General features: G+C 42.5%; 1 protein-coding gene across 5 annotated transcripts; it reads right to left on the reverse strand.

Annotated features, from left to right (window-relative positions):
* Positions 1–53,592: 53,592 nt before the first annotated feature.
* suclg2 (succinate-CoA ligase GDP-forming subunit beta) lies at positions 53,593–459,573 on the reverse strand. 5 transcript variants are annotated; one of them, XR_013576840.1, is made up of 12 exons: positions 459,459–459,573; positions 311,845–311,992; positions 249,846–249,945; positions 240,858–240,948; positions 240,430–240,582; positions 239,967–240,056; positions 237,539–237,635; positions 194,293–194,454; positions 181,237–181,379; positions 93,943–94,063; positions 55,981–56,072; positions 53,593–54,557 (listed from the first exon to the last, which is right to left on the reverse strand). XR_013576840.1 is itself a non-coding variant. In XM_078543680.1 (12 exons), the coding sequence occupies exons 1-11, from the start codon at positions 459,534–459,536 to the stop codon at positions 89,819–89,821; spliced, it is 1,260 nt and encodes a 419-aa protein (XP_078399806.1). In that variant the 5' UTR covers positions 459,537–459,573; the 3' UTR covers positions 54,436–54,557; positions 89,814–89,818. The 5 variants fall into 5 exon arrangements, 4 of the variants coding, with proteins under 4 accessions (XP_078399805.1, XP_078399808.1, XP_078399806.1 ...); XM_078543680.1 differs by lacking the exon at positions 55,981–56,072 and adding an exon at positions 89,814–89,895 and having other exon boundaries at positions 54,436–54,557; XM_078543679.1 differs by lacking the exon at positions 55,981–56,072.
* Between the last annotated feature and the right edge of the window lie 117,143 nt (positions 459,574–576,716).

Raw genomic sequence — 576,716 nt, forward strand, 5'->3', positions numbered from 1 at the left:
TCCCGCCCACGATTGCAACCAGACGCGATTTTCACACTGGCTGGCCAATTAAGTGCTGGCCAACATGAAACACGCACTGGCATTGGCTCAGCACTGCTGGCGGGGGCAGGAATGTGGCAGGAATGTGGCGGGTGCTGGGTCCAATGGTGACCCGGAGGCGGCTTTTAAAAGGGCACAGGCAGCTCCCTGAAGGCTGCTTGGAGTTGGTGAGGAGCCTCAGGGAGCTGCCCGCGAGAGAATATAAGATTTTCGACTTGGCAGGAGCTATGGCCTCAGCATCTGCTGGGCACGCCAGGCAGGAGGGCAATGCCAGTGGGCACTCTGCCCGATTCTCTGACGGGTGCCTGTACACTCTCGTGGAGGCAAGGAGTGTGCGGCGTGAGATCCTCATGCCACAGGATGGTAAGAGGAAGCCACCTCACCAGATGAAGAAGGCCTGGATGGAGGTGACTGCCAAGGTGAGCCTAAGGAGTTATGCACCCTACATGGATCCACTGCTGGAAAAGGTTCAATGATCTTCTGCGCTCTGCAAGTGTGAGTACCGACTTGGCATGGAAGTGAGAATAGATATCTTGGAGGATGGCCGCTCTTTGTGGCATTCAGGGGTGTGAGATGGAGAGTGGCAAATGGCACATATCCCTGTGCCGGCCAAAGCTGGGAGATGTGCTCTTTTGCCTCAGGTGTGTCGAAGGGTGAGGTGTGCTAATCTGATGGAATCCTCAACCTGGGTCTCCTTGGGGTGGTGGGGGGCGATGGGTGGGGGTGAGGCTGGTATGGTGTGACAGGTAGAGGGTGCAGTCATGAATGCAGTTTTGTCCATACAGGAGAAGAGAAGCCATAATGTGTTGGAGCGCGCATGAATGGGTGTTGGCGTTCCCAACCTGCTGATACTTTCCAAGTTTGAGATGGACCCCTGGGCATGGAATGTGACCATGAAGCAAGGTCCCACAGGTCGTGGAGAGGCAGGAGTCTCGGAGGACAGTAAGAGTCCAGTGGACAGGTGAGAGACTGGGGAATTATGTAAGAAATGTAGGGTTCTGGCATCTCCAATGAGAAGTTCAAACCAAGAGTTTGCTCATCCAATCAGTGATGCTGTTGTCCACTGTGACAAGCAATCGTCGTGCATGCACAGTCACTTTGTTACAATCTAATCAACCGACATATTCTCTTCCTCCCTCAGAGCTGCCATCCTCACAATGTCTGAGACACCCCAAGGACCCTCCCTTGACACCCGATGAGGAGCCATGGACAGATGCACTCCCGTCGCTTCCTCCCTCCGTTCCAAGCACCAACACAGACACAGCCACGTCGATGGGCAATAGCACATCAGATCAGATGGTAGTGCACAGTGGTGAGGGCACTTCACACTCGACCGAGGAACTGGTGGAGGAAGAGTGTGCCGAGGACACCGGCAATTGGAGGATTGCTAGAGACCAGGACCATGCTGAGACCGAGGCAGATGAGGAGCTTCTGGAGTCGTCCATCAGGTGACAGATGCTGGATGTCCAGCAAGGTATACATGAAGACCCGGCAGAAATCCCTGAGGGTGTGCACGCCATGGTCTCTGTATTGGAGAAGTCCATGCAGAGTGTGAGTACTGCGTTGAACCGGAGCTCCGAGTGCACAGCCTCCTCCATTGAGAGAGTGGTGACTCTCCTGGACAGGCAGCTTCAGGGACAGGATCAGGGGTTTCTGGGGCTGCAATCAGACCTGCAAGCCCACATGCTGGCAGTGACCTCAGCTGGTCACTGCCAGTGTGAGATGGATGAGGCACCGAGTGACTTTGCTAGGTGCCCGTTCATCAATGGTGAGAAAGAAGGTTCAAACCAACCTCATGTTGGCAGACCAGCTGCATGTAGCCGCTGCGGGCTCCTCTCAGGGTGCTCAAGGTGAAGGCAGCAGCTCCACCATGCCTCTGCCAGTGCCCGTGGCATCTGATGAGGATGCGACGACTGAGGACTGTCCAGCCATGACACTGGACACTCACTCCTAGACAGTGCCTACACAGGCTCGGCCAGCCGGAGGGCATGCACCAAGGTCATCAGGACCGATAGGGCATCACAATCAGCAGGCTGCCTCTAATGCCACTGCCAGTGAAGGGGAGGGTGGGAGGGGGCACCAAGATGCAGTACTTGCAAGCGTAAGTTTAATTCACTACAAACATAAGAGGGCTTGTTACAGTTGATAAAACTTCAGTTGACACGTGTTCTATGTTCGAACTGTGTAAACATGACCACCATTTAAAGGTGTCATTGTGCGTCATGGCCTGAATGAGCTTCAGGTTTCTCATCCGTGTTGTATTTGGGAGTGGCTTGTGACAGACGGGAAGGGCTGCAAACTTCATTTCAGAGGTAGTTAGTTGACATAGGGGGGTCACAGGATGACCTCATCAGGAACATCCAGTAAGGAGGCGTCACCTCTGCTCTCACTTTCCAGCCATGTTTTGGATGCTGGGCTGAATGAATGGAGAATCAAGGCCTCCCTGGTCTCCCGGCCACCCACAAGGTTTCTCACTTCTGAAGCCACATCCTCACCATGGGCCTCCTCCAGCTCCTCATCAGACCCATCAGTTGGGTTGTCCTCTGTGGCCTAGGGACTGCCTCACTGTCTTCATCCTCCAATGGATCCCTCCTTGAAAGAGCCAGATTGTGTGCTGCACTCTGCACAAAGACAATAAACAAGCCATGCTCCACAGGATATTGTAGTGCTGCCCATGACCAGTCTAGGCAGAGGAACCTCATCTTAAGCAGCCCAATAGTCTTCTCAACCACCGCCCTTGTAGAGCATGAATTTGATTGTACCTCTCCTCCGCTTCTGTCATGGGTATCTGACTGACATCATGAGGCGCCTTTGTGCCCAAGAGCCAACTATCCAACGAAGCTGGAGCGATGAACAGCCTTGGGAGTGTCGCAGCATGTAGGCATCATTGGAGCTGCCTGGATAATGGTGTAGACCTGCAAAATCTGTGTCCTGTGGTCACAAACAATCTGGATGTTGATGGAGTGGAAGCCCTTTCTGTTGACGAAGGCATCCGGCTGGCCCACTGGCCTTTATGACCACGTGAGGTGAGGGAAGAGTGACTGTCCTTGACATCAAGACCGCATTTGACTGAGGAGCTGCAGCTAAATGGAGTCAATGGGAATCAGGGGAAAACTCTCCACTGGTTGGAGTCATTCCTAGCACAAAGGGAGATAGTTATGGTTGTTGGAAGTCAACCATCTCAGTTCCAGGACATCACTGCAGGAGTTCCTCAAGGTAGTGTCCTAGGCCCAAACCATCTTCAGCTGCTTCACCAATGACCTTCCTTCCATCAAAAGGTCAGAAGTGGGGATGTTCACTGATGATTGCACAATGTTCAGCACCATTTATGACTCCTCAGATACTGAAACAGTCCATGTCCAAATGCAGCAAGGCCTGGATAATATCTAGGCTTGGGCTGACAAGTGGCAAGTAATGTTCACACCACACAAGTGTCAGGCAATGACCATTCTCCTTAGAGAATCTAACCATCACCCCTTGACATTCGATGGCATTACCATCGCTGAATCCCCCACTGTCAACATCATAGGAGTTACCTTAGGATGCTGTGGACGAAGTAGATGTAGACGGAGTAGCTGCGGCTGAACACAATGAGTCCAGTAGTGAGTCCAAGGATGAGAACACACGGGGAAATGATGAGGGGGCACACGCTGACCCGGGCCTACTCCAGGGAGGCAGGGACATCTGGGATGCTCTAATCCAAGGAACCTTTAGCTAGCACAGCACATATGGATCTCCAACACAAGCCTGGCCTGTAGCCTCCATCCTGGAGACCTTAGTGCAAAATCTGTCTGGATAGGAGCATTGACGATGGGCCCAATCAATAAATGTAAATAACACACAAATCACTCCTCAAATCTCAGGAATCCATGTATCTGCCCAAGAAAAGAGGCACCCCCAGCCATTTTAGATGACATAAATTTAATGCTGTAGCTAAAGTCTCTTGACATAACAGAAATAAAATGGTGTCGCACTTCACATACAATCAGAAGGAACTCATAGGGGGACCAACAAAAAACCACCAGTGATGAACCCGGGGTGTGCCTAAGGTGCCTTCATTTTATGTTTGCGGGTGCTACATCTTTGTGGTGCCCTGTTGCTGGCACTGGCACCTGAGACAGCCTGCTCTCTCTGCTATCCTGTTGGCCTCAATAACCTTGGCAGACGTCCTCTGGCCCGTTGAGCCTGTGCTGGCCCCGCCTGGGAGGGAGCTGTCAGCTCCGCAGCTGGCATCTCCCCAGCTGTCGTAGCCTCATTGGGTGCCACGGTCACTGGCAGAGGGGTGGAGGAGCTGCCGGCCTCATCCGGAACGCCCTGAGAGGCGCCAGCAGAGACGATAGGCAGCTGCTCCGCTGATGTGAGGTCCGTTCAGCCCTCCCCGCTCACCGTAGATGGATGGGCACCGAGGTGGGATACCTGGTGCCCAAATCACCACCCACACTGGCACTGACCACATAAGGTCAATGCCCCTGTGAGGGATTGCAGGTCTGAGTGCAACCCCAGGAACCCCTGATCCTGTCCCTGGAGCTACCTCTCCATGAGAGTCGCCACTCTCTCCATGGAGGAAGCTTGGCACTGAGCCATGAGGTTCAATGCATTGGCTACGGTCCACGTAGACTCCTCTACAACTGACACCAAGCCAAGCACAACCTCATGTATCTCCACCAGACGGTCCCGCGCACCCAGCCATGTCTCATGAGCTGGCTGCATCACCAATCACTCCAGAGGCTCATCATCAGCGATGGACTGAGCATGTGCCTGGGCCCCTGCAGTCCACCGTCTGCTGGCGCCATCGGCACTCTCTGTCTCCACCAGCTCCTCCAGCGACTGTGAAGTGCCTTCACCGCTGTGACTCGGGACATTAGCCGAAGGCATGATGCCCACTGAGGTGCCTGTATATGCGCTGGTGCCTGCCTGGCAGAGATGGTGTGACACTTGTGATGGTGCAACTTCATGCCCCTCAGGTGTCAGAGGCATTAGCGGCGCAGGGCTGGGACCCTGTTGCTCCGGGTCTAGGCCGTGCGCCGCTAATGCTGAAAGGAAGAGTAAGGAAATTCGATCGGTTAGCCTGCGGGCAATGTCAATGTACATGCCTGTCCCCCGGATCATCATGTGCTCATCATTCCACACGCAATGGGCAAGCCATGTTGGTTAAGTCACTCACTCAACAATCAGCACTGCCATGGATGTTGGGAGACTACTGGTGATGTGAGTGCTGGCCATACATACCTGCCCGTTGAACCCCAGCCTCTCCGGCTCCAGTGGACCTGGGCACGTGCCACCTCTCCAGGTCGAGGGCCTCCTACTCAAAACAACTAAGCAGCAAAATCTGGCTTGGCCCACCGCCAGTCCTCAGCCACTCGGCGTTGTTATGGGAATTCTCCTCTTGGAAATGAAAAAATAGCATTGATAAGTGATACTTGTACTGTCAATCTCCTGGCAGCCGGCCCACCCCAAGCCCAGTTGCCCATTGCAGGGCTGCAGTGCACCCTTCCCTGCTGCTGGCCAGCACTCCCACAAATAGGCCAGGTGTGCCCTCCCACCCCACCCCCTGCCCCCTTGGCCACATGCTGCCTTAATCATAGTTGGGAACACACAGTTGTAGCTGCCATAGCAAGGAGGCACAATGATGTGGAGCGCAGAGGGCAGCAGATCCATCTGTGCCACTCGACCTTGAACATCCCCTCCCACTATGTTATCACCCTGATGTCATCACCCTGACTTCAACATGTCTTCGAGTTCGAGCAGATCACCTGGGTGCAGATCCTCCAGGTTGCCCCCACCACAGTCATGTGGGTGTCAGTCCATCACATGCTGCAGATGCAGAACCCAATTCATCACAACCCTCTCAGGCTAACCAACACATAGGGAATATCTGGTGGCCCGCCCAGCTAAGGACACACGCTGTCAATGACTCATTGCACTCAGGCCACTCAGACATGGGTCAGGCGCCAGGGGGGGAGAAGGTTACATGATGGGTGAAGTGAACGATGCCAACATGCTACTCACCCTTCCCGTGCGCAGCAGGTCGTTGAAGCGCTTGCGGCACTGGGTCCATGAGCGCCGCACCACGTCGTGGGAGCTCACGACTTTTGCTACCTCCTCCCACGCACGCTTGGTCAAGTCGGGGGGGCCTCCTCCTCCTGTCCTGGGGGACGAGCACCTTCCACCATGCTGCTGCCTCCTCGAGGAGGGCAGCAAGGCACTCGTCTGAAAACCTGGGCGCGCACTGACCACCCGCCCTACCCTCCTGCATGGAGACCCTACCCACCCTAGCCTCGATGTGCCTTGGCTCCGACCTCTGCCCATGTACAGCAGCCTTGGAGTGGCTGCAGCTTGGCCTCAATTCACATTCGTTTGACACACATTGAATTTTTGTGTTTCTTTTGTCCATGATGAAACAGAAAGATGAGCCAGCTGGAGTGCTATCATTCTTTAGTTGATGGTCCATCCTTAAACAAAGGGATGTGTGAATTCTCCTGATGCCTGTGAATTTCCATATTTAAGTAGGCATTTGTTGAGACTCTGGACTATGTGCAGCTCTCAAAACAAAAGGTCACATGATTTGCGGTAGCCATTTTAATAGACTGTTGCATTCAAAATTTCTTTATTAAATAAATATTAATAAATATTTAAAAGGTTCATAATAAACTGCAACATGACAACAGGTTTAGATTCAGAATAGATCTAGCAGCACAAGATTGGACATCCATGAGGCACAGTGTACCATCATCAGCAGCAGCTCTGATGAAGAGTCATATGGGCTCGAAACGTTAACTCTGTGTCTCTCTCCACGGATGCTGCCAGACCTACTGAGTATTTCCAGCATTTTCTGTTTTTATGTCAGATTTTCAGCATCCGCAGTATTTTGCTTTCATCAGCAGCAGAATTGTATTCAACCACAATCTGTAACTTCATGGCCTGTCGTATCACTCACTCAACCATGACCATCAAACCAGGATATCAACACTGGTATAATGATAAGTGCATGTGAGCATGCCAGGAGCAGCACCAGTCACACCTAAAAATGAGGTGTCAATCTTGTGAAGCTCAACAATGGAGGTAGCATGTAATAAACAGAGCTAGGTGACCAGCAGATCAGGTCAAAGCTATAGGGCAGAATTTTTTGCTGAGCAGGCGGGCGTGTGCCCAGCCCACTCCAGCGTAAAATAGCGCGTGATGATGTCGGGTGAGCGTCCCGACGTCATCGCGCACTCATGCGATATTTTGGTTGGTGGGCACGAGTGGGAGTCGGAGCCATGCCCCTCATCAAAAACGAGGCCAATAAAGGCCATTAAAAAGGCAATTAAACTGTAATATACAGCCTAACTTCGTGCTCGTCGCACGGGCAAAATGGGCAGGTGGGCAGCCGGCATATGGTTAAACCTCATCCAAGGGCGGGATAAAAAGGGTCAGCAGTATTGCCAGCGTGAATAGTGAGGAGTTTTGAAGATGGTTTGCAGGTACTTGGCAGCTTCATCTCTGTTCGGGGCTTCATCCTTAGCATTTCCAGGCTTCACTTCAGGACTTATTGGTGTTTCCAAGGCCCCCAAAGGATTCAGACCATGTGAACCATTCCAGGCATCAGACTTCCCTTACCTTGGTAATGGGGATTGTGGTCTTCACTGGAGGCACCTCCTCTGGGGAGGAAAAGAGGGGCAGAAGGAAGAGGAGGCCAGGTGTCCCAATGCAGCTTCCAGGGAGGGACCTGTGGGAGGAGAGGTGCAGGCACAAGGTGCGCAGGGCCAGCAGGTAGTCCAAGGCAGAAGGAGCCACAGAAGATGCCACTATCCTGCTGCCAGAGTTTACAGGCGACGATGCAGCTAGCTCAATACGTCTGAGGTGCAATGCCGAAGGAGGCTCCGCCTTTCAAGGACGGCCGTGACCTCCATTTTTCAGATGATTGGGCCTGAGATCAGCTCCGACTGTGTGGGTGGACACCCCATGCCAGTGGCTCTGAAGGTCACGGTGGCCCTAAACTTCTATGCCTCCGGCTCTTTCCAGGAGTCTCTCAATCAGCTGTCCACAGTTGCGTCAAGCTGGTGACAGAAGCTCTGTTCAGGCGGGTAATGACATTTATTCTTTACCATACCTACAAGGCCAGCCAGGCTGGGCAAGCCAGAGGCTTTGCAATGATTGCTGGGTTCCCCTGCATCCAGGGTGCCATCGACTGCACACATGTGGCCATCACGGCGCCAGCAGGTCAGCCAGGTGCCTTCGTCAACAGGAAGGGCTTCCTCTCCATGAACGTGCAGATAGTTTGTGACCACAGAATGCATATTCTGCAAGTCTGTGCAAGGTACCCTGGCAGCTCCCATGACGCCTACATCCTGAGACACTCCCAGGTGCCGAGGCCCTTCAGTGCTCCAGCCCAACTGAATGGATGGCTGCTGGGTGACAAGGGCTATTTATTGAAAAGTTGGCTCATGACGCCTCTCTGCCACCCAAGGACAGAGTAAGAGCAGCGGTACAATATGAGTTATGCCTCCACAAGGGCGGTGGTAGAGAAGGCCATAGGTTTTCTCAAGATGCGCTTCCGATGCCTGGACCATTCAGGGAGCGCAATCCAGTACCCCGCCCCGAGCGGGTGTTACTGATGGTGGCTGCATGATGCACTCTCCACAATCTGGCACTGGCAAGGGAGGGACCCACTGGAGGGAGAGGATCTTGACGCAGCTGCACAAGCCACAGAGGATGGATCCTGTAGTGAGTCAGAAGAGGAACACGGTGAGGAGAACGCTGAGGGTGTGGAGGCAGACCTCGGTAACCTGCAGGAATGCAGGAACACCAGGGACATCTTGATCCAATGCTCCTTCAGATAAGCTGCCAAAGATCTGCTTCCACCTCATGCCAGGGCCGCCTCCATCCTGGACGACTCCAGAGGCCCATCATCAGTCGCCAACTCAGCATCATCCTGGTCCCCAGCAGTCCTCCGACTGCCAGCGCCCTGGGCACTCCCTGCTTCTGCCTGCACCTCAAGCGAGTTTGAAGTGCCCTCACCAATGTGCACTGACATTCTAGTCACTGATCTAATGCCCACTAAGGTGCAGGAATCTGCACTGGTGCCTGGTTTAGAGAGCAGGCGCGACACAGGTGCAAATGAAACCCAATGGTCAGGGGTGGCCCTTAAGGGTCCAAAGAGCGACTGTGTGCTGGCGAATCTAAAAGGGGGAACAAGAACATGTTATTAGTTAAAGTCATCACACTGTCACTGTGCATGCCAGGCACCCTGGTGAGACAATGGAGATCTACATCATGGTGCCCTTATCTGTCAATGATCAATGGGGACTCCAGGTTTGAGACTCCCACCAATGAAGAGACTACACTAGAATGGTTCCACATCCGAAACTTTGTGCACTGCACTCTTACCTTCGTCTGGCACCCGCACCTCTCCATACCCGTTGCATGTGGAGTGTGCCGGCTCTCCAGTTCAAGGGTGTCCTACTTGAACCGGCTGAGCAGCAGCAGGCTGGGCAGACCTCCGCATGCATGTGACCTCTGATTGGTTATGGCTTGTCTTTTCCTGAAAGGATAGAGGAGCATTGATTAGTCCACTCTGTACCTGCAGCGCCATTGCAGCCTGGCCAACCCCAGCTGAGGAACTACTCACAGGGCACATCCGAGTCGTGGCCTTCGAGCCACAAGGCACTGAGTCCATGCAGCCAGGACTCACCCTCTTGGCCAGTTCCAGCGTTACTGACAGTTGGCACTCAGACTCTAACACCCCTGAGCTCCAGGGAGGGACGGCCAGACCTTAACACTCTGCACCCTGATCCATGCCAACACGGTACTCACCCTTCCTGTGCGTAGCAAGTCATTGAACATTTTCCATCACTCCACCCATGTGCACCGCACCACGTCATGCTGCTAACCAGCACTGCCACCTCCTCCTATGCCTTCTTTGTGAGATGCAGTGGTCTCCTCCTCCCATCTCTGGGGACAAGTGTGTCCCTCCTGGGAGCCAACTCCTCCAGGAGGACCCCAAGGCACTCATTCAAAAAGCTGGTGGGGGGGAGTGGGTGGGGGGCAAGAGCCCACCTGGCCTGCCCTCCTCTCTGGCATCTCCAGCCACAATTGACGCCATCACTTTGCTAACACAGCACAGACGTTCTTCCATGGCAGCCTCCCAGGGGCTGCTTGGGCCGGTTTTAAACCGGCCCCCAGGTCTAATGGTGACCCGGTGCCCGACAGGCCCCTGCCCCCCTCGGCCTTTCCTGACCAGTGAGGAGCCGCATTTCACACTAGGCGGGCCTTAATTGGCCTGCCAGTGTGAAACCGCGGCCGGGGGCCGATTGCAGGCGATAGCTTGTTTCCCAGCCACTCCCTGGCCCGCCCACCAAACTGAAACAGAAAGCTCTGCCCATTCAGTGCTGCCACATCCAGTTGTGAATGGGGGTGGACAATTTAAATAACTAATGGGAGGAGAAGGCTCCACAAGCATCCCATCCTCACTGATATGGAAGCCCAGCATATCAGGGCAAAATGCAAAGATGAAGCATTTGAAACCATCTTCAGCCAGAAGTACCATGTAGATGAACCATCCTAGCCTCCTCCAGAAATCGCCAGCATCACAGATGCCAGTCGTCAGCCAATTCAATTCACTCCACATGATATCAAGTGATGGCTGAAGGCATTGAATACTGCTAAGGATGTGGGCCCTGACAACTTTCCGGCAATAGTACTGAAGACTTGTGCTCCAGAACTAGCCATACCCCTTGCCAAGCTGTTCCAGTACAGCTACAACACTGCCATCTACCCAACAATGTGGAAAATTGCCCAGTTAATTGCTGTCCACAAAATGCAGGACAAATCCAATCCGACCAATTACTGCCCATTAGTCTATTCTCAATCACCAGCAAAGTGATGGAAAGCGCTGTTGTCATTGCTAGCAAGGTCCCTTACACAGCCTTAACATACCCACCAATGCTCAGTTTGGGTTCTGCCAGGTGTACTTGGTTCCAGAATGCATTACAGCCTTAGCCCAAACATAGACAAAAGTGCTGAATTCCAGAGAGGTGTCTGGCCTTAGCATCAAGGCAGCATTTGACCTAGTGTGGCATCAAGGTGCCCTAGAAAAAAAACGAACTAAATGAGAATCAGGGGAATACTTTCCACTGGTTGGAGCCTTATCTAACGCAAAGGGAGATGTTTCTGATTTTTGGGGATCAATCACCTCAGTCCCAGGGTATCACTGCAGGAGTTCCTCAGGGTAGTGTTCGAGGCCCAAACATCTTCAGTTGCTTCATCAATGATCTTCCATCTATCATAAGGTCAGAAGTGGGGATGTTCGCAGATGATCGCACAATGTTCAGCACCATTCGTGACTCCTCAGATAATGAAGCAGTCCGTGCCAATATGCAGCAAGACCTGGACAATATCTGGACTTGGGTTAATAAGTGGCAAGTAAAATTCATGCCAGGCAATGACCAACGCCAACAAAAGAAATTATAACTATTTCCTCTTGATGTTCAGTGGGATTAACATCACTGAATTCCTCAACATCATCAACATCCTGGGGGGTTACCATTGACCTGAAGCATAACTGGACTAGCCATATAAATACCATGACTACAAAAGCAGGCCAGGGACTGGGCATTCTGCAGCCAGTAACCACCTCCTGACTTCCCAAAGCCTGTCCATCATTTACAAGACACAAGTCAGGAGTGTGATAGAATATTGCCCACTTGCCTGATCCTACAACACTCAGGAAGCTCGACATTATCCAGGACAAAGCAGCCTGCTGTTTAGCAAGTAGTCCTGTGTTGGAGCTTCACCAGATGGACACTTCATTTTAGGTATGCCTGGTGCTGCTCCTGGCATGTCCTCCTGCACGCTTCATTGAAGCAGGGTTGATCCCCCAGCTTGGTGCTAATGGTAGAGTGGGGGATCTGCCAGGCCATGAGGTTACAGATTGTGGTTGTATACAATTCTGCTGCTGCTGATGGCCCACAGTGCCTCATAGTTGCCCAGTTTTGAGTTGCTAGATCTGTACAAAGTCTATCTCATTTAGCACGGTGATAGTGCCACACAACACAATGGGGGGTGTTTTCAATGTGAAGTGCAGTGGTCACTCCTACCAAGACTATCATGGATAGATGCATCTGCGACATGTAGGTTGGTCACTCACCTTGGGAAGAGTGGTTGGAGAGTTCAGGGGGTAAAACAGCGAGAGTTCAGGGGATAAAAGAGCGAGAGTTCAGGGGATAAAAGAGCGAGAGTTCAGGGGATAAAACAGCGAGAGTTCATGGGATAAAACAGCAAGAGTTTAGGGGATAAAACAGTGAGAGTTCAGGGGATAATACAGCGAGGGTTCAGGGGATAAAACAGCGAGAATTCAGGGGATAAAACAGCAAGAGTTCAGGGGATAAAACAGTGAGAGTGCATGGGATAATACAGCGAGAGTTCAGGGGATAAAACAGCGAGAGTTCAGGGGATAAAACAGCGAGAGTTCAGGGGATAATACAGCGAGAGTTCAGGGGATAAAATAGCGAGAGTTCAGGGGATAAAACAGTGAGAGTTCAGGGGATAAAACAGTGAGGATTCAGGAGATAAAACAGCGAGAGTTCAGGGGATAAAACAACGAGAATTCAGGGGATAAAACAGCAAGAATTCAGGGGATAAAACAGTGAGAGTTCAGTGGGTAAACAGTGGGAGTTTTGGAGATAAAACAGCTGAGTGGAGAGACAGTTGGGAATTGAAAACAGCGCGAACATAGAATTGTAAATATCTAAACAATCACACGGAAGGTAATAATTTATAGCCACAGGAGAGGGAGCTGATTTGTGAGTAAGGGCAAAGAATTTCTACTTTCTACTAATCTCCAGTTTATAGTTAATATTACAAGAGTGAGGTTAAAGTAAGTAAAAGTAACTAAAGTTTAAGCAAAAAAGTGATTTAAAAGTTTAAGGTTAAGGCATGGCAGGACAGCTCAGCCAAGCGGAATGCCCAACCTATGGCATGTGGGGAGTCGTGGACACTTCTCGTGACCCAGACGAGCCCATGTGCAGGAAGTGTCACCGGCTGCACAAGCTTGAACTCCGCGTTTCAGAGCTTGAGCAACGGCTGGAGTCACTGAGGTGCATCCGTGAGGCAGAGAACTACATGGTTAGCACATTCAGAGAGGTGGTCACATCACAAGTTAGGGGCAAGCAGGCAGATAGGGAATGGGTGACCACCAGACAGACCAAGAGAAACAGGCAGGTAGTGCAGAAGTCTCCAGAGGTCCTGTTCACTAACCGGTTTTCCATTCTGGATATCGGTGAGGGCGATGGATCCTTGGAGGAGTGCAGCAAGAGCCAAGCCCATGGCATCACAGGTGGCCCAGCTGTACAGGAGGGGAGAAAGAAGAGCAGAAGGCCAGTACTGATGGGGGATTCTTTAGTTAGGGGAGCAGAGAGGCATTTCTGCGGCTGTCAATGTGACTCCAGGATGGTTTGCTGTCTCCCTAGTGCTAGGGTCAAGGATGTCACAGAACGGCTTCAGGACATTCTTGTGGTGGAGGGCAAACAGCTAGAGGTCATGGTCCACATTGGTACTAACGACATAGGTAGGAAGGGGGATTTGGTCCTGCAATTGGAATTTAGGGAGCTAGGTGGAAAATTAACAAGCAGGATCTCTAAAGTAGTTATCTCCGGATTACTCCCAGTGCCACGTGCAAGTGACTACAGAAATAGGAAGATAAGGCAGATGAATGTGTGGCTGGAAAGATGGTGCAGAAGGAAGGGCTTTAGATTCCTGGGACACTGGGACTGGCTCTGAGGTAGATGGCACATGTACAAGCCAGGCAATTGCACATGAACAAAGCCAGGACTGAGTTCCTTACAGGGCGTTTTGATAGTGCTGCTGGGAGGGTTTAAACTAACTCAGCAGGGGTGTGGGAACCAGGAGACAAAGTAATATCAGGGTACACGGAATGCTAGGAGAGACAGATAGCACTAAAATAGACAATAGTAAGTTAATAGATGAAGTCAGAGTAAGGCAGCAAGTAATGAAGTCTTAATCAGGGTTATACTGCATGTATGTGAATGCATGGAGTATAGTTAATAAAATTGGGGAGTTACAGGCACAGATTGCCTTGCGGGATTATGATGTTGTGGCGGTAACGGAGACCTGACTTAAGGAAGGGCAGACCTGGGTGTTAGATATTCTTGGTTATAAAAGTGTTCAGAAAAGATAGGAAAGGGAAGAAAGGAAGGGAGGTCTAAACATTGTAGAGGAGTTATAATGGGAGACTTTAATTACCCATATATAGACTGGGATAGTGGTAGTATAAGGGGCAGTGAGGGAGAAGCATTCCTAGATTGTGTTCAGGAGAATTTCCTGCAGCAGTATGTGTCCAGTCCAACAAGAAAGGGGGCACAGCTCGACTTGGTTCTTGGGAATGAGGTGGGCCAAGTAGATCAAGTGACAGTGGCGGAACATTTAGGGGACAGTGATCATTGTATCTTAAGGTTTAGGATGACGGTGGAAAAGGATATTGGTCAACCCAGAGTAAGAATAATCAACTGGCACAGAGCGGACTTCAATGGGGTAAGAACTGAGTGGGGCCGTACAGACTGGAACCAAAGGTTGGCAGGAGAAACAATGGGCTACCTTCAAAGAGGAGATGGTTTGGGCACAGTCAAGGTATGTTCCCTCAAAAGGGAAGGGTAGGACAAACAAATCCAGAGCTCCCTGGAGATAGAAATTAAGCTAAAGAAGAAAAAGTATGCTTACGACAGGTGTCAGGTAGCAACTACAATTGAGAATCAAGCTGAATACAGAAGGTTCAGAAGGGGTGTGAAAAAGCAAAGACGAGAAGCAAAGAGGGATTACGAAAAAGGACTGGCAGCTAACATAAAAAGAAACCCCAAAGTATTCTATAAGCACGTTAACAGTAAGAGGGTGGTAAAAGGAGGAGTAAGGCCGATTAAGGACCATAAAGGGGATTTACACATTGGGACTAGAGGCATGGCTGAAGTGTTAAGTGAATACTTTGAATCTGTCTTTACCTACGAGGCAAATGCTGCCCAGGCCATGGTGACAGAACAGGAAACTCAGTCACTAGAAGGGTTTAAAATTGATAAGGAGGAGGATTTGGATAAGCAGTCAGTACTTAACAAAAACAGAATTACCTGGCAAAATTCAGCAGGTCTGGCAGCATCGGCGGAGAAGAAAAGAGTTGACGTTTCGAGTCCTCATGATCCTTCAACAGAACTGAGTAATATTAGGAGAGGGGTGAAATATAAGCTGGTTTAAGGTGGGGGGGGGTTGGGGGAGAGAAGTTGGGGGGGTGGTTGTAGGGACAAGCAAGCAGTGATAGGAGCAGATAATCAAAAGCTGTCACAGAGAAAGGAACAAAGAGGTGTTGAAGGTGGTGATATTATCTAAGAGAATTTGCTAATTAAGAATGGATGGCAGGACACTCAAGGTACAGCTCCAGCAGGGGTGGGGTGGAAAGACTGACCAGGCATTAAAGGTATAGATTTAAAAATAATGGAAATAGGTGGGAAAAGAAAAATCTATATAAATTATTGGAAAAAACAAAAGGGAGGGGGAAGAAACGGAAAGGGGGTGGAGATGGGTGGGGATGGAGGTGGAGTCAGTACTTAAAGTTGATAAGGCACTGGGGCTGGATGAAATGCACCCAAGAATATTGAAGGAAGTGAGAGTGAAAATTGCAGAGGCACTGGCAATAATCTTTCAATGTTCCCTGGAGTCAGGGAAGGTGCCAGAGGACTGGAGAATTGCAAACATTACGCCCTTGTTCAAAAAAGGTTGTAAAGATCTGCCCTGCAATTACAGACCAGTCAGTTTAACTTCAGTGGTGGGGAAACTTCTAGAAACAATTATTAGGGATAGAATTAATAGCCACATGGAAAAATGTGGATTGATTCGGAAGCGTCAGTATGGGTTTGTTAAAGGAGAGTCGTGTCTGACTAACTTGCTGGAGTTTTTGGAGAAGTAACAGAGATGGTTGATGAGGGAAAGGCTGTTTATGTGGTGTATATTTACTTCCAAAAGACGTTCGATGATGTGCCACACAACAGACTTGTGAGGAATGTTATAGATCATGGAATAAAAAGGACAGTAGCAATGTGGACACAAAATTGGCTGAGGGATAAGAAACAGAGAGTAATGGTTAATGGGTATTTTTCGGGCTGGAAGATGATTTGTGATGGAATTCCCCAGGGGTCGGTATTGGAACCCTTGCTTTTCCTGATATATATGAATGATCTAGATCTTGGTGTGCAGGGGACAGTTTCAAATTTTGTAGATGACACAAAACTTAGGAGAATTGTAAATTGTGATGAGGACAGTGTAGAACTTCAAAAGGACATTGACACATTGGTGGGGTGGGCAGAAAGGTGGCAGATGAAGTTCAATAAGGAGAAATGTGAGGTGATGCACTTTGGTACAAAGAACATGGAGAGACGGTATAAAATAAAGGATACTACTCTAAAGGGTGTGCAGGAGCAGAGAGATGTGGATGAATATGTACATAAGTCATTAAAGGTGGCAGGACAGGTAGAGAGAGCTTTTTCTAAAGCATACAGTATTCTAGGCTTCATTAATAGAGGCATAGAGTATAGGAGCAGGGAGGTTATGATGAAATCATGTAAGACACTGGTTAGACATCAGCTGGAGTACTGTGCACAGTTCCAGGCGTCACACCATAGGGAGGACATGAACACATTGGAGAGAGCGCAGAAGAGGTTTATGAGGATGGTCCCAAGGATGAAACACTACAATTACGAAGGTAGATTGGAGAAATTAGGACTGCTTTCCTTGGAGAGGAGAAGGCTGAGTGGAGACTTGGAGAAGTTTTCAAAATCATGAGGAATCTGGACAGAGTAGATAGGGACAACCTGTTCCCATTCGTAAATGGATCGAGAACCAGAGGGCACAGTTTTGAAGTGTTTTGCAAAAGAAACAAATGCGAGTTGAGAAAAAACTTTTTCACACAGCGAGTAGTCTGGGTTTGGAATGCACTGCCTGGAAGTGTGGTGGAAGCAGTTTTGATTGAGGCATTCAAGAGGGCATTGGATGATTATTTAAATAGAAACAATGTGCAGGGTTACGGGGAAAAGGTAGGAGATTGGCACTAAGTTAAAATGCTTAGAGAGCCGGTGTAGACACGATGGGCCAAATGGCCTCCTTCTACTCCGTATGGATATGGCCTGTAAGATATGATTGCATGAGTATGACTATGTCAGGCTATTGCTCGACTAGTCTGTGGAACAGCTCTCCCAGTTTTGGTACAAGCCCCCAGATGTTAGCAAGGAGAACTTAGCAGGGCTGGGTGAGCCGTTGTCATTTCCGATGCCGGGTGGTCCGTCGTGTTTCATTCCTTTTAGACTTTGTAGCAGTTTAGGCCACTTCAAAGGGCAGTGTCAACCACATTGAAACCACGACTCACATTGTGGTTCTGGAGTCACATGTAGACCAGACCAGATAAGGATGGCACATTTCCTTCCCTAAAGGGCATTAGTGAACCAGATGGATTTTTACGACAATCAACAATAGTTTCATGGTCACTATTACTGAGACTAGCTTTTAACTACAGATTTTTTATTTATTAATTGAATTTAAATTCCACCAGCTGCTATGGTGGGATTTGAACCCATGTTGCCAGAGCATTAACCTGAGCGTCTGGATTGCTATTGCAGTGACATTACCGCTACACTACCGCTTCCCTCTCACTGAGGAATATGCTTTGAATTGGCTTGAGGTCAGGCTGTACCGTACTTTCTCTCTCCCAAACAGGTCCTGGTTGAAATGCTCACAAACAAAGACACTCTTTCTCGATCCGTGCCTCGCCCAATTTGCATTAACACTGGGCAGGTTTTTCTGGTCGGCGAGCGGTGGCAGGGCCTGCTTGCTGACGCGGGGATAGAGCGGGCATGTGTCCCGACGCCATCCCGCGTCATTTAGATTGTCAGTTCAGCGGGCGCGCAGCCAAATCAGCTGCGCTCCCACCAAACTGTCAACGGCCTATTAAGGCCTTTAAAAAACCAATTAACATGATTGATGGACCTGCCCGTCCAACCTTAAGGTTGGCGGGCAGGCTGGGAGCTCAGCCCGGCTTCGGAAAAAACATGAAACCTCATCCATGGGCGGGATGAGGTTTCATGAGGGCCTTTAAATCTTTACGAAAGGTTTCAATAAAAGTTATGGACATGTCCCAACTCATGTGACAGTGCCACATGAGGGGACATGGCAGGGACATTTTTCAAACCTCTTTATTTCAAGTTTTACATTGGAGACGATCTCCCTGAGGCAGCACTTTGCCTCAGAGAGATCTGTGCACTCCTCCGCATGCATGTGCAAAAGAGCGCACTCCCGGCTGAGGGAATGTCCCCCCGCCCACACAGGCAGCGCTTAGCGCTTCCTGGCATATGTCACGCTGGGCGGGCCTTAATTGGCCCACCCACTTCAAATGGTTGGGCGGCCCCGACTGGGGACACAGATCAGAGGCCCACCCGCCAGCACCCGCTCCCGCTCATCCCCCGCCCCCAACGGGAGAAAATGTTGGCCACTCTGAATGCAAACACAGCTGGTTGTACTTGCTACATGAGGGTTGCTCCAAATCCTGTCTCAGTAGCATCACACTGCAGGTTGACTTCAGCATTGACATCATAGAACCTCAGCACTGGTGTTGTCGTCACTAGTTGCTTGATGCGAGTGAAAGCTGCTCCTTATTCTGTGCCCCAATTCCACTGAACATTCTTCGCAGTGAGCTTGCGTAGAGGCTCACACTCTGACAACAAATTGGACAAGAACTTGGCTAAGTAGTTCACAAATCATTGAACCACCTTCATATTTGTTGGTTGCTACAGCTGCTATAGCTCTCACCTTACCAGGATCAGTGTGAAGTCCTTTCGAAGTGCATGATCTATGTACTTGTCTTCAGTCATCATCAGCGGCAGTTTCTTCTTGTTCAGCTTCAGGTTCATCTGGCAAGCTCTCTCTAGCAGTCTCACTAAATTCGAATCATTGTCTGCGATGGCTTCTTTCATTGTGTCTCTACATCCACAGACTAGCAGATCATCCACAATCACTTCCACTCCTGGAAGATTATTGACTGCCTCGTGCTGTCGGTGTTGATGCTCTTCCAGAGCAGTAGAAATGCCAAGTGGCATGTGCAACCATCTGTATCTCCCAAATGGTGTTCAGAAGTCATCAGAAAACTGCTGCTTTCATCCAACTTCACTTGCCAGTATACATCCTTCATATTTAGGGTCGTAAAGACCGCCTTGGCAAGCTGTGACAGAATTTCTTCAATAGTTGGCATGGGGTAGTGAGATCTGTTCAAAGTTTTATTGAGGTCCTATGCATACTCTCAGCTTTCCAGGTTTTTGCAATGCTACCATGCTGCTAATCCAGTCTGTATGAGTCGTCACTCTCCTGATTTCTCCCATCTTTTCAAGCTCCTCTATCTTGTCTTTCAGGCTGGACTTGGGGGCAGCTGGAACTCTCCTTGGAAGATGCTGAATTGGTCTTACATTCTCATCTACTTCTAGGTGATATTCACCAGGGAGTCATCCAGGGCCTGTGAAAGAAACTCTGGAAAGTTACAGCATCATGACTATTGTGACTCGAGGGAGTCACTTGCTGATGATAATCATACCTATGAAACTCGAAGGTGAAAGCTTTTGTCAGATATGACCCCTGACCTAACCTGCATGAATAAAGAGCAGCATATTGTGGAACTGTGTAGCTACATATGTGTAAAGATGCCATGTGCCTGCTGGGAGTGATGCGAACCCTTGTAGTTGTGTAAGATATCTTTGTTGTGTCAACTATTTAAAATGAAATTTACCTTTTTATTTGAAGTATCACCTGTCTGTGAATCCATGTGTAATTTATATTGGTTCTGATTCGTGTTTAAGTAAAAGTTACAAAAAGTGAAACCTTGCTGGTAATTTTTTCCATTTGGGGGTGGTTTAATAAATTTGTTATTTTGGTTTACAGTTTCCCCATAGGGTCCCTAACATTGTATTGGGCCATCATTTAACAGAAACTATACAAAATGGTGCACAGAGAAGAAAAGGCATATTTCTCCCTCACAGGCTTAATCTTTAAGGTATTGCCATACCTGTTAGAAAGGTCGGCTCCATTATTTTCAAGTCATCTCGCAATATCGTATGCATGTAAGCAGGTTTTAAAACATCAGTCTTTTTTTTAAAAACGTCACTTTGAACACCTGTAAGAGTCATTGAAACATCAAGTAAGTTAGATAAACACCAATAAAGAATCACATATTTAAAAATCTTTTAGAAGTTACTTCAATCTTGCTGGGATCTTTACTTGAGACAAAGGAGTCAAATAAATACTGATAAAGTCATACACACTTGGAGAGCTTTTAAAAGTCATTCCAATCTTTTAAAAAAATATCAGATAAACAAAATCCATTTAAGAAGTCTGTTAAGCCATGCTATAGTTTTATATACAATTAATAAAATTCAACATTTAAAATGCCTGCACTTGCCTCTGAATGTTCCTCGCTGCTGTTGCTGGTGCCTTTCTGGAATCATGGAGCTACTGAACAGAACAGAGAAAAACTACCTGAGCAAGCTCTGTGCCTGATAATACCAGCTCTAAACAAACACACATAAAAGTCAGCGTTAGTTGTAGGTACCTGTTATGTTGCACCTGTCGGGTCACTATGCTCAGTGAACACGGTTGCACACCTACCTACCGGTGAGTGAGTTGGTAAACAAGATACTGCAGATGCAGAGACTAATGTAAGATGAAGCACATGCTGTTTATTAACACAAGTAACAGAGCACTAACGCATGTGCCCTTCTCAAACCAGACCCTATTCTAAACTATTGATTAACATTGTAGCCCGTGCTACACAGCAAATGGGTAATACAATCAGAGGGTCAATCTGCTCACATTCTTTTAAAGGTGTATTGCACCTCAGATTACCACAGTAGCTATCTGAAATTCATGAACTATAAATTCCTGCCACTTTACAAAGCAGGGCAGCAGGACTGTCAGCGGAGGTTCCTGCAGACACATGTGCATATACCGCAACTTCCAGTTTTCAGCACAAGCATGCACATGTCGGCAGTAGCGATGTCATTATGACCGTCATTATGGTGAACATCTCAGTGTTTGTACTATTGGGATTGCAAAATCCAGCCCACTGGTCTCTTGGTAGAAATAGGTATCAACCCCCCAAGAAGATTCTACATATTTGCAATGTGCAACAACAATAGCCTCCATTTATATAGTGCCATGAACTTGGTAAAATGTCTCAAGGTGCTTCACAGGAGTGACAACCAAACACAATTTGACATAGGAAATACTTAAGTATTGTGAATAACTTACAGTAATTTCTAATACATTTATACAGAGATTAAATTCATACAGAGCATGGAAAGATCCCAAATCCCTGTTACCTTTGATCCCCTTACCAATCAAGAACCTATCTATCTCGGTCTTAAATACAATAAATGACCTGGCCTCCACAGCCTTCTGTGGCAATGAATTCCATAGATTCACCACTCTCTGGCTAAAGAAGTTTCTCCTCATCTCTGTTCTAAAAGGTCTTCCCTTCACTCTGAGGCTGTGCCCTCGGGTCCTAGACTCTCCTACTAATGGGAACATCTTCCCCATGTCCACTCTATCCAGGCCTTTCAGTATTCTGTAAGTTTCAATCATATCCCCCCCTCATACTTCTAAACTCCATCGAGTATAGACCCAGAGTCCTCAAACGTTCCTCATATGTTAAGCCTTTCATTCCTGGGATCGTTCTCGTGAACCTCCTCTGGACCTTCTCCAGGGCCAGAGCATCCTTCCTGAGATACGGGGCCCAAAATTGCTCACAATTTTCTAAATGTGGTCTGACCAGAGCCTTATAAAGCCTCAGCAGCACATCCCTGCTTTTATATTCTAGTCCTCTCGAAATAAATGCCAACATTGCATTTGCCTTCCTAACTACCGACTCAACCTGCAAGTTAACCTTAAGAGAATCCTGGACTAGGACTCCCAAGTCCCTTTGCACTCCAGATTTCTGAATTCTCTCCCCATTTAGAAAATAGTCTATGCCTCTATTCTTCCTACCAAAGTGCATGACCTCACACTTCCTCACGTTGTATTCCATCTGCCACTTCTTTGCCCATTCTCCTAACCTGTCCAAATCCTTCTGCAGCCTCCCCGCCTCCTCAATACTACCTGTCCCTCCACCTATCTTTGTATCATCTGCAAACTTAGCCAGGATGCCTTCAGTTTCTTCATCTAGATCATTAATGTATAAAGAGAAAAGTTGTGGTCCAAACACTGACCCCTGCAGAACTCCACTAGTCACCAGCTGCCATCCTGAGAAGGACCCCCTTATCCCCACTCTCTGCCTCCCGCCAGACAGCCAATCTTCTATCCATGCTAGTACCTTGCCTCTAACACCATGGGCTCTTATCTTACTGAGCAGCATCCTGTGCAGCACCTTGTCAAAGGCCTTCTGGAAGTCCAAGTAGATAACATCCATTGGCGCTCCTTTGACTAACCTACTCGTTACCTCCTCAAAGAATTCTAACAGATTTGTCAGGCATGACCTCCCCTTGATGAAACCATGCTGACTTTGCCCTATTTTACCATGCACTTCCAAGTATTCTGAAATCTCATCCTTAATAATGGACTCTAAAATCTTACCAATGACCGAGGTCAGGCTAATCAGCTTGTAATTTCCCATCTTTTGCCTCACTCCCTTCTTAAACAGGGGGGTTACATTAGCGATTTTCCAGTCCTCTGGAACCCTCCCTGACTCGAGTGCTTCCTGAAAGATCACCACTAACGCCTCCACTATCTGTTCAGCTATTTCCTTCAGAACTCTGGGGTGTTATCCATCTGGTCCAGGTGATTTATCCACCTTCAGACCTTTCAGTTTTCCTAGCACCTTCTCCTTGGTAATGGCCACCATACTCACCTCTGCCCCCCGACTCTCTTGAACTTTGGGGATGTTACTTGTGTCTTCCACCGTGAAGACTGACGCAAAGTACCTATTCAGTTCCTCCGCCATTTTCTGCATGTGACCAAAGCAATTGGCACTGAAGTCTCCACAATGGAGTATGAAAATTTAAAGAACTATGTCTTCATATTGCCACAGCAAAGCACCATTCCAGGAGGGAGCATGTGGCACTGGCCCCTGCATCAGTGAATCATGACCTACAATGCCCCCATTGCAATCCACGTCTTACATGAATAGAGCTGTACAGTAACTTGAAGACTCACAACAAACAAGGAGATGTGAATCAATGGCAATGATGCAAAGCCAAGGAAGAAGTTATACAACTAATGCCTAAACTTTAGGATTCCTATAAAACATTGCTTAACACTGGTTTTACCAAACTGGATGTTAGTCCTTGTTTTCACCCAACTGGATCAAACTGAAATTGCCAACTATATAAGGCAGTCTAGTTGGCTTTTAGACACCATTGTCATGATATCATGGCTTTCTACTGAGATGTACATCTTTAGAGCTCACAAGCTCGACTGCAAAATTTATTTTGAAAAAATCAATCATACACAACATAGAGTTAACAAAGATAGCACATTTAAAGGATTAAACAGGAGGTGTAAAAGAACATAAGTTATGTGCATCTCCAAAAAAGAGGAATGTATATGATCCCAGAGATGCTACATGATCTGCCGACTGTTTCTAGCCTTCCTGGTTTTATTTCATATTTATTTGCAGTATTTTGATTTTTTTAAAAAATATATATTTTCACTGGTCTTCATAAATTTAAAAGCATTACTAGTGATTTCTGGCACCAACATCTCCATCAGATACAACTAAACACGTATAACAACCTGTAAGTTTCTAACTAACTCTAATTAGATCCATAGAATGATACATCACAGAAGCAGGCCATGTGGCCCATTATAATTGTGCCAGCTCTTTGCTAGAGGTTTCCAATTAGTTCCACTCCCGTGCTCTTTCCCCGTAGCTCTGTAAATTATTACAGCAACATTGTCCTTTACAACAAATAACATGTTTTTTGTGTGTTCATGTATAGTGCCTAGGGGTGTTTAGTGGAAAATTGGTCTACCGAGCACACCTCAGGCTTGTTCTGTACATTGAGGTCTTCATGCCATTTTCATCCAATAGCTTTCAAACTTTTTTGAAGCTATTTCAATTGATCCACCAAAGAACTGGTTATGTAAAATTCAAAGGTACTGTAACCAGAGTTAGGTGATAGTATTAATGGGAGACCCTGTCACAGACAGCAATGTTCTTTGTAAGCTGGTATGATAGTGTTTCAGACAGTTCTGTACTAGGAAAGCAACACTGCTTTCAAACATCACCCAATCTGCCAACCACATTGTGGTACCTTTTAAAATTAAACAGAGAATTAAGTACTGAAAACATTAACATTATAAAGCTATCTGAATGCTTTAATGCATTTCTACATGCAGCTAAACCAAAGGAGTTCCAATTCCAATAATGCAGTCTCGGATTAAATACACCCTGAAGAATGATCAAATTAACCCATGTTTCTTTCCAATATTCCCCTGCGAGTTACAGACTTCTATCTATTTGATCCTTCAGAAGCACTGGTCTCCAAGCTCCAGTTTCTGATAATTTTTCAAGCTATCCTTATTCTGACAACATTCTATTTCTGAATATACAGCTAAGAAGGCCATTTTGGTTATTTATAACAGATCTCAAAGCGAGCTCATCAGCTGCACAATTCAGCAAATTTTCCAATTAACAGTTCCCTTAGTCTTGCAATGACCTCCCTTCACATCTGCCTTCTTGATTTTCCTGCTCCCTCTTTAGCCTTCAAGTACTTAATTAATCTAAGATTACTAAAGTCAGTGGATGGAAGGATAATTTAAACACCTTAATTTTAGGAGTTCAAAGTATAATTAAGAAGGCCACAGTTGATCCACTATCTTTAGTTATTAACTGTTTAAACAATTTTATACTATTTCAGACAAACTGTATTTAACTTGCTTTTCATATTCACCAGATATTACAAAAGTAGAGTTGATTGAGACCACACATATAAGATTTCTATTAGAACCAATTATTCTTATTGTTAACCATTGACAATAAAGGCTTTCTGACATGGATTTATTAAAAGGTGAATAATGAAATGGGCATTTTTAATACCCTGTCTTACTTTAAATGTATGTATTAAAGTCATCAGTTATTAAGGCTGTCAACTAAAGTTAATGCATATTAATATAATGGTGCCAAGAATTTTCTGTAATTATATTTTTAATTTGACTTCATGTTAACTGTCTATGTAATAAACTGTAATACTAGCCTCCTGGGTAACCATTAGCCAGTCCAGAGAAACTGATTTCAAAGGGAACAATTTTAACAGATAATTTTAGTTTAAGGCTCATGCAGAGCTTTTCCTTCACAACATATGCAATGTTTCATAAAATAATAATTTTGTGGACTGGGGGGAGTATCAGAAGACTGGAGAAATTGGGGTTGCTTTCCGTAGAGCAAGGGAGGCTTGCACGTGACTTGATAGTGTTGGAAACTGTTTCATATTGCTGAAAAGTCAATAACCTGAGGGAACAGATTTAAGGCGATTGCAACAGAGCCCAAGGTGACAAATGGTTCGGACTTGGAATGCACTGCCTGATAGGGTAGTGGATACAGATTGAATAGTAGCTTTCAAATGGAATTGGAGAAATGTATGAAGTAGAAAATATTGTAGGATATAGGAAGAAGTGGGGGCTTGAAACTAATTTTGATTGCTTGTTGAAAGAGCTGGCACAGACTAGATGAGCCAAATGGCCTCCTTCTATGCTGTACTGTTCTATGATTTTAATGGTTTAATGGTTACCCAAGAGCTATGATTTTAGCTAACTGCTCCCCTCCAACAGGAATATTGTCCTGAGGCTGGAAAAGGGTAAGCATTCACTGATAACAGTTTTCAATTCAAATTCCTTTATCCCACCCCCCCCCCCCCCCCCCAAGACAGTTCTGAATACACAGCCATGAAAGCCATTTTGGCAATTTCTGTGTCAAAACTGGGTAGAATGTTTTGCATAGAACCTTCCTAGGAGTATTGCAAAATTATGAGCAAAATTAATCTTTTTTTTTTGCGTCCCTAAAGATACTTTACTTTGATTTTATTTTTGGCTTTCTTTTAAAGTTACATTTCATTTTGCTGAAAATGTATTTTTCTGAAGGTTTTTCAGGCAACAATAAATCACAATTACGTGTTGTCAGAGCCTCTGCTTGGATTTTGCTTCTTTCTTTCTTTGATTTCAAAAACTCAAATACTAATAAAGGTCAGCACCAAGCATTGATGTACTGAGGTGATTTCATGAGAAACTGGAATCTAGGTTTAATAAACACATTTTCAAAATTCCTAAAATGGCTGCAAGACTATGCCTCAGCTTGAATAAAGATTCTGGTTTGTGAATGTGGAAGTCCCGATGAAAATGACCTTTTTTATCCCTGTGTAATTATTTTTCTCATCAATTTTCTCCTCTTCTCTCTACTCCTGAATGCAGCAACTCATTGCTGGTACTGTTTATCTTCCAGTATTTTGCCAAAATGGACATTATTTTCGTTTGAGTTTCAATAGCTTTTTACATCAGGGGAAGTGCAGGCAAGTGAAATCCTCCCCTCACCCAACGTCAACATGTACACGCTCAGCAGAGTGCACTGGGTAGTGGTCAGCAATGGGAATCTATTGATTTTTCCCTCCCTAACCAAGCTTTACTGAGGTTAATCACAGCAACTCTGCCAGCCTGCAGCTGTGGGTCAAGTCAGAATTGAACCTAGGATTTTTCTTGTCTGCAAGGTTCATAGGACATATTAAATTCTGAAGAGCCTCACCAGCGGTACAAGGCTGTGCTGGCAATGGAGGTGGGACACAAAAGAGTACACACCCTCCCAACTACTGCCTGCCCCGCCAACAATATATCTAACTTCAATTGACGACTCTGACATGTCATCTTGCTGTATATTCTGAGCCTTAAAACAGGTTAGGGATTTTAAAAAAAATACAGAAGTAAGGAAACATACAGGTAAAGAATGGCCACCAGAGGTACTGTCTACTTGCTCAGGTAGACATTGAAGATTTTGTGCTAGTAATTGAAATGCCTACTGATTAATATTTTGTATTGCATGTGACTGTGTAATGATATTGAGTTTGCTTTGGATTTTATAATTCAGTGTTAGTTATTTTTTTTCATTCCTGTAATGTTCAAATCAGCAATAAAACAAAAAAAATCCAGTCTTATAGACTTTCAGCAAATGTTTCCTGCAGGCATCCAATCTATTTAAAACTTTGTGACGTCGTACATATTTTCTACTTGATATAAACACAGGTGACAATGCAGCCTAGAATGGATGGAAATAATTCACTTTTCCATATTTTTATCCAGAGTATTTTCCCTCGTCGTCTCAATCAAAACCAGTCTGGAGCACACTGACTGCTTACAGACAAGATTAGCCAGCCTGTAAAGAACATGGGCACAGAGATTTTTCAATTACTGCTGGATCATTGAGGCCATTTTGAGTGGTTAGCCTAGTCAACTCTTACATTTACTCAAATTACTGCAAATATGAAAAACAGCAAGAAAAAGGAATGAAGTGTTTTAGGAAGCACAGCAGCTAATTTGCACATGGTCCCACAAACAGCATTAACATAATTACTGGATAATAAATTTTAGTGATGCTTATTGAGGGATGAATGTTGACTAGGATATCAAGGGGAATTCGCTGCTCTTCTTCAAAAAGGACAGAGGGGTCTTCAGTTTAATATGTCAGTATTCAGTACTGCATGGCAGTGTCGGTCTACATTTTATACTCAAATTTCCGGAGTGGGACTTTAACCCACAATCTTCACAAATAGAGGTGAGGGTGCTATCACTGAGCCACAGCTGACAACTAATGGAACAGCCAGGTGTTGTTTTTTTCTGCCTACAATATGTGCAATACAAGAATGTTGAAATTAAAGGGATGCTTAAAATCTACACAGATCTGTCTGTTGATTGCCTGTGTATCATAAAAGCAAGGGTAGTGTCCTAGGCCCAACCAGCTTCAGTTGCTTCATCAATGCCCTTCCTTCCATCATAAGGTCAGAGGTGGGGATGTTCGCTGATGATTACACAATGTTCAGAACCATTCGTGACTCCTCAGATATTGAAGCAGTCCATGTCCAAATGCAGCAAGGCCTGGACAATATGCAGGCTTGGGCTGACAAGTGGCAAGTAATATTCACACCACACAAATGCCAAGCAATGACCATCTCCAACAAGAAAGAATCTAACCATTGCCCCTTGATGTTCAATGGCATTACCATCACTGAATCCCCCTCTATCAACATCCTGGGGGCTACCATTAACCAGAAACTGAACTGGACTAGCCATATAAATACTGTGGCTACAAGAGCAGGTCAGAGGCTAGGAATCCTGTGACAAGTAACTCACCTCTTGACTCCCCAAAGCCTGCCCACCATCTACAAGGCACAAGTCAGGAGTGTGATGGAATGCCCCCCACTTGCCTGGATGAGTGCAGCTCCCACAACACTCAAGAAGCTTAACAACATCCAGGACAAAGCAGCCCGCTTGATTGGCACCACACCACAAACATTCACTCCCTCCACCACCGACGCACAGTAGCAGCAGTATGTACCATCTACAAGATGCAGGAATTCACCAAGGCTCCTGAGGCAGCACCTTCCAAACCCACGACCACTACCATCTAGAAGGACAAGGGCAGTAGATAGATGGGACACCACCAACTGGAAATTCCCCTCCAAGACATTCACCATCCGGACTTAGAAATATATCACCATTCCTTCACTGCTGCTGGGTCAAAATCCTGGAATTCCCTTCCTAACAGCACTGTGGGTGTACCTACACCACATGGGCTGCAGCAGTTCAAGAAGGCAGTTCACCACCACCTTCTCAAGGGCAACTAGGGATGGGCAATAAATGCTGGCTCAGCCAGCGAAGCCCACATCCCATGAATGAATAAAAGAAATACTGCAGATGCTGAAGATCTGAAATAAAACTGAAAGTGCTGGAAAAACTCAGCAGTTTTGGCAGCAGGGGGAGAAACAGAGTTAACTTTTCGAGTCCAATATGACACTTCTTTGGAACCATGTGCATCATAACTACTGGGCTTATCAACCCATGCCGACATACTTAGAAAGCAACTAACTCCTCTAATCGTATTCAGCTTTGCTGGCAGATTAGGATCATTCAGAGGATATAATGTATTATAGGACAAGCTTCATTTTAACGAAACATATTTTCCTGTGTAATAATGGTATGTGACCTCTCTCTTAGAGGTTTGCTTTACTGTTTAATATTACAGTAACATGCACACTCACATCTTGCTTCGAATTGAAGTGTAATTCTGTAGTGTTTAATTTCCAAAGTGTTTACTGAAAGTAATTACAAAAATCTTTGCAAGTTTCATTTGCTTACTAATCACTTCAAAATGTATTCAGTCTCAGCATCACACAACACTGCAAACAACAGGTTAATTTAACCATTCAAGAGTTTCTCTTTCCACACCTTAAGAATTCATCCCATCTTTCACACCCCAGGAGTTTTTTCCTTTTCTTTTGTACAAAAGGTTTGCAGGAAAGGAAGAGTTCTGTTTCGAATCATAGGGGAGAACTTTCTCCCCGTCGGGGGGGGTTGGGCGGGAGCGGGCAAGGGCAGGCACGCAGCCAATCACCGCCCACGATCGACTGCGCGCCGCCATTTTATGTGGGGCATGTGACGGGTGACCCAGCATGACGTGCACCCAGAAGTGCTGAGCGCTCGCTGTGTGGGCAAGGGGAGTAGGTTGAGTCGGGGCCTGCGCTCATTTGTGCATTCGCGTGAAGGGGCGCAGAAATCTCCCCGGGGCACAGAGCTGCCTCAGGGAGATCAGTTCAATATGTAAAAATTTAAATAAAAGAAGAAAATTTTTTTTAAAGCATGTCCCCTCAATGACAGTGTCACATGAGCTGGGACATGTCTATGAGTTTTTTTGAAAAATTTCATTAAAGTTTAAAAACCCTCATGAAACCTCATCCCGCCCATGGATGAGGTTTCATGATAAATGCAAAGGCCGCCCGGGCTGTTCGCCTGCCCGTCAACCTTAAGGTTGGATGGGCAGCTATGTTAATTATTTCAATTGAAATTTAAATGGCCTTAATAGGCCTTTGCCAGATCGGCGGGTGCGCAGCCGGCTCCAGTGCGCGCCAGCCAATCTCAGGATCTGAATGATGCGCGGTGACATCAGGACACACGCCCGACGTCACCACCTGTCATTTTACGCGTCGGTGAGCGGGCCCCACCACCGCTTGCCGAACTGAAGCTTCTGCCATATTCGTATCAGTATATTTAAAAAAATTCTCAGGTGATATATGGTTAATATGCTAACAAAGTTGCTTTTCCAGTCCAGGACTGAGTACGTAGACAGTACACATATAGAGTAGGAGGAATGCTATTATTTTAATCTATAAGTAGGAAGTGCTTGAAATCATCTTTACCTAATATAGTTTTTACAGAGATCATGTAATTACTATATTTTAAATAAGTTGAATAAGCGATTAAAATGTTGGTTACTGTCTGAGTTGAAAAAAAATAGCTATATGAATAGTATCTGCCACTTTAAAGATATTTAATATTGCTGTACATAACAGCAGGTGAAGAGTTCAAATCCCAGTTAAAGTTCTATTTTAAGAAAGTTGTTTGTTCTCTGCTTTTTAGCTGCTATAAATATTGTGATACATACAAAAATAATGAGACACTAGAACATTTATATTGCTGTACTTAGAGGAGACCTGATAGAGATCTTTAAAATTATGAAATGTTCAGCATGTTACAACCGGGATGGGAGGACTGCACAGGCTGACTAGCCTCACTTCTCCACAGGTCGCACCATTAGGTTAAAAGTTTGATTTGCCCACCAAAATGGACAATTGTTTACCTTCGCTACTGTTACACAGAATAAAAGAGACTTTATCCAGGCTTCTTTCAATAAACAACATACTTATTAGTTTATTATAAAACCAGTCTTGTTAAATAGAAAGACAGAGCTTATTAACATACAATATGAAATATGCAAGTACACCAATGACTCTTTCAAGATACTCTAGGTCGCACACACACACACACACAAAAATAAATAAAAATAAAGGTTAAAAGTCAATGGCTCAAGAGAAAAGAAAAGATGATGGAGTCCTTGAAATGGCATCTAAGTTATGTGGTTGGTCTCTCAGTACTGATCTGCGAAACAATCAATGAATCTTGATGCATTGCTTTTCAGGTGGACTTGAGGAGCACTTGCAAGTACTCAATTCCAGCGCATAGAGCAACTTAGAAGCAGCTTATATTCACTCCTTCTGTAGGCTGGCTCTGGACTGCAAAAAGGGCTGCTGTCTTCTTTCACAAGCAGTTGGTCCTTCTTCTTCTCAAAGCAAAACCTAAAACCAACTTTGTAAACATAGTTCAAGGCATGGTTTATTTTTTCCAGAAACATAAACTACTATGTGACCCCTTTTGTACACAGTCAACCAGGGTCAAGAGGTATCCAGCTTCTTTACAACTGCTCAAATTACCTATTCTTGTAAATGGATGTCTCTTCCAAGAAAAGCAATCAGAGTTCTGGCATTAACTCTTTAAGGAACAGTGTTTTTTCAAACACAAATTCTTCCAGAATGTTCTTAGTATTTGAAGATGAACCATTTTCTGTGATTAAAGTGTTCATCACAAACAGGAAAGATGTGAAGAGAATATTTCCACTTGTGGGCAAATTCAAAATAAGGGACTATATATGTGAGATGGTTACTAATAAATCCAATAGGGAAATGAGAAGAGTGTGGAACTCGGTACCACAGGAAGTGTTTGAAGTAAATAGCTTTGATCATTTCAAAAGGAAGTTAGACAAGTGTATGAGTGAAAGGGAACTAGATACATATGCTGAAAGGCTGAGATGAGGGAGGTGGAATCATAAAATCATAATAGGAGCAGGAGTAGGCTATTCAGTCCATAAGCCTTCTCCACCACTCAATACAATCATGCTGATCTGATTTTGACCTTAAAATTCCACTTTCCTTCCTGCTCCCATAACTCTTAACTCCCTTTTTGATCAAAAGTCTGTCTGACTCAGCCTTGAATATATTCAATGACCCAATCTTTACTGCTCTCTGCAGAAGTGAACTCCAAAGACTAATGGCCCTCTGAGAAAATAAATTCCTCCTCATCTCCATCTTAAATGGGAGACCCCTTATTTTAAAGCTGTGCCTCCCAGTCCTAGATTCCCCGAGAGGATACATCCTCTCAGCATCTATCGTGTCAAGACCACCTCAGAATCTTATATGTTTCATTCTTCTGGACTCCAATGAGTATAAACCCAACCTGCTCAATCTTCCCTCATAAGACAACCCTTTCATCCCAGTGTCCCTCCATAAGTAAGGAGACCAAAACTGGGCACAATACTCCAGGTTTCACAGTGCCCTGTACAGTTGTAATAAGACTTGCTTATTTATATATGCCACCCCCCTTGCAATAAAGGCCAACATTCCATTTGCCTTCCTATTTACTTGCTTGAAGGCATGTGGCGTATAAAAACGAGCATAAAATAATTGGGCTGAATGCTCTCGTTCTGTGCTGTGTATTCCATATAATTCCATGTAAAATGCATTTTGATTTAGTATAAAACCAAGTGGCTATATGAAGCCCAATTGTGCCTAAGTAACAAATGAAATAGACATGCATACTCATAGCCATAGTTTCATATTACTTTAAATATAACCCAGATATCATTATGGCATTCAATCATTTCATTTGTGAATATCTGCATATTCAGCCAAATAGATTGTTCTGCACTAATTGTATTTAACTTTTGCAGTTTATACTGAGCATAATTTACTTCTAGGAAAGAAAGGAAGGTAGGTTTTTAAACATATACTATGGCACGCTATTCATTCACTAGCATTATAGGAATGACTTGCAGTGGTCAGTAACATTTAAGTCTTATCAACATTTATGCGAAGTTTATTTTTCAGCTACATTCCTAGTGGCAATGTTAGAACACTATCAAACTCCTGTGAGGTTATTCTGAGGGCAATTTAAATTCAAATTGATGAGTTTACAATTGGCTTAAATGGGAATGATTGTTGAGCGCGTTAGGAAGTAAAAAAACACCAATTCAGAGAGTTAATAATAGCATAACTCTAATTTATTTGTTTCCATATCTTAGATCAGGAGGTAAGCTACCTCTGTTTTGAAAGAAGTCATTTTGGAATTGCAGTAATAACACTGTGAGTTATTCACCAGCATCGGGAATCATGGCAAAAAATCTGTTTCCCAATGGCGGGATAAGCTGTCGGAATTTTGTACTCCCGACTGTCAAGGTGGGTTAAAGGCGGGTCAAACTTCCCAATGAACAATGTCGGGAATCCCATTTGCATGCATTAGCATCTCATGCATGCTCATTAAAAGGCTACCTTGCTGGATTTAAGTTCACCCTCCAAATTAAGTTCCTCAACAGCGAGAATTTAGAATTTTCAGTTTTAAGATCGCCTATAAGTGAAGTGCACATCGCGAGCTTCACCTCTTCCATCAATTGGAGGTCAATAGATGTTGCTTTTGCCTTCCTGGAGACATCACATTACTTCACTCAACTGCTGTTCACAAATGCTGTGCTAAGTCTGGACAAGTGAGGCAAGCAAAGACTGGAAGTGGAGGTAGGTTGGAAGGTTGGAGTGGGGAAAAGAGTGTCTTAGAGGGGGAGTCAGTGGTGCTGATGGTGGGGTCCTGGGGGGAGAACTCAGGATACTGGTGATAGCAGGGAACAGTCACAGGGGTGAGAGTCTGGTAGGTAAAGGTGGGTCACGGAGGGGGACAAGACAGGTGGCTCGCGAGGGGGTAGGGGGTGGGCATGATGATGGCAATAGATATCAGCTCTGGAGGTGCTATGATATGGCAGATGGTAATTACCAGGCTCAAAAGGGAACCTTGGTCAAGCTATCACAACGATTTTGCAATTTGTATTTATGAGAAGGCTTGTGCACTGAAGTCAGAAGTATTAAATCCACTACCAGCTTTGGAGATTTTAAAGATTAAGTTAAAACATTTATTTACAAAAAAAAAGAAAAAGTTAAACACACAAGCTTAAAGGCTATCGTTATACAGTTAAACTTAGTATGTTAACAGTTCCCACAAATTTTCTACTTAACTAGACTCTCAACTATACATCCTTTTCAGGCAACAGTTTGAATAGATTCTTAATCAATAAAAACGTCCAGTAATATTACCACAATCACCCACTGTTGCTATAAGGGAGGTGTTTCACAGCTTCTCTCTCCCTCGCACTCGACAATGGAACTCCAAGGTATTTAACAAGACCTTGCACTCTGAACCAAACCAGCACTTCTCTGGGGTGGCTAGAGGCTGTTTTTTCACAGGTCTATTTCACAGTCCACCTTTCATGATCTTACAGGGCCACTCCTCATACAGCTTTCCATCTTTCTTTAAATATATTTTCTCCCTTTTGATCAGTAAATCCCATTGTTCCACCCTTGCTTTGGAAGTTACTTTTCCCGGAATATAAAAATCTTTCATGTTGTCCTTATGGCCAGCACTTTTGGGAAAAATAAACTTAATAATTTTGCCTTATTTATCTTGTCAGTTGTAAAACATATTATCATGTCCCTTTGAAAATCAAACAACCTCTCAACTTATCTAAAAAATGCAAATTCCATTCACACTGTATCTGCTGAGACCTCATCTTAGCTCACCCATCTTAACCCCTTACACTTAACCCCTTTTTTTGATTCAAACCTTGCAGTCTGACTGCCTTTAGTTTAACTAAATCAGTCATACACACACAAGCCTGCTTCAGTATCCTACAGTAATATCAGGGGAAAAAATGATATTTCCTTTACAGAGGGGAGGAAAGGCATGTGGAGGTGGATCGTGATAGGGTCCAGGGTAATGGGGGGAGGTTCAAGGGTGACAGAGGGGGAGAGGAATGGTGATATGGGGTGGTTCTATGGTGATGGCGGGGCAGGGGGTCGGTGGGTGACTGGGGGAGGGTAGAAGGTGGTGGAGCGAGTTTGAACGGTAACGCGCACCATTTTTCCAAACTGACCTTGACCATGCAGTTAGTCAGTCACTGAGATCCTGCAAAGTGGGAGGAGGGTCTTTTCAGATGGGTGGAGTTCAATGTCAGCACAAGTGGCCGACTAAAGGGACATCCTAATACTTATGAGGTAACTGGATGTCAAAGGTGCTAACTCGTGTTCTCCTCTCTTTGGTGAAGCCCACACTGTAGCAGGTTTGTTTGCAACTCATGGGTTCTACAACATAGAGATCCCAGCAAGGTGTGGAGCTGCCTTCATTCTGTGCAATTTACCATCTGCTGCAGTCAGAGGCAGGGATGAAGGGAGGGAAGGAGGCGCATGGTTGGTGGAGGGCATCCAACTCGCGACTCCAAACCTCCATTCTCCCATGTGAATGGGCACGGATGACAAGGGGTCATGCAGTTAGTCTTTCTGTGCTGCCAAGGCAATAGTCTCTCTATAGAGTTTTGAAGGTAGTGGAGACAAGTGGAAAAGTATCCACATGGGACTTCATGCACAAGGCTCTCATCACCCTGGTCAAAGAGCAATGTCTCCATACGCATTTAAGTATGAATGGGATAAATACCCATCTCTGGGGTGGGGTGAGGATGTCATGTCTAGAGAGAGATCAGGTGAAGGGCTTAGCACATATGTGTGGGCCTTGAGATGGAGGGAAACCTGTAAAGGACATGCTCACTTAATGTATCACTTCAATTCATTCACACATCTACTGAGATGTTGATGATGCAGGCTGCAGGCACCCCTGCCTTGGTAATGGCTCTCATCCAGATGAAGAGAAGGAGGGCCCTTGGCAAAAGGCCATGAGGAGCAAAGGCCTGAGCAGCAAAAGGCAGCAGGATCTCTATAAGGTCAAGATGCTGATGAACATGGCCCACTGCAATAGTAAGTATTGGCCTGACCATGGGTTTATCGCCGGCAGTGCTATTATCTAGAGATGAGAGAAAGACAATGCCAGAGGCACCCTCGTATGTCCCGGCATGTGGTTGTTCACATTGGCAAGCATCTCCAGTATGAGCTGCGGCCACAAGGACACTGGAGCTCCTGGTCTGCAGTGAAGCCTTTAAATATGGTGCCAGACCTTCAACCCCATGAAGTAATGGCAAGGTGGGTGACTTCTTGCCCAGCCTGTCACGAGATTCACCGAGATCCTCGCTGATGCAAATTAATGAACTCAAAAGTGCAAGACAGCGTGTGATCACCTGCCCTGACGCCCAGCAAGAATTAGGCCAACTTTTCTGTATGCCACCGAGCTTAGTCTCCAGAATGGAAAATTCTACCTATATTCCTAAAAATCATCATTAGATGGGCATCAATCTGAAACAACCACTTCACCATTAATGTTTAAAATGTTCTTTTACTGAGGAAGGATGTGTAGCAGCATCATAAAAAATATCAAAAAGAACACTTTACAATTTCAATAAACACAATTAATGGCCAATGAAGTGCCCCTCCTTCCTATATTGAGGTTCACTCTATCCTAACAAATGAAATACATTAGAGTTAAGGTCAATATAGACTGCTGACCATTAACTGAAACTTTTACTTGATGACATTTCATTGGCTGATAAACATTTGTTATTTTCGCTGCAAATTGCAGGTAAAAGAAAGTCCTTTAATAAGTGCCTGAAATTATGACCAAAGCGGTTAAACTGCTCTCTCCTTAAAAATTTGGCTGGATTTTACATTCTTCAGTGGGGCAAGGGAGGCGGAACAGAAACTGAGTGGTCTACTCGCTCCTGCCCCCTCCAGTTCAGCTCATTGAATCGAGCATTGGATGGCCAATTAGTGGCTGTCCGGCGAGGAGGCCAATTAGAGGTCCAAAAGGGGCCTCTATGTCCAATTGGGACTGTAGACAGGGCGTCATGCAGCAGGGTAGTAATGCTGCGAACAGGGAGTCGGTTATGGCTACAAGTTTAAAGGCCCCCTGCTCTCTGAATGGCTCTTTATATTTTACTGAAGGTTCAAAAAAACTAAGAAAAAGAGTTAAAAGAACATGCAGATGCTGCCTCTTCCACCAGCAGAATCTGCTGCTACATTCAGCCATGGTCCCAGTGGCAGGCCTTTTCTTCTGCCAATTCTTCATAGCTGCTGTAAAACACTCCCAAACTTTTTCACATCAGATGTCCGAAAAATGTAGCGGGCAACTAAAACAATTGCAGGTGATTGGGTTGTTAACAAGCTCAAGAGCTTGTTAATTAGTCATTTCAAAATGGAGGGTGTGTTGCTGATTTCCGCACCCACTTGCCTTCTGTAATTTGGGAGACTGGCGTGATGACATCATATTGTTGATCCGACATCATCATGCCCTACTTTACATTCGTGCTGTGGGAGTGGGGAAGGCGGCCAGCCTGATTTGTGGCTGTAAAATCCAACCCATTATTACAAACCTGATATTATAAGCTGAAATTCAGTCATTTCAAGTGACTGTGTCCCCATTACGTGATTACAGATGATACAAAGAGCAGCATGATTAAACTTCTGAAATCTTGTGAAAGGTCTTAAAAGGATCTAGCCTCAAGTTGAATTCCAACTTTTAGAAAAATGAAGCTGATACATTTAGTAATGCACAAACCTCAAATTGTTTGTTAACATTGCCAAAGATTTGACTAGAATGGCCCTGACACTAATTAAGTTATGGATTAATTCTAATAAATGCTGTTTTCTAATTAGTTGCAATAAACATTGATTTCTAATTAGCTCTATTTGATTTCAGCTTAGAGCAATTAACAAAGATAAGGTTGTGATTCTTATAAAACACTGAAATAATCTCATGTGGCATGCTGTGCAGTGTGTTGAAGCACTAATGTGCCATGCTATGAAATGTGGGATACCTGATTGAATCCATTATGCAACTGAGTTCTGAGTCTCAGGCATGACACTGTGAGGAGCTGTTTCTCATCAAGGAGAAAACATAACTAAGAGGGAGAGTTTTCCCAAAAGGCTTCTCACATTTCTCTAGGTGGATGATATAAAGTAGCATTGGCAGTCCCCTGAAAACAAATGTCTTATTTCCTAACTGCTGTTACTCCAGATACACCAACCATGCAAATTTCTGAATTGCCTGGTGCCAGCTTGACGCAAGATCGATTCGATTAGTCCCATTTTCCTGATCTTTCCCCATAACTCTGCATCTTGAATCATTGGGCAGAATTTTCTGCCTGCCGGGCGGGCGGGTCCAACCCAATCTCTGGCGGGCGGGGAGCCGATCCCCGCCGGAGAAGTGGGCCCCGCCGCCATTTTACGTGGGTGGGCCAATTAAGGCCCGCCCAGCGTGACATCCGGCGGGAAGCACTATGCGCCTCCTGTGCGGGTGGGGGGGGGGTGTGGATTCCCCAAAAGCGAGAGTGCGCTCTTTCACGCATGCGCACGAAAGAGAGCACATCTCCCAGAGGCTAAGTGTTGCCTCAGGGAGATCGCTGACACTTTAAAAAATATTACAAATAGAAAGAAAAAATTCCCTAACATGACCCCTCATGTGACAATGTCACATGAGATGGGGCATGTTCATAATTTACGTAATAACTTTATTAAAATGTTTAGAACCCTGCATGAAACCTCATCCTGCCACTGGATAAAGTTTCATGTTTTCTCTATTTGCCGCTGGGGCTCCTGGCCTACCCGCCAACCTTAAGGTTGGATGGGCAGGTCCTTTAATTGTTTAAATGATCCTGTCAATGGCCTCAATTGGCCATTGACAGGTCGGCGGGCCCGCAGCAAAATCAGCTGTGGGCCCGTCTTCCTGAAAATTTAAATGGGGCGGGGTGACATTGGGGGTTCCGCCCGATGTCATCCCACGTCATTTTACGCGACGGCGAGTGGACCCCGCCCCCTGCTCGCCGACAGCAAAATTCTGCCCAATATCTTTCTACAATCACAGTCTGAACTCTACTGTTGCATTGGGAATATGGCTACTGCTCTGCTGATAAAGATTTAGGGAGAACATTTACGTTTCTTTATAATATATTGCTTTCCTTTTATGCTTGCTTAAGTACAATATAGAACATTTCAACTAGCAGGCAAGAAAACTTCAGGCAGGTCTTTGCTAGTATAACTCTGCAGTCAGAACAGCAGGAGAACAATTTCCCTGTGGAAAAGAATTTAGTTCAGGCTCACATGGCCCAAATGGTTAGGAAATCTTTGCTTGCGTGGCCTGCATTTCCAAAATGCAATCTTGGCATCTGAGATTCCCTGTTAGCTCCTTTACTTCAGGTTTGCATGTCCCTCAATGGCATAATTAATATTTGAAACTATTAAAGGCAGAAACCTATAACATGCCAACATAACACTCTGCATTGGTGCATCACGGTCTCATTACGATTTTTTGTCTTTTACATGATAACATTACAATAAAGTTTCGGTCAATGCGGTCAAGTTACAATGGTTAACAATAATAAAAACAGAATATGCTGGAAAAACTCAGCAAGTCTGGCGGCATCTGTGGTGGGAGAAACAGAGTTCGCGTTTTGAGTTTGTATGACTCTTCCTCTAGGCCAGCATACATTGCCCAACCCTAGTTGCCCTTGAGAAGGTGGTGGTGAGCTGCCTTCTTGAACCATTGCAGTCCCTGTGGTGTAGGGAGTTCCAGGATTTTGACCCAGTGAAATTTAAGGAACGGCGATATATTTCCAAGTCAGGATGGTGAGTGACTTGATGGACAACTTCCAGGTGGTGGTGTTCCCATGTATCTGCTGCCCTTGTCCTCTAGATGGTAGTGGTCATGGGTTTGGAAGGTGTTGTCCAAGGAGCCTTGGTAAGTTTCCATAGTGCTTCTTGTAGATGGTACACACTGCTGCCACAGTTTGTCGGTGGTGAATGCAGTGAATGTTGTGGAAGGGGTGCCAATCAAGCGGGCTGCTTTGCCCTGGATGGTGTCAAACTTCTTGAGTGTTATTCGGGCTGCATTCATCCACGCAAGTGGAGAGTATTCCATCAAACTCCTGACTTGTGCCTTGTAGATGGTGGGTGGGCTTTGGGGAGTTAGGAGGTGAGTTAAGGGAAGTGGCTGCAGAGATAGTGGAGGCATTGGTCAAAATATTCCAGAACTCACTGGATTCCGGGTGGGTCCTAGTGGACTGGAAAACTGTTAATGTGATGGCCCTGTTCAAGAAGGGAGCGAGACAAAAAGCAGAAACTGTAGGCCAGTCAGCCTAACATCTGTCAGGAAAATGCTAGAGTCCATTATTAAGGAAGAAATAGCAGGACATTTAGAAAAGCTTAAAGCAATCAAACAGAGTCAAGATGGTTTTGTGAAAAAGAAATCATGTTTGACAAATTTGCTAAAGTTCTTTGAGGATATAACAAGCAGAGTTGATAAAGGGATGTGGTGTAGATGTAGTGTATTCGGATTTCCAGAGGGCATTCAATAAGGTGCCACATAAAAGGTGATTGCACAAGAATGGAGCTCACGGTAATGGGGGTAATGTATTAGCATGAATTGAGGATTGATTAACACACAGAAGACAGAGAGGCGGGATTAATGGGTCTTTTTCAGGTTGGGAAGAGGTAACTAGTGGAGTGCCACAAGGATCAGTCCTTAGGCCTCAATTATTTACTAACTCTATATTAATGACTTGGAGAAGGGGTTAGAGTGTAATGTATCCAAATTTGCTGATGATACAAAAATAGGTGGGAGGGCACGTTGTGATGAGGACATGAGGAATCTGCAAGGGGATATAGACAGGTTGAATGAATGGGCAAAAACTTGGCAGATGGAGTTTAATGTACAAAAGTGTGAGGTCATGCACTTTGGTAGGAAAAATCAAAAGGCAGACTATTATTTAAATGGAGAGAGACTCCAAAAAAGTGCAGCACAAAGGGATCTGGGTGTTCTTGTGCGTGAATCACAAAATGTTAACATGCAGGTGCAGCAAGTAATTAAGAAGGCAAATGGAATTTTGGCCTGTATTGCTAGGGGGTTGGAGTTTAAAAATAGGGAAGTCTTCTTACAACTGTACAGGGTGTTGGTGATGCCACACCTGGAGTGCTGTGTACAGTTTTGGTCCCCGTATTTAAGAAAGGATACAGTGGCATTGGAGGCAGTTCAAGAGAGATTCACTAGGCTGATTCCTGGGATGAAGGGGTTGACTTATCAAGAACGGCTAAACAGATTATGCCTTTATTCATTAGAGTTTAGAAGAATGAGGGGTGATCTTATTGAAACGTACAAGATTCTGAAGAGGCTTGATGGGGTAGATGTTGAGAAGATGTTTTCGCTAGTGGGGAAATCTTGAATTAGGGGACATAGTTACAGAATAAGGGGACACTCATTTAAAACTGAGATGCAAAGGAAATTCTTCTCTCAGAGGGTAATGAATGTCTGGAATTCTCTAGCCAGAGAGTTGTGGAGGCTAGATCACTGAAAGCATTTAAAGAAAAGATAGATAGATTTTTGAAATAGTGGGCTATGAGGAGCTGGCACGAAAGAGGAGTTGAGGCCTGGGACAGATCAGCCATGATCTTATTGAATGGCGGGGCAGGCTTGAGGGGCTGAATGGCCTACTCCTGCTCCTATTTCTTATCTTATTGTGTACTCGCCACAGGATTCCTAGCCTCTGAACTGCTATTGTAGCCGCAGTATTTATGTGACTGGTCCAGTTCAGTTTCTGGTCAATGGTAACCCCCATGATGATGATAGTGGGGGATTCAGTGATGGTAATGCCATTGAATGTCAAGGGGCGATGGTTAGATTCTCTCTTGTTGGAGACGGTCATTGCCAGACACTTGTGTGGCCCTAATATTACTTGCCACTTGTCAGCCAAAGCCTGGATATTGTCCAGGTCTTGCTGTATTTGGACATGGACTGCTTCAGTGCCTGAGCTGCGAATGGTGCTGAACATTGTGCAATCATCAGCGAACATTCCCGCTTCTGACCTTATGATGGAAGGAAGGTCATTGCTGAAGCAGCTGAAGATGGTTGGGCCTAGGACACTCCCCTGAGGAACTCCTGCTGTGATGTCCTGGAGCTGAGATGATTGACCTTCAACAACCACAACCATCTTCCTTTGTGCTAGGTATGATTCCAACCAGTGGAAAGTTTCCTCCCTGATTCCCATTGACTCCAATTTTGCTAGGGTTCCTTGATGCCACACTCGGTCAAATGCTACCTTGATGTCAAGAGCAGTCACCCTCACCTCACCTCAGGAGTTCAGCTATTTTGTCCATGTTTGAACCAAGGCTGCAATGATGTCAGGAGTTGAGTGGCCCTGGCGGAACCCAAACTGGGCATCAGTGAGCAGGTTACAGCTAAGTAAGTGTCACTTGATAGCACTGTTGACGACCCCTTCCATTACATTACTGATGATCGAGAGTAGACTGATGAGGCAGTAATCGGCCGGGTTGGATTTGTCCTGCTTTTTGTGCACAGAACAAACCTGGGCAATTTTCCACATAGCCGGGTAGATGCCAGTGTTGTAGCTGTCCTGGAACAGCTTGGCTAGGGGCACGGCAAGTTCTGGAGCACAACTCTTCAGTACTATTGCTGGAATATTGTCAGACTCCATAGTCTTTGCACTATCCAGTGCCTTAAGCCGTTTCCTGATATCAAGTGAATTGAATTGGCTGAAGACTGACATCTGTGATGCTGGGGACCTCCAGAGGAGGCTGAGATGGATCACCAACTCGGCAGTTCTGGCTGAAGGTTGTTGCAAATGCTTCAGCCTTATCTTTTGCACTGCTGTGCTGGGCTCCTCCATCATTGAGATTGTAGAAATTTGTGGAGCCTCCTCCTCCAATGAGTTGGTTAATTGCCCACCATCATTCAAGATTGGATGTGGCAGGACTGCAGAGCTTAGATCTGATTCATTGGTTGTAGGGTAATTTAGCTCTATCACTTGCTGCTTATGTTGTTTGGCATGCAAATAGTCCTGTGTTATAGCTTCATCAGTTTGATACCTCATTTTTAGGTATGCCTGGTGCTGCTCCTGGCATGCCCTCCTGCACTCTTCATTGAACTAGGGTTGATCCCCTGACTTGATGGTGATGGTAGAGTGGGGCTTATGCCAGGCCATGAGGTTACAGATTGTGTTCGAGTACAATTCTGCAGCTGCTGCTGATGGTTCACAGCCCCTCATGGATGCCCAGTCTTGAGTTGCTAGATCTATTTGAAATCTATCCCATTTAGCATGGTGGTAGTGCCACACAACAGAATGGAGGGCATCCTCAATGTGAAGGCGGCATCAAGTGGTGGTTACTCTTACCGATACTGTCATGGACAGGTGCATCTGTGGCAGGCAGGGTAGTGGGGATGAGGTCAAGTGTTTTTCCATCTTTTTGGTTCCCTCACCACCTGCTGTTGTCCCAAGGCTATGCCCTTTAGAACTTGGTCAGTAGTGGTGCTACCGAGCCACTCTTGGTGATAGACATCGAAGTCGCCCACCCAGAGTATATTCTGTGCCCTTGCCACCCTCAGTGCTTCCTCCAAGTGGTGTTCAACATGGAGGAGCACTGATTCGTCAGCTGGGAGGATGGAATGTGGTAATCAGCAAGAGGTTTCCTTGCCCATATTTGACCCGATGCCATGAGGCTTCATGAGGTCCAGAGTCGATGTTGACGACTTCCAGGGCAACTCTCTTCTCACTGTATACCGCTGTGCTGCCACCGCAAGTGCCTGTGGGACAGGACATACCCAGAGATGGTGATGGTGGTGTCTGGGACATTATCTGTAAGGCATGATTCTGTGAGGATGACTATGTCAGGCAGTTGCTTGACTAGCTCTCCCAATTTTGGCACTAGCCCCCAGATGTTCGCAAGGATGATTTTGCAGGGTCGACAGGCTAAGATTGCCGTTGTTGTTTCCAGTGCTTAGGTTGAGGGCGGGTGGTCTATCCGGTTTCATTCCTTTTTTGAGGCTTGATATAACTGAATGGCTTGCTAGGCTATTTCAGAGGGCATTCAAGAGTCAACCACATTGCTGTGGGTCGGGAGTCTGGAGTCATATGTAGGCCAGGCAAGGATGGCAGGTTTCCTTCCCTAAAGGACATTCGTGAACCAGATGATTTTTCACAACAATCGACAATGGTTTCATGGTCATCATTAGACTTTTAATTCCATCATCTGCTGTGGCGGGATTCGAACCCAGGTACCCAGAAGCATTATTCTGGGTTTCTGGATTACTAGTCCAGTGACAATACCGCTATGCTATCGCTTCCCATTCAATACGATCATGGCTGATCTTGGGCTTCAACTCCATTTTCCTGTCTGATCCCCATATCTTGAATTCCCTGAGATACCAAATATTGATCCCAATCTTAAATGTATTCAACAATGAAGCATCAACAACCGTTTGGGGTACAGAATTCCAAAGATTCACAACTCTTTGAGTGAGGTAATTTCTTCTCATCTCAGTCCTAAATGATTAGAAATAGCAGTGCAACTCATCATCATGCAAGTGGAAATCAGACAGCCATTTCTGGCCACTGCACATGTGCAATTAAATGCAGAAATCCAAGAGTTACTATCTGAGATGTCCTGCTTCTCCAAAAGATTTCTGAAAATGGCATTTTGCAATCAGAATCACTGATCAAATACATTGACCAGCGCGATGTTGCTGCAGTTACCTCATAGATATGAACTAAACTTATCAAAATTAAAGTGTGTTCATTGTAGCTTAAGTATGCTTTTCACAGCACGGTTTTAATTAAATGCCAAAAAAAATCCTGAGCATTGAGAATTAACTTTTATAAGTGTGGGGTCTCATTCCTTCTGATTTTATTATTGGAGATTTAAAAAACATTTCAGTAAACACTGTTTTTGACTACTTCTTTTCTCCTTTATCTCTTTTTTAAAAAATCTTTTTTTTCCTTTCCTTCTCTTAATTTCAGTGCCTGCACCTAATTTGACATTAAATAAAATGTTTTAGCTGACATTTCCCAGGACATTTGGTACCTCAGGGAATTCAAGCATATGGGGAGCAGGCGGGAAAATGGAGTTGAAGCCCAAGGTCAGCCATGATCGTATTGAATGGGAGGTGATAGCGTAGTGGTATTGTCGCTGGACCAGAAACCCAGAGTAATGCTCTGTGCACCTGGGTTCAAAATCTACCACGGCAGGTGGCGGAATTAATAGTCTAATGATGACCATGAAAGCATTGTCGATTGTTGTGAAAAACCATGTTCTTTAGGGAAGGAAATCTGCCGTCCTTACCTGGTCTGGCCTACATGTGACTCCAGACCCACAGCAATGTGGTTGACTCTTAAATGCCCTCTGAAATGGCCTCGCATACTCTGCACTGTTCATTAATGCTTCTTCGGTCGGATTGGCTAGAGAGATACACAGTTTTTAATATATTCACACAGCTCTCAGATCCCTGTATAGGGAGCTTTAACTCTCTAATTTAAGGTAAGTTCCAGTGCCAAACAACATAGGAGGTCTCTGGTAAACGGAAGTGGAATGATTGGCTGCCACTGTTCCTTTGCCACTGAGATCAAAATCCAGCACGATAATAAATGTAAATCCAGGGTAAGAATTGCAAATGCTTTTTGGCATGTTCAGTTCTTTCATTGGTTTTCTGGAAGTTCTTACAGCTTTCTGACATAGTTAAACTGTTCTGCAAAATTACCATAACATAGTCGTAGGCCAGTATCACTTTCCGATTCCCAAACCATTCCCATAGGCCCACCTCAACTCTGGCTGCTCAGCAGAAGCCACACACGATTTTGGTGTGAATTGACTCACATTTCAAGGTCTTATGCCGAGGATTTGCCGAAGTCTTTCAAACTGAGAATGATGTTTGGTACAGTTTGGTATATATGGAAGGCAAGATATGATTGGGAGGCTGGGTATATAGCTTCGGCAAAAATAAAAGAACAACAGAGTCTACGGCCAGGATTTTCCAGCCCCGTCACGGGCGGGACCCACCATGGGCGAGGCAGCGCCCCAGACGGAAACCCATTGACTTGCAGCGGGACCGGAAGATTGTGATGGCAGGCAGGTGTGGAAAATCCTGCCATATGTGTGGGTTCCAGCCAATCCCTATAGTGCAACACAATACCAGCCTGAAAAGAGAATGTAACCCCATGCTTGACTTTTAGCGATGTGTGGATTAAACATAAACAGGTCTTAGGTTTAGGGAAAGAGAAATTCAAATGGAAACAAGAAGTAAAAGCAGGTTAGTTTTGTTTTTAAATTAGTTGACACGAGTTCAGGTGAGATTATTATCCAAGTACAGTAAATTACATATTTATAACCTTTCCATGTCTCTCTGCTGCAGTAAGGCTGGCGGTTAGTTATCTTAATCTTACATTAGTCCTACATTATCTAAAATGATGGATAAACATTAATAACATTAACAAGTGTAAAAGGTTGGCAGGATTTGTACAAACGCAATTTACAATAATGTTGAACTTCTTTCTGGCCATTTATATAATAGTTACACTTATTAAAATTCAGAAATATTTTATGATTTCAATAGAGAAGGTATTAGAAAATGATTGCCGACACACAATGATAGAAATGCACTTTAGGTGGTACGATTGTTACAATCCCCATAGAGATCGATAACTTTAAAAAAGAGAAATTCAAATTTCCAGTTCATACCTGAAAGGATGACACAAGATTTCACATTTTAAAACTTTTACTGCAACAAAAGACTAAAAGCACTATTGACTAAACACTATTTTTATAGGCGACTTATACTTTAAACCACAAAACAGAACATTCTCTTTTTTCTTTCAGCACAACCAAAAACACTTTAGAGATATACTTTACACTGTCCTTTAAGTAGACATTCTCCGAGAACCAGTGCTAGGTGATTCTTAGCTCCCAAGAGTTTACTTCTTTTCTTTTCTCAGCCTGGGCACTTTTAATCTCAGAACTGCCTTTTACATAGAAACTTTCCCCCTGGAAACTCTTCCTCTAATGAAAGATAGGCAAATTTTCGAGCCTTGTTTTAACTCCTCATGAATTTGGTCTTTACAATCCAAGCACGAGCTCCCATCCTCATGTTGTACCACCGCGTCTGTTGCCTTCAGTTGCGCTCCCTCTCCCGGATCCAGGCAGACTAACCTGTCCGTGAATTTCGGAGATACTTAGAACCCTTCCTCTCTCAAAGCGCATCTGCATAGCAACACACATCACATGGCCCTTATATCCAGGTAGAAATGCTGATTAGCTAATCTTGAGGCCCCAACTTTCCTTTATCTTGTAAGTTAATGGGCAGTTTAAAGCAAAACTGTTTACTACCTGACATTCTCAACATTTTTCTGGGGCCTTGGAGATTCACAGTGTATTCACTGACAGCATACAGGCTGCTATCTCCAAGTATAAACACTTTGCATCCCATTCCCAGTAAAACAATCTGGGCTCTTTTTAATCTATAACAATCATGCCATCCAGGCTTGCTATCAGGCAGACTTCAAAACAGGTCATTGACCCTCTTCATTTTGCCTTCAACTTAAAACACAGTTCCAAAACATAACAATTTTATAAACCTCATAATTGTAATAGCATGTAGTGTCTGTTACACAGCCCACCTGATATTCAAATCCAATGAGGACAATTGAATTTCTACACCATTAACTCTATTGGTGGAACCTTTGTCCAATAATTCCTTGCAATACTTAAGAAACAACAATCATGGGATGCCAAATATAACATAGCATTAGTAGAAAGATAAGTACCCTTGTTCTGCAATTTATGTTAAAATCACTTTTGATAAAGAAAATGCTATGCATAATGAATGAGTTGATAGGGGCTGGAGATGATGCTTTATTGCTTGAGAACATTAGTAAATACTTGAATCTGACTTTCCTAGTGTCTTTGCCATATCAGCCAGTTTTCAAAGGCACCATGAAATTGCAAGTTCCTCTTTTACTTTCTAACTTTTAATATATTGAATCAATGTCTTGTCTTTTAGTCATGGCTTGATTCAAAGTATTGTTCCAGGTCTACATTTTAGACACTGTTTTCCTATTTATTTCAATCATTTATTATTTTACCTCAGCCCAATTTTTCTAGTCTTTCAACTTGGTTCTCTGATCCTGGGAATCAACCTCATGGTCCAACCTTGAACCACCACCAGAGCTGGAATATCTCAGCAACCAGAACGGAGCACAACACTCAAAGTATGTTCTGACCAGACCATTATCAGTTTAAGCACAACTTGTTCCATCTTGCAAAATACTACTCAGCATTCTATTTGCCTTATTGATAACTTCTGTCATTATTGAGGGCGAGCGGAGCATCTCTAATGTTACCCATCTCTGACTTTGCCTCACCTATTGAAACTCTCATCTATGACTCATCACCTCCAGATTTGACTGTTCCTATGCTCATCTGGCCAGCCTCCCACTTTCTTACCTGCAGAAATTCAATTCAGCTCATTCAAAACCCTACTCCCTGTTTCTCACACCGAGTCCTGTGCATTTATCACTCCTGTGCTTGTAAGTGTACAGTGGCTCCGCGTCATCCAGAGCTTCAAATTTAAAACTGTCATCCTCATGTCCAAAACCCTTCATAGCCTTGCCTCTCCCTATTTCTGTAACATTTTCCAGCTCTACAACCCTCTGAAAACTCTGTATTTCTCTAACTCTGGCATTGTATATCCACCCACCCTTTGTTCACCATTGGTAGCTGTGTCTTCAATTCTCCAGGCCCCTGTGCTCAGGAATACTCTTCATTAACCTATTCACCTCTCTCTTCCTTAAAGACCCTCATTAAAATCCATCTCTTTGACCAAGCCTTTAGCGACCCCTTTTAATTCCTTCGGGTTGATGTCAATTTTATGTCCATTGATGCTTCTGTATAGTACCATGGATATAATCATGCTGCAATTCCCAAACTGCCTTCCAAGATTCAAATGTCTCTCCAAGTTTAGTATTGTCACTAAATTTGATCAAATTGTTTTGACCTTCTGAATCTAAGTTATTAATGTAAATAGAAATAACAAGGGCCAAGAGAAAGCATGAGAAAGGATTAGCAGGCAACATAAAAGGGGACCCAAAGGTCTGTTTTGAATACATAAATAGTAAAAGGGTAGTCAAAGGAAGGATTGGGTTGATGAGGGACCAAAAAGGAGATATTCCTAGGAAGACAAAGCGTATAGCTAAGGTGCTAAATGTATACCTGTCTCCGCAAGAGGATGCTGCCAATGCAGCAGTAAAAGCAGTGGGGATTTAATAATTAGGGGTTAGATAGCAATTTTTATAAACAGGATTGAGAGTCCCACATAGTATGTTGCTTACTTGGTGCCAGGGTGAGGGACATTTCAAACCAGCTTAAAAGGATATTGAAGAGGGAGGATTCAGTCATTATGGTCCATGTTGGGACCAACAACAAAGGAAAGAGTAGTCAAGAGGTCCTGTTTGCAGAATACCAAGAACGAGGAGCTAAATTAAAGAGCAGGACATTAAGGTTATAATCCCTGGATTATTATACGAGCCATGTGCAAATTGAGGTGAGGATAAATGGATTATGGAGGTGAACATTTGGCTTAAGGAGTGGTGTGGGAAAGAGGGGTTCTATTTCAAGGGCCAGTGGCACCATTAGTGAGGCGGGAAAGAATTATCAGTGGGATGGGCTCCACCCAAAATGGGCTGGGGTCAGGGTTGTAGTGGAAAGGATAAATAAGACAGTCAAAAGGATTTTAAGCAGGATGCAGCTGGAAATGATCGTATAAAATAGTAGTTTGAAAACATACAATGATAAGAGAGTAACAGTCAGAAGGTAAAGGGAAAGGTAAAAGTTTTAAAGGCACAAATCCAATTGGGAGGGTATGACATGATAGCCATTTCAGAAGCATGCAAGACGGTTAGGACTGTGAACTGCCAAGGAATGGGCAGGTTGTCTTATGAGGAAAGGCTGAAGGGGTTAGGCCTGTATCCACTGGAATTTAGAACAGTAAGAGGCAATGTAACTGAAACCTTTAAGACCCTGAGCGGTTTTAACAGGGAGGATGTGGAGAGGATGTTTTCTCTTGTGGGAGGATCTAGAACTAGATGTCACTGTTTGAAAATAAGGGATCGCTCATTTAAGACAGGGATGAGGAGAATTTTTTTTCTCTCAGAGGGTTGAGTGTCTTTGGAACTCTCGCCCTCAAAAGGCAGTGGAAGCAGAGTCCTTGAATATTCTTAGGGCAGAGCTAGGTAGCTTCTTTATTAACAATGGGGTAAAAGGTTATTGGGGGTAGGCAGGAATGTGGGGTTGAGGTTACATTCAGATCAGCCATGATCTTATTGAATGGCGGGGCGGGCTGGAGGGGCTGAGTGGCCTACTCCTGCTCCTAATTCATATGTTTGAATGAAATCAATATACCAGGTCATTAGGTCTTTGGTAAAGTTAGGGAAAATGGTGGAGGGGGAGGAATAGCCTTAGTGATTAAGGGTGAAAGCATTTCGATAATGAGAGGATATAACAAGAGGTAAACCAGTAGTGGAGACTTTATGGGTAGGATTAAGAAATATAAAAAGATTTAAGACAGTAGTGGGAATTTTGTATAGGCCTCCTGATGTTATGAAGTGATAAATTATGCAAATGTAGAGAACAGAACAGAAAACACCGAGCAAAGACAAATGGTTTTAATAGGAATTTTGATTTGCATATAGTTTCACTTTAACAGGCTAGTACATGTCAGAAAGGTAGTGAATTTCTTGAGTGCGTTTAGATAGTTTCCTGCATCAATGCATCCTAGAACCAACAAAGCAGCAGACCATAATTGATTTAGTGAAGAAGAGTCAAAAGGACTCGAAACGTTCACACTTTTTTTTCCCTCCACAGATGCTATTAGACCTGCTGAGATTTTCCAGCATTTTCTGTTTTTGTTTCAGATTTCCAGCATCCACAGTATTTGGCTTTTATAATTGATTTAGTAATGAGTAATGCGCTAGATTTAACTAACAGCCAAGATTTAGCAAATAGTAATCATAATACGATCAGTTCAATGTAGTATTGGAAAGGAAGAAATGCAAAACAGTTACTAAAATTCTAGATTTAAGTAAGCCTGACTTCAACGCATTGACACAGAGACTGCCACAGAAAATTGGGCAAATCAAATTGTTAGAATCAGGTTAGAAGAGGTGAACTGGCTCCCATCGATTCAACCTTCTCGGTTGGTCACAACAAAAGTTCAAGTTTATTTTACACGAGGATATGTCTTTTCCAAATCAGAATGTATTTAACTATTTAAGCTGTGAACAATAAGGAGCCAATCAAATGAGGCTTTCCTGAGTCAAAGGAAGAGCAAATTATTAACCACTAAAGCTAAGAAATATAACAATAAAAACATGACGTCAAGCTTTCGGCCCTCATGCAGTCATTAGGGCCCACACACACACACAGGGCAGAATTTTGATCTGGCTGGTGGGCTTGGCAGGGGCGGTCGAACTGCGATTTCAGGTTGGTGGGCCAATTAAGGCCCACCCAGTGTGAAACGCAAGCAGCAACGCTCAGCGCTGTCTGTGGCCAGTGGGGGGGATGAGAGGAGGGTGAGTGCGAACATCGCGCATGCGCATGAGTGAGTGCTTCATAATCTCCCTGAGGCACAGAGCTGCCTCAGGGAGGTGAAGAGTTGTTAAAAAAAGGAAATGAAGAAAATAAAAATGTAATAAAACATGTCCCCTCTGTGACACTGTCACATGAGCAGGAACGTTATTAAATCAATTTTAAAACTTTTATTTTATCTTTATTTGATTTTGGAAACCGCATCCCGACCGTGGATGAGGTTTCCAAAAAAATGCAAAGGCCGCTTGGCCTTTTCGCCTGCCCGCCAGCCGTTAGGTTGGATGGACAGCAAAAAATTTAAGTTAATTGATTATTAATGGCCTTAACAAGCCTTTTAATTGTCGGTGGGCACGCTGCCGGCTCTGGCATGCGCTTGCCAACCAAACTATTGCGACTAAGCGTTGACATTGGCCCGCTCGGCTGACATCAACGTGTGTCATTTCACACTCGAGCAGGCCTGCCAAGTGAAAATTTCTGTAGGTATCAGAAATAAGGAAAGTTAGAGTCCAATTAAAATAAGTTATACTGTTAACCGTCCTTTGAGGTGTCGATTTTAAACATCACGACTGATTTAGGTTAGCTGGTTTTTTGGATACAGTCAGATGTAGAAGGGGTTCCAATTATTACAATATCTTGGTTTTCTGGTAAGTTTCTGGTGGACTTGGCTTCTCGGCCAGAGCGACATGCTTATCCCAAAATACAGAAAGGGAAAAGGGCAGCCCTCAGCTTATTTTCTCTGCTGAAGACTTTCTGGACACTGCCTGTGTCATTTGCAATCTTTCTCTAGTGGCTGGCAGTCTTGCCTTGAAATGCTTCACCCGTTGTGTATTTCCAAGAGGTTCTGGGTATTTCTGTCTGTGCCAGCCATTGTTTTAATATCTAGTACTTTTCATTTTTAACGCCTCTTAGGCAGTTATGGCAGTTATGAGTTTCAATGGGTGTCTGGATTATAGCAAATGTCTCTCTCTTCATACTCTCCTTAGGATGATTTGTTCATCTTGGAATGTGGCCTTACATTTTAAGCAGGTTGTTCTGTCTCAATTCAAATTGCAAATTTTTCAGTCAGTTGAAAATAAAGGGGCTTCATAATAAAGCTTAACAGTACTGTTAATGTCTCTTGAGCAAAACAGCAGAAGGTCTTTGGGAGATGATCAAAAAAGATACAGAATCAGTTTGTATCCCTAAGAGGCGAGGGCTCTACTTGCCAAAAAGACAGCCATGGAAGACTTAAGAGGTAAGAGACAACACAGAGCTAAAAAAAACGCAGAAAAGAAACACAGATCTTGACAAATGGAGAAGATACAAAGAGCAACATAGGGTAACAAAGCGGAAAGTGAGAATTAGAAAAAAGGAAGCATGAAAGGAAACCTGCAAGGATATCAAAATCAACGCAAGAGGGTGGCGGTCTGGATCATTGTGGATCCCTTGAAAACCGATGATGGTGATATTATGAATAAAAATGTGTAGGGCTATTGGGAAAGAGCAGAACAGGATTCATTGAATAGGTCTGCCAGAAAGCCTGCACAAACACAATCGATCAAATGGCCACTTTGTGTGCATATCCATGCCAGACTCACTCTGCTCATCCCCTATTTGATCTAACTGTGTTAATAACTCTGGTCAATTTAAACTCATTGCAGAAATCCCTACCACTTCATGTTTAAATAGTAATCTTTTTGGCAGAATTATGTCAAGTTCTTTTAAGTTGTCAAAGTATACCGTGTCATACTGCTATCTGCAGTCCACTTCAAATGTCAGCATCTTTGATTGAGAGTGGGAGAAAAAGAAAAAAATTTCAAGGACAGAAAAAAATTCCTGGTTGTAAACATTTAAAGATGTTCAATTTTGATTGTGACAGGTGGCAAATGTGTAGAAGGATCCCGTTTTGCCAATGGATAGGCAGAAAGTTCAAGCTGTTTTTAACTATTGTACATTATTTGATAAAAACAAGAAGCTCAACATACTATGGAACTTTAAGGAAGGAGCACTGGAGCATTCACATGTCTTAAAGCGCTTCTCTTGGGAACTAAATCCGATTCTCATTTACTTTTCAAACACATCCATATAATTGAAAGCATTTTATTCATATTCGGAAGACATTTGATGCTACAGGAATTAGCCACAGGAACAGATTTGTATTCACTTGCTGTACTGAGATACTTGGCTTCACAATTGTTTAAAACACTGTAAACATGAAAAGGGCCATAAAAGGATGAAACAACAATATGGCTTTGACAGTCATGTTCTGGCATGATGTAAATCAGTTTTACAAAAAAGAAAATAACTGGTGACAAGAGAAAAAAAGCTGTTTAAAATCGGAGTTTAGTAAGATTATTTGTCCACTGGAATAATATCAACAATACAATTTCTTCATGTGCTAAGTTCTGTACATCTCCAGTCTGAGCTGGCTACAGATTGACTTTCTTGGCAATATTGAAGGTTAAGGCTTTTAAGACAGCACCAATTTGTCTAAGTATAAGGTCTGTTGCCGTATAAGCAGTGGTGCTGTTTTAATCAATTTGAGATTAAGGCAAAGGCGAAGCTCATCGAGCAATAACTAAAGATTACAAAGATGTTCAAAAAACATTTTGTGCCATCAGATTATTCAGATTTCACAGATCTAAAAAACTTATTTTTCACAAAAATTCCACATTAATCATTGACATTAAAATACAGGGACTGTCTGGAACAAGCACATAATTCAATATATTTGTAAAAAGTACACATTGTTTACCTTTTTCTATAAATCCATCCCTGTAGTACAGTTTGTATGAATGTATTGATAATTCTTCATGTTTTTCCAGTCATTGTGTGAAATATCCATGTAAAATTATCATTCTAAAATTAGTGGAAACCCATGATTGGGGAATACAGTATAAAGAATATTCATTGATTAAAAACTTCCTTCAATAGGCTATTTTGGGGCCATGCTGGCAACTGCCTTCTTAGCTGCATCTTCCAGGTTGCTGGCAGAAGTGATTGGCAGTCCACTCTCATTCAGGATGCGCTTGGCTTCATTAACATTGGTTCCTAGAAACAGAAGGGAAACAGACAGTGATGAATGATAGATTAAAATTAAACAACATGTTTTCATCCCTCTGGAACAATAGGTTTTTGCAGATTGAAGTAATGCCCTGATATGAAGTGCATTTTATGTAAGATTTAAAAAAAATATTGATTTGCTAATTTGCTAAATTAGTAAAAGAAACTGTTGTAAACTTTTTCTATCATGCTTCAGGAAATGAGATTGCATGCTGACTCACACTGCACTGTAGCAGATCATGTACCTGGAAGCAAAAATATGTTAAATATAAACTGGGATTGGGGAGCGTGCTGCCTGCAATACCCAGATTCTGGGACCAGAAATACCTGGCTCCAGACAAATTTCTAACTAACATTTCGCTTTTTCTAATACAAAAACAAAATACTGCAGATCCTGGAAATCTGAAATAACAACAAAAAACTCTGGAAATACTTAGCAGATCAGGCAGGATCTGTGAAGAGAGAAACAGTATTAACGGACGGAATATAATCCAGCCATGGGGATCTTGCCTGCTGGCTGGAGCCCTGTGTCCCCTCCTGTGGGGAAGGTCCGCTGTATCATGTGTCAGTCAGGCACATAAGTAGCCAACAGTGGGCCTCCCCCAGGATCAAGGACCCCAGGAGTGGAAATCCCACCTCATAAAAGTTGTTGGCTAATCTCATTGAATACCAATGGCAGCGGGATGAGGCATTAATTGTTCACTTAAGGGCTTCAATTTGGCATGGGGGCAGGAAGGCCGTCCACAAGCCTTCTCACCCCAGACTTAATCAGGGCAGAGGTGGGAAGATAGTGGGGTCCCCACTTGGCACATTCCTGCCCGATTAAATGTGCCTCCTGCCACTTCCAAACTCACCCTGGGGGAGGGCTTTAAATTGCGCCTAGTGTTTCAGATTGATAACCTTTCAACAGAACTGGAAAATGTCAATATGTAATAGGTTTTGAGCAAGTGAAGGGGGGGTGGGCAGGGCAGTGGGAGGTCAGGAAAAATAACAAATGTAGGATGTCCTTTTTAAAAAACACACTTCCTTAAAAAAAGTTCAATATGCCTGTAAGTAATTCGGGGCTATGATCTGCTATCATGACACAAGGGTGGCAGCAGGAGGCCCTCCCATCTGACCTAAGCAGCCTGGTTGGAAGTGGCAGCGCATGTCAGCGGCTGTGGGGTTCAGAGTAGAACCTAGGTGCAGTTAAGGAAGAGGTTCAGCGATCTGCAGCGTGCCGCAAGGGTAACTGGCACTTAGCTTTAACTGCAAGCTGGCACTCATAGGGCAGCAAGCACTGTAGATGGGTGAGTGCAGAGCAATGCTAGACAGGATTACAGGCCTCAGCATCAGATGGGAAATGTGAACCGAATGTGGGAGCCCTGCTGGGTGTACCAGCTGCAGGACAGGATGTGTGTGGAACACTTACTCAGGTGGACACAGGAGGACACGCATCATGGGCATGCTTGCTCATTTACTGGTTATGGGCCCTTTGGGATAAGACCTAATCCTTCTGTTTGTCTGCAGAAAAAAAGAACTCACAATCAGCATGAGTGACAGAAGACTGAAGGAAGTGTCCTTGATGTCAAACTCCTCACTCCAGCTGAGGAAGAGGCCGCAAGAGTGACAGGGGAGCGTTGTGGCTGAGAATGTGCCGTTGGAGAGGCTGGTGTCTCCACAGAATCCAGTGAGGATGCCGCCAGTCTTGTGCTGACCAATGCACATATGGGATTAGGTGGGCAAAGGGATCGTGCTGAACCATGAGCTAATTCTTTGCATCCTCCACTGCAGGTTCCAGAACCAAGGCCAAGAAAAAGAGGCAGAAAGAGCCTACCCCCTACTCCACCACCACCTCTGAGGATGATGATGCCGAATCCTCAGAGGATGCGCTGCCATAGCATTCGCCTGCAGCATCCACCAGCACAGAGACATTCACCTCGGTGTGTTCACATTCTAGATTAGGCTTGAGGTCACAATCTGGTGAGCACATCACAAACATGTGCCTGCAGTTGACAGAGGATGTGACATCCAAGATCCCTGGCACTTGGAGGGCTCCCCTCTGCCAGCAACCCCGTCGTCTCCAGCAGGTCAGGCTGAGGAGGGTGACCTGCAGCTGTGCCAGAGACCCTCAGCAGGCCAGAGTCATTTAGGCCTCAGACCACCAGAGGATGGCTGCCAAAGTCACCTCAGGCAATAGGGCATAGCAGTCAGCAAGCTGCCTCCACGTCAGCAGTGGATGTCAGTGGTGTTGCACCGAGGCATAGTAAAAAAAGAAAAGATTAGGAAATCATAAGGGCACAAAGATAGCACAGGTGTCTAATCACTGTACATATGAAACACACATGTAAATATGTTTAATTTCACTTTATACATGTGTCTTATATTTTCATTGTGCTGCCAGTTGCTGCAATGGTCACTTGTTTTTAAGGGCATTGCTTTGTTCCCAATCAAATTCAGATGATGTGGGCCTATGGATGAACCATTTATTGTGTCAGATTGTCAGTATTTGCATCTTGGAGTATCCTGACATGTGTCAGGATTGAACCTTGGTCATCATTTATAAAGTTGAGGCTACCTGGCAACCCATCAGGTAGTGTTCACCCAATTATTATCTCTCTGAGTCTGAGCAGCGTCTGCAGCTGAGTCATTGCAAGAGTTCTTCGCGAGGTATTGCCCCCATTTGGAGAATGTGTCCCTGAGAAATGAGTGTATCACTAGCAAATTAAGGGTGTATTAAGAGTGCACATGGCTTCCAATGTAGCATGTATATGGGTTTGCATGTGCCAAGGGCCTGCAGCATTTTTCCTTCTAGCTGCCAGAGGCCATGGGAATATGCAGTGTTATGCATGTAATGTTACGCTCCTGCTGGCAATGGCACCACAGTGTTGTCGGAACAGCACATTTTGTGTAAGTGGGAGAGGTTTCATTTCAGGATGGTCCATACACAGGATCACGATACCAACAGTTGTAACATGAAAATGTAAAAGTTAATGCAGCCACCAGGGCATAAGAGCAACGAAATGGAACAAAAACATCCATACCCACAAGGGAACCCACAGCCTCCCAGCCAACAGAGGAATAGAACCCAAAGTGTAGTAGCAATGATTCGGTGCCTCACTCCACCTGGAATCTGGTGCTGATGAGATTATCACAGGTCTGTCTGCCTGGCATTTGCAGCATCCACTCCCTCATCAGCAGCATCGCCTTTTCCTTTCTTGTCGTCTGAGGACACATCCAGCTCCTCCAACCCACTCCTTCTGCAAAATCATCCCCCAATTACTGAGCATGGTTGTGCAGCAGATCACAATGATCCTGGAAATTCTTTCTAGCGAGTACATAAGTACTCCACCTGAGCGGTCCAAGCCATAGAACCTCATTTTAAGCAGTCCTATTTGTCTGCTCTATTGTTACCCTTGTTGAGGCATGGATGGCATTGTACCTCTCCTTGGTGACACTTTGCGGGTTTCACACTGGTGTCATCAGCCAGGCCCTCTCTGGGCATCGCCTGTCTCCAACAAGCCAGCCCTACAGTTGATCAGGTAGAGCAAACACTTGTGGCACCCGCGAGTTGTTCAGGATGTAGGCATTGTGAGAGCTCCCTGGGTAGCGCACACACCTGAAGGGTTTATTTTCTGTGATCACATATCAGCTGCACATCCACAGAGTGAACTCCTTTCCATTAATGAATGCAGTGAGCTGATCTCAGGGAGCACTTAGTGTGTAGTGCGTAGTCAATTGTCCCTTGCACTTGTGAGGATCCTGCAATTGCAGCGAGTCCCACTGCTCTGGTTGCCTGGCTCTCAGGACCCATACTGAATTTAACAAAATTATTTGCTCTTCCGAAGAGGGCAGCTGTCAGCTGTCGGATGCATTTGTGCATGACAGACTGGGATATTCCACACATCTCACCCTTGGAGCCATGGAAAGAGCCACAGTGGTGAAGAAGTTCAATGCTGCTGTTACTTTTCACGCTATCGGCATTAGATTGCCTCCCTGTCCTCGTGCACCCAGGTCTCCATGGATCAGCTGGCATGTGAGTTACCACATGCCGTGACATCCTAAGCCATCTCTGGTATTGCCTCTCAGACATCAGCAGGTAGCTACACCACCTGTGGTATAAACAACTGTGTGCCAATGCTTGCTGTCGCACTGGCCCCTGGTTGCCAGCATCCTGCACTGCCTCTCCCTGTTGATGTTTTGGCAGCTGCTCTGCCTTGCCCTGGCCCCCTCTGGTAGTTCCTCCACAGCTGCATCATAGCTATCAGAAGTGCTGGACTGACTTGCCCCATCGTCATGTCTGCCTGAGGTTACCTCTGAACAAATTACAGGGATCGATCTGGTCAGCATGTTCTTTGAGGCCTGCCCTCTGGTCCTGAGCATTTCTGCCCAATGGGAAGCCATATAATTAGTATTGGGCAAACCCTGGCCTCCACCTATCTCATCTTGGTCAATCCCGTCCTGGACGATCAATGCTCAGTTCTCTTCTTGTTGATGCAACCATGTGCATGGAGACTGGAGCATTGACACTGGAATTGCAAGCCACATCTGTGCACCCTCATATCACTGCTGAACTTCCCTCCATCATCCTCGAACCACGGTTTGGCACCCATACCATGGCTGCAGATAAACTCCACCCATATCAGCCATGACCAGCTATCAGAGGCCATCGAGATTCCCAACTAGCACTATGTGCCATCCCCCTACCTTAATCCTCAACCTGCCATCAACTATTCTATGTGCTTCCTCTATCAACCTTGAGCTTCCCTTTGTTATTGCTGAGAATCAGGACCTCGGGAATACCTTTCCTAATGTGTTCCTTGCTTTTCCCACAATCACTCTGGACCTGCAGGCTTCCAATGTCGAGGTTCCCTGCATGGTCCAGTATCCTCCCTATACAGAGGAGAACACACTTTAGCATGGCCCTCATCCAATTGGCTCATGATTATTAAAAAGCAGTCTAGCCAGAATTAAGTTCCCCATCCCAATTAAGTGAGGAGCAATACGTGCCTTCAGATTTACAACTGCATATAGGTGGCGTACAACAGGCGCGGTATTCAACTTGCTGGAATTGGAGTGAGTAGCCACTGTCTTTTTCTTCTTCGGGGAGCGTTGTTCAATGATGCACTGATTGAGGTTGAGATCCCTATAGTCGGCCCACTGTGCTGACTCAACCCACCTAAAAAGACCCTCCTCTCACTTAAGGGGTTGTACTTTCACAATGGCTGTGTTTTCTAGTTGAGACAAAAAAAATGGTGCGCATCACATTCCAAACATGCTCCAGCACCTTCCACCCTCCCCCGTCACCCACTAACTTCCCCCCATCACCCGTGACCTACCCAATATAACCGTTCCTCTCCCCACTATTACCTTCACCCAATAACCATCACCCTCCATATGTCTTTTCTCCCGTCTGAGTCTACCCCCACTACCGTCCCCATGCCCACCCTGATCTTGACCACCTGTTTTGCCCATCTCAGTAGCCGCTACCCCTTCCCACCCCTTGAGACCATTCGATACTCGACCATTAACCTGGGCCTGCCACCCTACTGTATCTCACTCGCCCCTCTTACTGTCATTGTTCCCTCTGCGGCTAGTACCTTCAGTTCAATCCCTAGGACCCTACCCTAGACAACACTGACCCCGCCCTTTAGGACCGCTTCTCTCCCACCATCCCTCTCCAGAAACATTCCCCCATCATTCACAGGACTCCCCCACACAAAAGACAAGGCTTTTCCCTCCCTCCCATGTCCCTGCACCCTCGCACTCCTTCCCTCAACCAGCCCCCCTGCCCCGTGCCCCTTAGACTGCCGCCACCTGATCTCAGTCACTGCATCACTGAACAACGCTCCCCAAAGAAGGAAAAAAACAGTGGCTACTCACTCCAATTCCAGCAAGTTGATTACCTCGCATGCTGCACGCCACTTATATGCAGTTGTAAATCTGAAGCACGCATTGCTCCTTGCGAATAACTTAATTGGGAAGGGGCACTTCATTCTGGCTAGGTTGCTTTTTAATGAGCATGCATGACATGCAAATGCAAAAGTGCAAAAGGGCTTCCCGATGCTTGCTGTCAGGAAGCTGCACCCGCCTTCAAATTTCCCTGAACTAAATAGCTTAGTTTCATTCCACCGTTGATTTTTTTGCCTCCCGCTCAATTAAGTTCCTCTTCCTGCCTTGCTTTCCACTCCCGTGAGCAGCACAAGATTCCACGCTTCATTTTGTTGTGTAACAGCTCATGTTACATTTTGCACAGATTTGTAAACTAAAGCTCCCTAAGTTCATCAGATATCTGAACGTTTCTGTATTCGCTTGTAAGGCATTATTTCTGCTTCAATACATTGATATAAGTTTTCTGCAATTTAGTACTGTTTTCTTTTTTAGGAATTAGCATCCTGGGAACGTCTCAATATTTGTTAGGGCCCTAAGGACAGTGTTATATTAGAAAGCTGCTCTTCAAAAAGAAAGTTTTATAATTACTCGCACCAATCACAAGACATAAAACAGTGATGAATGTAGACTAAAAATTATATTGGAGGAATAAGGCAGAATGACACAATAGGTTACACTGTTATTTCACCTATGGGAACTTGAGCACAGAGCCAGATAAAATTTATGGAAGGAGGGTTTCTCCTTTCTGCTGGTTTTAAGGATTCTGTATAGAATGAGTCTAGGCATTCCCAACCTAGATCCTAGTGATAATAATCCCAGGAACAAAACTGGTACCAGCTGGCAATCGCACTCAGATGGTGCAAGATTTGTTTCCAAGTCTTCTCAGGACTAAGCGAACTATTACATTTGGAAGTGTAATGTTCTACCAATCAGCTCCTAAAGTACAATGGGATAGAAATTCATCATTGTCGTGCTCTGTTTTCCAGATTGAAAAAAATTTGCAGGGCTGTGTCTATGCCCCAAGGATGCCTAAAAATGCCTAATAGCCTGGAACAATTTTCAGGCAGCTGCCGAAAACAGATTCCACAGCCACGAGTACAGCAGCTGTCAGGATCTCAGATTTTCCTAAAATGGGTGTGCCCCAAGAACCGGCCGACATTAGGAAGGTAAGTTTTCTTTATTTTTTAAATTCATGCACAGTCAGGAGGAACAGACTCCTAATGGCTGTGATTGAGCCCCTTCCTGTCACTTACCTGAGAGCTGCTGCTGCTGGGGCTAGCAGCCCGAAATTCATCTGCTGAAATGGGTGAGCTATGTGTAGATGTGTGATAGGCATCAACAATTGACATAAGTTACAGAAATGAGGTCTGAGACACAATTTTATTCTTGCCTTGGGCTTCCTCATTAGGGAATGTGCTATCTGCATAACACAGTTTCTGGACCCCAAAATAGGCCCAGGCAAATTTCTATCCCAACATGTTCCTTCTCTCTCCTCACCTGCATAGACCATAATTTCCAATTTCTCAATCTTTAGGCTTCTTTGAGATGGTTCTTGCCAAAGACATGCCAATTTGTGTGTTTTTTCTATTTTTTCTACAACTACTATGATTTGGAAAATATATGTTCCAACTGTAGGTTAGTATGGAAGTATGAATTCAGAAAATGCCGAGAAACGAGGCACAAAAATGTTTAAATAATGTAAGACTCCGGTGCATGAGGGACAGTGGAAAGAAATGTCAAGCTGTTATAAAAGTTTAGGTCAGGAAGTATTTTGATCTTTGGCTGACTGGAAGCTTGGAGAAGCTGAACTGTGATAAGACAATAGCAAATATAAAAACTATATTAACTATGTTAGCTAAAGAGTCTGCTGCTTAATAAACAAAAATGCCATGCATGAGGGACATGTAAGATTACAATACAGTAATGGACAATAATGAAATAATGGTAAACTAATCAGATAAATAATAAAATGATAGCAAACTAATCAGGTCGGTTGAGGTGAGGCTCCCCCCTACTCAAGTGTGAACTAATCAGTCACCTAATACGGCACAAGGCTGGACTCAAAAAGGGTATAAGAAGAATCTTGTGACCCTTAAGACACAACAAAGAGAAAAGGAGATAGACTGTGGTCAACAAGAATGCAACAGCAACAAGAACAGAGCAGGAGACAGCAGCCCAATAAACCAGAGAACCAGAGAGTCCCGAGCTAGTGTTTGTAAGAACAGAGTGACTACTGCCTTGCTAAGTACTATTTTGTTGTACTACTTGTGCTTCTACTTAATAAACTTACTACTGCTTATACCAAAAGCCTCATACCCGGAGTGGTCAGTGACTAGTTGGAACTGAAGGTCCCAAAAGTTGACTTGAACTTACACAACCTCAGGTATAAATACCTAATTGTACTGCAAGTAACAACACCACTCATATCATAAAAGCAAAAAACTGCGGATGCTGGAAATCCAAAACAAAAATAAAAATACCTGGAAAAACTCAGCAGGTCTGGCAGCATCTGCGGAGAGGAACACAGTTAACGTTTCGAGTCCATATGACTCTTCAACAGAACTAAGTAAAAATAGAAAAGAGGTGAAATATAAGCTGGTTTCAGGCAGGGGGGTGGGTGAGACAAGTGGAGCTGGATAGAGGGCCAGTGATAGGTGGAGATAGCCAAAAGATGTCATAGACAAAAGGACAAAGAGGTGTTGAAGGTGGTGATATTATCTAAGGAATGTGCTAATTAAAGGTAGAAAGCAGGGCAAGCAAGGTACAGATAGCCCTAGTGGGGGTGGGGTGGCATGAAGGGAAGGGATCGAAATAGGCTAAAAGGTAGAGATAAAACAATGGATGGAAATACATTTAAAAATAATGGAAATAGGTGTGAAAAGAAAAATCTATATAAATTATTGGAAAAAAGGGGGGGGAATGGAAGGGGGTGGGGATGGAGGAGAGAGTTCATGATCTAAAATTGTTGAACTCAATATTCAGTCCGGAAAGCTGTAAAATGCCTAGTCGGAAGATGAGGTGCTGTTCCTCCAGTTTGCGTTGAGCTTCACTGGAACAATGCAGCAGGCCAAGGACGGACATGTGGGCATGAGAGCAGGGTGGAGTGTTGAAATGGCAAGCGACAGGGAGGTCTGGGTCATGCTTGCGGACAGACCGAAGGTGTTCTGCAAAGCGGTCACCCAGTCTGCGTTTGGTCTCTCCAATGTAGAGGAAACCGCATTGGGAGCAACGAATGCAGTAGACTAAATTGAGGGAAGTGCAAGTGAAATGCTGCTTCACTCGAAAGGAGTGTTTGGGCCCTTGGACGGTGAGCAGAGGGGAAGTAAAGGGGCAGGTGTTGCACCTTCTGCGGTTGCATGGGAAGGTGCTGTGGGAGGGGGTTGAGGTGTAGGGGGTGATGGAGGAGTGGACCAGGGTGTCCCGGAGGGAATGATCCCTGCGGAATGCCGCCGGGGGGGGTGAAGGGAAGATGTGTTTGTTGGTGGCATCATGCTGGAGTTGGCGGAAATGGCGGAGGATGATCCTTTGAATGCGGAGGCTGGTGGGGTGATAAGTGAGGGCAAGGGGGACCCTATCATGGTTCTGGGAGGGAGAGGAAAGTGTGAGGGCGGATGTGCGGGAGATGGGCTGGACACGGTTGAGGGCCCTGTCAACCACCGTGGGTGGAAAACCTCGGTTAAGGAAGAAGGAGGACATGTCAGAGGAACTGTTTTGGAAAGTGGCATCATCAGAACAGATGCGACAGAGGCAAAAGAACTGAGAGAATGGGATGGAGTCCTTACAGGAAGCGGGGTGCGAGGAGCTGTAGTCGAAGTAGCTGTGGGAGTCGGTGGGCTTGTAATGAATATTGGTGGACAGTCTATCACCAGAAATTGAGACAGAGAGGTCAAGGAAGGGAAGGGAAGTGTCAGAAATGGACCATGTGAAAATGATGGAGGGGTGGAAAATTGGCAGCAAAATTAATAAATTAATAAAACCACTCATAACATGATGAGCAAAAGAAAAAAAACAGCTCTGTAAATCATGAAAGACATTCATACAGAATTTCACTGTTGTCAAAGTCTCAAGTAGCTCACAAAAGACAAATATACACTTGGATAAGGTACGGTTAATCAATAGAGAAGTCAACTGTCAATCACAGCTCTCAGTCTGGCATTCTTCGAGTAAAGAAGCAGGCTTATTGAAACAACTCAGATTTAGTATTTTAGCTGACACTCTGACTACGTGGTTAACTGTACGGAATTGTCATGACTTTGGAATAATTGCTCGAAAGTAGGAGGTGTAACAAAGGCAAGTTTTTGGAGCTTCAAAGCTTCATTCATGGAGGACAGTGAAGCTTTGAAGAAATTGGCTGCTGGGGAAAGGAGATTATGGTTGAGGAAAGCCAAAGGATGAGGCAAAAGGAACTTGAAAGTCCAGTAAAATGAGCAAGACCTCATGGTTTAAAAAAAATTGTTGTAAGCATTGTTGGAAACGTTCTGAGGGATTTGTTTCTAATTTCAATGCAACGTATTTTGTTTCCACATACCTCACCTCACCAGCAGGAAAAACATTAACATTCACAACACTGATCCAAAGGCTCTTTTCACTTGAAGCGCTTTTGCTATTAACCTTTGATCTTACTTTAGATTTTTTAAAAAGCGAATTTCCACTTAATATTGCTGTTGGCTGGCAGAAAGATCAGCATTACTGGAGAGAAAAACCTTTACATCCAGAACTGTTACATAGGCCAGAATGTTACGTTCAGCATGTGGGCCCGCACCTGCCACACCCGAGCATAATATGACGCACGATGACATTAGGCTTTCAGGGCGTCACACGGGCTAAACAGGCAGGCGGGTAGGCAACAATTTCAAAAACCTCATCCACGGGAGGGATAAGAGGGGTGAATGGGCTTGCAAATGCAAGTTGTTTGTACTTTAGCTTATAAGTTGCTGCTGCTTGCTTGTGTGAACAGGACATCTTCATTTCGCTTCAGAGCTGCTTTGACAGAAATAAGAGGCTTCAGTTCAGGACTCCGGAGGAGTCACACCACTTGGGGCCTTCCAGGTATCAGACAGCCTTCCCTTACCCTGGGAATGGGGATTGTGGTCTCCGCTGGAGGCACCTCCTCTGAGTGGGAAGAGAGGGCCAGAAGAGGGAGGTGGCCAGATGTTCCTATTCAGCCTCCAGGGCAGTGACCTGTGGGAGGGCAGGCACAGGCACAAGGGGTGCAGAGCCAACAGGAAGTCCAAGGAAGAAGGGGCCGCAGAAGATGCCACTATCCAGCTGCCAGGGTTTACAGGCAGCAATGCAGCTATCTCAATATGTCTGAGGTGCAGTGCCGAAGAAGGCTCCATCTCTCAAGATAAGACAGTGACCTCCATTTGTCATATGATTGGGCCTGAGATTAGCTCCAACTGTGTGAGTGAACACTCCATGCCAGTGGCACTGAAGGTCACAGTGGCCCTCAACTTCTATGCCTCTGGCTCTTTCCAGGGGTTGGTGGATGATCTTTGTGGAGTCTCCCAATCCGCTGTCCACAGTTGTGTCAAGCTGGTGACAGATGCTCTGTTCAGGTGTGCACTGACTTTCATTCACCATCGCACAGACGAGGCCAGCCAGGCAGAGCGAGCCAGAGGCTTTGCAGCGATTGCTGGGTTCCCATGCATCCAGGGTGCTATAGACTGCACACACATGACCATTAAGGCGCCAGCAGGTGAGCCTGGTGCCTTTGTTAACAGGAAGGGCTTCCACTCTATGAACGTGCAGATAGTGTGTGAACACAGGATGCAGATTCTGCAAGTCTGTGCAAGGTACCCAGGCAGCTCCCACGACACCTACATCCTCAGACACTCCCAGGTGCCGAGACTCTTCAGTGCTCCAGCTCAGCTGGATGGATGGCTGCTGGGTGACAAGGGCTATCCCCTCAAAAGGCAGCTCATGACACCTCTCTGCCATCCAAGAACAGAGGCTGAGCAGTGGTACAATAGCAGCCATGTCTCCACAAGGGCTGTGGTAGAGAGAGCATTGATAGAAAGAGCCATAGGTTTTCTCAAGGTGCCCTTCCGATGCCTGGGCCGTTCAGGGCGCACACTGCAATACCCCCCAGATCGTGTGTCACTGATAGTGGCTGCATGCTGCACTCTCCACAATCAGGCATTGGAAAGGGGGGACACATTCCTCCCACTGCTGGCGCCCTGGGCACTCCCCGCCTCTGCCTGCACCTCAAGCGAGTGTGAAGCACCCTCACTGATGTGCACCGAGATACTATCTGCCAATGCCCACCAAGGTGCTGGTCTCTGCACTGGTGCCTGCTTGACTGAGAGGGTGTTACGCAGGCGCGTTGTGATGGGTGCTGTCCTCTGAGGTCAGTGGTGGGCTTTCAGGCTCCTCGCCCCAATGGGCTGCTGGTGAGCCTGAAAGGAAGAGCATGGACATTTGATTAGTTGAAGTCATTACACTGTTACTGTGCATGCCTGGCAGCCAGATCAGGGTGCCCTCGTCTTTCCATTATCAATGGGGATTCCATGTTCGAGGCTAACATCAATATTGAGACAACAGTGGAATGGTTGCAATTACAGACATTCTGACCTCAGTGCACTGCACTCTCTCCTCCCTGTGGCACCCCAACCTCACCGCGGCTGGTTGACCTAGGCGCATGGCGCCTCTCCAGCTCCAAGGCCTCCTGCTCATATCGAGTTAGGATGAGTAGCTGGGTTGGTCCACCACCAGTCCACAACCTCTTGGCATTGTTATGAGGTGCCTTCTCCTGAAAGGAGAGAGGAGCATTGATTAGTCCACCCTGTACCTGCATTGCCATTGCAGCCTGGCCAACCCCACCTGAGGAATACCTCACAGGGCTCAGCCGATTCGTGACCCTGGAGCCGCAAGACACTCAGTCCAGGCAGCCAGGGCTCACCCCTTTGCCCAGATGCTGCCTCACTGACATTTGCCACTCACACTCTAAGACCTCTGAGGTCCAAGGGGTGGAGCGGGCAGCTCCTAACTGCTGTAAGTGACCCAAGCCAACACGGTACTCACCCTTCCTGATCTCAGGAGATCATTGAACCGCTTACAGCACTGCACCCATGTATGCCTCACCATATCATGGGAGCTCACACTAGATGCCACCTCCTCCCAGGCATTTTTGGTGAGGTGGGGGGGGCATCCTCTTCCCGTCCCTGGGGACAAAGATCTCTCTCTGTGCTGCTACCTCCTCTAGGAGGGCAGCGAGACACTCATCAGGAAAACGTGGGGCCAACTGCCCTGCCGACCTGCCCTCCCGCCTGCTGTGTTCACCCGTTACGATCTCCATTGCGAGGTGCAAATGCTTCACTGACAGTGTTTGCTTGGTTGCCGCGGCCACTTTTGAATCGGCTGCCGGGTCACCATTGAACCTCGTGGACATTGAGCTCCCGCCCCTTCTCAGTGCTACGTCTTACACTGGGCGGGCCTTAATTAACCTGCCCACGTAAAATTGCGGTGCGGAGCCGATTGCAGGCGGCAGTCGGCTTCCCGACTGCCCCCTGCCCACTCCCGCCGAGCCCGTATGCTGACCGCAAAATTCTGGCCCATAATCTTCATTAATTGTGCATTTTTAGCTGTGTCCTTGTTGCTGTCATGGTTAGGTTCTGAGAGGTTTGGCACAGCTTTATGAATAACACTTACAAATCTTACAACATTTTAACTTTATTACTGATGAGATCTAATTCTTAAAGGAGATCACATTCTTCTTGCAGATGTATGGTTTTAAAGCTATTCTATAAATTAGTCCAGATATAAATTAGTTCAGATCAGGGAATGAAGCACATTCTGCTGCTCTAGGTTATTCATGTACTCAGGTCATTAACCAGCCAACTTCCATACCTCCTTACGGAACAAGTTGAATATTAATAACATTCCATGTAATATTTCTCATGGTATCAAAGCTGAAGTTGGTGATATCGGTATCTGGATTGTCTGAAAGTCATGCTGATATGGGACTGACAATAGACAGCAGATTACGTCACTGTCTGGAGTCATGCCAATGGAGTCAGAGAATTAGATTACTAAACCACCATGAATCTACATTTGCTATTAGAGCAGGATTTACATCATATTTTCCCAAGATTAAAGTCTCAAAGTAGTACAGTATGACTAACCAACATATAAAGAGAAGACAACAAAACGCTAAGAGGGTGATCTGCAAAAGAAAAGCTGCCTAGTGATATCAGACTAGATGAACCAAAAAACATGATGGAAAAATGCAAGATTCAAGGTTAGAGCCTGGGTAAAGATAATGCAAATGGTCAGGCCAAGAAAGAATGCAGAGAACCATATTTGTTGGGAATGAAGTGGTAGAAATTTATTAAACTAGCCTGTTATTAATTGGCTATTATATGGAAAAGAACTTTCATTTATTTGGAATAGCACCTCCCATGGCCTCAGGATGACCTAAAATGTTTTACAACCATTCAGCAACTTCTGAAATGTGGTGACACTGTTGTAATGTAGGGAACATCGCAGCCAAAGCACATTGTCACAAATCTCCACAAACAATAATCAAATAATGATCAGATAACCTGTTTTAGTGATGTTGCTTGAGGGATATATATTAGCCAGGATCTCAGCAAATCCCTGCCCTTTTTCAAATAGAGCCATGGGGACTATTACATTTGCTTGAGAGTGCTATAGTTTAATGTGTCATCTGAAAGTTGGCACCTCCGACAGTGCAGCCCTTAGTACAGCACTGAAGTGACAGTCTGGATTACGGCCAGGATTTTCCGGTCGTCAGGTGGGCTTGGCAGGTGCAAGCGGGAGCAGCCGCAGATTGGACTGTCGCCCGTGATTGGGCCATGACTGCCATTTCACCTTGGCTGGCCAATTAGCGGCCAGCCAGCATGAATCGCACGCTGCAGCGCTGCCTGTGTGGGGCAAGGGGTGGGGGAGGAGGGCAAGCATGGAAGTTTGCGCATTGTGTAGGTGTGCGCAGTAAAAGCTCCCCGAGGCACACAGCTGCCCCAGGGAGCTGAAGCTTTTTGAACATAAAAAATAAAGAATTTTAAAATGTTAGTAACGTCCCCTCATGTGACTCTGTCACATGAGCAGGGACATGTTACAAATTAGTTTGAAATTTTTAAAAAATCACTGATTGAAACCTCATCCCATCCGTTGTTGAGGTTTCACTAAAAATCCAAAGGCTGCTTGGGCTTTTCGCCTGCCCGCCAACCGTAAGATTGGACGGACAGCGAAAAATTTCATTTAATTAGAACTTTAATGACCTTAATAGGCCAGTTAATTGTTGGCGGGTGCCCCACTGACTCCTGCGCGCACCGGCCAACCGAAATATCGCACGAGTGTGCAATGACGTCACGACGCTTGCCTGACGTCAGCGCACGTCATTTTATGCTCATTCAGGTTAGGCACACACCCGCCCGACGAGTGCAATATTCTGCCCTATGTGTTCAAGTCCCTAGATTGGTGTTTGAACCCACGGGCTTCTGACTTAGAGGTGCACGTGCTACCACAGAGTGAAGGCTGACACTAAAATGGTATAACACCATAAAAGGGATAATGGCAAACAAGTAGAGAAATATAGAGGTCTTTTCTAAGCCTTTTTATGGTACTCAATGGATATGGGTAAAATGCCACAAATATTCTGCAAAACCTAACAATGTTAATCCAATCATGGTTAACAATAACCTGTTTATGATGGACAAGTAAATATTTTATGTAAATGAAATTGTTGATTCTGATTTGCAACCCCATATATGCCGTAGTGATGCTGACTGTTCTGCTTATCATGAACTGCAGACTCAGTTCCCCTGGGTCTTTACTTCTCTAGTTGATAGCTTCATGCCTCAATTAGGGCTGGACTAACAGAAGTGGAAAAAGAGACCGAAGATCAAAACTTTCCAAGACTTTTAAGGCACAATTTCAGAGAATACACTACTGAGCATTACATCAACAGACCTGCCTTGTGTGCATCAGTGACTAAGGAGCTTCAATGATCTCCACCCGTATCGGATTGTCAAATGCAATCTTTCTATGCACCACTACTACCAGCATCACAAGACCTTTTTAGCCACAGTCAGAAACTAAGGCAATACTTCTCCGTTCTTTTTAAAAAAGAGTAGCAGCGTGACCACTTTGAAAAGGTTTCTTGTGTCAGTATGCTGCATAACCATCGATCTAATGAACTCTGGGGCTGTGTGATGGCAAGGTGGAGATTTAGCTCCTCCTAATCTTGAGGAAGGAGGAAGGATAGTCAGGTTAATAAAGTAAAATCCTGAAGATTCTGGAGGGGAGCGAGAGAGAAAGAAACAGAAAGACAGAGAGAAAAGCACTGTTTCAGTTGCTGACTTTTATCACTGTTACTGATTATACACACTACAGAAGCACATTTGAAGTTATGCCTGGAAGAAGTTGAAGATCTTGTTATCCAGTGATAACATGGGCCCTCCTTCACACTGAGTAAACACAACAGACTAACTTTGATGTTTTCCATTCTAGAATGAACAGCACTCCATATGTGGATATCATAGCAGTAAGCACACGATTATCCATGAGCAAAACTAGCAGAATTTTAATATTTACATCCTCCCCAACAAGTGACACAATTAGACGGTGCTGCTGAGCTGATAATAGTTCAGGCCAGCTATATAAAGAGGACCAAAACATAACGATTAATATTGCATGCATACTTGACACATCACTCAAAAACATCTCATAGCAACACACATCACACATATAATGAATTATTCTGAAATGCAGCAATTTTTCTTATGCAGGTGATGCAAACTCACACGAACTGCAAAGAGCTGAATGGCTGGTTAATCTGTTTTTGATGGTGTGGACTGAGGTATGAGTGTTGACTAAAACACTAAGAACCTCTCCGTCATTCTTCAATTATTGCTGAGGATATTTAATATCCACATATCACTGACAATGAGGTATAGCCTCAGTTTGCATTCAACAGTAGAATGCTTTCTTGATACTTTAGAGTGTATTTGGGCTCAATAAGTCAGAGTGTATCTCATTATTTTACTTAGATCAGTTAAAGCATAAATAAAGTAACCTCTTTCTTTGTTAGACTCAATAAAATCTGTCCAATTGGTTTTCTTATGATCACAATGTGTAAATAGTTAAGTAAGTACTCATTGAATTGGCAAGTGTAATCCCTTTTTAAACAAAAAAACCTGTTGCAGTCAAGCAAGGAGAGGGAAAAGAAGAGAACCATTCGACCCTTCCTTACTCGATTGTAACCGAAATTTGGGGGCTTGACTTCCGGATCAAACCCACAGACATACGAGAGAAATTGGAAACAAGGGACCAAATTGATCCCTAGAAGCAATTTAAAACTCTAATTCAGTTTTCCTTGTGGTTTGCAGTAGTAGAGCACCAAAAGAATGTCCACATTAGAAGCCAGTACCATCCTAGAACAGAGTGAAGTAACTTGGGCCAGTTTAGAAGCCTTATCCATCGAAGCGTTAAGGATTTAAAGGCATTTAAAAACAGATATCCAACCAAAAGCTAGGAAATCTCAAATCCTAAAACTTATGGCCAACCATTTTGAAATTGAACTTGAAGAATCAGAGACAGGCATAGAATCTGAAACAGACAAGCTAGCCTTAGCCAAGTTACATCTTCAACAACAGACACTAGGGCTGGAATACCAGGAAAGCAAGAGAGAGACAAGAATGGAGGGAGGAGAGAGAATTCCAGTTAAGGCAGCTTGAACGGAGTAGGAAAAGACCCAATGTACCCGGCTAAGGCTCCGCTAGTGAAGGAACTGCCAATAACGCAGGTCCAAGTGCTGAGCTCTTAAAGTTCTCCCAGTTGATACTAAAATTTGGTGACGGAGATGTGGAAGCATTTTTCATCTCATATGAGAAGCTTGCAAAACAGCTGAAGTGGCCAGCATAGAGCTGGACCCTGCTATTGCAAAGCAAGTTAAAGGGAAGGCCCATGAGGTTTATTCCCTATTGGCCGACGAGAGTTCGTCAAATTATGATATGACCAAGAATATTATCCTAAGTGCATACAAGCTGGTAATGGAAAAGTGCCACCAAAAATTCTGAACTCTCCAAAGACAGCCCAAAAAAACTTACATAGGGTTTGAAAGGGTTAAGCAACTTGTTTTCAAATGGTGGGTACAGTCATGGGTTTGAGCCACAGTGTTAAAAAAGGCCAGGATAGAGCCTGCTGAATTCAAAGTGGCCAAGACAGGGTCAGGGGAAAGCAAAAAGGCTGAAACAGGAACAGCAGGGGTTGGAGGGAATGCACCTTAAGTACAGCTAGCAGAGGCCTTCTTCCCAGATTTAAACAGAGACCAGGGAAGGCCCCAAGCAAACAAACAGACAGTTAGGGAGACACCACACCCAGTCAAAGAGCCACAGGACAGTACAGCAGGAGCTGGACAGCCACCTGAGGGCAGTAGTGTCCCAGAGGACATGGGACAGATTAGGGAATGACCTTTTCCTGAGGCAAAAGAAAAAGGGAAGGTAACACACCCTAAAACGAACACCTCTTGCGGAAGCTACACGTGATATCCCAGTGAAATCCTTGTGGAATTACCCATTGGCGAATCAAACTGGCAAGTCCGAATTTCAAAACTCACCAAACCCGACAGCTTTCTTTCCGAACCCACAAGGTACAGGTGACAAATCCGGATACCTTACAGGTGCTTAAAAACAGGTTACATCCGACAATCACCGTAGAAATAAGATTTGTCATTATGCCCAAAATAGAACTTTTATACCCAAGGGCTGTGGAAGTGGCCATTGAAGGGTTAAAAGCTGTAAAAACAGTCATGCAGTCAAAGCCATTTGCATTGTAGAAGCAGTCCTGTTCAGCAACTTGTGGGTGTTGACCGAGATCGGTTTAAATATAATAAAACTAACATCCTTTGTTAAACTCAAGAAAACCTGTCAAATTGGTTCTTTTATGATCACAGCGTGTAAACAGTTAAGTATTCACTGAAATGGCGAGTATAACCTTGAGAAACAAAAAAACCCTATTCCGGTCGAACAAGGAGAGGGAAAAGAAGTGAGCCATTCAACCCCTTCCCACCTGGTCGTAACAATGTTACTAGCAACCCAGTTACACCTCGTTCAACAAGGTGTAACTGTTTCCAGGGTTTTCACCCTAGAGTCTAATAGTGCAAAAGGGCATGCTCTTGCCAGTTCAGTAATTCTGCTTTATTGCAGTGTGGGGGGACTTCAAGAGGGACCTTATAGGGAAGCTTAGAATCACTAACAGCAATATCTGGGTCCCTGCATTTATCTGCACATGTGGGGACTCCAGAAGATTTCAGAGGAGCAATGTCAGCAAAAGCTGATGGTTCCGCCATCTTTACTAACACAAAATCTAGGCCATTAATTCAAAATCAACCAACAGTGTTGGAGGTTATATTTCAATTGTTTCAGAAATGAGATGATCATATAAAAGATGGCAATAACAAAATGTCTGAAAAAAGATTGCTCTCATTGTCAATAGATTTTTTGACTTATTGTAATTGATTGAGATAATTTCCTTATCGCACTAATCAAAAGCCTATCAGTTAGTTACCCTTTTCCTCTACCTTTCCCATTTGTGCTAAAGCATGGTCATCAATGTTCCTTCTATGCTGAGTGCGTGTGTGTGGCTGTGTAGCACTGAGGAACATGCCATGCAGGGAACAAACAGGCTGCAAAGAAGAAACATTCCCTTTTAGATGTGCATATGCATGGCCATGCTTCAATCTTAAAGGGACTGCACAGTGCAACAAGCTGGCCACGCATAGCAAACAGGAGTTAGAGGGAACATTGGTTGTCACATGCCTATTGTTCAGGGGCAAGCCTGAAAAGTGAGTGCTGTCAGGCTTTTTGTTTAGGTGTTTCATTAGTGAGTTCTTCCCTCATCAGCTATCTAGATGAGCACATTTCTGGGCAGAATCCCTTTCATTTTGCTTTAAAATGACAGTTGAAGGAGTAACCCAGGCTAAAAGCAAAATCTCATAGATGTTGGAAGTCTGAAACAAAAAGGAAAAATGCTAGAAATACTCAGCAGCTCAAACAGCATTTGTGGAAAGAGAAATGGTTAACATATCAGGTCAGGTTCTGAAGAAGGGCCATCAACCTGAAAGCTTAACTCTCTTCCTCACTCCACAAATGTTGTTTGACTGACTGAGTATTTATAGCATTCTCTGTTTTTATTTATTACTAAAGGATTACTACGGTTTGACAATACAAAATTTATAATCTGCTAATGAGGACCATTTGGTGTAAGTGTAGGGCAAACATGATGAAAAATAGTGTCAAAGCATCCTGAGCACGTACAAGATCCTTTAAAAAGCACAAGAGTACTGCTTCAACATCTTATTATCACTTGATTACCTAAGGTAGAACTGGATAGTTATGAATATTAATTTTGTTGACAGGCGTTGACTGTACATCACCAGTTATTTAGTGCAGGATGAAAGGCTACATTAATCTGCTGCTACCTCAGGTTGGCTTAAGTCCGTGCTTAAATGAAGTACACTCAATAAATGAATGCATGAAGTGTTCTGAGGAACCATGGTTAGTTTTTTAGAATCCACATAAATCAAAAGAGCCAACACTGTCATTTTTCAAGAAATTTTGTTTCAGAGTACAATTTTGTAACATGTCAAAACAGAGTAAAATACACACAATCCAACAAAATTCTAATATTCTTTTTAATCATCCTATCTATATATAAGGCCCTGCTTAACTTATGTGTAAGAAATGCTAAATAAGCAAAGTTTACAGATTGGGCTAATATTCGTGTTGAGCAATACTCATTTACTTGCTCAGGGCTTTTTTATTTCAATCTCTTTAAATATTTAGCCAGGTCCTCTAAATGGGGAAAATAAAATCAACTTTAAAAAAAATCAATGATCATCAACCATGCTGCAGAAAGATCTTGAAGCCAGGTTGATAATGGAGTAAGTACTTTCAAGATGTTACCATTAACCTACTGGCACTTGGTGGCGGCAAAGAACTGTGAACGGAGTTTCATGCTCAGTATGAAATGCAAATAGAAAGCACCTTAGCTTTATTTCAAATTGTCACCTCTCAAAAGCTTGAATTTGTGGGTTTTGCCATTATCCAGTTGTCTCTATTGCACAGGTCAACATTGCTATGGTAATGGAGGTGTAGCATAATATTTGTAATATCATGATACAGTCAGCATTTAGTTTGGCTGACTTTCTGGAGCTGAACAGCAAAAATGCACATTACTTTCTAATCAAATCTTTCCCATCACTTTCCACAGCAGCCTGTCATAATTCTCTCAACTCAGACAGAGGGGAAAAAAATCAAGTTGAGGAGGGAAAAGAGCTGAAAACTTTGATTTTTCCATTTTGTGTATAAGCTGCCCATTTTGTTTGTTCAAATTCCAAACATCACTAATTGCAAGTTTTAACAATAAATTGAGTTTTGTTTTAAAAATTCTCTCTCAGAAAAATTATTTTAAACTTAAATGGGACAAGTCTTGAGTTCACCCTAGATCTTTTGATTTAATCATGTTCATTTGGCAGACATTAGTAAATGCTCAAATCATTGAACTGCGTTAGTTACAACAGCAATATTTACAGAATGCATCTGACTGGTTTGGCACCGATAATATGCAATTTCAAATTCTTAAAATTGAGCAAGTTTGCAGAGAAATAGCCTCGTACTAAATCACAGCATCAACTGCATAGCTGCAGTCAAACATTAGTAGGTTGATTCCAAGCTTTCATCAGTGCTATTCAAAATAGCAAACTGCATAATAAACTCACACACTAGGTGGTGTGAGAGGCCAATTCAGGGAAACTCTAATCCGCCTTACTTACAAGGGAGAATGGGTTAGTCTTCCAGTAATGGTAGTGCTGAGGTGATTTGGTGAATGGCCTAAAGGTAACTGACTCTTTAAATCACCAGTCAGATATTTAATTTCTGTTGGTCCTTTCTCAGCCAGGTCACAAAGTGTTACCACAGACAAAATCATAACATGTTTTACAATAAAGACAAACAATTCATCTCTCTAATCCTACAGTAAGCACAAATATTTCAGAAGCTAAAGATCACTGAATACATTTGCTCCCAAGTGGAAGGAACTAAAGGGAAATAGTGTAAATTGACGTTCATGCTTACAAAGGGTGATTAGAGTGCTATCCAATTAGCAAAGGATACTTTTGCCTGAATTAAAAGTATAGGTAAATCTATTTACATTCCCCTTTTGTCTTCTAAAAAAGGAAAAAAAAGACAGAGGGGAGGGTATGGAGAGCTTTGCGCATAAATGAGACAAACAATACTGTGTTTCATATCACTCAATTTTCTACACAAAATTGGAAAGGATATTTTTAACCACACTAAATTATGTTGCGTTCAGATAGATTAAAAAAAAATCACAGAGCCACAACTGTCAGTGTGATTGATTAAAGGGTATCCTGGCTACCGCCAGTCCTGCATGCATGTCAACCCCACTCTCATCTTTGTCAGCAATCACTGGAGAAGTACACAAACTGCTTCACTTGCTTTATCGTGTCTCCTTCGATTGGCATTTTCTGCTGTGCACCTGCTAATTTCTAGCTCATTCGCACCCACATTCAGTTTTGTACTTAGTGCCAAAAAGACTGAACTTCTGAGCCCCTTTTGATGAAATGAATGATTGCTTGCAAAAAGCTGGAAAATGCATAGCTCACAGATAATCTGAATCAGTAAGCACCTGGACCTTTGAACAGTAACAGCTCTGACACCAACATTGTCTAACAAATGCCTCATAATGGGGTCTATAATAGTGCTAACAGTGTAGGTAATAATACTCAACCTTGATGTACACCTGTCTGATGAAAGCCAGTGTAAACACACATCCTCAATCTGTTCACACAAATTTTACAAAAGTCACACAATATTCATGGGCAATAATGCAAGCCTTGAGCATTCTCCTTGAACCTGCATATTAGAAAGGCTTCAGGTAAAGGTATGTTTAACTGTACTTTGTGGATTTTAAAGATTTTAGTTGTATTCAAGATATGTGTATATTCAGCATACCAGAGATTAAATGGTTAGCTTATGAACTAATGAAAGGATATATGTTAACAGATTACAGGCAATTTAATTCTTATGAACATACGTACAAACAAGGAACAGGGATAGGCCATTCAGCCCTCCAGCTTGTTCCGCGATTTAATAAGATCATGGCTGATCTGATAGTAACCTGAAATCTGCATCCCACCTACCCCTGATAACCTATCACCCCTTTGCTTACCAAGAATCTATCTGCCTTGGCCTTAAAAATATTCAAAGACTCTGCTTCCACCACTCTTCCAGGAAGAGAGTTTCAAAGGCTCACGACCCTCTGAGTGAAATTTTTTTGCCTCATCTCTGTTTTAAATGGGCGACCCCTTATTTTTAAACATTGACCCCTAGTTCTAGATTTTTTCACCCTCTCCACATTAACCCTGTCCAGACCCCTCAGGATCTTATATGTTTCAGTCAAATCACCTCTTACTCTTCTAAACTCCAATGGATACAAGCCTAGCCTGTCCAACCTTTCTTCATAAGACAACCCACCCATTCCAGGTATTAGTCTGGTAAACATTCTCTGAATTTCTTCCAACGCATTTACATCCTTCCTTAAATAAGGTTACCAATACTGTACACAGTACTCCAAATGCAGCCTCACTGGTGTCCTCTACAACTCAAGCATAACCTCTCTACTTTTGTATTTAATTCCCCTTGCAATAAATGATAACATTCCATTATCTTTCCTAATTACTTGTTGTACTTGCATACTAGCCTTTTGTGATTCATGCACTAGGATACCCAGATCTCTCTGCAGCTCAAGAGCTCTGTATTCTCTCACCATTTAGATAATATAGCTTCTCTTTTATTCTTCCTGCTAAAATGGACAATTTCACATTTTCCCACATTATATTCCTTTTGCCAGATCTTTGCCCACTCACTTAACCTATTTATATCTTTTTGTAGCCTCCTTATATCCTCTTCACAACTTACTTTCCTACCTATCTTTGTGTCATCAGCAAATTTGGCAACCATCCCTTCATCCAAGTCATTTATATAAATTGTAAACAGTTGAGGTCCCAACACTGATCTCTGTGGCATACCACTCGTTACATCTTGCCAACCTGAAAAAGGTCCATTTATGCCTACTCTCTGCTTCCTGTTAGCCAGCCAATCTTCTATCCATGCCAATATTTTACCCCCTATACCGTGAGCTTTTATTTTCTGCAATAACCTTTGATGTTACACTTTATCAAATGCCTTCTGGAAATCTAAGTACAGCACATCCACTGGTTTCCCTTTATCCACAGCGCATGTTACTTCCTCAATGTTACTTCTGTACATATAAGCTTGCAACATTAGCATATCTCATTCTGTTGGGTTTTATATAGCTCCTTAAATTGCTTGCTCTTTGTGTTGGCGAGGTCTATGCTAAGGGAATGATGACTAGAAGACCAGGCCACAGACTGTCGTAACCATAGGAGGTTAACAAAGGGATTGGTGCGGTGCTGCCTCAACTCCACCTCCAACAACAATATCAGGATTGCAACTCATGCGAGGTTGTGCACCTACAAATCAGAAAAAAGACTTTTACCTGTCAAAGAATTACATTTTCAGACAAATGTAATGTTGCAACCATAAACTTTCTTATTACATGCATGTCCAGGCATTGCAAGAATAAAACAATAGGAAGAAAAAAACAACATAGGTCAACATAATGGAGTAGTTTTCAACTTCAGAGGGTGTGGAAAATTGGTGGTATAAACACAAACAGGTGCCCGAGACCTTCACACATTGTGCAAAATGCAGCAACAGTGGTGAGAAAAATGGGCATTCTGCCCAAAAAGAATTTCTGGAATGTATGCCAAGCTCACTTAATTACACTCATGCCTTGACAGTTACTACTGATTGTAAAATCTTTCACCATTCAAGGAAACAAATGTAATGAAATGGAGTAAGCTTTCTGGATCAAGTATTTTTTCCTTTCTACAAAAGATTGCTAAGCTGATAAATCCTCTTCTTGCTCAGTTTTTACTTTTTCTTCCTAACATGTGCATCAGCTCCAGCAGTTTCAATTTTTTTCCATAGAAGCATAGAATACAGAAGGTCATTCCACCCACTGTCTTTGCTGGAAAAAAAGGCAAATCCCACTGCCCTGCTCTCTCCCTACATCCCTTTATTTTATATTGCTAAAGATTTATCAGCTTGCTCTTTGCTTCAAACATTTCTTGTAGTGAAGCACTCCATGTTCTAAAAACACTCTGCATAAAACAATTCCTCCAATCATTTCTTCTGTTACTGAAAATTTTACATTGACAATCCCTCAGCACTAACTTTCCTAATCGGAGGAAAAAGATTGTATTCACACCATGAAGTACCTTCATAATTTTTAAAAATTCTAATAAATCTCATACCCTTCTTTACTCCTGCAGAAATAGTCCCTCTCAAATTTTTCTTCATTACGCTAGTTTATGTTCCATGGTATTGTCATGGTGAATCTATGCTGTAACTTTATGGCTTTAATGTCCTTCCTATAATCGGGTCTTCAAAACTGCACACAGTACTTGAAATTGTACGTATCATTATCATCATGTCTTATCATTACTCTGTTAAAATGTATTATCTCATTATTCATTATTTTTGAACTCTATGAAGTCAATATCACATGACAGGCGGGGGCAGTTTGCGTGGTAAGGGGTTAAAAATCACATAACTTGATCATACTTGCTGCATCCTTGCTTGCCGCCAATTTTGCAGCAACAGGTTGTAGGTTGCATGTTGTGTGTATGTTCCATCTTGGAAAGCCAAACAACTTCTTAATAATATCCAAATCAGGATCCCACAGTACAGTTGGGAGCCTGATTTAAATTTAACAATCGCTGGCCCAGTTTCCAAAGGCTTAGGAAAGCTGGCAGTTAAATTGAGATGGGAGCAGCTGGCTGCAGAAGGAAAGTGCTTTTTATGGCACTCCAAGTGTGCCAGGAGGAGCAGGTGTGCTGCCTCTACCTCTCAAGCAAATCTTCTACTGATCACAATTTCTCCTCTTTGGCCCGTAATCTGCCAACCCCCCCCCAAAAAAGTCACAAGGTGCTGGCCGTGCGATCTGTCCACACCTCCAAACTCGCAATCCTGAGCTGACTGCCACGTAATCCTGGGTTTTCTGCCCACAATCTGTCTCTCCCTGTTAATCCATGACCCCGAAACTCTTACCCTGTGACCTACCTCCCCAAAACTTGCAAACCTAAGCCTCCTGCCCCGTAATCTTCCAAGCCCACCTTCAACTCATGATGGCCCAGCCATCTACCTCCCTGCTGCTCCGGGCCTCCTGCCCCTGAACCCACAATCCCAGGCCTCCTGCTCCTGAACTCGCGATTTTGGGAATCCTGCCCCTTCATTCCGGGCCTCCTACTGCTGCTGAGCAATCAGGTCCTCCTGCCTCATAATCCCACTCCCCTGCCCAGGAACCCACACCTCCTGCTGCACAATCTCCTGGCTCTGAACTGAGGGTGAGCTTCTGATCCCTCTATCAAATGCTCCAACGAACTTGAATTTCCTGCTCTGTGATCTGCTGACCCTGCCTGAACCTGCATCTTTCCTTCCCTTCTTCCTTGTTTGCTCGCAGCCTCCAATTGTGATCTTTCCTGATTACTAGAGACCATTCTCCAAGAGTCCTTGGCTCCAGCCTTTTGCTGCTGGTTTCCCTGCCACCAGCTGGCCAGCCTGTTAATCTGGATGTTTGTTGTGCAGAAAACATATCCAAAAATTATGATGCCCTGCTGCTAAATTCAGCAAGACCTGCACATATTGGGGAATTCCCCCCATTCTCACTGGGGAACTCTCTCCCCTGAAATATTGGGTCTTATACATAACAGCCCAGTCTTTATTGATTTTCATGGTTTTATGTAGCTGGTACACTTGAACAAAATTAATCTTTTTTCACCTTTCATCTGCATCCCTCAGCCAATTTTGAATTAGTGCATTTTCTTCCCAAAATGCAAGATTTCAGCTTCTATACGTCTTGCCTGCATTTTACTAACCATTTAGAGATCTTCTAAGTCACTTCAGTGTTGCCAAACCCCATCTTTGTGTCATCAGTACATTTCAGTATTGTGCTCCATATGCTCAAGTATTTGACCTCTGACGCACCATATCCAGCTTTTTTCAATTGAGCAACAGCCATTAACTCTAACCTTTTCTTTCTGTTAACCACCTTTTAGTCCATGGGGGCAAATTTCCTCTTATATTTACATGAATACTTACATTTAAATGATTATTTGTGACAAGCCTCATGGGACCGGTTTATCAAATCACTGCTGAAAATCCATATATGCAGTACCTATTGCATTCTCCTCACTTAGGTAATCACTCTATATAACAGCATCTAAAATTTGATGTATCCCGTTTTTGTCTTATAAAGATATATCTACATTTTTTCTCACATTGGAAGGTTCCCCACTGTTGATTTCTCACTCTAACTTTCTGACCTGCTAATTTGAGAAAGCCCCCTTCTTTTCTCATTGAGCTATGCTTTTTCATGCAGCCCTCTGAATTTGATTCTATGTAGGAACATAGGAAATAGGCTATTTGGTCCCTCGAGCCTGCTCCACCATTGAATCTAAGATCGTGTCCCCTGGTTCTAGACCTCCAAGCCAGGGAAAACATCCTTCCTGCATCCAACTTGTCAAGCCCTGTAAGAATTTTGTATGCTTCAATGACATCACCTCTCATTTTTCTATAGTCTAGAGAATATAGGCCCAGTCTCCTCAATCTCTCCGCATAGGACAATCTCACCATCCCTGGGATCAAATTGGTGAACCTTCATTGCACTCCATCTATGGCAAGTATATCCTTCCTCAGGTAAGGAGAAAACATTTTACACAATACTCCTGGTGTGGTCTCAGCAAGGCTCTATACAATTGCAGCAAGACATCTTTACTCCAGTATTCAAATCCTCTTGCAATAAAGGCCAACTTACCATTTGCCTTCCTTACCGCTTGCTGCACTTGCACGTTAGCTTTCTATGACTTATGAACAAGGACACCCAGGTCCCTTTGGACATCAACACTTCCCAATTTCTCAACATTTAAGAAATACTCTGCATTTCTTTTTTTCCGACCAAAGTGAATAACTTCACATTTTTCCACATTATAGTCCATCTCCACATCCTTGCCTAATCACTTAACCTGTCCAAATTCCCTTGAAGCTCCTTTGCATCCTCTTCACAACTCAATATGTAATAGTCATCATTTCCTAATTACTCTCTTACTTGTATATCAGTCAATATCAGTTATTTGTTCCACTTCAATTCTGCAAGTAAAGTCTCTTTCCTTGTTGAATTAGAAACATAGGGCGGAATCTTCTGCCTCTCTAGTAGCGAGTTTGGAGGTGGTGGGTGCATTTAATCGGGTGGGAAGATGGCAGGTAAGCACCCCGATCCCGCCATCATCCCCAATTACGTCTGGGGTGGGAAGGCCCGTGGCCAATTAATGACCACTTAAGGGCCTCACCCCACTGCCACTTGTATTATTCCAACTGTGGGTGGGCCTGTTGCCATGCGGCGTGCATGACAAGCAAGCCTGTGCGGGCTGCTTGTTGTCTCCTTGGGTGGGGGGAGGGGGCAGTTTCCCTCCTTCAAAAGCAACTCAGTGCCTGATCAAGGGAGCCAACATCAGGAAAGGGAAGGCCCACTAAGAGCCAACCCCTGCCCTTGCTGCCAACGTCTTCAATGTTGCAACCCCCACCCTGCAAAAGCCCTCTTGCCATTACTTACCTGGGTCGCTCCTCGGCCCCTGATGGCTATGGTTCCAGCAACAGCTACCGTCTCCCTTGTGGCAGTGCAAGCAAACGAGCTGCCAGCCTCTGATTGACCTGCAGCTCTCAGCAGTCTGGACCTCCACCCCCAGGGTCCTGATCCTGTGGAAAGGCCTGCCGCTAGCTTCTCAACTGCCTGATTGGCTCATGGTTCTGTAGGCCTTCCCCAAAGGAGGCAACGTGGGTCTCTTGTTGGCTCTCCATCCAGCAGATGAAACCTCCATCACCTCAAAAGAGTCCACCCATAATGGGTTGCATTCTAAGAAGACTCCTCCACTTTGATCACATACATTAGCTTTATCTCAGGCAATACTGAGATAGTTAAATCAACCGGTATTATTGCCCTATTGTTCTCACATATCTCTATGAACACTTCCTTTCTTTTCTCCTTTGATCTCCTGACTCTGCACTCATGTCCATGCAATTATACCTACAGATTTATGGAAAATTGACCCTTTACTTTTAAAATAAACAAAATGGAGAATGGACAACTTATTTTGAAACAAGATGGAGTCGAGAGGTTAGGTGACCTCCCTTCTTGTCAGGACATTAAAATTCAAACAACCTTCTGGGACATTCCACTGAGAAGACATTAAAATGCAACAGATCTTTCCAGTGGATTTAATAGTTGCTTTGACCAAATACTTGCAGAAACTAAAGCACAACGGTCCTACAGAATTAAATCCCACAGAATGATGGTGAGGTGGAACCTATTCATTCGCAAGGAGGTGCAAATGGCTGAAACTCAAATCCTATTGTGTGTCAATGTTTCAGTTGTCAGGGACCATTTGTGCGGACAATGAGAAAATAGACACTTTGGTCATCTGACAGAAATCAGGTTATGATAAAAAACATTTATTAACACACACTTTTGACAGCAGTCAGGCATTCAGTCTGGAAGACAAGGAGCCTCAGAGGAAAGAGATTCAGCCCACCAAAGGAAGGACCCTTCCTTGAATCCACTCGCTGGCAAAGGAGTGGGGCTAGCCTTTTACCTTCCGATTTGAAGAACCAAGGCAGGTCTTCAATACTAGGGCTCGACTGCACCTCTAATGGAGCAAAGGCAGAAACCTGCTATGGCAAGTAGTAAGCCATTGAATTAATTGCCAGGAACTTACAACCACCATTTCTTCAGTGAACTAAAAAGGAATCATCAAGCCTGCAATGTTTTTCAAGCTTCCATCTCAAAAGACTCAAGTACAACAGTGAAATTTTTTTTTATATAAAACCTAAGTGCAAGCTACCTCTTCTGTAATTATGTTGTCTTGGGTGTATGCGTGTCTGTGTGCATGTGAGAGTGGGTGCTGTTGTAAATACATCTGGGTGTTGAGAAATAAACATTTATTTTTCCCTTTTTTTAAACTCACGGGAATACATGTTTTGGTTTGTTTTTAAGAGTCAAAGCACTCAAGGTGTTAAAACACTCCTTCCCTTTAAAAAAAAAACATCTTTCTGTGGGTAGTTGAGAGGTGGAAAAAAGAGGAAACCATCTCTCCCCTGCCCATAACACTGCACAGATTCCAGCTTAAAGCAATGCCCAAAACAGCCTCTATTTCAGTTGTTTCACATGCAGCTTTTCCTGTTCTCCCCTTCTATAGTCCAATATATTTCACCCTGGCCTAACTTGTACATTGTTCAGTTTCACCTGCATTTGCACCATTAATTTGTCACGCCCTCCATTTTATTTCAAATTCTCTTCTGCTATTTGACCCAACATTGGGTTTTCAATGTTCTCACTTTCAGCAAATTCTTTCTGAATTTCCTAATGGCAATTCCTTTCTGAACTTTAGTCCCATCCTCTGCTCTCAGTTGGATTTATGAACTGCCCCACTGTTTCTTGTTGACTTCAATACAGCTGTTGCAATTTGAGACCAGCAGTAGCAAATGGTGCTTCTGATGCTTCAGCCAGAAGTCTAAATGATGAATAACCAGATCATTAATAGCCTGCATTATTTCAATCAGGAGCCAGCTATATGTTCCCAAAAGTGCAATTCCAGCTCACTTTTCAAAATAAGCTGCAGTTTTAATATTTAGTTGGGGCATTGCTCTTGCCAATTATATTTGCATTGGATACTTGGCTGACAAAATGCTACATATATTTATTGCTCCTTTATAGAAGTGCTTAAGGTTTAAATGTGTTCTCAATTCAAACAAGAGGCGGGCCCGGGGGAGGCACTAGCTTACTTGTTCATAGCTACAAGACATCTCATGGGGTTAGATGCTGAGATATTTTTACACTTGAAAAGAAAAGTAACATTTGTCAGTGATTCTTCTGGATCATCTAAATGGGTCCTGTGCTGAAGTAATGAATTTTTCTTGAACACAAATCTTTTCTAAGATGGGATGATGCTGGCTAATGGAGCACAACTCTTAGAAATCTAAGTGTAAGATTAAGGTGCCTGGTATACCTGGTAGCATGCATTGAAATTAATACCAGTAATGGTTCAAATGTGTTCTGCTTATAGATACTATTACAGTGATCAATTGGCTTCCTGAGGGTCATTTAACTCACCTCGCAGAGAACTGAAAGGATCTGATCAGCAGTCTGCTTCGCACCTTGTCCCATTATTTTGCATTGAGTGTCCATTGGGAAGTGGACAAGAACTTAGTATCAGAAGATTGAAGGAGGTAGGCTGGAATGTACATTGAATGAAGTTGTAGAAATTGGGTAGGATGAGACTATTTGTAAATGAGAGTAGGATTTTGAATTCAATGAGTTGAAGGACAGGGAGTCTCTGGAGGCTGGCAAGAACAAGCGTGGTGGATAAGCAGGTACTAGTGTAGACAAATTATGTAACAAATGGAACTTTTGGGCAAAATGGAGTTTAGGAGGCATTGGACAAACCAAGGCTGGAAGTAAAATAAGCAACATAGAAAAAGATTTTAGAAGCAGTATTTGTGAGGTAAAAACAAAAAACTATTGCGGATGCTGGAAATCCAAAACAAAAACAGAATTACCTGGAAAAACTCAGCAGGTCTGGCAGCATCGGCGGAGAAGAAAAGAGCTGACGTTTCGAGTCCTCATGACCCTTCAGCAGAACTGAGTGAAGTTAGGAGGGGGGTGAAATATAAGCTGGTTTAGGGGGGGGAGAGGGTGGTGGTTGTAGGGACAAGTAAGCAGTGATAGGAGCAGTGATATCTGCTCCTATCACTGCTTACTTGTCCCTACAACCACCCCCGCACCACAATTTCTCCCCCCCCCCCCCCCCCCGCCCAAGTCCCCACCCCCACTCCCCACCTTAAACCAGCTTATATTTCACCCCTCTCCTAACTTCACTCAGTTCTGCTGAAGGGTCATGAGGACTCGAAATGGCAACTCTTTTCTTCTCCGCCGATGCTGCCAGACCTGCTGAGTTTTTCCAGGTAATTCTGTTTTTGTTTTGTGAGGTAAGAAGTGGGAAAAAGCAGTACTTGTGGCTGGTTGGATATGGGGTTCAAAGCTTAACTCAGAATCGTTCAGGATATCCAGATTGGACACCACCAGGTTCAGGATCAGTCACAGCCATGGAGCAATATACTATCAAGGGAAAAGTTACACCAATTTGATGGTAGCTGAACAGGGTGGCTTTGGTTCTGTCCATGTTAATGTGGACATATTTCTGTCTCATGTATGTCGGTCAAGCACTCTGATAGTGAATAAAAGCAAAATATTGGTGGATGCTGGAAATCGGAAACAAAAATAGAAAGTGTTGGAAATATTCAACAGGTCTGGCAGCATCTGTGGAAAGTCCAATATGACTTCCTCAGAACTGAAAGAGGTAGAAATGTGATGGTTTTATGCTGCTGAAAGGGGAAGGGGGTGAAAGACAAGAGGGAAGGTCTGGAATAGGGTTGGTGTGGGAGAGATTAAATAATAAAAACGTCATGGAATAAAAGGCAAAGTAATGGTGGTGAATATTAGACCCAAGCAATTCTAAATTAACAGACACCAGAGATCAACAAAATAAATTTCAAACTGAACTTATCCCCTTCTACTTAAAAGTGTAAAACATGTAGGGGATGTGATTTGACTTGGGCTGTACTGTCCGTGGAATTTGACACATCTTCCTCCATCAAATGAATGGAATAACTTGAAATTGGAATGAAACTACTGTGAACCCCCTAAGGTAGTTAACAAGCCAATGGGCCACATTTCAGAGGTCAGCTAATAGCAGAATAGTTATGAATTTAATTTTTGTCCCAAAAAGGAATTTAAGCCATTTCAGTCTAGCAGACACTGAACATCAGATTTACAAAACCAATCTATAAGTTTAGATCCATAGAGCCAGATGCACTGCATCCAATATGCTCTAACTCCTTTAGCTACCTTTCCAAAAACAATAGACATGAGTAAAACAATGTTGCATTATCCCAAAGCCTAACCTCAGTTATCATGTCAGTCTCCTCATAGATTAGAGGAGCTTTCCGCCTTGATGAAATACCCAACTCTTTAAAGCTGCAATTATGTAGAGGGGTTCATGTACTAATCAATGGCTGGTAAAGCAATGAATAATCCGATAGTCAATACTGCTGTAACTGTTCAGTAACATGTAGAAAAAGGGTTTTATTGATTTGGCTCACGTGTTCATCAACAGAACAAAAGTGAATTTCTATCCACAAGACTCCAGAACTCTCCATTTTTATTCCTCTGAGCAACTTTGCTCTGTAAGCTCATATGTGATTTCCACATAAATGTGAGGTTGTCTAATTAGCTTATTTACAAGTGTTATGTAATAACTTCATTGTCAAGGGAGTTAAGGGTAAATATCATTTCATAGTTCCAGTTCATAAGATCTCACTATAGAATGATATGCTGTCTCTTTTATGTAACCGGTTGGAGCAACATTAATTTTGATGTTCCTAGATAACTGCATTTCACCAGCCTTGGGAATATGCATGAGTATGTATTTATATCTAAAATCTCTGAAGGCACTTAATTATTTACTAGTCATGCAGTTAGCTTTTTTACTTAAAACAAACAGGAAGTACTTAAAAGTTCGCAGGGATGCATAATGTATAGACATTAAGCCATTAAAAGAGGGTAGATTAAAAAAACGTACAAAGTATACAATGTGGTGGTATATTTCAGGGAGGGGAAAGCAAAACATGCATAAATCCTTTACTCTCACTGCTTGTAGCAGCATGTCTTTTAAAGAAACAACAATGAATAAAACAATGTTAGGAAGAAATGATACGGCGCTTCTGACATGTCTTCCTTCTTCCTTAACCAAGGTTTACCCCCACTGTGGTTGACAGGACCCTCAATCGTGTCCGACCTATCCCCTCTCCCTCCCAGGACCATGATAGGGCCTCCCTTGTCCTCACTTTTCACCCCACCAGCCTCCGCATTCAAAGGATCATCCTCCGCCATTTCAGCCAACTCCAGCATGATGCCACCACCAAACACATCTTCCCTTCACCCCTCCTGCCGGCATTCCGTAGGGACCGTTTCCTCTGGGGCACCCTGGTCCACTCCTCCATCACCCCCAACACCTCATCTCCCTCCCATGGCACCTTCACATGCAATCGCGGAAGGTGCAATACCTGCCCCTTTACTTCCCCCTCCTCACTGTCCAAGGGCCCAAACACTCCTTTCAGATGAAGCAGAGGTTCACTTGTGCCTCCTTCAATTTGATCTACTGCATTCGCTGCTCCCAATGTGGTCTCCTCTACATTGGAAAGACCAAACACAGTCTGGGTGACTGCTTTGCGGAACACCTTCAGTTTGTCTGCAAGCATGACCCAGACCTCCCTGTCGCTTGCCATTTCAACACACCACCCTGCTCTCATGCCCACATATCCGTCCTTGGCCTGCTGCAATGTTCCAGTGAAGCCCAACGCAAACTGGAGGAACAGCACCTCATCTTCCGATTAGGCACTTTGCAGCCTTCTGGACTTAACATTGAGTTCAACAACTTCAGATCATGAACTCTCTCCTTCATCCTCAGCCCTTTTTATCCCCTTTTTACAATATTCATTCTCATTTCTTAATTTTTATTTTTTATCCACTTATTTTTATTCATTGTTTTATCCCCACCTTTTATCCTATTTTCAATCTTTTTTCCCACCATCGTCTCCTCCCCCCACTCCACTCCCACAAGGACCATCTATCACTTGTTCATGTTGTTCTTTCCAGAGTGCTTACCCTTGTCTTGCCATTATCACATTCTGCTTTCTGATCTCAATGCCACCATCAGCACCTTCTTTAGCTAGTATCACTATCAATAACACCCCTTTGTCCTTTTGTCCATGACATCTCTGGCAATCTCTCCTTTGCCTCCACCTATCACTAGCCTTCTATCCAGCTTCACCTGCTCCACCCACCTTAAACAGTATAAATTTCATTATATTTTTACTTCTCTTTGGCTCTGAAGAAGTCATAAGAACTCGAAATGTTAACTCTTTTTTTCTCTCCAAAAATGCTGTTAGACCTGTTGAGTTTTTCCAGCATTTTCTGTTTTTGTTTCAGTATGTTGCTTTTATCTATGGGTAAACAGGACCTGGACTGGGATTACAGACAGAAGATAAAAATGTAATGCTTATCTTTACATTCTTTTTGAAGTAATTTCTTGTATGCATGTTTTTAGGTTTCTCATTAAAAGCAAATATTTACCTTCCTCAAATGGATATAGTGGGCACAAAATTCATTTGCCTGTTTTTTGGGCTAGGGGACCCAGTTTGTGGTGTGCCTGTCCCTGTTGGAAAAGGGATGGATTAGACACAAAATGTGTCCACCCATCTAAATTCAATGTACATAGTGAGTCACCCGGCACAAGTGGGCTGCAGCCAGTAAAGAGGGATAGGCCAACCCATGTGCAAACTCTCCAGAGGCTGAGGTTGCAGAGCAATTCTGTAGGAGAACATAATGAACATACATAGAGATAGATGCCTGGTGCATTGGCAGACCTCCCAGATAGCCTTCTGTCACTGATTAGGAGCATGGAGAATCCAGCTTCACTTTGGCACAGGGGGCACTTGCAGATGCCAAAATGTACAAGTGAAGTGAAGCCTCACTATGTGGTCCCTCTCATTCTGTCCAGTTGCAGCTGGTGCATGTGGACTCCTCCCTTCTTCCTCCTGCTCTTCTTCCTTCCCCAACCCCACCCCGCCTCACCACCCCATGGTGGCTTCTGGATCCCAGGGGGTAGTGGTGAGCCCTCATAATTGCGAGGCTTGTGAGATATGCAACATACAACTACAAACATGGACACCTTCTCGGGTGTGCACTGTAGAGATCCCCCGGTGATCTAGGCAGTGAATCTCTGCTTTACTGATGGCTTGCTCCACGGTGTTACGTGTGACTCCATGGTCTTCTTGACGACTCTCTGATCTCACATGTAGCCAGTGGCGTCTGCCATACTACTACAATGGAGGTAAGTCTGCATTGTGCCCCCAGAAGCGGTGCCCAGTGAGTTTATCTGGTGATTGGTGTGCCATACAGAATAACATTCCTAGTTCAGCCTTGTACTGTGTCATGCCCAGTACAGGCATGAAGATATTACAAATTTTAAAGCTCTATTTTTTTGAAAATGGACACAAAAGCATGGTCGCAGTACATCATGTGACTTCTTTGGCATTTGACCTGTTAGCTAAGTGTCTGCGGTCAATTCCTGATTAAAAAAGGACTCAAGTGAAATAATCTCTCAGCCACTTGCGAGATTCACACATCTCATTGTTTAAGAATGGACAGAAAACTACAGGACAATGGGGTTTGCATACAACTTGTCTCCTTGTTTCATCAGGGACAACAGAGACATTGAAACTCCACGGGTGGTAGCTGAATATGAAATGGATCACATCCACCTTTCATTGTCGTTGACAGGGCCCTCAACCGTGTCCGGCCCATATCCCGCGCATCCTCCCTCACGCCTTCTCCTCCTTCCCAGAAACATGATAGGGTCCCCCTTGTCCTCACTTATCACCCCACCAGCCTCCGCATTCAAAGGATCATCCTCCGCCATTTCCGCCAACTCCAGCATGATGCCACCACCAAACACATCTTCCCTTCACCCCCCCTGACGGCATTCCGTAGGGATCGTTCCCTCCGGGACACCCTGGTCCACTCCTCCATCACCCCCTACTCCTCAACCCCCACTTATGGCACCTCCCCATGCCCACGCAGAAGATGCAACACCTGCCCCTTCACTTCCTCTCTCCTCACCGTCCAAGGGCCCAAACACTCCTTTCAAGTGAAGCAGCATTTCACTTGCATTTCCCCTAACTTAGTCTACTGCATTCGTTGCTCCCAATGCGGTTTCCTCTACATTGGAGAGACCAAACGCAAACTGGGCGACCGTTTTGCAGAACACCTGCGGTCTGTCCGCAAGAAAGACCCAAACCTCCCTGTCGCTTGCCATTTTAACACTCCACCCTGTTCTCTTGCCCACATGTCTGTCCTTGGCTTGCTGCATTGTTCCAGTGAAGCCCAACGCAAACTGGAGGAACAGCGCCTCATCTTCCGACTAGGCACTTTACAGCCTTCCGGGCTGAATATTGAATTCAACAACTTCAGATCTTAAACTCTCCCTCCCCCCATCCCCACCCCGTTTCTCACCCCCCACCCCCCCCCCCCCCCACCCCCACCCAATCCCCGCTTTTTTTTTTCAATATTTATATAGATTCTTCTTTCCCCACCTATTTCCATTATTTTTAAATCTAAAACTAAAACCTTGTTAGCCTTTCCACCCCACCCCCACTAGAGCTGTACTTTGAATATCCTGTTGTCTTCCATTCTTAATTAGCACTTTTCTCAGACAAAACACCTCTTTGACCCTTTTGTCTGTGACATCTTTTGATTATCTGCTCATCTCCACAATCACCACACCCTCAATGTCTCTCTCTACACCCCCCCCCCACCTTAAACCAATTTATATTTCTCCCTTCTTCTAACTATGCTTCAGTTCTGCCGAAGGGCCATGAAGGCTTGAAACGTTAGCTGATTTCTTCTCCGCCGATGCTGCCAGACCTGCTGAGTTTTTCCAGGTAATTCTGTTTTTGTTTTGGATTTCCAGCATCCGCAGTAGCTTTTAGCTTTTTGTTTTTTTCATTATATTGTGATGGCTCCACACCAAACACAAAGAACTTAGATGTCTCAAAACTCTCAAAGTGTGAAAGGCTACAGCACAGGATGTGTATCAGCCCAATCCACCACCTTTTTTAGGGGGATGACTTTGGTCACAGGTCACTTGGTTAAGACAACTATGTTTGCGAGCTGTTCTTTTAAAAATTACAGTAGCTATTCTGATCAGAAACACAACGACAGATTTGATCAAAAACACCATCTAAGCCATCAAACCAGCTGCAAGACAACTATGCAGCCAAGGTAAAATAACTATTTCTTGAAAGTGGGAGAAGGATCCTCCCCCAGCCTGTTCCAGCTTCAAATTCACCTGAGAGCCGACCTCCTAACAATTTAACTACAAGAAGTCTCATAGCTTAATGAAAATCCGCTGATTTACAAGACCTGCATTCTAGCCAAAGTATTAATTCATCTGCTACGAAAGAGACTGAAATAATTACTACTTGGAACCGTATTGCTTTCTTTTCTTCATCTGTATCTAAGTGTTGTGTGTATGGTAGTGTATATGAGACATTGATTTAAGCCTCTGAGACAAGTGTGTGATAATAAATAATCATATTTATTTTTAAATTCACTAAAGCTTGCTGGTGGAAATTATTTAAATTAGGACAAACTACTCTGAGGGTAAGAAAACACACTAACTTCAGACACAAAAACACTGATCGCAGACAATAAGAAAACACAAACTCTATCCGATCTCCAACTGGGCAAAGCAGAAGTGCTGCAATTGGTTCTAACGCTCCTAGGTTAGGATGGGGAAAGATCTTATGCTACTGCTTAGGTGTCAGCTGGGAATAGGTGGGCTTACTGATGAATTGGATACATGATCGGAAGTTCAATTTAGTATCAAATGTGACACCAATGTTACAAACAATCTGGTTAGTCTCAGGCAGTTTCCAGGGAGAAGGATAGAGTCGTTGGTTACTAGGAAACGGAGTTTGTGGCAAAGACTATAGACATGTGAAAGCTGAGGCTATATTTTCAGATGATGTCACTGAGCGGCTGCATGTAGGTGAGAAAAAGGAGCAGGTCAAATGTAAATCCTTGGGGGACACCAGAGGTAACAGCATGGAAGCAGGAAGAGAAACCATTGCAAGTGATACTCTGACTACAATTAGAGAGTTAAGAATGGAACCAGGCAAGTGCAGTCTCACCCATCAGGATGCCAGTGGAGAAGCACTGGAGGAAGATAGTGTGGCCAACTGTGTCAAAGGCTGCAGACAGGTAGAGGGCAAGGAGGGATGGTTTTTCCTTTGTCACAGTCACATTGGATGTCATTTGTGACTTTGATAGGAGCCTTCAAGATACTGTGGCAGGAGCAGAAACTTGATTTCAGGGATTCAAACATGGAGTTCCAGGAAAGATAGGCACAGATTTGAGTGGCAACAACACGTTCAAGGACGTTGGAGAGCAAAAGGATGTTGGAGATGGGGCAGTAGTCTCCAAGGACAGTGGGGCCAAGGGCTGTGTTTTTTTTGAGGAGGGAGTTGTTGATGACACATTAAGATGTACACAGTACATGAAGAGAGGGAAATTGGCAATATCAGCTAGCATGGGAATCAGAGGGGAAAGCTGAGTAGCCAGTAGTTTATTGCAAGTGACTACTCTTCAAAAGTCGTGAAGATACTATATAAATGCAAATCTTTATTTTTGCATTACTTACCTTCAAGTCTCACAACCAGTGGTACTTCCAGCTTAAGTTCACGACATGCCTTTGTTATGCCATGTGCTATTATTGCACAGTTGACTATTCCGCCAAAAATGTTGACAAGGATTGCTTTAACCTAGAAAAGAACAAAGAAGCTTTCAGAAGGCATCAGGGATAGCACAACAAATTCAAATGAACTAGAAATAGCTGTGTGAAAACTATGTTCCTTAAAATATTACTACCAAAAGCAGCAGGGAGGAAAGGGAGTGAGGTGCCAGAGAGTGGAGGAGGTATTCTGGAATCTAGAATATCAACCTCAGTACCATAGCAAGGCAAACAGACTTAACAGAAGTTTTCCCACAATTACTTTGTAACAAAGTAAAACTGACTTCAGGTATTGCAAAATTTTAATTTACAAAACAAAGGATTGGAAGTCGGTGGATATCTCTGCCCAAGTTAGAAAGCGCCATGTGTCAAGCTTCTGAATATTTAACAAGTACTTTGTAACAGTGTTTACTAAGGAAGAGGATACTGACAATAGAAGTGGAGACTATATAGGTAATGGATGAGGTGAAAATTGATAGGAAAGGTGTACTGGAAAGGCTGGCTATGCTCAGAATGGGTAAGAACACAAGAAATAGGAGGAGTAGACAACACGAGCCTGCTCTGCCGGATCTTGGGTTTCAACTTTATTTTCCTGTCCCCTCCCCATATCCCTTGATTCCCTGAGACACCAAAAATCTGTCTATCCCAGCCTTAAATGTATTCAATGATGGAGCATCCACAACCCTCTGGGATAGAGAATTCCAAAGAGTCACCTTTTGAGTGAAGCAATTCTCCTCACCTCAGTCCTAAATGATTAGCCCCTTATCCTGAGACTGTGCTCCCATGTTTTAGATTCCCCAATCAGCGGAAGCAATCTCTAGTGTCCAACCTATCAAGCCCCTTCAGAACCTTGCATGTTTCAATGAGATTTGCCTCTCATTCTTCTAAACTCCAGAGAATATCTAAACTCCAAAGGCCAAATTTGCTGAGTCTCTCATTATAGAACCAATTCAGTGAACCATCACTGTACCGCCTCCAATGCAAATATGTCCTTTCTTAAATGTGGAGACCAAAAGTGCACAGAATAGTCCAGATGTGGTCTCACTAAAACCCTCTACAATTCTAGCAGGGCTTCTTTATTCCTGCACTCCAAACCCCTTGCAATAAAGGCCAACATGCCATTTGTCTTCCTAATTGCTTGTTGTACTTGCATGCTAACGTTCTGCATTTCTTGTACGAGCACACCCTTTGAACATCAACACTTACAAGTTTCTCACCTTTTACAAATATTCAGTTTTTCTATTCTTACAACCAAAATGAATAACTTCACGCTTCCCTACATTATACTTCATCTGCCACCTTGTTGCCCACTCACTTAACCTGTCTATATCTATTTGCAGCCTTTCCATGTCCTCCCCATAGCTTACCTTTCCACCTAGCTTTGTATGATCAGCAAACATAGATACAATGCTCTCTGCCTCTTCATCTAAGTCATTAATATAGATTGTAAATAGCTGGGGCCCCAGCGCTGATCCTTGTGGGGCTCCACTATTCACTTCCTGCCAACTTGAAAATGCTTTGTTTATGCTGACTCTTTGCTTTCTATCCATTAACTAATTCTCTATGCATGTTAGTATAATACCCCCAACTCCATGACCTCTTATCTCGCCTACTAACCTTTTGTGCAGCACCTTATCAAATGCCTTTTGCAAACCTAGATATACTATATCTATTGTTTCTACTCTACTGGCCCTGAAAAAAAGCTAATAAATTTGTCAAAAAGGATTTCCTTTTAGTAAAACCATGTTGATTGTTCTAATCATACAATGTTTTTATAAGTGCATTGTTAAGACTTCCTGAATAATAGATTCCAGCATTTTTCCAATCACAAATGTTAGGCTAACTAGCCTGTGGTTAACTGTTTTCTCTCTCCCTCCTTTCTTGAAAAGTGGTGTAACATTTACCAACTTCCAATTTGATGGGACCATTCTTGATTCTAAGGAATATTGCAAAATCATAGCTAGCATATCCACCATTTCTGCAGCCATCTCTTTCAGAGCCCTAGGGTGTACAGGACATCAGGTCCTGGGAATGTGTCGGATTTTAGTCTCTAAGTTTCTCCAATACTTTTTCTCTGCTGATATTAATTTACTTAATTTCCTCACTCTTTTTAGCCCCTAGTTTACTGTCAATTTCTGGTATGAAACTTGTGTCTTCCACTGTGAAGACAGACACAAAATATTTGTTCAATGACTCCCTCATTTCCTCATTCCCCATGATAATCTCTCCTGCCTCAGCTTCTATGGGACCAATGTTTACTTACTCTCTTCATTTTTCTATACTTATAAAACTTCTAACAATCTGTTTTTATATTTCTGGCTAGTTTACTCTCATGCTCTATTTTTTTCCTTACTTTTTGGTGGCCCTTTGCTGGTTTCTAAAACACTCCCAATCCTCAGACTTGCTACTTATTTCTGCAAGGTTGTTAGCCTCTTCTTTAAAGCTAATACTATCCTTAACATCTTGAATAAGCCATGGGGGGTTTTTCTTGCTGAGTTTTTCTTTTTCAATGGAACGTATTTCTGTTGAATATTTTGAATTGCTCTTTAAATATATTTGACTGTTCATTTCCTTCCATACCTTTCAGCCCATTTACTCAATTAATCTTAGCCAGTTTTCCCCTCATACCTATGTAATTGGCTGTAAGCTTAAGATTCTTTTCTGTGATTGGAGTATGTCACTTTCAAACTTAACATGTAATTCAATGGTATTATGATCACTTTTTCCCAGTAGATCTCTAACTATGACATGACTAATTAACCCTGCTTCATTTCACAAAAATAGATCTAAGATAGCTTTATCCCTTGTTGGTTCCACAAAAAACTGTCACAAAATCATTCTACAAACCCATCTTCGAGTAAACTCTTGTCAATTTGATTGTCCCAGTCTATATGAAGATTAAAGTACTCCACAATTATTACATTGCTTTTGTTACAAACCCCAATAATTTCTTGTTTAGTGTTCTGTCCAACAGTATAATTGCAATTAGGGGGTCTATAAATTACACCCACTAGTGTTTTCTAACTCTTGCTATACCTAATTTGCATCCATACTGATGCTACTTCATGATCTTCTAAGGCTAGATCCTTTTTCACTAATGTCTTTATGTCATCCTTTATTATCAGGGCTACCTCTGCTCCTTGGCTATTCGGTCTGTCTTTCCAAAATATTGGCCTGAATTTTTCAGGCAGCGGGAACAGGCTGTCGCGGAGCCAATCGCCGCCCACAATCGGCTCTACGCCGCCATTTTATGTGGGAGGGCCGATTAAGGCCCACCCAGCATAAGGCATGAGCTGTAGCGCTCAGCGCTACCTGTACACGCACATGTGCGTGAAAGAATGCTTCAATCTCCCTGAGGCACAGAGCTACCTCAGGGAGATTGAATTGATATTGAAGTAATTAAATAAATGGAGAAAAAATTTAATTAAACGTGTCGCCTCATGTGACTGTGTCACATGAAATGGGACATGTTTTTATATTTTGGAAAAAATTTTCATTTATTTAATAAAAGCTTTAGGAAACCTCGTCCCGCTTGTGGATGAGGTTTCCTAAAAAACGTAAAGGCCGCTTGGCCTTTTCGCCTGCCTACCAACCTTAAGGTTGGATGGGCAGCGTTAACAATTATATTAATTACTTCCTTAATGGCCTTAATAGGCCGTTTATATATCGACAGACGCGCAGCCGACTCCCGCGTATTCCAGCTGAACGAAGCATCACGAGACAGCGCGATGAAGTTGGGATGCACGCCCGACGTCATCGCGTGTCATTTTATGCGTCGGTGTGTCGGACCCGCCCCTGCACACCGACTGAAAAATCCTGCCCATTGTGTACTCTGGAATATTTATTCCCAACATTGGTCACCCTCTAACCACGGTTATTAGGTATAAATCATTTACCTCTATTTGTGCTACTAGTTCATCCATCTTATTGCAAATGCTTCCTGCATTCAGATAAAGAATTTTTAATTTAGTTTTTTTATTTCTATTCCCTGCAATGACCTTATTCACTGATGTACAACTTTGGTTAAACTCTCTGTCCCTTCCTGTCCCAATTTGCTTGCCTTTACCCATAGCTATACTGTTCTGGTGCCTCGAGCTTTCTCTTTGATAAGTCACCTGGTTCAGGTGGCTTGCGTCCCAGGCTCTAAGGGAAGTGGGAGTGAAGGTAGCAAAAGGGCTTGCCAAAGTCTTCCAAGTTTCCCTAGATAGGGGAGACATGTTACAAAGATTGGAGGGTGGAAAATGTGACACACTTGTTCAAGAAAGGGTATTAGTACATTCTTCGTTGTAGAAATTATAGAAACAATTATTAGAGAAAAAAAAATAACAGGCATTTGGAGAGGTTGGAGAGGTTTAAATTATTTTAAAAGAGCCAGAACAGAGTTGTTAAAGGCAGATTGTTGTGTTTGACTATTTTAAAAAATTTATTCGTTCATGGGATCTGGGCATCGCTGGCTAGGCCACCATGCATTGCCCATCCCTAATTGCCCTTGAGAAGGTGATGGTGAGCCGCCTCCTTGAACTGCTGCAGTCCACATGTTGTAGGAACACCCAGAGTGCTGTTAGGATCTTTACCCAGACAGTGAAGGAACAGCAATATAGTTACAAGTCAGGGTGGTGTGAGGCTTGAAGGAGAATTTGCAGGTGGTGGTGGAATTTGCAAATGCTGCCATTGTCCTTCTAGGTGGTAGGGGTCCTGGGTTTGGAAGGTGCTGTGGAAGGAACCTTGGTGAGTTGCTGCAGTGCATCTTGTAGTTGGTAAACACTGCTGCCACTGCGTGTCAGTGGTGGAAGGAGTGAATGTTGAAGATGGTGGATGAGATGCCGGTCAAGTGGGCTGCTTTTTCCTGGATAGTGTCGAACTTCTTGAGTGCTACTGGAGCTGCACTCATCCAGTTAAGTGAAGAGGATTCCATCACACCCCTGACCTGTGCCTGGTAGATGGTGGCCAGGCTTTGGGGAGTTAGGTGGTGAGTTACTAGCTGCAGAATTGCTAGTCCCTGACCTGTTCTTGTAGCCACAGTATTTATTTGGCTGGTCAAGTTCAGTTTCTGGTCAATGGTAACCCCCAAGATGTTGATAGTGGGGATTTCAGTGATGGTAATGCCATTGAATGTCAAGAGGAGATGGTTAGATTCTCTCTTGCTGGAGATGGTCATTGCCTGACACTTGTGTGGTGTGAATGTTACTTGCCATTTAACAACTCAAACCTGAATATTGTCCAGGTCGTTCTGCATATGGACATGGACTGCTTCAGTATCTGAGGAGTTGCGAATGGTGCTGAACATTGTGCAATCATCAGAGGACATCCCCACTTCTGAACTTATGATGGAGAGAGAGTCATTAAGGAAGCAGCTGAAGATGGTTAGGCCTAGGACACTAGCGTGAAGAACTCCTGCAACAATGCTCTGGGCTGAGATGATTGACCTCCAACAACCACAACCATCTTCCTTTGTGCAAGGCATGACTCCAACCAGTGGAGAATTTTCCCATGATTCCCATTGACTTCAGTTTTGCTAGGGCTCTTTGATGCCAGTCAGTCAAATGCAGCCTTGATGTCAAGAGCAGTCACTCACCTCACCTTTTTGATCAAGTAACGAGAAGGTTGCTGAAGAGAATACAGTGGATTTTGTCTATATGGACTTTAAGCATTTGACAAAATGGTGGTTAACAAAATTGACGCTGATGGAATATGAGGGCCATTGGGGGGAATTTCCCGCACTCGCCCGCCGCCGGGATCGGTCGGTCCTGCTGCAAGTCAATGGACTTCTGGATGGGGCACCGCCTCGCCCCCAGCGGGTCCTGCCAACGACGGGGCTGGGAAACCCAGGCCAATGTCAGCTTGGATAAAAAATTGGCCTAAGGACAGAAAACAACGAGTTGTGGTAAATGGTCTTTTTTCATGCTGGCGAATGGTAGACAGCGGTGTTCCCCAAGGGTCAGTGCTGGGACCACATATAAATGCTGATGATACCAAACTTGGAGGTGTGGCAAAAAGTGAGGATGATACCAATTGACTGAAACAGGGCATGGATAGACTAACAGAATGGGCAGACAAATGGCAGATGGAATTTAATACAGAGAAGCATGAGGTGATGCATTTTGGCAGAAGGGATAGAAAGAGAGGCAATATGCTTAGTGGCACAATTCTACAGTGTGTGTAGGGACAGAGGGGTCTGGGGTGCATGTGCATTGAAATTGGCAGGACATATTGATAGTTAGCACAGCATGTGGGATCTTGGGGTTCATAAATAGTGGTATTGAGTACAAAAGCAGGGCAGTTATGCCAAACTTTTAGGAAGCTCTGCTTAGGCCACAACTAGACTATTGCGTCCCATTCTGGTCACCACACTTGGAAGGATGTGGAAGTCCCTGAGAAGGTGCAGAGGAGATTTACTAGAATAGCTCCAGAGCCCAAGAATTTAACTACAAGGTTACTTTGGAGAATTGAAGGTTGTTCTCCCTGGGGCAAAGAAGTTTGAAGGAAAATCTGACCGACATGTACAAGATTATGACAGATTTGGATAATGTAGACAAAGAAAAACTTTTCTCATTAGCTGATGACACAAGAACTAGGGTAAACAGGTTTAAGGTTTTGGGTAAGAGATATTGAGGCGAGGTGGGGGGGTGCGGGAGTAGAATGTGAGGCAGGACATTTTTATGCAGTGAGTGGTAATGGAATACTCTGCCTCCAAGGGTGGTGAAGCAGAAATGATCAATGATTTCAAAAGGAAATTGGATAGGTACTTAGGGGAAATAAACTTGTAGGGTTATGGGGGTAGAACAGGGAAATGTGATTGACTGAATTGCTCCACAGAGAGCTGGCATGGGCACGATGGGCTAAATGGTGTTCTTTTGTGCTGCAATGACTCTAATGTTTATCTGATTATCACTCTTGTCTCCGACCATTTTATTGCTTCCTTCAGAATGTTCTTCTATAGGTGCCATACAAATTCAAGTTGTCATTGTTCCCTGTAACTCTGCATTTCATCTGTTTAGAATACATCTGGCATGCTACAGGCATCTAGATCAACTTTAATGTAATAAATAATGAATGGCATAATTTTATCTCAAAACTTTGGGAAGTTCCTCCTCATTACCCTCATTGGCCATGAGCTGAGTAGCAACCCATCAGATCACAAAACTAAAAGCAGACTGGCTCCAATAAACTTACTTACTAGAGTAACACTGCTGCTGACTAAGAGTAAAGGTAATACATCTTTCCATACTGCAGCAGTGCAGTGCTACCAGATACACCAGATCTACTTTTGACCAGCAGGTCAGCTGTTGTGGTGTGTTTCTTGAGATGCCTGCTAAATATAGCTGAGACTTTCTGTTCATACCTGGTGCCCCCAAATTTGAAATCAGGGTAACTACCACACCCTGCTAAACCAATGGGAAGCAAAACAATGAAGGTTCACAAACATTCATAATTTTTCCTAATCTTTAGCCAGCATGAATAAGCAAATTGAGCAACTGGTCTGGTCTATGACACTGTTGACGTCCCCTGTAGTTAATAACCACAAGATGCTCGAGAGTGACATATAGGTTTTGCTCCTTAGTCTTTCCATTCTACTTATAGAGAAGACTACACATGTTCCTGCAGTTCAGACTGAGAACTAAGTGCAATAGAAATCAAAGCTTATACTCAAATCTCATTCTATTCTTCTAGGTGTTGAGGCTTGTTACAAATTCAGGTTTGCAACAGGTATCTACTTAGGTTCAGTAGCATCAGAAACCCTTTTAAGTGGATGTTTTTTAGCATCTGCTAATGTGGTAGTAGGGCATAGGAGTATGACAATGAAATTACTCAATGATCTGGACCAGATCTCCTTGTCTTAAGCACATGTACTCTTAACACACTAAGGTAGGTGCATCATTTAACTCAGTTTCTAAGCTGCTTCATTCCACAATAGAAAGAACACACAATCTATTAATCACAATGGAATCACTAGCCACAGTCATTTTGAATTCTGTTCATGCACGATTATAAAAATAAATAACACGCGCACAGTAAGCCTATTTTGGTAGGTTCTGTAAATGTGGAAACTTAAATTCTGCCCAAACAGGGTAAAGGTTCCACATTTTCAGGCTATTCTGCCTGACTGATTTCTGGTGTCTGTGTTGATACTTTAAAGGCTTCCTTTCAAAGACTGGCAGAAATCAAAGAAATTTATCAACATCAACGTGCACAATGTATCTTGCATGAACAGGCATATCTAACAAAAGGATTATTGTTTAGGGTCAGTGCAAAGCTGCCCATCCTCCATCTAAATCACTTCTGCCTGCCTATGATAGTCAACCAAGCACAAAGCTGTCTGGGGAAATTGCTCCCTTGCAGGTAAGCTTCTGCCCAAAATACATTTTAAAGCATCTTGTGTCCAGGTTCAATTTGTTGAAAAAATTCTACTTAAATCTCTAACCATGTCCGTTTTCCACCAGTATAAGGAATACTTGGATTCAAAAGTCACAAGCCTTAGCTCAGATGTACAAAAATTGGACTTGAGCTGCAAAGTAAAATAAACAGTTTATAGTTTACTATTATATTTATTTTATTTTTATATTTACTTTAGCATATTCCAGCAAATAAATAAGGAATAAAAAACTATAGAAGTAATGAAACTGCATGTTGTTTTAAACTTGAGATATTGGAAGAATTTTAAATTTACAGACAAGTTTCAAAATTACTCTTGATCATGAGCTTGTTTGATGGTACCTTAAACATTCATCCATGCACAAACGGAAAGATTGCCTCCATTTAGTGTATTTTCAAAAAGAGCCAATAAATTGACTGATAAAGGGTAATCACTCAACAAGTTTGCTGAAAACCCAATAATCAGTTACCAAATTAGGAAGTTCCAGAAAGGAGAGCACTATGGCATACGACCCCAATTCACATTTCTAGTTAGATGGGAAAGGAAACAAGTATACTCTCTATCTCAGCACACATTGTTACATTGACACTTCACTTTGATTCTTAATGCAGTAGGTCTTTGTTACAAACCAACTTGCACAGAAGAGCAGGATAGGCATCATTCTCAGATAAAATGTTTGCAAAGTGCTGCTTTAGGTAAAAGCTATCAATGCAAATGAAAGAAGTGTATGCCCTATTAAGAATTTTAAACCATTTCACACTTCTCATCCATTCTTGCAATATAACATAGTACATATATCATACTCAATGCTCAGTTTTATAGTGGTCATGCAGAGCTTGTGATAATTCTTAATTAAAGGATTCAGGCAAGGAGAGAATTTCATCACAGGACTGGTTTGTGCCTTGTAGATAGTGGACAGGCACCAGGGAGTCAGGAGGTGGGTTAGTCACCACAGGTTTCCCAGCCTCTGACCTGTTCCTGTCGCCACAGTACTTATGTGGTTGGTCCAATTAAGTTTCTGGAAACTGCCATGTGGGGAGTTCTGCAATGATAATGCCACTGAACACAAAGTGGAGATGGTCAGATTCTTTCTGTTGGAGATGGTCATTGTCTGTCGCTTGTTTGGCACGAATACTACTTGTTACTTATCAGCTCAAGCCTGAATGTTGTCTAGATCTTGCTACAGGCAGGCGTGGACTGCTTCAGTATCTGAGGAGTTGTGAATGGTGCTGCAAGCATCAGTGAACATCTGCAGTTCAGACCTTACGGTGGAGGGAAGACTATTGATGAAGCACCTGAAGATGGCTGAACCCAGGGCCAAAGGAGACAGTAGCATAGTGGTAATGTCAGTGGATAGTAATCCAGAGGCCCAGGCTAATTCTCTGGGGACATGGGTTCAAATCCCACCACGTCAGCTGGTGGAATTTAAATTCAGTTAATAAAATCTGGACTGTAAAGCTAGTCTCAGTAATGGTGACCATGAAACCATCACTGATTGTTGTAAAAACCCATCTGGTTCAGTAATGTCCTTGAGAGAAGGACATCTGCCATCCTTACACGGTCTGGCCTACATGTAACTCCAGACTCACAGCAATGTGGTTGACTCTTAACTGTCCTCTGAAATGGCCTAGCAACACTCAGTTTTGCCAGCGACACTCACATTTCATGAAAGAATAATAATAATAAAAAACACCTCCTGTAGTGATTTCCTGGGGCTGAGGCGATGGCGTCCAACAATCACAACTAGGTATGACTCCAACGAGTGGGGAATTTTTCTTTTTTATTCATTCACGGGATGCGGGCTTCACTGGCTGGGCCAGCATCTATTGCCCATCCCTTGTTGTCCTTGAGAAGGTGGTGGTGAGCTGCGTTCTTGAACCGTTGCAGTCCATGTGGTGTAGGTACATCCGCAGTGCTATTAGGAAGGGAGTTCCAGGATTTTGACCCAGCGACAGTGAAGGAACAGTGACATATTTCCAAGTCAGGATGGTGAGTGACCTGGAGGGGAACTTCCAGGTGGTGGTGTTCCCATCTATCTGCTGCCCTTGTCCTTCTAGATGGTAGTGGTTGTGGGTTTGGAAGGTACTGTCTAAGGAGCCTTGGTGAATTCCTGCAGTGCATCTTGTAGATGGTACACACTGCTGCTACTGTGCGTCGGTGGTGGAGGAAGTGAATGTTTGTAGATGTGGTGCCAATCAAGTGGGCTGCTTTGTCCTGGATGGTGTCGAGCTTCTTGAGTGTTGTGGAAGCTGCACTCATCCAGGCAAGTGGAGAGTATTCCATCACACTCTTGACTTGTGCATTGTAGATGGTGGACAAGCTTTGGGGAGTCAGGAGGTGAGTTACTCATCACAGGATTCCTAGCCTCTGACCTGCTCTTGTAGCCACAGTATTTATATGGCTAGTCCAGTTCAGTTTCTGGTCAATGGTAACCCCTCAGGATGTTGATAGTGGGGGATTCAGTGATGATAATGCCATTGAACATCAAGGGGCGATGGTTGGATTCTCTCTTGTTGGAGATGGTCATTGCCTGACACTTGTCTGGCACGAATGTTACTTGCAACTTGTTAGCCCAAGCCTGAATGTTGTCCAGGTCTTGCTGCATTTGGACATGGACTGCTTCAGTATCTGAGGAGCTGCGAATGGTGCTGAACACTGTGCAATCATCAGCGAACATCCCAACTTCTGACTTTATGATGTAAGGAAGGGCATTGATGAAGCAGCTGAAGATGGTTGGCCCGAGGACACTACCCTGAGGAACTCCTGCAGCAATGTCCTGGAGCTGAGATGACTGACCTCCAACAATCACAACCATCTTCCTTTATGCTAGGTATGACGCCAACCAGCGGAGAGTCTTCCCCGATTCCCATTGACTCCAGTTTTGCTAAGGCTCCTTGATGTCACACTTGGTCAAATGCTGCCTTGATGTCAAGGGCAGTCACTCTCACCTCACCTTGGAAATTCAGCTCTTTTGTCCATGTTTAAGCCAAGGCTGTAATGAGGTTAGGAGCTGAGTGGCCCTGGCAGAACTCAAACTGGGCGTCAGTCAGCAGGTTATTGCTAAGCAAGTGCTGCTTGAAGCACTGCTAATGACCCCTTCCATTACTTTACTGATGATGGAGAGTAGACAGATGGTAACTGGCAGGGTTGGATTTGTCCTGCTTTTTGTGTACAGGACATACCTGGGCAATTTTCCACATTGCCGGGTAGATGCCAGTGTTTTAGCTGTACTGGAACAGCTTGACTGGAGGGAGCGTCAAGTTCTGGAGCACAAGTCTTCAGGGCTATTGCCGGAATATTGCCAGACCCACAGCCTTTGCAGTATCCAGTGTCTTCAGCCATTTCTTGATATCACGTGGAGTGAATCGAATTGGCTGAAGACTAGCATCTGTGATGCTGAGGACCTCCAGAGAAGGTCGAGATGGATCATCCACTCGGAACTTCTGGCTGAAGATTGTTGTGAATGCTTCAGCCTTATCTTTTGCACTGATATGCTGGGCTCCTCCATCATTGAGGATGGGGATAGTTTGGGATCCTCCTCCTCCTCCAGTTAGTTGTTTAATTGTCCACCACCATTCACGACTGGATGTGGCAGGACTGCGGAGCTTAGGTCTGTCCGTTGGTTGTGGGATCACTTAGCTCTGTCTATCACTTGCTGTTTATGCTGTTTGGCATGCAAGTAGCCCTGTGTTATAGCTTCACCAGGTTGGCACCTCATTTTTAGGTATGCCTGGTGCTGCTCCTGGCATGCCCTCCTGCACTCTTCATTGAACCAGAGTTGATCCCCTGGCTGGATGGTAATGGTAGAGCGGGGAATATGCCAGGCCATGAGGTTACAGATTGTGTTCGAGTACAATTCTGCTGCTGCTGATGGCCCACACGGCCCATGGATGCTCAGTCTTGAGCTGCTGGATCTGTTCGAAATCTATCCCATTTAGCACAGTGGTAGTGCCACACAACACAATGGAGGGTATCCTCAACTGAAGGTGGGACTTCGTCTCCACAATGACTGTGCCATGGTCACTCCTACCGATACTGTCTTTTCTCCCTGATTCCCAATGACTTCAATTTTGCTAGGGCTCCTTGATGCCACACTCGGTGAAATGCTGCTTTTGTCTGGTGTAGCCACTCACCTCTGGAATTCAGCTCTTTTGTCCATGTTTGAACCAAGGTTGAAATGAGATAAGGAGGCGAGTAGCCCTGGTGGAACTCAAGCTGAGAATTAGTGAGCAGGTTATTGCTGAGTACGTGCTGCTTAATAGCCCTACCGAGGACATCTTCCATCACATTGCTGATAAGTGAGAGTAGACTGATGGGGTTGTAATTGGCCCGATTGAACTTGTCCTTTTTTTGGAGCGCAAAACCCCCTTGATAAGACCATTTGGATTAGATTTTCAACATGCTGCCCTGGGCGTAAAGCAGGTATTGAGGTCAGCTATTATAGAAACAGCTCATTTTTTATTACCATTAATTTCAATACTCTCCACTCAGCTAGATGGCTACAGCTGCAAAAGCACTCGAAGCTTGGCACCAACCAGAACAAAGCTGTCCATGAAATTGGCACCTCGCCCACTCTCTCCACCACCACTACCATGGCTGTGTACAATCTACAATATGCACTGCAGCAACTTCTTTGGCAGCAACATCCAAACCTGCAAACTCCACCACTTCTAAGAAAAAATACATTAAGTGCGTCTGGGAATGCCATCCCCTCCTAGGTTCCCCAAATCACGTGCCATCCCCTCCTAGGTTCCCCAAATCACGTGCCATCCTGACTTGGTCCTATATTGCAACTCCTTTATCATTCCTTGGTTGAAATACTGGAACTCCCTACCTAACTGCTTTATGGGAGGACCTTTACCAAACAGGTTTAAAGTGCTGACCCTTGTCATAATGATTGTCCAACATCAGAGAAGGAGTTTATTTATAAAAATGAAAGGTATAAAAAGTCCAAAATTTAGAAGATACATATGCAAGTCTAAAAAGATAGATTAAGGTATAATTTCAAGTATCTTTATCAACTCACCCTTTAATTTCCTCAATTCTAATATTTTTATTTATATTTTCACAAATCAAGCAGCAACACAGTGAATCTGTGCTGTATCCTCTCTCTAGCCTCAAGGTCTGTCCTGTAGTGTTTTGCTAATGTTTTACACTGATTCATTATTACATCTCAACTTTTATATGGTATACTGTCATAACATTTTGTATTCCATTAGATTTATGTATGATGCTATTCACTTGAGGTGTTGTTTTTAATGCCTTGTGATCCTGAACCCCAAAGTCTTTTTGCTCTTCCACATCACCTAAGCATCCCCATTCAACTACAGTTACTACTTTTTTTAACCAAAGTGTACCAACCTCACGTTAACTGCCATTGTTTTCTATCTGGCACTTTTTGTTGTTGCCCATTTTACCATTTTATTGATATCCCCTTGCAGTTTTATTCCATTTTCAGATTATTTATTTTGCTTCCTATTTTGTATTGTGTGCAGATTTGAACATTACTTTATGTAGCCCTATATCCAGATAATTGATATACACAGTGAATGGAAGCTGTAGTGGAACATTACCGACTTCCATACACTGAGAAATTGTCCTTTGTCACTATTCTGTTTCCTTCCTTCTAACCAATTTATGTCCCATGATTCTATGCACCTTAATTTTCTTGAATAGTATCCTGTGTGATACCTTCAAAGACTTTCTGAACGTCCATGTGCACTGCATCCATTTCATTTCACCCCATCCATCATATCTGCCACCTCCCCTAAAAGATTCTTTGCAGATTTGTCAAGCACAATTCTCTTTGTCAAGTCCTGGTTGGACCCCATTTCATTTGCGCACAAGGGGAACATACTCAAGCATCTGTGTTTGATATGGGATCATTTTCAGTTCGGGCATGGCTACTCACAAGCAATTAAAGCAAACAAGTAATTTAACTCTGCGTAGTTGCTGAGTAGTTACAAAGTCTTCATATTGATAACCATACCAGATTAATGCTTACAACTTTCTCGCAAATTTCTCGCTCTTCAAATTCTATTTTTACCATAAGTGTGAGCCACACTTAATTATCAAGGTAGATAGGAAAGCGAAACTGCAAAAAATGTAGACCTGTTAAAATTAATGTTTCCAGCGCCAGAAGTACAGCACCTATTTAAATTGTGCTCCTGAAGAAAATGCAATCATTCTGAATGATAAAATGGAAAGGTTTATTAATGCAATACAAACCTTTTCCTATTCTTCTCAACATTGTGCCTGAGTCAAGACAATGAGCAGCGCATTTCATTTTCCACTGTTATCATGAGCATTGCAGACTGGGGCGTAGTTTTGTGCAGTGCACCCATGCTGACTTGGAGCTGGTTGAGACTGCCCAAACTCATTTCAAATAATATCCTTACAGCCAGCAGAGAAAGAGACTTTCATCTCAACAGTCTGAGCAAGTTTCAAATAGTAAAATTCAGACTTTAGCATTCGCCACTAGCCATCCACAAACACAGCCATGTGTTGAAGATGGTTCAACTTTCTTCAGAACTTTTAAACTGAAAGACAAATGACAGAAAATATAGCTTGAGAAAAACATTAAGGGACACAGTGCATCTATGGAAACCAATGTACGCACACAAATTCCAATTCAAAACCTCCATTATAATGTGGCAAAAAGCCATTTTAAACAACTCCTGTTGATGGCCTTTCTAAACTAAATTCTGAGCATGAAGAACCTTATCCACACGTGGCAACAGAAGACATAACTGGAAGAAATTGGTAGTAATGGGGGAGAAAAGGCCCAAAACAGGCATTTGAATTAACTATGCGAAATTATCTTAAAAAAAATATGGTAAAAATAATGTTTAGTTACAGTGCTATAGAGCAATTTTTAAACATAAAAGATAACCAGAGGTTATAACTAGGCACCAAGACAATATTTTTTGACACTACAAATGAATTAATTCATTCAGATTGTTCAATATTGGCTCGAAATTTGTGGTAGTGGTAAAAATGTACTCTTCAAATCCTTGGCCAAATTAGTTACATAACATTATAACAGTTATATAACAGGGTTAAGGATATCTCATCTGGGCTGCAGAGGAACTTACAGTGGGAGGGGAAAGATCCAGTTGTCGTGGTCCACGTAGGTACCAACGATATAGGTAGAACAAGGAAAGAGGTTCTGCTGAGGGAATACGAGCAGCTAGGGGCTAAATTAAAAAGCAGAATCAAAAAGGTAATAATCTCTGGATTACTACCTGAGCCACGAGGTAATTGGCACAGGGTCAATAAGATTAAAGAGGTAAACGCATGGCTCAAAGATTGGTGTGGGAGAAATGGGTTTGAATTCATGGGACAATGGCACCAGTACTGGAGAAAGAGGGAGCTATTCCGTTCGGATGGGCTCCACTTGAATCATGCTGGGTTCAGCGTCCTGGTGAATCGCATAACTAGGGTTGTAGATAGGGCTTTAAACTAAATAGTGGGGGGGGGGAGGGTTCAGTTGCATGGAAATATAAAAAATCAAAGTTTAAGGAGAGGGTAAGGGTGCAGGTTAGTGACGAGGCTGATTGTTACCAAAAAGTGAAAGGGACAGAGTATGTGAATGCCACATTGCACCAAAGAATCATATAAGAGTAGGAAAAATTGACAATAGGGCAAACTTAAAGGTTTTGCATCTGAATGCATGTAGCATTCGGAATAAAACTAAAGAGTTAACAGCACAAATAGAGATAAATAGGTATGAGTTGGTGGCGATTACTGAGACGTGGTTACAGGGAGAACTGATATGGGATTTGAATATCCAAGGGTACTCAGTGTTTCGGAAGGATAAGCAGGAAGGAAATGGAAGTGGTGTAGCTTTGTTAGTAAAGGAAGAGATCAGTGCTATAGTGAGGAATGATATAGGCATAGGAGAGAAAGACATAGAGTCAGTCTGGGTAGAAATAAGTAACGGGTTGAAAGGTTATGGGGAGAGGGCAGGAAATTGGAGTTAAGGCCGAAATGAGATCAGCCATGATCGTATTGAATGGCGAGGCAGGCTCGAGGGGCGGAATTGCCTACTCTGCTCCTAGTTCTCATGTTCTTATGTTCTTATTATATTATATACAAAGATATGAATAAAATTACACATTTTCACAGAGGTTACAAGATATAGTTAAAATATACAAAATCAATTAGATTCACTCCTGAAGTTAACAATCAGTAGGTTTCATGGAAAAATTATTGGGTTAAGCTGGGAGGGGCAGGATACTTACATTATAAAAATGTACTGATGTGAATTTAACAGTCTAATGGGATGAAAATGTTCTCTCTCAGATAGCCAAGTGAGTTCTGCCTGCTCAACCAGTTCCGGTACGTACAAAACAAAACTCAGCTAATTTATGATCTCGCCCAGTCATCAAATGGAGTTCCAGCATGAAAAAGAAATGTAATCATTGTTGCTGGTTTGGTTATTGCATTATGAAGCCAGGTTTATACTGTATTTCACTCACACAATGTTTGACCAAGTGGTACTAAATGCGAATACTGTAAAAAATGTTCTATTCATGTCACTTAAAACCCTCGCCTTTGTTTTTCAAGAATAGGAAAAGTAGCAACTCTCAACCTACATCTCTATTCTGGCAACCTTCGACAGCAGACCATTGAATATCAGACATTAAAGACATATCTGGACATGACTAAATAGGATACAAAGCACAGCCATTTTAGAAATTTTTAAAAATGCCTTTAAAGATCGATAAGGTTTAGAAGAAAATTGCAAGCTACATATTGTTAATTGTACTTAAAGGATATCATAAAGTTCAGGCTTCTATACAGTCTATATCTTTGCCATAAAATCTAATGTAGTTGGTCACTGGAAAATCTCCTAAGCTTCCTGAATCTTATTTTCAGCAGTAAACTGTTATAGGTGAGTAATAGATCATTATATCATAAGGAAGTTGTTGCTGACAACAAACCAGTATAATTACAAATCCTAGATAAATACTCATCCCAAAGTATCTTTTCAAGCCTAAACTAACTTGTATTTGTGCAATTTGCTAACTTACCTTGAGATAATTTGAAAAAAAAAGTATCCAAAAAATTGATGCAACTAAACATTTGCATTGTTACGTTATTTCATTGGAGTCAAATATCAATAAGCATTTGGTGTTCAGAACACACAAGCTGGAACCTAGTGCAGTTGTTTAAAAAACAATCAAGACTATTACAGTACCTAAAAGCATGCTGAACGTTTTGAAATGGCAGATGCATTTGTTGATCAACATGTTGCTCGTTTTAAAATTGGTTCCTTTGACAGAAAAAAAATCACTTCCATGAAAAAATATGAAATACCCTTCTTTACCATGTCGCTTTTGTGAACTAATGTTGGGCATTAGTTAATGCATCAAGAAAAAAAATCAATCCACAATTCAAAAGAAAACTGATTGCAGCTAATGTTCATTTCTAGCTTTTAAAAATATCACTGAAGAAATCTAAGAATGTATTTTAGAATTTTCTGTCAATATATTATGACTATTAAACTAAATTACTATTAACTTTCCACAACTCTAAATGGAAGTGGTGCATTTCAGAAACACCATCCCCCTACCCAAGTCTTCAACAATTTAACTGTCAACAAGTGTATTTGCAAGGTTAAGTGGTCTGCTGCTAGAATATATTTGTCAATTTGAAGCATTTATCAAGCTATTTATATGTGGAGGCTGATTTAGATACCATAGTTCCATTAACTAAAATCATTTCACATAATATAAGCTGTGTACGAACATTATATCAAACTATAAGCACTAGCCAATGCTGTCATGGAGTGTATTAAAGAACAATCTAGTCTCATTTTCCAATGAATTCCATTTTATTTGCAGCACAGTGCCTAAAAGCACATCATAAATCTAATTGTTACAGGAAAGCATATGCTCTGCATATCACAACTTCAAATGCATGGTTTCAATTACAGACGCATTCAGAGTGTACCACACCCCTTGTTGCTTCTTGTAAGCAGATTTTCAAAAGTGTCTTCAATGTGCAAACATTATCATCTAATCTTTTAGCATCAGAGAAAAAGCCTGCATTCAATCTCCAGCAGCTATAAGCCACAGGCATCAATATATTTTGACTATGTCCCTGTTTGTGGTGTAATCCCCGTTCTCACTCCGATCTGTTTATTTCATAGAACAGACTGTTCAACAGATGTCACTAAATGCCAAGTGAAGCAAATTAAAAATTACATTAGCAAATAACTCTTCAGAGGCTTAGAATGATTGAAACTGGACAAATTTTCACCTTAAGATACATAGTTATTTGGCTCAACACTTCCCAACTTAAACAAGCTTTATAGATATTGTTTGCAACATTAAGGTTACAGCCAACCAGGCTTTTAATAATGGAATAAGGGACAAGGAACTCATTAAAGCTTGGAAGAACAGCAAGGCACTTCAACTAACTGTAACATTCCTAATTCAAGCACAAATTCAGCATGACCATCACTATTAATTGAAAGGCAAAAAAATTGGGGACAAAATTTTATATTAATAAACATGAATTTGAGTCATTTTTCACCAGTACTTTGTTCTGTTCATTTTATTTTAAAGATTTGCTACTTCAGAATTAATTTTTCAATCCAAACATTTATACTAGGCAGCAATAGCTATTAGCCACCCAATCAAAATCACAGATAATATATAACTGCGTATTAATATTCATGAATGTCTTACAAATACTACACTTGAAAAGTACTTAGTTGACAGTAAAGTTCTTGGGATCATCATGAGATAGTGGTAGTTACTATATCAATGCAGATCGATCTTTCTTTGAATATGTAACCAAATTGGACCATGAGTAAGTTTGGATTTTATAGTATTTGTGACAGAAACAAGCTCAAGAGTTGAAACGAATGGTTTACGAATGCTGGTGTTTGTCAATTTAATACCAAACAAGCATATTTCAAATTGATTTTAAATAACATAGGAACAAAAGTACACTGAAATCAGTCCAGTAGTTACGGCTATCCACTAGAGGGCAGTGCAGTTCACAATCTATTCGACAGCTACATTAGTTTACATTGGTCAAAACCATGTTCCAAATCTCCTGTATTACCTTAAACGTGGAAGATACAACGGAAGAAGTCTTGAGGGAATCGAATAATAGATGTATTTTTTAACCAACTATTGAGTTAATTAATAAATATTCAAGTTTAAATTAGGGAATCATTCGTAGACTAGACACGGTCACTCATTCTAAAGCCAAATAGTGGTAGAGATCTCTAGAGGGCAGCTAAGGAATGATCAAAGGCAGAGAGAGGGAAAAACACAAACTTCCCTTCTCTAAGATCCACAGGAGACAGCCAAGGAGAAGAGAGAGAGAGAGAGAGAGCGAGCGAGCATGCACAATGAAGAAATGGAGACAGAGGGTGGAATTTTCCATATCCATTGGTGTGGGCGTCATGGTGGGTGTGAGCGGACAATATGGCAGCAAGGCCAGAAATCATTTTCATGATGTTGTGAAAATAGTTTGCAATCGTCCGCTCTGCCCGTCGATGGCGGGCCGCGTTTCCCGCCGCCACACGTCAGGAACTTAATTTTAATACATCCGCATATCATTATAAGCCCTGCTTGCCAGAATCACTTCCCCACGCTAGATCATCCGGGTACATGGGCGTTTCACAACAGTGTTTATAAGGTGTGCAACCTGGTGAGCTGTGCGTCGAGGGGAACTCGGGGATGAGTGCACAGCAACACTGCGCAGCGCTTGCAAGGGTCGCCTGTTGGGCCTCAAGGTTAAGGTGCCACACATTCAGACGAGGGCACAGGCCAGTCGCATTTTCCTAGCTGGCTTACATTGCAGTGCTGGGACAAGGGCTGCCTTGTGGTTGAAGTGAGTTGGAAGGGTGGGGGGGGAAGGCTGCCCTGCGGTTGAAGTAAGTTGGAAGGGTAGGGGGGGAAGGCTGCCCTGCGGTTGAAGTGAGTTGGAAGGGTGGGGGGGGAAGGCTGCCCTGCAGTTGAAGTGAGTTGGAAGGGTGGGGGGAAGGCGCATGCGGGCTGGGGGCGGGTGGGTGAGGGAAGTGGCCAGGCATTAGGGATACCTTGTATAAAGTGACCATTCCTCTGCAGTTGAGACAGTTCAGGCGCAGTCACATTGATATGATTGGAGTCGGGCCTCTAGCTTCTCTGCCCACTCAAGCAACGCAGAGACATCAAAGTGTGACCAAGTGCTCCAGAGCTTTTCACCCCTTGGGCACAGACTGCAAACTAATGAGCATTTTCATGGACTGCAGAACAGTTGGATGACTGAGCTAAAGCTGGCCATGGAGCAGTCACTGGTGGAGGCGCTCACAGCCCCTTGCAATGTTATCATCCCGGTTTGGACCAGTCTCCCCCATGGTTCAAGCTAACAGTGCAGCCTTGCAGTGCGGGTTAGGAGAATGCCTGTGCCTGAGCTGAGAGCACAGCATGTGGTCCAGTGGGCAAAGCTGCTGCCAATCGGTCAGGTGGAGTCGGGTGGAGGTGGATGGGGTTTCATGCAGCCATGTAGCACACTAAACTCTGGACAACCATGTGGTAGTCAGCACCCTCTGGGGTGCATTAAGGGACCTTCCGACTTAGCCAAGAGAGATTCTTAGAATACCCATGCTAACCCACGCTTCTCTCTCTATCATCCTGCAAGAGGAGTATATCAGGAGTACGGAGCCTGGTGACCTAGCTGTATGCCTCATGGCTTAGAGAGTGGAGACGAAGGAGAAGAGAGCGATGGAGGCGCCTGGCTGGGCAGAGGGAGGAGCAGCACCCTCAGGAAGGGGCGGCTGGGGCTCCAGTGCACTCCGCTGAAGAACCGCAGCGAGCTGTTGCTGGTCGGCACCGAGCTAGACCCAGGGCCTATAGACACCGCTTGCCATTCCTGTAGATGACCGAGAATCCGTGTCGCTGAAGACTGGTCAGTCATACCTGCCCCCTGCTGCAGGATTTGGTGCCACAGGGGCATGGAGGGCATCCACTGTCCGTGGCCATGAAAGTGACCGCAGCACTCAATTTTTATACCAGTGGCTCCTTTCAGGGCTCCACAGGCGACCTCTATGGGATATCACAAGCCTCTGCCCACAAATGCATCCATGAGGTCACGGATGCCATTTTTACAAGGGCACGCAAATTTGTACATTTCACCCAGGATCAGGAAAGCCAGGAAGCAAGAGCGCTGGGATTTGCCCAGATCTCAGGTTTTCCACAGGTGCAGGGTACCATCGTGGTGCTCAGATCTCCGTGGCAACAAGCAGTCAACTTTGTCAATTGCGAGGGATTCCACTTGCGAGTGTGCAACCACCACAAACACATTCTGCAGGTCTGCGCATGGTTCCCAGGGAGTGTCCACAACTCCTACATTATCAGGAGGTCTCAGATCCCTGATGTCTTCCAGGGTCCAGAGAGGCTGCAAGGGATGGCTTCTTGGGGACAGGGGTTACCCACAGAGGACGTGGCTGATGACACCCGTGTGGCGGCCTCAGGCTGCAGCAGAGAGATGGTACAATGAGGCCCACGGAGCAAACCATAGGGATACTGAAAATTTGGTTCTAGTGTCTGGTGGAGTCCTGCAATACTGTGCACAGAGGGTGTCAATGCGTTGTAAATGCATTGGAAGCAGTTGAGAGAAGGTTTACCAGACTAATACCTAGAATGGGTGGGTTGTCTTATGAGGAAAGGTTGGACAGACTAGCTTTTTTCCACTGGACTTTAGAAGAGTAAGAGGCGACTTGATTGAAATGTACAAAATCCTGAGGGATCTTGACAGGGTGGATGTGGAGAGGATGCTTCCTCTTGTGGGAGAATCTAGAACTAGGGGTCACTGTTTAAAAATTTGGGGTCGCCCATTTAAAAGAGAGATGAAGTGAACTGTTTTTCATTCAGAGGGTCATGAGTCTTTGGAACACTCTTCCTGAAAAGCTGGTGGAAGCAGAGTCTTTGAATATTCTTAAGGCAGAAGTGGATGGATTCTTGGTAAGCAAGGGGGTTATAAGTTATCGGGGGTAGGTGGGATGCAGATTTCAGGTTACTATCAGGTCAGCCATGATCTTATCAAATGGTGGAGCAGGCTGGAGGGGCTGAATGGCCTACTCCTGCTCCTTGTTCAAATGCCACGCATCGTTGTTGCCTGCTGCGTCCTTCACACCCTGGTGCTACAGCGGTGAGAGGAGCTGGCTGAGGAGGAGATGGAGGAGCCGCACGTCTCCTCTGATGAGGAGGACGCAGACGGGGATGAGGGTGAAGAGGTCCTTGAAGGCGACAATGATGGCTATGACGCCATTGCACTGACCAGACGAGGCAGGCACACTCGAGAGCCCCTCATAGCTGCTAGATTTGTGGAGGAGGATGATGATGACATGCAGTGAGATCCTCACATTGCATCTGTGAATGTCTGGCTGATGGCAGTGCACATACCCTCTGTGATAAGACTCCTGTCATGGAGACGCAGTAGATGCTCATAGTCCCTACATTCTAGGAGGATGACGACGATTTATGGTGGGGACACTCCATAGATCCTCATACAACTTATGTGAATCTCTGATTTCTGTCTGGCTGATGGCAGATGGCTTGCGCTGTGTGAACAGGGTTTTATCATGGAGGAACAACGGGAGGATGCTGATGAGATGGGGGCCAGCTGCATCTCAAAAGGTGCTGGGAGCACACAAGAGAGAATGACAGAACTCTGTGTTGCTGGCCCAGGACATTCTGGCAGCAATGATAAGCCCCATCGAGGTGCAGGCATGACTGATGTGACCAGTCACTGGGAAGGTACAGGAAGAGGCCCTGGACTGAGTCAACTGCCTTTATCTTGTGTAGGAACCAAGGTTTCACATCTGAGTGACATGAACACTGCTCATCAGGACAAGGAGCCATAGGCAAGGAGACATTCTTGGGAGTTTATTAACAAAGTGAACATTATGTAAAAGTAATTAACACCCATGTCCAGGCTGTGCAGCTATATCTTCTTAACCTTCCTAAACCTGCCGCTATGTCTTGGTGCTCCCTTGACATCCATAGTGGGGGTGGAGGCAGCCTACTGGCTGCTGCGCCCTGGCTGTGATGAAGTTCACGGGCATCCTCTGGAGGGCCGAGAATTGGAGGGCCCCAGCCTGCTTTTGAGGTCCTGCTGAGTGGCAGTGGCACCCTCCTTGGCCTGTGAAGCTGGAGCTGCTGAGGATGGGCTGGGCACTCCTGGAGTCACCTGTGTGGATGACCCTGGGGTGCGCACCTGCTGATCCTCTTCCCTATTGATACCCGAGGGCTCCTGGCTGACTCCTCGAGAAGGGGTAGCTGGAGTGGGATTGAGTTGCCCTGAACCCCTCTCGCATTGACACTGTTGGAGGCCAACTATGGTGTCAGCGATGGTGTTCAGTGTGTGCAGCCATGCAGAACTGATGAACTGGACCAAGGTCTCCATTGTGGCTGCCATCATACCAGTGTTGACCTCAATGCATTGACATGCCAGCGCTATCACCTCAGGGTGAAGGCGGACTGACTCCTCCATCGTGCCTTGCAATCTGGGGAGTGCAGCGGACATCCCTTCCTGATGTTGTCAGGCTTGCTTTTGCAGTTCCAGCAACTGAGGTACGACCAAGTCCAGAGGCTCATCATCTGACTCGGACTCAGTGTTGGAAACCAGCAAGTGTCAGAAACCTGGGAAGTCCCTGCCACTGCCTGCTGTGGATCAGACAGTGCAATGTGCTCACCAGATTGTGACCCCAAGGCTATTCTAAAGCTTGATCCCACCAAGGTGTGTGTCTCTGCACTGGTGGAGGGTGTGGGTGAGCGCTGTGATGGGTCTTCAATGAGGGTTACAGCAGATTCCTCTTCTGAGGTGTCTTCGGGGCTTGAGTCGAGGACAGGGGACGTGGGCCCTCCTGGCTGTTTCCCAGGTGTGCCTGCAAAAGCAAGGGGAGATAATTAGTGCGTGGCAGTGGCTTGTGAAACAGGACACATCACTCACAGCATGGTTGTCTGATGGATGTTGCACTGCTGGATCCTCACTTGGTTGAGCATCACCAACCTCACTGTCAGCACAGGAATGTTCCAGGTCTTCGCCGGCCAGCTGGATGACTCGATTTTCAAAGTCCATGAGAACTTTGATTTCAGGCATTCCTCCACCAGTCTGTGACATCTCCCTTTTTTTGTGTGCCAGCTTCTCCTGCATGAAGACAGATGGAGACAGTACAAGCAGGATGCCTGCCAGATCAGATGACAATTATGCCTGGCATATGTGGGTGGTGAGTGGCCCCATGGATGGGATGAAGACAATGATGATGAGTGTGAGAGTGTGAATGGTGATGTCCCTTGAACTGGCAGTGAGTGAGATCCCTGTGGTTGTGTGATGGGTTTGTGAGTGTGAGTGATGAGAAGAGTGATTTACCCTCGTGGATCAGAGGAGATCGTTCATCCTTTTTTAGCACAGGGTGGCTGTCCTCTTTTGCAGGGTGTTGTCACTGACCACTGCTGTCACCGCTTCCCATGCTGGATTGGTGATGTTGCTGCCCCTCCTGCAGCCAGAGTGGGGAACAGGGCATCACGGCGGGCTCCACGGCATCCAAAATGCATCCCAGGGATGCGCCACTGAATTAGGGGGCTACAGTCTTTTTGCCTTTCTGGGCCACGTCTTCTGTGCAGCAGTCCTGGGCTGGAAGCACTCAGAGGTGTGCACGTGGCTGCACTTTAAACATGGCACCCGGCATAAGGAAGCAGTGAGATGATGGCGTGGCGGGCAAATTGGAGGTTGCCCGATAGTGAAACGACATGTTTCCCGGGAATGCTGATTAATGAGGCGGCATTGAGACGATATGGCGTGAAAAGTCGCCATTCCAGCTGGCGAGTAAAATGTTCTTTTTCCCACCCGTTACCGCAGCACTTATTGTAAATCTGGGACGATTCCGCCCTGAGAAATAGATGAGAGTGAGAATAAGACAGACCAGAAGAGAATGAAGCAAAGGAAGAGAGTGAAAGTGTGATCCTGAATCTACTCCAGTCTGATTACCCATCCAGATGCTCAACCAAAATAGTCAAAATTGATGTATGTGCAAAGTTGCACAAATTGTTACCAAAGTTTTGCTGTCAGGTGCTATCTTCGTGAACCAGAAAAAGCTTTGCACTGTGAACGTTCAATTTGCTACACTAAATAGATTGAATTGCAACGGAAGAGTCCATTTATGTTGCCATCAATAGTAGTCCAAAGTTACTGCCAAAATAAATAAGTTGCCATTAGTGTTGCTCGAGATAATGTACAACGCCAAAAGTGGTAAATGCTGGTTTGTGCCCTTGACAGCAACCAATGTTTGTTATTAGAGGCCCAGGTGACTGTAGAAAGGCGAGAGGCTAAAGTGCATAGGCCTTCAAGGAGGTTTTACATTTGCTGTACTTTACTGATTTTCTCAAAAATAATGTTTCTCCTTTGTGATATTTAAAAAAGCATTAACAAAGCTTGCACATGTGCAGCTGTTTAAACATGGATCAATTGAAGCACATCACTAAATTTCATTGTGAAAGCCATTCCAATATGACCACACATACAAAATTCATACAGTCATAAAACACCAAAGAATGAGCAACTCACCCATCTGCCACAACAAAGTTAGCATTAGAATAGCACGTAAAAATTTGCAAAAGTTTGTGCACTGGCACTGGAACCATTTTGTGTGGTTAAAGAAAGACTAGCATTGATATGGCATTTTTCACAAACAGTAATATGATAATGACCACATAGTCTGGTTTAGTGATATTGATTGCGGGATAAATATTGGCTGGGACAATTCACTTTAATGCACATATGTTATTTCTAATCACACACTCTTTATTGGTCAAGGGTTAAAGGAAACTTTAGTAACATGGCCAATATTGGTAAAAGGGGAAAATGAAAAGGTGCACAGGGAATTTGAGACCTTATTGTATAAATGATTTTCCTAAATTCTACTTCACAGTTTGATATAATCAGAATTTACAATATTCTACCGTTCTAGAATGGTAATATGCTTTGTGGTAATTTCATGATAATATAGACATGACCTGAATCAAACAATCTAAGTTTTAATATTAAAAAACAAGCTGGTTCTACAGGATCCTGTAAATCTATATATTAAGGTTACCATTGAAATAAAGGAAATCCTATTAAAATTACTGAAGTTTCAGAATACTTTTCAGTATCAATATTGATTATGCCAAGAAGCAAGTAGTTCAAAGGGTACAATTGTTCAGTCAGAGAAGGCACTACCTCCCCTTCAGCTATGCAAATATCCTCTTTAACGCACATGTAATATTCCTAACTGCACACTGTATATTAGCCTAGGGTCAAAAGACACTTTAGTAACATCAAGGGATACAGGATCCTGCGCAGTTCTAGATGATGCTGCTCAGCATTTTGCCACATTTGGAAAATTGGACATATTACTACTTAGAGATGGGATAAAATAACAAACCTTGAATCTGTTTTAAACAATATTTTAATAATACAGCAATTCATTATTTGACACCAAGATATTTTAGCCAGTAAAATTGAATTTAGCAGTGTCCAGATTAATATAGATGAATATTTATTGCGCTGGCTTTCAGTAAATTATTTAGAGAGGGTAGAGATTATCATTTTCTATTCATATTTTAAATATTTAGACTAATTATCAGTTAATGGTGCTCATGTCATGTACGTTACTATTGTTCTAAAATGAGCTTTCACTTTTGATTAATTATGCTCTTTTTTGTTTTTTTTGAAAAAGTTTAGCATTTATTTCAATACATAGCTTGGCTGGAAATCAGATCTCACACACGAACTAGGTGAGATATCATAGCAATATAAAATTGTATATTGGATGCTATCTGGTTGTACTCATTATAAATACATAAATAAATAAGTGGTTAAGAATTATAGCTTTTCATAGAACTAAATCCTTTTTAAATATACTATAAGTCAGGGCCTTTTATCTCAAGGTGACTGGTTCTGTATAATGGGGTTTGAGTTTTGAGAATGTAGATCAATATCATGCTTCAATGTTATGCTTCACCATAAAAGCCTCTGCAAATCTGTCTGGGCAAAGAAAAGTTTTGTTGTTCCACTTAATAGTTTGCACATATTTCTAGGACCAGGGTCTTTACTGGAATAGAATCTCTAGCAATGGCGGAGTCCATCAAACTCATAAGGAAACAAAAGCAGAAAGAATTAATAGTATCATCCAAAGAAAAATCTAAATTTAATCCTTGGCATGCACCAGAGAAGTTATACTTGTTCACATTACATTACATAGGATATACAGTACAGAAATGGCCATTTGGCCTAACCAGACCATGCTGACATTTATGCTCCATTCCATTTCCCTCTTCCTCATATGATTATCTAGCTTTTCCTTAAATGCATCTTTATTATTTGATTCAACCATTCCCTAAAACAATTAATAAGCTCACTTTTCTAGCAGCAGCTGCATCATGTATGTTTTTTATATTTGCAAATTTTCTCCTCCCCTGCAAGCAGTTTCATGCAGGCATACAATCCCACAGATATTGGCAGCCATCTTGTTCCTCAACCAAGTGGTAATTTTTCTTGTATGGGTCCAGATAGTGAGCATCAATTGGTAACTGAACCTGGGTAATTGCAGTCTGCTGACTTAGTGCTACATTGGGTGGCAGCTTTATCTAACTTGCTTTTAAGCTCAGCCTGCTTGAAAACTTCAACTTAGGTTCAACATGGAATTATTTTAGGTTGGTCCACAGGAGTCTGATTAGCTGGAAATTATGATTTGGAATCTTTTTTGGTCAATTGAATTTTATTTTTTGGAAAAAAAACAGATAAAGGAGAAAGGTGGAGAACAGAATTAAAGTGGGGAAACAAGGGGAAAGGTAGTAGACACCCATCTCGGTTAGGGATAATAGTGTTTGGAAATGGAAGACTTCCCATTTTGTGCAATCAGTGACAGCATGGACTATGTAAAACTTTCCAAAGTCAAGCTCGCTCTGCTCTGGCCCAACAATGTACCTCAAGTCCAACCTCAGAAGACCATCCTGACAACATTGGTGAGACCTTTTCCCATTCAGCACAGTAGCCATTCTGTTTACTCTCTGAATGAGACTGATGATTAATCAAACTGGGCCAATGTCAATGAAGAACAATTTGAGATTGTCCAGGAGGTGTTAACATAGAACAGAACAGAGAACAACAAACTCAGCAATGGAGAAAAAGGGTTAACAGAGTAATTCTTTATTTTCAGCATTTAAAGTTGCAGTACTGAAGCTAATTTTGATGTTTGAATAGCATCGTTACTAAGTTTTTGTATCAGTAACATTGACATCTATATATTTTAGTACTATTCAATTCCATGTCATCTACTTTCTATTTAATTAAACAGCATTAGTGCTAAGCAACAGATTCCCTTACCCTTCTAGTTAAAAATAACTCCAGGTTTTGACTTGCACCATGCTTCATCTGGAGCGTTACACTTCTTAAACTTGTATTTGCTACATACATCAAGAGACTGACAGCAAAGCACCACCACGTAACTCTGATTGCTAGCAGGATGAGTGTAATTTGATTAGTAATGAATACTCCCATCTTCAAGTTATCTAAATACCTTTTGAGTTCCGCGAGTGATCAGCCCAGAGTTTTAGTATTAATATTTATTAATGCTGGAATTCACAACAAAAGGCTACTATAAGTCAGGTTGCTATTCAAGTATTAAGGATATAGTTCACAAAGATACAGATGTGAGAGGTCATTCAACCCACCTAGCTCAAGCTTCCAGAGAAATCCACTGTTCCAATAAGACATTATTTGTATCAGATGGACACTTCTACTGATTTTCAAAGTTTATACAGAGAAAGAAGCAACTCTGAATTTACTGACATGTTACATGATTCATTTTGCAACCTAAACTGATGAGAAGGTAGCTTGGTTATTAACAACTTATTTTGATGTGTTAATTTTAGATATTCCTCCAAACTAAATGTGTGAAATGCAAATATAAAGGAAAATTTTAATGTAAATAAAGAGTAAGAGCCTCCTAAGTTGTGAAGAGAGCATAAGGAGGCTACAAAGAGATATAGATAGCTTAAGTGAGTGGACAAAGATCTGGCAAATGGAGTATAATGTGGGAAAATGTGAAATTGTCCATTTTGGCTGGGAGAATAAAAAACAAGCATGTTATCTACATGATTAGAGGTGGCAGAGCTCTGAGATGCAGAGGGATCTGGGTGTCTTAGCACATGAATCGCAAAAGGCTATTATGCCGGAACAGCAAGTAATTAGGAAAGCTAATGGAATGTTGTTGTTGGTATGGGGAATTGAGTATAAAAGTAGGAGGTTATGCTTCAGTTATGCAGGGCATTAGTGAGACCACATTTAGAGTACTGTTACAGTATTGTTCTCCTTATTTAAGGAAGGATGTAATGCATTGGAAGCAGTTCAGAGAAGGTTTACTAGACTAATACCTAGAATGGGCAGGTTGTCTTATAAGCAAAGGTTGGACAGGCCAGGCTTATATTTGCTGGAGTTTAGAAGAGTAAGGGGCAACATGACTGAAACATAAAAGATCCTGAAGGGTCTTGACAGGGTAGATATGGAGAGGATGTTTCCCCTTTTGGGAGAATCTAGAATTAGGGATCACTGTTCAAAAATAAGGAGTCACTCATTTAAGACAGAGATGATGGGAAAATTTTTCTCTCAGAGGGTCGTGAGTCTTTGGGACTCTCTTCCTCAAATGGTGGTGGAAGCAGAATCTTTGAATATTTTTAAGGCAGAGTTAGATAGATTCTTGATAAGCAAGGGGGTGAAAGGTTATTAGGGGTAGGCGGGAATGTGGAGTTGAGGCTACAACCAGATCAGCCATGATCTTATTGAAGGGCAGAGCAGGTTCGAGGGGTTGAGTGGTCCACTCCTGCTCCTAATTCGTATGTTTGTATAACTAAGGCATTTAAGAATAGGATGTAAATGTTCAGTTATTATTACAAAACAATTAAACACACACACAGATAACTTACTAAATTTCTTGGGGAGCTTAATAAGATGAAAAGGGGTTTGCACATGAAGAGTATGCTTACTTCTACAGTTTAACACTATAGCTGTTAGCAAAAGTACAAATTTCTAAGTTTATTCCCAATATCCATTTTCCCTGCCCGACCTTAATACTTGGCTAAATTTAATTAAAGTAGGTGAGGCATTTCATTGGTACAATTCCATTCTTACAGATGGACAGTATCACTTAAATAGTAAAGTGTTGCATTATAAAATGTGAACTAAATTTTCCACTCACCTGCCTTCTCCCCAAGTCACTCAGTCATTTCACTCTCAAGCAATATATATAATTGTCTCTTGAAAACATTTATACCAGCTGGTTTAGTGATGTTCCCAGTAACTTATTCTAAAACTCCATTACTCTTTGGATGAAGAATATAATGCCTATTTTTCCCTTTCACTCCCATGCATCTCCTGATGTTTGAAGTTTTCCCCAGAATGAACAGTCACTCAAAAACATAAGAGAGATTTTCCTGAGTTATGGCAGCTGTTAATTATTGCTTTTGTGCCTGTTCCAGCATGCAAATTTAAACAATTGTTTCACAATAAAGTGAATTGGGGGAACAGGCAGAGATGTCCCAGCATTATTGCTTTGCAGCAAACTACTTTATTGTGTTTGCAAAACTCAGTTACATACACTGATAATTTTACGAAGCCTGGAAGGTCCTATTATAACATTCATGTAATTGCATTTATTTTAGTCCAGATTTTACTGGTCAGTCACATGCAATTGATCTGCAGTAATATAGAAGGCTAAATGATATTTAATAGAAATGATTATGTAACACCTTTAATCAGCATTTTAAACACCCTAAGGAATTAAAAGAAAGAAGAGTTACTTAAGTTTATAGGACCTTTCATGAAGTCAGAATGTCCCAAAGTATATTACAGCCAATGGAGTACTTTCTCTTCAAGCATAGTCACTGTTAAAATGCAGGGAGACTAGGCAGTCAATTTGTGCATGGTAAGCTCCCATAAAATGCAACAAGATTAAGGTACAAATATTGGCTAAAACACAGGGCTAATGACACTCACAAACAAATATAATAAGTACATATGTAGGTTTTGTCATTCATGGAGTACAAACACATCCAACAGACTTAATATTCTCTGATAAATTCCATCACCATCATTCACTTTTATTCTAAAAAGGCATAGAGGAGAAAAAGGCTATATGACAAACATCTTTAGCATGATTTCCTGTAAAATTACTCATAGGGAAAAAAAAATGAATTCCCACCCTCCTTAAAAAAAAAATCGGTATACAACTTTGCCTGGAACAATTCTAAAAAGTGCATTTGGAAAAACAATATTTCCAAAAATCAATGTCAGGAGAAAAGAATGCCAGAACTTCCTAATGTACACCAGCCATTGATTTTTTAAAAATTATCTTCTGTCCTACTGGGGATACTATAGTTCTTGCAGTATTATTTACTTTATGTTATATAGGGGGAGAGAGTGAATCAGCTTTAGTAAACACATGCCATGAAAGAAAGTGCAGAGCTATGTTCTGCTGTTTACTGACACAGGATAATTTTTTTGTGACTCTATTGGCACCTGGGGCAGGATTTTATGTCTCGCAGGCTGGCATGCGCCCCACCCGATCGTGCATAAAACAGCGCGTGGTGACGTTGGGCAAGTGTCCCGACATCATCGCGCACTCCCACACGCATGCTCAGGCTTTTGCACTGGCACTCTTCCCGCCCCCACCCGGCAGCGCTGGGGTTCTCAGTGCACCTTTCATGCTGGCTGGCTGTTAATTGGCCAGCTAGTGTGAAATCGCGGTCGGGGGCCGATCATGGGCGGCTGACTGTTTCCCGGCCAACGACCTGAAAATCCTGCCGCTAGAGTCAATTTATTTTAAGGAAATAGTTCAAAGGTGGGAAAGAAATTTAAGACATTGTTTTTTGTGTCTGGAAAGCATCTTTATGACATCAGATTTTCAAATAACTCTACACATTACTTTTGCAATGCTGAATTTATCCATAATCTGCATTTCTCTATCTCAGCCACAACTGATAAACTTCAATATGATCTATACCATATGCAAGGACTAATAAAAAAAACTTGCATTTATCTCGCACTTTATTATCTCTCAAACATCTTAAAGTACTTTTCATTCACTGAATTATTTTGAAAAACAACTAATTTGTAGGTAATGCAATAGTCATTATGTGCACAGCGAAATCTTGGCAATAAGATGAATGGAGAGTTAATTTACTTTTGATGGCACTGGTTGAAGGAAGAATGTTGGCCATATCTTGAAAAACTCCTCATTTTTCTTCAGTGACGTGGCTCTTCAGAGTCCATCTGAACTACTGGAACAGGCAAATGCTAACCCAGTTTGATGGCCAACATTTCCAGTCTCTGGATCTTTGGAGACTGGACATCTGACCCAAGATGTGTGTTTGGGCCCCGCTGAAGTCCTAACAACCTGACCTCCAGGGCAATTACCCGGGAAGTTTGAATTTTCGATGGGCAATTCCCCTGCACTCCGGGGCCCTCTGCAAAAGTAGTTCCAATTTACTTAGCTGAATAGCTGCCAAGGAAATGTTAGACAGAAAATTTCTAGTCAAGCCCCTAGGTAACTACAGAACTGACCCAATCACTCACATTGACCCCACCCCCTGACGACTCCCTCTGACGACTACAACTGCGCGCCCCCCACCCCCGCCCGGCCCGACCTGACTAACCCTCCTGACTACGCAGACCTTCCACCACCCAACTACACTCCCTGACCCAACCTGACTAACCCCTACCACCTGACTAACCTCGACCTGACGTGACTAGCCCCCAATCTGACTACCATTCCAAGGCCCGACCTGCCAAGCCCCCAACCCACCTATCCACTCACCCACCGACCCACTTGCCACCTCACCCACCTACCACTCTACCCACCCACCACCTCTCACTTCATCCACCTGGCACCCTACCCATCTGCCACCTCACCCACTTGCCATCCTATCCACCTCACCCACCTGACACCCCATCCATTTGGTTTGTTGTGTGGTTGAGGTCTAGGAGCGGGTTTTGAGGATTGTCTATTCTCCCAAAGTTTGCTGCTTGAGTCTGTAGTTTCTCAAAACCATTACTTTTTATTTAGACTAAGTATTTACGCATTTGGATCTCTACATGAGGTTGAAGCTTCTCCTTCTTCCAAATCTCGCTCACTTCTCTATCATGTGATCTGACATTATTACATTGGCATCGTGGATGCTTCTGATGTTAACCCTTTACTCTACGTCACCCCCCCAAGTTTTTTCCACATCATATTTATATCCTCCTACATCTCCCCCACAAAGTCTCAAGACTTCACAAGGTCTCCCCGATCTTGTTCTGATCTCCTTTTGAGGTCGAAGATATTCTGGGCTCTCGCTCCTGTTGGTGTGAGTGATCTTCTCCTGGGTGGCTTGTAACAAGTCCCTCTTTTTCTTCATCAGGATCAGAGTAACAAGCCTAAGTTTCTATTGGCTTTCTCTGTAAGAATATTAAGGCGCTGTGGTTTCTCATGGTCTGTCTCAATCCTGCACAATCTTGGTTGTGGAGATTTTTCAATGATTGTGTCTTTCTTCTGTTGGTCTCGGACCCAACCTCTCTCCCCAGCTTCAGCACTGGTAGCTCATGTGCTCTGTGCCTGTGACTAAAGCTCCAAGCCTGGCTGTTTTTCTGTTCTTCCTCCTGCTGTTTTACCTCTCGTGGTCACTCGTGGTGATATTGGGTTTGCATTTTTGTTTCTGGTTGCTTACGGCTCATATAAGACAGTTAGAATTCATTTCTTCTATAGAGCGAGTCATGCCTGGCCACCAGACCGATTGCTGCACTCTCGCACGACATTTTGCTATTTCTAGATAACCTTGAAGTCTTATCAAGCTGAAGTGTTCTTGGTATGATTACTCACTCGTGGAAGACTAGAAAGTTGTCAATGACTGAGGTGTTTGCGCTGTTCAAGTACTGCCATACATAGTATGTGAATAGTGGGTATGCAGACTGGCCATCCTTCCTGACAATATTCTCAGATTTGGAGACATTCTTCTATTATGTTGCAGGGCTTCTTTATTTCCTGCAACTTTTTTGCAGGAGCTGGTAAGTGCTAAGTAATTAAGGGCGTAAATACATCAACTGCCTCGATTAAATATAAATTCTCGTTTGGTTCCTTCTGATGGTATTTGTGACAGTATGCCTACCGTAGTCTGATATTTCCCTTGCACGTATTGTGTGGAGTTATATCCCTCAGTCTTAGTCTGAACCGCTGTATTCTGGGTGGCATCTTCGCAATACCTTTTATGTTCAAAAAGGTGACTAGTAGCTTATGATCTATTTAGATTTTGAAACACAATCTCATAACAATTTGAAAATTTTTGCATACCCATTTTGCTGCCAATGTTTCGTTTTCTATCGTGGTGTATCATTGTTCTGTTTCTGTAAGTTATCTTGAGGTGTCGTATCACAGAATTGTTACAGAGCAGAAGGAGGCCACTTGGCCTATCGTGTCTGCACCAGTCTACTTGTCTACACTTGCCATCTTTTTTGCACTTTTTGTATTGCCCCAGACCTGCAGACAATGCATCCAACGCTACAATGGTCAGTAATTCTGGGTTGTAATGTGCTGTAAGGTCTGGGATTCACGTGCCAAGATTTCAGAAGGGATTAAAAGTAGTTTAATCCTTTTAATAGCATTTTTGCTGGCCCACATTCCAGCACCTCTGTTGACCTTGTCTCAAAAGCTGTCTCAAGGGCTTGATAACCTCTGCTGAGTTTGGTAGGAACTTGCCCACTTGACTGACCATCCCGAGGAATCTCTGAAGCTCAGTTATCTTCCTGGGCTGTGGAAATTCTCTGATTACTTTCGTTTTTTGTGGATCAACTGTGATTCCATTGGCTTGTACTATGTCACCTGGAAACTAGATCATAGGTTTGGCAAACTCATATTTTTCATTCAATGCTAGGCTTGCATCCTGTAAGACTCTCAGGACGGCTCTGACTCAGCAATCACGCTCTTCTCTTGTGCAGCCATGTATAAGTATGTCATCCAAATGGCATATTACTCCTTCCATGCCTTCTAGAGTGTGAGACATGGTTATCTGTAAAATTTCTTGAATGGGCGCTATTCCAAAAGACAATCCATTGAAACAATAATGACAGTATCATCTACCTCCCTCAGGAAAGTTAGTTCCTTTGCTTGTGGTTCTTCTGCTTCTTGTATGTGGCTCTGCTTAAAGTTTTCTCCCTCTTTTTACAGATTGTCAGCATTTGAGTGACAAACAGTTTTGAAGTGGCATAGTTTTCCACAGTTGTGGCACTCTGCTCCCCTCACCCACCACTGCCCACCCACCACCCTCCCCCGCCCCCCAACCCCAACCCCCCCCCAGTTGTAGACTTTCTTCTCGCTTGTGTGGTTTGTTCCTGCCGCACCAAAGGCATTTCAAAATGGTGGTTAGTGTGCTTTTATCCACTTTGGTGGGCTTAGGCTATGGCTTGCTTTCTCGTTTATGGCCTACAAGCTGAATGGTCTCACTCGATCTTTTTCATGGTACCTCTCCTTCCCACGAATGAAGGCTTTTGAAACAGCAACAGTGAAGAACACTGCTGCTTGCTGCTTCGGGCCTGTGTTCACTGCTGTCCGGTCTCCAGGCCTCTGTCTCAGCTTGTTTCTGCTGCTCCCATGATAGTCCAACGCTTTGGTGAGTTTTAAATTCTTTTCTTTTTTTCCTTGGTGGTTTTACTTTTTCTTCTTCCTTCAAGGATGTCTTTTCTTGCCAGTCCTGTATCTTCTAAGGTTCGTCGGGTCTTTTACTCGCTGCCACCATGCTTTTTGTGTGGTCAGGGTCTAGATTGCAGTTTTGAGGATTGTCTATTCTCCCAAAGTATGTTGCTCGGGTCTGTAGTTTCTCAAAACCATTATTCTTTATTTGCATTAAGTATTTACACATGTGCACCTCTGCACCAAGCTTCTCTTTCCAGATCTTGCTTACTTCTCAGTCATGTGATCATGTGCCATCTTATCCACATACCACCCTGACCATGTACGACCTCACCCACCTGCCACCCGACCCACCTATCCACTTATCTCACCCACCTACCCATTCACTCATTCATCCACTCACCCATTCACTAATAGTCATCCATTCACCCAATCACGAACATTCGCATTGGACATTTAAACTTACCTTATGCTGTAAAAAGGGGGCATGTCTTCTCTGCTGATTCTCTTCACAGGCCTCTGCGTAGATTTCCTCACTAAGCAAGCTCTTCTGATTGCTTTTAAACGTAACCAGGTAAGTGCGCAGTTTTCTGACTGATCAGCGTCAGACATAGCAGTTCTAAAGCTGATCAGAAGATTTGGGCCAATATCTCACCAAAAGATTGGCACTTAAATGTTTTGATTGGTTGTACTGGGTCTTGTACCCATTAATATTTCTATCAGGTTAAAATTCACTCATCAGTTTCAACAACAGTCAAGGGAGCCAGGCATCTTATCCTTGTGTTTTAGCATGTTAATTAGTAAACAAAGGGGACAGGGGTAGGGTTTTGTAAAATCTAACGCAATTCAGACTATTGCAAAGAAATTGTTCGAGAGAACATGTAAATTGCCAGTATCATAATTGCTTATTTATGTATGGTAGCTTTGAAATACTGGAATGGTCAGTCTCTGACTCTTTGGTTATCAAAAAAAAGGCTGTCTAGGCCCAAGGTTGATAGCCAGCTAGTCTGTTCAATTAACTCAAACTAGTTGGCTCTTAATCTCAAGTGAAGACAATTTTGGAAATATAAGCTTGAAAGTGAGCCTGAGCCAATAGTATGTGTAAAGTTCTATCTTTGTTTTTATCATTAACTGAAGAGCCTAGGAAATTAACTGTCATCACTTGAAAACTACGTTCTGTCAATTCATTTATTTTATATAAAACAAACCAGCTAGTTGATTTGCAGCTATACTGTCTTGTTCTTTCAAACCACCTTCCATAAAAAGATAAAACTCATGGCAGCACACGAATATTACAGGAGCTGTTGTACACAGCAAGGGTTCTATGTTATGACCCCTGGGTCACACTATTAGATACTGGGCATTAAAAGATGCATTCTAGATCATAGGGTATGTGAAATCCGTTCATGAGAGGAATCAATGATGTTGAACCTGCAGAATATCTCAGGCAAAAGCCAAAAACTGTGACACTGAGATAGTCATAGTAGACTTTCGTTTAACATTGTATCTGAAGAATAGCACCTTTGTCAATGCAGCAGTCCAATAGTGCCTCATTGTTATATGAGCCTAGTCTGTATACTCAACTCTTGGGCGTGATTTATTTTCCTGGGGAGGTGTAAACTGAAACAATTTAATGTATTTTGCCTACAAATACCATGCAATATATTTCCTTGTTATTTGACAAGCACTACAGAACATAACATGCATTTGGAATTAAGAGACTATGTTTACTTCTTACATTGATAAAGATGATTCTGATGCTAAATCTTTAATCACAAGGCATAAGGTATAAACTTATTTATTGCTTCATGGCACATTTCCTGCATCCTATTCCAGGAGCGTCTAAGCTTTGAGAATATATATCATGGAGCATCCATGGACAGTAGATATATAAAGGTTAAATCAATGTTCCTGCTAGCTTGCATATATTCTGATTTAAGATTTATTCAGCAATGAGTCACTTGCACTAAGAATAAATACTCCTATTTTCAGACTCTTAAAATTCAATGAGGATGAACCAGTGAATAAGAAATATAGACTAGGAATTTATTGTAATGCAGGGACCCCAGCAACATGCCCGAAGATGGAAGGCAAGCCTGCCTCGGCCTTTGTTTCATGACATCTTTGTAATTTAATCTCTCCTGCCCTCTAACCTATTCCTGACCTTTTTGCTCCATCTAACCCTCCTCTCTTTTTCAACAGCATCAAACCAATAACATTTCTGCATCTCTTTAGTTCTGAAGAAGCCACATTGGCCAAAAATCGATTTTATGCCATTGTGAAAGTTTGCGATCGTCTGCTCCACCCATCAATGGCGGCGTTTCCTGACGCCGCACACTGGGAACCTAATTTCAACACTTCAACATCTCATTATAAGCCCTGCTCGCTGGAATCATCCCCCCATGCTGAATCATCCGGGCATGTCAGCATGTTTCACAACTGCACATAAGCGATGTGCACCTGATGAGCTGCATTTTGCTTGGGATTTTGAAGCTTGTTTGCCTACTTTGTTTTGGGCAGCACTCACGGTCATCAGCACCAGGCTTTGCAGGCAGAACAACATCACTTTTAGGGGGGCTCACAGGCAGGTCTATACCTACTAGACTAGCCATAAGGAGGGGGTGGCTTTTCAACAGCTGCACGGCTAGGGCTTGCTTGGGCAAGGGAGAGAAGTGGCCTCAGGCATGGGGAGAGGTTATAGGGAGAGGCCTGTACTGGGGAAGGGGAGTACCCCAGGGTATGTGTGTGGGAGCACATGTTGATCTGTGCAAGTGGCCTCAAGGCGGTTGAGGATTAAGGAGGCAGTCTCCAAAGGAGATGTGGCCAGATGGACATGTGAGGGTTTGTGTGAGTGAGTGAGTGGTGATGTTCCTTGAGCTGGCAGTGAGTGAGATGCCAGTGAATGTGCGATGGCCTTGTCAGTGTGAGAGTTTAGAGTGATGAGATGGTTGACTTACCCTGGTGGCACAGATGAGATCATTCATCCGTTTTCTGTACTGGATGGTCAACCTCTTGTCTGCAACATTGGCACTGACCACCACTACCTCCCAAGAGGAGTAGTGAGGCTGATGGGCCTCCTGCATCCAGAGCAGTGGTAGAGAACATTGCGGCAGGCCTCCACTGTGTTCCATGGGTGTTTCACTGAATTTGGGGGCTGCAGTCTTCTTGGCTTTTGGGGCTATGTCTTCACTGGAGCAGTTCTGGGCTGCAAACATTGAGAACTGTGCGTGCGGCTGCAGTTTAAATATGGTGCTCAGCGTGAGGAAGCGCCAAGGTAATGGTGTGGTGGGCAAATCTGAGGCCACCCACCAGCGAGACAGTGTGTTTCCTGTGGTTGTACAGTTAATGAGGTGGGAAGGAGATGATACGGTGGGAAAACCTGCCATTGCAGCCGGCGAGTAAAATGTCTTTCTTCATGCCTGCTACCGCACTTAGTGCAAATCTGGGATGATTCCACCCGTTAACTCTGTTACTCTCTCCACAGATGCTGCCAGACTGGCTGATTTTGCCAGCACTTTGCCAGATCTCCAAAATCCGCAGTGTTTTGCTTTTATTCATTAATTAGGTGGTTAACATAAGCCTCAAAGGACATTGTGTTAACGATTTTTTTTGACACTGTTCTACAGAACATGGTTTCATGTACAGGTAACTGGTCTACCAAGCATCTATATGTCATGACTATGGAGTAAGTACCACTATGACCATAAGTAGCACTGATCGTGGAACCTGTTCGGATGCCACCAAAAATCAAGAACACCAATTTTAAGTTAACCAAAGAGGAGGGGATGGAGGGTGGAGCTCGAATTTACATCCTGGTCAATTTTACTCTTCACTGATTTAAATGGAGAATGAACTCAGGCAGGGAGCGAAATGTGCATCCAACTTGAACCTGCCCCATTAGTACCATACTGGCTCATTTAAAATCTGAGCTTAAGGGCAGAATTTTACAGGCCGTGGGCGGCTGCGCGCCCAACCCGATCGGATGTAAAATCGCGCGAGAAGACGTTGAGTGAGCATCCCGGTGTCAGCGGGCGTGCACAAAAGTTGAAAGCGTGCCCGCCAACAATTAAGAGGGCAATTGAGCCCAGTAATGGTGCGACTGACTCCGATTTTTCGTTGCCTGTCCAACCTTATGTTTGGCAGACGGGCAAATTGGCCAGGTGGCCTTGGCATTTTTCATCAAATCTCATCCAAGGGCAGGAAGAAATTTCCATGATGAAATAAAATAAAAATAAATTTCTGTGGACAGGATTTCTGCCTTCTGCCTTCAGCTCTCTGCCTTCAGGGAGCTTTCTCGCAGTGCTCATCCGCACCCATGTCATCGCCTGCCCTCTTCCCACCCCGGCAGCGCTGAGCATTTTAGCATGCGTTTCATGCTGGCTGCCCGTTACTTGGCCAGCCAACATGAAATCGCGGTTGGAGCCGATCGCGGTCGGTGGTCCGTTTCCCAACTACTCCTGGGCCCGCCAAAGGTAAAATTCAGGCCTAAATGTCTGAAAAGACCGATGCTTATTTTCCACCAACAAAATAAAGCTAAGTCATTTTGTAAAAAACTTGATGAACAAAATATATGCAAATTTAATCTGGAATATAAATTGGAGAATAAGCAAATAATAAATTGTTCCAGTAAATTAAATAATTTTTTTTAGCCACATGAAGTACGGTATTAAAATGAAAATGAAATAATGGGCAAAATGGAAGAAATTATAAAACAACCAGGGCGTTTTCCAATCCCAGAACAGTGAATCTGAACAAGCGAAAAAATAAATTTATTAATGGGCATTGTATTGGTGCTGCAAGTTTAGACGCACTCTTCTGTATCATACCTGAGAATTTTTGTTATAATTTCAGTTAATCTTAAACACAAACTCAACTTCCTAAAGCTAATTTTTAGGCTAGTCTTTCTCAAAAGTTTCTTAAAGCCTGGAGTAGAAAATTAAAGTGGTTTCTTACTGATTTAATGGTTCATCACAATTCCAGCCAGTCTGGCAGAAAATGCTGCAGGATGCAGGGCTGGTTTGATCCTGCTGCACAGTGCAATCCAGGATGAAATCAAAGGCATTCAAACTGGATCAAATCAGGGGCAGGAGTTGTTGCTAGGTTGCATTGATTTATCCAGCACCATTCACCTAAAAGCATTAGAACTAGTGCAAATCATCCATGACTTTCAAGTGTAATTTGGGCTTTTGTGGTCTTCAGCATCAGCTTAAAAAGCATTGCACCAGAAGCAGGCTCCGCCCATAAAACTGCCCACACCCTAAGGTAAAATTAATTTTAATTTCGAGTTTCTAGTTGCTCCCTTTTGAGGAGGCTCTTAAAATTAAACTGGCATTTTCTTTTTTAGGTGCAAGGATACTAATAGGCACCTCTTAAAAGCTTTTAAGTTTTTAAAAAATATACTAAGGAACTGATTACTGGACACCAATGTAACTGGGAAATGGTTTTAAAGGCATTTTCGATTCTTTAAAATTGGATCGCTCAGGTTGTGGACTAGACACTATGGCCTAGATTTTTGCAATGACAAGAAGCCTCTCTGTCATTGCGACATATGGCAGATGAGCCTGAAAATCAGGTGTCCCGCCCCCGAATATGGCACCTACCATTTTCGCGTGAGCGGGAATGGGATCAGGTCACATTTCAAGCATGCACATAGAAATCAGAAGCTGCCTCCACTGACGTGATTTTGGTGCGAGAAGTGTCTGAAACCCGACGTGTGCAACTTTGTGGATTCGTTTGGATAAGCAGGGTACCCTTTTGGAGAGGTGACATATACCTTTTGCATATAGTCCTGGGACACCTTTGGGGAGGTCAGGTACCCTTTCGGGAAAGTCAGGTGTCTTTGGGATTGCTAAAAGTGGGCATGAATGTGTGTAATACATACACATATTATATTGGAACTGTGAAGCCCATTGGAACTGTCAAAAACAACTGTCAATAGTGTCAAGATGAACTGCCAAAGGGAGCTGTCAAGTTGTTAAGGCATTTAAAACACATGCACTTTAATTCTTTGAAAGAAAACTGTCTGAGGTGTTTAAAAAATGTCAGAGTGAAATAGCAAGCCATCTGCTGACATAAACCTTAGGGTTACCATTACTGAATTGGTGCTGCATGACTGATTTCACAACTGTCCATTATCACAGTAGGGTGCCTGCCATATCAGACTTTGATTGACAGCTCCAAGTGGTTTGAAGTCAAATTATGAATTCCAATGCTCATTTTTATGAGATTATGCAATTTAATGAAATGTTTGATGTTATAAGGGATAATGTAATTGAAGGAAGGTAAATGTAGTGAATGTGTTTTTATGAATGAGAATAATTTTTAAAAATAAAGTCTACAATAAACACTTAGAACTTTATTTTATTTAATCTCAGCATTGTTCTGGAGGTCTGTCCATGATGGATACTGGGTGAGTTGACATAGTAGGTGTAAGGGCAAAGGGTGATGGGCGGGGGCATGGGTTGGCACAAATTTGGCATAGGAACTATAAAGGACCATAGGGGTGAGTGGGAGGCATAGGTTGGCATGGAGAGTGTGACGGGTCATGGGGGTGGGAAGAGAGGCATAGGTTGGCATGAAGAGAATAAGAGACCATGGGGTGTGGGCAGGGGGCATAGGTTGGCATGGAGGGTATGGGGGCCATAAGGTGGGTGGGAGGATGATGTGGCATGGATTGGCATGGAGTGGGTGGGTGAGAGAGTATAAGGGCTGTTTTATGTTTTTTTTTAAAACACTGATACAGTGCCGGTGCACCAGGGCAGCCTTCCACCCAGCCTGCTTCAGCACCTGGCATCCCTTGCACTCGTACTGGGGCGGCCAGCCCGACTCCCAGGGAACCCCACCACTCCGGAACAAAAATCTGACCTTTTGGCCACTTTGCCCAAGGTCGGGTCTGCGGAGTGGGAAATGTCCCAAATCTGAATCTGGGCCTACAGTTAAAGAAACTATTTTTTTGTGATAAACCCATTTTTAGCTGTATTAACAAAGCTGTACCAGGTTACCACACTTTATATTACCAAAGACAACTTTTTACTGCAAATTTACTTATTTTTTAAACAAAATATTACATGCTAAGTTGTCTAATTGTGTTGGCTAATGACAGATTTTACAAATGAGTGAATGGAAACGCGGGTGACAAAATAAACACCTTTCAAAACTAGTGCAATTTGCACCTGGATCATCAGTTATGCCCAAAGAATACTGACCAACAAATTGTCTCTCAATTATCTGCTAGGGACTGTCACAATACCTTTGGAGATAGAGCTACTGCAGGATCAATATACCAATGTGTCAGATGCCAGCCAGGGAGCAAAAGCTGTAATACTCAAACCAATGATAGTGATGCATCTAAACCAAATGACTAAGAATTTTGGAAAGAACACCCAAGTAGTCAATTTCCTCCCTCTGTTTTCCTATTTTGTTATGATCCTGTTAGGGGCTGTTAACGTTTAAAGAAGAAAACCGAACACCCAGCAATTAAGTGACAGAACTACACCATAAAATTTCACGTTTTTAACAAAAACAAACTTTACTGTATATATAGAGAGAAACTAAACAAAGCAAGCACAACTAACTTAACACTATAGCTTATAAAGGCTTATACCAAAAACTCAGTCCTACTTTTTATTCCCCCAAGTGTTCCATTTTCTTACAGAATCTTCAAGGTTCATTCTCTTTTCCTGGTGCCAACCCAAAAGGTATGCCACAGCCCTCCAGAATTTACTTTAATTTTCCTTAGTATTCCAGCTATTCTTCGAGGCACAAATTACATGGGGTTTCTTCCATTAGCTTTTGACTCAGTGATCCTCTGATTTTTTTTTTAAAGAACTCATGACTGTGGACTCTCCAGCTCCTTGTCTTGAGCTATGGACATACATCGACTGTTTTTTTCCCCCACAGTTTGCTCCCAGAGCTTCTGTATGGCTCTTTCCAAGCTAACTATGCAAGCTGACTGCTTTCTGCCACAAGGCTCTGTAGATTTCTTCCACTGGCTGCAAGCTAGGGCAAATCTCCCAGCTGCTTTTCCCTCATGAAACCCAAACTGAACTGCTTGCTTCTGTCAGCAAACACATACTGATAAACCAAATTAATGAACCTTCTAACCAAGGTTTCACCCTGAATCACCATTTCTATGGTAATGTGACACACACACGACTTGTTCCCAGGTAAAAATGCAAATTAATTGCTTTTTAATTCCTAAGTTTTTCTTAATTCTGGGAAACCATATGAATAACTTATATTTCCGTCTCTAATGGAGTTATATGACCCTTTATCCCAGAATTGCCAGCTTTTAGCTTCTTCTATGGAGATAGCGATAGATACCCTAGATCTACCAAGAGATCCAGAAAAGGGTAATCTATTGTTCACTGTTTACACTTCTAACTCTGACTTTGAATTAAGGCATTGGTGAGCTGAGTAATTAACTCCAAGCTTGTTTGAACTGTATTTACTTCAGGGTTGCTTATCAGTTTCTCAATCAGATATCCCCATTTATCTACAGTTAAAACTTTAATTCCTAAAACTAAAAGTTACATTCTAAAACATTGAGAGAGGGTTGCCTGAACCTGGTTTCTGTTATGTCTGCAGCCTTCACAAAGTGAGATGGCTGATATAGAGCCGCAGGGCCTGGCAGATCCAAGTCAAACTAGTGGTGGTGGGGCAGGGTGGGGGGGGGGGGGGGGAAGTGTCCAGAAGAGGGCATTATGTTCTATAGACCCCTGTTCAGGTCCTCCCCCCTTCTGTGTGCTTCAGCAGCTAATGTTTGAAATGCCTGGGCGTGTGGGCAGGAGAATATTGGTAGCTCAAGCAGTACCTTAAATACTGGTGGACTAGGATTGCCATTTTTGATTGGAGGCATTTCTGGAGATTTGATCACACAATATTAGATTATACTCTGACAGTAATATCAGATAGTGGGACATAAGATCATGTGATGTCATATTACATGATTTGAATTGTTGCTGTATTTATTTTAACACAGTTGGGTCCTCTGTAATTAATCTTTATTTGTGGCATTGCACCAGCAGCTGTTGTGAGAAAATTCCAAGAACTAGGAGGCCACCCAAGAGCAGATGAAGAGAGGAAGCTAAGAACAGGGAAAAGGGGAAACTATTTCTCCTCCCAAACTCCCAGTCTCCAATTCTGCTCCCAGCTCTCATTTCATATTCTTCCTTCTCCCCCAATTCCAGCCTCCTGTGATTTAAGGGCTGCCAATTCCTGATTCCTCTCCACCCTCCCTCCACCATTCCCCCAAAACTGGCAGTTGTACAATGGAGTTCTCTTTATCCAGTATCCATAGTGGTAGAGAAAACCCTCCGTTCCTGTGATAGAGCCATCCAAGCATTCAATCTCAGAGACAGCGGTGTTTCTCTTCCACAATCCATGCTGGCTAAAGAGGTCTCTATTATACAAAGTTATCTTTTTAACCCACTGCCACTTAACACTTATCTGCCTTTCCAGTGTTGTAAGTTGTAAACAGGCTTTGTACACTAAAGGCTGTCCAAAGTTCATAATTTACATGATTTCAAGAGGCAGTTTACATCTCTTAATAGTACATCTATTTTGGGCTGTCAATAAGTGTCTGTTTGTAGAAGTTTCACTGTACTTGAATTAAATTCAGTCAGTGCATCAGCCAGCATCTTGCTATTAGTCAGAGCCATTCCTAAGGTACAGGCAACACTAGAGATTTTTTTCTCCAGTGTTGTATGGCAGCCAGGCTACTTTGACAATATAAAGCATTGAAAATGCAAAGGGCCCCAATTCTATCTCACTGGCCTCTTTTGATTCCATCTGGAGTGCAACTCATTCAGTGCTTTGAACCCATTCTGTTGCAGACAGAACATAATGCCCCAAGATCTGCCTGATCTGAAATTCTTGTGTACTAAATGCAGACTTGACTTCATGGTTTCACTATTATTGTGTAGTGAAACAAGCAATGCCATCCTTTATTCCACAATCTCTAATATTTCAAACATTCACAGACCATCTGGAGACTTCACAACGTTTTGCAAGTTATCCTAAGACAATGTAGACACTACTGGTGAGGCCCACTGCTGGGAGGACTTAACTGCACGTGTACAAATTTTAAATACATTTACTCGCACAAACATTGAAAAGGACAATAATGTTTTGGCACAGTGACTTAATGAAAGAAATTAATAAAATAACTAACTGTGTGTTGGTAATGGAGTATTAACTCTATTATCAAGATTGCAATATATAAATATCAATAAAAACATTGAAGCATACAAAAACTACAGATCTTCAATAGATCATGCCTTGAGATTTCACATATTGCTGACAACCTATTAATTTAGATGTGAAACATCAAAGTATTATTAAGAATTAAGTATTCACAACAATAGATTTAATATTATATAGCAAGACTTAAAATGTTTATATAACAGGACTTAAAATTAACAGGAATTGGGAGAGATAAAGCTCTTAGTGAAATCATATGTTAAAAATACCAGTTACTATTGATGGGCCAAGTGACCTCCTCCTGTGCCATAATGACTCTATATCGATTTACACAAATATGTTAGTTAGCCTTGCTCCCATCTTCCACAGGTAACTTACATTAAGGGGAGATTGATGAATGGGGATCATGGGATACTTGGTGCAAAACTTACACTGCTGAAATTGAGAAAAACTTATTTGTGGGACGCAGAGAATCACATGACTAATCTAATCAAGAGATAGACAAGATCAGGGGAGAGAGTAAGGTGGGAAGATGATGTAATTAAAGAAACAGCTTGTCAAGTAAACCTCTTGTAACTGTATAACTTGACTGCTCAAACATGGTAGAACCCTACAATCTCTTGTGAGAGTGGGGCTTCTCCTTGCATGCTCGTAATAAAGATTGCTCATTTGAACAAGACATCCGACTTTCGAGGTGTTTTGGGGCACTGGGGCAAGCCCTCACCCTTTCATATGGCAACGAGGATGTGATACGCCACATTGGGACCGCGGCAGTAAGGAGACCGATCAAGGGGTGAATACCTTTTACTTTATCATCGTAGTTAGGAAAGGTCTACCTCGCAGTCACGGGACTAGTAATTTAAGTGGGTATTAAAGAACCAACGTCTGGAGGCTTGAGTGTGGAGCGATCAAAGCGCGCCCCAAGGTAGAAGGTTGAGAGTTGAGAGGACCGGGCAGAGATCCAAACTGAGAGTGCCACAATGCATAGCCAGATAGTAGGTGAAGCCAAATAGAGGATCCAGAGGCATCCCGAAGGCTATTACCATGCAGGAGATGGTACAGGGAGACATCGCAAAGCAGACCTTCACAAGAGGTTGAGTTGTGCAGGGGATTTAAAGGGCATCCCCACAGGTAAATACCGCCCAGGGGATTTAAAGGGTGCCCCATAGGTCAATACTGCTCGGGCAGATCATACTCAGACAGAATGACCAATAGTGCAGAAGGCCTGGATTGGGGGCTGGAGGGGTCCCTTACCAGGTTTATATCAGGTAATTATGAGAATTTGATCAGGAAAATGAAAAAGGATGGATGGAAATTTAATGACATACCAGAAGCACAAAGAGCATGGTGGAAGGGCCAAAAGAAAGATAGGAAGAATTAAGTAATTATGATGTTATGATCCCAGCCGAGATTACCGCTGGACAAGCCTGATCCCAGGGGGAACCAAGCTTGATAGGTCCTAACCTTTGTTTGTTTGTTTAAATAGGTGGAGAGGGCTACTGAACAGAGTCACCGGAGTCAGCTAAGGCACTTTTAACAAAAAAATAAAACATTTATTAAACAAGAAAAGATGAACTATATTACAATACTCCTTCACCCACAATGTACCATTACAAATATATACAGATCTGTAAGGATAACACAAGTTATAAAAGCTATCTTATACTCTATTGTCCACAATAAGTACACAGCCCATGTAAACCAATAGACACCTCATGGTCAAACACACCACACTCTGAAACCAAGTGACAGATGCCACCTCAACCAGATGCTATGGATCTCTCCTCAGCTGCCTCCTGCAGACGCTTGTTAAACCATGAGCTAACTGGTCTCATTGAACTCCGTCCTTCACATGAGGGTTTCCAATCTCTGCTTGCCTTGGAAAGCATAGGAACATAGAATATAGGAACAGGAGTGAACCATTCGGTCCTCCGAGCCTGCTCCGCCATTCATCATGATCATGGCTGATCATCCAACTCAATAGTCCGCTCCCGCTTTCTCCCCATATCCATTGGTGGGAGAAGTGTGTGTGTGGGTGTGTGTGAGTGAGAGACAGGGCTTTTCAGAGTCTCGTGCAAGCACTCACCCACGCACGGTTCCTTCACATATCATACTCACCTCAATGTCCCGAACATTTTGAATGCTGCCTTCATTTTCAGTTGTCCATCTGAGCTGACCTGCATCTCCGCCCACCCAATGATCACACTCCCATGCAGCACCTGATCTCACCCACCATGAATGTTGTTTCACTTTCAATTTGCACAGCATGGTCTGGAATCGCTTTTTCGTCAGCTCCCCCGCCTTTTCCCTCCCCTGGTCACCCATTTCCTTTCCCCCATCACAGTTGACCCCCCCAGCATCACTTTCTACCGCCCGCCTGTGACCTTCCAGCCACAGACCTTCTCTTTTGGGAATGTCCAGGTGAACATGCACGTTCCCTTCCTTCCTGAAAATCCCACCCCCCATCCATCTCTCCGATCTCCTCCTTCCCACCCCCAGGGTCCATGTCTGCCTCTGAGTCCCCACCAACCAACCTCGCTGTCCCTTCTACTGCTACCGAACACTCACCCTCTCAAGCTGACACACCAGTCTGCCCTCGGTCATCTCACCATTCCCTCATACTACGACCACCCTCAGCTCGCCTCCCCGCAGGAGGCAGTCATGGCCACATCAGGCCCCTCCATTGCACGTTCACCTGGACATCCTCCCCCCACCAAAAACCCCTTCCCCCCTCTGGACCCCCTCCCCCCACAATGTCATCCCACCACCTTCACCCCCTCCCCCACCCCGGACTCTCCCTCCCCCTGCCCTGACTCCTTCCTTCACCCTTACTCCCTCCCCTCTCACACTCCTTCCTCCTCCCAGACTGTTGTCAAGGTGTGTTCTGCACCGACATATTTTCCAAAGACATAGGCGGACAATCTAGCAGCAGAGGGACGAGTCCGGCGAGCTGGCCCTATAGTGATATGTTGATGTATTACAATGAGGTTCCCAACGTCTGATAGTGGTGAACACGGCCCACCATCGACAGGCTGAGCAGATGATCGTAAATTGGTTTCATGACGTTGTGAAACCGACTTTTGGCCTTCTCACTATATTGCCTGCTCACACCACCGAACACGTCCGATGCTAGCGGGCACAGAAAATCCCAGCCTATGTTTGTGTTCTCTGTGTGTGTTCGGAAGTTGTTGAATGGTAAATGTGAATGCGTGTGAAGCATCTCTGAGTGCAGTTGTACCAAATGGGTGTAAGTTAAAGAAGAAGAAACTAAGTAAGTCGTGATTAAAATGAGAATTTGAATGATTAGAAGAACTGTGAAAGGCTACTGCATAACCTCGGAGTTTGTCTGTTCTGTGAGAATTTATCTTTTCTCTGTAGTTTCTAATTGCAATTATTGAAAGATAGTGAAGAAAGGAGGATTGGGGTCATTGACGTAATTGATTTATTTCTGTTCCCCTTCCTTTAAATCCACGTGCTACTCTTTTCTCTGTGTGTGAGTATGTGTGTGTGTGTGTGTGTGTGTGTGTGTGAGTGTGTGTGTGTTTTTGTATGCATGATGTTTGTGTGTTCGAATTTGTGACCTTTAGAGCAATTATAATTAATCCTGAGTTGGACTGGATTGATCTTGGGTTAAAACTTGTTGCAAAATTTAGGGATTTGAGGATTTTGGTCCCTGCCACAGTTCTCAAAAGAACAGAAGGAATTTCAAATATAAAGATGAGTCTGGAGTTTTAAAGAAGCTTGTCATAAATCCAATTTTAACCTTTGAAACTTTTGCATCAAGTTAAAATAGATGCAATTCAAATGCGGCTAAGTAAGGAACATTAGAGCTTGGAAAGTACTCGGGAGCAGAATGGAGAATTCCATTTTTTAGATCAGTGAAAGGACTGTGTAGTGGAGTTTTGTCCCTTTAAGAGCCATATAGCTTTAAACTGCCTGTCAGGTTTAAACTTTTGTCTGAAATTAGCATGTGTGTGAAAATTCACCTTTTTCACTTGAGTTTCTAATTACAGCTGCTTCACAAGGTACGTTGAAGAAAGAAGACCTGAGAATCCATCACTTAAGTTATTTTATTCTCATTCTTTGTAAAGCATGTGCTATGCTAATTGATTTAACTTAGAGTTAAATGAATGTTGGAAGAGTGAGTTTGCAACTTCCAAGGAGAGTGTGTGCATATAATGAGATTTTGTGTGAATGATGTATGTTTTAAGTTTTTTGAAATGGTGATCTTTACAGCAGTGAGTTTGACAACTTTTGAGTTAAAGGGAATTTCACAATGGGAATTGTGATCCATCTGAAAAGGGACAAGCGATGGAAACAGAGAAAGTATTTGAAGTCATAAATTAAAGTTGGAATTTCTGATCAAAGTTGCAATTCGAATGGAATTTGGACTGAAGGATTTGCCTTTTTAAGAAGAGTTGGCTTTAACTCATCAGATTTGCTGCCATTTGTTATCTTTCAAGACTTAAAGGTGTTTGTAAAGTAGCTGTAGTTGACTGATCTCTACAACTTTAGACACTTCTGTCTCTGAAAGTCTCTGATAGGTTGATTTTTAAATCACTAAGCCTGGGCATAGGGCTTAGTTGATTATGAAATTTAAATAGATAATTTAAATTGAGATGAGTTGCTGTTCCGTGCATTCAAATGGAATGTGAATTTATTTGAGTTTAAAGGGATAAATAGAATTTTTAATTTTAAAAGTTAATGAAAAAAGACTAGGTAGTTCAAGGAAGAATCTTCTTAGTTTGAAGAGAAACAAATGGAACATATTGCTCGGTAACAATATTGTTGTTTGAATTTGGGACAAGTTATATGGAAACAATATGTTGTGACAATATTACTATGATTTGGTGGGAAAAAGCAAACATGTATAAATCTGCTGATTTAATCATATGTGCTTGTATGCTAATAGCTTGGGAATTAACAGCACTCCTGTAGATGAATAAGGAATGTTGTTGAATGAAGTTGTAATGAATGATTTTTTTTTGGTTATCTGGGGTTATGGAATGGAGATCAAGATTTCAAATGCAAATGTAAAGTTTGTGCAGATCACTCCACCCAGAAATTTAGGAACTTGGGAATTTAGAAACTAAATAGAAGAAAGGATTGTCACAATAATGATGAGATAAGAGGGGTAAGATCTTGTTCTGTTTGAAATTAAAGGCTAAAAAAAGGCTTTAAGTAATCCTTTTGAGAGTTAAATATTCCTTTATAGTATGAATGTGTAAAGGTAGGGTAAGAGTTGGTTGAGCAATAGATAATCAAACTTTTCTTGGGCCTTTCAAGGTAAAATAGTTCTTAGCTATCATATATGTCCAACACATAAAGCAAAACTGAGAAGGCACCAGTTGGAAATTCCTTATTTGTAAACAACTATATTGATGCAAAACATGCTTATTCACATGCTGACAAGGAAAAGGTCATGATAATTAATCATTATGTAATCAAATCTAAATAATTGTGATAAAACCTGCCACTTGTAAACTCTTCAGTCTGAAGTAGTCAGCTACATGTATTTGTTAAACAATCTAAATTATCAGCTCAGGACACATGAGCACTTCTATTCAGTTCAAACAATAGTGTACTACTAAAGTATGTCTTGAATGTATCACTTAAAATTCATTTTATGCGTCTTCATTGTTAGAGCTAATAAAATCTCATAACACATAAAACGCTTTCCACAGTGGCATGAAAATATCATTATTAAAGATTATCTATTAAATGCAGGCAGCCATAATTACATTCTCCACCCACAATGCCAGCTGAATATTTAGAATAAAGAGCTTGTTATGAGATGACAATTCAAGGTTAGAGGTTAAATTAATCTTTTCTGAAAAAGTGTTGGTCTAAGAATGCTTTTGTTTTACAGTACTTTACAAAGATATATGAGAACAGGAAATAAAGGGCTGACAAGCCATGGAAATGGAATTTTACGGAAGTGTCTTATAATTAGCTTTAAATTATGTTAACATGGTATGTAATATTGTGGCATCTGCTTACAATCTTGCTGCTTTGTATCATTAGCTAATTATTCCAGAATTCTGAGGCATAAAACCTATTTTTATATGTAGTATTGTCATAACTATGGCTCTCAGAATTTTGCAGTACCTCAAGGGTACTCTCCAATGCATTCCATTCTGTAGCAAGAAAATATTGGTTTTGTTGTAGAATTATACAGTTAGGGGACGTGTGACATACGTTGAAAGGAGCTAATATTAAATGTACCGAAAACTGGTTCCAATATATTTCTGAGGAAAGTGCAACACTCCCTGAACCTCCTAAAAAATACATCTCATACCTGCAACACCCATCCTACTTCAAAAATTAATCTTAGCCATCTACTTAAACCTACAAAATGTTCCTTTACTGATCCCATTGGCCCCTCCACTAGGATCCAGTTACTAAATTGTCAATTATCTAGTCACAATGACCTTAAAACAAGATCTGCAAGATGCATGTCAAAGATGCATGTATTTCACCAGAAATATCACAAAGTACCTGCTTCGGGTGCATTTAGTTCCTGCTTTAGGAATATTTTGTGCTAATTTAGCCAAGAATCATTATCTTAAAACATCCCAAAATTAGTTTGGAGAACCCAAGACATACCTAATTGCTGAACACCCGATCATTGGCAAAGGGATAATGGCAACATATGCCGTGTTCATCGAGTTAATCCTTTAATCTCTTTATAGCCCAGTTTAATTATTTTAAATCCTCTCTCATGCTCCCTATTTGTTCAATACCTGTACACAGAAATAGATACTAATTACAGAAATATCTTTTATGTATAACAGCTTTCCCACAAATTTGTATCCCTTTTATTAAAAAATGAAGTAAAAAATACTTTGTAAGTAGACATAACGACACAATCTCTTCTAAATTTCATATTTCACATGCATGGAACCCACTGTAGTATTACGAGGTTTTGAGAATCTGATGTAGCCTATCACCTAGATAATGCAAAATGATTTACCAAAAAAATTAAGTAGTTAGAAAGGGTTTAATTGTAAAATGTTGCACTATTGGAGGTGCTATCTTTTGGTTGAGGTGTTAAACAGGCCCTCTTGTTCAGTTGGCTATAAAAGATCCCATGGTGTTCAACGAAAATACTCAAAAGTGATAAAACTAGTCATTCAACTTGATGCAGTATGCTTGATTTTGCTATGTGCAAATTTCCTACTGCATTAACTTAGAAAAGCAACAGCATCTAATCATCTAATTGACTGTGAAGTGCTTTTGAGCAGGATGGTGAGGATGTAAAAGGTGCAACAGGAATGTAGGCCTTCCTTCTTGCTGAAGCATCTGAGTTGATCTTGTCAAATGTTTTGTTCAAATAGTAGAGTAGCAAGACAATTCTTCTATAGATAAGGGAAGGTTTCTAACCTTATCTAAAATGTTGAAAACTGCCTAATTTGAACTGCGTTATTCATTCTGAATCTGCTGCCTCAACCAATGTGGGCCAGCACCATCCCAGATGTGCTTAAAATATTGTGGATGATGTTTCAGCCTGATGAAATTATGAGAAGTGCACATTGCATTCTGGGTTACATGGTCATTGAAGTAGTGGTGTTCACTGCTGACCTTGAAGAAAGCAGTTCACAACTATCTAGCAATCTCTGCAGTGTGGATTTCCCTTTTCCGACATCAGTTTGAACCCAAGTCAAGGGAATCTACAGAATCTACAGGCTTTGAACAACATTGATGTCATCAAGCAGAACAAATAACCAATCACATCCCCGGGGTATCCTCACAGATAGCAAACGAGTAAGTAAAACGCAACAAATTTTTCATTTGTAATTAAAATTTTGCAGGGAGTGAAATAACTGATTGGGTCATACATAAACAATTATGATGGAAGCTGAAATATAAACTGTAAAAAATATTTTAAAAATGCGGATTTCTTAAACGTATAACAGAGAAATTTTACATTCTGCAAATAGAAAATTCATTTTTCTTGGCCAGTGAGGTTGTTTAGCAGAGATGATGAACTTAGTAAGCCTAGTTACATCTCATTCAGCAAGGTACAACTTTTTCTAGGGTTTTTACAGCAAGACTAACAGCGTAAAAAGGCAAGCTCTTGTCAGTTCAGTGATTTCTATTTGATTACAGTCTGGGGGAACTTCCACCATGCACCCTATTGGGTAGGGAAGAATCAACAACAACTTCTGGATGTCCGTGTTTAACCGTACATACAAAGAAACCCAGAAGCTGTCTGTTTCAGAAGAGCAATGAAAGCAACACTGGCACATTTGCTGTCATTACCACTGCAAAATCTGGGACATTGGTTTCCTTTGTCCCTGATCAAACATCAAAGGATATTGAGGGATATTTTGGCAGGCATGCGCTTAGTTCCCAAGTTCAGTACAGAGTCACTTGTTTATTTTACATTTGAGGAGGAATAAATTTGTTTGTTTGTTGCTTTTTATCTCTAAGTAATAAAAATATTCTGAAGCTTTTGTCAAAGCTAGAGTTATTCTGATAAAGTGTTTCTTATAGCAGTTGTCCAAACCAAGGAGGTCTTGTGAGGGTTTGTAATATATCCAGTATGTCACTATATTTGGCAGGAATTTCTTTTTTCTCCAGATTCGCTATACTATCCAGATATTGAGCAGATAGAGGCCCAATCCAGATTGAAGGCCATGAGTGCTTTCTATGGAAGTGGTCTTTGGTGCAGAGTGTGAGGAAACTACCCGAGTAAAACTCTAAAAACACCATACATATGCATTAAGTTAAGGAGGAAGAAATAGTGAATAATGCAAATGGACAAAACTGAGTCTAGAAGTCGATATGCAACTGCCACCAGAGAAAGTAGAAAAGAGATGTATGAGAGAAGCCAAGGATCACAGATTGATCCAGCAGAGGACAGCCTTAATCATAAAAGAATGTTAATAGATCATAGATCTATGCTTGTGGCAACTTAGTATGTGTTTAGTTTAGACCACTATCTGATAAAAATTGTGATTTTTTTTCTTATGTTCTTTTGGCAACGGCCACTTTAAAATTCAATCTTTACGCAAAGGGAATTTGGCAGCTAGCAAAAACTTCCCCTGATGCAATGGTTATCTCTGCTTGGGAGAGAATGTAACATGTAATTTTTGAACAAATACATATTCAGAATAACATAATCAATAAAGATGATCTTATAATTCTTTTCTATGATGGAAAAGAGACAAGTCTTTTGAATTAAGGATTGTCAAAAGTTCTATTGAGAAAGCCAGAGAAGCAGTTGGAAATGCTCTTCAAGTCGACATTTGGGATTGAAACAATACTGTGGTTGGAGAATCTCAAAGAGGCGATTTGAAAAGCTCAGACAAGGTAGGCTTTTATTCCTGAAAAAAGAAATACTGTTTGTGTATTTAAAAATCACCTTGGGCAGAATTTTTCCCTTGATGGGCGGGCAGGCCCCACTGGCTTGGCGGCAGGCAGGCAGGCAGGCAGCCGATCGCCGCCACCGAAACAGGCCCCGCCTCAGGGAGATCGCTGAAAGGCTGGCAAATATAAAAAATAGAACAATAAAAAGTTCATGAACATGTCCCCCTCATGTGAAAATGTCACACGAGATGGGACATGTTAATGAAGTAAACAAAAACTTTATTAAACTCATTTAAAACCGCTATCAAACCTCATCCCGCCACTGGATAAGGTTTGTAAAAATAGCACCTACCCGCCTGCTCGTTGGGCCCGTGCGCCGAGCCGCAGTTCGCACGGGCCCCTCAAAATCGTCAACGATTGGCAAGTTAAGGGCCTTAACCAGGCCTTTAATTAATGGCAGGCGCACGTCCCGCTGCATAGCGCACCTGCTGACCGAAATATTGTGATGCCGCCACCAGCACGCCAGCCAGAAGATTCTGCCCCTTCAAAAGATTAGTTTTTAGAGCTGCGATTTAAAAAAATATATATTTTGCCTATGCAAGGAGTCAGATAAAAGTGTACCTAGTATAAATATTTAACAACTGTATCATTATTCACTTGTTCATAGTTTGTTTAATAAATTTGTTTGATATTTAAACTTAAGAGTAAAGTGTGTTGGGGTGATCTATCACTTTCAAAGATTGTGATGTGAAAGCATAGGATAGTCCAATGCCGGAAAGGCAAAATTCGGATGGGGTTCACTATTCTTTTGACCAGGCATGCTGACACAATATTACTTATATTTCAAGGTAATATGGACATGCTTGATTTTTTTCGGGGGTCATAGAGATCTAAATTATCATGCAAAATAATTTAGGGAAATGTATCATTTATTTAAAGTAGCATTAGAATTTAGCAAATTTGCTTTGTTTCCTTAGTGTTAGGAACTAAAACATCGGAGGTATTATGTGCCAGAGAAAAACAGATTGGCCAAATTCCCATAAAAGTCTGGATAAATTATATCACTCTAATCTTATAATTAATTTATTTTGTTGTCTTAAAGGAAGACAAGGTGGGTTGGAAATGCTGACTTGTATGGGGTTAAATTGTGCCAATTTAGAGGTAAAATGTACTGTTTTTGGTGGAAAAGGATGGTTATTTCTCTTCAGAATCTTCTAAATAATGGCTCTAATCATGATATTACAAGTTAATTACTTTAGGCTTATAAAAGAACAGAGATAGAGATTGATCTTGAAACTGATTTTAGGCTTTTAGCAATTAGCTGCACAGAATCGGAAAATAAGGTACAATTGCAGAATGGTAATCAGCACACTACACTTTTTATTTAGATTAATATTGAATTAGTATTCTGCTGTAAGGTTGATGTTTTAAAATTTTTTTTGGTTGATGGCTGTCAAACTAAATGTCTAGTAATTTAGAATAGCCTTTGCAGGTGTATCATGTGGACAATTAACATGTTATGGCGACACTTGACATTACATTTGAATTACTAATGCAGCAAGAACTTGGTGATATAAATACCTTAAATAAGGTAGTTGCAGAAAAATCAAAAGAGGTTAATTTCTAAGGAGAGTGAGAGAGAGTGATAGTCAGCTAATAGAAAACACAGATAACCTCAAAATAGCAAGAGGTTACAAGTGCAGAAACTGCACCATTTGGTTTGAAATAAGGAATAAGCAGGAGATAATTATCCAGCTTACTGAAGCAGGGTGCTTCTTCCTTGCTGAATTGGAAAAAGTTCCATGAGGTCTCAAATCAGTCCAAAACAGATAAATCTCTTGACAGCGAGGTCTCAAATTCTTATTTATCTTCAAATAGATATAGAGAGCAATCTTTATTTGTAAAAAAAACATATTTTTTACAGTCAGAAAAGAATTAAAAAACAGCTGCTACACAGGACAATCCTACTGATTTGAGAAGAATTCATAAAATCAATGCTAATGTACACACTCACCTGAGATGAAACATACTGTAACAAGACTGTATCATAATATAAAATTTGCCTTTTCCTAAATGCTGTTTGGTTAATCAGACTACTAACTTATTTTAATCTATTCACACAGATCAATTATCCAAATGATTGTAACTCAGATTGCACATGGTCTTGCAACCAATGAGCCACTTGAATGGCAGCTGTCCATTTATAGGCATCACAAGTTACATTCCTCTGCCTTTCCCCATTTGACTGGATTACGCAATAAAATTAAACCGAAAATGCTTCCTGGATTTAATTTTTTTTGGAGAACACATCTTAACATAACATATTCTACGAAAAGAAATAAAATACTCACAATCATTTTTTTTACCTCTCTATAAGAAGGTAACACCAATTGGAGACTGTGACCAGAATACAATCTTCAGAATAAATAGTATTCTAATGTTGTCATTCATTACATTTTAAAGCCAGGTAAATTTAAAGCCAGGGAAGTCTTAATGATCAGAGCAATCCAATCTCACAAATCCAAATGTTAGTACTCCATGCAGGTCAGCGATCCAGCCTTACCATCAACCTTATAGAGGAAGTGGACAAAGATATGCTGAGTCAGAAGCCATGGGCAAGCCAATGACTTCTGAAAACACAACATTAACATCTCAACTTGCATTGTTTATAGTTGTAAGGAGCCTTTTTGCCCTATCTTAATGAAAATATTTTATGGATGCTTTTCTAAGCCTTTAAGTAATTTTGTTGCACAGGCTCAAATCACCAATCAAGACAAATTCGAAGGTAAATTATGTATTATATTGTTTAGACTTGTAATCTTGTTCATTTTTGTAGCACTGGCTTAAATTCTAGTGAAAACGTATAGGTTTACATTAGTTTTGAAATATTAAAAGACCAAATTTAATGAAACTTTTAAAAACTGCATATGTTTGAAATTTTTACTTAGGTGACAAAAACAGGGTCTTTGGAAATACAACACAATTACCATTCCATAACTTATGATTAGGAAAATCTACAAGTTGTTTAAGTACCATTAATAAATTATGCAAAATAATTATCATCAATACATTTCTAATATAGCTTTGCTGCATCAAGGCATATATAACACTTTGGAATTCTATAAATGGAGCAGACTGGTTAGACGAGAGGATCTTGTCCAGTTTGTTATTTTTCGTATATCTGTATGTCTACAATTATTTGGCCAACAGACTATTAAATACAAATCTGACATTTTCATATTATTCCTAGAAAAATGAACCCAGTTGACCAGGAAAATTAATGAAGTAATGGTGTTTTCAGGAAGAAATATAAAGATAGTGGCCCAAATTTTTCGGTATTTAGTCGTTGAAATCTGAACTTGTGTTGGGAACTGCATGGCAGGACCCTGCAGAAGGCCTGAACGCACATGTGCTGACATTGCCCATGAAGTTTAAACTTCTGGTGGACTGATTTCCGCTGCATGGGATCCTCTGTGAAAGTCTCCAACACAGCTCAGGGCTTGGACCAGATACGTGGAACATACCTAGATACTTACCCTGGAAATGTTAAGTTGGTCAATACTGATCTAACTCAGTGATTGGCAAGCATAATTGAACTGAGCATCACAACCAACAGCATCACCATACCACATGGACTGCAGCAGCTCAAAAAGGCAGCTCACCACCATCTTCTCAAGGGCAATTAGGAATGGGCAATAAATGTTGGCCTAGCCAGCAACACCCACATTCCATGAATGGATAGAAAAAAAGGAAAAAACCCTTTTCCAATTATCCCCACCGACCCAAATGACTACCCCCATACCCACTCCAAGCCGAACCAACTAATTCCGCCCCCCGACCTGACTACCCTCCCACCTGATTATGCCCCCCAAACCCCACCCCACCACCTCTCCCAATGACTAACCCCCACCCGACTACCCACTCCCAACCTGACTACCCATTCACTCACCCACCTATCCTCTGAAAGAATTGAGACCTTTAAATTGAGACTTCCTGAATATGGAAGCTAATATTGTAAAAAAAGGTGAGTCCTCTATTTGTCCGTCTTCTCCCCATGCTCATTGGACTCCTGCAGAGGTGGCTGCACTGAGCCATCAATGCTTCATCTGGGATCAGGTTGGGTTGCAGAAATTTTTGCGGGCAGCGGCACTGTATGCAGCACCAACGCTAAGCGGAAGATCTGGGCCAGCATTTCCTCTGCTATTTATCATCTCTTCAAAATGTAGCTGTTGTCAAACTATATAATACTAATGTTTAATTTTTGTTTAGTCTAATCCCTTGATCTCTAAACATGAAAAAAGAAAATGGTAGAAAAAAAACCTCATTTAGAGCATTCTAAAAATGGCCTATCCTCTGCAGAAATAAGAGGAGAATCACATTGCAAAAACATACAGTTGTTCTCGTTTTTTACATTAAGCAACTAGAAAGGCACATCGGCTTGGAACTGGAGGGAGGGAGAGTGTTTTCTATTGAGAGTAATTCACATACCTCATTATCTCCTACAGTCATACATTGCTACAAGTATCTACTGCATAGAGCTATCAGGCAGAGAAATCATGATTAAGTAATAAATAGAACTAATAGAAATTATGATTTCTTAGTTCAGACAGAAAATATGGTTCAATATTGCTATTCAACATGACCTCTTTAGGGGTGAATAGCTAAAAAGCTAATGGAGGAAAAATTGGATAAGGCCTGAAAAAGGGCCACGTGCTGTTCATGCATGCACACACGCCCGCTCATTCTGATGCAGGCAACATAAAAGTTTTGTTCTGCTGCTCAGTTAAATGATAGTAGATGCAGCCCAGCATTAAACATGCTGTTCAGTGGCTGGAGGCTAAACAGGGCCTGCCAACCCGCCCCCACCCACCCCCAAGTTCCTGAGAGTCCAGCACCACTTAAAGCTAGCCTGCAGTTCTTAAAGGGGAGCTTTGTTGTGCCTGAAGCACGTGCTGGCAATGGTTGAAAAAGACATTCTGAGCAGGAAGAGGGTGGACAACTGGATCCAGAAGTTCTTGATGCAGCAATGGGGGCCTTGATAAAACAGGTGGACAGAAGGGGAAAGGTCCTCTACCCACAAGGAAACTCGAGGCCCTCCAGACAGACACAGAGAAGGCAGTGGGAGCAGCCATATGCTATCAATGCAAGCAGTCCAGTTCTTTGGACCTGGATGCACCTTAGGGAAAAGTTTAATGACCTCACATTATGTGGGGTTAAGAGGAGCAACTATGTTCCTTCAGTTTCCTTGAGATTAATGCAGGCCATTGCCACTCCCAGTTTCCCCATCTCCTTGACCTACAATGCTGCAGGCCATGGCTACTCCTGGATCTTGCTCCCAGCCCCCAGTTCTACATTCCTGCCAGCGTGACTATCCGATACTGTTGGCCCAGATTTGGTGAGCTGCAGTGGAATGCCGGTTCAGGGCCAGTGGCACATTAATTAGGCCATACCCTCAAAAGAGACAAGGCCGCCCTGGAGGGATTTGACGACTGGCTCATGCACTCCAGCAGCCAGCCCCAATAGATGTGTGCTATAAATTAGCTTCCACTTTAATTTCAAAGCTTTTCAGTGTCAATTTTCAACTAATATTGTCCTTAGGCTCAAATAAAATATCTTAATTGGTTTTACTGTTAGTACATGAAGGAACATTTGGATTTAAGTATTGTAAGAACACTGCAAATTAGATTTTAGAAATTCTGTTATTGCCACTAAAAACTGCAACAGTATAAATAGATACAGGCTTTGGCAAAGGCTAAATCAATAGTTGATTGATAATGTTAGCATAATAGTGCTATTTAAAATGTTTTATCTGATGTTTTCAAAGAAATGCTGAAGTAGAAAAGTAATCTTCCATACTACACAAAGATGATGTGCTGCTCCTTGAATTTATATTGAGCTTAATTGGACAGAGAGGTCAGAGTGGGAGTGAGGCAGAGAATTAAAGTGACAAGAAGCTCGGGGTCATGCTTCCAGACTGAATGGAGGTGTTTCACAAAAGGGTCACTCAATCTGCACTTTGTCTCCCCTTTGTGGAGGTTGACTGCATCATCCGCAGTGATTACAATGCACCAAATTGAAAGATGTACAAGTAAATCACTGTTTCACCTGGAAGGAGCATTTGGGCCCTCGGCAATGGGAAGGAAGGAGGTAAAAGGGCAAGGGTTACAACTCCTGTGCTTGCAAGGGAAGGTATTGTGGAAAGGGATGTGGATGGGAATGATTAAGAAGTGGACGAAGGTACTGTAAAGGGAATGATTCCTTTGGAATACTGAAACAGGATGAGAGGGGAAGATGTATTTGCTGGTGGCATTATACAGGAGGTGTTGGAAATGGTAGGGGATGATCCATTCAATATGGGGGAAGGTGGAGTTGAAGGTGAGGACAAAGGGGACACAATCATGATTCTGAGGAGGAGGAGAAGGGGTGAGTGCAGAAGTGCGGGAAATCTAACAGACACATTCAAGGGCTCTGTCAACCATGGTGGGGAGAAAACCTTAGTTGAGGGAAAAGGAAGACATATCAGAAGCACTGGTATGGAACCTGGCATCATCAGAACGTATGTGATGGAGAAACTGAGAGAGTAGAATAGAATCCTTACAGGAAGTGGGATGGGAAGAAGTGTGGTCATGGTAGCTGTGGGTTTTATGTGGATATTGATCAATGTCCTATTCCCAGAAATGGAAGCAAAGAAGTCAAGGGAGGGCAGAGAGTCAGAGATGGACCATGTGAACCAAGAGGATTGAAATTAGAAGCAAATTTAATGGAATTTTCTAGTTCAAGGCAAAATCAGGAAATGGCACTGATATCGTCAGTAATGCACCAAAATGGAGTCTGGGGAATGTGGGACTCAGATTGAGAGATGGGGATAAGGGCTCAAGGAGTGAAGGAGCAAAGGAAAAGAAGAGGGCTGGGAGCCGAGAGATTAGGGTTCTAGTGGGTGGGCGTGGGGGTTGTGTGAGATGGTGGGGTTGTGGGAACACCATCATTCTCTGCAGAGCCAGGAGTAGCAGCAATAATAACATGGAGCGGGAATAGTAATGAGCGAGAAGCAGCCAATAAAGTGGAAGAATCTTAAAGGAAAGGGAAAAGCAAGGTTCTGGAAATGATCAACTTGTAAATAAGGACACCTGCAAATAAAGGACATCTGATGCAATTCCTAAATAAATTCCTAATTTAGATGTTTCACGGCAAATTGAGCTGAAGCTGCTGCAGAAAAATGTTGACAACATGGCTGCAGCAGTACATGGTGGGAGAGTGGATGGCATCAAATGCCAAGCGTAGTCATCAGAGGCGTTGAATGTCACAAATGTAACAATGATCCTGAATGGTGAAGCTTCAGCTTTAATCCATGTGGAGCTACAGGCATGTGTTAAGAAATTTGATATGGTTGTAAAACTAGGCCTTTATAAATAAACAATTAGTATAGTTAAATGTATACTAAAGTGGCAGTATGTACATATCTTTAAGAAATTAATTCAAAACTCTGCAAGCTTTTGTAAACTGTATCATTTTACCTATATGAATAAAGTTTCCTGCTTTTGTCCCCCCACTAAATAATATTAAGTTCAGAGTAATAGATAGTCCTGTTAAATATTCATTTAAGTAATGCAGTAACAGGCAGAAATGTCACTTGGACAGTAGTATACATTAGCCATTTCGTCATAAATATCTCAGGCATTTACTTTTGCTTTTATTGCTGCTATAATTCATATTTGCCATAAGCAAGCCTTCAGAGACAAATTAACATATCTGAATTTATCACAAACTGTTAAACATAATTTGATGCAACTCTTTGACTGAAATCAAAGTAAGCAATGAAATTTATGAGAACTCTTTGAGGGAATTAGCATTTGAACTGGTTTGCATTTGTGCAACCTTAAAAATGTGCTGCTGGTACAGAAAAACACAAGAGATTTTCCTTAGGGTTTTTTTTTCCCTTGGATAGTATTTAATGAACAATAGAGGCTAATACCAATGAGTTTAAAATATAGCCTAGGTAGAGTTCACAAGGCACTAGTATGCTGTGAATATAAACTATAAAAACAAGATAAAAACTGTGGAAATAGAAAACTACAGTAAGTCATAGCAAGAAACTGCATTATGTGGAAAAGTAACAAAATACTGTGGGTTCAAATTTAAGTCAGTTTTTATGAATTCTATGCTACTTTTGTTGTTTAGCAAACAATACATCATAAGCTCTCCAGTTTGGGATGCTTGGCACCAGGTCATTTATGGATTTCAGGATTTTCTAGGTTATAAAATAATGCAGGGGTGAGTGTGGCCAAAGACAGAAAGGTCTAAAAAAAATTTTGTGACAAGGAATCACATAATTTTAGCACTTTTTAATGGCCTGTAGTGAAATGTAAATATTTTGAGGCCATTTGAAATTTCCCATGCATTGGCTAAACACCAAATTTGTTGGGGGGGAGAGGGTGTTGGGGGTTGGGGTGGTGTGGCAGCGGTTAAAATGTAGGGAAGACATTATCAGCATCTAATAGGATAGGGGGTAGGAGAGAGGTATCAAGTGGCTTTGTTACCTCGCACTGCATTTTTCCACGCTACAGTTGCCAGCCCATCAACCGCCACTTCCTATCCTCAGTCCGAAGATTAGGTGAGCCCGTGTATTCTCGATTTGTTGCAGTGCCAAACAGTTTGAGTCAAGAGTCCGTGGATCTGCTCAAAAATGTCTGGACAGCTGGTGTTTCTGGACTTCAGATTTCCGGACAGGAGAGGTTATATTGTACCGATGAACATGTACATTAAAGATCATTCATAAACAGGTGTTACTCCAGCTGAAAGTTCTAGAACAGACATTGGTTCACATTGAATCATGCTGCCACTAAGCAATGGCAACTGTGCCATCATGAGGCTTGAAATAATGACCCTGGTCGTGTGCACAGAGATGGTAGCCAGCAGTTCTGATTTTCATTCCGGCGTGTCAGCTGGATTAGAAATTGGCACCGCCCCGACAAGAATGAGTGCAGAAGTTGCTGGGTGCAGAGGTGGGCTGGCCGGAAGCCTACCTCTGTACTCTGGCACTTTGTTGAATTTCATTTTAAAAATGATTAAAACAAAAAGCAGCCCTCAAACTCCCACCCCCATACGCTTCCCATGCCCCATCCATGCCGATCTATGCCACCTCATGCCTCCACCCACTCCCCACCAACCCCCATGGTTCCTCATACACCCTATGCCAACCCATGTGTTCTACCTACCACTCATGGCCTTCATACCTCCTATTCTCCCACATCCCTATGGGCCTGTATAGCCCCTATGCCAACCCATGCCTCCCACTCATCACCCTTTGCCTAATCCCCTCCATACCAACTCACCTAGTACCCACCAGGGGTAAACCTCAGGAACCATGTTGACATAAAGTAAAGTTGTGAGTCAATTGATGATGCCACTATTTAAAACAATACTCTCATTGATTTTTAAAAAATAATTCAATACATAGAAATTCCTTCAACTAATCTCTAATGAAAACAAACATTTCCAATCTATAAGCACTTGGAATTTCAATCAAACTGTTCACTTAACAGGCAACCCACTCTGATAATGTTAGTTTGTAGAATCAGTCATTGCAGCTCAAAGGCCAGGAGCAAGGACTTTGCTCCTCCCCTCCATCTTTGGAATTTCCTCCAGCCCTACAAACTTATGAGATGCCTGCACTCCTTGAATTCTGGCATTTTGAGCATCCCCAAATTTTAATCACCCCACCATTGGTGGCCGGCTGCCATCAGCTGCCATGGCCCTAAGTTCTGGAATCCCTACCTAAATCTCTCCACTTCTCTTTTCTTCCTTAAGATCCTTAAAACCCTCGCTCTTCAACCAAGCTTATGGTCATCTGCCCCAATATCTCTAGTGGGTCAGTGCCTAATTTTGTTTGATAAGGCTCCTGTGAACCACCTTGATGTTTTACTACTTTAAAAGTGCTATCGAAACATAAGTTGTTGCTGCTGTTATTGCAGACACTGCAAAGTGCCAGCAATTGTACTAAACACTTAAACTATAAAACAATTAGTCGTTTGGTAGTAGAGAACTTGAGTATTGCTGAAAAAAAGAGACATTTTTGTCAAAGCTTTTTGTCTTGCACTCATCAGGACAATTCGCAAGAATACCAAAAGGTAAAGGGGACAACAATTTATCCTGTATGAGATGAGAGTGCTGATTGGTTGGCAAATGGACTCTGATCAGTAACGGCATTGCCATGGCGAATGCACCAGTTGACAGTGGCTGACAGTTAACTGCCAAGCATTGTTTGAAATTTAAACCAGGCAGTTTGACTCTGATTGGTCAAGGCATTGCCCTGAGGAATGAACCAGCGAATTATTTTGCTTAGCTGAAACAGGCGCAATGTGTGTACATCTTCTTTCTAAGAGCAAAGAACAGGGCCCTGTGTATTAATATATGTAGCTTTCATACATGCAAATGCGCCACACTATGAGCCCGAATGACAATCTTAATTGGCTGTCAGCGTAATTCTTAGCACACTGAGGATTATTTAGCAAATGTTATCCAATTGTGGAATCACATCTAATATTGGACACTATGTTTTGAGTTTTGCAAACATGGGCTAGTTGTGTACGGTCTGTAGGTATATAGGTTGTACGTCCCAGAGACTGGAGATCGTAACAAACAGCAGATCCCTTCCAATGTTTGCAACGGACAAGGTACAGACCATACCCAGCACTCTCTTCTCGTACAGTATTACTTTTGGTATTCTTGCGAGTTGTCCTGATGAGAGCAAGATGAAAAGCTTTGACAAAAATGTTTCTCTTTCAGCAACACAAAACAACTGTTCCATTCATTATTTTAAGTTGTTTTAGAGATGTTTATCATATTTTCAAATATTTTAGTTGTGCACATGCACCTTTTAATAGCAACTTATTACACATATATGAGCAAACGGTCTGACTTTTTCATAACTCATTGTCACTAGAAATGCTCTCTTGATAGCTTCAATGGGGTTTTAGTAATACAATCTCCCATACTTGGTTCGATTTTTGATAATTTTTGATAAAAAGGCTATCATTCCCTCAATCTGCCAAGTATCCTATGAAAAGCAGGAAATCTGAAGCCAAAATAACACAAGCCTCTGTATGCATTTTCCTAAAATACATATTAGCTCAGGAACACCAGCAGAAGTTGCTTAAGATGATGGTGTTGTAAGGTAGCCAGAATAGTCATACTTTGTAAATATGCGACCAGGTAGGCTGGCTGTAATATTTATAATTTGTAACTCTTATAACCTTCACATCTTCATTGTGTGGTTGAGAGTAGATGAAACATTTGCTGGCCGCCATTAATGCTACCGTGAACCGTCCAAAAAGAGGAAATGAGGTATTGAATGATGTTTCTCCCTTCAATTTTTCATCCTTTCATTTAAGAAAACACCTGAAATCTACTGATTTTATGTCAGAATTCAAATTCCACCAGTATCACCAATTGTTCAATTTTTATAACTTCACAATTTATAATTATGTATTTCAAAATTAGCTTGATTTCTTTGAAGACTTATTTGTGTCATTGGACACTTCTTGTGAACAACAGGCTTTCTTTAAGTCTTTAATCTGCATTTCCAATGGTTCATGTGGGAAAGAACATCTGTCACCTGTCATGACTAGTTGTCATCCAGTTCATTAATAATTTTGATAAAAGTATTCTGTAAGACATCTGTGCAAAACTCTTCCTACCAGAATTCAAGAGATTTTTTAAAAATCACACTAAAGAGATGGAAGTAGGAAGACAATAGTCTGATCCCTGTCATTCACAGTATAACTGGTAGTTTTGTCCTCCTCTTTCAGGCCAAATAGCATTTCCTAGAAATATCACTCTAGAAATCAGGTTTTTGCCTGTGTCCTAATTATCAGCACAACTGAATTTAGATTAGTAATTTTAACTTTGTTGCCTGAGCAGAAATGTCATATATCCAAGAGATACACCAAGTTCTAAATTCATCTTAATTGACCATCAATTCAATTTGCTTTTCTTCCATCCCATAAACTGACATTTTTCCCTGCAAAGTCTGAAGCACCCATTAAATGTCTTCTGACAATAAATTGGTGAACTGGTTCACGATTATCTCAACTAAATTTGTATTACTTAATTAATATTACTTTCATGTGTAGTAAATAATTATATTATTATTTTTCATTCATTGTAATATCTTTTTATGTTTCTATTGCTGCATTGCCAAATTTGTCCAACTCAAACTAGAAAACAATAGTTTGCATATTACCTTCAAAAGATAAAGCTAGCTTCCTAAATTAATTTCCTAATATCATTTACAATTAACAGAGGATGGGGGCCTGCAATATCAAGATGGTGCTGGGCAAAAAGACTAGGCATAACAAGCTAGCTACGCTTTCATGACATTTAGAGCATGCACAGAAAGTAGCAATAAACTTTGTAACATAGTTTAAAAAACTGCCAATTAAATCTCTCAGCCATACTAATTATCACAAAAACTGGAAATGTTGTATCTACTTCAGAATTATTTCTCCTTTGTACCAGAACAGAAAAGAAAAACCAATAAAATGTTATTGATCTCTCACCAACCACTTCACAAAAAGATTTAGCAAAATACTTGCATGAAATGAACAAATTAGGTAAATTAAATGAACAGACAGCTATGCATTTACAGAACCGTCCATTTACACAATTACAGTTTTTCAGCACTCGGTGACTTAAACACATAAAACATGAGTATGTGGGCTTTCCAGCAGAGGAGAGGACAAGAAACACTTCTTGCCTTGATTATTTCAGGATACCTTTTGCTAGATCGTTTGTTACACCCATTAGTAGACAGAATCCATGCAGTACACATTAACAATTCAATATATATTCCATACTTTTAAAGTAGATTAATGTCATCAGCTAGCTAATCAGACAATATTTTATGACCTCTGTATTAATTAGTTAGACTCCCAATCAAATTATCTGTTTGGTACCCCTGGATTGGGCTAACCAAAGGTATTCCATAAACTTAAACACTTAGCACCTTTTTAACCTTTTGCCAATGGCACAGATTTGGGATCAATAACTGAAACTTATACCAAAATAAATGTACTAACAATATATAATATTGTAAGTGCAAAGCTGATGGCAAAGCAAGCTAAATTTGGAGTTAATACACTGAAAAAATAACAGCGTTTGATTGATACACAGTTATTAATGACTCAATTGGCCAGCAATTTGTAGTGAGGAAAAGATATCCCATGAGCTGTGAATTGTCAGAAGTTGCTGACTAATTTGCTAACTGTGGATGAGAACCTCCAGGGAAATAGCAAAAAAAAATTCTGATAAGATTTCTCTAACTTCGTAGCAAAAGGCAATGTGCTATTTTATATCTCCCCCAACAGAGAACCATGCATTGCAGTCCCAGGTTTTTTAATAAAAGAATATGCTAGAATCTGTTTTAAAGCTTCAGTGTGTGCATTCCTGTATACTTAAAGTGGTTAGATTCCACAGGTGCTCAGCAATAATGTTTGAAAATAATAAAACTGAGCAAGAAAAATTAATCAGGTTCTTAATGGACATCAAAATTCTGTTAAATAGCAGTTACAGTGTTCTTTTTTTAAAACAAAGTGTAAAGGGTTAACTGTAAATACATATGACAAGTGAATGAATGACTTTAAATATATGTTGCAGCAGGACTTAGCAGCTCAGCTCATATATAACTGCTGCTTAAGTGTAGACTCTGAGCATATAGCCATCCACGAAGGGAAACTGAGTGTACAGATAACAATGCCTTATGGAACAAGACACAGTACTGCAGAAGGCCATTGTGTTTTACTAATACTGCATAATTCAGAGTATCTATTGCCTGAAAACAACTAAATTAAATGTTTCATATTGATGTAAAACAATGTAACAAGATGTTAACTTTTAAGAACTGTTAACGCCAAGTTAAAAAGAATCAAAAATAAGTTTTACTCTTTAAAGAATTAATGCTGCATAATCATTTGCACATAATTCCAAGTGCTGAAAGCTACTACAAAACCCAGACCATTCCTTTTATACATTTCCAAAGTGATCCGTTGGGGGTTTATAATGCCAACCATCACAAAATATAACAAAAGAAGCGTAAAGATTGATTCATGGAATTTTTACAATAAACTTGTTGGCTCAGATTTTGCAGTAGTAATGACAGTGAAACTGTTAGCATTCATCATTATTTCCCCTCCGAAACAGGCAGCAGCTTCTGGAGTTCACACACGTGCTGTTAAGCACAGAAATCCAGATGCTGCTGTCAGTGATGTTATCCTTTTTTATAGGATGCACTGGTGAAATCCTTCCAAACTGCAAACAATTCAAAATTACTGAATGGATGAGAACTTCCACTTTTAATCTAATACCCTTGCTGTAAAAACCCTTGGGGGAGGATTTTCCCCTCGTCTGGCAGGCATGGCGGGCAGGCCTGGGATCGGGACCCGGCCGCAATTTCATGCTGGCTGGCCAATTAATGGTCAGTCAGCATGAATCGTGTGCTGAAATGCTCAGTGCTGCCTGGGTGGGGAGGAGGGGGAGGGCGAGCGCGGAAGTCCACGCAGGCACTGGGGAGCGCACAGTAAAAGCTCTCTGAAGGCAGAGAGCTGCCTCAGGGAGCTAAAAATTTCTAACTTTCAAAATAAAGATTTTAAAATTAAGGTAAACATATCCCCTCATATGACTCTGTCAACCATAAGGTTAGTGGCCAGGGAAAAATTCAGTTTAATGAATTTATTAATGGGATAACAGCCCTCTTAATTGCCGACTCCTGTGCGTGCCCGTCGGCCGAAATATTGTGCGAGTGCGCGATGACGTTGGACAAGCCTGCGCGCCAAGCTGAAAATCCAGCCCTTGACAAAGCTATGCCTTTTTGAATAAGATGTAACAGGATTTTTAATGTGCTCTCAGTGTAAGAAAAGCTTTGAAAGTTCGAAGGGTCTGATGCATCTACTGGAAACAGGCTGCATAAATGTTCTCTGAGTGGGAAGAGATATTATTCCTCTTTTATTTTAATAATTTCAACGTGATAGCATTTATCTTCAAATCAAACTTGGGAATATGGAAACAAATCTTCTGTAAAGCCAACTCTGTAATTTGTGCACAATTGGGCCTTAGGCATCTCCAAGTATAGGCTCGACTGCCTCCTTTATTACAAAAGTCAGGCAATTTTATAAAGTGGAACAAAATTTCATTTGGCTCAGGGGAAGATTTTAGCTAATTCCACCTGCCCACAAAATTTTAATATGTGAGCTCCTGCATATGTAAAAAGTACCTGAATGTGCCATTAACAAAATTATTTTTATCAGGTATGTTAGCTCCTACATCTCAAAAGTGTAGTTTACGATATAGTTTGTATAACAGACCATAAAGATTACACTTATTCATACTTTCCGATTACTGGAGCTTTAAAGGGAAGTTATTTTAATACTGGTTATTTGATATACTTTATTTAAAGCATTTCAATTGCCTCGTGCTGTCAACTGTCTTAGAAACTTTGGATTAGTTAGCACAAAGTTAACCATAGCAAGTGTTGACTTGATCTACATCCAAACATAAAGCTAATTATAAGTAACTGATTCCATTCTTACTTATCTAATCATAGTCAGAGCACTTGTGAGGGCTTCTCTTTCTGTTCCTGCATTGTTACCTCTGGTGTCATGCAATAAGTTATTCTTCTCCTACTTCCTATTTCTCATCTACATGTTGTCCTGTGGTGACATCATCCAAAAGGACATTAGTTTTCACTTGTACAGTGATGATAACCAGCTCTACCTCATCACCACATCTCTTGACTCCTCCACTGTTGCTAAATTATCAGACCGCTTATCCAACATCCAGCACTGGATAAGCAGAAATTTCCTCCCATTAAATACTGGGAATGCTGAAGCCATTGTTTGAGTCCCCACTCTAAACTTTGTTCCCTAGCTACCAACTCCATCCCGCTTCGTGGCAATTGTTAAGATTAAACCAGTCTGTTTGCAACCTTGGTGTCACATTTGACACAAGATGAGCTTCTGACCTCATATTCATGCCCTCACTAAACTGCCTATTTCCACCTCCGTAACATCACCCAACTTGGCCCCTGTCTCAAAGCAACTGCTGCTGAAATTCTCATTCATGTCTTCATTACGTCTAGGCTTGAATATTCCAACGCACTCCTGGCTGGTCTCACACATTCCATATTCGTATTTTTGAGATCATCCAAACCTCTGCAGCTCATGTCTCAACTTGCACCAAATCCCATTCACCTATCACCTGTGTGCTCACTGACTTACACTGGCTCCCAGTCAAGCAATGTCTTGAGTATAAAATTCTTGTTTTCAAATCCCTCCATGGCCTTGCCCCTCCCTAACTCTGTAGTCTCCTCCAGTCCCACAACCCTTCGAGATATCTGTCCTCCTTTAATTCTGGCTTCCTGTGCATTCTCGATTTTAACTTCTCCACTTTTAGTGGCCATGCTTTCAATCACTGAGGCCCTAAGCTCTGGAATACCCTCCTTACACCACTCCCCCTCACTTTCCCCTTTTAAATTTAAAGGTTTAAAGTAATTGGCAAAAGAAGCAAAGGCGACATGAGGAAAGACTTTTTCATGCAGCGGGTGGTTAAAGTCTGAATCGTATTGCTGAGAATATGGCAGAGGCAGGTTCAATCGAGGCATTCAAAAGGAAATTAGATTGCTATCTGAAAAGGAAGAACATGCAGGGTTATAGGGAGAAGGCGAGGGAATAATACTGGGTGAATTGCTCATTTGGTGTGCCAGTGCAGATATGATGGGCTGAATGGCCTCCTGCGCTGTAACAATTCTGTGATTCTGTGGTAATACGCTCCTTAAAACCTACCTCTTTGACCAAGGCTTTTTCTATCTGACCTAATATCTCCTTATGTGGCTCAGTATCATACTTTGTTTTATAAGCAGGACCTTGGGGACGTTTTACTACATTAAATGTGCTATATAGATATAAGTTGTGGTTGCTGTAACTGAAAAGGAGATTTTCTTCCCGAGAGGAATGAGATTGATGTTAACATAATTTATTTTTATAGTACAGTGTTTATATTTTCATTTGAAATATTAAATTTCAAGCAGAAAGATGCACACAACTTTATCATGGTAAAAGTTGAATGCTGTGATATTCTAGTTTTCCAGCCATACAGAAATAGAGTTCAGTATAAGATAAGCAGAAATATCCCTCTAATTCCACATTTAGAACACAAACAAAAACTATTAACCTGCTAAAATGAACCAGCAAAAGTTTTAAATTATGGATGAAAGACAAAGGTTTTTGTTGGAGAATAAAAACTTTCTGTAGTATTCTTCACATGGTCTTAGTGAAAGCTAAAAGCACCTTACAGGTCCATCAAGCAGGGGAGAAAGGGGATAGTGACAAAAAAAAAACTAGAGTTGAAGGGTAGGGTATTTAGAAACCTCTTGAAAGCAATGAGGGAACTGACAGGATGGAGATAGAACGTCGGTGGTGACCTCAGAATTCTGGAGTTGGGATTGTATATACCACAGTTCATAAATTCTAGTCCTTTACGGCTTTTGTCCAACAGTCTCAACAGGCTGGACTGAAAAGGAAAGAAAACAACTCTATCCAGATCCTATGACAGGTCTCAAGTATGCTGCTGACACCATTAAACACTAATCTGAGAACTGAACTATAGGCAAAGGCAAATGTAGATAAGATCAGAAACAATTAAACGTAATCCTTCCACTATTCACTGATAATTGAGAAGCCGGGTTTGTAAGTTCAGTGGGCTGCTTGATGATGCTGAACCTGTCACGAACAGAATCTGTGAAATAAGTAGGCTCTTTTTCAACGATCAATCTATATAAATAACAAATTAAACCTTAAACCAGCTTATATTTCATCTCTTTTCTATTTTTCCTTAGTTCTGATGAAGAGTCATTCGGACTTGAAACGTTAACTGTATCCCTCTCTGCAGATGCTGTCAGACCTGCTGAGTTTTTCCAGGTATTTTTGTTTTTGTTCTATATAAATAACAATCTTAGGCCCAGCATGCAGTTGTGGTATACTACCTGACATCTGTCACATCTCAATGGAATAAATCTGATATCAGAAGATACCACAGAGGTATGCTGGATCTAAGATTTTTATTTAGATAGACTGGTGATTGCTAAAAACCTATAATGAGATAAATACAATAATAGCTAGAATGTTCATTAAAAGAGCAATCTTGGACACTTTTCTTTAAAGTTTGCCATGGAATTAACAACTTAAAATCTAAGAGATAGCATTGCTGTGAGATATAGCTCCTCAAATCATATCATCTTTCTCTTCTCTTTTACTTCAACTTTTCTCTGCAAAGTGAATTCTTACTATGAAATGTCTACTCCCTTTTCTTGTCATTTCTTTGGCTCTACTCCCTGGTCTAATGCACAAAGCTTCATCAGCTCACCAATGTAGACCCTCATAAATATTATATCTGCTGTTGTTTCTGTGACTGCTACTGTGTTATTTTAGGCTACCTTACAATGTAACCGAGGCCAGTAGCCGCCATTTGGTACCAACCAGGCAGAACTCTGCTAACATTGCCTGGCTCCTGTTTGGCCAAAGTTTCATTCAATTTAGCAAAGGTCACTTTACATGCTGGATACCTGCATAGGTAGAATTGATTACCAGAAGTCAGAAATTTAAATGTTTGGATACTGAGAAGAGGAGTTTAAATATTCAAAATATTTAACATAATATTAGATAGATTTGAAAAGTGTCAAGAGAGAGCGGCAGACAAATGTTATATCTACCTGACCATACAACTCCAGGGAGTTCCATTCTGCTTCACTCCAAAGATCAGGTTGGACTTTGCCTCTGGATTTACACTGCCAGTTTAGCATTGCTACAAAGCTATTGTGGCTTTACACTAACACTAAACTTGCCATGTAAATGTACCCATAAATACATTAAAAACCTTTATTTAAAATAAAACCATTAGAAATAGTTGAGAGTAACCAAAATGCTATCTTGGTATGACCTACACAACGACAAATTTTCATGTTAATTTTCAGACAATAAACAAACAATTTGAAATGGCAGATTTAGTATTACATAGACAGATAAGATAATTTAGTTAATAGTGCTTTCAGGGTCCCTAAAATGAGGGACTAAGCTGCAATGACCAGCACACAGTAAATGATCTTCATGATCAAAAAAAATTGTCTTAAGTACCAACCATAAGTTCCAAGTCAAGTTATTTGAAAACATGAATTGATTTTTAATTATATAACTAAATGCAGAGTTAATGAGGCTCACCTAATTTAATTCGTAGCCATAAATTTCAGTATAATAGAAAAAGCCTGAATTGATTATAAAGTATTTAGTCCTTCCTTATTAAGATTAACAGCTGGAATCTGACAGTACATCAAGTTTTATATGATTTTATGCTGTTTTACCTTGATGAGTTTAATTAAAATTATAAGTTAAAAATTTAATGTCTCATCCTAATGGGAAATAATTGGTACCTATTTTCTTTCTTGCAGTAATTTTCTATTACCCAGAATTGTGAATATATCACAGTGACATACCATTACACACTTAAATTATAGTCTTATGTAAACTTTTTTAACCTTTTTATCCAACATCCAGCTACAAATAAACTGCCACTCCTCCAGTAAAAGATTGGGAAAACTAAAGTTATTGTCAGTCCCTACCATAAACTTCCATCCTGACATTGCCTCTAGATGAAAGTTGATGTTTGAAATCGAACATCCTATTCAACCTTGAGATGAGCTTACAATCCCACATCCTCTCCATCACAAGAATCACCTACTTCCATAACATCGCCTACCACTGCTACTTAGTGAACCTGCCGCTGAATCCCTCATCCATATCTTTGTCCACATTCAATTATTCCAATGCCCTCTTAGCCAACATCCCATCCTCCACCCTCTTCAGCTCATCCAAAACCCTGCTACCCAAATCCTATCTCTCACCAGCTCCTATTCATCTAACATCTCTGCCCTGGCTGACATACATTGATTCCTTAATGCCTCCTTTTAAAATACTTACTCTCTAATTTAATTATAGACATGGCCTGACCTCTCCCATCTCTGCAACCTCCTCTAGCCCAACAACCCCTCTCCAAAACTCACCATTCATCTGACCATGATCTTCTGTGCAACCTCCAACCCACTCCCTTTTCTTCACCACTGGTGACCATGTTTTCACCTGTCCAATTATTATTCAAGGTTAGGGAAACAGAATCACATCAAGACTTTTAAAGAAGCTACTGCATTTCTGTAGGTTACATGAAAAATTATTGAAATATTAACATGAATGCAGCCTTGGTGTACTAAAGATACTTTTCTCATTCATGCTTTTTTCAAAATAAATGTAAATTTTCAACTCATAGGGCAGGATTTTGCCCTTGGAGGGGGTGCTAAGCGGGGGTGGGCGGGAAGCCGACCGCCGCCCAGGATCGGCTCCACATCACGATTTCACGCGGGTGGGCCAATTAAAGCCTGGCCTGCGTGGATCGCGAGCAGCAGTGCTGAGCGCTGCCCGTGTTTGCGGGGGGAGGAGGGAGAGCTGGGCCGAGCGCAGTTTACGCATGCGCGAGAGAGTGCTTCAATCTCCCTGAGGCATGAAGCTGCCTCAGTGAGATTGAAGTACTGTGTAAAAAAAAAACAATGAAGAGAATAAGAATTTAATAAAACATGTCCCCTCATGTGACTCTGTTACATGAGCTGGGACATGATTTTAATTCAAAAATAAAGTTTTTATTTAATGTTTATTTGCTTCAGGAAACCTCATCCCGCCCGTGGATGAGGTTTCCTAAAAAATGGAAAGGCCGCTTGGCCTTTTCGCCTGCCCCTGTTGGACAGGCAGCGTAAATTTAATTTGAATTTAATTAGATTGTTAATGGCCTTAATAGGCCTTTTAATTATTGGCGCGCCTGCCGAATGAAATATCACGAGACAGCGCAATGACATTGGGGTGCACGCCCAACATCATCGTGCGTCATTTTACGCTCGGACGTGCATCCGCACGTCGAGCGTAATATTCTGCCCATAATATCGTGAAAATGATTTCTAAGGAATTTAAGATTAAATGCATTAAAAAAATTCCTAAACCTTATAACCTTAAATTCTACTGGTAAAATTAAATTCTTTTCTGCACCTATTTGAACTGTTCACCGAATTAGGTTCCAAATTAGACATGTAACACAACATGTATCACTGATATTCAACTTAAGATCTGATAAATGTAACACTGAACTGACAGGAGGAAAGTGTCAGGGGTTTGATTTTAAACACAAAGTAGCTTTTTTCATGCACTTTAAAGTCATTACTTCCCCTCTTTAGGTTCATTACATTATCCAGATATGACAGATTTGCTAAGTAACTCTGTCAAGGTTTCTGACATTGACAATTCTATTTGCAATCGTACAGAGATACAGAAGATAATCTGAGATAATTGACTCTTGCATTTTCACTCCCTTTGTGTGGGAAAACATTTGACCTTTATTTGATGCGTATTGTGCAAATTAGTTAAGATAAAGTGTTGCAGAATAATAAAGTATGTTGCTTTCACTAGGGAAGGGAGAACCATAAAATAGTTGACAAATCCTCTATTTAATGTTGTAGGCAATAATAATATAAGAAGATTGTAGCCATCAACTGGTTTTAGTAGTTGGGTGCACCTGTGCAACAATGTATTCGAATTCTGCCAATAAAACTGATATAATTCCACATTGATTTCATACGAAATAAAACAAAATGAAATGCTGCAGAAGTGCCCAATGCATTTTTGTACACTGAGGGCAGGATTTTTACCTTGTCAGGTGGGTATGGTGGGTGGGCCCGGGACTGGTCGTGAAACACGCGCTGCAGCGCTGCCAAGGTGGGGGCGAGAGGAGGGCAAGCGTGGAAATTTGCGCATGCGCGTGGTTGCACGCAATGTACGCTTCCTGAGGCACAGAGCTGCCTCAGGGAACTGAAGAATTTTAAAATCAAAAATAAAGAATTTACACATGTTAAAAACATGTCCCCTCATGTGACTCTATCATGTGACTCTGTCGCATGAGCAGGGACATGTTATAAATGATATTTCAAAATTTTTATTTTATTTTTAATTCCTGCTGGAAACCTCATCCCCAATGATGTTTCAGAAAAAAATCCAAAGGCTGCTTGGCCTTTTCGCCTGCCCGCCAACCATAGGATTGCATTCAATTAATACTTTAGTGGCCCTAATAGTCCTGTTAATTGTCGGCAGGTTTGCTACCGACTTCCCCGCGTGCCCGCCGGTCGAAATATCATGTGTCATTTTACGCTCGAGTGGGTCGGGCTCAGCGAAAAATTCAGCCCTTGCTGAAAAAGCATTTCCACTGTGACCAGCAACAATATCAAATTATGTTAAAATTGTTCATAAATTCTATTAAAGTTTTGTGTTAGTTTCTCTAGACTAAGAAGCTAATAGCATTACAGACCTGGAATTTCTCATAGTACTGCCAGATAAGATCTAGAAACTAAGTGAAGAGTAATTTCTGAATTATTTTTCACTCTATTTGCATTAAGATGAAATTCAACAGTCCGGTACATCATTTGTGGTACACAGGTAAGTAAAATTTGTCCACATCTTTTCCTAGGCAACAAGTTTGCAGAATTTCAGCACAAAACAATGTGACATATATTCTCATGGGTAGGTTGGAAGTGTGTAATAAAATGAATTAGGCTAAAATCATGTAAAAGAATTCCATTAGTTCAGATGGAAGAGGATTACTTTGAGACAGAATTATTAAAGTGCCTCTTCTCCCTTCAAAATAAATGGTTTAAACATCCAAAATCTGGTAGCTGAGTGACAGAAGAAATTATATGCTCAGTTTATGTTTTTCTTTACATCGATGCCTCACAGAAAATTTTCAACATTAATAAAATTCATTTGAAAGTTGCAATTGAGCCAAGCAAGACAGAAGCCCTTCAAGGAGAGTGGATTCATCCCCGAACTCACCACCTCCAGAGAGATAGTGGGAAGCTTGAGAAAATCTTCCTATGCTCCATACACAACAGAAAAGGACAGAGGTAATGGAGTATGTAAAAGGTGTAGTATGCTCGAAATGGGACATCAGTTCTGAGTAATGACTACAGAAAATGCATGCTTTGAAATACAAAGATGATAAAGCTTCAAGCAGTCATATACTGTACATTAGCCTTTCAGCAATTACTCTTGACATGTCTAAGACTAAGCTGTCTCAATTGTACAGACATTATTTAATTTGCCTTCAATATGTATTTAAAATTTACCAGTCATGAAAATTGGTGGGGTGGTAAATAGTGAGGAGGATAGCCTTAGGTTACAGGAGGATATAGACGGGCTGGTCAGATGGGCTGGTCAGTGGCAAATGGAATTTAATTCGGATAAGTGTGAGGTAATGCACTTGGGCAGGACAAACAAGGCACGGGAATACACGATGAATGGTAGGACCATGGGAAGTACCGAGGATCAGAGGGACCTTGGTGCGCATGTTCATCGGTCCCTTAAGGTAGCGGGACAGGTAGATAAGGTGTTTAAGAAGGCTTATGGGATACTTGCCTTTATTAGCCAAGGCATAGAATATAAGAGCAGGGAGGTTATGCTGGAACTGTATAAAATGCTGGTTAGGCTACAGCTAGAGTACTGCGTGCAGTTCTGGAATCTGCATTATAGGAAGGATGTGATTGCACTAGAGAGAGCACAGAGGAGATTTAACAGGATGTTGCCTGGGCTGGAGAGTTTTAGTTATGAGGAGAGATTGGATAGACTGGGGTTATTTTTCCTGGAGCAGAGGGAGATTGAGGGGGGACATGATTGAAGTGTATAAAATTATGAGGGACATAGATAGGGTAGACAGGAAGGAACTTTTCCCCTTGGTGGAGGGATCAATAACCAGGGGGCATAGATTTAAGGTAAGGGCAGGAGGTTTAGAGGGGATGTGAGGAAGAATTTTTTTCACCCAGAGGGCGGTGGGAATCTGGAACTCACTGCCTGAAAGGGTGGTAGAGGCAGATACCCTCTTAACATTTAAGAAGTATATGGATGTGCACTTACGATGCCGTGGCATACAAGGCTACGGGCCTAGTGCTGGAAAATGGGATTAGAATAGTTAGGTACTTGTTTGACCGGCACAGACTCAATGGGCCGAAGGGCTTTTTTCTGTGCTGTAGACCTCTATGACAGTCTCCTGCACAATGAAACTTTTTCCATAAGTTTTCAGAGGAGTATATTTAGGACACCAGTTATAAATTATTTTGACTATCTGATGTTTTAGAAAAATGTTGCAAGGTGAAGTTGCTAATAGTGTTGAAATCCATAGTCTGCACAATAGCTAAGAATAATTCTTTTGCAGGGGTCTATTGAAAATTTCATTTTTTTTAAATCATCCAGTTTTGAAAGGAATTGTATCAGTCCAAATGAGAATCTAGGTGAAATTAACTTTATTACTTAAACAAAGACCCTGCCTGCCTTCAACGTTCATTAGCGATGTGGCATTATCAAAAATCACAAATACAATATTCCAACGAACAAGTCCAGGAATTTGTTAACGTGCTGAAGTTATGGCTACTATACTCCTGGAATATTTATATAATTTAGACAGTACACAGAGAAAAGAGAAAAAACGGAATCTAGCTGCAGAAGACGTAATTTACAAACATTATAACATGTACAACGTCCATTAGGAATCTGATCCATAGCAGATCAGCAGACCTACTTGTAAGCACATTGTTGCAAGAACTATGACTTATTGCTGAAAAAAGAGACATGCTGTCAAAGCTTTTCGTTTTGCACTCATGAAGACAAATTCACAAAAATAACAATTGTAAAGGGAACAACAATTTATACTGCATGAGAACAGAGTGCTATTAGTTGGCAAGTGGACTCTGATTGGTAGAGGCATTGCCATGGATGGTTTACCTTTAATCTTGGTATATTGTATCAGAGAGAACATGGGGTGTCCATCGCATTCTACTTCAAAAGGTGTTAAATACTGCATTGTCATACTATTACAATCAGGCTTAAACTAATAGTTTTCTTTTTACAATCATATTATACAGAAGCAGAAAAACATAGCAAATTAATTGGTGATAAATGTATGTAGAGAATATAGATATCAGTCCACAAACAATTAGAATTCCTTTTTCTAGAATGGATTGTTGACACTTTGTTATGCAATAGGATTTTGGAATGCCAGTCTCTTTCAGAATTTTAATAATACAATGCTGTACATGAGCAACCTAATTAATATGCTAATCCACAGTCTTACTGTGTGCTTAGAACTCTATACACCCCACATCATCTCAATATTCTGAATTGCGCTGCCAAACCCAGAAGAGCCTTCTAGAACCTGTCACATGTAAAAATGCTTGTTGACTAGTTTCTTGCCCAATTCTGGATTCTATCTCTTCCACAACATAACTTTGCTGATTTTGCTTCTTATCAAAACTACTGTGGTCAATGTTCCACAGAAATCTCCTCTCTTGCTCCTTTTAAGCTCCAGATATGCTCCTCAACATGATCGTCATATAAATTTTCAACACAGAATCAAAGAACGATACAGCAGAGACGGTGGCTGTTTAGCCCAGCATGCCTGTGGCAGCTCTTTGAAAGAACCCTCCAATTAATTCCACTCCTCTGCTCTTTCCCCATAATGCTGTAAAAGTTTCCCCTTCTAATATTTATCCCATTCCCTTTTGAAAGTTATTGTGAATTTGCTTCCACCCCTAAGAAGAACTCAATATGTAAACAAAAATTCTCAAACCACCTCTTCATTTGCCAACTACCTCAAATCTGTTTCCTCTGGTTACTGGCACATCTGCCCCAGAAACAGTTTTGCCTTATATATCCTGTCAAAAACCTGAATTTGAACACCTCTATTAAATCTGTACCTACCCTTTGCTGCACGAAGCAGAGCAACACCTTGTCTCTCCACATAACTGAAGTCTTTCAACCCTGATACCATTTTAGCAAGTCTCAGCTGCACTCTCTTCAAGGTCTTGACAATATTCCTAAAGTGTACTGCCACAAATGACCACACCAGTTGGGGCCTAATCAGCATTTTATAAATGTTTAGCTGGATTTTACCAGCCATCTTCCGGCCACCATGGGATATTACCAACAGCAGGAACCTCAGCAGCACTGCCTCCCACCAGGTGACCAATGATGCCAATTAGGGACAAACTCACACTGGTGCCAGTATTTTACTGGCATGGGGAGGTGCTGCCATCACATGGGGACACTAGAGGGAACCCTGGCAGCAATAACCGCCCTGTACCTATGGCGCTGCCGCTAGAAGGTGCACCCTGCTGACCAGCAGGCTTTGCCTGCCTTGTCTTTGAGGGTTCCGGAACATGGAAGCACCCTTTCCTCCTTCCTGCAGTCTCAGCAGCGGCCACTTCTAAAGGTGGCGCGGCCGAGGCTACTGAGTTGCTGGCCCTCTAATTGGGCAGGCATTTCTGGAAGACTGTCCTCAAATGTACAGCAATCCCAGCGGTGGCCTCTTAATTGGCTGCCACTTGTATAATGCCGCCAAGGGTCCCACCACCCACTTGCATGGGCTCGGGTCTTGCTTTCCGTCCTCGCAGGACTTAGTATTGTAATATGCCTTTGAGGGATATGAGCGTGACATCACTGCAGGGGAAATGTGTTATGTGATCCAGTCTTAGTTTCACTTTTGCTTTGAGCTGAGCACACACAGCTCTAATGTCTTTAAGCATTACACCTATGTATAACTGTTCTCATGAGCCTAGTCTTAATAAACAAACCCACCACACGTTTACCCAATCCCTTATGAGTGATTGGTGTGTGGTGTCTTGTACAATAAATGAGCCCATTATAACAACCCAGCAATTAACTTCTGAGAAAATCCAGCCCTGTGCCTCCAATTATAAAGCCAAGGATCCTGCATTTCTTTTTGAAAACAACCTTCCTCAAGTTGTTTTGCCATCTTCGGGGATTTGTGTGCACATACTCCCAAAAACACTGTTCTTGCATCTCCTTCAAAATTGTATCATTTAGTTTATATCGCCTCTCTTCATCCTTCCTATCAAAAAGAATCGCTTCGCAGTTGTGTGTTAAATTTCCTTCCTCATATTTCTGCCCATTTCACCAAAGCCCTCCTGAAATATGTTTTTATCTTCCTGATTATTTACTACATTTTTGAGTTTCATGCCACCAGCAAACTCTGAAATTATAACTTGTATACACAAGTCTACTTCATTCATCATTCCCCTCTACTTTCTGTCCCTTAGCCAATTACATATTCATGTAGCCACTGTCTCTTTATTTCTATGGGCTTCAATTTTGCTAACAAGTTTATTTCATGGTACCTTATCAAACGTTGTTTGAAAACAATATACCCATCAAACGCACAACCTTCATCAACCCCTTCTGTTAGTTCATCAAGGAATTAAAATCAAGTTAGTTAAAGTTAGTTTGACTGGGAGATGGTAGCATAGTGGAAATGTCACAGGACTTGTAATCCAGAGGCCCAGGCCAATGTTCTGGGGACAAGGGTTCCACAATCCCACCACAGCAGCTGGTGGAATTTAAATTCAATTCATAAAGCTGGAATTGAAAAGCCAGTCTCAGTGATGGTGACCATGAAACCATTGCCGATTATCATAAAAACCCATCTGGTTCACTAATGTTACAAAGTAGTTGACTCTTAACTGCCCTGTTAAATGGTGTGGCTAGCCACTCAGGTCAAGGGCAATTAGGAATGGGCAACAAATGCCAACCTTGCCAGTGGCGCCCACATTTCATGAAACAACACATTTAAAAACAAACATGATTTGCCTTTAACAAATTCAAGCTGGTTTTCATTTATTAATGCATATTTTTCTAAGTGATGATTAATATTGTCTCAGACAAGTGTTTCTAAAATTTTCCCCACCATTGGCATTAGACTGACTGGTCCATATTTGCGGGTTTATCATTCTCCTATTTTTTGAACGGGGTGCTGAGCATTTCTAATGCCACATTCCTCTGGTACATTCCTCCCATATCTAAGGGGAATTAAAAGATTGTGACCAGGGCCTCTGCAATTTCCACCCTAACTTCCCTCAACATACTAGGATGGAGTCCAGTCAGGTTTTTCAACACTGAGCACCACCAAACTTTTCAGCGTCTCCTCATTATCTATTTTTAATCCTATCCAATCTCACTTCTACATCCTCCGTTATTGTGATGAAATCCTATTCTTTGATGAAGATGTATCTAACGTACTCATTCGGTACCTCAGCTATGGCTACTGCCTCCACAAGATAATCATTTTGGTTCTTGATGGGCATGATATTAGAAGATGGGATCAAAAAAGATAAAAAGAAATTAATAATAGAAAACGGAGAGGTGGGAGTGGGGGGCAAAATCATTAATTAACTAATCAAAGTGTTCTGGGGACAAGGGTTCAAATCCTACCATGGCAGCTAATGGAGAGGATAAAACCCCTGGTTTGATTGGTTTGCGTCCGCACATAGTTTTAAAAAATTACAGTAGGCTGAAGGACTGTTACATATATGTAAAAAATAATTAGTATAAGGAATGTTGCCCGAGAGTGGTAGATAGCTAAAATGATTATTATATTTAAAAATGATTTCTATATTTAAAAATAGAGGTGGGGCAAGTTCTGGAAACTATAGACCAATTAGCTTATTATTGGTTGTAGGAATCCTTACTCAAAGATGCAATAGAAAAACATCTAGAAACAGGAAATACAATAAAAGAATAAGCAATATGAAAAGGAAAGGTCATTGTTAATGAACCTTTGAAGTTGATGAAAAAGTAAGAGAAACAGTAGATAAGCATATTGTAGTAGATGTAATATATTCTGTTTTTCAAAAGGCTTTTGAAAAGGTGTTGCATAAAGGACTCATGATCAAGGTTAGAACATGTGAAGCCAGGGGACTCGTAGCAGGATTGATAGCAAGCTGGCTACAAATCAGAAAACAGAGTAGATGTTAAAGGAAGTTGCTCAGAATGGCAAAAAGTGAGGTGGTGTCCCACAAGGATCAGTGTTGGGACCACTGCTGTCCACAATTTACATAAATAATGTGGACTCTGGAACTGAAATTTAATTTTAAAATTTGCGGACAACACCAAATTGGGGGATGTAGTTCATACAGAGGAAGGCTGCAAAAAATACAGCAAGACATCAATAAAATTGCAGAATGGGCATGTAATTGGCAAATGAACTGCAATACGCTGTGGTACATTTTGATAGGAATGAGGAACGCACATATTCTTTAGAAAGAAAGTGCCTAAATGTAGTGGAGAAGCAGAGGGATCTGAGACTACAGATACACAGGTTAATAAGGCCACTAAAAAAGCAAACAAAGTACTTTGCTCATTTCTAGAGGAATAAAATTGAAAAGCTGCGAAGTTATGTTTAACTTGTATAGAATCTTGGTCAGACCATACTTGGAGGACTGTGAATAATTCTGGAGCCCATATTGGGATGTTAAGTGCTTGTATCCATTGTGTCTAGGACATCCAAAGGTGATGCTATCTCAGATGGACATATCGATTAGCCAAGGTCAAGAAAAATATTCCTTCACACTGGCTTCCTCAGAGCCTGACACAATGATCTTCCTCATTATGATTAACAGAATAAAAGGTCACCATTCCCTTCTTTTTCTTAACAGTTACTAAGTTGTCACTAATACATACAAAACATATACTTAGATAAAAGCAAAATACTGCAGATGCTGGAAATCTGAAACAAAAACAGAAAATGCTGGAAAAACTCAGCAGGTCTAGCAGCATCTGTGGAGAGAGAAACAGGGTTAACGTTTCGAGTCCGATGACCCTTCTTTTGAGCTGAAGAGAAGTGGAAACACAATGAAATTTATACTGTTAAAGGCGGGTGGGGGCAGGTGGAGCTGGATAGAAGGCCACCTCCTTCAATTTGGTCTACTGCATCTGCTGCTCCCAATGTGGTCTCTTCTACATCGGGGAGACCAAATGCAGACTGGGTGACTGTTTTGCGGAACACCTCCAGTCTGTCTGCAAGCATGACCCAGACTTTCTGGTCGCTTGTCATTTCAACACACCATCCTGCTCTCATGCCCACATGTCCGTCCTTGGCCTGCTGCAATGTTCCAGTGAAGCCCAACACAAACTGGAGGAACAGGGCCTCATCTTTTGATTAGGCACTTTACAGCCTTCTGGATTTAACATTGAGTTCAACAACTTCAGATCATGAACTCTCTCCTCCATCCTCACCCTCTTTTTAAAATTTCCTTTTCTCTACATTCATTTTTATTTTTTATCCATTTTAATTTTAATTTTTATTCATTTATCCGTGATTTTATCCCCTTTTTTTAAATCCCCCCTTCTATTCCATTTTCTATCCTTTTTTACCCCCACCACCACCCCCTCCCCCCACCCCATCCCCTGCAGGATCATCTGTTATTTGTTTCATGATGTTCGTTCACACAATGCTACCCTTGTTCTGCTATTACCACACCCTGCTTTCTTACCTTTATGTCGCTATCATCATCGTTTTTAGCACTAACCACTACTATTAACACTCCCTTTGTCCTTTAGTTCATGACATCTTTGTCAATCCCTCCTTTGTCTCCACCTATCACTGGCCTTCTATCCAGCTTCACCTGCCTCACCCCCCTTTAAAAGTATAAATGATCATATTTCCAAACCTCTTCAGCTCTGAAGTAGGGTCATATGGACTCGAAACACTAGCTCTGTTTCTCTCTCCACCGATGCTGCTAGACCTGCTGAGTTTTTCCAGCATTTTCTGTTTTTGTTTCAAAACATACACTTATTTGATGTCTTACCACTCCACTGTAAACATCAGCTCCGTTGCATAATTGTTTTTTAAAAAACATTTTACTTTAATTTTTAAACAAAATTATGTTGCAGTTGATTGAATATTAAAAATAACATAAAAGCTTTGGCTGAAATATTTTCCCTGATGGAGTACAATATTTTAGGGAAGGTATTTATAGGCAGTAGCTGTTTCTGCAGGAATTTCAAGTCATGTGATGCATCTGGTTTAATGAAAATCATTTAAGTTGCTGCTGAATTCAGTAAAAATATTTAATTTTTTTGCATTGTGTAGCTCAATTTAACTTATGAGCTAAATTACACTCAGGACAAACATATGCAGTTGAAAACCTTATATAAAGAATTGGTGAACAACAATGAAAAAAGCTAGAAAACCAGGAATGGTTGACATTAAAGATATTTACTGCCACATGAATGTTAAAGGAAAAATAGTAGCTGTATTGCAACAATAACTTTTGGTGAATAACACAGATAAGCTATGTGGATTCAAATTTGATTTTGATTTCCCCTGTTAGTATTAAGCAAAATCTCTGCAGATAGTTAGCACTTCTCCAAATTCCAAATAAGCAATATGTGAATATATAAATTTATAAGCAAACAGTTTCGTGGCCAGAGTATCATGTTATGTAGATAATTGTAGAAAAATGTGCACGCGTTAATCATTGAATTCTGTGTATAATTGAAATAATGCCATTTAGATTTGAATTATTTATAAAACCTGAAACTTAACAAAAAATATCAGTACAAAAGCACTTGCTGTTGTACTACATTCTTCTTCCATCATAAGATGTTGCAAAACTTCTGTGTTTACAAATATGTTGTCTTACCCTAGGATCTGCAGTAAGCAGCTTAAAGGCCTGGTACACCTGATTCTCTTGTACACCGCCACCCAGATCAAGGAAGTTTGCTGGTTTTCCTCCATGAAGATCAATGATATCGCACGTAGCCATAGCAAGCCCAGCTCCATTAACTGTTATAAGGGAGACATAATCTTTTACAATCTTATAAGGCACCATCTTACAACACACCAGGCATAACAATACAAAAGAAGACCTCAAAAACTAGTAATGTTATGAACAGTTCCATGTGCAAACTTTCAAATTTTAGCAGTAGTGACTACAGAAGGAGCCTTGCATGCAACATGAAACAGATTGGCTGGGTTCATACTGTTGCTACAGCTAAATACAACCCTATTCAGCCTTGATCAACAATTCAATAGCATGTTTCCTTTCTTCAATCCTGATTAAAGAAAAATACTGAAGAGCATTTTCACAACGAAAAAATGAGAAAATATAGAATATATCGCTGCAAATGAATATGGCTTACTTGCAAAAAAAGATTTGACCACACACGAAGGGATCTTCTAGTTCCATTGATTTTTATGGGCTGAATTTTCTGGTTGGTGGGCGGGGGTGGGGAGGGGAGAGAGCGGGAGTGGGCGCTGACCCGATCGCCGGCCATGATTGGGACCGCGCTGCCATTTTACACGGGCAGGCCAATCAAGGCCCACCCAGCATAATGCCCGACTCCCGAGGATAGCGGGGCGGGCAGTGAAGGGAGTGTACTGACCGCCGGGACCAATGGCGGCCCGGCGGCCTGTTTAAATGAGGCGCTGGCAGCCTATGCAAGGCTGCTCACAATGGCAGGTAGAAGGGCTCACCAGAGGGCTTCTGGTGAGCAGCCCAGTCTGGAGGGTAGGCCAGCAGAGCAGGCCAGGCCAGAGGGTAGGCCAGCAGAGCAGGCCAGGCTGGAGGGTAGGCCAGCAGAGCAGGCCAGGCCGGAGGGTAGGCCAGCAGAGCAGGCCAGGCCGGAGGGTAGGCCAGCAGAGCAGGCCAGGCCGGAGGGTAGGCCAGCAGAGCAGGCCAGGCCGGAGGGTAGGCCAGCAGAGCAGGCCAGGCTGGAGGGTAGGATGGGGGCGCCAGTGTGCTCCTCGTTTTTCAGATGACTGCCTTGCTGCCCTTCTCGAGGAGGTGGCAGCACAGCAGGAGGTGCTGGCTCCCCAGGACAGGAGGAGGAGGCCCCAAGCATGGCAAAGCGTGCCTGGGAGGAGGTGGCAGAGGCAGGGAGCTCCCACAACGTGGTGCGGCGCACCTGGATCCAGTGTCGCAAGCGCTTCAACGACTTGTTGCGCTCTGGCAGGGTGAGTACCATGTTGGCATTGGTCATTTAACCCAGCAGGTCCACTTACCCTCCCACCCTGCTGCGCAACCCCTGCCCTGCCCCCTGCCCCCTGCACCCCTGCACCCCGCTCCTCCCACCACCCCCCCCGCCACCCCCCCACCCAAGTCTGAATGTAGTGACTGCATTGAATCATGGACAGCATTTGTCCTTTGCTGGGTGGGCCAGCAGATGTTGCCCATGCTGAGTCAGCCTGAGAGGGTGATGAAGAGATGTGCTTCCCCCACAGCATGTGTTACACTGAGTCCCACATGACTGGTTTGGGGGCAGCCTGGAGGAGCTGCAACTAGGCGCAGTGCTGGAACTCCAGGACGTGTCAAAGTCAGGGTGATGACATGCTGCGAGGGGAGCTTCAAGGTGGAGTGGCAACGAACCATCTGCTGCCCTCTGCATTCCACGTGCTTGTGCCTCTTTGCTGTGGAAGGATATACCGTGTGGTGCCTAATGTGATGTAGGCAGCATGTGGCCAAGCGGGGGTGGGTGGGAGGATGGGGAGCAGGCCTAGCATCTTTGTGTGAGTGTTCGGCAGCACTCGGGGTGAGGAGGCTCTGGAGCCCTGATACATCCCACTCTGGTTGGGGTGGGCCGTGTGCGAACAGAGTCCATGTGTAATTTTCACTAATCAATGCTCGTCTCTCGTTTTCAGAAGAATGCTCATAACATGGCAGAGTGTGTGAGGACTGGCGGTGGCCAGGCGCAGTTAGCCATTCTCAGCCGCTTCGAGCAGAGGCCCTGGATCTGAAGAGGCGCCATGTGCCCAGGTCCACTGGTGTTGGTGAGGCTGGGGTGCCATGGGCAGGAATTTATGCTACTGCTGAATGTTAACTTATTTAATTTTGCAACATGGCTTGACCATTGGTTATGGAAGGATGAGCGCATAATGATCCGGGGGACAAGGATGCACTTTGTCATTGTCTCCACGTTAACTGATCCACTGTCCTTGTTCTTCCTTTCAGCATCATCGGAGCAGGGCCGGGAGGAGGAGCAGCAGAGGCCCCTCTCACACCTGAGGGACCTGAAGTTTCGGCAGGGTCACACCATTTCTGCAAGGTGGGCACCAGCGCAGATACTAGCACCTCGGTGGGGATTCAAACATCGGCTAGTGTCCCAGGGCACGGTGGTGAGGGCACTTCACATTCACTGGAGGAGCTGGCAGAGACAGAGTGTGCCCATGGCGCCAGCAAGCAGAGGACTGCAGGGAACCAGTCACATGCTCAGTTGATGCCTGATGATGTGTCTCTGGAGTCGTCCGTGATGCAGCAGGTGCAGGAAATGCGGCCAGGTGTGCGGGATTATCTGGGGGAGATACATGAGGCTATGCTTGGCTTGGTCTCTGTGGTGGAGGAGCCTACACGGACGATCACCAAAGCAATGTGCCACATGTCCGAGCGCCATGCGTCCTCCATGGAGAGAGTGGCGGCTCTCATGGAGAGGCTACTCCAGGAGACCAGTCAGGGCTTCCTGGGGATGCGCTCTGACCAGCAGGCCCCTCACATTGGCGTTGACCTCAGTTGGTCAGTGCCAGTGTGGGAGATGGTCTGGGCATCAACTTTCCCAGCTCGATGCCCATCCATCCATTGTGAGCAGGGAGGTCCGAAGCAACCTCACATCGGTGCAGCAGCTGTCTGGCGTCTCTGTGGGCTCTACTCAGTGCACTCCGGATGAGGGCGGCAGCTCCTCCGCCCCTCTCCCAGTGACCGTGGCATCCGGTGAGGCTGCTACGACTGGGGAGATGCCAGCTGTGGAACTGGCAGATCCCTCCCAGGTGGGGCCAGCACAGGCTCCACAGGCCAGAGGACGACCGCCAAGCACATAGAGGCCAGGTGGACAGCAGAGTCAGCAGGCTGTCTCAGATGCCACTCCGAGCAATGGGGCAGCACTAAGACGTAGCACCCGGAAATGAAAACATAAGGCACCTTGGTAACACCATGGGTTTTTCTCTGGTGCTTTTGTGTCATCCCGAGATGAGCTCCTTATGATTTGTTTTGATTTGTAACACTATTGTCTTTTTTTTGGAATAAGTTGGTTTGTTTGACATATTAAATTCAGATATGTCACCATGGCTGAGGGTGCCTGTTTTCTTCTGCATGTGTATGGTTTCCAAAACTGTAATGAGTGCTTTGTTGGACATTCAGCTTTATTAATAAGGCCCTTAGTAACGGTTCCTAACCTGGGAGATTTGGTACTCGAGTACCGAGCCAACAGCCCAGGCTTGTCTTGGTGGTCCATCAGTGGTGTGCTAGCTGAAGGTTCGTTGGATTAAAGCCTCCCGGGTGTCCCTGCCTCCCTGCAGTATGCCCGGGTCAGCGTCTACCCCCTCAGCATTTCCCTGTGCATGTTCATCCTCGGACTCATTGCATGCAGCCGCAGCCACTGTGTCGTCTTCATTGTCCATTGCGTTCCCCCCTTTCTAGTGCAAGATTGTGGAGAGCGCAGCATTCAACCACTATCACCAAGACACAATCTGGGGGATACTGGAGTGTGCCCCTTGAGCGGCCCAGGCATTCGGAAGCGCATCTTAAGAAGACCGATGGTTCTCTCCACCACAGCCCTTGTGGAGGTGTGGCTCCTATTGTACTGCTGCTCAGCTTCTGCTCTTGGATGGCGGAGAGGTGTCATGAGCCACCTTCTGAGGGGATAGCCCTTGTCACCCAGCAGCCATCCATCCAGCCGGGCTGGGGCACTGAAGAGCCCCGGAACCTGGGAGTGTCTGAGGATGTCAGCGTAGTGGGAACTGCCTGGGTACCTTGCACAAACTTGGAGAATCTGCATCCTGTGACCACACACTATCCGCACGTTCATGGAGTGGAAGCCCTTCCTGTTGACTTAAAGGACACCCGATTGTGGGTTTTTTCGGTTCTGTTAAAAGTTCTGTTCTATCATTTAAAGTATAAGTCGCCCACAAAAACAGGGTTTAATCAATAGTAATTTTAGTCTATTTTGCTACAGTAAACATTTTAAAATGTGAAATCTTGTTGTGTCATCTGTTCAGCTATTAACCAGAAGTTTGGATTTCTTTTTAAAAGTATCGGTCTCTATAGGGATTGTAACAAATGCATGGCATGCAGATGTGAGGGTAACAATATTGGTACATGTGTGGAGAAGGAGTAGTGTTGTGGTGCAATGACTGTAGTATAGTGGAGGCAGGAGGGTAGTTTTGTGAGTAGTGAGGCCGTAGGTGGCAGAAAATAAGAGAGCAGTGTTACCTTGATAACTCGAGTGAGCTCAATTTTTTTCCCAGCATTGCAGCCATGTGGTGCTAACTGCAGACATTCAAGCAGCAACCTCTTCTCATCACCATCTGAGGTGTTGCCAACAGGGCATCCTATTGCCCTGGGGTATAGGGGCAGCGATGGATGATCCTGCTCTTATCCATTGCCCACGCCAGGGTCTTCAAGGCAGCAGAGAGCTTTGGTTCCCCTGCAGATAAATATTTCCTTCTTTCTGCTATCAGAATTTACCTGCCTTTTAAGAGATGCTGGCTACCATCAAGTGGCTTTGCACACAACCGATAGCAGCCTCCTGATTGACAACACACCTATGATTAGTGGATAACAAATAAATTTCTAGGCCAATGAGTTACTGATGCTTTACCAAAAATTTCCATTATGAAGCAAAATGATAAGCTGTTTGAATTGCTGTATATTTCTATTTCAACATCAGGAACAGGTTGCCAAGTTCTGAACATGAATGTTTCACGAATAGCTGTTGAATTCTCTGAACTAACACTGGATGAAGGCTTCTTTTTCACCCAAAAGGAAGTAGAGAAAATGTCTGGATTATGATCAGGTATCTGCCATAGTGAGGTCTATAGCAATATCTGATTAGATGACTATGCTTAAATTTATTTCCAGATTATCAGTTTATATAATGGATACTTTAACCAAATGTTATGTTTCTAATCTCAGCTGGTAGGTCAGGTATCTAAGAAGTTATGTGGTTCTGTAGACTTCTCTAATTCCATCAATGGCATAATGTTCAGAATTTGAATGGCTTACAGAAAATTTATTTACAAGTGCTAAGAAAAAATTGCCATTTATCTTGCAAGTCGTTAAATAGCAGACACCGCTACAAAAATATTAAAAATAGAAACATGATTTGCATTACAATATGTTTGCGTTACACTCTCAGGAATGGTCCCATCGTGGTCATGTTAGTGGATTGGTAATCTAGAGGTCTAGACTAATGATCTGGATTCCTGAGTTCAAATACCACAATAGCAGGTAGGGAACATCAAATCAGTTAGACAATTCCAAATTTGGAATAAAAAGTAATGGTCACTGTAGCTACTGAATTGTCTTAGGGAAGGAAATTTACCATTCTTAACAGTCTAGTGAAGGTGCAACCCTAGATCTACAGCAATGTGAGTTGACTCTTAATTGGTCTCTGAAATGGCCTAGCAAGCCACTCAGTTGTCAAGAAAGTAACTCATCACCACCTTAAAGGTAATTAGAAATAGGCAATAAATGCTGGCTTTGCGAGTGACACCCAAACACTGAATGAATTCAAGAAAAACAACCTAGGCTAATTTGCGATCCATTCTTTTCAATCTAGGCCTGCAATGCATGTAATGTTCTACTCTATTAACCATGCTTGTGTGAAGATGCATTCATTGCAAGCTTATTGAAAATTAAAGTCTTGGCTTAGCAATTAAAGAAGAAATAAATAACAAGTCACATTAAACATCAAATGAAAAGATCAAACAAAATTGATAAGCAGGCCTATCCATAAATGTCAGCACAGAAAAAGGTGTTTTAGTGCAAAAAAAAGCTTTAACTGCCCGCTAAGGTTCAACAAGAAGACTTGTTCATGATGAGTAAATAGTCTATACTTGGACTTATTTGACTTTTTTGAATTTTCCAGTTGTGTTCTTTTAGTACTTTGTACTAAAGCCATCTCCTTGGCCAACTTTAACATATCTCTGCTTTTCACTATTCTTAGTGGGGCTCTGCAGAACACCCCCATATAGAATCACAGGGCAGGATTTTCCCCTCTGTGTACTAAGTGCGGAGGCGGGTGGGAAAAGCGTGCTTTTCCCACCTGCCGCAATGGCGAGTTTTCACGCTGCACTGTCCGCTTCCCACCTCATTAAATATGCATCAGCAAGAAACACTTCGTATCACGGGCAAATAGCCGCTGATTCACTCGCCCCGCCATGACCTCTGCGCATCATTGCTCAGGGTGCCAATTTAAACTGTACCTGCGCACAGCTTTCTCAATGTCTGCACTCCAGGACTGCTCCAGGCGAGAGATGGCCCCCAGAGCCACAAAATATTCTGCCCCCAAGTTTAGTGACGCCTCTCTGGGCTGCCTTCTAGATGCCTGCTGGGAGGTGTTCAGTCCTTGTGATGGCTGAAGGAGGTCCACAAACCTTTCAACTGCAGCTTGGGAAGTGGTGTCCACAACAATGAGTGCCAACACTGCAGAGACGAGGTCAGGCATGGCCAAAATAAAGTCCCTTACTCCCTTTGTGGAGGGGGCTATTGAGCTGACCGGAGATGATCGCTCATGGGGCGACAGTGAGGTCGGTGGTGTACACTCAAGTGAGGATCCTGCACCAGCTGGTCCCTTAGACAATGATCCTGTGAGTCCATTGTCCTGTTTTTGAGCAGCCTGGCATGCACTAATTTTCTCTACTCTCTTTCATAGGCACTTCTAGAAAGCAGCCCAGCGACACCACAAGCCTGCCCCTCAACTCCAACCCTGAGGACACCTCGGATGAGGGTGCTGAAGAAACGTGTTTCGAAGACCTGTCACAGCACTCACCCACACCCTCCATCAGCACAGAGATACATACTTCGGTGGGACCTAGTTCTAGAGTAGGCTTGAAGTCACAAGCTGGTGAGCGCAGCACACAATTTGGTCCACAGCAGGCGGAAGCAAGGACATTCAAGGTCGCCAGCACTTGGAGGACTGCTGGAGGCCAGGATTCTGCTGAGTCAGATGACGAACCTCTGGGCTCGGTCCTAACTCAGTTGGTGGAACTGCATCGACAGTCAGGGGAATATCAGGAAGTGTTGTCAGCCGCTTTCAACAGATTGCAACATACGATGAAGGAGTCCATCCACATCAGTCTGAGGTTATTGAGCTGGCATGCCAGTACATCGAGGTCAACACTGGTAGGATGGCGGCTGCCATCGAGACCTTGGTCCAGGACATAGCACCTGTGCTGCTGCAGAAGTTGCACACCATAGCTGTAGGCATTGGTGGCATCCAGCAGTGGCTACGCGAAAGGAGGCCAGGGCACCTCAATCTCACTCCAGCTGCCCCTTCTCAAGGAATCAGCCCGGGTGAGAACCAGCAGCTGAAACCCCTGGGGCCATCACCCAGGTGTCTCCAGCCGATCCCAATCCTCTTTCCCTGTGACTCCATCACTTCCAGCTCCACAGGTTGTGGAGGGTGTACCTGCCTCACAGCAGGATACCCAAAGCCGGCCGGGGCCCTCCAGGTCTCTGCCCTCCAGAGGACGCCCACCAAAGTCATCACAGATAACAGGGCATAGCAATCAGCAGGCTGCCTCTACCTCTGCTGTGGATGTTGGAGATGCACCAAGACATAGCGGTAGGGTTAGGAAGGTCAAAATATATTAGAAGCAAAATGGTGGCATGGATATTCACCACATGTATACACTTCATGCCACTGTAAACAGAAAGGCACCCATTTCACTTCTCTTTTTACGTCTGCCTCCTCTTTATGCTGAGCTACGTTGTGTTCTATGACCAGACCAACTTGGATCCTCCCTGCGTGACTGCGGAAACCCCTCTCATCGTCCTGGAGGAGCATAACGTTCAGGTTTCCCCCCCTCCAATAACTCTCGGTCCTCCTCCTGTAATCCTTAATCCCACTGTGATGGTGGTCGATATCCCTATATGACATGCCCTCCCCCTCCCTGGACTGGGACAATGACAGTCTTTGCAAGCTCAACAATGAGCTTTGCTTCTCGATCTTCCCATTGTAGGGAGGATGGGAGAATCCTCCCATTACACACTTCTTTAAGAGACTCTCTCCCTATTGTAGCCCAGAGGAGACTCCCCCACCACCCTCCCAAACTCCCTCCCCAAGTCATGTGTCTGAGTGAAACCTTCTTCAGTCTCCAAGCCCTTCCCTTGCCTCAGTCTGGTCTCCATCCCCACCCCTAGTCGAGCCCTTGCACTGCGGCACATCAAAACTCACGCCCTTACCGCTGGACTGGTATGTTGCGCCTTGTCTCTAAAAGCTCCCTGAAAGCGATATGGTGCTTCGAAGCCTGACGTGGAGACCGAAGTGCCACCAGCGCTGCGCGATGCAAGGTAGGCAAACAAACCTCAAAGTCACAAGCCAAGTGCAGGTCACCAGGTGCATATCACTGTGAAACACGCCAGTCTAATTAGACGCTGGCGTGGCCTATTGATGCAGCATGGGGGGTGATTCCAGCGAGCTTCCTTGATAATGAGCATTCATGAGATTCAGATGTATTTAAATTGCATTCCCGACATGGCGCAGCGGGAAACGTGTGTCGCCACTAGGGTCTGGATTGGACCATTGCAACCTGTTTTTATGCCGGTGGGAAACTAATTTTTTCGATCTCGCGATATTTTCCGCTCCTTCCTGTCATGAGGCCCGCCACAGGAAGGAACAGAAAATCTTACCCATAGAGTGGTAACAGGAGGCCTTTTGGCCTGTTGTATCATACAGGCTCTTTGAACAGGCAACTTAGTTAGCCCCACTCCCCCACACTTTACCCATCGCCCAACAGTATGTTCTCTTGAGGTACTTATCCAATTTCTTTTTGAAAGCCACAAATGAATCTCCCTCCGCCACACTGTCAAGCGCATTCCAGATCCTAATCACTTACTGTATAAACAAGTTTTTCCTCATGTTGACGTGGTTTTTTTTGCTGTTCATCTTATGTCAGTGTTGTCTTGTTCTCGATTCTTCCGCCTACGGAAACTGTTTTATCTCTACCCTGTCTACATTCTGCAATCCTCTATCAAATTTCCTCTCAACCTTTTTTCTCTAAGGAAGAACAACTACAGCTTCTCCAATGTATCCATGTAACTGAAGCCTAGCATCCCTGAAGCCATTCTCACAAATCTTTTCTACACCTCCTCTAAAGCCTTTACAACCTTCTTAAAGTGCACCTCTGAGAAATCACTGCTATATACTCCCTTGTTGTGTTGAGTGCATAGTGATGGCCTTTAACGCTGTATTTTATAACAAATTTTCTTGTCATCGCTGGATGAAGTATATGCACCAGTGCCTGTCCCTGAAAATTAAGCACTCTCAATGCTCGGTTTATGTCAGAAATTGTACGCAACTACTAAGACAAAATGAATGCTATAATTTAAGAAGATAGTTTAACCTTTATAAATCTAATTATTTATTTTTCCTTAAATGTATGAAAACATACATTTTTAATCAACAATATTTTGCATGTGTTGGCTTGGATATTTTATGTTCCAAAAAAGATAGTTGGACTGAGTAGTAAACATGTTGGAAAGATGACAAAAGACAAGTCAAAAGGAAGAAGGAAAGTAGCAAGGCAAAGGGACAAAGGGAGGAAGTTCCAGAAAGTAGGGCAAGGACAGCTGAAAACTCTACCTGCAAGTTGTAAGCACATGGAGAGGAAATGCACAGGAGACAAGATTCCCAAAACTGTAGGCACAAGAGTTTGCAGATGTAGACAGCAGCAAGGCCGTAAATGAATTTTTAAATCTGAATAACAATTTTGCATTTGGTTCAGTAGGAACCAGTTGAGTTCACTGAGTTAAAGAAATAGGAGTTAAAGAAATAGGAGCTGCAGTAGGTATTTGGCCCTTCGAAACCATTCCACAAGTCAACAAAACTAACTGACCATCTACCTCAAATTCATTTTGTCACAATTATAAACTGCATGCCAGTTTTTACTCATTCCAGCTTCAATCCTTCCATTTCCCAAACAATAGTATTCAATTCTCATTTGTTCTCAATACCAGGGATGCCCTGAAGTTTATTCACTAGTACAAACATACCGCCCAGATATTAAAACAAGACACTAATCTGTGCTTTTTAATTCATTGCTATTCAAGTGTCCCTCCATTTAACAGTCTTTCAGTTATTCCTTTCTAAAATATATTACATATAAGCTGTGACATGAATTTAAATTTCTTACCTAGGCCATCATCCAATTCCTAATAATAAATTTTGTGAAGATGGATGTTATTATTTTAATATTTTGGGGAATATGATGGTATTCTGCAAAGAAGGCAGTGTGTGTATGTGCTCATGATTAATTAAACTGGGGGGAGGTTCATGGAGACAGGCTGTCTATGGGAGCTGACGGATGTAAGGTAAAGGTACTAGATGCATGCTTTTGTAACGAGAGGCTATGGTGAAGTTGGAATTACAAATAAATATGTTGGGTTTTAAAATTTGTATTAGGTGATAGGTAAGGACTTTACTTTTCAGAAGCTAAATGTCAAAGGGAGTTTAAGGGACTTTTACAACTTACAAAGGTTGCTAAGTAAACAAGGGAAGGTTAGTAAATTTTTATTTGACCCAAAAATGGAGACAATAGGAGACATGAAAGATTTTTATATTTTGGAAAAAATGAGTTCAAAGAGGTGCTTAGGACAATGGACTCTAGGATGAAAGGGAAAAAAATATATTTAAAAAAAAATGTTTGGTTGAGTTGAGGTGGCTGTGTTGAGGAGATGTTTTGACACCAGATTTATGCTGAGAAATATTGTGAATTTGAAGCAGACAACCAGTTTCAAGCCAGAAAAGTCTTTGTTTTCAAAAAGCAATCTGTTTCTGAACTTCCTTCAGATTCCATAGCAGAGTGGAAGAGAGTGAGAAGTCGTGTGGTATACTTTACTAAAATAGCAGCAGTTTTTGCCTTGGTTTATATTACTAGATTTTTATGGGTAAAAGTCTATAAGATTGCTGTTACCAAGTAGTTTACTTATGTGTTCTGACCAACTGGGTTTTTTTGAGGAATGTCTTATAAGATTGCTTTCAACTGTGTAATTTTACTCTTGTGCGTTTAAGTTTTTTTTCCTTCTTGTTAATAAATCTTATAATGTTAAAATCCTAGAAGTGTTAATGGGATTCTATGCTTCTGGGATCAGTAGTCTTCCCCTCGTTTTCAAAATGCAAAAAAAAAGTTTCCTTCTGGGGTTTGCCTTGCTCAGCGAATAACATCGGTTGCGGTCATAACGATCTCCATAATGTCTTAATGTAAGAAAGAATTCTACAACAAATCAGATCTGCTGCTGGCTCTTAAAATATAAACTTTGGACCTCTGGTTCCATTCCCTCTAAATGGTAATTAAAGCTTTCATGCTTACAGCCTCACGCATGCCTGCTGCTCACTCCAGGTCCTACCAGGGTCTTACATCCCTGCTTTAAAAAAAAAGACAAATATAGCTTTACCAGATTTCTGCTGCTGATGAATAAATTTAGCAATGGTCCCCATTAGGCTTGACACTGTGTTTCAACCTGTCAATGGATGTTCAAATCTGTTACCATTAGGACTTTTACCCTCCACCTACCAGCTCCAAACAGAAAATAAAAATATATTGCTGCTCTCCATTCAGATGAGCATGGAAATTTAAGTGAATGAGGAATAAAATAACAGGTCCAAAATTTATAGAAAGCACTTTGAGCAATCTGTGAAATGATGACACATAATTATCCCATGATCAAACTGTACATTTACAGGGTGATGATATTGCATGCATGGATTCTATTGTAAATGAGCAAGTAGAAAAAAATTGACATGTGTGACAAGAAGTGTGACAACCAGAGCTGGGCATTTGTAGACATGAATCATGGTATGTGGCAGTGTGTTAAATATAACAATAAATTGAATACACAACATGGGAAAATCTAATGCAAAATACCACCACTCAGGTTATGAGCCTCCAAGCTCATTTGTGTCAGAGATACTCAAGTTATTTGTTTCCGTATATTGTCATTCTGCATGTAGTTCTCTCTTTCATACTGTACCTAAATAGATCACGCATTTATTCACAATTCTTACCTGGATAAAGGATATCTAGCATGATAGTCATTTCAAATAATATTTATACATCCTGCGGTGCTGATCAGAAACCTTACAGTACTAGCTCCATATCCCTTAATTCCCAAAAACTCAACAAAATATAGGAGTAACAGGTGAGTGAAACTTAGTGCCACTGCTGTAGCAGTGGATCAGTTGGAGTCTGTATAAGGAATTTGGGAGGTGTTTGTGCAGCATCATTCAAAAAGTCAAGTAATGACATTAAAAAAACAGGTATTAGGGTTTCAACAATGAAGGGAGTAAGGTAGGGCAAGGCAAGCTATGTTGCAGAAGTAGGAGCATTAGCGTGTTAGTGATGGAGGATTTGGCAGTTTTAACGGGGCAAGGCAATAGTCTGGGATGCGGATAGAATCGGGAGGAAGGATATGTATTTTTTTGTAATAACCAAATAAGATGTCTTTGGTCTTTCCAGTGTTTAACTGGAGGACATTATGACAATAGCTCAACAAGTTTGAAATTCATACTAACTAAAGGTAAAATTCAACTGACAAACAAGACTTCACATTAATGAGGGAAATTACTTCGGCAGTTCCTTTTAACCAAAATATTCTACAGTTGCATATCAACAGGGGCTATCTCTATTTAATACAGCAAACGAATATGACATTTTCCACTGAATTAAAAATTCTATATAATAGCTTAACTTACAAATTTGCTCCACTTACCAAAGCAAGCAATATTTCCATCCATACCAATGTACTTGAGGTCATACTTTGCTGCTTCACTTTCCAAAGGGTCACTTTCTGATATATCATCCTGGGAAAAAATTTCCTTCTGTCTGAATTCTGCATTGTCGTCAAAGTTGATTTTGGCATCAAAGCAAACAACTGAAAGGCCGAGATAGGAATGTGTTTAAAAATTACATTTATAAATTATTTGACAAAGCATTTCACAGTTTGAATGTATTCATCAGTTCTATGCAAACTAAATTCGTCTGCAAGAAGTTGAAAGGCAGCTTGCTTTTACCTTCGATAAAATAGAAAATAAAACTTCAAAAACCATCTCAAAAACTTTGATTAAATTTAAAACACAAGCCAAAAGATCTGCTCAATCTACTTGAAAATTTACTTCAAAATTATGTAATAAAAAAAGTTCAATAGCTAACATAATGATAAATCTTGATACATTTATATCGATAATGTACTAATATACCAATTGGCAACATTTTTTGGTATTCATATGGCTTACAGCCATTATCAAAATATAGCAGATTAATTATTTGTTTCCATAGGTTGCAAGAATGAGGCTTCTTTTAATCTACAAGGGTGTGTCACTCAAAGTTAAAAGAAATCTGACTGTTGGTATTTGGGTGGCGCCTCTAGGAGTTATATACATTAAAAAAGACAAAATAATAGATCCTATATTTTCTAATATAGGATCATAGAATGGTTGCAGCAGAGGAGGCCATGTTATCCATGCCCTGTTTCTGCAACAATAGCTCATCCAGTTCCACTTCTTCACTCTTTCCCCATTGTACAACAAATTTACTCTCTTCAGGTGATTATCTAATTCCCTTTTTAAAGCCACAATAGTATATGCCTCCACCACACACTCAGGCAATGCATTCCAGATCCTAACTATTCGCCATGTAAAACAGATTTTCCTCAAAAACATAAACAGAAAATGCTGGAAAAACTCAGCAGGTCTAACAGAATCTGTGAAGAGAGAAACAGAGTTAACTTTTCGAGTTCGTATGACCCTTCTTCAGAGCTCTCGGTGGTTTTGAGGGGGGAAGTCCTCTTTGCCACTCTACAGAAACACCCCTACAGGTCAGCATTGCCGTGTGCCTGTAAAGAGATGGAAACAGGCTGGGGACTACAGTTTTAAGGAGAATCTTAAAGGACGAGAGGCTACGGAGTTTTATGGAGGGTGGAGGATGGGGGGTGGTCAGCCAGGAGAATATGCATGTAATAAAGAAGAAAATTAAATAAACAAACAAACAATCAGAATTATGATGAGTGGGACTGCTAGCACTGTGGAAATTGGACTCCTAAGCAATCTGGCCATCTCATCACATGTTCTGATGCAGAATATTTGGTCCAGATTCCTGTTAAAGTTGTGAGGAGGAGGCAAGGAGGCCTCAAGAGAATTTTGGCAGGCTAACTGAATGGGCTAGAACATGACTTATGGATTAGAATGTGAATAAGTTTGAAGTTATTCACTATGGCACAAAAGTCAGAAAGGCAGAATTATTTCTTAAATGGTGAGAGGCTGGGAAGTTCAGGTGTCCTTGTTCACAAGTCATTAAAAGCTAGCATGCAGTTGCAGCAAGCAATTAGGAAGGCAAATTGCCTTCATCGTGAGGGGCTTTGAGTACAGGAGTAAAGATGTCTTGCTGCAGTTTATAGAGCCTTGATGAAACCTCACCTGGAATATTGTGTACAGTTTTGGTCTCCTTATCTAAGGAAGGATATACTTGCCATAGAGGGAGTACAATTTAGATTCACCAGGTTAATCAATAGATTCCTGGAGACTGACATCAAGGAATAAGGAGATAGTGCAGCAAAGTGGCATTGAGGTAGATGATCAGCTATGATCTAATTGAATGGCGGAGCAGGTTCGATGAGCCGAATGGCCTACTCCTGTTCCTATGTAAATATGTTCAGTGAAAATTGCATGAGAAATAACTGTGTGCCCATATGACATTACTAAATTACATAATTTGTTACATACACTAAATTACATAATTCCTAGCTAAGGGAAATTGGAGCAACAACAATAATTAATAATGCATATAAGATCTTCGCTACAATGATGCAGCACAGCAATTCATCAAATGATTCCAAGTACATCAAAAAAGAGGGAACAAATTTTGTGCATGCTATCCGCATTATTTAAACACCAAATCTATTCATGTTTGGGACACACACATTTAATTCGCGCATTCGTTCAAAATTTATATGCATCATATTCCAAAATAGCCCTCAAAAACAAAAAAACCTGGGCATTCACAGGGTAAACTACTACAACTGAACAGAGTAGTATTTCGCTGTACAGTAAAGCCAGTAAATTACAGTTACCTCAGGGACTGGCATCAACTGTTTTTATCTGCAGGTGCCCTTACTTTTAATATGGTCATTGTATGCACTGTAAAATGGGGAATTCTTTGCCTAGCATTCTTTGCCTTGCCTAGAAACTGCTTTATCCCTGGGGTAGAGCCATGTGTGCTTCAATCCCAGGCATACTGTGGTTTCTCTGGCACTATGGATGCAGAGTAAAGCACTCTCTTTGCCAGTGTTTCTTTCACAAAACCCACTATTGCCTTGTGCATGCACTGACCTCACGAGAATTGTGGGCAGAAAGGAAGCAAGTTGCAAGGGGAAGTGTCAGTGATCCTGACTCAGTGGAAATTCCAGGTGCAGCAGCTTTGCAACAGGATGTCTATTGAGTTTTAAGCCGTAAAAGAATTTGCTGAACTGAAGGTTGTCTGCATTTCATATTCAGTTGGGAAACATTTAGGAGCTGGTAACTATAGCACCATAAGGCTTAGATTAGCTATGGAAAAGGATGAGGAGCAATCCAGAATGAAAATAATTAATTGGGGGAACCCCTGTTCAAAAAGGATGTAAGGATAAGCTGAGCAACTACAGGCCAAACAGTTTAACCTCAGCGGTGGAGAAGCTTTTAGAAATGATAATTTGAGACAAAATAATAGACACTTGGGAAAATGCAGGTTAATTAAGGAAAGCCAGCATGGATTTGTTACGGTCAAATCGTGTTTAACTAACTTGCTTGTTTGATGAGGTAACAGAGAAGGTTGATGAGGGTAATGCAGTTGATGTGGTATACATGGAGTTCCAAAAAGGCATTTGATAAAGTGCTGTGCAACAGACTTGTGAGAGAAGTCAGAACTCATGGAGTAAAACAACATGGATGTGAAATTGGCTAAGGGAGAAAAAATAGAAAATAGTGGTGAAACGTTTTTTGGACTGGAAGGAGGTTTGTAGTGGGACTCCCCAGGGGTTGGCATTAGGAGATTTGACAAAGATATTCAAAACCATGAGCATCTAGGCAGAGTAAATGGGGAAAAACTGTCCCATTGGTGAAGGATTAAGAACCAATGGCACCATCCTCCCTCACGCCTTCTCCTCCTTCCCAGAAACATGATAGGGTCCCCCTTGTCCTCACTTATCACCCCACCAGCCTCCACATTCAAAGGATCATCCTCCGCCATTTCCGCCAACTCCAGCATGATGCCACCACCAAACACATCCTCCCTTCACCACCCCCTGACGGCATTCCGTAGGGATCGTTCCCTCCGGGACACCCTGGTCCACTCCTCCATCACCCCCTACTCCTCAACCCCCACTTATGGCACCTCCCTATGCCCACGCAGAAGATGCAACACCTGCCCCTTCACTTCCTCTCTCCTCACCGTCCAAGGGCCCAAACACTCCTTTCAAGTGAAGCAGCATTTCACTTGCATTTCCCCTAACTTAGTCTACTGCATTCGTTGCTCCCAATGCGGTCTCCTCTACATTGGAGAGACCAAACGCAAACTGGGCGACCGTTTTGCGGAACACCTGCGGTCTGTCCGCAAGAAAGACCCAAACCTCCCTGTCGCTTGCCATTTTAACACTCCACCCTGTTCTCTTGCCCACATGTCTGTCCTTGGCTTGCTGCATTGTTCCAGTGAAGCCCAACGCAAACTGGAGGAACAGCACCTCATCTTCCGACTAGGCACTTTACAGCCTTCCGGGCTGAATATTGAATTCAACAACTTTAGATCTTAAACTTCCCCTTCCCCCATCCCCACCCCGTTTCCCACCCCCCCCCCCCCTCCTCTTTTTTCAATAATTTATATAGACTCTTCTTTCCCCACCTATTTCCATTTTTTTTATATCTAAAACTAAAACCTTGTTAGTCTGTCCACCCCACCCCCACTAGAGCTGTACTTTGAGTATCCTGTCTTCCCTTCTTAATTAGCACTTCTCTTAGACAAATATCACCACCTTCAACACCTCTTTGATCCTTTTGTCTGTGACATCTTTTGATTATCTGCTCCTATCACAACTTGCTTATCTCCACAATCACCACACCCTCAACTTCTCCCTCCCCCCCCCCCCCCCCACCTTAAACCAGTTTATATTTCTCCTTTCTCCTAACTATGCTTCAGTTCTGCCGAAGGGCCATGAAGGCTCGAAACGTTAACTGATTTCTTCTCCGCCGATGCTGCCAGACCTGCTGAGTTTTTCCAGGTAATTCTGTTTCTGTTTTGGATTTCCAGCATTCGCAGTAGCTTTTAGCTTCAAAATGGGGGAGCAGGACAGAGTATATAGGGAGAAGCTGTTACCATTGGCGGAAGGATCCAGAACCAGAGGACATGGATTTAATATGTATAGCAAAAGAAGCAATGGTGACATGAGGAAAATAATTTTTATGTACGGAGTGGTCAGGATCTGGAATATGCTGCCTATGTTTGGTGGAGGCAGATTCAATCCAGGCCTTCAAAAGGGAATTGGATAATTTTCTGAAGAGGAAACATTTGCAGGGTTATGGGGGAGTGAGACTAGGTGAGTTTATCTTGCAGAGTATTGGCACATGACAGACTGACTGGACTCCTTCTACACTCGAACCATTCTATGATTTGTGAATGTCCATGCTTTCTGATTGCCTCTTATATATTTTACTAAGTAAAGTTTTTGGGTCTCTCAATAAGTCTCCATATTTTTGCTGATATCCATTTTTGGGAGTGTCCATTTGTACAGATTTCATTGTAGTTACAGTAATATGCTTTACTGCGCAATTTACCAAATTCAATTGGAAAAAAGTTCAATTTGGCAGCTGCCAACTTGAACTTGAGCCAACTCTGTTTGCAAGTGTCAAAGCTGATGAAAGCACATGTTACATGCTAAAGCAAAGCATTCAACACAATACAAAGGCTTTCCAACTAGATTAAATTCCAGAATCCTTCCTTACTAAGGGGGCTTCTTAAGCCAGTTAGATTCAAACTCGTGACACAATCCTAAGAATTGACTCCACCCCTACAACATAATTCAACTGGTTAAATGTAGTTGCATATTAATTTGTCTGGAGTGAAGTGCAAACAGATTCAATATCTACAGGACACTTACTAACCTCCTTCACCCTACCAACCCCAACTGCCAAGCCACTGAACCACTCCCCGTAATGCCCAAGGTAGAATTTTCCCCCTGACTAGGGGGGGTCGCCATTTTACGTGGGTGGACTAATTTAGGCCCGCCCAGCGTGTTGCACACCCGGAAGCACTGTGCACTCCCTGTGTGGGCAGGGGGCTTTCCCTGAGTCAGGAGAGTGCTCTTTCACACACGAGCACGAAAGAGCACAGAAATCTCCCTGAGGCACAGAGCTGCTTCAGGGAGATAAGTTTTAAGTTTTAACAGTTCAATAAAGTGTTGAAAAAGTTTTTATGACATGTCACCTCTTGTGAAACTGTCACATGAGCTGGGATAATGTGTGTGATCAGGTTATTCATTTACAGGGTGATGACTTCATATACATGGTTATTGTAAATGTATACATAGAAAAAGTTGGCATGCATGACCAAAATGTGTCAACCAGAGCTATCTGTAGACAGCAATCATGCAATGTGACAGTGTGTTAAATATAACAATAAATTGAATATGCAAAATGGGAAGATCTAATGCAAAATACCACCACTCATGTATGAACCTCCTGGTTCATTTGTGTCAGAGGTACTTCTTGTATGGTGTATGTTCAGTAGGTCTCATGAAGAGGTTCTGAGTCCCGTGCGGTTGAATGTTAACTGTTTATTGATAATACCCCTGTACATTTATACAGGGCATAGCCCAAGCCTAACTCCATGTTTGCTTCTACATAGGTCTCTGTCCAATCCCAAATGACTCTAGTCTCAGGTCATGTGTCTCACTGTGTGTGGTACTGTTTCTCAGTCCCACATTAGCCCTTGCTATGCTTATACCCTTATATTACAGTACTCAAGTTATTTGTTTCTGTGCATTGTCATTCTGCAGAGTTTTCTCCTTCATACTGTATCACATACAAATAATCCATTTATACACAATTATTACCAGGATAAATGATATCTAGTATAATAACCATGTGGCGCTATTCAGAAATCGATAGAAGCCTAAATCAAAAAACAGCTTCAGTGCCAATATGGGAATATAAAAACTTCCTCACTCTCACTGAAAGCATATCGAGGCGTTTCCATCTTTTTAAATCACCTTGCAATGGCATATTATTGCCAATATAGTTTCTTAACATTGAAAATAGTTTTGACATTTACACCACTCAAATACAGTAGTGGCATTTTATCAAAGATGTAACACCAAAAGAATTGACGATAAATACAATTTACCTCAATCTGATTGGAAAAAAAAGGAAGAGTATGGCCTATTCCCCTAAAAAACAATGTCACAACCCTAGAGCAGATAAAAACAATTGCATAGCATAACCAACCTTGCAAGTGAAGAAAAAGCAAGTGGTTGGTTATAGTTGAAAAAATTCTACTTTGATGGCAAAAACCATGAATTGCTAATTCATCCCGCTGCAAAACAATAGGAAGCAATTGAGAATGGTCTACAGAGGAGCAATGATTAAATAAATTGCTATAAACCATTGCTTCTTAATTATAAAAGTCGGAAGTACAATATAACAGAATTCCACAGGAAGGTTTTATGTGTAATGTATATCTGTACACCTAACTAACTGGCTAGCTGAAAAATGTACAGTTCTCTAGAGAGCTGAAAGATCAAAGTTTTCTAGAAGCCTGGATTATAAAGAAGAAAAAGCTGTAAGTGCCCAAAAATTAGAAAAAATTAAGGCAAACGGTTCTGTCCAAAGAATATTAAATTACGATATACACAGATCCAAATGCCAACATGATAAAGGTCAAACTTCCACCTTTTTTTTCAAGTGGCTATAACATCATTTGTGCAGAAAAATAATAAAAACTACGATTTACTTAAAGCAAGCCTTATGTCTCAAAATCAGACAATTTAAAACTGATTAAAGCTGGTACCAAGAATGACAATACAAAATCAAAATGCTAGAAATCTGAAAAAAAAGCAATGGGCTGAATTTTCCCCCTACTGGGGGGGAAGTTGATGGGCAGGCGCATGCGGGCGCACTTTCGATCTGTGCCCCCGATCAGAGGCGCAGCGCCATTTTACGTGGGCGGGCCAATTAAGGCCCGCCAGCGTGATGTCCACATGGAAGCGCTATGTGCTCCCTGGGCGGGCGGGGGGTATTCCTAAAATCGAGAGTGCGCTCTTTCGCACATGTGCACGAAAGAGCGCACTCATCTCCCTGAGGCTAAGTGCAGCCTCAGGGAGATCGGCTCTAAATGTGAAAAAACTCAAAATAGAAAAATAAAATTTCCCTAGCATGTCCCCTCATGTGACAATGTCACATGAGTTAGGACATGTTCATAATTTCCAAAAAGATTTTATTAAAATTTTTAAAACCCGACATGAAACCTCATCCCGCCCGTGGATGAGGTTTCATGTTTTTTCTAGTTCCCGCCAGGGCTCCTGGCCTGCCCGTCCAACCTTAATTAATTACTTTAATTGCTCTGTGGCCATTGACAGGTCGGCCGGTGCGCAGCTGATTTTGCTGCACCCCCGCCTTCCTGAAAATTTAAATGGGGCACGGTGACATTGGGAGTTCAGATCGATGGCTTTTCATCACTGACCTCAAATGTTAACTCTGTGTCTCTCTCTCCATAGATGCTGGTGAGCTGCTGAGAATATCCACCATTCTCTGATTTCATATCAACAACAACACTTGGTATACACAGCTACTTCATTAGCAAGCAATGTTTACTGTAAATTCAAAAAGGCATTCACAAATAAGGTCATCATTCCCGGTAAAATGCAGAGAAGAATAGGGGGTAATTTTAACACCCCACAACAGAACAGAGGAGGGCTCCAAGAGAAGCTTAAATGGACCAACATCCGGCAGGAATATGCCTTCTTCTAGTTTAATCATGGGCGAGTTTGGGGTGTCCAGGTAACTCACCCTGGAGATGCAAGCAGACTTAAAACCACAGTTAGATCAGCTATGATCCTTTTGAGTGGCAAAACAGGCTTGAGGGGCCAAATGGCCTACTCCTGTTCCTATGTCTTATGAAGGGAGTTGGGAGCAGGCAGGCCCAGTAGCGGACTGTGCTCCTTTTGTCTTGTACCAAAGACATCTTTGTCAAATCTCTGCTGAGCTCCCACCTATCCTTGATCTTCTATTTTGCTCCACCTGCTCCATCCCCTCTCTTCAACAGTATAAAACCCATCACATTTTTACCTCTCTTCAGCTCTGAAGAAGAATCATACAGACTCGAAACATTAACTCTGTTTCTCTCTCCACAGATGCTGCCAGACCTGCTAAGCTTTTCCAGTATTTTCTGTTTCTATTCCAGTAGTTGACTGATTTTCTAGCAATGCTTGTGGGCCAGGGGTGGTTCCCCCCCAGTCCCTCAAGCAAACCTACAGCCTCGACCAGCCAATACCACCCCCTTGCTTACGATCTCTTCCTCTCTCTCCTAGTTACAGTGCTCTGAGCCCCCAAACCATACCCTAATACCTTCCAATTGCTGGGGGCCATCCCCAGTGGTTGTGGGACCATGCCAAATTTGAAGGCATAATTTTGCATGATATTTTAGTACAGTGCTGAGAGAACGCTGCTTTGATGAAGATCGTGTCTTAAGGGGAAACAATTAAACAAAGGCCCCATCTGCCTCTTCAGTTGAATGCAAAAGATCCCATGACACTATTCAAAGAAGAACAGGGAAATAGCCTCAGAGTTTTGGTCAACGTTCTTCACTCATGGGGCCCAACAACAGCTGAATGAAATCCAAGGTCTGCCAGCAGCTTATAAGTTTCTAAATCTCTGCAAACATTGAATTCATTGGGTCATAACTTCCAAGCTTCAGGTTGTTGTAATTTGGGGGGTAGGGGGGGTACCCCTAAGATGCACTGGGGAACCACCACACCACCCCCCCGCCCCCCCGTTGGAAGTTCCCAGGTAAGGTTTGCATGGCAATTGCCTAGGAAGTGCAAACTTCCCATGGGCAATTGCCCTGCACTGGGAACCATCGAAAATGCGATTTAAATTGGAAACTTTGGATGGTTCTGACTGTGTTACATCAGTAATTATCCAGAAAAAGTTATAAAAATTAAAACTACTTCTAGATCCACACTGGCCCCCAAAGGGACTCCCCCTACACTCCCAAAACGCCAGGGGATAGCCCCCATCACCCAACCCCCCACCAGCTATCCCTTCCCATGGGACAGCCTCCCCTGTTGGGACTCACCCCCTTCCAACCAGCCCTCCCCACCACATGAGATTCTCCCCCATACAACCCCCCCCACAACTAGGAGTACTCTCCCAGGCCCCCAACCCCACATGTCAGGTCTGACTGCTGACCTCCCCTCCCCCGGCGCCAGGCCTGACTCTCACCCCACCTCCTCCCCTCCCTCCACCAAGGTTTGACCCTACCCCCACTGCCACACCCCCACCACCAAAAGGTTCAGCCCGACCCAACCCAACCCAGCACGACCCCCACCCACCCAAAGGCCCAACCCAACTACCTCCCACAAGGATGACCCAGCACCCCGGTCCTGAACACCGCCATGGCCTGGCCTGAACCTATCCCCCTCCCCAATCCTACTCACTTACCTTATACACTTACCTTTAAACCTGGATGGGCCTTTACAGTTACCTGGTTTATGGCAGCTAGCGCTGCGAAAAAGAGGCGTGGCTTACTTACCTGCGACTCTGCAGCCCTTGACGCAAGGCCCCGGGGGTGTGCTGCGCTACCCAGATCTCACCCAGCCTGAGTTGGAAGGTCAGGCAAGATAGGATCGCCTGCATTTCAAGGTAAGAGCTTTCAAGCAGAGCGGCAATCCAACTCAATTGCCACTCTGTCAAAAGGCCCATTTTGTGATTGGTTCTTGGAGGATTAATGTTCTCCTTAGATATATAAATACAATAGCTACCAGTAGATAAATACGGATCGCATGCTGTATGTCTGTCTCTTTGGAGGAGTGAAATGAATACATGGTTACTTTAGTGGAAGTTATTTTACTTCTCAACACATAAAATTCAGTCAGTAAGATGTGCATCTCTTGGAATGAAAATGATGCAAGAGAGCAGAACCTGCAATCATTATCCTCTGAAAATGGTCAGTATCCTTTTCAATTGTAAACACTTCTAGAAATCACTTCAGAACACACAACAGTCTGAAAGTATTTTTTTGGCATCTTCTATTACATTTATGTAGATAGTATTGCAATGAATTACTTTCTGTCAAAAGTATTATCTTCACTATATAGACTGGTAATGCATAAAGCTTCACTGGGATAGATTCTCTGTGAACTGAACTTTTCCCAGTAACAAATTGCTGTTTGTTGTCTCTTTTTATGTAAACCCAATTAATTATCTTAAACTTGAAGAGGAAAAAAGCTTACAATCTTTTGCCATATCAATGAAGTATGCAAAATATAGTAAAAACTATTTTACAATCAACATTGAGTAATGAGGCAGGGTTAATAGATAATGTCAAAGTTAAAAGATCCACTGAGAAATAGTGATCATAATATAATTGAATTCCATGTTGAGTTTGAAAGTGACATAGTGCAATCACAAACAAGAATCTTAAACTTAAACAAAGCCAATTACATAGGCATGAGAGAAGAGCTGGCTAAAGTTGATTGGGCAAATAGACTAAAATGTATGGTGGTAAATAAACAGTGGGAAACATTTAGGCCAGAATCTTCTGCTCGGCGTGTGGGGACGGGCCCCACACACTGATGCGTAAAATGACGCGCAGTGACTTCAGGTGTGAGTCCTGAAATCACCACACGTCATTCTGATCTTCCGTTCGGCGGACGTGCACGGGAGTCAGCTGCGCGCCCGCCGAATTGTCAAAGGCCTGTTAAGGCCGTTAATAATCTAACTAAAGTAGTTGTCAGGGCTGCCCGTCCAACCTTAAGGTTGCCAGGTAGGTGAAGAGCCCAGGCGGTCTTCGCATTTTTCATGGAGCCTCATCCATGGGTGGGATGAAGTTTCATGAAGGGTTTATAACTTAAATAAAAATGTTTATTAAAATTCATAAACATGTCCCAGCTCCTGCGACACTGTCACATGAGTGGACATGTCTGAGTAATTTTTTTTATTCTTTTGTTCAATTTTTCAGGATGAAATTAATCTCCCTGAGGCAGCTCCGTGCCTCAGGGAGGTTTCTGGGCTCTTTCGCGTGAAAGAGCGCAGGCCCCGACTCTCCCTTCTCCCCTGCCTGCACAGGTAGCACTGAGCGCTTCCGGGTGTGTGTCATGCTAAAATGGCGGTGTGCAGCTGATTGCGGGCGGCGAAAATTCTCCCCTTAAAGAAACAATTCAAAATTACAGAATCACAGAATTGTTACAGTGCAGAAGGAGGACATTTAGCCAATCGTGTTTGTATCAGTCACCGACTGAGCAACTCACCTAATTCCATTTCCCTGCCTTCTCTCCATAACCTTGCACATTCTTTTCAGAAAAATCTTCAACATTCCATTAAAAAACAAAAATTCTGCAAGAAATACACATCTGTGATTCACTAAGGAAGTTCAGGATAGTATTAGATTAAAAGAAGAGATTTATAATGTTGCAAAGAATAGTAGCAAATCTGAGGATTGGGGGTGTTTTAGAAACCTAAAAAGGGCAACCAGAAAGATGATAAAAAGGGGGAAAAAATGAATATGAGAGTAAACTAGCCAGGAATATAAAAACAAATTGTAAGAGCTTTTACAATTATATAACAAAGAGAGTAGCTAAAGTAATTATCGGTTGCTTAGAAGCAGAGGCAGGAGAAAATCCTGGGGAATGAGGAAATGGCAGAGACATTGAATAAATACTTTGTATCTGTCTTCACAGTGGAAGACACAGTTTGTATACCAAAAATAGAAGTTAACCTGGAGCTAAAAGGAGTGAGGAAATTAAAGTAATTAATATCAGCAGATGAAAAGTATTGGAGAACCATAGAACCATAGAAAAGTCACAGCACAGAAGGAGGCCATTCGGCCCATCTTGTCCATGCCAGCCCGAAGACACCCAGGTGCCCTTTCTAATCCCACCTTCCTGCACCTGGCCCATAGCCCTGCAGCTTACAGCACTTTAGGTGCAGATCCAGGTACTTTTTAAAAGAGTTTAAACTTTCTGCCTCTACCACCAACTTGGGCAGCAAATTCCAGACACCCACTACCCTCTGCGTAAAAAAGTTCTTTCTCATGCACCACCCCCCCCCCCCCCCCACTACATCTTCTACCTTCTTGAATCTATGTCCCCTGGTTCTAGAATTCTCCACCAAGGGAAACAATTTTATCCTGTCCATTCTATCTATTCCCCTCATAATTTTGTACACCTCCATCAAGTCACCTCTCAGCCTTCTTTGTCTAAGGAAAATAACCCCAACCTATCCAATCTCTCCTCGTAGCTACACTTCTCTAACCCTGGCAACATTCTTGTAAACCTCCTCGGCACTCTCTCCAGAGCTATTACGTCCTTCCTGTAATGCGGTGACTAGAACTGCACACAATACTCCAGTTGTGGCCTCACCAGTGTTTTATACAATTCCAACATTATATTCTTACTTTTATATTCTATACCTCTGCCAATGAAGGAGAAACTTAAGGAACTAAAATATATCAAATCCCCTGGGACCTGAAGGCCTACATTGTAGAGTTCTAAAATAAATAACTACAGAGATAGTCGATATGCCAGCTATGATTTTCCAAAATTCCTGAGATTCAGAAACGGTCCCATTAAATTAGAAGTTAGCAAATGTAACACCGCTTTTCAAGAAAGGAATGGGGGGAGAAAAAAAGAAACTACAGTTAGCCTGACATCAGTTGTTGGGAAAATGTTGGAATCTATTATTAAGGAAAACTTAACAATGCACTTAGAAAAGTATAGTATGATTAGGACAAGTCAATATAGTTTTACAAAGGGGAAATCCTGTCTGACAAATTTATTAGAGATTTTTGAGGATGCAACTAGTAGGGTAGATAAAGGGGAACCTGTAGATATAGAAAACCTGGATTTCTAAAAGGCATTCAATAAGGTGCCACACTAAGGGTTAATAGGCCAGATAAGGGATCATGGGGTTGGGGGTAAGAAATTGGCATGGATGGAGGATTAGTTAAGGGGCAGGAAGTAAAGAGTAGACAAACGGCATTTTCAAGTTGGCAGGTGTGACTCGTGAATGCCAAAAGTATGAGTGCTGGGGCCTCAGCAATTCACAATCTATATTAATGACTTAGATGAAGTGACAGAGAAATATATCTAAGTTTGTTGACAGTACAAAGCTAGATGGAAATGTAAGCTGTGAGGAGGACACACTGAGAATCTGCACAGATTGGCCAGTTTAAGCGAGTGTTAAGCAATTAGGAAGACAAATGGCATGGTGGTCTTTATTGCAAGGGGATTGGAATACAGAAATAAAGAAATCTTGCTACAATTGTACAGGGCTTTGGTGAGATCACATGTGGAATACTGTGTGCAGTTTGGTCTCCATATTTAAGGAAGAATATACTTGCATTGGAGGCAGTTCAGCAAATGTTCACTAGATTGGTCCCTGAGACAAGAGGGTTCTCCTATGATGGGAGACTGAGTAAATTGGACCCATATTCTCTGGAGTTTATGAGAATGAGAGGCCATTTCATTAAAACATTCAAGATGCTGAAGCAGTTTGATACGATAGATGCTGAGAGATTATTGCCACTGGTTGGGGAATCTAAAACAGGGTTGGGGGGGTGGGGGTGGGGGGGCTCAGGATAAGGGGCTGATGATTTAGGACTGAGATGAGGAGAAATTGCTTCACTCAAAGTAATCATTGGAATTCTCCACCCTAGAAGGTTGTGGATGCTCCATCGTTGAATATATTTAAGGCAGGGATAGATGGATTTTTTGTCTCATGGAATCAAAGGAAATGGGAACCAGGTAAGAATCTCGAGATCAACCATGATTGTTTCGAATGGCGGAGTAGGCTCGATGGAACATATGGTCTACCCCTGTTTCTTATGTTACTTAACATCTTACTGTATTACTATAATATGTGTAATACATAGGATAAGATATGCCATCATCTGCTTGAAAGTTATTTAGTTCCTTAAGTACAGAACAGAGAACTAAAACAAAATAAAACCAACTGATACCCATTTTCAAAAATGCCACTGTTTTCTTCTAACCTTAATCTGTACTTCTGTTTATATTTCCCTACCTTTGCTAAAGAAGAACAAATTCTGATAAGTATAGAGCTATACATAAATATTAATGAAATTACCTGGCCAACAAAAGCAACATTGTACTGCCATTTAATAACCTGTAGAATTTACTAGTACTCAATCAAAGAAAGCAAACAATATTCATGGAGATTTTCCAACAGCTCCTGGTCTGAAAATCTGAACCACTAATTCAATACTTTTGAGCAGCGGATCCTGACAGCTACAATCCTTTGACCTAAGAGCTTTCACAGCAAGGTACAAAAGACAAGAGGTCCAGTTAGAGGGACACTTCAAATTCAGGAAGCAGAAATCACAATTTATCTTTCTAGGAAATTGCAAAATAATTTTGCACCACAAATATTAAAAATAGCATTTGGTTTTCTTCCAGGGAAAAAAAATGAAGAAGCACTTTGCAGTTTTCTATGATATGCAATGAGAAGCAGTGGGCTACCAAATGACTTCACGCCAAATAAATTCAGAGTCCAATATAAAAAATGACGACTCCCAGTTGTAGCTCACTTACGATCAGTCATTTGCAAACAAATTTTAATATCCTTATTGGATATTGCATTCAGCTGGAGCACACACAATTGTGCATGTTGACAAGCATAATATAACAATACTTGTTATGTGGTCAGCTGAAGTACTTGTGGAGCCTTAATCTGCAGCGCACAACAGACTTAAAGCAACATAAACTCTGCATCAGTTGCTGACACTAACAGATACATGGATTTAAATAGAATGCACAGCACAGAAAAAAGGCCATTCAGTTCAAATGGTCCACGCCAGTGTTATACACCAAGGGCCTTTGTCCAGCCCTCTTCATCTCACCCTATAGCAACTTGTATTTCCTTTCCCCTTGTGTTTATCGGGCATCCCGTTAAATGTGTCAACACTTCAACTATTTCTCAAGGTAGCAAGTTCCTGGATAAGGAAATTTCTCCTGATTTCCCTATTGGATTTATTAGTGGCTATCTTATATATTTGGGAGATAGAGGAGAGGCAGTCACAGGAAAAGAGCAAGAGAGAGTCACATAAGTAAGAATAAAGTGCTAGAAAAGAAGTCTAATGCACTGTGGGGAGATATGAATCATGATGCATGCAGGACACAAAAATAATACAAATTCTATGACAGACCAAATATAAAAGGAATGGTAGTAATTGCTGGAGAGGGACTGAAATCAGTAAGAGGTTATTGATCCAAAATGACAAGAGCCCTATTGACATAAAACAATGGCAGCTATAATGGGTGTAAATCTATTTCCAGTAAAAATAATGATTGTTATTGTTCCACATTTGTAGCTCCATTAAACACTGTTTAATTGTTTTCAGTGCTAACGCATTTGAGAATGGTAGTAAATGAGACGATTAAGTAAGTTCGCCATCAAACAGTTAATATTAAATTTAGCACATTTCTGATTGAAAATCACTGAAGTCAATTTCACTAATTGTTTAAGGATATTAACTATAAGAATTAGATTTGTGATCCTTGCAAGTAGCCCAATATTGGCAAAATAATGTGCAAAATGGCAACACACTTCACAATCAGAAAGTCAAGGTCTATGGAGTAGAACATAAGGTACATTACATGCAGATGTAGCAAAATCATTTTGTGACAATCACTCCATTCTGTGATTTCCCGCCCCAAACTATAGGGTTAAATTCAATGGCCCTGGAAAATGGACACAGGGATTTTGATTTTATTATATTCTTCCACGGGATGTGAGTATCACTGGCAAGGTCTGCATTTGTTGCCCATCCCTAATTGTCCTCGAGAAAGTGGTGGTAAACCACTGCAGACCATCTGGCGCAAGTACATCCACAATGCTGTTAAGAAAGGGAGATCCAAGATTTTGACCCAGTGAACAAACAGCAATATAGTTGCAAGTCAGGATGGTGTGTGGGATGGAGCTTGCAGGTGACGGTCTCATGCGATGTGCAATTAACTTTGTCAACTTCATTCCGCCTGCTGGCTTAAATGGTTTCAGCATCCAGTCAATGTTAACCGCACTGTAGACTTTTGCAACTTGAAAGAACTTCAGAAACTACCAAACATTCATAGAATGGAAGCAACAGCCAGAAGAATTTAACTAACAAATAACTTGTAATTAATTGATGGTCCCTTTGACCAGTGCTGGTGGGAAGATTCCTCCTGATGCTCAATATGTACTCAGCTGTGCCAGCTTAAGGGGAGGCATTAACTGGAGCATTGAGCTCCAAGATGTCACAGCTGGCGTCAAATCAGCAGTACACATTTATTGATGTCATGATATGCCTGCTCCACACACTTCCAGCAGCCATTTACTGCACATTCGCAAATGCCCTTACCAATATGGAATCGATATGACTTTCCCCAAAAAATGTACACATGCCAATGCCATTTTGGTCAAGCAGCACCTGTAACTCCTAAACAACCAGCATGACTGATCCCAATTTTGTGGTGTAGCCAAGCACAGCATGAATGGACAGATTTTCTAGGGAGACAGTGGAAAAAAAAATCAGAAGTACACATATAAAGGACACAGCCTGCCTGACACGCTATCCAGATTTTTGCACTTTCACATTTTTAAAAATGAGATCACTATCTCTCTCTAGATGAAATGCCTGTTTGACATTTGTTTAGTAAAAAAGATACAAGAACACAAAATTTCCAAAAAAATTGCAATTGGATTAGCCTAATGTTTAGGTTTGTTTGTGCTGACAGCACAGAAGGCAAGTGTTACAAATTTCATGGGTAAAAAGTGGATGTTCTCTCGGGTTCAATGTCATTTTGTCACCTCCATAGGCAAATCACATGTCCCTATGATTAGGAGTGCAGTTTCACTGCTTAATATCTAACTAAGCTGTTGCGTGATCTCAAGGCTTATCCTGAACCCTTTATTGCATGGATTGTAATTTCAAAAAATTCAAAGATTTTGAGAGAAGTATTGAAGGATTTTTCCCACCTGCATGCACACCTTTATATTATGAATTGGAACGCCTGCTTGGAAAAGTTGTATATTTCACATGGTCCATGGAGGTGCACAGAACATTAATGGAGCTGTAATACATGACTACAATCACAACGAATACATTGACTTTCAATTATTGCCTGAAGGCACTGAACCACAATAATTTCAAAATGCCTTATTAAAGTGAATGATAAATGTGAGGGCATGATGCATAAAGATGGCTGTTAAAACATAAACATGCACATGCAAATTTTATGGCCAACTCAATCAAAATATTCCAGAATTAAAATGAAACTTGTAAATTATGTATCTTTTTATGAATTTGGGCAGTAACAGTGGTGATATCACATTTAATCAGAAATATACAAAACACTGCCAGCTAAACTTTAAAAAGTCAGTTCCAATAAAAACTCTTTTGAATATTGAGTGGCAGAATTGATTGTCCAAGCCTCAGCAAGCGGTGATAAGAAGTATCTTGTAAGTGAAAATGTCCCAGCACAGAATGTGTATTGTAATGCAAGTCATGTAGTCTAGAGTCACATTACTCTAGGCGATAGTTACAATTTTAATTTGTCTGTTATTGTTTTTCCATGTTGCTCTCATCATGTTTATTAAGGTTAGTTGTTGTACCTTTCAAACGAGAAAGTTTTTTTTTTCTTTCTGAACAGCCAGAAGGCATGTTCCTTCTTATAAAGAGCAATTTTTCAGATGAAATCAGTATAGTGTTAGAAGGCCAAATTTGTTACGTTTTACTATTTTATTTGAATACATTACATTTGAACAGTTAGTCAGAAAGCCCAGGAGCATATCAATCACGCAAATGCTTCAAATTACACAGGAATAAATTATCAAATCCAACTTATGCACGTAACCAAGATAAATGTGTTTGTATATATTTCAAAATTTTTCTTCAGTGCACCATAGGAATGCAATCACATTAGGTACTATTCGGTAACTATCTCAGATGCTCATAAGCTCTCACAAAATTCAAACATCAAATTGGTTTTTCCAACTGATCAAAGTGCAAGGTAGTAGCTCCAAAGGTAATCACGCTTCTTCAACATGCTTGAGAAGGGAGGGGAAGAGAAGCCTTTTAAAGTAAAGGGGCATAGTTAGGTTAAAATAAAAATGTGGTGTTCAACAGCTCATGCAAATTCTGCTCTGCTGCTTCACAACTAAGATTGTTCAACAGTTTACTCCTTCACTAACCAAATTCCCGTCTGAGAAAATAAAAATTCCTGCTTTTCTAAAACAATTTAATTACAAATGTAGCATTTCATGGCCATCTGATTTTTCCAGTCTATATGTAGATTAAAATCTCCCATGATTATCGCTGCGCCTTTCTGACAAGCTCCCATTATTTCTTCCTTTATGCTCCATCCTATCATGTGGTTACTATTTGGAGGGGCCTGTACACGACTCCCACAAGTGACTTCTTGCCTTTACCATTTCTCATCTCTACCCAAACTGTTTCCACATGCTGGTTTCCTGAACTTAGGTCTGTTGTGCTAATACCACCATTAACTAACAGAGCCACCCCTCCATCTTTTCCTTGCTTCCTGTCCTTTCTAAATGTTCTATAACCTTTAATATCCAGGTCCCAATCAATGTCCTCCTGCTAATTCATCATCATCCTGGAATGTGACACCCTTTTCGCATTGTATGAACATTCCAGCCAAGCCAACAGAAAGGAATAGTAGCTGAGATCTCTGCCCCAGCCAGCTTTAGACAAAGCAGAGCTATTTGTGACTCATCTCCAGCTTTGTGCTAATGGTTCCCACAGTTACCTGCTCAAAATACAATGGGTTTTAACAGGCTTCCTTAAAATACATTGTTAGCTATGTGTCTTGACCCAAAGCCACTCTGTCACATGACCGAGACTTGAGCTGTTTGAATTGCTTTAATTATACAGTTTTTGGATTCCATCTTCAGTTGCGGTTTAACCCCAGAAGAGAAAACCGAATTCCAGGCTAGCAGCCTGCCTCTGACCGCCATCTCTCTCAAAGTTGGATCCCCAGATAGAATCCTGTATTTTGCCCACAGAGTGAACTAATCCCCAGAATACAAGAGTACTTTGCTGCATGTTCAACCACTTCAACCGAGTTACTAGGGCAAAGACCAGGAATCCTAACAGACAGAGCCACCTGAAAGAACTTTCATTGGACATTGACTTACTGGACTCTACTCACGTCAATTAATGCCAATACCTTTTTGACTTTTTTTTTTAAGTAACTCGCAATTTGTCACTTTTTTCCCTTTCTTTCTTTGTATTTCTACATTCTATGCTCGTGAGTGTGGATGTGTGTTGCAATCCGTTCCCTGGGTTTTGAATGTTAAGAAATTCTAGCTTTGTTTCACCTTGAAGAATTTGTTGTGGGGTTATTTTTAACATTGGACCTCATAAACCGGGGTTTATGTGAAAAAGTAAAATATACCAAAGGGAAGGGACTTCCTGGATTTAAGATTAGAAGTGAGCAAATTGTAGATGCTCGAGTCATGGTTTTGCAAAACTTTCATCAGGACTGTTAACTCCTATTCGTCTCTCTACAGATGCTGCCTGACCTGAAATGTATTTCCAGCATTTTCTGTTCTATTCCAGATTTCTAGAATCCATAGTATTTTGCTTTTGCCTTTCAAAACTTTCTCAATTCAGGGATTTTTATCTTCTTGAATTACAAATTGCCAATGTCACCCCACTGTTTCAGAAGAGTAAGAGAGATAAACTAGGAAATTACAGCCATATTAATCTTATGGTTGTGGTAGGGAAGTTATTAGATTCCATTGTTAGGGACAGAGTGACAGAGCATCAGAATAAATGATAGAACTGGTCAGAGAGAGTCAGCATGGTTTTGTAAAGGGTAAATAGCTGAGGAGGTGTTTAATGTGGTAGGTAAGGGAGGGTCTATTTATTTATATGGAAGTTTGATGACATCACTGCAATTTCACACTGGAATTCCCATCAAACAGTATCACATACAATGGCGAGAGTGTTAAAGTTCTTGCCACAGTGACGCTTTCTTCTAGGTCAGCAGCAAACACCCTTGCTTCGTCTATGCCCTCAAATTCAGGCCATTACTTTACTTCAATTTCACTGTAGTTAGAAATTATTTGTAAATAAAATTAGTTAGTTTGGATGGCTTTGTTTTTAAAATTGAATCATAGACAATTGTATCTATAATTTTTGACAGACTAGCCAACATTTTTAAATCAAATAATTCATTAGAAGAGCATTGTACATAACATCGAAGGTCAGAAAGCATCTTGAGGCAAGGTTGCTGGAGTCAGAGGATCAGGAAGGACAACATCTTCAATGTTCTGCCTAAAATCATCAATTACCCTCACTAATTTCATTACTTAATCAGTATCAAGACAGCTCAAAGGTTTCAAGAAGGTTTGAACGACCTAAGAATCATCAATCACAAAAGAGTCAGAAACATCAGCAGAGATCAATCCTCCTTACTGAAGTCACTCCTAAAGGCTCTACAGTGGAGAGGGGAGGAAGAGATGAAGAGGAAAGAAAGACAGGGGGACATGACAAATGAAATTACATACCCAAGCCAACCCAATAAGAGATACAGACCAAGAGCTAGAACTACACACCAGCTGAGAGATAAACACTGATGTGAACTTTACCCAGTAAACCCTTAGGAAATCAGAATAAACCTGGGCTTGGTGTTTTTAGTATATAGATCTTATTTTAAGGAATATTTTAATGTTTGATGAGATTGTTGATCTCGATAAGTCCTACATCGGTGGGCTGATGGTTGCTTAATTAGATACTATACAATTAAATGTTTCTGAGAGAAACAAATTTTCATCCATCTGATGCAAGGCACCCATAATAAATGGGTGCAATATGAAATAGCAACAGAAGTAGGCCATTCGGCCCTTTGAGACTGCTCCACCATTCAATAAGATCCTGGCCGATCCGTTTGTGTTTCAAATTCCACATTCGCATCTACTCCCGATAATCTTTAATTCCCTTGTCTAACAAGAATCTACCTACCTGCAGCTTAAAAATATTCAATGGCCCCGCCTCCACTGCCTTCCGAGGCAGAGAGTTTCAAAGTCGCACAACCCTCCGAGGAAAAAATTCTCATCTGCGTCCTAAAAGGGTGACCCCTAATTTTAAAACAGTTCCCGCAAATTCTGGAATCACCCACAAGAGGAAACATCCTTTCCACATCTAGTTAGCGTTTTGAGTCCGTATGACTCTTCATTAGAACTGAAGAAGAGTCATAAGGACTCGAAATGTTAACTGTATTCCTCTCCGCAGATGCTGTCAGACCTGCTGAGTTTTTCCAGCTATTTTTGTTTTTGTTTCAGATTTCCAGCATGTGCAGTATTTTGCTTTTATCCTTTCCACATCCACCTTGTGAGACAGTTCAGGATCTTATATACTTCAATCAAGTGACCCCTCGCTCTTCAAAATTCTGTTTAGAAGGCTCTCTGTTTACAACAGGACATGTCACTTCTACTCTCCGTGCAAGTTGTTGCTTGAAATAGAGTGTAACGTTAAACAATTCTTTCCACTAATCGGAACTGCAGATTTGCATTAATATGACATTAAATACAACAGCCATCTTTAACCAACCATCGTCCCTTGATGTTCAATGGCATTATCATCACTATCCCCTAATATCAACAACCTCAGTGTTACCATTGGCCAGAAACTGAACTGGACTAGCCATATAAATACAGTGGTTACAAGAGCAGGTCAGAGGCTAGGAATCTTGCGGCGAGTAACTCACCTCCTGACTCCCCAAAGCCTGTCCAATATCTACAAGGCACAAGTCAGAAGTGTGATGGGATACTCTCCACTTGCCTGGATGAGTGCAGCTCCCACAATACTCAAGAAGCTTGACACCGTCCAGGACAAAGCAGCCCACTTGATTAGCACCATATCCACAAACATTCACTCCCTCCACCCCTAATGCACAGTAGCAGCAGTGTGTACCATCTACAAGATGCACTACAGGAATTCACCAAGGCTCTTTCGACAGCACCTTCCAAACCCACGATCACTACCATCTAGAAGGACAAGGACAACAGATAGATGGGAACACCACCACCTGGAACTTCCCCTCCAAGTCACTCACCATCCTGGCTTGGAATTATATCACCATTCTTTCACTATAGCTGGGACAAAATTCTGGAATTCCCTTCCTAACAGCAATGTAGGTGTACCTACACCACATGGTCAGCAGCGGTTCAAGGCGGCAGCTCACCATCACCTTCTCAAGGGCAACTAGGGATGGGCAGTAAATGCTGGCCTAGCCAGCGACGCCTACATACTGGAAATAAATTTTTAAAAAACCTTATACAAATGGATACAAAACATACCAAGCGCACTGAAGATCAGCTGCCAGTATATCATTTGCAAATTATGGCAATAGGCAAATTAACATTAGGTAAATGTGACTGTAATTCCAAGGTATAAACAATCCCAACTCTCTGCATTTAACATCACTCTTGAAAAAGTGTATCATCTTACGAAAGCAAATAGATATAGTTAATGAGCCAAATCTTCCTCTGGGCTCAGGAAAACCTGATCTGCACACTTTCGCAGCTCACAAACTGCACATCTATCCCGTGAGTGACGACGCCTTTTTCACCTTTTCACACTGTGATCAGATTTGCAGTGCAGTTATGAGCAGCAGGGGAAGTCCGTGAGGAGCGTGAGTATGGAGGTGGGCCGGTTAGAAGGCCCACCTCAGTTCTCCAATACCGAATCCCAGCTACCTAAGTTTTAAAGGCCCCCAAAACCACAACCCTCACCATCCTCACCACTCCACCCCCACCCCCCCAGCCTGCCCGCAGGTCACCCATGCCACCTATATGTATTTCATGTATCCTCCAAGACCTTTCAAATCACCCATGCCACCTCTATGTCTCCCATGTATCCACCATAGCCACTCAGCCAGTATGCACTATGTACAGTCCTCAGATTCCATGCAATATCAATGGAAAATATTTTACATTCCTTGGGGGAAAAATAAACCACTCATCATCAAATAAAAGCCTCCATATCATTGATTCAAGGGACGTGGTCTTCGCTGGTTAGGCCAGCATCTATTGCCCATCTCTAGTGCCCTTGAGGAGGTGATGGTAAGCAGTCTTCTTGAATCGCTGCAGTCCAAGTGGTATAGGTATACTCATAGTGCTGTTAGGAAGGGAGTTCCAGGATGTTGACCCAGTGACAGTGAAGGAACAGCGATGTATTTCCAAGTCAGGATGGTAAGTGGCTTGGAGGGGAACTTCCAGGTGGTGATATTCCCATGTATCTGCTGCCTTTGTCCTTCTAGACAGGAGGAGTTGTGGGTTTGGAAGGTGCTGTCTAAGGAGCCTCGGATGAGTTTCTGCAGTGCATCTTGTAGACAGCACACACTGCTGCTACTGTGTGTCAATGGTAGAGTGGATGAATGTTTGTGGATGAGGTGCCAATCAAGTGGGCTGCTTAAGTGTTGTTGGAGCTGCACTCATCCAGGCAAGGGGAGAGTATTCCATCACACTCCTGACTTTTGTCTTGTAGATTGTGGACAGGCTTTGGGGAGTCAGGAGGTAAGTTATTCGTCATAGGATTCCTAGCTTCTGACCTGCTCTTGTAGCCACAGTATTTATACAGGTATTGCTGTTCGGTTTCTGGCCAAAGGTAATCCCCAGGATGTTGAGAGTAGGGGATTCAGCAATGGTAATGTCATTGAATGTCAAGGGGCGATGGTTAGATTCTCTCTTGTTGGAGATGGTCATTGCCTGGCACTTGTGTGGTGTGAATGTTACTTACCACTTGTCAGCCCAAGCCTGGATATTGTCCAGGTCTTGCTGCTTTTGGACATGGACTGCTTCAGTATTTGAGGAGTAGTGAATGGTGATGAACATTGTGCAATCTGACCTTATGATGGAAGGAAGGTCACTGATGAGGCAGCTGAAGATGGTTGGGCCTAGGGCACTACCCTGAGGAACTCCTGCAGTGATGTCCTGGAGCTGAGGTGACTGACCTCCAACAAACACAATTGCTGGGTATAAATCCAACCAGTGGAGAGTTTTCTTCCTTATTCCCATCAACTCCAGTTTTGCTAGGGCGTCTTGATGCCCCACGTGGTCAAATGCTGACTTGATGTCAAGGGAGTCACTTTCAGCTCACTTCTTGAGTTCAGCTCTTTTGTCCATGTTTGGACAAAGGCTGTAGTGAGGTCAGGAGTTCAGTAGCCCTGGCAGAACCCAAACTGGACGTCTGTGAGCAGACTATTGCTAAGCAAGTGCCACTTGATAGCATGGTTGATGACCCCTTCCATTACTTTACTGATGATCGAGAGTAGACTGATGGGACGGTAATTGGCCAGGTTGGATTTGTCCTGCTTTTTATGTACAGGGCATACCTGGGCAATTTTCCATATAGCCAGGTAGATGTCAGTGTTGTAGCTGTACTGGGACAGCTTTGCTAGGGGTGCGGCAAGTTCTGGAGCACAAGTATTCAGTACTATTGCCGGAATGTTGTCAGGGCCCACTGTCTTTGCAGTATCCAGTGCCTTCAACCGTTATAGAAATCACATGGAGATTGGGATCAGAAGACTGGCATCTATGATGCTGGGGACCTCCAGCGGAGGCCGAGATGGATCATCCACTCGGCACTTCTGGCTGAAGATCGTAGCAAATGCTTCAGCCTTATCAGTTGCTGAGCTGGGCTCCTCCATCATTGAGGATGGGGCTATTTGTGGAGCTAGCTCCTCCAGTGAGTTGTTTAATTGTCCACCACCATTCACGACTGGATGTGGCAGGACTGCAGAGCTTAGATCTGATTCGTTGGTTGTGGAATCGCTTAGCTCTGTCTATCATTTGCCTCTTACGTTGTTTGGCATGCAAGTGGCCCTGTGTTGCTGCTTATAAGGTTGACACCTCATTTTTCGGTATGTCTGGTGCTGCTTCTGGCATGCCCTCCCACACAGGGTAGATCTCCTAAATTGGTGGTAATGGAGGAATGGGGGATATGCCGGGCCATGAGGTTACAGGTTGTGATTGTATACAACTCTGCTGCTGCTGATGGCCCACAGCACCTCATGGTTACCCAGACTTGAGTTGCTAGATCTGTTTGAAATCTATCCCATTTTGCAAGGTGATAGTACCACACAAAATGATGGTGGGTGTTCTCAATGTAAAGATGGGACTTTGGCTCCACAAGGTGGTCACTCCTACCAATACTGTCATGGATAGTTGCATCTGTGGCAGCCAGGTGGGTGAGGATGAGGTCAAGTTTGTTTTTTCCTCTTGTTGGTTCCCTCACAGCCTGTGACAGAATCAGTCTAGCAGCTACGTCCTTTAGGACTTGACCAACTCGGTCAGTAGTAGTGCTACCGAGCTACTCTTGATGATGGACATGAAGTCCTCCACCCAGAGTACATTATGCGCCCTTGCCATCCTAAGTGTTCAACATAGAGGAGGAGTAATGATTCATCAGCTGTGGGGGGGGTGGGGGGAGGTGGTGGAGGGTAACGTGGTAATTAGCAGGAGGTTTCTTTGCCCACATTTAACCTGATGCCATGACACTTCATGGGGTCCAGAGTCGATGTTGATGACTCCTAGGGCAACTCCTTTCCAACTGTATACCACTGTGCTGCAACCTTTGCTGAGTCTATCCTACCGGCGGTACAGGACATACCACACTTTGTGAACACACTTTACATTTATCTTTCAGTATGTTCCAGACTCCTCCGCAGACATTCCATTTTCTTCATGAACTCTCAAACGTGGCTTGCTTTTAATGGCCTTTCAAAACCCCATGCCACCAGGCAAATATGGTACGCGGGAGGAAATATGGTTTTTATCCCCTATTTAAAATTGGGAAGCCGAACTCAGCAGGGGCGGGGCGGATGTATATTTTGCACACTCAGCATTCACAATCCTCAAAATGCCAGAGGGAAATGGCAAGGGGTCAGGAATGCAGAGGAAAATCAGTTGTCTTCAAAAAAAACTGTGGCCATTTGCAGACTGAAACTTGCCTCTGCACCAGATGAAACCTCAGCCCAACATCAAACACCAAGATGATCTTGAACGTACTGCAAACACAGCTTCCAGCACCCTTTTATAACTTGCCTACTGGTGTGAAGAATTACCTTTCAAATAGGATTACACGTGTAAGATTAGCTCAAAGGGTTTGACTAATGTAATCAACAATTGAATTATTTCGGAGGACTGCTGAACAGCAGCACATAGAAGTAAAAGGGTGGTGGGGATTTAGACTTTGGCACAATGAAAAATCATGCAGAATCATCTTTCATGAATTCAAAACAGTTCCTCTATTAGAAAGCATACTGAAAATAAACAGACTCATAAAACTGATGAGTCAACGTCTTCTTCTAGATTAATGAAAGTAAAAAACTTGGTATTGGAGAAAATTATAGTGCTTAAGAAAGACAAACCTCCAGGATTTGGTGTTTTCCACTCCAGGGGCTGAGAGAAGTAGAGGTGCTGGCTTTGGAAAATTGTAACGTAAGCAATCAGATTTAGACACTGTACCTATCCTGTGGAAAATTGCAAATGTCACCACATTGTTTAAGAAGCAAAGGAGGGAGAAACCAGGGGCAGAATTTTCTGCTAGACGCGCGGTGGGGCGGGCCCCACACGTCAGCGCATAAAATGACGCACGGTGACGTCGGGCGAGCATCCCGATGTCACCGCACGCCATCACGATATTTCACCGGGTGGGCGGGCACGCGATGAAGTTCGACACGCGCCCACCATTAATCAACGGGCTAGTTAAGGCCCTTAAATCGGCAATCAATGCCGATTTTCAGGTGCCCGTGTGATCTATGAGTCGGCGCATGGGTGCAAAGGGCAGGCAGGTAAGAGACTTTTTAATAAAACTCATCCACGGGGCGGTATAAGGGGGCTCAGTGGGGTTGTCAATCTGGCCTGTGAGTATTTATTGCAGAAAGCTTTTTGAACTTGCCTGTGTGATCTGTAGCAGTTCAGGACTAATTCCAGTAGCTTTCTGTGTACTTTGAACCTTCAGCTCAGCACTCTGCAGTCAGTAATCTTTATTGGGCCTGCAGCTTTCCGGAGGCCTCCCTTTAGCCTGGGTATGGGTTCTGACATGTCCACTGGAGGCAGCTCCTCTGAGGAGGGAGGGAGGACTAGAATAAGGAGGAGGCCAGGGGTGCACAATCAGCGTCCAGGGGAGCCACCTTTGTGAGGACAGGTGCAGGCACAAGGGGTGCAGGGCCAAGAAGTAGTCCAAGGTGGAAGGGGCCGCAGAAAACGCCATTATCCTGCTGCCAGGGTATACAGGCGGCGAAGCAGCTACCTCAATGACTGAGGTGCAGAGCCAAAGGAGGCTCCGACTATCAAGGGAGACAGTCAACTATATCTGTCAGGTGATTGGCCCTCAGATCTCCGCTAATCGTGTGGGTGAACACCCCATGCCAGCGGCTCTAAAAGTCACACCTGCCCTCAACCTCTATGCCTCTTGCTCCTTCCTGGGGTCAGTGAGTGATCTTTGCAGTGTCTCCCAATCAGCTGTGCACACTTGTGTCAAGCAGGTCACAGACACAGTGTTCAGACAGGCATTGACCTTCATCCACTTCCACTGGGACCAGGCAAGTCAGGCACAGCGAGTCAGAGGCTTCGAGGCCATTGCTGGCTTCCCCTGCATCCAGGAGGAGCCACGCCTCCACAAGGGCTGTGGTGGAGAGAGCCTTCGGTCTTCTCAAGATGAGCTTCCGATGCCTGGACCGCTCAGGGGGCACACTCCAGTACCCCCCAGATCGTGTCTCGGTGATAGTGGTTGAATGCTGCGCTCTCCACAATCTTGCGCTGGAAATGGGGACGCAGTGGACGATGAAGACGTTGATGCAGTGGATGTGGCCGCACACGATGAGTCCAGCACTGATTCTGAGGATGAGGAAGCACAGGGCAATGATGAGGGGCTAAATGCTGACCCAGGACTACACCAAGGAGGCAGGGACACCCGGGACACTATAATCCAACGAACCTTCAGCTAGCTCCACAACAATGGATCAGGAGGACCATCCTTGCCTGGTGCTTCCATACTCGGCACTTAACTGCTAAATCTGCCAGTTCATCAGCTGCAACTAAGGGTTTTGGACATAAACTTAAATGTCTACTCAAACACTCATGACATGTATGTAAAACATACAAATGCAGAACAAAGGAGTCACCCTCAGCCATGGTAACACATCTGGTTTTAATTTTCACCATCATAAGGTCACACAAAGTCAAAACAAAATGTTTTTCAAGCATAAACAAATAATAATTCCCAAATCTAGGACTAACACAAAAAGCACCAGTGAGAAACCCGTGGTGTGCCTAAGGTCCTTATGTTTACGTTTACGGGTGCTGTGTCTCGGTGCCGCCCCAGCGCTCGGAGTGGCATCTGAGACAGCCTGCTGAATCTGCTGTCCTGTTGGGCTCGATGACCTTGGCAGCCGTCCTCTGGCCCGTGGAGCCTGTGCTGGCCCTGCCTGGGAGGGAGCTGCCAGTTCCACAGCTGGCATTTCCCCAGTCGTTGCAGCCTCACCCGATGAAGCGGTCACCGGGAGAGCGGCAAACCAGCTCATCCAGAATGCCATGAGAGGAGCCCATAGATACTACAGGCAGCTGCTCCGCCAATGTGAGGTCGCCCTGGACCTCCCTGCTCACCTTTGATGGGAGGGCAACAAGCTTGGAAGCTTGAAGCCCACACCACCTCCCACATTGGCAATGACCAGCTGTGGCCACTGGTGCTGTGAGGGCTTGCAGGTCCGAGCGTAACCCCAGGAGAACCTGCTTGTTCTCCTGGAGGCCCCTCTCCACAAGAGTCGCCACTCTCTCCATGGAGGAAGCATGATGCTCTGCCATGAGGCTCACTGCATCAGTGATGCTCCGCGTGGACTCCTCCACCATGGACACCAAGCAAAGCATAGTCTCATACAACATTCCCAGATACTCCCGCACACCCGGCCGCATTTCCTGCAGCTGCTGTGTTGCGGGTGACTCTAGAGGCACATCATCACGCACCGACTGAGCATGTGCCTGGTTCCCTGCGGTCCTCTGGCTGCTGGCGCCATCGGCACTCTCTATCTCTGCCAGCTCCTCCAGTGATTGTGAAGTGCCCTCTCCACTGTGCCCCGGGACACTAGCTGATATTGCAATGCCCACCGAGGTGCTAGTATCTGCGCTGGTGCCTGCCTCGCAGAAATGGTGTGATGCAGCTGACAGCTGAGGGCCCTCAGGTGTGAGAGGGGTCATCTGGAATTGCTCCTGATTGACAGGCTCTGATGATGCTGAAATGAACAACAAGGACAGTGGATCAGTTAGCGTGCACACAGTGACACACTTCATCCCTTTCCCCCTGGCTCATTACGCGCTCAACCTTCCAGAACCTATGGAGACGAATATTGGTAGGGTGGCAAATAGTCAGGAGGAGACCCTAACATTATAGGCGGATACAGACGGGCTGGTCAGATGGCCTAAGGAATGCCAAGTGAAATGTTATGTGGATAAGTGTGAGGTGATGCACTTGGGCAGGAGAAACAAGATACGGGAATACACAAGGAATGGTGGGACCGTGGAAAGTAAGGAGGATCAGTGGGACCTTGCTGGGCATGTCGATAGGCCCGTTAAGGTAGCAGGACAGGTACATAAGGCATTTAAGAAGGTAAATGCCATACTTGCCTATATTAGCCGAGGAATAGAATATAGGAACAGGGAGGTGATGTTGCAAGTGCAGAAAACGCTGCCTAGGCCACAGCTACAGTTGTGTGTGCAGTTGTGAGGGATGTGATTGGAGTGGAGAGAGTGCAGAGGTCATTGACCAGGATGCTGGCTGGGCTGGAGAGTTGGAGTTATGAGGAGACATAGCATAGACTGGGGATATTTCCCCTGAAGCAGAGGAGATCGAGGGGTGACATTACTGAGCTTTATAACATTATAAGGGGCATAGATAGGGTCGACAGAAAGGAACTTTTCCCCTTGGAGGAGAGATGATTAACCTTGTGGCATTGATTTAAGGTAAGGGGGATGAGGTTGCCAGGTCAGGTGATGAGCAACTTTTGCACACAGTAATGTGGGACGCACTGCCTGAAAGGGTGGTGGATGCAGAAACTCTCCTAACATGTAATAAGTATTTAGATGTGCAGTTGCGATGCCATGGCATACAAGGCCATGGGGATAGTGGTCGGAAATGGGATAAGGTGACTTTGGAAGTTGCTTGACACGTGCATCTGTGAATGGCCGAGGGACCTTTGTCTATGACCCACACCTCTGACTGTATCAGTCTGTGAATGAGCAATATTGCTACAATAACAAATCAAACAATCATCAGTGCTAAGGATGGTGGGAAGACAGAGCGGATGTCACTGTGGACCTCAAATATCTGGCCATTCCACCCCAGCCTCACCGACACCAGTGGGCCTGGGCGCATGGCGCCTCACAAGTTCCAGGGCCTCCTGCTCGAAACGACTTAAAATCATGAGCTAGGCCTGACTGCCTCCAGTCCGCGAACGCTCACAGGCATTGTGAGCATTTTTCTCCTGAAAAACAGAGAAGACCATTCATTGCGGCTGATCGCACGTGGACTCTGCACGCACACGCCGCACCCCAACCACAGTGGCCCATATCAGGCCCCCAGTGCCTCCACTCCACGCTGCTGCTGATCAGTCACACAAAGATAGTACCCCTGCTCCCATCCCCTCCCAACGGCCAGCTTGGACACATTCTGCGTCCATCACATTAGGAAACACACGGTCTAAGCTCCCATAACAAGGAGGCACAACTACATGCAGCATCGAGGGCAGCAGATGGCTCTTGGCCACGAGACCTTGAGACTCCCCTTCCACAATCTCATCACCGTGAACAGGAATGTGTTGGAGTTCTGAGTTTGCGCCTAGCTGAATCTCCTGCAGGTTGCCCCCAGGCTAGTCATGTGCGACTAAGAGCAACACATGGTGCGGGAGAGAACTCATCTCATGAACCACTCAGGCTGATGTAAGCGTGGGCACTATCTGCTTGCCCACCCAGCATACGAGAAATGCCCAACATGATTCAATGCAGTCACGACAGTAAGACTTGGGGGGGGGCCCTCAAAGGCTAAGGCTACCTGTTGGGTTAAATGCCCAATGCCAACATGGTACTCAGCCTTCCAGAGCGCAACAAATCGTTGAAGCGCTTAAGGCACTGGATCCAGGTGCACCGCACCATGTCGCAGGAGCTCACCACCTCTGCCATCTCCTCCCAAGTACATTTGGTCATGTGGGGGGGCCTTCTCCTCCCATCCTTAGGGACCAACACCTCCCGCCATGCTGCCACCTCCTCGAGGAGGGCAGCAAGGCAGTCATCAGAAAAGCGAGGGGCACATTGGCCCCCCAATGGCCTACCCTGCTCCTGTGACAGACCCTGCAGCCTGCCCTGCTCCTCTGCCCTTCCCTCCAGCGTGCCCTGCTCAGCAGACACCCTGCGGTTTGACCTGGTCGTGGCCATTGTGAGCAGCCTACAGGAGGTTGCCAGGCCTTCCTTTAAGCAGACTGCCAAGTCGCCATTGGACCCGGCAGTCTGTGCAGGCCCGCCGCAGCCCGCACATTCCCACTACCCACGGGAGTTGGAAATGCACTGGGAGGGCCTTAATTGGCCCGTCCGCGCATAATGGCGGCGCAGCCCCAATCGCAGGCGCAGATTGGGTCCATGTCCGCCCGCGGCCACTCCTGCTCCGCCCACCCGACAGGTAGAAAATTCTGCCCCAGGAAACTACAGTTTAAAACCAGTTGTGGGAAAATTACTGAAATCCAGGGGTGCAGTGCCAAATTTTGAGGTGCCGGAGCGTAAGAAAATGTGTTGGCCATATCATTTCTAAATCTGCTATTACATATGTATTAATCATTTGAATCCCCAAATGTCAGTAAAACTCCGCTTTTTAAATGAAAAATATTAGTGCTGGTAGGCATTTTATTTCGAACCGTGTGAATCACTAGTCTTTAGCATGGCTAGAATTTCATTATGCAACAGTTTAATTGTTTAATTCATTCTTATTAAAAACATGAATTAGTGAAAACTTTACTTACTTCTGACTGGGGGATGGTATATAAAGAGACACCTGCTTTTCTTGATTTATATTTATAACCTAGACCTGGGGTGTACAGGCACAATTTCAAAATTTGAAGATGATGCAAGACTTGGAAGCATTGTGAACTGTGAGGATAGTGATAGACTTCAAGAGGATATAGACAGGCTGGTGGAATGGGGAGACACGTGGCAGATGAAATTTAGTGTAGAGAAGTGTGAAGTGAAACAATTTGGTCAGAAGAATGAAAAGAGGTGATATAAAATAAAGGGTACAATTCTAAAGGAAATGCAGGAGCAGAGAGACCTGGGTGTATGTGTGCATAAATCACTGAAGGTGGCAGGGCAGGTTGAGAAAGCAGTTAAATTACACAATCCTGGGTTTAATAAATAAGGGCAATGAGTTCAAAAGCAAGTAAGTTATGAACCTTCATATAATACTGGTTCAGCCTCAAATGGAAGGATATGAAGATTTTAGAAGGGGTGCAGAAAAGATTTATGAGAATGGTTCCAAGGATGACAGGCTTCAGTTACACAGATGGATTGGCGAAGCTGGGGTTGCTCTCCTTGAAGAGAAGACTGGGAGGAGATTTGTTAGATGTGCTCAAAATTATGAGGGGTCTGGATAGAATAAATGGGGAGAAACCGTTCTCGTCGGCAGAAGTTTGAGAACCCTGAGATAGTTAACAAAAGAATTAGAGACAACATGAGGAAGAACTTCATGCAACAGATGGTTTGGATCTGGAATGCACTGCCTAAGTGTCTGGTCGAGACAGATTTAGTTGCCGTTTTCAAAAGGGAATTGGATAATTATCTGAAGAGAAAAGATATCACAGGGCCGCAGGGAAAGGGTGGAGGAGTGGGGCTAGCGAGTTGCTGTTGCAGAAAACTGACACAGAGACAATGGGCTGAATGGCCTCCATCTATGATATAACCATTCTATAATTCTAGAGTAGATACATTCAAGGAACTCGCTAAACACATGAGGAAGAAAGGCGCTGAAGGCTACCCTGATGGTGTGATCAAGAAGGGTGGGAGGAGGCTTGTGTGGAACATAAACACCAACATAAATGGGGTGGGCCAAATGGTCTGTTTCTATGCTGTAAATTCCATGCAAAGCTGCCAGCAGGGAATATAAACACAATACTGCGTTTCAAGCATCTTCAGGTCATCACAGCCAAGGAATTAATGTTCAGTAAGCAAATACAGCAGGGTGTTTGTGAATATTGATGCTGCTTTAGATCCCGGGAACTGAGTTTCAAAAACCCTGAAATGTCTGTTTATGAGAAGGCTGTGTGTATTCTTTTACAGTCAGGAAACTGTACAGGAAGGTTACTGCTGTTGCTAATGCTGCACAGTGACTCAGAGACATTCAGCAGCAGCAACATGAGGCCTGGGACCCTGGGCCCAGCCTTTCCTCCGCCACCTCTTAACCTCCCCAGGCTCTGGATTTGCAGTCACACCGCATGATGTTCTGGTCAACTCTTACCGTCCAAGAATCCAGGGACTTGTGGCCAAACTTGCCCTTGTGCCTCATGTAATAACGCAGGTAGAACTCACTCAATTTGGTAACCCTGCCAGCCGCTTCAGTGTCACACATCACACAGTCCTATGTGGTTGCGAGAGGATTTCCCTCCAGTTTTGATTGTTGCCATCGAAGCACCAAATCCCCCTGCATGTGTTATTCCTGGAAACAAGTCGCTTCAATATTTGAGGTAGAAAGATTAAAATCAACACCAATCTGATTGAAAATCCAGTCAGACAATGAATGGACTAGATTCCACTGAGCTCAGTGGAAAAAAAAGTCAAGTGGGGCATATAACGGGTGGCCAATCAGCAAAGGAGAGTTTACCATCCACCGGTGAATATCAAAGCTTTTAAATAGGAAGTGACGGAGCGGCACTCCGGCAGCATAACACCCCTGCTGGAATCTATCATCAGGGACAAAGTGACTGAACACTTGGCAAGCATGCGCTGATCACAAGAAAATCAGCATGAATTTTGGAAAGGTAGGTTATGTCTGACTAATCCTGTTGAATTTCGTGAAGTATTGATATGGTGGATCGGGGATTGGCCATGTACCTTATCCATATGGACTTTGAGAAGGCATGTGATAGGATTCAGCACCAAAGTTTATCAAAAATGAAGGTGTCCACGTCCACAAATTACTATGAGCTATGACAGGCACTCAGAAACAATCAAAAAGGCTAAGAAAATGTTGGCCTTTATCTTAAGGGGCTAACAATACAAAGGGAAAGAAGTTTTGCTTCAGTTGTATAGTGCCATATCAGATTGTATATAAAGTACTATGAGTGTTTGTTGGCATCCTTCCATCTACGAGAGATGGTGGACGTGCAGCAAATAATCCACTTAGATGGGGGGGGGTCTTCATTTGGTGTACCTCTGCTCATGGCTACGAAAACCAATCCTTAAGAGGCAGATTCTGCCACAAGCTCTGCACATGAAGCTGCCAAGTGACATTGTGGGTTGTTTTTTTCAGCATTGGCACCTGTTGCCAAGTTGCTGTAGCTATTGGTCGACATGGTGGTGCACACTAACCCTCAGGACTTGTCATCAATTCCCTCTTTTGCCAGCTAGTGACTTCCAGGTGTGATTGTTGGTGTTCAGGGCCTCGTGTCACTGTTGCAAGCATCCTTGAAATGGAGCCTTGGGCATCTGGCCCAGACTACCTCACCATACAGAAGGTAACTGGGTATGTGACTATCTTCCATCCTGTAGATGTGCCCAATCCTCCGAAGCCTCCTCTGTTTGGTTAGTACTAATACACTTGGGAGCTCTGCCTTTGAAGGGGCTGCCCAACTGCGATTTTGTCCTGCCAGGATATACCTAGAATGCACCCCAAACAGCGAAGATGGAAATTATTGGGCTTCTTTTCCTGGTAGCTGGAAGTCATACATTTTTCACAGCCACACATACTGAGAACACAGGCCTTATAAGCCATCAGCTTGGTCCTAAGGGCCAACTCCTGAGCATTTCGCTCCTTAGAATCACGAAGAAGGACTTTGCTAGGATCATATTTAAAAATCTTCATCTATACACCAGATACAAGAGAGGTGCAGGGAACAAGGAATGCCACTTTACCTTACTTTCGAAGATCTCACCAAGGCACTCAACACCATCAACAGAGCAGGGCTCTACGAGATTTTGAGAAAAATTAGCTGTTCACCCAAACTCCTCAGTCTCAACTGCTTCTTCCATGACAACATACATTGCACAGTACAGTTTGATGGCTCCACTTCTGACAGTTTTGTGAATGAAGAATGGAGTGAAACAGGGCTGTGCCCTGGCCCCAATCTGTTTGGTATCTTAGGACCAAACTGATGTCTTTAAGTGCCATAAAGCACACGGGAAAGACATACTGGCATTAGAAGGGGTACAGCACAGATTCACCGGAATTATGCCAGGGCTTTCAAGGGTTGAAGGCCATTGTCTTGAGTTTAAATGGCCAAAGACAGCTCTAACCATTAAAATAATGGAGATTTAATAGGGGAACTCAGAACAAAGATGCTTTGTTGGTAAGCCAGGATATACCTACAATGCACCCCAAACAGCGAAGATGGAAATTATTGGGCTTCTTTTCCTGGTAGCTGGAAGTCATGCATTTTTGAGGTAAGCCAGTTAGGAGTGAAATCAGGAAGCATGAACGTTAGGAACTTAGGAACGGATCCTAAGGTGAAAATTATTTGTACCAGAAACGGAATGCTTGTGATGTGTGAAAAAAGCATAATCACTCATACACAAGTAATACCTTCAATTCACTCACAATAGTGATATCTGGAATTATTAAGTCCATACATTTATGGGATGAATTTATTTTTACTGCTCAATGAATACTATCTATCAACATACACCAGTTTGATTTATTAAAGCATGCACCATAATGTCTTTTTGTCATTCAAGAGTTAGATTTGCTATTCAAGTCATCTATAAATGGATGAATGTGATTTTTTTTCAAAATCACGTCTACAAGGCATTAAATTCGATTTCATCTAGGAAAGCATGGACATGAACCAGAGCCTCTCCCGACACTGTTGGGTAGAAGAATCATTGAAAGGTTAATACTGTTAATGCTCAAAAGCAACTCTACTAGCAAATCTCAATATTTTCAAGATATTGACTGCAACATTCTGCAGTGAAGATGAAACATAGAATAGGGGAAAGCAGCATGGTTAATTTCTATTAAATGTGTTTTTTAAATAGAGGGTTAGGATCCAGAGTTTAGGCAGTAAACTCCTTCCATATTCTGGAGCCTATCTTCTAAAGTAGGCCTCACTTGACAATACTGGAGAGTGCTCGACACAGAACAACTTCCAATAGGGTAGTTAAGTTCCCTGTATAGGAGATAGTGCTTGTTTTCTAACCATAGCTTCAACTAAAATTACTGCTCCTTTTCATCTTAGTTGATGCATTATCAGTAGGCCTTAATATTATGCATAAGTTGCCTACCCAAGGTGTTCTTTTACATTTAAAGCAAATCATTAGATTTAATTGCAATTTTAGAACTATTATCACACTGATAGTGCCACAGCACTTTATTCCTCACCATGCCACGCTACATTCGAGTTGGGCTCTTATTTTGAATTAACCAACCCGACTTGTTTACAACAATTAAACATGTAGAATAAATAGTGAACAGCACAAGCTTTAGCTCCAATAACAGCAGAAAGTACAAAGGTTTTTAAAATTTGCAATCTACTTCTTTAGCAGATAGTGTAGGCTGCCTTCCTACCAACAGTCTGTAACATTCTTCACCACACTGTTTTGGTTTCAACTCCATCAGGACTAATTTTTGGTTTCACCAGCCTGGGTCTCAAATTTCCCTTTTACCTTTGAAAGGTCTAGAATACATCCCAATTACTTAATGTTTCCTCCAATTGTCCCTTCCCATTTGAATGATGCACAGAAGGATCACTACAACAGTAACGTTTCTCTGGCTGATTAGCAGATTAATTGAAGATAAAAATAAAAATCATCCTCTGCTTGCAATGACACACATCAGCTTGGTGGCCATCTTAGATCTTTCCAGCATTATCTTTTAACTTTATACAGCACATAATAAATTCGCATACACATTTATACACAAAGCTTGTTCTTTCTTCATACGGACAATACTACAGAATTAGTCACAGATGCCAGAATAGAAAATTAGCAAAAGCTGACCGATAGCTTCAAAACAACTGAGACAATGATGTTTCTAAAACTGAACAGAAAACCTCAACGTACGAAAAGTATTAATTATGTTAGAAGTTTGGTGGGGCACAATCTTATACCTTAAGCTATGGGTATATCCAACATTCCTTCAGTCAAATTACAGGGGAAAATAATCAAATAGGAGAGAGATACAAATGCTAAAGGCACAAGATTTATTTTCCCCTCAGTCTGGATGTATAGTCCTTCCAAAAATACATTTTTTACATGAATATTCAATAAATTTCACGAGCATTTGGATTGAAGTTATTTAATCAAAAAAGGAAGAGTTGTTCAATTTTATTGAAAGACACTATTTACTATTTGGGAATTAATTTATTTTATTTTTGTTACTTTTAAAAATCCTTTCTTCCAATGATGGGAGAAAAGAAGGCTCTCGTTACGTTGCTACAGTAATTCCTCATTAAACCTAGTAGGTGCGTTCCTGATAAGTGCAACTTTAAGTGAAACGACTTTAAACAAATCCGATTTTCCCATTACACCAATGTAAAAGCTGGAGTTTAGTTCTGTAGGACCTTTATTGTCAGAAAAAAAGCATTAAAACATTATGCCTTGCAAGTTGAAATACTGAACATTCATAAATTTCTATATTCGGAAATGAAATAACTTTTTTTTAAAAATTGAAAAATAAAAAAGAAATAGGCAAACTCTTCCTGCTTGCTGGCACTCCCACTCAGTGGCCTCTCCAATTCCCTGACTCTCTCCCGCTTCCTCCCACTCACCACCTCACCTGCTGGCTGACCTTCCCACTCTCCGACCTTTACCTGCTCGCCACTACCCTCTCACATTCCTTCCCACTGGTCAACCATCCTGATCGCTGCTTCCCTCTCTTGAGCACTGCTGTGAGCAGGGCTTGGGAGAGGGACAGTGAGAGGGAGGAAGCGAGCGAGGGAGCGAGAAGACCTGTGAGTGGGAGAGCCAAGGAGGGAAGCGGTGAGCAAGAGAGGCAGCGAGTGGGAGAGTTGGACAGCGGGAGAGAATTGGCGAGCAGGAGAGGCCGTTCCAAAATGATCTGATCAGGTTGTGTGACACTATATCATACCTCGCACGAAATGATGCTAAAGTGGAAATCCCGACACCAAGTGCGCAGAACAGTCCCATTATATCCACAATGCTAAAGCGGAACAATGCTGAACTGAGGCAACTTGAAATAGGGACTTAATGTATTTTAAATAAATTTATTATCAAATATGGAGTTCCAAACCAGATCTTATTAAACATAGTCAGGATTGCATGTTTATTACTGTAATTGGCCCATCCGCAGTCACCTCCATATCAATTTACAGTACACTCAGACAGAGTAGCAAAGGGAGGGGGCAGCCTTGATAGTCAAGGATGGAATAAAGACATTAGTGAGAGAGAATCTGGCCTCAGGAGATCATGAAGTTGAATCAGTATAGATGGAATTTTGAAATTCAAGAATCAGGAAACACTGGTGGGACTAGCCTATAGGCCCCCTAACAGTAGTTATAATCTTGGACAGAGCATTAAATGTGGAAATTATCCAAGCTCTTAACAAAGGCAATATAATGTTGTTGGGGACTTTAATCGTCATATAGATTGGGACAATCAAATTGGCAAGAGAGGTCTAGAAGATGAGTTTGTAGAAAGTTTTTGCGACAATTTCTTGAAGCAATACATTATGCAATTGACTAGGGATAAAGCTATCTTAGATTTAGTATTGTATAATGAAGCAGAGTTAATTAGTAATGTCGTAGTAGAATGATCATAATACCACTGAATTCCATGTTAAGTTTGAAAATGACATAAGCCAATCTCAAACCAGAATCTTAAACTTAAACAAAGCCTATTACAGAGGTGTAAGGGGAGAACTGGCTAAGGTTAGTGGGTAAATAAGACTAAACAGTATGGTGGTAAATGAACAGTGGGAAACATTTAAAGAAACAATTCAAAATGTTCAACAAAAATACATTCCATTGAAGAACAAAAACTCAGCAAACAGACCCATCCATGGCTCACTCAGCAAGTTAAGGATTGTATTAGATTAAAAGAAGAGGCTTACAATGTTACAAAAAAACAGCAGCAAGTCTGAGGACTGGGAGTGTTTTAGAAAACAGCAAAAGGCCACCAAAATGTTAAAAAGGGACAAAATAGAATCTGAAAGCAAACTAGCCAGAAACGTAAAAACAGATTGTAAGAGCTTTTATAAGTATATAAAAAGAGGGTAGCTAAAGCAAACATTGGTCCCTTTGAAGCAGAGACTGGAGAAATTATTATGGGGAATGAAGAAATGGCAGAGGCATTGAACAAATATTTGTGTCCACCTTCACAGTAGAAGACACAAGTTTCATACCAGAAACTGACAGTAACTTAGGGGCTAAAATGTGAGGGAATTACGGAAAGTAATATCAGCAGAGAAAAAGTATTGAAGAAACTTAAGGAACCAAGATCTGACCAACTGCCGGGGCCTAATGGCCTAGGGTTCTAAGCAAAGACAGTGGATGCGCTAGCAATAATTTTCCAAATTCCTTTAGATTCGGGAAAGGTCCTATTAGATTGAAAGTTGGCAAATGTTACATCACTTCTCAAGAAAGGAGCAAGAGAGAAAACAGGAAGCTACAAGCCAGTTAGCCTGACATCAGTCATTGGGAAAATGTTGGAATCTATTCTTGTGGGAGTCTTAACAATGCACCTAGAAAAGAATAACATAATTAGAACAAGTCAACATGGGGCAGAATTTTTCCCTCATTGGGCAGGCATGCGTCTGACCCAAACGGGAGAAAAATAGTGTGCAATATTTTGGTCGGCAGGTGTGAGCGAGAGTCAGCAGCTGCCCGCCGACAATTAAGAGGGCTGTTAAGCCCATTAATTAATTAATTTAATTGAATATTTTCCTGCCCATCCAAACTTACAGCTGGCAGTCGGGCAAATAGGCCAAGCGGCCTTTGCATTTTTTGCGAAACCTTTTGCTTCGACCAGTGATTTAAAAAAAAACTTTTAAAACTAATTTTTAACATGTACCTTCTCATGTGACAGACTCACATGGGGAGACATGTTTTCCTTATTTTTCAATTGTTTATTTTTAATGTTAAAAATCTTCAGCTCCCTGAGGCAGCTCTGTGCCTTCAGGGAGCTTTCACTGAGCGCACCCGTGCGCATGTACTGACTTACGCGCTCGCCCTCCTCTCCACCCTTCCCAGGCAGCGCTGAACATTTCAGCACACGATTCACGTTGGCTGGCCATTATTTGGCCAGCCAGCATGAAATCACGGTCAGGGCCCAATCGCGAGCAGCAGTCGGCTTCTCGGCTGCTCCTGGGCCCACCCACCACGCTTGAGAAATCCTGTTTGACATATTTATTAGAGTTTTTGCGGCTTTTTTGAGGCTGTAACCAGTAGGGTAGATAAAGGGAAATAGTAGGTGTGGCATACCTGGATGTGGAAGATGTAGTGTACCTGATTTCCAAAGGCATTTGATAAGGTGCCACACAAAACGTTAATAGGCAAGATAAGGGCTCATAGGGTTGGGTTAATATATTAGCATGGATAGAGGATTGGTTAATGGATAAAAAGCAGAGAGTGGGCATAAACTTGGCTATTTCAAGTTGGCAGGCAGTGAATAGTAGAGTGCCGCAAGAATCATGCTGGGGCTTCAGCTTCCTGTCTACATTAATCCCTTTGGTGAAGAGATACAGGGAGTAATGTATATAAGTTTGCTGGTGATATCAAACTATTAGCTCCTAGAATGTGAGGATTGTCCTTTGATGAGAGGCTGAGTATACTGGATCCATATATTCTGGAGTTTAGAAGAATGAGAGATGATCTCATTGAAACCTATCAACCCAGTGGTGGTTGAGGTGCGTGCCATGCAAGGAACATGACAAGCAAACCCATGAGGGGTTGCTTGCGGGCTCTGAATAGGGGCGGGAGAGGGTCTCTTGTTCAAAGGCATTGAGGGACCCAGTGTTGCTGCTGACTGGCCTGGGGTCCAGCAACAATATTAGGCCTCGGGTAGGTGTCGTACCGGCAACAGCCACTGCCTCCTTGGTGACACTTCCATTCAAAAGAGCTGCCGGGCTCTGATTGGCCAACAGCTTTCGGCAGACAGGGCTTCCATCTCCGGTGTCCTTGATCCCGAGGAAGGCTACCACTATCCAGCTAAGTGCCTGAACAGCACTTAATTCAGCAGGCCTTCCCCAAAGGAGGCGACACAGGACTCTAGCCAGCTCTCCAACTGTTGGGCAAGATCACCACTGCCTTCATTAAATCTAGCTCATCATGAGAGTACCTGCCATGCATATAGTGATGTAAAAAATTAGACTAGAACAATCACAAGGAGAGCGCCCAACAATTATGGTTTTCATCCTCAAGTAGAGACAGAGCTACAATGCTGATAAACAACGACTATTGTTGGCAAATGCAGACAATTGTCATGTATTCTCTGTTCCAGTTGGTACAGTACCCTTCATTAATGCTATTTAGTTCTGTCACTAAATGTAATGCATCCCAAAACTGCTCACAGATAAAAAATATTCACAATTTGCTAACTTGCTAATAATAAAGACTCTCTTGTTTAGGTGGTGGGAGAAGGGGAGAAAGATTCTGCCAAGAGGCAGGAGAAAAAGAGTGAGGGAAAGGCAGAAACATAGGCATCATTGAAGGGGAAGAGGGAAATGCAGAAACCCTATTCTGGGTAAATGAATTATTGAGGGGGGAAGGAAGGCCCTGGTGATGTAGGAAAAGAGAAGGATAAAAAGATAGATATGCAATTGAGCAAGTAGGAGGATAGCTGGTGGAAGAATCCGGTTGGAGGACTGGCCATTTCTATTTCGGCTGACATTAGGAAAAATATTTGCTGCCATGGGTTAGCAGGCCTGTGCTATAAAACACCTCACTCCACACTATCCTGAAAAAATCTATCAGACATCCACTCATGCATTCAAATACTTATAGAAAATGTGAGGGGAAGAAACAGTTCAATATCTCTTGAAATTTTACCAAATTATCGGCAGATTAATTTACTTCTGTAGATGATTTCTATTTTGTAGAAACAAGGAACAATACTGGATAAGCATTTTGAAATCAATAGCCTTCACAGGACTTACTCAGAAAATAGCTGCATCTAAACCAGCTTTTATAGTTCCCAGTGGTTATTTCTCCTTTCAGTGCTGTAGAGAAAAGGAACCTCACTGACAGAAGTGCTGCTTTATTTCTTTATCATAACAAGTCTGGTAAATCGGGTTTTGCTCCATTGTGATCATTAGAGAAATCAACATCCTTCACTGTAGGTAGTGTGGTCTTATCTCACAATTACAAAGTCAGGAGAGAGTGGGCGCACAGATTTAGCTACTCAGGGTATTTGTTTACAGCTGATGCAAGTTTCATTATTCAATGAGGAAGTTACATTGAACACAAGTGAATCATTGTTTGCAAGTGTGTGTTTGCTAATTATTTCTTTTGGTGTGCATACAAAAGCAAAAAAAAACATGTTTCTTTCCACCCTTACCTTGACCATCTGGTGTTTCACCGAAGGGATTCACTTCTACCTGAGTGGCATCAACTTTCAAAAATAGACTATAGAGTTTCTGAATCTCTTCTGCAGCCTGTTTAATAAACCAAAATTCACACAGAAAATTAAAAATGAGCCAAGGTGAATAGGGGCAACATTGTTCCAACATCTGTACAAAATTATTCAAATCAACATAGTAACTATGCTAGTTCTACTTGAAATGCAACAACATATTTCTGTTCACAACTTAAATACTCCTGCTTAGGCTAGCATTACCTATCATTACAAAGAGATAAATATGTTTAACATGATGCAGAGGTTCATTTCTATTTATCCCTCATTCATTTATGAGAAAGCAACTCAAGACAGTATGAAAGTGAAGTATTACCAGTTCTAAAATTATCAGCTTCATAGAACAGAATACATGTTTTAATACCAATATAATGCAATCAGAACTGAGGAATATGATATCCGAGATCAGAATATTAAAAAGAACATCAAGAGGAAGAGCGTCCGCTTTGGGTGAAATCAGGAAAATACACCCAAAATATGCTTGAAATCGCACAGGCTAGTCTTTCATGTACCAACACAATTGAGCAGTGTAATTTTCTTCTATTTTCTTTCCATTAAAAGTATTCCTTGATGTATTTTAAGAGCGGTAATCTGGTGCACTTTTATTAATATAGCTGAAAATGGGTTTATCAGCAAAAAAAATCAGCATTTTAAATAAGTGTGTCCAGTCTTCCATCTGTAATTGGTTTTAAAATCATTCAAAATGGCAAAAAAAGTTACTGAACTATTTAATAGTTTAATTGATGTACATTAGCCAGTTTTTTAATAAATTAAACATTTTTTGGATATGTTTTCAGTCCCTACTTCAAACTCCTTCCCCCAGCCACCAACTCCATCCCGCTCCCTAGCAACAGTCTAAGATTAAGCCAATCTATTCGCAATCTTGGTGTCACATATGATCACCAATCACATATTCGTGCTATCACTAAGGCCGTTTATTTCTACCCATCTAACACTGCCCATCTTCGGCCCTGTCTCAGCTCATCTGCTGCTGAAATCCTCATTCGTGCCTTTGTTACCTCTCAACTTGACTATTCCACTGCACTCCTGGCTGGCCTCTACATTCTACCCTCCGTAAACTTGAGGTCATCCAAAACTCAGCTGCACGTGACATAACTTGCGGCAAGTCATGTTCACCTATCACTCCTGTGCTTGCTGACATACAATGGCTCCCTGTCAAGCAATGTCTTAACTTTAAAATTCTCATATTTGTTTTCAAATCGCTCGATGACCTTACCCCTCCCTATCTCTGTAATCTCCTCCAACCGCACAACCCTCCGAGATATCTGTGTTCCTCTAATTTTCGTCTTTTGTTCATTCCCAATTATAATTGCTCCATGCCTTCAGTTGCCCAGACCCCAAGTTCTGAAAGTTTCTCCCGATACCCCTCCATTTCTCTACCTTGCTTTCTTTCTTTAAGATGTTTCTTAAAGCTTACCTCTTTGACCAACTTTTTGGTCACCTCACCTAAAATCTCCTTATGTGGCTCAGTGTGATACTTTGTTTTATAACATTCCCGTGAGGAATGTTGGGATATTGCTTTATGTTAAAAGTGCTATATAAATAAGTTGTTGTTGTTCAATGAACTTTAAAAACGTGTCTACTGGTACTTGTGCACCTAAGAAAATGAGTGTAATTTGAAGAGCCTCCCCTAACAGCACAATCAGCAGAATCTCACAATTTTGGCCTTGAGGCATGGTCAGATTTGTAGTAGAGGTCTGAACTGGCGAATTAAATCTTGAACTAGCGAAAAAGATTGCTGAAAACGTAAGAGGTTTAAGGCACATCTCACTTTTAAGATTTCCCAATCTTTTGCATTGGTTTGGTTGATTGAGTTGGAATCTGGTTCCAAAATAGTGGAATCAAGCCCTTCACTTCCACTTTTAATGCATTGTGAGTAAAGACAAGTTGTTGAGCATTGCTTTAAGGAACCAAGATTACGTAACAAGTAGTGCACTAATCATTATGAATTAAGAAATTAACAACAGGAAGTAATGTTTATAGACAGGAAGATCACGCAGGTAGAAGATTTTGTTGTAAATTTGCATCAAAAGATTGAAACAGTATAATAGAGCAAAGTATTTTAGTAAACTTCAAAAGATATAGATTTTTAAAAATGTTTTCTACTTGTGCGAAATGTTCCACACCACACTGTTTACATTCATCACAGACACGGATTTATTTCAGCTTGATTCATCAAGTGCCTGTCCTGACAATGGCAGCTTTTTCCTTTCCCTCCAAAATAGAGATCGATTTCCAATCTGGGAGCAGCATAATCAGCAATATAATAAATCAATTTTTGTTCAATTAAAGGGAACAAAAGAGAACATGTAAACAATTGTTGCCCTTTTACCTGTTGCTGCAATGGACCTTTGAATCCTATATTCGCAGCCATTCGGAGTGCTTGATCCCCTCTAACCCCTTCAAAGATATCAATGACCTCCTAAGAAACAAAGCCAGCAGAATAAGTTGAAAAAAGTTGAGATATATTTCAATATCCTGAATATGAAGAACACATGTCTCACACATTAAAATGTGGGAAGCTGCTGGTCAATTTGTACTTAAATTATCTGTCCTTAAAACATAATAACACAATTTACGTAAAGATTTTTAAATATTAGATTTGCCTTTTGTATGCCATGCTGACAAGACAAAATAATTTAATTACCATATAAATGGCAAAAAAACAAATATCTACGCTCTTAAAGGTTTAAAAAATTCTTAGCAAAATTTCACAATGACTAACCACAGTTCAATTTCTTATATTCAGCAACATATAGTTCAGTTTCCACAATCGCTTTTGCTTCACAGCATACCTTAAATATTAACTCAGGTTTGGTGGCTGCTACTTCCTCAATGTCCATTCCTCCCTGGGGACTTCCAACTATAACTGGTCCATTGCAGGCTCTGTCCATCAGAATAGCTAAATATGTTTCTCTGGCAATATCCAAGGCTTCCGCCACCATCACCTTCATATTCACATCAATTAAAAACATGTTATTTACCTGAATAGCGCTGCAACTTAGCTATTGATGTTAAATGTTTCTTTTGCTTTTGGGACTTCTGATGCCATGCAATAATTTCTTAATGCATAGTCAAGCAATTTTTGTATTACTAACAATTCGTTCAAATGCTTGATTTCATCCCTTTAAAATTGAAATTATTAATACGTTTAACTTGCTGCACACAAAAATGCTTTCATAACATCAATTCATTTATTTTCACTTTTGTCCCTGCCCCTTACCTTGTTAACTTTGACACCTTCCTTTGCAGTCTGCTTTGTAATGAGGTTGTACCCAAGCATTTGCTTTGCCAGCTGCCCAACATCATCAGGGCTGCAAATATATTTTTTTAAAAGTGAGTTATTTTTCTAATTTTAGTTTCGTTTCATTTTCACAGATTGCCTGCAAACCTAATATTCAACACATATTGCTATTCCTTTAAGCAGTGCCCAATTTAACAAATCTTTGAATAAAGAAGCTAAAAAAAATACATGGATACACTGGCCCACAGCCCAAATCTACCTAAATTTTCAATTCCTGACAAAATACATCATATTCCAGTAACAACTGTACTACTGTACCACAGATTACTGCCACTAGAAGTCACAAGTGAGCTATGCAAGTATTAGAACTCACTCTATAGGCAACAGTTTGGCACTGCAACAGCTAATTTAGTCCACAGCTCATTTCCCAAAAGACTATTTTCTGCTGATCTTAAACCTTGGCTATGGAGAATTTTAAAAGCTAACTTTGAGTTAGAAAGTTCTGCTCCACACTTGTTTAAAGAAAGCAGCTTGTCTTTCAATTTACTCAGAAAACAATTTTAATAAAGTGTAAATACATAAATTGGTCTCTGGTGGTGATGCTCACTGCAAATTAGATTTTTAATATATATAATGACTCAAGCAGCATAATATGTAATAATGTGTTTAAATTAGCATATTTCTTCAATATGAAATGTTTAATATCTGTAAGTCTTGAGCTAATTGTTGATATGTTGGAAAAACTTACTTCTCCAAGCCAAAAGAAACTGATAAATTGGCTGCATTACTTTATATTTTTTGTACATTTTGAATGATCCGAACTATGAAATCTGAAGACAGAGAAACAGATACTGATAAGAGTGAGATGAATTGATGCTTTTTCACGTAAGCAACAAAATGAGAGCTCGAATAGCTTAGAAAAATTTTAACTCTTACAGTTTTAAAAGTTGAGGTACACAGAAAGGTACATTGAAAGAAAGAGCTTGCATTTATGGGCAGAATTTCCCCCCCGTCGGGGGGGTTGTGTGGGGGCGGGTGGGAGCAGGTGCAAACCTGATCGGCGCCCCCAATCGTATCCGCGCCGCCATTTTACGTGGGCGGGTCAATTAAGGCCCGCCCAGCATGACACACGCCTGGAAGCACTGCGTGCTCCTTGTGCAGGCGGGGGGGGATTCCCTGAGTCGGGGCCTGCGTGCTTTCGCGCATGCACACGAAATAGCACAGAAATAGTTAAAGTTTAGTTTAAAGTTTTTCAAAGCTAAATAAAGGAAAGAAAATATTTTAAGACATGTCCCCTCATGTGACAGTGTCACATGAGCTGGGACATGTCAAGGAACATTAATGAAAAACTTTATTTAATTTATAAAAACTTCATGAAACCTCATCCCACCTGTGGACGAAGTTCCATGAAAAATGTGAAGGCCGCCTGGGCTCTTCACCTGCCCGCCAACCTTAAGGTTGGACGGGCAGCTCATTTAATTATTTTACTTAGTTTTTAACATGCCTTAAAAGGCCTTTGACAGTTCGGTGGGCGCACAGTTGAGTCGGCTGCGCGCCCGCCAAAATGGAAATCTAAATGACGTGCGGTGATGTCGGGACAAACGCCCAATGTCACCGTGCGTCATTTTGCACATCAGCAAGCAGGCCCCGCCCCCACTTGCCGACCCGAAAATTCTGCCCTATAAACCGTTTTTCATGAACTCAAGATGTGCCAAATGCAAATTAAGTTTTTTTGAAGTATAATCACGATTGGAATGTAGGAATGTACCTGAGGGTTGAGTTTCCATTTTGAATGCAATTGGCACCTCAGGTGTAAGTTGCACTCAAAATTGTGCTAGTTTTCTGATGTGAAGTTATGGTTCTTTAAAAAAATACTATACAGAACTATTTACTAGTTTCATTTGTGTACACTAATCAGTTTCTTAGTAAACTAAATGGTTTTACATGTCAAATTTTTAAAAAGGTGCCTATTAGTGCTCTTGCATCTTAAAAAAAAGTTTCATTTTAAGAGTCTCCTTGAAGGGCCACAAACAGGAACAATTTGTTGAAACTTGCTATGCTAGTTAAATACTCCGGTGGCACAGGCAGTTTTGGAGGTGAGGATGCCTTCCAGCATGATGTTGTTTAAGCCAGCTCAAAAGATCACAGAAATTCAGTTCGCACCATACATACTGTACACTTGAAATTCCTCAATCTTTTGCACTGGTTTAGCTGATTTCAGGAAAAGTGCACTGGAAAACAACAGGCCAAATTTTCTGAGGAGTGGCAATCACTGTCAGATTGCCACTCTGCTCCTATTTACTTATCTTGCACCACATTTCTCGCCCAGGTTTTTGAACTGTAGTGTAAGAGAAGCAAGCCACACCCATTTTTTTACAACACTAGTTACCATATACCAGCAAGTTTAAATCTCCCAAAGCCACTTTGAAAGCTAAGAAGAGCAGGGATAATTGCCCAGTGGAAGTTGAAACTTCCCAGGCAATTCACATGCAGTCAGTGCATGAGGACATCTGAGGGATTCCCCTAGTGTATATTCCAGGTACCTCCGGGGCATGACCATCCAAAGACCGGAAGATCTGGGCAAATCAGTGCAAGTCAGCAGAAACTTTTAAGAGGGAACAGAGATTGTGACTAGCAGCAATGGGCCATAATCCTGGAATTTAGTAGCAATTAAGCCAAGGTCCCTGAGATGGAGTTTAATCACATAGGAGGTTCACATAATCTGGCAATACTGTGGAGAAGGAAACACCTAAATTTAATAGTGCTGCAAAGCAGGGGCAGGGGCAAAACAAGGAGGTGGAATGCGGGGTTTGGCCCACGAGTGGATTCCTTGGGTTTTTCAATAGGGGTGGGGGTGGAGGGGGAGTGGGTACGAAAACACAGGAAACAGCATCCTGGGTCCAATAGCACTGGTTTGTAAGTTTCAAAGAGATTGCTGCAAACATTAAAATATTTCATGCTTGGTTCCTTAAAAATAACTAACTAATTGCTGCTTTTAACTTATTGATAACTATACACTTCTCCATTCTGCAGGTCCCTATTTCAGGCCTCCCTAAAGCAAAAAATACATGGCTGTTTTAATAACATGATTTTTAATTTTACCCTATTAATTCAACATCCCTATCTGTCAGATAGCAGTGTTGGGTGGGTTGCTGGGATTTGGCAGGAGGGGACGAGCTAGCGTTCAATGTCCTTTGTGAATGGCAAAATTTTCTGTCTGCCATAAACACAAGAGTCTGGAGGTGACAGATGGACTGAAGTATCAGCAGAGATGGGCAATAAAGTAGAAATAGGTACTCTTCATGAAGTTACACATCATGTGGTTAGAAACTCAGATCCAGGTCACAAAAAATGCTGAAATTGTGAATGAAGAAAGCAGCTTTGGTCTCTCAAATATTTGACTGGAGGAAATTGAGATTCATGCAAGATTGAATGCCAGACAAGAATCTGTAAAGAGGCAGAAGCAGTAAAGAGGTCAAGAAAGGGAGTGGAGAAGTAAAGCAAGACATCATCTATGTGCAGGTGGAAACCTACCCTGTGCTTGCAGATTATGCCACCAATGGGCAGCATGTGGATGAGGAGGTGGTGGGGTCAAGAGTAGATCCTTGTGGTACTACAGAGATAATTGTGGGATTTGGAAGAGATGTCACTTCCGAAGGTGCTTTGGCTATAATCACAAAAGAAAGAGTGGAAGCTAAGTGAGGGCATTCCACTAAGGAGAGGCACTGGAGGAAAATGTGTCAAAGATTAGAGTGATCCAGAGGAAAAAGAAGACATAGTCATAGAAGTCACTTGTGACATTGTTTAGTGCAGTTTCAATTGCAGAGATGAAACCTAACTGCTGAGATTCAAACATGGAGTTATGTAAAGATAGGCATTGATTTGGGAGGCAACAGTATGTTCAGGGGCTTGAGAAGGAAGGGAGGCTATTTGCTTTCACTTTCCAATCTTTTCTTATTAATGAGATGTGGGCGTCACTGACTACACAAACATTTATTGCCCATCCCTCACTGCCTTGAGGTGATGGTGGTTAGCTGCTTTCTTGAACCGCTGCAGTCCATGAGGCACACCCACAGTGCTGTTAGGGAGGAAGTTCCAGGATTTTGACCCAGCTACAGTGAAGGAACGGCAATATACTTCCAAGTCAGGAAGGTGAGTGGCTTGGAGGGGAACCTCCAGCTGGTGGTGCTCCCATGCATCTGTTGCCCTTGTCTTTCCAGATGGTAGTGGTCGTGGGTTTGGAAGGTGCTGTCTAAGGAGCCCTGGTGAATTCCTGCAGTGCATCTTGTAGATGCTACACACTGCTGCCACTGTGTGTCAGTGGTGGAGGGAGTGAATGTTTGTGGGTGTAGTGCCAATCAAGTGGGCCGCTTTGTCCTGGACAGTGTCAAGCTTTTTGAGTGTTGTGAGAGTTGCACTTATCCAGGCAAGTGAGGAGTATTCCAGCACACTCCTGACTTGTGCCTTGTAGATTGTGGACAGGCTTTAGGGAGTCAGGCTTTGGGAAGTTACTCGTCGCACTATTGCTAGCCTCTGACCTGCTCTTGTAGCCACAGTATTTATTTGGCTAGTCAAGTTCAGTTTCTGGTCAATGGTAACCCCCAGGATGTTGACAGTGGGGGATTCAGTGATGGTAATGTCATTGAACATCAAGGGGCGATGGTTAGATTCTCTCTTGTTGGAGACAGTCATTGCCTGACACTTCTGTGGCACGAATGTTACTTGCCACTGTTCAGCCCAAGCCTGGATATTGTCCAGGTCTTGTTGCATTTGGACATAACCTGCTTCAGTATCTGAGGAGTCGCGAAAGGAGCTGAACATTGTCTAATCATCAGTGAACATCCCCACTTCTGACCTTATGATGGATGGAAGGTCATTGATGAAGCAGCTGAAGATGGTTGGGCCGAGCACACTACCCTGAGGAATTCCAGCAGTGATGTCCTGGAGCTGAGAAGACTGACCTCCAACAACCACAACCATCTTCCTTTGTGTTAGGTATGACTCCAACCAGTGGAGAGTTTTCCTTCTGATTCCCACTGACTCCAGTTTTGCGAGGGCTCCTCGATGCCCCAGTCAAATGCTGCCTTGATGTCAAGGGTAGTCACTTTCACCTTACCTCGAGAGTTCAGCTCTTTTGTCCATGTTTGAACCAAGGCTGTAAAGAGGTCAGGAACTGAGTGGCCCTGGTGGAACCCAAACTGGGCATCAGTGAGCAGGCTATTGCTGAGCCAGTGCCGCTTGATAGCATTGTTGATGACCCCTTCCATTACTTTACTGATGATTGAGAGTAGACTGATGGGACGGTAATTGGCCAGGTTGGATTTGTCCTGCCTTTTGTGCACAGGGCAATTTTCCACATAGCCGAGTCGATGCCAGTGTTGTAGCTGTACTGGAACAGCTTGGCTAGGGGTGTGGCAAGTTCTGGATCACAAGTCTTCAGTACTATTGCCGGAATATCATCAGGGTCCACAGCCTCTGCACTATCCAGTGCTTTCAGCCGTTTCTTGATATCACATGGTGGGAATTAAATTGGCTGAAGACTGGCACCTGTGATGCTGGGAACCTCCAGAGGAGGCTGATATGGATCATCCACTTGGCACTTCTGGCTGGAGATTGTAGCAAATGCTTATCTTTTGCACAGATGTGCTGGGCTCCTCCATGAGGATGGGGATATTTGTGGACCCTTCTCCTCCAGTGAGTTGTTTAATTGTCCACCACCAGTTACGACTGTATGTGACAGGACTGCAGAACTTAGATCTGATCCGCTGGTTGTGGAATCGCTTAGCTCTGTCTATCACTTACTGATAATGTTGGTTGGCATGCAATAGTCCTGTGTTATAACATCACCAGGTTGACACCTCATTTTTAGGTATGTCTGGTGCTGCTCCTGGCATGCCCTCCTGCACTCTTCATTGAACCTGGCTTGATGGTAATGGTAGAGTGGGGGATATGCCTGGCCATGCGGATACAGATTGTGTTCGAGTACAATTCTGCCGATGGGCCACAGCGCCTCATGGATGCCCAGTCTTGGGTTGTTAGATCTGTCTGAAATCTATCCCATTTAACATGGTGGTAGTGGTATCTATCCCATTTAACATGATGGAGGGTATCCTCAATGTGAAGGCGGAATTTCACCTCCACGACTGTGTGATGGTCACTCAGTCAGTAGTGGTGCAACCACGCTGCTCTTGGTGATGGGCATTGAAGTCCCCCAACCAGAGTACATTCTGCGCCCTTGCCACCTTCAAGTGGTGCTCAACAGGATGGTACATGGTAATCAGCAGGAGCTTTCCTTGCCCGTGTTTGATATGATGCCATGAGATTTCATGGGGCCCGGAGTTGATGTTGAGGACTCCCAGGGCAACTCCCTCTCGACTGTATACCACTGTGCCTTGCCACCTCTGCTGGGTCTGTCCTGCCGGTGGGACAGGACATACCCAGGGATGGTGATTCCGTAAGGGTGACTATGTCAGGGTGCTGCTATGAGACAGCTCCCCCAATTTTGGCACTAGCCCCCAGGTATTAGTGTTTTTTACAACAATCAACAATGGTTTCACAGTCATCATTCGACTTTGAATTCCAGATTTTTATTGAATTCAAATTCCACCATCTGCCATGGCGGGATTTGAACCTGGGTCCGCAGAACATTACCCTGGGTCTCTGGATTATTAGTCCAGCGACAATAGCACTACGCCATCGCCTCCCCGCTGAGAAGCTGGTCCAGTTCAGTTTCTGAGCAATGGTAACCTGCAGGATGTTGATAGTAGGGGCTCAGCAATGGTAATGCCATTGAATGTCAAGGGTTATGGTTAGATTCTCTCTTGTTGAAGATGGTCATTGCCTGACATTTGTTAAGACACAGTGCTAAGCGATCCCACAGCCAACGGATCAGATCCAAGCTCTGCAGTCCTGCCACATACAGTCGTGAATGGTGGTGTACAATTGAGCTGAAAGTTACTTGCCACTTGCCAGCCCAAGCCTGGACATTGTCCAGGTCTTGCTGCATTTTGACATGGGCTGCTTCGGTATCTGAGTCGTCGCGAATGATGCTGAACATTGTGCAATCATCAGCGAACATCCCCACTTCTGATCTTATTGTGAAAGAAGGTCATTTGTGAAGCAGCTGAAGATGGTTGGGCTGAGGACATTACCCTGAGGAACTACTGCAGTGATGTCCTGGAACGGAGATGATTGACCTCCAACAACCACAACCATCTTCCTTTGTGCTAGGTATGACTCTGACCAGCAGAGAGCTTTCCCCCTGATTCCCATTGACTCCAGTTTTGCTAAGGTTCCTTGACGCCACACCCGGTCAGATGCGGCCTTGATGTCAAGGGCATTCACTCTCACCTTACCTCTGGAGTTCAGCTCTTTTGTCCATGTTTGAACCAAGGCTGTAATGAGGTCAGTAGCTGAATGATCCTGGCGGAACCCAAACTAGGTGTCAGTGAACAGGTTTTTTCTAAGCCTGTACACTTGATAGCTATGTTGATGAACCCTTCCATCACTTTACTAATGATCAAGAATAGGCTGATGGGGTGGTAATTGACCAGCTTGGATTTGTCCTGCTTTTTGTGAACGGAACATACCTGGTCAATTTTCTGCATTGCCGGGTAGATGTCAGTGTTGTAGCTGCACTGGAACAGCTTGGCTAGGGACACGGCAAGTTCTGGAGAACAAGTCTTCAGTGCTATTTCTGGAATATTGTCAGGGCCCATAGCCTTTGCACTATCCAGTGACTTCAGCCTTTTCTTGGCATCACATGGATTAAATCAAATTGGCTGAAGAGTGGCATCTGTGTTGCTGGGAACCTCCAGAGAAGGCCAAGCTGGATCATCCACTCGGCACTTCTGGCTGAAGATTGTAGCAAATGCTTCAGCCCTATGTTGTGCTGTGCTCTCCCATCAATGAGGATGGAGGTATTTGTGGAGCCTCCTCCTCCAGTGAGTTGCTTAATTGTAATTCAAGACTGGATGAATCCATCATTCATGGACCATCATTCAGGACTGGATCTGGCAGGACTGCAGAACTTAGATCTGATCTGATCTGCTGGTTGTGGGATCGCTTAGCTCTGTCTAGCGTATGCTGCTTATTCTATTTGGCATGCAAGTCATCCTGAGTTGAGGCTTCACCAGGTTGACACCTCATTTTTAGGTATGGCTGGTGCTGCTCCTGGCATGCCCTCCTGCACTCTTCATTGAACCAGGGTTGATCCCCTACTTGGAGGTAATGGTAGAGTGTGGGATATGCCGGGTTATAGATTATGAAGCTTATCCCCAACAGCGATCACTCTTTGTGTGAATAAGAATTTCAAAATTGACCTTTTACTAGTTGAAACACCCCACCCCAATTTTACTAGTTTAATATATATCCTTACAATCTATATACCTCTATAAGATAACCTCAGACATCTCCTTTCTAGGCTGAAAAGCCCAAGTTTCTCCAGTCTTTTCTCATATATTAAATCACAATCAACCGTGTGGCTCTTCACTGCACTGTCTCCAGCATTTGAATGTCTCTTCTGGCGACAAGATTGGATGTAGTTTTCAAGATATCATCTGTGCAGGGCACTATAAAGTTTGATTGACATTTCTTCTGTTCTGGTTACATGGTTCAACATCCTACTGGTTTCGTTGACTGCTTCTCTGCATTGATTGGACATGTTCAATGTCAAGTCTTGTAAAATTCATGGGTCTCTTTCAGTTTCTATCTTTGCTACTTCAACATCATTTATGGAGTAGATATATATTATCTACTTTTCTTCCAATCCTACACATTTTACACTTGTCTGAATGTTGCTATTGTCCTGCCACTTACATATCATGTCCATTCATTCTGCAATTTCTGAAATGCCTCTTCCAGTTCCAAAACTCCTCTTAGAATGGTACTATTTGCAAATTTGACTACTCAAGATACTGCTTTCTGAAGCACTGTGAACTAAATTCCTCAATAAAATTTGAAACATACTTTTTAGTTAAATGAACTCCTCCCTTCAGTCCACTGGTGAAGCTGCCCTTTCCTCTGCCACCAGCCAGGATTTGAGCTTTTAAAACAATTTCTTTTGCCTCTGTTGGGAGAAAAGCACAGTAAAACATTAATTATATTTGTCTACCAATGCATCAGTCCACTGTGGTTTGCAGAACACAACTTACAGGGAAAATGTTAACTTACAAGGTATCACAGGCAATATTAGTATATTTACACATTCAGTTGATAGATTTCACTTTTCTCTACCTCAGCACAATCATCAACCTATCTGTCATAAAAAAAAAGAATGTTACAATAGTGGAGAGAATTGTCAGACAAACATGTTAGTGTTAATCTAATTGCCACTAACAGTAATTTCTAGGGATGGTAATTAATAACCTGTCACACAACATTACAACTTTCTCACATTAGTCAGGGGTTTGGTAGCACAGTGGTGTAAAAAATAGGGACCCTTAAGAAATGGTGTTTTATAGAACTGCATAGGATTCTCATGGAACTAGCTGGCGCAGCGTATACTTCTCTAGCTCTGAAAAAAATAAACATTTCTAAGGAGTCAGGGACCAAGGCAAGGTAGAGATAAAGGTCACAAAGATTGCACTCCCACATTAAGATCTCTTGGTTTTACAAACATTCCTGAACTAATAGCAGAAAGCTTGCTGGCACCCTGTGTAGCAGTGACTTCAAGCCAGGGTGATGAACGGCGTTGGGGGAGGGTAGGGGACCACCCTACATCTTGGGTACCTATCCATTGGTCAGAAGGGTTAGAACAGGTGATTGACACTGAGTAAGCTACCAGCCTCTAGAAATAAAGTAAATTCACGTGTGCTCGGAGACAGGGGGCAGTCCTCGTCAGTTTTCATCAGGCAGCTGCCTTCTTGCCTTCTTCAGATGAAAGATGCATCAGGGGACATGTAGGAAGATCGAGAGAAGAGTTCCCTAACAATTCAACTAGAGAGCAGAATGCTGCTATCACAAGCTACTGAGATCAACACACTCTGTGCCAAGTCCGTTCATCCTCTGGGATCAGTGAAATGTTCTCAAGTATCACACATGCATCATACCTAAACTGTTACTACTTAATAAACTACCTTAAAATTACTTACAAATACTCAACTGGCTATCTTGGGTACCCGTGGTTCCTGAACCCAAAACCTCACAGTGGTAATGTTATTGGACTATTGGAGTAATCCAGATGGCAGACTAATGCTCTGGGCGTGAGTTCACGGCAGCTGGGAAAGATTTAACTCAATTCATAAATCTGGAATAAAAGGTTTGTCTCCTAAAATTGTCCTAAAAACTCATCCTGGTTCACTAATGCCCATCAGGGAAGTAATCTGCCACCCTTACCTGATCTGACCACCAGAAATGCAGCTGTCTTTTAACTACCCTCTGAAATAGACTAGCTAGCCACTCAGTTGTATTAAAGCTCTACAGAAGTCATGTAGAATAAAACCAGATGTACCACCTGCCATCGAATTAGGCACCAGAAACAGCAAAGGCACACCCTACTCCTACAAAGTTTTCCTCAGTAACATCTGGGAACTTGCACAAAGATTGGAAGAGCTGTCCTGTACACCAGTCAGGGAACAGACTGACAGGCACACTCACCAAATCATACTTAGCATCATTGTCCCAAACTCCCCCATCACCATCCCTGAGTATGTCATGACCCACCAGCAGGACTGATCCACCAGAGGTGGCAACAGTGAGGTAAACATGGTATACAGTTGGCAGGGAGTGCCCTAGGAGTCCTCAGCATTGACTCTGGATCCCACGAAGTCTTATGGCATCAGGTAAAACATGGGCAAGGAAATCTGCCATGATCACCCTTCTCCTCAAAAGAAAAACCCTCAACCTACTGTCTTGCAAATTACCATCCCATCTTCAACCTCCCTTTCCTTTCCAAAGTTCTCGAACATATTGTCGCCTCCCAAGTCCATTCCCATCTTTCCCCAAAATCTATGTTTGAATCTCTCTAGTCAAGTTTTCGTGCCTGTCACAGAACAGCTCTTATCAAAGTCATAAATAACATCCTATGTGACTGCGACAAAGGTAAACTTTCTTTGTCTTTCTCGATCTGTTTGCAGCCTTTGGCATAGTTGACCACACCAGCTCCACTGTCATTCAGCTGAGTGGGGCTGCTTTATGGTGATAAACCCATTTTCAATTGTGTTAATCAGTCTGTACCCAGTTACCACTCAAATACATCAAGCAGACTTTTCAAAGCAATTTGTAAAGCAATATTTTTTTTAGAAGCTACCCAAATGCACTTGTTCAAGGCACATTTTGCATTTGACAATGTGCAAATATATCTGAGTGGAAACTCAGAGAGAAAACACTTCTCAGAACAGGCCTTACATCTTTTTCCTTCCTGATAAATTATGTTGTGAGTTTCAGATGACTCACTGTTGCAAGGGCTCTGTGTACTTCAGCTCTTTATCGGTCTAAGAGGAACTGTCAGATGACAGCACTCATTTCTACAGTAAAAGCAACATGCAGCATTTACTGTGCTGTTCAAGCACACCAACTGGCGAAGCAATCAAACAACAGTACTGATAATGTCAATGGTGTTATCCTTGGCTCCATACAAAATGACTAACTTTGGGAAAACTTAAAGCGTGAAACTACACATGCAGACAATCAAGTTAGGAATGTCATTTTAATTGTTCTGCTTTAATCTTGAATGGGTGAATTTAGTTAAACAGTCAAATATTAGGAATACAATGGAAGAGTTGAAATGTTGTGCCATAAAATCACTGTAAAACTGAGTGATTCTATACATAATGTCCCCCAGTCAGCTATCCTAAGTACCAATGAGGATGTGAACATATTAAGAGAAAAAATGTTTAACCGATATTTTAATTCGCGTTCGTATGAAATACTGAGGGGTGCCAAGGAGCTATCAACATGGCTTTTCAGCATTTGATTGCTACGGACTTGCTCGCCCCAAATTTAAATGATTTTTGGCACTTTTATTTTTATCCCTTCAACAAAATGGTAGGACATTTGCACAAAGGATTTTCTTAGGTAGTTAACAATATTGCTCTGTATAAGGTACACCTCATTTTCTCTTTACCACAAGATCTGTTATTTGCAGCACCAAGGACAGGGCTCTTTTTTAAAGAATATTTCTGCACTGACTCGCATGGATCACAGATTTGGTTTTGCAAATGCCAAAACCTCTGAGCTTCTGCACTCAAATTCAAAAAGTGAATTCTCATCCTAATGAACACAATACATCTACCCAGCAATTTATTTCCAATGTGCACAAGTCTTTTAAAACGATAATTTAACAAGAGTCATTGCATATTTTGAAAGCTTGCCATAGGAAATGTGGTGCTATGGCAGAATGGAGTTCATAAACTAACGAACATCTGTCACATGAGTCAATACAGCTAAAGTCTACCCTGGGAGTTGTGATTACTCAGACTATGCAGTGCCTACAGCAAAACGAACAACCAGTTTCTGCTCAGTCACCCTGTTTATTACTTAACTACTGCATCAGTCACAGCACTAAAACTTGAGGAAAATGACAAACACATCAACTACAACACCACTTATCAGACTACAAAAAAATTTAACATTAAATGACATTCTATATTCAAAGGTACTGTACACAACTTCTCAGAATGACACTACGTAGGCTTTTTTTGCATGATCTTCCTTGTTTTTTAATTGAATTTTAACCTCTTTATGCAATAGAGTGTAGACTGTCATTCCTTCTGAAAATGAGACAATCACCTGGGGCACTGCACCTTGAGTAATCATTTGATCTTCTGCTGTCCCACTGCATAATAGCCCCAACGTCAGATTTCTGTCCAAAAGAGGCAGCACCGAAATAAAACATTACAGGAAGAAGCTCAGTGCAGCTTAGAAAATGGCCGGAAGGGAGATTTGTATATAGATGCTAAACTTCAATTGAAAAGATTATACAAAACCAGATAGTGCAACATTATTCCTCATTTTTAACATCAAGACATTCTTGCACTGCAAGGTTTGAGGAGGAGGAGATTTCTCAGGAATAGGATCTTCAGGCTAGCCTGGGGGTCTGCCAAATCAAAATTCTTTCTATCCGGAGTTGTTAAATGAAGATAACAACATTTGGTGAAAGGCATAGTGTAAACAGGACATAAAAAAAGATGATTCTAAAATCATGACACAATAAGTACAGTTAATATCAACAGGAAACCGTCGCCATACACAAGACATTTTAGATTGTAGATATATCATAAGAACAGAGCACACTAACACATCAGCTTTCAATGCATCACTGGTTCACATAGTACTGCTGGAAGTAGAGGATCTCTAGTTGTCTTCCTCCATATTTATCCTGAAAGCATTAGCAGGACACCACTGTTAAACAAGATATTGTCCCTATAAATTTGTTAATTACAGCCAAAGAAAACAAACAGTTTAGATAGCCCTCAAATTTACAAGGAGCAGTGGTTATTTAAGGGCAATTTGATCATTAATACAATGAGCTTCCTCAAATCTTGTGGTCATATTATACAATAGGTTTGCTCCAAAATTCATAAATAATTAAACAATTCATTTAATGGCCATCAATTTAGCTACTTAATCCAACAGAACTCCCCAAATCTATTAACTGAATTCAATGGCAACCATCTCAACCATTTCATGCAATATGTTCTTCTAAAATTGTTTAAATAAAATCAGCGGGAATCAGGTTGCTCTTTTAATCAGTCTACCCACATTTCATTACCTAAATAAAAGCAATAGCTTTGGATCCAATTAATCAATAAATGTCATCAGGAACAGGCTGTATCTCTGGCAAATGAATGAATGAATTAATTAAAACAGGCAGAAACAAAGTGCTTCCCTGGAGTAGGCCATGCTTTTCCCAACACACAATACAGGGTAAAAACAAAGTACAACCAGGGATGGGTCTTGCCTCTTGCAATTTAATTAACTAAATAAAACAGGGCAAAAGCATAAAAAGTCTTTGAGAACAGGCCTTATTTTATCCAAATCAATTAAATAAAAAGGGACCTGCAGCATATTGTGCCCCCAGAAGCAGGCAACGGTTTCTGCAAACTAATTAAATAAAACTGGGTAGAAGCAAAAAAAGACATAGGAAATGTGACACATTTCCTGTGAATTTATTAAATAAAAGTTGCCAGAAATATAAAATGCTGTTGGGAGAGCCAAAGTTAATAAAATAAAAAGAACTAAAAGTAAAAACACTGTCAGGTGTCAGCCGCATTTTCTGCAAAGTTGAATAATTCATTAAAAGTTGGCAGATGCCTCCTTTTCATTCACAGTGACTTGGGAGCAGGTGCAGGTAAACTTTAAAAGGTGATAAAGAAAAAGAACATGAACTAATTATTAAAAGCTAAAAGCTACTGCGGATGCTGGAAATCCAAAACAAAAACAGAATTACCTGGAAAAACTCAGCAGGTCTGGCAGCATCGGTGGAGAAGAAATCAGTTAACGTTTCGAGCCTTCATGACCCTTCGGCAGAACTGAAGCATAGTTAGGAGAAAGGAGAAATATAAGCTGGTTTAAGGTGGGGGGGCGGGGGGAGAGAGAAGTTGAGGGTGTGGTGATTGTGGAGATAAGCAGTGATAGGAGCAGATAATCAAAAGATGTCACAGACAAAAGGATCAAAAAGGTGTTGAAGGTGGTGATATTTGTCTAAGAGAAGTGCTAATTAAGAATGGAAGACAGGACACTCAAGGTACAGCTCTAGTGGGGGTGGGGTGGAAAGACTAACAAGGTTTTAGTTTTAGATTTAAAAATAATGGAAATAGGTGGGGAAAGAAGAATCTATATAAATTATTGAAGAAAACAAAGGGGGGAGGGGGGAGAAACAGGGTGGGGATGGGGGAAGGGGAAGTTTAAGATCTAAAGTTGTTGAATTCAATATTCAGCCCGGAAGGCTGTAAAGTGCCTAGTCGGAAGATGAGGTGCTGTTCCTCCAGTTTGCGTTGGGCTTCACTGGAACAATGCAGCAAGCCAAGGACAGACATGTGGGCAAGAGAACAGGGTGGAGTGTTAAAATGGCAAGCGACAGGGAGGTTTGGGTCTTTCTTGCGGACAGACCGCAGGTGTTCCGCAAAACGGTCGCCCAGTTTGCGTTTGGTCTCTCCAATAGAGCTGTACCTTGAGTGTCCTGTCTTCCATTCTTAATTAGCACTTTTCTTAGACAAATATCACCACCTTCAACACCTCTTTGATCCTTCTGTCTGTGACATCTTTTGATTATCTGCTCCTATCACTGCTTGCTTATCTCCACAATCACCACACCCTCAACTTCTCTCTCCCCCACCACCCACCCCCCCCACCCACTTTAAACCAGCTTATATTTCTCCTTTCTCCTAACTATGCTTCAGTTCTGCCGAAGGGTCATGAAGGCTCGAAACGTTAACTGATTTCTTCTCCACCGATGCTGCCAGAACTGCTGAGTTTTTCCAGGTAATTCAATTATTAAAAGACTTGATAGATTGCATGAGAAAATGGAGTCGTGAATGGGGAGGAATGCATTAGTTAAATTGCTCCAGCAATAAAATTTATAATTTGGGATCCAATTTCAGAAGTCCTCAGTTGTTTCTCATTAGTAGCTGTCAAACCAGTTTCTTCACTTTGATTTTTATGCCCGCTATCTCACAGTGCTGATTTGCTGTTGTTTTGCTTTGAGCCAACCAACAAAATTTAATAGCCAAAGGGTGACTGCACAGTGCAAGATTATGGAATGAGAAGTGCATGGCAGGGCTTTTAGTACATTACTAATGGACCTCTCATGATATTACACATGGGAAGTCAGATTCAAGCAGAGTATTAATGTCAAGAAGGGCTGAAGGTGGGGAGATTTATAGATGGGGGATAGGTTTTGAAAAGGTAGATAGTGGAGGTAATAGAGTAGAGAAGGGAAGTAGGAAATAAAGGACAAAGCAGCTAGCATACAAATGTATAGGAGAGGGAAGGAGAGGGTGATGGAGAGAAGAGAGACAGAGATGAGGAGAGGTGATTGAAGGAAAAGAGAGAGAGGGAGAGATGGCTGGGAGAGGCAGAGGGAGAGGGATGGCAGGTGTAGAGAGAGAGAAGGGCAGCAAGTGTAGAGAGCGAGGGTACCAGCAGGGGTAGCTAGGGAGAAGAATGGCCGGGGGAGAAGGATGGCGGGGGCAGAGAGGGAGAGGGATGGTAGAGGGAGAGGGGCAATGGGGGGGCAGAGAAGGAATGGGACAGCGGGTGAGGGAGAGAGGAAGTGGGACAGCGGGTGGGGGAGAGACTGAGTGGGGCTGAGAGGGTGAGAGAGGTAGCGGGACGGCAGGAGGGGGAGAGAGGGAGCGGGATAGCGGGAACAGAAGAGAGGGAGCAGCACAGTGGGAGGGGGAGGGATGGTGGCGTGAGGGGGAAAGGGAAAGGGTGATGTGAGGGGGAAGGACAGCAGCAAGGGGGGACGAGACGACGGCATGAGGGGGAGGGGACAGCAGGGTGAGGGGGAGGGGCCAGCAGGATGAGGGGGAGGGACAGCAGCATGGGGCAAGCAGGACAGTGGCGTGAAAGCGGGGTACAGTGATGTGAAGGGAGATGGACAGCGGAGTGAGGGAGGGCAGCATGTCAGTGTTGGATGGCAGTGTGAGGGGGAGGTATGGTGGTATGAGATGGAGGGATGGCAGAGTGAGGAAATAATGGATGTCAGTGTGAAGGAGGAGGTACAGTGGCTTGAGGGGGGAGGAACAGCGGCATGAGGGGAGCGGGACGTTGGCATGTCAAGGGAAGCTGGCAGGTCGAGGGATCCAGGTAGTTTGAGGGAAACAGGCAGATTCAGGACAGGCAGGGCAGAGAAAGGAAATGCTCCCGCATGGACTCCTGCCAAATCTTATTTTTCCAAAGACTTCTTTAATTCATAGTCACTGAGCTATTCTCAAACAATTTTATATCCAATAATAGCTGCACAAAGAAAATAGTGATTTTAATTCATAATTCAGCTCCTACTGCCAATCCAAACTGCATGGTTTACACAGTTGGACTTACAGAAACACATATCCCTGTTGGCAATGCCAAAAGCAAAGATTTTGATGCAAAAAAACTGAGTGCAGAAATTAAAAAATTTTTTAAAATTCTGCAAGCGCAAACATGCAGGCAGCAACTTTCACATGCAGCACATCTGAAAAAAAACTGTTATGTTTGCTCAAACCTTCTTCCAAGATTGCAGTGTCAAATCAGTCTGTGCAGGTAAAACAAGTGCACAATTAATGAAGCGGTAGTAAGATGCCTTTGCCTATCAGATTGGTCTGATCTTTTACACTCTGCTTTTACCTCTTTCTGATAAAGTCTAACAATATAAAACAGAAAGGTTTCATCAACAAGAAAATTAAAACCTCTAAAGTACAGCGCCGTTTCCAAATGCTTCTCTCCAATGTAAATGACGTATTTCATGTTGCTTCTAGTCACCCATGAACTACAGGATTCTGCTGTTTTTTTCTACAAACATTTTTATAAACTGGCTTCATTACCAGATGAGAATGAGATTTGATTAGCAAGCCATTGAACTTTGTGTAAGGAATTTTTCAGCTTGATATTCTCTTTGATTTTGGTTTTCAGAATGGTAAATAAATCTAGCTGGAGGTTACGGATGAGCTTATGCCGTCTGTTATTTAATTAAGCGATAAACCATTCTACCAAGGGAGTATACAAAGAAATCAGCCTCAAGCAACTATGGTAAAAAAATATGCCAGTGTTAAGGGACTTTATTTTCTCAATGTCATGGTTCACTAGCTTAAAAAAACTCAAACAAAAATGTTTGCATCACAGAATTTTTTAAAAAGTCAATACATCTGCCTAACAACTTTAACAGGATCTCAAATTCCCATAACAAAACAGAAAACACAAGCATGACCTGGATTAACATTCAGTCAGGACAATGATGTTTGCTGTACTGCACTTATCTAATAATTTCAGGCTATATGAAATAAGATGGAACAAGTGTTATTTTAAGAACTGTTTCACACTGCTTATTTTAAACCAAATGTAGCACCTTACCATTGTCACTTTGTTAATTGTCTACATGCCTGTTCATTGCATGTAGCCAGGCATCAAACAGCTCAAAATAACTTAAGCTCTGAAAGAAGCTATAATTTTTGAACAGTGGATATATTTTGTTCACCAGATTTTTCATTCTGTTCATTTCTAATTCACACAAAAAACTGGAGGCATCAACTACAAACATTCCCAAGTTCCTCTATTTGCCTGTATCATCTTCAACCCATTGAAGGAACAAAAACACAAAGCTGTCACATGCAGTTAAGCAAGTGCTGCTTATGCTGTAGCCAGCAACAAAATAACTTGGGAGAACAGGTACCAGTAAGTGCCTCAGGAATTAACGTGACTCCACTGTCAAAAAGATACATATTGATATAATTACTGTAAGGCTGGGAAATAGGCTCATATTCTGTAACTCAGATCAAATTTACACCTGCCAATCTCCATCCTCACATTTCCATCTATTATCACAACTAAAAACCTATGCCGCTTGAATATTTGAACCAGCTTGTGGGTTTTAAAATTTACCTAAATTGAGAAACAAAAAATTAAATAGTTTGTTCTCCCCCACACTGCAAAAGCAAACATATTTGAAAGAATTCTATCATAACAGATATTTATAAAGGTGTGGAAATCTTTAAAAATGTTAACATTTGAAAGTTACACAGACTAAATCAATTTTTAAATATTTAACCCTTATTTACAAAAATAATTTTTGTTTAATGTACCATTTTTCAATGAGCATTTTACTCTATAGTTATCTTTGAACAGTTTTAATAATGCACAATCGAAAAGTTATCGGCATGCTTTTAAAACATTTTTAAATGTGTCAAATTGGTGGAAATCATTTTTCACTGTCTAAAATCTAATGAACTCTAACTTTTTAGATCATAGGTTAGATCTTTGTCAATGCTGATGTTACAGCTAAAAATGAAACAGAATTGCACAGTCACTGCTAATGTTACACCATTGAGAAACAGGTGAATTTTCATTGGTATGCTTTCATTAACATTTCAAGGTAGGTTTCATTCTTAGTGTGATCTGTAGGGACTTCGCCCACTGAGGAGGAAAACAAGTGGGAAATTCAGCACTGCTGAAAGGACCAAGGCAGCCATTTGTACCTATTATAAAGTGGTTTCCTGTAACCTCCAAGCTTAATGCTTCTACAGGGCTTTGGACCCACAAATTTAAAGACTGCTCAGTTGAGGTAATTCAGATGAGGACCCAACCTGTTTGCCTCAAGGGAAGACAGCTGCCAAAGTGCATGACCCAAAGAAATATGTGACCTTGACAGTAATTGTTACTCCAGCACCTTCCACATAATTACTTAATGCCAAAAATGGCAACTAACCTTTACAGGCAACCAAGGTAATATATGGCAGTCATAGCTTATAAGAATGCACTGCAATAAGCATCTTTTCTAATTCCAGTCACTGATTCCATACGGCATCATCTGCAACTTACCTTGAATATAAGAGCAGGAATAGGTCATTCCGCCCTCGAGCCTTCACCACAATACCCTTCACACTTCCTTTCTTCTGAAAGTGTCCCATTACACAGCCAAACATATAGGGTCACAGTGAAAGACTCAAAAGCAATTTCATTACCAATAGCTGTTCTTGCCGACTGAAACCTGGCTTGCTTCCAAGTGATGTTGCACAGGGTACCTTCACTCTCTCCTTTCTTCTTTACAGGGCAATGCTCCATAACCAAAGATGAGAAAATACAACCTCAATGCCCCAAAGTTCCTACTACAAATCAACTTTCAACCGTCACAGAATTTCCTATCGTTGTAGGAAGATTAGGAATCTAATATCTAAAGACACAAAACAATTGTCAAAAAAGATAGCGTACTGGCCTTGAGGAGTAGGAACACTGCCAAATTTATTTACAATGAGATGTTTCTGTCACTGACAACTATGAGTAAAATGATTTGGGTTAGGTATGTAGGAAAGAAGAATGATTCCCATACAGGGGCCTTAATGGTTGTAAAGTTTATTGTCTGGAAGTATCTGAATTGTTTGTTGCCAAATCATTAGGCAGCGGGCTCAGATCTTAGTAAGCTGAAGAGTCATTTTATGAGCTTTGTCCATAGCATCTGGCAACCAGCAAAACTCAGTTATTGCTTCATATGGAAAGTGCAGCCTTCTCAAGCACTGCCAAAGTGTCACAGTGAGGTAGCCTTGCCTTGATCTGCAGACAGAGACATATCGGTATCAGCAGGCAAGGAGCAGAAGCTACATATAATACCTTCCCAGCTTGGCATTTATGATGGTTGTCATGATTATTCTCTTCATAAAAGAGCAAGGGCAAAGCCATTTGTTTGCAGAGGTCCAATATTCAACATTTAAACAAAAATGAAAAATTTGTTAAAATTATGAAAGCTTTTATGCTGTGAGAACTTTTACATCCTCCTGAGACAACAGATGAGGCCTTGGATTAACATTTTATCTAAAAGACTGGACCTCTGACAGTGCAGCATTCTCTCTGTAATGTAGGTCTGGCACTGGAGTGACAGGATGGATTATGGGCTCAAATAGCACAGAACTTTCTGACTCCAAGTTGAGAGCCATGGCTGACAAAATTGTTAGTTTATTGTTGGCGCAATGCAGAAATGGAAGTGTAACTGTATCTTAAATGTAACACAGCCGTTTAACATTTTAACTTCATTTTGGTAATCACACAAGAATCTGAATTATCGGAACTTATTAACTCTTGAGTAATCAGCTCTCTTCACCACAAGCAATCAAAACACCTAAATTCTACACTGACTTGGAGGTAATTACAAAGTACCTTTCTAAAATTGATTACGCCCATATGACATTTTTTGTTGATTAATGTATATGTTTTAAAACTAGAATGTTATCTTCTATCAAAACATGCTGCTAAGGTAAGTATTTATCTCATTCCTTTGGAGACCAAGATACCTCAATGCAGGCAATAGCTCAGTCTCAATTGATGTTTGTTACTAATTCTTACAGTGATTCTCATGTATGGGAAATGTTGACATGTCTTTTGGACAAACAAAGGCATAATCAACATGCCTCAGTAGTTGAGCAAACAGAAATATATCAATAGGATAACCACAGGAGATCAGTTTTATCATCGATCTCCGGATGTTGCACATCTTATAAACCATATACTGTGGTGTAACCCTGAAGTGTACTTAAACATATTGACACTCAAGTGGTCATGATGAATATTTGGCAAATGACCTTCATATTGTAGATTTCACTAGTGTAGTGATGATTGGAAGCAGATCGAAATAATAATAGTCAGTCATTTCAGGGAATAGCAAGGAAGCTCAAGGACCAACATGGCTGCATTCTCTTGAAAAGCTGCCAAAACCAAGCCAGGAGATGGACAGAGGTAGGAAGCATTTACACACAGCTCAAGGTATGGATAAATGAAATCCCAAAGGGACAGTCTTGAACATATTACTGAATGATCTTGGAGTGTGTTACTAGTTTCATCCCAAAGTTTGTGGATGACGCCAAAATAGCAAGGGATCAGCAGAAAATGGAAAAAAGTTACAGGAAGACTTAAATTTGGGAGAGGTGAGCGGATAATTAGCAGCTGCAAGTTTCAATATATAATACTAGCAGCAAGATAATAGGGCTAAAGGATTTCTTTTAAACAAAAGATCAATCAAGAAAGTGGAATCAGTGTAGATAGATCCCTAAAGATACCATATCTGGCTGTTGTCAACAAAGCCAAAATATTTTTAGATTGTGTTTAAAAAAAAGGAAAAGTATATAGATCCTGCCACTCTGCAATCTGTAATCCTCATTATAACACAGATGTAACTATGCTGGAAAAGATGCAGAGAAGAGCTATGTAGAATGATGGAGGAACTAGGGAAAACAAGGGCTTACAGAACTGAGACACTTCTCTTTCAAGAAATAAAACCTGGGAGGAGGTTGCATTGATCTATTCAAATTAATAAGGCTCACAGGCTTTAAAGGTCACCAAAAATATTGATAGCAGATATAGCAGAAGAATGGGATACTAGTATAAGCTAAAAATGGGAAGTTTTAGGTAGGACATAAGAAAGTGTTATTTCACTAAGATTTTCCGGAGAAGCTCACCACAGCAGATTATGAGGCAAGGTTTCTTCAAGATAAAAAAAGAACAAATACCTTGAGAAGAACTCATCATCAGTTACAAATGTTTGAATAGCAAGAAGGTGAATCTCAATCTTAAGGTTGCCTAGTTTGGGCATTAAACAATTAATTTGAAACAACAGCATGAAGAGGCTCGGCCTTGTTTGTTCACAGATGGTTCTTATAAAAAGGTTAAAGAAGCAGATTCAGACTGTGGACAGAATGACTACTTTCATCTACTTTCATGACTGAACTGTTGGGCAAGAAGGGTGACCTCAATGATATCTATAAAAATGTTCCCAAATTTTATTAATTTGGGTTTTTTTTTTATTAAGAGGCAAGTTAATTTTTCCCCCACAATTGTAAGTGATCACGTTTGTCATTTGATGTTATGCAACTGGAAGATCTGGAAGGTGCTGGTGAACTACCTTCTTGAACTGCTGCCATCCATCTGCTGCAGGTACATCCACAGCACTGCTGGGAAGGGAGTTTCAGGTATTTTGATCCCACAACATGGAAGGAACGACAATACAGTTCCAATTCAGGGTGGTGTGCGGCTTGGAAGGGAACTTGTAGGGGACGGTTTTCCCATGCTTCTGCTGCCCTTATCTTTCTAGGTGGTGGAGGTAGCAACTTTGGCGGGTGCTGTTAAAGGAGCCTTGGTGAGTTGCTGCAGTGCAGCTGAGTGGCCCTGGTGGAACCCATACTGAACATCAGTGAGCAGGTTATTGCGGTGTAAGTGTCGCTTGATAGCATTGTCAATTTGTCTTGGATCTCAAGTGAGCAAGGCTGAACAGCTTTCTGTCAGTTCTGTCAGCAGCAAAGAGAAGAATATGCCAAAGAGCGCAGATTGCTCACAAACTGTCCCTTTTAAGATAACGTGCACATGTGGCTGTTTAAAGGTACGATGCTTTGAACTAAACAGAAAATTTAGAGAGATCAATGTTTACTACTGTCTACTTGTGGCAACTTTAATTGAAAAGGTGCCATTGCCAGAAAGCACTTGCCACCCCTTTCTATGATACAACCAAATCTCAACTGGATCTACACTAAAGCACTGATAACTCACAGCGTAAACTAGGGGGAGTGCTTCACCATGGTCATGGGTATTTATTTGAGCGCTGATCCTCCGAGATCTAAGCTGCAGCCAAATTGCCTTCTGAAATATAGTAGTCACAAAAATATTAGAATTTCCTCAAATTACTTTCATAATCATTAACTTGTCACAGTGATCTTATGTACATTAAGGTGTCAGTGTCATTTAAATTGGCTTGCAAGAACTTGCTAGTTGATGAAACTCATTACTCAGTCAGCAGATTGCCGGATCAAGGCCCAAGGATACAAACTAAGCACATAACCTAGATTCAAACATTTCAAGGCAATATTAAAGGGGTGTTGCATTGTTGGAGGCACTGCCTTTCCTTGAGATATTGAAGTGAATATCAGACATCTAGTAAAACTGTTCAAAAGAAATGCAAGGAGTTTTCCTTGCGTCCTAGCCAGGAGAGTCCTCTCTCAGCTAACATCTTCCAGAACAGATTATCTGGTGATCTATTAATTTACTATTTGTAAGAGCTTACTATATGCAAATTAGTTGTTATATTTGTCTCTGCAACCATGACTGCATTTCAAAAGTAATTAGTTGGTTTTTGGAACATTCAGGGTTTCTTTTTTCTTCGACAGAATGAATCAAGGTCGTTATTTTAAATTGTTCATAAGTGTATGCATTTAGGTTGACACTCCTGTGCAGTACTGAGGGAGTGCTGTGTTGTCAGAGGTACTGTTCTTTGGAAAATATGTTAAACTGGGGCCATGTCTGCCCCCTCAGGTGAACATAAAATATCCCATGGCAGTAATTAGAAGACCACCAGGAGATTTATCTCCAGTGTCCATGCCAATATTAATCCCTCAACCAACATCACCAAAACAATTATCTAGCCATTATCACATTGCTGTTTGTAAGAGCTTGCTGCGCACAAATTGGCTGCTGTAATTTGCAGCAGGGTACAGCTTTATTAATCACAAAACAAAAACAAAATTAAAAATACCTAGAAAAACTCAGCAGGTCTGACAGCATTAATGTCTGGCCATCTTAAAAGCTGCTGTTTTAAGCCACTGAATTGCTGTTGTTCAGTCTTTTAGAACTCAACCAGTGGTTTCAGCCCAATAAATAAATAGTTATTTTTGATATAAAATATTTATTTTGCCAAAATAATATGCCACCCTAAACTAAGTTTAACTTAATCAATTTGGCATTGAAATCAATGGGTGCCATTTCAGCGAGTGGACATTCTGACTGTAGTTTATTCTGTTAATAGTGAGTATTGTTTGTGTTTCCTTGCTCTTCCAGTTTTGATAATTCTCACTTGCTCATGATCAAACAGTTATTGTTTTTCATGTTTTCTCTTAATCCATTTCTCAGTTTCAATATATTTATCCTTTTCAAGGAAGGCATATTTTCATTGGCAATAAGCAGTTTCTGCATTTTTGAGACCAAAGTTCCCTTTACAATTTAGCTGCTGTGCACAACTGGCTTTTTCAGTGTGGAATCCCTTTCAATTTTATCACAGAACAAGACCCGCATGGTACGTTCCAGGCTGCTGTACAGCATAGCGGGAACATTGGTTGAGATTTTTGCCATTACAGGAATATTCAGATTGACATTTATTTTGAATAGCATTGGGATGCTAATCTTAAAATTTTATATTTCATTGCCCTTGAAAATAAGACCCAATTAAAGAATAATCCTCCCTGTGCTATTTCACATCACTTAATAACACAAAATCAGGAAAAAAATGTGATAGATTATTTGCTGATGGATTAGTCATTATGATAGCGCCCGGAAGGGGATCAGGCTGTAAAGCCAGGTGCCAAATCAAAAGAAAAATGATGGTTAATATGAAGGGTGATCAGCCAGTTTGTGGCAACCCCTATGTAAGATGGGAAAAGCTGAAAGAGAAAGAAAGGAAGGAGCAGTCGTTATGAGTGGAGGATAATTTTTATATTTACCTAGGAATATTTCAGAATAGAGAAAGTTGGAAAGACAATTAAATATACAGATCCAGTTGGAATGCTTTCTATAATTACTAGAAAGCATATTTATCATCTTCTTCCTTGAAATAAAATAGTGGTGGGCCAAACCGTAATGCAGATCAGGTCAGAAATTCACACTACAACAAACAAGTCAGTTGCAATTTAAACATACACATTAATATCTCCAAAACTGAATGGAACTGCTCAATGTTTTTCTTCAGAAACTTAACATTTTTCTTTGTGTCCCAGATGGCAATAATCCAGATTGTGGGGTCATCCAGCTTCAAGCAGCAGAGTTTTTGAAAGAAAATTCTTGCTGGACTCCTGCTGTTTAGAGGGCTCTAATGCTATATGACACTCGGTTGTTTTATTTGAAATGCATTTAGAAATAATTTCCACTACGCTGCAGGCAAACAAAATGTTGCTGCAACTTAAAAAAAAAACCATCTGGAAGCTAAATGAGATGTTAAAGTAACATATAATCTTAGCTATGTCAAAGCTTTTTTTACTCTTTCACGGGGTGTGGGCATCGCTGACTAGGCCAGCATTTGTTGACCATCCCTTATTGCTCTTGAGAAGATGGTGGTGAATCATCCTCTTGAGCCGCTGGGGCTCACCTGGTGTACGTACAGCCACAGTGCTGTTAGAAAGGGAGTTCCAGGATTTTGACCCAGTGACAGTGAAGGAATGGTGCTATAGTTCCAAGGCAGGATGGTGTGCGGCTTGGAGCAGATCTTGCAGGCAGTGGTGTCCCTATGCATCTGCTGCTCTTGCCCTTCTAGGTGGTAGAGGCCGCCATTTTGGAAGATCAAAGAAACCTTAGCAAGTTGCCACAATGCATCTTGTAGATGGTACACATTGTAGCCACTGTGTGCTGCTGGTGGAGAGAATGAACGTTTAAGGTGGTGGATGGGGTGCTGATCAAGCAGCTGTTTTGTCCTGGATGGTGTTAAGCTTCTTCAATGTTGTTGAAGCTGCATGCATCCAGGCAAGTGAGGAGCATTCCATCATACTCCTGACTTGTGCCTTGTGAAGGTGGACAGGCTTTGGGGAGTCAAGAGGTGAATTCCCAGCCTGCTCTTGCAGGCGTGGTATTTTTTATGGCAGGTCCAGTTCCATTTTTAGCCAATGGTAGGCAACCTTAGCATTCCACTCTTTAGAAACAGCAACTAGCATTTATGTAGCCTTTAATGTGTTCAAGACACTTTATGAAGGGAAAAATAAAAATAATAATAGATGCCAAGCCCGGATGCGAGAATTAGGATAGATGACTGAAACCTTAATCAAAAAGGTGGATTTTAGGAAGGAAGTTCAACAAGGTAAATCGGAGGCAAGCGAATGACGAAGTAACTAATGCACAGTAGGCAAGAGTAAGAAGATCGAAGGGTGGGAGGAGAGAGAATGCTTGGATTAGGGCAGGGAAGAGGCCAGAAAGCTAGTCAAAGAGGGAAGGATTAAATAGAAGGCTGCAGTCAAAGGACTAGGAAATAAACACAAAGGTGAAACTGCAAAGCTAGGATGGATGAAACCATGCAGACCTTTAAAGGCAACATTAAGAAGTTCAAATTCAATATTTTTGTGGACGGGGAATGTAGCCTATAAAGGATGATGGCTGAGCAGGATTTAACGAAGAATAAGATATGGGTAGCTTATTTTTGAATGAGTTTGAGTTTAAAAAAGGAGGGGATGGGAAGCTGGAAAAGAGGATGTTAGGGATGCCAGCTTGGATTTTCTGCATTGATGGAATCAGAGTGGGAAATTGGCAAGAAAAGTTTCCACCCACTGACTGTAAGGCTGCTGACCAGGACGATTTTTTTGGTGTAAGGTTCACTTAATTATGGTAGATTGCTGTCAGAGTCATGTCTTTGCCATGGACTCCATCTCACATGGATCATCCAGCCTCAGCTGGCTCAGTGAAGTAAATCAGTGGGAAGTAAGCATTGTTTGGCCACTGCTATAAACCATGGCATTGGATTTTCTGATGCTCATTTGGAAGATTTTTTGATTTGTTCCCAAATCAGACAGTCTGAATTGAGATTGAAGTCAATGGGAAGTGGGGAAAAAACTCTCCACTGGCTGAAGTCATACCTAGCACAAAGGAAGATGGTTATGGTTATTGGAGGTCAATCATCTCAGTCCCTGGACATTGCTGCAGGAACTCCTCAGGGTAGCGGCCTAAGCTCAACTATCTCCAGCTGCTTCATCAATGACCTTCCCTCAAGCATAAGGTCAGAAGTGGGGATGTTCACTGTTAATTGCACAATGTTCAGTGCCATTTGCAGCTCCTCAGATAATGAAGCAGTCCATGCCTACATGTAGCAAGACCTGGATAACATTCAAGTTTGGAATGATTGTAAGTGGCAAGTGACATTCACGCCACATAAGTGACGGGCAATGACCATTTCCAACAAGAGACAATCTAACCATCTGCCTGCCCTTGATGTTCAATGGCATTACCATTGCTGAATCTCCCACCATTAAAATCCTGGAGGATGCCACTCACCAGAAAATTAACTGGACTAGCCACACATAAATACTGTGGCCAAAAGAGCTGGTCAGAGGCTGGGTATTCTCTGGCGTGTACCTCACCTCCTGACTCCGCAAAGCCTGTCCAACATGTACAAGGCACAAGTCAGAGGTGTGAAGGAATACTCCCCATTTGCCTGAATGGGTGCAGTTCCAACCACAATCAATAAGCTCAACGCTATCCAGGACAAAACAGCCCGACTGAATGGCATCCCATTCACCACCATAAGCAGTCACTGTCTCCACCACAGGCGCACCCTGGCTGCAGGGTGTGCCGCATACAAGATGCACTGCAGCAACTTGTCAAGCTTCCTTCAACATCACCTTCCAAATCCATGACCTCTACCACCTAGAAGAACAAGGGCAACAGGCGTAAAAGCAACAGGCGCATGGGAACACTACCGCCTGCAGGTTCCCCTTCCATGTCATCACTACCTTCCCAAGGGCAATAAATGCTGGGCCTTGCCAGCATCGTCCACATTTAATAAGTGAATTAAAAAAAGCAGAGGTGCTCATTGGGTTGAGAGAACTAACAAAGGAGTAATGCATATATATAGAAGCTGTCCTTTGCCTGTGGCTTATGTCACCAATGAGTAAATTATAATGAGGCGGAGGCAAAGCTAGATCCTGAATATAGATTGAAAATATTCATGTCATAAGGCCACTATTGAGAGCACAGACCCTGGAAGAATTATCAAAACCATGGTACTATTTCTCCATAAATGTTTGTGAGTATTGTAGAAAGGAAGATAAACAACACCTAACTGAATAATTGCTTTTTGTGTCTTGTTGGTTTTTCATTTTCAGGAATTAGATATTATTTTACATTTGACTGCACCTTTCAGTAAAAATTCAAAATCACAATCTCATATACTTACAGCCAAGAAAAATGTAATATATTCACAAATCATTTTAATAACACTTCAAACCACATTACACCAGAGGAGTTCAATGATGCTTAGTAAAAATGTACTAACTACTCTTTTAAAAATCACTTCTTTAGAGTGAACATTTCTTGGTTTCTCTAATTTCTCTCTCACTACTTTTGTAGTCCTTATCACACCAGAATCAGAACTCATTTGCCTCAAACCCAGGAATCCAGTCTCCAATTCTGTTTCCCTCACTAGTTTTCTATATTTCAGCATTACCCTGACTGGATCACTGCACTTGCACTAAAAAATACACAGGTAACCATTTTACTGCAATTGGTTATATTATGCAAATTCAAATATATTGGGATCAGTCAAATTTGGAAACATTTTCTTAGATTTAGAAAGGTTAATCTGAGGTGGAGGAAGCAGAATACAAGTAGCAGTTATCAACTGGTACAATGGGAAATAAACTAGAGAAGGGTTACAGCTGTACAACAATCAAGAATGAAATGGGACAGGGTGTAAAACAAAATGTAACACAAAGATAACTTCAGTCAATAGTTCAACTTCTTGTTAGGTCATTACTACTTAGACATTTTCTCAATGTTGTTTTCTTTTGCTTCAGTAAACAGGCAAAGACTATGATCCAAAACCGCTGCCCTTGGATGTGCTGTGCCCAACATAGCATGCCTGAGATTAGCAATTGCTCTCCTGCGTATTGTACTTATTAAATTGATGAACTTATGTGCATCCCTACCATTCCTGTAAAAGATGGAAAATACCTGGTCATCAGAGCAATAAGCATAGGCTAAACTACTAATGTACATGTTGGATAATACATTAGAAGCAGTAAAACACAGCAAGATACCAGATGCAAATAATTCACACATCAGATGAACTGGTTCAAGACAAATAGTTTATTTTCTCAATAGTTCTGACCAAAGAAGGGAATTTTCCAGATTTTCTTACTAAAATTGGCTTGGGTTTTTACCTTTCTTTCCCCACAGGAGGTTGCACAGTTCCAGGCAAGCAGTAAGGGTCTGTATTATGACATACCAGTCATTACAATTATATGGGGTAGGCTTGATGGGCCTTATTCTATCCAATATTTTCATGCGTTCTTGGTTGCTGCTTCTTTTGACATCACGTTACCAGTGTGATTGAGGATTCCAACTATGCTGTTAAGTTGACATGAGGAAAAGGAGCTTATTGGGGAAAATAAAGATGCAAAGCATTGAAGAGTTCTGTTCACATCTGCTGCCATCGCAGGATTAGGTCCAACCAGAGATGGCAATCCTAGTTAGCGGCCTCTACAAGAAAGGAAACCAAAGATTTGTGTCTTCATCTGCATGGTGACCTGCAGGTATCTTGTGGATCATGGACAGTTCTTCCTATACAATTGAACTTTATCACAAAATGAAGCTTTCATGCCACTGACACCTTCCAAGCCAGCCCATAAGGCATCTGCTGCATCTGACTATCTTCACTGCAGACATTTTCAGCATTTGTTTAGTGAGCTACATTTACATGAGGCAATAACTTCATCACTATTCTTGTAAAAAGGCATCAACTGGACAGGTGACAACCTTCATCAGATGGCAGGGTTACCTCGGGTCACATGTTATTCATGTGGGCAGCAGGGCTCTTCATATCAAGCCTACATCACACTTCTTCAGTTCCGGCCAAAAATGAGGGAGTTGGGTAACTGCTATGTTTCAGCTGGCAATTTCTCTTCCATGAAGCTTATGTTTACACCTTCACTCTAGGTTTCGGCCCCAAGCTGGACCACCCTCTTTATGTATATCTCCTGCAGCAGAGCCAACTCTTTAAACATGAAAGGGGGCAGTCTTGCCCACATGTCATTGTGAACAATTAATTCGCTCTTGTACCACCAAAGACTTGCTTTTCATGAAAGCTGCAGCCATACAAAAGTTGGATTTTGCACTTTCCAGCCAAATGTGTTACAGCCAATTCGCCCAGGCAAAATTTCCTTCCTCCATTCAAATCACACGCAAGAATTTTCATGGCAAAATTTGATGCAGCTAGCACCCGTATACTGGCACAGGTAAGCCTGCGCCATGTGCCATCGCAGCCGGAATTGCAAGAGTAGAGCCATGATGCTATGATTAAATATTAAGTGTTAAGGATTTTACACATTAGCAGATCAAGCAGGCAAAACGTAACATTCAAAAAAAGGCAACCATCACTTGAACTTATCAACCAGGAGCGGATGGCTGGTGAGAAATAGAAACAGCAGCATGGACTTTCTATTTAGCACTGGCAAATGACCCTGGTGAAAAAGATTACATTCCAGTCAAGATGATTGGCAATAATTGTAAGTCTTTACTTAATTCTGAAGCTTTACACTTAAATTTTATAAAGGGAGGGTATCCTATACATCCAGTGCTGTACATTGAGGATTAAATATTTGTCAAGTAAAGAATTTAACTATTTTGCTTTTTAGAAGTACTAATCAAAATAGCTTGTGTAGCCAACAGAATAAATGGTAAAGTCTCTCAACTTCTGATATCCAGGAGACATAGAACAATGTTATGCTAGTCAAGTACATGATTTTCTTTGGAGAGAGAAAAGACTTAATGTTTCAGATCTGCAATCTTCCATCAAAGCAGACCTAAAATGTTAACTCTTGTTTCTCTGCCAGATGTTGCCAGACCTGCTGAGTATTTTCAACACTTTTTGTTTTATTTCCGATTTCCAACATCTGCAATATTTTGTTTTTGCATGGTTTTCTTTCATAAGTGTACAGCATTTTTTGCATCTTTTTGAAATACAGGAATAAATGCCTAGCTTACATACTGCATTTCAAAGTGTCTACTGATAACTAAAAACTATAATGTTTATTAATCTATTAACCAATAGTTTGAAATTAATCAAATTTCTCTCTCTTGAGGAAAAAAGTCTCTGGTTCCATGAGCAGCTGCAACATATGGCACAGTACACTCACTTCAATTAAAACTATACTTCCAGGACTTGAGAAATTCTATGTAGTAGGTGGGAGCACAGCAGTTGGTAAGAACAGCCTGAAGCTTGTTTGTAGCTGCACACAAAAACATGAAAAAGAGCACTGTACCACATAGATTTGAATCAAGAAACTCCTATCTACCATGATGCCAACAGAATTTTTTAAAATAAAAACACTTTTTAATTGATTGCCCTTGAGTCATTCTATTCTGTAAGGCAACGAAACTGAGGGGACCTTTTTTTTTAAAATTCTGCTGTTGAGCAAACATCTTCCATCTCTGGAAAAAAAACACTAATACCTAGAGTGTCGGATCACCAGAGGATGCTATACCTTGCCCCTTTAAGCTGCCAATGATTTTTTAAACTTCTTTTCCCGCTTTGTACTTAAAAGTTGAATCCACTAGATAAATATTCAAGGATTCTTTATATTAAAAGACTCCAGCTTCCTTATCGTGTACTTAAAGACTCTGTTGCCATGGGTGTGCCCAAATAGCAAAGAATAAGTATCAGCAGTTTGCGGTTTTCCAAAAGTACAGCCATAGACCCAGGTAGCTGGATCTGAAAATTAATTGAATGTAAAGCTACAATGTAGGGCACAGTCATCTGCATACAGAAGATCTCTGATTACTGCTTCTCTGACTCTGGTCGAGGCACACGGTCTGCCGAGATTGAAGACCTTCCCAGAACAAAACGTAACATTGATGCCTGCAGAGATTCCCCTGGTGGCTTTCTTAAACATTGCAGCAAAGAAGTGATTGAAGAGCCCTTTGCTTTACACCACTGGTTGCCGCAAAGGCATCGGACATCTCACCACGGACACAAACATGTTTTTTTGTTTGTATTTTGATATAGCTAGTGAATCTCTCATAATGTTGCTCACAGTGGATACAAGGATAAAAACATCACACTTGGGTTACATGAAGCAGCTGGGAAATTCGCAAAGTAAACCATTCACTTTTAACTTTCACTGCCTTCTCAGAGGTGGCATATGGAGCAATAGCTCTAGATTTTTCAAATGCTAATCATTCTTTTAAGGCATTTTCTTTCCACCACCAGTTTATTTATTGTTACTTCTATTATAATGTTGAAGAGTTAAAAACCCATTTCACTCACAGTTCAATGGGATGAATATTGGGCAGGGTCAACAATATTCAGAAGCTCACTCCACCAGATTATCCCCTAAGCAGCAAGATGAAAAGTAGCACACTGAGTCTATACAGCTAGTCACTTTGATCAGGCATCTGGCTTGGAGTGATCAGGTTATAAACATGCGATATGAATCGTTCAATCCTGAAACAGTTAATCTGGGATTTTCCAAGTTAAGGGAGATAAAAACACCATGATTGAGTGCAAGGTGATGCATTTTGGTCGGAAGAACATGGACAGACAACACAAAATAAGGGGTGAAATTTTGAAGGGGGTGCTGGAGCAGAAAGACCTGGGTGTATATGTGCATAGGTCAATGAAGGTGGCAGGACAGGTGGAGAGAGCAGTTAATAAAGCATATAGTATCCTGGGCTTTATTAATAGGAGCATAGAGTACAAGAGCAAGGAAGGTATGCTGAATTTATATAAGACACTCATTAGACCTCAGCTGGAGTATTGTGTACAGTTCTGGGTGCCACGTTATGTGAGGCAAGGGAGGAGATTGCAGGGTCTCTGGCACTAATTTTCAAATCCTCTCTGGCTACAGGAGAGATGCCAGAGGACTGGAGAACAGCGAATGTGGTACCATTATTCAAGAAGGGTAGTAGGGATAAACCAGATAATTACGGGCCAGTGAGTCTAATATTAGTGGTAGGGAAACTATTGGAAAATATTCTGAGGGACAGGATTAATCTCCACTTGGAGAGGCAGGGATTAATCAGGGATAGTCAGCATGGCTTTGTCAGGCGGAGGTTATGTCTAATAAATTTGATTGAATTTTTCGAGGAGGTGACTAGTTGTGTAGACGAGGGTAGTGCAGTTGATGTAGTCTACATGGACTTCAGTAAGGCTTTTGACAAGGTCCCGCATGGGAGAATAGTCAAGAAAGGAAGAGCCCATGGGATCCAGAGCAATTTGGCAAATTGGATCCAAAATTGGCTTAGTGGCAGGAGGCAGAGGGTGTTAGTTGAAGGTTGTTATTGTGATTGGAAGCCTGTGACAATTGGTGTACCACAGAGTTCGGTGCTGGGACCCTTGCTGTGGTAGTGTACAATAATGATTTAGATGTGAACATGGGAGGTATGATCAGTAAGTTCGCAGATGACACGAAAATTGATGGTGTCGTAAATAGGGAGGAGGAAAGCCTTAGATTAGAAGACGATATAGGTGGCTGGTAAGATGCACAGAGTGGCAAATATAATTTAATCCTGAGAAGTGTAAAGTGATGCATTATGGAAGGACTAACATGGCAAGGGTATATGCAATGAATGATAGGACCTGAGGAAGTACAGAGGATCAGAGGGACCTTGGTGTACATGTCCATAGATCCCTGAAGGCAGCAGCACAGGTAGATAAAATGGTTAAGAAGGCATATGGGATACTTGACTTTATTAGCTGAGGCATAGAATATAAGAACAGGGAGGTTATGTTGGAGCTGTATAAAACACTAGTTAGGCCACAGCTGGAATGCCATGTGCAGTTCTGGTCGCCACACTATAGGAAGGATGTGATTGCACTGGAGATGGTGCAGAGGACATTCACCAGGATGTTGCCTGGGCTGGAGCGTTTCAGCTATGAAGAGAGACTGGATAGGCTAGGGTTGATTTCCTTAGAGCAGAGAGGGCTGAGAGGGGGCCTGATAGAGTATACAAAATTATGAGGGGCATTGATAGGGTAGATAGGAAAAAACTTTTCCCCTTAGCGTAAGTGTCAATAACCAGGGAGCACAGATTTAAGGTCAGGGCCAGGAGGTTTAGAGCGGATTTGAGGAAATTTCTTTTCACCCAGGGGGTGGTTGGAATCTGGAACACACTGCCTGAGGGGTGGTAGAGGCAGGAACCCTTACAACATTTAAGAAGTATTTAGATGAGCACTTGAAACGCCATAACATACAGGGCTACGGGCCAAGTGCTGGAAAATGGGATTAGAATAGATAGGTGTTTGATGGCCGGCATGGATACAATGGGCCGAAGGGCCTGTTTCTGTGTTGCATAACTCTATGACTCTATTATGGGAAGGATGTGAACACATTGGAGCGATTGCAGAAGAGGTTAACAAGAATGGTTCCAGGGATGAGAAACTTCAGCTATGAGGATAGATTGGAGAAGTTAGGACTGTTCTCCATGGGGAGAAGAAGGCTAAGAGGAGATTTGATAGAGATGTTCAAAATCATGAAGGGGCTGGACAGAGTAGATAGGGAGAAGCTGTTCCTGCTTGTAAAAGGATCAAGAATGAGAGGGCAGAGATTTAAAGTGATTTGCAAAAGAAGTAAATGTGACGTGAGGAAAAACTTTTTCACACAATGAGTGTTCCAGGTCTGGAATGCACTTCCTGGAAGTGTGGTGGCAGGTTCAATCATTAGATAATGCCCTCTATCCAGCTCCACCTGTCCCACCCCCTTAAACAGCTTATATTTCACCACATTTCTATTTCTCTTTAGTTCTGATGAAGAGTCATACGGACTCGAAATGTTAACTCTGTCTTCCTCTCCACAGATGCTGTCAGACCTGCTGAGTTTTTCCAGCTATTTTTGTTTTTGTTTCAGATTTCCAACATCTGCAGTATTTTGCTTTTATCTTAGCATTAGATAATTATTTGAATAGAAGCAATGTGCAGGGGTACGGAGAAAAGGCAGGACAATGGCACTAGGTCATAATGCTCATTTGGAGAGCTGGTACAGTCATGATGGGCTGCTTGGCCTCCATCTCTGCCATTAAAATTCTGTGATTCTGTGAAAGGAAATAAAGAATTGCTAGGTGAAGAGAATAAGGCCCAGATTTTCACCCCCAGGTTGGATTCGTAGAGTTGGGGGTTTCCTGGCTCGGTGAACCTAACCTTTAAAATGGCCACCTGCAGGTTGTATTTTCGGTCAGGGAGGAGTGGGCTGAAATAGGAGTTGGAGCGGGTGGCCCCGGAACACTGCCAGGCGCAGGGGCCAACCGGGTACAAGACCTGCCTCTGTGCTCCGGCACTGTGTTTAAGTGTTAAAAAAAAACATAAAACATCCCTCCAGCTGTAACCCTCAACATCCCATCCATGCCAACCTACGCCAAACTCATGCCTCCTCATAGCCCCATGCCAGCCTATGCCCCCACCCCCCACGGCCCCTCATAACCTCAATGCCAACCCATGCCCCTCTGGCCACCTCCACTGGCTCCTCGTACCCCCATGCCAACTCATGCCTCCCAATACCCCACCACCCATCACCGTTTGCCCTTATCCCGTCGATGTCAACCCACCTAGTATCCTTTGATACTTCCTGCACAGTTTTGCCACTTCCTGGGCAGCCGGACACTTTCTGGGCAGCTTTACAGTTCCAATGAATTTGCGCGTAAAAGCTGCATAATCATATTTAATTCTAACAATCCCAAAGGGTGCCTTGCCTCTCCCAAAGGTGTCCCAGGACTACATCCAAAGGGGTATCCTTATCTCTCCAAAAGGTTATCCTGGCTATCCAAAGAATCCACCAAGTTTAGACCTCTTCTTACCTGGACTGCTCTGCATGCTCCAGGATTCATGCAGCTAGGGTTCAAAATGCAGAAGTCAGTGAAGGCAGCTGGTGATTTAAGTGGCCAGCTGCCTCCGCGAATCGTACATGTGCGCAACCCAGCCTGCCCCCACGAAGATTGGAAATGGCAGGTTCATTGGTGGGGCTTCGAAATTTCATCCATTTCCGGGATTTTCATCACATGTGGTGAAAATCTAGGCATGAGAGTTTGATTACTATTATCTTAGCACAGAATTGCAATCTGCATTCGAAACAATATCCTAATGGAATTATTTTGTTGTTTACCAAAATTATTTGCTGTATTAAAAGTCAAAACATCTTTATACTTTTGTTCCAATTTAATGATTGTGAAGGGATATGTGCTATAGTGAAAGGCACATCTCTGATCCATCTTGTTAACTATCACATAAGAAGCATAGTAATAAACAAGCCTTCAGTCACACTGCATGACAGCCAAGGACAGGTCTCTCGACAGAATGGCCTTTCTGCCATTAACTACAACACAGCTGTGAAATAGTGCCAAGGTGAAACCTGAACCTCCTGCCAAATCCCCTGAGTTCATCTTGCCTGCACAGCAAGCCCATAGTTCAGACAGAATGAACAGTCCAATTCCTGTCGTGTCAAAATCTTTGTATAATCTACAACATATGCATGCCAAGCACGCTTTGGCATTGTTATCTGAGTATGTATATTCAGCTTGGCATGCTCTCTTAAGGTTTATAGAGCAGCCCAATTCCCCTCCTTTTACTGGGTTACAGTATATTCAAAGACAGATTCACTGGCACTGTTCCTACATTCTCCCCTACTAAACAGAACAATACTTACTTGACCTTTATGCAGTAGTATTTTCACTGAATACGTGCAGTGTTTAATGAAAATTTTAAGTAATCCTATCTCAATGTTTGGGCTCTTTTTTTGCTCTACTAGCCAGTGTAACAAGATGCTGTAAATGTAACAGGGACAGACGTTTTATCTATTTGATTTTTTTTTGGGGGGAGTGCAGAGGATCTCTGAAAGTTTAACCATAATATCAGAGAAAATTAGGGGTCCCATAACCTAATTCATGGAATCATATTTCTTCAACTTATGGATGACTCTACATTTGAACTTCAGCATCAAAGGGACAGGTGTCCAGGGACTAATGATGTTAGAGAGGAAATTCCTCTGGGAAGAAATAATAGGTGAAGTTTTATCACTCATATTCCTCATCCCCCATTGTGTTCAGGTAGTCGTTTGGTAGTACAGAACTTGAGCATTGCTGAAAAAAAGAGGCATGCTGTCAAAGTTTTTTGTCTGGTACTCAGGACAGTTCACAAGAATACCACAGTAAAGGGGACAACAATTTATACTTCATAAAAGAGTGCTGATTGGTTGGCAAGTGGACTCTGATTGGTAGAGGCGTTGCTATGGAGAATGCACCAGGGAACAGTTAACTGCCAAATTCAAAAGGCATTCTGCCTATCACAAATGAATAATGTAGTATATGAATTTCAATGGCAGTGTGATGCCAGGTTTGTAGGCCGTACATCCCAAAGGCTTGCGGATTGTATCAGAAGCAGTCCATGTCCAAAAGCAAAAAGACCTGGACAATATCCAGGTTTGGGCTGACAAGTGGCAAGTAACATTTATGTACAAGTGCCGTGCAAGGACCATCTCCAGCAAGAGACAATATAACCATCGCCCCTTGATGTTCAATGGCATTACCATCACTGAATCCCCCACTATCAACATCCTGGGGGGTTACCTTGACCAGAAACTGAACTGGACTAGCCATATAAATACTGTGGCTACAAGAGCAAGTCAGAGGATAGGAAGCCTGCGACAAGTAGCTCACCTCCTGACTCCCCAAAGCCTGTCCACCATCTACAAGGCACAAGACAGGAGTGTGATGGGATACTCTCCACTTGCCTGGATGAGTGCAGTTCCCACAACACTCAAGAAGCATGACACTGTCCAGGACAAAGCAGCCCGCTTGATTGGCACCACACCCACAAACATTCATTCCCTCCACCACCGACAAAAGTGGCAGCAGTGTGTATCATCTACAAAATACACTGCAGAAACTCACCAAGGCTCGTTAGACAGCATCTTCTAAACTCACGTTCGCTACCATCTAGAAGGACAAGGGCAACAGATAGATGGGAACACTACCACCTGTAAGTTCCCCTCCAAGTCACTCACCATCCTGACTTGGAAATATATCACTGTTCCTGTACTATCACTGGGTCAAAATCTTGGAACTCCCTTCCTAACAGCATTGTGGGTGTACCTACACCACATGGACTGCAGCTGTTCAAGAAAGCAGCTCACCACTACCTTCTCAAGGGCAACTAGGAATGGGCAATAAATACTGGCTCAGTCAGCAAAGCCCACATCCCGTGAATGAATTTTAAGAAAAGCAAACAGCACATCCCTTCGGTTGTTCACAGCAGGCAAAATACTGACTGTACCCAAACTAGCCAATGCTTGCAAAATTCGAAAACATGGTGTTCAACATTAAATGTGATTCTGCGATTGGGCAACACTTGCAATCCTGACTGCGCTAAGAATTACACTGAAAACCAATTTAAGATCATCAGTTGGGCTTGCAGTATGGCTCAATGCTAGAAGCTACATATATGCGCACAAAGGGCCCTGTCCTTTGTAGAGCATGTTCGTGCTTGGTGCTTTTTTCAACTAAACAAAAGCTTGGGGGACGGCCATACCCTGGTTCATTCCATGGCAATGCCTTGACCAGAGTCGATCTGCCTGGTTTGAATATGAACAAAAGCTTAGCAGTTAACTGTTTCCTGGTGCATTCTCCATGGCAATGTCTCAACCTTTCAGACACCACCTGCCAGCAAATCAACAGTCTCTCCTCATGCAGTACAAATTGTTGTTCCCTTTACTACTAGCATGTACAAGTATTCTTCCAAACTGTCCTGATGAAGGCAAGACGAAAATCTTCAACAGCATGTCTGTTTCTTCAGCAATATTGTGTTCAATTAACCCCTCCTCCCTCCCTCCCTCTCTCTCTCTCTCTCACACACACACACACACGCACACACAATATTACCATCTACTTCTAAGGCATCCTGGGATGACCCTTAGGAAATATGCATAGATAGAAAGAGAAAGAAGAGGAGAAAGTGCAAGGAAAGACTAGGATAACCTCTGTTCTCCACTTTTTGACATGATGCAGACAATGACTCTTTGGTGACCCTATCAGTATTTTATGAAACAAGGAGCCAGATTTCATCACCCGATAGAGGTGGAAATGGGATTGGGTTAGTAGAAGATTTAGGATTTTTGGCTGCAAGTTCCAATTTGCAGTGCCTTCCTGGCCCCGCATTATTTGTGTGTGGCCTTTCTGTAGGCCGGGGAGGGTTGAGTGTGATCCCGACAGCACTTTTCCCAAGGTCAGGGTCGCCACTGTGAGGACCTTAGGAAATTTGAATTTTCTTCCCCACGCTATTTTCATGCTTTAGTATGGGTATTGGGAGCCCTAAATAAAACCACATTTGAGGGTTCATGACCACTGGGGGAAGCCTGCTAAAAAGTCTGAAATATTCTGACAGAAAAGTGTTAAATGTTTTAACACCTTGAAATGTGAAGGTTAGAAGCTGTATTGCAATGTAGATGTGTTTTTTAATGCAGTGCTTGATCATAGGGTTCTGTAATGCAAAGGTATGTTGGACTTTACATTGACCACCATTGTGTAAGTGCTGATATGCATTATAGTACTTTTCCCAATGGAGAAAACTCCACAATGCATTCAAAACTGTAGAAACATATGCTGGCAAACTATCCTGTCATTTTTTGGACTGAGATTTAAATGTCTAGAGATCTTTAGCTCTGAAGCAAATGGCTCTGCTGTTGAACATTGTAATAAAATCTTAGCACCTGCCCCACTCCATTGATTGAGAAATGAAACACCATCTGCAGCTTGAAAGAAAAGGTGATCTGGTTTTTCAGTTTCAATGGACTCCATTGTTTATATTTCCCAGAGTTTGTGTTGATCGCTAAGGCCATTATGAATGCTTGGCTGTGTTTCAAAAAGTCCAGAATGACTTTTCGCAGCAGGCAGCTGTGTTGACATTTTCACTGACTGTTTTAAGAGATTATTAAAGGATTATTTGTCTTTGATGTGATAAATGGATCAGTGTCTGTTTGCTTTTTACAACAGATTAACCACTTGAAGGGAATTTGTTTTGGAATAGCTTTTTTGAAAGAGAAGTTTTTTTTTCAGTATAGAGGGTTTGAATGAGATTAGATTGTCAAAAGTTTATTTTCTTAATGTCCATTTTAAAGACATCCTAAAATCTGCCTACAGTGGATGTTAAGTGAGTGGCTATGGAGGATACCTGGCGGGCAATGGGAGGTAAGAGGGGGCATGGGAATTTGAGTGGGTATGGAGGGGGCATATGGGGAGGCAGGTGAGTATAAGAGGGCATGATGAGATGGGTCATGGGGTGACATGGGTTAGCAATTTGATCAAAAACAGAAAATGCTTGGAAAACACAGCAGGTTTAACAGTTTCTGTGGAGAGAAAAACAGAGTTAATGTTTCAAGTCCGTATGACGCTTCTTCAGATGGACTCGAAATGTTAACTCTGTTTTTCTCTCCACAGATGCTGTTAGGCCTGCTGAGTTTTTCCAGCATTTTCTGTTTTCATTTCAGGTTTCCAGCAATTGCAACATTTTGCTTTTATCTTAGTAATTTGATATATTTGAAGAAAGATGTTTCTTTGGGGTCAGGATGGGTGGAATGCAAGACACATCATTCAATTTAGTTTGTTTTAGGATTAGACCATTCTTAGCAATGCCAGGGAAATGGCCTAACACAATTTCCCTCTGGGTTGTCCCTACAGAAGGTCAGTAGAAATCCTACAGATTTTAGGACCTTGGTGTTTAAGTGTATGTTGTCAGCGGCTCAAAGCAACCTACAAAAATAATTTGAGGAATTTTGTTTGTTGGTTGCTCACTGTTAATTTTGCTGCTTGATTGTTGTTGATTGAGAGCTTTCCTGTTTAGATATTTTGAGTCAGCAGGCATTTTGAGGCAACAATTATCATATCTGTTGCTTTGTATGAATTTATTGGAACCAATCAACATTTTATGGCCTGTGGACATTTTCCAACTGCGATGAGGACATTGGAAGTTATACGAATTGTCGTTTGTTTAGCCAGTTTGTTACAAGTGTTTTTGGAATATATCATTTTGATAAGATTTGCCAATAAAATTTCATGAATTATTAAAGTTCAATTATTAAGCAATAATTACTAACATTTACAGCTAGGGACTCCAACACCCTGGAGCCCTGGTCATTTTTATAATCCTGAAATCCCAGGGCTCAGCTTAAAAATACCAGGATCCCAGGTTTGCACAGCAACATGACAGTGTAGCACTGGTATTTATGAATAAATCCAACCTATTTTTAATTTAGTGACTGGAAACCTCTTTAACCTATTCTCTACCCACACCATTCCATTCTTGTGTGCAACCCTGTGAAAGTTAATAATCCTTAAATTTTCTGTAATGTCTGCTCGCAGTTCCAACCAAAGATAAAGTTACACCCTGATGCAAGTGTGTTGCTGTGTTTTGATGCTCACACAAAATTAGCTTAAGATACCATTTGTCCACTGCAAACATACTATGTGTGAGCACAAGATTTGATGCTATTAAAGCTACAATCTTTTTCCATTGAAACAGTGCAGGCTTGCACAAAACTAACAATGTAATGCTTCAAAGAGCAGGCTTTTGCATTTACCCTTCATTCCAAATAGCTTCCTAAAGGGTTCTACATGTTATCATTAAAACAATGTCACCCTGCGAAAGCCAAATCCGACTCATCAGGAACTTCATCGAAAATATTATCTTCCTTTTTCCTCAATGACAGGTTTAAGGATTAATGCACCCGACAATCCGGGATTTCCACAGAGAGGCAATGTTGATCAGCTCAACATAGTTGACATAAGAGACAATCAACTCTACAAAAACAAAATATTGCAGATCACAGAATCATACAATTGTTACAGCACAGAAGAAAGCCATTTGGCCCATTGCGTCTGCACCGGCTACTGGGAATCTGAAATAAAAACAGAAAGTGCTGGAAATACCTAGCAGGTCTGGTTACATCTGTGGAGAGGGAAACATAGTTAATGATTCAGATTGATGACCTTTTATCAGAACTGCAAAAAGTTAGAAATGTAAGGTTTAAAGTAAGTTCAGAGACAGGGGAAGGGGGAGGGAAGGAAAAAACAAATGGAAGGTCTGAGGGTAAGGTGGAGAGATTAAATGACGAAAGAGATGATGGTGCAAAGCAAAAGAAGACAGTAATGGGACAAGTGAAGAAACAAAAGATGAGTCTACAAGAGAGTTAATAGGATTATGCAGAATCATTACCAACAGCTACCATCAAAACATAAATAAAAAATGGTAGCAGAGATTATGATCTGAAATTGTTGAACTGTGTTGAGTCCAGAAGGCTATAAAGTGCCGAACGAAAGATGAAGTATTGTTCTTTGTGTTTACACTGGGCTTCATTTGGAACAATATGGGAGACTGAGGGCAAGGAGGTCAGAGTAGGAATGGAGCGAAGAATTAAAAAGACAGGTGACAGGAAGCACAGGGTCATGCTTGTGAACTGAAGGGAGGTGCTCACAAAACGGTCACCCAATCTCTATTTAGATTCCCCAATGTAGAACAATGAATATAGTATACTAAATTGAAAAAAGTACAAGTAAGTCGCTGTGTCTCCTGGAAGATGTGTTTGATGTCTTGGACAGGAGAAGGGAGGAGGTAAAAGCACAGGTGTTGCATCTTCGGCACTTTCATGGGAAGGTGTCACAGGAAGGAACGGGGGTGTTGGGAGTGATAAAGGAGTGATCTACTGTTTCATAGAGGGAATGGTCTCTTTGTAATGTTGAAAGTGGACAAGAAGATACATTTGGTGCTGGCGTCAGATTGGAGGTGAGGGAAATGGTGGAAGATGATCTATTAAATATGAAGGTTGATGAATGGAAGGTGAGGACAAGGGGAACCCTATTGTGGTTCTGGGAAGGGAAGAAAAGAAAATACTTACATTTATATAGTGCTTTTCACAACCATCGGATGTCTCAAAGCACTTTACAGCCATTGAATGCCTTTTGAAGTGTAGTCACTGCTGTAATGTAGGTATCAAGGCAGTTTGCACTCAGGAAATTCCCACAAACAGCAATGTGATAATGGTCAGATAGTCTGTTTTTTGTGATATTAATTGAGGGATAAATATTGGTCAGGACTCCGGGGATAACTCCGCTGCTCTTTTTCGTAACACAGCGATGGTATCATTTACATCTACGTGACCAGACAGACTGTGCCTTGGTTTAATGTCTCATCCAAAATACAGTGACAGTGCAGCACTCCCTCTGTACTGCACTGGATTGTCAGCTTTGATTTTGGTGCTCAAGCCCTGGAGTGAGACTTGAACCCGGAACCTTCTGATTCAGAGTGGAGTGCGCTACCAACTGAGCAATGGCTGATACCCTCAAGGGGGGGGGGGGGGGCAAAAGAAGTGCAGGTACTGAATGGACACAGTTGAAGGCTTCATTCATGTCAATTATCATTAAAGCAATTTTTTGAATTTGTAACAGATGTGATAATAAGGGTTTGTTACTTCAGTATTAATCCAGATATGAAATGTTCCAACTGAGCAATTAGAAACATGGTGTGACTAGCAATACCTTGATGACAGAATTCAAATGCTCTGATCTTGAATAGGAATTGGCTTATCATTACTTCAATTTTTTCTCGAATGTTCAGGTATGGCTCCTTTTTAACTTTACTTTGCTTCTACTGCCTGTCTATCTGGCTTCCTATATATGCACATTCAGTTAAGTGAATCTCAATCATGGTATGAAGAGGTCCTTGGAATGAGGAAAAAGAAATACAATCACCTCTCCCCAGCAAGAACAGCCTTTTCATTCTAACAGGCAAAAAGTATTCCTAGGTAACCAGCTAAAGAAATGTACCATCACTCAAAGAATCTTGCTAACTTAACCGAATGTGCATACATAGGAGGCCAGATAGAAAGATAGTTGAAGCAAAGTTAAAAAGAAGCCACACCTGAACATTCAGGCAAAAAATTAAAGTAATGATAATATGTAAGCCAATTCCTATCCAAGATCAGAGTATTTGAATTCTATCATCAAAGTAGGCATCCATAGTTGTAAACCTTAATTATTGCTAGCCACACCATGTTTCTAATTGCTCAGTTGGAACATTTCATATCTGGATTAATACTGAAGTAACAAGCCTTTGTTATCACATCTGTTACAAATTCAAAAAATTGCTTTAATGATCAATAGTTTAGATATTCCTAGTGTGCTAAATATTTCCAAACATTGTAGTTCACATTTTCCACTCAAAGCTTTGTATAAGTCCAATAGGTTTCAACTATTAATAGCATATCAGTGGAGATTATTGTGCCTCCTCATGAGGCACAGCTTTCAAAATGTCAACCACTACTGAAAAGCTCTGATTAGTGCTTTTGCATCTCCTTCAAGGTTGTACGTGCCTTTAAATTTTAAATTGTTCACCTCTCATTTTAGGACAAGTGGTAATGTATTTTTAGACAACATGCTAGTTTAGTGCGCATACTGCACAGAGCCAAATGAACTGATTAATTGCTGAAAGAAGTGAATGAAAAATGTACCATATTTGATACAAAGTAAGAAAGCAAGGAAACCATTATTCTAGACTGGCAAAAACATGTCCCATCCACAGAAAACAGAAAATTTACATTTATCAAAGGCTAAAAGGCTAAGGTTTTATTCTATAACAAATTCACAAGTTTATTGTAAAATATAAGAAGTATTTAAAAGTTGCCTACTTTATGTTTCCACATTAATGTAAATTACCTTATGACTCCAAAAATATATACTACCTACAGTATTACAATATAAAGAAACTGGTATTGCTCAACTGTCCTTTACTCATATCTTGTAATGATCCTAGAGATTAGTAAGAGGAGAAATGTATACAGAAAAATCCATATCCACAATATGGACAAGCCACTGAGCTAAATCACAATTCATTCAGTCTTTTGGTTCTAAACTAGAAGCCCTTTAAGAAACCTGAAGTAAAAACAGGACCACAATTTTGCTTCACCCTTCCACTAATTTCACTGTGACCAAAGCTTATTCACGCACAGCATGACACATTTTGTGGAAAAGCCTTAGTGTCAATGCTAAATGGTGTGTCGTCATTAATGCATAGGATTTTGATCTCCTCTGGCAGTGTGCAGGTTAATCTATATTTATGACATTATTTCAATAGAAATGTTAGAGTTAAAATACACTGGGGTCCTAAAATAGCAGTGACCTTGGTATAATCTGGGTCATTCTTGGACCCCAAAATTTATCCTTTCAGAACATATTTCAAGTCTTTTTAGCAATGTGTAATGATATCTCTAGGTAGGAACTTTAGTCATAGGAACTTTTGTACCCTGGGAGTGCTGATGTGTGGGGGCAATATTGTGAGACACATTCCTCACTTAGGAGTCCATGCTTGCTCGTGTTTGTACTCTGTGTACACATTCAATAAAGCACTGTTCATTGTCATAAACATCTCCAAATATTACAACTAGGAATGAACCCTAATATGGTGTCAGAAGTAAACATCGGCTAAGTGTAAATACTTACGGAGGACAAACTACACGCGAATACCAACACTATAAAGAAGGATAAATGGCAGCATGGCAAAACTCAGCCTGCCAGACAATTTCAAGTTCAGCCGCCGGGGACAGTGGTCAGAATGGAAGCATCGCTTTTGCTGTGTACATGGATGACATCTGGATCTATGGCACAACTGAAGAGGAACATGACAGAAGACTGTCTCAAGCACTGCAGACCCTTGATGCTGCCGGCCTGAAGCTCATTAAAGAGAAATGCTTGATTCGGCAAACACAACTGCATTTCCTTGGACACTGCATTGACAGAGTTAGTGGAGGCATTGGTCGAAATATTCCAGAAATCACTGGATTCCAGGAGGGTCCCAGAGGTTTGGAAAACTGCTAATGTGATGCCCCTGTTCAAGAAGGGAGGGAGACAAAAAGCAGGAAACTATAGGCCAGATAACATCTGTCGTTGGGAAAATGCTCGACTCCATTATTAAGGAAGAAATAGCATGACATTTAGAAAAGCTTAACGCAATCAAACAGAATCAACATGGTTTTGTGAAAGGGAAATTATGTTTGACAAATTTGCTAGAGTTCTTTGAGGATATAACAAACAAAGTTGATAAAGGGGTACCAGTAGATGTGTACTTGGATTTCCAGAAAGCATTCGATGAGGTGCCACATAAAAGGTTATTGCACAAGATAAGAGCCTGTGGTATTGGGGGTAATGTATTAGCATGGATTAAGGATTGGTTAATACATAGAAGGCAGAAAGTTGGAATTAATGGGTCTTTTTCAGATTGGAAAGATGTAACTAGTGGAGTGCCACAAGGATCAGTACTAGGGCCTCAATTATTTACTATCTATATTAAGGACTTAGAGGAGGGGGGCAGAGTCTAACGTATCCAAATTTGCTGATGATACAAAAATAGGTGGGACGGCATGCTGTGATGAGGGCATATGGAATTTGCAAGCGGATATAGATACGTTGAGTGAGTGGGCAAAAATTTGGCAGATGGAGTTTATGTAGGAAAGCGTGAGGTCATGTACTTTGGTCAGAAAAAACAAAAGGCAGACTATTATTTAAATGGAGAGAGACTCCAAAAAAAGTATGGCACAGAGGGATCTGGGTGTTCTTGTGCATGAAACACAAAAAGTTAGCATGCAGGTGCAGCAAGTAATTAAAAAGGCAAATGGAATTTTGGCCTGTATTACTAGGGGGTTGGAGTTTAAAAATAGGGAAGTCTTGTTGCAACTGTACAGGATGTTGGTGAGGCCGCACCTGGAGTACTGTGTACAGTTTTGGTCCCTGTATTTAAGAAAGGATATACTGGCATTGGACGCAGTTCAAAAGGGATTCACCAGGCTGATTCCTGGGATGAAGGGGTTGACTTATCAAGAACGGCTAAACAGCTTAGGCCTTTATTCATCAGAGTTTAGAAAAATGAAATGTACAACAACCTGAGGGGGCTTGACAGGGTAAATGTTGAGGAGATGTTTCCACTAGGAGACCTAGTTACAGAATAAGGGAACACTCAGATAAAACTGAAGGAATTTCTTCTATCAGAGGGTAGTGAGTGTCTGGAACTCTCTGCCTCAGAGAGTTGTGGAGGCTAGATCACTGAAAGTATTTAAAGAGGTGGTAGATAGATTTTTGAAATATTGGGGAGTTGAGGATTATGAGGAGCTGGCACGAAAAAGGAGTTGAGGCCTGGGGCAGATCAGCCATGATCTTATTGAATGGCAGGGCAGGCTTGAGGGCCTGAATGGTCTTCTCCTGCTCCAATTTTTGTGTTCTTATGACAAGCATGGAATACACACAGACCCTCAGAATCATGGAGATGAAGCCTCCAGAGAATGTCTCAGAATTGCGCAGGATCCTACGCATGATACATTCCCTTGGCAGGTTCTTAACCAACCTTTCTGATGTCACAAGGCCCTTGGCAGCACTATTGAAGAGTGATGTATGCTGGAACTGGACGCCAACACAAGAGCAAGCCTTTCTGAAAGTAAAAGACCTGATTTCAGAGGCTCCCTGCGTTAGCCTTCTATGACAATACAAAGCCTTCTGTTGTCAGTGCTGATGCAAGCATCTATGATCTCGAAGGAGTCCTACTGCAGAACCACAGTGGAGAGTTGAAACCTGTCACTTATTGTTCCAGAACCCTGACAGATGCAGAAATGCGGTATGCACAAATTGAGAAGGAGTGCGTAGCAGCTGTTTGGACTTGTCAGAGGCTTTCTAAGTATCTATATGGCCTAGATACATTCACACTCCACACAGATCATAAGCCTCTCATCCCTTTGATTGATAGCAGAGACTTAGACTGTGTACCGTTGCGCTGCAAACGACTTCTGATGCGGATGATGAGATATAACACACAAGCAGAGTACGTGCCTGGGAAGACATTTGTCGTGGCAGACACGCTATCAAGACATCCTCTACCTGCTGTTCAACTTGATGTGGCTGACTTGAACACAGAGATTGAGATGTATGAAGACATAGCACATTCTGCACAACCAATGTCCAAAACTAAACTAGAATTGGTGAAGCAGCTGACAAGTACGGACTCTAACCTGCAGACTGTGATCTGCTATGTCAGGTCTAGATGGCCATGGTGTGCAACTGAAGTGTCAGAGAATGTGAAGGCTTACTTTACCCAGAAAGACTGTCACTCAGAGCCAAGAGGACTTCTGCTGTATGGCAAGTGAATAACCATAATGAGATTTTGGAATAGTTGCACAAAGGCCATCATGGCATCACCAACTGTCGCAAAAGAGCCAAACTGAGTGTGTGGTGGCCTGGTATCAGGAAAGACATAGAAACTAGGGTAGAGACATGTACAGTTTGTCAAATAGCCAAGCCCACCCAACAGAGGGAGCCATTGATGACCACACCACTGCCAGAGGGACCCTGGAAGAGAGGGTGGGAGCTGATAAATGCGAACTCCAGATGTGATACTACCTAATTGTCATTGATTACTTCTCTAGATACCTGGAAATCGCTTACTTACCGAACATGATCAGCGTCACTGTGATATCCCGACTCAAGAATATCTAAGTGGGCTCCAGTTCACAAATAAGGGGTTTGCTGAGTTTGCCAGAGTGTATGACTTTCATCATTTAACCACCAGTCTGCATTATCCACAGACCAATGGGGAAGCGGAATGAGCTGTGCAGACTGACATGAAGATTCTGGCCTGAATTTTCCTGTCGGCGATTTGGGGGCAGGGCGCCCAACGTCATCCCGGTCCCTTTAAATTTTTAGGAAGGTGGGCGGACAGCAAATTCAGCTGTCCGCCCGCTGACCTGTCAATGGCCAATTAAGGCCCGACCAACCTTAAGGCTGACAGGCAGGCCAGGAGCCCCAGCGGGCTTCTGATAAAACATGAAACCTCATCCACTGGCGGGATGAGGTTTCATGTCCGTTTTTAAAAAGTCTAATAAAGTTTATGTCATTTTTATTAACATGTCCCATCTCGTGTGACATTGTCACATGAGGGGAACATGTTAATAATTTTTTAATTTTTCTATTTTTTGACTTTTCTTACCTGTCACTAATCTCCCTGAGACAGGACTTTGCCTCAGGGAGCAGTGCGCTCTTTCGCGCGCATGTGCGAAAGAGTGCACTTTGACAGATGGGGAATCCCTCCCCCCCGACCCCGCACAGGAAGCGCATACCTTAATGGGCCCGCCCACTCAAAATGGCAACAGGCCCCGTTTCGGTGGCTGGGGTCAACTGTCCGCCCGCTGCCGAGCCGGTGGGGCCTGCCCGCCATTCAAGGGCAAAATTCTGCCCTTTGTGTCAGGATGACCCATTTCTAGCCCTGCTGAGCTACAGAGCTACTCCATTGCAAGCAATCGGATTTAGCCCAGCACAGCTTATATTTGGCAGACAGCTCAGAACTAGCATCTCCACAATAGAAGGAAACTGGTTGCCTAAATGGCCCAACTTCAAGTTAGTCCGGAAAGCTGACGACTCAGCTAAAGCACGCTACAGACATTTTTACAACAGACGACATTCTGTTAAAGAGCTGCCCACCCTATGTCTTGGTGAAGAGGTTGCAGTGAAGCTGGGTGAAGAGCGAGGTTGGACTACCAAAGCTACAGTGCTGCAACCAGCTGAATCTCCAAGATCCTACATAATCCAATCGGAGAAGGGCATCTTCCGCCGGAACAGACGTCATCTGAAACCTATCAGAGGACAAGCTTCAAACATTTGAAAGCGTGAGCTCTGAAGTTTCACCAACTAGTGACATGCCACAAGACTCACCAAACGCTGGAGGCGTTGCAGAATTGTCCAGAACTGACAATTCCCATAGCCCACAGAGAATCACATTTAGGGGCCGGATTGTTAGAAAACCAGTGCGCTACAGAGACTATGAAACCTGATCTAGCTAACGGGGGAGGAAATGGTATTGTTGCTGGACTAGTTAATTCAGAGACCCAAGGTAATGCTCTGAGGACCCAGGTTTGAATCCCGCCCAGCAGATGGTGGAATTTGAGTTCAGTAAAAATCTGGAATTAAGTCTAATGATAACCATGAAACCGTTGTCAATTGTTTTAAAAATCCATCTGGTTCACTAATGTACCTGGTCTGGCCTACATTTGACTCCAGACCCACAGCAATGTGGTTGACTCTTAAATGCTCTCTGAACAGGGCAATTCAGGATGGGCAATAAATGCTTGCCTAGCCAGCAATGCCCACATCCCATGAACGAATAAAATAAAAATGTAGCTAGTTGCTTTAGAGAGAGAGCTAGACCTTTGTATTGGTTAACTGTTTGATTAGGAAGTTCATGTGATATAAGTGAAAATGTTGATATTACTTTCTAGCTAATGACTAGTTTAAAAGACTTCATTTACGACACAGTAGACTTGTTAGTGACATCCATTGTTCTTTACTCAAAAGGGGGAATGATGTAATGATATGTCTAGGTAGGAACTTTAGTTATTGGAACTTTTGTACTCTGGGAGTGCTGCTTTGTGGGGGCGACATTGTGTGACACATTCCTCGCTGCAGGAGTCCATGTTTGCTTGTGTTTGTATTCTGTGTGTACATTCAATAAAGCACTGTTCACTGTCATAAATGTCTCCAAATATTACAACTAGAAACAAATCCTAATAATTGATGCATAGGATTTTGATTTCCTCTGGCAGTGTTCAGGTTAACCTATGTTTATGACATTATTTCAATAGAAATGTTAGAGTTAAAATATGCTGGGGTCCCAAAATAATGGCAACCTTGGTATAACCTGGGTCATTCTTAGACCCCAAAATTTTCATTTAAATGTCTCCTTTCAGAATATATTGCAAGTCTTTTTCGCAATGTGTCAAAATTGAAGTATAAATGCTCCACAAATGAAAATGTAAAGGAATCCAGCCATAATAAGGAGTTATAAATTTAAAAGAGTAAAATTCTAATGAAGCAGGGTTTAGAAAATTAAAAGCAGGATTCATCTGCCTGAAAGGGTAAAACTAGTTCATAAACATTCCTAGGCATGCTTGCATGCGCAAGGACTCCGACATCCTGTAGCATATTGTTCTCATGCCCTAACACAAGTGTGATGGACTAAGACCTGACCCTGTATACTTTTTTTATAAAATAGATATAGATATCCTCATGGCTATTCCTAAAAATTTAAAACTGGACAAAAGACCCCTTAAAACGGCTGAAGCTATTTCCGTCTGTGACCTTCGAACAAAAGGAGCTATCTGGCAGTATCGCAGAAACTTGCACCTCGTTATCTCTGAAGGGACAGGAATGACCCTGCCTTTGGGCTACAGAGACCAAATTCAAAGAGAACTATACAAAGGCCATCTGCATCTCATAACCTAGGCTGGCCACCCGGAGTCTACTTGTCTGCTAGGATAAATGCCACTTTCCTTTTAATTCTTAATGGTTGGGATATTTAACCATCTCGGGAACCCAGACGAGGAATACAAATCCCTTGTCAAAGGCAATGTGGAGAGGTGAGAGTCATGTGACATGGACCTCTCGTTTCTGAAACCAGTAATATTGCCTTGTGGAACTAATTAGCTCAGTCTACCATTTTACCATCCTACAAGCAGCATCACAGCACTGCCCAGGTTGAACACCTGCCCCATCTACACTGTTTTCTGCTGGAACTTCTGTAGCATTGCCTACAAGACTGATTCATCTCTGCAGGCCTATCCCATCGGGTGAAGTCAGCACCACTGGAAAAGGGAATTACACAGCACTGGTTTTCAACCCACAGGCCTCCGTGAAGGAATACCTCATTGGGCTTTGGAACTCATGTGAAATGCTATTTCTTTCCTCTGTGGTCTCAGTACTGTAAATCTTTCTTTTCTCTATCTCTCTTTTACGGTATGACTGCAAAGGGGGCAACACTGTGACCCCCTGCGTTTTAAGTGTGTGCAAATAAACTAACTCGTTGAATTCATGCTATCTTGAGTTTGCTGTGGGGTAATTAATGGAAAATTGGAACACATCAAAAATGAGGGTATGGGAAATATGCCACCACTTCTAGAGGGGGAAGTTAATCAAAAATATCTTTCTGTTTACGGACAGATGGTGAGAGGATAAATTAGTGCTGCTTAAATTAATCAACCTCCTGTCCATAGCACAAGGCAGTTTCTGAAAAACAGGAAATAGCTCCTGAAAATCATGGATACTTCACCTCAGTAAAGCATTGATAATACAGGTTTTGTAAACAGTCATTGTAAATTACCACGACCTAACAATGGATAGCCTTGTTTTCTACGCATTCCCTTAAATCACCTGTCAAGTAAATCCAGGAAACAGTTCTAATCTTAAAATACAACTGTGTGGCTGGGAAGTTACCACCATTTGCACCTCTCGGCATCCTGTTACCTCTAACGATGTTGACAAGTACATGTGCTCACAGCCTCCTGCCATGCCAGCCTTTTCTTTTGGATTAAATCGTTTGGATTTTAACTAGAAAGTTATAGTCTTATTTGGGAAATAGAAGGGGGCGAACCTACTTGTCAAGAGCTAACATCTCTATACATAAAAAATATTACTTATACAGCTTAGAAACAGTGTTAATATTGGAACCATACAGTGGATTTTTAGATTCCATGGAATCACTCTAGCATCTCACACAGCAAAGGTACTGCTATTGTGGCGCAGCACCAATAGTTATCTTCTTCATTGGGATAGAGGTATCTCGCTAAACTCTGTAGCTTTCTACTCGAGGATTTAAGGTAAGTACTACTTTAAACATTGATGGCTTAACTATTTAATTGTAACGTTACTTCGAATTAAAACTTGGATTTTCTATTAGAAACAAGATTATACTTTCTTTTGCTAGAATTATTAACATTACGATTGAATATTAACATTACGATTAACTCTCCATCAAATGTGAATTGCATGTTCGGTTCTTTAATAGACTTTTATATAATTTAGTAAATGTATAATCTCTTATAGTCTTCTGTGTCCAAACTTGAGAATCATCTTTGCTCACTCTTTAGTGGGTAGGTACATTATCAAGGAGAGATGCCCGGACCGTTATAATATCCGGGTTGTTATAAACTGGCTAAAACTTGTTAAAAAGGCTATCTGGAGGACGATAATATTCTCTGCTGGTTCTTTGCTTTCGGGGAGAGTTAGATCAGTTCTTCAGACCCATTCAAGTGTCTGAGAGGCCTGTTTTTCTCAACATTAAGTGAGAGTGATCCTCTGAGGAGTACACCTGATCTGGAATAGTCCCAAAAAAGGCCTAGGAATTATAATCCACTTCAACAAACTTCTGCCACATAACATTTAATCATCACCCAACAAGCAATTCACTAAAATGAATTTTTTAAATTTCAGGTCACACGTCAGTTAGAAATATAAAATTAAATATGATATTTAATATTTACAAAACTGTGTTCTTTATTAACTGCAGGATTACCTGTTATGCTTTCATTGTTATATTAGTAATAAATTTTTGGATAATAGAACACATGGTTAGATTTAGAACCAACCAACGAGATGGTAGATGGCAGCCATGTGACTAATTAAGGGATTTAGCCAGAGAAATTTTCGCATCGTAATTGAACACTTTTTCTCTGGATAAATTACAGGTCAAATTTAGGATAGGGCTATCTGTCCTTGTACTTATACCCATATGATGATCAACACAAAATCAATTCCACTTAATCACAAAACAGAACATCATATACGTGGCTGAGAAGCTGACACTCACTGACAAGATCAAGGAAGGCGCTATACAAGCATCTGTTTCAGAAAGAATGGAAATCACTGAGTCAAAATTTCAGGGGTGGCTTAAAGATAAAGAGAAGTTGAGATGGGTGTTAATCAAGATGGATGAAAGTGACAAAGCAAGAAACCCCGAAATGCCAAAGAAACACATCTTCACAAAACAGTATTACTTAAACAGAGAATAACTGCAAAATTCTGAGGTGCAGAGGGATCTAGGTGTTCTAGTGCATGAGTCACAAAAGGTTAGTACAAAAGGTACATCACATAATCAAGGAGGTCAATGGAATGCTATCCTTCATTACATTTTATTATGGATGTTATGCTTCAGTTATACAAGGCAAGGCCACTTTTTTTTAATTCGTTGGCTAAGCCAGCATTTATTGCCCATCCCTAACTGCCCGTGTTCAGAGGCCATTTTAAGAGTTAACCACATTGCTGTGGGTCTGTAGTCATATGTAGGCCAAACCAGGTAAGGACAGCAGATTTCCTTCCCTAAAGGAAGTGAACCAGATGGGTTTTTACAACAATCAGCAATGGTTTCATGGTCGTCATCAGACTTTTAATTCCAGATTTTTATTGAATTCAAATTTCACCATCTGCCATGGTGGGATTCAAACCCATGTCTCCAGGGCATTACCCTCGGTCTCTGGAATACCAGTCAGTGACAATACCACTATGCCACCACCGCCTCCCCGAATACCGTGTGCGATTTTTGTCTCCTTATTTAAGGATGTAAATGCATTGGAGGCAGTTCAGAGGTGGTTTACTAGCTTGGTAGCTGGAATGAGCAGGTTGTCTTATGAGGATAGGTTTGACAGGCTGGGCTTGTTCCCACTCGAAGTTAGAAGAATATGGGGTGACTTGATTGGAGTATATAAGATCCTGAATGATCTTGACTAGTTGGACCTGGAAAGGGTTGGCAGGATGTGATGAGTGGTGTCTCACAGGGGCCTCAATTTTTAATGATTTACATCAATGGCTTAGAGGAGGGGAGCGAAGACATGGTTGCTAAATGTGCAGATGACACAAAGATAGCTAAGAAAGTATGTTGTGAAGAGGACATGAGGAGGTTGCAGATGGATATTTATAGGTTGAGTGAGTGGGCAAAGATCTGGCAAATGGAGTTTAATGTGGGAAAATAAAGTTGTTCACTTTGACAGAAAGAACAAAAAAGCAGAGTATTAATTAAATAGAGAATGGTTGCATAATTTGGAGGTGCAGAGGGGTCTAGGTGTTCTAGTACATGAGTCACAAAAAGTTAGTATGCAGGTACAGCAAGTAATTAAGAAAGCTAATGGAATGCTATCCTTTATTATGAGAGGGATTGAACATAAAAGTAAGGATGTTATGCTTCAGCTATACAGGGCATTGATAAGACTGCATCTCGAATGCTGTGTGCAGTTTTGGTCTCCTTATTTAAGGAAGGATGTAAAAGAATTGGAGGCGGTTCACAGTGGTTTACTAGATTGATACCTGGAATGAGTGGGTTGCCTTATGAGGAAAGGTTGGACAGACTGGGCTTGTTTCCACTGGAGTTTAGAAGAGTGAGAGGTGATTTGATTGAAGTATACAAGATCCTGAGCAGTCTTGACAAGTGGACGTCAAAAGAATGTTTCCTCTTGTGGGTGAGTCCAGAACTAGGAGGCACTGTTTTAAAATTAGAGGTCCCTCTTATAGGACAGACATGAGGAGAATTTTTTTCTCTGAGGGTTGTGCAACTTGGAACTCTCTGCCTCAGAAGGCAGTCATTGAATATTTTTAAGGCAGAGATAGATAAATTCTTGTTAGTCAAGGGAATTAAAGGTTACTGGGGATAGATGAAAATATAGAACTTGAAACACAAACAGATCAGCCATGATTTTACTGAATGGCAGAGCAGGCTCGAGGGGCCAAATGGCCTATTTTGTTCACAACAGTAATTATATTTTCAATTGAAGCAACTCACCACTATGGAAGGAAGAGCAAAGGGACTTTGAATTACAGGTTCACAGAACATTAAAGGCAGCACCTCAGGTCAATAAGGTTGTTAAAACAGAATTACAGATTTTATCTCAAGAGGTATAGAATATAAAAACTAAATGATAATGATGAGCCTAAACAAAGCTGTGATGCTGCCTGCTATATGAGCAAATAGAAATACAAAGAAAGACTTAAAAAATTGGGACTTTTGTATGAGTGTACAGATTGTAGGATGTTATTACATAGTATTTTAATTTACAGCACAGAAAACAGATCATTCAGCTCAACAGGTCATTGCTGGAGTTTATGTTCCACATGAACCTCCTCTTAATTCTCCAGCTATCACTATCAGCATAACCTTTTATCTGTTTCCACGTAGTAACTTCTATGTATTTCTATGCACCCTAAAGCCTCTAATTATCTGAGGCTTTGTTCATTTTTTTCTGGGATTCAGAGCAGAAATACTATTTCAGCCCATGTTCAACCAGCAACCCTTTATAACTGGCAGCTAAAACTTAATCTGGCACATATGATTAAATGTATAAGGCAAGATTCCTCTCTTAATCCAGTGATCAGATTAATCATTAGATCAGGAAAGTCCCAGGTTTCAACCCTAATTCATATTTACAGGCAAGTGGTTAGGCACCACAATTAGTTTTAGTGCCCATGGGTTAAACAGAAAAAGAATAAGCCAATCAATCCTAATCAATATTCAATGTCCATGCTGGAAATGTATGCATCAATATCAGGTGAGGGCAGAATTGGGTGTAGTTGCAATTCCCCACCCCCTTCAGTCTACTGACATTTAGCATTGGCGCCCACCAAAAAAAATTCCACTTGCACTAGGTACAAAAATGTGAGCAGCAGAACCCGAGCTGAGAAAGGACTTAATGAAAGGACAGAAAAATACCAGCTTCATTACAGTTATGACAACTGGGATACTAAATAATCTTAGTTGTAATTTATTATTTAAGAAAAAGAAAACCAACTTAAATCCAAATACTTTTTATTTTCTGAAAATTGAAATGCAGTGCTTTCCTTTCCACAAATCAACAGAATCATCATTGGAGTTTTAGCCATTGTGCTAGGATTTTATCTAACATACAACACAGTAAGTGGCTAGAACATTAATGTCAGGCTTCTGAAATGAGATTTTGATTTGTTAGGCTCCTGGCAATTACTTGCAGTTATATGCACCCATTTACAAAAGCCCAATGTAAGTTGGCTCACCAGCATGTGCTACACTGATCAGCTGCAGCAAGAAGCTGTCACAGAAAATAGGCTATGCTGTATTATAAAAAGTGAAAAATTATTCTTTTGGTTCAACAATTGACCATTCACTTTTATATGTCACCCCTCACCCCCACCTCACAAGAACAAGCTCAGAATGATAAGTGACCTGCAACATAGCTCTTTCTCTAAAAATGTGTAGAATTCAAGAGCCTCTGACAAAATAATGACAAACACATTTACAGTAACAAGACATGGTCATATCCAACATACTGGTGATTGAAAACTACATCTTTATATTGTTGTTGAATTTTTTTTTCTCTACATTCATTGAAACTGCAGCAAACAGAAATTACAGGTCCATGAGGTCCTCTATTCAGCAGAGTGAATTCACTCTGGTAACATAAGAAAAGTACATATATTATATATATATATCATATATATGTATATATATATATATATATATAATATATATGATATGCACATACACACACATTTCTGATGCATTTTACTTCATTGTTTACGTGAATAATAATGAAAAAGGGTTAGAACAAGTATTATATTGCATTTATATTTTGAGTTTGTAAAAGAGTGAGGATTTTTACACATCATTTACTTCTCAAAAAATGGCATCAGCCATGCAGAAAATTCAAGTGTTAGTTTTCATTTTATACTTGCAAACTGCAGTGGAATGAATCAAAATATAGAATTCACAGTGAAACATTTTCTGAACCAAACTCAATGTGCCTCATAACTACAAAATATGAACAGGGGCTACTACCATATTGGTATAATTGGCATTGGTGCACAATAGTACAGCGGAATATGAAAACAAAAGAGCAAAAGAAAATCAGTTTTAACAAAAATAATGATCAATATTTGGGGCAAGTTAACCAAAAATAGACATTCCTGAATTGTTAAATATGAACCACGCACTAAAAATCACAGATAAATGCATCTGATAAAGGTATGATAAAAGGCATATGGAATAGAGGAAATGTGGCCACATGAAGAAACAATGAGGGCAGAAAGCAAAGGGTCAGGGTTAAGCAAAATTCTGGAAAGAATTGCTGAGTGGTTGCTGCTGCTCCTAGTTACCAAGAGCTTAACTGATCTGGGTTTAGGATTTGAGTGAACAAAATTGAAATTTGATGATGAAACCAAATTGGGCAGTATTGTAAATTATGAAGAAGTCTGTGAAAGACTATAAGACGACATAGATAGGATGGTGTAATGGGCAGCTGAGTGGGAAGAGCAGTTCAATGCATAGAAGTGTGAAGTAATAGATTTTGGAAGTAAGAATTGGGAAACAAAATACATCTTAAATAGTAAGAGAAATTAGCTTTGTTTCGTGAGAGCTGATTGTTCACAGGGTGACCTGCTGGAAGCCTAATAGACTGTGCAGTTATCAAAGAGGTGATATTGGCAGGTTGCTTCTACTGCCTGATGAGGCACTTGTAAAGAGGGTACAAATTTAAGACTTCAATTACAAAAATAATTAACTGAGGAATTTGAAAAAAACAATGATGTGAATGATTAAAATGTAGAGTTCTTTTCACAAATGGCCATTGAAGTAGTGCCCATTATGTCTTTTAAAAGGGGAAATAGCTGTTGCTTGAAAGGAAAAGCATATTAAGGGATATTTTGAAGCAAACAAAAAGATTAGATTCAATGGTCATTTAGGGAGAAAAAAAAATGGTGTACATTAAATGGCATGTTTCTGTCTTGTAACAGTCCATCACCTAACCTGTATTGTTATGGAAATTTATGAGAACTCACTGCCTTCATTTCCACAAAACGTGACAGGGCAAAATTGGGATAATAATCAAAAATATTAATATGTCTTGTATCATTCCCATGTCCTCTAATGGCTATACTTTACTGTATAATCTGTTAACTTTCAACATTTTGAAGTAAATATTTGCAAGTTATTTGGCCTAGAGTAGTAAGCAGCGACCTGTATTTAACAAGACAACTAACATGCCAAAATAATTACAACTACAAATGATAACATAGGTCGCTGAAAGTCACTGCCCAATATAATCATCCTTCCTATAAAAAGAGTATCCAACAGTATTATTACAAGGCTACCAACAATAGAAATTTTTACATTCTTGACATAGCACCTATTTAAATTAAGTAGGCAATTTGACGGTCAAAAGCAAAATACTACGGATGCTGGAAATCTGAAATAAAAATGGAGGGCCTGAAATGTTAACTCTGTTCCTCTCTCCATAGATGCTGCTTCATCTGCTGAGTATTTCCTGCAGTTTCTGATTTGATGGTCAACCTTAAGTTTAACAAATTTAACAAAATGCAAAGTTGGGTAAGTGAAATTATCATATGGCCAGATAATAGGTACTCATCAATAACATTCCAGTAAAGCACAATAGTGGGTAGGTGATATTTTCATAGTGTCCACAAGGGCATAAAACTGGCAGTATCAGACTGTTATGCATCCTACCTAATTCAAATCATAGACTTCTACAGCACAGCATGTGGTCATATAATCCATTGTGTTAACTCTGACAAAATTTAGTTCCTATCCCCATACCATTCACATTTGTCTTTTTCAGATACTTATTCACTTCTCTTTCTATGGATTCTGTTTTTACCATTGTTTCTGGAGCCCTAACAATACTTCGGCTGGAATTTTCCAGCCCCGTCGACGTTGGACGTCATGGCCAGTGGGGGGGACACATTATGGCAAGAAGGTCAAACATTGGTGTTAAGCCATTGTGATACCAGTTTGCAATCGTCCACTCCACCCATCAATTGCAGGCTGCGTTTCCCACCGCCGTACCTTGGGAACATCATTTTAATACATTTACATCTAATTATAAGCCCTGCTCGCCGGAATCATCCCCCACGTCAAATTTACTGCCCACATCGGCATGACCTCAGAACGGTGTGCTTCACATCCGCCTTTAAAAGATAATTCACTATCTTTGATCCCAACTTCCTTTCATCCTAGAAGTAAATGGAGTTTACAGCACAACTGTTTACAACTGAATACCACCTTTCTGGGACTTTGGCAGGCTCAGAGTCCAGTCATTTTGAATTCGGAGACTGCTGCCATTGTCTCCAAGCATAAATATCTTGCAAATTTTTCCCAGTAAAACAATTTAAGCCTTCCTTTTGTAGCAGGAGAGGTGAGTAGGGCCCTTGGCTTCCCGACTTCTGAGTGGGACCGGAGGCTGGGCCCTGTGCACTGCAGGGCACTCCAAATTCCAAGCGGGGACCGGAGGTTGGGCCCAGCGTACTGTGAGGCATTCACTGCAGGGCACTAGGTCCCCACCAGCAGAGGTCATCAGGCTGGGAGGAAGCTGAGCAGGGGAGGAATCATTCAGCCTGGGGCTCCCCTCGGAATAGGAGCAGAACTCTTGAAGAAAGTTGGAGGCAGAGCCTAAGCCTGGAGCCATAGGCTGAAGAAAGCCGGAGATGGGAGTTCAGGCTGGAGGACAAGTAGGCACCAGAAGCCTCATGGAAAGGGAGTGAGAGCAGGAGTGCAGCCAGGAGTTTGGGCATCAGACCAAGCCTGTGAGTCACTGCATTGAGCAGCCGAGGTCCCAAACAGGATAGAGGTTTGGAGCATCGGCGGTGAATATTCTCTGTAAATAGTTTGTTTCTTGAAGTTACGCTTTCCCTTGAGAATTTATACAGTTTTGATGCTGGTGGAAGAAAGGGACCTTGTTTTTTTTTCACCTTCATTCAGTCCATGTGCTTAAACGTCACCTTACACTTTGACCTCTAACAGTCAAACCACCCAAGCTCACTGTCAGGCAGGCTTCAGAACAGGTCACATAACCTCCTTCATTTACCCTAAATTTAAAGATCCAGTCCCAAAACATCATAATCTTATAAACCTCACAATTGTAACATTGTACATAGGAAGAGTAAATGACTGGCCAATCCCAAGAGAAAAGGTCATACTTTGACTGACATATCTGGAACCCTGTGGACTAAACAAAATGAAATGGCACTAGATAACATTTATGAAAATTACATTTTGTTTACTATACATTTCACTAATAAATGAGCCATTATCAAGATAAAGGGCAAGCCTGCCTTGCTGAATTTGCCTTACTGAAAATTCAAATATCAACCCAAAATCTTTTGGCTAACATTTCCCACTGTAGCCTTTATACTCAGATATCAATTATTTTATACAAATTTGATTGATGATGCACAGGAATTTCAAGATTTGTGAAAACATTTTTCTGAAATTTTCTAGGATTGACTACAGAAAACTAAACTATTACAATCTTTTTATTAGAATACCCTCTTTATAAATTGTGAGCACAGCAGAAGTTCCATAGCATAAAAGGAAGAATCATTATACTCTTATTAAAATATCAATGGTATGCCACCGTCATTTTTGAAACCAGCACGAAGCAATAGCTGAAGCTAGCTGTTTCATGCGGCTACTATGCAGTAGCAACAGGAGTGATATTCTCCGCTAACATAATGCTGCTGTCAAGCCAAAAAGATGTACCGCCTACCACAAAAATGGATAGTGCACTATGAATTTCAGTGTCGTTGTAGTGCTAGATATGTAGGCCATATGTCCCAATGACTGGTGCTTTATATCTGGCTTCTGAGGTAGGCAACACGGCAGCCTAAACAATGCCCTTCACTGTACAGCAGAAAATTAACTGAAACAATTTATTGCTAAAGAACATACAAAATAGGAGGAGTAAACCCTACGGCACTTCAAGCTTGCTCTGCCATTCCATTAGATCATGAATGATCTTCCACCTCAACTCCACCCACCACACTGTCCCATATCCCTTAATTTCCATAGTATCCAAAAATCTATCAACCTGAGTCTTGAATGCACTCAAAAACAGAGCCTAGAGTAGAGAATTTCAAAGATTCTCAGCCCTTGAAGTGAAGGAACGTTCCCTCCTCTCAGTCTTAAATGGTCAATCCCTAAGTCTGAGACTGTAACCCCCAGTTATAGAGTCCCCAGCCAAAGCAAAAATCCTTCCAGCATCCACCTTGTAAAGTCCACTAAGAGTTTATCTGATTCAATGAGATCACCTCTCATTCATCTAAATTCTCGGGAATATAGGCCTTGTCTATTCAATTTCTCTCCTTCCAAGACAATCCTTTCATTCCAGGAATCAATCTAGTGAACTTTTGTTGCAAGTACCGTGGATCACAGTGTGTTAGTTGACATGGCATATAAGACAGCCATATTTATGCCTATACTTGGCGCATAAGTTGGCCTCAATTTTCCACCTCCAAAATATATATTTAGGGTTAACGTGACTTATGAATTGGCACATGAGATCAAGCAGGCAATACGGGCCATGTTACCAAGGAGATATGCGGGAGTTTAAGACACGTCCACACAGAGCAGACCATGCATGACAACCAACGAACAGACAGGTCCTCCGGCAAAAAGAATGAAGTACAAAGCTGGTTTCAAGCTAAAAGTTGTAACATTTGCCAAGTTGTCAAATAACTGTGCTGCAGCAAGGGAATTCGGTGTTAGTGAAAAACTGGTACGAAAATGGAACATGCAAACATACGAATTAGGAGCAGGAGTAGGCCACTCAGCCCTTCAAACCTGCTCCGCCATTCAATAAAATCATGGCTGATCTGATTGAAACCTCAATTCCACATTCCAACGGCTGCTTAACTTTCATCGCCTTGTTTATCAAGAATCTATCTACCTCTGCCTTAAAATTTTCAAAGACTCTGCTTCCACAGCCTTTTAAGGAAAAGAGTTCCAAAGACTCATTACCCCCTGAGAGAAAAAAATTCTCCTCACCTCTGTCTTATATGGGTGATCCCTAATTCTAGATTCTCCCACAAGAGGAAACATCCTTTCCACATCCACCCTGTCAAGATCACACAGGATCTTATATGTTTCAATCAAGTCACTTCTTCCTCTTCTAAACTCAACCAGATACAAGCCCAGACTGTCCAACATTTCCTCATAAGGCAACCCACCCATTCCAGGTAGAAATCTAGTAAACCTTTTCTGAACTGCTTCCAATGCATTTACATCCTTCCTTAAATAAGGAGACTGATATTGTACACAGTATTCCAGATGTGATCTCACCAATGCCCTGTAAAATGTAAGTATAACCTCCCTTTTTTTTTATTTAATTCCCCCTGCAATAAACTATAACATTAGCTTTCCTAATTACTTGCTGTACCTACATACTAACCTTTTGCGATTCATGCACTAGGACACCTAGATCCCTCAGCATCTCAGAGCTCTGCAATCTCTCTCCATTTAGCTAATATTTTTGTTTTTTATCCTTCCTACAAAAATGGACAATTTCACATTTTCTCACAATATACTCCATTTACCAAATCTTTGCCCACTCACTTAATCTGTCTACATTCTTTTGTAGCCTCCTTATTCCCTCTTCACAACTTACTTTTCTACCTATCTTTGTGTCATCAGCAAATTTAGCAACCATACCTTCAGTCTATTCATCCAAGTCATTTATATAAACTGTAAAATGTTGAGGGCCCAGCTCTGATCCCTGTCACATATCACTCGTTATATCTTGCCAATCAGAAAATGACCCATTTATGCCTACTCTCTGTTTCCTGTTAGCTAGCCAATCTTCCATGCATGCCAATATGTTACCCCTACACCATGAGTTTTTGTTTGCCCCAATGACCTTTGATGTAGCAGCTTATCAAATGTCTTCTGGAAATCTAAGTATAGGACATCCATTGGTTCCCCTTTATCCACACCACATGTTTCTTCTTCAAAGAACTCCAATAAATTGGTTAAACATGATTTCCCTTTCGCAAAACCGTGAACAAGAAGAAATCTGTCCTGAAGACGATGCCCAAGACCAAATGCACCTTGAGAACAGAAACCAGCCACTGGCCTGATCATGAAAAGCATGTGTTGGAATGGGTCCTCGAAAAACATCAGAATGGTTACATTATCACCAGAAATGCGTATATACATACGCCAAACCAAACCCTGAGTCCAGCAAAGATTTCAGAGTAACAGCTAGTTGGTTCAGAACAAAAGTGCTAGATACAAAGCAGGTAAAGCACAATCCGGTTACTAAGGAGTGTAGGCTTGCTTACAGGAGTGGTGTGATGTACCAAATCAGGGAATATCTGGAGTAATTTAAAAAACACAAACTGTATTTTCTAAACAGAAAACATTAGTTCTCCTTTTACACTATCAATATTTTGCTGCATTTATATATATCTATTTATTCAACCTGTTAATAGATTTATTTGTTTTAACCTGCACGTTATGGTCTACTATTGTGATATTTCATGAAAAGTAATTGCTAATTCAGGCATAATAGCCTGGACACCAAACATAAAAGGATGCAGGGTTTTAGATCATGGGAGACTCACACTTCTTTTGAGAGCCACCTTTTCTGCAAGAACAGAGATAAGTGTTGGGAGACAGTCTGACCTCAAGTGACGTATCTACTTTAAGTCAATTGTATTATACATATTTTATATTTCAGTTCTCCCATAGATTTCATCTACAAATAATCTAATGCCAGAAGGATTATAGGGAATGGTAGCATTGTGGTTATGTTACTGGACTAAAGATCCAGATTCAAAGCCCACCATGGCTGCTGAGAAATTTAAATTCAGTTAATTAAATAAAGCTGGAATAAAAAGCTAGTCTCTGCAATGGTGGCCACTACTGGATTGTCATAAAAATCCATCTGGGAAGGAAATCAGCCTTCCTTACTCGGTCACACTAATACATGTGACTCCAGGCCCACAGATATATCCTCAACCAAACTGATGTCTGAAATGGCCTAGCGAGCCACTTATTTGTACTTGAGTCTCATCGTATTACCACCTACCCGAGCTGAGGAATCAGCACTCCTCGATGGTGACCACCAATTGGAAAGGTAGCAAGGTCATAGAATGTATGCTGTATGGAATTTTCAATGTTCACCAGCAAAAGTGGTTCAGTAGCAGCACTACTTACTGAGCTGGCCGAGTCCTGAAGGACAAAGCTGTAGGATAGGATGTATGGCAGGTGATGAGAGAACCAATCCAAAGGGAAAAACTTACTTGACCTCATCCCCACTAATCTACCTGTCACATGACAGTATTGGGAAAAGCGACCACTATGAAGTCCTTGTGGAGATTAAATCCATCTTCAGACTGCAAACACCCTCCAGTGTGTTGTGTGGCACCATTACTATGCTAAATTAGATAGATTCAGAACAGATCTAGCAGCTCAAAACTGGGCATCCATGAGGTGCCGCGGGGCATCGGCAGCATTCTATTCTATTCTATTCTGTCAAAATCTATAACCTCAAGGTCTAGCACTTCTACATTCTAATGAGCCTATCAAGCCAGGGAACTAACCCTGATTCAAGGATTAGAGAAAGGCACATCAGGAGCAGTACTAGGTGTACCTGAAAATGAGGTGTCAGCTTGATGAAGTTATATTAGAGAACTACATGCATGCTAAACAAGGGAAACAGCATGTGCTAGGCAGAACTATCAATCGCATAACTAAAGAATCAGATCAAAGCCACACACTCCTGCCATACCCAGTTGTTAATGATGGTAGGCAACTAAACAGCTAACCAGAGGAGGAGGCTCCATAAAAGTCCCAATCCTCAATGAAGACAGAGCCCTGTACTTGACTGCAAAAGTCAAGGCTGAAGCATTTACTTCTGAAGCCAGAAGTACTATGTAGATGATCCATCTCCTAAGGTCCACAACATCACTGAAGCCTACCTTCAGCCAATTTCATACATTCCATTTGATATCACGAAATGGCTGAAGGTACTAGATTCAGCAAAGGCTTTGGGCCCCAATAACATCTGGCTGTAGTGCTGAAAACTGGTGCTCCAGAAGTAGCCTCATTTAGAAATATGGAGAATTGCCCAGGTTATGTTCTGTCCACAAAAAGGACAGATCCATTCTGCCTAATTATTAGCACAATCAGTCTATTCTCAACTATTAGCAAAGTGCTGGGAAGCGTTATCAACAGTGTTATCAAGCAGCACTTATTCACCAACACTCAGTTTGGGTTTTGCCAGAACCATTTGACTATCTATCCTGTGCTGCATCAGACTAGGGAGTATCTGATGATGACAGCGTAGAGGTAGAATTTCTTTGTATTGAATCTTGTGCTATACCTGCCCTGGGAGTGTTTGATGGGGACAGTGTAGAGGGAGTTTTATTCTTTTGCTAACTCATGATATGGGGGTGTTTGATGAGACAGTGTAGAGAGAGATTTACTCTGTTTCTAACCCCTTGCTGTACTTGCCCACTTGTGTGTTGGAACAGTGTAGAAGAAGTTTGAATCTGTACATAGCCCAGTGTTGGGATAATGCAGAGGCAGCTTTACTCTGTATTTAAGCCCATGCTGTAATTGTACTGGGAATGGTTTAATGGGACAGTATAGAGCGAGCTTCACTCTGTATTTCCCTGTGCTGTTGTTGCTTCATTATAGCCTTAGTGCAAAAGCCTAATTCCAGAGGTGAGGTGAAAGTGACTACCCTTGGCATCGAGGAACCCTAGCAAAATTGAAGTCAATGGGAATCAGAGGGAAAATGTTCCATTGGCTGGATTTATGCCTAGAACAAAGGAGGATGGTTGCTGCTGTTCGAGGCCAATCATCTCAGTCCCAGGACATCACTGCAGGAGTTCCTCGTGGCAGCATTTTAGGCCCAAGAATTTTCAGGTGTTTCATCAATGATCCTCCATCCATCAAAAAGTAAGACATGGGGACATTTGCTGCTGATAGCATTCAGTTTCATTCACAACTCCTCAGATGTGCCCACATGCAGGAAAAAACCTGGAATACATTAAGGCTTGGCCGATAAGTGGCATGTAACATTTTCACCGTACAATTAACAGGCGATAAACATCTCCAGTAAGATAGAGTCCAACCACCTCCCCTTGATATTCAATGGCAATACCATCATTGCACCCCCTGACCATCATTGGTCATCACTGGAGGGGTCAACATTGACCAGAAACGTAAATGGACCAGCCACATAAATACAGTGACTACAAGAGCAGAATAGAGATTGGGAATCCTTCAGCAATGACTCACCTCCTGACTCCCCAAAGCCTTTCCACCATCTACAAGGCATGAGTCAGGATGTGTGGTGGAGCACTCTTCACCTGCTTAGATGAGCGTAGCAACAACACATCTCAAGAAGCTCAATACCATCCAGTATAAAACAGCCACTTGACTTGCGCCTCACTCATATCCTTAAACATTCACTCCCACCACCACATCATACCTATATTGTGTACCATCAACAAGATGTACTGCAACATCTTCCAAATTGGCAACCTCTGCCATGGGAACAACACCACCTGCAAGCTCCCCTCCAAGTCACACTATCCTGACTTAGAAACATATTGCCATTCCTTCATAGCCGTTGGGGGAAAATCCTGGGACTTCCTCTCTAACAGCACTGTGGGAGCACCTTCACCACACGGACAGCAGCAATTCAAGGCAGTGGCTCACCAGCACCTTCTCAAGGGCAGTTAGGGATAGGCAATAAATGTTGGCCTTGCCAGTGATGCTCACAATCCATTAATGAATAAAAAAAGTGCAGCTACCATCCTAAAACCAGGATGGCAAACAATCAGGACAAAGAAACAGCAGAGAATAAACTTTCCCATCTATCTCCTACATTGCTAAACAAGAATGAAAACAACCACAAAAATTAGAATCTTTAAACAGCATGCATGAATATTTAAAATTTTTAAATATTCTGAAGGTTCAGTGCACATCAAACACCTCCAGTGTTTCAGCACTGCAGACAAGCTGCATCTACAAAAGCACTGAAGGTTCAAAACCAGTTGCTCGATATGTATCCCATCATGTCCAGTAGCAACACTGAAGGACCAATCACTCTGCATTTATACTTTAAATCATTTTAACAATCTGTTCTTACAGTTATTTGAAGCATACTATGTATTGGTGTTTACTAAGGAAGAGGATGCTGACAAAATATCAGTAGAAGCGGAGTCAGAGATGAAAATTGATAGGCAGGATGTACTAGAAAGGCTGGCTATGCAGAGAGTAGATGCATTACCTGATCTAGGTAGCTTAATCCCAAGTTACTAAGGGAAGTGGAAATGGAGATAGAGGAAGGGTTTGCCATAATTTTCCAAATCTCCCCTAAATACAAGGGAGGTACCAGAGGATTGGAAAGTGGCAAATGTGACATCCTTATTCAAGAAAGAGTGTTGGAACATTCCCTCCTCATAACTACAAGCTAGTCAGTTTAACACAAGTGGTGGGTATCATTTCAAAATAATATTCAGGAAAATATTAATAGGCACTTGGAGAGGTTTCAGAGGTTTAAATTAATTAGGGAGAGCCAACACAGATTTGTTAAAGTCAGATCATGTTTGACAAGTCTAATTGAAATTTTTTGATGAAATGACAGAGAAGGTTGATGAAGGGGATGCAATAGGTATTGTCCACATGAAATTTGAGAAGGTGCCGCATAAAAGGTTGTTTAATAAAATTGAGGCTTATAGGATAGGAGGGCGAGTGTCAGCTTGGATAAAAACAAAATGGCTTCAGGACAGAAAATAGCGACTCATGGTAAATGGTTGCTTCTCAGACTCAAGGATGGTAGACAGTGGTGTTCCCCAATGGTCAGTGCTAGGATCAACACTTTTTTGATATATATAAATTAGTTAGGTATTAAAATAAAGAAGAAAATTTCAAAATTTTCATCCACTCTCAGGTATAGGGCAGAATTTAGCCCTTGGCGGCGGGCGGGCCCCACCGGCTCGGTGGGGAGCAGGCAGCCAAACACCGCCGCCAAAACGGGGCCAGCTGTCATTTTGAGTGGGCGGGCCAATTAAGGCCCGCCCAGCGGCCTGCCCAACAGGAAGCACTATGCGCTTCCTGTTCTGGGGAGGAAGGAATCCCCAACTGTCAAAGTGCGTTCTTTCGCACATGCGCGCGAAAGAGCACACTGCTCCCTGAGCAAAGTCCTGTCTCAGGGAGTTTAGTGAAAGGTAAGTAAAGTCAAAAAATAGAGACATTTTAAAATTATTAACATGTCCCCCTCATGTGACAGTGTCACAAGAGATGGAACATGTTGATAACAAACTCATAAAATGTATTAAATTTTTACAAAACGGTCATGAAGCTTCATCCCGCCAGTGGATGAAGTTTCATTAATAATCTACAGGCCGCTAGGACTCCTGGCCTGCCCGCCAGCCTTAAGGTTGGCCAGGCAGGGCATTTAACTATCTTAATGAGCCTGTCAATGGCCTTAATTGGCCATTGACAGGTCAGTTGGCGGACTGCTGATTTTGCTGTCCGCCCGCCTTCCTTAAGATTTAAATAGCTCGGGGTGAAGTCGGGGATTCCTCCCAACGTCATCCTGTGTCATTTTCCCCTCGGCGAGCGGGCCCCGCCCCCAAATCGCCGAGCGGAAAATCCTGGCCAATGAATTCAATGTCAATCAGACATAGAAAGCAAAAGAAGGGAGAATGACCTCCTTCTTATGCCGTTATGACACTATGACTCTATGAGAAGTAATAATTGGATTAAGAGAGAAAAAAACAAAAGAAACAGAAAGAAAAAGTAATTTTTTTTAATATCCCGCAACAATGATTAAGATCTGATAGAATGGGCTCCATACTTGAAGAAGTTAATTTTCATTGTCAGGGAGGCAGGAATTAAGAATTTTCATGGCATTAAAAGGGTACTTAAACTGGAATGAGCATGTCCTAACTTTTTGTGATGCACTTAGTCCTTTTCTATGACATCAGTACAGGAACTTCAGACCATTCAATACATTTGAATGGGGAGTCAGATGCCAAGGTGCCATTTTCTAGAAGCTTACGGAGGCTTACTCAGTTTGCTGAGATACCCAGTATCACCGACGCCAGTCTTCAGCAAATTCAATTCATGCCATGTGATATCAAGAAACGGCTGAATGCACTGGATACTGTAAAGGCCATGGGCCCTGACAACATTCTGTCATTAGTAGTGAAGACTTGTGTTCCAGAACTAGCTGCATCCCTAGCCAAACTGTTCCAGTACAGCTATAACACTGACATTTACCCGGTAATGTGAAAAATTGTCCCGGTATGTCTTGTTCACAAAAAGCAGGACAAATGCAACCCAGCAAATTACTGCCCCATCAGTCTACTCTCGGTCATCAGCAAAATGATGAAAGGTGTTGTTCACAGTGCTATCAAGCGGCACTTACTCAGCAATAAGCTGCTCACTAATGTTCAGTTTAAGTTCTGCCAGAGCCACTCAGTTCCTGACCTCATTACATCCTTGGTCCAAACATGGACAAAAGACTGAACTCAAGAAGCGAGGTGAGAGTGACAGCCCTTGACATCAAAGCATCATTTGGTGAGTATAGCATCAAGGAGTTCTAGCAAACTTGGGTCAATGAAAATAAGGGGAAAACTGTCCACTAGTTGGAGTCATACCTAGCACAAAGGTTGCAGTTTTTGGAGGTTAATCATCTCAGTCCCACAATATCACTGCAGGAGTTCCTGAAAAGTGTGGCCTCTTGAACAACAGTTTCCATATTTCGCATTTAACTATGTACCTTTGCTGACTGGAAGTTCCTGTCCGATTTCTGCATAAATAATGGTGAGCAATGTTAATCTTATCGTTATTTTCACAGCCAAATTTTGGCCGTTAACTCACTAGTTCTTCCTGAATAGATCAAGATTACTGATGCTATAAAGTGTTAATCAGAAAGGTTATCTGCGATCAACTATTTGTTTTGTAGCAGTTCTTCTTTCAAAACGCTGCTGATACTACTCAACTTACTCAGTCTCTTAGCAGCCTCAAGGGCATCTTGTGAGTTGTCAGCAACAAAGAATCTCTGGACTGTGACCCCATGATCCGCCATGATTTTTTTGCTCTGGTACTCTTGAAGGTTCAACCATCTCGCAGGGATTATTCGGACCATCTGTGTCTTTGTAGAGAGAAGAAAAAAAAACTAAGTATAATCATTTGCCCTGCTAGTGTATGTATTTATAAACTCTTATTATTTCAGTGTTGCTGAATACTGTAATTTAAAAAAGTTCTAATGATTGGCTATCATTATAACTGGTCATTCTCTATGGTTCACTGAGCATGTTCACACCTCAGGCTGTAGGTGTTTATCCTATTTTCTGGTATTCCCAATAGCTCAGCACTGTTACCATTCCTTATCCACCATCTGATTAATTACGCTGATTCCAATGCCATGGGAGTTTCTATCACTGAAAGCTTGTTCCAAGATGCTCAGACAAGATGTTAATGAAACAGACTTGGAGAAAAGGGACAAGGTTGACCTGCCTCAGCAGCTGTCAGTGAAGGTTGCCCATGCATGCTCCTGCTTTTTGCTGCCTGCCATAATTTCATGATATTGCATTGCTTTTCCAGTGGTAACGATGGTGAAACTGCCAGCATTCATCGTCAGTACTCTGCTGAAATCAACAGCAAACTCAGGAATCCACACATCCACAGAATAATGCACAAATCCAAAAGTTGCCATCAACAAATCTATATTTCTTTGGATGGTGTACTGTTGAGGTTCCCCTAGATTTTAATCCCTGAATAGCGAATTGATATAAACTTCTACTTATATACTTAGTGTCACTGTAAAGGCCTTGATAAAGTTACACCCTGCTGAATGAGGTGTGAGTGGGTTTTTAACAGTGTACTAAGCTTGTAATTATAGCTAAACACACTTGCTAGCCCTGAAATACTAATTTTTCAATTGTGGAATGTCAAGTTTATCCGTTGCAATAAACACATTGTTAAGATTTTTTTTTCATGCTTCTTTATGATATTTTTGCTTTGGTCTTAATTTAATCATGATTATTTGTGTAATTATCTAAAAAGTTGAATTAAAAAAGTTAAGGGTATTCACTGCTTTTAACTGCCTGGTTTGCAGTGTGTGAATACTTAAATGTGACAGGCAGCTTACCCACCTTGCTGACATCACTGCTGCTGGATGCTTGGAAATCCCCTTGACTTGGCACCTGATTTAAAATGCCATCGAGAAAGTGACACAGTGACGAGCACTGTGGCTCCATTGGTAATCTCAAAATACAGTCTGTTTAACAACAGCCCACATCACAGGATAGCATGAACTCTCCCTACAACTCCATCCCCCACTTCAGGGTGGGTTTGTCTCTCCCCAGTCTATGTTTCTCCCTCTCTCAGAGCGTTTCTCTCTCACTCAACCAGTTGCTTTCTCAGAGTTGCCAGGTGGTATTCATTGGCCCAAATGATTCCATCCTCACAACCAGTAGAGGAGTAGATCCAAATAGCTGGGAGACAGCTGGGCTCAGACAACACCATTTGGTTTCAAGCCATGGAAGCCAGGGTATTGCACCTGCGCAACTGGAACATACAAGGGCCACTTCTCCTGTGTTGCCAACAGCAGCGCTTTAGAGACCTTTTGCCAGTTCCAGTAGACTCCCTCCCAAAGCAGGAGAGTACGAAACCACACTTTGAACATCATCTCTTTCCCCTACTGGAAAGAGTTAGCCAAAGTGGGTCTTAGGAACTGAAGCTGAACCAAAAAGAAAAAAGACCATTTCACTGTCAGCTGCATAGGCATCACGTGGATGGGCACATTAACCTGGGGCCGAGCCGAGCAACAGCAAAGAATCTAAATTTTTAAAAATTAGTTAGATACAAGGGGATCACAGAAATTATGAAAGAAAATTGTGGGTTCTTAAAACTGCTTTAAAAATCCCCCTACATACAAAATAAAATGTAAACATTTGTCCAATCCCTCATACCCCACACAATTTGAAAGTAATAGAAGTCATCTTTCCAAAAAATCATAAATTATGAAAGGAAAACACTGAAAAACAAAATCTCACTGTAACACAAAAGCCTGTTGAATAAATTCATCAAACCTGTGATTGAAAGCTTCCTCATTTAAAGTCTTACAATAGACAGACATTAACTTTTAACATTTAGAAGACGGGACTAAGGTAGACAATTTTCAAACTTTACCATGAATCTATGATACTCTCTTACAAAGGCAGCATTAGTTACCTGCTTCACTAACCAATAGACAGCTAACGTTGCTAATGTCTCTAATGATGGTCTGAAATGTTCCCCAAACATAAAAGAGCAGTTAAGAGCTTGATTCTGAAGGGTTTTGCCTGCATGTCTCATTGAGTTATGCGGCACAACTCAATCATGATAAACCCTTGTACATTTAAGCTTCCAAGAGCACTGCTCTGTGAAAAACGGAACTGCTCTTGATAGGAATTCTAAATGAAAAATCATTGACCTAAAATATTAACTCGGTTTCTCTGTCCATAGATGCTGCCAGACCTGCTAAGCATATCCAGCATTTTCTGTTTTTGATTTCAGGTTTCCAGCATCTACGTCATTTTGTTTTTGTAACTTATCCTGGACACCTGTAGTACTTGACACACATGTATACAATGCCTGTAACATTGTAACTATCCTAAAGTTGCTAGGAGGAGGCAAAGTGAAGAGGCAAAGCAGCAGAAGTGGTGTAACAAGAAATCACCATGAGTGAGAACGTTTCTAAGAGGGGAGGGCATCTAAGAGAAGTTACAAGTCAGAGATGTTACAGGACAGAGTTACAGAGAGTGGGATGAAGTTTGCACCATTGAATTTTACCAAGAATAAATAATTGAAATTACAGACATAATAAGAACCTTCAAGTGCTCAAACCATATATTTTGTAGCAGATGGAAAGACACAGAAAACCTACTGATGAAGAATTATATAGACAGTACAGAATTAATAGTTAGCTATGTAAGCTTAAAAATTGACTACACATTATGCATAAATCTAATTTCAAAATTCAATCATTAGGGAAGTGATTCATGAAATCAACTATGTTGGCCTAGTTTTACTGCTAGAAATTACTTCTTCATAGATGATTTAGCAAGATGGAGCTGAGAATAATATAGAAGACAGACAGAGGGCTAGGTAAATTTAATTTAGTCATTCCCATGTGCAAAAGAAGGGAGAGACAATTTGACCTTGGGTACTAACAGACACAAGCTTAGAATATTCCTACAGCCCAACATTGGCTCAGTAGCATAAACAGAAAAAAAATAGGACCTTCCATAAGCTGCAGTTAATTCAAAATACCCTGGCAGAAGGAAAATAATAAGCAGCATTCCTGGAAAGTGCAGTGTTAAAGAGCGACAAGATCCAGCATGGCAATTCAAGTTTCCATAAACCTTAAACTGTTACAAAAAGCATTGTGCTGGAACCAGCCCTGCCCACAAATCTAGCCTCAATCCCAGATCAAATTAATCATCACGGAGATTGCCTACTAATTCTACCCATTCAAGGGGACTCCTCAAATTAAGCTTGCTGTTCCTTCCCAAGCTCAAAAAGTGGCAGAGAATTTGGAAGAGGAGATTTGGGTTGTTACAAAGGCATTAGCGGGCATGTCTTAAAAGTTTTTGAACATGAAAATGTATTTAATTTACCAAGAAACTGTCCACTGTACAGCAATGAAATTAATAATTGGTTGAGCATAATTTTTTAAAAGCAATTTTCAGTGATTTAAAATCAGGTTACTCACAGGCAGCAGACTAGACACTTATTAAAAATGTTTATTTTTGTACTAAACCAATGTTTAACTCTATTAGTAAAACTGCATCAGGTGACCACCCTTAAATACATCAATAATTATTTAAAATGCGAAGAAATAAAAATTACATTCTATTACAACAGCCCAAAGCTGCTGGCTCATGGGATTTACTTATATTGTTATGGAAACATGTATGAGTAGAAACTTGAACCACTTTGTCAAGCACAATTTGCACCCAGATTGCTGATTGTACCCAAAGTGGAAACTCTACTTCAGTAACTACAAATAGTAATAAAGTAAAAATATTATACCTACAAATCAGTCTAAAAACGTGTAATTGGATGGGACAGCAAATGGAGAAATTGAATTTGCTAATATTTACAGGTAAAGCCCCAAATTTCCAGCAGCGATCTGGGCATGTGCAAGAAAATGCAACCATATAAAAATGAGATAACACAGTATTGATCTGGAAAGGCTTGGATACAGTTATAGTATCCACTCTCTAATACAGTTAACAAACGTATTAATACTTAAATTCCATACCGATGATCCAAACTTGTGCATCCTTAGGTTATGCACAAAATTCTTAGATGCCTGAGCCTTATCCATGTTCTGCTGCTGTGGTAACTTCACTGAGGATTTTCAGTTTTATTTTTAATTAAGGTTTCTTCTACTATTTTTGTCCCCAGTCCTTTAACTTCATAGTAAAAGGTAGCACCTTGTAATTGCATTTTTCACTGTGAACATTTAAGAGTGACAAATGTTTGCTTAAGCAAAGGTGTTCTCATAGCTCAAGCTGTTCAATGCTTGGAGACCAATCAGATGATCATGAGATTGAAACCCTAGGACTTATATAAATAAATGTAGTCAGTTTCCAACAGGGCCAATTGTCACTATAGTGCCTTTCACTGGGAATGAATGAGAAAAGAGGCAAGAAACAAGAGGAAGAAAAAAGGTTAAGAGGTGATATGATATATAATCAGTGATCATGGTGTACTCTGGCTAAATAAGAATATAGCTTATTTTTCACTCTGCTCCTAAATCTATTCCATGGTTTATAAATGAGGTTTCTTACATAAATAAAAACTAAGTACTTGGGCATGTGTCACAAATGACCTTGTGGGGTTTCTACCTTATTTAAATATCAGGATCATTGGCCCTCATTTAAATATTTGCACAGTAATTACTGTATCATTTCAAACATGGCTTCTCTTAAACATTAATTACCATTTCAATGCTGTAATCCATTTACTGATGAGTCTTGCACTACATGGGAAATCACTGCTGAACTACTTTTAAAACAAAGTACTGTGTCTAAATAGAATCATTGAGGGCCATTCACCCCAAAATCAGTAAAGGATGACTTGAATTTTAGCTGCTTTCATTTTTTCAAAGATAGTAATTTTTACACTTAGGCACAAATGAAAAAAAAAGTTCAATTTTAAAACATTGTTCACAGTCCAGTAGCCAGATATTGAACTGAAAAGTCAAATGTTACTCTTCTGAATTTGATCAAAAATGTTATGCTACTTCTATATGTAAATTGTTAATACTTACTGTGGCATTTCCGCAATCACAACATTGCTGTTCACTGAATTCTCACAAGCATCTCTTAATTTAAAAACTTACAGAAAATACAAGGAAAATTATATTATTTCCACAAATTAATCTTCAACCTTTCAGAGAGAAAAAAAAGTCATTTTGTCATATAAGCAGTACTTTCATAATCCAGAGCTCTATGGATACTGCACTTAATTTGGCAAAAGGACAATATTTACAACTTAGTCAAAAAATGTTTGTCAAGTAGACAGATTAACTTCATGGCACCAAAATTTCAACATGTTCACCCTCCCAGAATAAAATAATAAAATGTTTTTATGAAAAATAGTAATATAATGGTAAACTAATGCCAACTACACCATCTCCAGGACAGACGGTTGTTTGTTAATTTCAGGGTTCAGATTTGGATAATCTAAATCTTGTACCATGTTTATTTGATAAATGGAAGCTAATTCCATCACAAAATACAAAATCTAAAGTAAACTGGCAAAACCGTGCATTTTGAATTGGAACTAGCATAAACCAACATCACCCTAGACCAGTGGTTCCCCAACCGTGGTTCGTGAACCCCAAAATGTTTTGGGGATTCTCGGGAAAAATTCCGTCATGGCAGAAGCAGAAGTGTTTGCGTGCCAAAATTCCAAATTAATGGGAAAATGGCAATTAGCACCTTTTTCATGAAGTATGAAGGAATTGGCCGACATTGCGGACACAATTAATTTGATATATGTGTAAATAAATAATTAATTCAACGTAATTACAGAAACGCAAGCCTAATAAAAGCAACAGCGGTACAACTAAGCTACTTAGTTTTTATTTGTGTTATTCAGAAACAGCTGTCAGTTTGGTGCCCACCAAATGAGTGAATACATTCAATAACAGACAACTATTTGGACATCCTGAGGACTGGTGCCAAGGTCATTGTAGCCAGTGCAGCAGCAGTCAGTCCTTCAGTCACTCTCAGTAGTGTGATGGTTTGCTGTGGTGAGGCGTGAGTGAATGTTCTCATTTACCAGTTTGTTCATTTCCTAGCACTCTCAGTGTGTTATATTTTATTTTAACTGCTTTATGCCCCATAAGTGATACAAGTTACAAAAGTGAAATCTTGGAAGAGTGTTGCTGTTTTCATAATGTAATAAAATAAATAATGTAATGATAAATAATAATGCAATAATAAATAGTGTCTAATAAAAGTGTCATAAGAAAAACAAATTTCATATTTCCAAGATCACTGCTTTTATCATTTATACTTGTGTAAGAGAGAAAATATTTATTTTTAGGAGGGGGTTCACGAGGTTTGGCATTTTCATGAAAGGGGTTTGTGGGATATTAAAGTTTGGGAACCATTGTGCTAGACTGAGAACCACTTCATAAAATCTTGCTAGTTAAAAATTGTTTAGCTGTTTCACAGACAGCAAATAATGAATGTACAGAGTAACAGCAGATTCCACTTCTCTAAATTTCACTTTAGATAGTGAAAAATAGCGAACAGTAATAAATCACACACCCTGTCCCTTTTGTAGATTGTTGTTTTTTCTCATTACCTTTATTGCTAGACTGTTTCTAAATGTAAAAACTGATGACCTTCACTTTAGTCTACCCTTCAGTCTCTTGATTAAAACTTGACTACCCTGACATCCTTTTGTCCCACCCTTCCTAAGAAGGGAAAGAACTGCACCACAGACCTCCTCCACATTAATGATTTGCCAATAGACATGCCAATAAAAACATTACCCAGAGAGTGGTTAGAATATAGAACTTATTACCGAATGAAACAATAGAGGTGAAATGAGTAGATGCCGAAATGAGTAGATGCCTATAAGGAAAAGCTAGATAAGTGTATGACAGTGAAAGAAATCAAAGAACATGCAGATGGAATTAGATGAAGTGGGGTAGGTGAAGTAGCTGAATTAGGAGGGGGAGACTCAAGTGAAACATAGCCACTAGCACAGACCAGCTGGGCTGAATGACCTGTAAGTTCTGTATAATACCACGTAAACACAGCTTGATCCCAAAATACTGTCCATGAAGAAATTAAATCTGAAATCCTGTAAACATGGCAGTACCATTCTAAAGAATATTTCAAACAGGATAGAATCACTCAATTACCTCAAATGTTTGACTACTAAGGCCTGGCTCAAGTCTCCCCTGGTTTGCTTAATCTTCCAAATAAAGAACAAACTTCTATGCAATATGTTGATGCCAAGAAATTTTCTATTCAATATTTACCTCTGGCAAAGCTTACTGAGAGCTTGACATTCGATGGCATTACCATTGCTGAAACACCCACTATCAACATCTTAGGGGACACCATTGACCAGAAACTGAGCTGGACGAGCCATATAAATACTGTGGCTGCAAGAGCAGGTCAGAGGCTAGGAATCCTGCAGTGAGTAACAAGGCACAAGTCTGGAGTACGATCGAATACTCTCCACTTGCCTGAATGAGTGCAGCTCAAACAACACTCATGAAGCTTGACACCATCCAGGACAAAGCAGCCCACTTGATTGGCACCCCTTCCACAAACATTCACTCCCTTCACCACCAACGAAGAGTGGCAGCAGTGTGTAGCATCTACAAGATGCACTGCAGGAACTCACCAATGCTCCTTAGGCAGCACCTGCTAAACCCACAACCGCTACCATCCAGAAGGGCAAGGGCAGCAGATACCTGGGAACACCACCACCTGGAAGCCACTTGCCATTCCTTCACTGTCGCTAGGTCAATATCCTGGAACTCCTTCCCTAAGAACACTGTGGGTGTGCCGACACCACAGGGATTGCAATGGTTCAAGAAGGCAACTCACCACCACCTTCTCAAGGGCAATAAATGCTGGCCTAGCCAGGGACACTCACATTCGATGAATAAATAAAAGAAAATAAAAACGTAAAAGAAAGCACCAAACTGATATTTTAGGGTCCACACAAAACTGCAGCATATCTAAACATAATTTTTGTTTTAAAAATCATATATAGCTATGAATTAATAGCAAATTAGCTTCAGCTTGTGAAATTTTTGTACTCAACTGTGTAAAGCGCAAGATTTTTTAATAGGCTGGCGAAATGGAAATAACGAATGGATAACTTTCTGAAATTTTTAATACTATTTTCATCAGTAGCAAAGACACAAACATCTCTTCAGTTTACAATTATTCTTTCAAGAGTTATCCAATGGCAGTAGAATGTGTATGTCTTCATTTTCTGAAACGTAGATATAAGAATAATTTATAACTTACTTTCTTGGACTGAATAAAGGAAACACTGATTGTTGCCTTGTTTTATGCCTATACATACCCTTTGACCAAAATAATCTTTATTCAATTTTCACTGGAGAAAGGAAAATAAGTCCATTAAGCGTAATAAATTAGTTCTATAGGTTTTGCTCCGTAAACTATATCAGGCAAAGACTTCCTTCCTAATGTCCTAAAATAACAGTTTGATGCTTCAACTTCAACAAATCACAGTGGTTTGATTCAACATCCTTCCTGACTACTTGACCAGTGTAGTTAAATTATTTATCTGAATTTTAATAACAGAATGGAGAATATTAAACGCTCAAACCCTGCGGACTTAGTTTCTACTTCAAGGAAATCCTATTTTATACAGCAGTAATAATTTACATAAAGCCATAGTATAAAAACATGGCAAATCAGTTAATAAGTATCAAGATTACCTGGAGATTAAAACTCATTGCGAATACCCGCCAAGTACTAGGATGAAAGCAAAATACTGCGGATGCTGGCAATCCACAATAAAACCAAAAAATGCTGGAAAAACTCAGCAGGTCTGGCAGCATATGTGGGAAAAAAACAGACTTAACATTTTGAGTCCGTATGACTCTTATTCAGAGCTAAAGAGAAGTAGATGGATATTATACTGTTTAAGAGGGGGTGGAGCAGGTAGAGCAAGAAAGGTCAGGGATAGGTGGGGGCTAAGGAAAGATTGACAAAGATGTCGTGGACACAAGACAAAGAGATTGTTAACAGTAGTGGTAAAGATAAAAGAAAGTAATGATAGTGGCATAAAGGTAAGAGCAGAACGTGTTAATAGCAGAACAAGGGTAAGTGCTCTGTGAAAGCACTACATAGAAACCAGTGACAGATGGCCCTGTTGGGGGGTGGGGAGGGCGGGGTTGGGGAAAAGGGATTTTAAAAATGAAATAAATAATAAAAAATTGAAATTAAAATTAAAAAACAAAAAAGTGGATTGAAGAAAGGGGTAAAGTTAGAGGAAAGAGATCATTGGTCTGAAGTGTTGAACAAGTTGAAGTTGCATGGAACAGGCTGGATGGGCCAGACAATCTTTTAATGTCAACCATTTTTCTGTATCCTCAAAATGCATAAAAAATGCTTTGTTTTAATGAGACTTCTGCTATATGTTATAATTAGAATTAGCAAGTGCACCTGACAACCTGTGCATACAGCAATAAATCTTAACGAGATTTCAAACAAAACTGTATCTTCCATTTATAACCTGGAAAAACATTCCTTAACAAAAGCAGTTGTATGACATTGTCTCAGCTCTACAACCTCCAATATCTCTGTAGTGTTGTTTTATTAACAGGACAAGATGGCCTTTAATCTACTAGTACAGCAGCAATCTGAAACAACTGACCAAATCATAGACCAGTATAACACCTGGGGACTGCAGGAAGAAGCCAAAGATTTATCAGAGCTCCTGACTGATACAAAAATATTTAGCTCATGTAATGATCAACTAAATAACTGATACACTACACAGAAGTGTCAAAGAATATCATGTAGTGATATAACCTGCTCACTGATGCCCAGTTTTTGGTTCTACCACAGCCACCTGGTCAAGCTATAACACAGGACTATTTGCATGCTAACCAGCATGAGCAGCAAGTGATAGACACTTCCACAACCAACGGATCAGATCTCAGCTCTGCAGTCCTGTCACTTCAAATCGTGAATGGTGGTGGACAATTAAATAACTCACTGGAGGAGGTTCCAGAAATATCCCCATCCGCAATGATGGAGGAGCCCAGCACATCTGTGCAAAAGATAAAGCTGAAGCATTTGCTACAATCTTCAGCCGGAAGTGCCGAGTGGATGATCCATCTCGGCCACCTCCGGAGGTTCCCAGCATCACAGATGCCAGTCTTCAGCCAATTCAATTCACTCCACACGATATCAAGAATGCGCTGAAGGCACTGGAAACTGCAAAGGCTATGGGCCCTGGCAATATTCCAGAAATAGTACTGAAGACTTGTGCTCCAGAACTTGCTGCACCCCTAGCAAAGCTATTCCAGTACAGCTACAACACTGGCATCTACCTGGCTATGCGGAAAATTACCCAGGTTTGTCCTGTGCACAAAAAGTAGGACAAATCCAACCCGGCCAATTACCACCCCATCAGTCTACTCTCCAACATCAGTAAAGTAATGGAAGGGGTCATCACAACAGTGCTAACAAGGGGCACTTGCTTAGCACTAACCTGCTCACTGACACCCAGTTTGGGTTCTGCCAGGGCCACTCAGCTCCTGAATTCACTACAGCCTTGGTTCAAACATGGACAAAAGAGCTGAACTCCCGGGCTGAGGTGAGAGTGACTGTCCTTGATATTAAGGCAGCATTTGAAAGAGTGGGGCATCAAGGAGCCCTAGCAAAACTGGAGTCAATGGGAATCAGGGGGAAAATTCTCCACTGGTTGGAGTCATTCTCAGCACAAAGGAAGATGGTTGTGGTTGTTGGGGTCCGTCATCTCAGCTCCAAGACATCCCTGCAGGAGTTCCTCAGGGTAGTATCCTTGGCCCAACCATCTCCAGCTGCTTCATCAATAGCCTTCCATCCATCATAAGGTCAGAAGTGGGGTTGTTAGCTGATGATTGCACAATGTTCAGCACCATTCATTACTTCTCAGAAACTGAAGCAGCCTATGTCCAAATGCAGCAAAATCTGGGCAATATCCAGGCTTGGGCTGACAAGCGGCAAAGTAACATTCGCACCACACAGGTGTCAGGCAATGACCATCTCCAGCAAGAAAGAATCTAACCTTCGCCCCTTCATGTTCAATGGCATTACCATCACTGAATCTCCCACTATCAACATCCTCGGGGTTACCATTGACCAGAAACTGAACTGGGCTAGCCATATACATACTGTGGCTACAAGAGCAGGTCAGAGGCTAGGAATCGTGCGACGAGTAACCCACCTCCTGACTCCCCAAAGCCTGTCCACCATCTACAAGGCACAAGTCAGGAGTGTGATGGAATACTCCCCACTTGCCTGGATTAGTGCAGCTCCCACAACACTCAAGAAGCTTGACACCATCCAGGACAAAGCAGCCTGCTTGATTGGCACCACAACCACAAACATTCACTCCCTCCACTGCCGGCGCAGTCGCAGCAGTGTGTACCACTACAAGATGCACTGCAGGAATTCACCAAGGCTCTTTAGATAGCACCTTCCAAACCCACAACCACTACCATCTAGAAGGACAAGGGCAGCAGAAAGATGGGAACACCACCACCTAGAAGTTCCCCTCCAAGTCACTCACCATCCTGACTTGGAAATGTATCGCTGTTCCTTCACTGTCGCTGGGTCAAAATTCTGGAACTCCCTTCCTAACAGTACTATGGCTGCACCCACACCACATGGACTGCAGTGGTTCAAGAAGGCAGCTCACCACCACCTTCTCCAGGGCAACTAGGGATGGGCAATAAATGCTGGCCCAGCCAGCAAAGCCCACAGCTGTGAATGAATAAAAAAAACTGAACAGTAACACTGGAATATAACTGCAGCAACATTTTCATATTTTGTGCTCTTTTGCTTCAATAAGAATGAGGGAGAACAGATACAGCCAGAGCCAGTGTGTTCAAGAAAATTCACACCAAACAACACACCCCCCCATCCCATATCATTCTAATCTCCCAATCAGTACAGCTATGTGCATTCAAGAAGTTGCAGACAGCAGGGTTGAGGGGGAAATAAGAAACACAGTGCATGTAGGCTCGAGGGGCCAAATGGCCTACTTCTGCTCCTATTTTGTATGTTCGTATGTGAAGAGGAGTAAGTCAAGTTGCCTGCTCCAGGCCCGGCACCTGCTACATGAAGGCCGAGCACAGTTTCAGCCTTTGGTGTGTAGGGGTACATAAGTACAGAAAGTAATTAAACAACTAAACAGATATGTAGAAGGGTATATAGGTACACAGCAGGCTGGGAGCTTAGTGTAAAGGTGACACAAGGCTGAGGCATTCAAAGGGTTACATAAAAAGACATAAGCACGATAATGTATGTAAAGCAGAGACTCATTTATCGTTACTGAGAGATAATTGCTGCAAATGGGAACCTGTTTGCATTCACAAGGGACATGGTCACTGTAATATAAAAACAAAAAACTGCGGATGCTGGAAATCCAAAACAAAAACAAAAATACCTGGAAAAACTCAGCAAGCCTGGCAGCATCTGCGGAGAGGAACACAGTTAACGTTTCGAGCTGGAAATATAAAATTTCACCTCTCTTCTATTTTTACTTAGATCTGTTGAAGGGTCATTCGGACTCGAAACGTTAACTGTGTTCCTCTCCGCAGATGCTGCCAGACTTGCTGAGTTTTTCCAGGTATTTTTGTTTTTGTACATGGTCACTGTAATGTGGGCACAACAGGAGCTTGATTAGTCTTACAAAGGAAGCATTTATTTCAACCAGAGATTAGTCTAGTCTTCTAATAAGGCATCAATACGGTCATTGTCTCGTACTGTCTGTGGTCATGTGACAGACTGGATACCTGAGCAACAAGCACAATTGTAAAGTGTATAAATGTGCAAAGCAAACTTCGTTCATTGAACAGTCAGTCTCTCCTGAACTGTATCCCCATATGCATACTGGTAGAATAGAGCCTTTGCCTTGTTTGGACCTTTAACCATCTCTGTGTCAAGTGTTGCTTGACACATTACCACAAGTGCAACACCTAAAGACTCAGATGTAACAAGACCTGCTTAGAAATGAAGATTGCTGTCTGAGCAAGATTGTCTACAAGTCACTTGTGTTCATGCAATACACACTGCACCACCTGAGGAGGATTCGTTACCAGAATCTGCACAGTTGTTTTCATGAAAAAATACATGGTAAGGTCTCCAGCAGACTATGGGTCCTCGAAGTTATACATGAATGGTTGTCCATTCTGGAGCACATAACAACACAATCAATCTGCAGCAGAATCTTCGGTGGCACAACTCATAGGCAACTCATAGTGACAGAATCTCTGATAAATCTTCACTGTGCTGCTGTAGAGGCCTTGTGTTCAGTATTGCACTGTTGGCTATTTTAAACCTTCTGGGAAATCTTTCAGAGACCTCTTAGCTGCCCAAATTACGTTCTCAAACAAATTATAGCTATGCTGAGGTACTGTCTAGTGATAACAACAAGCCAGCTCTTGTTTTTGGATGTGACAGCTGGCTCTCAAGGTCATGTGATATCTGGGTCAGCAAGCATCCCTGCAGAAATGACAGTACAGGTACCTGAAAGCAAGCAAGGCCAGACAGCTGCTTTAAGATCCCAATAGTATGTTTGATGATCATTCTCGTTACTGCGTGAGTTTAGTTATATCTGGCTCCACTTCTGTTCATGATTGACACTGATGTTATGATCTCTAGCCCCATAGGGTAGCCTTAGTCTCCTAGGAGCCATTCTTCAAATCATCCTTCCTCATCACAGTGGCACAGAATAGAGCATTAAAATGAATTGTTAATAATACCCAGAGAAACAGATATATAGTTACATTATTCTGTGTTGGTGTTCACACACCAATTAAGCATTTAGAGAAAATAAAAATCACTTTGGTTCGTGCAGAGCATATCATTGGGCACAGTGGCCCAAATGACACCATAGGTATAATCCACAACCTCTGGACTCTGAGAAAACTGGTCAGTATGAGGGGTAATGTTCCCCTACCGAATAATACATCTGTGACCTCCTTGGCACATCTGAGTAAAGTAAACTGACTTAAACTACAAACATTCCCAATGCTAGCTTGGATGGGCACAAACACAGGACACCACAGTGGCTTTGGAAGTGACTAAGAATGCCATACAGAGGGTAGCTCTTGTCTGCAGTATTCCTGGAGGAGATCCGTCTGTCACTGGCTCTTTGCAAAAGCTCAGAACCAGCTTTGCTTCTCTCATTCCAAGGTAGCTGTGCCTTGTGTGGCAAACCTGTGGTGTTGTGCACTGGCATAACCCACAAACATGACGAACAGGAAAAGACCAGTTGGACAAGCCATGGTGCAACCGAGCACAATAAATTATTAAAAATAAAATACCAAATAATAATTATGATATATTCCATCAGTGCTTAATGAAGCTAGAAAAAGCAGTAAAGAGAGCAGTAGCAAAAAGGATCATTAGAGCTTTGGTCCAAACATGGGAAAAAAAGAGCTGAATGCCAGTGGTCAGGTGGGAGTGACTGCCCTCAAAATCAAGGCAGGATTTGACTGAGTGGGCAACAAAGGAATGCTAGTAAAACTGACGTCGATGGGACTCCTGGTTGGAATCATGCTTTGACAAGGGAAGATGGTTCTGGTCATTGGAGGCCAATCATCTCAACCCTAGGACATCGCTGCAGGAGTTCTCAGGGCAGTGTCCCAAGCCAACCTTTTCAACTGCATCATCAATCACCTTCCCCCATCATAAGATCAAAAGTGGATGATTGCAGAGCGTTCAGTTCCAGTCACAAATCCTCAGATACTGAGCAGCTTGTGCCCACATGCAGTAAGAATTCAGCAACATTCAGGCTTGGGATGATAAGTGATAAGAAACATTTTTGCCACACAAGTGACAGGCAATGACCATCTCCAACAAGATAGATAACCGCCTCCTTTGAAGTTCAATGACACTGGAGAAGCCCCAGTCATTAACAGCCTGAGGGTTACCATTGAGCAGAAACTAAATTGGACCAGCCATATAAATATTGTGGCTACAAGAGCAGGTGAAAGGCTGGGTATTCTGTAGCGAGTGACTCACTTCTGACTCCCCAAAGCCTGTCCATCATTTACAAGGCATAAGTCAAGAGTGTGATTGAATACTCTCCACTTGTCTGGATGAATGCAGCTCTAACAATTCTTAAGAATTTTGACACCATCCAGGACAAAACAACCACTTTGATGGGTATCCCATCCAGCACCTTAAATATTCACTCCACTTAACCTTCATGGTTGTACCATCTACAAGATGCACTGCAGCAACTCACTATGGCTTCTTCAAGAGCAGTTCCCAAACCCTCTACCACCAAGGAGGACAAGGGCAACAGGCACAAGGGAACATCACTGCCTCTAAGTTACACATCATCCTGACTTGGAAATACATCGCCATTCCTTCATCATTACAGTTAAAATCTTGAAACTCACTATTTAACAGCACTGGGGGAATACCTTCACTGCAAAGATTTCAGCAGTTCAAAAAGGCAGTTTACGATCACCTTCTCAAGGGAAATTAGGGATGGGCAGTAAATGCCAGTGTTGCTAGCAATGCTCATGTTCAGTGAATGAATCAGAATAAAAGTACAGACCATGACCATTCTATTCTGATGGTTGAAGTGTGACATAAGAAACATGGTGATAAGAGTTGAAGGATGAGAACAAAAGGAGGAAAACAGCAGGTTTTTTGAAAAAAAAACATATTATTAAGGAACTAGAAATTAAAGGCAGTTCAAATCTTTGAGGCAAAAGAAGAAACAGAACACATTATGTAATTCTGACACATTATATGATACTTCCTTCCTCCAAAGCACCAACAATATGGGAACATACATATTAGTCAGTTGACTGATGTCGCAGCGTGACTGTGTTCAACAGAATTGCCAGTGCTAATTAAAGCCCTGGTATTTCTTCTCCATTGCTCCCAAGATGTTCAGTTGTCCTCTAATCTCACCATTCAGCTCCAGATGTCTTGTGCCAGACCCTTCAGACTGATTCCAGATGCCCAGTGCAGACATAGGCACCCTGGCCTGATTCCAATTGCCATTTATTTCCACTGTCAACAAGCCACTGATCCTCCTGGCCTGGTTCCAATTGACCCTACACTCTCCTGTCCTGTTCCGACAGGTAGATATCAGGATTCTTTTTTTTTACAAAGAAAAACACAGAAATAAAAGAAAATTATCAGGAGGGAACCAGAGAAAAAAAAAGAGAAACATTAAGAAAATCCTAAATATAAAAGCAAATTTAAAACTTCAAAAAGAAAAACACACAATAAACTTGGGGGGGTTAGAGATGGCAGCAAGTTCTGCCAGAAGAAAATGAATGTAAATCCTGAGAGAGAGAAAAACAAAATTAAGAAATTGAAATCAAAGGCAAAGGATATCATTGTATGAAATAGTTGGGACACTGTCAAAAGAAGCAGGCCAAAATTACTCAAGGGTTCCCCCTTCATTTGCCTGCTGAGGGTTTTGAATCAACTTCAATTCAGGTGAAAAATTTTCCAATAATATTTTGTTATGCAAACGGCCTGGCAGTTTCAGTAAGAGCAACACATCCCTTTCAATCCAAAACCTGCCTTTTCTTTTGTCCTCTGTTACACCAAGTTAGTGCAGCACAGATGGATTAATTAACCCTGATCACAGAGAAAGAACTTATCTAGCACTCTCACCTCATCTTTCATCAAATAAAAAGACAGAAAGAAAACACTACTTCAATCATATTAAAATAACTAATTTATTTCCCAACTAAATTAATTAAAGAAGCAGCGATAATAGGCAGATACTCTACAGTGCAACTATGTAAAAAATAGCATCCTTCTTCCATATTAATGCTGTACCCAGGACCAACACCATCCCCCAGACCTACTGATCTGGAAGGCCGTAACACTACCCCCGATCCCTTTACTGTGTTTATCTTGTAATATTATTTGTCCTAAAAGGGTTATTTTACGTAGTTGCATGCCATGGAGCTTTTGCTGAGAAAAAGCTGATACACAAGCATGACAGAAATGAGACAGGGAGTAAGGTTTGGTAGACAGGAAATGCACACAAATAAAAGTTTCCTTTTATTGAGAAATATAAGCAACTGCTTCATTCATTCAAATTGCATTCATGGCTTACCAAGCGAGAAATCTCTGCCTGCTGCACTGAAATGGAAATCAAATTAATTCAAAAAAATGAGAAATAAAGAAAAATGCAATGCAAAGGATGAGATCAAATATAGAGTAATAGGGCCGAATGGTTTACAGGACAGCAGGTGGTCATTCAGCCTATTGAGTTCGCTCAACAGTAATTCAACTACTCCCAATCCCCCATCCTTTCCTCGTAACCCCCCAACTGCCTTCTAAAAGCCACAATTGAATCAGCCTCCACCACCCTCTCAGGTGGTGCATTCCAGGTCCTAACCACTCGCTTTGCTGCATAAAAGAAGTTCTCTCATGTCATCTTTAGGTTTTTTGATAATTATTTGTAGGTACAGTACAGTAGTTTTAGCCAAATGTAAAGAGATAGTCATTAAGTTGCCCAGATAGCTTTGTTCACATGGTATTTAGCGGATTCATAATTTTATGTGGTAAATGCAGTCCTGTACTACAAGTTCATGCTAACTAATCTGTTACTAAATAGTATTTTTATTTTCATAAAAAAGCATACTTTATATTAATTATTCAGGAATCATTAAATGAGAGTAGTTAGTATTTGATGCTTGGACATCAAAAGCTTTCAATTCCATGTTGCAGTCAGTTGCATCCAATTCAGCTGCACTAATGGGGTTAAACAATTAGTTGTAGTACTTGCGCGAGGTAGCTAACTGAATTTAGAGTATCATTGAAAAGATTTTTGGAACGTGGAGATTTCTACAGATGTGGGGTCAGATGTTGCTCTTCTTCTATGTCACCACTGGTGTCTTTGTTACAGATTGTAACACCTGAGTGAGCATAAGAAATATTGCTCCTCTCAGTCAGGGATTCTTCACTAGGAACTTCATTGTCAATGGATACAAATCTCTCTGCTGATGTGGGCATGGGAAGAATCTGGGAGAATAGCAGGGTAGAGCAGTCAGATGTAGCAGGCGGTTCCCTAGTGCCAAGCTACTGTTGATGAAGCACTTGGTGACAGTAGACAGCTTGACCTGATATGCTGCAGCGGCATTCCTGCAGCAGGCATCAAGCTCATTAACTTGGCGGTCAATTTCCCTGGCGGGCAATGTTCCCTGTGCAGGCCACTTATAATCCACTCTCTTTAAGTTACCGCATATGCCCAGCCATTCAAAAAAACTTAAAGGGGCCAGGCATTTAAATAAATCAACCATGTACTCCATAAAAAAAGTCATAAGGAACATTGTTGGAAGGTAATGAGGGTTGAAGATGGATGAAAACTGTGATTCAATCTTGTTCAGCAGATTCTTTTGGTAGTGGGTTTTGGTGGTCTTAATCATGCCAAGAGTTTGAAGAACAACCTTGGCCTTGTATGGGAAGCACACTAGCTTGATGTTGAAAAGACAGTAAATAGCAGGTTGCGAGGGGGCATATTCCACAAACAGAATGACCTTGCACTTTTGGCAGCACATTTAGATGCTCAAATCCTTAACCCAAGGAGCAAAGATCGCATTAGTCATCCAGGCTTTCCTTTTGTGCTCCCAGATTGACTGGCAGGGTGAATAAATCCCAGGTTACACAAACACCTAAGCTTAGCAGCACAGCCAATGATCAGAGGCTTGTAGAGCATCCCAACAACATTGTAGTGGGGGATAGCTATAATGTGGTCCCTGGGCATTTTGTCTCCTTTATGTTGCCCACCCAAGGTAGTAAAGGTCCAAGACCCTTTTTGAGCAAGACCAAAAAAATCATGCTAGTCTCATGCATATTATAAATGTGTATATTATACAATACTTGCCCATGGACATAAGATGCTGCTTCCAGTCATTGACAACATTGGGCCGACGCACGCACTCTCGCCCAAGTTGACTTGAAATCAGGTAAAGCGATTGCAGTGAATGACACCAACCTCCCATTGAATAATATTATAGCTTTGGGGCTGGCCATAATGGAGGGCTTTTTGTGAAAAGCGTGAACAAAAACACAATCTCCAGACTCTTATATAGGTCAGATAGCTCGAATGTTTTAAAGAGCTATGTCAAACTATGGCCCTGTGTTTTAATTTGTGGGTGGGTTTAGTGCATTGAAGGCTGCCTGTAGTTTCTAATTCGTGAATGCCCATGGTTTCAAGGTGCAGCTTATATCTTTAATAACATGAATTAATTTGGACAGTCAATGGGTTTTCATTTTTTGGGGTGTCCATTTGAACAGCTTTCACTGTATTCTCAAAATGTCTTCACTCTTGCACTTCGTAATTTGAGTGATTCTTATTGAAGTACTTGTGCTTTGGGAAACTGTAACTGAGCATCTGCTTGGACACGCTATAAGCGATCCAACATTTTCTACAATCCTGTATGCCAGTCTACAGCCCTTAAAACAGACTCAACTCCACACTGTATGTCAATATAATAGAATCCACTGTGATGAATCAGGGATTATAATCACCTACACAGAAAGAGTATGCTGCAAGCAAAAATAACCCAAACCTTCTGTTGCCTGATAAACTTTGAAAATAAGGCTTCTAGTGGCTTATTAAATCATTCAATCAAGCCATCTGTCCTGGAGCCTACAATAGAATGCGGATTTGAAAGTGCATTGCACACCATTAGACGGGCACTAATAAATGTACTAAAGGGTACACAAATCCCAAAAGTCTTTTCAATTAGTTTGATCTGATGAAAGCAGTAGATTTAGCTGTAATAGCTAACAAAAAAAAAATAGTTTTAACTAGTTTTTATCGTCTTGGCACTTTACTGTTATGTTGCTGCTAGTACAATTATAGTTATGAAGCATTTTAGCAGTATATGTTAGAAAATTAAACAGCTCAATTTTTTTGCACTGATACTAATACAAAGTTCCTTCTCGCTAGACAATAGTATTTCTAGTACTTTCCTCAGGAATAGTTTTACAGGGTAAAACTAGAAAAATAAAAATTCAGAGCACAGTAATGTTTAATGATGGTCAGCAGCTATAACCGCATCTACCATCATTCAATGAAATGATTATATGAAGTAGGGGAGTCTAGGTTTTATTTTTATTTTGAATGCCCAACGCTGTGTATCATAAACTATACAGGATCCACAATTGCCAAAGCTATGGGAAGGCCCAATCACAAAGTTTTGTGGTGCTCTTTTCAGGAACATTAGAAAGCCAAAGAACCAATATTTAGTAAGGTAAAAAGAAAAGACCATCTGCTGCCACTAAGCATAACATGACAATACATTGCATGCTATGTCACCATGTCACCTTCACGAGGTAATTTTCTCTTAGTCATGTATCTAATGATTGGTACAGCTTATAGATCTGTGGCTAGCTGTTAGTGTCAACTGCTACTCCAGTTACTGAGAGTATTGATTTGACATTTTCATGCTCCAATACTGATGAATAATTTTAGATTGTATTAAAACTAATTTTCTGCCCTGCATGTTGGTGTCAAAAAAATCCGTACTGTGCCCCAAATATAATGATTAATCTGAAGTGGTTTAACTTGGGTTATTTCTAACTCATTAATTTTATACTAATTAAATGTGACAAAGCTTGCACTGTTCAGATTCAAACACTAGTGAGAGCCAAGATTATATTGTGCATCAAAAATATGAAACTTTGAAATTCAAAAAACTCAGCAGGTTTTTTGGCCTAGTCAAAATCTAATGGGCTATCAGTACTGTGAGCAGCAATAATACTGAAATGATTACAAGGAATATTAAGGATCTGTTTAATCCTTATGAACACTACATTTGCTGACACATTCAGCCAAACTGAAGTGACAGGAATGCCACAATGGAGATATTCTCTGGTATGTAAATTAAGCAATGTTATCAGATTGCTGTCATTGTAATTAGTTACCAATATGAGTCATTTGCTAAAGTTTGGTTTAAAAATTGCATTTCCATTTTGTGCAGGGTTGCTCTTTACCGAGCAAATTTCTGAGCATTATATAGTATTGATTTTTATGGCCAAGGGCGAATCAAGTGAACCATGTCTTTCCAAGTGCAGAAAGAAGCTGACGCTATCAGTATAGCACATCTGGCATGGCATTATACAAAACTCTGTGACTGGGGACAAACTGAATTGGACATACCGTTTAAATAAAGCATTCATGTCTAAACCCATGAATGTTCCAAGAAATAAAAAAAGTCTTGAACTTATTTCCCAGCCCTGCAAAATGCATCCTACCAAAGTAAATTATGCAATGCTCTATCATTCATCAACTGTCCAGTCAAAAAATTCAAATATTTACCTACAAATGCTGTCGAATAAGATTATTTTTCCACCTAGATTTTCATGAACTTGAATGCCGATGTTAGACCTTATCCTATGCTTGACAATAAATATCATATTTAGATCCAACAGAAGGAACCCAAAATATTCATCAATGTAATAAAGCTACATGATTGATGCAGTGTGCATGTCCTGGCACTAGATGTCATTAGTACACTTAGTGCCTATAAATATTGGGCTGTATTTATAAAACATGCATTAAATACCATTATTATACCAGATTTCTCTGTTCAAGTTCAATAGGCTTATAAATATTTGATATCAGTATCAAACTCGATGCCTGGTTTCTGAAAGTTTGATAAATAAGAACATAAGAAGTAGGAGCAGGGGTAGGCCATTCGGCCCCTCAAGCCTGCCCCGCCATTCAATAAGATCGTGGCTGATCTGCCCCAGGCCTCAACCCCTCTTTCGTGCCAGCTCCTCATAGCTCTCAACTCCACAATATTTCAAAAATCTATGTCCTCTTTAAATGCTTTCAGTGATCTAGCTTCCACAACTTTCTGGGGTGGAGAATTCCAGACATTCACTACCCTCTGAGAGAAGAAATTCCTTTGCACCTCAGTTTTAAATGAGTGTCCCCTTATTCTGTAACTATGTCCCCTAAATTGAGAGTCCCCCACTGGTGGAAACAACTTCTCAACATCTACCCTGTCAAGCCCCCTCAGAATCTTGTACTTTTCAATAAGATTACCCCTCATTCTTCTAAACTCTAATAAAGGAATAACCTGTTTAGCCATTCTTGATAAGTCAACACCTTCATCCCAGGAATCAGCCTAGTGAATTCATTTTAAACTGCCTTCAATGCCTGTATATTCTTTCTTAAATACAGGGGCCAAAACTGTACACAGTACTCCAGGTGCGGCCTCACCAACACCCTGTACAGTTGTAACAAGACTTCCCTATTTTTAAACTCCAACCCCCTAGCAATACAAGCCAAAATTCCATTTGCTTTCTTAATTACTTGCTGCACCTGCATGCTAACTTCTTGTGTTTCATGCACAAGAACACCCAGATCCCTCCGTGCTGCACTTTTTTTGGAGTCTCTCTCCATTTAAATAATAGACTGCCTTTTGATTCTTCTTACCAAAGTGCATGACTTCACACTTTCCTACATTAAACTCCATCTGCCAAGTTTTTGCCCACTCACTTAATCTATCTATATTCCCTTGCAGGTTCCTCATGTCCTCATCACAACATGCCCTCCCACTTATTTTCGTATCATCGGCAAATTTGGATATATTATACTCTGCCTCCTCTTCCAAGTCATTAATATAGATAGTAAATAATTGAGGCCCAAGGACTGATCCTTGTGGCACTCCACTAGTTACCTCTTTCCAATCTGAAAAGGACCCATTAATCCTGACTCTCTGTCTTCTGTGTGTTCACTAATCCTCAATCCATGCGAATACATTACCCCAAATACCGTGAGCTCCTATCTTGTGCAATAACGTTTTATATGGCACCTTATCGAATGCCTTCTGGAAATCCAAATACACTACAACTACCGTTTCTCCTTTACCAATGCCTCCACTAGCTCTGCAGCCACTTCCTTTAAAATCCTTGGATGCAGGCCATCAGGCCCTAGCGACTTGTCTGCCTTTAGTCCCATTACTTTGTCAAATACTATGTCCCTTGTGATAGAGACCGTTACAAGATCTTTCCTCCCATTAGCTCTTTGCTTATCTGATATCTTTGGGGTGTTTATAGTGTCCTCCACCGTGAAGACTAATGCAAAATATCAGTTTAAATTATCTGCCATTTCCCCGTTCCCCATTAACAATTCTCCAGTTGCATCCTCCAAGGGTCCCACGCTCACTTTAGCCATTCTCTTTCTTTTTATATAGCTGTAGAAGCTCTTGCTGTTTTTATATTTCTTGCCAATTTACTTTCATAATCAATTTTCCCCCTCTTTATTAGCTTTTTAGTCATCTGCTGCTGGTTCCTAAAGAATTCCCAATCCTCTGGCCTACCACTAGTTTTCACAGCTTTGTATGCCTTAATTTTGATTGGATACTCTCGATCACTTTTGTTAACCACAGGTGGTTCACCCTTCTCATCCTTTTTGACCGGGATAATTTTTTGCTGAGCGTTATGAAATATCTGCTTAAATGTCTGCCACTGCTCAACCACTGACCTTCCTCTTAGTCTACTTTCCCAGCTCGCTTTAAACAACCCTTTCTTGATACCTCTGTAATTGCCCTTCTTTAAGTTGAGGACACTGGTTTGAGACCCGAATTGCTTGCCCTCAAACTGTATGTGAAATTCTACCATGTTGTGATCGCTACCCCCTAGAGGATCCTTACCCAGGATATATCTTATTAATCCCACCTCATTACACATTATTAGATCTAAAATAGCCTGTTCCCAGGTAGGTTCTGCAATGTATTGCTCTAAGAAACAATCCCTGATGCATTCTACAAATTTGTCTTCCATGTTACCCCTGCTAATCTGATTTGTCCAGTCAATATGCAGGTTAAAATCACCCATGACAACTGCAGTGCCCCTCTTACATTCCTCCATCATTTCCTGATTTATACTTTGTCCTACAGTGAGGCAACTCTTCGGGGGCCTATATACAACTCCCACTCGTGGCTTCTTACCTTTGCTATTCCTTATTTCCACCCAAACTGATTCCACATCACGATCTATTGCACCTATATCACTACTCACCACCGCACTGATACCTTCCTTTATTAACAAAACTAACCCACCTCCTTATTCTTTTTGGCTATTTTTCTGGAATGTCGAATACCCTTGAATATTGAGTTTCCAGTCTTAGTCACCATGCAACTAAGTCTCTGTAATAACTACCAAGTCATATTCACTGATTTCTACTTGTGCCATCAACTCAGCTATCTTGTTACAAATGCTGCATGCATTCAGATAAAGAGCCTTAAGCTTTGAATTTTTAACATTATTACTCATTCTGGATCTAATTTCTGCTGCACACTTTTGCTTATATTTTCTGCCCCTTCCTGTCACACTTTGATTATCATTCACTTATTCACTACCCTGCATCTCTGCTCTCTCTTTTCTTTTTGATTTTTTAAACTTCCCTTCAACTGAACCCTCCCCTCCACTAATTAGTTTAAAGTCCTATCTCCAACCCTAGTTATACAGTTCGCCAGGACACTGGTCCCAGCATGGTTCAAACGAAGCCCGTCTCAACGGAACAGCTCTCTCCTTCCCCAATACTGGTGCCAATGCCCCATGAATCCCATGAGCCATGCATTTACCTCTCTAATCTTATTTACCCTTCGCCAATTTGCACATGGCTCAGGTAGTAATCTAGAGATTATTACCTTTGTGGTTCTGTTTTTTTTTTACTTTAGTCCCAAGCTGCTCGTAGTCCCTCAGTACAACCTCTTTCCTAGTCCTACCTATGTCGTTGGTGCCTACGTGGACCACGACAACTGGATCCTTCCCTTCCCACTCCAAGTTCCTCTCCAGCCCAGAAGAGATGTCCTTAACCTTGGCACCAGGAATGCAACATAGCCTTTGGGACTTTGTCTTTGCTGCAGAGAACAGTATCTATTTCCCTAACTATGCAGTCTACTATTACTACCACATTTCTCTTTTTTCCCCCTACTTGAATGGTGCTCTGTACCACGGTGTTGCGGTCAGTTCACTCATCCTCCCTGCAGTCTGTGCCCTCGTCCACACTGGGAGCAAGAACCTCGTACCTATTGGAGAAGGGCACCGGCTGAGGCTCCTCCAAAGCTAAATTCTGGATCTCCACACCTGCCTCACTCGCAGTCACACATTCCTGTCCCTGATCACTAAGGGGCGTGACTGCTTCCTGAAACACAGGGTCCAGGTAACTCACCCCCCCCCCGATGTGTCGCAGTGTCCGCAGCTCAGAATCCAGCTCATCAAATCTGAGCCGAAGTTCCTTGAGCGGCCAACAATTGCTGCAAATGTGGTCACAGTGGATCGCTCCGGCGTCTACCAGCTCCCACGTACTGCAGCTGCAACACAACACCTGCCCAACCATCTCTATTCTATTTAATTACTTAATTTGTATGTTAAATATTTTAAAAGTGAATTTCTGAACTGTACTCTTCAGCTGTAATAACGTCTCCTGATTTAAACCACTTGGCCATTCAAAGGAGATACAGAGGAGATATCCACTAATCACCTACCTGTTTTCCTTTGACATCACACTTCGGCTCTGACAGGCAGAAACAGGTTGAAGGGGCTCTCTGCCACTGGTTTTTATCTTCCGTAGGTCCGCTCTCTGTGTGCTGGGCCTCCCTCTCTGCCGCCGGTTTTTATCTCCTGCCACCGCAGCCCTTCTCACGCAGGTCTGCTGGATTCCCGGCTCTCCTCGCTGTTTTACACTGAACTCCCGGCTCTCCTTGCTGTTTTAAACTGAACTCTCAGCTCTCTCCTCGCTGTTTTAAACTGAACTCCCGGCTCTCCTCACTGTTTTACACTTGAACTCCCGGTTCTCTCCTCACTGTTTTAAACTGAACTCCTGGCTCTCCTTACTGTTTTAAATATGTTGCGTATACAATGTTACACATCTTTTAAAACCGAATAAAGAAATTAGGTCAGTTCAGTTCTTGATTGCATTTATTATCACAATTATCTGAATTATGGTTTAACTTTATCTAAAGTGCATACAGTGCCTTTCAGGTTATTAAATGGTTTCATTCCCATGACCAAATTAGCAGCAGGGTTCTTTGATGTCAAAGGTTATTTGAATGACTTCAAAGTCACAAGTGACATCCTATGAGAGTGCGATTGGGGTAATTTATCGCTTTCTTTCCTTCTTGACCTGTTTTCAACCTTTGAAATGGTTGACCACACCACCTCCAATGCCTCTCCTCCAACGCCAACTGGTCAGGACTACCCTCACCTGATGCCCAATTTTCCTGAACAGTCATGGACAGAGAGAACTACCTGCACGGGCTTCTCTTCCTGCTCCCCAACTTTCACATCTTCAACAGTTGCAGCCATGCTTTCAGATGCCTTAGTTCTAAGCTCTGGAACTTCCTCCACCTCTCCAGATTTCTTTAACTCTCATCCTTTAAGATGCTCCTAAAAACCTAACTCTTTGGCCAAACTTCCGATCACCTGTTCTAAAATCTCTTATGTAGCTTGATATAAAAATTTGTTTAATAACGCTCGTCTGAAGCAGCATGAGACTGATTTTAAGGTTATGCCCCTTTGTCCTAAAATTCACCCCACCAGGTAAACAAGTTTCTCTCTACCTACTCTGTTAATTCCTTTCAAAATTCTAAAAACTTCAATCAGATCACTCGTTAACTTTCTATATTTCTGTATACAAGGCTATTTTATGTAATCCCTCCTCATAATCTAACTCTCAAAGCCCTGATATTATTCTAGTGAATCTGTGCTGCGCTCCTTCCAAGTTCAAGATATGCATTCTAAGGAGCAGTGTCTAGAACTGTCCAGTAATGAGATCTAACCTGGGTTTTTAGTAGCTGTAGCAAAACTTCCTTTCTTTTATATTATAGTTATCTATTTACAAAGGCTAACATTCCATTAGCTTTTTTGATTACTTTTTGTACCTGGCCACTATATTTTAATGATTTGTGTTCTTGGACCCCTAAATCTCTTTGGACATCCACTGCTCCTAGCTTTCCACAATTTTAAAAAATGATCCAAAGTGGATGACCTCATACCTGAATTGAAATTCATCTGCCACTGTTTTGCCCATTCACTTAATCTATCAATGTCTTTTTAAAAAATTTTATGCTTCCGTCTACACTACGTTACATGGTTAATCAATAGAATCGGTCCAGATACTGTCTTGGCAGCATTAACACACTGCACACTAGATTTACCATGCTGACATTTAAAATATTACCCAGATCACAAGGAGGTGACCTTGAGAGTTTTTTCAGCCTAAGGAAAGTGACATAATTGGCTTATCATCTCAGAGCAAAGAAAATATCTCAGTAGGAGAAATCAAATCAGTTAAAAAGCTTTTCCCCCAAACAATGCTAATGAACTATAGTTTTCATATCCTATTTTCAGACAAAACCAATTGAGGGCAACAGTTCCAATACAAGTAGTGTTATGATATGGCCGGTGGTATTTGCCAGGCTGAACAAATCCACAAGGGAAACTTGGCCACACTATCACAATGGTTTTGCAATGTGTATTTATTACGAGAAGGTTTGTGCATTGAATTCAGAAGTAATGAGTCCACTAACCACTTTAGAGATTTTAAAAAATAAATTAAAACATTTATTAGCAAAAGGAAAGAAATGAAACACATACACAAGATTGACACCTCCATCCTTTTGGGAAAATGAACTGTCATGCTTTTAAAAGACGGCTTCATTTTCTCAACCCATCTAACATTACTTACTATACATAACTATATACACAAACTATTATATTACCAGGTGCATGCATTAACATAACAATATATACAAATCCTTTGTATCAACAGAAGTCATTTCAGTCCAGTGTCCACGTTTTAAATGTCCAATTTCCTTTGAACTTTAAACTCTTGACAATGAATCTGCAATTAGATTTTCTCGTCCAGCCACATGTATAATCTGTAAATTAAACGGTTACAGTAATGAACTCCATCTGAACAGTCTGCACTTCAGCCTCAAAATTTGTCCAGAAATTTTAAAGGATTGTGGTCTGTATAAACAATTGTTAATTGTTTCTGATGAATTGTTTGCAACATAAACCTCGAAATGCTGCAATGCTAACACCAGACCTAGAGTCTCCTTTTCGATGGTTGAGTATCTTCTCTGATATAGATTCAGCTTCCATGAAAAATACCCTATTGGCTTCTCAATTCTAGTTTCATCTTCTTGTAACAATACAGCACCAAATACCTAAATCACTTGCATCCACCTCCAACTTAAACTGCTTGGCATAACTAGTAGTTCAGTCAACGGAGCAACCACACTGCTAAAACTTGATACAAACTTCCAGTAAAATCCACTCATGTCCAGAAATCTCAAAACTTCTCATTTTGTTGTAGGCACTGGGAAATTCATGATGGCTTTTACTTTCACATCTCCTGGAGCCACTCTACCATGGCCTAGATATGTAACTTACGCTTTTGCAAATTCACTCATTGCTAAGTTCACCACCAAATTAACTTCTTGCAGTCGATCAAAGAGTTATTTCAGGTGCTGTAAATTCTCCTCTCACCTTTGACTGAAAACTACCAAGTTGTCAATATAAACAGCACAATTGCTCAGTCCTGCAATTACTTTGTTTGTCAGTCTTTGAAATGTTGCTGGTGCATTCTTCACACCAAACGGTATAACTTTAAACTGACATAGCCCATCTGGCGTTACAAAAGCGAAAATTGCTTTTGCTCTCTCCGATAACAGTACTTGCCAATATCCTTGCAGCAAGTCAATCTTTGTGATAAACTCTGATTTCCCCACTTTCTCAACACAATTTCCAATCATGGAATAGGATATGAATCCGCTTTTGTCACTGCATTTACTTTTCAATAATCCGCACAAAGTCTGTGTGTTCCATTCGGCTTCAGCACCACCACAATAGGCGAACTCCAGTTACAGCAACTAGGTTCTATGATATCATTCCGAAGCATGAATTCGATTTCTTTCTGTACTTGCAATAATTTCACTGGATTTAATCTATAATTATGTTGCCTTATTGAAACTGAATCACCCCACATCTACATTATATACAGCTAAATTTGTCCTTCCCAGCTTATTCCCACAAATGGCTTTGTATGATTGCAATAGCTTTTCCAAATCACTTTAGGAAACTCAAGTACTCCCCTCACTGTCCAATTTGATTAGTAAAAAATCAATTTCAGAATTTTATTTCTATTTCTCCTTATCTACCACCACTAATACCTCCTTCTGGTTATCCCCCCTGTCAAAGTATTTTTAAGCATATTTACATGACATACCCTCTGCTTCTTTCTTCTATCTGCAGTATTTATTAAATAATTTACTTCACTCAGTCCCTTTTCAATCCTGTAAGGCCCACTAAACCTTGCCTTTAATGGTTCACCTGACACTGGTAACAAAACACTTTTTCCCCAGCAACAAAATTATGAGCTTTGTCTCTCTTATCTGCCTTCAGCTTCGTCGCCTGCTGTTATATCTCTAAATGTTCAATCTTTTCTGAAGTTTGGCACATAATCCAGGAAAGCAGTTTCCGAATTCTCACCAACTAGCTTCTCCTGAATCAACTTAAGTGGCCCCATTACTTCATGACCATAAACTAATTCTAAAGGACTAAACCCTGTTGAATCATTAGGAGCATCCCTAATAGCAAATGAGAATGGAATCCGCCGATCCCAATCCTGTGGATAATCTTGGCTATAAGCTCTCATCATGGGTTTCAAAGTTTGATGCCATCTCTCTAAAGCACCTTATGATTCAGGATGATAAGCTGACGACTTAAACTGTTTTATCCCCAAGCTGTTCATTGCTTCCTTAAACAGCTGTGACATGAAATTCAAACCCTGATCCAACTGTACTTCTTTTGGTAGCCCATATCTTGTAAAAAATTTAGTCAGCTCCTCTACAATTCTCTTTGCTATAATATTTTGTAAAGGTATCGCTTCCGGAAACCTTGTAGACACATGTATAATCGTCAGCAAGTACTGATTTCCACTTTTAGTCTTCTTGAGGGCCCCTACACAATCAATTAGGACCCTGGTAAAAGGTTCCTCAAATGCTTGAATTGGAATTAAAGGTGCTAGTTTAATAACAGCTTCAGGGTTTCCTGTCACCTGACATGTGTGACATGATTTACAGAATTTGACTACATCTTTATGCAATCCAGGCCAATAAAAATGTTTTTGTATTTTTGCCTGAGTTTTCCTAATTCCTAAACGTCCCACTATTGGAATTTCATGAGCTGCTCTCAATGTCTCATTTCTGTATCCAGATGGTATAATTATTTGATGTACTACCTCCCGTTTCTCATCTGCTAAAACATGAGACAGTCTCCACTTCCTCATTAACACATTACCTTTAAGGTAGTAATAATATTCTGGAATACATTCTGCCTCTGCTTCAGAATTAACTGTCTGATGTAACTTCTTGATTTGTGAATCCTTCTGCTGTAACTCTACCAATTTAAATGAATTAAACACTTCCACTTCATTCTCTCCAACCTTCTCCTCCTGTTCAATCTTTTCAAAAACAGATCCAGCTAAATGAATATCAACATCTTTTAAATTCCTCCTCTTCCTGTTTCAAGCTGAGAGTTTGTGATTTCGTTACTACACAATCTGGAAACAATCCAGGTTGTTCTGTCTGCAACACCTTTGTTAAATGCACCTCCACAGGCTGCTCGACTAGAGTAGGCATCACCAACCCCTGTGGCTCAGCTATATCTTTACCTAAAATAAACTGAACCCCTGCAATGGGCAATTTTTTCACTGCTTCAATAATCACCTCCCCTGTTTTCAACTTACTTTTTAAATTTACCTTCCGCAATGGAATCAGTTTAGCATCCCACACTTATTACCACTCTTTCCTGCAATACTCTCTCTGGATAACAAATAGCACTATCTCATAACATTAAGGATTGACTAGCCCCTGTATCCCTTAAAATTTTAATATCTTTGCCTGCTCCACCCTGTACAGATGAAAAGACTTCCCTTCACACACAAACTCTTTAAATATTTCTGTAACTTGCCCTTCAGTGCTCCCTTGCGTAAGTTGTGCATACATTCCCACTTCTTCACCTACCACTGATTCTTCCTGCTTCACCTGTACACAAACCACTGGTTTTTCCTGATTCCGGATCTCAGAACCCACAGTACTCTTATTTCCAGAACTTTTCCAATTGCTGCTATAGATTTTCCCTGTAACCTTCAACACATTGATTTTGTGTGCCCCATCTTAATACAGTGAAAACACCTAGGCTTTTGAGGGTCACTTCTACCCTCAGCACCTTCCTATTTGGTCTGAGGAGAAACTTTCTGAAAATTTCCAATGGCTCCTTCTCTTCCTGGTTTAACTACTTTCCTGTCACCTTCCCACTTTCTATCCTTCTCTGATTTAAAAGGGTGACAAAAAAAAAGGTTTAGATCTATGGACTAACTTATAATCATCAGCTATCTCTGCTGCTCGTCTAGCCGTTTTAACCATCTGTTCTTTCACGTAAATTTTAACTACCGAAGGAATTAAGTCTTTAAATTCTTCCAAAAGAATTACTTCTCTAAGAGCTACATATATTGTCTCTACCTTTAATGCCTGTATCCACCGATCAAAATTACTTTATTTTACTCTCTCAAACTCAATACAAGTCCCACCAGGCTGTTTCCTTATATTCTGAAATTTCTGCCTGTACACCTCAGGAACCAACCCATAAGCACTCAGCCTCATAATCTACCAGTGCCTCTTCTGACAGTGATGCATATACCTCATGAGCAATACCTACCAACCTAGACTGTAAAAACAATGTCCAGATTTCTTGTGGCCATTGCATCTGCTTAGCTATCTTCTAAAATGAAATAAAGAACACCTCTACGTCCCTTTCCTCAAACTTTGGAAAAGCCTGTACAAATTTAAACATCTCCCCACTGTGTTTTGCTTGTTTCCACATCAGAACCTTCCTCAGCATCTGAGATCTCTTTTTTAACCTGCAGCTTTTTAAGTTGATATTCTTTTCCTTTCCTCTTTCCTCCATTGCTAATTTCTCCCTATGAAGGTCAAGTTTTCTCATTTCCATTTCCCTTTGAAATGTTCTCTCTTTTTCCTTTCCCTCTAATTCAACTTTTTTCATTTCCTTTTCATGTTCAAGCTGCTCCATTTGCAATTGGATCTTAGCTAATTCAACTGACTCACTCTCTAGAGAACCTGGTCTCTCTAGTATCCCTTCCAAATTCAAATAATACGCTATTACTTCAATTATGTCTGCTTTCTTTGTCCCTGCGGTTAAACCCAACTGCAACTTATCTGCCAATTCTGTTAACTTAACCTTAGTTATTTTTGTAAAACGATCAGAGTTATATCTTCTACTCCCAGAAAAGTCCTAGCAATGTTAAAGCCATATTTGCAGTCAAACCACTTTAAAATCCCTCAACACCAACTCCTGAGCTGAATGTTCTTCTTGTACTTGTATCATTAAGATTTATCATCTCCAAGCCGGTCAAAAAATTTCAAAAATCCCGCAAAGAGCTGCCAATTTTGTCATGATATGGCAGGTGGTATTTTCCAGGCTGATCAAATCCACAAGAGAAACTTGTCCACACTATCACAATGGTTTTGAAATTTGTATTTATTATGAGAAGGTTTGTGCATTGAATTCAATAGTAATGAGTCCACTATCACTTTTAGAGATGTTAAAAAATAAATGAAAACATTTATTAGCAAAAGAAACGAATTAAACTACATACACAAGATTATAGTTACACCATTACTTAATATTATAACAAATCCCAAAATTCCTAATTAACCTGATTCCCAACTACACACCCCCTTTAAGGCAACAGTCCAAAATAGATTTTAAATGTAGAGAGTCAATCTAGCAAGGTTACCAATGCACCCACTCGACAGTGAAATTCCAAAGACTTTCTAAACACAATTTTGGTTACTGCAACAGCAGACTTCTGCAAAGTGGCTGGAGGCTGCTTCCCCAAGCCTGTTTCATACGGTGTATCTTTTAGATCTTACACAGCCATCCCTGCTAGAACCTTCCATCCTTCTTTAAAAATATCTCTTCCTCTTTAATCTGTAAACCCCATTGTTTCCATACGTCTTTGGAATTTACTTTCCTCCTACTATAAAAATCTTTCATGTTGTCAATGTGGCCTTTTTCATTTGGGAAAAATAAATGTAATAACCTTGCCCTATTTATCCTGTCAGTTGTAAAACTTTATCATGTTTCTTTGAAAACTAACTCCTCTCCACTTATCTTTGCAAATTTCATTCACACCCTACCTACTGACTTTACCCTAGCTCGCTCACTAGCATTTCAAATATCCTTTTTACACCAACTCTTTTGATAATTTCAACCTTGCAGTCTATCCGACTCTAATTCAATTAAATCAGCCACACAGACAGAACCATTCACACACGCACACAAACATAAGCCTACTTTATAACGCCCCGCAATAATATTATGAAAATATGGTAGTTTTGTGACAGTAGAAACTGGGACCACAACTCAAGTGTGTCAATACTTCCATTCAGTCCCTTATAGCACAGACCACTTGGGAAAAGAAATGGGTAGAGAAATAAGAAAGGAGCTCCTATCCCAGCCAAATTATGCAACTTTCCATTTGGTCAATTCGAACTGAATATATTCAGTTACCATAATGAAATGTAACACAAGGTTTTGTAAAAATATCCAACTACCTAACCATACTTGAAAACCAAAAGACAAACTGCATAAATAACTGAAAATAAAAGATTATCTTAATTACTGTATCTACTGTAAACATGCTGGTACCTGTTATAAAATATCACTTCCACATTACAGAAAGTACTGTATTATTTTTACCAATATACATTCTTATTCTCAACACAATTACCCATTTAATTGCTGACATGATACTGTGTAACGACAACAGAACAAATGAAAAGAACAAGGAGTACGTGCAACTTAATTTTTTTTTTATTCATTCACGGGATGTGGGCTTCACTGGCTGGACCAGCATTTATTGCCCGTCCCTAGTTGCTCTTGAGAAGGTGGTGGTGAGTTGCTTCTTGAACTGCTGCAGTCCATGTGGTGTAGATACACCCACAGTGCTGTTAGGAAGGGAAGTTCCAGGATTTTGACCCAGCAACAGTGAAGGAATGGCGATATATTTCCAAGTCAGGGTAGTGAGTGGCTTAGAGGGGAACTTACAGATGGTGATGTTCCCATCTTGTTCCTCTAGATCGTAGTGGTTGTGGGTTTGGAAGGTGCTGAAAAAGTTCTCTCATTTTCACAGAAATCACCAAATCTCACTGAAGTACTTTACTAATCACAATAACAATTCTTAGCTTATTCTTCAGGACTTCAAGCTCATCATTACAGATGATGGTTGGAGCTCATTCCTAACTAAACAGAAATTGTGGTACTTTCACTAACATTCTAACAGTGTTCTTCACATTAAAATGAGCATTATGCAAATAAATTAAATTAGCTGCGCTGCTGATAACTTCTGCCTCATCAGGTGAGTGAGTTTAGTTGACAACAACTGTGCATTGTCACCCAGACCATTCCCAGGCACGTGCTACAGACAGGTATGACACAGCCATTATCCTAACTATCGCTTGAAATGACCGACAGAACAACAAACCTGCTAATTTAATTCAAACAATTCTTTACTTTCAAAGAACATTATTCAAACATATATATATAATTGCACCTGGTTAGTTTAATAATCAAATACATTTTATAAAACAGCTAAGTATAAAAAAAATCCTCTAAACTGCTTTTATGAAAAAGCTTACCATTGACAAACCAATGGGATATTACAGCTGCTTCAGATGCTGCAATTCTTAAACCCTGAAATCACTTAGAGTGCAAGTCTACCATCCGATAAGTCAATAAAAGTAACCTTTACAAATTGGAAGATGTGCAGTAACAGCCTTGTTTCCTATGGGTTAGCACATGTTGGTCTTCATGCATTGTGTACAAAGATCACTGCCTTATCTAGGTATCCTATTTGCAGGCCATTTGATGTTTTACAGGTCACTGAAAAATAAATTCTGCATTGTATATTGTGATAGCTTCCATTTATTGAGGGGAAACATAATAACTATCTGGATGGAAGTTGCTCCCTCTCCTCTCTTTGCCATGTATAATTCAGCATTCCCTCACAAAATTATTCAAAAACACACCTATTGATGGAACCCTTTGGTGTAACACATCCTTTTGAATGAGACCTAGAAAGGCTCAGCATGAAGTACTTTTGTTAATCTGTGTTTTACATATTGAATTATTGTTTTTAAAATCTTACTGTTGTGCAGATGACTTGTGACACAATTCTGATATTGATTTCAAAAACAGAATTACCTGGAAAAACTCAGCAGGTCTGGCAGCATCGGTGGAGAAGAAAACAGTTGACGTTTCGAGTCCTCATGACCCTTCGGCAGAATCCGTTCTGTCGAAGGGTCATGAGGACTCGAAACGTCAACTGTTTTCTTCTCCACCGATGCTGCCAGACCTGCTGAGTTTTTCCAGGTAATTCTGTTTTTGTTTTGGATTTCCAGCATCCGCAGTAGCTTTTAGCTTTTTGTTTTTATCTCTGATATTGATTTGTTTGCATTCAGTCATTTCGAACCTGGTTAAACCTTAAAACCTCAGAATTACCTGAAATATACGTTCGTGGTAATGGCTGTAACATCAAAATGGCTGGAATCCCTTACCTAGCTATGCTATGAGGCTGTCAGGAAGATATAATAATTCTCAAAATTCTATTGGAATTTATTGTAAAATAGTGGTTTCTGTGTCTGTGTGTATGTGATTTAATTGGATTAAAGGCAGCTGGTCTGAAGGCTTTGATGTAAACATGGTAAACAAGGGGGAAGTTTAGAACGTAGGGTGTAAAAGGACATTTGCATTTTTAAATAAACTAGACTAGATTGTTTTCAAAGGAGGGGTGAAATGTCTCACCTAGCCAGCTGAAGTTTAGAAACAGTGTATTTATTTTTTCCCAAAGATTACTGGTAAAACTTAGTGCTATGAGAGATTTTTATTATCAGAAAGATAAAGTTCAAAAACATAGTGAAACAATGGGAGTTTGCATTCAAAGGGGAAAATATGTATAAAGGAGCAAAGGCATTGTGTAAGGATTGGCATTTTTAAGATCTAACAAGTGTGAAAAGCCTTCAGCATCTATGCCTCAAACTGCTGTCTTCACAGGGCTGAAGTTAAGAAAACTCACTTTGAATTCAACTGGTTCAGGGTATTGTGTGTCACCTTGCCTGGGTCTTTTAAAATTTGTGTGTCTTAATGTTGCCTTAACGAAAGTGTAACTTGGAAGTCAGGTTAAGTGGGGGATTTAGGAGTTATCATAGTGCAATTTGTAGATCTATGTGCGTGTTTAAAATCATTTCTCTTATTAATAAATGTGTAATCTAGTTTTGTAAAAACCTATAAGATTTGATGGACTTATGTCTACTGAATTCAAGGCATGCATCTCAAAATTTATACAACTTGTAAAACAAATTGTGGCAGTTGTTTCAAGTTTCCCTTTACGATTTGAACAACTCAGCATTTACCATCGGCTGTGCCATAACGGAGGCCAACTCAAAGACTAGGGCCTGAATTTTTCCCTCGTCGGCCAAGCTAGGCGGGAGCGGTCAGGGAGCTGACCCCTGCCCGCGATTGGCTCCACACCGCAATTTCACGTGGGCGGGCCAATTAAGGCCCACCCTGCGTGGATCGCGAGCAGTAGCAATTAGCGCTACCTGTGCGGGTGGAGAGAGGAGGGAGAGCGGGCCTGGCACAGTTTGCACATGCGTGCGAAAGAACGCTTCAATCTCCTTGAGGCACAGAGCTGCCTCAGGAAGATTGAAGCACTTTTTAAAAAAATTAATAAATACAATAAAAATTCAATGAAACATGTCCCCTGATTTGACTGTGTCACATGAACTGGGGCATGTTTTTAATTTCAAATGAAAGTTTTTAGTTAATTCATAATAGCTTTTAGGAAACTTCATCCCGTCATTGTTGAGGTTCCCTAAAAAATGTAAAGACTGCTTGGCCTTTTCACCTGCCCGCCAGCCGTTAGGTTGGACAGGCAGCATAAACTTTCAATTATCAGCGGGCGCACAGCTGACTCCGGCACGTGTCCGCCGAATGAAATGTTGCGTGAGTGCGCGATGATGTCGGGACGCACGCCTGACGTCATTGCGCGTCATATTACATTCATGCATGTCGGGTGCACACCTGCACGTACCTGCACTGCAGGTAAAATTCTGGCCTAGGAATTATGAAGTTATGCAGGTAAGGACAGGAAGAAAAAAAAAATCAATTTAAACAGATTAAACTTCAAAACAGTTATCTTTTCATTACGGAGGAATAAAACACATAGGCTGGGAAGTAATAGGGAATTGAATAACACTGGATCTTGAGAACTGCAACAGATACATTATTAGAAACCCAACCAATGCTTGTAATTTCCACGCAAAAACATAACTTCTATTAGTACACATTTTGTGCAAAATAGTTTCGCATTTCAGCATAAGACTGCACAAAAGTTCAATTTGACCAGATGCTCAACCAGTGCACACTACACACATGGGCCAAAATTTTCCGTTTGGCGGGCGGGCGGAGCAGGAGCAGGAGCAGACGCGGACCCGATCGACGCCCACAATCAGAGCCGCGCTGCCATTTTTTGCACGCGGGCCAATTGAGGCCCACCCAGCGCAGTTCCAACTCCCGTGGATAGCAGTAGTGTGTGGGCTGCGGCAAACATGTACAAACCACCGGGTCCAATGGCGACCCGGCAGTCTGTTTAAAAGGTCTGTCAGCCTCTTGTAGGCTGTTCGCTGTGGCCACCTGGAGATTCAACCACAGGGTGTCTGCTCAGCAGGGCAATCTGGAGGGAAGGGCAGAGGAGCAGGGCAGACTGCAGGGTCTGCCACAGGAGCAGGACAGGCTGCAGGGTAGGTCAGCGGGGGGCCAATGTGCCCCTCACTTTTCTGATTGCCTTGCTGCCCTCGTCGAGGAGGTGGCAGCACGGCAGGAGGTGCTGGTTCCCCAGGATGGGAGGAGGAGGCCCCCCCACATGACGAAGTGTGCCTGGGTGGTGGCGGTGAGCTCCCGCGTTGTGGAGCGGTGCACTTGGATCTAGTGCCGTAAGCGCTTCAATGATTTGTTGCGCTCTGGAAGGATGAATGCCATGTATGTGTTGGGCATTTAAACCAGCAGGTAGCCTTAGCCTTTGAGGGACCCCCCCCCCAAGTCTTAGTGTCGTGACTGCATTGAAGTATGTTGGGCATTTCTCGTACACTGGGTGGGCAAGCAGATAGTGACCATGCTCACATCAGTCTCAGTGGTTCATGAGGAGCTGGGTTCTCCCCTGCACCATGGGTTGCTCTTAGTCACACATGACTAGTCTGGGGGCATCCTGCAGGAGATGCAGCTAGGCGCATACTCAGAACTCCAACACATGTCCTGTTCACGGTGATGAAATTGTGGAAGGGGAGTCTCAAGGTCTTGTGGCCAAGAGCCATCTGCTGCCCTCGACGCCACACCTAGTTGCGCCTCCTTGCCATGGGAGCTAAGACCGTGTGTTTCTTCAAGTGATGGACATAGAATTTTGGGGGGCTGGGGGAGGTGGTTGTTGGGAGCAGTCATACTATATTTTTGTGACTGATCAGCAGTAGCATGGAGAAAAGGCACTGGAGGACTGATATGGGCCACTGTGGTTGGGGTGTGGCGTGTGCGTGCAGAGTCCATGTGCGATCAGCCGCGATGAATGGTCTTCTCTGTTTTTCAGGAGAAAAATGCTCACAATGTGTGTGAGCGTTTGCGGACTGGAGGCAGTCAGGCCTAGCTCATGATTTTAAGCCATTTCGAGCAGGAGGCCCTGGAACTTGAAAGGCACCATGCACCCAGGTCCACAGGTGTCGGTGAGGCTGGGGTGGGGCGGCCAGATATTTGAGGTCCGCGGTGACATCTGCTCTGTCTTCTCACCATCTAAAGCACTGATGACTGTTTGATTTGTTATTGTAGCAACATTGCTCATTCACAGACTGATACAGTCAGAGGTGTGGGTCATAGACAAAGGTCCCTCGGCCCTTCGCAAATGCACGTGTCAACCACTTTCCAAAGTCACCTTATCCCATTTCCGACCACTATCCCCATGGCCTTGTATGCCATGGCATCGCAACTGCACATCCAAATACTTATTACATGTTAGGAGGGTTTCTGCATCCACCACCCTTTCAGGCAGTGCATCCCATATTACTGTGTGCAAAGGTTCCTCATCACCTCACGTGGCAACCTCATGCCCCTTACCTTAAATCAATACCACCAGATTACTCATCCCTCTGCCTAGGGGGAAAAGTTCCTTTCTGTTGACCCTATCTATGCCCCTCATAATGGTATAAAGCTCAATAATGTCACCCCTCAATCTCCTCTGCTCCAGAGGAAATATCCCTAGTCTAGGCTATGTCTCCTCATAACTCCAACTCTCCAGCCCAGCCAGCATCTTGGGTAATGACCTCTGCACTCTCTCCACTCCAATCACATTCCTCCCATGAAGCGCATATCACAACTGCACGCAGAACTATAGCTGTGGCCTCCGCAGCGTTTTTTGTACTTGCAACATCACCTCCCTGTTCCTATATTCTATTCCTCGGCTAATAAAGGCAATTATGGCATTTACCTTCTTAAACGCCTTATGTACCTGTCCGCTACCTTAACGGGCCTGTCGACATGCCCAGCAAGATCCTTCTGATTCTCCTTACTTTCCACGGTTCCACCATTCCTTGTGTATTCCCGTACCTTGTTTCTCCTGCCCAAGTGCATCACCTCACACTTATCCACATAACATTCCACTTGGCATTCCTTAGGCCATCTGACCAGCCCGTCTGTATCCGCCTGTAATGTTTGGGTCTCCTCCTGACTATTTGCCACCCCACCAATATTCATCTCCTTAGGTTCTGGAAGGTTGAGCGCATAATAAGCCTGGGGGAAAGGGATGAAGTGTGTCACTGTGTGCACGCTAACTGATCCACTGTCCTTGTTGTTCATTTCAGCATCATCAGAGCCTGTCGATCAGGAGCAATTCCAGATGACCCCTCTCACACCTGAGGGCCCTCAGCTGTCAGCTGCATCACACCATTTCTGCAAGGCAGGCACCAGCGCAGATACTAGCACCTCGGTGGGCATTGCAACATCGGCTAGTGTCCTGGGGCACAGTGGAGAGGGCACTTCACAATCGCTGGAGGAGCTGGCAGAGACAGAGAGTGCCGATGGTGCCAGCAGCCAGAGGACTGCAGGGGACCAAGCACATGTTCAGTCGGTGCGTGATGATGTGCCTCTGGAGACGTCCGCGACGCAGAAGCTACAGGAAATGTGGCCGGGTGTGCGGGAGCATCTGGGAGTGTTGCATGAGACTATGCTTCGCTTGGTGTCCATGGTGGAGGAGTCCACCTGGAGCATGAGTGATGCCATGAGCTCATGGCAGAGCATCATGCTTCCTCCATGGAGGGAGTGGCGACTCTCCTGAAGAAGTGCTTCCAGGAGAACAAGCAGCTTCTCCTGGGGATACACTCGGACCTACAAGCCTTCACAGCGCCAGTGGCCACAGCTGGTCATTGCCAATGTGGGAGATGGTGTGGGCTTCAAGCTTCCCAGCTTGTTGCCCATCTATCGATGGTGAGCAGGGAGGTCCAGGACGACCTCACGTTGGCGGGGCAGCTGCCTGTCATATCTGCAGGCTCCTCTCATGGCTCTCCGGATGCGGGCAACAGCTGCTCCTCCCCTCTTCCGGTGACCGCTTCATCGGGTGAGGCTGCGACGACTGGGGAGATGCCAGCTGTAGAACTGTCAGCTCCCTTCCAGGCGGGGCCAGCACAGGCTCCACGGGCCAGAGGACAGCCGCCAAGGTCATCGAGGCCAACAGGATAGCAGAGTCAGCAGAATGTCTCAGAAGCCACTCCGAGCAATGGGGTGGCACCAAGACATAGCACCCATAAACGTACGCGTAAGGCGCCTTAGGCACACCATGGGTTTCTTACTGGTGCTTTTGTGTTGGCCCAAGATTAGGGAATTATTATTTCTTGATGGTTGAAAAACGTTTTGCTTTCACTTTGTGTGACCTTATGATGGAGAAAATTAAAACCAGATGTGTTACCATTGCTGAGGGTGATGCCTTTGTGCTGCATTTGTATGTTTTACATACATGTCATAAGTGTTTGAGTGGACATTGAGGTTTATGTCCAAAGCCCTTACTTGCAGCTGATGAAGTGACAGATTTAGCACTTAAGTGCCGAGTATGGAAGCGCCAGGCAAGGCTGGTCCTCCTGATCCATTGGTGTGGAGCTAGTTGAAGGTTCGTTGGATTGAAGTCTCCCGGGTGTCCCTGCCTCCTTGGTGTAGTGCCAGATCAGCGCTTAGCCCCTCATTATTCCCCTGTGCTTCCTCATCCTCCGAATCAGTGCTGCACTCATGATGTGCAGCCGCATCCACTGCGTCAACGTCTTCATCATCCACTGCGTCCCCCCTTTCCAGCGCAAGATTGTGGAGAGCACAGCATGCAACCACTATCACCGAGACACGATCGGTGGGGTACTGGAGTGTGCCCCCTGAGCAGTCCAGGCATCAGAAGCGCATCTTGAGAAGACCGATAACTCTCTCCACCACAGCCCTTGTGGAGGCATGGCTCTTATTGTAGCGCTCCTCAGCTTCTGTTCTTGGATGGCGGAGAGGCATCAGTAGCCACCTTCTGAGGGATTAGCCCTTGTCACCCAGCAGCCATCCATCAAGCCGAGCCGGAGCACTGAAGAGCCCCGGCACCTGGGAGTGAGTAAGGATGTTGGTACCTTACACAGACTTGTAGAATCAGCATCCTGTGATCACACACTATCTGCACGTTCATGGAGTGGAAGCTCTTCCTGTTGACGAAGGCACCGGGCTCACCTGCTGGCGCCTTGATGGCCACAAGTGTGCAGTCTGTAGCACCCTGGACACGGGGGAAGCCAGCAGTGGCCAAGAAGCCTCTGACTCGCTGTGCCTGGCTTGCCTGGTCCCAGCAGAAGTGGATGAAGGTCAATGCATGCCTGAACAGAGCATCTGTGACCTGCTTGACACAAGCGTGGACAGCTGATTGGGAGACACCGCAAAGATCACCCACCGAGCCCTGGAAGGAGCCAGAGGTATAGAATTTGAGGGCAACTGTGACCTTCAGAGCCGCTGGCATGAATTTTACGCCCACACAGTTAGGAGAGATCTCAGGGCTAATCATCTGACAGATGTAGTTGACTGTCTCCCTTGATAGTCAGAGCCTCCTTCGGCACTGCACCTCAGTCATATTGAGGTAGCTACTTGCCAGCAGGATAGTGGCATCTTCTGCGGCCCCTTCCACCTTGGACTACTTCTTGGCCTTGCGCCCCTTTTGCCTGTGCCTGTACTCCCAAAGATGGCTCCCCTGACCTCCTCCTTATTCTAGTCCTCCCTTCGTCCTCAGAGGAGCTGCCTCCAGTGGGCATGTCAGAACACATACCCAGGCTAAAAAAAGAGGCCTCCGGAAAGCTGCAGGCCCTATAAAGATTCCTGACTGAAGAATGCTGATCTGAAGGTTCAAAGTACACAGAAAGCCGCTGGAATTCGTTCTGAGCTGCTACAGGTCACACAGGAAAGTTTAAAACACTTTGTGCAATAAATACTCACAGGCCAGGTTGACAACCCCACTGATCTCTCTTATCCTGCCCATGGATGAGTTTTATTAAAAAGTCGCTTACCTGCTTGCCCGTTGCGCCCGTGCACCGAGCCAAAGACTGCACGGGCGCCTGAAAATCGGCGTCGATTGCCGATTTAAGGGCCTTATCTAGCCCGTTAATTATTGGCGGGTGCACGTCGAACTTCGTCGCACGCCCGCCCAACAAAATATTGCGATGGTGCGCGGTGACGTCGGGACACTCGCCCGACGTCACCGTGTATCATTTTACACGCTGACGTGCAGGGCCCATCCCCTGCTCGTCAAGCAGAAAATTCTGCCCATGGTATTCGAAAAACTTAAGTGGGAACTAGAAATGAGACTTAATATAAACAACCTTTAGTCTAACATCTATTTAGTCACCTACGGATTTAAATCAATGATCTTTAACATTAAATAACACTTTGCGTGCAGTAGACTTATTAGTCTTTAAAACTCTCAGTCAGAGTCTGTGTGGGCATTAGAAGCAAGCTACTCTGCCCCACCTTTTTGTTAAACTTTTCTCAGAAACATCTCATCAAGGTAACTCAATCTGCTTCTGAGGGTTCACAAAGTTGTGATAAGTGAGAATCATTAGGAAAGTTTCACCAAAATAATCCATCTGAAGGGACTTCCAGACCTATTGTGACCAGAATTCTGTTAGATCAACAGCATCAAGATCTCTTCAAATTTTATCCTTTTGGAAGAAACTTTCCTATCCTCCACTCCTCTGCAGAGGACTGTGTTTGTTTTGTCCTGTTTTGCGTTTGTGAGAGAGTGTATGGGGGTTTGAATATCTGTTTTTTTTAAAAAAGGGAAAATCGTTACACTTCTAAACTACAATTTGCATGTTAACCAGTTTATTAACTTGTTTTTAATAATAAATCAATTTTTTTTGTGTTTACTGAAAGAATCCTGGTTAGAGTCTTTTTATGCTGGGAATAACAGTATCAAATGTAAACAATTGGCCAGTTTTGTGGGCGAATTAAACATTTAAACTATTGTTATGGCCTGTGGAGAAGTGGGGCTAGAATTAACTGCGCACTCCTCCCATCTTGCTCCATAACAAGGGATACAAATATATGGAAAAGAAGCACTGAGCCATCTGATCTGCTCCATCCAGATGTAATGCAGTCTGCATGCATCATCAATCTTCACACCCCTTACCCCAGATATCCAATCTTATGCAACAGACAAAAAAAGGAATACTGCTGAATAATTTAGGAACAATGGAAAATTTCTCACTAGCCCCCATAGGCAATCAAGAAAGCTCCAGGAGATTACCGTAATTGATAATACGAATTACAGCTACATCTCTGATCTTTTCTTTTATTGTTTTTTCATGGGATGTGGGCATCACTTCCTAGGCCAGCATTTACTGCCCATCCCTAATTGCCCTTGAAAAGTTGATGGTGAGCTGCCTTCTTGAACCGCTGCAGTCCTTCTACAACTTGAGCTTTCCTCAATTCTCATGAACTTGGTCAGCTCACTTCTGGAGGATTCGGGGAATCCATACTTAATACATATTTGTCAATTTATTGCAGGGATCAATGCCTCCCTGCAAAAAAAAACGGCCTGGCATCAACCCTTATGTTTTTGTGTTTTATACTAATGTTACCTAGTTCTTCCATCTCTGTCTATCTCAAATTCCTATTAACTATTGAAAACGCTTGATCATATCATTTTCAAGTCCATGAAAATAATTCCTATTTATTGAGCTTATCTTAATAACTAAGATGATTAAATGTGGGTGGATTATGACATGGAATGAATTACATTAGGATATAAAATAATGAATTGCAGAGATGAGTAAGATCAGTTGGCATTGTGACATGATTTGATACAAAGCTAATATTATAATTAAAAACTGTATAATAGAACTGGCTTTGGTTATTCAGGGCAGAGTTTTCCAACATGTTGTGCCACTGAGCAAAAGGATGCAGATTATCGCCCTAATTTTCTCTTTTAGTTCCCAAATAAGACCTTATAAAGGGATCAAATGTACATTCTTCATGAAGTAGAAACTTAAGTACAAATGAAATGAAGCAGTCTTTGTAAATGCCTGAGCCTTTGTCCACTGAACACCAATGGGCAGAATTCTTGAAAGTGAGCTACCCCTCAGCCACATCGGTTTGTTGAAACCAAAGAAAAGAAAACAAAAAAGCTGCATAGATTTGAAAAGAAAATGGAAATGAAATAATTATGAGACCAAAACTTGAGGCCACAAATATAAGATAGTTACAAATAAATTCAATAAGAAATTCAGAAGAAACATCTTTACCCAGAGCTCACTGCCAAAAAGTGTAGCTGAGGCAGACAGCATAGATGGATTTAAGGGAAGCTAGATAAACACATAAGGGAGAAAGAAATATAAGGTTATGCTGATGAGGTTAGATAAAAAGGGATGGATGGAAGCTCTTGTGGAACATAAAAACCAGAATGGATCAGTTTGGGCTGAATATTGTTTCTGTACTGTACATTCTATGTAATTCTGTGTAAGAGGCTTTAAGATTAGGTGTCGTTCTGGTGGCCCTCAATTAGACCTCCTTCAGGATCTCCATGTTCCCTAATCATGTAAAGACACCAAAATTTGAAAATATATTGTAAATGCAAACAAACCGAAGCCTTTAATAAAAGTAAAAGTGCAAAATTTAATTTATGTTGAACTCTTCCAGAAACATACCCAAACAGCCTGCCCTATGGCCTTGCAAAACTGATTGTGTACTTGCAATGCTTTGTCAACTACAACCCTCAGGTACCTCTCCTGACCTGCAGACTATGTATGCAATCCTGTATGGTATAATGCCCCAAATCACCCAGATCCTAAAGTATTATCTTGCATTAATCCACATTAAAGGACAGCAAATACACATTGGCCCATGACCCCAGAGTATCTAAATCAGTCTGGGTTCTATTTCACCCACAATACTACTGCACACAGACATCTTTGTCATCAGTAAGCCGAGGAACAGCTTCTTCAACACCACCTTTAATGTCCTGGTCTGCAGTAAAACATTTACTGTCTTCCAATTGTACTCCAGCTGTGGACTACACAGATCAGAAAATGGCATTTCATTGTAAAATTCCAACAGATTCCAACAGGCCTTAACCAAGGTTATTTGTGCCCAAATGCACACCATATATAACTAAATTCCTGTATATATTTCATTAAAAATGCATTTGTATAGTGTTTTTCACAGCCTCAGGATGTCCTTAAGCAGTTTACAGACAATTATATATTTTTTAAGTGTAGTTACTGTTGTAATATAGAAGTAAAACAATAAAAACAAGTAATAACATACCTTGTAACCACAAACAAATATAAGGTAGGTCTATTCTTTTCAATGTTAGGATTTTTTATTTAAGAAAACCAAGTTTCAAAAACGTGCTTTCCCTTGCTGAAACTGTTGTCTCATGCTAGAGAACAATTCCACAGGTGCCTGTGGACTCAGTGCCCAACCGTTATGTGAGTTTAGACAATGTTAGCAGCTTCAACAGACACAGAATGAAACTTGGCTGAGCCCAACCCAGTCCTCAACAGATATTCATACAGATATATATTTCAGTGAAAGCCACCATTAATTATATCTTAATTGTATGCAGGTGGTGGACATTAAGGGGGAATTCACTTGTCCCTCTATTAAAAGGAACAGATTAAAACTGTTGTTGTTGGGTGAGGTGGTGCATGTTTGTAATGTGAATTTCTGTAAATAAAAGCTTACAAAAATGTATAAAGATTGGCTCTAGTTCCATCCTTCACCACCTGGCTTCCTGAACCAAAACATGGTAGCAAAGAATGGTTGCCAAAAGGTGAAGGCTGGAAATTAAAAATGACTTTTCAGACAGGAAACTAAGATCCAAATGGCTATTCTGGAAAATGGTAGAAAGTAAATGTAAATTGTCAATTGTCAGGGTATGATTACCCTCCAATGTTCTTGGAGTTTGAACCATTGACCAATGGAAGCAGGAAGTGGATATGTAGATATGTCCCTACCAAAGGGAAAACAAGGTATGGCCTTAGCGTTGCTTCCTACAAAAGCAAAAACCAGAAGCCAAGTATTTTGTGAGTTGGATGCTTGTCAACTGAATAGTGATGAAGATTTGAGCTTCCTATTAGAGTTCTTGGCTGAAATCTACAAGAAAGATGATTGTTAAATGTCTATGAGGCATGGTCAGAATTTGATAGATTTTGGAAGACATATTGTCATTCCATGGAAGAAAAGATCACAGACTTTAACAGATTGAATAGAAGAGTAATAGCATTCAACTTGGGGATCCCTGGATTGGTACTAGCTTTGAAATTACTGGATAGTGTTAAGATGTCTCATACAGACAGTCAACAGGTTCTATCTCAGAGAAGGAGACCCTATTGCATCAGATGTATGCTGCCTTATAAAGATTCCTGGGGAAACAGGAATTTCTTTCAACCTTCATAGGTCAAATGAGACATTTTGCAGTAACACAAAGAATAGAAGAATCGATGATTGCCAGAATTTGAAATAGTCCAGATACTGGATGCAGGCATCAGTACAATGGAAGGATTAAAGACTGGCAGAATAGGGATGATAGCACCTTTGGCTATTACAACAGGAGGCAAATTTGGAACAGCAATAATAGGCAAATGAATCCCAGAAATATCCAAGGAACCGTTAATATGTGATTCTGGTGTGACTTGAAGTATAATTATACGGTGAACTGTCCAAAGCAACAAGGCAGGGTCCTCGAAATGCCACACGACGAAGAGAGCTCAGAGGAAGATGAGGAAGATAATGGTTAATCTGAACAAGCTAGACTGGTCACAAAGTTTTAGCCCTGTGTCGAATATGCTAATTAGGCAGTGCAGATAGTGCCTGTGCTTAACAGTATGTGGGACAGATCAGTTAAACTGTTATCTGATTCATTAAGTAGTGAAGATCAACGCAAGGTTAAATACAACAAACATATTACTTGCCTTAGGTTTGGTGATGACAACACATTGCGGTCACAAGGAGAGTTGTAATTCTATGTAAAATAGCTGGAGTAAGCCATTTTATGAGTGCTGATATAATACCTATACTGTTGAGTAAACCTTCCATGTAAAAGGCACAATATGGAGCCTGATAAGGCAATTGTTTTGGAAAGTCAGTGGACCTGCAGTTTACCCAGTCAGGTATTATTATTATATCCCCTCAACAAAACTCAATGTTTCTCACTGGAATATTAGACAATTATTAAAGGCATTAGGTGATAAGAATCAGAGAGAGAAAAAACAAATAGTTTTAAAGTTGCATAGACAATTTACTTTACCCTACTTAACAAAAATTAAAGATTGTGTTAAAAGATAAAGGTGTGATTAGTGAAGAGTATATAAGGCTAATGGTGAGAATTGTGAAATTTGTAATATGTGTTGGAGGACTCCGCCACATCCTATAGTCAGCCTTCCACAGACTTTAACAAAATAATTGCCATGGTTCTAAAACTATGGGACAAAGATATAAATAGAGCTGTACCTTGAGTATCCTGCCATCCATTCTTAATTAGCACTTTTCTTAGATAATATCACCACCTTCAACACCTCTTTGATCCTTTTGTCTGTGACATCTTTTGATTATCTGCTCCTATCACTGCTTGCTTGTCCCCACAACCACCCCACCCTCAACTTCTCTCTCCCCCCGCCCCCCCACCTTAGACCAGCTTATATTTCATCTCTCTCCTAACTATACTTCAGTTCTGCCGAAGGGTCATGAGGACTCGAAACGTCAACTCATTTCTTCTCCACCGATGCTGCCAGACCTGCTGAGTTTTTCCAGGTAATTCTGTTTTTGTTTTGGATTTCCAGCATCCCCAGTAGCTTTTAGCTTTTTGTTTTTAAGATATAAATATGTTCATCCTACATTTTCTAGACCTGGAGTCCAGATTCAGTTGCCAGCAACTTTCGGTCGGCGGGCGGGGCGTGTGTCCCAACGTCACCCCGCGTCTTTTAGATTGTCAGTTCGGCGGGCACGAATCCGAGTTGGATGCGCGCCCGCCGACCTGTGAACAGCCTATTGAGACCATTAAAAAACCAATTGAACTCATTCATGGACCTGCCTGTCCAACCTTAAGCTTGGCGGGCAGGCCAGGAGCCCAGGTGGGCTTGTGAGAAAACATGAAACCTCATCCACAGGCAGGATGAGGTTTCACGTGTGATTTAAAAAATAAAGAATATTTTACAATAGAAGTTATGGACATGTCCCAACTCATGTGACAGTGTCACATGAGGGGACATGGCAGGGAAATTTTTTCCTAATCTTTACTTTAAGTTTTAAATCGGTGCCAATCTCCCTGAGGCAGCACTTTGCCTCAGAGAGATGTACGCTCTTTCGCGCGCATGTGCGAAACAGCGCACTCCCGGCTGAGGGAATTCCTCCCCGCCCGCACAGGGAACGCATAGCACTTATTGGCACGTCACACTGGGCAGGCCTTAATTGGCCTGCCCACATAAAGTGACAGCGTGCACCCCCATTTGGGGGCGCCAACTGGAAGCGCGCCCACTCGCACCTGCTCCCGTACTTCCCCCCCAACCCAACAGGTGGAAAATGTTGCCCAGTCTTTCTACAATAATACCTCATAAGGTCAAAGGGGTTATAATAAATAAAATCATAGACAAATTAATCGGAACAAGACTTAGGACACCAATGAAGTTTCTGACTGATAATAGAGGAATTTTCCAACGATGAGTTCAGAGACTTGCATTAAGACATAATCATGGTCATGAATATCACAACTGGAAGTCCTTTTAGCAATAGATTTTGTGAAAGGAATCATGTGGTGAGTAATGAAAGCAGCATAAAAAATTAGCTGATCAACCACTCTGCAAGTTGACAACCACGCTGGCATGGGTGTTTCATACAAAGAATTCACTCCAGATGTTTGACAGTATAGTTCCTATCAATTAGTCTATGGGCGAAATCTGAAATTGCCTTCTGTTCTGTGTGCACTAGAAGATATTACCATAAGGTCCATTTTTTTCTGCCCATTTGAATACTTTAAATGCAGGGAGACAGGGTTTCATCAAGGCTTGGGTCTCAGAAAATTCAGAGCTCTGAGGCATCATAGAAGACCATCTGAGACAGACTTCAGGAGATTTAATATGCTAGAAGAAGTCATAGGGAATGGAAGGGCCCTGGTAAGGTAATAGGTTGTGATGGTAAAATAGAACTTGTCAAACATGACAATCAAACTATGAAGGTTCATTCATCACTATTAGCTGGAATTAATTATAAAATCTCAAACTCTGAGCAGCTGATAGAAGTAAACAAGGCACCTTGTACCTCAATTACTCATTTGTTTTGTGATGTGGGTCTTGAGGAACAGAATGTGATTAATCAAGGGTGGATGGTGATAATGTGAGTGATCATGGCACACACATGATAGAGCTATCATATCCACAGGCCAATTGTCCAGAGTGAGTACATGGGTACCATATATGCAAGAGGGTGCTAGTGAATGGAGGAATGTGACAATTCTGGTGCATTCAGGAAAAGCTACTGGCAAGCTTAAATGCTGGTTCAATTTTCAGGATGATGGCCAAGAAGTGAGGTTCATTGACCAACAGGATGTAGTGAAAGAGCAGAGAGAATGAGTGTGCAGTGCAAGTGCTAAAAGTGCATCCATAAGTAAATCACATATCAAAAATGATATGTACCAGAGAAAGAGCTTGCAATACTGCAAGAGGGACATCTTGCCAGCAGACAGAAAAGTGGAGGCCATAGCTTGAATAGATTACACAATGAAGTAAAGACAATAGAACAGTCACGTAACAGAACTAGAAGCAGAACTCCTTATGACTGTGAACTTTTGGTGGCTGTTAATAAACTGGAGGATAAATTAATGAGAGGCAAAACAAAAGATGATGTTACATCTGAAGGGACAGAGCAATTGCAAAGTTCTATTGGTCGGTTGAAATGGTTGTGCACTTAAACTAGACCAGTTTCCAGTTTCCTTGCATTGGATTTAAGTGTCACAACAAAACACCCTAGAGTAAAGAATGTTTTAAGAGCAAATAAAACATTTTTTTTTAAATTTGGATGAAAGCATGCTTAAGTTCCCATCCACAGGTGACCTAACTTCATGAAGAGTCATTTTAACTACGCTTCACATGCTAATCTTCCTGATGGGTATTTTAATGCAGCTGGTTCATTCATATTTCAGATGGATGAGAATAGGAAAATGTTGTCCATTAGTTTGAGAAACTAACAAAAAAGAAAGGGTCGTCAAAAGTACTTTGGCTGTCGAAACATTGCCTCTTGTGGAGGCAGTGGATGTGGAAATTTATTTGTCAAAATATTTTAAATAAGGTTTTGTACCATGGGCATACTGAAGATAATATACCCATTGAATATTATGAAGATAAATATTCCTTCTGGAATAATAAACTTTCTACAAAAAGTGTGTGAGTGAGGAAAGGTCATGGACGACCCTGCTGGCTTGAAATAAATGCTGGAAAGGAAATCTCTAAAATTAAATAGGTGGATGGAAGTCATCAACCATCAAGATTGTACCTTTTTGTAAAACAAAGAAACTGCTACGGGTCCTAGAAGAGGAGTGTCTCGCAATGAAATGTTTTGTACAGATTATGGAGGTCTTTGATTAAATTTGTTTTGAAATTTTGGTTGTACCTGTAAACTCTAAGGAGGGAATCAATTAATTATAGACTAATTGTATATAATTATATGCAAGTATGGGCATTAACGAGGTATGGACATTAATTCACTTATGCCCCTATAGAATGGAACAGACTAAAACCGTGGTTGTTGGATTGAGGAGGTACATGTTCATAATGTATACCTCTGTAAATAAATGCTTATAAAACTGTGTAAAGATTGGCTCCAATTCTATTCTTCACCACCTGGCTTTCTGAGCTAAAACTGGCACTGGACAGCAATTAGGTATCGGAAATATAATTGGTGTATGCTGGCTGATATATTTTTCTCCCTAGTCCAGGTGGGCCAATGTCACTTGTAGCACAGTGACTGCTTCCTATCAGTTACTGCAACATATATCTAGGTTCAAACCTGTGATCTTCTGACCTGAAAGGCACTAAGAATTGTGGTTACCCACTAAGGCACTCAGCTGGCCACGTTTTGAGAGGAAGGAATTTTCTTCCAACATTTAAGAAAATGTAATGAAAGTTTAAATTAGACTTATAACTTAAATAATTTCTCAATCTGTTATTTGGTTCTGAGGTTTTGCCAGTGGTACCGTGGTGCAGGGAGCCATTCAAGTGGGGGGAGGAAACAGGAATGTAGTAGTGGGTAGGGGACAGTATAATTAGGGGGATAGATACTGTTCTCTGCAGCCAAGAGCATGAATCCCGAAGGCTGTGTTGCCTGCCCGGTGCCAGGGTTAAGGACATCTCCTCAGGGCTGGAAAGGAACTTGGAGCGTGGGGGAAGGGATCCAGTTGTCCTCGTCCACGTCGGTACCAGTGACGTTGATAGGATTAGAAAGGAGGCTCTGCTGAAAGAATTTGAACAGTTAAGAGCTAAATTAAAAAGCAGAGCCTCCAAGATAATAATCTCAAAGGTTGGTGTGGGAGAAATGGGTTTCAGTTCATGAGGCACTGGCATCAATACAGGGGTAGAAGGGAGCTGTTCTGGTGGGTTGGGTCACTTGAACCATGCTGGGACCAGTGTCCTGGCGAATCGAATAACTAGGGCTATAGCGAGGGCTTTAAATTAAATAGATGGGGGGAGGGTTCTGGAGAAGGGATAAGTAGGCTAACAAAGCAAAAGGATATGGCAGCATTGCAGGGCAGCTGAAATGATAGGTAATGATACCCAAGGTGTGACGGAAAGGGACAGAGTGTACAAACATAAAAAAACAGCAACAAATAGGGTCAAAGGGGGGAAAAATGGTAAAATGGCAAAATTAATGGCTCTTTACTTAAATACACGTTGTATTCGAAACAATATAAATGAATTAATGGCACAAATAAAGGTTAATGGGTATGATCTTATTGCAATTATGGAGACATGGTTACAAGGAGAACAAAGCTGGGAACTAAATATTCAGGGGTATGTGAATTTTCAAAAGGACAGGCTGGAAGGAAAGGGTGGTGGGGTAGCTTTGTTAGTATGAGATGGAATAAGTACAATAGCAAGAAATGATCTTGGATTGGAAGATGTGGAATCCATATGGGTGGAGGCAAGAAATAACAAGGGGAAGGAGACCCTGGTGGGAGTAGTCTATAGGCCCCTAACAGTAGCTATGCTGTAGAGCAGAGAATAAATCAGGAGATAATGAGGGCACATAAAAAAGGCAGTATATTAATCATGGGTGACTTTAATCTTCATGTAGATTGGGAAAATCAAATTGGCAGAGGTAGCCACGAGCAAGAATTCATAGAGTGTATTCGGGACAGTTTCCTAGAACAATATGTTGCAGATCCAACCAGGGATCAGGCTATTTTGGATCTGGTAATGTGTAATGAGGCAGGTTTAATAAATGATCTCAGAATAAAAGATCCCCTAGGAAACATTGGCCATTACATGGTGGAATTTAGCATTCTGTTTGAGAGTGAGAAACTTAGTTTGGAAACAACTGTGCTAAACTTAAATAAGGGTAATTACAAAGGAATGAGGGCAGAGTTGGCTGGAGTGGACTGGGAAAGGAGTTTAGCAGAAAAGACGGTTGATGAACAATGGCAGATGTTTAAGAAAATAGTTCATGACTCACAACAAAGATATATCCCAGTGAGGAAGGAGGATTGTAGGAATGGGATAAACCAACCATGGTTAACCAAGGAAGTTAAGGATAGTATCAAAATGAAATAAAAAACAAACAATGTGGCAAAGATTAGTGGTAACCCAGAGGATTGGGAAAGTTTTAAAAACCAACAAAAGATGACCAAAAAATATAAAGAGGGAGAAAATAAACTGTGGGGGTAAACTAGCAAGTAATATCAAAACGGACAGTCAGAGCTTCTTTAAATATATAAGGAAGAGAGAGGCCAAAGTCAATATAGGCCCTTTAGAGAATGAGGCTGGGGAAATAATAATGGGGAACCAGGAAATGGCAGAGGAGTTGAATAAATATTTTACATCAGTCTTCACAATAGAAGACACTAATAGCATACCAAAAATACTAAATAATCAAGGGGCAAAAGAGGGGGAGGAAATAAATACTATAACTATCACTAGAGAAAAAGTACTAGGGAAACTAATGGGGCTAAAGGCCGAAAGTCACTTGGACCTGATGGGTTGCATCCTAGGATATTAAAGGAAATAGCTGCAGAGATAGTGGATGCATTGTTAGTAATCTTCCAAGAATCCTTAAATTCTAGAAAAGTCCCAGAGGATTGGAAAACTGCCAATGTAACACCCTTATTCCAAAAGGGAGGGAGACAAAAAACAGGTAACTATAGGCCAGTTAGCTTAACTTCTGTCATTGGGAAAATGTTAGAGTCTATTATAAAGGATGTAATAGCAAAGCATTTAGAAATGAATAATAGCAGAGTCAGTATGGCTTCATGAAGGGGAAATCATACCTGACAAATTTATTAGAATTCTTTGAAGAGGTAACATGCAGGATAGATAAAGGGGAACCAGTAGATGTAATATATTTGGATTTCCAAAAGGTGTTCGATAAGGTACCACACATAAGGCTACTTAATAAGAAGAGCCCAAGGTGTTGGAGGTAGTATATTAGCATGATAGAGGACTGGCTAACTAATAAAGACAGAGAGTTGGGATATGGGGGATGGGGGGTTAGGATTTTCAGGATGGCAACCTGTAACTAGTGGAGTGCCACAGGGATCAGCGCTGGAGCCACAATTATTTACAATATATGTTGATGACTTGGAAGAGGGAAATGAATGTACTATCGCCAAATCTGCGGATAACACAAAAAATAGGTGGGAAGGCAGGTGATGAGGATGACACAAAGAGTCTATAGAGGGATAGAGACAGGTTAAGTGAATGGGCAAAAACGTGGCAGATGGAATATAATGTGGGAAAATGTGAGGCTAAGCACTTTGGCAGGAAAATAGAGCAGCTGAATATTACTTCAATGGAGAAAGACTGAAGAATTGTACAATTTCAGCAGAGGCATGCTTACATCAGACAAATAAGCCATTCATTTTTAATATCTCTGTACTTGTAGTGCACAATCATTTCATTGCCCTAACTCAAATTTGAAATACTAACTGGAATATTACCTGGGTGTTTAACTCATTTAACCACAAGCTGACAAACATTGCTAAAGCTTTTATTCTACAAATAAGATTTACCTAAATAGATGCAATTGCTTTATTACTGAACAGGTTCAATAAAAAAAAAATTACCACATGCTTGAGAATAGGTAGTTACCTCAAGTATTATTGGTACAGTTTGTAACAACTATTCTCCTTTGATGATTTCTTAGCTCCTACGCATAGATTTAGTGACAAGGAAATAAAAAGGCAATGTAGCTTTAAGACCATCATGTAGCATGACAACTTTATATAGTAATGTATCCTTACAACATATCCACTGGGTTCAATTTCCCATTGATTCGAGCCAGGAGCTGCACTACAGCTGACAGCTACTTAATTTTCCACTTGCTAAGTGTAAAAAAGTGGCACAGCACTATTTCTTGATCTCCCCAACTCAAAGAAACTATTGCAATAATTCAAGGAATGGGGACAACAGGCAGAATTACATGCCACAGAATCATTTCCCATTTTTTGTTTTAATTTGTACAAACACTGGCTAAGAAAAGGCAGATTTTATCTACACCATAAAAAAGATATCTTTCTTAGCCAAGATTTCCTCTCCTCATTGATTCCAAGTTTCATGTTACAAATTCCAATTGTGCATATTCCAGAAGAATATAGATAAAGTTACCCCTGCTACTTCCTGCATTTATGTTACTTTCATCAATGACTAAAGAAATTGGTCACTACAGTCTTCACTCCATTGCCTGAATAGTAATCTATTTAATGTTTGTACCCACAAATAAAAGATGTATTTTAGTTTTCGGCACTACTATCCACTATCATCCTCAAAAAGGAAATATTACAATGCAGGAAGTAGCAGGGGTGACTTCAGCAATATTGCTTTGGATTAAACACGAGAATTTATAACTTGGAATCAATGAGGACAGGATATCTCACCTGAAAAAAAGAACTTTCTCTGCAAAAACTACTTACTTTCTTAACATGAAAACAGTGTGATGCTTGTTTTAAAATTATTTTAAAGAAAAACCACCATCTGAGATTATATAACACTTTAGGATTGAGTGTTGCCAACAAACACTTGTATTACAAAAATAAAAATACCTGGAAAAACTCAGCAGGTCTGACAGCATCTGCGGAGAGGAACACAGTTCACGTTTCAAGTCTGTATGGCTCTTCAACAAAACTAAGGAAAAATAGAAGAGAGGTGAAATATAAGCTGGTTTAAGGAGGGTGGGACAAGTAGAGCTGGATAGAGGGCCAGTGGTCTATCCAGCTCTACTTGTCCCACCCACCCCCTTAAACCAGCTTATATTTCCTTAGTTCTGTTGAAGAGTCATATGGACTCGAAACGTTAACTGTGTTCCTCTCCACAGATGCTGTCAGACCTGCTGAGCTTTTCCAGGTATTTTTATTTTTGCTTTGGATTTCCAGCTTCCGCAGTTTTTGCTTTTAAACACTTGTATTATATCCCTTTGTCTAGCATTTAAGCAGAGGTATTAATCAACAAAGACTTATATTTATACAGTGCTTTTAACGTGATAAAATGTCCCAAGGCGCTTCACAGGTGTGTTATAAAATAAAATTTGACACCAAACAACATAAGGAGATATTAGGGCAGATGAACAAAAGTTTGATCATAGAGATAGATTTTAAGCAACGTCTTATAAGAGATATGAGAGGTAGAGATGTTTTGGGATGGAGTTCCGGGGTTTAGGCTTTTGACAACTGAACACACCGTACCAATGATGGAGCGATTAAAGTCGGCAATGCTCATGCAGCCTGCATTAGAGGAGTGCAGATATCTCAGAGGGTTGTAAGGCTGAAAGAGATCAGAGATTAGGGCGAGACCATGGAAGGGTTTGTAAACAAGGATGAGAATTTTAAAATCAAGGCATTGCTTAACCAGGAGCTAATATTGGTCAGCAAGCACAGGCGTGGTGGATGAACAACAGGTGGGCAAGTTAGGACACGGGCAGCAAAGTTTTGGATGACCTCATATTTATGGAAAGTATTATGTGGCAGACCAGTCAGTAGTGCAATGGAAATTAAAACAAACTGGTAAATGCCTTTGTTTAACAAGAGGAGAGAGGAATATTATTCAAACACATTAAACAGTTGTTTGCAAAAAATATCAACAGTAATTTCTAGCCTAATATATTTCCTCAAACTGTAGCAGGCAGTGCTAAACCATTAATAAAATAGGAGAGCACACAGTGTTAATTTTATCAATATCCTTTCTTATACACCACAAGCTAAAGATAAAGAAATAAATTGTTGCTCAGCAAAGGAAATGATGTGCACCAAGAAGCTTCTAAAAGCAACCCTGACTGATAACATTTCTACAGGTGGTAGAGGAACCTGCTGGGCAAAACTAACATATGCCCCACTCAGTCTAGTTACTCTGCATGAAGTTACAGTAAAGAATTTACTCTGTTCACATGACCCAAGATCTGCAGATCCCCAGGTAGTTGTTTAAAAAGAGCCCATCCACAGGAGGTTCTTGCATCTGCCAAGTTGATGATTACAATCTTATCTTTGTCACTCCCCATGCCATTTTTATCTCTAGAGAATTTTATATTTAGCAGCACAGACAACAGCTCACCTGCACTCAATTTTCAATGCAGCTCTTGTTCTTCAGTGTAAAATGTAAATTAATAAAATCAACAAAGGTCATGCTTGATTGTAACAAAATTGAAACTGGACTAAGGAAACCAATTCAGGAAATATAACAAGTCATTCAAAAATTTCAGAAATGAGGAAGAAACGAATTTCAATTAGATGAGGCTGGGTCTGAGCTTTTGAAGTCCCATCTCAACTTTTTGAGTAAACTTCCGCTAGAATCAGGGAATGTGTTCCAATTATAACAATGGAGATTGTTCTATTAAGACATAGTGACTTAAAAATTTACTGGTACTGAAAAACTTGAAAAAAATTTCCTTAGCCACTCAACTCAGGCTGAACCAAATAGTATAAAATCTTAGCATCCTGTTTGAAGGAGAGACGAGGTTCAAATCTCACATTATATATCCACCAAGGCTGCTTATTTCCATCCCCACAATATTTCTTGCCTCTGACGCTTCCTCATCCTCAATGCTGCTGAAATGGTTATTTATGCTTCTGTCATCTCTAGACTCAATTTCTCCAAAGTCCTTTATGCCAGCCTCCTTTTCAGCACCTTTGATAAATTCCAATTTGTTTAATACCCAGCTGCCCATATCATATCCTGCCTGCCCAATCTCATTAATCTACATTGGATTGCTATCCCCCCAATTCATGAAATTTAAAATAACAACCTTTGGGAGAGTGCTCTGCCCTTGCGGGTAGATAGACACGAGTACTGCTCCCTACGAGGCAGGATTCTTAAAATATCCAACCAGACAAGAATAAAGCCACATAAACATAATTCTGTTTGGCTAGCATGTGAATTTAGTTAATAATCTTTATACTTCAGTGTCTCCAAACAAACTTCTAAATGCAACAAAGCAGAAACAGGGTAAGTTAGCAAACAGAACTGTGTACTTCTTCAGAGGCAACAAGGACTGAAGGAAAAGGCACACATTAAAAAAAAACCTCTAACGGCTCCTTAGCAGGTAACTCAAATGCCACAAGTAGTAAAGGAGGCATGGATGCTAAAAATGAGAAACATAACTGGCAGTGGAATGCAGACAGCAAATATTTATGCTTTCAAAATTACTTCCTCAAAAGTGCAAAATGATTACATTTCTCATGGATTGAAATCTTAGCAAACGTTATGGTTTTTAGCTCAATTAATATGTCAAAATAGACTTTTATTTTGCTTGTACTCCAGCACTACAATCTTCCTGGAACACTTCAGTGGCAGTTAGTTTCACATTATTTCACATATATTCAATTGACAAACATTAGAACAAGTGGAAAACAAATACTAAACAGCATGCCTTAAAATTATACTTCCATTTTTTGGAATTAAAAAATTGCAACATTCAGTTTAAAATAATTAAGCTAACCAACACTGACAAAAATGAATAGTAATAGATAACCTCATTCAAGATTTGTCCATAATGTATATGAAGTTCAAAATGCTCTGCCTGATGCTCCTCATCAAATTACTTTAAGGTAAAAAACAATGAAGAACTTCCTGCATCGGTGATGACCACTAGCTGCTGACAGAGAGTTCAATTAGTAGCCAGAAGAATGAACATTTAAAAATCGATACTAATCATTGAGCACTATAAAGCCTCTCTACAAATTCTATCTCTCATTATTTAGTCACCCAGTTTATACAGCATGCTCCTGTACAGGAATTTTGAACTATTTCTAATGCCAGGAATGAAGATAGCTTCAGCAACCTAAACATCAAAAGGAATAATTGAGACTGCAAGAATCTTTAGCTCCTTTTCAGGTTTTGAAGGAAGTTGTCTTGGCAAAAACATACTTCAACCTTAACTCATTCTTGGATATTGCTCATCTAGAATGTTACATTGAGAAAGATGGGTCCTTTCCGTTGAATAAAGAAATAGGTAGGTCATCTTGTTTATGTGGTGTTGCAACTACTCTCTCAAATACAATTAAATCTAACAAACGTCACTGAATGGTTACCAGATTTCATTCTTTATAACTAGTTTCCCCTGGTGAAAATTCTGGATTGAATCCTCATTATATATTACATTTTTAAAAAGGGTTCCATTTTGTGTTTCCACTTAAGTATGGCTAACACACTCAAAGCATTTTATGGGATTGTTTCAAATCTAGCTTCAGCAATCCTAGAGTGTGTGGCCCATTACTGAATTCAACTTTCAAGAAAAGCACCACAGATCTGAATGCTAACAATAACTGAACCAGATTAAATATTGTCACAATCAACCACCTAAGATCATTTGAAAGGCAGAACTGGATGCTGTCAGAATCAAATTAGTTCGAGGTAAGAATTGAACACTATTAAAAGTCAATAGATCATTTGAAGAGTAAATTGGGATCTAATCCAATCTGGCTAATTACTGCCTGATCAGTCTAGTCTCGATCATCAGCAAAGTGATGGAAGGTATCATCAACAGTGCTATCAAGCAGCACTTCCACAGCAATAGCCTGCTCACTGTTGCTCAATGTGAGTGCTATCAAGGCCGCTCTGCTCTGACGTCATTATAGTCTTGGTCCAAACATGAACAAAAGAGCTGAACTCAAGAAGTGAGGTGAAAGTGATTTCCCTTGACGTCAAGGCAGCATTTGACCGAGTGTGGAACCAAGGAGCCCTGGCAAAATTGAACTCAATTGGAATCGTGGGAAAACTCTCCACTGGTTGAAGTCATTCCTAGCTCAAAGAAGATGGTTGTGGTTGTTGGAGGTCAATCATCTCAGTCCCAGGACATTGCTGCAGGAATTCCTCAGGGTGTCCTCGGCCCAACCATCTTCAGCTGCTTCATCAAAGACCTTCCCTGCATCACAATCTCAGAAGTGGGGGTGTTTGCTAATGATTGCACAGTGCTTAGCGCCATTCGCGATTCCTCAGATACTGAAGCAATTCATGTTCTTATGCAGCCAGACCTGGAAAGCCTTCAAGCTTTGGCTGATAAATGACAAGTAACATTCACGCAACCAAGTGCCAGGCAATGACTACCTCCTACAAGAGAGAATATCACCATCTTCCTTTGACATGCAATAGCATTACTATCGCTGAATCCCCCACAATCAACATTCTGGGGGTTAACATTGACCAAAAGCTTAACTAGCCTAGTGGTATAAATACTGTGGCCAGGATTTTCCCTGATATCGGCAAAGTCTAATATCGGGCCGGGAAATCGGCGTTTGACCCGCCAACGGCAATGGTGGAATTTCACCATGTATCGGGTGGAACATTGTTTCAAAAAAATCAGAGGCACGGGTTTTACACTGGATCGCTGGCGGGGCGGCCTCGGATTCGCCTGCCCCGTCGTGACCCCAGAGCTTCAGTAAACTGGGCACCACATTTAAAGGGCGCCCCTGCACAGAGCTAGCACTTTCCAAGTGATAGGAAGCTACTGGGAACTGATGGCTACCAAAGCTAGGAAACATGCTGCCTCCAAATTTAGCAAGCCTCCCTTGAGCACCTACTGGATGCAGTGGAGGCCCACCATGATGTCCTCCACTCCCACTCTGGGCAAAGACCAGCAAGCAACGTCACCACCAATCCAGCTTGGGAGGCAGTGGCAGCTGTGGTCAGCACCAAGGTACTCGAAAAGAGACCAGCCACTCTGTGAAGAAAGAGGGTGAATGATCTCCATTCCAGGATAAATCACTCTTCTCATCACTCTCAACTCACACACTCATAAACCCGTCACACATCCACTGGGAACTCACTCTGCCAGCTCAAGGGACATCGCCACTCGCTCTCTCACGCACACCTTCATTTGCCCTGCAGATTTTGTCCTCATCCCGTCCATGGCACCACACACCACCCACACATGCCAGGCATCTTTCTCATCTGGCCTGGCCGGCGTCCTGCTTACACTCTCTCCATCCGTCTTCTTGCAGGACAAGCTGGCACACAACAAAAGGGAGAGGTCCCAGGCTACTGGAGGAATGCCCAACCTCAAGGTCCTGACAGACTTTGAAAGTAGAGCAATTCAACTGGCCGTCGAGGATGTGGACCATTCCTGTGTTGACAGTGAGGTTGGCAGCACCCAACCAAGTGAAGATCCAGCAGTGCAACATCCATCAGACAACCATGCTGTGAATGATGTCTGCTGTTTCACAGGCCACTGCCACACACTAATTATCTCCCCTTTCTTTCACAGGCACATGTGGAAAGCAGCCGAGGGGTCCATGAGCCAGGTCCTTGAATCCAGCCTTGAGACCACAGAAAAAGAATCTGCAGACACCGACATTGAGGACGTGTCACAGCGCTCAGCCACACTCTCCACCAGCGCAGAGACACACAACTCGGTGGGACCTCATTCTGGAGTAGCGTCGGAGTCATAATCCAGTGAGCACATCACATTGTCTGATCTACAGCAGGCAGAGGCAGGGTCATCCCAGGGTGCCAGCATTTGGAGGATTGCTAGAGGCCAGGAATCTGCTGAGTTTGAGTCAGATGAGGAGCCTCTGGACCCTGTCATACCTCAGACAAGCTCAGGAACATTGGGAAGGGATGTCTGCTGCGCTCCTCAGATTGCAAGGCATGATGGAGGATTCCGTCCGCCTTCAGGTCAAGGTGATAACGTCGGCATGCCAACGCATGGAGGTCAAAGCTGGTAGGGTGGTAGTCACCATGGAGTCAGCCAGGAGCCCTCAGGCACCCATAGGGAGGAGGATCAGGAGGTACACATCCCGGGGCCATCCACCCTGATGACTCCAGGAGTGACCGGCCCATCCAACTCCCCTCTTCCTATGGCCCCAGCAGTTCCAGCTCCACAAGTCCAGGAAGGTGGCATTGCCACACAGCAGGACCCTGAAACTAAGCTGGCCCCCCAGGTCTCGGCCCTCCAGAGGACTCATGCCAAAGTCATCACAGACAATAGGGCGGCGCAATCAGCAGGCTGCCTCTACCTCCACTGTGGATGTCAGAGATGCGCCAAGACATTGTGGCAGGGTGAGAAAAGTCAAGATGCGGTTGCACAACGTGGGCAGGAGTGTTAATCACTTGTATGTAATGTTGACCATTGTAAATATACTCCCAAGAATGTCTCCTTGCCCATGGCTCCCTGTTATGATGAATACTGTTCGTGTCACTCAGATGTGAAACCTTGGTTCCTGTACAAAATTAAGGCAAGTGCCTCATTGTAACTTCTCTCAGCAGCAATCAGAGGCATGGGGGTCATCAGGCATTTGCAGGTAGCCCATGCCCCCAAGGAGCCAACCCTGCAGCCTGTGTTATCCCTGGAAGATGTCAGGGATCTGAGACCTGCTGAGGATGTACGAATTGTGGATGCCTCCAGGATATCTTGCACAAGCCTGCATGATCCGTTTGTTATGGTCATAGACCAGTTGAACATTAAGAGAGTGGAAGCCTTTGTGGTCCACATACTGGACTGCTTGTTGCCAGGGAGATATTAGAGCCACATGGTTGCAGTCGATGGCACCCTGCGTCTGTGGTAATCCAGAAATCTCAGCAAATCCCAGGACTCTGGCGTCCTGGCTCGCCTGATCTCTGTCGAAGTTGACAAAGTTGTGTGCCTTGGCAAAAAATGGCACCCGTGACCTTCTGAATACATTTCTGGGTGAAAGCTTGTCAGGTCCTGCAAAGGTCCCAGTGAAGCCCTGGAAGAAGCCACTGCCATAGAAATTCAGCGCAGTGATCATTTTCACTGCCTCTGGCAGTGGATACCCTTCGAGTTTCCAGGGTGCCAAATCCCACAGAAGGTGGCACATGTGCGTGACCAGTTCCCTTGATATACGCAGTCGTCAGCGACACTGGTTCTCGCTCATCTGCAGGTACCACATGTGCCATCTATGGACTTTGGGTCTAATGAGGTGCCTACAAATGATGGCTCTCTGGGGTTCATCCTGAGTGTGTGGGGGAGGCCCTGCCGCCCCTTGGTCTTGAGGGGTCTACTCCTCCCTTAGGCAAGCCAGGTGCCTCCATCACATTTCTTCTCCATCTTCTCTCCTGCCGAGAAGCAATGAGGCAGAAAACGAGATCACCAGGTTCCATCTTCCTGATGATCTCCTCACTGCAGAGAGAAAGAGAGAAATGCAAGGGTCAGCAATTGTCTCCAAAGGACCACTCTTGGTCAAGTCATCACCTGCAGCTGCCTCTCAATGCCCTTTCATGCATGCCGGAGAGTCCTGGCCACCACATGAATGCCCAGTGTTTAGTACACATGATGGCTGACCAAAACACCACCCACCACACTCCACACCACATGACCAAGTGGCGCCAGATTCCATCACTCGACTGCATCCTGGACTCTCATTGCAGGCACAAGCCTTGAGCCTGCACTCCAAGGCTTTGTAGTTCACTTGGGCTATGAGGGTTCCTTTAATGTCTACTTAAGCATAATGCAAGGGATGAGGAGCACATCCCTCCGTCAGTGTTCCATGGCCACTTTTCCCAAAGGGATCTTCAAGCTTGCCCAGTCGCCCAATGGTTCTACAGCACCACAGCACTCATTCAATTCTGAAGTCGCGCACAAGGGGTTAAAAGTAGAGGAGAAATCATTGGCACCCTCAGGAATTAGTGCTGCTTGAGTGGGCACAATTTCTTGACTAGCCTGACTCCAAGCATGTCAATTGATCTTAAGCTAGACGGTCTCAACTGCAGAATGGTGCTCATCTTTGACATGTCTTCCATTTGCCTGGCCATTTTCTTCCCCCATGCTCAGCATATGTTAATGTGCAACCTGCCTTCTGTGTTGCCAAGACCCCACTCTTGCACTGTTGCCCTTGCCCTGAGGTTCCCTTCTCTACGGCACTGTTGCTCTAGCCCCAGTACCACAATCCAGTCATGAAGAAGTGCTTTGGAAACTTGCCTGTGACCGCCACCACCCCCACAGCCCCCCACCGAATCTGCGGAGCTGCTTCCTTGCATTGAAATCGTCACGAGCACTGCACTAGGTTGTGTGCACTCACCTCCAAGTTCCCCTCGAAATTCAGGTCGCCAGGTGCACGCCTTTTAAAGGCAGTTGTAAGTCATGACGTTCTAAAATCACACCAATGTGGGATTTAAATTTGACGTAGGGGAAGTGATTCCGCCGAATGGCCACAATATTGATGTGAAAATGTATTCAAATTAAGTTTCCAAAGTCCGGCGGCAGGAAACGTGGCCCGCCATTGACGGGAGGAGGGGACAATCGCTTCCCGGGTTTATGTCGCTGGAAAATGTGCCCCGGGCCTTCTCATGAGCTTTTCCAAATACGCCATCCTGATCAGGTGTGGAAAATCCCAACCTGTGGCTACAAGAGCAGGTCAGAGGGAATGAAATCTGCAGCAAGTAACTCATCTCCTAACTCCCCAAAGCCAGCCCATCATCTACAGGGCACAAACCCCCAAAGTGTGATGGAATATGTGCCACCTGCCTGCATGAGTGCGGCACCAACAACATTCGAGAAGCTCCACATAATCCGGGACAAAACAGCCTGCTTGATCACCCCATCCACCACCTTAAACATTCACTCCCTTCATGTCACAAGGCAATGCACCTTTATTTTTGAAAATATGATTTTTCAACTTTCAATTGACTAGAAATTTTGTAATTTGAATGAGACAGAACAAACTACTTAAAAATGCAAGGCTACTTTCCAAGATGAAGGTGAAAAACAAACAAATCACCCTCAGGGGAATGTGAAGAGAGAAACATTTCCTATAATTTAGAGATTTATCGAAACTCATCACTCTCTAAGGAAAAGACATTCAAATGCAAAGTGCTGGATATTGAAATAATGGCTGGCACAGACAGACCCACGCAAAACCCCTTGGAAATACACAATGGGTGAAATATTTCAGGGCAAGACTGCCAGCCACTGTTGGGAAAGATTTCAAGAAAGTGGGCTGTCACTCATCAGAACTGGAAGTCCCTTTTAGATCAGTTCTCCCAACTCACTCAAACAATTATAATTGACTTAAGTCTTAGAATTAAGTTAAAGAGTACCCCAGATCTCACAAAGACATCTTCATATAATTCCTGCCCATGAGAAGATAAATCTCATGCCTTTCTAAATGACCACTACTGCAAACTCTGCTTTTGGTTACTGCAATGTTATCAAAATCATCAGTGTATATCTGCAACTTAAGTTATGGCCCATCCTTGTTCAACTGTGTTTCAGTCTAATTGCCTCTCTTCAAATCTTAAGACCTATAATCAGATGATTTTGGGCCGTGTGCACTTTTTCTTTTAAAGGTGTTATTCAACTGTTCCTCATTTTTTTAGGACACCATGTAGAAAAAAAATCAGAGAGGTGGAGTTTGCTGATCCATGCAGTTCTTATGTTCTTGGGCCCTGAGTTTTGGTTTACTTTAAATCAGTAAGATGAACATCACCTCTTACAATGTTCTATTTCTGCTCCTTAGAAAGCTGCAATTCAGGTTTCAGCCAAACAGTTAACTGTCTACGTTGTGGGTCTCAGTCTAGCTGTCACTCTACTGAAGCCCCCCAGGAGACAGCCGTGCATGTATCCAGAGCTCTCTCCCAACATTAAAGATGTTAGAAAACAGAAATGGGAGAATAATCACTCCATAAACAGAAATTAAGATCAAGTAAGTTTAAAAGATGCCCAAGGGTCTAACTCCTGAACATTTTGTAAATCAAGCTTGACACCACACACTCAATATGATGACAAATCCAATCAGTAAGAAAGACTTGCCTCCAGGGAGTCTAACTTCAGTGTCAGGTTGGGTCCTGACTTCAGATTTATATTCCAAGTTTGGCACCTGTGTCAAACAAGCAAAAGTGCTGAATTTGGAGTATAAGCCGGAGAAGTCTCAATCCAATTCCCAATTGATATGGATCAATGACACAGAACCATGTACATTTTGTCACCAAATTAGCTGTCTCACCTAGACATACCATAATGATGGCACATGTGGAAAGCGTTCTCATGAGGCCAGGATATACTGTAAAAATAACAGTGATCAATTGTGCCCACTGTTACTTATGTGCGAACAAGACAGAAACTTCAGGTGACACAGATGTGCAAATAGTTACAAAAATAAACAGAAGTTGCTGTGCTTGATATGCCATTTCCCTGTAAACTGTGCAGAAGTAGCACTCTCCGGATCCCCATTCAAATGCATTGGACAGTATGAAGTTCTTGTACTTACATGGTAGACATGAACTAAACTCACCGCAGAATTAGGGCTTACCCATTTCAATGCATGTACCCTTTGTAATTATGTGATAAGTCTTTATTACTGCGAAACAAACTCCCTGGCACCAAAAAATAATTTTTACAAGCATGTAGTTCCGTTTCTTTGGCTTTTAATTGGTGTTGGAAGATTCTTTTTAAATTACATTCTTCCTACAATTTCCAACTCTTTCTCTCTCTCAATCCAATCTTTCTTTCTCTATTTCCTTTTGTGCCTGATTTGACATTGAATTCACTACACTCAACTTATACCTCCTGCTTCAGACTTTTGTTATGATTGCAGCTAATGTTACTACCAGACAAGCAAGATCCCAGGGTGGAACCCGGCTTGATGGATCCTAACTTCTGTTTTTTTTGTTTAGAAATGTGGAGTGTGGCTACTGGACAGATTCACAGGTGTCAGCTGATGAACTTTTAACAAAAGAATAAAACATTTATTAAACAATACTGCTTCATCCACAACTATACCTTTGCAGATATATACAGATTCGTAAAGGTAACACAAGTTACAAAAGCTCTCCTATAGTCTCGTGCTCACAGCAAGTATACAACCCATGTAAACCAATAGGTGATGTGTGGTCAGGCACACCACACTCTGAAACCAAGTGACAGATGCTATGGATCCCTCAACAAAACCCCCCCAAACACTTGTCACACCGTGAGCCAATCGGTCTCACTGAACTCTGTCCTTCACATGAGGGTTTCCAATCTCCACTCTCAAAGAACTCACTTTGGAATCTTCTCCCAAACAATGCTTTCCCTCAGACACCTTCCACAAGGTTCCATCTCCAGGGTTTCAAACTCTCCTTCTGATGTTACTATCCCTTGGATCGCCACGTGCATTCAACCTTTCTTCCATGTGCTCTCTCTCAGACTCAGCTGTGCCAATAGAACATATCTGCTTCAGATGCCCATAGTAAAGAGTTACAGACCTTTGGCTTTCTCCCTGGATCCTCTGACTTCTCACAAGCCTATGTTACTTTAAGTCTGAATCCTGCAGCTTTCTCTCTTTAAGTTTGGAGTCTTTTCCTCTGCTCACTGCTTTCATTTCCATTGAACAGGGTCTGGTTCCGGATTCCCATCCTTGTTCTTTGACTTAAAGGGCTTCTTGGGGTCTTCTCCCTGTAGTTCCCTCTCCCAGTAGATTGCAAACAACTTGGTATCTCCCTTGCAATCCAGAACTCACTGAACATTCACTGTTACTTTAACTATAGAGCAACTCATTGAGGATTCTTAGGCTTATTTCACTAAGCAATATGCTAGTATGTCAGCTAGACAGACTTAAACTGCTTCCTCCACCTTAGAGCATAATCACCACCTGAACGCAAGCTGCTTTCGGTTTCTCGATGTGTGTGTGGGCCTCCTGTTGCTAGGCAACAGCTCAGTTTTTTCTACTTTGTGGTTGTTTTAACTCCCCTTCAAGAGTCATAAAATCTCATTATAATGAGGACTGAAAACTAAAACTCAAATTCCCCCTTTCCTTAACACACAAATACAGAAACACAAATCAAACTTAAACTTAAAGCTAAAACTCATTCCTAACACCCACAAATACACATATAACTTACTTAAAACTATCTCTAGTCCTAACATTCTGTGCTATTAAAACAAAGGCTAGCACTTATAAAGTATTTTTCACAATCACCAGATGTGTCAAAGCACTTTATAACCAATTAATTTTGAAAGTATAGTCACTGTGTAATGTAGGAAACATGGCAGCCAACTTACGCACAGCAAAATCTCACAAACAACAATGTCATAATAAGAAGATTAACTCTTTTTGAGATGTTGAGTGGGGAATAAGTATTGGCTGGATCACCAGGACGTACCCCTCTGCTCCTCTCTGAATAGTCCCACACGATCTTTTATGTTCACCTGAGGGCAAATGGGGCCTCAGTTTCATGTTACAGCTAAACCTACACTTTGGAATTTGATTACAGTGGAGGAAGGGTACTGACTGCTACGCCCCACTCTTTCATTTGTTTTCACGTGATCCCTGAGGCAAGGAAGATCCAAGACATTTGGATAGCTTCGTAGCTGCAGTCAATGACCAGCACAGGGTGTTTCTCTGCTTCACTCTTTTCTGCATTCCACTGAGGGTTGCTAATCATGGTTTATGCCATGACAACACTATGGGGCAAGGCGAGTAGGTAGGCCCCAAGAACTCCCTAAACCAGTACTAGTATTGAACTTGTGTTGTTGGCATTATTCTGCACCACACCTTTGCCAACTGAACTAACTGGCCCCGCTAAAGGCCTAGATAAGAGCGGGTAGGATGCTCCTATTTTCCCTAACATTGAGATCAATAACTAGAAACATAGATTTAAACTAATTTGTAGAAGGATTTAAGGGAAGTTGAGGAGAAATTTTTACCCACAAAACTGCCTAAAAGGATGTAAAAGCAGAAACTCCCACTGCATTTGAAAATATCTGAATACACAATGAACAGCTGTAACCTATAGGGTTATGCAAACTAAAGCTGGAAAGTTAAATTAAGATTGATAGTTACGATGGATCAAATGGCTCCCTACTGTGCTGTAAATTTTCTATCATTTTTCTAATGACTCATCTGAAATATAGCACCTCTGACAGTGCAGTACTCCCTCAGTTCTGAACTGAGTGTCAGCCTTGATTTTTGTGTTCAAGACCTGGAATAGAGATTGAATCCAGAACCAGAGACGAGTGCACTACCAACTGAGCTGCTGCTGACACCAGTGTTCCTCAACAATTCTTCACAATTAAGGAGATGGACACTTGCTTGCCCTGTTTACACAGATCTCAGCTGCCCTGTGAAGGGTGCTACATTGTTTGCATGTCACAAAAGCAGCAATCTGCTGTGAAAAAGCTCATGGAAATTAACCAGGCAAGGGTATGTCTAGCGAATGGCAGGAGCGTTCTTTCACAGATTACGGTAAATTCTGGCCCACAATGGGATACAATAAAAGAAGCTTTACTCTGCTCGTGTTATGCCTAACCTCAGACTGCCTCAGACTGCTACCGAGCACAAAAATCCATCCAACATTTTTTCTAATTTAACCTGCTACAAATTATCTTAAATTAATGTCCACCCATTTTACAAAGCACTCACCGCTAAACAGGCAGGCTAATTGTTAGCTAATGTCAGGCAAAATTTTCAAAGTTGTACTGTCACATTGTTCATGACTATCAGTTTTCTTGAAATGATACAAGATCTGTCTCATTGTCAGGGACGGGCTCTTCACCGGCAATTCATTAGTGAATCTAACTAGTTTACCTATGAGGTTAGTAATGCGAGTAATTTTAATATTACAACTCTAAATGTGCAAATGTCATGCAAGTGCATAAAAAAATTTCATTCCGTTGGATGACCAGCCAGTCATCCATTTTGAGACATAGGAAAACATTCCAGACTGTCAACTTTATTGTCGTAGTTTGAGGTGCCATCTTTTAGATGAGGTGTTCAGCTGAGACACCATTCACAAGTCCAGAGGTATGTAAAATCTCACATCACTATTCAAAGAAAAGAATTTTCTCTTAGTCAATATTCACCTCTGAACTACACCACCAAAACAGAAATAACTACTAATCTACTTTGATGCTTTCAGGAATTTACATGATATAAATGCAAGTTCTTTCTTCCTTCCCAACCTAAATGTCACCTCATCCCAAAATGGAAATCAATAGCGTTAGTCTTCTACACAGCCAGTATGGAGCCATTAAATGCAAATTAGACAAAAATACTTCAATTTTGAAATGACATCAGTACCTCAACTTAAATTGTAAAACTAAATGTATACAATATATTCTGTGACAATAAGAATCACAATCGGAGACAAAGAGCAATTCCATTACACACATTGCCCCTCTCATGCAATAAGGTACAATACACAACCAAAAACAATTTCTCAGAGCAATGAGCTGTATGAATAATTTAAGGATAACTTTCACAATAAATAATTTACATGGCTTATTTCATAGAATTTTCAAAAAGAAAACCAGTTTACAGAAAACTATTGATAATACTGGTGAGGTATAAAAGGGAAAGATAAAAATTTTGAAACAAAATCAGATTGGTTATTCAAATTAGATTTGGGCACACAAGCTGAAGTGTAAAACTTCCTAACAAACTCGCAATTTATGTTTGCAATGAATATTAATATCTCTTTACACTACAAAAATGGAACACAAGGCATTGCAGAGGATACCCAATTGAGAATAAAGTACATAAAGTGTACAATTTTGAAATGTGTTCTCAACATTGTTAGTGTTTAGCTTACCAAAAACTCTAGCTTCATAAAATTTTCAAATGCTTGTATTTGGCACAGATATAGTTACGTTTACACACATTACGACTCAGTCATGACCAAATCACTTGCTTTTGTTTCAGTTCACTCATTATTGACTACTATATCCATAGGAATGCCAAGTACAAAACAACGTGCAATTATGTAGTACCTGATCAGCTGCTTGGGAAGTCTCAAAACATGTCACAATCGATGAATTATTTTTTTGAAACTGCTGTTCCGTAGACAAACGCATCAGGCAATTTGTGCACAGCAAGCTCCCACAAACAAATTAACCAATGACCAGTTACTCTGCTTTTTATGATGTTGGTTGAAGGAGGAAAGTTAGAGAGTAGACCACGAAAACATCTTGATGCATCCAGCTTTTCAAATAATTATTCATTATTATAATAGGTAAATACATAGTAAAAGGGTGGTGAAAGAGGAGTGGAACCAATTAGGGACTTAAAAGGGAATTTATGCATGGAAACAGGGCATGGCTGAGATACTAAATGGGTACTTTGCATCTGTCCTTACCAAGAAGATGCTGCCCAAGTCATAGTGAAAGAGGAACAAAAACAAAAATTGCTGGAAAAACTCAGCACATCTGACAGCATCTGTGGAGAGGAAGACAGAGTTAATGTTTCGGGTCCGTATGACTCTTCATCAGAACAAAAGAGAAATAGAAATGTGGTGAAATATAAGCTGTTTAGAGGGTTGGGCAGGTGAAGCTGGTTAGAGGGTCAGTGATAAGTGGAGGCAAAGAAGAGATTGCCAATGATGTCATAAACAAAAGGCCAAAGGAATGTTGACGGTGGTGATATTAGCTAAAGGATGTGCTAATGGTGACATTAAGGGTAGAAAACAGGATGAGCAAGTGACAGATGGCCCTAGTGGGGGGAGGGGATCGAAATAGGCTAAAAGGTGGGGATAAAACAATATGGAAATAAATTGTAAAAATAATAATAGAAATAGGTGGGAAAAGAAAAATATATATATAAAAATATTTATAATAATTATTAGAAAAAGGGGGATAAAAAAGGGGTGAGGATGGAGGAGAGAGTTCATGATCTAAAGTTGTTGAACTCAATGTTAAGTCCGGAAGGCTGTAAGGTGCCTAATCGGAAGACGAGGTGCTGTTCCTCCAGTTTGCGTTAAGCTTCACTAGAACTTTGCAGCAGGCCAAGGACAGAAATGTGGGCATGAAAGCAGGGTGGTGTGTTGAAATGGCAAGCGACAGGAAGGTCTGGGTCACCCAGTCTGCATTTGGTCTCTCCAATGTAGAGGAGACTGCATTGGCAGCAGCGAATGCAGTAGATTAGATTGAGGGAAGTGCTGCTTCACTTGAAAGGAGTGTTTGGCCCTTGGACGGTGAGGAGAGTTGGGGAGGGGGGGAAGGGGCAGGTGTTGCACCTTCTGCGGTTGCATGGGAAGGACCATGGGAGGGGGTTGAGGTGTAGGGGGTGATGGAGGAGTGGATCAGGGTGTCCCGGAGGGAACAGTCCCTACGGAATGCCGACAGGGGGGGTGAAGGGAAGATGTGTTTGGTGGTGGCATCATGCTGGAGTTGGCGGAAATGGCGGAGGATGATCCTTTGAATGAGGAGGCTGGTGGGGTGATAAGTGAGGACAAGGGGGACCCTATCATGTTTCTGGGAGGGAGAGGAAAGTGTGAGGGCAGATGCACGGGAGATGGGTCGGATACGGTTGAGGGCCCTGTCAACCACCGTGGATGGAAAACCTCGGTTAAGGAAGAAGGAAGACATGTCAGAAGAACTGTTTTGGAAAGTGGCATCATCGGAACAGATGCAACGGAGGTGAAGGAACTGAGATGGGGCCCTTACAGGAAGCAGGGTGTGAGGAGCTGTAGTCAAGGTAGCTGTGGGAGTCGGTGGGCTTGTAATGAATATTGGTGGATAGTCTATCACCAGAAATTGAGACAGAGAGGTCAAGGAAGGGAAGGGAAGTATCAGTGATGGACCATGTGAAAGTGATGGAGGGGTGGAAATTGGAAGCAAAATTAATAAATTTTTCCAGGTCCAGACAAGAGCATGAAGCAGCACCGATGCAGTCATCGATGTACCGGAGAAAGAGTTGTGGGAGGAGGCCCGAGTAGGACTTGAACAAGGAATGTTCCACATACCCCAAAAAGAGACAGGCATAACTGGGGCCCATGCCAGAACCCATAGCCACACCTTTGTGAGAGAGGAGTTGGCTATGACATTTGATGAGCTAAAAACTGATAAAGGGGAGGTTTTAGAAAATCTGGCTGCACTTAAAGTTGACAATTCACCAGGCCCAGATGAGATGCATCCAGGTGTATTAGGGGAAGTAAGAGCAGCACTGGCCATAAGCTTCTATGCTACACTAAAGGTTAATATGCAAGATAAAGGCTCATGGAGTCAGGGTAATATCTTTCCATTTGCATGGATAGAGGATTGGTGAACAGAGAGGAAGCAGGGGGTGGGGATAAACAGGGCATTTTCAAGTTGGCAGGCTGTGACTAGTGGAGTGCTGCAAGGATCAGCGTGAACGCAGCTACTTACAATCTATATTAATGATTTAAAAGGAGAGGCCAAGAATAATGTATCCAAAAACAGAATTACCTGGAAAAACTCAGCAGGTCTGGCAGCATCGGCGGAGAAGAAATCAGTTAACGTTTCGAGCCTTCATGGCCCTTCGGCAGAATTGAAGCATAGTTAGAAGAAGGGAGAAATATAAATTGGTTTAAGGTGGGTGGGGGGGGCGGGGGGAGAGAGAGAGACATTGAGGGTGTGGTGATTGTGGAGATGAGCAGATAATCAAAAGATGTCACAGACAAAAGGGTCAAAGAGGTGTTATGTCCGAGAAAAGTGCTAATTAAGAATGGAAGACAGGATATTCAAAGTACAGCTCTAGTGGGGGTGGGGGTGCCATGAAGGCTCGAAACGTTAACTGATTTCTTCTCCGCTGATGCTGCCAGACCTGCTGAGTTTTTCCAGGTAATTCTGTTTTTGTTTTGGATTTCCAGCATCCGCAGTAGCTTTTAGCTTTTTGTTTTTATAATAATGTATCCAAGTTTGCTGATCATACAAAGCAAGGTGGGAATGAAAACTGTGAGGAAGACACAAAGAGACTGCAAAGAGATATAGACAAGTTAAGTGACAGGGCAACAAGATGGCAGATGTAATGTGATTTTGGGAAGTGTGAGGTTATGTAGTAAGAATAGAAAAGCAGAGTATTTTTTTTAATGAAATGAAACTTTCTAAATGTTGATGTTGAGAGAGACTTGGATGTACTCATACAAAGAACACAAAGTTAGCATGCAAGCATATCAAGCAATTAGGAAGGCAAATGCCATGTTGGCCTTTATTGCAAGGGGGTACAGGAATGAGGAAATCTTGCTACAATTGTACAAGGCTTTGGTATTGTGCACAGTGTCCATATTTAACAAATACTTACTTCTGTAGCAGTATAGCAAGGGTTCACTAGATTGGTTCCTGAGATGAGTGTTGTCCTATAGTGAGAGGCTGAGTAAATTAAATAGGATATACAGCGCAGAAACAGGCCACTCAGCACAACAGTCCTTGCTGGCGTTTATGCTCCACTACAGCCTCATCCCATCTTTCCTCCTCGGATTGTAACCATCTATTTCCTTGAGCAGGTTGGCCCTATGCTCATTGGAGTTTAGAAGAACGAGTAATTTTATTAAAACATATCAGATTCTGAGGGAGCTTGACAGGGTCAATGCTGAGAGGATCCTGGGGGTAATCTAGAACTAGGGGGCAGATTTTAAAAATAAGGGTCTCCCATTTAAGACGGAGGTGAGGACAGATTTCTTTTCTCAGAGGGTCATCAGTCTTTTGAACTTCTCTACCCCAATGAGCTGTGGAGGTTGGATCATTGAATGTATTCAAGGCAGAGTGAGACAGTTCTTTAGTCTACAAAGAACCCAACGGTTTCGGGGGCCAGCAAGAAAGTGGAGTTAAGGCCACAATCAGGCCTGACATGACCTTACTGAATTGCAGAGCAGACTCAAATGGCCAAATGGACTACTCCTGCTCCTATTTCTTATATTCTTAACCACTTTCCTCACTTTTGTTTCACACGTTCCTTCCTATTTCACTTTTGAGCCTGGAGTTTCCAAGAGGTTGACCTGTTATTTAAAACATAGTTTACCTAAAATCAGTCAGACCAGTGCAAAAGATCGAGACATGCAGATTATACCTAGTGCAGATCGAATTTCCACAATCTCCTCTGCTAAATTAAAAGAAGTTGACCCAGTCCACAAAACTAGCCAAACTCCCAGTTTGAATTAGTCACCATAGCAAGTTTTTACTAATTGCACCCGTTTGTGTCTTTTGAGGAGGATCTGAAGATTAAGGGTTTTTTTGTTTTTAGACACAAATAAATGTCATTTAAAAGCTTTCAATTTTTCTTTTAATTTGCTAAGAAACTAATGACTTAACTAATGTAACTTTTAAATGGTTATGTACAGATTTTTTAAAGTCATTTTCAGTTTTTTGAAATCGGGTTACTTATAGGTAGTGGATTAGGGGTGCTGATTATAAACATTTTTAATGATAAACCCACGTTCAGTTGTATTCATAAGACTGAACCAAGGAATTCATAATAAGAAAACATTTTTTGTGTGTTAAGTGTTCAAAAAAAACGTCCAATTGCACTGATTCATGGCAGATTTTACATTCAGCAATATGAAAATAAGTTTGAGCACAAACCTCAGTTCTAAAAACTGACAGTTCTGGGCACAATTTGTGTCCGGATGGCCGATTGCGCACAAAGCAAAATCTCTTGGCTCTTTAACTTTTAGCCAATCAACAAAGCATGACCGCAAGTGCATGATGTCAAAGGGTCATGCTACAGGAACTTATAACAATTACAAACTGTCTGCCAAATGCAAAATGTTTAATATATCATTGACATCATTAATAGATAATAGTTTAGCATTTTTATGCTGCAAGAAACAAAACTAACAAAAATATAGACTAGTGGATTCAAGCAGCCATTTACCTACCTACCATTCAAAATTAATAATGCACTCGAGTGGACAGTAACACAGGTTCCTGCCAAGACATTGCCAGCCTCAGAAAAATGTTCAGCGTTTTTTGTTTCAAACAACATCAAGAAATATAAGTTGTCCACTTGGGACATCCTGAGGTCATGAAAGGTGATATAAAATACAAGTTTTTCGTTTATTGGTGCAATTTTTTTTGTTTGTCTACAATGAAAAGATAATGACAATTTTCGGTAGGCAAACTGCAGGGCCCTGGGAAAACATTAACATTTCACTTAAGAATCCTGTAATTTTTTTAAGTTGCAGCATTAAACGCTCAAAGTTTAATCAATTAACAGAGTTCATTATTTAAAATCAAACCTACATTTTTGTACATTTTCCAGAAAAATCTTTAAAAAATCATGTCTGCTGAACATCAAATCAACAAGGTGTTACAAAAATAAATCTGGTACTTTGCAAGTTTCAAAGAAATCTTTTGAGAAGGCTAGATCACACCAAAATAAAAGGCTGTCGAATGCTAATTCTGCAAGTAAAGCAAGGAGAATGAATGGGGCAACAACATTTAGTGAGCAAACTACTCAAACTGAAATACATGCAACTCAAATTATGCTTATTATGCTCGTAATGAATTGTGAATGTAGTCCCCAAATGAGGTAGTATGCCCATATAAAAATTTCAGTTTAATTTCCAGTAATTGCTTTTGGATTCAGAATTTAGCATAAACATTAGATGAGGAATACATTAGAAAATAGATTAATCAAAAACTCTGATCAATTGCTGAGATGGCAATTTGTTCTGAAATCAATATGTCTTGATCAGGAATTAATAATGGCAGCCAGCTAATGAGAAACTTTATAATATTTTACCTTGCCATATCTTAATGAATCTGTGATATTTATTACTGCACAGGAAATGTTGTATCTAACCTCTTAAAACAAATCCCATCTTTTCTCTTCTAATTTAAAAATTACCAATTTTAAATACAATAACAAGTGACCAAGTTTGAAAAACTGTAACTGTACTATGAGTTTAAAGAGGTTCTGCTATTCCAGTGCAAAGCTCCCTGGACTCTTCAGGCTAGGCCTTGATGAACAGAGCATTTGCTCATAAAACAAACAATTTTGGTCAGAAATATTAACTTCAATTAGGAGAATTTCAAGCAAAATAGACAAAAACTAAGTTCATTATTTGTGATACGGGGAAAGAGACAAAACAAAAAAATGTCTACCAAGTGTCTGGTTTGGCTCAATGGTAACATACTCATCTCTAAATTTAAAAAGTTGTGAATTTAAGCCCCATTTCAGAAATTCCAGTCATAATCTAGCTGACATATTTACAATGTTCCTATGAAGCGACACGGGGTGTTTTATTATGTTAAAAGCACTATATGCACCGGAAAGCCCGTGCAGACACGATGGGCTGAATGGCCTCCTTCTGTGCCATTAAGATTCTGTGATTCTATATAGGTTTTTATTTGTTGTTACTGACACTTCAAAGCAGTTGGAAGTTCCATCTTTTGGATCAGACATCAAGAGATCCCATCTGTCCTCTTAAAACATCAATAAAACAGAGTTTCTGGTCATTTACCTCATTGCTTTTTGTGGATCCTTGCTGTGTTCAAATTGACTGCCATGTTCCCTTACAACAATAACTAAACTTCAAAAGTACTTCATTGGCTGTGAAGACCTTTGGAACTTCCTGAGGTTGCGAAAAGTGCTATATTAACACAAGATTTGTTTCTTACCTAAAAATGCTTCCTATTTGAGTTCCCTAACTGAATTGCAGCACAGAACCACCAGCATCACCAAAGCCTTAGTAATGCATAAGCACATTGCAAAACGTTGGCTCACAGGGAATCAATAATTAAATTCTCCAAAACAACCCATGAGGACTCGAAACGTCAACTCTTTTCTTCTCCGCCGATGCTGCCAGACCTGCTGAGTTTTTCCAGGTAATTCTGTTTTTGTTTTATGATTTCATAATGTTTAATATTATTCCACTGATCAATATTCCAGTCCACCATTCAGTCCATAAATATCAAGTGCCAAACAATTTCAATAGACATCCTGCCTAAAAATAGAAAAGTGGTTCAATCCTAGAAACATGTTTTTTTGATTTTCAAGATATACACCACTGAGCTTCATAGGGTATTGCGATTAATATATATCAACAGTTAAGTGGAAATGTGAAAATACTTTCCTCCCAAGATCTTCAAATTACTCTCCACAAATATTAGCATATGCATAACACTGCTGTACGTTGTTCTTCTGACAGCTATTTTAATGGAAACGTCAACCATTCATTTCAAACCTGCAAATGGGACTTGTGATGACATTTGCATCCAATTCCAACTAAGCCTCCTTAGTATTTTGCCTGTAGCAAATAACTGTTGACCTTTAAACAGCTGTTATGGCCCATAGATAGCACCTATTCACAGCTTGCCTCTTTCAATCAATGGTGACTTACTATTCATCGGTATAGATATTATTCACAGTATAGCAGCTGGGGCAAACTTTCAGCCCTTAACTACTGTTTAGGTGATACTGCTTCAACAGCTAATTAGGATAACTCCTCACAGCCACACAAAAAAATTGGCTGTAGAAAAGCGCATGACCACTAATGAAAAAGATGGTACTGGAAATACTGCACGCTAAACAAGTGAACAAAAGGTCTGGATTCTAGTATTCAGTTCAGCAAATTTTTCAAAGCCAAGAGGGATTTATACACCATGATGTAAACAATACAGAAATGGGAACAATAAAGGAACAAGGACTGTGATAATTGTTTCCACAAACACAAATCTAAGGCAACTAGAACTGGAAAATATTAAATACAACATAAGTGAAGGAAGGAAAAATTATTGCTCATCCTAGCTTTGTAGAATTGGACTGAAGTCTGATTCCCTTGTTGGTTATTCAGAACTTAGACAGAAATGAATATCAAAATCTATTAAGATCAATATTAAACAGACGAAGAATTAATGAGGGGAGTACAATTATCCTACTGATTAATTGTCACAGTAGAGCAAAAATAACCACATACATTTCAGCTATGAAGGTGCTGTGGCAGGGTCAGCCGTAGCTCAACGGCAGCACTCTCACATCTGAATCAAAAGGTTGTAGGTTCAAGTTCCACTCCCACTCCAGAGATTTGAGCACAATATCTAAGCTGAAACTGTAGTGCAGTACTGATGGAGTGGAGTTATTGTCTTTTGGATGAGAAGTTAAACCAAGGCCCCCCACGTACTCTCTCAAACGGGCATAAAAGATCCCATGGCACGGTTCGAAGAAGAGCGGGGAAGTGTCCTCAATTCATCCTTCAACCAGTAATAATAAAACAGGTTATCTGGCCATTATAGCACTGTGGTTTGTAGGAGCTTAATGTGTTTGCAATATTACAGCATTGGCTACAATCAAAAAAGTATTTAATTGGCTGAAAAGTGCTTTGGGATGTCCTGTAGTCATGGAAGGTGCTATGTAGCACTTTATATATGAGAGTCATTCTTTTCTTTTATGCAGTCTGCAAAGATGCCATACAACCAACCGTAGGTGAAAGCACCAGCCAGCTACTAGAGTCCGACATTCTGGTATAAAATTCAGACCAGACTACTGACAAGCAGGATTTGAAAAATTTACTGTATCTCATTCACACTAGCAATCACAAATTTAAATTTACTTCCGTGAATGACCTGTTTACATTATGTCAGTGTCTCCTAAGTTATTTTATAACCAAACATTTGCTGGTATCTTTCAAAATTCCTATTCTCTTCAAATTTCTGTGTTAACAATATTGATTTAAGAATTTACAACTGAATCTGTTGAAGCCTCAGAATCAACCCATTAATCTTGTGACATCATATCTCCCTTTAAATCTCAGACCAATTGGAGGCCCTCTTCAAACATATCTTCAAAAGTAGCACGTTAGTCACAGAAATGGTTTCTCGCAAACTTCTAAAACTACCCTAAACCTGGAATGGCAAGTCTTGGCATGGCCAATAATAAGATCCCTACTCAAAAGCCAGTCAATAAATAAATTCTGATCTGCAAGGGCTCTTCTGAACTAAATGTTAACAGAGTGAATTTTTGCCAAGAGATGGTAAGGGTATGAATTTGGTTTCAATATTAACCCAGTTTTCCAAGGTGATGTGTTCAAGGAGGAAAGCTAAATGCAAGAATGCAGTGCTGGTGGGAGATTGCTCAATTGCCACTTCTGTAACTGTGAAACATAATCCCCCAACCCTCCCCTGACAAGTTACGTCATGTCAGAGAGAAAAAATAATGTAAGGAAGATTAGGATTCAATTCTTGCAGGCTTCCAAAAGAATGGAAAGATTTATATTTAAATGGAAAAAAGTGGTCCAAACAGAATTATTTAGGCAACTTATCTGGTTACTATTCTGGGAGTATAACACGCAGCATTGAGCAGAAAGAAAAATTCAAGATGAAATTTATAAGGAAACTTATAAGGAAATTTGTATTAACATGTTATAATTGTAGGAAGTTTCAAATGTCCAAAAAAAGGAGACTGGGTAACGACACAAAACAAGTTGGTAACCTAAAACTACAGGATCATTTGGAATGCAAAATAACTCAGATCAAGAATGGGAAAGCAGCAAGAAAAAAAGCACAACCAAGAGCAAAGATACTTGACTGGAAAAAAGGCAAATGAGAATTTTTTTTTACATGGACCATGTCCAAATTAAATGGCAGGAAAAGATAATAGCATGGAAGTTAAATTTGTAGGAACATTACAAAAGAAGAGATCAGAAAGGCTAAGAGGAAGTATAAAAGAAAATGAGCAAAAATATGAAGGGTAATTGAAATTCTTTCCACAGACACTTCAGTAGCAAAAGGATAGTGATATAATGGTAGGGCTGGTAGGAGGTGGAGATTTAGTGGTATTGTCACTGGACTAGTTTTCCAGAGACCCAAGGTAATGTTCTGGGGACCTGAGTTCGAATCCCACCACAGCAGATGGTGAAATTTGAATGTAATAAAAATTTGGAATTAAAAGTCTAATAATGACCATGAAACCACTGCCGATTGTCATAAAAATCCATCTAGTTCACTAATGTCCTTCAGGGAAGGAAATCTGCTGTCCTTACCTGGTCTGGCCTACATGTGGCTCCAGACCCACAGCAATGTTGTTGACTCTTAAATGCCCTCTGAACAAGGGCAATTTAGTGATGGGCAATAAATGTTGGCCTAGCCAGTGACGCCCACATCCCATGAACGAATAAAAAAAAGTGAAGCAGTCAAAGTTGTTTTGAAGCATGAGGGAATAGCAAAAATACTAAATAAGCACTTTATCTCAGTTTTTACAGGGGAGAGGAGAATATTGAAATCATAGAAACTAGTCTTCAAAAGTTACTGGAGGAAATGGTATTAATGAAGTTACTCAAACTTATGGTTTAAAAAAAAGACCATAACATGTTTGCATTGACAAATATGAAGAGAAACTGACAGGCCCTTACCATAATTCTTTAGGAAGGAAAAATGCTCCAAGGAACTGACAAGTAGAGCACACTTGTTCAAAAGTGTGATTGATATAACCCAATAAAATATAGGCCAATTAGTGGTAAATTACTGCAACCAATAATGCAGGATGAAATTTCCATGCAATTGGTGAAACAAGAGTTAATTGAAGTAAGCTAGCATGAATTTATGGAAGCCAGATCAAGCATGACTACTGTATATAATTCTTAGAATGAATAACCAAGGTAAACATAGTTTTTGAAAAAGTGTTTCCTAAGGTGTCATGAAAAAGATTTATGATAAAGATAATGGCCACATAGATAGATTGTTCATGAACAGAAAACATAAAAGGAAGTTTTTCACACTGGAAAGGCGCAGTGAGTAATGTACCACAGAAAAATATGTTGGTCTCACTCTTAACTACATATTTTAATGAGCAGAGATCGAAGGGTTAGCTCCTCTAAAAGTTACATAATCAGTCCAACAATGTGACCATCAATTGTTATTATTGTTTCACAGATTATGAGAATATATGAGCAGGATTTTGAGGTCGTTGGAAAGGCACGGTGGGCGGGCATGGTGGGCGAGCCCGGAAGCAGCCAGGAAAAGGTCTGCTGCCCACGATCGACCCCCGACAGTGACTTCACGCAGGCGGGCCAATTAATGTCTGCCCAGCGTGAAACACGGTTCCACGCTGATCAGGAAGGTACAAGCGGGGGCAGAGGCCAGGCAGCCCTGGCAGCCCCTGTAAGGCTGCCTCGGAAGGACGTCACCTCCGCGTTCCCAAACTGAAGTCATGGGGTTGAGTGTGGCTGGACACGGCAGACGGGAAGGCAAGTCGGGTGGGCACTCGACCCCCTGCTTTTCCAACGAGTGCCTTGCCGCCCCCCCTGGAGGAGATGGCTGCCAGGAGGGACATCCTTGTCCTCAGAGATGGCGGTTGGGGGCCGTGCCGGAAGGGCTTCAATGACCTGCTGCACTCAGGAAGGGTGAATACCATGTAGGCATGGGTCAGTGTGCAGAAGTGTTAAGGTGTGGCCGCCCCCCATGGACCACAGGGGTACTCGTCTGAGTCCCAAATGTCTTTGACACCATAGTTGGCCAAGGGGATGACCCTGGCTGCTTGGACTGAATGCCTTGCGGCTTGAGGGCCATGACTCAGATGTGTCCTGGGAGGTGGTCCTCAGCTGGGATTGGTCAGGCTGCAATGGCGCTGCAGGTAGGGCGTGGACTAATCAATGCTCCTCTATTCTTTCAGGAGAAGACAAGCCATAACCAAGCAGGGAGGGCACGTACAGGCAGAGGGCAGCCCAACTTGCTGAGCAGCAGTAGGTTTGAGCAAGACACCCTGGAGCTCGAGAGCCGGCACGCTCCCCATGCAACCAGGGTGTGGAGAGGCGCGGGTACCAGACAAAGGTAAGACTGCAGTACACAGAGGTGTACAGGGAATTGTGCAACTATTCTACTATAGTGTCTTCATTGATGTGAGCCTCGAACCTGGAGTCCCCATTGATCATTGGAAGTGTCAGTGCAGACTCGATGGGCCAAAGGGCCTCTTCTGCACTGTGATTTTCTGTGATTCTGTGAAGACGATGGCACCATGATGCAGATCTCCAATGTCTCACCAGGGTGCTTGGCATGCTCAGTGACAGTGTGATGACTTGAATTTTAACAACTTCCTTGTTCTCCCTTTTAGGTTTGCCAGTAGGCGTTCATTCTGCGGACCCTGAAGGACCACCTCTGATGCTGGAGGACCACTGAGCTTCTGTTGCACCTGCATCACACCCACTCTCTAAAGCAGGCACCAGCGCAGATACCAGAACCTCGGTGGGCATTAATTCGGCAGCTAGTACCTTGGTGCACATTGGTGAGGGCACTTCACACTCACTTGAGGTGAAGACAGAGGCAGAGAGTGCCCAGGGTGCCGGCAGTCCAGGGACCAGGACGATGCTCAGTTGAAGGCTGATGATGAGCCTCTGGAGTCATCCATTAGGTGGCAGATGCTGGATGTCCAGCGAGATGTGTGAGAGGATCTGGCAGAGATGTGTGCCATGGTTTCCATTATGTAGGAGTCCATGTGGAGCATCAATACTGCGTTGATCCTCATGGCCGAGCGCACTGCCTCTTCCATTGAGAGACTGGCGACTCTCATGAAGAGGGAGCTCCAGGAACAGAATCAGGGGTTCCTGTTGTTGCGCTCGGACCTGCAAGCCCTCTCACAGGCACTGAGCTCAGGTGGTCAGTGCCAGTGAGGGAGATCGATGAGGCACCTAGTATCCCAGCTAAGTGCCCGTCCATCAGTGGTGAGCAGGGAGGTCGAGAGTGACCTCACGTTGGCGCATGAGCTGCCTGTTGTCTCTGCGGGCGCCTGTCAGGATGACGGCAGCAGCTCCTCCACCCCTCTGCCAGTGACCATCGCATCTGATAAGGCTGCGATGACGAGGGGGGGGGTTGCCAGCCATGGTATTGGTAGCTACCTTCCAGGCAGGGCCAGCACAGGCTCCACTGGCCAAAGAACAACCGCCAAGGTTGTCAAGGCCAACAAAACACTAGAGTCAGCAGGCTGTCTCCAATGCCGCTGCCAGCGAGGGAGGAGGCAACAAGACACAGAACTCGCAAGCAAAGTTAAAGGCACCATGAGTACAAGAAGGACAGGTCACGGGTGATTTTATGTTCATTTATGTTTACTTCATCTATACTGGTCTGGGAATGAAGACCAGAGAAGTTTATGTAAATACTTTGGAATTGTCAGAATGAAATAAATTGTGTTTTTGTTGTCTTGGCCTGAGTATGCTTCATCTTTTTATTTTATTGTTGCGGGGAACACCAGTATGTAATGCTGGACATAAGTGACTCTGAACTTTATTGCACAGGCACTGAGTGTTCTTTGTGTTCAAATAAAAGGGTCCTTTCAGACATCCGAGATGGAGGCGGCAGCCCTGGCATGCAATTGAAGCTGGTCTTTGGTAGCTTAGCTGAAGGAGCATTGGATCACGACCTACCTGATGTCCCTGGAGGTTACCGAGGTCTGCCTCCGTGCCTTCAGCGTTCTCTTCTTCTGACTCACTACTGGACTCATCATCTGTGGCCTGTGCAGCTGTGTCAAGGTCCTCTTCCTCTAGTGGGTCCCCCCCTTGCCAGGGCCAGATTGTGGAGAGCGTAGCATGCAACCATGATCAGTGGTACCCACTCTGGGAGGGTATTGCAGTGCACCCCTGAATGATCCAGGCATCGGAAGCGCATCTTGAGAAGACCTATGGTCCTCTCTACCACTGCCCTTGTGGAGGCATGACTCATTGTAACGCTTCTCTGCCTTGTTCTTGGGTGGCAGACAGGCGTCATGAGCCACCTCTTCAACAAATAGCCCTTGTCACCTAGCAGCCATCCATCCAGTTGGACTGGAGCACTGAAGAGCCTCGGCACCTGGGAATGTCTCAGGATGTAAGCATCATGGGAGCTGCCAGGGTACCTTGCATAGACTTGCAGAATCTGCATCCAGTGGTCACACACTATCTGCACGTTCATGGGGTGGAAGCCCTTCCTGTTGACGAAGGCACCAGGCAGACCCGTTGGTGCCCTGAAGGTCACATGTGTGCAGTCCATGGCACCCTGGACGCAGGGGAACCCACCAATTGCTGTGAAGCCTCTGGCTCGCACAGCCTGGCTGGCCTCAACCATACAGTAAAGAATAAAGGTCAGTACCCGCCTGAACATAGTTGCGTCAAGCTAGTGACAGAAGCTATGAACAGCTGATCGGGAGACTCCACACAGATCCACCACTGAGCCCCGGAAAGAGCTGGAGGCATAGACGTTGAGGGCTGCTGTGACCTTCAGAGCCACTGGCAGGCCCAATCACCTGGCAAATGGAGGTCGCAGTCTCCCTTGAGAGGCGGAGCCTCTTTTGGCATTGCACCTCAGGCATATTAATATTAAGGTAGCTGCATCACCATCTGTACACCCTGGCAGCAGGAGAGCAGCGTCTTCTGCTGCCCCTTTGCTTGGACTTCCTGCTGGCCCTGCACCCCTTGTGCCTGCGCCTCTCCTCCCACAGGTCCCTCCCCTGGAAGCTGCATTGGGACACCTGGTCTCTTCTCCCTCCTGCCCCTCTCTTCCTCCTCAGGGGAGGTGCCACCAGCAGAGACCACAATCCCCATTACCAGGATGGGGTAACGGAAGGCTGTCTGATACCTGGAAGGGTCCACATAGTCTGAATCCTCCGGGGGCCTTGCACATACCAAGGAGTTCTGAATGAAGCCTGGGAATGAAAAGAGTGAAGCCTCAAACAGAGATGAAGCTGCCAAGCACCAATAAGTCACCAGCAGCAAACTATCTACCAAACTCCTCGCTACTCAATCCAGCAATGCTGCTGACCCTTTTTATCCCGCCCTTGGATGAGGTTTTGGAAAATGTCAGCTGACCACCTGCCCGTTTTGCCCGTGCAATGAGCACGAAATCGCACAGGCAATGAAAAATCGCCATCAATTGAACTGTTAATGGCCTTAAGCGGCCTGTTAATTAATGGCGGGTGCAGGTCCGGCACCCACATGCGCCCGCCGAGCAAAATATTGCGCAAGTGCATGATCACGTCGGGGCGTTTGCCCGATGTCATCACGCACTATTTTACACCTGATCAGATCGGGTATGTGCCCACCCACGGGACGTAAAATTCTGCCCTATGTCTCCTTCCAAGGATGAATACCTTGTCCTTCATATAATGTCCCAATACAATAAGAAAAATAGAACCATAAAGAAAATATTTCAATGTATCTATTCTACAGTATATGAGTACAGGCACAGTAGAGCTTCTGCTTAGGACATAACCGGAGATTCTGTCACAAATCACACCTATTATGAAAGATATTTTTATTCTCATCCACAATTCCGCTCAATCTTAATTACATATTAGCAAATCTGAAATCTGTCATGAAGCAATGCTATCGAGTAGCAATTTAAAATGCACTTTTAAAACAAAAAGCTGGAAGAAAATTATTTGATATATTTATGAATGGTAACTTGGAAAAATTTGATTCTTACAGCTGAAAATGGATTGATCACAAAAAAATAAGCATTTTTAATCTCAATGTAAATCCCAACCTGTGAGCAACCAGGTTATAAATTCCTGAAAATGACTTCAAAAATATACAAAATTATTTGCTGATTAAATTGAGGTACAGTAGTCAGTTCTTCAATAAATTTAAGAGAAAATTCCACTTGCTACCTTTCAGAACATACCTTTAGTGTCCCTGTGCCCAAAGGATCCAACTTAATTTTTTTTGCAGCTTCTTCAAACGCCTACAATCTGCACAATTAATGAAAATTACCAGCGCTGATTAATGCATCCCAGGGATGCATCCATTTTTTGGGCCAGGCCTACTACCAGCAAAAGTTTTTTAAACTAGCACATAAGATCACGCAACCTTGAGTTGCACTGAATGCAATTTATGCTTACGTTCCGATCTTGGTCGGGACCAGTAACTTTTTTTTTAAACTCCAAAATCCCAATTATTTACTGAAAGAATGAAGCCACAAGATTCCATGGTTTAAAACAAAAGAATTTTACCATACAAGACTCAAAGTAAACACTGTCTTAGATAATCACCTATATCGTGAAACCCAGGATCAACATAAGTTAAACATGAATTAACAGGCAAATTGCAGTTGATTATAAACTATAAATTACACATTAAATAGCAGATACAATTAAGAAAGATCTTACAAATTGAATCTTCAATGCGTCCAGCATATATGCCATCAATCTCGGTCACAAAGTCCTTCAGAACTCTATATTCCTCACAGAGAACTTCAGCTCCTCTTCTAGTTTTAACTAGATCCTCAGCCAACAGCAGCACATAATCAACCCGAGTCCCATGGGCAAAGTCTTCACCAAAAATGATACACGTCTGCAGAACCTCCTCAGCTCCACTTACTATGGTCTGGATGGCATAGATCTCCCAATGTTATCTTCAAGTAACAGAAACAGCTGCAGCAATTATATCTTTGTTTATTCTTAGCTCTGGACCGAGCCTCCGTCTTCTTCAGCCTACCTGTACTGGACTGCACCACTGGACTCATCATCTACATCTGAGCTCTGATGCCTCTGTCTCCTTTTATATAGTTTCAACCAGAAGTTTTGGTTTCCAATCTCAATGTCAGCCTCAGTTTCCTTAGCAACTGGGAGGGTCAGTTTCCCCTTTCAGTTTCCCCTTTTCAGTTTCCTTTTTCAATTAGGGTCTGTCTCAAAAAATACAAGCTGTGACCACAGATTCCATCAAATTTAAAATTCCATGATCCTTTGTGCTGGTTATAGAGCAAATTGTATTGAAAAAAAATGCAAATGGGCCGAAGCTCCAAACCAGTATGTGGCTTTTATGTGGCACAAAACTCAACACTATAGTCAAATGAGTTTCTATTTTCATTGTTGTAATCTTACCGCATCTGCAACTAACCTAATAAATGGTCTAAAAATATTCAGTTGCATAATATTGATTTCATTAAAAAGAAAAAAAGAGCGCCTATATTGCATCTCAGATTTGGTGACTGGAAAACATGTTCCCAGAGCAAACATTCATCTTCACCTCTAATGTTTTTTTACTGATCCTAGCTTTATAATTATTGGAAGTACTTGTAAGTTATAGTAAATATATTTTAGCAATTAGTTTAAGCTACATGGCCATATAACTACACAAACTACAAATACTGAAGAAAATGTAATTAGAACTGTCTGATGTGATGGTTCATCCATGTCCACATCCCATGAAAGAATTAAAAAATGTAAGTTTATCCATTGAATGACTGAACCATGGAAACCGGGAAAGACCCAAGATGGACGAGGTCTGTGCTGAGTTTGTTGATCTTAACTTATGCAGTGTCAGGTTATGGCAAAGAAAGACTGACTGGATCATTCAGAGTGGAAATACACATATAGGTAACCAGTCATTTCATATGGAGCCCTTAACACAGAAAACATCACAAGAGGCTTCAGATAAACAAGCACTGAGCCACTACTGTAGCCACTTGAGCAAAGTGAAGAAGAGCATCTGGTGTCAATGGAACTGTGCCCCCAAAGAAAGAAGAAAATTTACAAGAGAAAAAGATTTGTCTTTAACAAAATACTTTTAGCTTTATAGTTGACACATCGCAAAGTGCTTCATATACAGATAATTATTTTTGAAATGTAATTGCTTCTGTGTATGTAAATACAATGCTTAGTTTACACCAGCATCTCACAAACCAGGTATTGTTGGGGGAGAACATCCTGCACAGCTTTGAATTGTGCCAAGTAATCTTTAAAATTTGTCCAAATTGACAAATGGGATTCCAATTTATTCTGTCTGAAAGACAGGTGGCATTTGTAATCCTGCTGTTTACATTCATCAATAAGATCAGGCTTTACTAAGTATTCACAAACTCCCACAACATAAGTGGGAGGTGAGAAAAAGGACTATAACATTATAAATTACAATTTTAAAACAGTAAGAGTTCTTTCTGGTCAAAGGAAACAATTACGTTGAAGAAATGTTGAATATCTTAAAATAATGGACTAGAGTCATAACTTTTGCAATTTTTTTCCACTTATCCTGGAAAACTGACTTCAGTTCTGAAGAGTCATAATTAACTTGAAACTGTGAGGAACTAAGATCTCACACTGTATATTTTTATAGAATACATATAGATATCCTCATGGCTATTAATAAAATTTTAAAAATTGAACTAAGATCCTTAAAATGGCTGAATCTATGGCTGCCTGTGACTCCCGAACAAAAGGAGCTGCCTGGCAGTATCGGAGAAATGCGCACATTGGGGAGCCACTAATGACCACCTGTGGGCTGCACAGGCCAAATTCAAAGAGAGCTATACAAATGCAATCTGTATTTCATAACCTTGGCTGGCCAACAGGAGTCTACTCGTTTGCTAAGGCACAGGGCCTTGCAATGTTCCTTTCAATTCTTAATGGTTAAGACATTTAACAATCTTGGGGACCCAGGCAAAGGACACACACCCATTGTCAAAGACAGTGTGGAGAGGTGGGAGTCATGTGTTATGGGCCTCTGGCTTGTGGAACCAATGTTACCTTGCTGAACTGCAAGGCTCAGTCTGCTGTTTACCATCGAACACAGCCTCACAGAAAAGGGGCTCTGCCCAGGTTGAACACCAGGCCCCACCTACACGGCTTCTGCTGGAACTTGTGTACCAACGCCTACAAGACTGTTTCATCGTTGCATGCCTATCTCATCACGTGAAGTCAGCACCACCGGAAGTGAATCCTACAACATCAGTTTTCAGCCCACTGATCTCCGTGAAGGAATACCTCATTGGACTTTGATTCTGGACTCTGGACTCTTAAACCCATGTGGAGCAATATTTATTTTCTCTGTGGTCTCTATGCTGTAAATCCTTCTTTTCTCTATCCCTCTCTTTACTGTCTGAGTGTAGAGGTGACATTGTGACACCCCCATCCTCTATTTTGAGTGTGCACAAATAAATTAACCCTTTGAGTTCATCCTATCTCCAGTTTGTTGTGTGGTTATCACTAGAAAATTGGGTCACACAAAAATTGAGGTGTTGGGAATTTGCCACCACTTATAAAGAGGGAAACAAACCAAAACACCTTTCTGTTTATGGATGGGTGGTGGGAGGAGAAATTAGTGCTAAGTAAATTAACCTCCCTCCTGTCCGTAATAAAACGTTAACTCTGTTTCTCTCTCCACAAATGCTGCCAGACCTGCTCAGTATTTCCAGCACTTTTTTCAGATTTCCAGCATCTACAGTGTTTTCCTTTTATTTTAAATGTTCCATGAGATTTCTTTTACATGTAACTGAATAGCAGTTAGTGTGAAACAGAAGTCTTCTTTTCTCACCCCAATAGGAGAAAGATCCTGGTTTCTTCTTCCAGTGCAACTGCATTTACCATAACAAAATGGAAACCTAACAATGTGATGATAATTTGTACCTTGTTAAAATGATCAGCACAATATTGTCTATTGCAATCTTCTTTACAAGACTGACTTGCATTTTGAATTTGAGCTGCATTAAATTATTTGAGGCATTTTCTTATGAAACCATTGTAACAATTTTTGTTTCTTACAAGTTCTCCAAGTCAAGCTGCAGACTCCTCCATGCCTCCAATAATGATGATGCAGTTTTAATCAGCACGTGATCCAGTTTCTGATGAGGTACCTATCAATGACCCAGGTCATCCATTCCGCAGAGGGGTGTAATCCAGGGGACCCCTCAGAAGTCCCCATGCAAGGACTGCAAGGGAATTTCCCAGGAAGTTTCATCTTCTAGGCTATGGGCCAAGTGCTAGTAAATGGGATTAGGTAGGTGGGTCAGGTGTTTCTCACGTGTCGGTGCAGACTTGATGGGCCGAAGGGCCTCTTCTGCACTGTGTGATTCTGTGATTGATTGATTGATTGATCTGTGATTGATTGATTCTGTTGGGTGATTACCCTGGGTCTGGAACCCTCCAAAGCTCCAATTTAAAGTCGGAGACTTCGGATGGTTCTGACTCTCTCAGCAGAATAGTTACCCAGGAGAGGTTAGAAGGATTAAAACAAGTTCTAACTCCTGGTTAACTATATTTCTGGCCCCCTGACCAACCCCCAGATGACCCAACTAGCCTGAGCCCCCAACGACTCCTCGACCACCTGACTAGCTCCTGAACCCTGCTCCCAAACCCTCCAACCAACATACCATCTCACTTACCTTACACACTTATCTTCTCTCTTAGCTTATCAAAGTGGCGTTTAAACAAAGGGACATTTAAACAAATGAAAATACAGCAGCTAGTGCCGTAAGAAGGGGACATGGCTTCATTTCCCCCGAAGCTCCTACATTACACTGAAGGCCTCCAGGAGCAGCTGCTTTCATTATTTCTCAGCAGGCCAGGGCCGGAAGTCCGGACGAGCAAGGTGGAGCTCCAGTCCAAGGTAAGAAAATTATAACGGAGTGGCAATCTGACGGTGATTGCCACTCCACAGAAGATTCGGCCCAATATTTCAACTTCAAATTTCACGGAAACTTTACCGCAAATATTAACTCCACTGCAGAAGATGATGGTAATCATGATACTCAAGCATGCAAGCCAACTGATGATCGGAGATATCAAAGGCCAATATCACTTCTAAGATCAGCATATAAACTCCTGGAACATAATCATTCTCCAGAAAATCAGCCCTCTGGTTGAGTCAGTGATTACAAAAGAAAATGCAGGACTCCAGCCTAGCTGCAGCGGCTGTGACCAAAGTTTGACTGTCACAACACACCAAGGTCATATTCCAGGAGAAACCCAAGACCAATGCAGCCTTTCATCGGCCTACAACATGGTCTGGAGTAAAAGACTGATGCTGAAGCTTGCAAGGATCATTCCCCAACCTCAAAACGCTATGCCTGCTACAGACAATGTTGAGGAATAGGCAGCCACGTGCCCGCTTGAACAATAAAGTCAGCTTGCATACTGACACTCTTCAATGGCTACCCAGGTAGCATTCTGCCAATGTAGTTTTGCATATTTGCATATGCGGATGACCTTGCCCTGGCAATGCATGCAGCCACCTTCAAAAAAACTAAGTCCACTTGAATGGATGCCTAAATACTACAGCGGAATATTTCCAGAAATGGAAGGCTAAGCCAAACCCCAACAAAACAACAGTCACTGCATTCCACTTTGATAACAGGAACGCTAAGCACACCCTGAAAGTGACCTTCTGGGCAAAATTGTGACACATGACCCCACTCCAACTTTATCTCAGAGTGAAGATGTGCCACACACATTTCTTCTACAACCACCTGAACATAACAGCCAAGATGAAAAGCAGCAACCTGGTTCAAAAACTGGCAAGCACATGCTAGGAAATGTCAGTACTTCAAATATCAGTGATGCCCTGGTGTATCCTGCAGCCAAATACCGTGCACCAATGTGGACCAGAAGTAGCCCCACTCAACTTCTTGATATCTAACTGAACACTGTAAGTGGGTGTATCACTGGGACCCTCAAGTCAGCCCCCAACACCCTGACTGCCTTTCATTTCCCTATTCATTCAACACAATCCTGCAACCCTTTAGGGTTCCAGCAAATCAAGGAAAAGCAACACCTTCCAGTCACCAGGACAACATACCTCAACATATTTGAAGTCACACAAACCCTTTTAGATCCCACACTTAAAATTCAACAGTGTGTTAGGAAATAGAGATAGTTTAAGTAACTTTAATTTGCATTTGTAGGTGTTGGGAATGAGTTTTAGCTTTAATGTTTAAGTTTGATTTGTATTTCTTTATCTGTGTGTTAAGAAAAGGTCAAATTGAGTGTTAGTTTCACTTTAAAAGGTGCCTGCATTTCTAAGAGAGTTTTACGACTGTTGCAGCTAAGTTAAACCATCAAGAGTAGAGAAACTGAACTGTCGCCTAGCAACAAGGATCCAGAGAGGCAGGTCCCTCCCACAGACACACACAGAAGAAACTAGAAACAGCAGTTTGATTTGGAAGCTGTTTCAGTTCAGTTGGTTTTGAAGACAGCTACCAGGCAGAAGCAGCCTAGCAGGAGGATTACCAGTTCCAAGCTAAAGTTGGTTAAAAGTAGCTTGCCAGGGAGAAACTGGAGCAAAAGGGACGGATAGCAAGTCCCAAGCTAAAGAAGAAAATCCCCAAGAATCTAGGGGAGTGGAACAGGAGAAAGTCCCAAACAGACCTTCTAGTTAAAGGAAGGACAAGTACCTGGCAATGGTCCTGTTTAGTGAAGTTAAGAGTGAGGAGCAGAGAAAGGCTCCAAGCTTCAAGAGATAAAGGCTTTGGAAAAGTCAGAAGGTCCAAAGAGACAACTGAAGATCTGTAACTCTTTGCTCTGGGCATGTGAAGCAGTGGTGTACCGTTGAAAGCTGAGGCAGTGAGAGAGAGTGTGGGGAACAAAGCTTGAATGCATGTGGTGACCCAGGGGAGAGGGACATCGGAAGGAGAGTTCGAAACCCTAGAGGTGAACCCTTGTGAAAGGCATCTGAGAGAAAGCGTCGGTTTGGGAGAAGATTCCAAGGCAAGTTCTTGGAAAGTGGCGATTGGAGACCGAAATGTGAAAGGCAGAGTTCAGTGAGGCTGGTTGGCTCACACTGTGACGAGCGTCCAAGTTGGGGAGAGATCCATAGCATCTGTCTGGGGTGGCATCTGTCACTTAGTTTCAGAGTGTGGTGTGTGTGGCCAAAGGTTGCCAATTGGTTTACATGGACTGTGCTTACTGTGAACATTAGAGTATAAGATAGCTTTTGTGTTAATCTTACAAATCTGTATATATCTGTAAAGGTATAGTTGTAGGTGAAGGAGTCTTGTAATATAGTTCATCTTTTCTCGTTGAATAAATGTTTTATTCTTTTGTTAAAAGTTCATCAGCTGACTCCTGTGACTCTGTTCAGTAGCTACTCTCCATGTATCTGAACAAACAAATAAAAGTTGGGATCTATCAAGCTGGGTTCCACCCTGGGATCAGGCTTGTCAGTAACCTCAGCTGGGATCATAACAAGTGCGACTTCAACCCTGATGAAGCTTGGAAAGCTGAATGGAGTTCACAAGAAGCTATAAACACCTAATGAAAGACCTGACGCAGCAGCTCTCTGTCTTTGATCTTCTATGAAGCTCATAGGCAACCATAAACTACATCTGTGCAAACGATAACTGACACAGATACTTGATGCACAAAAGAAAAATTAAAAACTCTCCAGTGTGTAACTGTGGTCACCCAGGACAGACCATGGAACATATAGTGATTCAATACCTATTTCACAAATATCAAGGGGGCATTGCAGTGATACACTGCACTACTCCTAACGCAATTATCTGATTTAACCACCTGAATGTGGAATTCTAGTTTTTGTGCTACATTTATACTCACCATAGGAGACTGAGGGATTACACTGCAGATGGACTGGCATGCCAGCTTGTGCACACATTTACTGTATGGTGAGCTTTCCTTTTTTCATACGAAAGATAACCACCAACAAAAATGCAGAATTACAATGTTGATGACCTGATACATATATGTGCAGATAGATTCTATGCACCAACACAGGAGAGACTGTTGTTTACCCTCGGTAAGTATCAATTATTTCACAATAGCAAATTTCACTCGTATTAAAAGCAAGAGAAGAAATAGTTCCATTACACTGTACAGGCTTGCAGTTCTATATCCAACTAAAACTGGACACACTTGTTTAGTTTCACAGATGAGGTGACTGCTTCTCAGGATACTCATCAAACAAATGGGTTTAGATAAGTGGTGCAGGAAAGTTCCGGTTAACCCTTCAACTTACTCCAAGGGTCCGATGATGCAAACATGCACATTCCCAATCATTTTATTGTGCTAGTTAGTTTATAAATCAAAGTCTAATCCACTTAAATACTGTACTGCATATAGTACATGTACTGTACATAGAGGCCAACAATTTTCTTGTACAGACCAAACTAAATCCCAATCTTCCAAAATATAATATTAGAGCATAAAATTAATATAAGTGTGAAAGAGGAATAAAAAGGAGACTCCTGCACAGCTTTTAAATTAAAATAAGCAAAATGTACAGCTACTTCAAAAGTTTGACTGCACTTATATTTAGTAAATTATTAACTTCATATAAATAATCATTGCTGAACTAAGTGAAAGAGAGAAGTCCTATACATTCAGAGTTGCACACTCCCAGTGCATGAATGAAAAGCACAACTTCTGCCTGAAAACTCTATCAAACCAGAAGAGAGAAAAATGTTACCCCTGAGCCATTACCTCATAACCCTGATTCTCATGTGTAAAACAGAGTTGCCAAGTATACAATTCATCTATGCAACACTGCATCAAATTACTTCCAGTGTCAGCACACTGTTGAAGCTGTAAATGCACACTCCTTTCTCAGTACTGAACTGGAGTATTAGCGTTTGTGCATTTCTACCACTAATCTTTAACGTGGAATCATGTTTAACACAATTGATTAGAGCATGCAAAATCATTTGCACTCTTGTTAAAATGCTATTTCAGTGTCCTCATCACCTTTACAAATCAACATAAACAACAAATGAACAAGTTGGATTTGTTTAGCACCTTTAATGGAACTAAGTGTCTCAAGACTCCAGACAGAGAGGTTGCTTCCCCTGACAGGGGAATTGAGAACAAGGGGCACAGTCTCAGGTTAAGATCATTTAGGACTGAAATGAGGAGAAATTTCTTCACTCAGAGGGTTGTGAATTTTTAGAATTTTCTATTTAAAAGGTTGTGGATGCTCCACTGTTGATTACATTTAAGGCTGAATTAGACAGATTTTTGATCCCTTGGGGAATCAAGCAATACAAGGAATAGACAAGAAAGTGGAGTTATATCAATGATCAGCCATGATTGTGCTGAATGCCGGAGCAGGCTCGAGGTGCTATATGGTCACTCCTGCTCCTATTCTTTATGTTTTTATAAGGTGGGGGGGGGATTGGAACCAAGCAGAAGTTAAATGAGAAGTTATGGGGAGGTATGAGGCAGAGGGGTATGATTTGAGAAGACATTTAAAAACTAAGAGATGTAACAAGATGTAGATGTTTAGGAAGAAACCTCCAGGCTGGGCTGTGATTGCTAATTGCTCTGTCCAGGAAACTGCCTCTGGTACCACAGGGCTCTGATAAACCACATTTAAAAACAAGTTTCATTCCACCTCTCCAAAGGCAGTCCGTAGTTTACAGGAATTATTTTCATCCTTCCCTATCTTCTGTCTCCAAACTCAGCTATTCACTTCAGTCCAGTCAGGACAGTCCAACTCACCAGCATCTCTAGTCAAGTTTCTTTATGGCATTCCTACGATGCTAAAACCAGTTGCATTCAACAAGTCTAACAATGACACTCAGATTTGTTCATGTAAATAGTTAACTCTGAAGCAGCAGAACTGAATATTTTAAGGAAGCCAGCATTATTAACCAGCTCAAGCTAGCTTTATATGATAAACACAACAAAAGGTAGTACGAATCACAACCAAGAAATTGTCCAGCAGCAATACAAACATTAATTGATTCAAGCTTTCTAATGACAATTAAATAGATGAGATCTTCAAAACTCAATTAGTGCTTTGTATCTCACTCTAGCTTCTCCAGCATCTTATAAAATCTGAAATTTACTACTTTTTATTCCCATTTCCAATCACATTTTTTAGAAAATTGTTCCCTTAGCTGCTTTTGCTTCAGGTATATTTTCTCTCAAGATTATCCTTTGTCATAATGATATTTATCTACAACCAATCTATGAAAGTAGACTGATCAGGCCCATAAAACTCATGTTTTCTGGCAATTCCATTCTGCAAATACTGAAGTCATATTTGTTATCGAAAACAAATTCAGTTATTTCCCACACCCTTCAAAATGGAAAAAAGCAATGTCCTCAAAAAATCTCAAAACAACTGAAATTGGGAGACTTGTATGAAATAAAGTTTTTGATGTCTGGAATGCAAACCCAAGTGGCCATCATTGTCTCATGTGTCCACTTGCAAAGGGTGGGAAGTTGCTTGCAAGAGGACGTCAAAAAATGTGTATGATTGGATCTGCTTAAAACAGAGAAGCATATGCACTTCCTGTAGCAAAGATTTTGAAGTGTCAGCCTTCCTATTTTATTTTGCTGTAGCATTACTTTCCTGCACCGTGAATTAAATGTTGAATATCATTAAGCAAATTACATTTCTGCAACCCCTACATCTTATTATAGTAGCATTAATGTTAATAAAACATGAAGTAGATGAACTTACTGCTATTCCCAAAGGTTATTTTATTCCCCCAGAGATGTCCTCTACATCTGCACACATTGCAATCGCCATTAATATATACTGCAACTACTGTTAGAGATTGCGTTGCTTATTGTAGTCTTTTTGAAAAATTAAATTCTGTACAAAATAACTCAATCCTCCATTTTCAGGTACCAAGATAACTATATTAGGCATCAACACAATAAGAATTTAGAACTTTATTGGAATCATAATCCAGCAATATATTCTTCATTATACAATGAAACATTTTAACAATAATGAGATTTTTAAAATGGCTCAGCTAATACCACTCACTAGTTAGCTGTGGCACCAGCATTTTCCTTGATGGTGACAAAGACTGTTACTTCAATTTGTATATTTGCATAGTTCTGCTTTGTTTTTAAAGAGCGCATCAGTAAAAGTTCATGCTAATTTTGCATTTCATTAACTGAATACAGGTTATCCAGCTGCAGCTGAATTTTTAAGAATATAATTCAATGCAACAGATAAGTCAAAATGAAATTCAGAACTGCTGAAGAGTTAATTAGATAGAATATTCTCAATTGTGCCCCATCTTTGCTTAATCACGTGGCCACAATTAGGAGGTGAAATTAGTCAGGGCTTCATGATCATTAAATGGGCTGTCAGCACTACTGGTTTTGCAATTCAGCTAATTGAGAAGAAGGGGAGAATAATGGCACCCTAATGCTATTTAAAAGCAACCAGCGCCTTTTAAAGGGGAGGTGCATTTTGCCTGCAGGCAAAGTCATTTTTATTTATTCTTTCACTCGTAGGATGTGGGCGCCACTGGCAAGAGCACAATTTATTGCCATTCCCAGCTGCCCTTCAGAAGATGGTGAGCTGCCTTCTTGAGCCACAGCAGTCCATGTGGTATAGGTACATCCATAGTGTTGTTTGAGGGTTCCAGGGCGTTGACCCAGCAACAATAAAGGAACAGTGATATATTCCCAAGTCAGGATGGTGTGAGGCTTGGAGGAGGCGGTGCTTCCATACACCTGCTGCTATTTGTCCCTCTAGATGGTGGAGGTCGCAGGTTTGGAAGCTGCTGTTCAAGAACCCTTGGCAAGTTTGAACATGGCAGGACAAGGAGGAGCTTCAAGAGACCACCTGGTTCTCGAATGCAGCACTGGAGGTCTTTGTGGAGGAGGTTGACAGGAGGTGGGCTGGCCTCTTCCAACCAGATGGCAGGAAAGTTACACAAGAAACTGATCGACACTGTTCGCAGAATAGGCCAGCGCTAGGAATATTACTCTCAAGGAATGTACACAATGTAGGAAAAAGTTTCATGATCTGACCAAGGTTGTTTAGTTAAGAATACTACTGCTCCTCCTCCAACTCCTACTTCAAAAACAACAGTGACTACTTTAATTTATAAAGTGCCTTAATAGTGTGAAATGTCCCAAAGTACTTCACAGGAGCATTATCAAACAGAAGTTGATACCAAAGCACATAAGGAGATATTAGGGCAGATGGCCAAAACCTTGGTCAGCAAGATAGGTTCTAAGCAGTATCTTAAAGGAGAAAAGACAGCTAGAAAGGCAGAGAGGTTTAGGGAGGGAATTCCAGAATATGGGCTTAAGCACCTGCAAGCATGGGCGCCAATGGTGGAACAATTAAAATTGGAGTTCCGCATGAGGCCAGAATTGGAAGAGCACAGGGATCTCTGACTGTTTTAGGGTTGAAGGAGGTTACAGGGATAAGGGGCCACAAGGCCATGGAGGGATTTGAAACAAGGGTGAGTATTTTAAAATTGAGGTCTTATCAGTTAAAGTGTCAATGTAGATCATCAAGCACAGTGGTGATAGGCAAACTGGACTTGGTGTGAGTTAACACACAAGCAGCAGAGTTGTGTATGGTGGAAGATGGGAGACCGGTGAGGAGAGTGCAGGGCCATGTGTGCCCAATCAATTATGCCATGCACCTGGAGAAACCCAACAATGAGGACCAATCCGACAGCTCTTCCCTCCTAATCAGCAGCCCCTCAATGGAAGGCAATGCATTTCTGTCTCCTTGCAAAGACGGAATAAATCATCTGCTTGATCACTGTAAAGACAGAAAACTAACTGTTATTAGTATCACTTATCGTAGCCTGCATCGAAGTTGAGGCTCAGAGTAACCTTTACAGTCACAGGCATTCCTGTGTGCGCCTGGTAGTTGGCTCCAATTCGTGTTGCAATGGGTGACTTATGTACTGTTCCTCTGTCCTCCTGAGGCAAAACATGGTGTTGCAAAACACTGCAGGCTGTAAAGCCTGGTTTGTTCTCCCTTTTCTTTCACCAACTTCTTTGAGCCTGGCATCAATTTTGTAGAAGGGTCCTGATATACCTTCATGACCACAGCATTTTGTGTGCAATTTCAGTGCAGGCCATCCCACTGTGCCATTGGTCAAACACCAATTTTGCACCCAAAAACTGAGTAAACCTGATGAATTTCTACCCCAGTTCATGAATATGGGAAGGTATGGTTCATTGCTGTTGAAACATGCTGTTTTGATGCCTGCTCTTCAATGCCATTCATATAGGAAAAGTACAAGCTGTATTCTGTCACTTCTAAAATCCAAACCCAGAACTCAATCTATGATGTAAAAAGTGAAGTTTTCAACAGTATATTACTTTGTTCAGGCAAAGGTATAAATCTTAAGACAACTGAATTACAATTACTGCCCTGGAAATGTCTAACTAATATGAACCACGATTACAAAAGAAAACTTGGAAGAAAAATACTGCAGCAGTATTTCAATGGTTCTAAACACTTGACCTTGCTAACCCACAGGACCTTGTACCAATTGTACATTACAATGATCATGTTTACTCTAGCTGAGTATTCTAATGGGTTCTATAGGTTATAATCTTTCATGCTTTTTGAACACAAATCCAATTTTATGGTAAGTGAGCAACATTTAATAATTGGAAATCTCAAAGCATGAAGGACTTCAAGCCTTAATTTACTGATAAATAATGGACACTGGGCCAATGTCAATCAAAAGGATTAGCATATTTGTTAGTTATTAACATCAGCTTAATTCTTTCTGCAATTAAATATTTTTTAAGAATGGTGCAAAAAGTTCTACTTTTGTCATCTATTTTGTGCTTTTTCTGCTTATTAGGTCATGAAAGTTAGTTTTACATTATGTTCTCCATTACATTCATACATCACTTCCGAGGTAGTTAAGCAGCAGTCCCGGACTTTCTAATTATTTGTTGCCACAATGATCTACACGAGCTGTAAAACATACTAATGCTTCCTCTTATTTCTTTATATAGTCAAATGACTCTCAAAGGAAAATATGTCAAATTAGATACCAAATAAAAGCTTTACATAATTTTGTGCAAGGGGCAAATGAGTTTGTTTTTCTTTCAGCCACCAGTCCACAATCAGGAAATATTAGCTTTACTCCAGAACATTCACCTACATCTCCAGTTGGACTGAAAGGCAGGTCAGGTCTCCAGGGATGAAACGAAGAACATGGCTAACACACGGCTTGCCTTTTGTTTTAACAATGCATATGGTATGCACTTCTATGTGTAATTATTACATGCATACATACAACACAACACAATTAAGCACATCACAGTGTCAATGCTCACGGAAATATTCAAACACTACCTGTACCACTGTTTAAAAAGATAAACCACATAATAAGAATTTGGCTGCTTAGAGTAGGTAAACTAGTTCAAGAAGACATGTGATGCATTCCCTTAATTTAGCTAAGAATTTCTCCTCTACTCTATCTGGTAGAGCATTCAAGATGTTCTTCACTCTTAAATTCAAGAAGAACTTCCTGATCAATGCTAAATTTAGTCTTTATTAGTTTCAACCTGTGACTCCTCAAACTACTCCCCCAATTTTCTTCTGTTTCATTTTAGAAATCACCTACCATCAATAACTACTCAGACGTGGAAGAGCAAAATACTGCAGATGCTGGAAATCTGAAATAAGGGCAGAAAATGCTGGAAATACTCAGTAGATCTGGCAGAGAGAAAAACACAGTTGGCATTTCAGGTTAATTGCCACAGATGCTGCCAGACCTGCTGAGTATTTCCAGCATTTTCTGTTTTAACTCAGATATGGCATCTTTAATGTATTACACCATCTCAAGGTACTTCAAGGAACATAATCAGACACAAATTAACACCAACGCATAAGGTCAGGAGACAGACATTTGATCAAATAGGTTGGTTTTAAGCAGTTTTAAATAAAGAGAGGGGTGGAGAGGCAACGAGGTATTCAAGAATGTAGGGTCTTAACAGCTGAAAGCAGAGTTCACAGAGAGTTGCACGGCTGGAAGAGGTTACAGAGATAAGGAAAGGTTAGGTCATGGAGGGAACTGAATGCAAAGATGATTTTTTTGAAAATCAAGGCATTGTTGGATTAGGAGCCACTGAAGGCGGGTGCATACATGATGAATGAATCAGGCTTAGTGGCAATTAGGACACGGTCAGCAGAACTAGGAGTGAATTTATGATGGTGATGCAAACATAGGAGGTGGAAGCCATAACAGGTCAGAATCAGAGGGATAAAGTAGAGACAGGGCAGGTTGTTGGGCTGAAGGGAGTTACAGAGGTGGACAGGAGTGAGACCACAAAGGGATTTAAATGCAACAATAATCAGTTTAACTTTTTATTTTTCAGTTTCATGAAGAATACACACTAAAAGATTAAACTAATTTTCCTTCATAGGGTTATGTATTTCCTGTATTATTTTTGCTTTTATTCCAGATTTCCAGTTTTTCTTTTATTTATTTGCACTTTGCTATATGATTGATACTTGCAATTGGAGCAAATAAGCTTCTGCACCAAACAATTATTTACAAAAAAAGTTAAGATTTCTATCTAATTCCAGTTTCCTATTACAAGATATGTTCTGAACATGTGCTGTTATTACATCTCCTTAGGTGTGACAGAGGGGTAAATTGCATTATTACATCTACCATGAAGAAACCATCACCCAGAGCCATTTCTATTAGCTCAGTATTAGTCTTATAATTAAACATTAATAACCACAAAGGCATATTTACTGCACACTGAAATACACGACTACAGCCTTTACCAAATGCCATCATCTGCTGTAGCAATCATAACACCATAACTTTTCCTATTAATTATTTGGGATATGTAGTGGTTAGGACTTGCACCTCCTAAAGCCGGAATGTCCTTCAGTGTTGCCAAACTGACAAAAAGATCCTCAACGTTATTTTTTGAAAACAGAAAACCGGTTAATAGCTTTCTGATTTTATTAAATTCATTGGTAAGACCCTTCATTTTAAGTTTTTTTTTAAAAGTACAAGACTTCATCAAATAACTGAAATGAAACTTCTCCCCTATAAATTAAAAATGTGCCTTTAAGGGAAAAAACACTCAACCTATTATTATTTTAGCCCAAGCCCACTATGCTTGACGGTTTTATTAATAAATAGTACATTCTCCATGTTTCCAATTGCAAAGTTTTTATGAAATTATTCACCTTTGGTTACAGTGCCAACAATGAGCTGATAGATTTTTCAATTCTTAGAACTCCAGAAAATATCTGAGCAGTTTTTGTATTTTGTAGGTTCAAAGTCTGCACATGGAAAAACACTATCAGCTGCTACTCCAGTTAAACCTGTCCACTCTAAATGTACATTTAAATACCATGTTTGTCACTAAAATACTAAAATCAAGGGAAACAAAAAATAACTTGTGGGGATTAGTGAAAATAAGGGAGCCATTACCCATTCACATGCTTCATTTAGCTCCAGAACCAGAATATCTACACTTTTTTTTAAAAGATTAAACCAATGGTTTACTTCACTTCTTCACAAATCATTGTATTACGTTTGCAAGAGTTACCCATCTTTAATTTAACTACCCAGGCTACCAAACATTATAATGAGATAATGTGAGATTGTTTTTACCTGTCCTTTACAAAGTTAGCAACACCACCTTCTGTAAAAAATCTCTTGGTCTTGAAATCAACAAACAAACATTTAATGATCCAAATTGTGCAGTCAATGGTAAAGTGACAGTGTTCGCTGTTGAATTCAGCTTCCAACAAATAAATGAGGTGATGCCTCCATTAAAATACCTTTAAGCGCTCATATTCCAAAGATATGCACACTTCATGTGAGCTATACACTTCAATTGTTCTGTAAAAATTATGAACCATGCAAGTTAATGAGCATGACCTCCTACTTTAATTTTATATAAAACCGCGGGATCTATGCAAGTGTTTTCTGACCTAAAGAGAGATCCTACTAATTTCTCCATAAAATCTCAAGCCAAACTAGAGCTGCCAGGTTCTGGCAAGTTGTTTGGATGGTTGGGGGAAGACAGTGGAATAGAAAAAAATTGGGCTATGTTAACAATACCTATCATTTGAAAAATGAAGAAGAACTTAACAAGATAAGTAAGCAATCTTTTCTTCTTCATTCTGGTTTCCATCATGCACTATAGGAGCCAAACCAAACTTAAAAGGACTGCACCATTCTTAAAAGGACTGCACCATTCTGAGGAGCTTCAATCTCTAGGCCCAACATTATTCTTCCAAAAGCTTTCTTCCCTCATACATCAATACAAACAGACTTGTCAAAGATGAAGCTCTGGGACAATTCTGATACCCTGACAGGGTGAGATTATCTAATCACTATCATATTGTTGTTTGTGGGACCTTGCTGTGTGCAAATTGGCTGCTGTATTTCTTCCATTCCAAGATGGATTACATTTCAAAAGTACCTCATTGGCTGTAAAGTGCTTTGGGACATCCTGAGGTTGTGAAAGGCACTATGGTCAGGATTCTCTGGCCCCGCTGTGGCGTGGCCTGCCACTGGGGATCCAGCAGACCAGCTAAAGGTCCACTGACTTTCAACAGGACTGGAAGATCCCAATAGTGAACAGGGCCGGTAAATCCCGGCCTACATAAGTGCAAGTCTTCTTTTTCTTGAACGAAGTAAGGTGGGAGGAATCATGGAACAGTTGTAGCACAGGAGGAAATTCAGCTCGTCATGCCCATGCCAGCTAACGGCAAGAGATGTTTAATTTGTCCCATTCCCCTACCCAATCCACAAAGTCCTGCAGTTATTTTTTTAAATCTTCAGCTGCTTGCCCAATTCCCTTTTGAAAGCCACAATTGAATCTGCTTCCACAATCCTGTCAGGCAGCACATTCCAGCTCCTAACCATTCGCTGCATAAAAACTTTGTCTAATGTCACCCTTGCTTCTTTTGTCAATCACCATAAATCTATGTCCTCCGGTTCTCGATCCTTTTGTCAATGGAAACAGTTTCTCTCTATCCTGTCTAGGCCCTCATGATTTTGAGCACTTCCATCAAATCTCCTCTCAATCTTCTCTTCTCTAAAGAGAACAACGCCACCTTCTCCAATCTATCCTCATAACTGAAACCCCTCCTCCCTGGAACCATTCTCATAATTTTTTTCTGCACCATCTCTAAAGCATTCACATCCTTCTCAAAATGTGGTGCCCAGAAATGGATGCAATACACCATTCGAGGCTGAATCAGTGTTTTATAAAGGTTCACTTGATTTCCTTGTTCTTGTTTGTGTACTCTGTGCCTCTGCTGATAACGTCCAGGAAACCATATGCCTTTTAAACCCCTTACCTACCCCGCCACCTTCAATAATTTGTGTGCAAATACAATAAGATCTCTGTGTTCTTACTTTTAATGCATTCATGGGATGTGGGCTTTGCTGGCTGGGCCAGCATTTATTGCCCATTCCTAGTTGCCCTTGAGAAGGTGGTGAGCTGCCTTCTTGAACCACTGCAGTCCATGTGGTGTAGGTACACCCACAGAAGAGAGTTCCAGAATTTTGACCCAATGACAGTGAAGGAACGACGATATATTTCCAAGTCAGGATGGTGAGTGATTTGAAGGGGTCTTCCAGGTGGTGGTGTTCCCATCTATCTGGTGCCCTTGTCCTTCTAGATGGTAGTGGTCGTGGGTTTGGAAGGTGCTAAGGTGCCTTGGTGAATTCCTGCAGTGCATCCTATAGGTGGTACACACTGCTATTACTGTGCGTTGGTGGTGGAGGGAGTGAATATTTGCGGATGTGTGGGCTCCTTTGTCCTGGATGGTGTCAAGCTTCTTGAGTGCTGTGGGAGCTGCACTCATCCAGGAAAGTAGTGAGTATTCTATTACACTCCTGACTTGTGCCTTGTAGATGGTGGACAGGCTTTGGGGAGTCAGGACGTGAGTTATTCATTGCAGGATTCCTAGCCTATGACATCCCCTTCAGAATTGAGTCCTTTATTTTATATTGCCTCTCCCATTCTACCCACCAAATTCTATCACTTCATACTCCTCTGCATTAAATTTCATCTGCCGCATGTCCACTCATTCCACCTCTGTGCTCTTGAAGTCAATCAATATTCTCGTCACAGATTACAATACTTTCAAGTTTTGTGTCATCCACAAGGTTTGTAACTGTGCCCTATAATTCGAAATCTAAGCCATTTACATCAAGACCCTGGGAAAGTCCTATGAACACTTTCTCCCCAGTCCAAGAAACAACCATTCACCACTACTCTGTTTCCTGTCACTCAGCCAGATTTGTATCCAGGCTGCCGCTAATCCTTTTATTCTATGTACTTAAATTTTGCTTGCAAGCCTCTTAGGAGACTCACGTGAAACATAAACACTGACACAGGCCATTTGAGACATTGGCTGTTTATGTGTTGTAATTGCTATGAAATTAAAAAGGAACCAAAATATTGCAAATGCTGGAAATATGAAATAAAAACAGAAAATGCTAGAGAACGTTCAGCAGGTCAGGCAGCATCCATGCAAAGAGAAACAGAATTAACATTTCAGGTCAATGACCTTTAACTAAAACTAGATTTAGAAATTTACAAATTTTAAGCAAGTACAAAGCCAGGGAAATATCAGGGAGGAAGGGAGAACAAAAAGGGAGATCTATGATCAGGTGAATGGAAGGAGTAATTAAATAACAAAAGGGATAATGGTGCAAGGCAAATAGGGATGATTGTGGGACAAGTAAAGAAATAATACTAAGATAAAAGCAAAAAACTGCGGATCCTGGAAATCCGAAACAAAAACAAAAATACCTGGAAAAACTCAACAGGTCTGACAGCATCTGCGGAGAGGAACACAGTTAACGTTTCGAGTCCGTATGACTCTTCACTAGAACTAAGGAAAAATAGAAAAGAGGTGAAATATAAGCTGTTTTAATGGGGGGTGGGGGGGGTGCGGGGAGGTAGAGCTGGATAGGGGGCCAGTGATAGGTGGAGATTGTCAAAAGATGTCATAGACAAAAGGACAAAGAGGTGTTGACGGTGATGATATTAGCTAAGAAATGTGCTAATAGGTGACATTAAGGGTAGAAAGCAGGACGAGCAAGGGACAGGTAGCCCTAGTGGGGATGGGGTGGGGGGAAGGGATCGAAATAAGCTAAAAGGTAGAGATAAAACAATGGATGGAAATACATTTAAAAATAATTGGAAAAGGGGGATCGGAAAGGGGGTGGGGATGGAGGAGAGAGTTCATGATCTAAAATTGTTGAACTCAGTATTCAGTCTGGAAAGCTGTAAAGTGCCTAGTCAGAAGATGTGGTGCTGTTCCTCCAGTTTGTGTTGAGCTTCACTGGAACATTGCAGCAGGCCAAGGACAGACATGTGGGCATGAAAGCAGGGTGGTGTGTTGAAATGGCAAGCGACAGGGAGGTCTGGGTCATGCTTGTGGACAGACCAAAGGTGTTCTGCAAAGCGTTTGGTTTCTCCAATGTAGAGGAAACCGCACTGGGAGCAGCGAATGCAGTAGACTAAATTGAGGGAAGTGCAAGTGAAATGCTGCTTCACTTGAAAGGAGTGTTTGGGCCCTTGGACGGTGAGGAGGGGGGGAAGTAAAGGGGCAGGTGTTGCATGGGAGAGTGCCGTGGGAAGGGGTTGAGGTGTAGGGGGTGATGGAGGAGTGGACCAGGGTGTCCCCCTTTTTCCAATTATTTATATATATTTTTATTTTCCCACCTATTTCTATTATGTTTAAATGTATTTCCATTCATTGTTTTATCTCCAACTTTTAGCCCATTTCAATCCCTTCCCCCTACCCCACCCCCACTAGGGCTATCTGTCACCCACTCGTCCTGCTTTCTACCCTTAAGATCACCATCAGCACATTTCTTAGCTAATATCACTACCATCAACACCTCTTTGTCCTTTTGTCCATGACATCTTTTGGCAATCTGCACCTATCACTGGCCCTCTATCCAGTTCTACTTGTCCCACCTCCCCCTAAACCAGCTTATATTTCACCTCTTTTCTATTTTTCCTTAGTTCTGTTGAAGAGTCATACGGACTCAAAACGTTAACTGTATTCCTCTCCACAGATGCTGTCAGACCTGCTGAGTTTTTCCAGGTATTTTTGTTTTTGTAAAGAGATAATAGATGGGTCCAGAAGAGGTGTAAATAGTTACAGGAGAATAGCCAAGGGGAAAGGAAACATAGAAAATCTGGCAAATAGGAGAAGGCTCATAGCACTTCCCTAGGGTCTTGATATAAATTACTTAGATTTGGAATTATAGGGCACAATTACAAACTTTGTAGATGATACAAAACTTAAAATGTGATGATCTGTGAAGAGAATATTGATGGACTTCAAGAGCACATAGCCAGGCTGGTGGAATCGGCTCCCATGGCCGGGGAATATGACACAGAAAAATAGGTGGATCCTAGTGGTGAAGATCACCCAACCAACTGCGTATCAATAGGGGATCCCCACTCCAAGCACCAGTCCACAGGATTTTCATCCTAGAGGCTCTGGTGCAGTCATTCACCATTGCCAGAACCGGCTGTCAGGGAAAATGGGAATGGTGGTAGAATGCAATTCCAATCATCAAAAAGGATAATGCAGCTAACTCAGTTAACTAAAAAGCAGATAGAAAAGCCATTAGAATCTTCATAAACAAAAAATCTAGAGGCAGAGAATATAATTTTAAAAAGTCAACACAAATTTCTAAAAGGATGGTCATGTTTAACCAAGCTTACTGAATTCTTTGAAGAAATAACAGAAATATTAGGTGAGCAATGCTGTGGATATGAGGCTGTTGTGTGAACAACGTGGCAGAAGAGCATAAATTTAGAAGTACCAAATTAATGTTTACCAATATTTTCTGTGTTTTTTCTTCTGCCTTTCCCTTCTTTCCTGAAGGCACTAACTGCGGGTTGATGTCTCTGGGTGTCAGATGCCCTCTGATACCTTGGTCAATTCACCATTATTGATTTTGCTCCATGGCAGTAAACAACTTGTTGCCCATAAACGCATGCTTATACAAAAGGCAGAACCCTCTGATTGCTGAATGGATAACAGTGAATGTCAGATGAAAATAGAATCATGGTTTGCTGCAGTATACAACTGAATTGTTCAGTGTCAAGGTTCACACATAAATCCTGTTGTAAACCAGAGTTACTGAGCTGGTTCATTTTAACTCAGAAAAGCCACCTGTAACCATAAATATAGATAGATAAGCAAATCATTCTCAACTCTTTTAAGGTTTACAGATCAATTTGAGTTGATTCGCAAACCATAAATTAGTCGGAAAGTTCTGTTCTACATGTTCCACAAATACTGAATTTCTGAAGGACAGTATCTCCAGCAATCTAAAAACGTTCTACAAGTATATGCTTCTTAGATAACAAAATATATGTACCAAAGTGACCAAATGGTATAAAAGCGACTTTGGATTGGATTTAGACTGATAACAAATAGAATCCAAGCCTACTGCAAAAATATTTACAGTATAAGCGCATGAAATCAGTTTGTGAAGCTTGAATATATATTTATACTGTATATAGGATCACTCAACAGCCAATGTACAACAAATAAATGCTGTACTTCTAGAATTTAAAGTTATTCAGAGAGAGTGATTTACATCACCCGAAACATTTTTTTTCTCTATTTTTGTTAATCAGTTGCTGCTGGCCATATTCCCCAATTACTAGTATTATGAGATTTTTTCACAGTATGGTATTTTCAGTGTGTTTTCAAAGTTCATTATTTTTCTTTCCTGCACCTGTTTCTTTTCTTCCAAAATCTAACTTCCTTTACCATACTAATTTCAAACAGGCACTGCTGCCCCAGCAAACAAAATCTCAAACTTCCAAAGCTAAAAAGTAATAGTATCATTTCTGGCCCAGCACAACATACCAACATAGAATCTGTAGAAATACTAAATAGCTCAATCATATATTTTCATTGTCTTTAATCATCTACATTTGCAGGTGAAAAGTAGTGTTGAGTTTTCCTTTCAGAAGTTAGAATGTGTTATTTTCCATTTGGCAATGCACCTCAAACATAGCTAGCATGGTGTCATCACATCTCCACCATTGTAAAACAAAAATCCCTACGCATTCCCATTTCTTGACTTTTACTTTGCCAGGTTAATGGCATTCCTACTAATATCACACCCTATTATAATGGCCTGAATTTTGTGCTTAGTGGTTCGCCATTCATTTTTCTTCCCCTTCCCAACAGGGCTTTCACACTGTGGTATGCAATTATCCAACAGTCAAAGCAGCGCAGTGCCCTCTACAGGGAATCTGCAGCATGTGTGAACAAGCAAAAGAGTGCCTCCATAATAATTCAGATTCAAGAAACCTTACTGAGGCTGTCAGGAAGATATAATAATTTTAATGTTACCGGAATTTATTGTAAAGTAGAGTAGTGGAAGGGTCTGTGTCTATGCGTGTGTGTGTGCGCGCGCGTGTGTGTGTGTGTGTGTGTGTGTGTGCGCGCGCGCCTTAATTGAATTAAAGGCAGCTGGTCTAAAGGCTTTGATGTAACAGAAGATAAGCTAGGTTTGTAATGTTAAGTAGGTAAACATAGGTGTAAAGGGAGCAATTGCAAATAAACCAGACTAGATCGAATTAAAAAGAGGGAGTGAAATACACCTCATCAGAAGAAGTTAAGAAACAGTGAAACAGTGCGTTTATATTTCCCAAAGATTGTTGGTAACATTGATACTATAAGAGATTTTTTATTATTAGAGAGGTAAAGTCCAAAGACATAGTGAAACAACGGGAATTTGCATTCAAAGTAAAAACTACGTATAAAGGAGTGAAGGCTGTGTGTAAGGGTAGACATTCTAAGATCTAAAACACGCATGAAAAGCCTTCGGCATCTTTGTCATACTGCTGCCTTAACGAAAGTATAACTGGGAGTTAGATTAACTAGAGGATTTAGAAGTTATTATAGTTGTAATTTGTAGATCTATGTATGTACTTAAAATCTTTTCTTCTATTAATAAAAGGTTTAATTTAGTTTTGTAAGCCTATAAAACTCAGTGGTCTTATTACTACTGAATTCAAGGCATGCATCTCAAAATTTATACAAATTGCAAAACAGCTGTGGCAGTTATTTCAAGTTTCCCTTTGGGATTTGAGCAGCTCAGCATTTACCATTGGCTGTGCCATAACAAAGTCTTTGTGGGATATATTTGAAACTCCTTGGTTGGGACGGAGTTGGTGAATCTTAAGGTTACAAGTACGATAAGCACTTTGAATTCAGGGTTTGGTGTGAGGTTTTTTTTTAAAAAGCGGTGAGACTGCAATATGGCTTTGGCAGTTGCTTCAACTTGCCTGGGAGTTGAAGTTATAGTTTTGGCTGGTTTACAAAAGATAAATAGTTAAGCTAATAGAATTGCCGGATAAGTTACAATTGGGATTACCTTAAGAGGCAAAGAAATCAGATATAATTGAAAGTATAGCACAGCATTTGAAATTGGAAGGAATACCCAGAAGACCAAGTACTCCAAGGTGTGGGTCATTGGTATGAGCTCAAATACCATTGCAAATGAAATAATTGGAACTAGAGGCAGCAGAAAAAGAAAAAGAAAAACTGTTTCAAAGGGAACAGGCCGAAAGGCAGGAAAGAAAAAGAAAACAAGAAAGGGAATTAGAAATGGCGAGGTTAGAAAATGAGGAAAGAGAAAAAGAGAGCGAGAATTCCAGCTTAAAATGCAGGCAGTTTTTAAAAATGCCAGGAGGTGAGGAAGGACTTATTTCCAGGTCAGAAACCACTGGTGGGGTGTTTAAATTTGTACAAGCTCTTCCAAAGTTTGAGGAAAGAGATGTGGAAGCATTCTTTATTTCATTTGAGAAGATAGCTAAACAGATGAAACAGCCACAGGAAAACTGGACATTGTGTTACAATTCAGGTTGATGGGTAGAGCACATGAAGTTTTTGCTTCATTGTCAAAAGAAATGTCAGTGAACTATGATGTGGTTAAAAAAAAAGGCTTTGTGAGTGCATATGAGTTGGTTCCTGAGGCATACAGGCAGAAATTTAGGAATATGAGAAATATGAGGTAGTGAGAACTCATGTGGAGGGACAGAAGGTTGAAATAGTAAGACGAGTAGCACTGATAGTTGACGATTATGAGTTAGTTCATGGAGCTAAACCTTCTTTCATTACCCTTTAAAATCAGAGAAGCAAAAAATGCGGGAAGGTGAAAGGAAGGTGGGTAGTCAAAGAGAAGAGGTAGGTGGAAATTCCTAGCAAGTTTTTTTTTCTCAGAATAAAAAGGAAGATGTTAAGAGTAGAAGTGACATTCAAAAATTGAGGTGTTTTCATTTAATGAAGTTGGACACACGAAATTTGTGTGTTGGAAATTGCAGGGAAAATCTATTGGAATTATAAGGGTGCAGAAAAGTTCTGGAAGTATAAGTACTGTGGGTTCTGAGGTTCAGGCACAGGAAAACCAGTGGTTTGAGTACAGGTATAACAAGAAGAATCAGTAATAGGTAAAGAAGTAGGAATGTGTTCACAATTACCCAAGATAATTCTGAGGAGCAGGTTGCAGAAATGTTTAAAGATTTTGTGTGTGAAAGGAAAGTCCTTCCAAGAGTACAGGGTGGAGTAGGTAAAGATGTTTAAATTTTAAGAGACACAGGGGCTAGTCAATCCTTAATGTTGTGGGATAGTGACACTTGTTGTTCAGAGGAAGTATTACAGGAACAGACGATAATAAGTAGGGTTCATGGAGATGCTCAACCTATTCCATTGTGGAATGTAAATTAAAAGAGTAAATGGAAAACATGTGAGGTGATTGTTGGAGTAGTGGAAAAATTGCCCACTGCACGGGTTCAATTTATTTTGGGTAATTATATAGCTGGATCACAGATGTGGTGATGCCTATGGTAGTTGAGGAGCCTGTAGAAGTGTTTTCAACAGAAGTGTTGCAGAGAGTGTATCCTGGATTGTTTCCAGATTGTAAGATAATGAGATCACAGGCTCATAGATTGAAACAAAAAGAACAGGAAGTTCAAAGGCAGGGGGAAGGGTGGAAGTCCAATTACCTGACACTGTGTTCGATAACATTGTTCAGGAGGAAAAAACAGAGGACAATTCAGCTGAAGAGTTTAACTCAAGGCAGTTAGTGGAGTTAAAGAAAAAGGATTCACAAATAAAACATTTATATCAGACAGCTTACTCAGAAACAGAGGCAATATTTATTCCAGAATGTTATTATCTTAAGAGTAATGTTTTAATGAGAAAATGGAGGCCTTATCATGCTTCAGCAAATGAAAGTTGGAGGGAGGTGCATCAGATTGTAATACCATTTGGATATAGAAATAAGATTCTGAGGATAGCTCATGAAATTCTACAGGGGGACATTTAGGAATTAGAATGACACAGGCGAAGATATGACAACATTTTTTTTGGCCTGGATTGCACAGGGATATAGTCAAATTCTGTAGAACATGTCACACATGTCAGGTGATAGGGAAGCCACAGGAAGTGATTAAGCTGGCACCTTTAATTCCCATTCCAGCATTTGAAGAGCCTTTTACTAGGGTCATGATTGATTGTGTAGGACCCCTCCCCATGACTAAAAGTGGAAATCAGTACTTACTGAGAATAATGGATGTGTCTACCAGGTCTCCTGAAGCAATACCTTTGAGAAATATTACAACAAATAAAATTTTGGAAGAGTTAACTAATTTTTTTACAAGATATGGTTTACCTAAAGAAATACAATCAGATCAGAGTTCAAATTTCATGTCACAGCTGTTAAAGGAAGTAGTAAATAATTTGGGGATAAAACAATTTAAGTCAACAGCTTACCATCCTGAATCACAAGGTGCTTTGGAAAGATGGCATCAAACTCTAAGAGCTATGATGAGGTCATCTAATCAATATTATCCACAGGATTGGGAAAGGGGAATTCCATTCTTGTTATTTGCTATTCGGGACGCTCCTAATGCATCGACTAGTTTTAGTCCTTTTGAACTAGTTTATGGTCACGAAGTGAGAGGACCACTGAAATTGATTCATGAGAAATTGATGCGTCAAAATTCAGAAACTACTCTCCTGGGTTACGTATCAAATTTTGGAGAGAGATTGGACAAAACATGTGAGTTGGCTAGGGAACATTTAAACATATCACAGCAAGTGATGAAAGTGAAGGCAGGCAGGAAAGCTGCAGCTCATAGTTCTGTTGCTGGGGAGAAAGGGAAAGGCACACAAAGTCGAAACCAGAAGTATAAGCTAGAATTGTGAATTCAATATCAAATCATGTACAGAAAATAAAATAATGAAAGGGAAAAGATGATGGGATTAAGAGAGAGAGTGATGGATAAGAGATAGAAAAAATAGGAAAAAACATTTTTTTTAAATTTCCAATAATCATTAAAATTTGAAGAAATGAGACTTTACATTTGTAGATTTACTTTTCAGTATCAGAGAGGTTGTTTGGCAGTAATTAAAACTCAACATATGCTAAAATTTCTCTTTCACTTGAAGGGACAAGCCCTAATATTTTTTGAAATAAAAACAACAAAATACTGGAAATATTCAGCAGGTCAGGCAACATCTGTGGAAAGAAACAGCTAACATCTCAGGTTATAACCTTTCGTCAGAACTGGAAAAACTTCGCAATGTAGCAGGTTTCAAGTAAGAGGCAAGGAGATTGAAAAGGATGGGATGAACAACAGGAATTGTCTGTGACAGGGTGGATAGCAGGAGAGATTAAATGACAAAAGGGATGATGGTGCAAGGCAAATGAAGGTGGTAATGGGACATGTAAAGAAATAAAAGATGGGTCTATTGAGGGTGCAAATGGGAAAGCAAAATCATCATCAACAACTGCCATCCCTAAAAAAAATTTAAAATGGAGACAGAAATTACGATCTGAAATTGCTTGAACTCAATGTTGAGTACCGAAGGCCTCTATGTGTCTAATCAACAGATGAGGTGATAATCATTGACCTTCCATTGAGCTTCTTTGGAACTTTGTAGCAGCCAGGACAGAGAGGTCAGAGTGGAAGTGAGGCGGAAAATTAAAATGCCTGGCAACCGGAAGCTAAGGGTCAAGCTCGCAAACTGAATGGAGGTGTTCCGCAAAGCAGTCATCCAATCAATGCTTAGTCTCCCCAATGTGGCAGAGGCCACATTGTGAGCAGCAAATACAGTATGCTAAATTGAAAGAAGCACAAGTAAATCAATATTTTAACTTGGAAGGGGTTTTAGGAGCCTTGAACGGTTTAGTGGGTATCTGACGGGTAAGTACCATAACCTCACAGCTTTTATGTGTTTCAATTCCAAGTCTCTTTACGGGATATCATTATAACAAAGCTTGTGGAGGAGCAGGGCAAATTAGACAGCATTGTCCTGATTTCTGTATTTAACTGAGCATGTCCAGGTGCCAGAAGTTGCTTTCCAATTTACTTCCTAATAACAATGAGTGCAGATAGCCTAATAATATTCTTACCACAAAATCCACACTGATAATTAGAAACTCCATCAATTCTGGGATCCCCATGGAGTAAAATTATTCAACCACAACTTGTATTTATATTGCGCCTTTGACACAGTAAAACATTCTGAGGTGCTTCACAGGATCATTATATAAAAAGATACAAAACCACATAAGGAGTAATAAAGGCTTGGTCAATGAGCTAAGTTTTAAAAAGCAAGACTTGCATTTATATAACACTTTTCATAACCTACAGACATCTCAAAGTGCTTTACAGCCATTGAAGTACTTTTGAAGTGTAGTCACTGTAATGTAGGTGGAGAGGTTTAGGGAGGGAATTCCAAAGCTTAGAAACTTGACACCTGCAGGAATAATCACCAATAGTGGAGTATTTAAAATGGGAAAGCTCAAGGTGCCAGACTGGAAAGAGTGCAGATAACTTGGAGGGTTGGAGCTGGAGGCGATTTTAAAGTTGCAAGGCCATGGAGGGATTTGAAAGCAAGGGTGAGAATTTTAGAATGCAGGCTTTGCTTGATCAAAAGTCAACACAGGTCAGCAGGACTTGGGTGAGCAGGACTTGACACTGCAGCAGAATTTTGGATGACTTCAGGTTTACAAAGGTTAGAATGTGGGAGGGTAGCCAGAAATACAATACGGCGAAGAGCAGTGGGAAACCAGGGGATTGGGAAGCCTACAAAGACCAACAGAGGATAACTAAAAAAGAAATAAGGAGGGAGAAGATTAAATATGAGGGTAAACTAGCCAGTAATATAAAAGAAGATTGCAAGAGTTTTTTTAGATATATAAAGGGTAAGAGAGAGGCAAAAGTGGACATTGGGTCACTGGAAAATGACGCTGGAGAAGTAGTAGTGGGGAACAAAGAAATGGCAGAGGAACTGAATAGGAACTTTGTGTCAGTCTTCACAGTGGAAGACACGAGTGACATCCCCAAAGTTCAAGAGAGTTGGGGGGCAGAGGTGAGTATGGTGGCCATTACCAAGGAGAAGGTGCTAGGAAAACTGAAAGGTCTGAAGGTGGATAAATCACCTGGAACAGATGGATTACACCCCAGAGTTCTGAAGGAAATAGCTGAAGAGATAGTGGAGGCGTTAGTGGTGATCTTTCAGGAATCACTCGAGTCAGGGAGGGTCCCAGAGGACTGGAAAATCGCTAATGTAACCCCCCTGTTTAAGAAGGGAGTGAGGCAAAAGACGGGAAATTACAGGCCAATTAGCCTGACCTCGGTCGTTGGTAAGATTTTAGAGTCCATTATTAAGGATGAGATTTCAGAATACTTGGAAGTGCATGGTAAAATCGGGCAAAGTTAGCATGGTTTCATCAAGGGGAGGTCATGCCTGACATATCTGTTAGAATTCTGAGGAGGTAACGAGTAGGTTAGACAAAGGAGAGCCAATGGATGTTATCTATTTGGACTTCCAGAAGGCCTTTGACAAGGTGCCGCACAGGAGGCTGCTCAGTAGGATAAGAGCCCATGGTGTTAGAGGCAAGGTACTAGCATGGATAGAAGATTGGCTGTCTGGCAGGAGGCAGAGAGTGGGGATAAGGGGGTCCTGCTCAGGATGGCGGCCGGTGACTAGTGGAGTTATGCAGGGGTCAGTGTTGGGACCACAACTTTTCACTTTATACATTAATGATCTAGATGAAGGAACTGAGGGCATCCTGGCTAAGTTTGCAGATGATACAAAGATAGGTGGAGGGACAGGTAGTATTGAGGAGGCGGGGAGGCTGCAGAAGGATTTGGACAGGTTAGGAGAATGGGCAAAGAAGTGGCAGATGGAATACAATGTGGGCAAGTGTGGGGTCATGCACTTTGGTAGGAAGAATAGAGGCATAGACTATTTTCTAAATGGGGAGAGAATTCAGAAATCTGGAGTGCAAAGGGATTTGGGAGTCCTAGTCCAGGATTCTCTTAAGATTAACTTGCAGGTTGAGTCAGTAGTTAGGAAGGCAAATGCAATGTTGGCATTTATTTCGAGAGGACTAGAATATAAAAGCAGGGATGTGCTGCTGAGGCTTTATAAGGCTCTGGTCAGACCACATTTAGAATATTGTGAGAAATTTTGGGCCCTGTATCTCAGGAAGGATGTGCTCGCCCTGGAGAGGGTCCAGAGGAGGTTCACGAGAATGATCCCAGGAATGAAAGGCTTAACATATGAGGAATATTTGAGGACTCTGGGTCTATACTCGATGGAGTTTAGAAGGAGATGGGGGGATCTGATTGAAACTTACAGAATACTGAAAGGCCTGGATAGAGTGGACGTGGGGAAGATGTTTCCATTAGTAGGAGAGACTAGGACCTGAGGGCACAGCCTCAGAGTAAAGGGAAGACCTTTTAGAACAGAGATGAGGAGAAACTTCTTTAGCCAGAGAGTGGTGAATCTATGGAATTCATTGCCACAGAAGGCTGTGGAGGCCAGATCATTGAGTGTATTTAAGACCGAGATAGATAGGTTCTTGATTGGTAAGGAGATCAAAGGTTATGGGGAGAAGGCAGGAGAATGGGGTTGAGAAACTTATCAGCCATGATTGAATGGCGGAGCAGACTCGATGGGCCGAATGGCCTAATTTCTGCTCCTATGTATTATGGTCTTATGGTCTTATTGTGAAGCATTACAAATTCAACTTTTATTATTTTGGCTGCACTAGAATCCAAAGTTAGCGGGGAGGGGTGTAGGAGAACTCCCTGAACATTCATTTGGATGTCTCCATATGTCGTGATCAGCCTGTTCCTGCACAGGAAAGCCAGTTCTTCCAAATCAGAAGAAAACCCCATGATGATGCCAGCAGTGACCTATGAAGGATAGGTACTATTAGTGGATCACAGTGGTCTGATAAAACCGAAAGCAAAGCTGAACGTTGCAGGTGATCAAAGTCACAGCAGCACTGTCAGATTTAATGCGTAATTTTCAGACAAACATGACGAAAATCATATTGTGGTAATCTGATGTGTAACGTACCTTTAAGAAGAATGTTAAAGTGGAAAATTACATGATTTTAGTATCCAATAGAGGGGTAGCATGGGCTGCCTCAGTAGTCTATAGTCAGGGTCTTTAGTATGGAGACAGGGTTTGAGTTGAAAGCACCCAAGTGTATCTGTTGAATACCTTTGTAAATAAACAGAATGTGTTTCACCTTAGAAGCGTCTGCCGATCTACTCTGTCTTTTTTACCAACTCGGCCATCCCAAAACTAGCATGCAACCCGGATCCATAAGTCCCAACAAACTGGTGACCAGGATCCAACAAACTGGCAACAAGGAAAAAGCAAGAAAAAGCGAGGAAAACAGCGGAGATACAATAACTGACTTCGAGAATAAAACAAGTTAATGAAAGAAATCAAGAGAAACATAATCAGGCTGTACTTTGCACGGTAATTGTAAGTAGAATTTCCGTCCTAATCGTCAAAGCAATCCCCTCACAGGATGCCACAATTCAGAAGAATTTATCCTTTCAATCCAGCCACAGATGATTGGTCTCACTATATTGAAGCGTTCTTTTTCCAAGCGAACGACATTGCAGGGGTAGAGAAGAAGCGAGCAATCCTCTTATCTACATGTGGGAGTAAAACCGATGGATTGATTCGAAATCTGACAGCACCGAGTGCCCCTGATTCGAAAAGTTTTGAGGAACTAGTGGACCTCGTAAAAGGTCATTACCAGCCAAAGCCCTTGGTAATGATGCAACGGTTCAAATTTAACTCAAGAAATAGAGCCCCAGGGGAGACAGTTGCTTGCTATGTGGCAAGTTTGAAACAGTTAACAGAACATTGCAAGTTTGGTGCATCTTTAAATGACATGCTCAGAGATCATTTAGTGTGCGGTGTAAATGAGGACACGATTCAGAAGAGGTTACTGTCTGAAACAAAATTGGATTTTAAGAGGGCACTCGAGATAACACTGGCCATGGAAAGCACAGTAAGGGATTCGAAAGCCATACAGGGAGTGCAAAATGGCACCGTCCTCCACGTTGGGTAGGAAGACCCAGCCAAAAAGGGCGCGAAAATGCAAGGCTCTGCCGACAAGCGGGAGACAGCCACTGTTAGCAGACAAATAAAAAGAAGTGACCTAGCAGCAAAAAACATGGAATAATGGCAACAGAGGTGAAAACAGATAATCTTGTAATGATTGGCAGTTTAAAAAAATTGAACATTTTTTTTGTCATCGACACAGACACCTAATGAGGCAGTGCAAGGAAAGAATCAGGCAGACTTTCAAACAAAAGAAAAAACCCTGTGAGATCTACAATGTAGAAGATCCTGGAGTAACAGATTCAGATATTTATTCATTGTATAATTTGAAGGTTGGGAAAACAGAACCAACATATATAACAGCGAAGGTAAATGACAGACCTATTAGAATGGAAGTGGACACAGGAGCTTCCACTACAGTGATTGATGAACATGCCTTCAAATATTTGAATTATGGTGAACATGAATTAAATTTGTAAGAAACAGATGCCAAATTAAAATCTTACATGGGTGAAGACATCCAAGTCAAAGGCATTAGCAGAGTTACTATTCATTACAGAAGCCAATCAGTGAAGTTACCAGTGTTGGTATTGAGAGGCAGAGGACCAAGCCTACTAGGACAAAACTGGCTGAGGGAAATCAACCTTGATTTGTCACAGAGATTCGAAAAGGAAGCTAAAAACGTTCCCATTTTGGAAAAGGAGTGTATAAAGACTCAACAACCTAAGGAAATGCAGGCTGTTTCAAGCAAAGGCATGGTAGGATAGCAAAAAGAACTAGGAGAGACCATCCTGAGGGACAGAGTCCGGCTTGAGGTGAACAACCTCCGAAAGAGAAGTGAAAACCTGCCAAAAGACCTTCATACGCCACCAGTTTCCATCCAGTCTAAGTATATACCACAGGAAACGTATGAAGTGGAACAGAAAGAGTTCTGTACTTCTCTAAATAAAATGAAGGATGAGTTGGCAGAGAAGACACAACAATGCTCAATTTTTCAGGAGGCAGTTCACCAATGCAAAAAAAAGATGGAAGGGCTGAATAAGCTGCTGCATAAAGCTAGAGAGGCTTTGGAGACTAAAGTTGTAGAATTTTCCAAGAAGACGACAAATGATGAAATTCTGGGAAACTCAACCACTGAGTTCACTCAAGACAAGCTTGCACCTGAGAGTAGTCTGGCAAATATGGAAGTCGAAAAGAAGGCCGAGAATAAAGTCAGTGTCAGAAAGAAGAAAGCCCATCGAAAAAAGACACAGAAACACAAATAATACCATTGATCCTGAGTATACTTTCATCCACAGGCCTGGAAGTCAAATTGCAAAAGCTGATGCACTTAGTCTTTTTGCCCTTACAAGAAAAAGATGAGACTGTCCTAGCCCCTCAAGAACTCGTTTTATTGTTGAACTTCTTAGATTCATCACCAGTATGTGCTAGACAGATCAGAGGATGGACAAGTCGAAACCCAGTCTTATCCAAAGTACGAGAACAAGTTCTTCATGGTTGGTCACAAGAGCAGTATCTGAAGAAATGAAACCGTATTTTAACAGAAGACATGAAATAACCAACCAGGATTTTATCTTATTGTGGAGAGCATGATTGTTCCTCCAAAGGGAAGAAAGCCATTGTTAATTGAATTACACAGTGCCCATTCAGGAATTTCCCAAATGAAGGCCATAGCATGCAGCTATCTATGGTGGCCTGGGATGGATGGAGAAATAGAGAGCTTAGTGAAGAATAGCATGTAATGTCAGCAAGTGCAACAGTTACCTTCAACAGCTCCATTACACCCTTGGGAGTGGCCGGGAAGGCCATGGGTACAATTACACATTGGCTACGTGGGACCTTTCATGGGAACAATGTTTCTGCTTATTGTTGATGCCCACACAAAATGGATGGACATATATAACGTGAAGTCGCCAATGTCTTCTGCTACAATTGAGAAGCTACATCAAAGTTTTGCCATTCACGGACTGACAGTATTTGGTCATATCTGATAACAGCATGGCATTTACAAGTGCTGAGTTTCAACGGTTTATCAGCCTCAACGGTATCACATATGTGAAAACTTCACCCTACCACCCTTCCTCAGATGGACTGGCTGAAAGGGCAGTTCAAACGTTCAAGTCTGGCATAAAGAAATTAACTGGAGATTCCATAGCAACCGAGTTAGCACACTTTCTTTTCCATTATAGGACCACCCCTCACATAACAACAGGTGTCACACCTGCGGAATTCTTGATGAAACACTGTCTCAGGATGAGATTGAGCTTAATAATGCCAAATTTAGGGGAGAAGGTGGAAAGGGGTCAAGGAAGTCAGAAAACTAGACATGGCTAGCATAGTCGTGACAGGAAGTTTACCATAGGAGAGACAGTATTTGTAAAGGATTTTGGAGAAGAACCAAAATGATTATTGGAAGAAATAAGTGCAATGACTGGACCTCTTTCTTACCATGTGAAGGTGGAAGATTGAGTCATATGGCGATATGTAGATCATATAAGGAGGACAGAAATCATTCACCAAGAAATGATTCCACCAGTGTTCATGACCGAGTCAATGTTTCCTGTTGAGAGAACTTAACTGAGTACAGATGTGTCTGAAGGGTCGGCTGTACCTGCAGGAGTGAGGAAACAGAATTGCAGGTGCCCACTGAAGAACCTGATGTTCAGGAACCTCCAGAAAAGGAGGTTCCTAACAAAGCATCTGAAGCTGTAGAGCTGAGATGTTCTACACACATAAGGAAACCCCCAGAAAGACTAAATTTGTAAATTACTTATCTGTGTAAATAATTTGATATTTTGAGAAAAATTGCAATTGTAACTGTAAAATGTATTTCTGAGTAAAGGGGGAGGGATGTGGTAATCTGATGTGTAATATGAGATATAGTCTTAAAGGCACTGAAGAAAATTTATGGGTACAACTAATTGTGAAAAGACTCATTTTGGAGCTTACTGGTATGCATCAACCAAAATGTCACTCTAAGTAAATAGGTGGTTTCCCTGTTAAGTGATACGCAGATAAGCAACTCACATTCTGCAAAGCAAATTAGCTTTGGCCATGTAGGTAAACCGTTTACTGTAATTAAACTTTTTTTTTGGTCAAAACCAGATTAAAGCAATCGTAAGGCCAATAGAAATTATGTATTTATCACTGTCACTTATTTTCAGTGCATCAAAGTGTCAGTCCACAAAGCCTGATGCTTTGTCACACCAGCCATTCTCCTCTCTAGTTCATCAATTGTTTCTAAATTTCCAATCACTACGACATCCATCTTAGAAGACCTCAATCTCTTCTCACTGTTCATTTAAAATACCCATCTTTGTTGATGTTTCATATTTCAGAGCTTTGTTTCTGTACATTTTTCCTGCACTTTAAGTTGTAAACACATCCTTTCTCTGTGCACTGGCTACAATGATCCTAATGGGTAATTCAAGGAATTACCCCTCAAAATTTGGTACAAAGTCAAATATTCAAAATTCAACAATGTGATAAAACACATTAAAAACATTTGAGAGATTTTAGAATTATTTGATATCAGGCCCCAAATAAGTTATGTAGTTCCTTGAATCAAAGATACAGAATTATGTAGAAGTCCTGCATTCTTCATATCAAAATGCAAAATATAAACATGCAGGGAGAGGAATCAGGGTAGCTCTAAGTCTTTCTTTTCTTTTTCATTCCTACTATAGAATAGAATCATAGAGTACAGAAGAAAATCATTCATCATGGAGCCCTAGCAAAACTGGAGTCAATGGAAATCAGGGGAAAACTCACAACTGGCTGAAGTCATACCTAGCACAAAGATGGTTGTGGTTGTTGAAGGTCAATCACCTCAGTCCCAGGACATCACTGCAGGAGTTCCTCAGGGTTGTGTCCTAGGCTCAACTATCTTCAGTTGCTTCATCAGTGACCTTCCTTCCATCATCAGGTCAGAAGTGGGGATGTTCACTGAGGATTGCACAATGTTCCCTCACCATTCACAACTCCTCAGACACTGAAGCAGTCTGTGTCCATTAGCAGCAAGACCTGTATGATATTCAGGCTTGAGCTGATAAGCAGCAAGTTATATTCACACCACACAATTGCCAGGCAATGACCATCTCCAACAAGAGAGAATCCAACCATCTCCACTTGACACTCAATGGCATTACCATTGCTGAATCCCCCGCTATCAACATCCTGGGGGGTTACCATTAGCCAGAAACTGAACTGGACCAGCCTTATAAATACTGTGGCTACAACAGCAGGTCAGAGGCTGGGAATTCTGCGCTGAGTAGCTCACCTCCTGACTCCCCAAAACTTGTTCACCATCTACAAGGCACGAATCACAAGTGTGATGGAACACTCTCTTCTTGCCTGGATGAATACAGCTCCAACAACATTTAAGAAGCATGACACCATCCAGGACAAAGCAGCCTGCTGGATTGGCACCCCAGCCACCAGCTTCAACATTTATTCCCTCTACCACCAACGCACAGTGGCAGTAATGTGTACCATCTACAAGATGTACTGCAGCAACTCACCAAGGCTCCTTCGATAGCACCTGGAACTGGACCTCTACCACCTAGAAGGACAAGGGCAGCAGATGCATGGGAACACCACCACCTGCAAGTTCCCCTCCAAGTCACACATCACCCTGACTTGGAACTATATCATCGTTCCTTCACTGTCATGGGACAAAATCCAGGAATTCCCTCCCTAACACCACTGTGGGTGTACCTACACCACATGGAATTCAGCAGTTCAAGGCGGCGGCTCACCACCACCTTCTCAAGGACAAGTAGGGATATACAATAAATGTTGGTCTAGACAGCGACTCCCACATCCCATGAAAGGATAATTTTTTAAAAAGCCCACCTTGCTGTGCCAAATCACTGAAAGAGCTATCCAATCAGTCCCACATCCCTGCCGTTTACACATAACTCTGCACATTTTTCCTTTCAAAGTATATATCCAATCACTTTTGAAAGTTACTATTGAATCTGCATCCACCACACATTCCATATCACAATAACTCACTACGCAATATTTTTTCTCATCTGCCCTCTTCTTTCAACAGCTAAGAAGATTATTTAAAAACAATGTTAAATCAAGCTTGCAATTATCCTCCCATTGAACAGATTTACATCTTCTAAAGACTAATTTTTATTGCTAGAGCTAAGCGGTGAAAATGTCATAGTCAAGTCACATAGCTTAGTAATAGCACAGCTCAGTAATGGGGACAGTGGACAGAAATAGCCATGGCCACCTACCATATTTTATTGAAAGAACTGTGTCATGCAAAGCTACATCCTTTCCTAGTTACCAGTTTTCACACCACTGGGAAAATCATATTTTGTTTCAATCGGCATACTGAAAGATGATTGTAGTTCATTATAGTGACCAGAACCCCACCTTCCATGAGTGCCCATTACATTGCTCAATGAATACAAATACTGCAGATACCTATAGTTTACCAAACAGAATGTTAAATTAGCACATCGAGAAAGCTAATAGCACCATTTCCACTATTCCAAAATGTTCTGAGAAAATTTTTATTCAGCTGCATTGAATGAACCCAGCCTGTCAAATATGAATCATAAAATGGCAGGGTGTAATAAAAAAGTTACACTTCTCACCACATTATTCAAATTGTCAATTATGAAAAGTGTGGAATACAGGCTACACTGATGGGGCAATTAAAGAGAAGACCAGTATTTGCGTTCAACCATATCAAACAGCATGTTAAACAATTTTGAAGCAAAGTAGAATCTCTCAATGTAATAAGAAAACAGCAGCTCTGTACACAAGCAAATAAGCAATTTCACTGAGATCTATGCCTTGCCATCTAAACTGGTTTAAACTTGACTTGTCATTATTCAGGAACACTTCAAAATAAGATACAAAATAAAAATAATTATAAAATACGTATTTAAAAAGCAGGGCCAGTTTTAGTTGATTAAACCATTGTGCCATCCAAACAATTAATGTACTGGGAATTTCACTTAGCAATGTGATATAATCAGAATTTATTAGAGGAATGCCAGAGGGCAAATCATTTCTGCTACTACACTACTCTGACCCAATAACAATGTTATTTGTCACAGAGCCACTGTATTTTGAACAACACCCGAAACACATATTAAATTTATAAGAGAAAAATGTGCAAAGCTATATTCATCTTTTGTTATTTAATAAGCTGTCCTGACCTTTTCATTAATTGATTGTCAACTGAAATGTATTGGACCATTAAATTTTTTAGATTAATCATTCTATTGTACTGTATATGGTTTTAGCCTTCAACAAGAGTTTCCAACACTACCATCAATCCAATTCACTCATTTGGTTCAACAAAGAACATGCTTTATTGATTTGTTGTAACCAATTAGATATGCAAATCAATTCAAAAGTTTTGTTTAAAAACATGGAACTAATCCTACAAATCTCCAAAAAGGATCTTCTTTGCATACATGCCTCAGAAATTTTCTAGCACAGCATATGAAGTGCAACACCAGCCTAGATAACCGCTCCCACATTTATTAGGATTATTCTGACATTGAAATACATTTGCAAGCATCTTCTGCCTCTACTCACTACATATCAAATATCTGAAACGTTGAGAAACAATCCTGGCTTAATGCGGACCACTTGAATAACGATGAATAAAAGTGGCTGACAAGCCAACTCCTGAATTAATAAAATGGCTCAACATTGGATAAACTGGGCTGTTCGCATTATACTATCATGGAGTGAGCGAGGAGATGCAATCTCATACTCAAGATCCAAGGGTTAGTGCCCAACAAATTACACTGAGAGAGAAAGTCAGGATGACAACCACCTCAGGGTAGTGTCATACACCTTCTTGCAGCCAGGTTTAGAATAGCATTGGCAAGAGCCTGGCAGCAACATGCCATAGTTTGTTTCTCTGTGGTGTGGCTGGAAATTAGAGGGAGAAAGGAAACCAGTGCTGCTTTATACATGATATTTCTGGTGTTAAATAAATCGTCCAAAAATTTTGTTGAAAGGCAGCTACGTGTAAGAATTCTTCACATCACTTTGTTCATCTGTTTACTATTGATTGTTCTTCACACAATAAACCAGCAAAAAAATAATAACATTCCACAATACAACAGGTTAACCTGACTTGTGTAGAAGTTTACACTTTTTTGGAACTTTTAAAAGACAAACATTTGTTTGGAATATTTCTCCCCAAGCCTAAAATATTTACGTGCTAATAACAATTTGCAATTATACAGCACCATTAATGTAGAAAAACATTGAAAGGTGCTTTACAGAAGTAAAATCAAAAAGAAATTGATACGGAAAGAAATATTAAGACAGGTGACCAAAAGCTTCAGCAAAGAAGTAGATTTTAAGGAGGGTCTTAAAAGGTGGCAGAGGGGAGAGAATCCCTGAATATACTATCTAAACTGTGAAAGGCACACTCACGAATAGTGTGGAGGAGAGAGTGGGAGGTGCACAAAGGCCAAAAGGAAGGAGCATTCTGGGGATGTTCTAAAGCTGGAGGAAGTTATGGGGGGGGGGCGGTGTCAAGGGTCAAGGCGATGAATGGATTTAATCACAAGGATATGAACTTTACTTTAGAGGGTTTAAGGGACAGAAAGTCAATGTAGGTCAGCGAGGACATTATTGATGCATAAGCAGGATTTTGTATGGGATATAAATGCAATCTGAGTTTTGGATAAGTTGAAGTTTACAAAGCATTCAAACAGGGGGTCAGCCAAGGAGGCATTGGAATAATCAAGCCTGGAGGTGACAAAAGCATGGCTGAAGGTTTCAGGAACAGATATGCTGAAGTGAGGGGTTCTCTAAGCACAGTGGATGTACTTGCACCAGATTGACTGCATTGGTTCAAGAAGGCAGCTCAGCAACACTTTCTCAAGGCCAATTAGGGACAGGCAACAAATGAAGGCCTTGCCAGCAATGCTCACATCCCACAAAATAAAAAAATAACATTACCTCTCGGTTATTATATTCTGTTCCCCAAGAAATAAACCCCAATACTTTTTGTCTGCTTTCTTTTGGCCTTTTTCACAATTTCTGTATTTCCATATCTCAATGCTCCTTTACCCTATGCACTTTCTTGTCTTCTAAGAAATGTGGCCTCTTTATCCCTCCAAATCTTAAATAAACCATCTCACAATTCATTCTATTGAATTTTATTTGCCATTTATCTACCCACTCTGTAAGCTTCTTTATGTCCTATACTTGAAAGCATTCTTCACATTATTAGCTAAACCTCCAATTTGACATGATCGGCAAATTCAACACTGTACCTTTAATTTCTGAGTCCATATCATTTATTTATAGGATGATCAATAGTGATCCCAGCAAAGACAGCACTCCAACAAACTCCCTTAATTTCTACCTTTTCTTTTGTTTTATAGCTAGCTTTCAATTCATCCTACCTAGTCCTGACTTCACACGTCTTGACTTTTGTCATGAGTTACTTACATTGCCCCTTATCAAAGCCTTCTTAAAGTCCATGTATACTACATCCATTGCATTGCCCTAAAACAAAACATGCTGGAAACATTCAGCAGGTCTGTCAGCATCTGTTTTCTCTCTCCACTGACTCTGCAAGACCTGAGTATTTCCAGTATTTCCTGTTTTTAATCTCAGATTTCCAGCATTCGCAGTATTCTGCTTTTCCATTACATTACCCTTTTCTACTATATTATTTCTTCAAAGAATTTAGTAGGCTTGGTTAAACAGGAGCAATATTGCTTAGAAAGCCATGCTGACAATTTTGTTTCACTTTCCATCTCTAGGTGTTGTGTTACCTGATCTTTTTGACAAAGATTCCAGTGTTGTCTTCACTATGGACGTTAAGCTAAATCAGTTCCCTCCGTTAGTTATATACATTTTTGAAGAAAGGGATTACATTTGCTGTTTGCCAGTCCAATGACTCAGTTCCATCCTGTTCCCCTCCATTCTCCCTCATAGTACCAGCTGCAACTATTCCACACTCATCTACTTTCTCCTTCTCCTAATTCTTTGTTCAGTGCTCCTTAGTTTGGGCTCAAGATCAGATTAAGAGATACCCTTCCCCAAATCTGACTTACTCGCCACCACAAAATACTCATCTCTGCAGTGCTAAATGAGAGTGAATGATGCAGACCCTCTTAAAAGACTATCAAATGTTGGCCCAAATTTCACTAAGTGCAAAAGATGCTGCTAGAATAAATGTCATGAGGTTGGTATTATTAACATAGTATAATTACAGAACTCAAATGGCAACAAAGAATTTTAAATATTTATAACCTTCAATTCTGGCCAAGGATATATGGTTTGAAAAAATAATTTAACTTTAATTTGTCATATTTATTCCAAAAGGAATGTAATAATTTGAGACCCAATGCAAATTATAATTCAGCAATGTTTGTCAAAAAGCAAAACAGCAAAATGACAGCGACACCCTATATTGTTGAATACAAATCTGTGCAGGTGCAATTCTCAAAACATTTTAAAGATTAACAGTATTACAAATAAGAGAAAGTGCACTCCAGTTTTTATCCTCATTCTCAATGTACAACATAAAAGGTGAGAACAGAGAGTATACATCAAACACAAGTGAGAAAGGGGGGAAAAGTACGCTTAGGACAGACACGAGCAGTCAAACAGGCTTCTGAAAAAGTCAAAAGGTGAGTGACAAGGCAGCGGTATTAAGGGGCTTCCAGAAAGGAGTGCACAGTAGCAAAACAAAGAATGAAGAGTGAACTGGAATTGAAAGAGTCACGGGTAGATGCAAGATGTACAGCTGGAACAGGTGACAAGGCAGGGTGGCGTAATATCATGAGTAGATTTAAGGCAAGAATGAGAAACAAAGTAAATTCACTGGGTTACAAGAGTCCATGGAACTTAACCAAGGCAGGAATGAATGGGGGGGTAGATTTCTTGATTTGCAGGACACCAACATTAGCGCTCTCAATGAGGTTCTGGGGAGTGAGTGCATATTTTGTTAATTTATTCTTTCACAGGATGACAGTGTCACCGGCTAGGCCAGCATTTATTGCCCATCCCTAATTGCCCTCAAGAAGGTGGCGGTGAGCCACTTTCTTGAACCACTGAAGTTCATGTGGTGTAGGTACACCCAGACTACCATCAAGAAGAGAAATCTAGGATTTTGAAACAGCGACAATGAAGGAATGGCGATATTGTTACAAGTCAGGGTGGTGTGTGGTTTGGAGGAGAACTCGCAGGGGTTGGTGTTCCCATGCCTCTGCTGCTCTTGTCCTTCTAAGTGGTACAGGTCACAGCTTTGGATACTGCTGTCGAAGGAGCTTTGGTGAGTTGCTGTATTGCATGCTGTACATGGTACACACTGCTACCACTATACGTTGGTGGTGGAGGGAGTGAACGCTTAAGGTAGTGGATGGAGTGCCAATCAAGCGGGCTGCTTTGTCCTGGATGGTGGTCAAGCTGTTTGAGTGTTGTTGGAGCTGCATTCATCCAGGCAAGCAGAGAATAGTCAATCATACTCCTGACTTATCCCTTGTAGATGGTGAACGGGACTTGAGGAGTCAGGAGGCGAGTTACTTGCCGCCAAATTCCCAGTTTCTGACCTGCTCTTGTAGCCACAGTATTTATGTGGCTAGTCCAGTTCAGTTTCTGGTCAATGGTAACCCCCAGGAAGTTGATAGTGGGGGATTCAGCAATGGTAATATCATTGAATGTCAAGGGGAGATGGTTAGATTAGCTCCTGTTGGAGATGGTGGACAGGCCTTGAGGAGTCAGGATGTCAGTTTTTCGCCACAGAATTCCCAGCCTCTGGCCCACTCTTATAGCCACAATATTTATATGGCTGCTCCAGTTCAGTTTCTGGTCAATGGTAACCCTCAGGATGTTAATAGTAGGGGTTTCAGTGATGGGAATGCCATTGAATGTCAAGAAGAGATGGTTAGATTCTCTCTTGTTGGAGATGGTCATTGCCTGGCACTTGCGTGGCATGAATGTTACTTGCCACTTATTAGTCCAAGCCTGAACGTTGTCCAAGTCTTGCTGCATATGGACACAGACTGCTTTAGTATCTGAGGAGTCACAACCGGTACAGAACATTGTCCAATCATCAGCGAGCATCCCCATTTCTTATGATGGAGGGAAGAACATTGATAGAGCAGCAGCTGACGATTGGGCCTAGGACACTACCCTGAGGAACACCTGCAGTTATGTCTTGGGGCTGAGATGACTGACCTCCAACAACCACCACCATCTCTCCTTTGTGCTAGGTATTACTTCAACTTGTGGAGAGTTTGCCCTCTGGCTTCCATTGACTTTAGTTTTGCTAGGGCTCCTTGATGTCTCACTCGGTCAAATGCTACCTTGATGTCAAGGGCACTCTCACCTCAGCTCCTGAGTTCAGCTCTTTTGTCCATGTTTGGACCAAGGGCTGTAACAAGGTCAAGAACTGAGCGTCCCTGGCAGAACCCAAACTGAGCATCAGTGAGCGGGTTATTGCTGTTTAAGTGCCACTAGATAGTACTGTCGGTACTTTCCATCACTTTGCTGATGATTGAGTGTAGACTGGTGGGGCGGTAATTGGCCAGACTGGATTTGTCCTGCTTTTCGTGGACAGGACATACCTGAGCAATCTTCTACATTGCCAGCCAGGTGCCAGTGTTGTAGATGTGTTGCGACAGCTTGGCTAGCAACATGGCTAGTTCTTAGCACAAGTCTTCAGTACTATTGCCAAAACATTATCAGGGGCCCATAGACTTAGCAGTATCCAGTGCCTTCAGCCATTTCTTGATGTCACGTGAAATGAAGATTGGCTGAAGACTGATGCTGGGGGCCTCAGGAGAGGCTGAGATGGATCATCAACTCAGCACTTCTGGCTAAAGGTTGTTGCAAATGCTTTAGTCTTTGTCTTTTCCACTTATGCTGGACTCCCCAATCATTGAGAATGGGTATATTTGTGGAGCCTCCTTCTCCAGTTAGTTGTTTAATTGTCCACTGCCATTCACATCTGGATATAGCAGGACTGCAGAGCTTAGATTTGATCCATTGGTTGTGGGATTGTTTAGCTCTGTCTATCGCTTACTGCTTCTAATGTTTGGCATCCACGTAGTACTGCGTTGTAGCTTCATCAGATTGACACCTCATTTTTCAGTATGCCTGGTGCTTAAAGAAATTTAACTCAAAATGTTGAAAGCATTAATTAATTTCCCATTGCCGCTGAAATCCTAAGGGGAGAGATAAGCAACATTCTGTAGGCAATCTTAGTAATGGCTTGAATCATTATCAACAGGGCAAGCAGATCTCAAAGTCCAACTGTATGGTGAAATTTAGCAATGTGGGAGTTAGGTTTAGGTGGAAGCCTGGAGTAAACAACAGGGACTCACTTGTTTGTGGGAGCTGAGGATAACGGCTTTGATTTTGCCAGTATTAAGCTGAAGATGCTTCCAATAACTCCACGTTATGTCAGGCAGGCAATTGGTGAGCATGACAATAAACTTTGGGTCGATGGAGAAGGCACAGAGGTAACACTAAATGTCATTGGCACACATATATAAAATTACTGTGGCACAATACCACCGACGTGGAAGCCTGACGTACACCAGAGGTTACAGCACAGTCAGTAGTGGTGCCACCAAGCCGTTCTTGGTGATGGGCATTAAACCCCTTTCATTAAAGCTTGTAAACTTGAATTTAGTTAATTTCCAACGTAAAATTGAACTGCTGCATTTCTTAGTAATATTCAACAATAACTAGGGTCTTAATTTTTTTTAATTTATGGAAAACTGTTAAAACATTACTATTTACCCAGAGTACATTCGGTGTCCTTGGTGCCGCCCTCCGTGTGATTTCCAAGTGGTGTTTAAAATGGACAGGTGCCGATTCATCAGCTGAGGGAGGGTGGTAGGTGGTAATCAACAGATTTTTTTGCCAATGTTTGGCCTGATGCCATCAGATGTCTTGAGTTCTTCAGTCAATGCAAGGACTTCCAGGGCCACTCTCTCCTAACTGTATTACACTGCACCAACACCTCTGATGGGTCTGCCCTTCTGAAGGGACAATATATATGCAGGATGATGATTGAGCTGTTGGCTAAAAGATAAAATCTTGTGATCATGACTATGTCAGGCTGCTGCTTCCCCAGCCTGTGGGACAGCTCTCCCAATTTTGGCATAAGTCCCCAGATGTTAGATCGAGATCTTGCAAGTTTGACTGGCCTAGCTGTGCCTTTATCAGGTCCAAGTCCAGTGCCTAGGTTGCTGCCAGGTGGTCCATCCAATTTCATTCTTATTATAGTTTCTTGTAGCTGGTACAAGTAAGTGTCTACATTTTCATAATAAATATTCCAAATTTTTGATATTGTACTTTCTGGTTATCAAATATTCGACTTCAGTGAAAATTACCAAACCAATGATTATTTGTATTTTAGAATAAATAACCGAAGATCTCTTTGCCAGATAAGCACTCTAAATACCATTACAAAAAGGCATGTTACCGGCAAATGGAAAACTGATTTACATGAAGAATTGCTGAAACACAATGATACTGAAAAAACCCTGGACTGAGAAACAGCACAACTGTCAAAATACTTTCACATTGTATTAACTAGATTTTGCATATTACCAAAGTCAATTCTTGAGAAGAAAATGAAAATTAAATATAAAATATCCAGTTGTCACCACTTATTTTTAAGAAGTGCCATCATTAAAAGTGGCACTTTTCAGGTAAAAAGCAGAGATGGAGATTCCTTTTCACATAGTGGCTCAGGTGTGTACTGGGCCAAGACAATGCTACAATTCAACAGACCTTTGATTTTACTTTTCACTCTTAAAATGTGATCCTATTTCCAATTACTCCTTCATTTATTAACATTAATCAGTGGCAGAGAGGGTAGCAACAAAGGATAGCAGCATTTAGAGGTCATAGCTCTCTAAAATTAAATCCTAGAACCTGTATAAAAATACCTGTATGTACATCACATGGGCCTTGTTATGTCATTTCTGATGCAATGAATATGAGGGGTTGTCAAGCAATTTTTACTAACAATTTACGAACAGTTTGCAGTAATGCTGCATGAATTTAAAGATATTCTGTTCCAATTTCTTAATGTGTTCAACAAACTTGAAAAAGATGGCTGCAGTAATTATATCAATTAAATATGTAATTAAAATCATGATTAACAAATTACAATTTTTAATCATGAGATTAATGCTGATTTTTTTTTTTCAAATCACTTGACAGCCCTAATGTTCGTGACATCACAAATGACATTTGCCAAGACCTATGTGATATATATTGGTATTTTTATATTGATACCAGGACTTAGAGAGTTATGATCTCCAAAGGCTGCTCTCCCTTCTTTATTGCCCCCTGTACGATTGATTTCTGTTGCCTGTCCAACTGGAAAAGGTCCAAGCATCCATAACCAACAGGCGGCCTCAGGATCCACAAATAGTTAGAACCTGACCATTGTTAGAGCACAGAGTTTGCCTCTCTTACATTACAATGTGGCGTGCAATCAAAGATACATTATGAACATGATTGTTAAATGGTGAGTAGGCCTGGGTGCTTAGCACAAGCAATAGTGACCAAACTTTTATACAATGAAGCAAACATGGTACAGATGTGCGATAACGCCATAGCATGGTTCCTGTTTCTAATGCATAAATATTTTTAATTCAACAGTTTTGATAAATAATTAAAACATATTCGCTACCTGGTGAGGACTGTCACTAAGAAATGCAGTAGTTCAATTTTACATTGGAAATCGAAGCTTGTAAACTTGAACTTGGTCAATGATTTCAGCAATTATCTTCCCTCCTATCCTGAAAGCGCTTGGGCAAGGTTACACAGCGACTAGAAACTCTACAGTGTCTGCTCCACACCAATGTTCTTCATTTGTGAGTTTAAAGAGGGTCAGCAGATCAGTGAACCATGAAGGGCATCACAACAAGTACATTCTAATTTAATGGGCTCACATGCATAATTTACTGCATACAGAAGTCACCGTAAAGCAATCAGGTTTGGGGGAAACTGTCTTATTTTTTATTCTTCCATGCAGGAGAAGAGATCAAATTATACTATCTTCATCACCCCAATTGAGATCGGCAAACTCAGCATAAGACATGAATTATACCGCTACCTTCATGGTCTGACTGTGCTAACCTGGGGAGTGTTCACTCCCCTTAGCTACCAAAAGTGTTTAAAAGGATTTTCTAACATACATTTTTTGATATTTTTCAAGCTTTAAGGTGCATCTTAAAAATATTAAGTTTGACTATTAGTTTGGGTTTAATAGGCTATTTTGCCATTTCCCACAAAATTGAATGTTGAAGAGTAACCAGGAGTAAAGGGATATATAGTAACCTTTGTAACTGTTACAAATAATCCTAATAAAATGTAGTGCTATACACACTGCAGTCATACTAATTGTACAAAATGCTTTCCTATTCTAGGCAAGTAAAATGGGCAATAATAATGACATTCAACAAGTAGTCACATTTATCATTACACAATCTCACATGACTTTGCATTCATTTATAAGTTCTTGACAGCAACACTTACACTTATATAGTTCCTCAAACATATAAATAACATTTCAAGATGCTCCAGAGAAGCATAATCAGACAAAAACTGACACTGGACCAAAATTTGGGTGATGAAAAGTTCTTGTCAAAATAGGTTTTAGAACCTTAAAAGAGTAGAGGGATGTGGAAAGGGATTTACTTATTTTTTTTATTTCTTTATTCATTCATGGGTTCTGGGTATCGTTGGCTAGGCCAGCATTTATTGCTCATCCCTAACTGCCCTTGAGAAGGTGGTGGTGAGCTGCCTTCTTGAACCACTACAATCCATGTGGTGTAGGTACGCCCACAGTGATGTGAGGGAGGTAGTTCCTGGATTTTGACCCAGCAACAGTGAAGGAACAGCAATATATTTCCAAGTAAGGGTGGTGAGTGGCTTCCAGCTTCCAGGTGGTGGTGTTCCCATGCACCTGCTGTCCTTGTCATTCTAGATGGTAGTGGTCGTGGGTTTGGAAGGTGCTGCCTAAGGAGCTTCAGTGAGTTCTCACAGTGCATCTTGTAGATGGTAAACACTGCTGCCACTGTGCGTCGGTGGTGGAGGGAGTGAATGTTTGCAGATGGGGTGCCAATCAAGCAGGCTGCTTTGTCCTGGATGGTGTCAAGCTTCTTGAGTGTTGCTGGAGCAGCACTCATCCAGGCAAGGGGAAAGTATTCCATCAGACTCCTGGCTTGTGCCCTGTAGATGGTGGACTGGCTTTGGGGAGTCAGGAAGTGAGCCACTCACCACAGAATTCCTAGCCTCTGACCTGCTCCTTTAGCCAGAGTATTTATATGGCTAGTTCAGTTGAGTTGCTGATCAATGATAACCCCCCCAGGATGTTGATAATGGAGGATTCAGCGATGGTAATGCCACTGACTGACAAGGGAGGAAAATCTAGAGCTGAGGATCTAGTCAGCTGAAGGTACAACCAAAAGAGCCAAGATGACCATTAACCTAACCTATCAGTGGCTCAAAGTCACACAAGGGTCTTGCACCTAATTAAAAGTAGACAACAGGAGCTGTACTGCTAGGGACATAAAATTAATCAGGGTTATACCTCTTATTTGCCATTGTAAACACTGCAAATTTAATACAATTGACATTCCCAAAGACCCACCTTTCTAGTGGATTTTTTACAGCAAATTCACAAAATGGAGAGCTCTTGCCTGTATATATGCTGGTGGGTTCCACAAGCAAATCTACATCAGCTGCAACACATCATCCACCAGCTCATATGCCTCCAACTAACTCTGTCACAACCAACCTTACAAAGCTACTTTAGCTCCTACTTTACAAGTAATGATTCTAAACCCGATTTACAAAAAGTGCTGAAAAATTCTAAAATAAAAAGCTAAAGGCATGTACAGGTGGAGAGAATTTTCTCCCTGTCGGGCAGGCCAGTCAGGAGCGGGTACGGGGCCGATTGCTGCCTGCGATCGGCTGCGCGCCGCCATTTTACGTGGGTGGGCCAATTAAGGCCCGCCCAGCATGATGCGTGCCCGGTAGCGCTCAGCGCTCCCTGTGCGGGAGTGGGGAGGAGGGAGAGTCAGGGCCTGCGCTCTTTCACGCATGTGCACAAAAGAGCACAGAAATCTCCCTGAGGCAGCTCCGTGCCTCAGGGAGAATAAGATCAAAATGAAAGTTTGAAAAAAAAAAATTTTTCAGACATGCCCCCTCATGTGACAGTGTCACATGAGCTGGGACATCTTTATCAATTGTCAAAATTTTAAAAATTTATTTAATAAAGCCTTCAGGAAACCTCATCCCACCCCATGGTTGAGGTTTCATGCAAAACACAAAGACTGCTTGGGCTCTTCACTTGCCCGCCAACCTTAAGGTTGGACAGGCAGCCCAGTCAATTGTCTAAATTGGTTCATTAATGGCCTTAACAGGCCTTTGATAGTTCGGCGGGCGTGCAGCTGACTCTCGTGAGCGCCCGCCGAACGGAAGATCGGAATGACGTGCAGTAACGTCGAGCAAAGACTTCTTCAGTTGCCTTATAAAACCAAGAGAAGCATAGTATCGACCAAGACAGAGAATAAAGATGATGCCATGTTTTTTTTACTTGGACACTGGTCACACTCCTTCGGTGTAATTGGGGTCATTTCACCACTAGAAGTCAGTGCCTTCAAACATAGCTCTGAGGAGAAACAAAGTATCAGGCCAGAATTTCCTGTAGCAGGGTGCTTATGCTTTAGACATAATTTTTCTTAGCTATTTTAATGTGCAATTAGTGCGCAAATAATCCAAATGCCTAAAAAAACTTACCGCAAAACTAAAGGGGAAACAACGCAACATGGACAGCAACCTCTGAATATTAGCATTTAACCACACATCTGCTCCTCGCCTCAAGTTGCTGAACTGTTTACACATACAACTGTTATTAGCTTTACCATTATTCTAATACCAAATTGTAATTTACAAATGGTCAATTTTGTCAGTCAAAATAATTTTCTGCATCTCATACTGGTCTAAAGTGGCTAAATATATTTTGTATTTGGCTATTAACCTTGTACATAATTCACTGCAGATGACATCAGATTTAAAGGATTAGCATCAGGTTTGACTGTATTTTGCATTTTCTAACTGGTTAATTTTATAACTAGAAGAAATAAAATTAATAATTCCAATGACCTATCTGCAGTTCAGGCTAAATAACTTGAGTAATTTACCTTAAATCTAAATTTTGTCCACATTAGTTACAGTAAAATGACAAACCATGAAAAGACAATTCTGGTGTCATCAGACCGATTCATATATCAAATTACACAAGTGAAAACCTTCAGAAATGGTTAAATGAAATTTCTCCACATGGTAAAATTACTAGCATCTTTTGGTAGTTGAAGAAAAAGGCTACATACTTAGTGGTAAAATATTAATCACATCAAAAAGAAATGTTTGAATCACCAAGTGCCTGCCACATGTAAGTATCTATTATCATGATTAAGAGTCTCCAATCTAAATTTATGAGAAAGCTACATCACTGGTTTCTGTTTGCCTCATGAGGAATGCACCCTGTCCTGGAAAAAATACACCTGCCCCTAACCCAGGTCAACAGAATTTAGCCATTGTGTCAGGAAAGGCTCAAGAACACCAAGTCTCAAAGGTACAGTCCTAGTGATAGCTGATTGTGTGTGTGTTTGGACTTGAGCATTAGATACTGTACTGTACTTGGGTAAGATACTGTAAGGTACATTCTGTACTACATATGGGGGTCACCTGACTTGGGAGTAATTGAAGAAATTCATTTACTCAGTGAGTTAGGGAACTAACGATTTGTTAACAAAAACAGAATTACCTGGAAAAACTCAGCAGGTCTGGCAGCATCGGTGGAGAAGAAAAGAGTCGACGTTTCGGGTCCACATGACCCTTCAGCAGATGTTCTGTTCTGTTGAAGGGTCATGTGGACCCGAAACGTCGACTCTTTTCTTCTCCACCGATGCTGCCAGACCTGCTGAGTTTTTCCAGGTAATTCTGTTCTTGTTTTGGATTTCCAGCATCCGCAGTAGTTTTTTTGTTTTTATAACGATTTGTTAAGTTTGTTTACAAGATTTACTGCAGTATGCTTAGTAAGGGATGGAGTCTAAGCTACATACACTAAGCAGAAAAATCATGGACAAGTTTTGGTCTAATAAGGGAGGAATGTCATGCTAATAGCTGATTATAAGTGTGTGTGGATTTGAGTGTTACATACTATATGGTGCTTGGATAAGATACTGTAAGGTACACTCTGTATTACATATGGGGTCACCTGAGCTAGGGTGGAAGGAAGGCCAGAGAGCACACATGTTGGAAAGTTAGCTAGCATGGCAGATTAAACAATGTTGTTCTGGCAGTAAATCTATGACTTCGAGCGTTGTTCTTTCAGCCTGAGATGTGACTGGTACAGTTAGGTTTTAACTGAGTAAATTCACATAAATAAGTGCTGCTGGTAAGCTTTCTGCTCCTTATTTAACTAAGGCAACCCTACCAAATCCAGTGCCATAATGCAGGATTACTTGGAGCCAAGAAGGATGAATTCCAGTTTCCAGTGACAGGCCTACCCCTCCAGGTCGGATCAATGAGCCAGATTGATGAGTCAATTATGAACAGAACCCTGGAGGGCTTTAAACTGCCTGGGTCAGATGTTGAATTAGTGAGCTCGCCACAGATAATTGACTTGGTTTGAATCCCCCAACAATAACTCGCAATTATACGGCACCTTTTACCAGAGAAAAAAGTGTCCCAAGGCCCTGGGGGGACAGGCAAGAAAGTGGAGTTAAGGCCACAAACAGATGAACCATGATCTTACTGAATGGCAGAGCAGGCTTGAGGGGCTGAATGGCCAACTCCTGCTCCTATTTCTTACGATATTATGATTTACAAACCTTCTTCCCAGAAGCCAGTCTCGGTGAATCTGGCAAGTTTACTTTGAAAAGCTTACTGTGGATTGCCATTGCCATGCATGACACACTTCAGTAACCAGTGGCTCTAACACCCCCATTAAGCAAATCATGCTTTTGTCTTTTAAATACCTTTTCGCTGTCTGAGATGATTGTTATTATGCACCAATTTTTAAAAACCCTTCCATTTTAAAAAAAATTACATGCTATCAAATCTATACAGTTTTTTTGTAACAGCAAGTAAGCTTTGTGGTTTTCACAAATCCTGTCATTCTACCCTGCCTCTTGGTCTTCTGTGCTCGGTGGATACCATGGGGACTGGGGTGCTTTATCGATCCCTTTACTCACATTTTGGTTTAATGTTTGTAAATTTCCTTTAAATGTTGTCTTTTGTTTTTGCAGTTTCCCTTTAAGGAGCTGCCTTTTACTTTGTCCCTGATTTTGTTGATTTAGTTTATTTGTGTTGTAACAAAAGAGTTACCCTGCCTCTTCATTTTATCCAGTCCTATTTCCAAGTTTCCAGTGCTGGTGATGACTAATATTACACCCACAATACTCGTCTATCTTTTCCCTTTGTTTGCCATTAGACAACTTGCAACTGCAGTCTTGCATTCTCGCTTGACAGAAAGCAAGAATCAGGAACTCTTCCTGAGCAGCCTGACAGACAGCACAACTCATAGTAGCATTTACCAATGCATTGCCACCTTCCTTTTGATTATGACATGGACACATAGTGCCCAATCAATTCATGGTTCCACAAGCTGGAGGCTCAGAGGTTTGGCAGCAACCAATTGACTTTAAGCATCCAATCATAGTATTAATGTATAGTGAAATGCACCACTCTGCATAATGCCTTCAAGCTACTGTCATACCAATCCTGAGTTTCTTTATCAGCTATGCATAGTAAAAGGATAACACAGGGCAACTTGTGATGTAGCAGCCACCTTCATGTTCCAATCATTTTCAAGTTCAATGATGCATGCCAACTGGTTATTTCAGATTCGTGAAAAGTAACGTTAGCAAAGAAATAGTCCTGTAGTGATACTGATTCCACTTCCAGATCCCGCCCTCCCTTCCTGCAAATGCTTCACCTTTTTGGCAACAAATCCACCTCAGAAACTGGCCTCACATCTCTCTCTCTCTCAAATAGATGAAAGGTGTCATTGCATTCCTAAAAACTGTGAATCATGGCAGAGAATGTTTGGGCATTCCCCTAATACACCACAAGCTTATCCAGTTTAATCAGTCATTGTGGAGAGAGATGCAAAAAACAAGAATACTATTTGCCTGTTTTCAATTTGGTCCTGAAGAATTACATCCAACTGAAAGCCAACATTCACTGGAAATCTGAGACACTGAATGAACAATTGAGGTAAATGCCTCCTGTATCTTCCAATATGTTTTTCTCACCCTCCTCCTGAATTGTGCAGACGCAGCTTACTGTCATATTCCACTGTTTAAAATAATAAGTAGACTGAAGGCCTACCAATATAAACCTGCAACAAGAAGCACTGCAATTCTTGCAGAAAATCCTATAACAGCCATTTTGAGGCATCCCAAACGTCACTGATAAAAGCATTAAATCTGGCAAACGACAATGGACAGATATACCTCAATTCTCATTTGAAGGAGAATCTGTCATCCACTGATCTTAATCCTGGACTATGCATCCTTGAGAAAATCCAGGTTTAGTCATCATGCTCCTATAGTTCCCACTTCTTCATTAGGAATGCTATTCAAACTATGAAGACATTAATAAAATTGATTGGGGCTATGTTATTGAGGTTCTTTTGAGAATACAAAATGTACCTTTCATGCACACATCACAAGAACAAAATTACACTGCAGATCTCCTATCACCCCTTATGCATACCATGCTAATGTAAAAAGTTGCTTGATGAGCTACTAATATTAACAGAATTCCATTGGTAGATTTTGTTCTCACTGTGATCCACACCTTAAGCACAGATATTCAATTGCAAACAGATCCTAATTCTCCTGCCCCCAATCAGCAAGGCAGCTTCAAAACAAGTCCAAATATTTTTGGCAGTGAGATTGTTATAATTTCCTCAACCCCAACCCCAAATGCAACTTTTAAAAGTCTAGCATTAAAGATTAATCTTATGATTTGCGGATGTAACACCAAAGAGCCGGGTTGCCTAGGCGTTCCATGTATCAATGCTGAGACTAATCTCACACAATAATACAAGATCAGTTCAGTTCGTAAATAAATCCCAATCTCAGCATCTAAAGAATGAATGAAGTAATTTGCATTTATGTAGTGCTTTATTATATTAGGAAATATCAAAGTGCTTTTCAGCTAATGAATTAATTTTGAGCTTCGAACTGTCATATAAACAAATATAGCAGGTAATCTGCACATAGCAAGCTACCACAAATAGCATGGAAACAAGACTAACTAATAATATATTTTTGGCAATGTTAGTTGAAGAAAGAAAGTTGGCCAGGACAACATCCCACTCTTCTTCAAATAATGGCAGGCGATCTTTTAGATTGGACCCCAGTTTAAAATCTCATCCAAAAAACATTGTAGCATTCCCCCAGGACTGAAGGTAGCAAGGGGATAATGCCCAAGTGTCGTGTCAGTAGCCAGCCACCTAAACACTGCCATAATGTTTCAATTTTCATTGCAGGGATTTAAACCCCTTTTTCAAAAGTAGGTATTGAAGGTCAAAGAAAAAAGGGGTGGTACTAGGACAGGAAGAGGGTCATTTTGCATCCAATGTGAAAATGTTATAAGCAGGTCCCCCCTTCACTTCAGTCAGATTATGGAGAGCCTTCCTAACTTGAATTAGATTTAGCTCCTTGAAGAGTTTTGCACACAGCTTGAAAGCAGGCTCTGGGAGTTCTTCAAACTGACCAGCTGGTTGGACTAACAGCTTCAAGGCCTCAGATCTTGACATCTGATATGGACAGGAAGGGGGTTAATTTAAACAGCTCTGATTTCTCCTTTCACTACCTGTCCGCAAACAGAAAGGTGTTTTTGATTTACTTCCCCCTTCATAAGCGGTGGTGTATTTCCCAACCCCTCAGTTTTGGTGTGATCCAATTTCTATTAATAATCCCACAGCAAACCCGAGATAGAATGATTCAAAGGGTTAGTTTTTTGCACACACCGAAACTTGGTAGGAGGGTAGCAACTTTGCTTCCTTTGCACTCATGCAGTAAAAGAATTATTGTTTCATGAGAGTCCGGAATCAAAGTCCAATGAGATATTCCATCAGAGAGGTTGACAGGCTGAAAACGATAATTCACTTTTCCAGTAGAGTTGACTTCACATGAAGAGATAGGCACGCAGAGATGAATCAGTCTTGTAGGTGATGGTACAGAAGTTCCAGTCGAAACAGTATAGGTGGAGCCAGGTATTCAGTCTGTGCAGAGCCCCTTTTCTGTGCTGCTGCTAGTACATGTTAAAATGGCAAACTGAGTTTTCTGTACAGCAAGGCAATACAAATAGTTCCACCAGTTGAGGTTCATGCCAAATGACTCCCATCTCTCCACTCTGGTTTTGACAACCCTTTGTCTGGGTTCCTGAGATTGTTAAAAGTTCCAACCACTAAGACTTGAAAGGAAGATTGTGGGGTCCTTTATCCTTGCATATGAATAGGCTCCAGTTGGTCAGGCTTGGCTTATGAAATGCAGATGGCCTTTGATCTTTGCAGCCCACAGGGGTCCTTAGTGTCTCTTCAGAGATAACAAGGCGTAAGTTTCTGCGAAACTGCCATGGCAGCTCTTTTTATTCAGGGTCACAGACAGACATGGCTTCAGCTATTTTAAAAGGTCATTGTCCAGTTGTTAAAATTTAAGAAATTAGCCATGAGGATTTTATATATATAACTTATAAAAATATCCTTGATGGCTTGATTACAGGACACATGTGATGTCACTTGTAGTTTAATTGTCAAGGCAAAGGCTGCAGAGATCAGGCTCTGGGAAGTGGTTTGACACTTAACATGCTGTATTCATCTCAAAAGCCTATTGTGTAAAGTAAAATAGTTTTAGATCACAAATCAGTTCTTTGTCTTAAATTGTCTTAGTTTTTTAACTTAAAGTGCCTTAAAGAGAAACAGTCACTTTCTCTTAAAATATGTAACAGGCCTATACAATACTGTGGGTTTTTTGTAATTTTGGAACCAGTTTCTGTAATTAGTGTTGTAGTTATATAGTTTTTGTGATTTTTATTTCTTATGAACATGTATTAATTGAATATGTTATTTTGTAATGTGTATATTGCTACCACAACTTTAACACACCAATCATCCCTATGCACTGATTTCATTAGTATTGTAGTAATTTTGTAATTGCTGTATTAGTTTAAGATTGTGCACCTCATGGACTTTCTAAGCCTGAATTTTTCAGTCGGCTGGCGGGCTCGGCGGGAGCGGGCAGGACGGTCACGGAACCGATCGCCGCCCGCGGGCAGGCCATTTTACGCAGGCGGGCCAATTAAGGCCTGCCCAGCGTAAGACAAAAGCTGTAGCGCTCAGCGCTACCTGTGCGGGTGGGAGCTGCCTCAGGGAGACTAAATTGCCATTATAATTAATGAATAAATGGATTAAAAATGTATTTAAACATGTTCTCTCATGTGACTGTGTCACATGAGTTAGGACATGTTTTTATATTTAGGAAATTTTTAAAATTTAATTAATAAAAGCTTTAGGAAATGTCATCCCGCTCATGAATGAGGTTTCCTAAGTAACGTGAAGGCCGCTTGGTCTTTTCGCCTGCCTGGGCAGCGTTAACAATTACATTAATTAGTTCCTTAATGGCCTTAATAGGCCATTTACATATTGGCGGGCACGCAGCAGGCTTGGGCGCGCGCGCGCCCACTGAACGAAACATCGCGAGACAGCACTATGAAGTCGGGACGCACACCCGATGTCATCACTCATCATTTTACGCGTCAGCTTGTCAGGCCTGCCCCCGCACGCCAACTGTAAAATCCTGCCCTTAGTTTTTCTTTTAAGAAACTTGCTTCAGGCAGCAGCAGTCACTAGAAAGTTACATATAGGCGTTTGAACTTTCCAGAACACCTAAGATCTTTTGGGATAAGCCCAGGGTATCAATCATTAGGAAGTGACACCACACATCCTCATATCACAAATAAGCAGACACACAAAATACCTTGTGATGACTTACTATCTTAGTAAAAATCTATAAACTTTATAAAATAACAAGGAAAACCTATAATAAGAAGGATGTTCCCACAAATGACTGACATCTTACAGAACCAATCTGGAGTTCATGGGAAGTGACATCAGTAAGATGACCACATTAAGAGACCAATCAGACATTGATCATGCACCACTTAACCAATCAGGAACTAATCATGAGCTAAAAGCAAAACACTACAGATGCTGGAAACCTGAAATAAAAACAGAAAATGCTGGAAAAACTCAGGAGGTCTGGCAGCATCCGTGGAGAGAGAAAGAGTTAATGTTTCGAGTCCTCTGTTCCCAACACACCCCACCGGGCCATCTGTCACTTGTTTCTATGTTATGCTTTCACAGAAGGCTGACCCTTGTTCTGCCATTAACACATTCTGATATCTTATCTTTATGCCACTATCAGCACCTTCTTTAGTCTTTAACGTTATCATTAATGCTCCCTTTGTCTTGTGTCCATGACATCTTTGTCAATCTCTCCTGAACTCCCACCTATCCCTGACCTATTTTGCTCCACAAGCTACACCCTGTCTTAAACAGTGTAAAATCCATCACATTTCTACTTCTCTTTAGCTCTGAAGAAGAGTAATACGGACTCGAAACATTAACTCTATTTCTCTCTCCACAAATGCTGCCAGACCTGCTGAGTTTTTCCAGCATTTTCTGTATATGTTATTACTAATCATAAGCTGCCTAGACCAATCAGAATCATGGGATACTACTGACTTTGCATAGAGGTAGCGATTAGCAAGGGTTAATAAGCAACAACTTTTAATAGCTAGGTGTGCAACATGAAGAAAGAACATAGACTTCAGTCAACAGAAATCAAGAGCCAGTGTTCCAGAGTGAACTGACTGATCCACTGCCTTTGCTGAGTATTGCAATTAACTTAATAAGTTCTATGAAACTTGTGACAACATACTTGTACCCAGAGTGGTTTGTAGCTAGTCGGTACCGCAGGTTCCTTTTAGAAAACTACTCCAACTCATTCTTGCAGTTGTAATTGGCTTAAACCTTACAACTGAGAATAGAGTGAACCCAAAATCTTACATCAGTGAATGCCGTATATTTGGACGTTTAAAAAGGTATGCGGTAAGGTGTGACACAAAATGCTATCACACAAAATAAGGGCTAATGGGGTTGGGGACACTATATTAACCTGGATTGGTTAAAGAAAACAGCAGGAAAAAACTGGTCATTTTCATGTTGGTAGGCTTATAATAATGGATTGCCACAAGGATCAGGGTTGGGGCCCATTTACAATGTATATTAATGACTTAGAATTTGGGACCAAGTGTAGCTTATCCAAGTTTGATGATATATAGCTAGATGGAAAACTAAGCAACGAGGGGAGGACACAAGGAGTCTGCAAAGGACAATAGACAGATTAAATGAGTGGGCAATGTGGCAGAGTATAATGTGGCGAAATGTGAAGGTTTTTCACTTTGGTTTGAAGAAAAAATAAATGTTGATTAACTATTAAATATTGGTGGTCAGGGGGATTTGGATTTCCTTGTACATGAAAAACAAAGTTAACATGCAGGTACAGAAAGTCATTAAGAAGGCAAATGATATGTTGGCCTTTGTTGCAAGGAGTGATTTTTGTATTCATTCATGGGATGTGGGCTTTGCTGGCTGGGCCAGCATTTATTGCCCATCTCTAGTTGCCCTTGAGAAGGTAGTGGTGAGATGACTTCCTGAACCGCTGCAGTCCATGTGGTGTAGGTACACCCATAGTGCTGTTAGGAAGGGAGTTCCAGGATTTTGACCCAACAACAGTGAAGGAACAGTGATATATTTCCAAGTCAGGATGATGAGTGACTTGGAGGGGAACTTCCAGTTGGTGATATCCCCATCTATCTGCTGCCCTTGTCCTTCTAGATGGTAGTGGTCATGGGTTTGGAAAGTGCTGTCGAAGGAGCCTTGGTGAATTCCTGCAGTGCATCTTGTAGATGGTACATACTGCTGCTGCTGTGCATCAGTGGTGGAGGGAGTGAATGTTTGTGGATGTGGTGCCAATCAAGCGGGCTGCTTGGACGGTGTTAAAGTTCTTGAGTGTTGTGGGCGCTGCACAAGGGCAAGGAAGTTTTGCTGCAATCATACAGAGTTATGGTCAGACCACACCTCAAGTACAGTTTTGATCTCCATACCTAACTTGCCTATATACTTTCCTTAGAGTGGGGACAATAAAGGTGTGTTAGATTGATCCCTGGGATGAGAGGGTTCTCCCATGAGAGACTGAGTAGAATGGGCCTAGACGCTCTGGAGTTTAGAAGAATGAGAGGTGATGTCATTCTAATATGTGATTCTGACAGGGCTCCATGGAGTGAATGTTGAGAGGTTGTCCAGACCTTGGGTGCACAGCCCCAAGACAAGAGGGTTGACCATTTAGGACTGAGATGAGGAGAAATTTCTTCAGTGGGTTGACAGAGTCCTTGGAAATCTCTAGCCCACAGGACTGTGGATGCTCTGTTGAGTATATTCTAGATCACTGGATCTTAGGACTTGAAGAGAACCAAGTGATATGGGGATTAGGCTGGAATGTGGAGTTGAGGTCAAAGATCAGCCATAACCATCTTGAATGGTGAAACAGGCTCAAGGTGGCATAAGCTGTGATCCGGCTTCTATTTCTTAGGTAGGTTGATCCTGACATCCTTCTGCAACCTGTAAATTTCTGTATTGTCAAAGATTTTGCATCAGTCTGGCCTCTTACCACTGCATTTATATTGATATCTAAATTCTGGCTAATGGTCACAAATTCTGATATTCAAAAGGATGCCAACTCCACAATCTCCATAAATTTCATGAGAGTCCAACAATTGCCGCCCCCGGTTATTACCCAATTTCTTAAGTTACTGACTTGTCACCTCACCATCCGTGCTGGTGAGTTACATGAACAAAGTTAAAGGAAAGGTCAGGAAAAGAGATGTCATTGGCAGTGCCTGGGTTAAACAGGGTGCTCTGTGCACTGAGGGCACTATGAAGATCACCGGAGTCTGAAACCACTTTGCACCAACCAGATATGTTGTTGCAGTTGGGAAACTAGATGCGAAATGTGTCACACAAATAAAACTCAAATGTTCTGACAATATTCATTTCATGCTACCAACAAACTAAAACACTTTCCGAAAAAAGGTCTCTCTTTAAAATATTAAAGAACTTCAGAGAAAGTGCGACACTTTAAAGTCTCCTGACAGATGTTTGAAAACAATGTGACGGATTACAGGGGCGATGATCTCTTTGGGTTGCAGTCAGTAGCCACTGAGATTATTAATCTTTAAAACCGCCAGGTCGCCGGGGACGGGGTCAAAACCACCGCAACCTGGGACTGCAAAGCGGGGAAACGGCCCCCGCTCCCCGGGCGCCAGTGAGAGGCCGGGCCCGAGCAGCCCGCACAGACCCCGGGCCGCTTCCGACAGAAGCCTCTCCCCCCTCACCCTCCCTCCACACATCACCCGCTCACGCTGAACCCACCTGGCGGGGGCCGAGAGCCGGCCGCCCGGCTCCTTTCCTCAGAGATCCCGCTACCTTCAGTGTCAACGAGGCCGCCATGTTGCCGGGTTAACAGTCAGAGGGGGGAGGGGAGAAGAGGGGGAGGAGGAGGAGGAGGGAAGGGGGTTGGGAAAGGAGGAGGAGGAGGGAGGTTGAGGGGGGGGAGGAGAGGGAGGGAGGTTGAGGGGGGGGGAGGAGAGGGAGGGAGGTTGGGGGGGGGGAGGAGAGGGAGGTTGGGGGGGGGAGGAGAGGGAGGGAGGTTGAGGGGGGAGGGGGAGAGTGGGGAGGGAGGGAGTGGGGGTGGAGTCAGGGGGGGAGGAAGAGAGAGGCAGGGAGGGGAGGGGGAGAAAGGGGGGAGGGGAGGGGGAGAAAGGGGGGAGGGGAGGGGGAGAAAGGGGGGAGGGGAGGGGGAGAAAGGGGGGAGGGGAGGGGGAGAAAGGGGGGAGGGGAGGGGGAGAAAGGGGGGAGGGGAGGGGGAGAAAGGGGGGAGGGGAGGGGGAGAAAGGGGGGAGGGGAGGGGGAGAAAGGGGGGAGGGGAGGGGGAGAAAGGGGGGAGGGGAGGGGGAGAAAGGGGGGAGGGGAGGGGGAGAAAGGGGGGAGGGAGGAGGGGAATGGGTGGGAGAGAGTGGGGGAGAGAGGGGAAGGGGAGGGTGGAGAGAGGGGAAGAGGGGAGGGGGAGAGAGGGGAAGAGGGGAGGGGGAGAGAGGGGAAGAGGGGAGGGGGAGAAAGGGGGGAGGGAGGAGGGGAATGGGTGGGAGGGAGGAGGGGAATGGGTGGGAGGGAGGAGGGGAATGGGAGAGAAAGGGGAAGGGGAGGGTGGAGAGAGGGGAAGAGGGGAGGGTGGGAGGGGAGGGGGTAGAGAGGGGAGGGAGAGAGAGGGGAGGGGGAGAGAGCGGTGGAGGGGGGAGGAGGGGGGAGAGAGCGGTGGAGGGGGGAGGAGGGGGGAGAGAGCGGTGGAGGGGGGAGAGAGCGGTGGAGGGGGGAGGAGGGAGGAGAGAGGGGAGGAGGGAGGAGAGAGGGGAGGAGGGGGGAGAGAGGGGAGGGGGTGAGGGGGGAGGAGGGGGAGAGAGGGGAGGGGGTGAGGGGGAGGAGGGGCAGAGGGGTGGGGGAGGAGGGGAGGGAGAGAGAGGGGAAGGGGAGGTGGGGGTAGGGGGCGAGAGAGTGGAGGGGGAGAGAGGAGGGGGCAGAGAGGTATGGAGGGGGGAGAAAGGTGGGAGAGAGGGGAGGGGGGAGGAGGTGGGAGAGAGGGGAGATGTGGGAGAGATGGGAGGGGAGGGGGGAGAGAGAGGGGTGGGGGAGAGAGGAGAGGGGGGAGAGAGGGAGGAGAAAGGGGGTGGGGGAGAGAGGGGAAGGGGGGAAGAGGTGGGAGTGAAGGGGGAGGGGAGGGGATGGGGGAGGGGGAAGGGGGAGGGACAGGGTGAAGGGAGGTGGGGCGGAGGGGCGGGGGTGGGCGGGGTGAAGGTGGGAGGGAGGGGGAATGGGGTGGGGTGGAAGGGGAGGGGAGTTGGGGGTGAAGGGAAGAGGAGGGGGAAGGGGGAAAGTGGAGGGGGTGAAGAGGGGTGAGGAGAAGGGGGAGGAGGGGTGGGGTGGAAGGGGGGAAGAGATGGGGGGTAGGGGAGGGGGGTGTAGGGGAGGGGGTAAGGCAGAAGGTGGAGTTGCGGAGGGGGGAGAAGGGGAGGGGGGGAGAAGGGTAGGACGGTAAGGGGAGAAGGGGGAAAGGGGTGGGAAGGGGGGTGGTGGGGGTGAGAGAGGGGGAGGGGAGGATGAGGGTAGGTGGAGGGGATGGAAGAAGTGTGGGAGGAGGGCGGGGCTAGAGGAGGAGGGAGGGAGGGAGGGGCATGTGGGAGGGCGAGAGGCAGACCAGATACTGAGCAAAAGATGGCTGAGAATGTCAAGTTACCACTTTATGGAAAACTGCTACGTGGATTATACCTGACCAACTACTCCTGAGAGAACATGAATGTTGCACCTCAAAAGGTGTCAAGGCCTACTTCAGATAGTGAAGCCAAAGACTGATTCGTAAATCATTTATTAAATCTTTTATTTGGACTCAACGCTTCATTTCTGATCTGTGTACGTGTGTTCTATTTTTATTATTTTTTTCTCAGGTTTTTAGTAACTAATAAATTTACTCTTTCTTTGCCTCAAGAAAGCCTGGTTAAACTGGCTCCTTCTAAAACATAAATACGTTTGGACTGGGAAAAGGTATCCACAGTGGAGGAAGGGATCCCTTTTATATTAACCTTGCTGCAACCAACCAAGGGGGTTGAATAAAGAAGGGGAGCCAGCTCATTCCTCCTCACAACAAAATTGGGGCCCTGTTTGGGAAGTTACTGGGGGACTTCGCCCGGGGACCAGTGGTAATACCACTGTCTACAGAAAGTAGACAGTCCTCTCAGAAAATCATTGAGAAATCATCTCTTCTTTTCCTGACAATCTTACAGGAAGTTGGTTGTTTTTTCATTCATTGTCTAAGCTCATTGAAATCTCAGATCTTCATTGTCTTGTTGGTCTTGGATACAGCAGCCAATGATACAGCTGTGGTAGTCTTCACAAGAGTTAAAGATCAATTCTTTTCTGAAGCTTCTTCCCAGGGCCCTTCTAGAGAGCAGTATGTTCCTCAGAGTGTCCTAAATTCTTCTTTTCTAATCTCAGAGGGTCCATGGATTAATTCTCTTCAGCCTTCTCTTTTGAATCAGTCTTTTGTAGAAAAGCCTTGCAGCTGAATCGTTCTGAAGCTTACACTCAGTTTCCCAGCCATGCTGACAGTAATGCTGATTAAGTGTTGTCCTCCTGCAGATGATGATGTCCTACCAGATGCAGAAGGAATTGTAAACAATAAGTGAAAATATACAAAATCATCCTCGTTTTGTTCAATCATAGACTGGATAGCTACATGTGCCTTTCAAACACCCATTCTAAAGTTTCCAAGTGTCATCTGAGGGCTAGGATCATGGGAGCCATGGCACAGAGGTGCTCCTCGCCTCATGTCAGCCTGTCACTTGGCAATTTGGTGTCACCTCATCCCAGTGTTACTTTAGAAGAGTGCCCAGGATGAGTGATAGAAAGGATAGAAGTATCCATTATGTTATCTTGCCTTCATGTTGAAAATGTATGTGTATATCGAGGGCTGTGTATATCCACTGTGTCATGCTGAGATCTAACATAGTGGACAGAACTGATAGCTTAGAATAGATGGAGGACATAGTACAAATTATATATTGGCTAGAATAATAGAAAATGTCAGAAAAAACAATAAAAATGTACACATAAATCTATTCAATATATTGCACCTTGCTGGACAGGGGAGATGTATTTGAAGACAGGGCCAATTCATAGTAAAAAAAAATTGCAGAGTTGATATTTGCACATAGAGGGCAGAGTTCAACAGACTTTTGGTCCATACTGACCTTCAATTGCCAGTATCAGCAGGGTATTAGCATCATATTTGCCTTGATCTTTCAGATAATCTACTCAATCTCATTTTTTGTTTCCTTTTCATCTTGTGTGATTTAGAATCCATCAGCCTATCAGCTGTGTCAGTCAGTTCAACTATCACTGAACACATAAAAGTCTGTAATAATAATATAAAAGCAAAATACTGTGGACGCTGGAAATCTGAAACAAAAACAGAAAATGCTGGAAAAACTCAGCAGGTCCAGCAGCATCTGTGGAGAGAGAAACAGAGTTAAACAGAGCTCTGAAGAAGGGTCATACAGACTCGAAACGTTAACTCTTGTTTCTCTCTCCACAGCTGCTGCTAGGCCTGCTGAGTTTTTCCAGCATTTTCTGTTTTTGTTTCAAAGTCTATAACAAGCAGTTCAAGATTGATGATTGCCATAAAGCAGTGCTTCTTGGTAGTACAAACTTCTCTGGGGTGATTTTAACCCTAGATGCCCAGTGGGAATTGGTCAGGTAGGCAGTTAAAATCAGCCAGATGACTCACTTGCTTACAGCTCATACCTATCCCATTGTCTCCTATTTCAACCTGCACTTCTGAGCCAGATGTCAAGAAACTGGCCAAGTTATTCTTTAAATATAAGACTGAGTTTTGATGATGTAAATGTGCCCTGACTGCAATTTTAACTGTGGCCTACACAGGGAAGCTGTATGGCTTTCCTTCTGGGTGATGACTGTGGGAAGGAGATCTGGGATCAGAAAAGACCAACTGAATGCATTTTCTTATCTCTTCTTGTGGGGTACCATAAGGAAGGTTTCAATCTCTCCTGTCTTCGGCTACTCACATTGTCTCCCACAGAAACACTCCCAAAACCTTAGCCCTGCAACTTACAATATTGTCGACATTCCTTTGGCCTTCTTCCACCTTCTATCTTCTACTTGCTTACTCTGAACAGGTACAAGAACAGAACAATCATTTGAAAAGAGAACAGAACCCAGCTCTAGCTATTCTTAAATGGAATATGAAATAATTAAGACATAGTGACATAAATTTTCTTAATGGATAAGAATCTAGAGGAGGTTACAAGCATATAGAGAAACTTATTGTTCGGCGATCAGAACCTCTTGAATCAATTTTAACGCATCCTGGGTGTATAATAGTATTGTCTCTTGCTAAGTGATGTTCAAATTGCTGCACATGACCATGATATCAGAATGCATTTAGTTCTAGGAAAATAGGAATCGGAGGTACTTAAAAAGGCAACAGTGTAGGTTTGCTGGCCCACCAAAATGTTCTTACACATTTCCTCTTTGAGTGATGGTGAAATGTCAGGACAGATTCTGTCTCCTTATTCTCAACAGATATGACAGAAAAGTTAAATGTAATGGTGTCACTCTGGGAAAAGCAAACACCAGTGAAATTTCCAGCTATGAAATTGAAAGATGAAATTGGAAGACCTGATACACTATCTCATTAACAGTTGGTTTGTTGTAATGCTAATAGATTTTTAGATGTGCAGGTCAAAATAATATCCCTCATTCAAATGAGGGCTCAAGTATCAGCATTTGATGTGATGGAGAGTTGATAGCTAATCAATTGAACTGAATTATAATAGTCATAAAAAGTTACAGCGACCACAGCTGATTGGTTGACTGCCTGGGAAACACAAGCTGAAAAGTAAATAAAGGGATTCTATTCGCTTATCAGTTGGACTACAAGGGAGGGCTGACTAGAATGAACATTGATCATGATTGCTTAATGTCATTTAATATATGGTGTAGATGTTTTGAAATAAAGGAATTTTATCTCATAAAGGAACGAAAAAGGCCCATCTGTTTACACACAAAGCATATATTTGTGGTAAATTATCAATGTATAAAGGAGGTTTATGCTGCAGGTAAGTCAGATAATTGGAGAGGGAAATCTGAATTTCTACCATTTCTATGATATTGACTGATCATCTGCTATATTAATTAATTCTGTTTCATGCACTTAACTATCTCATCTTTACTCGATGCATGTTGCCAGAACAACAGTGGGAAGGAATTTGATGATTATCAAACAACAATGACTTTACAAGGAACCTCTGACCTTGAGGATACTTTTTCTTGCTCTGCTGTGTCAGGAGCAATTTTATGGAAAAGCAGTGCTGAAAAGCAGCATTGGTGGTGAGAAAGGCCCTCCCCGTCAGATCCTTCCAACATGCCAGGAGTCTCACCCCCTCTACATGTTGCCCTCGAGGTGGCTGTGGTGGTGATGAGACCGTTGTTCACCTCCTTGTGGATTGTGCCTTTGCAAAGAAGGTCTGGAGAGAGATGCAGTGGTTTCTGTCGAGGTTCATCCCAAGCAGTTCTGTGACACAGGACTCTGTGGTCTATGGGCTGTTCCCAGGGACATACACCGAGACAAACATCAACTGCAGCTGGAGGATCATCAACTCGGTGAAAGACGCTCTTTGGTCTGCCCGAAACTTGTTGGTCTTCCAGAGCAAAGACTTGTCCTCGACCGAATGTTGCAGACTGTTGGCGCATTCCAAAGTCCAGGACTACGTGCTGAGGGACGCACTAAAGCTTGGGGCAGCCACCGCAAAGGTGCAATGGGGAAAGGTCACTGTCTAAGACCTTTCTGCCACAGTGCACCGAAGGGCGGGGAACTCTTGAGAGCCCCTCGGGCTGTACAGCTCAAAATGAATGTATGCAGTGAATACTAATTGTATTATAAATGTATTGAAGCACCTCAGAGTGCAACATGATGTATGTTGATAACTCCAATACCTTTGTCTGATTGTCTGCATTGACCAGATTGAAATGATTGTAATATTCATTGATTGTATTGATGCACCCTGTGATACATGTTGTAAAAGTTGAATCTGATTGTACTTATGTGATGGTGATTTTGAAATGGTTTGGAATGTTCTTCCAGATATTTTATGAATAAAGTATCTTTTTCCAAAAAAAAATTCAACCATAACCAAGAATATTGGGGATAAATGTTCTGCAGGAACGTTTCATGGAAATTTTACGCTCTTTCCAAATGTTCCCTCCTACACCAGCAAGAGGTTGATTCCTAGGATATCCCTTTCCATAAATACTTTTAAAAGTGGATTTTTGTTTTTTGTAGGCCTCTTTCTTGCTTCACAATTGAAAGAATTTATATAAAAAGCATTTTGAATCAATTTATGTGCTGTTTGTCACTACATTATCATCAGTCAAGTATTTTGGGCAAGAAGGGTGAAGCAATAGGAGGGAAGAGTGAGGCCATTTAAAGAGAAAGTGTCTACAACTGAAGCATTAACATGCCTGTTCTCCCGCATATGGTGTCTAATCTGCTGAGTGCTTCCAGCATGACTTGATAAGAACTTCCACTCTTATGCTGTTAGTCTCACTGTAAATACTCTTGAAAAAGATATCTTTTTGAATTAGATGTAACTGGGTTTGTAACGGTATGCTAAATTTATAATTACTTGCTGACAGCAGTGCTGCTACATGGCAAGATATCGCCTTGACTTGGCACCAGATTTTAATTGTTGTCAGGAAAGTGGTAAACCACACCACAAAGGTTGCTAGGTCATTGAGGGTAGCTTTCTCCATGGTAGTGGTGAGCATCATTCCTTTGCTGGTGACTGCAAGATCCAGCCCAATCTGTTTTTCTTTCAGATTTCCAGTATTTATAGTTTGACACTTTTAAAGGTCTGGTTTCAGATTCATCCTCTGCCATTACTCCCCTCTATCTCTCTCATTCTTTCTCTTTCCATGTAGCATTACTCCACTACCAATTTCCCAAAAGGTAAAACCATGCACCATTCTCTCCTCCAAGCCTAAATAAAATATTGACACATGAGGCAGTTACACACTTTCACTTGACCCTCAACCTCCACTTCCAATGAATGGGAGGTCCATAAAGGTCAGGAAGTTTCTTACATTCTCATGTCTAAACAGAACTGGTGCTTTTGCAGTTGGATTTTCAATTATTTCAGGGGAAGATATTGTAAAGCAACAGCTGGTCGTGGTGAGATTTGTCTCAGTTCCACATCAGTTAATGCAACCCCATGCCTGGGAAACAAATCAAATACCTCTCGATGAACAAGTCTTAGCACAAATTGTGACCGTGGTGCCAACATGCACATGGATCTCACACTATGCCTAATATGCAGACACTGCACCACAGTTGTAAATTCCAGATCCCTGAACACAAGTGAAACTGGATCAGCAATACACAGTTTGATTGTGGCCTTATTGAACTGTTGATTTGTATTGGCCTTGGCCATTACGACATCTATGCCTGAGCTGGCCCAGCTGATGAGCCTCCCAAGTTGAAAGAAAGAGTACATTTATCTGTTTACACTGGTGCATGAGAAAGTTTAAATATGACTATTGTATCTAGTATGTAATGTACAATAAATACTTGCGTTTAGATGTTGCATTTTATATCTTAAATGTGGTAAGAATTTTGTAAATGGGCAGACGATAATACACAAAAATAAACATATTCATAAAACAAACATATTTAAACATAATCAAGTAAAGGTTAATAAGCTCATTGCTTTACAACTTGAAATAGCATATTTTAAAGGCTGACTATTATCATTACTTGCTAATTAAAGGTTCAAAAAAGGAATAAAAATATATTTTCTAAATATATATTGTATATGCATTATGTTAAATTTTCATCAATTTAGCAGATGTAAAAATGTCTAGAAACTTTATCTTCTTCACTAGCACAAAATCATATGGTTGTGAAGAAAGTGTAACGGTGAACCTATATATAGGTTATCTCGGCATTCTCATGATGTGTCCCAAATACTTGGCATATATTTCACTTTTGAGCAATTCATCAAAACTTAAATATCTAAACATTGAGAGCAGCCTTTCTTTATGTTCTTACCAATGTCCATGTCCTTTTTCCCAGTCCAGGAGAGATGCACAGCAACAATGCCAGGGATGAGGAATCACAGAAAGTGTAGTCAAAGAAGGAACTGTTAAATAAGTGGAAACAGCCCAAGCTCAAAGAAAATAAAGAACAGTACAAAAAGACAAAACAGAATGCAAAGAAAGTGATTGCTAGAGAATGATCGCTGGCCATGGAAGAAATATGTGAAAGCCTGGATATCAAAGAAGGACAAAAAAAAAATTTTCAGAACAGCAGTTGCTAGAGATAGATTAACAAAAGATGTGGGAAATGTATGGACAATCAAGGATGCAGATAGAGTAACCTTAGTGAAAGAGGGTGAAATCAAAGAGAGGTGGGGGCAATACTTTAACTGGCTTATGAATACAAAGGGCATGGTGGCAAAGCAATTTGGTACCAAGATTCAAAAGGGAGGGTAAACATTCAAGATTGAACAACTATCAAGGAATTAAGTATTTGGAGCACTTATAAGGAGAGACTCATGGGACCCTGGGTTGGAAGGTCTGCGACCAGATGGCAAGGTTTGGTGGTGAGAGATTTAAACATAGCAGGATGGGAAGTGGAAGAAAAAGAAGAAGAAGAATGTTGTGGCTAGGCTACAGTTCCTGATTTTGGGACCAGAAGCAGGTGCTGCTTCTGTTTGGGTGGGGATCAGCCAGCCATGATCTTCTGGCAGCTGGCCAATTAAAAGCAGGGTGGTGCAGAAGCCAATCACTGAGAGCGCAGAGGTGGGAAATGAGGTGGTGCATTAATGTTGACCACCTGGAGAGGTGAGAAGTTAGAGGAAACCTACAACCAGAATGGCAGAAGAAAGGCCTTGGGTGGCCCCAGGGTTCAGCGATGCCTGTCTGTAGGTTCTCGTCTAACAGATCAGTCAAGGCAGAAGAATTGCATCTTGAGAAGCTCAGGCCTGCTCAATGATTGCTCGGGTTAACCCATGGCAGGTGCTGTATGTCTCCTCTGCTTCCATGTGTGGGTTCCTCACAGGTATAAGTAGCCATGTCCTCAATGGGTCACCCTTTTCAGCAAGTATCCATCCCTGAAGGTATGCAAGGGGCCTGAAAAGCTGTGGGGCTGCCCGAAGCGTGTAAGCACGTGATTGCTTCCCGGGAACCTAAAGGCTCTTTCTGTGGTGGTTGCAAACCAGTTGTACCTTGAACAAGTGGAAGCCTTTCCTGTTGCTTAAGGCCACTGGCTGGTTTGTGGGAGTCTTAATAGTCATATATATGCAGTCAATCTCACCCTACAGGTGAGGGAATCCAACAGTGGCCTCAAACCTAATGGCTCCCTCAGCTTGACTGTATGGATCAATATGGAAACACACATACTCGCTATCCCTGTTGAACAGGGCATTGGCACCACTTTGATGCATCGATGTGTTACAGATTGCAAGGTCCCACCTAAATCTCCATTGAATCTCTAGATCCAGAAGCATAGAAATTCAGTGCCAAGGTAACCTTCAGCACCACTGGCATTGGGTGGCTACCCAACATAGGGCTTAGCTTATCCTGCAGCATGGCACACAGATCAGTGATGGCCTCCCTGGAGAGGTACAGTCTTCGGAGACACTGCCACTTGGATATCTGGAGATGGTCAACCCTCAGCCAACAGGCCCTTTCTGGAGGATAGCCTCTTCTACCCTCTTTGGGAGGCTATTCACATCCCCCTCAACTGCCAACTCATGCACCCCACTCCAATGCTGGCCCTCCTATTGGCCCTGAGGTTGCTGACCTCCCACGTTGGTGCCTAGTACTCCCTCTCTCTCAGCTGCTCCTCCTCTTCATCAATGGGCACCCCACCACACCCCTTTCCACCTCCCATTTCTTCTGCTCAAGTGCCACAGCACCAATGGCACAAAACATGCCCCCACAGTACTGGCACCTTTCCTCCAATCTGGCTTTATTTGCTGTTGCCTGGCTGCTCCACCCTTGCTGGCAAACCATGCTGGCTGTTTTGATGGCTGCTGGAGAGAGAAACGCTGAGCTCCCGCTTGCTTGCTGCCTCCTTTCACCAGGCAAGGCCCTGAAGTTCTGTGGTTCCCTTGCATCATTAGTAAGATTCAAAAGCCCCCGTTGTTCTCAATTGGTCAATTAGTTGCCTTAATTACCTTGCTGCTATGTTCATTTTTGAAGTCCTTCGACCGTGTTGGCTGCTGTCAGGAAAATGTGGAAATGATGCAAAGATGCTGATCTTCCTGTCCAATGCATTTTGTCCCAGTTTTATGCCCATCTGCTCTCAAGCCTGTTCCCAAAGGGCCCCATTAGATAGATTGGAAAAGCTGGAGTTGTTCTCCTTACAACAGGAAAGGCTACAAGAGAATCTGGTAGAGGTATTTCAAATCATGAAGGTTTTGGATTAAATAAATAAAGAGGAACTGTTTCCAATGACAAATGGGTAGATAACCAAAGGGTATATTTCAGATAAATAGCAAAAGAAAGTGACATGAGGAAAAACTATTTTTTGTAAAGAGTGGTTAGGATTTGGAATACATTGCCTGGTGGAAACAGATTCAATAGTAGCTGTCTAAAGGGAATTGGATAAGTACTTGAAGGAGAAAATATTGCAGGAACATGAGGAAACAGTGAGAAGTGAGACTAACAGGATCGCTCTTTGAAATAACTGGTGCGGGCCCGAATGTCCTATCTCAATGTTGTACTTATCAACCAGAACTGCAAACAGTAATCCAAATGAAGCTTCACTAATTTACTAAACAGCATCAACACAATATTCTTGATTCTCCTTCATGCATCTTCTAAACACTATAGCATTCTAAGAAATTGTTGGTAGAGATATTTTTAATATGGCAATCTATTAAACCCTGATCTTCACCCAGTGCTGATTGCTATACCTTATTGAATAATGTTACCACTTATATACATTAGCTTATACTGATTAATATCAAGTGCCACTTGTCATTCATCTGCCCATGTACTAAATCTCTGAAGATTCATTTTCCATGGTAGCCTTCTTGGCAGTGCTTGCTTTCCCACATAATTTTCATCGTGCTCAGTTTGTGCATACATTATCCTTGTTAAAATCAACAATAAATATTATGGATAGCAGAGATCAGAGAAGTAATCCCTGTGATATTTAATTGTACATTGATTCCCATCTTGAATTAGCCTTTGCCTTCTAACCTCAAGCCAACTTTTACCCAATTTGACAATTGATTCCATGGGTCTTCTTCATCGTTCCAAGTCTTAGTCTGGAACTGTAACTGCTAGATGCTCTTCAAAATCAAGATACGCAATATCAACCTGCCTTCATCCCATAAATGAGTTAAATCTCAAAAATTCATTAGCCATGATTTTCTTTATGGTGCTGACTTAAGCTTCTATACCGTTGGCTGATTCTGAATCAATTATTAATTTGCACTTTTTTCATGGTTGCATTTCTGAAGAGAAACGTAAGATAAAAACTTACTTCAGTATCGCATTCTTTTCCATATTAATGAAGATACACTTATTTAAACACAAATGCACCAGAACCCCATCAAAAATGGTCATGCAACAAGCACTAATAGTGATTGGAGAAAGAATTTGTTGGATCACTGTACCTTTTCCTTGTAATGCATACTATTGCCCAGATTTTTCAGCAAGATCAACAATGAAGCTATTAGTGCTCGCCTTTATTAGAATGTAAATCAGGTAGCAACTTGATGCAGCATATGCAGTTAAATGTGAAAAATCAGGAAGTTGTTGTCCAAGTTGCCTTTCCTCTGCAGAGGGTGCTAAGCCAAAATGGATTCCTAGGTTGGAATTTTACCAGGGACGGAATCATCCCAGATTTGCACTAAGTGCAGTAGCAGGCACAAGAAAGCACTTGGTCATGTCACAGTTGCTCGAGCTGCAAATGCAAGCTCAGGAACATCAGGAAGGGTTATCTGCTGCATTCCTCAGGTTGCAAGGCATAATGGAGGAGTCCATCCACCTTCAGTCTGAGGTGTTAGTGCCGGCATGCCAACGCAATGAGGTGAACACTGGTAGGATGGCAGCTGCAATGGAGACCTTGGTCCAGGATGTCGGTCCTGCACTGCTGTGCGGGCTGAACTTCATCGCTGATGCCATAGTTAGCTTCCGACAGTGTGTACGTGAGAGGGGAGTGGGGCAGCTCGATCTCACTCCAGCTACCCCTTTTCGCCAAGGAGTCAGCCAGGGGCCCTCAGACACCCATAGGAAGGAGGATCAGCAGGTGCACACCCCAGGACCATCTATCCAGGTGTCCCCATGTGTCTCCAGCCCATCCGAACCCCCTCTTCCTTTGACCCCAACAGCTCCAGCTCCACAGGCCGAGGAGGGTGCCACTGCCACACAGCAGAACCCCGAAAGCAGGCCAGGGTCCTCCAGATATCAGCCCTCCAGAGGACGTCTGCCAAGATCATTATAGACAGGGTGCAGCAGTCAGCAGGTTGCCTCCACCTCCACTGTGGATGTTCAGGGCAGCAACTAGAAGTAGTAGCAGGGTTAGGAAAGTTAAGAAGATGTAGTTGCACAGCCTGGGCACAGGAGTTAATCACTTGTACATAATGTTTACTATTGTAAATAAACTCCCAAGAATGACTCCCTGCCTATGGCTCCTTGTTCTGATGAGCAGTGTTCGTGTCACTCAGATGTGAAACCTTTCTGCACAAAATAAAGGCAGGTGTCTCAGTTCAGGGCCCCTTCCCTGTGCAGTGTGTAACCTTCAGACCAAAGTGATGGCTCAGCTCCACAATCACAGGACACATTACTGATGCCTGGATTTCGAATGCTTGTCATTGCTGCCAGAATGTCATGGGCGTACGTCACAGAGTTCCGTCATTCTCTCTGTGTGCTCTCAGCACCTTTAAGTGGGAATGGCCCCCATCTATTCAGCATCTGTGACCATGATGCTGTGCTCCTGAAGGGATCAGGTGCTGAAGGTTGATAAAGGATCAGGTGCATTTAAAATTTCATGGCTGCATCTCCACGATATGACCCTGATCACAGAGCACAAGCAAGCTGCCTCAGCCAGACAGGGAGCAGACATTCTCAGAGGCTATGTGAAGATCCATGGAGTGTCCTCCCTGCATATTGTCATCATCCTCTTGCAATCGAGCGACTATTGGGGCCTCCGCTGCATCTCCATGACAGGAGCCTTACCATAGGTAGTATGTGCGCTGCCATCAGCCAGACAGGAATCAAATGTTCACAGGTGCAATGTGAGGATCTATGGTGTCTCCTCACTGTACATCATCATCATCCTCCACAAACCTAGCAGCTATGAGGGCATCCCAAGCAAGCCTGCCTCACCTGGCCTGTGCGAGGGCCTCATCACCATCATCATCGCCTTCAAGGGCATCCTCACCCTCATCCCTGTCGACGTCCTCCTCATTGGAGGAGATGTTCAGCTCCTCCATCTCTCCTCAGTCAGCTCCATTGCAGTACCAGGTTGTAAAGGGCACAGCAGGCGACAATTATGCATGACATCCTCTGGAGACTATATTGTAGGGCTTCACCAGACCAGTCCAGGCATCTGAAACTGATTTTCAGCATCCCGATGGATTGCTAGACCAAGTTGCAGCATGAGCTTCATTATACCTTCGCTCTGCTGCAGTCTGAGGCCACCACACAGGTGTCATCAGTCACATCCTCCGCGGGTAGCTCTTGTCCCCGAGGAGCCAACCCTGCAGCCTCTCTGGACCTTAGAAGATGTCAGGGATCTGACTGAGAATGAAGGAGTTGTGGACACTTCCTGGGAACCTGCAAGCTTCGCTTGTGGTGCTCGCACCCCAGCTGCACATTCAGTGAGTGGAAGCCCTTGCGATTGACATTGTTGACCGCTTGTTGTGATGGAGATCTGAGCACTGCATGAGTGTAGTTGGTGGCACCCTGCACCTGTGGGAAACCTGAGATCTGGGCAACTCCCAGCACTCTTGCATCCTAGTTGTTCTGGTCCCGGGTGAAATGCACAAAGTTGTGTGCCTTCGTGAAGATGGCATCTGTGGCCTCATGGATGCATTTGTGGGCAAAGGCTTGTGATATCCCACAGAGGTCACCTGTGGAGCCCTGAAAGGAGCCACTAGTGTAACAATTGAGTGCTGCGGTCACTTTCATTGCCACAGACAGTGGATGCCCTCCATGTCCCTGTGGCGCCAAATCCGGCAGTAGTGGGCAGATGTAACCGACCAGTTCCCTAGACATGCGCAGTCTTCGGCGACACTGGTTCTTGGTCATTTGCAGGAATGAAAGGCGGTGTCCAAAGACCCTGGGTCTATCTGGGCACTGAACAGCGATGGCTCACTGTGGCTCTTCAGCAGCATGTGAGGGAGTGCCAGCTGCTCCTTCTTCCTGAGGGTGCTGCTCCTCCCTCTGCCCAGCCAGGTACCTCCATCGTTCTCTTCTTCTTTATCTCCACTCTCCGTACACCACGAGGCATACAGCTAGGCCACCAGGCTGCATGATCCTGATATACTCCTCCTGCAGGATGAAAGAGAGAGATGCTTGCGTTAGCTTGGATGTTCTAAGAACCTCTCTTGTTTAAGTCTGAAGGCCCCTTGGATGGCCAGAAATTAATGCGCTGCATGACTGCCCGAAACCCCACCCACCTCCGCTCCACTCCACCTGACTGATTGGCGGCAGCTTCGCTCACTGGACTGCATGCTGTGCTCTCAGCTCAGGCGCAGGCATTCTCCTAACCCGCACTGCAAGGCTGCACTGTTAGCTTGAAGCATGGGGGAAACTGTTCCAAACTGGGATGATGACATTGCAAGGGGCTGTGAGCACCTCCAGCAGTGACTGGTCCGTGGCCAGCTTTAACAAGGAGATTGTACAATGTGCTTCTACTCCCGAGGTCAGGGCTTTGGGACTTCAGAGAAAAGTATGTGGGCAAAGGTCAGTGCAATGAATGGCTAGCGCATTTTGTTTGCCGCTGATTGTAAAATCCAAGTCATTATTATATCATTGATATTCATAAAAGATCACAATTTTATGCTTGTTTTGCATAATTCACATATCATAAAACACGGAAAAACTAAGGCCAGGAATACCCTTGGGGCTTTTCCTGTTCTGCCACAATAACTCCAGCAGAAGTTCAATGGAACCTAGTTTACTTATGCAAACTATTCAAATTGGACTATGAGTACAGATTAGCAAGCCTCATGTGAGACTAGAAAAATATTTTTCCCAGCCTAGTGAATATATGGAAACTGAAAAGGCAGTTGATTTACTCCTTCAAAAGGATATTTGTTTGTGAATGGAATAGGAGCTTACAGGATAGATAAAAGCTGAGATGATTAGATATTCCATAGGATAGAAAAATCATTGAAATCTGTGGAGCACTGTATTTAACCAACATGAGCTTGGAAAAGCTGTGATGTTGTTTGAAGTTAAACCGGCCAGGTTGAATAATGGAGATGTGGAATGCATAAATATTCTGAGGTTTTCTCAGATACCTTTGAGATCAGGAATATGTATAAATTGTCCAAAATGCAATAAGTAGAATATTAAAGTTTTGGAATAAAACTCATGATGTATTAGATTACTCAAGGGCAGAAATTTCCCCCTATCGGTGGTGGGGGGGGTGTGTGTGTGTGGGGACGGGTGGGGGTGGGCACGAACCTGATCGGCGCCCCCTGCACCACCATTTTACTTGGGCGGGCTAATTAAGGTCCGCCCAGCGTGACGTGCACCCAGAAGCGCTGAGCATTTCCTATGTGGGCAGGGGGGAATCCTTGAATCGGGACATGCAGGCAAAAGAGCGCAGAAATCTCCCTGAGGCACGGAACTGCCTCAGGGAGATTAAGTTCGGAATGTCAGATTTTAATAAAGTCAGAAAAAAATTATTTAGACATGTCCCCTCATGTGTCAGTGTCACCTGAGCTGGGACATGTTCATCAAATGTTTGAATATTCTTTATTTAATTAATAAACCCTTCATGAAACCTCATCCCGCCTGTGGATGAGGTTTCATGAAAAATGTGAAGGCCACCTGGGCTCCTCGTCTGCCTGCCACCTTAAGGTTGGATAGGCAGCTCAGGTTATTGTTTTAATTGCTGTTTAAATGGCCTTAACAGACCTTTGACAGCTCAGCGGGCACGCAGCCGGCTTGGCTGCTTGCCCGTCGAACTGAAAATCTAAATGACGTGCGGTGACGTCGGGGCGCCTGCCCATCATCACCACGCGTCACTTTATGCAATGGCGAGCTGCCTCCCACTCATCAACCCAAAAACTCTTCCCATGATGTATTTGACGTATACAACCCATATAACAAATAGGCTTGATGGACGAGAAGGCCCTTTGTCATTCACTTTCCTACAGCTTATAACGTTATTATTTTTGTTTTCAATCATAAAATTATTGGGAAAATCTTTTGCACACTACTAAGGCAGTTTTATCATTAGAACATTAACACAAAAGCAAAATACTGTGGCTGTGAGAAATCTGAAATAAAACAGAAAATGCTGGTATTTCTTAACACATCCAGCAGCAGCTGTTGAAAGAGAAACAGAGTTAACGTTTCCAGGTGATGACCTAAACATTGACAATGGTCATTGACTTGAAGGCCATTGACCCGAAAGGTTTGTTTCTCTCTCCACAGGTACTGCCTGACCTGAGTATTTCCAGCATTTTCTGTTTTTGCCATAAAAGTATTGCCAAGATACACTGAAGATGCATGAAAAGCATACAAAGACCTGTTACATTTAATAATATAAGCTTTGGACTGAAGACACAATCCCAATTAAATGTAACTGCCGATGTGCTATGGGACCAAACCAGCCACAAATAATGGCCATATACTTTCCTGCAGGAAGTAGCTGATGAACAGTTACTATGAATATGATTAATGCTATCTTTATTGGCCTAAATTTAATTTGCCCTAGATGCTTCTTTCATTGCTCATCTCTTGCTTTTCTTTATTATAGAATATCAGCTGCCACATCTCTCTGCCATGATGCCTCTGTTATTATAAAACCAGCGAGCATACTGCCAAAGATTGTTTCCATTTTTCTTTCGTCCTATCCACCTCTAAACACTTAGGGCTGATGTGTATCTCTTACCTTAACTGGTGATGGTTTGGCTTTTTCTTAAAGTATAATTGTCTCACATAAAAAAAGGTTCTAAAAGTTAACTGTGCAACATTTGGATCGTCAAGGGACCAAAAGCAAGTACTGTTGGTATTCTCGGAAGCAGCCATATCTTCTGTCATGACCACATATGTATCCACACTCCATAACACTAATTTTGTCAGACTGGAAAAATCAGATCTGCTGTCACCAGTGGCAATATCGGGGAGGATTGGGCTTGTCAAAATTAGCATGACAAGCCTCAAGCCTTAATTTCCATACAGCCCCCCTGTACATAGATGAGGCAGGCCTTTAGTACCGTTTATTGGGAGACACTTGGATGACGCATTTTAAAAGAACTGCAGTTTTCAGGGGAATGAGCTGTTTTTCTTTTCAATTAATGTCGCTGCATAAGGACAGCCGCATAATGACGAAGTATGGATAATATTTGCTTTCAAAATATGCTCAATGAAGGTAGCGGAAAGGCTGCCTTTTTTCAGATGAATCATTAAAATCTTGCTGAAGTAGGCACAGTGGAGCAAGAGGCCACCCTTTAGTTAAATTACTGACACAAATTGCATGAGTGAATGTTGTAGATCATATTAAAGCAGTTGGACCTCAAAGCAAATATAGAAGAATTTCAGTTGCATCAGCAGTGGCAAGTTGAATTACCTAACTTTGTACACATGCTTACTATTTAACCAAAGAAGATTAGGTGCAAATCTAAATATTGAGCAACTGCACACTTAGGAGATAACATCCAAAGCCTAGAGTTAATCTTTGTCTCTTTCTCCTCACACTTGCATTGCACAAGAGCTGCAGGGCACGATTAAAGCGGAGGGCATAAATATTTTGTATACAACAGTTTAAAGTTCAACTCAAAATGAGTGCTGTCATCACAAGCATGCATATTACTTTGCAATGCAGTGACAAGAGCAAAGAGGTCGATGGTACAATGTGGTGTTTGAACCATTTAAACAACTTCAACTATCTTCATAAATTTTGTATGCTTCCAGGCAGCACACTGTCACAAAGTATAGACAGAATCTTTTTCGACCTGAACTCCATTTGCCCTAAATATTTCTTTAATTGGTCTCTTTTTTTTCCCCCTTTACCAGCTGTCCTTGGTCTTTTATTTGGTAATCCTTTAAAGCAGCTATCTCAATTTGGAGGCTAGCGATCTTGCAGAGGTGGAAACAAACAACCAGCAAAGCAGTGGGAAGAGGATTTGTAATCTCAAACTAAAGTCAAGAATGTGCAGGATGCTAAGGTTGCGAATTATCGGGTTGAGCATGAAAGAATGGCCAGGGTACTGGATGAGATCAATGGCAAGGAAGTAACATTTGAAACTGAAGGTGAAGATGATGGCTTCAGTCTTGACATTGAGTTGAAACTAACTCCTCCAAGGCTGGGGGCAAGGAGTGCAGGTGAAATTTTCTGGCTGATTTAGCGGCAGGTGGGAGCAAAGAGCCCAGTGGGAGCCAAAAAAATCAGAAACCAATGGTGTGAAATCAGTTTGCAATCCTCCCAATGGCAGTTCAGGTATCCCGCTAACTAGTGGCGTGAATGCCGTTTGCATTCATTACCATCTCAGGAATGCTCATTAAATTTGCTGCTTGCTGGAATCACATGCCGCCTTCCAATTTTGTGTCGTGCCAGCAGGAAATCATGACAGTCTGAATCACGCTTGAAAAAGAGTGGTGTGCTGCAGTCCGACCTCACTTCGCTTGCAACTTCAAGCTGAGTGCAACATTCATAGCCTACCTGCCACAGCCCTGCGCAGGGCTCATTGCGATGCCAGTGCAATGCCATACTGCTGAGGGTGTTGGGTTGGTCTGCTTCCGCCTCCGTAGCCCTGAAGGACACCACTGTGCAGCAGCACTCAAGCAGGGCTGAACAGTTATAGAGAGACCACTATTGTGACTGGGTTGGGGGTGTAGGGTTGGTCAGCTCCCATTGGGTGCTACCGTGGTCCAGAATGACGTAACTGTGCAGCAGTACTCAGGCAGGACTGAACCTTCAGACAGAGACCAGCACTTCGACTGGGTTGGGGGAGGTTGGGGCATGGGGGCAGAAAAGATAATGGACACACAGGGGGCAAAGGGGCAGGAATGCATTGCAAGGGGCTGGGGGAAGGCAGAGTGGCAGGAAGGCTTTGCAAGGGGGTGGAGGAAGAGGAGGGGGAAAAATGGCAGGTAGAAGGGAGACCGAGAGGTGGGAAGATGGAGCCTGACAAGGGAAACTGAAATGCTGACAAAGAAGGGGCTGAATGGAATATCACATGTCTGAATGTGAGGGGATGCACTCAGACTCCGGAATAGGAAAGGGGGGTGGGTATGTTAGTGTGGCACAAGAGGGATGGGTCGCATTGAGACTCATGAAGGGGGAGGGAGGTGGGAAGGGAGACAGTGTAGTGTTCGGTCGTGAGGGCAATGGGGAGCTCATTGAAAATCAAAGTCCTTAGTATGAGGTTAGCAGGTCAGAGTTAAAGAGTAGAGACAGTCCTGGGGCTCACAGTCAGGAATCAGAGTAGAGACAGTCCTGGTGCTCTGTGGACCTCACAGTCAAGAGTGAGAGAGTTGAGACAGTCCTAGGATGCAGCGGGCAATGCTACAGGGCTATTTATGGCATGCACATTGTACTACTGCTCCAGGGAGAGGCAAGGGCTGTGTGCTTAATTGGAATATTGCACAGCTTGGTGTTCAAGGCATTTTCACAGTGCGTATCCATGGGCTTGTCTGTCTTTGTACTGGGCTGCAGATGGGATAGTGATAATTATGGGAGGCATCTGCAGCCTGTATTTGGGGAAAACACAATAAAATGGGGATGGGGGGCTGGTGTTATATGAATCTTTTGTGGGTAGGGTCTCCTCTGTAGATGACCATGCACACAGCCTGTAGATGGGGAGGGGAAAGGTCCACATGAGGAATGAGCACGTCAACAGTAATGGGCTCAGGGGGGAGGGTAGGAATGTTGACCACAACAACTATGGGATCCAGTATTATTGGGAGAGGCTGGAGAATAACAGCAGGCAGCTCTACCTTCACTTTATCAGGTTCCAGGTAAATTTTTAGGACGCGGACAATGAGAGAGGAAGCGTCAAAGCTGGTCTCGAAGCAATTGCGCAGAACCACCATCTTACACTCTTTAACTAATGGCGTAGTTATAAATCAAATTGAATCTGCATGGGAGGGGTCTGAGGCACTCTGGGAGGAGCACACTGCTGGACTAAGGAGCCCTTTATGGGGGCACCCTCTAACTTGTTGGTGCCACAACATTAAAACTGAGTCAGAGCTGAGAGAAAGGAGGAAGACCTCCTTGAGATGGAGCCATTGGAACCCATGCCCTTTGCCATGCTGTAACAGGGAAATCTAGGAGTCTGTGGCTTAACATCACAGTCGATGCATTTCAACATTAAGACACAGGAATGTGAAATTTGGGAATGCAGGCAACCATTAAGGCAGTACAGGTGTTGCATATACAGCATCACATCAATGGAGGACTGTCATGTGCTTTCCAGAATTGGCATTCATAACAGGCCAAAGGGCATCCAGTCATTTCTCATGAGCAACTTATTGTTAATTAGTATGCCACATCTGAGGTTGGAGCACTGACCTAGGCCAGGTCATTCAAACCTTCACCAGCCACTGTGGGATTCAGATGTTAAGTCTCAGGGATGGCATCTTGGTCACATCGATGTGTCTGTTAGCACCTCAGATACTAGGCTGCAGCAGTGACAAGGCTAACAGGGCAGAAGCCACTTAGACCATTAAAGTTGCTATTGATTGAAGATTGTGAGCTTCACTATGTTCACCCGTTATTCATTAATCCATTCAATGTATAATTTCAGAGAGAAGGATAAAACAATTATAGATCCTGGGCTCAATGCTGCCTTTTTGAGGGTCCTAATACAATGGAGGAGTAAAAGAAAGGACAGGTGATGCCGACTGCAGCTTCAGCAGGAGGCCCTACCAGAGGTCCAGGACGCAGGGGAAGCACAGCAAGAACATGACGATAGACTCAGACCACAGAGGCAACTTTCTAGACCAAGGGTATACTGATGAAGACCCTCCTATTTGCAGATGAGTGAGAGACAATGCTGGGCATGTCAGCGCTTGTACAGAGCTCTGGTAGATCAAGTCTGCCACATTCTTCATGAGAAACTAATGCCCTGTGGAGTTGGTGGATGCAGGTACCTGGGAGTTGCCATGACTCATACGTCCTGAGCCACTCCCAGGTGCCCCAGATATTCAAAGGATCTAAGTGTCTACAAGGATGGTTGCTTGGGGATAATGGGTACCTACTGAAATGCTGGCTCATGACACCTGTACGATGGCCTCAAAGGAGAGGTACAATGCCACTCACAGCTCCACACAGTCCCTAATTGAGCTGACCATTGCCATTCTGAAGATGCATTTCCGATGTTTGGGCTGCTCAGGTGGGGCACAGCAGTAAACTCCAGATCGGGTCTGCCGCATCAACATTGTGTGTTGCACCTTTCACAACCTGGTGCTGCAAAGGGGTGATCCCTAGCCAGAGGGTGAAACTGAGGAGGATGAAGAGCAGGAGGGCCAGGAAACTGAAGAGGTAGGTGAGGGTCAGCTTCCATGGGATGACGTCATCGAGGAAACATGATGTGGAAGACATGCCTGCGTCACTTTAATTGCTATCAGATTCCAGGAGGAGTAAAGTGAAGGCAAGGGGAGATGGCCATATTTCTCCTGTCCCTTAATGCCATTCCATTGCATTGAAAGGGATGCCTAAGCTGTCACATCAAGAGTTCAGCATTCAGACTTGCATCTTGCAGCCTCATGATTCACCAGGCCATGATCTTCAAGAAGGTCAGCGCTGTACCCTGTACATAACAGCGAAAACGCTGCAGCAACTTACTTGATGCAGTCATCGCCACATTAATGAGAAACCAAAGCAGCCAGTGAGATGAGGGCATGTTTGGGGATATCATCCTCCTGTCCAGGTCTTGTCCTTTGGTGCTACCACTGAGGAGATACAACTGCCACTAATCCCTCAAGGCTGCTGAGCTGCCCTTACACAATGGTGCATCATGAGGAAAATGGGTTATAAATGCATTAAGCACTGACATTCAATAAAGATTTTAACACATCTCCATGACGGCACACAAGGGTGAAGAAACTACCTTTGGTGAGGCTGACATACCATGAATGTGAATCTCACAGAGGGAGAGTACCACTTAGTAGGAGGATGGCTAAACCACGAAATAAGATGATTCATATGTACATAATCACAACACAAGCCATTCACAAAAAACATCAAATGTAGTTACAAAAGTGCAATATTTTTACTGGGATTTGCACACCCGTGACCCAAAAGTGATTTCAATATTTCTTAACTTTCCTAACCCTACCACTATGTCTGGGTGCAGCCCCAACATCCACAGCAGAGGTGGAGGCAGCCTGCTGACTGTTACGTCTTGAAGTCTGTGATGACCTTGGTGGATATCCTCTGGTGGCACAAGGCCTGGAAGACCCCGGCCTAATAAGGGGCTCATGCTCATGGGCAGATGCACGCTCCTCGGCCTGAGCAGTTTCAGTGGCTGGGGTCACAGGCGGAAGGGATTCTGAGTGGCTGGACACACTTAGATGTCCTGAGGCCCCTGTAGTGTCTGGCTAATGCCCTGTGGTTTCCCGACGACCCCTTCCTGATTCCTTGAGGAGAAGGGGCACCTGGAGAGAGGTCAAGGTGCCTCGTGCCCCTCTCTCCTAGACATGGTGTCCACTAGTACGTGTGCACATGGAGTCCGGGGCTGAGCGCAAATCCGGTAAAACCTGCCGGACAAAGGTCTCCATGGTGGTTGCCAACCTTTCCATGATGACCTTGAGGGGCTCACATGTCGGAGCCATGACATCAGACAGAACACGGACAGTCTCCCCCATCCTTTGCTCTAGTCTGCTGAGTGACTGCCGCATCTTGGCTTGATGTTCCGCTGCCTGTTGTTGCATCTCCAGCATTGAGTTGGTGGGTGCTTGCAGAGGCTCATCATCTGACTTGGACTCAGCAGGTGGCTGGTCTCCAGCAGCTCTCTGACTGCTGGATACCAGGGCTGTCCCTGCCTCCCAGTGCTGCGGGGGACGTATCGGTGAGGTGTTCCCCAGTAGGTGACCCCAAGCCTAATCTAGAGCTATGCCCCACTGGAGGGTGCTGGTAAGCACAATGGCGGTTATTCCTTGGTGGCTTCCTCAGCTTCCTCATCTGAGGTGGTCTGGGGGCTGGGGCTTATATTGGTTATCCTTGTCTGTCTGGAGCTGCTGGTGCCTATAAAGAAGAAAAGAGAGTTTTAGTTCATAAGCAGGCAGATTACAAGATTGCATGTCACTCACTGTGAATGTCAGGATGTGATGAACTCATGGAGCTGTCATCTGTACTAGATTGCTGAGCCAAGCCTATCTCCCCTGTCCTCCCCAGCCAGCTCAGTGGCATTGTCCTTGAACTGGATGAGGGGAATGGTGACAGCTGCCTTTTTCCCCGGTCTGGGATCTTTCCGATCTGATGTGGGCCAGCTTGCCCTGAATGAAGTCAAAAGAATGGAATGTGATGAGAAGGGATGGAGCAGTGGTTGGCAAAGATGTATGCCCCTGTGTTTGGTGAGCCCTCCCCAGAAGGGGCTGAGGATGGAGTGTGAGCAGCATGATAGATGGGATGGTGGTGATGTGAAAGTTTCCATGAGATAATCAGTGGTGATATGCGTCCCCACGCTAATGGTTGTGAAAGATCCCTAAAGAGAATAGCCCTTTGAGTACATGATGCCATGATGAGAGTTTGATATTGGTGGGAGTTGAAGGATGACTTACTCTGGTGGAGCAGGTGAGATCATTAATTCTCTTCTGCACCGGTTTGGCTTTGCAGGTGCAGAGGCCAGCCACGCTGACACCCTCTGCGATGGCATCCCAGGCCAGAGAGGTGAGGCTGGCGTGCTGTCTGGAGCCAACCTCGGGTACAGCACATACCTATGCTCCCACACTCCTTGCATCAAGGCCTTGAGGGCATCGGGGCAGAAGCGGGGCGCAGCCTTCTTCTTGTGGCTTGCAGCCTTCTTCCTCTGGTTGCCAGACATTTCTGTGCATATCCTGGGGACAGCTAGACTGGAGAGAGTGAGATGTGTGTGCTCGGGTGGCGGTTACATATGGCCCCTGGACCTTCGATCTCATTAGGTAACGGTGGAGCAGACGAGTCAGCTCCTAACCTGTCATGTGGTTTAGAGAGATACTCACCTGTACATAATTAATGAGCTTCCAAGCGTTGAATCAGGTGCAATTTCCTGCCATCCTGACCAGCGCAACTGACCCACCACAGCACTAAGTTTCAAAAACAGAAAATTCCGCCCACCATTAATGGTGGAAATGGGAAAATTACACGTCATTGCTGAAACACTTTGGAATATTGATTTTAACTGTTGACTTTGTCCTAATTTTGGCATAGTTTTTAAAATATTAGAAGTAGGAAAAAACGTGAAAGTGTTTTAAAGTTAATTAGAAATATTAGGGGGGATTTTAATTGCCAAAGATAGGTGGGTTGAGAGTGGGTGCAAAGTAACAGTGTTAAAAATCTCAAACATAGCCACTTCCAATCCACCAACTTGCATTTTTAACAGAACGGGGAGAAGGGGTTGTGGGAGGGGTGGGCAGTCAATCTACTTTCAGTAGGTGGGTCAGTCACTGAAAGCTTTCAAGGAGGCTGCATGTCTCCATTTTAACAGCTTTGTTTTATTTTTAACCCATGAATGCTGGGTTACCTAGAGATTAGAAAACATGGCAGGAAAAGATGGTGAGAAGGGCTGGATCCACAAGGCAAGTACCTGCATGCATGTGGACCAAGAGAGGCAGGAGTATTTCCTTCAATCCCTACAGGCAGACCTCATTACAGACCCATCCCCAATCTTCCCCATTTCCTAACTTCCTTCAACCCTCCCCAAATTTGACTCCCCTTACCCCCGATCTCTAACTCCCACACACACCCCCCATGATTGGCTGATTCTACCCTCATCCTCCACCCCTGTGATCTCTGAACAACATGGCATCTTCCCTTAAGATGCTTTCCCATCTGACAGGTAGTTGGTTTTTCAATCAGGCTGGCTGTTCTATTCCATAAACCAGGTGGTGAAGGATAGAACTGGAGCCAATCTTTACACACTTTTATAAGCTTTAATTTATGGAAATACACATTACAAACCTAGCCATGGCAGTTTCAGTCTGTTCCTCTTTATAGGGGCACAAAAGAATCCCTATTTAATGCCCATCACTGGCATACAATTAAACACAATTAATATACAATTTGAGCATTGCTAAATAAAGAGACATGCTATCGAAGTTTTTCGTCTTGTACTCATCAGGACAGAATCGCAAAAATCCCAAATCCCAAAAAGACCAACAATTTATACTGAATGAGAAGAGGGTGCTGATTGATTGGCAAGTAGACTATTAATATGCAATTAACATTGGCTGATGTCAGGTGGGAAACCAGATCAAAATATATTTTTAAAAATGTTAAAAGGGTGGATAAAGGAGAACATGTAGATGTGGTGTATTTGGATTTCCAAAAGGCATTCGTTAAGGCGCAGCATCAAAGTTACGACACAAAATAAGAACTCAGTGTAGGGGATAACATAGTAGCATGGATGGAGGATTGGTTAGCTAACAAAAGCTAACAGATGAATGGCTTATTTTTCTTTTATCGGGGATCAATGCTGGGTCCTTAATTATTTACAATCTATACCAATATAACTTGGATGAAGGGACCGAATATATGGTAGCTGAATTTGCTGATGACAAAAAAGGTAGGAAACTAAGTTGTCACAAGGACATAAAGCGTCATCATGAATCACAAAAATGCTTGTATGCAAGTACAGCAAGTGATTAGGAAGGCAAATGGAATGTTGGCATTTATTGCAAGAGGTAAATTTATGGAAGTATTGCTACAGCTGTACACGGCCATAGTTGGACTGCATCTAGAATACCATGTATAGTTTTGGTCTCCTTACTTAAGGAAGGGTATAATTGCATTAGAAGTAGTTCAGAGGAGGTTCACTTGACTGATTCCTGGCATGAATCATAGAATCATAGAATGATACAGCACAGAAGGGGTTATCTTATGAGGAAAGGCTGAGGGGGTTTGGTCTATACCCACTAGAGTTTAGAAGAAAGAGAGGTTAGGTTATTGAAACAAATAAGATCCTGAGGGGGCTTGACAGGGTGGAAACTGAGAGGAGTTTTCTCCTTGTGGGGGCTGGGGGGCTTTAGAACTAGGGGACACAGTTTAAAAATTAAGGGTCTCCCATTTAAGACTGGGATGAGGAGATTTTTTTTCTCTCAGAGGGTCGTTAGTCTGTGGAAATCTCTTCCCCAGAGAGTAGTGGAGACTGGGTCATTGGATATATTCAAGACTGAGTTAGATACATTTTTGATCGACGAGGGTGTCAAGGGTTATGGGAGGCAGACAGGAAAATGGAGTTGAGGCCACAATCAGATCAGTCACAATCTTATCAAATGGCGGAGCAGGGTCATGCGGCCGAATGGTCTACTCCTGCTCCTAATTCTTGTTTTCTTGCTTTTAATTTCAGCAGAACATAAAGGAAACACATACTTTCAGCTTTCTGTCTGGAAATCCTCCCACACGCTCCACTTTCTCCATAGCCTTGAGTACAGGGGCTATTGTGACTGTCGGTTCTGTATATCAGAACAATCAAAGCCATAATTTGAATCTATATTCTTATTTGCTTGAAAGTCCCTATGATTATTCTCAAGTAACCTTGGCATGTTCAGTCAGAAGGTTGGAAAGGCTCCTTCTTTAGTATTATTGGGTAAAGATTGCTTATTCAGCATAAAAGATAAATTAAGAATATCAGAATTAAGCCATATCTGTTTGCTTGGAACATAAATTCTACTTGGTCAGGAGTATTCCCTTAATAATTCGACAATCAATATATTGTAGCATAAGACAGATAAGATTCCAAGTTTTGCATAAGCACACTTGGAAAGAAAACAGCTTACCACGAGAAACACTTGGATGACATCCATAATGATATTACCTAATTTAAGCTTGGAATACTGTAAACTGAAAGCTTATAGAATCAGTGAAGGAACCTATTGAGCTATTCTGACAGTTGGACAAAGGTTAATTTTTTTCTGCCAATAACAAGAATTTTAAAAATCTACAAAAACATACACAGCATTGACAAATCTTATGCCTCAATGACAGGTAGGAGTGCACGGGGGCAGAACAGATAAAAATGAAAGAAAAGGCAAAAACAACCAAACCATTGTCCTTTTTACACCCACTTACCTTACACACTTAACTTCTCTTCCCAGCTTGTCAAAGCGGCATTTAAACAAAGGGACATTTAAACTTACAGTATACAGCAGCTAGTACTATAAAAGGGGGCATGGCTTGGCCTCCCCCGATGCTCCTACACTCCGAAAGATGGACTCTAAGAGCAGTCATGCTCCACATTTCTCAGGCGACCCAGCTCGGAGGTCTGGGTGAGAATTGTGGAACTCCAGTGTAAGGTGAGTAAAAGGGAAGGGAGTGGCAATCTGCCACTTTTCGGAAGATTCAGCCCATGAATGTGGTCCTGTCATTACATTCAACAGGGTATTTTCATCCTGGCCTTGTGAGATTCTTCATCGCCCCTTGATGTTCAATGACATTATCATCACTGAATCCCCCACGATCAACATCCTCGGGGTTACCATTCCTTTCACCATTCCTTCATTGTCGCTGGGTCAAAATCCTGGCACTCCCTTCCTAACAGCACTGCGGGTGTACCTACACCACATGGACTGCAGCGGTTCAAGAAGGCAGCTAACCAGCACCTTCTCAAGGGCAACTAGGAATGGGCAATAAATGCTGGCCTAGCCAGCGATGCCCACACCCCATGAATGAATAAAAGAAAAAAATGTTCAGCTTCCCAGCACCCTCACCATAAAGATCTGAGTCTAAGTATCTGAGGCATTATTTTTGCATTATCATCAAGCGATTAAAATCTTTTAACAAAGAGAGATCCATACGTTGTAGTAGATACATTTCTAACAGTTTATAACCAATGCTGTGAAGCTCCAGCTAAAGCAAATTAGCTACTGGGGCACAATTGTATTCAATATAAAACAAAGCACACCATTTTGTCCTTGCTGCATGACCTTAGTTGTGTCTAGGTGAGAATTCTGTGTTCAGTTTTAGTCCCCTTACATAGTGGTTGACTTTGAGGTTTTGGAACAGTGCAGAGGAAGGCCACAATTCCCGTTTTGAAACATCTTAGTTACCCAGATAGACTCAAAGTGCTAGGTGTGAATACTTTAGTGAAGTGAACTCTTATGGACCATTTGGTCAAGATTTTTAAGATTCAGAAGGGACAAATTATGTTTATGCTGATTAATTCTTCCAACTAAGTAGGCTAAGGAGGATCAGAGGTCATTCTTATAAGTTCTGGAAGGGCGGAAGTAGATCAGACATTAGGCAGATTTCTTTTCCTAGAAATGATTAGGACCCAGATGTTCTGGTCAGCAGGGGAGCTGAGGATATCGCTGCTGACAGCAAAGATAACTGCAACCCTACCTTTTGTGTCCTTGCAGCTGGGTTTTTCTATCTCAGCTCCAGCCACAATGATTCAGCATAGCCATTCTGGCAAGCAGTGCAGAGGACTCATATGTTCAGGTAAGTTTTTAAAGGTCTTAAAAGGTGTCAGTGGAATGAGTGAGTGAGTGAGTGTGTGGGTAAGATTTTGGAGGGGTGGGAGTTAGTAGATGGGTCAGGGGGTGTCATTGGGTCAGAAGGGTGTGTAGTCAGGTCAGGAGGTGGGTAGTTGAGTGGGGGGGGGGGTGAGTGAGTAGTCGGGTTGGAAGTGGGTAGTCAAGTTGTGGGATTGGGGAGTTCGTAGTTGGGTCATGGGTGTCAAGTCAGGGGGAGGATAGTCAGGTCAGGGGTGAATAATCGGGTTGGGGGGCAATTGGGGGTGGGAGTATGTGTGTGGGGTAGTAGGTTGGGCTCTACTGTTAATCACTGACTTCATCAGAAATTAAACAATAGAACAATATGGGGTTAAGTACCCATGTAAGCATGACTCATCGAACCTGAGTCTCCGACACTGGGCTCGGTGTAAGATACATTCCCGTAATGTCTCAGACAGCGCAAACCAGAATTTTAAACTTTCTGGGCAATAACCGCACATAGGCATGGGTCAGGACTTCCGACATCTCAACATTCGGCATTGTTGTCATCGGAAGATCTGGTACTAGGTGTTAGGAGGCTCTTCTTTTCCCAGGGAATAGTGAACCTGTAGTCCTAGTTGCTCTTTCATGGACATTGATGATGTGAGTTCCTTCATACTAGAGCTGGACCTGTTTCTGACCAGAGCAGAGATCACCTAATCACATTGGTCAGGACCAAGGTGGGCCCCTAGACTAGTTTTGATCACTGAAAGGGGTTGGAGAGGAATTTTCCAGATTTTCTTCCCAAAATTGGTCAAATGCTATCTGCTTTTTCTCTTTACCCATGAGATCACATAACTCTGGGTGGGATGGGAGTGTATAAATAATGATGCACAGGACATCACAACTGTATGGGATGGACCAGTAGGTCATTTCCTGGCATTCGTTTTTCTGTATGTTCATAAATATAACAGTTGGAAATTTTAATATGAGCCTTTCCCACCTAAAAAACTTTCAATCATTTTCTATCCTCCAAATTCCAGCCTTTAAATAATATATTGTTAAGATATTATAGAAAATATTAACAGTTTGCTCCATTATGGGTAGGATAATATTACACCACAAGTGTGCAAAGGCAGCTTCTGTTACAAATGTGGATGTGGGAATTAATAATGAAAAGAACTAACAGGAAGTATATGTAAGCATAAGTTTTATTTTCATTGGAACAAATCATGAAACAATTAAGAATTGGTGCTAATCCCAAATGAGTGGTAATGTGCTAAAGCACTCAAGTTTTCTGGGTCAGTTGCTACACTCAGTCACAGATTCAGGTGTAGATCAAATCACCTGTAGGAGCAAACTGCTGGGAATGGTAAATTACATTTAAATGAACAGAGACAATTAAAGGGAAATCCCAATGCTAACATGGAATTAAGAAGTGACAACTAAATATGAATGAAAAAGAAGCTTCATGTCCAAAACTTGAGCTTACAACTGATCTACCCAGTCCCTGTGCAGTCTGTGTTGTACCTTAGCAACAAGTAGACTACACAGCTCGTAAATGACTCTCCTGTCCCATATCCTGTCAAGAAGGTGCCCAGCAGCCAATCTTCTCTCAAATGTTTTTCATAGTTCTTCAATACTTGCTATGCTGCCGTCTAATAACCTCCAACTTATTACTGTATAATTAAGTTGAGCACTTCGGTAAAAATAAAGAAACACTCCCAGGTATTTCTCATTCTTTTTAAGTAAGCTTATTCATCTCCAGCCAACTGCCTTGATTTATTGGCAATCACTCCAATCTAATTTATTTCTTTCTTAATTGAATCATAACTCCATCACACAGTCAGTTATGGTCCCTCTGCACAATCACTGCTAAACACATAGGGGCTAATTTTGACTCTGTGCGGCCATGTAAAATGGGTGAAAGAGAATCGGCAGATCATATTACATCTGTGCCAATTTTTATTTTCAGTAAAGTTTCTGGGCATGCATTTAGGAAATCATCCTTGAAGAGATGAAGTTATGGATAAGGTTGTCAGCTCCAGGCCAGGTGAGTGTAGACAGGTAATGCTCCACAGGTGGGAAAAAAAGGTGTTCTTGGCAGCTGACCAACTTTGAGGCTAGAAGCCCAGTTCAAGATCAAACAGAAACCAATGGTTGAAATTTAATAAGCAGCCAGGGAGATTTATGGACTCGGTGCTAAAGGTGTTGACATGAATTGAAAAGGATGGTTTTACTTTTGCAGATATAAACCTGCAAGTAGTTTTGATTGATTCAGGACTGGATGTTGGACAGGCAGTAGGACAGCACAGCTGAATTGTTGGAGTAAGCTAATGAGATTGAAGATGGTAGAAAGACAGAGCTGATTGTTATCAGTCGATATATGGAACATAACCTAGTATTTCCACGTGATCCTACCAAGGCATAGCATATAGACTATCTATAGGAATGATCAAAAAATGAAGCCTTAAGATACCAGAGGTGATCAAACAAGCACAGGAGAACAAAGCATTTAAAGTGATGTAATGGCTATGTTGTGACAAGCAAGAATGAAAGCACGAGAAGGATGTTGGTGAAAAATATATAGTGAGGTTTAGGAAGCTAAAGACTGACAGTGCCCTGTTGTTGCATTTACAGAAAATATCTTTGATGTCTTTGACAGAGCCATTACCTTCTACCTTTTTAAACTGCATTATTCAGAAGCTAAACAACCTACTTAATGCCTTCCAGGATGTTAGTCACAGATATATAGTCCAGAAACAACAGTTTAGGAGACTATGAGAATTGAAAACTAATGTCCAATTAATCATTTGGTTAATGATCCAAGCAGTTGATGCAAAATTTCTCAAGAGGAGGGGAAAAACAGCTACATGAAAAGGAATGGGTTTTTTTTTCCCGACAAGCATTGGCATCATGGGCTGAATTATCCCTCAGTTGGGAGGGTTGTGCGGGGGCGGGCGGGAGCGATTACAAGCCCAATCAGCGCCCCCAATTGGGTTTGCATCGCCATTTTATGTGGGCGGGCCAATTGAGGCCCACCCAGCATGACGCTCACCTAAAAGCGCTGAGAGCTCCCTGTGTGGGTGGGGGGGGGGGAATTCCCTGAGTCAAGGCCTGCACTCTTTTGCGCATGCGTGCGAAAGAGCGCAGGAATCTCTGCGCTCACCTCTGTGCCTCAGGGAGATTTGTTTCACTTTTAAACATCCGAATAAAGAAATCAAAAACATGTCACCTCATGTGACAGTGTCACATGAGCTGGGACATGTCAATGAATTTTTAAAATAATTTTTATTGAATTTTTAAACAGTTCATGAAACCTCATCCCGCCCGTGGATGAGATTCCATGAAGTATGCGAAGGCCGCCTGGGCTCTTCACCTGCCTGCCAACCTTAAGGTTGGACGGGCTGCTCATTTAATTATATTGATTAGTTTTTAACAGGCCTTAATAGACTTTTGACAGTTCGGCGGGCGCGCAGCCGAAATCTAAAGGATGCCTGCCCGATGTCACCCCGCGTCATCTTAAGCGTCAGCAAGCGGGCCCCGACCCCGCTCGCCGACCGGAAAATTCTTTTCCATGTATTATTCTTTGTTAGAAACATCCTTAGCATTTTGACAGCAATCAACTCACTGTCTGCCCATTAAGAAACTATTAAATGCTGTAATGAGAAACGCAAGGGTTTGCATTCTAGAACGATAAGATCAAATGCGTTGAAGGACCTTTTCATCTGAACCTATCATGTGATCTTGTGAAAACCAGTCAAATAAACTCTGTAAGGTATTCAGTGTAATACCAAAACAAAAAGTGGGTTCTACTGTGATTGAATTTCAAGACGGTGTTAAATACAGCACTCGATGAATAGTTAACTGCTGGGAGAAATACTTAACATGCTTTTTAATCAGGCAAAAACAATGAATCAATGATTTTCTGATTACCAGACTGAAGTCTACAGAACTGGAGCTGATAACCCATGACACATAAAGAGGTTTGGATTGATATTAAGGTAGCAAGCCAATACTAAAGCTGATGAGATTTGTGTACAGAGCCTCTGCTGCTCAAACAAACTACAACTGTGACACATATGATCCAGGCTATTTAATGGAATTTTGTCAATTGAAGATAAAAAAAGCAATGCAACAACTGGCACAACATACTGTCCCACCATTCACCTTGATTTAAAAATAATTTCTATCTGTCACTTATTTCCCTCTTTCACAGTTTTTTTGTGCTATTTCCTAGCCAAGGAAGCAGAGTTTGATTTGTCACTGTAACCAGTTACTTGGTCTATGAAAGTGTTAACTATTTACTTTAGATTCAGTCTATAATATTCAAAGACTAGTGGGAACCTTGTTCCAAAGAATATGTGTTTAGTCAAGTTGCAGAATAACCTAAAATACAAGAAGAAGTGAAAATACAAAGGGTATACTTATAGCATAGTCAATTAAACACAGATGCAATTTGTTACCACCACATGATTCAGACTTAAATAGCCTTGTTACCATTTAAGCATGTCCAGTTTTTCTCCGAGAACTAGACTTATTTTCCATAAATATATTAAAATGCACATCATAATTTTCTTTTTCACTTGCCTGGGAGCCATCTATTCTATTACCTCATCTGAGAAAACATACACATGATCTGATCTCCCAAGCCTCCTTAAAATCATCCTATAAAACATAAAGTAACAAAAATGCCTTCTTTACTTGGAATGCCCTGAGGGACATGCTTAACAGACAACCTACCAATTAAACTGTGAGGTTTATATAGAAAGCTTTATTCTAAATGAAAGTTTTATTCTAAAGTGGAAACTATTTTCTAAAATGCAAAAGCACTTTGCTTACAGAAAATGACTCACTTTCTAGGTTTCCTTCCAATGTGTAAAGAAATAGTTCATAATAAAATAACACCTCTTCCCAATGATCCAACTTGGAATAAGAACTCACCACTTGAGAGTCATGGGAGTGACTTTGTAATCCAACATTTTATGAAAAAATATTTATTGGCATACCAACCACTATTCATTGCAGATCATTCTTAATGCAATCAATTAACACCTGTAACCCATTAGATTTGTATCTAGTTGCTTCATCAAACTGGATATATTAATTGCAGTATATAATGCATACAGATAATGAGAATCATTACAAACAAAGCAATTTATTAGATAATGCATTGTAATGATGGAATTAATAATAAAGCCAAATGAAGAATGTGAATCTAGGGTTCCCACAGAAATGAGTTTGATATCTGTACATCAGAAGCTCCTGTATTTAAAGAGTTCCTTGGATCTATTGCAGAAGAGCTGGGGAACAACATCACCTTTCAAAACATTTCACAGAAATTCAGTTATATATATGTTGTTAATGAGCAAACCTATTCAAGTTGCAAAAACTTCTATTACATGACCAAAAATCTGCACCAATTGGAGTCATTAACCATCTTGAGTACGGAGACCTTAATATATTAATGGAAATAATGGGACCTCCAGTGACCTACAGCCAAGTTGGAATAGAATATGTTATAATTGAAAATAACCTGGAGAATAAGAGGAGAGAAGGACAAAAAAAAACATTAAAGTCAATGGGAGGAAAATCAATCGGGGTGTATAACAAGCAGATTACCTGCTGTCAGCAGTTTTCAACTCCACCAAAGTGAAAAGAATCTCCACTAGGGTCAGAGGTTGGGAATTCTGCAGCATGTAACTCACCTCCTGGCTTCCTAAAACCTGTCCACCATCTGAAGGGCACAAATCAGTATTATGGTGGAATACTTCTCACTTTCCTGGATGAGTGCCGTTTCAAAGACACTTAAGAAGCTCGACTCCATCCAGAACAAAGCAACCTGTTTGATTGGCACCCCATTCACTACATTAAATATTCACACCCTCTATCACCACTGCACAGTAGCAGCAGTGTGAACCATTTACACGATGCACTATAACAACTTGCCAAGGCTTCTTCGATAGCACAATCCAAACCCACTAACACAAAAGCAAAATATGGCAGGTGCTGGGAATCTGAAAAAGAAGAAGAAAGTGCTGGAAATACTCGGCAGGTCAGGCAGCATTCATGGAGAGAAAAGCAGTCAATGTTTCAGGTTTGTGAACTCGCATCAGAAAAGGGTTCTGATGAAAGGTCACAGACCTGAAATGTTAACTATATTTTTCTCTCCACATATGCTCCCTGACCTGCTGAGTATTTCCAGTTATTTCTGCATCTTCTGTTTTTATTCCAAACCCACAACCTATATTGCCTAGAACATTGCATGGGAGCACCTACACCTGCAAGTTCCCCTCCAAGTCACTCACTGTCCTGAGTTGGAGCTATCGCACTGTTCTTTCAATGTCACTGGGTCAAAAACCTGGAACTCCCTTCCTAACAGCACAGTGCACCACATGGGTTGCAAAGGTTCAAGAAGACAGCTCACCCCACCTTCTCAAGGGCACTGAGGTTAGGCAACAAATTCTGGCCTTACCAGCAAAGCCCATATTACATGAATAAATTTTTAAAAAATCACTTGGATTTGTCTCCAGCTGGGGCTATGCATTTATATAAAAAATGGAGTCATCTCAAATAATTTTCAGTGTTTGAATTATACACCACACGCATGACAGTAGAATATAAGGGGCATACATCATGTAAAATTGGGTTTGGGAAGTTTGAATGGAAGAAACTGAGAATTATTTTATTCAAGTAATCCTGATGAAAAATTATCCACGGTTACTGCGCGCAAACTATAGACTACTTATTAAGTTTTGAGGAAAATAAAACAAAACTATCATAATGAAGAGAATCATAACAGCGATTTATTTTTCCCCAAAGAAGGATCTTTTCCTGTACAGATATGATAGATTTTCTCTCCCAGATGATTGAAAGTTTCACATAGGATACTTCCTAGTTTAGTTGGTTGCTCTATCTATATAAATCCTGCTCTCATGGACAACATCATCACTCCTAAAGATATATAGCGTTAAAGTGAGAAGATATTTCCAAAAAGAAAATGAAATGCTGAGTTAAACAGGTTTATCCCTGTGGGCGCAATTTTCCAGTTCCAAGGTTGGTGGGTTTAGTGACGGGTGGGGAGGGGGAGGGAGGGTGGGTGCGGAACGCAGTGGGAGCTAAAAAAATCGGTTTCATGTTGGTGCGAAATGACGGTGGGAACATGCCCATCATGGCGGGTCAGCGTTCCCGCCACAGGCCGGTGTGAAGCCATTTTGCATCCCATTAATAGGATGCAAGTGAAGGCCCGACACCCCCCAACCCCCCCGGCCCCGTCCAATTATCCGCACTGCCAGCTGGATATCATGGCGGTCTGGAGCACGTCCAGACCAACGGAAGGAGGCCTGGGGCAGCTTGTGAACGTCGGAAGATGGAGGCCTCCAGTGACCGAACCCTGGAACACCACATGCAGCAGCGGGTGGGTGGAGCATCAACCACATGGATCTTTTCACCCTAGGAGCTTCCAGGAGGTGGATCTTCAAGCTGCAGGTGCATGATCGTAGGGTGGTGATGGTCTGTGCTATTGTGGGGGGGGGGGGGTTAGATTAGATGTGGAGGAGAGAAATGAAGAGGTGGGGGCCTACAGTGGAGCAGGGGAGGCTTGGGGTTGGTTGGGGAAAGAGAGATGTTGTGGGGGTCATTGAATGGGTGAAGTGGCATGGAGTGGGAGAATGGGAAGGGCCGTGGTGGAGTGCAGGTAAGTGGCCGGGTGTGCAGGTCTGAATGGGTATGGAGGGGGGTGGGGGGGAATGGGTGGGGGAGGTGCTTGCGCAGGTGAGAACGGGCATGGGGAGGTGTGCAGGTGTATATGGGCATGGGGAGGTGTGTAGGTGTGAACGGGCTTGGGGAGGTGTGCAGGTGTAAACGGGCATGGGGAGGTGTGTAGGTGTGAACGGGCACGGGGAGGTGTGTAGGTGTGAACAGGCACGGGGAGGTGTGTAGGTGTGAATGGGCACGGGGAGGTGTGCAGGTGTTAACGGGCACGGGGAGGCGTGTAGGTGTGAATGGGCATGGGGAGGTGTGTAGTCGTGAATGGGCATGGGGAGGTGTGTAGGTGTGAATGGGAATGGGGAGGTGTGTAGGTGTGAATGGGCATGGGGAGGTGTGTAGGTGTGAATGGGCCTGGGGAGGTGTGTAGGTGTGAATGGGTATGGGGAGGTGTGTAGGTGTGAATGTGCATGGGGAGGTGTGTAGGTGTGAATGGGTATGGGGAGGTGTGTAGGTGTGAATGGGCATGGGGAGTGTGTAGGTGTGAATGGGCATGGGGAGGTGTGTAGGTGTGGATGGGTATGGGGAGGTGTGTAGGTGTGAATGCGCATGGGGAGGTGTGTAAGTGTGAATGGGTATGGGGAGGTGTGTAGGCATGAATGGGTATGGGGAGGTGTGTAGGTGTGAATGGGCATGGGGAGGTGTGCAGATGTGAACGGGCATGGGGATGTATAGGTGTGAACGAGTGTGGGGAGGTGTGCTGGTGTGAACAGGTATGGGGGAAAGAGGGCAAAGGGGTTCAGGGGAGGGGTCCGTGGTGTCAACTGATGAGGCCTGGGGGCACACTGAGGGAATTGTTGGTAGGAAGGGATTTTGGGTGTTAAAGAGAGCAGTGGGAGCTGGTAGGATGGGAGGGTGAGGGATTGGTGATGATGGGTGAAGGTGCGCTGAGAGTTGTTGGAGAGGATATGGAAGTAAAAGTGGATTCAGTATAAGGGGGGCATGTCTATTGTAATGGGGGTTGGCTTATCGGGAAGGTTCACCTGTGCGGGATGGAGGAATATTTGGGGTGGGGGCTGTTAAAGGGTAACTGTGGGAAGCTCAAATGCTACACCATGGGGGTCGGGGCAGGGTGTGGTAAATGGTTATGGGTGTAGGTTATAGGGTAGGGGTACAAGTATTTGACTGCACCTTAAATGTAACATGAACCAAGGCTGCTCACAACTATCCAGAGTCTCGTGGTGGAGACCTCCAAATGCTGCATGAGATCTGGGTCATCGGGGGTGGGCAGGGATGCAGATCATCTCAACTGGACAACTGAAGGGGAACCCCAGCATGTAATAGTTACTATGCTAGGGCATTGGAACAGATGAGAGTGTGAAGGGCAAAGGATCAGCTTGCAGGGGAAGCTTCTGGCATATGGTTCGCAAGGGCCCTGGCAAATACCTTCACCTCTCTGCACATGCATGATTCTGGGAGACATTGACTCAGCCTGGGGTGTCCCTCTGAAAATGGTGGGGAGGGGCACACAGGCTTAAGGGCTACAAATCGCAAATAAAGCTCATCAGACCTCATTAAAGTGGAAGTGCACTCTATTTATAAAAGTGTCATAACATTGACAATCAGTGCAACTCTGCAACCACATGTGAAATGAAATCTTTTTAATCTTGTGATTCCTACCACTTCTTTGCATGAGGTATCGTTGGGTGGTGATGGTCTGTGCTGAGGGCATGGATTAGATGTGGAGGAGAGGAATGAAGAGGTGGGGTTCTACAATGGGGCAGGGGAGGGTTGGGGGTGGTAGGGGGAAAAGAGATGCTGTGGAGGTCATGGAATGGGTGAGGTGGTATGGAGCGGGAAAGTGAGAAGGGCTGTGGTGGAGCACAGGCGGGGATCCCAGACATCTGCAGCAGGAGTGGAGGCAGCCTGCTAACCAGTTTGCCCTGCCGTCCTCTGGAGACCGGGGGCCTGGAGGGCCCCAGCTTACTTTGGCTGTCATGTTGTGGGGCAGCTGCTCCCTCTGCGGTCACAGGCAAGGAGCTGGATACCCTCAGAGAGCCCTGAGTGGAGGTCCCAGGGTGTCCAACAGTTGCTTCTCCTCCCTTTGGGTGCCTGAGGGCCTCAGCCTGACTCCTTGAGCAGGGACACCTGGAGGGTGGACGAGGTGCCTTGTCTCCTCTCGCATAGCCACTGCGAAAGTTCCCCCATGGCTACAGTGATGGAGTGCAGATCTGCATGCATTCCTCGCAGAAACTGTGTGTTCTGCTGGACCAGGTTCTCCATGGTGTCTGCCACCATCCCCATGGAGACCCGATGCGCGCACATATCGGCACCGCTTCATCAGAGAGCCGGCGGACAGACTCCTCCACCTCATGTGCCACTCTGTTGAGGGCCTCTGACACCTCTGCCTGATGTTCCCCTGCCTCTCGCAGCTTCCCCAGCATCCCGGACACAGTCGATCCCAGAGGCTTGTCATCTGATTTGGACATCATAGCTGCCTCTTTCCCGGTGGTCCTCCGAGTGCTGGTGAGCTTGGCTGACTCTGCCTTCTCCTGCTGTGGACATGTGTCCATGCGGTGACCACCAGAATGTGAGACCCTGCCTGAACTACATTTAGTACCTACTGAGGTGTGTGTCTCTGGGATGGTCGAGGGTACAGGTGACTGCTGTGATGCCTCTAAGGGTGCACGTTCTTCCTCCTCCCCAATGTCCTTGTCCTCGGTGGGCTGGATGAACTGCTGGACAGGGCTTCTTTTTCTTCCCTCCCTCTTCCTGCTGGCACCTGTAAGTGAGAGAGGGGAGAGAACGAGTGACTGCATGAGCTGCCTTCAACATGAAGGAACACATGACCCTTAGCTTTTTATGTGACTACATTATGCATGGATCCTTACTGGATGGAGGCAGCCCACCGACCTCTCCATCCGCACAGGCTCAGTCTGGCTCTGTCTCTGCCAGCTGGGCTGCCCGCTCCTCGAAGTCTGTGAGTCTGGCCCCCTCCGTCTTCTCTCTCTCCCCTGTTGTGCCTCAACTTTGCCTGCACAAAGAGAGAAGATGGGGTTGAGATCAATTGGGTTTCATGTATCTTTCTCATGTTTCCAGTCTCACAAATAACCCACTGGATTGTGTGCCATGCGATTGATGCACTGCAGGTTTTCCAGAAGAGTTCTGGGGCAGCTCCCTCCAGAGCGGTGAGCCCATGCAGATAGAATGCTCGCAGAGCCATGTCATTAGCAGTGCTTGCTGGTGCCTTCAATGCCTAATGCCCTTCCCACCCCACCTCCCGCCAGCCCCCACCACGCCTTCTGCCCCCACCCCAGACGGCATCTGAGCTCTCTGTGTGGAAGGGTCAGGAACCCACAGTGGCCTCTTCACCTGCAGACTAGATGCACTGCAGTAGGGTTATGAGGCATCATTTTATCATGTTGAGTGATTATGGGATGCACAGATGGTGCCCTTGCCACTGAGGCCCATGTTCCCTCTACCATTTAGTGAGCTGTTGAGGCTTCCCTTACCTTGGCGGAGGGAATGAGGTCATTCATCTATTTCCAGCATTGCAGGGCAGTCTTCTGGTGGAGACTGTGGGCTCTGACCTCCCTGGAGACTTGCTCCCATGCTGGGTTGGTCAGATGGCTCGGCCTCCTCCTTCAATCCTCGGGGTAGAGGACGCCCCTCCTGGCCTCCACTGCATTAAGCAGCACTTTGAGGGAAGTGTTGCTGACATTGGGGGCCGGAGCTCACTGGGATCAGCAGCCCATCTCCGCCTTCAACCGTGGCTATGCAACAACGAAGTTGATGTCCGGGCATCTTTCAAATGTGGAACTGTGATATGACAGTGAGGCACGTGCCATCCAGCCCGCCCCATCGCGCGATACATTGGTTAAACCCCCGACTGTATAATTAATTAGGTCAGCATTGCAGGTTTTGCAGCGAATTCCCTTCAGCCTCTGTGGCGGGAAACACTCCTGGTGCCTGTTCCTGCCACGGGACTCAGGCCTGAAATGGAAAATTCTGCCCTCAGCATGGGAAAACCTGCCTGACAGTAAAATTCCCTCTTTACATCAGATCTTCCATATAGGGATACCCATGGACAGGCCTCCAAAGTAGTTCTTCTAAGGCCCATGACATAAACAGAGTGTTTTGCCTATGGTTTATTTTTCTTTCACTTCTTCATGGTATTTCTTAATTTAAATTAGGTTTCTTTAAAAACATCATACTTAAATGGAAGTCACACATTTGTTTAAATAAATTCATATTGGGATGAAAATAAAAACACATGCATTACACAGCTCCTTGAATAAATCACTATTATTTATCTTTGGAGTAGAGAAATTTAATTTAAGATGTTAACCTTGGAGATTTAAGGGCTGAATAGAAAGTTACAAGTTTAGAGATCTGTTGAGATTCCCTCTCCCTGTCTCCAGTGTAGTGCAAAAATAGTTAGCTTTTTTGGAAAAAGGAAGCTAAAGAACTAATGCTCCGAAACCCGGGAAAGAATCAGCAAAGAAATATACAGTAGAACAGGTTTCACTTTTAATCAGAGCTAAGGGTTACTGCTTTTAATTGCTAACAATCTTTGAGAAGCTGAAGTTGTTCTCCTTGGAGCAAAGGAAATTGAGGGAAGATTTGATAGAGGGAGACAAGATTATGAGAGTTTAAGTGAGAAAAGCTGTTCCCAATTGTTGGTGGTTGAAGAACCGGGGGACACAGATTTAAGGTTTTGGGCAAGAGGTGTGATGGGGGCGTTTTGGGGTGGGATGTGAGGAAGAACTTTTTTTATTCAACAAGCTATGACCTAGAACTCGCTGCCAATGAGGGTGGTGGAAGGGAAGACGATAAAAGGAAATTGGATGGGTAGTTGAGAGATATAGGCTTACAGAGCTAGGGGATAGAGCAGGGGAATGGGACTGATTGGATTGCTCTACAGAGAACCAGCATGGACTTGATAGGCTGAATGGCCTCCTTATCTGCTTTTATGACTCTATGGGGGAATTTAATGCCATCGTCCAAGCCAGGTTTGGTGGTTGTGGGCATTAAATCTAGCGGGAGGGTGGTGGGTGGGGACTCCGACACGTTCCCTCCTCTATCCCAGTTAAGCCCATGGTGGGAAAGACTGTGGACAGCCTTCGGCCCTGCTGCCAAATGAGGCCCTTAAGTGGGCAATTAATGTCCACCTAAAGGCCTCATCCCGCTGCTGTTGGCATTAACCCAATGCAGGGCTGTTAATGGGCTCTTGGGGGGGTGGGGGTGGGGTGGGGTGGTGGGGGGGGAGCTGGCGGGGGGTGGGGGGTTGCTTGCTCAAAGGCACTCAGTGCCTGAACGAGGGACCCAGCATTTGGAAGGGGGACCTGCTGAGAGCCACCCCCCTGCCCTTGCTGCCAGCCACCCTTCCCACTCTCCCGCAACCCCCACCCCGCGACTCCCCTCCTGCCATCATTAACCTCTGGCCTGGAATCTGGCAATGATCCTAGGCCTCAGGTAGATGTCGTACTAGCAGAAGCCATTGCCTTCTCAGTGGCGCTACTGTTCAATAGAACTGCTAGCCTCTGATTGGCTGGCAGCTTTCGGCTGGTGGGGGCTTTAGCCTTGATCCTGAAGAAGGCCTGCTACTGTCCAATCAAGTGCCTGAGTGGTACTTAATTCGGCAGGCCTTCCTAAAAAAGGTGACTTGGGGGTCTTTCAGGCTCTTCAATTGGCTGCCCAGATCCCTCTCACCTCCATTAAGTACCCCCCTAAATAGTCAAGATGACCACAGAAGAAGAAAGCAAAATATTGCAGATGCAGGGAATCCGAGACAAAAAACAACAAAATGCTGGGAAAACACAGCAGGTCATCAGCATCTGTGGAGAGAATAGAAACCTTCACCTTCAAGGAATGGACCCTTCTTCAAAACTGAAATATATGAGTCAGGCAGGTATATTAATAGAATCAGTGATGGTGAGAGAGAAGGTAAATATAGAAACACTGACGAACGCAGAAATAATCTTTTTAATAATTGCTGTTTCAAATGAAATGGTCTACTATTTGTCTCTTATAGAAAACCAAAAAAGGCTCCAAAGGCTGAGCTTTTTTTTTTACAAACATAATTGAATTGCTCTAATGCATTTAAAATATTGGACATTTTCTCAAAATTAGAAGCTTTGGGGTGTGAGGAAACCTTTGCAAGATGATGAACTGATTGAGATAGGGCTATTCAAAGTGATTTTCACAAAGGAATTTGGGTGTAAGAAGAAAGGCTACATGATACTTAAGGATATGTGCCAATAAATGATTGATGGCTCTAGTTTGAAACTTGGTAATTAATCAATGATTGGATAAAAGCAATTTTGTTTTCCCAAGTTAAAAACGTGATATTGAATGCTGTTGCTAGCTTAATTTGGTGTGACGTGACTATTGATAATATTAAATTCAAATTCATTGGTAAAAGGATGGGCTTAATCTGTGGCCACAGTATGAGAGTTCCATTCATGAATCATACAATGAGAGCGTGAGCATCCAGTGATGTGGCAATGCTTTTGCAAATGTCAGCTAATGTGAATATGTAGATCTTGAATGCTGCAAGTTCGAGAAGGCACTGTGGATAAGCTAAAATACCTCAGAAGAGTCTGCCTTTGTTAAATTATTTGACTGAGCAGATAATGTAACGTATATAGAACCTCCTTCACTTTGTATTGCACAAAATATCAGCAGAATGTAGTTGAGAATAAGTAATTGTGTTGATAACTGACTCTGACAGCTTGTATGTGTATTAATTGTATCTATTTAATAGCACAAACGTGGGTGAAAAATCTATCCTTGGAATTCAGATAGTGGATTTGGTTTTCTAGGACTATTTATCACAGTTCGTCCTGAGATACAGGAATATTTCCAGAGGACAGGGGAATTGCAAAAGTTGCAAAAAGGATGTAAGGATAAACCCAGCAACTACAGGCCAGTCAGTTTAGGCTCAGTGATGGAAAAGCTTTTAGACAGAATAATCCAGGACAAAATTAACAGTTACTTGGAAAGGTGTAGATTAATTAAGGAAGGCCAGTCTTGATTTGTTGAAGACAAATCATGTTTAACTAACATGAATGAGTTTTTTTAATGAGGTAACAGAAAGGATTAATGAGAGGTAAACTGACCTAGTATCCACCATGGGCAGACCTCAAAACCCATGCTGAGATAAAGTTCCAAGTGTCTATTACAGACTTTTAAAAAAAAAACCTCTCATTCATAAAAACCTATTTATTAAATTTACTTTCCTTCAACTACATTATCCCTTACAACAACAAACATTTCATTCAATTGCATAATCCCTCACAAAACAAGCATTGGAATTCATAGTCCCAGTTCAAAGAGGTCACAACCACTTGGAGCTGTCAACCAAACTGTAAATGGCAGGCTCCCCACTGTGATAATGAACAGCTGTGAAATCAGTCATGCAGCACTAATCCAGTAATGGAAGCCCTAAGACTTATGTCAACAGACAGAGTGAAATAGCAAGCAATCATTTTTAAAACACTCCAGTTTTTTTTTCAAAGAGTTAAAAGGCAGGGGTTTTAAATGCATTAACAGCTTGACATCTCCCCTTGACAGTTCATCTTGATGCTTTTGACAGTTGTTTATGACAGTTACAATGAGCTTCATAGTTCCAATAAGTTTATGTATTTTCATGCCTACTTTTAGATCCCAAAGGGCACCTGACCTCAAGGGCACCTTACTTCCCCAAAAGGGCACCTGACCTCTCTCAAAGATGTCCCGGGACCATATCCAAAGGGGCACCTTACCTCTCTAAAAGGGTCCTTTGGCTATTCAAACAACTCCACAAGGTTCAGGCCTGCTCCTGCCAGGGCTAATCATACATGTTGGGTTTCAGATACCTCTCACACCAAAATCACACATGGTGGGATGTGTCTGCTAATTTCCATGGGCAGCTGCCTCTGTGAAATCTGCATGTGCAAATCCTGACCTGGACCCATTCCTGAGGCTCTCCATTATGGCAAAAATCTAGCCCTACATCTCTCAAGGGAGACAGTTATTGACCTCTGTGCCTGTGGAGACAGTGGTGTAGTGGTAATGTCACTAGGCTTGTAATCTAGCGACCTGCCTAATTTCCTGGGGATATGGGTTCAAATCCCACTGCAGCCTGGTAGAACTTAATTTCAATGAATTAAAAGTATCTGGAATTGGAAGCTAGTCTCAGTAATAGTGCCATGAAGCTATTATTGATTGTTGTAAAAAGCATCTGGAGAAGGAAATCCTCTGTCCTTAACCAGTCTGGCCTACATGTGACTCCAGACAGACAGCAATTTGGCTGATTCTTAACTGCCCTCTGAAATGACCTAGCAAACCATTCAGTTCTACCAAACAATTACAGGAAAGTCATTAACTCAGGCACCAGAAATGACAACGGCATATCTTTTCCTGTCAACCCTGCGAAGTCCGCCTTACCAACATCTGGGGGCTTATTCAAAAAATGGAAGAGCTGTCCCACAGACTAATCAATCAAGAGCCTAACGAAATCATACTCACAAAATCATATCTTACAACCAATGTCCTAGACATCACCATCACCATACCAGGGTATGTCCTGTCACACTGGCAGGACAGACCCAGTAGAGTTGGCATCGCAGTGGTTTACATTTGGGAGGGAGTTGCCCTGTGAGTGCTCAACATTGACTCCAGGCCACTTGCAGTCTCATGGCATCAGATCAAACATGGGCAAGGAAACCTCTTATTGATTACCCTTACTGCCCTTCCTCAGCTGATGAATCAGTAGTACTCCATGTTGAACACCAACATATCTGCCAGACTGGGCCTTTGCCGGTGATGAGGGAACCAACAAGAGGGAAAAACTGACTAAACCTTGTTTTCACCAATCTGATGAATCTATCCATGATATTATAGGGAGGAATGACCACCGCACAATTCTTGTGAAGACAAAGTCCCATCTTCACACTGAGCAAACCCTCCACCATGTTGTGTGGCACCGCTACTATGCCACATGTGTCCCCATGATGACCTGGCCACTCAGGCTTGTCATTGTGCAGAACTCATAGCAGATCACATGACTTTCTTCATCTGCAGGTATGTTGGGCTTGCGCTGCCCCATGGCCTTTCATGACCATAGTGGGTATCCTCTGGCAGCCCCAGGCCTGGAGGTCTCCAGGCACTGAGGGCACTCCTGCACCAGTACAGAAACCTCCTCTGTGGCCACTACTGCTGGAGGAGTTTGTATAACTAGCAGAGGGTTTGGGGAATCCCTGACAACCCTCACGGTGCCTGGAGCGGAACACTCAAGTGTGTCAGGCTACGATTCCTCTGGCCTCTCTGTGTACAATGGCACTTCCCTGCTTCCCTTGAATGGAGGTGCACCTGGAGAGGTGTCTCTCACTGTCAACTGCTGCAGTGAGGTCATGGTGTCAGTGATGGTCTGCGGGTTAGTGCTAGCAGAAGCCAACAACTGAGTGGCCTCCTGGACCTGCCTTTCCATGGTGGATGCCAACTTCTCCATGGAGGAGGCAATATGTTCACTCACCTGTGACATGGCAGAGGTCATGGCTTAGATGGACATCTCCATCACCCATGCATGTCTACTCAGAGCCTCAGGCAGCTCTGCCAGATTCGCCCCTGTTTGTCTCTGCAAATCCAGCAGGGTGAGTATGGTGTTCGTCAGAAGCCCTTCAGCGGCTTGAGGTGCAGCCTGGGCCTGATCTCCAACTGTCAGTGGCCTCAGCTGTCAAAGCCTCCATCATCTGCAACTACATACGTGTGAGGTTCTCACCAGAGTGTGACCCAGAGCGGAATCAATGTGCCTTTTAAATATACTGCCAGCTCCTGCTCTGCCATCAGGCGATGTGAGCTTTCCTGACTTCAAACCCACCGCACTGTGTCCCTGGAAGATTTCTTCAGGAAGTAGGCAATTCAGGAGAATACGTGTCAGGGTTTTCCCTGCTCTGAACAAGAGGAATTTGGCGGGCCATTTGTGTCACCGACGTTAATTGGCCTGCTGCCACACTCCCGCGCCAGATTCCTGATGACTTCCAGGTGACGGTGGACCCGCTTCAGGTACATAAAATTCTGCCCATAGTCTGTGCCTTCATAAAATAATGCAGTCTGAATAACCAGCCCAGAAGGTTAAATGATGATGACTTTCTGTTGATGCCAAGTGGAATACCATCAGGGATGAGCACAAAATATTTATAAACAGTATTGCTGAAGACAGGAATTTGGAGCAACAAAGGGAGTTGCCACCAATAATCGCAACATGTGCAATAGGCATGCAAACAGTTACATTTCAGTTTTGTATCTAGCTAAAGCAGGAAAGATGTCATGCTATCTTTGTCTTCGGTGAGAGCTATAATAAATCCTAAACCTAGTCAATGTTTACGGCCTTAACGATGGACTCCCTTCCTTCACCTTCTCCAATGATATATACAAGAGCAAGGCACCCATGAACGGACACGTATTCCTGCGTCATGATATTAATAACATACAATTGTGGTGAATTTTGTAAATACCTATGGTGATGTTCCCATAAGATTTCCAATTAGCATTGATATCAAGAATGAGAAATATCAAATAAATCTGGGCTCATCAATGTTGAGGACCAGAAACTATACTTTGAGAAGAACAAACATCCAGATGTATTAAGATTTCGACTATTTTCTAAACAAGAGAAAGTAAATTTAATCAAATTAGTTGCCATTTTTTTTTGTGTTGTGCAACATTTAAATAGATTTCTTGTAAGGAAACTATTTAAGCTTTCTCTTACTTTGAGAGACCAGTGATTTTCTGTCCTTTAATTAGGTGGTTAACACATTAACATTCCATGTAATGATTTGAAGAATTAGACTCGCTAAAAAGTCTGAGTAATTTGTACAATAACAATTGGCAGTGTGCAGAATTCATTAATTGTGTGAACAGAAGATAAAGCAAGAACCAGCACTACAAAAGAAAAATGGGCAATAGAATCAGTGAAATGGTTTGGTGTCAAGTCAAGAAAATGAAAATCAAGACAAATGCAGAAGATAAAGGGCATGTGGTGGGAAGAGAAAGCTGGAGAGAATCCAACAATATGCTGACCATCATGACATGCAAAGATTTTTGAAGACACCGGGACCATCAATAGACTGAGGTCAAATGGACAAAATCCCCTTTGTTCATTGGATGGTGTTTCTTTTCTTAAGGATGACAATGCCATCTGGCAACACTGGAAAGAACATTTTGAACAGCTCCTCAACCAGGAATTTACAGTGGTAGCAGATACCCTGTACCACGTGGCGGAATCGATAAGTGAACCACCATCAATAGGAGAACTGCAACAGGCAATCAAATGGATGAAAAACAGCAAAGCCTATGGTCCTGATGGGATTCCAGTTGAGGTCTTCATAGCTGGTGGGCTTTATCTCATATTAAGACTTTATGCATTATTCTAAGGATTTGGAGGTAAAAGACCCCCCCCCTCCACCCCTTGACTTCAGGAATACAACAATTCTAACTATATTGAAGAAGGGAGATAAATCATGCGGTGGAAGTAATCGAGGTATTTCCGTCTTTCCATAGAGGGGAAATTTCTGACATACATTCTCTTGAATCACCTACTTCCTGTGACTGAGAAAATCCTCTTGGAGGCTTTAGACCTTCCAGAGGAACCTCTGAAATGGTCTTTGTTGCCAGACAAATCCAAGAAAAATGTTGAGAACAACACCAGGAATTCTCATTGCATTCATCAACTTGACTCAGTAAATTGTGAGACTCAGTGGATTGTGCTCCAAAGTTTTGGATGCCTAAGAAACTTCATCACAATTCTATAATTGCTTCACTGCAACTGTTTTGAGTTGGAATCTGAAACAAACTCCTTCAAAATGCTGACCGGCTTCAAACAAGGCTGCGTGATAGCCGCCATACTATTTACAATCCATTTGACAATGGCTATTCACCTCATCAAAGATTAACTGCCCTCTGATGTCAGTATTAAATACCACTTGGATGGAAATCCCTTTAACCTCAGTCGCTTCCGTGTCAAAACTAAACTGACCAGCATAGATATACTTGATCTACATTTGAAGATGATTGCAGTGCGTTGCCCACTCTGCACCAGATTTTCAAGCCCCTCTTGAGACCTTCAATTCCACATTCAGGAAACTTGGCTGTCCTTGAATGTTGCTGAAATAAAACTTATATATCAACTGTTATAGAGTTGATTTTCCAGGCAGCTTTTCATAGTGGACACATTTAACTTTATTTACAAGATAGTAGCAGCAACTACACGCGTGCATCAAGTTCCATAACTAACGAAGAACTCTCCTCTAGAAGTTCTCTGCGCTGCTAACACATTGGTTTACACAGATCATGTGATCTTACATCACAGGATTATTCTTAAAGCTACAGTTCTACGTTTATCAAAACTATAGTTACTACAGCAACTTACATCTGGTCAGTCAAATATCCCACCCCCATATACATCTCAAAAGGCCACCATTAACAGCATCAGATCATCTGCACCACCTCTACAAACAATGGCAGTGAGTGCTTGACAGTAAAGACCTCTGCAAGTCAACAGAAGACCTAGGCCTGAATTTTCCTCCTGGCCTGCTTGCTGGATCGGCTGGCTGGGAAGCAAATGTAAAGTCCATTCCCGCCCAACACCGGCAGCTGACAGCAATCACGTGATGGCCAACTAACAGCATGAAATTTCACTCACTAAGAGGCCAGCGCTATCGGGAGGGTGGGAACAGGGCGCACTCCTCCATGAAGCCAGCTGCGAGTGGGGTTTAAAAGGACACCAGGAAGGATGCTGGGAAGGCTGAGACAACAGATTTGGGACTTAGTGCATTTGCAGGACCCTCTTCAGAAACAGTTAATTTCTGCTATCCTGCAGACCAATTTGTGAAGGGATTTGTGACATGGCGGACAGAGGACAAAGCCAAGCAAGTAGAAAAATAAATGTCCACACACAAACATCTCCTCGTTACCCCATTGAGTGCTTGTGGGCCCTCCTGCAGGCAGTCAGTGATTGACGGGAGATACTGCTGCCAGGTGACGGCAAGAGGAAGCCTCCACATCTAACCAAGAAAGCCTGGGCAGAGGTGGAGCTAATAGTGAGCAGCTGTGGACTTGTGCCTCGGACCTGGGTGCAGTGTCGGAAGAGGGTGAATGACTTTCTCCGTTCTGCAAGTGTGAGTAAGGAAGCCCATTTGCATTTTGAATGAATGTATGTGCACATGCATTAGGTGGGGCTAAAAGGTGTTATACCATTGGCTCCAGACGCAAAGGACCCCGTGCCCAGCAAGGCTGTTTAGGGTCAGGTAGGATGACAGGCACGCCTAGAAGGGAGAAGTCCTGTAATATGTTGGGCACATGGACCAGCGATGTTGGGGAGGAGCATGTATACCTCAGCCATCTGGAATAGGAACTCATGAATGTGCCCGTCTTCACAAGAGAAGGGGCAGCACAGTGCGCTGGAACGCAGCTGTACAGGTGATGGAGTCCCAAATCTAGCAGTGCTGATGCCAATGGAAGAGGGCATTTTAGAGTTGGCATCCAAGCAGTGGACGCGATCTGCTGGTTGAGGAGAGGCAGGGATTTTTGAGGAGGGTGAGAGTGAAAGGGGTACACTTTCGATGGGTGGGACTTCAGAAATGGAGGGCTCAGGGGCAAGGTGTGTAAAGTTATCGTCACTGTTCCTCTGTATTCTTGCATCAGTTTCTGTTGGAATCACAGCAGCAGCTACTTACTCTGCTTCTTTAATGCTCATTATACTCACTGCTGTTTTTCATCCATCAGATGGATCATTATCCAGAGCAATTGAGGATCCAGATGGTCCACCATTGGAGGAGGAGGGGCCTTCAGATGCTGTTGTGTCACATCCTCGCTCTGCACCTTGTACCACTTCAGATACTGGCACTTCGGTAGAGTTGAGCACATCAGTACAGACGGTAGCATATAGGAGCGGAGTAGGCCATTAGGCCCTTCAAGTCTGCAATGCCATTCAGTAAGATCATGGCTGATCTGATTGTAATCTCCTGCCTATCCCTGATAACCTTTCACCCCTTGTTTATCAAGAATCTGTCCAGCTCTGCCTTAAAAATATTCAAGGATTCTGCTTCCACCACCTTTTGAGGAAGAGAGATCCAAAGACTCACGACCCTCTGAGAGCAAAAAATTCTCTTCATCTCTGTCTTAAATGGGCGACCCCTTATTTTTAAACAGTGACCCCTAGCTCTAGATTCTCCCAAAAGAGGAAGCATCCTCTCCACAACCACCCTGTCAAGATCCCTCAGGATCTTAAAGGTTTCAATCAAGTCATCTCTTACTCTTCTAAACTCCAGTAGATATAAGTCTAGCCTGTCCAACCTTTCCTCATAAGACAACCTGCCCATTGCTGGTGTTAACCTAGTAAACCTTCTCTGAATTGTTTCTAATGCAGTTACATCCTCCCTTAAATAAGGAGATCAATACTGTACACAATACTCCAGATGAGGTCTCACCTGTGCCCTGTATAACTAACTGAAGCCTAACTTCCCTGCTTTTATATTCAATTCCCCTTGCAATAAACAATAACATTCTATTGGCCTTCCTAATTACTAGCTGTACCTACATCACCAGCCTTCTGTGATTCACACACTAGGACACCCAGATCCTTCTGAATCTCAGAGCTCTTCAGTCTTTCACCATTCAGATAATAAGCTTCTTTTTTATTCTTCCTGCCAAAATGGACAATTTCATATTTGCCCACATTGTACTCCACTTTCCAAATCTTTGCCCACTCACATTCACCTGAGCAGCTGTCAGAGACTGTGAGTTTCCAGGCCCCTGAAGTCAGAGGAGTGTTGGAGACCAGGAAGATGCTGATCCTCAGGCAGATGACAAGCCTCTGGAGTCATCCATCAGGCGGCAAATGCTAGGTGTCCAGCTGGAGGTTTGTGGAGATCTGGCGGCACTTGCTGAAGGTTTACGTGCCCTGGTCCATACAATGGAGGAGCCCATGCGGGATCACCCTCCTCTGAACACACAGCATCTTCCATAGAGAGATTGGTGACTCTCATGGAGCACCAGCTCCAGCAGTTCAATCAAGGGTTTCTGGAGTTGCATTCAGACCTGCAAATCCACACACTGGCAATGACCTCAGCAGGGCATTGCCAGTGTGAGAGATGGATGAGGTACCTGATGTCTCTGCTAGCTGCTTGTCCATCCATGGTGAGCAGGGAGGTCAAAGCAAAGCTCATGTTGACGGATGGGTGGCAGCTCTCTGCATCTGGGGGCTCCTCTAAGGGCACTCCTGATGGTGACAGCAGCTCCCCCATCCCTCTGCCAGTGACAGTATTGTCTGAAGAATCCGTGATGACTGAGGAGTGCCCTGCCACTGTGTCGGACTCTCCACCTGGCCACACCCCCACAGCCTCCAGCAACCAGAGGATGACTGTCAAGGTCACCCAGGCAAATGGTGCATCTGAGTCAGGAGCCTGCCTCCAATGCAGCTGCCAGCGACGGGGGAGCACGAAGATGTAGCACTTTTAAACGGTTTGAGAAATCACAGCAAACACAGAAGGGCAATCACGGGTAAAATCTTTAGCTGTGTGACTTGTGTATTGTTGTTCTAAATCACTTTATTAAATTTATATTTCATTTCACATGTTCCTCTGATATGAGTGCCTTTAAGATTGGAGGCCTGCAACTCAATCCCAAAAAGTAATTGAGCATACTTATTCTTTTCCAGAGGATGCACAGGTGAAAGAGGGTGTCAGGAGGGGTTCATGAGCTCTGAGCGATTATGTAACTGCAGCTTCTCAGGATGTAGACTGTTGTTAGGCAGCCTAATGGGAGCTCCTTTGAATGAGAGCTTCCCTGGTCTCCCTGGCTGTCAAAATTTGCTGCCCTCCTGGCTTCTCAACATGGTTCTGTGGCTGTGCAGGTTCATCCTCGGAGTCAGTGTTCGATTCATACTCAAACATTTGTGGCTGTACATCCCAGTCTAGCTCCTCCATCTGATCTCCCCGAGAGAGATCCAGATTGTGCAGGGCACAGCATACAACAACAAAGAGCGAAATGCCTTCTGGTGCATATTGAAGAGATCCCCAGAACAGTTCAGGCAATGGAACCTCATTTTGAGCAGCCCAATTGTCCTCTTGTTTATGGCCTCCAGGGAACCGTGGCTTCTGTTATACTGCTCTTTGGGGGGCGGTGGGGGGGGTTGCGGGGGTGTTGGAGGATGTTTTATAGGTGTCATCAGCTATCTTTTCAGAGGGTATCCTTTATCCCCCATCAGCTGGCCATCCAAGTGTGTGGGAGGCTGAAAAGCCTTGGCGCCTGCTGGAGAATATAAAAGTCATGGCAACTCCCAAATACCTTGCCCAAAGCTGGAGGGTCTGCTGATGATGATCGCACACAAGCTGGGCGTTAAGCGAGTGGAAGTCTTTACGATTCACAAAGGCTCCCGTCTCTGCAGCAGGTGCTTTGATCACCACATGGGTGAAATCAATGTCACCCTGAACTCTTGGGGAGCCTGTAATAGCTGTAAATCCTCTTGCACGCTCTGCTTGGCTATCCTCATCTGTTCTGAAATGGATGAGGTCATTCATCCTCCTGGAGAGTGTGTCCGTGACAAGCTTTATGCGGTTGTGTGCTGCAGATTGTGACATACTGCAGAGATCCCCTACAGGACCCTGGAAGGATCCTGAAGCATAAAAATTGAGAGCATCAGTCACTTCTAGTGCCACAGGCATTGCATGTTCCCCAACACAGTTGGATGCAATCTCAGGGCCAACTATTTCATAGATGGAAGTTACTGTCTGCCTTGAGAGACGGATCTTTCTTCTGTACTGCACCTCCATCATGTCTAGATAGTTGGATTTTGCTCTGTATACTCTTACAGCATAGTAATGGCATCTCTGCTGGCCCCTTCTCCCTTGCAAGCCTCTCTCCAGAATGCCCAACAACCCCTTCAGGGTGTGCTGCTTGCTCTTGTGGGCGCACATGCTAATGATGTCTCCAGCCAGCTGGCCTCCTCTCCTTTCTTCTCCTCTCCACCTCCTTTGAGGAATAGCCTCCACCTGACGCAACAATCCCCATTTTTAAACTATTGGATTGCTGAGGTGCAGATTAACAATGCCATGGCCAGTCTGTAAATGGCTCTTTAAGGATAGAAGCCGCGTTACCTCAAAAAATATGAGCTATATGGTTCACAGAACAATCAAGAAAGTCCAAACTTACACAAGAAATGTTTACTCCTGCCTCCACACTCTTTGCTCCATCCTCAGCCTTATACAGGAAAGCCCCGCCGCTTGTGGGGGTTACATATCCGTGAAATTGCGAACATGCTTTATAATGGGAGTAAATTGGGTGGGTTCTAGCCATCGCAAAAATACTTGCCTACTGTGCATCTGAACTTTGCTCTTCCAGGTGTGGAAACCTCTCCTACTCTTTGCATATCTCTCCTGAGCAGTGACATCCCTCCAATTCACAGCCTAAATGTAAAAAAAAAGCATGTCCTTGAATTCAGTCATCACAAACAAAAACTCCACCATCACAACATGCAACTAGAGTCTTACTTTTAGCTGCTATATAATTGTGCCAGCATGTTTCAGTACTTAGCAGCTTGGTTTTGAGCTTATTCACACTTTGTAAAGAAGCTCGATGCACTTTTAACCCTTTCATCCAAACAAATCTATATTTCTGTTTCAGCAAATTAAAACCTGTAACACATTAACCTATGAAGTAGCTCACCAGCTGTCTGCCCATCCCCTCCCCCCCATTGTCCCCTAAATCTATACAGTATTGTGTTCTTAAATTTGACACTATCTAGGAAGTCAAACCCTTGCTTTTAGGCTCTTTCCCTCAGTTGTAGTCCCTTGAAGATGATAAACAGGTATTTTAAAATGAACCTCAATAGAAACCATTCCAATTTCTGTAGATATTTCGGGACTAAAACTGCGGATGGGTGAAGATTTTGGGCCACAATTTGTGATCGGGTCTACAAACCCTTTCACCTGGGTAAACAAATTCATGAAAGAAGAGGTCATGAATGGCAGGAATTTACTTGTATCCCGCCCTGGATTTAGAAAGTACTAACTGTGAGTTCCTTGCCTGCCCATCCAACCGTTAAAACACACAGGCTGCTTAAAATTGCAGTGCATGCCCTTTTCATCGGATGAATTGCCCCTTTAATTGGCATTGGGTGGGCTGCTGACATTCAGCCATGACTGCCCACTGAAATACCATGATGTGATATGATGACATCGGGAACCTCTCCCAACTTCATTATGTTTTATTTCACGGTGTGTGGGGAGTACTTCTGCAGCATTAAATTCTGCCCCTAGCATACAGAGCTGTTTAATTGTTAGCCAAGCCGATATCACCTGTTTTAAACTATCACTCGAAGTCAAAATTACCCCCAGAGAGTTCATGAAGTGAGTAGCTGAGTCATACAGGATAACTGACTAGATTTGGTTCCTGTTCTGTGCTGGATCAGTTGATCTTTGGTAAAAGAGTGCTACAGTTAGCTTCATACTTATTCATAATGTTTATATTTTGGTTATTTTTAATTAGAAAATCTAGCTGTCAAATAAAACCAAAAAACACTTTAAAGGTATATTCCTGAAAAGAGAGAAGAACATGAACATTCAACTAGAAACTCTAATCTCAAGCTGTGATATCTGTGACTCTTTTTGATAGGAAGATGAAAATGTGCATCCTGCAGCTTGATGGCTGCCAACCAGTCTTCTTGTTTAACAGCCTTTGTTACAATGCCTACACGAGTCATCTTGAATTTGTCAGATTAGAGTGATTATGCGAATCATAAAAGGCCTCTAGCTGATTTTGGCCAAATACATTGCTGCATGGGAAGTGGGCGGCAGCTGCTGTAAGTGACCTGAGCAGACTGATGCCCTGAAGCACATGGAAGATTCAGTGGACAATGTGGTCTTTTATGACAGAGCTCCAACTGTAATGTGCACCTCGAGGATGTTGGCATACGTGAAAGATTGAGACTTTGGAATTTTATCATGTTACAAGTTAAGGAAATACCTGGTCAATTGTTTGAATAATTCCACTTTCTTTCATGGATTTATCCACGTAAAATGCTTGAAATGATGAGTTATTTCTCATTTGAAAGTAACTATCTCTCTCTTTACAGTTGGGACAATGCATGTGTAGTGGTAGGGTCTGGTACATACAGGGATAATGTGTGACTGAGTACAGTACCACCCACACAGTGATATAAGAAGGCACATGACCAGAGGTAAGGTCAGTCAGAGATGACCTAGGGTGGAGCCAGCTCCATACCTGTACCCTCTACTATATATATGTATGTAGTTATGAGTTTTTAATAAAGACTTGCTGTTAATATACTCAAAACTATGAAGCCTACTTCATGGTGTCGGAAGCATGATTCTTCAGAAGATGGATAAGTTTATAAAAGTAGCTCCACTGAGCCTTGTTGTTCCATATCATGGCCGGTTGAATCCTGCGAAAATCCTGTAACTTCCCAACTAGGAAGGAGTTACTGTCCTCCAGGCAAACTTTAGCATTTGGATTATAACTTGTGTGCTGCATTCTATAAGGAGGAAGACAGAGGTAAGAAGGAAGAAAACAAAGAATCTTTTCCACAATATTTATACCTCACATTCTTTGCAGAATTACACCATTTTGTATTTCTGTACTTAAGAAATAAAGCAGTTCAGGAACACACTGAAAATATACCTTCTCTGAAAGGAGATAGGCAGTGGTTCATCATAGACTGGTGAAAGCAAATCCATATCTATTCTCTGCATATGGTTTAGAATCCATCCAGCGATAAGAGAATGAATTCAAAATTGAATTTCAATCCTCCTGGTCATAGTTATTCAATTAGAGCTGATACTATTGGTAACTACACCTTATTTTCTACAATTTAAATAATTCATTACCCAATTAATAAGTTTCACCTTAATTCTATGAGATTTTACTTCAAACATAAATTACTTATGATGAACCTTATCAAATACCTTTTGAAAATCAACTTATATGGTGTCAACTATATTACTTATAATAATCCACTGAATCTATTACATTCTGAAAGAACTCTAATTAATTTTTGTATCATTTGTCTTGTGCCATTTGCACTCCATATCAAGACCCTGAACTATACTTGAACAGGGAGACCTCCATTTGCTGAATGTGCAGCTGGTGTGAAATGACAGGCAGACTATCATGCAGATCTGTACCTGATTTCCTGGAGCCAATCACAAAATAGAAAATTTGATGTCAGATGCATATCCTCCCCTCCTATCTCTATTCAATAATCATTTAAATGTCAAAATTTACAGTTGTAAATTGCCATGTCAACACTACCCATTCAATTTTGCGATGTAAATGGTCATGAATTAATTGCTGACATGAATTTCAGCCTCAATACCTTTGGTACCCTATATATACGTAAAAAATTACATTCATCAACTGACAGTGGACTATATCATGGGCAATTTATTAATGTATAAAATAATGGCCATTCATTTAGATTCTCATGGGTCAATGGTCAGAGACATGACACTCAAAACCAAAGCATTGAAAATAATCCCAGAATACTATATAATAAACATAAAATATGATTTTATCAGTCTTGTACATCGATTGCCCTGATGTTAAATATGTCATGGCATAAACATTCTAACTGTTGTAACTATTGGAATTGAATGACATGACCTTCTCTTGGGGAAAGGCAGTCTTTGGATAACTGTAAAATTAGTTCCCACCTAAGGATAAGGCCCATTTAATAACTGCTGCAACAGTATTTTCAATAGTTTTAAAGTGATGAGCAAAGAAAGCTAATAAAAAGGGCTTTAATTTAAATCATATTTAAAAGTTTTTCTTTCATCTTTTCCAGTTTTACGATTTCAGGCTGAGCTATAGGAGTCAACAGGGGTCCCCCTTTGACCTTGTTCATTCCTTGACTTTAAATAGGAAGAGGAGGAGGGGAAGAATAGGAACCCACCATTTTAATGCCAAACCAAACAGAACCCGTAAGTGGCTTCTGACATCTGCTCTAGGGTTCTTATGCCTACCAGTCTACAGATGAACAAGCTACTTCACCATGACCCTTACTGCCACGTGCTACTTCAGCTAGACTTTCAGCTAAGACTCAGCCACTGCCAAATTAGTCCAGCCATTGCAATCTCTTTTGACAACAAACTCAGTTACGTCACTAATTGACAAATGGCTCTATTCCATATCTTTCAAGGCCACTATCTGGAGTTCACTCTAATATTCCTTTATACTATCTTGGCAGGGATGTGGGATTCAAGAGGTAGCATTCGAGAGGCACAGAGAACTTGGAGAGACAGATAGCACTAGAGTAGGAAATAGTGAAGCATCATGTGGGGTCAGAGTAAGAGGGAATGTAATACAGTCTAAATTAGGGTATTTCTGCATGTATATGAATGTGCGGAGCATGGTAAATAAGGTTGGTGAGTTGCAGGCACAGTTAGCCACGTGGAATTCTGATGTTGTGGTGATAACGGAGACCTGGCTCAAAGAAGGGTAGGACAGGCTATTAAATATTCCTAGATACAAGATGTTCAGAAAAGATATGGAAGGAATGAAAGGAGAAGGGGTGGCATTATTGATTAAGGAGACCATTGCAGTGCTGGAGAGAGACAATGTTCCAAAGGGGTTGTGGACAGAATTTCTTTGGCCAGGGCTAAGAAACAATGAAGGTGCAATTACATCCTATAGGTCACCAACTAGTGAAAAAGAAGTAAAGGAACAAATTTGTAAGGAAATTACAGTGAACTGCAAGAATGAACTGCAAGAGTAGTTATACTGGGAGACTTGTGGGGAGTCTGGAACTAGGGAACACATTTTAAAAATTAGGGTGTCCCATTTAAGACTGAGATGAGGAGAATTTTTTTTTCTTTCAGAAAGGGTTATTAGTCTGTGGAATTCTCTTTCCCAGAGAGCAGTGGGGACTGGGTTATTGAATATATTCAAGGCTCAGTTAGATAGACTTTTGACTGACAAGGGAGTCAAGGGTTATGAGGGGCAAACACAAAAATGGAGTTGAGGTCACAATCAGAACAGCCATAATCTTATTGAATGGCAGAGCAGGCCCTAGGGGCCGAATGGCCTACTCCTGCTCCTAATTCTTGTGTTCCTGTGAACAAGATTGATAAGATGAAGCAGCAAAAGGGTGCACATGACAGATGTCAGGTGGATAAAACAACTGGGGAATCAGGATCACTGTAGAAGGTTGAGAGGTAAATAGAAAAAACAAATATGAGAAGCAAAGAAGGAGTATGAGAGAGACTGGCAGTTAAGTTAAAGGGGAATCTGAAAGACTTTTACAGGGATATAAATAGTAAAAGTGATGAAAAGGAGGAGTGAGGCTGATTATTCACCTGAACAGGGATTGACACATGGAGGCAGGGGCATGCTAAAGTACTAAATTAATACTTTGCATCTGTGTTTACCAAGGGAAAAGATGACGTCCAAGTCATGGTAAAAGCGGAGGTGGTTCAGATCCTTGATGGATTTTAAACTGGTAGGATGAGTAAATTTGTGGATGACGCAAAGATTGGCTGGGTGGTTAACAGTGAGATTGAGTGTCTTGGGCTACAGGAAGATATAGACAGGATGGTCAAATGGGCAGATAAGTGGCAGATGGAATTTAACCCTGAAAAGTGTGAGGTGATACACTTTGCAAGGAGTAATTTGACAAGGAAGTATTCAATGAATGGCATGACACTAGGAAGTTCTGAGGAACGAAGGGACCTTGGCGTGTGTGTCCATAGATCTCTGAAGGCGGAGGGGCATGTTAGTGGGGTGGTAAAAAAGGCATACAGGACACTTACCTTCATCAATCGAGGCATAGATTGCAAAAGTAGGGAGGTCATGTTGGAATTGTATAGGACCTTGGTGAGGCACAGCTGGAGTACTGTGTGCAGTTCTGGTCACCACATTATAGGAAGGATGTGATTGCACTGGAGGGGGTGCAGAGGAGATTCACCAGAATGTTGCCTGGGATGAAACATTTATGTTATGAAGAGAGGTTGGATAGACTTAGGTTGTTTTCGTTGGAGCAGAGAAGGCTGAGGGGTGACCTGATCGTGGTGTACAAGGTTATGAGGGGCATGGACAGCGTGGATAGGAAGCAGCTGTTCCCCTTAGTTGAAGGGTCACTCACAAGGGGACATAAGTTCAAGGTGAGGGGCAGGAGGTTTAGGGGGGGATGTGAGAAAAACTTTTTTACCCAGAGGGTGGTGACGGTCTGGAATGCACTGCCTGGCAGGGTGGTGGAGGCAGGTTGCCTCACATCCTTTAAAAAGTGCCTGGATGAGCACTTGGCATGTCATAACATTCAAGGCTATTGGCCAAGTGCTGGTAAATGGGGTTAGGTAGGTAGATCAGGTGTTTCTCACGTGTCGTTGCAGACTCAGTGGGCCGAAAGGCCTCTTCTGCACTGTGTGACTCTGTGATTCTGTGAAATGGTATTAAAAAGGCTGGCTCTACTTAAAATTGGTAAGTTACCAGGACCGGACGATCTAAGGATACTGAGGGAAGTAAAGGTGGAAATTGCAAAGGCACTGGCCATAATCTTCAATTCCTTGATAGATACAGGAGTGGCGCCAGAGGACTGGCAATTGCAAATCATCAAAAAAGGGTCTAAAGATAAGCCCAGCAACTACTGACCAGTAGTGTGTAGAGCTTTTGAAATGATAATTTGGGACAAAATTAATAGCCGCTTGGGCAAATGGGGATTAATTAAAGAAAGCCAGAATGGATTCATTAAGGGTAAATCATGTTTAACTAACTTGCCTGAGTTGTTTGATGAGGTAACAGACAGTGTTGATGAGGGTAATGCTGTTGATGTGGTGTACATGGACGTCCAAAAGACATTTGATAAAGTGCTGCACAACAGTCTTGTGGGCAAAGTTATGGAATAAGCTCATGGATTACAAGGGACAACAGCAACATGGATATGAAATTGGCTAAGTGAGAGGAAATAGAGAGTAGTTATGAAAGGTTGTTTTTTGGACTGGAAGAAGGTTTATAGTGGAATTTCCCCAAGGGTTGGTGTTAGGAGATTTGATAGAGGTATTCAGAACCATGAAGGGTCTGGCAGAGTAGATAGGAAGAAACGTTTCCCATTGGTGGAGGGATTGAGAACCAGAGGACACCAAATTAAACGATTGGCAAAAGAAGCAATGTCGGCATGTGGTAAAATGTTTTTATGTAGCGAGTGGTTAGGATCTGGAATGCACTGCTTGGGAATGTGGTGGAGGCAGACTCAATCATGGCTTTCCAAATAGAATTGGATCATTATCTGAAGAAGAAGAATTTGCAGGGCTACAGGGGAAAGAATGGTGGGTGGCAGAGAGCCTGCATGGACACAGCCAGCTGAATGGCCTCCTTCTGTGCTGCAACCATTCTATGATCCTATTCTAAGTTTTTATGGACTGAATTTAACAAGGAGGCATGTTGTTAGCACCACCCCCCGCCATTGCAAAAGTCAGATGTCAGGTGACTGACTTAAAAAGAGCCTGCCCCAAAGTGCTAACATGCTGCCAACAGGCTAAACGGGCAGGAAGTGGGACTTGCACCTCCAATGGGAGGAAGTCCTGCCCCCAAGACTGCCAGCCAATCAGATTGGCTGGGAGCTTGAGGAGTCCCAGCAGCACCAGAATTGAGTTGTCGACATTGTTGAGACTGCAAGTAGGCCCGGGGTGAAGAGAACCATGGTGTCCGGGCACAGGTAAGTCAGGGGTTTTGAACAGGGAGGGATTAGGGAGCCTAGGGAGAGGGACGAGGGGCATGGGCGAGTGGGTTTTGAAGGTCATGCAGGGGGAACACAGGGTGAATAACATCTTGGGTGGGGGGACTACCCCCAATGTGCACAGGTCCCCCCAAATGAAGTGGCCCTCCTTCCTTTCTGTTTTCTGCACAAAAAAAGGTCCCCCCCCCACTCCCACCCATCTGCCCACGCCAACTGTATTATGGCTTGGACAGCGTAATATTTGGGTCAATTGGTTTGGTAACAAGCTCAATTGCCCGTTAATTATTTATTTAAAAATAGTGGGGTGGGCTGCAGATTACAGCACCTGCCTGCTTACCATGTAATGGGGGCCAGGTCGGGTGTGGGCAGGAAGGCAGTGGGCTATCCACATGGCATATTTTACAGTCCCCTCCTGAAAACGGTGGGGGGGAGGGGGCCATAAAATCCAGCTCTCTGTTTTTACACATTCTCCCATCTTGTCACAAATTATTATGAGTATAAACTGTCAGTCACAAAACATCTCACTGACAGCATCTGACAACATTTTCAAGGCTTCATGGCTCCCCTTGCTGCCGACTATAGTGTGCCTTTCAATTTTAGACTCCTATAGTGACAGAAGACTCTAAAGTTGTTTGACTAATTAGTTGAAGCAGCAGGCTTGGAAACCAAGGTTAAAACTCTTTGGCCGGAATGGGCTGCTCCAGTTGGTGGTGGATGTCATGCGGGCATGGGCGGACAATATGGCAAGAAGGCCAAAAATCGATGTTACGCCGTTGTGAAACCAGTTTGCGATCGTCCGCTCCACCCACCAATGGCGGGTCATGTTTCCCGCTGCCCAACATCAGGAACTTCATTTTGATCCATTTGCATCTCATCCTTGCGGCTGCACGTCGGGATCATTTCCCCATGTCAAATTTACTGCCCATGTCGGCGGGACTTCAGGACAGCGTGAGTTGCAACTGCATTGAAAAGGTGTGCCCCTGGCAAGCTGAACTTCAAGGGAACTCGGAGGTGAGTGCACACAACCTTGCGCAGTGCTCACGAGGATCGCCCGTAGGACATCATTCGGGAGGGTGGGGGTGGGCGGGGGAGCACAGGCAAGAAGCATTTTCGTGGCTAGCTTTCAGTATGGTGCTGGGGCAAGAGCTCTAGTGTGGGTGGGGCCATGTGAGGGGCGGGGGGGGGAGCGGGTAGGAGGCGGGTGGTGCAAGGCAGCACAGGCTGAAGGAAGTACACAGGCACATGCTGGGCTGGGGGGAGGTGGGGGTGTGCGGGGAGGATGAGGGAAGTTGTCAAAAGTGAGCATTCTTCTGTAGCTGAGACCGTTCAGCTGCAGCTCCATTGACATGCTTGGAGTCGGGCCTCTGAGGCTTTTCTGCCCACTCAAGCAACGCAAAAGCATGGAAGTGCCACCAAATGCTTCAGAACTTTTAACCCCATGGGCGCAGACTGCAAATTAATGTGTGTTTTAGGGGGCAGCAGAGCAATTGGATGACTGGGCAAGTTGTACAATCCTCTTGCGATAGGTGGCCATGGTGCAGTCACTGGTGGAGACGCTCACAGCCCCTTGCAATGTCTTTATTAAGGTTTGGACCAGTATCCCTCATGGTTCAAGTTAACAGCGCAACCTTGCAGTGTGGGTTAGGAGAATGCATGTGCCTGAGCTGAGAGCACAGCATGCTGTCCAATGGCCGAAGCTGCCGCTAATCGGTCAAATGGAGTGGGGCAGAGGTGGGTGGGGATTCAGACAGCCCTGAAGCGCACTACACACTGGCCATTCAAGCGGTGGCCAGCACTCTCCAGCATGTGTGCAGGGGCCTTGAGACTTAATCAAGAGAAGATCTTGGGACACATATGCTAACCCACGCATCTCTCTCTTTCATCCTGCAGGAGGACAACATCAGGATCATGGAGCCTGGTGATTTAGCGGTGTGTCTCATGGCTTACAGAGAGCAGAGAAATAAATAAGAGAACATTGGAGGCACCTGGCTCTCCAATGGGAAGAGCACCGCCCTCAAGTTGAAGGGGTGGCAGGGCCTGCTGCGCAAGCAGCTGAAGATCCACAGCGAGCCGTCGCTCTTTGGTGCCTCGCTAGACCCAGGGTCTATAGACAGCGTCTGTCATTCCCGCAGATGACTGAGAACCGGTGTCGCCAAAGACTGTGCATGTTTAGGGAACTGGTCAGTCACATGTGCCACCTGCTGCAGGATTTAGCGCCACGGGGACATAGAGGGCATCCATTGCCAGTGCCCATGAAAGTGACCATAGCGCTCAATTTTTACACCAGTGACTCCTTCCAGGGCTCCACTGGTGACATGTGCGGGATCTCACAATCCTCCACGCACAAGTGTATCCAGGAGGTGACGGATGCCTTCTTTGTGAAAGTACAGAACTTTGTGCGTTTTGACCAGGATCAAGCAATCCAGGAAGTATGAGCGCTGGGATTTGTGTAGATCCTTGGTTTTCCACAGCTGCAGGGTGCCATCGACTGCGCTCATGTGGCACTTCGATCTCCATGGCAACAAGCAGTCCACTACTTCAGCCGTAAGGACTTCCACTTGCTGCATGCTCAGCTTTTCTGCGACCAACAAAAAAGCATTCTACAGGTCGGCGGTTTACCAGGGAGTGTCCATGACTCTTACATCCTTAGCAGGTCTCAAATCCCTGAAGTCTTCCAGGGTCCACAGAGGCTGCAAGGTTGGCTCCTCGGGGAACAAGGGCTACCCACAGAGGAAGTGGCTGGTGACGCCCGTGCAGTGGCCTCAGGCTGCAGCACAGTGATGGTATAACATGCCACATGTTGGAGCATTTTGAAGGTTCCAGTGCCTCGACAGGTCTGGTGGAGCACTGCAACACAGTCCCCAGAGGGTGCTGCGCATCATTGTCGCTTGCTGCACGCTCCACAACCTGGCACTGCAATGGGGCGAGGATCTGGCTGAGGGGAAGATTGAAGAACTGCATGTCTCGTCCGATGAGGAGGATGTCGACGGTGAGGGTCATGAGGTCCTCGAAGGTGAGGATGCCGGCAATGAGGCCATCACACAGGCTAGAAAAGGCAGGTGCCTCAGGAGGCTCTAATAGCCACAAGATTCATGGAGGATGATGACAAGATGCAGTGAGGACAGTTCTGATATCCTCACCTTACATCTGTGAACATTTGACTCCTGTGTGGCTGATGGCAGCGTACATACCCTCAGTGCTCAGGCTCCTGTCGTGGAGACACAGTGGAGGCCCTGATAGTTACTAGATTCCAGGAGGGTAATGATGACATTCAGTGAGGACACTCCATAGATCTCCACATAGCCTCGGTGAATGTCTGACTCCTGTCTGGCTGAGGGCAGCGCAATTGCGCTCTGTGATCAGAGTCATATCATGAAGACACAGCCATGAAACTTTAAGTTGATCTGATCCTTTGGCAGCCTTCAGCACCTGTCCCCTTCAGGAGCACACGGTTACTGGACACAGATTCCGAAGATGGGTCAGCCCCACCTCAAAGGTGCTGAGAGCACACAGAGAGAATGATGGAACTCTGTGACGCCTGCCCACGACATTCTGGCAGCAATGACAAGCACCATCGAGGTGCAGGCATCACTAATGTATCCAGTGAGTGTGAGGCTGGACCATCACTTTGGTCTGAAGATTACACACTGCACAGGGAAGAGGCCCTGGACTGAGACACTTGCCTTTATCTTGAGCAGGAGCCAAGATTCACATCTGAATGACATGTACGCTGCCCATCATAACAAGGAGCCATAGGCAGGGAGACATTCTTGGGAGTTTATTTAAACAGTGAACATTATGTACTAGTGATTAACAGCTGTGCCCACACAGTGCAACCACATCTTCTTAACCTTCTAACCCTGCTGCTATGTTTTGGTGCTCCCCAACATCCATAGCGGAAGAGGAGGCAGCCTGCTGACTGCTACACCCTGTTGTCTGTGATGACCTTGGCGGGGGCCGGGGGGGGGGTCCTCTAGAGGGCCGAGACCTGGAGGGCTCCGGCCTACTTTAGGTACCCTGCTGTGGGCCAGGTTCACTTTCCTCGGCCTGTGGAAACGGGGATGATGAGGTCACAGGAAGAGGGGATTTGGAATGGCTAGATATTCCCGGAGGGTAGATGGCCCTGGGGTGTCAAGCTGCTGGTCTTCCTCCCTATGAGTGCCCGGCAGGCTCTGGCTGACTCCTTGAGGAAAAAGGGAAGCTGGAGCGAGATTGAGCTGCCCTGCACCCCTCTCGCGTTGACACTGTTGGAGGCCAACTGTGGCATCAGTGATGGAGTTCAGCCCGTGCAGCAGTGCAGTACTCATGTCCTGGACCAAGATCTCCATGACAGCTGCCATACTGCCAGTGTTGACCTCTGTGAGTCAGCATGCCGGCGCTATCACCTCAGGTTGAAGGCGGATGGACTCCTCCATCATCCCTTGCAATCTGAGGAGTGCACCAGACATCCCTTCCTGATGTTTCCAGGATTATCTCTGCAGCTCCAACTGATTGAGGACCAACTCCAGAAGCTCATCATCTGACTTGGACACAGCAGATTCCTTGCCTCCAGCAGTCCTCCGAGTGCCAGAGACTTTGCATGTTCCTGCCACCGCCTGCTGTGGAACAGACTGTGTGCTCACCAGATTATGTTCTCAAAGCTGCTCTACATCTAGGTCCCACCGAGGTGTGTGTCACTGCATTGGTGGAGGATGTGGGTGAGAGTTGTGATGGGTTCTTCAATGATGCTGCCCTAAGGGTCCTCATCCGAGGTGCTCTTGGCTCTGGGGCCTGGGTCACGGTTGCCTGAGGGCAATGTGGTAGGTGTGCCTGGGAGAGAAAGCGGAGGTTATTAGTGCTTGGAAGCTGCATTATACACAGAATAGCAGACTCAGAGTAGCATTGGGAGAGGGATGATCTGGTGCAGGATCCTCATGTGGATGCTTGCCGCCAACCTCACTGTCACCGCAGGAATGGTCCACAACCTCTCTGGCTAGCTCCGACTAGCGCGACTCTTGAACGGCATGAGGACCTTGTTGTCCGGCACTCCACCCTCCGGTCTGAGACCTCCCCCATTGATTATGCAGGACAAGATTGTACACAAAGACAGATTGGGAGAGTGTGAACAAGGCGCATGCCCGGCCAAATGAGAAGGATGCCAGGCATGCGTATGTGCTGAGTGGAGCCATGGACAGGCTGAGGAGGCAGTCTCCAGTGGAGATGAGGCAAGATGGGGACTCATAGACTCATAGATGTTTACAGCACAGATGGAGGCCATCCTGCCCATCATGTCCACGCTGGTCAACAAATATCTGACTACACTAATCCCATTTTCCAGCAAGTGAATATCTAAATACTTCTTAAATATTACAAGAGTTTCTGACTCAACCACCCTTTCAGGCAGTGATTTCCAGACTCCCACCCCTCTCTGGGTGAAAAGATTTCTCCTCAACTCCCCTCTTAGCCTTCCACCTCTTACCTTAAATCTATGCCTCTGGTTATTAACCTCTCTACTAATGGAAAAAGTGCCTTCCTATCCACCCTATCTATACCCCTCATATACTTATACACCACTATCAGGTCCCCTCTCAACCTTCGCTGCTGCAAGGAAAACAACCCCAACCTATCCAATCTTTCCTCATAGCTCAGACCCTCCAGTCCAGGCAGCATCCTGGCAAATCTCCTCTATGCCCTCTCCAGTGCAATCACATTCTTCCTGTAATGTGGTGACCAGAACTGCATGCAGTACTCCAGTTGTGGCCTAACCAGCGTTTTATACAGTTGTGACATAGTCTCCCTGCTCTTGTATTCTGTGCCTCGGCTAATAAAAGCAAGTATCTCATATGCCCTCTTAACCACCTTATCTACCTGCCTTGCTACCTTCAGGGATCTGTGGATGTGCACACTAAGGTCCCCCTGATCTTCAGTACTTTCCAGGATCCTATCATTCATAATGTAATCCCTTGCCTTGTTAGCCCTCCCCAACTGCATTACCTCACACTTTTCTGGGTTGAATTCCATGTGCCACTGCTCTGCCCACCTGACCAGTCCATTGATATCCTCCTGCAGTTTATGACTATCCTTCTCACTATTTATCACCCTACCAATTTTCATGTCATCCGTGTACTTCTTGATCATACCCACTTGGAGATGTCAGGGTGTGTGTGAGAGAGTGAGTGGTGATGTCCCTTGAACTGGCAGTGAGCGAAATGCCAGTCAATGTGTGATGGGCTTGTGAGTGCATGAGTTTAGATTGATGACTTACCCTGGCAGCACGGATGAGGTCATTCATCCTTTTTCTGCACTGGATGGCTGACCTCTTGTGTGCAGCATTGGCACTGACCACCTCTGCTGCTGCCTCCCAAGTGGTGAGACTGATGGGTCTCCTGCGGCCAAAGCAGGGGTAGAGGGCATTGTGGCAGGACTCCACAGCATCCAAAAGGAGCCCCAGGGATGGGTCACTGAATCAGTGGGGGGATTCCACTCTTCTTGGCTTTTGGGGCCATGTCTTCACTGGAGCAGTCCTGGGCTGCAAGCACTGAGAACTGTGTGCACGGTTGCAGTTTAAATATGGTGCCCAGCGTGAGAAAGTGGCGAAGTAACAGTGTGGCGGACAGATCGGAGGCCAGCCGCCAGCAAACCGCCGTGTTTCCTGTGACTGCATAATTTATGAGGTGGGCAGAGAACAATATGGTGTGAAAATCCACCATTGCGGTCAGCAGGTAAAACGTCCTTTTCCACGCCCGCTGTCGCACTTAGTGCAAATCTGGGACAATTCTGCCTTTGCCTTTGGTTGTGGGTAATTTTCCCTTTAAGAAGATGGTCTGATGCCATCATATGGAAGACAACTCAAGTTTTAGAAGGCAAATGCAAAATGCGCCTGAGGTTGCACTCTGCCAAGGCAACCTCTTTCCCCACATCAGGTTCACATGGGTGTCCTACCTTCAGGGCCTAAAATCTGGTTTACAAATAGCAAGATCTCAATTGAAGAATCTTTAAAATTGTGGGCTTGGCACCCAAAGAAGTGCCAGGCAATGACCCTCTCCATTGCCCCTTGACACTCAATTTCATTACCACCTCTAAATCTCCCATTATCAACATCCTGGGGGTTACCATTGACCAGAAACTGAACTGGACTAGCCATATAAATACTGTGGCTACAGGAGCAGGTCAGAGGCTAGGAATTTTGCGGTGGGTAACTCAGCTCCTGACTTCCCAAAGCCTTTCCACCATCTACAAGACACAAGACAGGAGTCTGATGGAAATTAGCTACTTGTCTGGAAGAGTGCAGATCCTACAATACTCAAGGAGCTTTTCACCATCCAGGGTAAAGCAGCCTGCTTTATTGGCACCACATCCACAAACATTCATTCTCTCCACCACCAATGCACAGTAGCAGTAGTGTGTACCATCTACAACATGCACTGCAGGAGCTCACCAAGGCTCCTTAGACAGCACCTTTCAAACCCACGACCACTACCATCTAGAAGAACAGCAGACAGATGGGAAAACCACCACCTGGAAATTCCCCTCCAAGTCACTCACCATCCTGACTTGGAAATATATCACCGTTCCTTCACTGTCGGTGGGTCAAAATCCTGGAACTCACTCCCTAACAGCACTGTGGGTGTACCTACACCACATGGGCTGCAACGGTTCAAGAAGGCAGCTCAGCACCACCTTCTCAAGGGCAATTAGGGATGGGCAATAAATGCTGGCCTGGCCAGCAAAGCCCACATCCCGTGAGTGAATAAAAAAAGGAAGAACCAACTTTAAACGTTGCATTACGCCAAATAGTTACAATCCCAAAATGGTTGCCTCAACTCATTCAGCTGTTGCTGCAACATTGAATTTTTCTTTCTCTCCTCTCAGACACAAGATAGTTATATAAGGCACTAAGAGAAGAAAAAACTAGCATTAATGCAATAACTACATCCTCAGGACATAATAAAGCATTTTATATCCAATTAATTAGTTTTGTGCACAGCAAGCTTCCAAGAGGCAATAATGATAGAAATAACTAGGTAATGGTTATTTTTGGTTCTGGGATAAATATTTTTATGTTGGCCATGACATCAGGAGAGCATCCTCACTTTGACTAGTGTCAGGGATCCTTAACCTCCACTTGCAAGAGCAGTTAGGGCTTTGGTTTAACATTTGATCTGAAAGGTTGAACTTCCAACAGTGCAGTGTTCCACTGGTGCGACAGTGAAATATCAGTCTTGATTATGTGCTAAAGTCCCAGAGTGGGAGCTTGAACTCACAACCTTCTAACTCAGAAGCAAGAATGCCATCACTGAGCCAAGGCTGACACATAAATAGCACTTGGGGCCTGTCAAGAATATCTAATGAAGGTGCACTGAGGAAAATTGAATAATGCTGACAGGTTTAAGACTACTTCTAGTGCACACACCACAATAAATCCCCCAATGAGGGAAATCCAGGCAGCATCTGTGTTCGGGCTATTGCGTATCCTCAGTGTATCTTCAAATAAAATTGGTATTAACCACTTATGCACCATGACAAAAAAGAAAGAGACAATAACATAACAGACTCAATGTAACATATTCAGCATCCACAAAAATGCTTTACGTTTGTTACATCCGGCTTATGGAAGCTGCCTTTTCACCAGGAATACAAGACAGAAGAGTATGAAAGATTTGTGTCATTTACACAACACCTTTACCATCATAATTATTTGCTACACTGCAGATTGACTGACAGTCACTCCATAAAATTCCTATAATTACTGAAGACTTTTAACAGAGAGAAAAAAAAGTATTGTCCTGAAAAATGATTTAAATATTTAGTGTAGCACATGGATAAGCTGATTGACAGGCAATGTTCCTACAAATCTGTAAATGTATGTATGTGCCATACAAATAGCCTGTGGAGTGGATCAAAGAGCTAGAATTATCATTCATATTGTCTACAGTTTTCTTGTCAGAAACCCTTGCCCATAACATTGACCATTGAAACTATAAATGACTCTTGACAAAATCAGTGAGCAAATGTTTAAAATTCTTAAATATATTCCTCTGATCTCTATTTTATCTTGACCTATTTAAAGTAAATAGATTGTTGCCTTGGTTAAAATAGTGAGTAGGAAAATATTATATGAACGATTAAAGCAATCAAACACGAATATTGTAACTTCTAGGATACCATTTTTCTATATATTGAAGATTTGTCCATACAATGTGGGCTGAATTTTCCCAGCCCTGTGATGGCAGGCTTGGAGGTGGGTGTGGGGGGGGGGGCAGGAAAATGGGGGCCATGTTGGAATGGCTCCATGTCATGTTCAATTGTCATAAATGAAGCAGTGCGTGAGGTGTTTTCCGTTTCCCCAGTGGTGAGGGTGGAGCCAGCAGCAGGTAAGTGATTCAGGTGGCAGATACTAACCCTGGCTGGCAGGCCGAGCGGGTAGCTGTGTGGGACTGTTTTTAGTTGATATAACCTGTTTACCATGCCAGTTAACATTTGATGCTGTTGAATTTTTCAGTTCAAATTGCCCCAGGAGCATTCAGCATGCTAAAGCACCCAAAGGACGATCTTCCCATCAGGAAGATCAGAAGAACTGGAAAAAAAAAAGACAAGTTACTAATTACCAGTGCTGCTTCCTCCAGACATGATAGAACAATGAAAATTTCACCTCATTGGAAAGCAGTGGAGTATTGCACTAAATAGTACCAAGTTCTGCCACGGGACAAGGCATCTTGAGCATAAAATGTACTGAAATAATGTTGTCTACAATTTGAACATCTGTGGAAGAAGACAGACTCATTCTATTTTAAACCCTGCTGCGGGTGTAATGAGGAAACTTTAGCAGAGCGTAAAATGTTAATGTCCAATAAAAAACATGTTGATCCCCATTCAGCCCTTTAAGGAAAGAACAGTTTTAAGATATGACAGACTCAGGATTATAGTTATGTTGCTATGTACCATTTTGATTGAATCTGCCAATAGTTGCTGTTGGAAATCCAACTGACTGTATCTGGAGGCTTTTCATGGACCTCAAAAGAGAATGGATAATTGTTCTCCACTTATTTATGTAATTAAGCTAATGTTATGACATGGCAGGTGGTCTGACGTCTCACAACCTTCAGCTGTGACTCACTACTTCCAGGTATCCCTTCCAATTTCACATGCTGTGCTATTGCTTCAATTAGGTCTGCTTTCTTTGTCCCTGTGGTTAATCCTATATGCAATTTACCTGCCAATTCTGTTAATTGCGCCTTAGTTACTTTTTGTAAATCGATCAGGGTTACATTTTCTACTCCCAGAAAAGCCTTAGCAATTATTGAAGCCATTTTTGCAGTCTAACCATTTTAAAATCCCTCAACACTGACTCCTGAGTTCAATGTTCTTCTCGGACTTGTAGCCTTAAGATTCACCAACTCCAAATAAATCAAGGAATTTTAAAAATCTTTGTCGAGCTCCAAATTTTGTAATGAGATGGCAGGCGATATTTGTCAGGCTGACTAAATCCACAAGGAAAACCTGGCCACGCTATCACAATGATTTTTGTAATTTGTATTTACTATGGGAAGGCTTGTGCACTGATGTCAGAAGCGATGAGTCCACTACCATTGTTAGAGATTTTAAAGATTAAATTAAAACATTTATTAACAAAAGAAGAAAAGAAATCTTAAACACACACAAGATTACAGTTACACAGTTATAAAAGTTCCCAAACTTTCTACTTAACCAGACTCCCAACTTTAAGGCAACAGTCCAAATAAATTCCAAGTTTATTAAGTCATTCAACAATTTTGCCACAAGCACCCACTGGACAATAGACTTCCAAAGGCTTTTAACACAACTTTGGTCACTGGAACAGCAAACTTCTTCAGCGTGGCTAGAGGCTTTTCCCCATCAGTCTGTTTCACACAGTCACCTTTTAAGATCTCACATGGGCACACCCCACACAGCCTTCCACCTGTCTTTAAATGTATTTCTCCCTTTGTCAATGCATGCCTGAACAGAGCATCTGTCACCAGCTTAAGACAACTGTGGACAGCTGATTGGGAGGCTCTACAAAGATCAACCACCAACCCTTGGGGAAGAGCTGGAGGCATAGAAGCTAAGGGCCACCATGACCTTCAGCACCACTGGCATGGGGTGTCCACCCACACAGTTGGAGCTGATCTCAGAGCTGATCACCTGACAGATGAAGGCCATTGTCTCCCTTGAGAGGCAAATCCTCCTTCGGCATTGCACCTCAGACATATTGAGGTAGCTGCGTTGCCATCTGTAAATTCTGGCAGCAGGATAGTGGTGTCTTCTGTGGCCCCTTCCGCCTTGCACTTCCTGTTTGCCCTGCGCCTCTTGTGCCTGCGTCTGTCCTCCCACAGGTCGCTCCCCTGGAGGCTGAAAAGGGACACCTGGCCTCCTCACCCTTCTGGCCCTCTCTTCCTCCTCAGAGGAGATGCCTCCAGCGGAGACCACAATCCCCATTCCCAGGAAGGCTGTCTGATACCTGGAAGGACGCAAGCATAATGACTCCTCCAGAGTCCTGAACTGAAGCCTCTTATTTCTGTCAAAGCAAACTCTGAAGCGAATGAAGATGTCCTGTTCAGACAATCAAACAGCAGCAACTTATAAGTTAAAGTACAAACAACTCACATATGCAAGCCCACTCACCCCTCTTATCCTGCACGTGGATGAGGCTTTTGAAAATATAGCCCACCAGCCTGCCTGTTGCGCCTGTGCGACGTCCTGAAAATCGCACGGGCTGCATAAAATCACAGACAATTTGCTGCCTCAAGGGGCTTAATTGCCCTGTTAATTAATGGTGGACACGCCTCCGTCCTCATTGCGCGCCCGCCTAGCGAAATATCACAACGTCATCTGTCACCATTTTACGTTCTGACGTGTCGGGCACGCGCTCGCATGCCGAATGTAAAATTCTGCCCTGTAAATTAAACGGTTATGGTAATAAACTCCATCTGAATAGTCTTGAACTTTGGTCTTGAAATTTGTCCAGAAATTTTAAAGGATTGTGGTCTGTGTAAACAAATGTTTCTGAAGAATTGCTTGCAACATAAACCTCAAAATGCTGCAACACTAACGCCACACCTAGAGTCTTTTTTTCGATGGTTCAGTATCTTTTCTGATGTACATTCAGCTTCTGTGAAAAATATCCGACCAGCTTTTCAATTCCTGTTGCATCTTCTTGTAGCATCACAGCACCAATATCCAAATCACTTGGATCCATTGCCAACTTAAACTGCTTGGCATAACTAGGTACTGCCAAAATTGGCGTAGTAGTCAACACAGTTTTTACACTGTCAAATATATTCTGACACTCCTGTGTCCAATGAAATTTCTTGTTCTTTTTCAGTAGTTCAGTCAATGGAGCAACCAATCTGCTAACATTTGGTACAAACTTCTGGTAAAACCCACACATGCCCAGAAATTTCATAACTTCCCGTTTTGTTGTAGGCACTGGGAAATTCACGATGGATTTTACTTTCACATCTCTTGGAGCCACTCTACCATGTCCAATGGTATGACCTTGATGTGTAACTTACGCTTTTGCAAATTCACTCTTAGCCAAGTTCACCACCAAATTAACTTCTTGCAGTCGATCAAATAGTTCTTTCAGATGATGTAAATGCTCCTCCCGCTTTTAACTGCAAGCTACCAAGTCATCAATATAAACAGCACAATTGCTCAGTCCTGTAATTACTTTGTTTGCCAGTCTTTGAAATGTTACTGGTGCATTCTTCATACCAAATGGCATAACTTTAAACTAATATAGTCCATCTGGCATTACAAAAGCTGATATCTCTTTTGCTCTTTCCATTAATGGTATTTGCCAATATCCTTGCAGCAAGTCAACCTTTATAATAAACTCTGCTTGTCCCACTTTCTCAATACAATCCGCTTTTGTCACTACATTTACTTTTCGATAATCCACACACAGTCTTTGTGTTCCATCCGATTTCAGCATCATCACAATAGGTGAACTCCAGTTATTTCAACTCGACTCTATGATGTCATTCTGAAGCATGAATTCAATTTCTTTTTGTACTTGAGCTAATTTTACTGGATTTAACCTATAAGGACGTTGCCTTATTGAAACTGAATCTCCCATATCCATGTCATGTGTAGCTAAATTTGTTTTCCCCAGCTTATTCCCACAAATAGCTTTGTGTGACTGCATTAGCTTTTCCAAATCAGTTAAACACTTTGCCTGGAAGGTAACTCAATATTACATTTAAATTTTTAAGTACCCTCTCATTGCCCAATTTGATTAGAGGAAAATCAGTTTCAGAATCCTTCATTTCTACCCCTTTCTCTTTATCTACCACTACTAATATCTCCTTTTGGCTATCTTCCCTGTCAAAGTACTTTTTAAGCATATTTACCTGACACAACCTCTGCTTCTTTCTTTTATCTGGAGTATTTCTTAAATAATTTACTTCACTCAATCTCTTTTCAATCCTGTAAGGCCCACTAAACCTTGCCTTTAATGGTTCACCTGACACTGGTTTCCCCTGACACTTGACATCTTTTCCCCAGCAACAAAGCTACAAACCTTTGCCCTCTTATCTGCATTTGGCTTCACCACCTGCTGTGATATCTTTAAATGTTGCTTAGCAAACTCACATGGTCTGTTCAAGCTTTCTCTGAATTTTGTCACATAATTCAGGAGAGTAGTTTTTGAACTCTGACGCACCAGTTTGTCCTGAATCAACTTAAGTGGTCCCCTTACTCCATTACCATATACTAATTCAAAAGGACCAAATCCTGTCAATTCATTAGGGGCATCCCTAATAGCAAATAACAGAGTGGAATCCCCCAATCCCAGTCCTGTGGTTAGTCTTGACTATAAGCTGTCATCATAGTTTTTAAAGTTTGATGCCATCTCTCTAAAGTACCTTGTGATTCAGGATGATAATCTGATGACTTAAACTGTTTTAGCCCCAGGCTGTTCACTACTTCCTTAAACAGCTATGACATGAAATTTGAACCCTGATCCAACTGTATTTCTTTTGGTAACCCATATCTTGTAAAAAATTTTGTCAACTCCCCTACAATTCTCTTTGCTGTAATATTTCATAAAGGTATCGCTTCTGGGAATCTAGTAGACACAACCATGATTGCCACCAAGTACTGATTTTCATTTTTGGTCATAAGGAGGGGCCCTACACAATCAATCAGGACCCTGGTAAAAATTTCCCCAAATGCTTGAATTGGAAGTAAAGGTGCCGGTTTAATAACAGCTTCAGGTTTCCCTGTGACCCCCAACGCATTGACTTTGTGTGCCCTACCTTATTACAGTGAAGACATTTAAGCCTTCAAGTGTCACTTCTACCCTCAGCACCTTCCTTTCTGGTCTGAGGAGAAACTTCCTGAAAATTTCCAACTGCTCTATCTCTTCCCTGACTACCTGCCTTCCTTTGACCTTCCCACTTGCTATCCTTCTCGGATTTAAAAGGGTGACCAGAAAAGGTTTTGATCTATGGACTAGCTCATAATCATCAGCTATCTCTGCCGCTTTCTTGCCGTTTTAACCCTCTGTTCTTCCACATGAGTTCAAATTACTGAAGGATTTGAATCTTTAAATTCTTCCAGAGGAATTACTTCTCTAAGAGCTGCATATGTTGTCTCTACCTTTAATGCCCGTATCCACCAGTCAAAATTACTTCATTCTACTCTCTCAAAGTCAATATAAGTCTGACCAGGCTGTTCCCTTATATTCCAAAATTACTGCCTGTACACCTCAGGAACCAACTCAAATGCACTCAAAATAGCCTTTTTTACTGCTTCATAATCCACTAATAGCTCTTCTGACAGCAATGCATATACCTCATGAGCTCTATTGACCAACCTAAATTGTAAAAGCTTGTGGCCATTTCATTTGCTTAGCTATCTTCTCAAACAAGATAAAAAAATGCTTCTACATCCCTTTCTTCAAACTTCGGAAGAGCCTGTACAAATTTAAACACCTCCCCATTGGATTTTGGGTTGGGAAGTGGTTGTTTCCACATCAGAACCTTCCTCGGCATCTGAGACCTCTATTTTAAATTCCAGCCTTTTAAGTTGATATTCTCTTTCCCTTTCTTTTTCTCTTTCCTCCATTGCTAATTTCTCCAGTTCCAATTCCTTTTCCTGTTTTCTTTCTCACTCCTCCCTTTCTGCCTGCTCCCTTTTAAATGCTCGCCCTCTTTCCTTTTCCTTTTCTTCTAATTCATTTCCATTACTTGTTCAAGTTTAAGCTTCTTCATTTGTAACTGAAGTCTCACAACCTCCAACTGTGACTTACTAGTTCCACATTTCAATTTCACATGCTGTGCTATTACTTCAATTAGGTCTGCTTTCTTTGTCCCTGTGGTTAATCCTAACTGCAATTTATTCGCCAATTCTGTTAACTGCGCCTTAGTTACTTTTTGTAAACCCATCACGGTTACATCTTCTACTCCCAGAAAAGTCTTAGCAATTGCCAAAGCCATGTTTGCAGTCAAACCACTTTAAAATCCCTCAACACCAACTCCTGAGTTCAATGTTCTTCTCATACTTGTGGCCTTAAGATTCATCAACTCCAAACCAATCAAAGAATTTTAAAAATCCTGGATGAGCCCCAAATTTTGTTATGAGATGGCAGGTGATATTTGTCAGGCTGACCAAATCCACAAGGAAAACCTGGCCACACTATCACAATGATTTTTGTAATTTGTATTTACTATGGGCAGGCTTGTGCACTGATTTTAGTAGTAATGAGTCCATGACCATTGTTTGAGATTTTAAAGATTAAATTAAAACATTTCTCAACAAAAGAAAAAAGCTTAAACACACACCCAAGATTACAGTTACACAGTTATAACAGTTCTCAAACTTTCTACTTAACCAGACTCCAAACTACACACCTCCTTTAAGGCAACAGTCCAAATAGATTCCAAATTTATACAGCCATCCAGCAATTTTGCTACAAGCATCCATTGGCAATGGACTTCCAAAGGCTTTTAACGCAACTTGGTTACTGGAACAGCAAACTTCTTCAGCGTGGCTAGAGGCTTTTCCCCATCAGTCTGTTTCATACAGTCACCTTTTAAGATCTCACACGGCCACACCTCACGCAGCCTTCCACCCATCTTTAAATATATTTCTCCCTTTTTGATCTGTAAATCCCAGTGTTTCCACTTGTGTTTAGAAGTTACTTTTCCTAGAATATAAAAAACTTTCATGTTCTTATTATGGCCAGCACGTTTGGGAAAAATCTACATAATAACCTTACATTATTTATCTTGCCAGTTGTAAACATTCTCCATGTCCCTTTGAAAATCAAACACTTATCTAAAAATGCAAATTTCATTCACACAGTATCTACTGACCTCACCCAATCTCTACCCATCTCTATTTGAAATGTTTGTTTTACACCTCACTTCTTTGATAATTTAAACCGTGCAGTCTAACTGTCTCTAGTCTAATTAAATTAGCCACGTGCACAGAACCATACACACACACACACTCACACACACATGTAAGCTTGCTTTAAAATATCCCACAATAATATTTGGAAAAATATGATAGTTCCTTGACAGCTAACCAAATATTTAGTTTTCCTTTTTAAACATTGTTGTCTGCTGAGGTTCTATAGATATGAACAGTCCACTATACCTTGCTTGTGTGGCCACCTCCACATTCAATTTACATATGATCTTAAATGGAGAGAGACTGCAGAACTTGCAGGTACAGAGGGATCTGGGTGTCCTGATGCACAAATCACAAAATGTTAGCCTGCAAGGACAGCAAATGATTAGGAAGGCAAATAGCATGTTGTCATTTATTGCAAAGGGAATGGAATATAAAAGTAGGGATGTTTTGCTACCACATCAGGAATACTGTATACTGTTTTGGCCTCCTTATTTAAGAAAGGACATAATTGCAGAAAAGGTTCATTTGACTGGCTGCTGGAATGTGGAGGGTTATCTTATGAAGAAAGATTGGACAGGTTTAGCTTGTGTCCATTGGAGACTAGAAGGATGAGAGGTGACCAGATCGAAACATGTAAGATCCTGAGGAGGCTTGACAGTGAGGATGCTGAAACAATGGGCTGAATTTTTTTGCCTGTCGGGCGGGCGTGCCTGACCCAATCTCTGGCGGGCAGGGAGCTGATCCCCGCTGGAGAAGCAGGCCCTGCTGCCATTTTAAGTGGGCGGGCCAATTAAGGCCTGTCCAGTGTGACATCTGCCAGGAAGCGCATAGCGCTTCCTGTGTGGGTGGGGGGGGAATTCCCCAAATCCGAGAGTGCGCTCTTTCGCGCATGCGCACAATAGAGCGTACATCTCCCTGAGGCTAAGCGCTGCCTCAGGGAGATTGCTGAAAGGTTTTCAAACTCTAAAAATAGAAAAATTAAAAAATCTTAACATGCCCCCCTCATGTGACAATGTCACATGAGATGGGACATGTTAATAAATTTCACAAAAACTTTAATAAACTTTTTTAAACCCTACATGAAACCTCATCCCACCGGTGGATGAGGTTTCATGTTTTCTCTATTTGCCGTCGGGGCTCCTGGCCTGCCCGCCAACCTTAAGGTTGGATGGGCAGGTCCTTTAATTGTTTTAATTATCCCATCAGAGAGTGGTAGAGGCAGAGTCATTGTATATTTTTAAGGCAGAGGTAGATGGAATCTTGACTAATAAGGGAATCAAAGAGTATCCGCAATAAGCAGGATATTGGTGTTGAGGCCGCAATCAGATCAGCCATGATCTTATTGAATGGCGGAGCAGGCTCAAGGGGCTGAATGGCCCAGTATGCTCCTAATTCGTATGTTCAATTGTTTGATGTTCAATTGTGTGTGTCTGTCAACTACTCTCCATGTGCTGTGTGCTCTCAGCCACCCCTGTGGGTGTGATTGAAAAAACTGAAACCAAGCTGGAAGCATGAGACTGCAGATATTTTGAAGCATTTTCGTAAAAGTTCACGTTCACACATAGAAACTGGTGAGTGTCATCACTGCATATCTCCCAGACACAAAACACAATACTCCCTTAAACATTTCTGCCACCAGGGAAGTTTCCCATAGGCAGGTGGGTCTGATTCAGTGGTCACTTCAGCATTTTTCTGCTGGCAGAGTGGCCCCTGCTTGCATGCAGAGGCCGACATCTTGATGGAGGCGGCTTTCCTTGTGGCTGACTGAGGGGGGGTCATCTGAGCCCAAGGCTCCAGGCCCCAAAGAGGGAGCACCAGCAGCAAAGGCCAGACTCTCGGCCTAAATGATGGACCTAGACAGGTTTCCCCACTACTTCAAAAGGCCTAATGACTTTCCCCTAATAATTTTAAATTAATTTACATGCCTCCAAGTGTGCCTCCATTTTGCGGAGCCCTTGTGATCCCCAACCTGCCTCCACTGCTGGGGCTACTGAGAATCCAATGTTGCCTTCCCTCAGCTTCATTAAGAGACTCCCCACTGCCCTTAATAGGATGGCAAGTGTGGAGGCGGTTAATTAGAGGTTGCTGAGTGTGTTGCCAGTAACTGCAGGCTCAGGATCACCATGTGGACTCAATGTCGGAGTCCCAAAGCCTGTCAGATAATATAGCACTGATCCACGGCGCATCTTGACCACCCATATGTATTAATTTAGCTCCAAACATTAAGAAACCAGTTTGCATGCAGTTTCTTGTGCCTGTAATTTCAGAGGCAACCAAGTCAGTTTTATTGGCAACACTAGCAGTAAAATATAATTTGTCATCATTAGCAAGTCAACCGTGCATGTAAACAAGGCTCAGCCTTTACACCTACTTTCTTCCATCATTACAATAAAGCATTTGTGCTTTTTCTTGCAACGACACATTACCTGAGCAACTAACTGATAGATCAATATAGATTTGTACTGGTAGTAAAAATAAACTGCTGATATTTATTTAATTTAATCCTGTAGCTTGTCAGGCAGAGAACAAGATTTATCATAAAGTTCACATTTAGTGACCAGCAATTTATACAATTTGTTGCACACATGGCAGATAAACCTTATAATTGAAATAGTCAATTTTACTCAAGCATAAATCTGATGAGACAGTTATTGAACTAATTCTTTCTTGCCATCAATGTCATTCTTGTCAACTGTGACTCTCTATATAGTGAAAACTTTTATTTTCATTTGTCGAGCTGTAAAATTCAGATGATAAATCTAAACATTGACATGGCCATTTGCGATTATAGCATTCCTACCAACTACAAGTTTTCTTAAATATTTTAGAGATATTTTAATATCTGATATATTACAGAAGCAAATTGAAACTAGCAAAAGAGAGAGGGCTTAACTGTAACCTAAAGGTAAGAACAAGGAATGAGAGCAAAGGTCAGAGAACCAAAAAAGATAAAGGTTACAGACTCGGTCAAGGTTATAGGAAGTAATAATAAAATCCCTGATAAAAATAAAGCAGGACTGATGTAAAGTAATCCCTGTTATTGGCCAGAATTTTCCAGTTGACGTGTGGGTGGCGGAGCCCACACGTCAGCGCGTAAAATGACGTCAGCGCGCGGCATCGCGATATTTCGGTGGGCGGGTGCACTCAGTGCGCCCGCTATTAATTGAAGGGCTTGGTAAAGTCCTTAACTTGTCAATTGTGTATGTTTTTGAGGAGCCCGTGGAAAATTCGGGTCGGCGCAGGCGGGTAGGAGATTATTTAAGAAAACTTTTGCAATGTCGGGATATGTGGACTCAGAGGGGTTGTTCATGTTTTACATGAAGATATAATTGATGAAAGTGTTTAAAATCTGCTTGTGTAATTGTTAGCAGTTCTCATTGATTTCCAAGAGCTTCTTGTGTACTTTGAAACCAGTTTGCAGACAGTAATCTTTCTCGGGCCTGCAGCTTTCTGGAGGCCTCCATTTAGCCTGGGGGTATGGGTGCTGACCTCTCCACTGGAGGCAGCTCCCCTGAGGAGGAAGGGAGAGATAGAATAAGGAGGAGGGCAGGTCTGGACAATCAGCATCCAGGGGAGCCACCTTTGGGAGGCTAGGCATAGGCAAAAGGGGTGCAGGGCCAAGAGGTAGTCCAAGGTGCAAGGGGCCGCAGAAGACGCCACTATCCTGCTGCCAGGGTATACAGGCAGCGAAGCAGCTACCTCAATATGACTGAGTGCATTGCTGAAGGAGGCTCCGACTCTCAAGGGAGACAGTCAACTATATCTGTCAGATGATTGACCCTGAGATCTCCCCTAACTGTGTGGGTGAACATCCCATGCCAGCAGCTCTGAAGCTCACAGTTGCCCTCCACTTCCACACCTCTGGCCCCCTCCAGGGCTCGGTGGGTGATCTTTGCGGTGTCTCCCAATCAGCTGTCCACACTTGCGTCAAGCAGGTTACAGACGCTCTTTCAGACAGGCATTGACCTTCATCCACTTCCGCTGGGACCAGGCAAGCCAGACACAGCGAGCCAGAGGCTTCGTGGCCACTGCTGGCTTCCCTCGTGTCCAGGGTGCTATAGACTGCACACATGTGGCCATCAAGGTGCCAGAAGTTGAACCCGGTGCCTTCGTCAACAGGAAGGGCTTCCACTCCATGAACGTGCAGATAGTGTGTGATCATAGGATGCAGATTTTACAAGTTTGTGCAAGGTACCCAGGCAGCTCCCATGACACCTGCATCCTCAGACACTCCCAGGTGCCGGGCCTCTTCAGTGCTCCGGCTCGGCTGGATGGATGGCTGCTGGGTGACAAGGGCTATCCCCTGTGAAGGTGGCTCATGACGCCAGTACGCTGTCCAAGAATAGAAGCTGAGCAGCGGTACAATAGGAGCCAGGACACCACAAGGGCTGTGGCGGAGAAAACTATCGGTCTTCTCAAGATGCGCTTCCGTTGCCTGGACCGCTCAGGGGGCGCACTCCAGTATCCCCCAGATCACGTCTCTCTGTGATAGTGGTAGTCTGCTGCGCCCTGCACAATCTTGCGCTGGAAAGGGGGATTGAAGCCCCTCTCTATGAGAGTCACCAATCTCTCATTGGAGGAAGCACGTGCACTCTGCCTGGACTCCTCCGTCACAGGGAGCAGCTGCAGCATTCCCTCATGCAACCCTGCCAGATGCAATCACACTTCCTGCCGCCTTTCCTGCAGCTGCTGCAATGGGGACAACTCCAGAGGCACGTCATCAGTACCAGACTCAGCATGTGCCTCGTCCCCTGCAGTTCTCCGGCTGCTGGCGCCATCGGCACTCTCTGTGCCTACCATCTCCTCCAGTGATTGTGATGTGGCCTCTCCACTGTGACCCGGGACACTAGCCAACGGTAAAGTCCCCACCGAGGTGTGTGTGTCTGCGCTGGTGCCTGGCTGGCTGAAATGATGTGCCGCAAGTTGCACATGTTGGCCCTCAGGTGTGGAGGGGGGGGCCATGGGGTCGAGGTGCGGGTCGCTCTGGTGGTGATGCTGAAATTAACAACAAGGACAGTGCATTAGTTAGCGTACATTCAGTTCAACCTTTCATCCCTTTCCCCCCAGCCTCATAAGTCACTCACCCTTCAAGACCCTAAGGAGAAGAACATTGGTGAGGTGGGAAGAGTCAAGAGGAGCCCCAACCATTAAACGCACATGCAGACAGGCTGGTCACATGGCCTGAGGAATGCCACATGGCATGTTATGTACCATAGGAGTGGGAAGAGTGCAGGGGTACCTGACCTGGATGCATTCTGGCCGGGATAGTTGCGGGGCTGAGGAAATATCGCAAACAGTTGTGACATTTGCCGTCCATCACAGGAGATTGAGAGGTCACATTATTGGCCTTCATTCCGTTAGGAGGGGCATAGACCGGGTGTGCAGAAGGCAACATTTCCCCTTGGCACAGGGATGAGTAACGTGGTGGCATTTATCTAAGTTGAGCGCCATGAGGTTCACAGCTGAGGTGCTGAGGACCTTTTGGACAAAGTAATGTGGGGCACACTGGCTGAAAGGGTGCTGGAGGTCCCAAACTCCCTAAGATGCAATAACTGTTTGGCTGTGCAGCAGCGATCCAATGGCATGTTAGACCATGGTGATAGTGGTCACAAATGGGATAAGGTGACTTTGGAAAGTGGTGGAAACGCGAATCCTCAAGGGGATGAGGGTCCCTTCTGTATGACCCACGCGTCAGAATGTCTCAGTCTGTGAATGAGCATTGTTGCAGCATTAACGATTGCAGCAACCATCAGTGGTTTGGATGGTGGGCAGACAGAGTGGATGGGACTGTGGACCTCAAATACCTGGCTGCTGGACCCCAGCCTCGCCGCCCCCGGCCACCCTGGCCTCCTGCCCAGCTTCATGGCCTGTTCTTCAAAGGTTGTGAGACGCTGGAGGAGTTGACAATGAAGACCTTGACGCCCTGAATGAGGCTGCACATGATGAATCCAGCAATGCCTCAAAGGGTGAGGAAGCACAGGGCAATGATGAGGGGCAGAACGAGGACCTGCATTTACACCAGGAAGTCAGGGACAACCGGGACAATTTAATCCAAAGAACCTTCAGCTAGCTCCACACACATGGATTAGCAGGAACAGCATTGCCTGGCGCTTCCACACATGGCACTTAGGTGCTACATCTTCCACCTATTCAGCTGTAAATAAGGGCTTAGTACAGAAACATCAATGTTCACTCAAACACTCATGATAAATATGTGAAAAAGAAAAATGCTCCACAAACAAAAGACCCTCAGCCATGGTAACAAAGGTGGACTTTATTCTGTCCAAAAGAAAAGCAAACACTCCATTGCAATAAGAAAATTTGGGTCCCTATTCTAAGGCCGACACAAAATCACCAGTGATTAAGTGCTTAAGGTGCCTTATGCTTACGTATTCGGGTACTACGTCTAGGTGCCGCCCCATCGCTCAGAGTGGCTTGAGAGACAGCCTGCTGACTCTGCTGTCCTATTGGCCTCTATGACCTTGGCGGGCGTCCTCTGGCCCGTGGAGCCTGTGATGGCCCTGCCTGGGAGGGAGTGGCCAGTTCCTGAACTGGCATTTCCCCAGTTGTCGCAGCCTCAACAGTTGACTGGCAGAGGGGCGGAGGAGCTGCTGCCCTCATCCGGAGCACCCTGAGAGGAGCCTGCAGCGATGACAGGCAGCTGCTGCACCGACGTGAGGTACCTTTTGATCTCCCTGCTCACCGCAGATGCATGGGCACCAAGTGCCGGCGCTTGGTGCCCACAACATCTACCACATTGGGAATGACCACCCGTGGCCAGTACTGCTGTTAGGGCTTGCAAGTCAGAGCTTATCCCAGTCATAAAATGTTCCTCAACATTGATTTCAGGCTCCATGGCCTGAATCTTCTGTTCGTCAGTCCTACCAATACTGTCATGGACAGATGCACCCGCTACAGGCAAATTGTTTAGGGCGAGGTTAAATGGGTTATTCCCTCTTGTTGGTTCCCTCATCAGCTACCGCAGGCCTAGTCTGGCAGATATGTTCTTCAGGGTTCAACCAGCTCAGTCAGCACAAACGCAGTTGGTGATGGACATTGAATCCCCCCACCCAGAGTACATTCTGTGTCCCACAAATATCCCCATCCTCAATGATGGGCGAGCCCAGGACATCAGTACAAAAAAAAGTACATTTTTAACCATCTTCATCCAAACAAGTTAAGTGGTTTATCCATTTCAGCCTCTTCCCCAGGTCCCCAGCAGATGCCAATTTAATTCACTCCTTGTGATATCAAGAAACAGCTGAAGGCAGTGGATACTGCAAAGTCTATGGGCCCTGACAATATTCCGGCTTGTGCTCCAGAACTTGCAGTGTCCCTAACCAAGCTGTTCCAGTACAGCTACAACACTGGCACCGGCCCGGTATGTGGAAAATTGCCCAGGTAGGTCCTGTCCACAAAAAGCAGGACAAATCCAATCCAACCAATTACCACCCCATCAGCCTACTCTCGAGATCATCAGCAGAAAATGTCTATCAAGTGACACTTGCACAGCAATAGCCTGCTCACTGACACTCAGTTTAGGTTCCACCAGAGCCATTCAATTCCTGACTTCATTATGTCCTTGGTTCAAACATGGACAAAAGAGCTGAACTCAAGAGATAAGGTGAGAATGAGTGCCTTTAACATCAATGTAGCATTTGACCAAATCTGGCATTAAGAAGTACTAGCAAAATTGAAGTCAATGGCAATCAAGGTTGGAGTCATACCTACCACAAAGGAAGATGGTTGTAGTTATTGGAGGTCAATCATCTCACTTCCAGGACATTACTGCAGGAATCCCTTGGGGTAGTGTCCTAGGCACAATCATTTTCATTAACGACCTTCCCTCCATCATAAGGTCAGAAGTGAGCATGTTCACTGATGATTGTACAGTGTTCAGTACCATTCATGACTCCTCAGATACTGATGTGGTCTCTGCCCATATGCAGCAAGTACTGGACAACATAGAGACTTGGGGTGATAAATGGCAAGTAACATTTGCACCGTACAAGTACCAGGCAAAGCTCATCTCCAACAAGAGAGAATTCAACCATCTCCCCTTGACGTTCAATGGCATTACCATCACTGAATCACCATCCATCAACATCCAGGAGGTTACCATTGAACAGAAACTTAACTGTATCTTTTTCATTTACCAGGATCTGTGCTTTTCTTTTGAATTTTTATATTTCCTTTTCTTTTAATTTTATATTGTCTCTTACCTCATTCGGTGTTATATACACTTTTACCACTGAAGTGATTTCATCCTTTATCACTAAGGATACGACCCCCCGACCCCCCCAAGCCACCCTACCATTTTTTATATCTTTGCTGGTTTATTTAGTTCCCAGTACTGACCATCTTGTTTTGCTGTCTCAGTAACGGTTATAAGGTCATACCCTCCAAGTTAAATATGTGCCTACAATTCATTCAGTTTGTTTCATACACTCTGTGCATTTTCAGAAAGAAGAACTGTTTGAACCACCCACTCTAACCTGTCCTTCAGTTCTGATGTTTTATTCACATGTTTCTATTTCTCTCTTCTGGCTTAGTCACTTTACATCTTTTAGTTTCCCCTTTACCCACATTGCAAAAAGCATAATTTCTGAGTGTTATTCTATTCTTATCCATTTTATTTTGAATCATTATTAATAGTAACTTTTCAACCTGAGTCTTTCCGGACAGTGAGTCCTGAGTCTGCTTCAGTTTGTTACACGTGGGGCAGGATTTTGAGGTTTGGGTCAGGTCCTGGACATGGGGTCAAATGGAAACAGTCACCCTGCAGTGATTTTCCCAGAATTAGCCAATTAGTGGCCAGAGGAAGGCTTGCCTCCATTTAAGATGGTAGGTGGCCTCTCAAAGATGGAGGGCCAATAGGAAGCTCTTCAGATCAGAAGGAGCAGCAGACTTCCATTTCAGGTAAGAGAGGGAGAGGACACCTCCATTCTCATTAAACTAAATCACTAAATGTGCCAATGACGCCAAGATAGGTGGGAAAGTAAGTAAGAAAGTAAGGAGGTAGAGGGTCTGCTATGGGATATAGACAAGTTAAGTGAGTGGGCAAAACTTTAGCAGATGGTGTATAATGTGGGAAAATGTGAAATTGTCCACTTTGGCAGGTAGCTGTAAAAGGAATATACCATTGAAATGGAGAGAGATTACAAAACTCAGAGGTACAGAGGGTTCTTGGTGTCCCGGTACATGAATCACAAAAAGTTAGTATGCAGGTACAGCAAGTGATTAGGAAGGCATATGAACATATGAATTAAGAGCTGGAGTAGGCCATTCGGCCCCTTCAGCCTGCTTCACCATTCAATAAGATCCTGGCTGACCTGATTGTGGCCTCAACACCACATTTTTCCTTCTCCCAATAACCTTTGACTGCCTTGTTAGTCAAGAATCTATCTACCTCTGCCTTAAAAATATTCAATGATCCTGCCTTCACCGCTCTCGGGGGAAGAGAGTTCCAAAGATTCACAATACTCTGAGAGAAAAAATTGCTTCTCATCTCCATCTTAAACGGGAGACCACTTATTTTTAAATAGTGTCTACTATTCCTAGCCTATCCCATAGGGAAAACATCCTTTCAGCACACTGCCTGTCAAGTCCCCTCAGGATCTTATATGTTTCAATAAGATCACCTCCCATTTTTAAATGCCAATGGATACAGGCCCAGCCTGTCCTTTCCTCATAAGATAACGCCCCCACATCCCAGATATCAGTTGAATGAATCTTCTCTGAACTGCTTCTAATGCTTTTATATTCTTTCTTAAATAAGGAGATGAAAATTGTACACAGTACTCCAAATGTGGTCTCACCAATGCCCTGTATATCTGTAGAAAAATATCTCTACATTTATATTCCATTCCCTTGCAACAAGCAACAACATTTAATTTGCCTTCCTAATCACTTGCTGTATCTACATTCTAACATTGTGATTCATGTACCAGAACATCCATATCCCTCTGTATCACAGAGTTCTCCAACGTCTTGCCATTTAAATAATATGCTCCTTTTTCATTCTTCTTGCCAAAGTGGACAAGTTCACATTTACTGCATGTGCCAAAATTTTACACACTCACTTAACCTATCTATATCCCTTTGCAGTCTCCTTATATCCTCTTCACAATTTACTTTCCTACCTATCTGTGTATCATCTGCAAATTTAGCTACCATACATTCAGTCCCTTCATCCAAGTCATTGATATAAATTGTAAATAGTTGAGGCCCCAGCACTGATCCCCATGGTACTCCACTCGTCACATCTTGCCAACCCCAAAATGACTGATTTATGACTATTCTCTGTTTCCTGTTAGCTAGCCAATCCTCTATCCATGCTGTGTGGATGAAAGCGAGGTCTGCAAGGTGGATGAGCTGACTGGCCAAGGCACTGTGGTACAGGAAGCTTTCAAGCATGGGGAGCAAAAAGGAATGTAGTGGTATTAGGGGGTAGTATAGTGAGGAGGATTGACACTGTTCTCTGCAGCAAACATTGAGAGTCCAGACAGCTATGTTGCTTGCCCGGTGCTAGAGTTCAGGATATTTGCTCAGGGCTGGAGAGGAACTTGCAGTGAGAGGGGGAGGATCCAGTTGTCATGGTCGATGTAGGTAAAAATGATATAGATAGAATTAGGAAAGAGGTTCTGCAAAGTCAGTAAGAGGAGCTAGGTACCAAATTAAGAAGCAGAACCTCAAATATAATAATCTGCTTTCCTTACCTGGTCTAGCCTACATGTGACTCCAGACCCACAGCAATGTTGTTAACTCTTAAATGCCCTCTGGGATGGGCAATAAATGCTTGCCTAGCCAGCGATGCCCACATCCCATGAACAAATTTTTAAAAAGTTACCTGAGTCACGTGCAAATTGGCATAGGTCAAATAAGATTAGATAGATGAATGCGTGGCTCAAAGACTGGTGTGGGGGAAGTGGGTTCCAGTTTGTGGGGCACTGGCATCAGTACTGGGGAAAGTGGGGGCTGTGCCATTGGGACGGTTTACACCTGGACCATGCTGGGACGTGTGTCCTTGCAAATTGCATAACTAGGGAAGTAGAGAGGGCTTTAAACTAAACAAGAGGGGTGAAGGATCAAGCTTGGGTAGAGGTAGCAATTCAAGGTGTAGAGTCAAAACAGGAGAGCAAAGTAATAATATGAGAAATGAGGGTCAGAGAATGGCAGGAAGGGACAGAGAGATAAAACCTAAGAATACAATAACAGTCAAGACTAAATGTTACAAAGGTAACAAAAAGACAAAACTGAAGGCTCTCTATCTGAATGCACATAGCATTCATAACAAAGTAAATAAATTGATGGCCCACATTGAGGTAACTAAACATGACCTGAGAGCAATTATGGAGACGTGGCTGCAGGACAACAAAGATTCGGTCCCTAATATTGAGAGGTACATGACATTTAAGAAGAATAGGAAGCTAGGTAAATGTGGAGGGATAACACTATTAATCAAAGAGGGCATTGGTGCAATAGTTAGAGATGGCCTTGGTTCAGGAGATCAGGATGTAGAATCGATTTGGGTGGAGTTGAGGAATGGTAGGGGAAAAAACTCATTAGTGGGAGTGGTCTACAGGCCCCCTAACAGTAGTAACAGTGCAGGACAAAGTATTCAAGAGAAAATATTGAGTGCTTGTGATAAAGGGATGGCAATAATCATGGGTGATTTTAATCTACATATAAACTGGAAAAATCAGATTGGTGTAGTAGCCTGGATGGGGAGTTCTTAGAATGCTTTCGAGATAGTTTCTTAGAGCAGCATGTTCTGGAACCAACCAGAGTGTCGGCTATATCAGACTTGGTATTGTGTAATGTGACAGGCTTAATTAATGACCTCAGAGTAAAGGCACCCCTAGGTAGTAGCAACAACAATACGACTGAATTTTACATTCAGTTTGAATGGGAGAAGAATTGGTCTAAGACTAGTATCTTAAACTTATATAAGGGCAACTATGTGGGGATGAAAGCTGAGCCAGATGAAGTGAACTGGGAAACTAGGCTAGAGGGTAGATCAATAGAGAAGCAGTGGCAGACATTTAAAGGGATATTTCAGAGTATTCAGAATAAGCACATTCCTATTACAAAGAAACATTCTAAGGGGAGGAGCAGCCATCTGTGGTTAACTAAAGAAGTTAAGGAAAGCATCAAACTTAAGGAAAAAGGTGGAAAATCCGCAAAACTCCCCAAAGGTGAGTGGCAGGACAGATGATTGGTAAGAATATAAAGAACGGTAGAGAATGACTAAAAGGTTAACCGGGGAAAGAAATTAGAATATGAGAGGAAGCTAGCTAGAAATGTGAAAACAGATATCAAGATTTGCTACAGGTATTTAAAAAGGAAAAGAGTAAGTAAAGTGAGTGTTGGTCCTCTGGAGAGTGGTGAGATAATAGTAGATAATAAGGAAATGGAAGGAGAAGTGAACAAATATTTTGCTTCTGTGTTCACTGTAGAGGATACAAAAAACATCTCAGTAATAGCTACAAGTCAGGAGGTGAAAGGGAGAGAGGAACTTGGTGAACTTGAAATCACTAGGGAAATGGTACTGAGCAAACAGATGGAGCTGCAGGCTGGCAAGTCTCCGGGTCCTGATGGACTACATCCTAGGGTCTTAAAAGACGTGTCTAATGAGATAGTTGATACGCTGGTGTAAATTTTCCAAAATTCACTAGATTTTGGGAAGTTTCCATCAGACTGGAAAGTAGCAAATATAACCCCTCTATTCAACAATGGAGGGTGGCAAAAACAGGAACCTATAGGCCAGTTAGCTTGATGTCTGTCATGGGGATGTTGTTAGAATTGACCATTAAGGAGGTTATAGCTGGGCACGTAGAAGAGCCCAAGTCAGTCAGGAAGAGTCAGCATAGTTTTGTGAAAGGAAAATCATGTTTAACCAATTTAATGGAGCTTTTTGAAGGAGTAAAATGTATGGTGGGTAAAGGGGAGTCTGTAGACATAATACCTGTAGTGCATGGATTTCCAAAAGGCATTTGACAAGGTGCCACATCAAAGGTTATTATGGAAAATAAAAGCGCTTGGTATAGGGGTAACATATTAACATGGATAGAAGATTGACTGGCTGGCAGAAAGCTGAGAGTATGCATAAATGGGTCTTTTTCTGATTGACAGGATGTGATGAGTGGTGTCCCACAGGGGTCTGTGCAGGAGCCTCAACTTTTTACAATTTACATCAATGACTTAGATGAGGGGAGTGAAGACATGGTAAATAAATTTGCAGATGACACAAAGGTAGGTAAGAAAGTATGTTGTGAAGAGGATATGAGGAGGTTGCAGATGGATATATATAGGTTGAGTGAGTGGGCAAAGATCTGGCAAATAGTAACATAGAAACATAGAAAATAGGAGCAGGAGTTGGCCATTCAGCCGTTTGAGCCTTCTCGGCCATTCATTATGATCATGGCTGATCATCCAACTCAATAGCCTGCTCCTGCTTTCTCCCCATATCCTTTGATCCCTTTCGCCCCAAAAGCTATATCTAAGTCCTTCTTGAAAATATAGAGGGCAGAATTTTCTGTCTACCGGGTGGGCGGGCCCAACCCAATCTCCGGCGGGCGGGGAGCCGATCCCCACTGGAGAAGCGGGCCCCGCTGCCATTTTAACTGGGCGGGCCAATTAAGACCCACCCAGCGTGACATCCGCCGGGAAGCGCTGTGCACTTCCTGTGTGAACGGGGAGGGGATTCCCCAAATGCGAGAGTGCGCTCTTTCGCGCATACGCACGAAACAGCGCACATCTCCCTGAGGCTAAGTGCTGCCTCAGGGAGATCGCTGACAGCTGTATAAACATTAAAAATTGAAAAAAAAATCCTTAACATGTCCCCCTCATGTGACAATGTCACACAAGATGGGACATGTTAATAAATTTCACTAAAACTTTATTCAACTTTTTTAAACCCTACATGAAACCTCATCCCACTGGTGGTTTCATGTTTTTTCAGAAGCCCGCTGGGGCTCCTGGCCTGCTCGCCATCCTTAAAGTTGGACGGGCAGGTCCTTTAATTGTTTTAATGATCCTGTCAATGGCCTCAATTGGCCATTGACAGATCGGCAGGTGCATAGCGGATTTCGCTCTGCCCCCGCCTTCCTGAAGATTTAAATGGGGTGGGATGACGTCGGGGGTTTCCCCCGACGTCATCCCACGTCATTTTGCGTGTCGGCGAGCGGGCCCCGCCCCCTGCTTGCCAACGGCAAAATTCAGCCCACAATGTTTTGGCCCCATTATAACCTCCTTAATAATAGATTCCAGCAATTTTCCTATGACAGACATTAAGCTAACTGACCTGTAGTTTCCTACTTTATGCCTTCTTCTTATCTTGAATTGGGGAGTCACATTGGTTCTTTTCCAACCTGTTCAGAATCTAGGGAATTTTGGAAAATTAAAACCAATGCATCTACTAACTAAGCAGCCACTTCTTTTAAGACTCTAGAATGAAATCCTAGGGGACTTGTCAGCTTTTAGTTCTATTAATTTTCTTAGTACCCTTTCCCTGGTGATTGTAATTGTTTCAAGTTCCTCCCTTCCTTTCACCTCCTGGTTCACAATTATTTCTGGGGTGTTATTTACATCCTCTACAATGAAGACAGATGCAAAATATCTGTTCAGTTCATCCGCCATTTCCTTATTTTCCATTATTAATTCCCCAGACTCACTCTGAAGAGGACCAACTCTCAACTTTACCTCCTCTTTCTTTTTAAATACTTGTAGAAACTCTTACAATCTGTTTTTATATTTCTAGCTAGTTTTCTCTTGTACTCTAATTTCTCCTTCCTTATTAACCTTTTGATCATTCTTTGCTGTTTTTTATATTCTATCTAATCTTCTGACCTGGCACTGAACTTTGTGGAATTATAAACTTATTATTTCAATTTGATACTATCTTTCACTTCCTTTATCAGTCACGAATAGTGTGTGCTTCTCTTAGAATCTTTATTTCTCACTGGAATGTACCTTTTCTGAGTATTCTGAAATGTCTCCTTAAGTATCTTCCACTGCATCTCTACTGACCTATCCCTTAATCTAATTTCCTAGTTGACTTTAGCCAGCTCTGTCTTCGTGCCGTCATAATTGCCCTTATTTAAGTTTAAAAGGCTTGTCATAGATCCACTCTTCTCTCCCTCGAACTGAATATGAAATTCAATCTTATTATGATCACAGCTACCTAGGAGCGCTTTCACTATGAGGTCATTAATTAATCCTGTCTCATTGCACATTACCAGATCTGGTGTAGCCTGCTCTCTTTTTGGTGCTAGAATATGCTGCTCTAAGAAATTGTCCCGAAAATGCTCCAGGCTACCTTTGCTAATCTGATTTGTCCAATTTATATGTAGATTAAAATCACCCATGATTATTACCGTACCTTTCTCACAAGCCCCCATTATTTCTTCCTGTATACCATGTCAGTGTGGTTACTGTTAGGAGGCCTGTAAACCACTCTCACAAATGACTTCTTACCTTTACTATTTTTCATCTCTGCCCAAACTGATTCTATATATTGACCTCCAGAATTAAGCTCTGTGGCACCCATAAGTTAATTGAGCTATCCTTCCACCTTTTCCTAGCCTCCTGTCCTTCCTAAATGCCATGTACCCTTGAATATTCAGGCCCCAGTCTCTGTCACTCTGAAGCCATGTCTCTGTAATGGCTATCAGATCATACATATTTACTTCTACTTGCGCTGTCAATTCATCTGTTTTGTTACGAATGCTATGTGCATTCAGAGACATAGCCTTTAGTTCTGACTTTTTACTATTTTTTGTAGCTTCTAAAGTTATCTGCTGATTCACCCTTAGGCTTGTACTTTTCATCCCTTCCTGCCATGCTCTGATCATCATTTCCTTGATTCCTACCATGCTCGCTTGCAAATAGAATGGTGGCATTTATTACAAGGGGAATGGAATATAAAATAGGGAAGTTTTACTGCAGCTGTACAGAGCTTTGATGAGACCACATCTGGAATACTGTGTACAGCTTTGTTCTCCCTATTTGTAAGAAGGTCTAATTGTGTTAGAAGCATTTCAGAGAAGATTCACTCGACTCATTCCTAGGATGAGGGGTGTATCTTCTGAAGAACATTTGAACAGGTTGGACCTATACCCATTGGTGTTTAGAAGAATGAAAGGTGATCTTATTGAAACATATAAGATCCTGAGGGGACTTGATGGGGTGGAGACCGGGAGGATGTTTCCACCTGTGGGGGAGATAGGGCTAGCGGACACAGTTTAAGAATAAGATGTCTCCTTTTTAAGATGGAGATGAGGAAATTTTTTTTTTCTCAGAGGGTTGTTAGTCTGTGGAATTCGCTTTTCCAGAAAGCAGTGGAGACTGGGTCATTGAATTTATTCAAGCTGAATTAGATAGATTTTTGATAGACCAGGGAGTCAGGGGTTATGGGGGACAGACAGGAAAGTGGAATTGAGACATAACCAGATCAGCATGATCTTATTGACTGGTCGAGCAGGCTCGAAGGGCTGAATGGTCTCCTCCTGCCCCTAAGTCTTACGTTCTTATGTTTCAGTAAGCTTCTATAATTTGCCTTAAGAGGACATTTATCTTCCTCAACTGGTTATCTGTCACTTGTGGGCAGGTAGCTCTTTTGCCCCCATTCCACCTCTAGGAAAATGGCCTGGGGGCAAGATGGTGCCGACAAATTTGCACGCTGGCCGACAGCACAAGTTTGTGTAGTCATCCCCATATGGGGGTGAAAATTCAGCCCATGGTGTCAGAAGTGGCATTTTAGCATTCTGAGAAAGGCCAAGATCCATCATCACGGAGGACATGCTTTGAACATTCATGCAGGACACATTGACACAATGGGAGCAGAATAATAAGATCCTGGAACTCCAACAAGAAACTAATTGGATCATGATGAGAGGAGCAGAATGAATTTAGGCCAGGGTCCAGAATTCAATGCAATTGCTTGTATCATGACCTGCAGCCTATCTGGCCTTGCTTGGTACTGCAAAAGATGACTCCAGATGATAGTGTGGAGGCGAGTCTTCTAGCCTTTGAACAATGTGCCAAGTGAGAAAAGTGGTGAAAAGAACAGTAAGCATGAATTGTGACACCTTTTTTGTAGGTGATGCCCAAAAGGCATACATTGATTTGGAACTGTTGGATACAGCTGATTAACAGATGCTGAAGAATGAAATCCTGGCCCATACCATGATAAGAACTCAACAGTTTCAAGCCTGGGGGCTGGATAAGCCTCCTTGATCACAGATGTATGACTTGATACTGTTAGCATGGTGCTGGATGCAGCCCAGCACAACTCACCCGGCAAAGATTGTGGAATTGGCTGGCGTGGGTTGATTCATCTGAGATCTACCCCTGAGTGACTGGAGATGGGTTAGACAAAGACAGCTGGCAGCCACCTAGGAGTTGCTGGCCAGAGCAGAACGACATCTGGCGTTCGAGAAACTGGGTCAAGATTGAGGAGCCATTTGCACCAGGACCCATTGCATCTTGCTAGCTTGAAGATATATGGTGATCTCGGTAAAACTGTCTGGGAGAAGATGGGACTGGGTTGGGTGGGTTAGAGATGGCGCTGAAATACAGCAAGAAGCTATGAATGGCCATTTGTATCCTCTTTGATGCAAAGTTTAGAAATGTTAAATGTTTTAATGTATTAACAATGTGATAGGTAAGGGCATTTTGCAAGAAGATGGCCTAACGTTGCGGAACCAATGGACTGTAATCTGGGAAACCAGAGCACAGCCTCTGGGAATGGCTAGCTGGTAGGTGTGGTGCAAACCATGAGCCATGTGAGGACCACACTTTTGTTCTTTAAAGCCCATAAATGGTAAATAGAGACTGATTCCTGTGACGTGGCTTTGGTGGCCGCTAATCTGGGCCACACACATTTGTTGGCCAGGTACTTCTGGGTTGAAAACACCCAAGAATTCAAATGTGTTGTATTCAAGAAGGATGTTTAGTGATCAAATCAGTGGTAGGGTCAGAAGGGAGAAAATTCCAGCTGATAATGGATCATGCTCCACCTTATAGATGCAAGCAAGTAAGGAAATTATGCTTGGGTTAGACGTTGGTTTTTGTTCTTCCGACCACATATTTGTTAGTTCTGATGAAGGGTCATCTTGGACTCTAAAGGTTAACTCTGTTTCTCTCTCCACAGATGCTGCCAGACCTGCTGAGCTTTTCCAGCCTTTCTGTTATTATTTCAGATCTCCAGCACCTGCGGTATTTTGCTTTTACATATTTTTACAGTTGAGCATCGAACTAGGTCAGCACATGGAAATGTGGATGCCCCCTCCAAAATGTTGTACCTTACTACAGAAATCGGTTGAGCACCTGTTTCTTTGCTGGTGGGAGGATGTGTAACAAAATTACAGAACAATGATATGTGAGGTATAGACTCTTCAGAGCTCTGTATCTGTGACAGGGATACAACTTTAAGAAATTAAATAAAATGCAAGAATGACTAAAGCAAGGCAGTATAGCTGCAAGAAATTGTTGATCTTAATTGCCTTAAATTATGAATGACTCCCAGTCTGTAAGGATAAAAGCCAGGGAAATAATTCCAGTTGAGGGGAGGAGTTTGAAGGAGGTGAACTGAGAGTGAGCAGATGTACGCTGGAAAGTAATCCCTGTTACTCTCTTTGACATCACTGCTCTTGAAAGACAAAACTACCACAAGTGAATAAACCTCACTTGGTTTAAACACGAGTCTGTGTGTCTAGTTGACCAATGGGCTCTGGGCCTGCCTCAGTTTGTTACAGTTTGTAGAAATGATTGAGAAAGAAGAAGTAATAGTGCAGTGGCTATGTTAATTAGAAACAAGAAAGGACATTACAAAGAGAAGTAGAGTCCATATGGATTGAGATAAAGTTTAGGAATAGATTAGCCAAACTTTTCAAGTAAGACTTTAGATTACCAAGCAGTGGAATGAAAGTGGAGGAAGAAGTGTGTATATGCAGTGGCAGCCTTCCGCCTCGTAAGACAATGATTTGTGCCTTGGTGGTGAACTCTATGTTAAACATCAACTGGTGTTGCTCAGAAGACCCGTTCTGGTCTGGCAGTCTCTGCTGCATTTGCTGCAGAGGAAGACAGTGGGCTGAGAAGGTACGCAATTTGCGGTCCTCTGTTTTCTCCAGGCCCTCTTCTTGATCAGCTGAGCTTTTAATTTCTGTTGCCTCTTCCCATGCCCTTCCAAACAGTCAGTCTCCAGAACTCAGGCTGTCATCGTTTGTTTCCCAATTGTCAATGTCAATATCCGCCATCTTCATATCTTGCTTGTGGGTGTCCTTGTAGCAGAGATTTGGACGTTCAAGGAGGTTGTGACCCAGTGGTCAAATCATGATACTGAAGATGTTTGGGTATATGGGTGTCATCCATCCACTGAACATGGCCAAGCCAGCACAGATGTTCATTGTTTTATCCCCTCCTTTTATCCTATTTTCGATCTTTATTCCTCACCACCGTCCCCTCCCCCCGCCCCACCCCCACAAGGGCCATCCGTCACTTGTTCATATTGTTTGTTCCAGAGTGCTTACCCTTGTCCTGCTATTATCACATTCTACTTTCTTACCTTAATGCCACCATCTGCATCTCCTATAGCCCGCACCACTACCATTAACATCCTGTTTGTCCTTTTGTTCATGACATCTTTGTCAATCTCTTCTTTGCTCCACCTATTGCTGGCCTTCTATCCAGCTTCACCTGCTCCACCCCACTTAAACAGTATAAATTTTATCACATTTTTACTTCTCTTTAGCTCTGAAGAAGAGTCATATGGACTCGAAATGTTAACTCTGTTTTTCTCTCCACAGATGCTATTAGGCATGCTGAGTTTTTCCAGCATTTTCTGTTTTTGTTTCAGCATAGATGTTATTGGTTTAACAATGAGCGCATGCTGATGGAATTAGGATGCTCCAGGACCTCTGAGTTGGTGACCTTTGTTCTGAGACTGGGTCCTTCTAACTTTGACTCCTGATGTGGGATTTTTTTTTTGGACAGACTGTAGTCATACTCTGGTATTTGCTTAACAATTGTTTATTACTACTACTACATTTAAACAGGTTACAGAATAGCCATGTTCCTTTTAGGCATGGTGTTCCAACCTTTCTCTCTCTCTCTTTCTCTCGAGTCAAACATATGATTGACTGATGTCAGTGGTAGATCAGCATCTACGTCATACATTAGCACATCTCATCTGTTAACCCTTTATACTACGCCTCCCCCAAAGCATACTTTCCTACTTTTTAACAATAACATGAAACTATGTCATTAACTATTTACATTACATTTCTGTAACTCCCTTTTTACAACTACAGGCTCTAGCCAACTCCAACTCTTACTCTTCCCCTCCCCAATTCACAATGCTGGGGGATTCTATCTCCCACAGTATTCTTGATTCTGAGGGAAGATGCCTCGGAGGCCTGAGGGCTTTATTTACATCTGGTAGGACATCATCATCTGCTGAACAGGACAGCACTTTAGCCAGCATTACTGAGAAGCAGAGTGTAGACTGCAGGATGACTGAACTGTAGGGACAATGAAGGCTTTTCATTGAAAGATTGATCCAAAATAGAAGACTGAAGGGAATCAATCCTTGGACCCTCTGAGACTAGAAGAGAAGAACTCAGGACACTCTGAGGAATTTATTGCTCCCTTGAAGGACTCTGGAAAGAAACTTCAGAAGAGGAATTATCTTCAATTCTTGGGGATTATCGTCTACTGTTATATTAAAAACTGAAAAGGCATTGAAGATCTGAGATTTCAATTAACTTAGACAACAAAGGAAAAACAACCAACTCCCTGTAAGACTGTCAGGAAAAGAAGAAGAGGTGATTTTCCAATGATTTTTCAGAAGGATTGTTTACTTTCTGTAGGCAGTGGTAAGACAGCCACACTTCTCTCTGTGAGGTTGCTCCACTATGGGCAATGGAAAGAATTGCTGAGAATATGGAGACAAGACAGCCTCATCTTCTGTAATGAGATGAATTTCCTTTAGACAATTAACTTGAGGGCAAAATTGCTGTACAGGATTCTGTAGCTTCAGAAGTACTAAAGGTGCTGCTGCAATTTCTGTGTTGACCTCCAGCTCTGGAGTGAAGTCTTTTAGCTGGGACTGAAGTATGGGTATGAATTGGCTTTCACCCTGGGAAGGTACTAGCTCTCTAACAGTGTGATCCTCTGTGGACTCTGACTTGACCTCCGGCAAGGCATTCTTTGTGTAAAACGCTTCATGGACAACGAGAGATACGATAGGTAATACATCAGTGGATTCAGTGGAACTAAGATCTGAATGCTGCTCAGCCACTAAAAGTACCACAGATTCTTCTAAAAAGGCAACAGAGACTTCATAAGGTACATCCATCAACAGGAAAGATGAATCATTCTCTAGGACCTCAACCTCTAAGGAGTCACTCAGCACTGCAAGAGATTCTTCCTCACCACTCTCCAGGAAGAGACAATTCAAGTCCAGCAGGTCTTCATGTGAATGGTCACTGTCTGCTGCAGTGCCTTCACTCTACCTCTGGCCTTACTTTGTGAACAACTGATAGTAAATTCCATGTGTGCCCTGAGTCTAGTAGGTGGTATCTCTGTGACGTATTCCCTCAGGGGACAGAGATGTTACCCCTTGCTGCCTCGACCTCTCCGACTCCGGGCCCATCTGTGCTGCAAGGTCCCATGGCAGATGCTCAGGACTCCTGCAATGACACAGACTCAGCATCATGTGGAGGAGCCCCCAGGAGCTCTTCCATGACAAGAACAGAAGCCACGGGCATCTCAGCCGGATGGAGCAGGCTGCCCCTGCATCATCCTCAGCCATAGAAGCGGATGGGAATGCAAGACACCACGTTGTTAGATGTACTTGATGGGTCATCTGTATGAAGTTTTCTCTATTTGTTTGCTCTTTCATTTCTACTGTGGTAATAATATTTGATTAGGATTTTGATCAGATTTGAGTGTTTTCAAAACTTGATGCCAAAAGTGAATGCACATTAAGTGGAGGAGGTGCGTGTTTGGGAGTTGCTTATGGGGGAGGGGCAGGTGCAATGCCTGATGGGAGCCTGGGCTTGGTGTAGTTCCAAAGTCTGTGTTGTGGGGCAATGGTAGCAATGTAGACATCATTTCCAATATTTTTTGATGGCACTGGGGTTCCTCAAATGCCTGTGTTTGCTGGTTGATTTGCTTCTCTGATGGAAGATGAGTTACAGAGATGAGTTACTCTGTCATAAGGGCTGGAAGGCTCTCAAGTTGAATATTGTAGAATTAACATGGCCCTCACAGCCATACTACCTGTCAATTGCTGTGAGCTCTGGTATAGTCGTGGTGGACTTCCTCTAACGCCTGAACATTCAGGTGCTTACCAGCAGCCCCTTCATCCTCCTCTTCCTCTTCTTCTTCCTGTCCTCATCCCAGGAAGAGTGGTATTCCAGGTCCCCCTCTTCATCCAGTTCCAACCTTCATTGTATAATCACATTGTGCAGCCAATGACGGCAGTACAAGATACCCTGGCTAATTCATACTGGAGGACATCACCCAGCTGATCAAGTCAATGGAAGCACATCTTCAAGATGCCAATGGCCTGTTCAAGGAAATTCTGTGTTAGTAGCTGATTCTGGTGGTAGTTTCTCTCTGTATCCTTGTTGGGGCACCGGACAGGCATCAGGAGTCACCTCCTAAGGGAATCTCCCTTATCACCCAGCAGCTGCCCATGGACTCTGGATGTTGGCTTGAAGATGTGCAGTACCTGGGACTTCAAAGTATAAAGGAATCATGACAGCTGCTCAGGAATTGAGCACAGAATGCAAAACATGATTCCTGTGGTCACAGACCAGCAGGACATTCAGTAAGTGGAAGTTTTTACAGTTCAGGAATCTAGCTGGCTGGTCTGTCAGTGGCTTGATGGCTACGTGGGTGCATACATCAATGGCAGCAAACCCCAATGCCCTCTGTGCCTGGACTGGCCCATTCTTCTCAAAATGGAGGCCCTCTGGAATAGGGCACCTATGACCCCTGACCTGACTGCGAGGTGCCATCCAGGTCCGCAATTAATCCCTGGAACAACCCAGAAGTATAAAACCTCTGATATCTGCAGGTAGGGGACTGCCATGGGGATGTGAAACATGAGGTCACTGTCGAACCAGAGCACAAATGTCCCAGACCATCTTCCAGGATAGGCACAGTAACCCATGGCACTGGTAATCTGTCACTTGCAGGTGGGCAGTAGACCCAATGTCGTAGATGGTGCCTTCTCCCCCTTTCAGCCTTTCAATGTGCTCCTCTGGTACTCCCTCAACCAGGAGTGTGCATCTGCTGAAGGTCCTCCTTGCTTCAATATCAGAAAAGTCTGCTCCCATTTCAACTCCCTCAGCTGGCACTCATTCATTCATCAGGACTTCCTCTGCCAATCTCTGCTGCCCATTTGATGCCAGCAGCCACTTGCCCCTCTCAGCATCCAATAGCCCTCATGGTTACTACTGCGTTTACGACAGGTGCACCATGTGTCCCAGACATGGGGCAGAATTTTCTGCCTGTCGGGCAGGCAGGCCCAACCAAATCTCCAGCGGGCAGGGAGCTGATCCCCGCCAGTGAAGTGGGCTGCACCGCTATTTTATGTGGGCGGGCCAATTAAGGCCCGCCCAGCGTGACATCCAGCGGGAAGTGCTATGCGCTTCCTGTGTGGGCGGGGGTGATTCCCTGAAAGCGAAAGAGCACACATCTCCCTGAGGCTAAGTGCAGCCTCAGGGAGATTGCTTCCACTTTGAAAAATATTAAAAATAGAAAAAAAAAATTCCCTAACATGTCCCCCTTATGAGATGGGACATGTTTATAATTTACAGAAAAACGTTACTAAAATTTTTAAAACCCTACATGAAACCTCATCCCACCGGTGGATGAGGTTTCATGTTTTCTCTATTTGCCGCCGGGGCTCCTGGCCTATCCACCAACCTTAAGGTTGGACTGGCAGGTCCTTTAATTGTTTCAATGACCCTGTCAATGGCCTCAATTGGCCACTGACAGGTTGGCAGGCCCGCAGCTGATTTTGCTGCGCCCCCACCTTCCTGAAAATTTAAATGGGGCGGGATGACATCGGGGGTTCCGTCCGACGTCATCTTACATGTTGGCGAGCGGGCCCTGCCCCCTGCTCGCCGATGGCAAAATTCTGCCCATGGTGTTTTCCCAATGCTTCCTGATTGAAAATTTAAACCTGGTCCTTTGAGGCCTTCTAATGAGCTCGTCAATGAGCTCAACAACTACTCAACTGAAGGCGTGTGGATTTTCAGCTCCACCACCTCACCGCCCTCCCTTTGAAAATTGCATTGTGTTCTGGAGGCGTCGGGATCCAGTGATGCCCTCTGTAAACACTATTTCAAAATCCAATCCCATGTACATAATTTTATAATATATATGTATATGTATGATATATATATATAATATATATGTGTATATACAGAGAGAGACTCATGAAAATGTGCTTATGTCAAATAATAATTTTTAATCCATCAGATGGAAACTTGAATTGAACTTTTAAAAACAGAGACTTTTTAAACACAGAGACTAAGAGTGACTTGAGTTTGCTGCCAAAGGTAGCTACCCCAATTTGCAACACTGAACACCCCACATTCCAATTCATGGGAATGGAGACAGCATGTTTGCAAAACCCATCAAAGACAACATGAAGGACCCCCATCTCCTGTCCCATTAGCAAGGTATTCAGGCAACACCTGAGGTACTCAAATGTTGGAGGTGAACCGTTAAGCCTCATCACGTGGACAATGGGACCTTGGCTAAGAGAGCTTCTTAGACATGATCTAATCAAGTTACCCTTGGAATACACTGACAATGACCTTGTTTGGATTCCTTGGGCAGTTGGAGAGAAAGGTCACGTGACAATCCTTTGTATGTTTAAGCACCTGTTTTCTCCCCAGAACTGAGGACAAGCAGGTGAAACACCGAGAGAAAAAACCCAAGTGGGATCCCCCCTGCCTCCCTCTCTTTCCTACCCACCTTGCAATCTTTGAACCCTGTTTTCTGACTATGACCATCCTGGGACACCCCTGCTGCAAACAGAGGCTTCTTAAAAGAAATTCAGCCCAGTACTCCTGGCTCCAGAAGAACAACCAAATCAGCCATCTACATCTTTAAATCATAACCATCAGGATGACCAAAGAGCATAGCAGGACCACCAAATTAAGCCTGAAGCCAGGCAAGTCACTTAGCTACAGCCTGTATACTCCTTTTACTTTTTATGGACTCTAATTTGACCAACCTAACCTTCCCTACTCGGCAATTTATATCTGTGTGTGCATGAGAAAGTCGGAATGCATTTTATTATTCTACTTAAATCTGAGTATAATAAAGCTAACCTCTTTCTGTGCGAAACTCTGGAAAACCTGTCCGATTGGTCTTGTTATGATCACAGCACATAAACAGTTAAGTACTCACTAAGTTGGCAGGTATATCGTTTTCAAACAAAAAAACTTGTGGTCAAACAAGGAGAGGGAAAAAAGGGGAACCATTTGACCCCTCCTCACCTGATCCTAACTATATATAATTTATATTAAATAAAATAACAAAGATGGTTAACGAGCATTTGACTTATGTTTTTCTTTTTTGCAGGTAACCTTTTTGGAGTAAGGTTGAATTCATGGATAGCCAATTACCATCAGTGTGGCAGTGGATATTTTAAAGAAAAATGTGATCTGAGTTTAGGAACATAAAGTATGGAGGGAGAAAAAGCTCTTTGAACCCACTGCTTCCAAAGGATCGTGTACAATTTATCATTGGGCAAAGAATTCAGATGAATAATCCAATTTATGTTATTTTACAATTTGGGGTAATTTAGATTCAAAAGAGATAACTAACATAGTCTATACAGTATCAGCAAACTTGCGAAGCATCTACATCTGTTTTTTCTCCTACTGTCCTATTACTTTCTTTCAGAATTCTAGCTTTTGGTTGATATAAAAAGTGTTTGTTTAACATGAATGTGAAAGTTTGAACACCATTAATGAGTATTATGTTTTAAAACCTTCTTACTTAATTTCGACTCTCACATATCCTTGAGAGTGTCTATCCTAGTCTTGAGATCTAGGTAACCTTTCATTAATGCACCAGAGATAAAAACCAGCATGTGCTATTGTTAATTATTTTTGAATATTGGGATTTATCCTACCTAAAAGATCTCTGCAGTCTTTGAAAGTGATAACTATCATAAGAGCTTGTTTCAAGTGTCAAGTATTAAAGTGAATATCTTAAACCATGAAGAAGCAAATAATTTGTTGGTGATATAATAGTTACACGTTTACTGTAAAAATTCTGTTAATTAACTCCTTAAGTGGGAAGAAAACCAATAATACTCAGTCTAAAGCTAAGCTTTTCCTTTATAAATAACTTTCATGCCAAGTTATGAAATTGAATTCAACAAATCTTGCAATTTGTGGGCTGGCACCAGGGAAAAAAAAGGTAGTCAGAAAATCAAAATTATTAATTTGCTGCAGAGAATTACAGCTACCTACATGTGACTCTGAGTATCCTTAGGGTAATTAGGGATGGACAATAAATGCTGCCTTGCTAACATTGCCTCCACCCCAAGAACAATGTAAATTATGTGAAAAAAACTTGCATTTATGTAGCGCTTTTCAGAACCTCAGGAGATCCCAAAGCACTTTGCAGCCAATGGAGTTGTATTTGAGGAATTGCATCAGCTATTTGTGCGCAACTGGTCCCACAAACAGCGGTGTGATAATAATCAGATCATCTATTTATTTCAGTCATGCGGTCCTTTTCTTGTCATCTTTTCGGATTATGGAAATCAGCTGGTCTACTATCTTCCTTCCTGTGAAGATTCCAAGACTATTTTCACTTAACGAACAATTCCCGCTGTTTCTCAAGCATTGATTTCTGGTGCTCGTTTAGATTTTCAGCACTGATCCTTGGATTTGGCTGGTACACATGTTTGTTGTTTCTCTTAACTGTGGTTGGTTCAAACTTCTTGGGTAAGATTTTCTGCTGATGTTATGCCACCATTACTCAGGTGAAATTTGGCAGAAAGTTCTTTGGAAGTCATTCTGCCATCTCCACATTTGCGATGCTACTACTAGCATTTTCCATCAAAAATTATGTTGTGTATAATATATGTATAGCCAGATATGGGCAGACAGATTACAATTATACCCAAATTACAGGAAGATCTCACGAGATATTTCACGCTACTTGCATCTTAGTAAAACTGGGAGCATGGCGCAGCTCTGCATTATTGGTGTCCTGTATTGCTATGGGCATTGGCAGGAGCTTTTGAAATGTTAACTCCCTGAAACAGCATTGATTCAGCTGTGAGGCTGCCTGGGAGGATATCAGCCACATCACATTCAAAAACCTCTGCAACCATCCTCCACCCCTACTCCTAATTCAAGGCAGACTCCCTGGTGGAAGCCAGAGAACCTTCCTCCATTGTGCAAAATGTTCTGACCCCAGAATAACACCCGAGCCAGGGGTGCAGTCATGTGGCTGGTGGGGCTCCTCCCAAGAAGACGGGCTTGGATTTCTATATACTGGAAAATCTCACCCTTTATGCACTGTGACTAGGTTTACAGAGACAATTACCAAACCAAACCCAAATAAACAGAAAGATTGACATAGAAATGCATTGGCATCATGCCTGTTTTACCGGCATTAAGCATCCAATGTGGCAGGCAGAGTGCGCAGACACATTTCACACTGTAAATGTGCCACCCATCATATTGATAAAAGCTTCTGTATGAGGCATCCAGGAACAGTGCCTGAAACAGGTGATTGGCCCTTTATGTATGAAAGTAGGGGCCTAATGCTTTTTTGAGGAAACGCTGTACAGAATATATCAGCAACTTAATGCAGCCAGGAATACTGCAGTTAATATTTTCAAGCACGTGGCAACCAAACCAATGGCTCATAAAGGTAACAAGTGGAGTTTGCCTCCTGAAAGGTAACCTTCCATTTTTTTTCCCCTTACCTTATTGTAGAACCGGGAGGAGTCTGAGTGCTCTTCTTGGCTCCCAATGTAATTCCATGGACCATTGCCAGCCACCTATTGCCTACTTCCTGATTGCCACACCCACTCCTGTTTCTTGGGCTCTGCTTATGACTCAGATGCTGGACAATCTTCTTACTTCACTCTTCCCGGGACTGGTGAACTGCGGCAGTGACTGTCACTTGCAGCTCACCAGTAATAAGCAAATGAGGCCAGAGGACCAATTTGATATGAAGCAAGCACTGGTCTCATTAGGCATGCACAGCTGGTAATTTTATTTTAACGTTATAAGAGTGTGGGTGGGAGCATTCACTTTGTCAAAACATTGGACAAACCTTTCAGTAAATTTGTAAGAAACCTAGGGGAGGGATCGATTCAGCAAACAGCCTCAGCATTTTTAGTACACCGTGGCAATGCACAGAAGCTATACGCCAGTGCTGTGTGACCCAAGCAATTAGAAGGTTTTTCTGAGAGTTCCCAGCACTGCTGTGTCCTTGAGATGATCAGGACCAGGTTCTGGGTTTATGTTGCCATTTTCCTCATTCACTTGAGAGTGGTGATATTACCACTACATTAAATTAACAATTGAGTGTTGGAACAATATTTTAAACAGCTCAGCTTTCTGTAATTCCTTATGACATGTGTCTATATGCTATCACAATGAATATTTGAGGTGAATAATATAGATGCATTTAAGGGGAAGCTAGGTAAGCATATGAGGTACAAAGGAATTGAGAGTTATGCTAAGAGTTAGGTGAAGAAAGATGAGAGGAGACTTGAGTGGAACATAAATGCTGACAAGGACTGGTTGGGCTGAATAGTCTGTTCCTGTGCTGTATATTCTATGCAGTCCAAGTGTCCTTTCTCTGCTTCCTCACTGTCTTTGAATCTAAATTCCTTCAGTCATGTTTCCCAATTGAAATGAGCTCTGAGACAGCTGTGATTAAGGTTGCTGAAAAGCAGTATTAATCATAGCACTTAAAATAGCCTGATACCACTACATAATAGGTCAATAAAACACTCACTGTGGCACTGAGTACACCACTCAGCTTTATTTATGCACTCAAAGAGCAATGTTGTGCCTTGATGTTTGCTATTAATATAAACTGCTTTTTTGAATAAAATACCCCACCTACATCAGCATGGTGCTAACCTGGCATAGCACTGCTAACTGGTACAAGGAGCATGATGTAATATAAAATCAAATTTAGCCAGTTATCTGTTGCTATGCGAACTATTTCCCCCCATCCTTTAACTGATTTCTCAAAAATAGTACATTCACACAAATATTTTATGAAGTTATTGTACATGTTCATTGCACAGTGCTTATGGAACAGTTACACTCATACATTCAGGTTTGTCTACATGATGGTGTCACTATCAGTCAAGTTTATTTGGTTTTTTTTTCTGAGGTTAGTTAGATCTGGAGACAGGGATATTGGTGGCAGGGGAGTGAAGGAGATCGGAAAGGCCCTTCTTATTAACACTTCTGTCATATGGAAATTTCAGACAATATTACTTGACCGCTGACCTCTACATAATTGCGGCCTGGTTCCTCACTACCCAAATGTCTCCAAATGAGGAACTGGCGATGATTAGCTGGGATTCTGATCACAGCTGTGTTATTGGGATTAGGCAATTTGCACAATATAGTTGCAATCCTGTACTTGTATCATCACATATTGAATATCTACTAGAGGGAGGATGCAGCATAATATCATGCTTCTAGCTGTTTATGGAGCATGACTGTCAGCACTCAATTTTCTTTTATATTTTATCATGGATTTGGTACTTGTTGAGGTGAGGGGTTTTAATGGTGGTGTATGAAACTCTTTTCCATTTGATTTATCCAGTCTGAACATGAAGCACTGCCAGGTCATACAAAGGGTAGGCAACTTGTGGAGCTAAGTTCTCTCCACTGTACTCCAACAATATCCGTTAACCCCAGCCTGACAGATGAGCAGGTACCGTGTGAATTATTTTTTATTTCTTACCGTGGTCATTCTTCTTTGGTCTTTTACAGTGATTGCAACCTAGCACCAATTTTTGGAAGCAGTTTTATTGCACAGATTTGTGTCCACTGAAAGCTGGCCTTTAACTGCTCAGGCTGGTTTGATGCGGCCGCAAAGCACAGTAAGAGGCTTTTATTTCATTAGTCTAGCCTGGATACGAACTCGCAAAGGTGAAAGTGTACCATTTGGTCTGCCCTGTTTTCCTTTATTTTGACTAGCTCTCCTTTTAAAACTTAAATATTATAAAAATTGATTAATCTTGTCAATTTATAGCAATGTGCCCCTTGTGCTCGAGGATGACGGTGCCAACAATGAAGGTAATATAAATTTAAAGTAGATAGGTGCCTTGATGACTATGTAGGCCAAAACATGACTGACATAGTGAACAACCCTCACATAACCATTTGCCTGAAGGGGTTTCTCTTGTTGACCCTTCTGATATTGCCAAAGCTTCTGTCTCTTACAAAGTCATTCACTCCTCCTATAACTTCAGCACATCATTGTCAGCTGTCAGAAGCTAATATTTCTAAAGAATCAATGAGCATGTTGCACTGTTCCAAAAAGACACATTGGTTTTCCTCGAAGCTGGTATCATCAGGATATTCAGCTACAAGGAGGTACCAAGTCCTAGACTGTGGAAGAGCTGAAACCATCAATGGATGCAGCCATTAACCCAGTTATCTTGTCATTTAAACTGTACATGTTTATTGACTTTGTTCACATTCTTGGGCTTCATAACCTTTTCTGGCCAGTACATCACTGTTCATATTAATAGGAATTTATGAGTAATGGTAATGAACTCGTTGGATGGAGAAGGTGGCTCATTAGGCTCAAGATCAGAGCCAATGCAATAGATTATTTGAAAGAATGTTAAAAATAAATTTGACAGTTTTCGGTGTTTAATCAAGCTTTTGTATGTGACTTAATAACTTAAACTGTGTAGGCAGCAAGTGCAATATTCTCATTTTCACTGGTTTCAAATTAATTGCTGTATGAAGTCAATTAGGCTCCCAATTTTCTGAGACTAGCTGACGAGTAAGAATGACTTGATCCATAGTTACTGTAAAATGTTACTTAATGATAGTCTTTACTCACAGCTCTGTTCATTATACTATCTGCGATCTGCAACATCCCATTAACAGCCAAAATTAATAGTAGCCTAAATTAATATTTATTGTTTCAAGTAAAATGCTTGCAGAGTATGAAAATGAATTATGCTGCATGAATGGAAACCATTTCAAAACACTATTGGGATTAAATATAAACTTGAAAAATAATCATTATTTGTTCAGAAGTGCTTGTACAGCTTACTATACATGGCAGCTCAAGCAGTTTAAGTAGTCCAGTTCTTATGAGGATCCTTGCGGATAGTCTCCAGCAATTGGATCAGGTGCCAAGTCACAGGCTGGGGCTTGGGGCTGGGGAGGGACGCAGTAGCTCACGATCACGGGAGGAGAAGGAAGAATGACCATTTGAGTTTGGGAAGGGTTGTCAACAATTTCACTGGGGCAAAGAATAGGGCCAGATTGAAAGAAGGGGGAGAGAGAGCACCCCTGCTTCTCCTGGCCCACAAGGAGTGCTGCAAAAGGGCTCTCAAAGGAACTGGTTCCTTGGATTCCTAACAGCAGCTGGCTCCCCTCCCAGTTCCCTCCCACCAGCCTTGACATCATTCTAGTCAGCTTTGGGCAGCAGTGCGATTTCAGTTATTAGAAGAGGGCCAGCTGCTAAAATTGGGCAAGCTTCGCAATATAGGTCACAGAATAGCAACCCTACCACTTTCCAATTCCAGCATTCATGTCTAGGACTTTGCTTCAACACTTCATTTCATCATTGCATTGGCGGGTCAACCTGGATTATAGGTCCAAGGGCTGAGGTGGGGCTAGAGCCAACAACCATTGAACACAGAAGTGAAGTGCTATCAGCTGAGCTAAGCTGACTCACAAATGAACTATGGTGCAAGTCCACATCTGAAGCAGTGAGCAACACCTTGGGTAGGATTTTTAGTTCAGTGGGTGCGCGCGATTGGCGGGCCCGGCAGCAACTGGAGAACAGAACGCCAACCGCGATCAGTCCCCGACTGCAACTTCACGCTGTCTGGCCAGCGTCAACCGCACGCTGAAATACTCAATGCTGCTGGGGTGGGGGCAGGAGGAGAGTGGGCTGTGACGTAAGCGTGGGTGCAAATTGAAAGCTCCCTGAAGTCAAAGAGCTGCCTCAGGGAGCTGAAGAATTTGAAAGCAATCAATAAAGATTTTAACATCTAGAAAAAAAATGTCCATGCATCAGAATCAGTCACCTGAACATATAGATGATGAAAATTCTGTCCAAACATTTTTTTAATTTAATAATGAAAACCTCATCCTGCCCTTGGATGAGGTTTCATCAAAAATGCAAAGCCCATCTGGTAAATTTGCCCGTCTGCTATTGGACGGACCACGAAAAATCGGGGGCAATTGGAACTTGAATGGGCTTAATTGCTCTCTTAATTGTTGGCGGGCATGCTTCTGACTTTCGCAGGCGTTCGTGACCGAACTATCGCGCAAGCGTGGGATGATGTCATCATGCGCTATTTTACAGTCGAGCGGGCCAGGCACGTGCCCACACGCCGAGCTAAAAATTCTGCCCATTGAGTATATTGAAGGCATATAGATTGTTGCACTGGTATAAGTGGTTGTACTGCGCATTGGGCCAGAACTTCTGAGAAGTGGCAATCACAGTTGGATTGCCACTTCACTGTCTTCTATTTAACCTGGCCGGGAGCTGCACATTTCTTGCCAGCTCTTCTGTCCTGGGCCTGGTGCGAAATGTGCAATGTACCTGGTTCCCGTGGTCTTCCAGTGCAGGGCAGCAGCGAGGATGCAAAGCTGCACCCCCTTTTTTACAGCACTATCTTCCATAATCCAGGCAAATTTAAAGATCCCAGCCACTTTGAGAAGCCAGGATGTAGGTGATTGTATAAGATAAGTGAGTAGGATGTGGGGGGGGAGGAGAGATTGAATGGGCCGGGGTGGGGGGGTGCAGAAAAGATGGGCGGTGGGGGGGTGGGGGGGGGTGCAGAAAAGATGGGGCGGGGCGGGTCAGGTGTTCAGTCAGCGAGTGGGTGTTTGTTCTGGGGTTGGGGGATAATCAGGGGGTCAGGAGGGTAGCTGGGTTGGGGAGGGGCAGTTGAGGGGGTAATCAGATGGTCGGGAGGCTGGTCGGGGGGGTAGTCGGGGAGTTGCGAGGGTAGTCGGGGGGGGAGGATAGTTGGGGGTGGTGAGGGGAATTGGAAGAGTCAGAGATAGTTGGGGAGTGGGGTGGGTAGTCGGGGGTGAAGAAGGAGTAGTCAGGGTGATGGAGGGGGTTGGGGTGGGGGTGGGTTGGGAGGGTAGTCGGGGGTGAGGAAGGGGCCATCAGTGTGTTGTGGGGGCTGACGTTGAGCGAGCATCCCGATGACATCGCGCACTTGTGTGATATTTCAGTCGGCAGGCGCTACTGGGTTTAGCGGGCTATTAAGCCCATTAACGGCACAATTAACTGGGAATTTTTTGCTGCCCGTCCAACATTATGGTTGGCAAGCAGGCAAATCAGCCAGGAGGCCTTTGCGTTTTTCAGGAAACCTCATCCAAGGGGGTTTCCGATATTAATAAAAAAAAATAAAAATGCTTGCACAGAATTTTCATCATTCAAACGTTCCAGTGACTTATTCTGATGCGTGGGCAATTTTTCCCAAGTTTTTAAAATCTTTATTTTTTCCATTTAAGTTTTTCTGCCTTCAGGGAGCTTTCATTCCACGCTCCCCTGTGTCCATGGTGACTTCAGCACTCGCCGTCCTCCCAGCCCAACCCAGACAGTGCTGATCATACCAGCGCACGCTTCATGTTGGATGGCCCAAGTGCCCCACAGCTATTTCACGCTCGAATGAGCATCAAATTGGCTGTCAGGCAGGTCTTCCACCCCACACTCGGGAGGAAAGCCCACCTTAGAGTGCTGCCGGCCAATCTGATTGGCTGACAGCTCTCCAGTCCCTGCTGTGACAAGAGCTGCAGTAGACGGAAGAGGGAGTGGATGAGGATGCCTGAGACTAGGTCCAGGCACCGGAGGCCAAGGTAAGTTTAAAGGGTCCTGGGTGGGGGGAGGGTAGAGAAGGCCTGGGAGGGCGCAAAGGGAGCGATCGGGGTCTTTGAGGAGAGGCTGGGGTGGGTGGGGTGGGGGAGGGAGGTCTTGAGTACATCAAGCCTTAAGGGGGGTGCCTGACTTCAGAAGGGGGCTTCTCTTCCCCCTTCCTGCCTGTGATCTAAGTCCTTTGATTTTTGGGCTTCCCCCACATGAGGTCAATCCTCTCGCCAGTCTAAAAATTAAGGCTGGGTGGGAAGCGCCTCATTTGGGACAAGGGTGAGTTTCCCATCTGAGGCCTTGCCTGCCCCAGCGTCAAATCACGGCGTCAATGGGGCAGGTGGGAGCCCGGAGGTAATCCCGTTCCTTCGAATTCACATTCTCTCCCCCCACCGAAAAACCGGCCGGTGGGGGAGTTTAATATTCAGATCCATGGCTTATCTAACTGCCTTGACTCCATATCTGTTTATATCCTTGTCTAGTAAAAATATATCAATCTCAGATTTAAAATGATTAATTGAAGTAGCATCTACTTTTTATTGGAGAGAGTTCCGCACTCTACAACCTTTTGCTTAAAGAAATGTTTCCTAACTTCACTCTTGAATAACCTGGCTCTGGTTTTAAGGTTATGCCCACATGTCCTACACTCTTCCACCAGTGAAAACAGTTTCTCTCTATCTACCATATCAATTCCTTTCAAAGTCCTAAAAATCCCCTATTAAACTGCAGAGTAAAGGATTTACATCAGGACTACCTGATGCTGATGTAAATATGATGCAATGTCACATCACTAAATAACAGAGATCTGGTAGGAGGCAGAAAGACAACCTCATGTGGAGTTAGTGAGACATATATAGAGCTGTAAATAAATAATAATGGTTTCATGAACTGCAGTCTTAAATAGCTTTCTTAGGGAACAGTCAAACCCTAAAGAACCCGGTCTAAAGCCTGAACATGAGGCAAAACACGGTGGCAGCAAACAGTAAAAGACACAAAAAAATTCCATGAAAAGACTACAGACCTGAGACACCTGCAGATCCTTGGAAGAAGGACAAAAATAAAATTAATTGAAGACTCACCTGGGAACACAGAACATCGTAGGTGGAGCAGCTGCAAGCTGAGATACAGACCCGGAGTCCGGACAGCAGTGAGCACAGACCAGAACCTACAACTGAAGCAGCAGCAGATCCAGAGCTTAAGTTTACACTGCCACTCCCAGAATCATTCCAAAGCACTGAAGGCTTGCAACAGGCTTAACACTCGGACAACTGGAGATAAAGATTTTCCACATATCAGACTGCTTCAGGTTTGCACAGGAAGGAACAAAAGGAACAGGTCAGTACCTTACTCTATGAAATTGGAGCTATTGCTGATGACGTAATAACAAGACAGGGAATTGATGAGGCTTCAAGCTCTTATGATGAAGTCCTCCAAGCATTCGATTTGTATTTCAATGTTTAAAAAAATTTAATTATCGAATGAGTAAAATTTAATAAGTGGAAACAAAAATCGGGTGAATGCATGGATTCTTTCAATAATGACTTGTACAGGCTAGCAGAAAATTGAGACTATGAGGTCCTGAGTGATGAATTAATATGTGATCACATAGTGGTTGTCATCCTGGATGAAACTCTTTCAAATCTCTTGCAAATGAGAGAAGTTCCAACTCTCACTAAGGCAGTACAAATGGTGCAACAGACTGAGCTCAGAAAGCAAAATAGAGTGGTTATTTGTGAGGAAAGTGATGTCCCTTGGGAATCAATGAGTGAGGCCATTCAATATTTTGGACAGAAAAGAGAAAGCGCATTAAAGCAGAAGCTGGTGAAATTGGGGAAAAGCGTGCCAACCATCATCTTGAAATGCTCTGTTGTGGCAGGAAAACCCTGCAGAAGTGGGAAGAATGCCTAGCAGGGGCGTCAGAGTGCCACAACTTTGGAAAGTTAGGTCAATTTAAAATTGTCTTCAGATCTAAAATACCAGTAGCCCACAAAAAGAAAGGGAAAATAACAATACCAAACCAAACACAAGGATCTGAATAACATGTGCCGGCACGGCGAGTGGGCCCCGCATCTGGAAGTGACCGGCATTCTGATTTCTGAGCCTGCCTCCCAAAGACGTCAAATAGTATGTCAATTAGGCCAATTGCAATTGCAGGGTGGGGTAAGAACCAAAGCTGGAGAGGATCCTGCCAAATCAGAGTTGGAGGGTGGGATCTCTGGCAAGGAGCTTGTTGGCCATGACCCGGAAGGGGGTCACTGTCAGCAATTTAAGGGACACCCAGCATGGGGCAATGTCAGGCGATCCAGCAAATGTGGCAACAGCTTACAGATCAACATCATTTTGGAAGTAAGGATATCTGCAGGCCCTTAAGATAAATGTGCATGTTTTTAAGCTTACTATGAAATGTGCCTAGTTTTTCACTGTTCACTGTTCACAGGTGGCATTCTTATTGAGCCTTACAAACTTCCCAGCTCTTAACATAGAGGAGTTGTCTAACTATTGCATGTTTCCCTCCATAGATGACGGAGGCCTCTGAGTGGGGGGAGAGACAGGGGGAGAAGGGGCAAAGCAACCTCTTGATTTGTTGATGACTCACTGTGTGCCTTCCTCTGGGCTGTGTCTAGCTGAATGGAATTGCTAATGCCAGCCGATGGAAAAAGGAGTAGTCTGGTAGGTGGTAGTAGCTGAGGTCAGCAGCATCAGGCTAATGCGGCGCACACCAACTCAATACCAGAGGAGACACTGAGGAAAGTCCTTCACCCACTCTCAAACAAAGGCAAGAGTGAGATTGAGAACATGTTACAGCAGGAGATTATCTGACGAAATGGTCTTCTGGAATGGTCACAGTGCCAAAGATTAATTTGGTTTAATTCATATCTATGTGGACTTGACTCAACAAAACAAAGCAGTGGATTGTGAAATCCCCCCAATGGCATCAGTGGATGAAAGTCTTTCCAAATTAACAAAAAGTACCCTATTCACCAAATTAGACGCAAACAGTGGCTTTTGGTAGTTGTCTCTGGACAAAGCATCCAGACTGTTAACCATTTTTATCAGGCTATTCGGTCACTTTTGTTTTAACAGCTTACCATTGGGAATTGCTTCTGCACCAGAGATAATCTAACCAACAATGTCTGAAACCCTGGAAGGCATGGAAGGAGTAAAATGCCATATTGATGACATACTCGTGCACAGTTCATGGAGGGAAGAACGTGATTGTAGAGTGAGAGTGAGAAAGTTCTACAGGAAGCAGGTTTGACATTGAACAAGAAATGTGAATTTGCAAAACCAATGATTAAATTCCTTGTGCAAGCTTCAAGAATAACAGCCAACCCACAGAAAACCAAGGTGATTGGAGATTTCCCACAGCCTATGAACATCACAGAGTTGTAAAGATCCCTTGGGGGTGGTCAACTAAGTAAGCAAGTTCCTACCAAACTTAGCAGACATCAATGAGCTTTTGAGACTGCTGTTGAGACAAGGTCAACAGTGGTGCTGGTACATGGACCAGCAAAATACTTTTGACAAGATCAAAAAATCTTCTAATTTCACCAGAATTTCCAATGCACTATGATCCAGAATTGCCAACAATTGTAACAACGGATACAATATCTACAGGCTTGGGCACAATTTTGTTTCAAGTTCAAAAAATGGAAAAAGAAGACCAATTTATTGTTCCTCAAGATCATTCACAGACACAGAGAAACGGTATGCAACCATTGAGAAAGAAGCATTGGCAGTCACATGGGCTTATGAGATGTTTTCTGATTATGTGATGGGATTAAGGTTTAAAATTGAAACCAGCCGCAAGCTTTTGGTTACTCTTCGTTACCTAAAGGAGGTTGCAAAAATGCCATCTAGAATTCAGCACTTCAGACTCAGACTAATGAGACCCAATACAGTGACTGAGTACATTCAAGAGAAGTACCAGACGACAGCAGATGCACTATCAAGAGTGCCAGTGTAAGGAGTCAAACTAGAAGGTTTGAATTTCATTGAGGAAGTGGAAGCATAAACTTCACTCATTACCAAACACTTACCAGCCACTGAGAAGAGACTACAAGAGATTAAGCCACACAACAACAGTATTATGAATGCATCCAAATAAAGAGTATTGCCAGACAGCATGACCAAATTATACACCTAACAACCCAGTACTACGCCAGTACTTTGAACAGAGAAAACATCTCACAATCATTGATGATTTCTAGTTTTTAGTGGCAGACCAATCAGCCCTAAAACATTTTGACTCAAAATTCTCCAAAAAATACATCAAGGTCACCTGGGGAGAGCAGAATGCAGAGCAAGAGCCCAGCAGTCAGTCTGGTGACCAGTCTTTCTATTGAAGAACTGATCTTGAATTGCCTTACATGTGCAGTGAATAGCCAACAGTAGAGCAAACCACTGGCACCCTCCACTTTTTCATCGAGATGGATAGAAGTGAACAGATTGTACAGCATCATGGCAGAGGCAGTCATTCAATCACTGAAGAGAATCTTTGTGAAACACAGCATCCTGAACATTGTCGGACAATGGTCCTCAGTTTGCTAATGAATTATTCCACAACTTTGCGCAAGAATATGGTTTCATGCATGTGACTAGCTCGCCTAGATATCATCAATCAAATGGGGAAGCAGAAAGGGGTGTTCAAACAATCAGCGAATTATGAAAAAGAGCGAAGACCCCCTCTTAGTTACAGAGCCTCGCCGCTGCAAAACGGGTACTCACCAGCAGAATAGTTGTGGCAAGATGGCTGCGAACAAAACTTCCAGCTTTGCAACAAAAACTACACCTAACATTACCTCAGGTGACCATGAGAGAGTTAAAAACTGTTAGGAGCAACAAGGATGCAATCAAGCTCATAACTTCAACTTCAGGCACAGAGCACAAGACTTAAAACTGCTACAACCCGGGGACAGAGTATGGATATGAGACCAACAGAAAGAAGACAGAAAGAAGGTATAATAATAGAAAGAGCTCCACAGCTGAGATCTTATAAAATCGAAACAGACCAAGGAAATCTAAGAAGGAAGTGAAAAGCCTTGATTTCCTTAGAAAGGAAGCCAATGAGTTTACTATTCAGATCCGAATGGAGAAAAGGAACAAGAAGCAAGACAAAGCTCTATAGCTACATAGGAGAAGGACGCTCATATCGAATGAAGAGAGAGCGCATATTGTCCTCAATCTCAGAATGAGATCAGAAGAAGATCAGGGAGCTTGGTCAAGGCACCTCAGAGGCTAACCTTGTGAAGTTTGAGACTTTGGGGGAGATGTAGGAGGATGAAAATATTTGGGATAAAGACTTGGGGGGAGGTGTAGAGTAAATAGTTAAC

The sequence above is a fragment of the Cetorhinus maximus genome, chromosome 6 (genome assembly GCF_964194155.1).
Source record: "Cetorhinus maximus chromosome 6, sCetMax3.hap1.1, whole genome shotgun sequence".
In the NCBI taxonomy this organism is placed as follows: domain Eukaryota; kingdom Metazoa; phylum Chordata; class Chondrichthyes; order Lamniformes; family Cetorhinidae; genus Cetorhinus; species Cetorhinus maximus.

What these genes read in the sequence shown, in the direction of transcription:
- suclg2 (XM_078543679.1), bottom strand. Translation starts at nt 459,536, where the DNA reads ATGGCGGCCTCGTTGACACTGAAGGTAGCGGGATCTCTGAGGAAAGGA. An exon ending in CGGCTCTCGGCCCCCGCCAG is followed by an intron (nt 311,993 to 459,458) that starts GTGGGTTCAGCG and finishes CTCTCTACAAAG; the next exon opens with ACACAGATGGTCCGAATAAT. An exon ending in AAGGTGTCAAAGTTAACAAG is followed by an intron (nt 240,583 to 240,857) that starts GTAAGGGGCAGG and finishes GTGAATATGAAG; the next exon opens with GTGATGGTGGCGGAAGCCTT.